This window comes from Bufo gargarizans, chromosome 7, assembly GCF_014858855.1.
Source record: "Bufo gargarizans isolate SCDJY-AF-19 chromosome 7, ASM1485885v1, whole genome shotgun sequence".
In the NCBI taxonomy this organism is placed as follows: Eukaryota; Metazoa; Chordata; class Amphibia; order Anura; family Bufonidae; genus Bufo; species Bufo gargarizans.
In genome coordinates this window covers 18,892,354-19,469,069 of record NC_058086.1, presented here as the reverse complement: position 1 = coordinate 19,469,069, position 576,716 = coordinate 18,892,354, and the positions used below count along the sequence as shown (strand labels likewise).

Genomic DNA, 576,716 nt, shown 5'->3' with positions numbered 1-576,716 from the left:
TAGTCAATGGGCTCCGGAACAGCAGTATCAGGCTATGCAGGATGCAGTGAACTCCAGCATGCCGCTCCTCTGCCCGAACCTTATTATGAGTTTTAGCCACTTTGTGCTCCCTGCTCATCAATTGAATGTAACTATAATTCATAGGGCCCCATAGTTAAATAAACCTAATGTAAGAAAATTAAAACAGCACCATAAGTAGAAAAAAATTATAGGTATAATATAGCACCATACAGTATATCATAAAATTATATAAAAAAGCCTCCATATTGTTATTTCCCACAAAAAACTACAATGTTCATGCACTTGATTGGGCCCCCTCAACCTCTGAGCCCCATAGCAAGTACTGTGGCTATAGTTAAGCCCATGGGTGTGACTTAACAGAAATGAAACATGGTTCAGCTGGGAGGGGCGTGGCTTAAAGGGATTCTCCAGGATTTGTCTATTGATGGCCTATCCTTAGCATAGGTCATCAGTATCAGATCAGCTGCTGCAGAACAGCTGTTAAAAAAGAATGCCAGGAGTCATACCCCTGACAGTCTGATATGGATAACCTACCCCAAGGCCCCTTTCACACGGGCGAGTTTTCCGCGCGGGTGCAATGCGTGAGGTGAACGCATTGCACCCGTGCTGAATCCGGAGCCATTCATTTCTACGGGGCTGTGCACATGAGCAGTGATTTTCACGCATCACTTGTGCATTGCGTGAAAATCGCAGCATGCTCCTCTTTGTGCGTTTTTCACGTAACGCAGGCCCCAAAGAAATGAATGGGGTTGCGTGAAAATCGCAAGCAAGCGCGGATGCGGTGCGATTTTCACGCACTGTTGCTAGGTGACGATCGGGATGGAGACCCGATCATTATTATTTTCCCTTATAACATGGTTATAAGGGAAAATAATAGCATTCTGAATACAGAATGCATAGTAAAATAGGGCTGGAGGGGTTAAAATAAATAAAATAATTTCACTCACCTTAATCCACTTTTTCGCGCAGCCGGCTTCTCTTCTGTCTTCATCTGTGAGCAATAGGACCTTTGATGACGTCACTGCGTTCACCACATGGTCCGTCACATGATCCATCACCATAGTGATGGATCATGTGATGAGCGTAGTGACGTCATCAAAGGTCCTTTTCCTCACAGATGAAGACAGAAGAGATGCCGGCTGCGCGAACAAGTGGATTTAGGTGAGTTAAATTATTTTTTATAGGATCCGTTCATGACGGATGCATGCGGTTGTATTATTGTAACGGATCGTTTTTGCAGATCCATGACTGATCCGCCCAAAACACGAGTGTGAAAGTAGCCTAAGTAAATTCAGTGTGAGGGGCCCGACATATGGGGGGGTATTTTTTAGTCTCGGATAACGGCTTTAAAGAGAATTAGTGAATCTGCCCCAATGTTTGCAAGATAAAGAGTAACATATTACCCTAAACTTCTGCACTCCTGGTGAACTGTGCTTCTCAGAGGTCTATTCCCCACCACCCACCGTCTGCACAGTCCCACTTTCCCAGCCTAAAACCTACATTTTTATTAGCTTAGAGTTAGAAGAGGGGTGTTTTTGCCATGTAACCCTGCATAAGTCCTGTATCTAAATTACCTGGAGCAATAATTATATTATTTCCACATAAAGGAGAGGTTACCATAGTCAATAGAAGGTCATTATTACTAAGGGTCCTCTTACTTGGGCCGATGCTGGCCTAATAACAAGCCCCTATCAACGATATATAATATTTGATATATGTCCCCCATTCGCTTTGCTTATGATCAGCAGCAAAAACTCCTGTTTAAGCCTCATTCACATGTCAGTGATTTCCATCAGTGATTGTGAGGCAAAACCAGGTGCAGATCTTTCCCTTATACCTTCTGGCCGCTTTCAGACAATGCGTATATAGTCTGAATTTTATATCCCAAATTCTGAGCCAGAACTCAATACGCTCGTCTAAAAGGGGCCTACGTCTGTGGAGGCTCCAATCCTGGTTTGAATGAAGCATTAGGCTGGGGGACACATGGGGGTCTTCCAAAGATCCCTACGTAGCAGTGCAGCCTCACAAGTCAGTGGGGTCGCAGCATGACTCTCAAAGTTGCCAGAATCGCAAAAGATCCACCATTGCTGTCTTGTTGCGATTCTGGTGTCGTGGTCCTGGAAGCTTGTGAATTTCACCGAGATCCCATTCACATGTGAGGCTGCACTGTTACACAGCGATCGTCGGTTTCCCAATACTTGTTGCGACCAAGGTTGCTGTGTAGCCCTAGCCTAAGGCTATATCCACATGGATGTATCTGTTTTGCAGCCCATAAACCGCGGATCCACAAAATGCAGATACCGGCCATGTGCAGCCTGAACTTTTCGCAGGCTCCATTGATAAAATGCCTATTCTTGTCTGCAAAACTGACAAGAAAAGGGCATGTTCTATCATTTGCTGCACGGATGCAGACAGCATGCAGATGACATCCATTTGCTGTCCACATTTTTTGCAGGGCTATAGAAATTAATGGGTCCGGATACGCTCCAAAAAAAAAAGGAAAATGGGAAGTGTACCAAAAATATGGTCGTGTGAATGTAACCTAAGAGCTGATGCACACAAACGTATTTTTTTTCCCTTCCCCCCACGACAGCACCACAGAGAGAGGATCCGCCCCCCAGGGACAGGAAACCTGCGCAATAAAAAGGTGGAGCCTCTCTCCCACCTCAGTGGTTTCCTGTCCCTGGAGTGGGAGACCTGCAGTTTATTTTTCAGGTCTATAGAGGTAGTCTGGAAGTCCCAGAGATGTTCTGGAGGGCTATGTGGTAAATACCTGCTGGGGTCTATCGCCCAGAGCAGGCTCAACTTGCGGCAGAGTTGAAGGGGAAGCAGCCCCAGGAGGGGGTGTTGCGTTCCACCGCATGCGGCCGGGATCCATGAGGGGATCATGTCTTCTGGAAGGCCGCGTCTCTCTGCGAGTGGTTCAGGGAGGCCGGATTTACGTTCCATATGCGCTGGGAGAAGGGGGGCAGGAGCAGTTAAAAGGGTAGCTGGCCGGCGTAGTTTTCTGTGACTACTCTCTTCTGGATTATACTGGTACTCCTGCTTACCTACACTGCTATATACACTCACCTAAAGAATTATTAGGAACACCTGTTCTATTTCTCATTAATGCGATTATCTAGTCAACCAATCACATGACAGTTGCTTCAATGCATGTAGGGTTGTGGTCCCGGTCAAGACAATCTCCTGAACTCCAAACTGAATGTCAGAATGGGAAAGAAAGGTGATTCAAGCAATTTTGAGCATGGCATGGTTGTTGGTGCCAGACGGGCCGGTCTGAGTATTTCACAATCTGCTCAGTTACTGGGATTTTCACGCACAACCATTTCTAGGGTTTACAAAGAATGGTGTGAAAAGGGAAAAACCTCCAGTATGCGGCAGTCCTGTGGGCGAAAATGCCTTGTTGATGTTAGAGGTCAGAGGAGAATGGGCCGACTGATTCAAGCTGATAGAAGAGCAACGTTGACTGAAATAACCACTCGTTACTACCGAGGTATGCAGCAAAGCATTTGTGAAGCCACAACATGCACAACCTTGAGACGGATGGGCTACAACAACAGAAGACCCCATCGGGTACCACTCATCTCCACTACAAATAGGAAAAAGAGGCTACAATTTGCACGAGCTCACCAAAATTGGACTGTTGAAGACTGGAAAAATGTTGCCTGGTCTGATGAGTCTCGATTTCTGTTGAGACATTCAAATGGTAGAGTCCGAATTTGGCGTAAACAGAATAAGAACATGTATCCATCATGCCTTGTTACCACTGTGCAGGCTGGTGGTGGTGGTGTAATGGTGTGGGGGATGTTTTCTGGGCGCACTTTAGGCCCCTTAGTGCCAATTGGCCATCGTTTTAAATGCCACGGGCTACCTGAGCATTGTTTGTGACCATGTCCATCCCTTCATGACCACCATGTACCCATCCTCTGATGGCTACTTCCAGCAGGATAATGCACCATGTCACAAAGCTCGAATCATTTCAAATTGGTTTCTTGAACATGACAATGAGTTCACGGTACTAAAATGGCTCCCACAGTCACAAGATCTCAACCCAATAGAGCATCTTTGGGATGTGGTGGAACGGGAGCTTCGTGCCCTGGATGTGCATCCCTCAAATCTACATCAACTGCAAGATGCTATCCTATCAATATGGGCCAACCTTTCTAAAGAATGCTATCAGCACCTTGTTGAATCAATGCCACGTAGAATTAAGGCAGTTCTGATGGCAAAAGGGAGTCCAAAACCGTATTAGTATGGTGTTCCTAATAATTCTTTAGGTGAGTGTGTGTGTGTGTATACATACACACACACACACACACATATATATATATATATATATATATAAAATAAATGGCAGCACCAACCTTTTGATTTGAAAATTGGGTGCAAGCTCCAATAGGAAAAGCGTCCCAGGATAATAAAAAATAGAGCAGCACTCCGGTATGGTGAAAAAAGAAAACTGTTTATTCACCCAGTAGTGATGCAACGTTTCGGATCCAACATAAAGCTTTTCTCAAGCAAGGCTTGAGAAAGGCTTCATGTTGGAGCCGAAACGTCGCGTCACTACTGGGTGAATAAACAGTTTTCTTTTTTCACCATACCGGAGTGCTGCTCTATTTTTTATTTATATATATATATATATATATATATATATATATATATAATATATATATAGAATAAAGAAATAGGACTGCACTCCAAAAAGATCTTCTGTGAAAAAGGATTTATTCACCCATGAGGTGGCACAAGCAATGTTTCGGCTCACATATGAGCCTTTCTCAAGGCCTTGAGAAAGGCTCATATGTGAGCCGAAACGTTGCTTGTGCCACCTCATGGGTGAATAAATCCTTTTTCACGGAAGATCTTTTTGGAGTGCAGTCCTATTTCTTTATTCCGTATTAGTGGGTAAGCACCAGTTACCATACTCGGGCAGTGCACCCTTTTTACTTTGTTTTTTGGCTTGGTGGTGCTGCTGGTTATTTTTTTTCTAATATATATATATATATATATATATATATATATATAATTTTAATCTCTATCCTTTGAATCCTCAACGGGTCTATATATTGCTGATTTACCCTTTTCTTGCCTTACAAGGTGGTCCTGATCGGAGGCAATGGAGGAGGAAAAGAGACCTGATCTGGCAGAGAGGGAGATCCCTGTACCGGTTCTGTGTTGGTATGAGTGGGCAAGTGCCCAACAAATTATATGGTGTTGATATCTGGTTGTTTCTTTCTTTCTAGACAAGGCCTAAGAAAGTTTTGGCTAAAAGAAAGAATAAAGAATGTGCATATACCAAGAAGGTTTGCCAGCAGTCTATAGAAATAACGGTGGCGGAGGAATCTCTGTGTTTTTTGAAGACTATAAAATCACTCATTAGGTCAAAAGTGAAAGTTTCCTTGAAATCATTGGAAGACTGGGTGTCATAGGGGGATTCTACAGCTGATAATGGGGAAGTGAAATAAACGTACGACTCAAAATTTTCCTCATCCTCGTAAGATGATAATATGTAGGGTAGATCGTTGTTTCCTGTAAAAGATACTGACAAGTTATTGAAAGCTATTCGTTCTACACTGGACATAAAAGATGTTAAAGATGATAAATCTGTAGTCGATTCAGTGTTTGAGGGACTTCAGGAAAAGACATAGATGTTTCCCCGTTACATAAGAGTGTGTTGGCCCTCATTAACAGAGAGTGGAAAAAAAGGATAAAAAAAGCATTTATTCCCAAAAGATTTAAAAGAAAGTATCCCTTTGAAGAAGAACCCTCTTTTTCCTGGGATAAAGCTCCAAAGATTGACGGGGCTATATCTAAGATCTCTAAAAGGTCTTCTTTACCGTTCCAAGATATGGGGTTCCTGAGGGACCCATTAGATAAGTAAGTAGATTCCTGTCTCAAAAACACCAGGGAGACAGCAGCTTCCGCGTTTAGACCAAATATTGCAACCACGGTTACGTCCAGATCCATGATTATCTGGTTGGAACGATTAGAATGTCAGAATAGGGATAAGTGTCCGAGGGAGCAAATTCTAGCCTCTTTGCCTACTTTACAGAAGGCGGCTGATTTTATTGCGATGCTTCTGTAGATTCAGTCAAACTGGTTGCGCAGGCATCCTCCCTTTCCAATTCTGCCCGCTGAGCTCTCTGGTTAAAAAATTGGAAAGGGGGGGATTTGTCTTCAAAGCAGAGATTGTGCAGCATTCCTTGTCAGGGACAGTTTTAGTTTAGGCCTGATTTAGATTCCCTTTTAGAGAAAGCTACAGATAGGAAAAATAAATTTCCGGGGTTCTCTCCAGGTTCCTCTTTAACCTCCTTTTCCAGATCCAGACATCCCTTTTGTTCCTCATCTAGATTTCAGAGTAGAGGACAATATTGCGACAAAAAACAGAATTCTAGATCCAGGGGGTTTGGGGGAAAAGGCTTCCTGTTTGGAGGTTCCTCCTCCCAGCCTAAAAAAGGTCTTAGCAATGACGCCAGGAGTACTGTGGGATGAAGTTTTTTCTTCTCGCATGGGAAAAGGAGAATGGGTCAGGGGGCTCATAGGAGAAGTTTTAAAGTTACATTTCCGTGCAAGACCCCCTCAAAAATTCATAGTCACAAAGGCTCAAAGTTCTTCTCTAGGTTTGTCTGCTATGGAGGTAGAAGTTTTAAAACTATTAGAGAAACAGGTGCTAACTAAACAAATATCTTCTTTAAAAAAAATTCAAGATGGAGACAGTAAAATCAGCGGTTCATCTGCTGTATCCCAGATGTTTTATGGCAGTCTTAGATCTGAAAGACGCGTATTATCATGTCTCCATACACCCTATGCATCAGCGGTTCCTCAGAGTGGCAGTATCTGTCGAAGGAAGTATTCGTCACCTTTAATTTCAGGCTCTTCCGTTTGGCCTCTCTATGGCCCCCAGAATAATTACAAAGGTAATAGCAGAAGTAGCCCCATTTAAAAGGAAGGAGAACATTTTATTTCTGCCCTATCTGGACGACTTTCTAATTATAGCAGGCTCTCAGCAGACCTGTATGATGGCGGTGCAAATGTCTGCACCAGATCTGATTGTTCATTAATTGTAGATCAACGGGTCTGGTTTATCTAATTAGATGTGTCTGCGGCCTCCAATACGTTGGTAAGACTGTGAGGGAGTTTAGGAGATGTATTGGGGAGCATTTAAACGACATCAAGAATGATGCAGACACTCCGGTCGCCAGACATGTGACGGAGAATCACACCAGTATTCCTGAGGTTGTACGTTTTCAAGGCATTGAGATGGTTCAGCCCTTCCCGAGAGGTGGTGACTTTGATAAGCATATTCTCCAAAAAGAAGCCCAATGGACTTTAAGGTTGGGGAATGTAAGACCCAAGGGGTTAAATGATCACATATCATATACGTGTTTCTTATGAACATACAGGACACTCTACACAACGGCCCCCCTTGGTACTGTAATGATTTGGTGTCATCCTATCTGCTCTTATTCCTTCCAATGTATATCACTGTGGTTCACTTTGGTTATTGTTATATCATCTGAACGTTATTTCATTGGTGGTTATTGTTTGAGGTAAAATGTTTATAATCGGGATCCAATTTGGCTTCATGCCTATTACTTGCTGTTTTATATACTTTCCTTTGCGCTGTATATTTAATAGGATAATATGGTGTATAGCTGTATTCCCTGCCTTTACTTATGAGTGTAGTCTCACGGGATTCACCCCCCTGTAGAGAGACAGCTTTGGGCCTGCATGATGCGCTGCTGTCAGTAGCGCTTACGAGGTTGCCGGTCCCTTGGCTGTGGGAGGCGTTCCCCAACCTTCTTCAGGTAGGAGGGGCATATGCTATAAATAGTTTCGGCGGCCGCTTCACGGCCGTCCTACTGCCGGAGCGCTGCCCCTAGTGAGAGAGGGGGAGCATATCCTCATCATACATTGCTCTAAGTCTGCTCAGATGTTAATAAGCGGTTACAGGGTGGGCTCCAGTCCTGATGATACCTCATGTAGAAACGCGTAGAGCCAGACACACCAGCTGTCTGTAACTTTATTCAGAGCAGGGCATGAATTATCTTTAGCCGGCAGATCAGACTTTTTGGTGTGTGGCTTGCAACAGCTGCTAAACAGCTGGTGACACCAGGGGGAGTGTTTGTTTGAGCAGCGTGTGTTCCCCCTGTGTATTTGATTGTACATTGGCACAGAGTTGAGGTGGCTGGCCATGTACATGGGGGACACTGACTGCTACATTGTTGCAAACCACTCTTGTGTTATTAATTAGGGCTCCTTCACACTTGCGGCAGGACGGATCCGGCAGGCTGGTCTCCCTGTCGGATCCGTCCTTCCGCTGTTTCGCCGAGCCGCCGCTCCGTCCCCATTGACTATAATGGGGACGGGGGCTGAGCTCCGGCGCAGCACGGCGGTGCATGGCAAAAGCCGCCGGACTAAAAAGTCCTGCATGTCCGACTTTTTAGTCCGGCGGCTTTCGCCGTGCTGCGCAGGAGCTCAGCCCCCGTCCCCATTATAGTCAATGGGGACGGAGCAGCGATACAGCGGAAGGATGGATCCGACAGGGAGACCAGCCTGCCGGATCCGTCCTGCCGCAAGTGTGAAGGAGCCCTTAGTGACATGGTCTATAATTTGTAATAGGACCACAGTTGGTGTCAGGGATGGAACTCTGAGTGTTTGCTCTGCAGTGTTTTACACACGGTGACTCTCTGATTGTTTTCTTCCCCTGCCCCATATGCTTTGCTATTTCCCCTCCCGTCCCTTTAAAAAAATAAAAATAAAAAAAGTATATTCAATAAAACTTCTTAGTTTTTTTGTTTTTAAGCATCCATTTTTGCTGGAATATTTGCTATACAATAGGGTTGCATACCTGTCAATTCGTGAACCTGTGTAAACCAGTTTGATACTGATAAAGATGCCCCTAATCAGGGCCGATCATGTTTGCTCTACTGCTCCAAATTAATAGTTACCCAAGAGTTTTACGTGCACGGAAGAAAATAACTGTGACACACACACTGGGGTCAAAGCAAATTCTTGTTTATTACAGGAAGTACAGCAGTTTATATAGACATCAGAGAGGCATTCGCCCTAAAGCATGTGGCATTGTTACATTGACTGAAATATGAAAATAAGAAAAGAGATAACACTTGGTATCTGCCCATTGTGCATTGTTTTACTAACTGTGGTATGTGAGCTATATAAATATCTAACTACAGGCGCCATCTTGTAATGGAGTTTTCTAACAGCAGAAAAAGCATATGACGTAGCAAGGAGGCGTGCTCTCTTGGGTAGGATGGAACCTTTGTGCTCTGGAGAAGATAAGGTGTCTGAGAGCTAAAGTATCTGGGAGCTTTCTTAGCCGAATCAAAGAATGTAGTCCATATCTCTATCAATACCATAATGTACCCTATAAATGGGGTTTTCCTGGGAAGCTGATTGTACGCAGAAACGGATCTACATATACATTTTCTTTTCCGAAAGAAGCAGAGACAGCCATCAAGAATTGGGCACTTGATATTCCAGAGGAAGGCAATAGTTCTTCACCTAGATCTCCTCCTAAGAAGAGGCCTACCCCACTGACCCAAGAGTGGACGAAAGTTGGATCATCGCCTAAGAACTGAATACATCTTTACATTTTACTTTATCAAGTTCTTTTACTTTTTCCTAGCTGCTAACTCTTAACTGTTATTATGTATAGTCTGCTTGACTGGCACTAGCTTGGTGAGAAATACTACCTCAAAATTTGCTCCCAAGTGCTGAAGCTTTCTTTTTCTTCACATCAGAGCTCTTTATCCAATATTTCCCGCTCCCCTACTATGAAGATGATTCATATAAGTGACTTTTTCCTTGTTTTGTGGAATCTGTTGTTTTTTTTTTTTTTTGCTTTCTATCATTCATGACAAAAGTTGATATCCATACACAATTCAGACTCCTGACCCCAGGGATCCAGTATGTCGAGATGCGCAGTTTCCAGACTTCTCAAGCCACAATTGGAGGCCATCACTGTGGACTGATGGACTTGTCCATTATAGTGTTCTATCAATTCCAGGTTATCTTTTATGCCATCTGGTAGATGGCGTTCAATCTGTGATACAGCCCCCCTCTTTGAAACATCATGGGAATTAAGAGCCTTTTCTTTAACCATTTCACATCCGCCCATAGGATATAAACGTCCTATGGGTGGATGTTTATCTCTGAATGGACTTTCTGGAACGTCCATTCAGAGATGGCAGTTGCACGGTAATCGTGCAGCTGCCGAGCCGGGGGCCTGCTGTCAGTGACAGCAGGTCAACCCAGAGAGAAGGCAGGGACAGTTCCCAGGTGTCCCTGCCTTCTAGATTGCTGTATACACAGCGCTCAATGAGCTCTGTGTATGCAGATCAGGAAGCACAATGCACTTTCTGTTCCGGCCCAGTGGTCATGTGACTGCCGGGGCTGGGAGGGTGCAAGAGCTGTCGGCTCTTCCATAGATCTCGATTAGCCCTGTACTGAGGCTGTACAGCATTGTATTCTGCTTGTATGAGGTCTTGCACGACCTTATGGGGGAGGTAAAATGTAAAAAAAAAAAATAATAATAAAAATAGTGTGTTTAAAAAAGGTTTCACATGTAGCGGAGAATCCCGATATGGATCCCGATATGGATTCCGACTTCCGTTGTGGTCCGTGGTAGCGGAATCAATAATCGGCCATTATTGATTCCGCTACCACGGACCACAACGGAAGTCGGAATCCATATCGGGATTCTCCGCTAACCGGAAGCCGAACTTTAGACGCCGAACTTAAAACAGAAGTTCGCTCATCACTATTCACATGTAAAAAAAAAAAATCCCCATATAAGTAATAAAAAATAAAAGACATATTTGGCATTGCCGCATCTGTATCACACGATCCACCCCATCCAATGAACACCTAAAAAAATAATATAAAAACTGTAAAACAAAAAAGCCATTTTTGTCACCTTACATCACAAAAAGTACAACTCCAAGTGATCAAAAAGGCGTATGTACCACAAAATGGTACCAATGAAACTCATCCTGCAAAAAATGAGCCCCTACATAAGAAAACCGCTAAAAAAAATAAACTATAGCTCTCAGACATGGAGATGCTATGTTAAAGTGAAATAAATAAAATAAAAAAGTCTGTATCAACCAACTCTATAAAAATATCACATGACCTAACCCCTAAGTGACCTAAGTAAAAAAATAAACTGTGCCAAAAAAGCTATTTTTTGTCGCCTAACATCACATAAAGTGCAACACCAAGCGATCAAAATAGTACCAATGAAACAGTCACCTCATCCTGCAATAAATGAGACCCTAACTAAGACAATCAGTCAAAAAATAAAAAGCTATGGCTCTCAGACTATGGAGACACTTAAACATCATTTTTTTTGTTTTAAAAATGCTATTATTGTGTAAAACTTAAATAAGAAAAAGTATACATATTAGGTATTGCCATGTCCGTAACGATCTGCTCTATAAAAATGTCATATGACTTAACCCCTCATGTGAACGCTGTAAAAATAAATAAATAAAAACTGTGCTAAAACAACCAATTTTTGGGTCACCTTGCACCATAAAGTGTAATAATGAATGATCAAAAAATCATATGTGAATTTTTATATATAGAGATGGCTCACTTCTTGAACAATGATTGAAATGGGTGCACCTACAGGGAAGATTACACCCAATCTTCAGAAAAATAAAATAATATATAAAGGAGTAGTAGGGCACACCTACACCTGGATACACATAGGAGATTTAATATGTAATTTATTCAAACATATATGTATAATAACACGTAAAACTTAATTAAACAGATATTCGCATGCTATAACTTCACATATAAAATAATATAATAAAATCGATAAATTGCACACTGTAACACAGACTGTGTCGTGTAGTCCTGAAAAGAAGGATAAATCCTTCCAGCTATGTTTTTGTCCGTAATGTGATGCTCACATAGCAAGTCTGAAATATTCAGCTCTTTGACATAGTTCGTAATTCTCAGGAAATGCAGAGCAGAGTTCACAAAATGATTTCAGTGTAATCGGATAGAGGTAAGTAGTTATATCACTTATATTCCTTTTGTTTGGTTCGTGTCCCAGAGCTCACTTTCTATACATGCACTAATTCGGCATTGGTTTTTCTACTCACGGTTGTGCCGGCTGTATTGCGGTTAGCGTGGCGTCCCACGTGTGTTCTGCTTGCAGGCAGTGAAGTCGCTTCCAGGGTGTGGATCCAGGGATCGTCGGTCATCAATTGCAGGAGTGCCGTAGTTGAAAATTTGTAGGTAGAAGTTGCTGCCAGGTGCTCAAATCAAGCAGCAGACTGCCAGGTGCTCATATCAAGCAGCAGACTGCCAGGTGCTCATATCAAGCAGCAGACTGCCAGGTGCTCAAATCAAGCAGCAGGCTGATTTTTACTACGGCGATCAGTCTTAGATTTCTCCTGCCAATTATATTTGATACCGATCCCTCTCCTTACAGTTGGTTTCAAGCGCTTCAATATTCCGGTTGTATATTCAGTTTCATGGGATCCTCTTTCACCAAACGCGTTTCGGAGTTGGCTATGACTCCTTCCTCAGTGGCTAGTTTTCCCATGAGACTGGTCATCTTTTATATCCGATTATCCAGGTGTGGATTAATTCAGATGTATTGAAATCATGGAGTGGAATTTTCTGGACACTCACAATACCATTGTGACAACCATATTTGTATCATATTTGTAAAGTTGAGTGCGGTCTCTAAAATATGCAAAGATATACTCCGCTAAATATTATGAATACATTCATCCTTATTTTCCATTGCTAATAATCCTGCGGTAATGCTGCATTATTTCTGCAGTTTTCTTAAACAATCATGGTATTCTCTATACAGTTTTCTTTATATCAAATCATGTTAAAAGAATGAAAAACAAATGAAAAACAAAAAAAAATAAAAAATGTATGTTTGTCTGACCCCGTATTCAATCATATTATATCATATTTTATCCACTCTGTACTATACAGATTGTCATAAACAGAAAGTATGAATGGAGTCAATAGAACATATAGGGAATATCGCTTTGTGTCAACCTCTTATTCCAGGTATTTTTAACCCTTGCAGACAAATTTATCTTTTGCTGCATGTGTACATGAAAATGATTTTTGCGTCTTTTTACCAATGTTGTTGTTCTCTACATATTTTTCTGAACAACCGCTGACGCTGACAGGCAGAAAGTGGATGGAGTATATAGAATATGATTTAAAACATCAGTTTTTACTGAACTGTTTGATGAACTCATCATTATTATTATTTATTGTTTTTACTATTGTTTTTAATTCCAAGCGGATTTAACCCTTGCGGTAATGTTGCGTTTTTCTATATCAGGGCAAAATAGTTTTCCTTGCGATTTCTGTTCAATATTATAGAGTTCTTATATGTCTTAAAAGTAATACAGATCAATACACATAAAATTGATAGTAATAAAAGTAGGGAATAAAATTATAAAATCATAAATATTTATTTTCATCTTGTTTGAATAAACGTTATCGCCTTCTTTGATTATATGATGTAGAATAGATAGGGAAGTGAGGTCAACCACCGAGGGGAGGCCCGCATGGGTACCAACCTGCGGATCCTCCTTCGATGAGGGGCCCCACCAACCTAAAGAAAGCCATACAACTCTAACTCAGCATTTAATCCTACTGGTAGAAGAGTATTAAATTCGAAAATATACCTGGATTCAGTTCTTGACATTTTTTTAATGTGGTTCCCACCCCTCCAGTCAAATTCGACTTTTTCTAAAGCGGCAAAAGTTAAACCCTTTTGGATCTTGATTATGTGTGGATTTGAAGTGGTTAGATAGTGTGTGTTTTTCGTAACCCTTTTTAATATTGGAAATATGTTCCGCTATGTGTACCTTCAGTAGTCTTTTGGTTCTACCCACATATTGCCTTTCACAGGGGCATTGGATTATATAGATTACGCTATTGGAATTACATGTGAGGAAATCTCTTATAGTGTGTTGGTGGGCATTAGTGGTGGATTTGACACAGAGACAACAGGTCGGGATTATCAATATCACAGGACACGCCAACAATACGATACACCACAATCACGGGACACAGCACGATACCGAGAACCCCAAAACTGACAAAGACACGAAAGAGGAAACCACGTAGAGGATGTAAACAAAAGAAAACACAACACGCATTACAATTAGAAGAATCTGATGCGATTGTCAATCTGAGCACTACTATCCTTACTGTACCACAAATAAAGCTATTAAATAAAGGACTCAAGTTTGCACCATCCAATCAATTAAATAAATTTGACACTCTGATAGGTGTAGAGAAATTTATTAGGAAGCTCTGCCTAAAGAAATATTTTTAAAAAAATCTGGTAGTGAATGAAGTTAACCCATTAGGAGGAAGGAAATGCATCTATACCGATGTCAAAATTAAATCAACTAAATATCCGAGACAGGAAATTAGTGAAGAGATCAGTACCTTTAGGCAAGCAGTCGAGTATGACATTAGGAAAATAAAAGTAGATAACAATAGAGACAACAACTTGTCTAGAGTAGAAATACAAGCAATCAAACAATTACAGAAAGATCATAACAATACATCTGGTGGATAAAGGGGGGGCCATAGTGGTATGGGATACAAAGAATTCTAACAAGGAATGCCTTAGGCAGCTAACAGATACAACTACGTACAAAAAAATTACGTGCTGACCCCACAGCGGAGTACCACAGAGAGTTGGTTACTCTATGTGAAGTAGGACAAAAAACAGGCATTCTATCTAAACAAGAATTCCAATATATCACCGAGAGTCAATGCAGACTACCGGTGTTCTATTGTCTCCCAAAACTACATAAGAACCCTATTAATCCACCGGGACGACCGATAATATCGGGAATAGGGTCATTGACCGCAAATTTGTCCCATTACATAGACAAGTTGTTGCAACCTACAGTCAAAACCACAAGATCTCATGTAAAAGATACAACGGCGATAATACAAATAGTAGAAAACCTTGAATATGATCGCAAGTGGATTATAGGAACATTGGACGTACAGCCTTTATATACTATAATAGACCACACACAGGGGGTAGAAGCCATGGGGCAACAGCTGAAAAGGGCAAATCAACTACCTGAGGAACAGATAGAATATTTACAGACAGCGACACAGTATATTTTGAATCACAATTATTTTTGGTATAATTCTGAAATGTACTTACAGATATGCGGTACGGCGATGGGCACCAGGTTTGCTCCCAGCTATGCCAACCGTTTTATGGCAAATTGGGAACAGGAGGTCATTGACCCCAAGCTGGGGACAGACCTGGTGCTCTGGAAAAGGTACATTGATGACATTCTATTCATATGGAAGAATAATCAGGTATCCCTAGATGATTTTTTTTGAAAAAATTAATCAAAATAAATTCAACCTATGTTTTACAGCAAAGATGAGCCAAACGATGGTAGAATTCCTGGACTTACAAATTAAGGTAGAGGATGATAAATTTATTTGTAACACATATCACAAACCGACCGCAAAAAACTGTTACATTTTATATAATAGCTGTCATTATAGTTCTGGGGTTTCTTTTTCTGTTTCTTCCCTCCCCTGTCTGATGGTGGACACTACAGGGGTGTGTGCTGTAATTAGTAAGTGAGAGTCTGATGATCTGAAGTTAAAAAGAGATGCCAGCAGTGATAAGGAGGGCGCCCCTTCCTTCTTTTGGGGGGCATACTCTAGTTCTGGGGTTTCTTCTTCCCCCTTATATGACAGACTAAGGGTACTTTTGCACTTGTGGCAGGACGGATACGGCAGGCTGTTCAGCCTTTCGGATCTGTCCTGCCGCTATTTCGCTGGATCGCTGCTCCGTCCCCATTGAGAGGTGGGAGAACTAGGATGGGTGTTTGGGTGGGGGCTCTGGAAAGGGTGGTGGGAGGTCCAATAGATAAGTGGGGGGGGGCCATACATTTTTTTTGCTATGGGGCCCATGCATTTCTAGCTACGCCCCTGCTCTGGACTCTTATATGGGTACAACAAAGTGATCCTATGCACTGCAAATGGACTTTGGACATAATATTGTTAGCTAGATAGCTAGCACCTTACTTCATTCCTCTGAGGACGTTAATACTAATGGTCTTATGTCACCTTGTGTTAGCTTAGAAAGCCTAGGCATTGTATTGTGTTGTTCCTAAACAAAGGGGGACCAAGTGGTAAGTTACAAGCAGATCTAACACCGTCAAGGGTAACCCCGCTGCTAAATGTGTTTATGTATGTCTAGATGTCCTAAAGCCTTTGTTCGCAGCCTTAAGAAAATATGTTTAGCTACCAGTTTAGTCAAGGTGACCGTGCAAAATGCTTTATGTAGACCTTGATGCTGGGAAGGGATTACAGGATGAAGCCACCCTTCTATTTGTTAACTTTTCATAGTATCGTGGAGAGATTACAGTACATGACATCCCACGCTTCCAGTAGTACTAGGGCTCAGTATCCACAACTGGAGTATTTGAACGCTTTGTGCAGTCTTTTTGATGCTCTGGTTATTACCGAGTGGGACAAGTGGGAATTGACAGGAACCTAGTGGTAGCCATTGCTATTTCAGTCTACGTATACAGTAATAGTAAATAGTCTCATGCAGCACTCTAACCTCCCTTGGGTACCCTTAGAGCACACCCTAAGCACAAGCAGAGGGCAGCTTGGTTTTAAAGGGGTTGTCCGGGATTGGGGACCTGGGTCTACATGTACAATGGTCCCCTAAATATTACATTCATGCCTGTCCTTCCCTTACCAGACATTTCTGATGGCCCTTTTTTACTTCTCAAATTTTCAGCCGGAAGTGCAGTTTCTATACAGTCAGTGACGTACCGGGTCCCTTTCTGCATAGCAAAGCCTCTCCTTCCGCTTCACAAGGAGCCCGGTGACGTCACAGTCAGCCTCTAATTATTCCAAGCGCATGGAGAGGCAGTAACTATGCGGCAACAGAAGCGCTAAGCCACGCCCCCCACGGCGCTAAGCCACGCCCCCCCGCCGAGCAGGGCGCATTCTTAGTAAGGAAGGAGGCGTTTAGCTGCGATGGGACCCAGAAAGCATTGAGGCAGGAAGTTACGGCACATAAACAGAAAGGTAAACAATCAGTGGGGGACTGTAGGAGCCCTGCTGAAGTGTAAAAATACCTACAAACATCTGGGGGGACCTTCAAACTGCTAGTAATAGTGATTTAACTGGTTTAAAAAAAAAATCTTGATCCCGGACAACCCCTTTAAGTAAGGGTGTATGTAACACACCAGAGTGGTGTTACCAGTTCTGCACCTTGCTTCTTTCTTTTATGGTCTAACCTGTATGTCACCTATATATTTATTTCCAGGTCCCTCAACACTGCATTTATAATAATGTTTTGTAACTGTTCGTCTAATGTGCCTGGTTCACCAGCAGGTGGCAGCGTTTCTGGCAGAGCTATCTTAGATAGAATGGAACTTACCGTGGGCTAGTCCTACTTCCTGTAAGAAGGGTGGGGACCAGTTAGAGTTAGAGTTTAGTTTACCCTCCTGAAAGTAGAAGCCTAAAGCCTCAGGAGCCAGGAGTAAAGTTCCTTGGCTGAGTGAGAGAAGGATAGAGAAGAGTTTAGTTTGCCTGCCAGTTTAATGCTAAAGCCTGCTGGAACCAAGACAAAGCCTGTGAACTGTTTGAAGAAACGTTTATTCAAAGTAAAGCTGCCATTGAACTTCATCTCAAGGTCTAGACTCTAAGTCTTTCCAATCCCTTAAATGTTCCCCCTTTTCATTGCTTCGGAGCCAAAGCATGGGGTCCAGCAGTATCCAGGTAGGAGCACAGTGACACATAAAGAGACATTTAGGACTACACCACTCGGCATTTACACCTGGGACGCATTATAGAAGGACCCTGGGGGGAGATAGATAATAGATAGACAGACATATAGATAGACTGACATAGAGGGATGGATAGATGCATAGATAGATAGATTTAGATATAGACAGACTCACAACTTGAAGCCTTTTCAGTAACTTAGTGAAGCATGTCAGGGACAGCACCAACAGGTCATATTTGTAAGGGTCTCCAGACGAGGTGCACAGTGCACCACACAAACTGCTCCCAACAAAACAGCATGTGGGAGGAAGCAGTTGTTGCTTTCCTTCTCAAGAGACTTCATAGCTCACAGGAAACTCATGGGCCGTCACAGTTGTTAGGTAAGAGCTGATGATGGGGAAGGAGGGATGGAGCAAGGTGAAAATAATTAGATTCATTGCCCTTGGAAAATTTGCTCTGGCGCCCCCTTCAGGAATGCAGGGCATTGCACCCTGTGCGGCCACACTGGTTGCACAACCCTAAGGCCGTTCCTGCCTTCAGCTCCTGCAGTGCGTCCTGGTCAGTAGTCACCCTTGTTTTTTCATTATCTGTGGAACAGTTGAGCAGGGGGCCCTGGGCAAATCATTCAGTGTGGTAGCGTGGTGTGCAGTGCAGGGATTCAATTGTATAGTCATATGGGTCCAGCAGTCAGTAGATTCGGGCTTAGGACAAAGATCTGGGGCCGAGGCCCTGAATGTTTTTATTTATTGACGCCCATATATCCCCGGTATAAAAATGACTTAATGTTAGCTGGCTAAGTGTACATCTATACACATGACAGCTGCCCCCAACACACCCAGCACTGCTATATCTCTATATGACAGCTGTCCCAGCACACTCAGCTCTGCTATATCTCTATATATGACAGCTGCCCCAGCAAACCCAGCTCTGCTACATCTATACACATGACAGCTGCCCAAACACACCCAGCTCTGCTACATCTATACACAGCGGCTGCTGACCAGGCCCCCTCACTAATGTGATCTAATCTTACTGTCTCCTGATGTGTCTGGGATTCAAACCCACAACCTCCAATGTATCAGTGTATCGGAGGCAAAGCATTTACCCTCACCACCATAAAGGCTGCATTGCAACTGGTTGAAAAAATATGAGACTTCTACTGTTATAGCTGGCTAAGTGTACATCTATAGACATGACAGCTGCCCCCAACACACCCAGCACTGCTATATCTCTATATGACAGCTGTCCCAGCACACTCAGCTCTACTATATCTCTATATATGACAGCTGCCCCAGCAAACCCAGCTCTACTACATCTATACACATGACAGCTGCCGAAACACAGCCAGCTCTGCTACATCTATACACATGACAGCTGCTCCAACACATCCAGCACTACTATAACTCTATATGACAGCTGTCCCAGCACACTCAGCTCTGCTGTATCTCTATATATAACAGCTGCCCCAGCAAACCCAGCTCTACTACATCTATACACATGACAGCTGCCCAAACACACCTAGCACTGCTACATCTATACACATGACAGCTGCACCAGCACACTCAGCTCTACTATATCTCTATATATGACAGCTGCCCCAGCAAACCCAGCTCTACTACATCTATACACATGACATCTGCCGAAACACAGCCAGCACTGCTACATCTATACACATGACAACTGCCCCAGCACACTCAGCTATATAGAGATATAGCAGTGCTGGGTGTGTTTGGGCAGCTGTCATATGCATAGATGTAGCAGAGCTGGGTGTGCTGGAGCAGATATCATATATAGAGATATTGCAGAGCTGAGTGTGCTGGGACAGCTTTCATATAGAGATATAGCAGTGCTGGGTGTGTTTGGGCAGCTGTCATGTGTATAGATGTAGTAGAGCTGGGTTTGCTGGGGCAGCTGTCTTATATAGAGATATAGCAGAGCTGAGCTGTCATGTGTATAGATGTAGCAGAGCTGGGTTTGCTGGGGCAGCTGTCATATATGGAGATATAGCAGAGCTGAGTGTGCTGGGACAGCTGTCATATAGAGATATAGCAGTGCTGGTTGTGTTTGGGCAGCTGTCATGTGTATAGATGTAGTAGAGCTGGGTTTACTGGGGCAGCTGTCATATATAGAGATATAGCATAGCTGAGTGTGCTGGGACAGCTGTCATGTGTATAGATGTAGTAGAGCTGGGTTTATCTATCTACTGTATAGCAATACTTAGAAATATATAGATGTAGCAGAGCAGGGTGTGCTGGAGCAGCTATCATATATAGAGATATTGCAGAGCTGAGTGTGCTGGGACAGCTTTCATATAGAGATATAGCAGTGCTGGGTGTGTTTGGGCAGCTGTCATGTGTATAGATGTAGCAGAGCTGGGTTTTCTGGGGCAGCTGTCATATATAGAGATTAGCAGAGCTGAGTGTGCTGGGACAGCTGTCATATAGAGATATAGCAGTGCTGGGTGTGTTTGGGCAGCTGTCATATGCATAGATGTAGCAGAGCTGGGTTTGCTGGGGCAGCTGTCATATATAGAGATATAGCAGAGCTGAGTGTGCTGGGACAGCTGTCATATAGAGATATAGCAGTGCTGGGTGTGTTTGGGCAGCTGTCATGTGTATAGATGTAGCAGAGCTGGGTTTGCTGGGGCAGCTGTCATATATAGAGATATAGCAGAGCTGAGTGTGCTGGGACAGCTGTCATGTGTATAGATGTAGTAGAGCTGGGTTTGCTGGGGCAGCTGTCTTATATAGAGATATAGCAGAGCTGAGTGTGCTGGGACAGCTGTCATATAGAGATATTGCAGTGCTGGGTGTGTTTGGGCAGCTGTCATGTGCATAGATATAGCAGAGCTGGGTTTGTTGGGGCAAGTGTCATATATAGAGATATAGTAGAGCTGAGTGTGCTGGGACAGCTGTCATATAGAGATATAGCAGTGCTGGGTGTGTTAAGGCAGCTGTCATGTGTATAGATGTACAGTTAGCCAGCTATAACAGTAGAAGTCTCTTATTTTTTCAGTCAGCAGCAAGGACTCTCTTATGGTCTTGTGGTTAGCTGCTTTGCCTCTGATACAGAAGGTCCTGGGTTCAAATCCCATCACATCGCTGACACGGAGGTAAGTAGAAGTGTTTATTTTTATTTTTTTAATACCCGACTGTTACTGCCATGGGGGGAGCGGGAGGCACTTGATACTGGCACATGGGGGGAGGGGTTGGCACCTGATACTGGCACATGGGGGGAGAGAGGCACTTGATACTGGCACTTTTTTTTGGGGGGGGGGGAGATGGCACTATGATACTGGGACATGGGGGGGAGGAGAGAGGCACTTGATACTGGCACGTGGGTGGTCGGTTTGGCACTTGATACTGGCACTTATTTTGGGAGGGGAGATGGCACTATGATACTGGGACATGGGGGGAAGAGAGAGGCACTTGGGGGTTGGCTCTTGATACTGGGACATGGGTGGGTTTGGCACTATGATACTGGCACATGGGGGGAGAGAGGCACTTGATACTGGCATGTGGGGGGGGGTTTGGCACTTGCTACTGGCACATGGGGGGAGGCACTTTATACTGGAACATGATGGGGGGGCATCTATAGGGACACTTACTGGCACATTATTGGGGGGCATTATGGGGGACACTAGGCCGGCAGCCTATCAGAGGCCGGACACTGAGGGGCATCTACTGGGGCACTATATATGGGGCATTTTATACTGGTACATTATGGGGGGCACTAGCAGAAAGGGGGAAGAGGAGCACTATGGGGGAATTTACTGGGGGCACTATATAGGGGTATTTTATACTGGCACATTATGGGGGCACTATGGGGACATTAGCTCAACTGGGGATATTACAAGGGGGTATTTTTTGCATTGTCACATTATAAGGAGAATTATTTCTACTGGGGGGGGGGGGGGCATTATGGTGGGCTTTATTACTCCCCCATGGTATGACCCCCTAGTGGCAGCACCAGCCTCTCCCTGCTCTGCGACCCCTCTGCCCCTTCTCCAAATCCTTATTATGAAATCTTTCTCATTAGGATAAAACACAACATCAGCTCCGCCGAGCCCCCGGCCAAAGTGTTGAAGTGGTGTCCTAGATCCCCAAGGGCCAAGCCAAGTAACTAAGTGTTCATGTGAAATATGTTTATGTTATACACATATAGCCTACACTGTGCCACACAATATACAGTATACCGCTACACTGTGCCGCACAATATACAGTATACCTCTACACTGTGCCACACAATATACAGTATACCGCTACACTGTGCCAAAGGAGTGGGGTTTACACAGGAGGAGGGAGGTGCGAAGCGCGCTGGAGGGGCCCTTACAAATATTTGCTATGGGGCCCAGTCACTTCTAGTTACGCCCCTGTAGCAGAGCAAGTTTTCATTGCAACTTTAATTTTGATGCCCTATCCTCAGGTTAGGCAATGAGTGTTTGATTGCTTGGAGTCTGCCATGTTCATAGTATACACAGGCACAATGCACAGCCCCTTTCTGCAGACCATGCCCAATGCTAATAGGCCACACATCCTTTTCATAACATGGCACTGCCCCTTCAGTGTACATTTGGGTGCCAGGGCTGCATCTGATCCCACACACAGGTTCATGGAGGACTGTGGTATGGGAAGTGCCAGAATGCTTCTGTGATGACCAGGAAATTTGCCAACTCATCCAATAGATCTCTCCATTTTTCAGGAGCCTCCTGGATATTCTTCTTTTTTCTTTTCTTTTTGCTTTTTAGCTTAAATACAGAATTAAATTAAACATATTGCAAAAAAACTAAAACAAAAGCAGAGAAGTCAATTTGGAATTTTTTTAATAAATAATCATCTCAGATTTACCAATATCTTAAAGTACGATGTGTCACAAGAAAAGAGTCTCTTTATGGCTTGGATAATTAAAGCATTCCAAAATTACAGGATTAAAAAAAATAGGCAGTAAGGTGAAAAATAACAGGAACGGGATAAAAGCCATCTAGTAGGATTAATAATAATGCTTATTTATGGCATTGTGAAATGAAGGAATTTTTTTTTCTTTAACCGTATGTACCCTGCTATAAGCCAAAAAAATTGAAATATTTCAGGGGAAAAAGAGTAAAAGTATGGACACTAATGGGAAATTTAATTTGCATCAACCCTACCAACACTTTGCTATGGGGGTAATAATTGGTCCTTTAATCAATAAAATCAGTCCACCTGGCAGTCGCACACATCAGTTGTACTGCACTCAGGCTGTAGAGAACAGAGAGCTGCTGATTGGTGGATTAGAATCTGAACAACCAATCAGCACTGCCCCTCAGAAACATGAATGATAATTGCTGTTACCAACTGTCATTCCTGGTTGTCGGTTGCAGGAGGAGGAAGATGTCTCCCAGCTTAGCTGCATCACCCCCTATGTCTGCAAGAGAGAAGCATCCGTGTGTCTGTAGTGACGTCTGCGACCCCTCTTTAGATCCTGGTAAGTTCTCAGTCAGACATTGCAGGAGGGGGGTCATTACTGGACCAGGGAACTGTATGGGATGATTTATGTGTATGAAGAGGTTCATCTAAACCACTGCATAAGACGAGTGGAGCAGCCAATAAGGTTCCAGCTTTCAGACCATTTGGAAAGTGCCTTTGGTTCAACTATTCACTGCCCCCTTTACCTTACTGGTCACTTCCCACCCTAATTTACACATGACTGCCTTATCTTATAATTCACTTCCATATATTACTGGTCATTGTACTAACTTACTGGTTATTACCCTACCTTACTGGTCTCTAGCAGCCCTATTTTACTGATAACTGTCCTATCTTCAATTCACTGAGATTGATGATATAGAACACCAAAGAAGATATGTTGGGAATTATGGGTTATCTCAATGTCCTGTTTTGGGGTATGGTCATGAATCAGTAAAATCAGTTTTTTGATACTACAATTTTCACAACTTACAGGGAAAATTAAGGATACCTACAGGGGTTTATCAAAGAACAATATCACTGAACAAACTTACCCATTATTGATTATCTTATCACCCATTATCTTATGTATCAGTGGTCTTAATAATCTGACATTTCCACTGTCCTGTCTTACTGGTCATTACCCTATCTTACTGGTTATTATTCATCCTATCTTACTGGTCTCGGTCCTATCTTGCTGCTTACTATCTCCCCTATCTTACTGGATGCTGCTCTAACTTAGGCTACTTTCACACTAGCGTTCGGAGCGGGTCCGTCTGATGTTTCATCAGACGGATCCGCTCCTATAATGCAGACGTTTGCATCCGTTCAGAACGGATCCGTCTGCATTATAACTTAGAAAAATTTCTAAGTGTGAAAGTAGCCTGAGCGGATCCGTTCAGACTTTACATTGAAAGTCAATGGGGGACGGATCCGCTTGAAGATTGAGCCATATGGTGTCATCTTCAAGCGGATCCGTCCCCATTGACTTCTATTATAAGTCGGAACGGATCCGCTCACCTCCGCACGGCCAGGCGGACACCCGAACGCTGCTTGCAGCGTTCAGGTGTCCGCTCACTGAGCGGAGCGGAGGCTGAGCGCTGGCAGGCGGATGCATTCTCAGTGGATCCGCCTCCACTGAGAATGCATTAGGGCCAGACAGCTGCATTCAGGGCCGCTTGTGAGCCCCTTCAAACGGAGCTCACGAGCGGACACCTGAACGCAGGTGTGAAAGTAGCCTTACTGGTCAATGTTCCCCCTATTTTACTGGTCACTGTCACTTGTCACACAAACAACAGCAGCCATAATAACACCAAGGTCAGGAGAGGCGATGATAAATAATTATATCCACTGCTTTTGGTAGTTCAGAGCACAAGGAGAGATTTATCATTCCCATACACCAGAAAACTGATATACAAAAGTTGCAAATTCTGTTTAAAATGTTTTTAAATGGTGTTTTACTGGCACCCTCTCTGTTTTTTGAAAGGAGTGGGCTTGTAGACCAGCCCCAGAAGATGTACTTGATGTATGCCAGTTTTCGGCCGAATGCACACAGCCGTGGAACACAGCCGTAAACGGCCGTGGGATCCCGGCCTGGATTCCTGCTGACAGCAGGAGCGCACGGCATCATTGGTTGCTATGACGCCATGAGCTTCATGCCGGCGCTGCACTACAATAATACACTCGTGTATCACTGTAGTGCAGCGGTGGCAGGCATGAAGCGCACAGCGTCATAGCAACCAATGACGCCGTGCGCTCATGCTGTTAGCAGGAATCCAGGCCGGGATACCACGGACCGCTCATGGCCATGTTCCACGGCCGTGTGCATTTAGCCTTCTGCTTTAAATGATGACCAAAATCTATGGCAGCTGCAAGCTGGCCAAGAGTTCATTCAGGGCGCATAGACTGTCAGAGGATGCACTTAATTTATAACCAGGCATGAACTTCATGATAAATTAAATGCATCCCCCCTGCTCTTAATAAATCTCCCCTGAGATGTTTGATGAGTGGAAAACAACTCCAAACAAGTTCTGACAGTTGTAGGCTATTGTAGGATGATGGAAGTTGTATTTCTACAGCAGCACTCGCTGAGCCAAAGGTTGGAGGCTACTGTTCTAGAAGTTGTAATGATTTCTTGCATCAATCGTTATCAGGGTTTTGGTTCATTTCTAGTTTTCTAGTTTTATATTTCTCCTCTATTGCCTCCACAATTGCATGGAAATTATTTATTTGTAATATTCTTACTTGCAGGTGTGCACATGTCCATTTCGTAGGAAGGATGACATCACAGAGTTGACCGTCTGATAGCCTAGCTCGACTGCGCACCTCTCCTGAAGACCGCTCAGCTTTTGAGGAGTCGAGTGGAGGACATCATCTCTGAAAGAGGGTCCCACAGATGCATCCCAGCAGTTTTAGCACCACTCCTACAAGAAAAGTCAATGCCCTGAGTGATTTCACTGGGGATTACTCCGGGTGGTCCTTGTGTTGGGATGTACCTGTGACTGGCTATCATCATTCTAATACATAATGATAGAGATTTGTGAATGTTCAGATGAAATGGCTACTGTCAGACAACCAGGAATGGATGTCTAACATCCCATGATCTATGCAGCTTATCTGTATACTTCATGCAGTACGGGAAGTCTAAGTGGCCATTTATGGACAGGTAGGACAGATAGTTAGCTAACAAAGGAGAAATGCATATATGAGTGATAATGTAATGATCAAAAGAGGAGAAAATGTGGAAGGAAAGAATTAAGGCTACTTTCCACTTGCGTTGAGAGCGGATCCGTCTGGGGACTGCCCAGACGGATCCGCTCATATAATGCAGACGATGGGATCCATTCAGAACGGATCCGTCTGCATTATATTTTAGAAAAAATTCTAAGTGTGAAAGTAGCTTCAGACGGATCCGTCCAGACTTTACATTGAAAGTCAATGGGGGACGGATCCGTTTGAAAATTGAGCCATATTGTGTCAAATTCAAACGGATCAGTCCCCATTGACATACATTGTAAGTCTGGACAGATCCGTTTGCCTCCGCACGGCCAGGCGGACACCCGAACGCTGCAAGCAGCGTTCAGGTGTCCGCCTGCTGAGCAGAGCGGAGGCCAAACGCTGCCAGACTGATGCATTCTGAGCGGATCCGCATCCACTCAGAATGCATAAGGGCTGGACAGATGCGTTCGGGGCCACTTGTGGGAGCCTTTAAACGGAACTCACGAGCGGAGCCCCGAACGCTAATGTGAAAGTAGCCTAACTCTGATTTCTTGTATGAATCATTATCAGGGTTTTGGTTCATGTCTGGTTTCTTTCCACTTTCCTGCTTCTCCTCTATTGATATAACATTCAAAAATTGCCTGGAAATGATTAATACGTTATATTCCTAGTTGAGGGCATGGATATGTCCATTTTGTAGGAAGGATGACATCACAGCTACAGAGTTGACCGTCTGATAGCCCAGCTCGACTGCCCACCTCTCCTGAAGACCCCTCAGCTTTTTGAGAGTTGGGCGGAGGACATCATCTCTGAAAGAGGGTCCCACAGATGCACCCTAGCAGTTTGAGCACCACTCCTACAAGAAGAGTCAATGCCCTAAAAGCGTGATTTCACCGGGGATTACTCCGGGGTGATCCTTGTGTTGGGATGCACCTCTGGCTGGCTGTCGTCATCCTTTTAGATAGATAATAATGTGTGTCTAGTCAATAACTACATACAGAAGCGTTTATGTTCAGATGAAATGGCTACTATGAGGTGGCCAGGAAGGGATGTCTAACATCCCATGATCTATGCAGCTTATCTAGATATTTCATGCAGTACATGCAGTTTAAGGGGCCTTTTCTAGACAGCTAGGATAGATAGTTAGCTAACAAATCAATGAGAAATGCATACATGAGTGATAATGTAATGATCAAAAGAGCAGAAAATGAGAAAGGAAAGAAGTAACTCTGATTTCTTGTATCAATCATTATTAGGGTTTTGGTTCATGTCTGGTTTCTTTCCACTTTCCTGCTTCTCCTCTATTAATATAACATTCAAAAATTGCCTGGAAATGATTAATACGTTATATTCCTAGTTGAGGGCATGGATATGTCCATTTTGTAGGAAGGATGACATCACAGCTACAGAGTTGACCGTCTGATAGCCCAGCTCGACTGCCCACCTCTCCTGAAGACCCCTCAGCTTTTTGAGAGTTGGGCGGAGGACATCATCTCTGAAAGAGGGTCCCACAGATGCACCCTAGCAGTTTGAGCACCACTCCTACAAGAAGAGTCAATGCCCTAAAAGCGTGATTTCACCGGGGATTACTCCGGGGTGATCCTTGTGTTGGGATGCACCTCTGGCTGGCTGTCGTCATCCTTTTAGATAGATAATAATGTGTGTCTAGTCAATAACTACATACAGAAGCGTTTATGTTCAGATGAAATGGCTACTATGAGGTGGCCAGGAAGGGATGTCTAACATCCCATGATCTATGCAGCTTATCTAGATATTTCATGCAGTACATGCAGTTTAAGGGGCCTTTTCTAGACAGCTAGGATAGATAGTTAGCTAACAAATCAATGAGAAATGCATACATGAGTGATAATGTAATGATCAAAAGAGCAGAAAATGAGAAAGGAAAGAAGTAACTCTGATTTCTTGTATCAATCATTATTAGGGTTTTGGTTCATGTCTGGTTTCTTTCCACTTTCCTGCTTCTCCTCTATTAATATAACATTCAAAAATTGCCTGGAAATGATTAATACGTTATATTCCTAGTTGAGGGCATGGATATGTCAATTTTGTAGGAAGGATGACATCACAGCTACAGAGTTGACCGTCTGATAGCCCAGCTCGACTGCCCACCTCTCCTGAAGACCCCTCAGCTTTTTGAGAGTTGGGCGGAGGACATCATCTCTGAAAGAGGGTCCCACAGATGCACCCTAGCAGTTTGAGCACCACTCCTACAAGAAGAGTCAATGCCCTAAAAGCGTGATTTCACCGGGGATTACTCCGGGGTGATCCTTGTGTTGGGATGCACCTCTGGCTGGCTGTCGTCATCCTTTTAGATAGATAATAATGTGTGTCTAGTCAATAACTACATACAGAAGCGTTTATGTTCAGATGAAATGGCTACTATGAGGTGGCCAGGAAGGGATGTCTAACATCCCATGATCTATGCAGCTTATCTAGATATTTCATGCAGTACATGCAGTTTAAGGGGCCTTTTCTAGACAGCTAGGATAGATAGTTAGCTAACAAATCAATGAGAAATGCATACATGAGTGATAATGTAATGATCAAAAGAGCAGAAAATGAGAAAGGAAAGAAGTAACTCTGATTTCTTGTATCAATCATTATTAGGGTTTTGGTTCATGTCTGGTTTCTTTCCACTTTCCTGCTTTTCCTCTATTAATATAACATTCAAAAATTGCCTGGAAATGATTGATACGTTATATTCCTAGTTGAGGGCATGGATATGTCCATTTTGTAGGAAGGATGACATCACAGCTACAGAGTTGACCGTCTGATAGCCCAGCTCGACTGCCCACCTCTCCTGAAGACCCCTCAGCTTTTTGAGAGTTGGGTGGAGGACATCATCTCTGAAAGAGGGTCCCACAGATGCACCCTAGCAGTTTGAGCACCACTCCTACAAGAAGAGTCAATGCCCTAAAAGCGTGATTTCACCGGGGATTACTCCGGGGTGGTCCTTGTGTTGGGATGCACCTCTGGTTGGCTGTCGTCATCCTTTTAGATCGATAATAATGTGTGTCTAGTCAATAACCACATACAGAAGCGTTTATGTTCAGATGAAATGGCTACTATGAGGTGGCCAGGAAGGGATGGTCCTTGTGTTGGGATGCACCTCTGGCTGGCTGTCGTCAGCCTTTTAGGTAGATAATGATGTGTGTGTGTTCTGTCAACAACTCCATAAAGATGTGTGAATGTTTAGATGAAATGGCTACTATGAGGCGGCCAGGAATGGATGTCTAACATCCCATGATCTATGCAGCTTATCTGTATACTTCATGCAGTACAGGCAGTCTAAGGGGCCGTTTCTAGACAGGCAGGACAGATAGTTAGCTAATAAATTAATGAGAAATGCATATGTGTGATAATGTAATGATCAAAAAGGGTGAAAAATGTTAAAGAAATAAATTATTTATGATACCCTGCCCGCCTGTTCTCTAATTTCATTCATATTAATAATATATTCTGTTGTGCTTGAGAAAATTATACTTATATTCGCATAAAAACTTTTATAACAAGAAAACCTCATCTTTTGATGACCCGTCGAGCCTACCATCAATGCCCCCACATTCCAAGAAGACAGAAGACAAGGACACATATCTCTGGAATATGACTACTCGCATTCTGATTGGTTGTTTACCATGTTCAATACTACATGCTCTTTGCTAATTCTACTTGAACTAGATCAGTGGTCGGCAAGCCGCGGCTCGCAAGCCACATGCGGCTCTTTGCACACTTTAATGCGGCTCTTCTGTGTGCCGGGCGCCCGCTCCTCTCCCTCCTCTCGGGTGGCCGCCCCAAAAGTCAGGACTCTGCAGCTACCCTCTGTCAGTGCGCGCCCTGTGTGCAGCCCCGGCGGCCGCCTGCACACAGCTCCAGTCGGGTCATGTGGTATGGGGAGGCGTGACTTTCTGTGTAGCGCCCCGGCGGCAAGGCAGCATCCTCTCTCTGTCTGCCGCCCTCAGAAGAAGACTGTGCCTCCCAAATCAGCAGCGTGTCATCCGGTAGTGTCATGGAACCATGAACCAGACGTAAAACAAGAGATGAGTGGAAATAAGAAGGCTTTATTGAAAATCAAGCTGTGAGGCAAAAGTCCAAACGGATGGCTAAACCGAAGCAGGGTCTTGCGAAGCCAGAGGTCAGGAACCAGAAGGGTAGTCAGACGAAGCCTGGATCAGGAACCAGCAGGGTAGTCAGACGAAGCCTGGATCAGGAACCAGCAGGGTAGTCAGACAAAGCCAGGATCAGGAACCAGAAGCAGCAGCAGTCTTAGAAGCATGTGAACACAGGAGGACCAAGCAAGGAACTGAAGCCACAGACCTCCTATATATATGAGCTAGGCATCCAGCTCCTCCCAGTGGGAAGGAGAAGCCGCAGGGTGGGAGGCTACAAGAAACCCAGAAACCAAGATGGCCGCCAGCACATGTCAAACGAAGGAGAACAGCAAGAAGGTAAGACCATGACAGGAAGGTGTAGCAATAGCCTGGCCTGCCTGCCTCTTGGGACTCAATTTCTGTGACATAAAAAGGAAGGGTTGGGGGGGAATGGAGGGGGAGGAGGGGATGAATATGAACTATATGCCTCTGGAACTTGAAAATGAGAGCTGTGGGCAGGGCCAGGGAGAGACAAATGAAAGGGGTGACTGATGGCCATCATGGAGGGGGGGTGATTATGAATTATGTACTCATAAGAGAGATGTGAACTGTGAACAGGGCAAAAAGAAAGGGGTGACTGATGGCCATCATGGGGGGGGGGGGGTGATTATGAATTAAGTGTGCCTAACTATGGAAATGAGAGATTTAGCTCAGGGAATAAGATTGATAGGACAATCATATTCCCGATGTGGAGGTAAATCCCAGCATCCACTCAGAAAATACGTTGGCAAAATCAGATATAAATGAAAGCAATGTCTTAGTAGTTAAAACAGAAAAAGATACTGCGCATCCCCCTTAAGCAATGAAATACCACACCGACAAGCTGTTTCTTATCCCCAGATGAGTGTGGACGTAGCCTAAAATACAGTTTGCAAGCCTCCCTAAACAAAATAAATTTATCACGTCCCCCAGAGAATCTGTCAGGGAGGGCAACTTTAGGCTCCAGATAGGTCTGGTCTCCACCACCACCAGAACCAACAGCCTGTGGCTAATAATCTGCGAGATAGTCGTGCGGTCGGCTGCTTCCAAAGACAGCCCTTGCAACTGTCCTGCCAGTGCAGACATTGGATCCATGGCTGCACTCAAACCAAAAAGAAAATTACGGTTTTGGCGGTTTATAATGTCACGCTCTAATGTGGGAGGGAAACAGGCAAACCGCACACTGAACATAGGAGGGAAAGGGGAAAAGAAATAAGGCCTGAAAACTAGGAAAGGAAGATGGACACCTAGTGAAATCCCTAACCAAAGCCCTGACTGACTGCCAGTATGAACAGACTCCAAAGTTAGGTGAGTTCATATACAGGAATACCTAAAGTCCTATCTAACCCTAAAGGACCCTGGTAATAATGACAGGAATGAGACAACCTGTTCCTCCAAAAGGAAGGATGAACGGGAGTCTCCCTGAGGCCTAAGACAAAACAGCAAGAAAATACAACACATAGAAAAGTCAAAATAAATTACAAAAGGGGAAGGTAACACTTAACTTCAAAGAAGCTATGGCAGCACCAGGAACTCAGCCGAGATCCAAACACCAGCTATCCACAGGTCCAACTAAAGCTATTAACCGCACTGCGTAGTGGGAGAAACAACTATAAATAGGGAAAGTTAAATGATCACAATAGCAACACCTGGAAGTTAAGGACTTTTGGCCATCTGTTTTTGTTTTGTTGCCCTGTTCGGCCCTCATCTGGATGGACATGCTTTGTTAGGAGTCCACCCATCTTCAGTAACTTCATGTTCCAAGTTACGCCTAATAGAGCCAATTCCTTTTTTCCCCTTCTCAGGTTAAGTGGAGGCCCCCTTTGCAAAAAGCGGTTCTCATTAAAATTGCTGCTATTTGATATCATACCTCATGTGGATTACAAAGGACGCTTGCACTATTTGGTGCACTTAACAAGTTAAGCACCCAAGGAATAGACTCGAATGTATACCTGAGCTCTTTGCGGTCTTTAATGTGAAAATGGTCTGCTTTCTGTAGTTGCACTATATTTTTCCACTAATGTTTTACAATTTCAGCAACGTTAAAGCATTTTAGCACATTGTCTGGACCAGTGGCGTAAGGATCGCCATAGCAACCATAGCAGTGGCTATAGGGCCCTACGCCACTGGGGGCCCGTCCGGGTCGCCTTCTGTAGATTTTTTATTTATTTATTTACACACACAGCACAGGCAGCCAGGCCCGAGCCGCGGACCGCCCGCCCACTACTCTAGACTAGTGTAGTGGGCGGGATGCGGGCAGTCCGTGGCTCGGGCCTGGCTGGGGAGAAGGAGTCAGGACTGGAGCAGGGCGCACGAGCAGCAGATTAAATAGGTGGTGGAGGGGGACGGGCACAATTAGTGGGCGGTTCGTCCGTGGCCCAGGCCGGCTTGGGCCTGGATGGGGAGGAGTCAGGAGCAGTCAGAGCAGCACAGATAGAGGTAGGCAGTGGATGGGCTGGACCGGGGGCGTACCTGAGTGGAGGGAAGAGGGACTGCAGCAAAAGTAAGTGAAAGAAAGTGAGAACTTATGATTTCTGAGATACTTGATCTGAATTCTGAAGTTAAAAAGAGCTGCCTGCAGAGTGGGAACCCCTAAGAGAAGCAAGGGGCGCCCTCCTTATCATTGCAGGTCTGCAGGCAGCTCTTTTTAACTTCAGAATTCAGATCATCAGACTCTCACTAATTACAAATTTACAGCACACACACCCTGGCCTGTAGTGTCCACCATCAGACAGGGGAGGGAAGAAACCCCAGATCTAGAGTGTGCCCCCAACTTGGGGGGGCACACTGACACTCTAGTTCTGGGGTTTCTTTTCTTCCCTCCCTTGTCTGATGGTGGACACTACAGGGGTGTGTGCTGTAATTAGTAAGTGAGAGTCTGATGATCTGAAGTTAAAAAGAGATGCCAGAAGTGATAAGGAGGGCGCCCCTTCCTTCTTTTGGGGGGGGGCACACTCTAGTTCTGGGGTTTCTTATTCCCCCTTATATGACAGACTAAGGGTACTTTTGCACTGGTGACTGTTCAGCCTGTCGGATCCGTCCTGCCGCTATTTCGCTGGACCGCTGCTCCGTCCCCATTGAGCGGTGGGAGAACTAGGATGGGTGTTTGGGTGGGAGCTCTGGAAGGGGTGGTGGGAGGCCCGATAGATAAGTGGGGGGGGCATACATTTTTTTTGCTATGGGGCCCATGCATTTCTAGCTACGCCCCTGATCTTACCGTTTAACACGCAACACAAAAAAGTGAGACACATCATTAGTAAACACTGGCACTATATTGGTAAAGACAAAACAATAGGTCACCTAATACCGCACTATCCCCAACTCACGTTCACCAAAGCACCAAATCTGGGACTATTAGTAGCACCATCAATTCCCAAAAATAAGAAAATTGTAGCACAATCAATACAAAAATGGACCAATACCACTGTTTTTTTTAGATGTGGGAAATGTATGGGTTGCAAAATCACTTCCTTTCCCAAAAAAACACTATTCGTCAAATCCACCACTAATGCCCATCAACACACTATAAGAGATTTCCTCACATGTAATTCCAATAGCGTAATCTATATAATCCAATGCCCCTGTAAAAGGCAATATGTGGGTAGAACCAAAAGACTACTGAAGGTACGCATAGCGGAACATATTTCCAACATTAAAAAGGGTTACGAAAAACACACACTATCTAACCACTTCAAATCCACACATAATCAAGATCCAAAGGGTTTAACTTTTGCCGCTTTAGAAAAAGTCGAATTTGACTGGAGGGGTGGGAACCACATAAAAAAAATGTCAAGAACTGAATCCAGGTATATTTTCGAATTCAATACTCTTCTACCAGTAGGATTAAATGCTGAGTTAGAGTTGTATGGCTTTCTTTAGGTTGGTGGGGCCCCTCACCGATGGGGGATCCGCAGGTTGGTACCCATGCGGGCCTCCCCTCGGTGGTTGACCTCACTTCCCTATCTATTCTACATCATATAATCAAAGAAGGCGATAAAGTTTATTCGAACAAGATGAAAATAAATATTCATGATTTTATAATTTTATTCCTTACTTTTATTACTATTATCAATTTTATGTGTATTGATCTGTATTTCTTTTAAGACATATAAGAACTCTATAATATTGACAAGAAATCGCAAGGAAAACTATTTTGCCCCGATATAGAAAAACGCAACATTACCGCAAGGGTTAAATCCGCTTGGAATTAAAAACAATAGTAAAAACAATAGAGAATAATGATGAGTTCATCAAACAGTTCAGTAAAAACGGATGTATTAAATCATATTCTATATACTCCATCCACTTTCTGCCTGTCAGCGTCAGCGGTTGTTCAGAAAAATATGTAGAGAACAACAACATTGGTAAAAAGACGCAAAAATCATTTCCATGTACACATGCAGCAAAAGATAAATTTGTCTGCAAGGGTTAAAAATACCTGGAATAAGAGGTTGACACAAAGCGATACTCCCTATATGTTCTATTGACTCCATTCATACTTCCTGTTTATATGACAATCTGTATAGTACAGAGTGGATAAAATATGATATAATATGATTGAATACGGGGTCAGACAAACATACATTCTTTTAACATGATTTGATATAAAGAAAACTGTATAGAGAATACCATGATTGTTTGTTTAAGAAAACCGCAGAAATAACGCAGCATTACCGCAGGATTATTAGCAATGGAAAATAAGGATGAATATATTCATAATATTTAGCGGAGTATATCTTTGCATATTTTAGAGACCACACTCAACTTTTAAGCTTTATATTGGAAATGGAGATACAAATATGGTTGCCACAATGGTATTGTGAGTGTCCAGAAAATTCCACTCCATGATTTCAATACATCTGAATTAATCCACACCTGGATAATCGGATATAAAAGACGACCAGTCTCATGGGAAAACTAGCCACTGAGGAAGGAGTCGTAGCCAACTCTGAAACGCGTTTGGTGAAAGAGGATCCCATGAAACTGAATATACAACCGGAATATTGAAGCGCTTGAAACCAACTGTAAGGAGAGGGATCGGTATCAAATATAATTGGCAGGAGAAATCTAAGACTGATCGCCGTAGTAAAAATCAGCCTGCTGCTTGATTTGAGCACCTGGCAGTCTGCTGCTTGATTTGAGCACCTGGCAGTCTGCTGCTTGATTTGAGCACCTGGCAGTCTGCTGCTTGATTTGAGCACCTGGCAGCAACTTCTACCTACAAATTTTCAACTACGGCACTCCTGCAATTGATGACCGACGATCCCTGGATCCACACCCTGGAAGCGACTTCACTGCCTGCAAGCGGAACACACGTGGGACGCCACGCTAACTGCAATACAGCAGTCACAACCGTGAGTAGAAAAACCAATGCCGAATTAGTGCATGTATAGAAAGTGAGCTCTGGGACACGAACCAAACAAAAGGAATATAAGTGATAAAACTACTTACCTCTATCCGATTACACTGAAATCATTTTGTGAACTCTGCTCTGCATTTCCTGAGAATTACGAACTATGTCAAAGAGCTGAATATTTCAGACTTGCTATGTGAGCATCACATTACGGACAAAACATAGCTGGAAGGATTTATCCTTTTTTTCAGGACTACACGACTGTCTGTGTTACAGTGTGCAATTTATCGATTTTATTATATTATTTTATATGTGAAGTTATAGCATGCGAATATCTGTTTATTAAGTTTTATCTGTTATTATACATATATGTTTGAATAAATTACATATTAAATCTCCTATGTGTATCCAGGTGTAGGTGTGCCCTACTACTCCTTTATATATTAAAAAATCATATACCAATAATGGTACCAATAAAAAAAAGTCAACTCTTCCTGCAAAAAACAAGCCCCTGCAAAAGTCTATCGGCAGAAAAATAATATGGCGTTCAGAAAATGGAGACACAAAAACTTAATAAAAAATTAAAAAATGCTTTATGTAAAACTGAAACAATCAAACAAAGTAGACATATTTGATATCATTGCATCCGTAACAACCTGACTATAAAAATAGCACATGATCTACCCTGTAAAAAATAAAAGATAAAAACACTGGCAAAACAGACATTTTTGGGTTACCTTGCCTCACAAAAAACATAATATAGAGCAATTAAAAATCATATGTACCCCAAAATAGTACCAATAAAACTGGCACCTTATCCCCTAGTTTCCGAAATGGGGTCACTTTTTGGGAGTTTCTACTGTAAGGGTGCATCAGGGGGGCTTCAAATGGGACATGGTGTCTAAAAACCAGTCCAGCAAAATCTGCCTTCCAAAAACCATATGGCGCTCCTTTTCTTCTACGCCCTGCCGTGTGCCCTTACATCCGTTTACAACAACATTTGGGGTGTTTCTGTAAACCGCAGAATCAGGGTAATAAATATTGAGTTTTGTTTACTGTTAACCCTCGATGTGTTAATGAAAAAAATTGATTAAAATGGAAAATCTGCCAAAAAAGTAAAATTTAGAAATGTAATTTCCATTTTCCTTTAATTCTTGTTGAACACCTAATGGGTTATTAAAGTTTGTAAAATCAGTTTTGATTGCAATTTTTTTTTTTTAAATTGGTCAATTTTGGATTATTTTATAAATAAAGGTAAAATATATTGACCCAAATTTACCACTGTCATGAAGTACAATGTGTTAAGAGAAAACAATCTCAGAATGGCTGGGCTAGGTAAAAGCGTTCCAAAGTTATTACTACATAAAGTGACACATGTCAGATTTGCTAAATTAGGTTCTGTCAGGAAGGGGGTAAATGGCCCAGATGTGAAGTGGTTAATGTAAAGGGACTTAACAGCCCTTTTAAAAGATCACTCATCTCAATAACTCTGATGCTCACTGTCTACAAAACTCAATATTTCCTCATATCTATTATTCCCATGCTGTTCATAAAAAGAAAGGGGTCGTTAATACGCTATAACAAATATATATGCCCCCAACTCAAATCAGATACGTTTCATTAGAAAGATTTTAAATCTAATTAGAGATTAAACAAGGCTGCTTTTTAATTTGTGGAGACTTTAACATTACCCCCGACCCTATATTAGATAAGAACCCCTCTCACAATACTAATGGCACCTCCAAACTTCAAACTATATTTCACTCTGAGGGCTTATTTGATATTTGGAGGGTCTTGCATGTCAATGAAAGAGACTTTACTTTTTTCTCAAACCCTCACAGATCTAACTCAAGAATAGATCTAATTATATCTGACAAATTGTTGCCACAAAAAGCATCTGAAGTCTCTATTCTCTCTATAACTTGGTCAGATCATGCCCCTACCACACTAAACATACGTGAACAGTTTAGTTCTCCTTATACCTCCCCTTAGCGTTTAAATAACTCCCTCTTGACCAATGCTAGCTTTCAAGAAACAAATACATCAACTTTAGCGGAATTCTTTCAATTGAATAATAACATGGTTTCCGACACTACTCTATGGTGTGTGCATAAAGCATTCATAAGAGGTCCCTTCCTGAAAATGGCCTCTATTCAAAAAAGGATCAAGAAGATCGGAAATTATTGACTCCCTAACAGCAAATATCAACAGGTTGGAAGAGGAATTTCAAAGCACTTTTTTTTTAGAATGATACCATATTAAAGCTTAAAAATGCACGCTACCAATTATACCTACACTTTCAAAATAACTATGATTCCCACCTTGGCAGAACTAAAGCCCATCATTATATTCAAGGGAATAGAGCAAGCAAACAACTAGCTAGAAGAATTAAAACCAAAGAAGTCAAATCTAGAATCCTCTTTATATATGACCAACAGAACAATAAGGTTCTCAACCCCAAACTAATCTCTGAAGACTTTGCAAAATACTATAGTGACTTATACAACCTTAGTGAATCTTCTCCTGGTCCGCACCCAGACATTGAGAGTATAAACAGATTCCTGGAATCCATTTCTCTCCCCAATATAACCATTCAACAACTAAACTCTCTCAATAAAGAAATCTCTGCTAATGAAATAATGCAGTCTATTTCATCTAAAACTAAACAAAACCCCTGGTCCTGATTATAAACATCATTCCCACATTCTTTACCCTTATTTGCAACGAACTTTTGATCGAATAACACAAATGGGACATATTCCCCCAGATATGCTCCAAGCTCTAATTATAACGCTTCCTAAACCAGGCTAGTCTTCAGATAAAACTTCAAACTTCATACCAATTTCCTTACTAAATAAGGACTTAAAAATATACTCAAAAATATTAGCCTCGAGATTAGTGGACATCCTCCCAATTATTATAAATAATGACCAAATAGGCTTTGTTAAAAAACCGCCAATCTTCCAATGGAACGAGAAGATTCATTGATTTGTTGGATGTGGTGCGGGCCACTCGAACGCCTTCTCTGCTCCTATCATTGGATGCGGAGAAGGCACTCGATAGGGTACACTTGGATTACATTAGGGCTGTTCTTGTGAAATTTGGCATCTCAGATTTGTTTTTAACAGCTGTTATGGCACTTTACTCATCACCCACAGCATTGGTATATTCTTCAGGATTTCTCTCTTCCCCTTTTCCCATTTCCAATGGCACACGCCAAGGATGGCCTTTATCCCCCCCTTATTTTTGCTTTTATTATGGAGCCCTTTGCAGAACATATTAGATCCTCCCCCTTAATATCAGGATAAAAGCTGGTCTTATAGATCATTGTATTAGACTATTCGCAGATTATGTAATTATTATCACGTCTAATCCCATGGTATCATTAGAAGCCATTAATAATATCATCAGATCTTATAGTTTAGCTTCTTATTATAAAGTAAATATATCTAAATCCCAGATTCTTAATTTGGGCCTCTCCAACCCCACTTTACTGTAGCTAAAACATCTTTACCTTATTTAGGCATTAATCTTACTTACCCTTCATCTAATCTATTTGAACACAACTTTACCCTCCTATTAGAATCCATTAAACAAAGCGTATCTTCTCTGAAACTACAACATCCTTCATGGCTAGGTAGAGAAGCAAAGGCTTCAGAAAATAGCAGAGGTCCCAATCTTGAATCAAATCCTTCTCTTTATTAGCACCGAAAAAAGCAATGTTTCGACACAACAGGTCTTTTTCAAGCTACAGGCAGGTAAATTTGGACTCAAAGAATTTGTAGTAAGTGGTGCTGTCCTTCCTTTATTTTTGGGATTAGGTAGAGAAGCAGCTATAAAGATAGTAATTCTACCCACGATCATCTATATTTTGAGAAATATTCCTGTATACCTTCCTAAAACGTACATTAACAAAATGCATTCCCTTCTCACTCACTTTTTTGTGGGGAAAAAGAAGACCCAGAGTCAAAACTTCCATTCTTATCTTACATTCTAGACTAGGGCGTCTGAACACACCCTCTATACTTCATTACCACCAAGCCATAATTTTGGATCAAATGAGAGCTCTTCTCTTTAGAGACCACTAAGAAATGGGTTCAGATTGAATTACACAGTTTGCGAACTTATGCACTTTCACACTATTTGACTTCTCAGAGTTTTTTAAGACCCCAGTTCAAACCTCATTCGTAAGCCTCAAGGCAATTTTTTATATTTGAAATTGTATTCCAAATAATATCTCATTATTATCCCATACATTATATGAATCTCCCTTAGATATATGTGAAACTGCCATCCCTGAGTTATCACTCTCATTGTGGAAGTCTATAGGTCTTACTAAAATTGCCCAATTCTTTAATGACAATACCTTTGTTAATTTTACCCATCTAATAGAACAATATAATATACCACCAAAAGACTTTAAATATTTACAGATTAGATATCTATTGCATTCAACTATGGTACCCAACACAAGTATTAATACCTTTAGGTTGAAAAACTGGATCCACTAAAATAGAGTACTAAAGGTATTTTCAGAGGGCACCAACTCTTGAAAGAGCCGCCTAAAGATCCTCTTATTCATCTAAAAAATAAATGGCAAACAGATCTCTAGACTTCCATTTCCTCTGATCAATGGCTTGAATCATTTACGATTACCTCCAAACTGTCTAAAAATATTGGACATTTTGAAAATGGCAGGAAGATATTTTATCATTGGTATTACACCCCAGTTTTTCTAAATACTATTTTTCCAGATGTGCCCTCTGAATGTTGGAGATGTCATTCACATAGTGGTACGTCTATCCACATTTGGTGGTCGTGTCCTGTACTCTACAACCTCTGGGAACCGTTTTTTGACCTTATATCCCATCTATGTGCCTTTCAGATAAACCCTTCTCCATTATTACCCCAAACAGTAATAGCCCATATTATTTCTATTACAAGATTAAAAATAGCTTTTTGCTGGAAACCAAAAACTGTTCTCACACTGCAAAGAGTTATTAGAGAACTCAACAATAATTGTTGGTATGGTATGAGAAGGTATGTTTGCACAAGGCAACTAATAAATTGCAACCCTTCAGGCGTAGCTGGAATGTTTGGCTGAATTCATGTCACGGTCTTCTCCCAGAAAATTGTTTTAATTATTGTTTTAATTTTTATTTATTTTTAATAGCGTTTATTTAACACTTTTCAAATTATTACAACAATCCCAAAGGGAAACAATCCAATCTGACACAGTCACTCGTATGAGCAAGTACATTAAATCCATCATCCTCATTTTAGGACGATGAGGGACAAAAGCGGAATTGCGATACAGTATCTCGTTGTCATAAGAAAAGCAATACCCCACTCACTCACACTCCATCCACACTCCCAGACATACACATGGGCGGTGCAGCTTCAAGCACCAACAAGCCTCAAACTGTGCCTCTGGCCTGTACCCACAAGCCCCAGATTTTGTCAAATCGATCAGGCACTCCCCTGGCTTCATACGTCAATTTGTAAATCTGCAGGTCACCATTAATCAGGTGCACCCACTGTGTCACCGTGGGGCATTTCGGCGGTTTCCAGTTCAGCAGTATGTTCTTCCTCCCATAATACATTAACAGACGTAACAGTGCTCTGCTATATTTGGATGGCGTCGCATCAAAGACTAGCCCCATGACACACACCACTGGATCACAAATCCCTGGTAACCCCAGTTTGACATTGATAAAATCACATACCCCTTTCCAGTATATCTGGATTATCGGACACCGCCAAACCATGTGAAAAAAGGATCCCCTAGTTTCCCCACATCTGTTACACCCAGGGGACGGTAATTGCCGCATCTGATAAAGACGCACCGGGGTCAGATACACCCTATGCATCCATTTAACTTGAATGAGCTGATCTCGAGCGCTTATAACAGCCCTCCTCCACCCCAGACGCCATTCCTCCAAGTGAGAGTCTGCCAATTCAGGAATATCCACCGACCACTTGACAAATGATCGCTGGATAGGAGACTCCTGCATCTTAATAATTTCACCATAGAAGGAGGAAATCGGCTTATGCGGTTTCTCTCTCCTGGCGATAGACTCCAGAGGCCCACACTCCAATTTCAGGGCTAAGGATTGAAACTGCTTCTCACATGCATGTCTCAACTGGAGGAAACGATAAAAACTCGTGTGGGGTAGTAGGAAGTCTGCACTTAAGTCCTCGAAGGAGCGGAAGACCCCACCCCGGAACAGCTGCGTCAGATACTTCAGGCCCTTCCGTGGCCAAAATTCAAAGTCTGAAAGGTAAAAGAGTTCAGGGAGATGTTTATTACGCCACAGTGGGATGTACGGAGACCAAGTTTCTCCCGTTTGGCTAGTCATGTGCGTATCTACAAACCTCTCCCACGCCTCCAGAACCGTCCCCATAGCCTCCGTGTAACTTTTGGTGCCCAGGCCTTTGCCTCCCCTATATACCAAATTCGTCAGGGCCTCATACGACCCTACCAGCGCCGCCTCCAACACCACTGCCGGATTATTAGGGTCCGCCCTGATCCACCAGGAAGCAAACATCAAGCGAGTCGCTATATAATAAACATACATATCCGGGAATTGTAAACCCCCCTGCAAGTAGGAGGCTTTCAGTGTCTTCCTTGCAATTCTTGGGGACCTGTTACTCCACAGGAATCGGGTCATGACTTTGTCTAAAGTATCGAAATGGGCCTTAGGGATCCTCACTGGGGCCACCCTATACACATACAATAGCTTGGGTAACAACACCATTTTGACAATGTTAATTCTGCCCACTAAGGTCAGGGGGAGATTTTCCCAGGCTTCCAACTTGCGCGTGACATATTCCATAGTAGGCCTCAAATTCAAATGACAGAACTGCCGAGGGTCTCTATGAATATGAATCCCTAAGTATAAGAAGCTGTCTACAACCTTCAGGGGGGACACTGGTGAGACGTCTATCCCATCCTCCACGTCCACTATGCATAGACTGGACTTAGGCCAATTCACTCGTAGTCCCGAGTACCTGCCATAACCATTCACCACATCTAACAAAGACTCTAAAGAGGGGCCAGGGTCAGCTAAATACACCAACAGGTCATCCGCATACAGCGATACCTTCTCCTGTATCCCAGCTATTGTCCACCCCTCTATCAGAGAGCTACTATTGATTAGTTGCGTGAGGGGTTCCATTATCAGGGCAAACAACAATGGTGACAGTGGGCAACCTTGCCTGGTACCCCTATACAGCCGAAAAGGTTGAGATATAACACCATTCACCCGGACACGCGCCGTAGGTGCCTGATATAACAGCTGGACCCATTTGATAAAGGAGGGGGGGAATTGAAGGCGGGACATCGTCTCCCAAATAAAGCACCACTCTACCGAGTCAAAGGCTTTCTCATTATCAAGGGAGGCCAAGGCTCTCGATCCCGCATTATCATGCCTGACCTGCAAATTAGTGTATAATCTCCTATGGTTGATGTCCGTCGTCTTCCCAGGCATAAAGCCCGACTGATCCGGGTCAATGATGGAGCTGTTCCGGGGTGGGGTCTTCCGCTCCTTCGAGGACTTAAGTGCAGACTTCCTACTACCCCACTCAGTCTTCTAGCCAAGACTTTGGCCAATATTTTCGCATCAGTATTCAGTAGGGAGATCGGTCTATACGACGCGCAGTGGTCTGGAGGCTTCCCAGCTTTATGAATCACCACAATGGTGGCCTCACCAAATGAGGGGGGCAACCCACCAGACTCATAAGCATAAGTGAACAGTTTCAGTAGACGCGTAGAATGCAAATCAGCATCCAGCCCGTACCATTCAACTGGGAAGCCATCCGGACCAGGGGATCTCCCCACTGCCATGGCCTCTATCGCAGCTTTGATCTCGCCCTCGTCAATCGGTCCCCCTAGGTACATGCTATCCGTCTTGGCCAAGGGTGTAAGGGGGATGGTTTGAAGGAAGGATCGGATCTCACCCGAGGTCAAGCTGAGTTTAGAGCTATATAAGTCCGCATAGAATTGAGCGAATTGCTCGCAGATCTCCCCGGGCCGATGTACCGTCGAGCCATCACCACAGGTAACGTGAGGGACTACTGTCTGTGGCATCTCAGTCCTGGCCAGAAATGCCAAAGCCCTCCCATTCTTGTCCCCATCAGCAAAAACTACTTGCCTCTGATAGAGTAACTTCTTCTGGGTGTACTCTGTTAAATGTAAAGTGAGCTTCCTCTGTGCCTCATCCCACCGCCTACGGTTCTCTACATTCGGATCCTCTGTGTATACCCGCTCTGTCTCCACCACCCCTTCCTCCAACTTGACCCTAGTAGCACCCAGTTCTTTCCTATGTGTAGCTATCGCCTGGATCAAGGTACCACGCAACACCACTTTAAAGGCCTCCCACTCCACCGATGGGTTAGTCGATCCCTCATTAAATTCCCAGTAGTCTTTGATCCCTTGCTGGGCCGCCCAAACTACCGGCAGGACTTCCAGCCACTTACTATTGAGCCTCCATGATCTTTCAGTCATCACTAGGGGTTGTCTCAAAAAGGCATGGTCAGAAATGCCTCTCGGCAGGTAGTCAGCCCCCGCCAATGAAGGCAATAGGTCTCTACTAAGGAATACCAAATCAATCCTAGATAATGCCGCATGTGAAGCCGAGTGACAAGAATACTGACGTATCCCCGGATGTAAATACCTCCAGCCCTCTGTTAATGCAAATACCTCTGCCCAGGAACCCAGAGCATCATTATGAGTGTCAGTCGGACGAAGCCGGTCCAATGAATGATCTAAGATCGCGTTGTAGTCCCCAAGCACAATCAGAGGCACCGGGGGCATGGAGTCTACACGTTTCATAATCTCATCCAATATCTCCCTACGAAAAGGAGGGGGAACATAAACGCCCACTATCAAGTATTCAATGCCTCTGATTGTAGCGTGAAGGATCACAAAGCGCCCCATCGTATCAGTGTATACCGAGAGCGACCGGAAGGGAAGGGATTTCGCCACCAGGATTGACACTCCTCTAGCCCTGGAGCTATAAACCGCATGATAAGCCGCGCCAACCCAGGGTCTCCGTAGCGCCAGGATTTTCCGCCCCTGCAGATGTGTCTCCTGCAATATCAGTACGTCCGGATTGTGATTACGCAAGAAGTTAAAAACCAGAGATCTCTTCAGTTTGTCATTAAGACCTCTGACATTCCAGGAGACAAAACGACAGAGCGTCATCATGGTGGCTTGTTAAGAGCATATCTTCAAAAGAAGCCGCACCACCCAAACCAAGCATTCACACACTCATACCCACTCATCACATGCAACCCAACCAACTCCCAAGTTGCCCGGAACATCAAACCCCGCCCCCCCACCCTGCCCAGATGACCCCAACCTATCCGAGCCTAAATGCCCACCCCCCACTTGCCTCACTAGTGGAAATAGGGACGAAGACCCTTGCCCAACCCGCTAAACTAGGTAAACCTCTAAACCTAACCTAGATAGCAGTCAACCTAACCGTTGCACATTCAGCTCCATCATACAGTAAAGACATCTGACATTATATGCTGAGACCCTCATCACAAAAGTCTCCATATACTCAGCCCCTGCGGTCAAGCCAGTCCGAAGCCTCTTCAGGGGTAGCGAAAAATTTCACCAGCTCTCCATCTTGAACTCTGAGTCGCGCCGGATACATCATGGCATATACCAGTCCCTTCTCCCGCAGCCGGGTCCTCACCGTCGTGAACTGTCTGCGTTGCTTCTGCACCTCTGTAGAAAAGTCCGGGTAAAAGGAAATCCGGGCGTTATCAAACTGAATGTCCTTTAGACGTCGGGCAGCCGCCAGCACAGCATCCCGGTCCCTATAGTTCAGGACCTTGAAGATGAAAGGACGAGGTGGGGCCCCCGGAGGCAGAGGGCGAGTGGGGATCCTGTGGGCCCGTTCAACCGCAAAGGTCCCTGAGAGGTGTATCGGGTCTAGGACCTGCTTAATAAGAGTCTCTGCAAACTCCTCAGGTGCGTTACCTTCCGCCCTTTCGGGTAGCCCCATAATGCGGACGTTGTTCCTTCTATTACGGTTCTCTGCATCCTCTACTTTCGCCATCAGGGTCTTGACCTGGTTTTGTAAGGCCGTAATCGCAGAATCTCCCCTCTGAGCTCCATCTTCCACCTCGCCCAGCCGTCTCTCAACCTCAGTGGTCCTTTCTCTTATCTTGTCAATGTCGTGCCTGAGGAGAGTAAGATCAGCCTGCACATGGTCAATCTTGACAGTCAGCGCCGTCTGACAGTTAGTAATGGCCGCCATAACTTTTGCTAGGTCCACCTCCGATTGTGCAGAAGAGGCCCCAACCTCCCTATCCTCCGTTTGGCTCATGTTATCCAGCATCAATTTAGGCAGGACAGCTGGGCCTGGGGTGCCCGTTTTCCGGCCCATAAAGCGTCCTCCCGTTCACCAGCAGCGGGAATAGAGGCCCGCCAGCTGACCCTTTCAGTCCGGAACACAAGGGGGATCAGCCCCGCCAATTAAGTAAGTCTCTACCTGGAGTCCAGGGGCAGCTCCACCCAGCGCAGTGACCCTTCCACCGAGTAAACTCCGTCTATGCAGCAGAGACAGGTCAGCGTAGTGGCAGGCAGGTTCAGGGCACCAATTGATCCGGCGTCAGTCGCAGGCAGCAGAGGCCTCAATCTCCGGCTTGCAGTGAAGATGGCGCCCGTCGCGCCAGACACGTGGGGGGAACGGAACTGCAGCAGGCCGCCTGCAGAAAACCTGGGGGTCACAACGACCTGCAGCACCAGGCTCCTGCTCGCGTACCGCCGCCCGTAAGTATAATGTCTCCACGCCCCACTCCTCCCGCTCTCACCGAGAGGACCTCTGTCCGGGGTGTCAGCAGCAAGTAGGCCGCACTCAGGAAGAACCCGACAAGCAACGGCAGGCACAGCCGCAGGGCAGGCAGGAGAACTGCCGGTAACCAGACCGAGTGTAGAATAGCGCAGGGGGTCTCCAGTATACGAAAACAGGAACCGGGTAGTCAGAATCACAGGATAAGCACAGGATACTAGCGGAGCTGAAGTAACATGCGACCTCACGCCATGACAGTCAGGCCACGCCCCATTGTTTTAATTTTTAATGATTATTCTTTTTGCTTCTATTAACATTGTATGATAATCAGTACTTTATAAGTTCCCCTGAGGTTAGAGTTTTATTAACCTTTATACTCATAAGGTCACTTTTGCATTTATGTGCTCATTCTGTTACTTCATTACTATTGACATAATTATATTATTTACCTGCAGATTTGCTCCTATGTCATTGGTATGCTTTATTTTTTGTATTTACTTTCTTTTTTATCCCACAATTGTAGCGGACTTTGTGTCATTTTCTTTGTAATCTTGTTGAAAACTTTAATAAAAAATGGTTAAATAAACATAGTGCTGTTCCAGGAACCAGTAAGTAGCAGGGCTGTTTATTTAGTTTGAGCTTTTAATTTTTAACCCCTTAAGGACCCTGCCATTTTTCATGTTAAGGACCAGGCCATTTTTAGCAAATCCGACATGTGTCACTTTATGTGGTAATAACTTTAAAACGCTTTTACTTATCCAGGCCATTCTGAGACTGTTTTCTCGTCACATATGGTACTTCATGACAGTGGTAAAATTGGAGTAAAAAATTTGGAAACATTTGCAAATTTCAATTTCTCTACTTTTATAATAGATAGTAATAACTCCAAAAATAGTTATTATTTTTCATTCCCCATATGTCTACTTCATGTTTGGATCATTTTGTGAATGCCATTTTATTTTTTTGGGGACGTTAGAAGTTTAGAAGCAAATCTTGAAATTTTTAAGAAAATTTCCAAAACCCACTTTTTAAGGACCAGTTCAGTTATAAAGTCACTTTGTGAGGCTTACAGAAACTACACCCCTCAAGGTATTCAAAACTGATTTTAAAAACTTTGCTCACCCTTTAGGTGTTCAACAAGAATTAATGGAAAATGGAGATTAAATTTCAGAATTTAACTTTTTTGTCAGATTTGGCAAGCCCTTTACACAGGCATTGGGGCTGCTATGGCAACCATCGGGTCCCTGCCACCACAGCTCGGGGACCCGATGGCTAAGGAGAGGGAGCACAAACCTTCCAAATGCCACAGTCAGCACTGACCGTGGTATATGAGGGGTTAATCCACCAGCATCTGTGTTATCTCCGATGCTGGTGGATGCAGCAGGGATCTGGCTGCCAGTAACAGCCGGATCCGTGCTGCTGATCGTGGCACTGCACATGGGGGGGGGGGGTGTGTGGAAGGAACGCAGGACGAGAATGCTCGTCCTGGGGCGCAAAGTACCGGCCATTTAGGATGAGCATTCTCGTCCTGGGTCCTTAAGGTGTTAATGGACTATATTAATAGTTACGTTTTAATCACTCCTCTAATTATATGATTATATGAACGCTTATTCACAATCCTTGCCCGCGGCCACCGATTGTATGGTTGCTGTCCTGTTAGGGCGGTTACAATCAGAAACTGCAATTTGGAGACCTAAGGGGAGATTTATTAAAGGGGTTGTCCATCTGCAGGGGACCTTTCCGTCTGACCCCTTTGTGTGGCTGGACTGGCGGAGGGAAGCATACTTTACCCACCTGGATCCAGCTTCTTCGGTCTGTGGGCCACATGTTCCGCTGCAACCAGCGACGTGTACTCTGTGCATCACGTGACCCATTGACGTAAGCCTAGGGGACAGTCATTGGCTGCAGCAAGCCACATGACCCGCATCAAACCTTATGTTAAAGAGTGGGACCACAGCGTTTGCTGCGGGGGACCAAAGGAACCAGAACCTGACAGCAGGTAAATATAGATTCTTCTGGCCAAATCGCCCCTCATAGGTGGACAACCTCCATGTGATTGGCTTTGTGTACTCCGGTCTTAAATAGGTTATCCATTATCAATAACTGCCCCCCACCCCATGTGCCGGGCCCCTCACAGGGAATATACTTACCTGGGTTCCCGCTCCCTGTGCCGCTCCTGGTCCCCGCACCGCCGCTGCTGCTTCTCCCTGTACACGGAATAAAACATCCGGTGTTGGGGTGTGGGGAGCACCCTGTACATGGAATAAAACATCCGGTGTCGGGGTGGGGGGAACGAGCCTTCCTAGCGTCACCCGCAATGCTAGAGAGGCTCATCCCCATCCTCGCCTGCCATTGGCTGCTCCCCACCGACACCAGATGTTTTCATCCATGTACAGGGAGAAGCGGCGGTGCGGGGACCAGGAGCAGCGCAGGGAGGGAAGTATATTCCCTGGGAGGCGCCTGGCACATGGGGGGGGGGGGGCGTTATTGATATTGGATAACCTGTTTAATTTGTCCTATGATGGTGTGAGATGCACCACAGTTATTAAGAGACGTCTGCCTCTTAATAATTGTGGCGCTGGTGTGCCAGAACCAAGTCTACTCCTTCCAGGAGCTGGAGTTCATTCCTGGTGTAACGTGTGCCAGTTGTCTCCCACAAATTGTTAAATAAGTTGGGTCGGGAGGTCCTGCCCATGGTCTGCCTCCTCTCGCCCACACCTCACCCACTTTAAAAAATAGTTACAAACTGGGACTTGTGCCAAAATGTGTGACTTTTCTACACCAGAAAACTGGCATAGAAGCTTGATGAATCCCCCCCCCCCAAGGTTAACCCTGACATTACTTGGTGCCTTCATTGTCAATATAGCTACATACCCCCCATGTCTGTGGTGCACTGCAGGGTATATAGCAGGACCATGTCCATGACAGATACAGTGAGTAGCCCATACCATTTAATGCCTAAATATGTACCAAAAAGGGGTCCTTTTAACGTACATTTGGCTGGGACACATGGGCGTCCTACTCGACTCTACTGAATAGCACAGGTGACTGAACCCTTTATTTCAGCTGTATAAAACAAGAGCCCGGGCTGATTTACAGAACTGCCTTCAGTCGGGAAACCTGGTCTGTGTGATGGCTGCATCTCCCAGGCCAACAGCGGCTCCCCTGACCCAAACTGACTGCTTCATAGTGATTTATCATGCGGTACGTTCTTATGTGGACGCGCATCTTGTGTTTGCATGATGACAATAGATCCGCTGTCACATATGAACTGACTGTATGATAAAACGCTATGAAGCCTTAGGCACATGAGCATATTTTTTATCCGTGTCCGCATTTTTTGCTGTTCAGAAGTGGACCCATTCATTTCTTTTTGGAAGCAAAAAGCGTATACAGCGCACCATGTCATCTGTGTGCTGTCCACATCAGTGCGGTTGTTCCATAAGTTCTAGAACATGTCCTATTCTTGAACGTATTGGGTAATGCTAGGCATTTCTATAATAGTAACCCAGGAAAGTGAGAGCTGCCTCATCCTCCTCTCTGCTCATCAGGGATTATGATCCTGAATACTGATAAGATCTTCAGCTGAATCTCTGTAGGAATGGAATTCATGAGGAGACATGTTCTCTTTCCTCATCTCCTTTAAGACCACCATTTTTCAGCCATTTCTCGTCTCTGCAGTTTAAAAAAAAATAATCTTAATTTACTACTTTTCTATCATCCTCCCATCTTCTGGACAAATCATCCTACCACCCCCAATACTGTGCCGCTGTGCTTCCCAATACTATACTGCAGAAACAGATAAACCCCCTGATAATACTAGTACCATGCAGATAGCGCCCTTCAATAATTATTGGCACACAGTGCCCTAAAATAACTGCGCCCAACAAATAGTGCCCCTGACACTAATAGTGTAAACATAACGTCCCCCAAAAATAATTGTGGTAAGATGATACTGTGCCAAGGTGCCCCCACAGTAATAGTGCTCCCAAAGGTCCCACCAATAGTAATAATTCTCTAAGAAAAAAATGTGGGGGGTTCAGTCAGCACAACCCTGTATGTAGGTGCACATTGCTATGGCGAAATACACATACAAACGCAAAAACACAAATGCAATGGCACTCTGCAACCAGCACTCTGCCCTGCCTCTATGCTGGATGTTGAATGAGGCATTAGTGTACATTTTGGCCAAAGCGTAATAAGCCACTCACCACGTCAAGGTCTCCTCCATGAGTGGTCCCTAACACTAGTTCCTACCTGTTATGGGCCATGACAGCCACACAAAGTCCAGGGAGCGCAGGCCACTAATGCCTCATTCAACATCCAGCATAGAGGCAGGGCAGAGTGCTGGTTGCAGAGTGCCATTGCATTTGTAGTAATAATTCTCTGCTTGAGCACACATGGTAGTAATAGTGCTCCTACAGTGCCCCCAATGTGCCCCAGAAGTAATAATGCTTCCATAGTGCCCATACTAGTAATCATGTTCCCTATAGACCCCGAATAGTAATAAAGCCCACCATAATGCCCCCCAGTAGTAATAATTCTCCTTATAATGTGCCAGTGCAAAAAATACCTCCTTTTAATGCCCCCAGTTGAGCTAATGTCCCCATAATGTGCCAGTATAAAATACCCCTATATAGTGTCCCCAGTAAATGCCCCCATAGTACTCCTCTCCCCCCTTTCTCCTAGTGCCCCCATAATGTACCAGTATAAAATGCCCCGTATATAGTGCCCCAGTAGATGCCCTCAGTGTCCCCTATAATTTGCAAGTATAAAATACCCCTTCTTAGTGCCCCCGTAGATGACCTCATAGTACCCACTATAATGTGTCCCAGTATAAAATGCCCCTATACAGAACCCCCCTATATAAAATACCCCTTCTTTGTGGCCTCAGTAGAAGCCCCCATAGTATCCCTCTCCCACCTTCTCCCATAGTGCCCCTCATATAAAATACCCCTTCTTTGTGGCCTCAGTAGATGCCCCCAATAATATGCCAGTAATAAGTGCCCCATAGATGCCCCCACAGAGCCACCCAATAATATGCCAGTAAGTGCCAGTAAGATATGCCTCTATAGATGCCCCCCAATAATGTGCCAGTAAGAAGTGCCCCCATAGATGCCCCCAATCATGTGCCAATAACAAGTATTGCGACATATATATAAAAAAAAAAAACACTTATACTTACCTCCATCAGGCTGGCAGCGATGCGATGCAGGCCTCTACCGGCCTGTGTCCCGCGCTGTATGGCTCAGACGGCGCGATGACGTCATCGTGCCGCCTGCATCGGCCTCTGATAGGCTGCAGGTCTAGTGCCTGCAGCCTATCAGAGGAACAGGGAAGGGAGACGGTGATACAGATGACTATGGAGATGAGCGCTCATTGCCCTGTCACTGGCGCCCCCCACTTGTCACCAGGGCCGTGCTGCCTGGTCCGATTGCCGTACTTTGCCTAATTGGCGGTGCAGCCCTGCTGGCACCCCCTGAAATTGTGTGCCCGGGGCAACGCCCCACCACGCCACTGCATGGAGGTGATTTGTCTGGTCACATGACTCTCCATCAGCGGCCATTTTTGGACAGCACAGAAGATTTGCCTAACAAGGGGACATGACTTATGAAATATCGCCAATAGCACTGAATATCTACAAAGGCTACATTAGTAAGTGCCATTTAGTCATCTTACATACACATTGGGCACAAGTAGCCAGAAAGTGGTCAACCCCTTTAAGTATTTTCATTTTTTTTTTTAAGCAAAGAAGGAATGGTGTCAAATGTAGGGACTGTCCCTCCAAAAGTGGGACACTTGCATAGGTGTGTGCACCCTAAAGCACAAACACACACACGCGTGTATGTATACATTATATACACACATATATATATATGTGTGGGTGCGCATAGTGTGAGGTCACAGCGCAGCCTCACACTGTGCGCAGCCTTCACAGTGGTGCGCCGAGGACCAGGAAGGAAGAGGGGAGTATAGCATTTTCAGCGCTTCCCGGCCAGTGGCGTACCGTCAATATAGGCAGACCACACACTGGCTATGGGGCCCGGCCAGGCTGCATGGCTCCGCCCCCTTTCTGACCTGAATACACACTGCATTAGTTAACAGTAGAGAGATAAATACCGGCAATGGGGCGTTTCAGTCGGCAGCCCTGGGCCCAGTGTCAATGAGGAGCCCATTGCCACCCCAAACGCCCCAGTGCCATTACATATTTTCATTTAGCATTATGCACAGCGCTAGTGAGCAGCCGATTCCTCCAATCAGGAAGCAGCTCACTGCCTGATGTGCCCGCCCCTCTGTGATGTCTTTGGTGGAGGTTTGCTCCCACAGCTAGCACCGCGGTAAAGTACCAGCTCTTCATTTACTTTTATCAGCAGTGATGCCCCACATGCTGACCCTCCTCTGGGTCCTCCTGCCCTTCTCTTGCTTGTTAACCCCCAGCACTGCCTTCACTATTCCTAGGCTGTGTGAGAGGGCAGCAGAAGCGCTCTGCATGATGGAGCTGACAGGAGCTGACAGGAAGACGGGCTGTTTGCTGCAGCAGGGTGACTGTACTCAGAGCTGTTAGGGTCAGCCTTAGCTCTGCTCACTGTAGAGCATATATATATATTCTTTCACATGGGACCTGTGGCATGTGCTGGATGCTCCAGATAGACGACCTCTGAGTGAAGGATGGGACATCACTAAAATTTCTCAGCTCTGATCCCTGTTAATAACAAAGGGAAAAGTTAGAGATCTAATGCTGTGGACCTGCAGAAGATCTGTCCCAGGGGTCACATTGACCAATGTGGACAGTTCTGCTGCAGTAATTAACCCTATAGTTGAGCAAACACCTGGATGTTCGGGTTCGAGAAGTTCGGCCGAACTTCCCGGAAATATTCGGGTTCGGGATCCGAACTCGACCCGAACTTCGCCCCAAACCCGAACCCCAATGAAGTCAATGGTGACCCGAACTTTTCGGCACTAAAGGCTGTAATAAAAATTATTTGGCCCAATGTATTGAATTCAAATTCAGGCCTATATTTTTTTTTTTTTACAGGCACCTAACACTATCTGGCTATCTATTTAGGTACCGTATTACACTAATACAGGCACAGCAGTAACCACAGATTTAGCTGAATATAAATTGTAGGCCTATAATTTAGGCGCTGGATGACAGGTATACGTTTACGGACAGAATTAGACTTGGAGATGCACGGTAGCGTGTGAAGTTATTGAGGATGACACTATCTGCACCTTCAATCTAATATACCCTTTTATGGATAGATTTAAAGTAGGCCTGATACAGCAGAAACCACTGATTTAGGGAATTGCTAAGTTGAGAATTGTGTTTCAACCCGGAACAAAAATATATCCTTTGCCAGACAGTATTACAATTGGCTGGCCACAGCTGAAACACCAGATTTAGGGAACTGCTATTTTAGCAATTGTATTTCACCCCTCAATAAAATAGCAAGCACAGCCAAGCCCCTGATGTAGGATATAGCCAAAAAATAACCACACTATTGAGGGTTAAATGTACTTGGTGGCAGCTTGTGCTGGCGCACCACAAGACACAAAATGGCCGCCAATCACCCCAGAAAAAAAGTGACAGAAAAATGCTCTGGGCAGCCTAAAAACAGTGAGCAATTAAATAGCAGAAGATGAATGATCCACAGCTGCAGATCGATCACTTCATTAGGTGTTTTTGCTGAGTAAATCCCTGCCTAACCTCTCCCTATACTGATCAGAGCAGAGTGACGTGCGGCGCTACGTGACTCCAGCTTAAATAGAGGCTGGGTCACATGCTGCACTGGCCAATCACAGCCATGCCAATAGTAGGCATGGCTGTGATGGCCTCTTGGGGCAAGTAGTATGACGCTTGTTGATTGGCTGCTTTGCAGCCTTTCAAAAAGCTCCAAGAAAGCGACGAACACCGAACCTGGACTTTTACGAAAATGAAATACAGTTCAGGTTTGCTCATCCCTACCTATAGGCTCTGCTCTGATTTACACCTATCATTAAATAAATAAAACTTAAAGGGTAAGACCGAGTTCATATGCCGTTTTTTCCATCCATTTCATGTATACATACAGCGGCATCCTTCATCATAGAGTTTGAAAGAAAAATGTATATGTTAACCTATACGTTTTTTCTACTGGACTTTTCAGGATAGAAAAGCATTGGGTGCAGCTCTTTTTTACCCCCCCCCCCCCCAACATATACGTTAAAACGGATGGCAAAAAAGTGATGTGACCACAGCCTAACCTTTTATTTAGCTCCTAATCTACCCCGCACCCTCACTAATAATTGTACTTTTTATTGGGGGGGGGGGGGGGGGGTGTCCCAATTCTGAGTTTTGCTATGGGGCCCCATGATTTCTGTGTACGCCCCTGACAGAATCTCGAGACGGCTTGATTAGGGTGTGCCCAGGCACACCCGGCACACCCTGTGCGCACACTTATGGACACTTGGGAGATCTGCCATGGCACGTATCTGTCTACATATTAGGATTTTATAAACGCAGCATACATTACCCTATAGATCAAATTTCAAGCTAAGATGGTGATTGGAAAAATATTTTATAATTTTTCCAGGGATTTACATAAAGTTTGAAGCAAGATGCATCACAGAGGTTCTGTCCAACAAACTGCTGTGGGGGCAGATTTATCAGCTCTGGACACACAGACAGGCGCCTCACACCCGATCGTTTATTTTGCAGACAGGCGCCTCACACCCGATCGTTTCTCAAGCTTTTTTTTTTTTCCTCTCGCTGACGAGCCTCCCTGCAGTTCCCCAGCCCACCACAGGGGGCGCATGGCTTTCCCCGGCTGCGGACAGATTACTGCAGCACACAATGTCTGCGCTGTGTGCTTGTGCTCGGGGGAGGTCGGGTTTTTCGGGGCGCAGTCGGGTGTTATGTGCCCAGCTTAGTACCCCCCCTCACCAGGAGCAGCAGGCTGGCACCGAATGTGGCACAACCCCAGTGGACCTTAGTGCCCCGGAGAAAGTGGATAACAGAGCCCAGCTGTGGAGCCGCTACCATGAGATGAAGAAGCTGGTGTACGGTAAATGCGGGGGTGCGGGAGATGTGCGGGAGCAGGTGTCAGAGTGGGGGAGGGGCGGGCATGTGAAGGGGCACTGAGGAGGGTGCCTGCTAGTTAAGCTGAAACCCAGGGGCGCACAACCCTTTCTGGTTGGGGGCCACATTACACTGAACCAACCCCAGGGGCCAAAAATAAAACTTAAAGGAGTATTACCAACCGAAATATTGTATTTATCTATCAGACATACAGTGGGGCACGTTTACAAAGACTAGTGTTACCCCTTGCCCCGTCCCACCCAACTATCAAAAACTCTTCGACACCGGCCGTGAGACTTAACCCCTTCTTGACAGAGTGGTTTTACCTAGCCATAGGAGGGCCTGGTTTTTGTGAGACAAGGTGTACTTTCTTTAAAACTGACCTTTTACTTTCATTCGCCAGATCAGTACGATTACAGCGATACCACATTTATATAGTTTTTCTTGTGTTTTAATAAAAAATATATTTTTTTTTTTTCTCTTTATCCCTTTGATTACCGGAGTTTTTTTTGGGGGGGGGGTTTAAGTTTTCTTCCCTATTTTCGGTGAGCCATAACTTTTTTTTTTTTTATATTTCTGTTCACATAGCTGTATGAGGGCTTATTTTTTGCGCGGACAAGTTGTACTTTCTAATGCCACCATTAATTATGTCATAAAATGTAGTGGGAAGCAGGAAAAAATTCCAAATGGGGTGGCATTGGAAAAAAACAACGCAATCCCTCCACCATTATACAGTTTTTTTTTTTCCCACGGCGTTTTGTTTATGGCAAAACTGACCCATGCCTTTCAATCTCTGGGACAGTACGATTGCAACGATACCCCATATGTATAGGTTTTTTTTATGTGTAAATAGTGTAAAAATAGATTTAAACTTTGAGACTATATATTTTTTTACATCGCCATCTTCTGACCCCCATAACTTTTTTATACTTATGTCTGCTGAGCGGTTTAGGGGCTGATTTTTTTTGCAGGACAATTTATAGTTTTTATTGATGCCATTTTAGAGGGTGCATGAATGACTCTTGCACCACATCTCTTATTTTGGGGTAAGAGAAGCAATGAAAAAATAGCAAATGAGCCATTTTAACCCTTTTTCCCATTACGCCATTCGCCGTATTGGATTTTTTTTATTTTTAGATTTTAATATTATGGGGTTTTCTTTTGGTCACGGTGATACCCAGGATGTTTATATTTATTGTTATTTAGGTATTTTTTATTATTATTATTATTATTATTATTATTATTATTATAATACGGAAAGGGGGGTGATTTCAACTGACCTTATAAATTATGATTTTTAATTTTGACCTATAAGGCATTATAAAAAATGACAATTTCTTTTCATTTTGCTCATTTCTTATGTTGGCCTGTTATCTGCTGGACAAAATAAGAATTGCAGCATTAATGCTTTGAATTTCTTCATAGAGACTCGGCGCATGTACTGAAGTCCTGATTGGCCGCACGGGGCTTCAGTACCGGGTTTTTGCACATTCAGGTGCCTTGATCTCACTTGATCTTAGCATCTAAAGCATTTAGGGTGGGCGTCATGCTTGCACGGCGCTGGTAGCGAAAGGGTTAAATCATCAGATTCTGTCCCCCATAACCTTTTTTATAGTTAAGTGTACGAAGCTGTAGACTTTTTTTTGCGGGACAATCTTTAGTTTTTATTGTGTATAGAAGATGAAGTTATGAAATACCGGCCAATCAGCCATATTGATTTTTTTTTTTTTTCCTTTTACCCCATTTAACGTCTGGGATAATTTTTTATTTTTTTTTAATATACAAGTAAGGCCTCTTTCACACTTGCGTTGTCCGGATCCGGCGTGTACTCCACTTGCCGGAATTACACGCCGGATCCGGAAAAACGCAAGTGTACTGAAAGCATTTGAAGACGGATCCGTCTTCAAAATGCTTTCAGTGTTACTATGGCACCCAGGACGCTATTAAAGTCCTGGTTGCCATAGTAGTAGTGGGGAGCGGGGGAGCAGCATACTTACCATCCGTGCGGCTCCCGGGGCGCTCCAGAATGACGTCAGAGCGCCCCATGCGCATGGATGACGTGTCCATGCGATTACGTGATCCATGCGCTTGGGGCGCCCTGACGTCACTCTGGAGCGCCCTGGGAGCCGCACGGATGGTAAGTATGCTGCTCCCCGCTCCTCGCTCCACTTTACCATGGCTGCCAGGACTTTAGCGTCCCGGCAGCCATGGTAACCATTGAGAAAAAGCTAAACGTCGCATCCGGCAATGCGCCGAAACGACGTTTAGCTTAAGGCCGGATCCGGATCAATGCCTTTCAATGGGCATTCATTCCGGATCCGGCCTTGCGGCAAGTGTTCCGGATTTTTGGCCGGAGCAAAAAGCGCAGCATCCTGATGCATCCTGAAGGACGGACTGTCCATTCAGAATGCATTAGGAAAATCCTGATCAGTATTTTTCCGGCATAGAGCCCCGACGACGGAACTCTATGCCGGAAGACTATAACGCAGATGTGAAAGAGCCCTAATAAACCTGCTACAGGTTCTTGCTTATTACTTCAATGGAACAACTTACACGATCTCCCTCTGGGGGAAGGGGTTCCTGCCTGGCAAGCGCACGCTTCTGGGTTTTCAGTCTCTCAGATGCCATGGTCACATTTGACCTCGGCATCTGAGGTGTTAAATGTCCGCGATCGGCATTGCTGCCAATCGCAGACATTATTCCTGGATGTCTGCTGTGTAAAACAGCAGGCACCCTGCTGCTATGGTGCTCAGGAGCAGGCGCTATCTTTAAAGATCAGACATCCGTCGTCGTATTATGGCGGATGTCAGGAAGGGGTTAATACAGTTGGTCAAGAAACGGACTTGCGAGTATGACCCCCAGTATAAACTTTAAGTGTCTGGTTACACTTCCAGGACTGTCATCTAATGATAAAGTACATGAAAAATACATGTGAGTAGCCACAAGACATACCAGATACCAGCAGCTGGGTCACACAGCTATGACCTGCATTTTCAGTGGCATTTGGTGCGCTTTTTATATTTTTTGTTAAAAACACTACAACCAATGTTCAGGACTGGCTGTTTTATCCATTTCATGAGCATTTTTTTAGTGGGTTTGAAAGCAATACCGTTTTATTCCGTTTGGATATTCAAATACATTTTTGCAACAATTTTCCTCGGTGACACATCGGGTTTTCTTTTTATACCATTTTTATTTTAATATTTTTTTATACCATGTCAGAAAAAAGTGTAAATAAAATACTAGTTTATTTTCTGCTACGGTCTTTTTTTATATAAGGAATACATCGTTTACTGTTGCCATGGGCAAGCTGCATTCAGTTTTAGTAGAGGTGCTGTTTGTATCTTTTTTTTTTTTTTGTCTTTGTTTTAGGCCTCATGCACACAAATCTATATTCTTTCCGTGTCCATTCTGTTTTTTTGTGGAACCATTCATTTCAATGGGTCCGCAAAAAAAACTGGTTAGTCCCCGTGTGCATTCCATTTACGTATGTCCCTTCCTATTATTGTCCGCATCAAGAACAATCAGTTTTTTTTGCGGACCGCAGAATACATATGGTCGTGTGCATGAGCCCTTACTCTTTGTCTCCCCCCCCCCCTCCCCAAGAATTTGTTTGTCTGTTCCCATGAACTCCATTCATAGAGAGATTCAGCTGAAGATTTTATCAGCTGTATTCAGGATCATAATCCCTGACAAGCAGAGAGGAGGCTGAGGCAGCTCTTTAGCTCAGTGTTGTGAAGTAACTTGTCCTGCTGTGCGATCAGGACAGATTTTGTGTGTACTAATAAGACAGCAGCCATTTTATCTCTCCTAATCATTGCTCCCTAGACAAAACAAGCTATTATAACTAATGCAGGTATTTGTGAATGTATGCATAATAGTCATATTCAAGTATTTTCATTTTCTGAATTTAAACCCCTTTAATGTTTTATAACTTTTTTATTTTTATTTTTTTAAAATCTCTGATAACCCATAATTTCACCCAGGCAGCCCCCCTGACATGAGCATCGGAGCAGTTCATGCTCCGATGCTCTCCCTTGCTCTGTGCAGGATCGCGCAGGGCAAGGGCTTTTTTATTTACAATAAGGCATTGCCGGGCGGAGGCTTCTGCCCAGCAGTGTGTTTGGTGACATCACCGGCTCTGATGGGCCGGCTTATGGGCTAGAGCAGCGCTGAAGCCCGCCCATCAGTGCCGGTGACGTCACAGGGCTCACTGCTGGGTGGAAGCCTCCGCCTTGAGCCCTAAGAGGAGCCCAGTATTCAGTGCAGGGCAAAGGAGAGCATCGGAGCATAAAATGCTCTAATGCTCTTGACAGGGGGACTGCCTGGGTGAAAATATTGGTATGTCCCGGTTCAGCTCTGATCCCTGACAACCCCTTTAACATTTGGTAAAGTGGTTATTTCATGAATGTGAAACTTTTTAAATTCTTTTTGGCATGGCTTCATACATAGGTTTTTAGTGGAGTTTTTGCACCCTCTGTTTTTTTTTTTTTTTAAATGGCATCTCCACACGGTAGCTAAAGGTGTATGGGAAATATGAAATGCAGGGCACACAAGTGTTGTTTTTCTTGCTAATTTGTTTTTGTTCATTACGTGGCTTTTTGGGTGTTTTGGCATTTGTTTCTGGCATTTTGACATCTTCTCTTTAAAAAAAAAAAAATGAAAAAACACCAGAAAAAAAAACGGTAGTTGTTTTAGAAAAAAAAAAAAGGCTGTATTGTATAAAAAAGAAAAATATTTCTGTGGCCTTTTTTAAGTGGTGGGAAAAAAACGCCCAATATATATAAGTGTTGAGCGAACTTGTGTTTCAAGTTTAGAGTACAAGGTATAGCGGAATCCATAACTGAATTCTTAGATAACCCGAACCTTGTGTGCCGAACTTGAAACACAAGAGCCTTTTCAGACGGCCGTAGTGCTTTGAGGATCCGCAAAACTCGGCTACCGGCCGCAACCTTAATAGAAAATGCCTATTCTCGTCCGCAGAACGGAAACACGAATGCAGACAGCATGTTTTGCGGCCCCATTGAAATGAATGGGTCCGCACCCATGAACATGAAAAACAGTTGCATGTGTATTGCTAGAATACGTTATTTGCAGCGCCCTATTCATTGCCTAGTAATACTTTTCCGGGGATAGACTTAAAGGGGTTGTCCGGGATTAGGGACCATTGTTTAATAGCATTGCACATACACACACTTTATATACATGTCCTACCTTTTCAGCATGTTTCTAAGTACCCTTTTTACCAAAAACCTTTATAGCAGGAAGTAACTGATTTCTTTCAGTCAGTGACGTACCGGGTCCCTTGCAGAGGAGGAAAGCTTCCTCTTCCGCTGCTCCGGGAGCCCGGTGACGTCACTGACAGCCTAATTAATTATTCAAAAGTCTAGGAGGGGCAGTAACTCTCCTGGCCAAGATTGCGCTAAGCTCCGCCCCTCCAGTCCGGTGACGTCAAAGTGAAATAAAGTGCCTCCCCTAAAATGCTCCACTCCTTTCTGCCCCCATTGTCCCATATATAACAAATGCCGCCGCCCCCCCCCCCCATGCGTCCGCTCCTTGTGGTGCAGATATTGATGGCAGCGGCTCAGGAACGGAGCCGCTGCCATCAGCAGAGAGCGTTAGCTGTAACTGTAACAGCTAACACTCTGTAACAGGTGCGCGGCATCCAGATCCATGTGGTTGAGAAGGAGGGAGCTCCCTCTCTCTACCATCGCGCCCCTGCTGCTGCGATTGCAGCGGCAGATCGTTGCCATGGCAACTGGACGCCTAACAAAGGCGTCCTGGTTGCTATGGACCTAAGGCTAATCAGACCCTGAGGTCTGATTAGCCTTAGTCAGGGCTCCAGATGGCGACCAAAATGCGCCACCAATGAAGAAAACTGAGCTGTAATACAAATACAGGAGGCGGGTGCCGGAATCAAATAGCCTGCACCCGACCTCTATGACAGGGAGCTGCGATCAGCTGCAGTTGAGTTAACCCTTCAGGTGCGGTACCTGAGGGGTTAACTGTCGCTGATCAGCTCCCTGTCACAAAGCTCGGGTGTCGGCTATTTGATTCCGGCACCCGCGTTGGTGGTACAGTGCGCCCCCCCCCACCAGTATAAATAACATTGGTGGCACAGTGCGCCCCCCTCCCCCAGTATAATAAACATTGGTGGCTCAGTGAGAAGTGCCAATGAGGGTTAAAAATAATAAAAGAAAATTAACTCACCTCCTCCAGTTGATCGCGTAGCTGCCGGTCTCCTGTTCATTCTTCAGGACCTGTGGTGATGTCACTGAGCTCATCACATGGTCCATTACCATGGTGATGTATCATGTGATGAGCACAGTGATGTCACCACAGGTCCTTTGCCAGGTCCTGAAGAAAGTACAGGAGACGATCAATTGGAGGAGGTGAGTTAATTTTTTTTTTTTTAACCCTCATTGGCACTGCTCACTGCGCCACCAATGCTTATTATATTGAGGGGGGGGGGGTGCACTGCGCCACCAATGTTTATTATATTGAGGTGGGGGCGCACTGCGCCACCAATGCTTATTATATTGAGGTGGGGGCGCACTGCGCCACCAATGCTTATTATATTGAGGTGGGGGCGCACTGCGCCACCAATGCTTATTATATTGAGGGGGGCGCACTGCGCCACCAATGCTTATTATATTGAGGGGGGGCGCACTGTGCCACCAATGCTTATTATATTGTGGGGGGGCGCACTGCGCCACCAATGCTTATTATATTGAGGGGGGCGCACTGCGCCACCAATGCTTATTATATTGAGGGGGGGCGCACTGCGCCACCAATGCTTATTATATTGAGGGGGGGCGCACCGTCACCTCAACCCGCAAAAAATGAATCCCTAAGGCTATTTTCACACTAGCGTTCGGAGCCGGTCCGTCTGATGTTTCATCAGACGGATCCGCTCATATTAATGCAGACGTTTGCATCCGTTCAGAACGGATCCGTCTGCATTATAACTTCGAAAATTTTCTAAGTGTGAAAGTAGCCTGAGCGGATCCGTTCAGACTTTACATTGAAAGTCAATGGGGGACGGATCCGCTTGAATATTGAGCCATATGGTGTCATCTTCAAGCGGATCCGTCCCCATTGACTTCCATTATAAGTCTGGACGGATCCGCTCGCCTCCGCACGGCCAGGCGGACACCCGAACGCTGCAAGCAGCGTTCAGGTGTCCGCTCACTGAGCGGAGCGGAGGCTGAGCGCTGGCAGGCGGATGCATTCTCAGTGGATCCGCCTCCACTGAGAATGCATTAGGGCCAGACGGCTGCGTTCAGGGCCGCTTGTGAGCCCCTTCAAACGGAACTCACGAGCGGACACCTGAACGCAGGTGTGAAAGGAGCCTAACTAAGACAATCGGTCAAAAAATAAAAAAAACGGTGGCTCTCCGACTATGGACACACTAAAACAATATTTTTTTGTTTCAAAGCTGCTATAATTGTGTAAAGCTCTCAGTCATGTTTTGGGATCTATATGTGAGCGTGGCCCTTAGTGTGACGCTGTCAGCGATATTTATGGATAAATGTGGGAGCGTGGCCCTTATTGTGACGCTGTCAGCGATGTTTATGGATAGATGTCGGAGCGTGGCCCTTATAGTGTGACGCTGTCAGCGATGTTTATGGATTGATGTAGGAGTGTGGCCCTTATAGTGTGACGCTGTCAGCGATGTTTATGGATAGATGCGGGAGCGTGGCCCTTATAGTGTGACGCTGTCAGCGATGTTTATGGATTGATGTAGGAGCGTGGCCCTTATAGTGTGACGCTGTCAGCGATGTTTATGGATTGATGTAGGAGTGTGGCCCTTACAGTGGGACGCTGTCAGCGATGTTTATGGATTGATGTAGGAGTGTGGCCCTTATAGTGTGACGCTGTCAGCGATGTTTATGGATTGATGTAGGAGTGTGGCCCTTACAGTGGGACGCTGTCAGCGATGTTTATGGATTGATGTAGGAGCGTGGCCCTTATAGTGTGACGCTGTCAGCGATGTTTATGGATTGATGTAGGAGTGTGGCCCTTATAGTGTGACGCTGTCAGCGATGTTTATGGATAGATGCGGGAGCGTGGCCCTTATAGTGTGACGCTGTCAGCGATGTTTATGGATTGATGTAGGAGTGTGGCCCTTATAGTGTGACGCTGTCAGCGATGTTTATGGATAGATGTGGGAGCGTGGCCCTTATAGTGTGATGCTGTCAGCGATGTTTATGGATAGATGTGGGAGCGTGGCCCTTATAGTGTGACGCTGTCAGCGATGTTTATGGATAGATGCGGGAGCGTGGCCCTTATAGTGTGACGCTGTCAGCGATGTTTATGGATAGATGTGGGAGCGTGGCCCTTATAGTGTGACGCTGTCAGCGATGTTTATGGATTGATGTGGGAGTGTGGCCCTTATAGTTTGTTGCAGTCTGCTATCCCTAAGGTTGTATACCATGAGTAACTAGCACAAGCATAAAAATGATCTACCATTGTGGAAAGATGGAGCTGCTCCCTGTGTGTTAGTTCACTGTCTGCAAACACTGAGCACATGACATGCAAGAGACAGAGCAAGGAGGAGTTTATGGGGGAGGAATATGAAAGAGGGGGCGGATCTATGGAGGAGGCTGAATATGTATGAGGGGGGCGGGTGCAGGGAGGTGATCTTACACTGTAGAAACCAGGAGCTGCTGATCTGCACTGGGAGCCACAATGCACTGCAGCAGGAAGTGATGGCATACATAAACATGTATGTACACAGTCTGCTGGGGACTGTAGGAGCCATGCAGCAGTGCAAAAGCTACCTAAAAACATCTTAGGAAGATAGATTTGGCTACTAACAGTGAGTAAGCAGTTTAAAAAAAAAAAAATTTGATCCCGGACAACCCCTTTAAAGTTTGTTGGAAAAAATTGAAGAGGAAAAATCAGCATCATTTTTTAAATAGGTTGACTTAGGCTACTTTCACACTAGCGTTTGTCGGTCCGCTCGTGAGCTCCGTTTGAAGGAGCTCACGAGCGGACCCGAACGCAGCCGTCCAGCCCTGATGCAGTCTGAATGGAGCGGATCCGCTCAGACTGCATCAGTCTGGCGGCGTTCAGCCTCCGCTCCGCTCGCCTCCGCACGGACAGGCGGACAGCTGAACGCTGCTTGCAGCGTTCGGGTGTCCGCCTGGCCGTGCGGAGGCGTGCGGATCCGTCCAGACTTACAATGTAAGTCAATGGGGACGGATCCGTTTGAAGATGCCACAATGTGGCTCAATCTTCAAGCGGATCCGTCCCCCATTGACTTTACATTGAAAGTCTGGACGGATCCGTCCGAGGCTATTTTCACACTTAGCTTTTTTTTTGCCATTTTAATGCAGACAGATCCGTTCTGAACGGAGCCTCCGTCTGCATTATTATGAGCGGATCCGTTCAGAACGGATCCGCCCGAACGCTAGTGTGAAAGTAGCCTTACTTAATTAAGGCTACTTTCACACTCGCGTTTGGTGCGGATCCGTCATGGATCTGCACAGATGGATCCGTTCAGATAATACAACCATCTGCATCAGTTCAGAACGGATCCGTTTGTATTATCTTTAACATAGCCAAGACAGATCTGTCTTGATCAACATTGAAAGTCCATGGAGGACGGATCCGTTTTCTATTGTGTCATAGAAAACAGATCCGTCCCCATTGACTTACAATGTGTGTCAGGACGGATCCGTTTGGCTCAGTTTCGTCAGACGGACACCAAAACGCTGCAACTAGCATTTTGGTGTCCGCCTCCAAAGCGGAATGGAGACTGATTAGAGGCAAACTGATGCATTCTGAGCGGATCCTTATCCATTCAGAATTGGGGCAAAACTGATCAGTTTTGGACCGCTTGTGAGAGCCCTGAACGGATCTCGGAAACGGAAAGCCAAAACGCCAGTGTGAAAGTAGACTAAGTTGCATTTATCATGTAGAGAAAGTTAAATCAAGCCATTTACAATGTATTGTGATTGTCCATATTGCTTCCTTTGCTGGCTGGATTCATTTTTCCACCACATTATACACTGCTCGTTTCCATGGGTACGACCACCCTGCAAGCCAGCAGTGGTGGTCGTGCTTGCATACTATAGGAAAAAGCACCAGCCTCTCTGGTAGCCGGGACCATAGGAGCGCACATAGGCTGGTGCCTTTTCCTGTAGTGTGCAAGCACGACGGCTGCTGCTGGATTGCAGGGTGGTCGTAACCATGGAAACGAGCAGTGTATAATGTGATGGAAAAATGAATCCAGCCAGCAAAGGAGGCAATATAGACAATCACAATACATTAGTAAGTGCTTTGTATTAAATTTCTCTACATGATAAATGGCAGTTAGGGTCCATTCACACTTCCAAAATCCCTAATCTTGTCCTCAATTGCAGACAAAAATAGGACCTGTTCTATTTTTTTGCGGAAACGGAAGCACGGATCCGCGGATGCGGACAGCACATTCCGGCCCCATTGAAAATGAATGGGTCTGCACCCGTTCCGCAAAATTGCGGAATGGATGCAGACCCATTTTGCGGACGTGTGAACAGGGGAGCACCCAGGAATTTTGTCTAGGGGGGGTCCGAAAGGCAAAAAAATGTGGCATGTGTAGTGCGCTGTGCTAATTCAATTTTTCAAAGCCTCCTTTATATTTAAAAATGCGGGAAGGGGTGTACTGTGTTGCACTGATTCTTTTACTTGGCGATTCTAAAAGCCCTGCAGGAACAGAACAATGCGGCGTGCCCCGCCCATTATTAAAAGCCCCTCCTACATATAATAGGCCACTCCCAACAAACACTGTACCGCTGACATTCTATAGTTGTGGCCTGTCTCTACAAATCATACGGAGAGGGGAGGCCTGTCCTGGCTGCACTGCCTGCTTCACATTATACAATAAACAGCAGGCTACAGCCAGGAAGCTCCTCCGCTCTCCTCCCTCCCCAGACCCTGCTCAAGGCTTGCGGTTCCTCCCACCATCTGCCACCCGCCCGTGGCCTGCTGCCCCCTTTGGCCGTCCTCACCCAGCTCTGAATCCTCCTTCTGCAAATGGCAGGGGAGGAGCCGGAGCATCTCCTCTCCTACATAGCGCCACATACCTCTTACATCCAGTGATGTCACCTTTGTTGTAGACTTTCTCTTTCTTTATCTTCTCCATTCAGACCAGACCGCCATGGTGATTTTTCAGCCATCTCCCGTCTCTGCAGAGATTGACATACAGACATTAGTTTCCCACATTTCCATCATCTTCACATCTTCTGAACACCCTTTCCTGCCACCCCCAATACTATACTGCAGAAACAGTCCCCCTGGAAATACTACTACCACACAGATAGTGCCCCCTTCCACAATTATTGGCACACAGTGCTCTAAAAAAATAACTGCGCCCAGACACTAATAGTATAAAGATAATGTCCCCCAAAAATTATTGTGCTAAGCTGATACTGTGGCAGGGTGCCCCCCAAAGTAACAGGGCTCCCCAAAATAGAAATAATTCTCTGCCAGAGCACACTTAGTAGTAATAATGCCCCTATAGTGCCCATACTAGTAATCATGTTCCTCATAGCCCCCCAGTAGTAGCAAAGCTCCGCATAATACCTCCTAGTACTAATAATTCTCCCTACAATATGGCAGTACATTAAATACCCCAGCTTAGTGCCCGCTGTTGAGCTAATGTCCCCATAATGTATGCCAGTATAAAATACCCCTATATAGTGCCCCAGTAAATGCCCTCATAGTGCTCCTCTCCCCCTTCCCCATAGTGTCCCCCATAATATGCCAGTAAAAAATGCCCCTTCTAAGTGCCACTATATGCCCCAATAGTGCTCCTCTCCCCCATAGTGCCGCTCTCCCCTATAGTGCCTCCCATAATGTGCTAGTAAAAAATGCCCCCTTAGTGCCACCAAATGCCATAGTGCCCCCCATAATGTGTCAATAAGAATAAAGGCCCCTTTAGAGCCCCCACTTCCCCAAAGTGCCCCAAATAATGCCCCTATAGTGCCACCAGATGCCCCATAGTGCCATTCTCCCCTATAGTGCCCCCATAATGTGTCAATAAAAAAAGCCCCTTTAGACCCCCCAGATGCCCCCATAGTGCTCCTCTCCCCATGGTCTCCCCCATAATGTGCCAGTAAAAAATGCCCCTTTGAAGTGCCACCATATGCTCCAACAGTGCTCCACTCCTCCATAGTGCCTCCCATAATGTGCCAGTAAAAAAAAAAGCCCCCTTAGTGCCACCAGATGCCATAATGCCCCCATGTGCCAATAAGAAAAAAGGCCCCTTTAGAACCCCCACTTCCCCATAGTGCCCCCAAATAATGCCGCCCCTATAGTGCCACCAGATGCCCCCTAGTGCCATTCTCCCCTATAGTGCCCCCATAATGTGTAAAAAAAAAAAAAGCCCCTTTAGAGCCCCCATAGTGCTCCTCTCTCCCCCATGGTGCCCACCAAATAATGCCCCTATAGTGCCACTAGATGCCCCATAGTGGCGTTCTCCCCTATAGTATCCCCCATAATGTGTAAAAAATAAAAGCCCCTTTAGAGCCCCCATAGTGCTCCTCTCTCCCCCATGGTGCCCACCAAATAATGCCCCTATAGTGCCACTAGATGCCCCATAGTGGCGTTCTCCCCTATAGTATCCCCCATAATGTGTAAAAAATAAAAGCCCCTTTAGAGCCCCCATAGTGCTCCTCTCTCCCCCATGGTGCCCCCCAAATAATGCCCCTATAGTGCCACCAGATGCCCCATAGTGCCGTTCTCCCCTATAGTGCCCCCCATAATGTGTAAAAAAAAAAAAAAGCCCCTTTAGAGCCCCCATAGTGCTCCTCTCCCCCATGGTGCCCCCCCATAATGTGCCAGTAAGAAGTGCCACCCCCAAAAAAATGGGGCTGTAAGAATTGTCAGATGCCAGCTCCCCCCCCTCCAAAAAAAAAAGATCCATCAGCAGCGATGTGATGCAGGCCTCTTCCGGCCTGTGTCCCGCCGCCTGAGCCGGCCACTGATAGGCTGCAGGCATTAGTGCCCGAGGCCTATCAGAAGAACAGGGGAGGGACACACCTCTCCCTCCCCTGCCGCAGCACAGGCATCTGTATCGCTGTCCTAAGGATGGCGATACAGATGGATATGGAGATGAGCGCTCATCTCCTACTGCCCCCCCCCCCCCCGACCGCTTCCGGAATTACATCCAGGGCCGCGCCGCCTGTGATGATCGGCGTTGCGGCCCTGAAGGATTAAAAAAAAAAGTATTGTCGGTTGTTCTAGACCCGCTGGACCACCCCTGTAGGTGCGCCACTGCGTGTGAATGGACCCTTATTTAAGTGAGACAACTGTGTTTTGTCTGAGTTTTTTTGTCTAGTCTGTCTAAAAATATTGAAGAGGAAAAGTCAACATAGTTTTTTGGTATGGTTTTGGCTTAGCTTACTATAGGCACAGTGTTTGCTTTCCAGCAGATAGGAGCATTTTCATATTGTGCTATAATTGATGCATTGTTTCGCATCCCCCCAATGACACAGTGAAAAATGCCGCCATACGATGTGTGCCAACCAGTCTTAGAAAGAAAGGTGATTAAAAAACACACGGGGGCATTTATCATTTGAAGTGAACCTGGAAGCCCATTGAAGCCCTTTTCGGTACGTGCCTCCACTCTGCAAAATATGACATGTCCTATCTTTTGCCATATGTTCTATATCTTAAATCCATTCAAGTCAATAGGTCCACATGCAATGCAGAGTTCACACAGCCGATGCCCTTGTTTTGCACCGCATGGTTGACACGTCCCTGCGGTGGCCATGTGCCTCATGTTAAACCAGATGTTGACACGGGGAGACCCAGAAAAAAAAGGCGCCAGTCTCTCCGGTGCTCGAGGCCATGGGAGTACACATAGGCCATCACTTTTTCCTATAGTATGCAGGCACATCCACCGCTGCTGGATTGGAGGGTGGTCGTAAGCACTGATACGAACAGTGTATAATGTGATGGAAAAATGAATCCAGCCAGCAAAGGCGGCAACATGGACAATCTCAATACATTAGTAAGTGTCTTGTAGTAACAAGCCCTTTGATGCAAAATGACAAAAATGTACGTCATTTGTGTGTAATACAGCTGATGTTCCATAGACCATTATGGTGAAGGGGATGAAAAACGCTAATAATCAGTAGCAACCAATGTGGTTATGGTAAGCATAAGAGGTTACTGTATTCTGGCAAATCCTTCCACTGGATCTTCCCATCAGATTTGCCCATTTGTACCATATGTGGGAATGTAAGGCCCTTGTGTTGCTTTGCTGGGATCTGCAGCCAGGTCTGTTACCAACTCTATTAGGATGCATGTGATCAGCTGTAGGTAGAAAACAACTAGTAACCTATTTTATTGTTATTTTGCAGATCTTCTCCCTCCCGGTGTATGCAATCTGCTGACTCCAGCAACCATATGCGCCAACAATGAGATCTGTCTGGGAGACATTGAGATCTATGGATTTGATTATGATTATACTCTGGCGCAGTATTCAGATATGTTACATAAGAAGATATTCACTACCGCCAGGGACATCTTGATACAACAGTACAAGGTGACTGCTATGTGCTGAAGGGTAGACCTGCCAGGAGAGCTATAGGCTGTATACTGAGGACCAGCTCTGTGTGTCGGTGTAGTTACAGGCTGGGCCACATGTGCAGCCGCTGTTACACGCATGAGCAAGGATGTTCAACCCTTCATATCTCAGGCTGTGTAGAAGCTAGAGATATGGGGCCTGTTCTTGCAGGTTTCAGCTGCTTTCACTGTTGACTCTATTTCTAAAGACTCTATTTCGTCCAGTGTAGAAGAGCGAACGCTTCAATCCTGGTATTGTTTGAAAGTAGAGATGATTGAATCAATTTGTCTCATCGGCAGGACTTCACCTGTAAGGGGCCGTTCCCTCAGGGAAAGAAGCACCCACCTACCACTAGATTGTCAGGGCTGGACCTGAGAATTTCCTGCTCCATTTAGCAGGTCAAGGGCAGAGCTTTGGCTTCGGAGCTGTGACTGTGAAGGCAGCGCTGTAAGCAGGAAATTGTCGGGCCGGGGCTAAATGTCTAGCTCATGGACAGTGTTAATCTTAGAACATGAATTCTGCTGTGTCCATTTCCGTTGAATGAAAATCTATCCAGAGAACGTGACCTCCGTATGTTCCATGGGCTCCATATCAAGATATTCTTCAGTTGCCACTGGCATATATTGTGTAATGAAGCTGTTTTTCATGGTACTCATTTCATTACCCCATGCCCACCTGAACAGGAGAACGTTCGATCTGAACAAAGTAGTCAGAAATTGCAAAGTTTAAGGAAAACCATGACCCACTCTTATTGATGCCCGTTTATGTCAGTATTTGATGTCCTTGACCTGATAATCTTCTGGATATGAACTTTCGATGGACTTGTGCTCATGGACTAGAGCCAATCTGTAGAAGCCAAGTTGCCTTTTAAAATATGAGCTAGGGACAGAGCAGCAGCCTAATGGAAAAAAGTTGTGAGTTTCAAATGACCCCATCAGACGGTGGAGTTCCTGATAGAAGTCTTCCCATTGTGGAGCAGAGTTTTAAATGAATTATCACAAGACAACCCCTTGGAAGATGGCGCATCACTGGGGGTCAGGCTTCTTTGACCTTCAGTAGGCTGCTGTCATGTGTACCATCCAGCATGGATCGCAGTACTTATAATGTAGGAGTAGAGAGAAAAAAGGGGAGGAAGTTACTTCAAACCTAGAGGGAACACCAAATCCCACCGAAGGATGAAATAAAGCTGGGCGCCGACATGGATGTGGGCTAAAATATGAGGAGGTGAATTAAAGTGGAATTCCGGAAGGCGGCTCTGAAAGAAGTGTTCTGAAAGACCTAGAACACTCACCCACCGCTAAGTGGACAGTAGGGAAAAAAAAAAAGGGGGAGGATTGGGAAAGGGTAGGGGAGGAGATGAGCGCCACTCTGTCAGCAATAACGGATAACTGAAATGGGTCACGGTCTAGTTAGGCAGGTACAAAGAACAATGGCATAAGTGGTAAAATATAAGAATAACGATAGTATGTGGATATCACTAAGTACGGATTGTCCCTCGGTGCCCAGGAGTGAGCGTAGTGCTGGGCAACCGTAATCGCACTATTGTAGGAATATAAAATAGTATAGTAGGATGTAATCGTATAAAAACATTAATGTATGTCAGACTTAATAGAATATAAAATCATTGAAAGTTGATAAAATATTCATGCACTCACTTCACTAGGGGGATGGGCATCAGGATAAGCACATACCACCTGTGATCTAGACCCCCCCCCCCCCCCCCCGGGCCAGGATCGCATGTAGAGTGGTGGTGACAGATGGCAGCACAACGTGGAGGCTTCAGGTCAATCACTTTATTCAGCAAGGATATGTGGCTCAATGCGTTTCGGGGACAGAAGTTCCCCTTCCTCAGAAGAAAATGCAGAATATACATCTTACAGGTGCATACATATTTATACATGTGCCAATTGATGGAAAATGGCGTTATTCGTACCGGAAACAGAAGTGACGTCACATGCGTACCATGGTGGAACGCACGAGTCCTCTCATTGTAATATATGGTAAAAACAGTGCTGTAAACTGAATAGACATGTATCGGAAGGACATCGCCCATATCACCCACCGGCAGTGTCTCTTCCTACCATATTGAGATGGGACCGTTATGTGCTCACCCAGACCGGAAGTGGGAGGTTTAAGTTGGCCCAGCTGACTGTGGAACGCAAGACTGCGTTTCACCCGCCGGAAAATGCATAGCAGAGTCAGACTTGTGGCTAAAATCCTTCCCGATAGGAGGAGAGAGTGGGACAATGGCTGAAACTGTCTAAATCCGACCCAAAAATGTGAAATATGAGGTACAACATTAGAGGGAAGAATGGTAAGACTAGGCTCATGGTGAAGAATCATAAAATATTCTCACCACTATTCGTATTTTCTCCATAAAATCAATTATGTTAATGTCAATGATAAAATCAATCCAAAAATAAATACAGGATCATGATACAGGATCATATAACATAAAAAATAACCATATCACGTAGAAAATGGAAAATGATACTAATAATAATAAAAGTAATAATAAATATTGAAACAGAAATTAAAAAAATCACACAAAGCACACAGGAGCTCTCGCCTTCCCCTTCACCAGCCGAGCACAGATGACGCACCTGGATGCGTAATAGTAGATTCAAGAAAAGTAGGGAAATCCAGCTCAGGGTTGGCGGAAAAAATTGTAGCTTTATTGCGGCATAAAATCTTTGACAAAAACAGGAATAGTTTGGTTACGCGTTTCAGACCACAAACAAATATCGGTCCTTCCCTATGACATATCATGAGGAAGGACCGATATTTTTGTGGTCTGAAACGCGTAACCGAACTATTCCTGTTTTTGTCGAAGATTTTATGCTGCAATAAAGCTACAATTTTTTCCACCATCCCTGAGCTGGATTTTCCTACTTTTCTTGAATGAATAAATAAAAATATTGAAACCTAAATAAAAATAAAAATGGTCAAAGGTTTGGGGACAATAATCACCCCATGCCTACAACTGTACCTGTAACACTGTTTTAGGAAAAAATTACCTATATCTATATGTCAGTGCACCCATGAAATTTGGTGGACCAATGGCATCTAGGTAGTTATGCCCTTGTTTAAGAGGGAGGCCCTATGTAGAAATATATATTAGTGGTCGTACACCCTTATTAATATTCTTGTGGTTCGCCAAGGGTAAAAATGGCCATCCCACCAGTTTATAGGCTATAAATGTTCATTGTATGTTTGTGTGTGGTGGGTATGTTATCTCGCTCCACCTGTTCTAGTATATAAAGGAGTTCATAAACTCAAGCTCAATCAGGGTGAAATTACGCCATCCTCATGAGAATCCCTGGAGGGAGGACTTCAAAATGCATTGGAAGTTGTGTGTCCCTTATGGGGCCTCATCGGAACTCTGTTTTATGTATTCCTTCCTAGATCTTTTAATAATTGACGTACTCTAGTGATTCATTAAGGCCAAAGGGAACTAGAGTATTGAGATTATAGATCCAGAACATTTCTTTGCGGCACAGTGTCTGGTATGAGTGGGGCACCCATTCGAGGGGAGTTACTTTGAGGGAACTGGGGTCCCCGTGATGATGTGTGAGGAAGTGGCGGGATACACTATGGGTGGGGACATTTCTATTTATATTGGTTCTATGTTCATTCATGCATTCCCGCAACGTTTGGGTGGTGCGTCCCACATTGTAAATAGTGCAAGAGCAGTGCAGCAGGTATATTACATATGAAGTATTGCAGTTTGTACCGTGTCTTAAGCGGATGGGGTCTTTTAGGGTGGTGACTATCACTTCCTTAGTATTATGGGAGATCGTGGCGCAACACTTGCATCTAGACTTACCGCACCTAAAGGATCCTATTTTGCAGTCGGTTTTGGGGGCATTAGAAAATGGTAGTTTGTCTAATTTCGTGCAAGATGGTGTTAGGGTCTCTTTCAAAGTTTTTGCCCTCCTAAAGATTAAGTTGGGGACTTGGGGGGGGGGTCATTCCCGCTGTGTGTTTCGTATTGTAACGAGTGAAAGTTGTTGGAGTTGATTGGTTCGTCTTATTTCTTCTTTGCCAAGCTCTCTCTTTGGCTTGCTGCTAAGGTTCTCTTTTTAGAATCGTTAAGATTTTTTGGGTACCCTTTCTCAAGAAATCTTTTTCCTACCAAATCTAATTGTTGGTCAAGTATCGTATTATCCGAGCAGTTCCTTCTCAGCCTTCTCATCTGGCTGTATGGTATATTGTTCTTCCAACGACGATGGTGACAGCTATTAAAGTCTAGGTAGCTATTCGTGTGGACATGTTTGAAATGTGTTCTGGTGACCATATGGTTATCTACTATAATGAGTTGGAGATCAAGAAAGACTGCTTCTTTTGGATGTTTTTCAAGCGTGAAAGACAGGTTCCAATTATTTTCATTCAGAATGCTGCTCTTGTATCATCCCTAGGTCCGGCCGAGATCCCGCGCCTGCGCACTGCTTTGCCGGGCCGGGGCATGCACACTGCAATGCCCATTTTGGGTACGGCATCAATTCAACCAGTGCGCATGCGCCAGCCGGCGAAGCAGTGCGCGGGATCTCGGCCAGACCTAGGGATGATACAAGGGAATAGGAGGGCAGGCAAAGGAAGAGGCTGGGGGAGGAGTAACGGTTAAAAAGGCAGAGCAGCCTGGACACCTACACACGGAACGCCGCCCCTGGGCACTTGCGAGTGCTCATTTGCATATGAAATAAACGTCGTTTTTCCTGCTTCTGGATGTCTAAAGAAAATAACAAACGTACCGTTAGAATTCTGTATAGGTGTGCTACCGCGTCATGTGAGCGCTGTATATGGTCATATAGTGGTGACAGACTCCCTTTAAACCTCCCACTTCCGGTCTGGGTGAGCACGAAACGGAAGTGACGTGTCGGGACGAGAGCGCACTGTGTCCCTGCTGATCTAACTGTCCCATCCCACTATGGTAAGAGACCCAGCCGGTGATATGGGCGCATGTGACGTCACTTCTGTTTCCAGTACGAATGGCGTGAATAACGCAATTTTCCATCAATTGGCACATGTATAAATATGTATGCACCTGTAAGATGTATATTCTGCATTTGCTCCTGAGGAAGGGGAACTTCTGTCCCCGAAACGTGTTGAGCCACATATCCTTGCTGAATAAATTGATTGACCTGAAGCCTCCACGTTGTGCTGCCATCTGTCACCACCACTCTACATGCGATCCTGGCCGGGGGGGGGGTCTAGATCACAGGTGCTATGTGCTTATCCTGATGCCCACCCCCCTAGTGAAGTGAGTGCATGAATATTTTATCAACTTTCAATTATTTTATATTCTATTAAGTCTGACATACATAAAAAAATTTATGATATTATATCCTACTATACTATTTTATATTCCTACAATAACTATCGTTATTCTTATATTTTACCACTTATGTCATTGTTCTTTGTACCTGCCTAACTGGACCGTGACCCATTTCAGTTATCCGTTATTGCTGACAGAGTGGCGCTCACCTCCTCCCCTACCCTTTCCCAATCATCCCCTTTTTTTTCTCCTCCTGTCCACTTAGCGGTGGGTGACGTTGTACTGTGTTATCCCTCACACTGACATCACCCACTTCCCGCACTCCTGACATTGTCAGTACATATAATGCACAGCTAGCCTGGGTCCGCCAGGGTTGGAGCCATTCTTTATCACTCTCCATTCTGGCTCCTAGATTGAGGTCCTTCTGTGATATCCGTATGTCCTCATATGTAAAATGGCTGTCTCACTGTGACCGCCACTGTAAATAGTAGTCACGTAGCCAACACTGTAAAAACAAGACAGCTCAGCTGGTGACTTGGGGCAGCTTTTCGTTTTAGCTAGTTTAATTGCTTCGACCCTAACAACCCCTTATACACCGTTTAACCCTTTTCATTGTTTTATATCTTCGAGCTTAGCATATAGTTTAGGGATCGGTTGCACAATTTTTATTATCATTGAAAGCTTTAACGTTGATTTCATTATTTTTATTGCATGGTCTGCAGTATCCAGAAGGAATTAGGAAGTATGATTATATCCCAGGCTTTGCAATAAGAGGTCTTCACTATGACATAGAGAAGGTAAGAGATACTTTTGTTATGTTAAGGACCTTTGCATATATCCGTCATTAACATTGTACTAGTATACAGCCTTCTATGGCTAGCACCAGCTCAGGCTGCTATCTGCGACAAACTCCAAACACTTGTTGCCCGCGGCAACCACAAGTGAGGCAACACACAAGCAGCCCTCACCTGTGGTTGAACAACCAAAAACAAACCGCAGGCAACCGCTTGCGGTTAAGGAGTCACGGTCATGACCATGGCCGTGACAAGTTGATGGTTATTCTTAAAGGATTGAGTCTAAAATAATGAATAAGAATAAAGCTGTGACCGACCTTTCACCCACAAAAATTTGGCTGTTAGTGTCGTTTTTCCAGGCAGAGAGACAGGAGTTTGTGTGAGGTGTGTCAGTTGTCTGCAGTCTACCATATGATACAGTCTGGGATTGAGATGTGAACATAGCCTAGCTATGACAACTGTGATATTGTTTAAAGGGGTTATCCCATGACTAATGTAAAAAATGAAAATCAGACCTCATATAACACATGGCAACCTCTAACAAAGCTAGAACCAGCCCTGTACCTCACATGGATCCAGAGATCTCCCCATTGTTCTGCTAGATTTATATCAAATAAAACGCAGAGAGAGAATGCACCAAACAGATATAACACTGACTATGCTGGCAATACATAAATGCAGGTATTAAAAGCTGAGACTTTTGCCAATATATTCCAGTCATGGAGATATCGGAGCCCATCATGCACCACGTCACGGTTCTCAGCATGGCAAGGGGTCCTAACCGCTGCTCTAACTATGGTGTGAACACGGTCTGAAGATGATGTAATTCAGCTCGCAGCCAAGCTCCACACAAGTGCCCAGCATGAATACTGCGGTTGTGCAATGTGAATTAAGCCAGGCCGCGAGCCACACCCACACCAGACCATGTGATGGAGGTTACCAGGTGCAAAAGAGTGTTAGAATGCCAGGTAAAGGCAAACGCACTCAAATCTAGCAAGGCAGAAAGAGAAAAACAAAAAAAATATAGTAGCAATTCTGGAGGAGCTGCTCAGCCCCTGACACTGTGGCGTGTCTTTTATTGGGGGAGCAGCCTGACCGCATGTGGACCGCAGTAATCGACTAACCCCAGCAAAATATGCATACAATGGAGGATGTCGGCGCGGTCCACATGCACCACAAGAGCAAACTACACAGAATGTAGCAATCATATAGAACACACAGAGAGAATGCACCAAACAGATATAACACTGACTATGCTGGCAAGACATAAATGCAGGTATTAAAAGCTGAGACTTTTGCCACTATATTCCAGTCATGGAGATATCGGAGCCCATCATGCACCACGTCACGGTTCTCAGCATGGCAAGGGGTCCTAACCACTGCTCTAACTGTGGTGTGAACACGGTCTGAAGGTGATATAATTCAACTCGCAGCCAAGCTTCCCACAAATGCCAAGCATGTATACTGCGGTAAATTTTAGTGCGTTTGCCTTTACCTGGCATTCTAACACTCTTTTGCACCTGGTAACCTCCATCACATGGTCTGGTGTGGGTGTGGCTCGCGGCCTGGCTTCATTCACATAGTACTACCGTAGTATACATGCTGGGCATTTGTGGGAAGCTTGGCTGCGAGTTGAATTATATCACCTTCAGACCGTGTTCACACCATAGTTAGAGCAGCGGTTAGGACCCCTTGCCATGCTGAGAACCGTGACGTGGTGCATGTGGGCTCCGATATCTCCATGACTGGAACATATTGGCAAAAGTCTCAGCTTTTAATACCTGCATTTATGTCTTGCCAGTGTTATATCTGTTTGGTGCATTCTCTCTCCGTGTTTTATATGATTAATTGCTACATTCTGTGTAGTTTGCTCTTGTGGTGCATGTGGACCGCGCCGACATCCTCCATTGTATGCATATTTTGCTGGGGTTAATCGATTACTGCGGTCCACATGCGGTCAGGCTGCTCCCCCAATAAAAGACATGCCACAGTGTCAGGGGCTGAGCAGCTCCTCCAGAATTGCCACTATATATATATATTTTTTATTTTTATTTTTTCTCTTTCTGCCTTGTTAGATTTATATCAAGCTGAAAGCTCAAGGGGAGTGTCTTCTCTGCTGGAGCTAAGGGGGCGTGTCTCCGCTCTCCCTATCACAGCTCAGGAGGCGTGTCTCAGTTCTCCCTATTACAACTCAGGAGGCATTTGAAGGATGAAACTGAGCATGTGTGGCCATCTGAGTGAGCAGGACAGAGAAATAAGAAAAAAACTAACTGCAGGTGGCGCTATACAGATAAATGTTATTGAATAAGTGCTAAATTTTTTATTACATGCAGCTACAAAAGTATTCCAGATGCTGGTTTGAAAGTTGTAGAATATTTTTCCTGGGACAACCCCTTTAAGCTTACAAAAAAAACCTTAAAAAATACAAGTGTGACTGCAGTTAATGTCATCTGATGAAAGGTGATTGCATATCAGACATATGTTAGAATCCGCACAGTCATTTGAGCATTCTGAGCAGTGGACCTCTACACACCTTTATGTTGTTATCTACATATTATGTATATTTCTACAGAATCTACTAATGAAGGTTGATGCTTTCCATTATATCCAGCTGGGGACTGCATACAGGTAACATAACTTTATTCTTTCTCCCGTCAAACAATAAAACTGAGTTGTTGTTTTTTTATCAGGGCTGGTGTTTCATGTTTCATACGTTTTGGTCCCCTCTAGTCAGGGCCGGCCATAGGTGTTCAGGCGCCCTGTGCGAGCTAACCTTGTGGCGCCCCCCCCCCCCAAAAAAAACAAAAAAAACACTGCTTGTTGCTGGCATCATGGCATAGGCTGGCTGACTATCCAACCAAGTAGTTACCAGCCCTCACACCCCAAAGGCCGGTGTAATGTTATACTTCCGTAGTTCGTGAGATTTCCCTACCCTCGTCACTTCCGGTCGCACCGGACATGACGTGAGGAGGTGTGCAGCGCCGCGCAGGCGCACAACGACAGGTTAGGGAAATTTCACAGCAGAGTGCGCATGCGCCAGGAGCCTCGCCGGCGGTTAGGGTAGGGAAAAACTATGGGCCAATGCGCAGGCGCAGTGATCGGATGGATGTTCTCAGCTGAACACCGGTCGACACTGCGCATGCACCGGGAGCCTCACCAGCGGGCCAGTAGGGAAAAATTTACGTACGGGCCAGTGCTTTTTCCCTACCCTAACCGCTGGTGAGGCTCCAAGCGCATGCGCAGTGTTGGCCGGTGTCCAGCTGAGAAAATTAGTTTCTAATGTAGTATTAATAACTAAGCAATTAAATAATAAACATATTGCATTGTCTACTTACCACCAGGACAATAAGATGATCTGGACTCTGGCTGCAGTCTGGCTCTGGGGACTCCATTGTCACTCTCTCCCCCCCCCCCCCCTCCCTCTCTCCCTCTCTTGTCACTCTCTTCCCCCCCCCCTTCCCTTGTCACTCTCATTATTCCCCCCCCTCTCCCTTGTCACTCTCATTATTCCCCCCCTCTCCCTTGTCACTCTCATTATCCCCCCCTCTCCCTTGTCACTCTCATTATTCCCACCCCCCTCCCTTGTCACTCTCATTATTCCCACCCCCCTCCCTTGTCACTCTCATTATTCCCACCCCCCTCCCTTGTCACTCTCATTATTCCCCCCCTCTCCCTTGTCACTCTCATTATTCCCCCCTCTCCCTTGTCACTCTCATTATTCCCCCCCTCTCCCTTGTCACTCTCATTATTCCCCCCCTCTCCCTTGTCACTCTCATTATTCCCCCCCTCTCCCTTGTCACTCTCATTATTCCCCCCCTCTCCCTTGTCACTCTCATTATTCCCCCCCTCTCCCTTGTCACTCTCATTATCCCCCCTCTCCCTTGTCACTCTCATTATCCCCCCTCTCCCTTGTCACTCTCATTATCCCCCCTCTCCCTTGTCACTCTCATTATTCCCACCCCCCTCCCTTGTCACTCTCATTATTCCCCCCCCTCTCCCTTGTCACTCTCATTATTCCCCCCCTCTCCCTTGTCACTCTCATTATTCCCACCCCCCTCTCCCTTGTCACTCTCATTATTCCACCCTCCCTCCCTTGTCACTCTAATTATTTCCCCTCCCTCCCCCCCATCACTCTCATTATTTCCCCCCCATCACTCTCATTATTTCCCCCCCATCACTCTCATTATTTCCCCCCATCACTCTCATTATTTCCCCCCCCATCACTCTCATTATTTCCCCCCCCATCACTCTCATTATTTCCCCCCCATCACTCTCATTATTCCCCCCCCCCATCACTCTCCCCTTGTCACTCTCATTATTTCCTCCCCCCTCCCCCCTTGTCACTCTCCTTCTACTCCCACCTCCAGCTCTAGTGTAGCGTGGCCGAGCTCTGTTCGATCCGCGGTACAGGAGCATTTGTTTCCTGTACCCGGCCGGACTGACAGGAAGTGCACACTAAGTGAGCACTTCCTGTCAGTCCGGCCGGGTACAGGAAACAAAAGCTCCTGTACCGCGGATCGAACAGAGCTCGGCCACGCTACATTAACAGCACACAGCAGGCGCAGGCAGGATTCTTTAGAGCGGCAAGCGCTCAGCCTCAGCCACTCAGGCGGCGCCCCTCATTCTGCGCCGCCTTTTTTTAAACCGCAACGGGCGCCCCCTGCTGAATGCAGGGGAGGGGGAGATGGAGGGGGCGGGGGGCCCGCCCCGTGGGAAAACATAAGTGCCGCCTCACCTGCCCATATTACATTGCGAGCTGTCGGCCGCCTGGCGCCCCTGTTGCTAGGGCGCCCTGTGCGGCCGCACAGCCCGCACACCCCAAAGGCCGGCCCTGCCTCTAGTGAAATACGCCAAATTTAGGCACAGGCATTCTAATACATTTGGTGCATCTTCTTGCGGTCCATGCTCCAGAGACCAAAATCTACCCCAGCTATGAGCTGGTATAGATTCAAGCTATAATTTCACCAGTTTTTGGTGTAAATTATAGTAAATATGGCTTCCCACAAGAGGTTATACCCTCCTGGGCCCCACACCTTTTCTTGCCTCTTCTGTATGTCGGCACATCACTGCTGGGCCACGTACCTCCTGGGGACATGTCATCGCTGAGGTCAGTCATTGGCTACAGCAGCGTAAATGACTCTGTCATTACCCCGGCCAGAAGTAAACAATCCAGCGACTAAAAGATTGCCAAATGGAGCCAGGATGCATGCTGGACCGGAGCAGCTGTGAGGTACCACATGCTAGGGGGGCCTACCTTATAATGCCTACAATATGCTATCATTGTCATATGGGAGCAGGTCTCACTTCTGGGACCTGCTCCTATCTCCAGAACGGAACTCCAGAGTGAACTATTTCCATCATAGCAATGAATGAGAGCATGCTGCACATGTGCGATGTGCTGTTCTTCACATTGGAGCCCAGGTTCTCTAGATAGGTGCAGGTCCCACCTCTGCTCCTTTCTTACAGTTATAACATGTCCTAGCAATATGCCCCAGATGGGAATACACCCTTAAAGGGTTTGTCAAAGTTATTTTTTTGGATGACCTATCCCCAGGCACCCACGCCAATAAGCAGTTTGAAGAGAAGGCGCGCACTGTGCCAGCGCTGCCTCCTCTTCATTGTTTACCTGCTCGCCGTCGCATCTGCAGCGCTGAGCAGGTGTAATTACACCTAAGCCGTCTCAATCACTTCAATGGGACAGATCGCTCCTATAGAAGTGTATAGGAACGAGCAGCCCCATTGAAATGAATGGGACGGCTTAGGTGTAATTGCACCTGCTCACCGCTGCAGATGCGACGGCGAGCAGGTAAACAATGAAGACGAGTGCGCGCCTTCTCTTCAAACAGCTGATTGGCGGGGGTGTTGGACCCCGCCGATCTGATATTGATTACCTATCCTGAGGATAGGTCATCAATATAAACAGCCTGGACAACCCCTTTAAGCAGTTCCATCTGTTTTGTGCACTATACTGCTTTGATATATTATATATTACATTCTCATGCATGGGCTATTCTTTCCATTATGTCCAGGGGTCATTACCATTTCCTTGTTTTGAGCACACCATGTATTTGCCCTAACCAGTCTTGCAGATAATATTATTTTTTTTAGGCACTGAACAGTCTTGTTACTTCTTCTAAATTTGCTTCAGCCTCTTATAAATCAAAGTCTGCTTTTATTTGTTGTATTTTTGTCAGGGAATGTCGAAAGTCCAGCAGCTTGTGCCAAACAGGCCCGGAGCCAACCGGATAGGCCCTGTGCCAGCAGCAGCTTTTTCCACCATTCGCCTGCTTATTAATAGAGTGTTTTACCCTTCATTTCCTCTGTGAAGAATTAACCAATTAACTATATTTTCTTACAATACCTTTGATAGAGGTCTCAAGCCTGTCCCTGACGAGGAAGTCCTAGATTTATATGGTGGCACACCGCATATCCCACTTATTGAGATGAGCGACTTTTATGGAAAGGTAACCATTTTTTATTTATTTTTTTCACAAAAATTTACAGAACTCTAGTTTGATCAATAACTTAGAATTGTTCCATTCCTTGCCCCATTTACTTACAGTCACCTCTACAATATAAATAATGCTGCAATCTTTAGTACATGAGGCACATTGACTTAGAGCTGTTTTGGTTTGTATGGAGTCAGCCAGATCAGCCCCATCCTCCATCCTTCTACTTTGCATCTACTTCAGGATATGGCCACTGATTCCTGTATTTACCTGCGATTCTGTAAATTTACTCTTTTTCTTTTGTTTTTATTTCATTCACGGAACTATGGAGTCATGATGCGGTGTTGTGTCTATTATAGGGACCCACAATGAAACAGTTCATGGACATTTTCTCTCTACCTGAGATGACTCTGATTTCCTGTGTTACTGATTTCTTCATCAGCAATGGTATTGATTTTGACCCAGTTCATCTCTATAAAGATACAACAGTAAGTGTCAAAAATAATGTTTAAAGGGTTATTATCATCTTGCACATTGGTGGCATATTGCTAGGATATACCACCAATCTGTGATAGGTACGGGTCCCCCCTCTGGGACCTACATCTATCTCTATAACGGAGCCTTCAATATAAAGCAGAGTGGACCCCACATTCGCGGCCGCCCTCCATTCATTTCTATGGGAGTGCTGAAAATAGCAGAGGTGGGACCCGCACCTGTTAGACATTGGTGGCATATGCTAGTGAAAAAAAATACTCGCCTGTCTGCAGGCTAGTGCACGTGAGTGCTGAGTCCAGTGACTGGCCTCATAGGTCATGACTCTGAGACAAAGCTACTTTTGGTCTGGGTGGGACTCGAAGCAGCCGGTAATGGGAACATGGCCTGGGAATGATAGGACAGCAGACAGGAAAGTGTTAATTTTTTTTTTTTCAATTGGACACAGTTTTCAGGATTGGGTTGGTTGGCTTCTAAGCCTGGACAAACCCTGTACATATCTTTATTATTTTTTTATACTGCAGCATATATTATTTGAACCCCTTATTTATATACCCACTTACTCCTACTTTTTTGACAGCATCTTTCTGTAATAAACATGCATGTTTGATGGAGGTAAGGAGGAGGACGAGGGTGAATAGTTGTCAAGCACCTTTGATGCCGCTTATCTTGCAATGAAACAGTAGTACAAATGTATAGTTGGTTCTGATGATACCCAAAGATATTCACTTTTAGGCCTCTTTCACATTTCTGTGTCCATTTGACATACGTGAAAAACATAAGTCCGTGTTCCATCTGTGAAGATGTCCATGTCACGAGGGTGTCAAGAACCACGCCTGACTCCGTTATACCCGGGGTCAGGAAGTCGCAGCGGTTGGCTGCGCGCTCTATGTAGAAAGATAGGGCTGTTTCTTTATGGTAGCTTTCTGGGTTTGCTTTGCAACCCTTTTTGGCTCACTCAGGGATCCGTAGCTCCTTCTCCTCAGCTGTTCCTTGTCCAGCACTCCCAACCTCCTTATATTCCCCTCTCCCACTTCTCTGGTTGCCAGATATAGAGCTTCCTGCCTGGACTTCTATACTGACCCACTGGAGCCGTGTTGCTGCGTTCCCTGGTTGTTGTTCCAGAACGTTACCCTCTGGATCCCTGTTGGGCCTTTGTGGTCTGCTGTGGTCGCCCACCTGGGATTATATGTTTGTCTGTATGGTCTGTCCTCTCCTCGGTGTTTTCCTCTTAGTGTCAGTGGTGCGGACTAGTGATCCCACCGTCCTGTTCACTACCTAGGGCTCATCTTAGGGAAAGCCAGGGTTTAGGCACGTGATCGGCGTACGGGTGAGGAACCCGTCTAGGGACGTTAGGGCAGTCAGGTGCCAGCCTCAAGGTGAGTCAGGGGTCACCACCTTTCCATCTCCCTTGGGCAGGGCTTTCCCTTTTCCCTCCCTTTGCGTGACGCTGGTCATTACAGTCCATGAAGGATCCGTGTTTCGTCAGTGTGTCAGTTTTTTGCCCTCTGTGTGACATCTGTACACAGTGCACATACAAAAAAAAAGAGGGATGGAGACAGTACGTCCTTTTGTTGAGATTTATTCCAGATGCAATGTTTCAGCTGGAGAGACTTCGTCGAGCCATACAAAGGCTCTGCAGCCAAAACATTGCATCTGGAATAAATCTCAACCAAAGGACATGCTGTCTCCATCCCTCTTTTTTGTATGTGGATAAACCGATCAGCACGGGGAAGCTTGCCAATTACTCAGGAGACGTACATCCACTACTTGCCCTACCAGGTGTGCTGTCCGCCCTTCTACATTTCCATCTGTGTTCAGTGGACACTGCTCGGCTGAAAACTAATTTCAAAGCATCTCCCATCAGTGATCAGTATAAAACCAAACATGGATGCCATCTGTGTTGTGTCCGTGATTTTTACTGAGCCTTTGGCCCCTGCACATGGGCGTTGCCCGGGTGTGGCCGTATGGGGTACGGATTCGGGTACGGATTGCGTACGCATACGGCGGGTCTTCAATACACGGGCACCGGCCGTGTGCACCCTGCATCACGGATGCGGACCCATTCACTTGAATGGGTCTGCAATCTGGGAGATGTGGTGCGGGACGGAAGCACAGATCGGAAGCACTACGGACTGCTTCCATGGTGTTTCTGTCCGTGCCTCCGCACCGCAAAAAAACATGTTCTATTTTTTACTGTGCGGATAGATCACGGACCCATTCAAGTTGAATAGGTCTCGATCCGTCCCGGCCACTGCACGGATGCACAACGGCCGTGTGCATGAGGCCTTAGACTTTTAATGAGCATGTTTGGTTTGCATCACGGACCAAAGTAGTGCATGTCTCCATGATTTTGTCACTGACCCATGGTCAGTAAAAGAATACCGATGTGTGAACAGGCACATTTAAATCAATGGGTACATGCAGTGGCATAGCGTGCGTTGCCAGCATCCGGGGCAAGCCAAGTATTGTCCCCCCCCCAACCTGTGACCACGTCCCTTTTTGCAAATAATGACAGACCTCCCCCTGTAGTGCCCATAAGTATAATGCCCTCTGTATGATTATAATATATAATGGCCCCCTCTGTATTATTATTATTATTTTTATTATTATTATAATGGCCCCCTCTGTAGTATTATTGTAATAATTGTGGCCCCCTTCAGCCCCTCCAGCATACAGTCCCATGTAAAATACCTCACCCCCCTGCCTTCAGCCCTTCCAGCATACAGTCCCGTGTAAAATACATCACTCCCCCATGTCTTCAGTCCCTCCAGCATACAGTCCCATGTAAAACACATCACTTCCCTGCCTTCAGCCCCTCCAGCATACAGTCCCATATAAAATATATCACTCCCTCCAACATACAGTCCCATGTAAAATAAAAATCTCGCCCTGCCTTCAGCCCCTCCAGCATACAGTCCCATGTAAGATACCTCACTCCCCCTGCCTTCCAGCCCTTCTTGCAAACAGTCCCATGTAAAATTCATCACTCTTCCTGCCTTCAGCTACTCCAGCATATAGTCCCATGTAAAATGAATCCCTCTTCCTGCCTTCAGCCCCTCCAGCATACAGTCCCATGTAAATAATATCACCCCCACTACCCTCTCTTCAGACCCCTCTAACATACAGTTTCCAGTACAAGGATTATTCTTCAGCCCCTGCAAAAAGCCCCCCCAAGTACACATAACAGTCATTATTCTCCTCCACACACTGATCTGCAGCCTGTGCTCCTGTCTCCAACATCGTGCTCTGTAGAATCTCCTGCGACTCTTGAGGCCCCGCCCCCTGCATGACAAGACCCCGCCTCTTCCCCTGACATCATACCTGCCAGGAGCAACTCCATTCTAGTCACTACCGTCGCTCTACTGTCTCAAAGGCTTCAGGCCACTAGCCTTAAGCCTATGAGGAAGAACGGAGGAGACGGGAGCCATAGTCCCCAGGGCCCTCATTGAAGTGCTTGCTGTCTGGCGCCCCCTGCAATTTCCGGGACAACGTCCCCCCCCGCGCCCACGCTGCGCCACTGGGTACATGTGCTGTCAGTGTCAAATGCGGATAGCACACGTCGGTGAAAAACAAAAATGTGAATTAGGCCTAAGGCTACAATACGGAACGAAACTGCAGTTAGTAACTGCTTTTACACCAGGGTCAATGTCACAAGAGCTCAGGCATGATGAAAACATATGAAGAATGTTAGTATTAAGGCTCCATTCACATGTCTGCAATTCTGATCGGCATTTTACAGAACGGAATTGCGGACCCATTTATTTTTATGGGGCCGCACTATGTGCTGCCCGGATCCGGAATTGCGGACCCGTACTTCCAGGTCCGCAGTTCCATTCCCGAAAAAAATAGAACATGTCTTATTCTTGTCTGCAATTGCGGACAAAATTAGGCATTTTCTATTATAGTGCCGGCAATGTGCGGCCCGCGAAACGCACATTGCCGGTGTCTGTGTTTTGCGAATCCGTGCATCCGCAAAACACTTACGGACGTGTGAATGGACCCTTACAGCCAGGATTATTAAACGTGATAATTCCTAAAAATCTGTGTGTTGATCCAGGAAATGTGCTTCTATGAATCTAGATAAACTTTTGAATGCACATGTCCAACTGTTCAATGCTTCAGTACTTTTTGCGCAAGTTATTATTATTATTTATTATTAAAGCGCCATTCATTCCATAGCGCTGTACATATGATAAGGGGTGCACATACATAATACAGACAATTGCACTAATCATAAACAAAATGAGTTACAAACTGGTACAGAAGGAGAGAGGGCCCTGCCCGTGAGGGCTTACAATCTACATGGTATGGGAGAAGGACACAGTAGGTGCGGGTGAAGCAGGTCGTGGCGGTATAGAGGCAGCAGGGTCACTGGTTGTAGGCTTGTCTGAAAAGGTGGGTTTTCAGGTTTCTTTTGAAGGATTCCACTGTAGGTGAGAGTCTGATATGTTGGGGTAGCGAGTTCCAGAGTATGGGGGATGCACGGGAGAAATCCTAGAGTCGATTGTGCGAAGAGGCAATAAGAGGAGAGGAGAGAAGGAGGTCTTGTGAGGATCGGAGAGTGCGTGTGGGGGTGTATCGGGAAATTAGTTCAGAGATGTAGGGAGGGGACAGGTTATGGATGGCCTTGTATGTATTTGTAAGTACTTTGAAGTGAATTCATTGGGCAATGGGGAGCCAGTGAAGGGATTGGCAAAGGGGAGAGGCAGAGGAATAATAGGGTGAGAGGTGGATTAGTTGCTGTTCTCTAACAAGGAGCTTAATAGCAAAATTCGCAACGGGTGTTTAATCCATGAATCACCCAGTACATTTCATCGTTCAATTAGAAATGGTATTTAAACAGTCCTCCTCATCATGCTGTTCACATTTTGTCATCATGAGACCAAAACGGCACCTAACAATTGATCAACAATACCTCACCATTGCGAGGCTTTAAGCAGGATGCTCTCAGACGGAAGTGGCCACTGAGCTTAAAGTGTCAGAGTATCATTAGCAGTTTGCAACAGAGATACAGAGGGACTGGAAGAGTCACAGAAAGGCATAGAAGTAGTCATCCTTTGGTCACATCCCACACTGATGACCGCTTCATTGTGAACAATGCCCTGGGGAACCAAATTATGAATTCTACACAACTCCAGGTACATTTAAGGGAGGTGAGAGGCACCCAAGTGTCAAGTCAGTGCATTCAAAACTGTTTACATCAGCATGATCTGCGTGCTCGACGACCTGCAAGGGTACCTCACCACACCACCAGGCACAGGTGTCATTGTCTTGCATGGGCCAGGAAGCATCTACGCTGGACGAGGGACCAGTGGGCCTCAGTGCTGTTCACTGATGAAAGTTTATTCATGCTGAGCAGAAATGACAGCCGCCAACAATGTTAGATTAGTCAAGGAGAGCGCTATGCATCAGCCACTGTTGTCACCAGAAGAGCATTGAACCTCAATGACCTGAGGGCCGCCCTTCAAGAAGAGTGGTATGCCATGCCTAAGCGGACAATCGACTTGTGAACAGCAGGAGATGTCGTTGTCGAGCTGTAATTGATGCTCAAGACATGTTATTGAGACATTGATATACCCACCACTGACCACTGGTGTTTGGCTTTTGTTTCAATAAATTGTTTGAGATGAGGAAATCACCACTGCATGCTTCTACTTAAATGCCCTACTTTCATGATACAATATCACTGTAGCGTGAACCTTTTATGTTTTCCATAAATTTCACCCAAAAGTCAAATATCCCCAACTTTTTGTGAGTAGTGAAGGTGTTTAATCTAAACTAGTTGTAAAATAGATATAATAAAATACTAGTTGTAAAATGGAGATACTTTTTATTCAGAGTAAACTATTAATTTTTTCTGTAGGATGCAATTCGTGATGTCCATGTTAAAGGAATGTTGTATGATTGGATTGAGAAGGATATGGGTAAGTGTGATGGCAAAAGTTGTGTAGAATTTACTTATATGACATTGATACTTTTCATATACTGTACATTACTACTATATGTATTTTGTTATGGGAAGAAATATTAGAGAGTTTCAGATTGCTCTTCATGTTGTTGGCTTCTTTCTTTTTCTTTTTTTGGCATTCAAGATTGTGTAGCTGCAAGTTCAGGGCTCAGCAGCTATTCTATGTGAAGCATGCTCTTTCATGCTAGTATATAACTAGTTTGTATGCACCAACTTTGTCATGTAGATATTTACTGTGATACTATTTGCCCACTGTTTACCTTATTGTCTGTATGTTCTTGTAATTTTATATACCATCTAAATTACACTGAGCAACCATATAAATATTAAAATCTGAAAGTGTCCTGTGGTATCTGGCACCAAGCTGTTAGCAGCAGATCCTTTAAGTCCTGAAAGTTACAAGGTTAGACCTCCATGGATCAGACTTATTTCTTAATTACATACCGTATCACAGATGCTTGATTGGATTGAGATCTGGGGAGTCATCACCTTGTATTCTTTGTCATTTTTCCTAAACCATTCCTGTGCAATATTTGTATTGTCAGGTTGCATTATCTTATCATTGTCTGATACCATTGCCATGAAAAGCTGTGTTTAGCCGGCAATAATGTTCAGGTAGGTTATAGGTGTCAAGGTTACATCCACATAAATGTCAGGATCCAGTGTTTCCCACCAGATCATTGCCCAGAGTGTCAAACTGCCTCTGCCTGCATGTCTTCTTCCCATGATGCATGCTGGCGCCATGTCTTCCCCAGGTAAATGATGCACACGTGTCCAGCCGTCCCATGATGCGAAAGAAAGCATGAATCATCAGACCAGGCCACCATCCTCCCCTGCTTCGTTGTCAGTTTTGGATGCACACATACGGATTGTGGACATTGGTCAGCATGGGCACTCTGGGTTCCGCAGCCCCATGTGATGCACTGTGCGTATTGACACCTTTCTGTCACAGCCAGCATTACCTTTTCAGAAATTTGTGCTACAGTGTCTTTGTTAAGAATCTCACCAAACAGGGCAACCCTCCTTCTCCACACATGAGCCTTGGGCACCTATCACCCTTTCCCTGGTTCCTTTCACCACTTTTAGTAGATACCTCTGCATACCAGGAGCACCCCATAACATCTGCCATTTTAAAGACATTCTGACCCAGTCATTTAAAGAGGACCTTTCACCACCCCTGGCATGCCTGGTTTATTAGCGTCATGCATTCCCCATGTAATAACAATTCTGGAGCATCTACTCTTATGGCTCTATAATGTGCCGTTCCTTTCTTATTTCTACCAGAAGTTATGAATGAATTGCTAGCAGTCTGCAGTAAGGGTACAGAGGGGTGGGTATTAAAACAGGCGTGTCAGGAGTAGGGTTTTTTCGGGTATCGAATTTTCGATACCTAATCAATACTTTTGTCTGGTATCGACCTCGATACCGGGATTTGCCTTTTTTCGATACTAGGCTTTACTCTTAGGGCTCTCCGTGTTCCCTCAGCAGCACATGGGAGAAGGAAGCAGTCTCTCCCTCCCCCCTGTGCCACCGCTGCCACCACTGAGGAGAGAGGGACGGGCACACTGCGCTACCAATGAAAGTAAACGTTTAATACAAATCCAGGAGGCGGGTGCTGGCGTGGAGCTGCGATCAGTGTCAGTTAACCCCTCAGGTGCCGCACCGGCCTCCTTTATTAATTGTTAATTATCATTGGTGGCACAGTGTCCCCTCCCCCCTCCTCCCCAGTATTAAAATCATTGGTGGCGCAGCGCGCCCCCTCCCCATAACCCCCCCAGTATTAAAATTATTGGTGGCGCAGTGCGCCCCCTCTCCTCGACTCCCCCAGTATTAAAATCATTGGTGGCGCAGTGCGCTCCTCCCCTCAACTCCCCCAGTATTAAAATCATTGGTGGCGCAGTGTGCCCCCTCCCCCCCACCCCCAATATTAAAATCATTGGTGGCAGTGGCCACAGGGTCCCCTCCGCCCTTCTTATTGGTGGTACAGTGGCAGTTGTGATCGGAGCCCCACCAGTGTAATCCTGGGGCTCCGATCAGTTACCATGGCAGCCAGGACGCTACTGAAGCCCTGGCTGCCATGGTAACATCCCTGCTGCTGTGTGTACTATGCACAGGGCAGCAGGGAGAGTGTGAAGTCCTATTCACCCTAATAAAGCTTTATTAGAGTGAATAGCACAAGGGATTAAAAGATCCCAGGTTCTAGCCCCTAAGGGGGGAAATAGTTATTAAGTAAAAAGTAAAAAAAAAAAGAAGTATAAATCACCCTCTTTCCCAATTTTAATAAATAAATAAAAACTGCACGATTCGCCATTTTTTTTTTGTCACCTTGTCCCCCCAAAAAATAGGATCGGACTGTTCGATTATGGGCCGGATGTTCCATAAAATGCGGAATGCACGCAGCCTTTTTTGGGCGTTTTATTTTTTTCGCGTGGTATCGAATGGTATTGAGTATCACAATACTTTTTTATGGTATTGAAACTGAATCAAAATTTTGGTATTGAAACAACCCTAGTCATGAGTGACAGGTCCTCTTTAACTACATTAATTTGACCCATGTGAAAGGCGCTCAAATGCTAATGGTTGCCTTTTTTTCTTGCTTTTAAGGATGTCTACATGACAATTCTGCATTGTCAGTCAGTGGGAATATGCACTGCCATATGGCTGCAGATTTCAAGACTATATCAAGAAAGGACATATCCTTTCTTGATTTGTGTTCCGCATTGAGAACTATTGGAGACTGCGTTATACCATGCAGGTTCCTCCAGTTAAACATGTGTACCTCACAGTATGCTTTCTTTAACATGGGCACCTATGGGTGACAGATGCAACTGTTTTATGGATCTTTGTAGTATACAGGTCCTTCTCAAAAAATTAGCATATTGTGATAAAGTTCATTATTTTCTGTAATGTACTGATAAACATTAGACTTTCATATATTTTAGATTCATTACACACCAACTGAAGTAGTTCAAGCCTTTTATTGTTTTAATATTGATGATTTTGGCATACAGCTCATGAAAACCCAAGTTTCCTATCTAAAAAAATTTGCATATTTCATCCGACCAATAAAAGAAAAGTGTTTTTAATACAAAAAAAGTAAACCTTCAAATAATTATGTTCAGTTATGCCCTCAATACTTGGTCGGGAATCCTTTTGCAGAAATGACTGCTTCAATGCGGCGTGGCATGGAGGCAATCAGCCTGTGGCACTGCTGAGGTGTTATGGAGGCCCAGGATGCTTCGATAGCGGCCTTAAGCTCATCCAGAGTGTTGGGTCTTGCGTCTCTCAACTTTCTCTTCCCAATATCCCACAGATTCTCTATGGGGTTCAGGTCAGGAGAGTTGGCAGGCCAATTGAGCACAATAATACCATGGTCATTAAACCATTTACCAGTGGTTTTGGCACTGTGAGCAGGTGCCAGGTCGTGCTGAAAAATGAAATCTTCATCTCCATAAAGCTTTTCAGCAGATGGAAGCATGAAGTGTTCCAAAATCTCCTGATAGCTAGCTGCATTGACCCTGCCCTTGATAAAACACAGTGGACCAACACCAGCAGCTGACATGGCACCCCAGACCATCACTGACTGTGGGTACTTGACACTGGACTTCAGGCATTTTGGCATTTCCCTCTCCCCAGTCTTCCTCCAGACTCTGGCACCTTGATTTCCGAATGACATGCAAAATTAGCTTTCATCCGAAAAAAGCACTTTGGACCACTGAGCAACAGTCCAGTGCTGCTTCTCTGTAGCCCAGGTCAGGCGCTTCTGCCGCTGTTTCTGTTTCAAAAGTGGCTTGACCAGGGGAATGCGGCACCTGTAGCCCATTTCCTGCACACGCCTGTACACGGTGGCTCTGGATGTTTCTACTCCAGACTCAGTCCACTGCTTCCGCAGGTCCCCCAAGGTCTGGAATCGGTCCTTCTCCACAATCTTCCTCAGGGTCCGGTCACCTCTTCTCGTTGTGCAGCGTTTTCTGCCACACTTTTTCCTTCCCACAGACTTCCCACTGAGGTGCCTTGATACAGCACTCTGGGAACAGCCTATTCGTTCAGAAATTTCTTTCTGTGTCTTACCCTCTTGCTTGAGGGTGTCAATGATGGCCTTCTGGACAGCAGTCAGGTCGGCAGTCTTGCCCATGATTGTGGTTTTGAGTAATGAACCAGGCTGGGAGTTTTTAAAAGCATCAGGAATCTTTTGCAGGTGTTTAGAGTTAATTAGTTGATTCAGATGATTAGGTTAATAGCTCGTTTAGAGAAACTTTTCATGATATGCTAATTTTTTTACATAGGAATTTGGGGTTTTCATGAGCTGTATGCCAAAATCATCAATATTAAAACAATAAAAGGCTTGAACTACTTCAGTTGGTGTGTAATGAATCTAAAATATATGAAAGTCTAATGTTTATCAGTACATTACAGAAAATAATGAACTTTATCACAATATGCTAATTTTTGGAGAAGGACCTGTATGTGGCAGGCACTTCGACAGACACAGTGTGAAAAGACCCTTACAAAACTCGTTGCAGTGTGTATCATTGATCTTGGTTTGAGTGTGTTTTCCTGAGCACTTCTCACCCTGTCTTCTCTCCTTTCAGAGCACTACATCCTTCACGGGGAGGAAGTCTTTGCTGTTCTTAATAGGCTGGTAAAACACAATAAGAAACTTTTTCTCATCACCAACAGTCCCTTCAGTTTTGTGTAAGAATGTCCGCATTATTTACTTGTCTTTCTGTGAGTCTTGTTTGAAGGTGGATGTAACCTTTAATTTGACTGAACTAAAATGTATTATTTGTGCTTTAAAGGGGTTTTCCAGTTTGCATAAACTTTAACCCCTTAGGGACCGGGCTCATTTTCACCTTAAGGACCAGACAATTTTTATGCAAATCTGACCAGTGTCACTTTAAGTGGTGATAACTTTAAAACCTTTTGACTTATCCAAGCCATTCTGAGGTTGTTTTTTTGTCACATATTGTACTTCATGACACTGGTAAAATGGAGTAAAAAAAAAAAACTTTTTTATTTATAAAAAAAAAATACAAAATTTACTAAAAATTTGGGGAAAAATGGAAAATTCCAAGTTTCAATTTCTCTACTTCTATAATGCATAGTAATACCTACAAAAATAGTTATTACTTTACATTCCCCATATGTCTACTTCATATTTCGATCATTTTGGGAATGACATTTTATTTTTTGGGGACGTTACAAGGCTTAGAAGTTTAGAAGCAAATCTTGAAATTTTTCAGTAATTTTCAAAAACCCACTTTTTAAGGACCAGTTCAGGTCTGAAGTCACTTTGTGAGTCTTACATAATAGAAACCACCAACAAATTAGCCCATCCTAGAAACTACACCTCTCAAGGTATTCAAAACTGATTTTACAAACATTGTCAACCCTTTAGGTGTTCCACAAGAGTTAATGGCAAATTGAGATAAAATTTCAGAATTTAGATTTTTGGGGGGGCAAATTTTCCATTTTAATCCATTTTTTTTCCACTAACAAAGCAAGGGTTTACAGCCAAACAAAACTCAATATTTATTGCCCTGATTCTGTAGTTTACAGAAACACCCCATATGTGGTCGTAAACTGCTGTATGACCAAACGGCAGGGCGCATAAGGAAAGGAACGCCATATGGTTTCTGAAAAGGCACATTTGGATGGCCTTTTTTTTATTTTTTTTACACCATGTCCCATTTGAAGAACCCCTGATGCACCCCTAGAGTAGAAATTCCATAAAAGTGACCACATCTAAGAAACTACACCCCTCAAGGTATTCAAAACTGATTTTACAAGCTTTATTAACCCTTTAAGCGTTCCATAAGATTTAATGGAAAATGGAGATAAAATTTCAGAATTTCACTTTTTTGGAAGTTTTTCCATTTTAATAATTTTTTTCTAGTAACAAAGCAAGAGTTATCAGCCAAACAAAACTCAACATTTATTATTATGATTCTGCAGTTTACATAAACACTCCATATGTGGTCGTAAACTGCTGTACGGGCACACGGCAGGGCGCAGAAGGAAAGGAATGCCATTTGGTTTTTGGAAGGCAGATTTTGCTGGATTGGTTTTTAGACACTATGAAGCCCCCTGATGCTCCCCTAGAGTAGAAACTCCAAAAAAGTGAAACCCATTTTGGAAACTATGGGATAAGTTGGCAGTTTTATTGGTACTATTTTAGGGTACATATGATTTTTGTTTGCCCTATATTACACTTTTTGTGAGGCAAGGTAACAAAAAATAGAAATTCTGAAATTGTAATCTCTATTTGCCATTAACTCTTATGGAACACTTAAAGGGTTAACAAGGTTTGTAAAATCAGTTTTGAATACCTTGAGGGGTGTAGTTTCTTAAATGGGGTCACTTTCTGGAGTTTCTACTCTAGGGGTGCATCAGGGGGGCTTCAAATGGGACATGGTGTAAAAAAAAACAGTCCAGCAAAATCTGCCTTCCAAAAACCGTATGGCATTCCTTTCCTTCTGCGCCCTGCCGTGTGCCCGTACAGTAGTTCACGACCACATATGGGGTGTTTCTGTAAACTACAGAATCAGGGCCATAAATATTGAGTTTCGTTTGGCTGTTAACCCTTGCTTTGTTACAGGAAAAAAAAGAACTAAAATGGAAAATTTGCCAAAAAATTGCTTTTTTGCACTGTTTAGTTTTTATTTTATTTACAACGTTAATCTGACAGGTTATATCAAGTGCTATTTTTATAGAGCAGGTTCTTACGGACGCGGCTATACCTAATATGTATACCTTTTTTTTATTTTATTTAGGTTTTACACAATAATATCATTTTTGAAACTAAAAAAATGTTTTAGTGTCTCCATAGTCTGAGAGCCATAGTTTTTTTCAGTTCTTAGGCGATTGTCTCAGGTTGGGTAACATTTTTGCGGATGAGATGACTGTTAGATTGGCACTATTTTGGGGTGCATATGACTTTTTTATCGTTTGCTATTACACTTTTTGTGATGTAAGGTAACAAAATAGCTTTTTAGCACAGTTTTAATTTTTTTTTGACAGTGTTCACCTGAGGGGTTATGTCATATGATATTTTTATAGAGCCGGTTGTTACGGACGTGGTGATACCTCATATGTATACTTTTTAATTTTTTTAAGTTTTACACAATAATATCTTTTTTGAAACAAAAAAATAATGTTTTGGTGTCTCCATAGTCAGAGTCATAGTTTTTTATTTATTTTTTTGGGGCGATTGTCTTAGGTAGGGTATCATTTTTGTGGGATGAGATGACTGTTAGATTGGCACTTTTTTGGGGGGACATACGACTTTTTGATCGCTTGCTATTACACTTTTTGTGATGTAAGGTGGGAGAGTCACAGGACACCCCTCGGCATTGACCCAGGGTGCCTGCTGATTGATTTCAGCAGGCACCCAGTTCCGATCACCGCCCGCCTTGCGGCGGTGATCGGAACTACACAGGACGTACCTTTGCACTCTGTGTCCTTTAACAGGTTAAAATAATCAGTTATGAAGGTAGCTGTAAACTTGTAATGTATTACTTTTACTTTTATTGCTCCTATTTTCTGTTCTGGGCTGTGATCACATGACCATGTCCATGCAGCTTTTTCTTGCTTCATGTGATGTTACGTCCATCGGCAGGGCAGTGATAGGGGAGTGTCTATGTAACTAACTGGGTGGGAGGAGCTATAAACTAGCTGGGTGTTAGGGGCAGTGATAGGGGAGTGTCTATGTAACTAGCTGTGTGGGAGGAGTTTTAAACTAGCTTGGCTTTAGGGGCAGTGATAGGGGAGTGTCTATGTAACTGGGTTGGAGGAGCTGTAAGCTAGCTGCACGTTGTTAGGGGCCGTGATGGGGGAGTGTCTATGTAGCTAGCTGGCGGAACAGCTATAAACTAGCTGGGCAGTGATAGGGGTGTGTCCATGTAATTAGCTGGGTGGGAGGGGGTATAAACTAGCTCTGTATTAGGGGCAGTGATAGGGGAGTTTCTATGTAACCAGCTGGTGGGAAGATCTATGACAGGGATGGCCAACCTGAGGCTCTCCAGCTGTTGAAAAACTAAAACTCCCAGCATGCCCAGACTGCCTACAGCTAGCAGCCTACAGCAGGGCATGGTGGGAGTTGTAGTTTTACAACATCTGGAGAGCCGCAGGTTCAGCATCTAATATCACAGAGTGATATGTTTACATGGTGTAAATGGGTCAGGAGAGTTGAAACAGAAAAAATCATGGGGAAGATGTATGAGGTAAGCAACTATGTAAACACCACAGTAATCCTGGAAAACCTCATTAAGGAGCAATGTGCATGTGAGGTTTACATCAGTAACCAGAATCTGTTTACAGCTTGCTATTTGACAGCATTTTTTATATATCATAGTTTTTAGTTCTGGACTTGTCATAAGAATCTGATAAATATACCAAACTTTACAACCACATGCTGTGCACTCGTATACAAGGCCCATAGAGTGCCACTGTAGAAAAAAAGAATATACCGGTATCTGGAGTGAAAGTCATTAACATAACTAAACCCCCCCCCCTTCATCTCAAAACTGGAGTGAGCGGTGTAAAAATGCCCTATTTTGTGACTTTTTTAAAGCTAGAATTCTGGAGTGAAGGTATGATAAATCAGGACCAAGGTGTCCAGCTAAGACCTGGGTTCACATCACGTTTTTGCCATTGGTTTAACGTTTACGTTGTGGGGGGGGGGATAGAAAAGCATAGCACACAGCACACCACACTTTTTTTTTTATCTTGGAGAGTTTGATTTTTTTTAAAATTTTTTTTTTTTTTTTTGTACAATGTAGCTATAGTGAAAGGATACCACTGTATGGCATCTGTCAGAGTCATCCGTTAATGTATACGTTAAACTGATGGACATTAACAAAGCTGTGTATCAGTTTGGCAGTTGCCAGGACGCATATGTCAGGCGCTTAGGAGTCCATGGACATGTTCAAGATATATACCAAGCCGACTGACTCCATGCTTTTCTAGCTTTGTTCACAAGCAGTGTCAGTCATGTGTGTGCATGTTATTATCAGCTTTTATTTTTAATAAAAATACCCTTATTATTAACTCATCAAAACTGCAATTTCTAAACAATAGGTAAACAATGGTTCAGCGTAAATAGGAAAACTCACCAAAGTACAGTTAAGTCATAGACTTTTAGTACTCTAAGGCCTCTTTCCCACGGGCGAGTAGGCAATGCAGGCCCCATAGAAGTGAATGGTGCTGCGTGAAAATCGCAAGCATCTGCAATTAAGGAGACGATCGGAATGGGGACCCGATCATTATTATTTTCCCTTATAACATGGTTATAAGGGAAAATAATAGCATTCTTAATACAAAATGCATAGTACAATAGGGCTGGAGGGGTTGAAAAATAAAATAAAAAAAATAATATAACTCGCCTTAGTCCACTTGATTGCGCAGCCCGGCTTCTCTTCTGTCTTCTTCTTTGCTGTGCACAGGAAAAGGACCTTTGATGACGTCACTTTGCACTTCACATGGTCCGTCACATGATCCACCACCATGGTAAAAGATCATGTGATGGACCATGTGATGAGCGCAGTGACGTCATCAAAGGTCCTATTCCTCAAAGAAGACAGAAAAAGATGCCGGCTGCGCGATCAAGTGGATTAAGGTGAGTTAAATAACTTTTTATTTTTTTTAACCCCTCCAGCCCTATTGTACTATGCATTCTGTATTAAGAATGCTATTATTTTCCCTTATAACCATGTTATAAGGGAAAATAATAAAATCTACACAACACCTAACCCAAACCTGAACTTCTGTGAAGAAGTTCGGGTCTGGGTACCAAACATGCCGATTTTTCTCACGCGCGTGCATAACGCTTTACAAAGTTTTGCACCTGCGTGGAAAAAACTCAAACATGTAACGCAATCGCAGTGAAAACTGACTTGTTTTAGTGTCAAAATCGCACCATTTTCCCTGAACGCATCCAGCCCCAATCCGCAACGCCCGTGTGAAAGGGGCCTAAGGGGTACTGTCATTGGCCCTTCTTGGTGGATAAGTTTCAGATTTATAGAGGACATACTTTAATTTGCCATTAGAAGTAGAGTGGACGCTTCTTATCTTTAACTATCTTTTCATAATGGCTATTAATGTGTGCCAGACTTTGAATATGGGTTCCCGGCAAAAATGGGAATCAATTTTGATTGCCGTAGGTACTAAAACTCAAGCAGGCTGAAATACAACAGTAAAGGAACTGAGTAGTATGGACTTGCTATCAGGAAAGGATGGGGGAGCGGTTTGAACAGATTCTTAATTTAACATAAAAGTGCCTAGGTAAACAGAGGTGGCATGATTGACTAGGTCTGTAAATCAAAAATTTTGGGTCGCTGCAAAAATATTCCCCTTCTCCACTCCATTTTCTGGATTATTTCAAGCTGTACTTTGTGCCTGCTGTACCTGCTGATGTCTATTAGTGCAGTGGCCGCGGATGTGCACAAGGGGGCGCATATATTAAGACCAGCGTTTTAGACTCCTGTCTTAATAAAGCCCTGCACTGGCGATGGATCCGCCGCTATTATGTAGAGGTGCTGACGCTGCTTCTAAATTTAAATATTATCCCAGTGGGCACTCAATCACGCTGCAGCGGGAAGGAGTAACCTCTACATGTAGTCCGGAGAAATCCCAGCAGCCCTGTGCTTAGAAAATAAAACAAAACAATTATTTATGACCATAATATGCATCAAGGATATAACCAGACGCGTTTCGGCATAACAGCGTTTGTCAACAGGTGATCAAACAGAGTCAAAGGATGCATATATATAGAATAAAAATATAAACACAACACTTTTGGTTTTGCTCCCATTTTGCATGAGCTGAACTCAAAGATATGAAACATTTTCTACATACACAAAAGACCCATTACTCTCAAATATTGTTCACCAATCTATCTAAATCTGTGTTAGTGAGCACTTCTCATTTGCCGAGATGATCCATCCCACCTCACAGGTGTGGCATATCAAGGTGCTGATTAGACAGCATGAATATTGAACAGGTGTGCCTTAGACTGCCCACAATAAAAGGCCACACTGAAATGTGCAGTTTGATCACACAGCACAATGCCACAGATGTCGCAACGTTTGAGGGAGCGTGCAATTGGACTGCCGGAATGTCTATCAGAGCTGTTGCCCTTGCAATGAATGTTCATTTCTCTCCCATACGCCGTCTCCAAAAACTGCCCACAATTAAAGACCACTCTGAAATGTGCACAGTTTGGCCACACCAGATACTGAAAACCATTCAGTATCTGGTGTGGCCACCACTTGCCTCACACAGTTCAACACATCTCCGTCGCATAGAGTTGATCAGGTTGTTTATTGTGGCCTGTGGAATGTTGGTCCTCTCCTCTTCAATAGCTGTGTGAGGTTGCAGATTATTGGCAGGAACTGGAACACCCTGTCGTATACGCCGATCCAGAGCATACCAAACATGCTCAATGGGTGACATGTCCGGTGAGTATGCTGGCCATGCAAGAACTGGGATGTTTTCAGTTTCCAGGAATTTTGTACAGATCCTTGCAATATGGGGCCGTGCATTATCATGCTGCAACATGAGGTGATGGTCGTGGATGAATGGCACAACAACAATGGGCCTCAGGATGTCATCACGATATCTCTGTGCCATTTAAAATGCCATTAATAAAATGCACCTGCGTTTGTTGTCCATAACATACGCCTGCCCATACCATAACCCCTCTGCCACTATGGGCCACTCAATGTACATTTATTTGTGTACTGTACATTAAATGTATGACAAAAATGTGATGTGAACCCGGCCAAACTGACAGGGAAGAAGCTGAACAGACTCCGCTGATGATGACGGCATCCGTTCAGTTTCTAGTCAGGATCTGTCTTTTTACCAGACAAAAAAGTGCTGCATATAAGGCCTTTTTTTTGTCCGGTCTTTTCGACAAAATCTGCAACAGAGACTCGAAACGCAGGCTCCAATGCAGATGTGGGCAAATGTAGGCCTAAATTTTATGTATTTGAATTACCGCAACTTTCATACTCCTTCTTGGCTAAAAATACTTCTCAAAAATGGTAAAAGGAGTATTTTTACTCTTCCAGGAAAAAATTTCGTGTGACCTCTGGTGGTGTTCATGTGCATGTTACAGATGATAAACATATTTATGGTGATTGGTAGAGTTGAGTGAACCTGCCTTTTGGCAGGTTCGGGTTCGGAGTTTAAGTGAATTACATAATGGATTCTGTTCTCACAGAATCCATCAGGTAGATCAATGCCGGCATGCTGCATAATACAAGTGTGAGGCCAGCTCTGAGGGTTCCGTTCTGCTGGCCATACGCTTGTATTATGACGCCAAAGGCATTCCGTTTGGTATGACTGCATTGCCTGATTAAAGGGGTTGGCCACTTTCTGGTTACTGGTGAACAATGTGTTTGTAAGATGATTCCATGGCACTTACTAATATAGGCTTAGTTGAAATTCTGCACCATTTTCTATATTTTATAATGTATGCCCCCTGTTTACAAAGTCTTTTCTGCTTTACACACAGAGGTCCTGTCCATAAGATGGCCGCTGATGGAGGGTCATGTGACCAGACAAATCATCTCCATGTGATGTCTCCTCCATTAAGATACCCTGCACCTGCCATCTGTACTTGTACTGTTGGGAGTTTAGTGCAGGTGTATTTGGACAGAGGAGACATTACACACAAGTGATTTGCCTGGTCACATGACCCTCCATCAGCGGCCATCTTATGGACATGACCTCTGTGGACAGAACAAAAGATTTGGAAAACAAGGGGGCATATCTTATGAAATATAGAAAATGGGGCAGAATTTCAACAAGGACTATTAGTAAGTGTCATATAATCATCTTACAAATACATTGGTCAATGATAATCAGAAAGTGGTCAACCCCTTTAAGTAATTCACTTAAACCCCAAACCCAAACCTGCCAATAGGCAGGTTCACTCAACTCTAGTGATTGGTAAACAGCGTTAATAAAATTGGTGGTGATGGGGGGAAGGGCACACAGTTTGCCTGTATGGAGCCCATAATTCCTGATGGCAGTCCTTTGATCAAAGCTCGCTTGAAGCCCTGCTGGAAAAATCCTGCTCTAAGTGCTCATTCACATGTATAAATGCAATTTTGCGCAACGGGTGCGGACCTATTTATTTAATAGGCATTTTCTATCATAGTGCCGGCCACATTTGGTCTGCAAAATGAAGAACACACACGGGCCGGTATTCATGTTTTGCGGATCCGCAATTTGCAGACCGCAAAATTTTACAGCCTTCTGAATGAGCCCTAACATACAGCATCATTTCTGACATCACATCTACACAGCGGGATCAAGGAGAATGAGCAGAACACCGCCCTGAGATGCCAGGTCACTGATTATGTTGTGTCTACAGGGCATACCCCAGAATACCCCTTTAATGAAATCAAGTTCACTGTTGTTCAGCCACAACTCCCAGCAGGATAGCCTACAGAACGGTCTGTTGTATGTAAAGCAGTATCCACAGCAGAGACTAGCTTCTAAATATATACTATGACAGATTAGAGGTCCCAGGCCAAGAATATTACTGTGCAAACACAGATTTTGTTTTCCACCTTGCACAGTGTAGATAGAAGTCACAGACTAAATTTTTTTTATTTTTTTCAGAGATAAGGGTATGAAGCACATGGTGGGAAAGAAGTGGAGAGATCTCTTTGATGTGATTATAGTACGGGCTGACAAACCTGCATTCTTCACGGACCGACGCAAGTATGAGATACACACTGCTCAAATCAAAGCAAATGGGTGCTCACTATTATATGCTTATGTTATAGATCCAGGATTGGAGGAGAGCAGAATGTGATGTGCATTGTCGTAAATGTATGTGTAAATTTAAAGAGGACCTTTCACCACTACTGGCAAGCCTGTTTTTTTGCTTCATGCATCACCCATGTAATCACAGTTCTGGAGCATCTATTCTTATGGCTCTATGTTGTGCCATTCCTTTATTATTACTACTAGAAGTTATGAATGAATTATTAGCAGTCTGCAGTAAGGGTACAGAGGGGAGGTAACCAGTTGGGGGGGTGTACCTGCACAGTCTGACTCTATCCAATCAGTGCTGCCCTTTTCAGACCGTGCAGGTACACCGTGTCCCCCCCCCCCCCAACTGGTTACCTCCCCTCTGTTCCCTTACTACAGACTGCTAGCAATTAAGGCTACTTTCACACTGGCGTTTTGGTTTCCGTTTGCGAGATCCGTTCAGGGCTCTCACAAGCGGTCCAAAACTGATCCGTTTTGCCCTTAATGCATTCTGAATGGATAAGGATCCGCTAAGAAGGCATCAGTTTGGCTCCGTTCCGCCTCCATTCCGCTTTGGAGGCGGACACCAAAATGCATACAATGTAAGTCAATAGGAACGGATCCGTTTTCACTGACACAATATGGCACAATAGAAAACGGATCCGTCCCCAATTGACTTTCAATGGTGTTCAAGACGGATCCGTTTTGGCTATGTTAAAGATAATACAAACGGATCCGTTCTGAACGGATGCATGCTGTTGTATTATCTGAACGGATGCGCACCAAACGCGAGTGTGAAAGTAGCCTTATTCATAACTTCTAGTAGAAATAATAAAGGAATGGCACAACATGGAGACATAAGACTAGATGCCCCAGAACTGTGATAACATGGGGAATGCATGAAGCTATTAACACAGGCATGTCAGGAGAGGTGACAGGTCTTCTTTAAAGGGTTATTCTACTTTTATCCATCTAGAGACCGCTCACAAAACATAAGTCAGAAAGTAATACTGCTGTTATCATTTTTATTTTGAGAATCAAAGGACTATGACTTTCAGGAAAATAGCCTTAATCTCTATGGCATCAATAATCAAAAAGAAAAAGGACCCCGGAGTAAACTGACGCAACCAACCAATGCAGACAAAATCCGTTATATCAAGTTGATTAGAATATCATGCAAAGAGCCTAAAAACACTCCTCTCCGGAGGTTTCGGACTTCCTTGTGATGCACAACGTTGCACAAAGTTATACTTTGCATCATATTCTGATCAATTTGGAACATTTGATTTATTATACAAGGTGGACCACAAAAAAGTAGCCCACCTCCAGCGATAGTATGACAAGATGAACGAGCAAGTGGATTGTGTTTTTTTAATTGCCCACAAGTCACAAAAGATGCTGAAAGTGGTCCCCATTCACGTCCATGCATCTTTGGGCACATCGGATTATGTTGGCTGATACGGCTCGGGATGCTGCGGATGGTGTTTGTGAGGTTCTCCTTGAGTCCATCCAGGGCATGTGGATTGTTAGCGGACACTTTTTGTTTTAAATTTTCCTACAGATAAAAACCTCATGTGGACAAGTATGGTGATACGTGGTAGCCATAACCCCTTGCTCGTAGTTCGCTCCTTCGTAAACTGTGCCCGTGAGTCCCGTGAGGTGCGGCATGATGAAATTTTTTCTTCTGCAGCATCACTGCTGAAGAGCTACAAGCAGTATCAGCCAACATAACCCGAGGTGCCCAAAGATGCATAGACGTGAACGGGGACCACTTTATGCATCTTTTGTGACTTGTGGGTAGTTAAAAAGAGACAATCAACTTGCTTGTTCATCTTGTCATACTATCGCTGGAGGCGGGCTACTTTTTCGTGAGCCACCCTGTATTTTATAATTAACTGTGATAATTGGCTGACAGAGGCCCCGAACACAAATGTGAACAGAGCCCAATTCTTGCATATTGTATTTATTGTATATACCCTTGTTAATGTGTGTGGTCAGAAATCCAACTCTGGGACTTGAATATTGATTATCTTTTCCAAGGATAGGACATTATCGAAGTTCTGGAAAACCCCTTTGTTTCATCTATTGAGCCATTGTATTGTGTTACAACTTTTGCTCCAACATTGAAACATCGTTTTTGTGGATATTTTCCTCCTGCCATGTGTGAATTGGACTTTTTTTTTTCTTATATAAAACCTTATTTACTAGCAATATACAGAATTTTCACTATTTCAGTGCAGCCCTGACTGAATCCAATCAATGTCATCAAGTGAAACTGTTCTGTACAGTGCATGTAGAAATATAGATTAGACTAGCCTTCCAGTATTTTGGTATTGATGGCCTATCCTCCAGATGGACCATGCCAGTCTGATATTGATGACCTGACTCCCTGTAACCCCACCAATCAGCTTTTTGGGAGTAGTGTTGGTGCCAAAATTGCACAGCTCTGTGTAGTGATCAAAGCTGGTAACTGCAATGTTCACTTGAATGGAGCAGCGCTGCAGTAACTAGCTCCGGAGCTACTCCTGAACAGATCAACTGTGGTACGAGATTTTGGACCCCTGCTGATCTGACACCGATGGCCTTTCCTGAGGATCAAAATACTGGAAGACTCCACTGAAGAATAATTTCACTTCATGTTAAAATTAAACATTTTAAAGTTTTATTTGTCTGTTGTATTTAGGCCATTTAGGAGACTAGATGAAAGTGGTTCACTGCAATGGGACAAGATCAACAGTTTAGAAAAAGGAAAAATATACAAGCAGGTAATGGATAAATATATTCAAATTTTTATGTATATCGGATGGCTCACTTAATTCAAATGACTTGCAATGCTGAGTGCCTAAACCACTCTGGTGCCCCCAGATCTACTAGTAAAATAATATGAGCACAAAATAGGGTTCAGGCTCTCAAAGCATATGTAAAAGTATGATCTAATAATACTGATGATTTGGGCAATCATCATAATAATGACACAATAAACAAAATACCTTGGTAGAAAAAAATTAGAATAAAATAAATAAAAATCCAGTCCAAAGTGTAGTGGTGGGTATCTAATGCTGCGGGTCCTGCAGGTACAAAAGCAATGCAAAATATTAGGTCCACTATAAACTTAATAAATGTCCTTTCCTGAGGGACACCTACAAATTACTGCACCAGTACCACCTCAACGTAAAGCACCTATATTCCGTAGAAAGGTAGATGGAGGTATACAGGGAGTGCAGAATTATTAGGAAAATTAGTATTTTGACCACATCATCCTCTTTATGCATGTTGTCTTACTCCAAGCTGTATAGGCTCGAAAGCCTACTACCAATTAAGCATATTAGGTGATGTGCATCTCTGTAATGAGAAGGGGTGTGGTCTAATGACATCAACACCCTATATCAGGTGTGCATAATTATTAGGCAACTTCCTTTCCTTTGGCAAAATGGGTCAAAAGAAGGACTTGACAGGCTCAGAAAAGTCAAAAATAGTGAGATATCTTGCAGAGGGATGCAGCACTCTTAAAATTGCAAAGCTTCTGAAGCGTGATCATCGAACAATCAAGCGTTTCATTCAAAATAGTCAACAGGGTCGCAAGAAGCGTGTGGAAAAACCAAGGCGCAAAATAACTGCCCATGAACTGAGAAAAGTCAAGCGTGCAGCTGCCAAGATGCCACCAGTTTGGCCATATTTCAGAGCTGCAACATCACTGGAGTGCCCAAAAGCACAAGGTGTGCAATACTCAGAGACATGGCCAAGGTAAGAAAGGTGGAAAGACGACCACCACTGAACAAGACACACAAGCTGAAACGTCAAGACTGGGCCAAGAAATATCTCAAGACTGATTTTTCTAAGGTTTTATGGACTGATGAAATGAGAGTGAGTCTTGATGGGCCCGTGGCTGGATTGGTAAAGGGCAGGGAGCTCCAGTCCGACTCAGACGCCAGCAAGGTGGAGGTGGAGTACTGGTTTGGGCTGGTATCATCAAAGATGAGCTTGTGGGGCCTTTTCGGGTTGAGGATGGAGTCAAGCTCAACTCCCAGTCCTACTGCCAGTTTCTGGAAGACACCTTCTTCAAGCAGTGGTACAGGAAGAAGTCTGCATCCTTCAAGAAAAACATGATTTTCATGCAGGACAATGCTCCATCACACGCGTACAAGTGCTCCACAGCGTGGCTGGCAAGAAAGGGTATAAAAGAAGAAAATCTAATGACATGGCCTCCTTGTTCACCTGATCTGAACCCCATTGAGAACCTGTGGTCCATCATCAAATGTGAGATTTACAAGGAGGGAAAACAGTACACCTCTCTGAACAGTGTCTGGGAGGCTGTGGTTGCTGCTGCACGCAATGTTGATGGTGAACAGATCAAAACACTGACAGAATCCATGGATGGCAGGCTTTTGAGTGTCCTTGCAAAGAAAGGTGGCTATATTGGTCACTGATTTGTTTTTGTTTTGTTTTTGAATGTCAGAAATGTATATTTGTGAATGTTGAGATGTTATATTGGTTTCACTGGTAAAAATAAATAATTGAAATGGGTATAAATTAGTTTTTTGTTAAGTTGCCTAATAATTATGCACAGTAATAGTCACCTGCACACACAGATATCCCCCTAAAATAGCTAAAACTAAAAACAAACTAAAAACTACTTCCAAAAATATTCAGCTTTGATATTAATGAGTTTTTTTGGGTTCATTGAGAACATGGTTGTTGTTCAATAATAAAATTAATCCTCAAAAATACAACTTGCCTAATAATTCTGCACTCCCTGTATATCAAGGTTCAGCATGTGTTTAATACAACAGTCAATAGTATGCATGCATAGTCAAAGGCATGGGGTAACTACCAAAGCGGCAGGCCATGCGACTGCTATGGGGCCCAGGGCAAGAGGGGGATCATCTCTTCTACAGGGGGTGAAAACTTGGTCAGGACCCTGTGTGGGGGGCCTGGTTAGATCCTTGCTATGGGGCTTTTACTTGTCTATGTACGCCACTGGTCAAAGGTCTAAGATACTGTTGATACAAACAAAAGCCCAGTTTATGTCTCCCCACTTCTCTCCTTAATACAGCTGATAAGATCTTCAGCTAAATATCTGTAGGAATGGAGCTCATGAGGAAACATGAAGTATGGAGAGGATGGACAGGACAGACTGTGGTAATGAGGGGTTGTGGTAATGGAGACGGCATACAAGAGCTGCTGCTCATTACCCACACCTCACCCTCCTCCCTGTACTTCATGTCTCCTCATGAACTCCATTCCTACAGAGATTCAGCTGAAGATCTTATTAGCTGTATTCAGGATCATAATCCCTGACAAGCAGAGAGGAGGATGAGGCAGCTCTTTAGCTCAGTATTCCGAAGTAACTTGTCCTGCTGTGTGATTAGGACAGATTTTGTGTGTACTAATAGGATGGTGGCTGAAAATAAAAGAATATACTCGCCTCATCCACTTGATCGCTGCGAGGCCAACCTCTCCATCTTGATTGAAGAAAGCCCACCAAAGGACCTGCGGCGAGTGTGAAGACATAACCATGTGGTCACGTTGTCACGCTCGCCGCAGGTCTTTTAGCAGGTTTTCTTTCATCACGACTGGAATGGACGACCTCTTCACGATCAGATGGAGTATAATTTTTTATTTCTTTTTTTAACCCCCTGAGCACCTGAATGTGAGTCTCAGATGCCACAATCCATGTTGAATGCTTCATCATTTGCCAAATCGAATTTTTCAAAACTTCACTCATCACTACCCCTGATGATTGCTCCCTAGATAAAACAATATTTATATTTATAATAAAGTTTTATGTATATATAATTTATATTTAATTTTATTTTATTACCGTCCACTGTGTGGTGGCTCTGCTGACATACTTCAACTCTGCTCTCATTCAAGTGAGGTTAGGTCATCAGAAAACTTTTTTAATATTTAAGTTCCAGAAAATCCTTTAAAGGGTTTCTCCTAAGATTTAAACTTATCCACAGGTCCCCATTCGGACCTCCACCAATTACAAGAACAGGGATTCTGTGTGCCCCATAATAAAATGGAGTTGTAGTCGAGCATGCTCGTTGCTAGTCTATTAATCTCTCTGGGACTGCCTGAGATAGGTAAGAGCTATACGCAGCTTCCTTTTGGCAGTCCGGATCCCTGTTGCACACCACCTACTACCACCGTGTCAACTGGCGGGAAATGGTTGCAGCCAAGACCCACCCCAGCCAGTGATTGGATCTTTCACACAATGAGGTGCGAGTGTCCCTCTGAATTGAAAAGTGACAATTCTCTGACTCTCCATGGTGCTATGTACGGTGCCCTGTATACATGTGAAGACTTTTGTTGACCCTTATTCATGTACACTTTTATCCTCAGGGAAACCTGTTTGATTTCCTGAGATTAACCGGCTGGAGAGGGTCCAGGGTGCTGTACTTTGGTGATCACCTTTACAGCGATCTGGCAGTAAGTATTATATGACATTTTGTGCTTTTTGGAATTATTGTTTTGTCAGGTGGCAACTTTCAGATTTCTAATAGTTGTGTTCATAAGCTTGAGGTGCGGAGGAGTTCAGTGTTGCTAGTCTGTAACTGAATGGCAGATTTAGGGTCCTTTTTAGATGGGCTGATTTCCACCCGAACAAGCCGAGAAAGAGAATATAACAGGTCAGTCGTCTCTCATTTTTAAACAGGCTGATGAAACCTAAACGGGGAATAAACAGTCGTTAATATTGGTCTTCATTCAGTTTGCGTATTGCTATCAGCACATCCCGTGCATTACGGATTCAAGAACCCAAGAAATGTTTGCTCGTCTGTCGGCTGATTGCTGCTCTTTCTATGGGCAATGAGCGTAATGAGCGTAAAGGGGCCCTCAGGTTGATGGAAACCAATCAGCAGATTACGGTCACAAATAGCAGCTTGTACCCTGCTGACTGTATGTTTATAAAGCATTGGGAACCTCAGCAACATCGTTCTCAGACTTAAAGGCATTATCTTACTGATTGTTACTACTTATTTTTGTTATTCAACTAATATGTACAGTGTTTAAAGTGATTTGGTCAGTGTCATAAGTTCTAAAACTGACAGCCATTTTTTGTCTCTGACCCCTTCCTCTTGTGTACAGGATCTCATGATGCGACACGGCTGGAGAACTGGAGCTATTGTTCCTGAATTAGAGAATGAAATTCGGATAATAAGCACTGAACAGTACATGCATTCACTGACCTGGCAGCAAGCAGTGACTGGGCTGCTGGAGCGGATGCAGGTCAGGGTAAACCTAAATTCCCTCATTGCTTATTGTACTACACCGTCGACTGTTATCACTACATGTAACTAATGTAACTAACACACAGTTGTCGGGAAGGAAGCGTTCCTTCTCGACGATTGCCTGCTCATTAGTGGAGGTGAAGAGCTTTACATGCAGCAATCACCTCCTACACTATGAGGATGAGTTATGGCTACTGCTATCCCTTGTCCTCATACAGCTGCACTGTTTCTGGGCAACAGATTGCTGTTTAGACCGCACGATCTGCTGCCCAGAAACAATAATTTAAGTGCCTGCATGAACAATTGTTTCACCCAATGAACAAGCGTTTTGCTCGTTCATCGGGTGATTTTCGTCACCTTTAGGCTACTTTCACACTTGCGTTGTTTTTCAGTATTGAGGTCCGGCAAAGGATCTCCATACTGGAAAAAAATTTTTAGCATCTAGTCCTAATGCATTCTGAATGGAAAGAGATCCGTTCAAGATTCATCAGGATGTCTTCTGTTGCGTCAGCATTCCGTTTTGTGACCGGACTCAAAACCGCGGTTTTGTGTCTGGTCATAAAAATGAAAAAAACAAACAAAACGGATCTGTCGCTGAAAACAATGGAGCCTAAACGAACAGATCTGTTGCCCATTAACTTTCAAAGTATTTAGTGACAGTGTGTTTTTTTTTTTTTTTTTTTTTCTCGTTTTGATTTCACATAACCGCATCCTAACGGAATGGATGCATCCTGACATGGAAAATCAAAACGGATCGGTTTAATTTCGGTATTGAGATCATCTGCCAGATCTCAATACCGGAATTAACAACAGAAGTGTCAAAGTAGCCTTAGACGGGCAGATCATTGGGAATGGGAATGAGCATTTATAGGATCGTTCGCCCCCAATAATATACCCAACAATCGAGCAGTGTGAACCCGCCTTACAGGATGAAGCATCTACAGCATGTGTTCAGTCATTGGGATTGTGTTTTACACGTCATGGGGCAGTGGGGATTTACAAAGGCCATTGTGCCAAAACTGTGGCTTGTAAGGCACCAAAAAAACTGGTGCAGACGGTATGCCTAATTTATTATCTGTTTTAGACATTTCATGTGCCACTGTTTAAATGTCATGGAAAAGGGGGTGCAACTTTTGTTGAGTTGGAAAATGCCTCTAAATGTCTAAAGTAAACTACCCATGAAGTGATTAAAAAAGAAGAAAGAGTCTAGTTTTCACCAAGATGTGCCAAATCTATCAAACAGACACCTCTGTGATATTTTCATTGCCTCTTCAGCCTCCCTCCTCCTAGGTTTATTTAGTCACTGTACTTTAACATAGTTTAATTACATTTATTAGAGAATGGTGTAATTAGCAAATTTCTAAATAACTTCATTTAAAAAAATTGTTCAGGAAAAAAAAGCTGTAAAGTCATGTCCAGTAGGGATCTCACTTCCACCCGTTGTTAGGCTAGATCCGTCCCTAGTAACAGACGGTTCACAGGAAATGGGTGTGTGTCAAAGCCAGCTGAGATCCTTAGCCTGAGATTTTATACAGCTTTTGAAGAGCAGAGAAGCTACTGTAAGTCTGATCTCCCTCTCCTTATCAGCTTTTTAAGCTTTCTAGAAGAAAACAAATATATTAGGAAGTAAAAGAAATGAGGTCACTGTATACAGTACTGCCACATAAGGGAGACCCACTGCTTGTGAGAGATATGCATCTAGCTGTGCAGCTGAAACAGAGCATAATGTGGCAGTGAAAGACAATAGGGAATCCCAAAAAAGACATATGTCTTCGCAGTTATAATTAGACAATAAAGCACAGCCATTATGTAAACATTTTTTGAAAACTCAGGTACGTTTTTATTGCATTATTAATAAGTTCTGCACCATCATTCAGAAACCTGGTTTTGTGATTTCTGATATGAATGGATATACACAGCTGTCATGTGTATGGCTGACTCAGAAAATAGCACCCTAAGCTCACACTGTTAAATATATTATTCTAGATTTATCAAGATGCTGAGTCCAAGCAAGTTCTTATGGAGTGGATGAAAGAGCGTCAAGAATTAAGGTAAATGGTTTATATTGATATTGTGAAGTATTGCGTGATGCAGTTTCTGTTCATTTCTAGCTCTAAACTGAGACATAGATTGGTATCATTAAAGCTTGTACAGGAATTATCTGCCAGTGTTGGGTGCCACCCTTCAAACTCCCCCAGTACAAACAGGTCAGGTAAAATCCAAGTAGGATCCTGTTATTTTGCTGGTTCATGACACCACATGGCCCGAAAAATGGGACAAAAATGCTAAGGCTAGTTTTACACTAGCATTGTGAGTTCCGGCAGCATTTTTTGTCTGACCAAATCCCGTCATATTTGCCAGGGAGCGGCCGGCTCTCCGCAGGACCCTCTCCTAGTCAATGGGGCCGGCGGGCATTGCATTAACATCCAGCAATTACTGATCCAGAGAGGGCCGGCAGGCTGTTCTCTGCCGAAACAGCCTGCCAGAACTCAAGTATTCCGGAAAGACCTTTAAAAATGTGAAAAAGATAAGTACCGGATCCGTTTTTTCCAGATGACAACCGGAGAGACGGATCTGGTATTGCAATGCATTTGTCTACAAATGGTGTCCGTTTGCATACAGATTGCCACTTCCGGAGATGGAACTGCCTGCCGGAATCCAACACCGCAAGTGTGAAAGTACCCTCAGACATATTCTTATAACTACCCAAAAGTCAACAGAGAGGGGATATGTGAGGCTCATCACGGGCAGATATCCCTCTTGCATTTAAAGGCCCCCTTACACTGGCTGATACAAGCAATTATCAAGAACGAACCAATTGTTCCCCATAATTGCCTGCTCATCAGAAGAGGTAAGACCTGCACTTACATGCAGCAATCATCTGCTCTGTATGGGGACTAGCGATAACTACAGTACTCTAATCCCTGTAGAGAATCACTGCTTTTGGGAAGCCCAGAAATAATGATTTAGATTACCACTGCAGCTATGGATTCACCCAGTGTACCTGATAATTGGTGGCAACTACACAGCAAAACTATTGGGAATGACCACTTCTAGAAATGCTTCTTTTTGATAATTGCCTCAACCATTGGCCTGTGTAAAGCGGCTTTTAGGGACCAAAGTGCATTAAGACACGTGACAGTGTTTGTTCTGCCTGGAGTTCTTAAGGTATGAGCAATTGCCATCTTCTCTTATACTGTAAATTACAACCATTTCTTAAAGAATCACATAACACATAGGTGCCACTACTCAGATAACAAGGTTCGATTTTAAACATTTGGAGATACAAAAATATAAAATATTATAATACAGCTTACACAATGAGCCCACCACAAAACATTTTCTCTTCCATGATTTTAAATTATCTGTACTTGCAGGTCTGTTACGAAGAACCTATTTAATCCCCAGTTTGGTAGCATTTTTAGAACTTACCACAACCCAACATACTTCTCCAGAAGACTGATCAGATTCTCAGACATCTACATGGCTTCCATCAGTTGCCTATTAAATTATGATCTCAACTTCACGTTTTATCCACGACGTACCCCACTGCAGCATGAGGCACCATTATGGATGGATCAGCTTTGCACTGGCTGCATGAAGGCTCCTTTCCTGGATGAGATGGGTCATATCCGATAATGGTCTCCAAGAATTTACCAGCTATAACAGGTATGACGAATGATCTATGATCCTCTAGTAGACACTTAGTAGATACTAAATAGTGGGAAATGTAATTGTCATGTTTCCATCAAATCTGTTTTAGTATGTTACTGAAGCTGCATCATTATGCATAAAGCAATCTTTAGTTTCTTCAAAAACCACTATTTTCCTTTAGTTTTCCCCTTAGTTACGGCTGTTTTAACCCCTACAATATGAGAATCTTCTCAAGCTGGCTCTTTTGCCAGTTCTCTGAGGCTAAAACTGCCTTCCCTCACTTCACATACACACTTGTTTTAGCCAGCAGCTTCCTGCCAGCCAATCAGATTAGATTAGCGAGAGACACGCCTCCTCACTCTGAAGCCTAATGCAGGAATGCAGTGGGAAGGACCGCCCCTATGTCTTCTGTTTACACAATAGGGAAGACAGACAAGCCTTAACAATGGTCTTTTAAGGGACATTAATGAAAGCTGTTATTATAAGTTAATTACAGATCTTTTGAAGACAACTCAAGTGTACCCTAGCTCTAATAAACTAGCAAATAAAAAAAATAAAAATGACAGTTACACTTTAACGTTCACTACAACAACTTTTTATTGTATGTAGCGTTTCTACGCTGCCCTTTCCACTTTCTGAAAAGGGGGCATGACGGGGTGAGGAAGGACAGGGCCAGCCAGCCCAGCACATCTTCATTTACCACAGTTTTATGGTGTAAATAAAGACAGAATTCAGTGGCAGCTCAGAGCTGTCAGATGGAAGATGTGCCTAATATATGACCAGGCTTGCTCCTTCTCATAAATTAAGTGCTTTCTCAAGCAGCGCAGGGGATATCATAGACTGGCGTAGTGTTTACAACTTACAGGTGAAGCTCGAAAAATTAGAATATTGTGCAAAGTTCCTTTATTTCAGTAATGTAACTTAAAAGGTGAAACTAATATATGAGATAGACCCATTACATGGAAAGCGAGATATTTTAAGCTTTTATTTGTTATAATTTGGATGATTATGTCTTACAGCTTATGAAAACCCCAAAGTCACAATGTCAGGTACCCTTTGCTCAGGGGGTATGGAATAATTAGCTGACTAGAGTGTGACACTTTGAGCCTAGAATATTGAACCTTTTCACAATATTCTAATTTTAATTTGCATTACTGAAATAAATAAACTTTTGCACAATATTCATATTTTTTGAGTTTCACCTGTAGTCGTTTTATGAACCTCCTCCTTAGGGCTGCAGTAAACAATTATTTAAGTAATCGAGTATTCTATTGATTAATTTTTTACGATTAATCGAGTAATCTAATAAGAAAAACCTTCTTAAAATAATGTATTACTTTATAAAAATGTCCTCTTTCCCAGTGCCATCAGTTCAGCAGCCCCTCCATGCCATGTCCCCTAGTGCCCCAATGATGGCACTGCCATCAGCCCCTCCATCCAGATTGCCATGATGTCCCCCTTTCCCAGTGCCTCTATGCCATCCACCATGTCCCCCACTCCCCCAGATCAACCCTCCCGAGTGCCTAATCACAGGTGCCCCCATTAACCCCTCCCCCCCCAATACTTTTATACATGGCAAATCATAGGTGCTCCCATTAACCCCTCTAACGCCAATAAATTTATACATGCCAAATCACAGGTGCCCCCCTCGCCAATAACTTTATACATGCCAAACCTCAGCTGCCCATTGTTTCCCCATGCCAAATCACAGGTGCCCTCGTTTTCCCCAGCCCATGCCAAATCACAGGTGCCTCTGTTTTCCCCAGCCCATGCCAAATCACAGGTGCCCCCATTTACCGCCCCGCCGCCTCTGCTAACTTTATACTTACCTTTCAGTGCAGAGTGCGCCGACACATGGAGTCCGCAGGAGACGCGTCTTCATCCCAGCATGCAATGGGGACCTGACGTCACACACAGCGTCAGCCAGCGTGCTGACGATGTGTAAACGCAAGGTCCTGCAGCGCGGTGCCGACGGGAGGCCATGGAGCGGTGAGTGAGAAGCTTAATTTCACTCACGCTCAGTGGTCATGTGATTTAAACGAATCCTCGATGCAGAAAAACTGCGAGGATTTTTTTGCCTCGATTACATCGACTAAATCGATGAATCGTTTCAGCCGTACTCCTATATTACTGCATCTGACAGGATACAAGGGTAGTCCTACTAATAGAATTCATAGAATTGCCAGTTAGCCTTGATGATCCGATTGTAGCACAGGATGTACTTTTAGTAATATTTTCCTTTTCTTTTCAAGGAGTTTGCAAGAACCATGAATCAAATCCAGAGTGTTCCATAACTTATTATAGACCTATCAAGGAAGTCATGCTGCCCAAGTGTGGCTTGTCGCAACAGACCCTGGCTTTAAGGTCAGGTTCACGTGTAGTGGTGATAAGAGGAACTGCAACACCACTATAACTAGAAAGTGTATTAATCCATGTAGTTTTGCTTCTGCAATGAACAGCTGTAGATTCTTCCTATGGAAGCCTCTGTAGGACTTGTTCCTATTTTTGCTTTTGGGGGACACTGCGATTGCTTGCTAAAAATTCTATCATGCTTTAGAAATCGCACCACACGTCTCAAAAACTGCAATAAAGCCAAGACATTTTAGTGCAGCCTAGCACACGTGTCTGTCCTGGACTTTCTAAAAATTAAAATATGATGCGTGATTGCAAATTATGGCACATCAAATAGATGTGAGCACACAAAACCTATTGATTATTGGTTCCTAGCACAAAATTAGTAAATTGTATGGAAGATTTATTCTGTATGGTGCACAACATTTTTTGGCCTGAAGACCATGTTGGACTGCATCACTGAAAAGGCCCCAATAATATTATTAGCCCTATGGTGGATTTACATGGGACGATTCTGCAGACGATTGTCGGGAAGGAAGCGTTCCTTCCTGACAGTCGGCTGCTCACTCATTGAAAGAGACTGCTACATTTACATGTAGCAATCTCCTTCACTTGCAATAGCGATCCCTCGTCCCCATGCAGAATCATGGTCTCTGAGCAGCAGATTGCGGTTTAGACCACATGATTTGCTCCTCAGAAACTATGATCAGTGGTGTCTGCATGAACGACAGGATCACCCAATGAACGAGTGTTTCGCTAGTTCATACGGTAATCGGTGGCACATTTACAGGGGCAGATTGTCGGGAATGACTGTTCGCAGGAGCGGTCATTCCCGATAATCTGGACGATTATTGGCTCGTGCAAAAACTGCTTTAGGCTAATTTCACATCTGCGTTTTTAATTCAGGCTTTGAGATTGCATTTAATACATCCTGATGGCTCAGTGCTTGCAGCGGTTTTGTGTCTGGCCCCAAAATGCAACTGAACTGATGCATCCTGACAATGAATGGGGACAAAAATTAACCATTTAATTCAGTTTTTGAGATCCTCTGCCAGATCTCAAAACCTGAATTAAAAACTCAAATGTGAAATTGGCCTCTGTAGTTCCCCTGGCAGCAGATCCACTTGTCACTTAATTTACAAACTTTGGCTACGGTCCTGACTGCTGATTTACCAAATCATTTTAAGGATAAGTAGCGGTTATACTTGCCATATAATTCTTATAGTTCTGTTTTTAGTGCTGCATACATCAACAGACGTGGATATATTTGTTATCACTGTAGCAAAGTGTTCAAGAACCGCTGCTGATCAAATTGTATGTGTCTGTGCGGTTGTGGAGGAGGCAGCTATTTCTCCTGCCTACTGCTTTTACTGTTCCTGGGGCTTACAGTCTACCAGGCCACATAAGGCAACTGCATATAATGTACTCAAGGTAAAGTCAAAGAGGGATGGCTGAGAGGTTTCAGGTATTGTTTTAGGTGGGACCGGCCAACTATCTAATGTATATGGAAATGTCCTAACCTTTCCATGAGATGTTGGGTAAGAAGAATCAGGCTGTTGGGCTTTAGCATGTACGATCCTATTCTTCTCGGGGGCTATAATCCACAACCAGAGGTGTCTGACAATGGCTTACTCCCCTCTCCCTGTTAAACACATGCATGCTCAGCCAAGCTCAGGGTGCATGTATGTGGATAGGTAAAGGGGCAGTTTGGTAGAAAGCTGTCAACTAAGGGTACTTTCGCATTTGCGTTGTTTGATTCCGGCAGGCAGTTCAGTTGCCTGAACTGCCTGCCTGATCAGGCAAACTGTATGCAAAAGCATGTCCTTTTTTCTGACTGAGCAAGATCCTGAAAAGTCAGAAAAATGCTCGATCAGTCAGAAAAATGCATTGCAATACTGGATCCGTTTTTCCGGTGTCATCAGGCAAAACGGATCCGGTATTTTTTTTCTTCTCATTTTTAAAGGTCTGCGCATGCGCAGACAGGGAGGACGGATCCGGCACTAATACATTCCTATGGAAAAAAATGCCGGATCCGGCATTCAGGCAAGTCTTCCGTTTTTTTCGCCAGAGATAAAACCGTAGCATGCTACGGTTTTCACTTTTGCCTGATCAGTCAAAATGACTGAACTGAAAAGATCCTGATGCATCCTGAACGGATTGCTCTCCATTCAGAATGCATGGGGATATGCCTGATCAGTTATTTTCCGGTATTGAGCCCCTAGGACGGAACTATATGCCGGAAAATAAAAACGCTAGTGTGAAAGTAGTCTAAGTAAGCATTTTGCTGACAGCTATATAAAGTGTGTGACCAGCCTTTGTATAAGTGGCCTAAACAAACCACAGTACAGAAGATGGTTGGGCAGCACAGTGGCTCAGTGGTTTGCCTTGCAGTACCATTTTCAGAACTCATAGGAGTAAATAGCATATCCTCGGACAACCCCTTTTAAGTCTTTAAAGTCTTTCATCCTTTGTAGCTTTGTGAGCGGGGCACCTAGGATGTGGGAATTGCTCCCTGTAAACTGGGTAAAACAGCAGGAAATAAACACTGCTGGATAGTGCCAAATAATTAGCCATACTCGGCTAGGTTACGTTATGAATTTATGGTAACATCCATGGGGTCTTCTAGGGCAGAGAAGAAGTAAAAGGTGTTATACAAATGTACGGCACGTGATCCCGGAAGTGCCCACAAACTATTTGGACTGGAGAGAGCAGTTCTGACCCGGTAAGGAAAATCTCTGCACTACAGGAATTCACAAACTTTATTGCAGGCACAGCAGTTTGCAGTAAAGGTCTGTCTGGCTGTTACTAATTGGGGGGGTGCATAGTCTTACACTAGCAGCGCTGGTGGGACCTTAAGGGTCCGGCTACACCACGTGACATTTGTAATGCACTGTAATACAGGTGAAACTCGAAAAATTTGAATATCGTGCAAAAGTTCATTTATTTCAGGAATGCAACTTAAAATTAGAATATTGTGAAAAGGTTCAGAATTCTAGGCTCAAAGTGTCACACTCTAGTCAGCTCATTAATCCATACCCCCTGAGCAAAGGGGACCTGAGATTGTGACTTTGGGGTTTTCATACGCTGTAATCCCTAATCATCCAAATTATAACAAATAAAGGCTTGAAATATCTCGCTTTGCATGTAATGAGTCTCATATGTTAGTTTCACCTTTTAAGTTGCATTACTGAAATAAAGAAACTTTGCACGATATTCAAATTTTTCGAGTTTCCCCTGTAAGCTGTAAACACTACACTGCGATTGCGTTCCGATGTTCAGTTTTTATTGCGTGGATGCAGTGCGTTTAGCACGCGCGTGATAAAAAACTGACTGTGGTACCCAGACCCGAACCCGGACTCTCACTAAAGTTCGGGGTTAGGTGTTCTGTATATTTTCTTATTTTCCCTTATAACATGGTTATAAGGGAAAATAATAGCATTCTTAATACAGAATGTTTACTAAAATGTGGCTATAGGCGTTAAGAAATAAAACAAATTAACTCGCCTCATCCTGTTGTTCGCGCAGTCAGCAGCTTTTTTCCCCTTTAAAGGGAAAAATCCTAAACAAAACTTTTACCTCAACTTTCCTGTTGGTGATGTGTACATATCTGATCAGTATGCTGATTGGCTGGGCACCAGGAAGGTTCGTTTAGCCCCTTGGGCACCTACAAGACTAATTTACATATCTCTAAAATCCTTTTTTAAAGAAAATAAAATCACACAGCCCTATAGGACAGGTATATCCTAGATCGCCGCTAGCATGTACGCAGCTCTATAGCCCAAAACTTGGTGACAGAATCCCTTTAAGTATCGGGTAAGTGCAGCCCTTTGCAAGGAATGTTCCATCCTCCAACACAGACAACAGAACCTGATTTCCCACTAGATGTTGCACAATTTTCCCTGCTGTATTGACTCTGCTACTATCCCCCCACCCTCGAATATGCTGCATCTAAGCTGCCAGATAATATATCCAGGGGTTAGGGATTGCCAACCACCCATCAAGTTTGGATCTTTGTAGGTTCTCAAGTTTAATCCTTGTTATGCCCTTTTTCCAAATTAAATCCTATCCCGGAGCACTGTGGAGCATGTAGAGCAGCTCAGGCATAAGAATCATATTAAGTAGATTTGTTCTACCTACCTACTATCATCTTTGTTAATGTCTACATCCAAAAAATGGATAACTGTAGAATAAGAATGCAGAGTGAACTTGATCAGGTCGTGGCAACTGTTCAGCTATGCTGTAAGCTGCTCCAGCTTCCCACAGACTCCATTCCAAAGCCTGAAGACGTCATTCATATATCTGTAGCATGCCATGATCACACCAGAATATTCACTGTGAAAACTATACTGCCTTTCCAAAAAAAGACATGAAAATATATGCATGACTTGGAACCACTTTTGTTTGTTGTGTGCTTTTCGCCTTTCTCTGCTGAACGTGTGAAAAATTTACTTATCTTTGATCTTTTCTAGTGATTGATTTAAATTACTTTTCCATCATTTTGTATTTATTTATATGAAGAGAACTGCAGCAATATTGCATTTCACAAATGATTTCTTGCGCTGACATCTAGGTAACAAAGCCTATCCTATGCTGTTATGTATATCACAAAACTGCATAATTTTTCAACCTCCTAATTGGACTGAAAGATGCTCATCAATAAATTATATATATGAACACTATCCAGTGTATCTTTTATGATGGCGCGCTGAGAACAAAGTTGGGGTTTCTTGTCACAACTGGTCGAGACTGGTTAAAACTGTTTATTTTCCTGTTTCATTTTAAGTCAAGATGGTGTCCGTATAGCCGCAGGCTAATGGTGGGACTTTATTCCTCAGTTCCAACAGCAGGGGGTTCCTCAGAAATATCTGAGGAAACATTCCTGGAGGATTGAAATGAAGGTGACAGTCCATCAGCTGTTCATGAACATTTCTGCTTTACATGTGAATACTTTGATTGTCTTGGACATGTACTGACTAGGGCTTTGGAAGTCCTCTGGAAACCATATTTGAGGGTGAAGTGGACTAAATTAGTAGGCAAAATGTACAAGGCTTCAAAACAAATCAAGGTTTCATCCATCTAGTTACAAGTGGGGAAAAAAGGCTTTTCAGGCTTGTTGGCTATGCTGTACAAAACATACGTGGCTAAAAGGAAGGATCTATGCACATAGAAATCTGTGTCTGTGGCAGCTACTGAGGTGCAGTGGCGTTGCTAGGGCTGGTGTCACCCGGTGCGGTAGAAAATGGTGTCACCCCCCCTGGGACGAGTCACGTAGGGGACGTCCATCAAGCTCCGCCCTGCCGCGCCGCTGACATCCCTTCACTGAGCCTGAGCATAAGTAATATGCCCCCCACATTAAGTAATATGCCCCCCCCCACACTGCCCCACATTAAAGGGGTTCTGCACTTTGTTTTAACTGATGATCTATCCTCTGGATAGATCATCAGCATCTGATCAGCAGGGGGTCCGACACCCGGGACCCCCGCCAATCAGCTATTTGAGAAGGCAGCGGCGCTCCAGCAGCGCCGTGGCCTTCTCACTGTTTACCGCTGGCCCAGTGACGTCACGACTAGTATCAACTAGCTCGGGCGGGGCTAAGCTCTGTTTACTTGAATGGAGCTTAGACGTGCCCAGGCCAGTTGATACTAGTCGGGACGTCACTGGGCCAGCGGCGCTGCTGCCTTCTCAAACTGCTGATCGGCGGGGGTCCCGGGTGTCGAACCCCCGCTGATCAGATGCTGATGATCTATCCAGAGGATAGATCATCAGTTAAAACAAAGTGGAGAACCCCTTTAAGTAATATGCCCCCCCACACTGCCCTCAATTATGTAATTTGCCCCCCACTAAGTAATTTCCCCCCACACTGCCCTCCATTATGTAGTTTGCGGCATTTCCAGGAAATGCACTTTAATGCTCCATGAGTCATGCAGGCACCTGGTAAAAAAAAAAACCCACAGTATTCCCGGGGGATCCTCTTTAAAGATTATGACAGCGCTATAGAAAGTGATGGGGGAACATGTAAGCATACCTGGAGGGATGGTCATACAGGTGCATGACCAAGAACTTCAATTTTTAATCCATGCCATGACTTTAAAGAGGACCTTTCACCAGAATAAAACTTCTAAACTAACTATACAGGCATGTAGAGCTGTGCCCAGGGACCCTCCTGCACTTACTGTTATACCTGGACGCCGCTCCGTTCTCCCGTTATTGCCTTCGGTATCTTCATAGTTAGGCTCCACCCAGGGGAACCTGCCGGCGGCTCATTCTCCCATGCTGTAGCGCTGGCCAATCGCAGCGCTCAGCTTATAGCCTGAGAGAGAAAAAAGCCTCTCAGGCTATGAGCTGAGCGCTGTGATTGGCCAGCGCTGCAGCATGGGAGAAGGAGGCGCCGGCAGGTTCCCCTGGGTGGAGCCTAACTATGAAGATACCGGAGGCAATAACGGGAGAACGGAGCGGCGTCCAGGTATAACAGTAAGTGCAGGGGGGTCCCTGGGTGCCGCTCTACATGCCTGTATAGTTACTTTATACTGGTGAAAGGTCCTCTTTAAGTGCCATGGAGGTTCTTGGCTCTCTGGACGGATCACTCCAACGCACACCCCTTCCCCCAAACCCTCCTCTCTGTTCTGAAAGACGGATGTGGCGTCCAATCTGGAGATTACTAGAGCCATTGCCCAGCATAATAAAGGAGCCAAGAAAGTGTTCAGTACAGAGAGTACAAAAACTAGAAGAGACTGCCTCAATGATACTTGTAATCTTGGCATTTGGGGGGAATAAGTCACATTTTTTGAGGATGCAACCTGCATGACTATCACCCCACATATGCTTACAGTGTCTTAGGTTCTAAAGGGTAAGATTGCTTCGAGTAACTTAAAAATAAAAGGCATGGTCACCCTCACTTCTGCTGTTCCGATGTTGCCCTCCATTTCATGCCCTCAGGTTGACACTAGAAATGGCAGGAGATTCATGCCTAGCCAGTCACTGGCAGCAACCCGCCAGTGACTGGCCAAGTAGGCATCTCCTGACATTTCCACGTCAAGCCGGGATGAGGAAGTGGAGAGCCGCATCAGAACAGGAGCAGCGGGCGATAGGTGATGAGTATGGCTTCTTTTTTAGGCAACTGTGAGCGGTCTCTCTCTCTCTACATCGTTTATGTATGTGTATGTGTGTGTATGTACAGACCAAAAGTTTGGACACACCTTCTCATTCAAAGTGTTTTCTTTATTTTCATGACTATGAAAATTGTAGATTCACACTGAAGGCATCAAAACTATGAATTAACACATGTGGAATTATATACATAACAAAAAAGTGTGAAACAACTGAAAATATGTCATATTCTAGGTTCTTCAAAGTAGCCAACTTTTGCTTTGATTACTGCTTTGCACACTCTTGGCATTCTCTTGATGAGCTTCAAGAGGTAGTCACCTGAAATGGTCTTCCAACAGTCTTGAAGGAGTTCCCAGAGATGCTTAGCACTTGTTGGCCCTTTTGCCTTCACTCTGCGGTCCAGCTCACACCAAACCATCTCGATTGGGTTCAGGTCCGGTGACTGTGGAGGTCAGTTCATCTGGCGCAGCACCCCATCACTCTCCTTCATGGTCAAATAGCCCTTACACAGCCTGGAGGTGTGTTTGGGGTCATTGTCCTGTTGAAAAATAAATGATGGTCCAACTAAACGCAAACGGGATGGAATAGCATGCCGCTGCAAGATGCTGTGGTAGCCATGCTGGTTCAGTATGCCTTCAATTTTGAATAAATCCCCAACAGTGTCACCAGCAAAGCACCCCCACACCATCACACCTCCTCCTCCTCCATGCTTCACGGTGGGAACCAGGCATGTAGAGTCCATCCGTTCACCTTTTCTGCATCGCACAAAGACACGGTAGTTGGAACCAAAGATCTCAAATTTGGACTCATCAGACCAAAGTACAGATTTCTACTGGTCTAATGTCCATTCCTTGTGTTCTTTAGCCCAAACAAGTCTCTTCTGCTTGTTGCCTGTCCTTAGCAGTGGTTTCCTAGCAGATATTCTACCATGAAGGCCTGATTCACACAGTCTCCTCTTAACAGTTGTTCTAGAGATGTGTCTGCTGCTAGAACTCTGTGTGGCATTGACCTGGTCTCTAATCTGAGCTGCTGTTAACCTGCGATTTCTGAGGCTGGTGACTCGGATGAACTTATCCTCCGCAGCAGAGGTGACTCTTGGTCTCCTTTCCTGGGGCGGTCCGCATGTGAGCCAGTTTCTTTGTAGCGCTTGATGGTTTTTGTGACTGCACTTGGGGACACTTTCAAAGTTTTCCCAATTTTTCGGACTGACTGACCTTCCTTTCTTAAAGTAATGATGGACACTCGTTTTTCTTTACTTAGCTGCTTTTTTCTTGGCATAATACAAATTCTAACAGTCTATTCAGTAGGACTATCAGCTGTGTATCCACCTGACTTCTCCACAACGCAACTGATGGTCCCAACCCCATTTATAAGGCAAGAAATCCCACTTATTAAACCTGACGGGGCACACCTGTGAAGTGAAGACCATTTCAGGTGAGTACCTCTTGAAGCTCATCAAGAGAATGCCAAGAGTGTGCAAAGCAGTAATCAAAGCAAAAGGTGGCTACTTTGAAGAACCTAGAATATGACATATTTTCAGTTGTTTCACACTTTTTTGTTATGTATATAATTCCACATGTGTTAATTCATAGTTTTGATGCCTTCAGTGTGAATCTACAATTTTCATAGTCATGAAAATAAAGAAAACTCTTTGAATGAGAAGGTGTGTCCAAACTTTTGGTCTGTACTGTGTATGTATGTATATATATATATATATATATATATATATACACACACTTGTGGACAACCCCTCTAATGTTGGTAAACACTGTTCTTGGCAAAATAGCCAGCAAATGAGAAAACTTTTAGATTTTGTTCATCATGTTATCTGATGGGTCTTCCTCAGGAGTCTGCTTAATTAATGATGTATGTGAGGCCATTTTTAATTATATCATGGAGAAGGGCTTTTACAGTCTTCTCTCATTCAGACGTGCACTGAAAACCTTACTTTTCAAACAGGCGTTTGATCTTCCTATATAACACTTATTTTTGGTTTATAAAATTCTGGGGGTTTTCCTAAATCTTAGTCTTTAAATTCACGGTTGGTAATGTCCCTTCTATTTTAAAGATACCTTTCCTCACGTTTATTAATTTTGTTCTCTTCACATTCTCTATATCTCGTCTGAACCCTTTGAACGTTGAGATCCTCCTACCTTCCCTCCTTTTTTCTTGATTCTCCATTTGATAAGTGCTAGGAAATTGGTCTCTGGAATAGGTGCCTTATTCTCTAGGCCTTTGTGGCCCATGGCAAAGTGTCATGCCTTCTTCTTTTTCCTCCCTTGTTGAATCAGCCAGCTAAGCGCATCGAGGCCCTAAGGGTAAGACTGCGTGTATACAAGACTATACATCATCATCATCATCATCTGCCAATGACTTATGACCACATGGCGTGGTTGTGTCGCAGTCATACTGCTGTTAGGGAACGCATGCTGTTAACACAATGGCAGATTAAAATAGGGGCGTTTTGGGTCAGCAGCCCCGGGCACAACGTTTCTGTGGGGCCCATTTCTGCCCAAAACACCCATTACAAGAAAGGAGAGCTGTGATTCTCATAGGAGAAAGGATATTTGATGACATCAATACCAGGTGACCAGTAACATATTGATGATGTCCTACCAGGCCCTTTCTCACTAGCAGGAGTGTTTCTGCAGGAGAAATTTGCCATAGTTTTATGGAGTTCGGTGTGAAGATTACATTAGGAAAAGATGTCAGAGGGTGTCACACTATATACTACATACTGTGTGGTGTTATAATATATGTACTGTGTGGTATTATATACTGCATACTGTGCGCTGTTATAATATATAGTTAGGTCCATATATAGTCGAATACTGACAAAAAAAATGGTTTTTATTACCTGTTTACTAAAATATATTCAAGTTAAAGTTATATAATGGATATGGACATAAAGTCAAGACCTTTAGCTTTCATTTGAGGGTATCCACATTAAAATTGGATGAAGGGTTTAGGAGTTTCAGGTCCTTTACATGTGGCACCCTGTTTTTAAAGGGACCAAAAGTAATGAGACAATTGACTCAAAGTGTCTCATGGGCTTGTGAGGGCAATTCCTTTATTATTTCATTCTCAATTAAGCACATAAAAGGCCTGGAGTTGATTTGAGATGTGGTGCTTGCATTTTGAATATTTTGCTGAGAAGTAAACATGCGGTCAAAGGAGCTCTCCTTGCAGGTGAAACAAGCCATCCTTCATCTGCGAAAACCGAAAAAAGCCACCCGAGAAATTGCTACACTATTAGGAGTGGCAAAATCTACAGTTTGGTACATCCTGAGAAAGAAAGCACTGGTGACCTCAACAATGCAAAAAAACCTGGATGCCCATGGAAGACAACAGTGGTGGATGATCGCAGAATAATTACCATGGTGAAGAGAAACCCCTTCACAACAGCCAACCAAGTGAACAACACTCTGCAGGATATAGGTGTATCAATATTCAAATCTACCATGAAGAAAAGACTGCATGAAAGTAAATACAGAGGGTTCACTGCACTGTGCAAGCCACTCATAAGCCTCAAGATTAAGAAGGCTAAATTTGACTTTGCTAAAAAAAAATCTTAAAAAAACAGCACACTTTTGGAAGAACATTCTTTGGATGGATTAAACCAAGCTCAACCTCTACCAGAATGATGGAAGGAAAATAGTATGGTGAAGGCATGGTACAGCTCATGATCCAAAGCATACCACATCATCTGTAAAACACGGCGGAGGCAGTGTGACGGCTTGGGCATGCATGGCTGCCAGTGGCACTGGGTCCTTAGTGTTTATTGATGATGTGACACAGGACAGAAGCAGCCGGACGAATTCTGGGGTTTTCAAATGCAGCCAAACTGATTTGGTCGGCGTTTCATAATACAGATGGACAATAACCCAAAACATAAAGCCAAAGCAACCCAGGAGTTTACAAAGAATTGGAATATGCTTGAATGGCCAAGTCGGTCACCGGATCTGAACCCAATAGAGCATTTCACTTGTTAAAGACTAAACTTCAGACAGAAAGGCCACAAACAAACAGCAACTGAAAACTGCTGCAGTAAAGGCCTGGTCGAGCATTAACAAGGAGGAAACACGGCATCTGGTGATGTCCATGAGTTCAAGACTTCAGGCAGTCATTGTCAACAAAGGGTTTTCAACCAAGTATTACAAATAAACATTTTATTTACAATTATTTAATTTGTCCAATTACTTTTGAGTCCCTGAAATGAAGGGATTAAGTTTAAAAAATGCTTTAGTTCCTCACATTTTTATGCAATCATTTTGTTTAACCCACTGAATTAAAGCTGAAAGTCTGAACTTCAACTGCATCTGAATTGTTTTGTTCAAAATCCATTTCTGGTAATGTACAGAACAAAAATTAGAAAAATGTTGTCTCTGTCCAAATATATGTGGACCTAACTGTATATTGCATACTGTGGGCTACTGCATACTGTGGGGTGTTAGACTATATACTGCAGACTTTGGAGTGTTATACTATATATGGCATACAGGGATGTGAATTTCCAGCATAACTGAAACCGGCAGATCCGTTATGCAGGCCATAGACTTCTATTATGACGGAATGAATAACGGAATGCCCCTAAAGGCATTCCGTTATGGTCCATGGTAACGGAACCCATAATGCAATTCAGATGATACCACAACCCGAACTCGAATTTCAAAATATGAAATTCGCTCATCCCTAATAATATATACTGCATACTTTGGGCTACTGCATACTGTGGGGTATTATACTGTATACTGCAGACTGTGGAGTGTCATACTGTGGGGTTATTATACTATATACTGCATACTGTTGGGTGTTATACACTGAGGGGCTGGTGGTGTTTACTATATACAGTGCTGCCCATAATTATTCATACCCCTGGCAAATTTTGACTTAGTTACTTTTACTCAACCAGCAAGTAATTTTTTTTGACCTTTTGCAAAAGCTCATCTGGACAAAGAAGACTTCTGGTCTTCTGTGTTATGGTCAGATGAAACAAAAATTGAATTGTTTGGTCACAATGATGTTTCCTTCATTTGGCGTAAAAAAGGAGAAGCCTTCCACCCAAAGAACACCATCCCCACTGTCAAACATGGTGGTGGGAACCTAATGCTTTGGGGGTGTTTTTCAGCCAATGGACCAGGGAACCTAATCACAGTAAACAGCACCATGAAAAAAGAGCAATACATGAGGATTCTCAATGACATCAGGCAGTCTGCAGAGAAACTTGGCCTTGGGCACCAGTGGACATTTCAGCATGACAATGACCCAAAACACACAGCAAAAGTGGTGAAGAAATGGTTAGCAGACAACAACATTAACGTGTTGGAGCGGCCCAGCCAGAGTCCAGACTTGAATCCAATTGAGAATCTGTGGAGGGAGCTAAAGATCAGGGTGATGGCAAGAAGAGCCTCCAACCTGAAAGATTTTGGAGCTCATTGCTAAAGATGAATGGGCAAAAATACCTGTGGAGACATGCAAAAAGCTGGTCTGCAATTATAGGAAGCGTTTGATTGCTGTAATAGCCAATAAAGGCTTTTCTATTGATTATTGAGAAGGGTATGAATAATTTTGGACTGGACACTATTTGCTCAAATGTAAATAAAAGCTGAGAAATGTTTTTTTCCACAATAATGCCTCTTATTATCTTTTGGGAGACACCTATGTCATTTCCCGTCAAAAAATTGCTTGCTGGTTGAATAAAAGTAACTAAGTCAAAATTTGCCAGGGGTATGAATAATTATGGCAGCACTGTATGTGGTATAGTTTTCTTTAATATTTAACAGAAAAAAAAAATTTGAGAGGAAAATTAAAGTAGGGGAGGATGGTTGGGGCAAATGGAGGGAGGGGGCTCAAGATGGGTAAACAGCCCCTGGCCTATGATACATGCGGTAATTCTGGGCGGATTAAGTGTATAATCATGCTTTTAGGGTGCGATTTTTGTCTGTAATAGTTTATGAACTGTTGTTAATTTTGTTGCTTTTTAGCTTTCTGTGGTAAATATGTCCTATTCTATAGCCACTGCTATCAGCAGCCACAATCATGTGGGCATGTTTTACTTGCAGTCGAACATGTACAATAGGTGCAGTCATCACAGCTTGAAAAGTGCCAGGTTTATCTCAGAAACCTATTTTCCCATTGACTTCGATTGGGAAATGAGATGCTGCGGTTCCTGACCGCATCACGGCCGTGTGGTTGTACCCTCATGCAGAATGATTTTCCACTCTTTGCAGTGTTGATAAAGACAAATATGTTTCAGAATTGCATAGATGTGTAATGAATAAGTTCAACAGGCAAATGGAATGATTCAGCCATAGAGGGGCGCTGTGCTACACATGCACACACCATTGACTTGTTTACAGTAGGAATAAAATACAGTGGAAATACAAGTCACTCATACAGCACATTTATTGGTATTACTCCCAAATGGGGGCTTGGTAAGACTCGTATCTCAGCTATTCTTATTTAGTGTTCAAGATTCTTTTCTTAAATATACCCATGTCGCATAATTCTTTGCAGCTCTTTGTAATATATTTATATACATATAGATTCATTTACAAATATTTATATATGTAAACATGAATGATACATTTTTAGAGGACGTCTCCCTAAGTAGTCCCCCGACCTCAATCTCGTTAGGTAGGAAACCAAAGAACTTGTAAACTATTTCATTATTTTGAGGCTTAATGAAGGATGGTGCAGTCATCAGAACTGTCATATTCATTGTTATATGGATCCTAAAAGAAAAAAATATGAATAGGTTAATCAGGTGTCTACAACCTAACATGCAGTCCTGACTATCATCCATTTTGACAAATACTGTACATCAAAACGGCAATAAATAGTGCCCTTATACTTTAAAGGCAGTCTGTCAGGAAGGTGCTCTCACATATCTTTGGTATCCTTCTGTGCATTTGTGATTGCAAGAAAAGTTTGTTTTATATGCAAATGAGCCACAGAGAACACAGCAGGGCGTTTCCGACCTCCCAAAAGGCAACGTATTCCCCCATGCGCTCCTAACTCCTTTAGATGTCACCAACGCCCTCCCCCTCTGCTGGGGACGTCGCCTCTCTGCCTGGGCGGACTCACTATATGTGCATGAGCACCTCTGCTTGCTTTGTCACTGTGGGAGCGCCGTGGTCTTGCAGTGACAAAGCCAGCGGCATTGCGCATACACAGTACATATAGTGAGGCTGAGACCTACACTTTGTACTGTGGTTCACAGGCCCAGGAGGAGAGGCGACGTCTCCAGCACAGGGGGAGGGCATCTGTGACGTCACATGGAGTTAAGAGTGCACAGAATGGGGGCTACGGGACCCACTGATTAGGTGAGCTTGGACTCTTTGGAAGGTTGGAAACACCCTGCTGGGCACTTTGTGTCTCATTTGCATATAGAACAAACTTCATTATATTGCTTTAAACAGATTTTTTTTAATTGCTTTTCATTTTATTGTTTTAGACAGCACCTTAGCATTCGTTACGGTATGTAGGTAAAATATTGCCGACAGATTCACTTTAAATAGTACAGACATTTTGGGACGTGGCGATACCATTGATCTTTCATTTTTCTTTGTTTATTTTTAAATTGGGGAAAGGGATGATTTGCATTTTTATCTATTTTTGGTTTTATTTTCTAAAACGTAAATTTTTTTATTTTTTTTTCACACTTATTTTTAGTCAACCTAGGGAAGTAGAACATGCGATTTTTGATCACTTGTCTCATGGACTGCAATGATTTACCTGTGCATTCTATAAGAGAATAACCAAGTTCCTAACAAGCCCTACCATAGGCAGGGCCTGATAAGAACTTTGCCAAGGCAGGGCCTGATAAGAACTTTGCCATGGCAGGCCTTGGAGCCTTCAGAAGCCTAAGGCTACCATAGCAACTAAGTGGCTCATGGGATCTTGTCGCGGGGGAGCCGTTCGGTCACGGCTCCCCCACAATGAAGGGAAGGGTTAAAAGTCCATGACCGTAGTTATCGCTGATCATGGATTCTGCCACCGAGTGTCTGCTGTGTAAAACAGCAGGCACTCAGTAGCTATGGCGCCCACTCAGCTCCTGACCAAAACCCATGAAAGGGGCATGTGGTGTGTTTGAGTGGTGAAAAACACTACAGCAAATTTGTGTGTGACAGAAGTCTTAGGGTGGTTGCATGTATATTTTTTTTAAATTGCAAATATGCCCCATTTATTAGTATTTTTTTCCCCCTCTTTTAATAGCAAAAAAACATAAGCCAATAGGAAACTATAAAACAACTTACAAACACACTAGACATTTTTTGGTGTTTTTTTTTTTTGGTCCTTTTTTAAAAATCTAATTACAGCATTCTCTGTGTGTGTTTCTTTCAGGATGTTTTACTATAGACTTCTGTAAAGGAAAAAAATGTGGAAGCACCCTTAGGGTAATTTCAGACGAGTGTGTCCAGTGTGGAAAACATGCTCAGTGTGGGAGGGTGATTTCCCATTATGGACACTGCTTCCTTCACAGGATCGTTCAGTTATAATTATTTATAATGTTGTGCGTCTCTGGCCGATAGCATTATGTCAGTACAATTCAGTAGATGCAAGGTCAGGCAGTGAGACACAGCATTATAAATCGTAATAATGCTGTGAAATGAGCAGTGTGCATAATGGGAAATCACGCTCCCAAACAGAGCTTGTTTTCCACACTGGACAAGCCCGTCTGAAAGAGGCTTTAGGTTGGGTTTTTTTTTTTTATTGGTTAAAAGTCACATAAAATATGTGTGTAAAGACACTTAAAGGGGAATGTGTCATCAGAAATTGACCTATTGTTTAAATTGCCTTTTTTATGTTAGATTATTTTTTTTTTTTTACAATTTTCGGTGATTTTTTTATCTGTAATTTTCCATGTCACTGTCTATATTTTAACAAAATATTTAAATTGTGCAGTTTTCACACTGAGCACTAGGCCTAATAATATGCTGAGGCTTTCTTTTCTATTCAGGTCATTTTTCAGTAGCAATTGCAGCGTTTGTCAGTGTGAGACCCGTTCTAACCGCCCCTTCTCTGACAGGATCGCACAGCATTGTACTGATTCATAATGCTGTGTAACCCTTAGGCCTCGTTCACACTTCAGTGTTTGGTCAGTGATTTCCATCAGTGATTTGTGAGCCAAAACTAGAAGTGGAGCCTCCATAGACATTAGGTAGAAGGGAAAGATCTGCTCCTGTTCTATGTTTAGAGCTGCACCTGGTTTTGGCTCACAAATCACTGATGGAAATCACTGACCAAACACTGAAGTGTGAACTAGGCCTTAGTCGTCAAATCTGCTGAATTACACTGACATAATGCTGTCAGTGTAATGCAATAGATTTTAGGACTCTCAGGGTTATACAGCATTAGAAATCAGTACAATGCTGTTTGATCCCGTCAGAGGAGGGGAGGTCAGAACAGGATCGCACACTGACACACCCTGCAAGTTTATCACATTTATCTCGGTCATGTGTGTCTGGCCTAACATTTCCCCTCATGATAAACCTCTCTCCATGTATTTAGCTTACATCAGGCTGGGCTAAGAAGGCTCTGCTGCCACCATATACTGGATTAGGGATGGTCACCAATGGTGGATTTTGTACATTTAGTTCATTGTCCTCTTCCTCCTATAAAGAGATACAGATGATGATAAGTGGTCAGTGAGGTGAAGGTATGTTACAATATTAGGTCATATTTGCTGGACACAGTAGGCCTCGTGCTGAACCGCATGGTCAGCCAATAGGTAGAAGAATTGCCCACAGGGACCAGTCTGTATTCTGATTATTTTGAACATAAGATCCAATGAATTATGAAACTTACTATACACTGGCAGCGATACAGGCAGCTAATTGTGACAGAGGCCTCTCACCCAGCTAAGTTCTCTCTGCTATGCACAGAAGAGGGGCAATCACCCTGAAAGACCTGTCTGCAGATGAGCTACTTTCACACTTGCGTTTTTCTTTTCCGGCACCGAGTTCCGTCCTAGGGGATCTATGCTAGAAAAGAACTGATCAGTTTTATCCTAATGCATTCTGAATGGAGACTAATCCGTTCAGGATGCATCAGGATGTCTTCAGTTCAGTCTTTTTGACTTATCAGGACAAAGATAAAACTGCAGCATGCTACGGTTTTATCTCCGGCGAAAAAAACTTAACACTTGCCTGAATTTTTTTCTATAGGAATGTATTAGTGCCGGATCTGACATTCAAAATACCAGAACGCCGGATCCATCCTCAAAAATCAAACCGGACAAATGGATCCTTTCTTGCAATGCATTTTGGATCAGGATCCTGATCAGTCTTAAAATGCAATCAGTTGGCATACGTTTTGCCAGATCCGGCAGGCAGTTCCGGCGACGGAACTGCCTCCTGGATTCCTCTGCCGCAAGTGTGAAAGTAGCCTTAGCTATAATCCTAAATTACGGTATGTCTCAAGGCCTGTTTAAAAGGTCGAACACTGACTTATAGGATAGCTATCTTACATCTGGTGGCATTAGAGGCTCAACTCTCTTTCCTTTTTGGAGAAAGCTGAGTTGAATACTCTTTTTTTCCAGAGGAGCATTGCCTGGTCTATAAGACTCATTAGGCATACTAAGTGCTCTCCATAAGGAGAAATAGTACCCCTCAGAGGCAGCTGTGAAGCATGGTACCTGAGGATTATTAGATAAATCCATTTTGCTTGCCCCTGTTTACATCTGCATCATAGTATCCACTATGAAGTGCCAGATCTGTCACACGACACCACCAAGGCCTAGTGGACGACACTGGGTTCTGCTGAGATATCCGTTCTTTTAATGGAAAAAGAGGATCACACTACATGTAGTGCCATATTTTTTTTGAGCCAGTATACAAATTCTGCAACTTGCTCCTTCCTAGATGTGAACATAGCCTAAATGTATGGTGCCCCGGGCGGACTTTGATAAGGGTGTCTATATCTGGAACCAGACATGAATGAAATAGTATCCTGACATACTGTGTCCCAAGTGAGTGCAGTATGGATCTAGTTTCGTGGGGAAACATATTTGACATATCATTACTAACCTTAAGTTTCCTGAAATTAAATCTCCTAGGGTTCTTCCTGTAGTAGATGTATCCAGCAGCCGCTGCAGCCACAGTCAACAAGATGAGGACTGTGACCAATGCTGTGCTAACGGGGTGAGAGATTTGGCTATCTGTTATGTCCTGGAATATTAGAAAATATAGAGTATGGTGAAGTAGCAATTCATCTTCAGTGTAAAATCATCATGTACAGTGACGGACGTTATCCGTTTACCTGCATAGGCGGCGCAATCAATGGTCCTTTGATTATATGGATGATTCCATTGAAGGCCGGGATATCCCAGTGAAGAATCACATTCTCATTTACAACCTTCGGACACTGGAGGAAAAATAAGAGTACAGACTAAAGCCTCTTGCACACAACCATATCTATTTTGTGGTACGCAAAATACGGATATCAGCTGTGTGCATTTCACAATTTGCTCATTGCATCTGCAGAAATGCCTATTTTTGTATGCAAAGTGGACAAGAATAGGACATGTTCTATAATTTGCAGAACGGCCACATGGACGCGGACAGTGTAGCGATGACAGCCGCGTGCTTTCCGCTTAGGCTTATATCACGTTAAAAGCCTACGTTGGAGGTGTACATCATAAAGATTTCCTGCGATGTATAGGTATACAGTACACTGTCACCCACTTTCTTTAGAGAAAAACTTTTTAGGGCAGTTTTTTTACACACAGTTTTTGATACTTTTTTTTTTTTTGTCAAAGGTAGAAATATTTGTCCTTACCTTATACTTTTCCTTTTTGATACAAAAACTGAATCTGTGATAATTTACTTACCAGGTCTGTGGAACAATTAGTATGTGAGATGGAAAGGTTGTAGCCTAGATTGGAAAGCACAGTACTCCCATGTGTCAGATTTGTGTATGGCACTAATATGTCCAGTTTAGAAAGGTGATGCTCCAAGTCCCGCCATGTTAAAGTCTAAAAAAAAAGAAGTAATTATGGTATGGTCGGCCTGTAAAATCCAGCCATCACACTGAGCATGTTTTCGGGCAGATCACGGTTGTCTGCATGAGACCTAAATGTGTTTTGGGGCTCATTCACACGACCGTAGACTGTCCGTGCACGTATTGCGGACCGCAATCCACATGGGTCTGCAATAATGCACAAGATACAGAGGCACAGATCGGAGGACCTATGAAGCGGTGCGTAGCATGGGGCACACACGATTGTGTACATGAGCTCTTAGGAGGGAAGATAATTCCCCAATTGAGGATCAGTCTCTTTGTAAGGGCTCGTGCACACAAATGTGTGACGGCGGTGCCCGTATTGTGGCCTGCAAACACTGTATCACGGATGTGGACCCATTCACTTGAATGAGTCCTTAATCCGGAAGATATGGAGCGGAAGGCCACGAAAGATCTATGGAGTGCTTCGATGGCATTTCTGTCCGTGCCTCCGCACCACAAAAAAATAGAACATACTCTATTTTATTGCGGTGCGGACAGATCACACACCCATGGTGATGGATCATGTGATGAGCGCAGTGATGTCATCAAAGGTCCTTTAGCCAGGTCCTGAAGAAAGAAGAGGAGATCCGTGACCAAGTGGATGGGATGAGTTAAATTTGTTATTTTTAACCCCTCAATGGACATTTTACTAAGCATTCTGTATTAAAAATGCTATTATCTTCCCGTATAACCATATTATAAGGGAAAATAATAAAATCTACACAACACCTAACCCAAACCTGAACTTCTGTGAAAAAGTCCGGTTTCGGGTCTGGGTACCAAACATGCCGATTTTTCTCACGCACGTGCAAAACGCATTAAATGCTTTGCACTCGCATGGAAAAATTGCACATTTTCCCGCAACACACCCGCATCTTATTTTTTTATTTTTTTAAGTTGCAGTTGATGGATTTCGCATAAATCAGCTCGACAGGCTGACCACAATTTTAATTACAAGCCTGTATTATATTCTTCACACCATATGATGCAAATGTTGGTTCGACCCTGTAGACTTACCACATTATCATCCAAGCTGTTATCATCTGGAACAAACAGGGTTTTATATGAAGTTCGGTTTGATAGGATGTCTACAAACACTGAACCCTGGGAGTTGATCAGTCCATAGTCGAGAACCATCTAGAAAGAGACAACCAGAATTCACTAAGGAGACTGAAGGTTTTTACTGGAGTCGCCCTTTTATCTAGTCATTATTTGCTTCACTGTCAGTGCCCTAAAATGACTGAGCCCCATCTCTGGCTGTCCACCCTTCCTTTGAGCATTTTGCTTTCTAATTTGAGGTTGGGGTTTTCACGATAGCATGTTGGGGTTTTCACGATAGCAAAATTTTGATTCAATTTCGATACCATAAAAAAGTAAAAAGTATTGCGATACTAGATACCACACGAAAAAAATAAAACACAAAAAAAGCCGAGTTTACTACATAGGAGATTATTTTTTTATATTTTAATTTTCCAGACGTGGCAATACCTAATATGTTTTTTATTTATTTATTTATTTTATATGTAAAATTAGGAAAGGGGCGATTTAAACTTTTAATATTTTGGTGTTTTAAAAAAAACTTTATTACTTTTTATTTAATAACAATTAGCCCCTTAGGGGCCTAGAACCTGGGATCTTTTGATCCCTTGTGCTATTCACCCTAATAGAGCTCTGTTAGGGTGAACAGGATTTTACGCTGTCCCTGTTGCCCTGGGCTTTGTGCACACAGCAACAGGCAGCTTACCATGGCAGCCATGGAAGGCTTTAGTGGCATCCTGGCTGCTATGGTAAAACCAATCGGAGCCCTGCAATTTCACTGCTGGGGCTTCCATCAGATGCTGCCACTGCCACCAATGTGAATACTGCGGAGGGGGGGCACCTGTGGCCACTGCCACCAATGACTATAATTAACATTATTATAATAATGAGGAGGGGGGACTGTTAACACTGCACCACCAATGCATATAATTAACCCCTAAATACAAATGTAAGCCGTGGGTGCCGGCCACATCACACAGCCGGCATCCGGACTCAATGATCGGGATCCCACCGCGCCGCGTCAATTAACCCCTAAGGGGTTTATTGACAGGGTTTGGCGGATCACCGCGGGTTGTCATTGAGGCCACCTACATTTGTATTTAGGGATTAATTATATGCATTGGTCGCGCAGTGGCCACAGCCCCTCCCCTCCTCCTCAGTTTTATAATAATGTTAATTCTGTTCATTGGTGGCACAGTGTTAACAACCCCCCCCCCCCCCTCAGTATCATCTCCTTTCTGGTGGCTGTGGCGGCTGCGTCACAATGGTGGCTGCGTCACAATGTCTCCTTCTCCACTGTGCTGGCTGATGAGAACATGGTGCGCGCTGAGGGCGGCGCGTGTCATGTTCTCTAACAGATACTAGGCTGTGCAGTAGCACAGCCTAGTATTGGAAAATAGCAAATCTCGTTATTGGATTGATTTACACACCAGTTTTAAGGCACTTTTAGACTGCCTGATGTTCAGGCAAATTATCGGAAACAAACGTTTGTACGAACGCTCATTGATGATTGTCTGCCGGTATGAAGGTACTGCCGATTACCTGATGAACGAGCAAAACGCTCTTTCATTGGGGAATAAAATCATTCATGTGGACACCTAAATAATTGTTTGCCGGCAGTGGATTGTGGTGTCCAATCAATGATTTTGTATGGAGACAGGCGATGGCAGTAGCGATTGATCCTCCCTACACTGTGGAGAAGATCGTTGCATGTAATAGACGATCAGGAGATTGTCGGGAAGAAATGCTTCCTTCCCAACGGTAGTCTGATCAATTGAGCAATGTAATCGGGCCTTTAGTAAAAACCCTGCTGGTGAAAGACTCAACCATTTTATAAAGCGGTTGCATCTTCTGCTGTCCGTGCACCAGGACAGGACAGAAATCTACTCCAACCAGTAGCTGTAGTAAATTTCTGGTGTAAAGTGCTCCAGTTTTCTAGTGCACGTTGTTAAATGAGTCGGGCTGTGGAGCTCTGGTGCACAGACCGCCAAACGATGTGACAAATTTATTAATGAACTGGTGTACATATATTACTAATAAAAACCACCAAAATATAATTTTTTAAAATATCGCAACACTATTGCACAGCTGTGTAGTTAATAGAGTTTATATAATATTTTGTGGTTATTAGTAGTAATTTATATATATCAGGGTAATATGTAGGTTCATATGCCATTTTTGGTCCCTGTGTTTGGCCAATTGTGTACAATAGGATGCTACCTCCCTTTGTATATTGTTTAACAAATTTATTAATAGCTTACACCTAAAATGTTGTTAAACAAACAACCAATGAATGCCCAATATATAAAAAATATATAAATTTTCTTTTCATAATAAACAGATCATAATAATTCAGGTATTAAAGATAACAAAAAAAGTTTGAAGAGTCAGCAAACAAACCTGGATGCCGCAGTCCCCCGGCCAGTGTCTCTGTAGCCCGTAATAATCATGATGATGTGTATTCAGTTTCCTCCTTCGATATTTATATGTATTCAGATGTATTCCGCTTTCCATTGTTGCCCTATATTGTTAATATCTCCTATGTAGACTTCGTATATCGGGTATCTTAATGTGGATGATAATGCCCGGTATGCCAAATGTGGTTTTGATATCCTTACAGCCTGAAGATGTTCACGCTTGATAGGCTGATACAGCGCTGTGCTGTGATGCGCTGTACGCCGGGTCACGTGGGGACGCCGCTACGTTTCCTTGGGAGGCGGGCTGGAACGCATAGCTTGCGTTCCACCCCTCCTCCTGATAAATGCGGCGTCGCCATGGTGTACTCGGCGTGCATCATCAGGCAGGAGCGCTCGATAGTGAGTATCAGCTGCTACATTCAATTATTTTATGCCCTGAAGCTACATGGGGGATATAAATAGGGGACTATGGTCACACTTTTACTTACCTCCTGATGAAGCTGAGGCGAAACCCGTGTCAGGGTTTTCAGCCTGTCCTGTGCCTGCTGTTTCTGCCCTCCATCATGTCTTATGGTATGTTGTAACTCTCCATCAGGTGCCTACAGATGAGCTCTGTTTATAGCCTTCATTTGAAGATTTGGTGCATGGGGTCTCGCTTATTTGAGTATTCTATATAGATATCACTCTGCTTATGTTGTCATTTGCATATCATCAGGATCCAGTGCCTGAGACTGATCTAGTGGCTATGCATTAGAGTGATGATCACAGTTATCATATTTTAGTGGTTAGTATTATATACCACTTTCCTGTGAATCACCTCACTTCATAATATATACACACCTGACATGTGTTCCATCATTTTGGCGGGCTACAGAGACACTGGCCGGGGGACTGCGGCATCCAGTTTTTTTTGCTGACTCTTCAGCCGCCGCAAAAAACCGCCCCCTCGTCGTGTTGATTGACAAGGCCAGCCGTGATCTCCTCCTCCGGCCGGCCCTGTCAGTATTTAAAAAATCGCGCGCCTCTGTTCATTCGGCGCAGGCGCTCTGAGAGAAGGAGGCTCGTCTCCTCAGAACTCCCTCAGTGCGCCTGCGCCGATGACGTCTTCTCTTTCGGTGATGTCATCGGCGCAGGCGCACTGAGGGAGTTCTGAGGAGACGAGCCTCCTCATCTCAGAGCGCCTGCGCCGAATGAACAGAGGCACGCGATTTTTAAAATGCTGACAGGGCCGGCCGGAGGAGGAGATCACGGCTGGCCCTGTCAATCAACACGACGAGGGGGCGGTTTTTTGCGGCGGCTACCAGCAAGTAGACGCCCTACTTGCTGGTAGAGACCTGATTTGCATATAATAAAACTTCGTTTTCTTAAGAAACGGCCGCATGAAAGTAAGTAACAACATTATATTCTCATATATCGCACTATAACAAATGTAACTAGCCCAAAAAAAAAAAATCACTTTAGTGGGGTGACAGAACTCCTTTAAATATTTATTTTTATATTATATTCTCTAATACCTTTCATTACTTAAAAATGGCTTGTTTTGTCTAGGAAGTAATCATTAGGAAAAACAAAATGGCCGCTGTCCTATCAGTACACACAAAACCTGCCCTAATCACACAGGAGGACAAGTTTCTTCACCACAATCAGCCATAGTGCTGCCTCATCCTCCTCTCTGCTCTGCTTGTCAGGAATCATGATCCTGAATACAGGTGAATCTCTGTGGGAATGGAGATGATGAGGAGACATGAGAGGAGGGTGAGGTGTGGCTAATGAGCAGCAGCACTTGTATGCAGTCTGCTTTACCACAGCCTGTCCTGTCCGTTCTCTCTGTAATTCATGTCTCCTCATGAACTAAATTCCCCAGATATTCAGCTAAAGTCGTTATCATCTGTATTTAGGATCATAATCTCTGACAAGTAGAGAAGAGGAGGAGGAGGAGGCAGCTCTTTACCTCAGTGCTGTGAAGTAACTTGTCCTCATGTGTGTTCAGGACAGGTTTTGTGTGAACTAATGACAGCGGCCATTTTGTTTCCCTTGATGATTGCTCCCCAGACAAAACGAGCCATTATAAATAATGAAAGGTATTTGAGAAAATATTTATAATAAAGTAATATTTAAGTATTTTCATTTTCTTTATTCCCAGAGAACCCCTTTAATTTGGTTTAATAAGAATTCAAGGCAGCAGTAACTTACCGAGTAAAATTTTGATAGTTTCGGATTCGCCTCCAAAACTTGCAGCAGGTTTCCATTGCAGAAACTCCCATCACCAATGTAGCCATCAGGACATTCACATCGTGTGTCTACAAAATCATTTGAATTATCATGACCACTTTACCCACTATAGTCATATTCTGCCGAATTGAAATGCATTATCAGTGTCAGACTTCTGACCTTAGGGCTGTATTACACTGACAGCTTCTCTGACAGATTTCTGACCAATTATTGGTCAGATGGCCTATTATACACACAGATCTTTTGTTATACACACCAACTATTGGCCTGATTAGACAGATATTGGTCAGGTTTGCCCCATAGAAAACCCTTGAGGCCGCTTTCACACAGTCAGTGTTTGATCAGTGATTTCCATCAGTGTTGTGAGCCAAAACCAGGAGTGGAGGCTACACTGGGATAGACCTCATGTACACAACAATAGTTTCCGTCCTCCTCCAATCCGCAATTTTTGCAGATCGGATGAGAACCCATTCATTTAAATAAGGCCACATTGTGTACTGTCCACATCCGTTCTGTGGCCTCTGTTTTGTGGACAAGAATATAAACATTTGTAAAATACTGCGGGACCTGCCGAAGGGAAAATGCAGGATGCACACAGCCGGTATCCATGTTACAGTCGTGTGCATGAGGCCAAAAGGTATAATGCAAAGATTTGCACCTGTTCTATATTTTGGTTTTGACTCACAATCACTGATGGAAATCACTGACTGTGGCCTTAAGGAGCATGTCATTAAGATCAACCCTATTAAACCAGGCATTATGCTAGAAAGGGTTAATCATGCTGAGTAAAACCATACCTTATTTATCTTCCTACTTTGCACTGTTCCTACGATATATCACTTTTTAGTGATATGTAAATCAGGTCTTCATGAAATTTAATGCAGACTGCTGTCAATTCATTCATAAATTAGCAGTATAGTAGGAATAATAGGGGAATGGCACAGCATAGAAAATATGCTCCAGGAATGTTATTACATGTGTAATGTAAGTCACTAGAACAGAAAAGGTCCTGTTTAATATCAGAGGGCAAACATTTGATACTGCTGTGGGAAGATGAGACCAGTCTCTCTATTAATTTTATACATGGATGAACTGGTGCAGGGAAGGGCTAATTTTTGCTTTTTTGCTTCTACAACTTCTAAACCTCTAACTAGATGGATTTACACAGTCCGATATTAAAGCAGATTAAGGGCTTGTTCACACGACCGTTCCCGTTTTGCAGCCCGTGTGCATTCCGCATCATGGTTGCGGACCCATTCACTTGAATCGGTCTGCAAATCTGGAGATGCGGTGCGGAACGGAACCCTATGGAAGTACTACGGAGTGCTTCCGTGGGTTCTGTTCCTCCGCACCGCAAAAAAGATAAAACTTGCTCTATCTTTTTGCGGAACGGACGGATCGCGGACCCCATTCAAGTGAATGGGGTCGCAATCTTCATGCGGCAGCCCCACGGCCGGTGCCCATGCATTGTGGACCGCAATTTGCGGTCCACAGCACAGGCACGGAGGGGCACTGGTCGTGTGAACAAGCCCTAACAGGAACGAACGTTCCTTTGAATGCTTGTTCCCAGCAATCTGCCTATGTAAATGTACCGCCGATCACCCGAAGAACAAGCAAAACGCTTGTGCAGGCACACCAATTATCTTTTTTGGGCAGCAGTGATATGTATGAGGATGAGCGATTGAAGTAGCGATCCCTGCATGTAAATGCCTTGGTCGTCTTCACTGAACGAGCAGCTGACGCTTCCTTCCTGACCATCGACTGTTCATTGCAGCGTGTAAACCTGCCTTTAGGTTCAGCTTCAAGGCCACATGCCAAATGTATTTGCTGATTCCACGCTTGCACAAAACACACCTGTAAAGCAATATTGTGGGACCTTCTTGTTGATTCTATTATTTTTTTCTGGAACATTCTAGTGTGTGCACTAATTGTATAAATACTCCCTCTATATCACAGAAGGTTATCTCTGAATAAAACATATTTTGAATGCTCTATCTCATCTCTGTTACTCACCTTCTTGGGAGTTGGCATGCACAACAGCTTACCAAGAACCCAAAGCTGTGACTGTTAATTCACGTTATTTACCTGCTGCTTCTATATGTGTGCACTTTATCACTGCTATTATTTAGTAAAACACTTATTCACTTAGCTATTGTGTGAGCCTATTTATTTCCGTATCCCAGAATCCACTGTAAAACAACTGGTCAGCCACAGTGAAAGTCAACTGCTCGCTCGTTAGTTACTATCTTCTTTGGCTCGTAGAAGAGGATATTACCAGTACATTTATTAGTTATAATTTTCTGTTAAGATTTGTATTTAAGCTATTTGTTTTCTAAAAAGCATAATAATTACAGCTCCTAGATCTAAAGATCTATTTTACAAATCTGTTTTCATTTTGAATTGATACCTTGCTTGTCATTGCTGCATTTCCTTTACAAAGTCTAGGAGAGGACCATATAAACTGCATAAGTAACATTGCAATACATTGCATTCCACAGAAAAATACAACGTGTATAAAGGGCCATAGAGAGCATGGGCAAGAGGATTACATACAATGGAAATACAAGGAAATACAAGAGCTTCTGCCAGCCCTCCCACTCCTTCTTGATTCACAGGGCCAGGTCATCTCTCCTGGCCCTGTCAAAATGGAGGTGCTGGTGGAGGAAGCAGGAGGAGCAAGGGTGCACAGAGTGACTTGGGCCCACCTTCAGTGCAATTAACTGCTCATTTGCATATGGGTTAAAACTACAGTTTCTCCACAAAAAAGCAATGGACCGCTAAGTGAAAGGTATCATTACATTTATCTGAACTAGCCTGTGTCGTATGTAATTTGCGGTCCGCAAAAAACATATCGGCAAAAAATACGGATGACATCTGTGTGCATTCGGTATTTAGCAAAACAGAACAGCTTGCCCTCAATAGAACAGTACTATCCTTGTCCGTAATGCGGACAATAATAGGACATGCTCTATTTTTTTTCCGGAAAAGAAATGCGGACATACGGAAATGGAATGCACACGGATTTTGCGGACCCATTGAAATGAATGGTTCCGCATATGGTCCACAAATAAAACGGGACGGACACAGAAAGAAAATATGTTTGTGTGCCTGTTTTTACTGTGAATTTCCTGGTGACAGAACACAAATGTATTTTCTGTGTCCTTTTTTTTTTTTTTTGCGGACCGCATGCAAAACCATTCAGACCAATAGGTCTGCAAAAAAAAAAAACGGAAGGTACTCCGTGTGCATTTTGTTTCCGTATGTCCGTATTTCCGTTCCGCAATAAAAATAGAACAGGTCATATTATTTCCTGCATTACGGACAAGGATAGGACTGTTCCTGTTAGAGGCGTGTATAGAGAAGTGCTTCAGTTACAATAGAAACTTTACCTACCTTGTAAACGGTAACAGTATACGTCCCACGTGTCTCCCTTTTTTACCCGCTGACTATAGTCGACAATTCCAACATGATTTGACCCACAGTTTGCGCTGGGATACACTGTGGGATAACCAGCTGTCCTGTTGTAGAGCCATCCAACCAGGCACCGGTGATAACCCAACTATTTTAATTCACACATAGGAAGAAAAAAATAGTCATTTACAGAAGGAGAAACTACAGCCGACCACCCGGTTATAACATGTGCCTCCTGGACTACTGTACCTGCTGAGCAGCAGAGAGCTGCTGGAAGGTGGCGATGCTGGCTCCCTCTGACGCACAGGCGCTTTCTGCCTCTTCATAGGTATACTTATATTTACCTTTAGGTGACTGCAAGTGAAAAACGCCAGCAGTTTTTTCTAGTAAATACAAGTGGAGAGGTTATTTGTCTGCAGATCATTAATAAAGACCATACAGTATCTATGCAAGTCAAATGGCCGACTGAGGAAATCAGAGGAGTGGTGAATCTGATATAAAATAACCAGTGGCATACAGTATTGTACATAGTTAATACGGTTGAAAAAAGACATAAGTCCATCAAGTTCACCCAAGGGATAGGAGGGGACTTAGATTTCTACACGTTTTCATAAGCATTAATGTCATTTACTTTCAAGAATTCATCTAAACTTTTAAAAACTGTCCACTGTTCCTGCTGTGACCACGTCCTAGTCTATTTTACAATGCAAGCAGACCATGCAGCCGCTATAGGGCCCATGAGGTCAGGGTGGGGGCTTGACATAGGTTGAATGAACCTGCTCCCTTTCCATCCCAAATACAAGCTAAACCGATGCATCTAAGAAGTTAATCCTGCCAGGAATTTACTGGGAACTTAAAATGGCCCTGGAAAAAAACTAAAAGTGACCCCAAACTGACAGAAGGGAAGGCAAAACAAACACAGTACCACAGTGCAGTACAAAATACTGCAGCCGTTGCCACAGTGTTCAACTGTTGACCCCTTAAGGACCTTGCCATTTTTTACTTTCATGAACTGACGCCAAACTGAGCCCTTAGGACCCCATAGACTATAATGGGGTCCGTTATGTTTCAGCTCAGATGATGATTTTGAAGCGGAGGCAAAAGTCCTGCATGCACAACTTTTGCCTCCGCTCCAAAATCATCTTCTGAGTGGAAGCATAATGGACCCCATTATAGTCTATGGGGGTCCTTACGCTCCGTTCGACTCAGTTATGTGCCTTCTCCGTCCTTTCCGTTCTCCTGTTCCTAAACGGAGCAGGAGAACGGAAAGGCTGAACGATGATGTGAACAAAGCCTAAATCACATTTTCTTTGTTTGTGACGTTAGAAGGCTTAGAAGTTTAGAAGCAAATCTTGAAAGGTTTCAGAAAATTTCCAAAACCCACTTTTTAAGGACCAGTTCGGTTCTGAAGTCACTTTGTGAAGCTTACATAATAGAAACCACCCATAAATGATCCCATTTTAGAAACTACACCCTCAAGGTATTCAAAACTGATTTTACAAACTTTCTTAACCCTTCAGGTGTTCAACAAGAATTAAAGAAAAATGGAGATGAAATTTCAGAATTTTTTGGCAGATTTTCAATTTTAATCTATTTTGTTCCACTAAGAAAGCAAGGGTTAACAGCCAAACAAAACTCAATATTTATTGCCCGGATTCTGTAGTTTACAGAAACACCCCATATGTGGTTGTAAACTGCTGTACGGGCACACGACAGGGCGCAGAAAGAAAAGGAATGCCATATGGTTTTTGGAGGGCAGATTTCACTGGGATAATTTTAAGTTGCCATGTCACATTTGAAGACCCCCCCCCCCCCCGATGCCCCCCCTTTGTTATTTACAATGGTCATCTGACAGGTTAGATCATGTGGTATTTTTATAGAGCAGGTTGTTTATTTTTTGGGTGCCTGTCATATGTAGGGGCTCATTTTTTTTTTTAATGAGATGACGGTTTGATTGGTATTATTTTAGGGTGCATATGACTTTTTGATCACTTGGTATCATACCTTTTGTGATGTAAGGTGACAAAAGGGGTTAGGCATGTGATATTTTATACAGCAGGTTCTTACGGACGTGGCGATACCTAATATGTATACTTTTTTTTATTTATATAGGTTTTAAACAATAACAGCATTTTTTAAACCCCCAAAAAAATCATGTTTTAGTGTATCTCCATATTCTGAGAGCCATAGTTTTTTTATTCTTTGGGTGATTGTGTTAGGTAGGATCAAATGTTTTGCGGGATGATATGACGGTTTGATTGGTATGATTTTGGAGTGCGTATGACTTTTTGATTGCTTGGTATTACACTTTTTGTGATGCAAGATAACAAAAAATGGCTTTTTTTAGCACAGTTTTTATTAAAAAAAATTAATGGTGTTGACCAGACGGGGTAGATCATGTGATATTTTTATAGAGCAGGTTGTTATGCACGCGGTGATACCTAATATGTCTGTTTTTTCTTTTTTTTACATGTCTGTTTTTTATGTCTCTTTTTATGGGAAAGGGGCATTTTTTTTGTAAATTCTTTATTTTAATTTTCAAATATATTTTGAACAGACAAAAATATCAGTGAAGGGACGCAGCCCAACAATTGTATTAAGTGTATTTGCACAAGGGTTTTTTTTTTTTTATTGAAACTTTAAAAATTTTATTGTTAAAAACACTTTTATTTCACTTTTAATATTTATATTTTTGTCCCACTATGGGACTTCAACATTACAGGGTCTGCTCCCTGTTTCAATGCATCACAATAGATCTGTATTGCAATGCATTGACTGTCAGTGTATTACACAGTGTAATACACGGATAGTTTGGCTATGAGACCCAGCCTGGGCCTCATAGGCCTCCGTACATGCTACGATGGCAACCATCGGGTCCCCACCACCGCAGCGCGTGGACCCAATGGCTGAGGAGAGGGAGCGCAAAACCTCCCATATGCCGCAGTCAGCGCTGACCGCGGCATATGAGGGGTTAATCCACCAGCATCAGCGTTATCACTGATGCTGTGGATGCAGCAGGGATCCAGCTGCTGATTGCCGGACCGCTCATGGGGGGTAGGAAGGACAACAGGATGAGAATGCTCGTCCTGGGGCGCAAAGTACCGGCCATTTAGGACAAGCATTCTCGTCCTGGGTCCTTAAGGTGTTAAGTAAAGGAGGGCATCTGCAGATATTAGCCAGGTGAAAAAGTACCTGATGCTCCCAGCATTAATTTATGCTGAGAGCATCAGATCATTATGAACCCAGCCGTCGGGAGGTCTCAGGCGGCCCTTTTGAGCATCGGCCCACCAGGAAATTTCCCTGTAGGGTCTATGGCCAGTCCGCCCCTGTTCCCAGCTCCCCACTAGCATGCACCCTGAGTGAAGAGAGGAGAAGACATTACAGCAGACACCACAGTGTGTGAGTGACTGCTACTGTTAAGGGTGCCTTCACTCAAGGCATACTTCATTGCTGAAAATTTCTGCAACTGATAATCATCTGAATGGTGTAGTTTTGGCAGCAAGCACATGGATTTCTGCAAGCCTCATTTAGATGAATGAAACAGATATTCAGTGAAAGAAATTTTCTGCAACAAATTCCTGCCCACAAAGTTACAGGTGTAATACAGAGGTGTCTTTTATTTCATTCATTTAGGCCCTTTTCACACGAGCGAGTATTCAGCACAGGTGCAATGTGTGACGTGAACGCATTGCACCCGCACTGAATCCTGACCCATTCATTTCAATGGGTCTGTGTACATGAGCGTTTTTATTCACGCATCAGTTCTGCGTTGCGTGAAAATCGCTGCATGTTCTATATTCTGCAGCCCTGGCCCCATAGAAGTGAATGGGGCTTCAGTGAAAAACGCATTGTGTCCGGATGCAATGCGTTTTTCACTGATGGTTGCTAAGAGATGTTGTTGGTAAACCTTCAGTTTTTTATCACGCGCGTGAAAAACGCATCAAAACGCGCAATACCTGTGCAGAAAAAACTGAACGAAATCGCAGACAAAACTGACTGAACTTGCTTGCAAAATGGTGCGAGTTTTCCTAAACGCATCCAGAGCCAATCCGTCATGTTCGTGTGAAAGAGGCCTTACTACTTGTGTGTAAGGCAAAGGGGTAGGTGGGGTTAAAGTAAATGAGGACCTGCCTGGGCCAAAGAGGTGGCCCAATTCTTAGGGTGGATTTACACATCTAGATAATCGGGCAGATTATGGGAAACGAACATTCCTGTGAACGCCAATCTGCCCGTGTAAAGGTACCGCAGATCATTAGATGAACGAGCAAAAGGCTTGTTCATTGGGTGAAATGATCGTTAGTGCAGGCACATAAATTATTGTTTCTGGGCAGCAGATCGTGCTGCCCAGAAACAATGCAGCTGTATGAGGATGAGCAATCGCGATTCCTTGTCCTCATACTGTGGAGGTGATCTCTGCATGTAAATCCAGCGCTTCACCTCCACTAAGGCTACTTTCACACTAGCGTTCGGCTGTCCGCTCGTGAGCTTCGTTTGAAGGGGCTCACGAGCGGACCCGAACGCTTCCGTCCAGCTCTGATGCAGTCTGAATGGATGCGGATCCGCTCAGACTGCATCAGTCTGGCGGCGTTCAGCCTCCGCTCCGCTCGCCTCCGCACGGACAGGCGGACAGCTGAACGCTGCTTGCAGCGTTCAGCTGTCCGCCTGGCCGTGCGGAGGCGTGCGGATCCGTCCAGACTTACAATGTAAGTCAATGGGGACGGATCCGTTTGAAGATGCCACAATATGGCTCAATCTTCAAGCGGATCCGTCCCCCATTGACTTTACATTGAAAGTCTGGACGGATCCGTCCGAGGCTATTTTCACACTTAGCTTTTATATGCCAAAATAATGCAGACGGATCCGTTCTGAACGGAGCCTCCGTCTGCATTATTATGATCGGATCCGTTCAGAACGGATCCGATCGAACGCTAGTGTGAAAGTAGCCTTAACAAGCAGCCGACTATCGGGAAGAAACGCTTCCTTCCCGACAATCAGCTTTGGCTCTGCCCATATAAAAGCAGCTTTTGTTATGTTATGGGGACTTGTGATTTCTATGTATGTCTCTGATAATAACTGCAACAACACACAGATTAAAAACACTTTCTTAGGCTGCTTCACTGGTTAGCGTGAAATCCATTTTACATACCTTCAAAATGCAAATCTGAGCAGGTTGCCAGAGAATCACATTCCCCATTTTGTTCAAGACAGCGGTCCACGGGTGGAATAGCTTTTTCTAGGCACTGTACCCCATTACCAACATAACCTTCATGACATTCACATCTTCGTGTTTTCTAAAACCAAATGAAATTGTATTATATTGCGCAGAAGAAACCCACAGTCCTTTATCTGAAATAGTAACTTACTGTACTAGTACTGTGAACTGGGAAGCCTTTGGTAAGCAAGAAAAAAATGTGTTAGACTAACTAAAGTATGATGGTTTGGAGAAAATCGTGGAGGATCATATAATAACTTTTGATATCAGAAATGCAAACTTTGTAAGAGCAAAAGAAACAATGTTTTTGCACTGAACTCAAAAGCAACTAGAGATGTATATTACTGCTTGACCTGGGGGCCTTCCTTATGACATTAAGGGTCCATTCACACATCCGTTCTGGGTCCACGCGGAACGGGTTTGGATCTATTTATTTCAATGAGGCTGCAAAAGATTTGGACAGCACATGGTGTTGTCCGCATACGTAGTTCCGTTACGCGTCCCCGTAAAAAAGATAGAACATGTCCTATTCTTGTCACAATAATAGTCATTTCTATCATAGGTCCGGCCATGTGCGGTCTGCAAAATGACGAACGAACACGGCCGGTATCAGTGTTTTGCAGATCCCCAAACACTTACGGACGTGTGAATGCAACCTAATGCAGAGGTCAGCAACTTTCAGCTACTGTGAAACTACAACTCCCAAGATGCCCATTTGTTCAGCTGTTCTTGTAATTCCCACAGAAGTGAAAATAGGATTCTGGGAATTGTAGTTTCAGAACAGCTGGAGTGCTGGAGGTTGCTGATTCCCGCACTAGTGTAATCTACAGCTATGAGATGTGTCAAGATTCCTGACACATGGAGGACTCCGTATATTAAAGGTGGTTTCCAAGACTGAAATATTGATTGCTTCTCCCTAAAGTTTAATATAGTCACCTAAACTCATTTATACAGTACAAAGTTTAATAAAACAACAATGACCACTTAACATAGCTCATTGACATCAGATTGGAGTGGGTAAGACTCCCAGAACACCCAACAGCAGGGGGCTTGTGCGAGTGCTGCATCCTACAATACCCTGCACTGTCAATACGTAGATAATAAAAAGTAGAAAGCATGCAGGTAGATGGACCCATGTAAACAATTAGGAGGCCACTTCAAACATCTGATCGTGGGGGGTGCTGAGAGTTAGACCTTAATTTATCTGATATTAGTGGCCTATCCTGACGATAGACTATCAATATCCTGATCCCAGAAAGCTCAGAGTTCAAATGTATCACATTTTGTTTGTGGTTCTTGCAAATTGACTTTAGTGGGGAAAAAAAACTTGCACATCAAAACCAGTCTTTACATTCACTACTGCAACAGAGTATACTATTAAATGGTCACTGTAGTTTCAACAAACGTTTCATAACGTTACATAAATCGATAGGACAGATGAGTATAAGAAACTTTGAAATATATCTTATCAGAGAAAAATGCTTCCTCCCCTCTCCATGAATCTCTATGGGTAGCATGATCAGCTGTTTAAACTGGCTGCTGTGCTTTGGAACAGCACAGCTCTGTGTACTCGGTGGTAGTGGCTGTGAATGGTACTGTAGCACTGCATCCCTACATGCTCTCACCCCCACCCCCCAAACTCCTATGGGTAGCATGTAATTGTATCCTTCAGTGAGCTCTATTAAGATATATTACAAAGTTTCTTATATTCACTTGTACTATTGATTTTTACAAAGTTTGTTGAAACGGCATTGACCATTTAAGATAGGTCATTAATAGTAGATCGTTGACTCCTGGCAACCCTATGATCAGCTGTTTGAACCGGCTGCTGTGCTCTGGAACAGCACAGCTCTGTGTACTTGGCGGTAGTGGTTGTGAATGGTACTGTAGCACAGCTCCTATTTAAGTCAATGGGAACTGCACTGCGGTACTGTATACTACGCAGAATACAGAGATGTGCCGGTCAGGTGCCTGTTCAGCAGCTGACCCCCACTGATCAGACAGCTGACCCCCACTGATACAATATTTATTACTTATCCCAAGGATAAGTCAACATTATTACAGACCTAGAAAGCCCCTTTAAGATGACTGAAAATGTATGTACATGAGATCATTTAAGTGCCCAATCCATGGTGGAGTAATCACAGTGCCAGGTCTCTGATACCTCATTATTATAAAATATTTTCTGTACACTGTATTTTCTGTGCAGAATTTCTGAATATGTATTGCACCTATGGCATCCAGTTACTGGAATACTACATAGTGGGAAAAGCACCTGAAAACATAGGTAAATCCTGAACGTAATTCTACATCATGTGCTACCCTGAGTCACCAAGACATGGCACAGTGCCCACTTCCTATGGTATATTTAGCGTCCAGTCGTCATTCTTTGAATATTATATTCTGTGTATCAGTTATGATGTATACTGTACACTATATAATGTGCTCAGCTTGGATAATCCAGTGTCAGACGCTGACATTACAAGCTTCTGTCATCACTTTTGATGACAGGAATCCAACTGGTATTAGCAAACGTCCTTAATATTATCCAAAATACTCCATTTGAAGAATAAGCGCAGTACATTATTACAATTTGTTCTGCCTGAAATAAAGACAATTTTATTAAGACTATAACCAAAGAGCTGACCCCCCTGTCCTGACAGATTGATCTGAAAACAATTAAGAAGAACATCAGGTTCCTCACTTACTGGACCAGTATAAATGCACGTCGCATGCTCGCTGCAGCCGCCATTTTCACCATTAGCGCAGAGATTGATTGGAGTGCAGACAAAACCATCTCCTTCATACTCCGGAAAGCACTCACATGAGATCTTTGTTCCAAACTGGGAGCACTTGGCATGAATGCTGCAGCCACCATTGTAGGCACCACACTGGTCAATCACTGTAATAAAGAAGAATCTAAAATTTAGAACATGTAACAATATGATACAATGCTGGAAAAAAAAAAAAAGAAATAATGCAGCCAAACTCACATTATACACACAAATATGCACAGAAAGCTGGGTTCATGTTATCCCCATAAAGTAGAATGGGCCATTATCCTTCAGCCCTGTCCCAAGATAATAAAGCAGCCCATAGCGGATAGAGGGGGTGGGCACACGACAGGGCAGAGTCTCCTGTAATTGCCCAGATGCTGTTCTCAGTCATCACACACGCTGTTGTGATGCATTATACAGTCTTGTTATAGGTGAGTAACACTTTAAAACGCTCAGGTGTGAACTTAGGGTAAAGGATTGTAGAGTAAGCGACAGAGACTATAACTAGACATATTAGCATCTGCTTCCAGCCCATATGTGTAGCCTGATAGTTTTAACAACTACCTTTAGGCACCATTTCTCTTGAACACTGGTTTTAATAGTAAATAATAAAGTTTGAAGTTTTAAAAATTAAATTAGGACTCCTAAAAGGATTGTTTGATCAACTGACCAAGATTGGACTTTGCATTACATCTAGTCACCACTAGGTGGTGCTATAACACAACATATATAGAACAGGTCAGTCACAGGAAGTGGTAGATGAGAGGTTAGTGAAGGAGAGGAGAGTATGTAGATTTTGCTGTGTGCCCCTGGGCACTCTTCAGTAGGGCAAGATAAGTAGGAAACCAAGCCCAAGGGTTACTGGATCCCTTTGAGTAGTGCCACTGTCTAGCCATTACATTATTGTATTGAAGCAACCTGTTCAAAGAATGGAGCAGAAGTCTGATGCCTGCCTCTAGGTAGACCGCCCTGCTGGTTGCCAAATTCTAGACAGAGATCTAAGTACCGAAAGGCTGGGTTATTAGAGCGAGACCAGAACAAAGGAAAGCATCACTCTCTCACTCAAGTCAAGCTAGAACCTATTTAAAACTGCCCCACCGAGCCTGTTGTCTGGAGTTGCAGCTCAGCATCCTTTTTGTGAACCAAAGTACTACTGCTGGATGATAACTACCTCAAGGCGATTATTTAAGTAAAAAGTTCCAGTTTGTTTAACTCCTGCCTCTTTCCTTATTCGGCACCATCTCTCATTGCACCTAACGGCGCCGGCGTCACGAACACCAGGGACCCTGCCTCTACGGCACCTTAAAACCACACAACCAAGGGCACCTCAACCAGTGTGCCCCGAAGGAGTTGGTGCTAACCTTCCCTACACTGCACACTGGCCCAGGGAGCACTACAGGACTGTGAGTAAAACTACTACTACCCCCATCGGCCCACCGTAGCTCACATATCGCCCCTGCGGCCCGGTTGCTGCATTATTCCTACTAGATCTTAATGAACAAATTGATTACTGGGATTTACCATTCTCCTTGTCAAAGGGTTGTGTCCCTGTAGAGTCTGGCATTCTTAGCACTGATAGGAGAGTGTAGCGACAGACCCCAACAGGCAACATCTTTATTTCTAGAAGTAGCAGGACGCAGGAGACCATGACAATGCAGAATTTTCTTATTATGAAGAATACAATTATTTACTAAGACAGACAAGCCGAGAGAAATGACAGGTCCTCTTTCTTACATGCTGTACATGTATGTGTACTAACCACTGCATGTTCTCCCATCTCCCTCGTAAAACAGGTTACATTCACATTGATTATTGACTCTGCATGTGGCATTAGCATCACATTTTGGAGAACAGACTGGAGTAGTTGCTGGAAGAAAGCAATAAACAGTCAATAAAGGCAGTAATTAATACAATGGAATGTACAAAAAAGCTACCGATCATCAGTTAGTTATGGATAGAAAACATTCAAAATTCTCTTAAAGGGGTATTTCCATCTGGAACATTTATGGTGTGTCATTAGGATATGCCATAAATGTCTGATCGGTCCAGGTCCCGCCTCTGGGACCTGCTCCTATCTTAAGAACAGGGCCCCGAAGGGAACAGAGAACACTGTGTCCTCTCCATTCACAGCTGTAGGAAAGCATGCCACGCAAATGTGGCCACCACTCCATTCTTCACTGTAGGACGTGTGAAAATAGCTGACTGCTTGCCCTTTTTTCAGAAATCCCATAGCAGTGATTGGGGGGGCTGGGGGTTGGCTGTACATGCGTGGCTTGCTCTCCCTTTTTTTTTTGGCACCCCAGTCTGGAGAAAGGAGCGAGTCCCAGAGATGGGACCCACAACTATCATTCAGCCTGGCCATATGCCCTAAATGTCCCAGATGAGCATACCCCTTTAATAAATAATAATCATCTACCGTTTTGTGTGCACAGATCACCTGCAGACCAATGTGTCTCCATCTTATAGAGCTCATGCACACAACCGTAGCCTATTTTGCAGTCCAAAAATTGTGAATCCGAAACACGGATTCCGGCCATGTGCATTCCGCATTTTGTGGAACCGAACGTCCAGCCCATAATAGAACAGTCCTATACTTTTCTGTAATGCGGACAAGAATAGGAAATGTTATATATTTTTGCGGGTGCCACAAAACAGACACACGAATGCGGACACTGGAGTGAATGGGTCCGCATCCGAGCCACAAACAAAACGGATTGGATGCGGAAAAAAAATAAATAAAAAATTGTGTGCATGAGCCCTTAGACTGAAAACACAACCTTTATAGTACGATTCAGTACACTCCATTCCATCTACATTCGATAGATTAGCAAGAAGCACGGCTCAGAAGGTATTCCTGCGGCATCAGACTAAACAAGGTTTGTGTTTAGTCTGTAACTATGGAGACATATAGGAATGCATAGGAGCTGAAGACACAAAATGGTCGAAGATTTTTAATCAAGTCAATGTTTAGCATTTTTTATTTTACTTTATATGCATTGAAGCAAAAAAATTAAATTGCACAAAAAGGTGGATGCGATGCGACATCCACTGATAAAATCTGGAAAAACAATGGTTCACGAGTAATTTTTTAAACTCCCTATGAATATTTTCTGACAGAGCTGTTTGCTAAGCAGTGGGTACTGTCAGCCGTACAGAAACCACTGCATGCAGCTGGATCACCGCTGGACTACATTATAGTCAATGGAGATCCAGCGGTAGAATCCGGCAGTGCCGGATCTAGAGAAATCCGTCAGGTTGCTCTCTGCAGGAACAGCCTGCTGGATCTGCTGCCGCATGTGTGAACGCACCCTAAGTATTTATACAACGTAATAAATAATATGTCAGATTCATATGATTCAATAAAAAAATAAAAAATCTTATTGTGAATTATGAAATGAGCTCTTACCCAGTTTGATTTCACATTTTTGACCAGACCATCCTTCAGTGCAGAAACAGGATCCATCTCCAGAAATGCCATCATTACACTGACCATTCTTAGAGCATGTACATTCTGAAAAAGTAACAACCTGGTGTCAGATCAGTAAGAAGAAGGATGCTGCATACTGTATGTGATGAAATAACAAAAGAAGTGATTCACACCATTTCCCCCCCTTGCTGGCTGCAGCAGTGACTTTATATGCACATAGGTCAACGTGCAGCCAATCACTGGCCTCAGCAGTATATGGGATGTCACCACTGAGCCCAGCGATTGGCTGCAGCAATTGGTCTTTATTAAAGTTGTAGAACACGATATGAGGTCTAAACTGTCCTCTCCTCTAGTGACTCAGTGGTCTCAATATTAAATACTAAACTGAGCGTACCTTGTATGAAAAATAAGACGCAACTTTTATTTTTCTCTATTAAAATTCTCCCGTCATACATACGCGATACGGCCAAACTACTTCTGCGGCTGAATGGCGTGTGTATAGATGAAGACATCCTGTTAGCCTCCATAGACGTGGAAGCTGTCTATAGCTCAACCACCTGGGCCTAAGGGCTGTGGAGAGCTATCTATCCACTAGAGATAAGGAGACTAGCATCACACAATGCGTTTGTACTGGATCTTCTAAATTTTAATCTAACCCGCAACTTTTTTATTTTCAATGACCGCTATTACCACCAGCTCAGGGGTACCGCGATGGGCAGTCCCTGCCCGCTTGCATTTAGTATTTTTTCTGGTGCTGCCAATTATTTATTTTGTATATATATATAAATACGAAAAATGGCGGCACTGACTGCAAATGGAAAAAATGGGTGCACGGTCCAGGGGAATCGACCTCTTACCCCAATCAATGGATCCAGAAAAAGGACGGCACTCCGGTCTTGAAAAAAGTAAAATTATTCTTTAATCAACCTTGCGGTACAACGTTTCGGCTCCAATACTGAGCCTTTCTCAAGCCTTTCAAGTGCTTGAGAAAGGCTCAGTATTGGAGCCGAAACGTTGTACCGCAAGGTTGATTAAAGAATAATTTTACTTTTTTCAAGACCGGAGTGCCGTCCTTTTTCTGGATCTATATATATATAAAAACAAAAAAGTGTAGTGGCAGCACAGTCAATGATATAAAAGCGGGTGCAACTAGCCCAATGTGGATATAAGCCAATCCAGATAGATAAAAATTGCAAAAAAAGGGCAGCACTCCAAAAAGTAAAAATGCATATGGGTCAATAAAGCATTTTTGCATTTTTACTTTTTGGAGTGCTGCCCTTTTTTTGCAATTTTCATATATATATATATAATTATTAATGGAGACCTTCTACATAGTTTGATTATCACTTTAAGGGCTCGTTCAGACGGCTGTCACTATCATAGAAATGCCTATTCTTGTCCACAATTTTGATGGGACGCACCTGTTCCGCCTATGCGGACCCATTCGTATAGTTGTGTGAATGAGCCCTTAAATGTATCTGCTGCCCTTTTTAATATTTTCTGAACAAATCAATGGTATATGTGCACACAATACAGTAATTTTGTAATATATTGTGTTAGGGAATGTGGCATCTTCCTCAACTTGCAGCAGCTGGTAGCTCCTGTTTCTATTCCTTCACTCCCCCTGTTATTATTCAGAAAGTACAAGGAAAAAGAAGGGTAAAACAAGCACAAATCGACAATATAATGAATCAATCAATATAATGAATAGTAGTAGCTTTATTGTGTGGGCATTGTATGGACGTATTTTTTGCCGTTATTCTGTAGTATTTGCTAAAAATTACACACATCTGTGTTGTAAAAGAACAGATTAATTACTCAAAATATGCAGCAACAGAATTTCTGAGATATCAGCATACCTGTACAATTTGGGCCGTATCTGTTGGAAGCACAGATTTCACAAGCTGTCCCACTGAATCCTAGTGAACAAGAGCACTTTCCATTTCCTGCCATTCCATCAGCACACGTTCCATGATTACTGCATGGAGCCTGCAGCCCTCCCGGGCACACTGAAACATGAAGTCACTTGTTATCATGTTGCATGTCACTTTATAACATTTAAAATGTGTAACTGCTATTCTATTTTTATTTGTATAATATATTTGTATAATCTTTCTTCTGTTTACATAACAGTCAGTGTTGAGCAACAGTGATGGCCAGTTCGCAGTGTTCGCCAACGAATACATGCGGGCTGCCATCTTGACTCACAAGTCCGGCGATGCACAGGTAAGCCCTTACCTGTGATGGGAGGCGGTCTGAAACAAATGCAGTCACCGGGAGCAGGCAGTTTCGAGAACAGCCTGATGAAGGCCCCCGGCGGCTGTTCTCGGAACTGCCTGCTCCTGCTGACCGCATTTGATTTCAGACCGGCTCGCAGCACAGGTAAGGGCTTACCTGTGCATCGGCGGACTTGTGAGTCAAGATGGCAGCCCGCATGTATTCGTTGGCAAACACTGCGAACTGGCCATCACTGTTGAGCAAGTCTCCACTGTTATGTAAACAGAAGACAAGAGGAGCATTGCTAAGGTTCAAAATGGGCCACTTTGCAGCTATCTAATAGAAATGTACGATTTCAGTAATTAAAGTATATTACAAAAATGGGGAGTATCACTGCCCTTATACATTACACAAATAAAAATAGAATGGCAGTTAGACTTTAAAAACGTGTAGAAATTTTCATAGGAATCTATAACTTGCTTGGTTGGTTAAGGCGCTATTCAAACTATGGGGAAAATTTATCCCAAAGAAAATTTTTAAAGTCAGTTTGGAGGCATCTGCGTTGTAGTAATTTGCGCCAAATATATATCAAATGTTGCATGAGGTTTGATAAATTTGGAGCATCTTTAAGTCTATCTTGAGATATTACTCCACTTACTACGACCTTACTGAAGTAAGATTGAGACAATTTTTGTGATTTTTTAAATGGTTGGAATAAGGCTTCATGCACATGACCGTTGTTTTGGTCAGCATCCGAGCCGCAGTTTTTGCGGTTTGGATGCGGACCCATTCACTTCAATGGGGCCACAAAAGATGCGGACAGCACTATGTGTGCTGTCCGCATCCGTTGCTCCGTTCCGTGGTATGCAAATAAAAACATAACCTGTCCTATTCTTGTCCAATTTGTGGACAAGAATAGGCAGTTATATCAATGGCTGTCTGTGCCGTTCCGCAAATTGCGGAACGCACACAGACGCCATCTGTGTTTTGCGGATCTGCAATTTGCGGTCGTGTGCATGAGCCTTATTGTGATCCAAAACCAGTTGCGGGTAAAAAACACAGAACAGGTGCAGATCTTTCCATTCTGAGTAGGCTTCAGTAACTGATGGAAATAACTGATCAAATAACTGAAGTGTGAACTCAGCCTAAGGACTCATGTACACAAGCGTTTTTTTTTTTTCTGTGTCCGTTCTGTTTTTTCTATGGCCCATATGCAGAACCATTCACTTCAATGGGGCCGCAAAAAAACAAAACAGAAATGACTCTGTGTGCATTCCATGTCCATATGTCCACATGGCTGTTGCGCAAAAAAATAGATCATGTCCATTATTGTTCGCATTACGGACAAGGATAGTACTGTTCTATTAGGAGCTGGCTGTCCCGCAAAATGTGGACTGCACACGGCTGGTATCAATGTTTTGTGGATCCGCAATTTAAAGTGTGCATGAGCCCTAAGGCCTCATGCGCACAAACAAATTTTTGTTTCCGTGTCCGTTCCGTTTTTTTCGCGGATTGGATGAGGACCCCTTCATTTCAACGGGTCCGCAAAAAATGCAGACAGCACATCGTGTGCTGTCCACATCCGTATATCCGGTTCTGTAGCCCCGCAAAACAGTTTTGCGGACAAGGACAGGCATTGTTACACTGGATCCACAAAATAAACTGATGCAATATGGATGCCAAACGGACATCATCCGTATTTTTTGCGGATCTGTGTTTTGCGGACCACAAAACACATACGGTCGTGTGAATGTATCCTGAGTCTGCAGATAAACTAATTAACATACCTACTTACCACTGACTTTTCAAAATCAGTCAGTAAAAATGCAAAATGTCACAAAATGTTTGCACAAATAGGAACAAAACATTGCAAAACCCTAGTTTGCAACTTTTTGAAGCCAGATTTAAGGAGTACAGGGCATGATAAATACCCTTTTATGTTTGTAGCCTATTTTAGGTGTGTATTTTTGGCATTTAAAAACATTCTGGAAAGAAAACTATACATTTTAAATACTGTAGTTTTATTGTTTTTTGGATATTTCATTTTTTTCTTTTCCTTTGCTGTAACCATAGCCTTTTCATAGATGATATGGTATCTACATTAACCAGCTTATCCAGCATTTGTAGTTCAACTCAAAACAACCAAATTTGAGCCGTCTCATTTTTGCAGTTCAGGTTGCAAAGCAGGTAATGGGTCTAACATCACTTGTCACATCCCATGATTGGTTACATAGCATGTCTGCTTATCAATGCCACTTAAAGGGGTTGTCTGACTTCAGCTCATGTCATTTATCATGTAGAGAAAGTTAATACAAGGCACTTACTAATGTATTGTTATTACCCATATTGCTTCCTATGCTGGCTTTTGTAGGGGATCTCCTGGATATTTATCAGCAGTGTGGTAGATATTTAAAGGGACCCTCCAGCCCTAGAGCTGAAAAACCAACTCCCGCTGCTGCTCCGTTCCAGGCCGCTTACGGTCCCCTCAGGTCAAGGAAGTGGCTTTATCCCATGACTATTGTGGCCAATCACAGCACTCAGCAGTGACAGTGAATTGAACGGTACATCATTACTGTGGAGCAGCCACTGTGACCACTAATGCCTGTGATTGGATGCAGCGGTCACAGGACTGAGTTGCTTCCTGGTCTTGTGGGGACTGGAAGCGGATAGGAATGGAGCAGTGGCGGGACCGCTGACTGTTTTTTTAGGTTCAGGGCAACAAGGGAGGAACCCAGGGGTTGTTATATTGCTATAAGACTTGAAAATACCATGTTGAAATCGGGAGCTTCAGTATGCAGGTGTATGCACCGTGTGCCGCTCTCTACTAGTCCTGAGTCCTGACTCTGCTGTAATCGCACCCACTCTTGCCTGATGTCCCACTCGGCACAGCTGGTGCTGACTTCACACACCGAGTAGAAGGTCAGGCAAGCAAGAGTGAGTGCGACTGCACATTCTCATTGAAGAAACCATACATCATGTATACTGCAGAGTGTGAACACTAATGATGTAGACAGTGTAGACAGGCAGTCTGAGGCCTCTATCACACAGCTGTATGGCTTTTTCTGTATTTTGCGGTCCGTTTTTCACGGATCTGTTGTTCCATTTTTTTGTTTCTGTTCCATTTTTCCCTTCTGTTTTTCTGTATGACATATTCAGTATACAGTAATTACATAGAAAAAATTGGGCATAACATTTTCAATAGATGGTTCTGCAAAAACGGAACGGATACGGAAGACATGAGAAGTACATTCCACATGTGTTCGTTTTTTTTTGCGGACCCATTGACTTGAATGGAGCTTCTATCTTTTAACGAAACGGAAATACGGAAATGGAATACATACGGAGTACATTCCTTTATTTTTTTTTGCGGAACCATTGAAATGAATGGTTCTGTATACAAACCGTAAACGGAACGCAAAAAATGGCGCACAAACGGAAAAAAAAACTGTTGTGTGAAAGAGGCCTAAAGATGTGCCAGGTATATCACAGTGGCTGATGCTGGATGATACATGGTGCATCATGGCTGGACATTTCTGTCTGACTTTATGCCATCCATTGGTGGGCTTACTATGCAAAAGAGCTAGTTGATTTCTTGCAGCTAGCTAGATGCCCCAAAAGGTGGCGAATTTAGATGAATTTTACAAGAAGGTGGGCCTTTGTGCTCACACGTTCTACCAGTGCATATCTCCTCTAAAGCCATAGAACCTTAAAATACAAATTCTTACCATGGCAATCTCCTCCATAATGGTTTTTACAGCAGCGGGGGAACCAGTTCATGGTGTAACACTTTCTTCTGCAGCGCAGTGATAGTGTTCTATAATTCCTATAATATACCATGTGAAAATCTTCGTCATACAACGTAGCGGAGCAATTCTCCGTCTCCCCCTGCAGGGAAAAAACACATGATGATTTGTGACGGATCATCTTATACCCTTGGTGTAAAAATGCATTGAGTAGATGGTAGAAGTAAAACCTCAGTACAATGAAAGACAGCTAGGAACTTTGATATGCAACAGCCAAAGGCCTTAAGGAGGTAGAGGCATAAAGCAGTGTGGGTGGCCAGTGTATTTCTACTGCACTCCCCTTTGTTTTTTTACGCTTGATCTTGCTGATGTTATTATTGTTTAGTTAACTTTCTTATTATTGAAGACCTGGAGGCCTCCACTTAGGCCCTAGGCTGCCATGACAACCTATCAGAACCCCAATATTATGTTGAGGGATCAGATGACAGAGGGAGCCCCCCTCTTTATGTGTAGCTTATTAGATGCTGCGGTTGCTATAAATTGGGGGCATCTAAGGAGTTAAAAAGCACGAATTTCAGTTACCACTGACATCAACCATTGCAGCAGAGTGTCAACTGGAATATACCACTGACAGAATGACACAGGGAATGCATGAAGTGGCTAAGTGCAAAAACAGCGCCACACTTGTCTATGGGTTGTGTGCGGTATTGCAGCTCTCCCCTGATCAGTGCGGATTCCTAATTTAATTATTATTTTTTCCATAAATCTCTTATTATCTTTATTGTACAAATAAACAATAGCATCGGACATAAACATCTGAGTGCAAGAGATCCGCACGCAGGCGGTCTAAGAATCATAAGAAATCAGAGAATAAATCTCCATATAACACAGAAGGAGCCCAAGTGTGCATTTCCATGCCCAGTTAAATGTCCTGAAAAAGTAGATGATCCGGGCAGTGATAGGACAACGAGTCTAATCTGGAGTATAGGACGAAACATAAAGGAACTGTTGCTCTGTTACTAGACTTATATAAGCACAATGCAAAAACTAGCTAACTAGAAAGTGACAAAAATAATATAAACAAAAATAATATAATAGCTAGGACACGCTGCGTACGAGATGGGACCCCAGACACCTCTAGCACATGATTGATTAAGAGATGATGATGTTAGATATTTCTTGGATGACGTTTGCCAGCACAGAGATACTAAAAGGAAAATTGTGAGTTATAAAGCTATAGAGCTACGTATGAGACATCAGGTTTTACGAAATGCCTTCCAAGGTTCCCATACCCGGAGAAATTTTTCATGTCTGCGTTCTATCCACGAGGTAACTTCTTCCAGTCTGAAAATTTGGTCTACTTTATTTAACCATTCCCACTGAGAAGGTGGGGAGGAACACATCCAGTCTAACGGTATTAATAGTTTTCGTGCAAGTATAAGAAAGGAAGGCAATTCCTTCTTATCAGGCCTAAAAGACAGGGAATCTTGCCATAACAATATCAATTGTGGTGTTAAGGTCACAGGTACAGGGCAGACTTTCCTGATTGTTTCCTCCACACCTGACCAGACAGGTCAAATTTTTTCACAAAACACCAGATATGAGTGGCAAAAAAGACGCTGGTGTTAAAGGTGATGGGAAAGGTGCAATATCTGGATGATTCCTACTACCATGCCAAGATAGTAAAAGGCCCATATTCAAAATATTAATATTATGTATTGGGGAGTGGAGTTTGTCTTTGGATCACATTAAGGGAGAAAGTGAGGAGTGCAAACCATCTCTCTCCAACAAGGCAGACAAGGAGCAACCCATATATTTGTTAGTATCTAGCCAGCGTTGCAGTTGAATGGCTGTATAATATGTTTTTTTATCTGGCAGTCCTATTCCTCCTTGTTGTCTTGGTAAAGAGAGAAGCCTATAACTCAGCCTGGGGCGTGAATTCTTCCACAGAAATTTGAAGAATAGTCTTTTAACTGTTTGAAAGAATGAGGCTGGAAGGTGTATAGGGGCCACCTGCATCAGATACAAAAATGTTGGTAAAATATAAGTCGTAATATAGTGTTTCCTCCCTATCCATGATAGACAAGGGATTTTATCTGCGGCTAATTGCGAGCCTACTTGATTGAGTAGCGGATGGTAATTCAAATCATAGACCTTGGAGAGATCATCGGGTACTCTCATACCTAGGTATGTTATCGAAGTTGCTTGCCAGACAAAAGGTGTAGAGGCTTTCAGTGTTTCCAATTCTGCTGTGTCTAATGTAATGTTAAAAACTTCAGATTTCTCCAAATTCATTTTAAAGTTAGACAACCAACCAAACTCTTGGAATAGAGATAGGATATGTGGGAAGGCGATTGTTGGATTGGTAAGGAATATTAAGAGGTCATCTGCATATGCGGCTGCTGTGTGAGTACCTGATGGAGCTTGTAGTCCACAAATGTACGGGTGTTGTCTTATAGCCTGAACTAATGTTTTCCATGCATAAGACAAATAAGCTTGCCGTCAGCAATAGTAAAAGTCGGTGATAGTGAGTTATTAACTTTGACCCTTGCCGAGGGGCAAATATATAATGAGAAAATAGCATTAAGAAAGGGTATTGGGATGCCAAATCTTAGCAAAGTTTCTTGTATAAAAATCCAATCAAATCCTATCAGGGTGGATTTGATTTAAATCAAAATGATTTAAATCACAATTTAAATCACTAGTCAGTAAGGCTTGATTTTAATCAGGCATCCTCAAACTGCGGCCCTCCAGCTGTTGTAAAACTACAACTCCCACAATGCCCTGCTGTAGGCTGATACCTGTAGGCTGTTCGGGCATGCTGGGAGTTGTAGTTTTGCAACAGCTGGAGGGCCGAAGTTTGAGGATGCCTGATTTAAATCATAGTTTTCTACATAAAGACTAATTTTTAGATGAAGATTTTTAGAATAACAACTTTTCATATTAGTTTGATTAGGTTGATTCTGCATTAATAGGTTTGTAGAAGTTAGGATTAAGGTCTTTTTCTCAACTTTCAGTTTTGAGAACTGCAAAAGGAAACCAAGCATCTGTGATAATATCTTGTAGGCAGAGAAACTGCCCAATAATCTTACAAAAACCTCTGGAAGAGCATGACATTGTGAATGGATTAATGGAATTTATTTACCAAAAAAATTACACATATAGAAACATAGAATGTGTCGGCAGATAAGAACCATTTGGCCCATCTAGTCTGCCCAATATACTGAATACTATGGATAGCCCCTGGCCCTATCTTATATGAAGGATGGCCTTCTGCCTATCCCATGCATGCTGAAACTCCTCCACTGTATTTGCAGCTACCACTTCTGCAGGAAGGCTATTCCATGCATCCACTACTCTCTCAGTAAAGTAATACTTCCTGATATAACTTTTAAACCTTTGCCCCTCTAATTTAAAACTATGTCCTCTTGTAGCAGTTTTTCTTCTTTTGAATATTCTCTCCTCTTTTACCTTTATGTATTTAAAAGTGTCTATCATATCCCCTCTGTCTCGTCTTTCTTCCAAGCTATACATGTTAAGGTCCTTTAATCTTTCCTGGTAAGTTTTATCCTGTAATCCATGTACTAGTTTAGTAGCTCTTCGCTGAACTCTCTCCAAAGTATCCCTATCCTTCTGGAGATGTGGTCTCCAGTACTGAGCACAATACTCCAAATGAGGTCTCACTAGTGCTCTGTAGAGCGGCATGAGCACCTCCCTCCTTCTACTGGTAATGCCTCTCCCTATACACTCAAGCATTCTGCTAGCATTTCCTGCTGCTCTATGACATTGTCTGCCTACCTTTTAAGTCTTCTGAAATAATGATCCCTAAATCCCTTTCCTCAGATACTGAGGTTAGGACTGTATCACTGATTTTATATTCTGCTCTTGGGTTTTTACGTCCCAGGTGCATTATCTTGCACTTATCAACATTAAATTTTAGTTGCCAGATTTTTGACCATTCCTCTAGTTTTCCTAAGTCCTTTTCCATTTGGTGTATCCCTCCAGGAACATCAACCCTGTTACAAATCTTTGTGTCATAAGCAAAAGACACACCTTACCATTGAGGCCTTCTGCAATTTTGCTGATAAAGATATTAAACAATATGGGTCCCAGAACAGATCCCTGAGGTACCCCACTGGTAACAAGACCATGGTCTGAATATACTCCATTGACTACAACCCTCTGTTGTCTGTCCCTCAGCCACTGCCTAATCCATTCAACAATATGGGAGTTCACGTACTGCCTTATTCTACATAATTAAAAAAATAATCTTTATTTCATGATGGAATAACCTTTGGATGGTAATATATTTTCCTCAAAAAGCATTTTATATAAAAAAAAAAATCAGATGTAAGTAAAAAAAAAAAAAAGATTTTTTTAGATTTTTTAAAAACTGTGCAAAGTGTATAGCATTTAGAACCCTAGTTGCATTGTCCTTGCCTTCTCTGGAGGGTACAAAGCCCGTCTGCTCCTTATGTATCAAAGAAGGAAGGAATGCTTGTATGCGTCTGGCCAAGATTTTTGCCCATAATTTAACATCACAATTCAGAAGTGAGATTGGGGGTAGCTACTGCAGAGCTCCGGATCTTTGCCATCTTTCGGCAGAATAGCAATGTGAGCGTCTAACGCCTGTCTGGGAAATTCGCCACCCTTCTGTAGCGTGTGGCAAAGAGATTGAAAGTGGGGTAGTAGGACAGTTTGGAACTTCTTATAACAACTTATGGGCAAGCCATCAGGACCTGGACTTTTCCCTATGGGTGTCGATGACAGAGCTTGCCGAATTTCCGACTCGGATATCGGTTCTAATAATAATGATGCATCCCCTTGGGAAAGCACTGGTAGATGCAAAGACTCCAAGAAGATCCTGATGTCCTCTGTACGTTTCTCTCTCCTCCCCAGGTCTTCATCTACATTTAGATTATATAGCTGCCCATAAAAAGTTGTAAATTGGATAGCGATTTCATCAGTTTGATGTAACAGAGTTTGTGGAGGAACGCACAGAGGCTATATCATTGTGACCGGAGAAACCTTTGAGTAGAGAGGTCATAATCTTCCCTCCCCTATCTCCATGGGCGTATATATGTTGCTTTGCATACATACATTTTTTTTGTGAATGTGGTCCCTAATAGATCTTTAAGTTGGCCTCGCAGGGTGGTTAGTTCTGATAGTTGTGATACTGCTAGAGACTCCTTTTGAGTTTTCTCCAAAGCTGAGATCCGGCTGAGCAAAGAATCAATCTCCCTCGACCTTTTCTTTTTAACCGCCGTCCCCAAGGCTATCAATTCTCCTCTAATGTAGGCCTTATGGGCCTCCCAAGTTATGGGGAAGGAGACATCTGGCGTGATATTGTCAAGAAAAAAGGTGGAAAGTTTGTCGCCTAGAGCCAAAATTGCACTCTTATCCAGTGGCGTGCCCAGGGTGTTTGGCACCCAGGGCGGGTCCTTTCTCTGGCATCCCCCCAATACTTGATCACATACCTCTTACATCCAGTCATCTCCTGTCATGTAGACCTTCTCTTTCCTCTTCTCCTCCGTTAGACAGCCATGACAAATTCTTTCAGCCGCATCTCGTCTCTACAGAGTTTGAAATGCAGACACGTTAGATTTCAAAATTTCTCCATCAACCTCCCCATCCTGGTGTCCCCACAGTGTCATCCTGCTGCCACCCTCAATACTGTGCCCGTTGTGCCCCCCAAATGCCCCAGGTACTATACTGCTGAAAAAATAGTGACATAATTGGGGTAATTTATCAAACTGGTGTAAAGTAGAACTGGATTTCCAAAAGAGCTGTCAAAAATGAAAGGTGGAATCTGATTGGCTGCTATGCAACTAAGCCAGTTCTACTTTACACCAGTTTGATTATCCCAAATGTCCCTATAGTGTCCACAGCAGCTATAATGTCCCCTAGAGTGCCCCCAGTAATAATAACACCCTATATTGTGCTCCAGGTAATAATGCCTGTATAGTGTCCCCAGAAATAATAGAATTTCCCCTATAGTGCCTCCCAAATAGCAATGCCCCCACACAGTAATTTTCCCCACACTGCCCCATACAGTAATTTCCCCCACACTGCCCCATACAGTAATTTCCCCCACACTGCCCCATACAGTAATTTCCCCCACACTGCCCCATACAGTAATTTCCCCCGCACTGCCCCCACACAGTAATGTCCCTGCACTGCCTCCATACCGTAGTGTCTTCAAATTTTTTCCCACACAATAGTGTCCCCCACACTGCCCCCATACAGTAGTGTCCCCCACACTGCCCCCATACAGTAGTGTCCCCCACACTGCCCCCATACAGTAGTGTCCCCCACACTGCCCTCATACAGTAGTGTCCCCCACACTGCCCTCATACAGTAGTGTCCCCCACACTGCCCTCATACAGTAGTGTCCCCCACACTGCCCTCATACAGTAGTGTCCCCTACACTGCCCTCATACAGTAGTGTCCCCCACACTGCCCCCATACAGTAGTGCCCCCCACACTGCCCTCATACAGTAGTGTCCCCCACACTGCCCCCATACAGTAGTGTACCCTACACTGCCCTCATACAGTAGTGTCCCCCACACTGCCCCCATACAGTAGTGTCCCCCACACTGCCCCCATACAGTAGTGTCCCCCACACAGTCGTTTCCCCCACATTGCCCATATAGTAATTTCCCCCCCACATAGTAATCCCTACCATGATAATTTGCCCCACACAGTATCCCACCATATTTCCCACATGTCCTCCTGTGTGCACCCCCCTCATGTCCCCCAAAGTTGGCACATAAAAAAAAAAACACATGTCCTCATGTCCCCCAAAGTTGGCACATAAAAAAAACAAAAAAAAAAACAACTAAAAGCTGAATACTCACCTGTGCTTGCTCGCAGAGTCCCGGGACAGGCGCGCTGGATTGCATCTTCGTGCGCGCCTGCACCGGGATTTAACTACCGCATAGGCCTCAGGCCTACTAGGCCTGAATCCTATGGCGGTGATCGGCGGCGGGGCAGGGAACTATGCGCTCTGCTCCGGTGCCCCGCCGCAGTATGTGGGCGTCAGCACTTCAGCAACGAGCGCTTCCATCTGTATTGATGGAAGCGCTCTTTGCTTCTGGGCCTGGCAGTGGCAGCCCCGTGAGAGCCGGCACCCGGGGCGGACCGCCCCCCCGGGCACGCAACTGCTCTCATCCCAAAGAAGAGTCTCATTAAATCTCCAGGACCAGGCTTTCCGTTCTAATGTAGGGAGCCGTAGAGTGACATGAAAGGGAACATGGTCTGAGATCGTGACCCCACCTCGACTAAATGCGCTTGGGATATAAAAAAAAATAATCAATAAGTTGATGAGAATGATGTACCTGCGAAAAAAAAGGTATAATCTTTAACATCTGGATGAAGCGTTCTCCAAATATCTACTGAATGGAGACTATCTAAAGAAGATTTCAGATGACTTAAACCTGTGAACGAAATAGAAGAGTGTGAAGATGATGAGTCTAACAAGGGGTTAAGTGTAACATTGAAGTCCCCTACCAGAAGTATCAAACCCTCCGCAAATAATTGCAGCTGTTGAATAGTATTAGTTAGTCATTTCACTTGACCTTGATTTGGGGCATATACATTTGCTAAAGTGATAGGCATATTATCCAGTCTCCCTTTTACAAATATAAATCTACCTTCTGAGTCAGACTTGGATTAGACACATGTAAAGGCTAAGCCTTTTTTTTTAAGCAATACTGACCCCTTTCGATGCCTGAGAGCCATTGCAGCTATGAAACCATTTGTCATAAGAGGTGTATTGAAGTTTGGGAGTTTCTTGCAACAATAGTATAAAGGGTGAGTTCTTGCGTAACAGCGTAAAAACCTGAAATCTCTTTTGAGGTATGTTAAACCCCTTCACGTTAAAGGAGTAAATTGTATGCTTGGTCATGTCACATGCTGGATAGAAATAGGTCCCTTGTAAGCAGCGTGTTTCCTCGTTTCAGCGTGCCCCAGCAAACAGGTAAGATAAAACATTACATAACATAAAAATTGCAAAAACAGTAATAAAGATAATTGTTTGATGAGTCCAAGCTGGCCTAACCCCAAGGCCCAAAAGAGGGCACCCAGAGCAGTCAACAGCTTGTCCGGATTGGGCCCATCAACTGTAGCAAGATAGTCGGGGACGGGGGGGAAGAAGTGGTCTGAAAGTATCGCCATAATTTAGCCTGTCTCACATAGTCAGCCAAAACGGCTGGCACATTACCACGAGAACGTACAGCACAGAGCGGATTGAGGGATTGCCCATTGTGGTGAGACACATTATGGCAACAGGAAGGTATTGCATCAGGAGAATGGTGGAGAAATGGAGGGGAGAGGGAGGGGGTATAAGACCCCGATATTGAACAAAGGCTGACTAGATAGAAACCTAGATCATTTCTATGTAAGTGGTGTAGAAACCATAACACAACATTCTACTACATGGTGTAACTTTCTAAGTATCCAATAAAATAAAATAGATGAACTCAAAATGTAAACCTCTGAGTCTCTAAGTAGGAAGCCGTAGCCTCATAGAGAACTAATAATAGGACCCTGAGGATAAATGTACACTTGCGTAAGGCCCTTACGCTCGGTTAGCTCAACTTGCGGAGTCCTTTGTGCAGACTTTTTTTGCCCGCTGAAGTCGCCTTCTTTCCCCTACTGTGGACCAGGAGTCCAGTGCTGTAGGAAAGTCTGAGAGGCCATCTTCCATCGGTATCCAGGAGGGCACCTGCACCGGAGATATCTCCAACTTGGGCCAGGCTGCTTGTAAGTCCTCCGGGGTCCGAATAATAAGCTGTTTGTTGTTTGTTGTTTTTCAAAATCGCCAACCCAAAAGGATAAAGCCATCTGAATAGTAAACCATGTGCTTTGACATGCTCTAACAGAGGCTTCAGTGTCCTCCTCTTTGCCAGGGTTGAGGGAGAGAGATCCTGGTATATACAGTATGTACCGGAGTGGAATCCAGCAGGATTTCACCTTTTTCCCCGCGCTTGGCGTAAAACTGCAGAGGTGTCTGCAAAGTTTAGCAGTTTACAAATTACATACATAGGAAGGTCAGACGTGCCCGGTTTAGGGTGCAGGGCTATGAGGATACGTTCGATCGTTATAGATGCAGCTCTATCCTGACCCAGTATGTCAGCGAAAATGGAGGCGGCTACTTGAGGTAGGTCTTCCGTACAGTGCCTCTCAGGTATGCCCTTAGCGCAGGTTATTTCTGCGGTTGCGGTTTTCTAAGTCCTCTATTTGATTTAAGGCTTCATTTAATTGGCGCTGTTGTTCCTGGAATTTGGATCTCACTGTACTACTAAAGGTAAGTAACGTCACAGACTGTTCCTCCAGAGCAGGGGTGCACAACCTTTTTTGGTCTGGGGGCCGCATTGTCACATCGCTCTATTTCAAGGGGCTGCAAATAAAAAAATGTTGATGGGCGCTCATCTGCCTATTACACAAGCCAGTGCAAAGTGACTGGGTAGGAGTGATCACTGCCACAGTCGTGCTGCAGATAATCGGACATCTTTCATCCTGATAAAATATGCAAATCAGCCGACAAATGATCAGCTGCACGATTATACTGGCCAGATATAAGATATGAGCGCTCCTTTCAACACTTGTTCCCAGTAATTGTCCCATATATCGTGCTGCAGCATAGCCTCTGAAACCAAAGAGTTATACTTACTTGCTCCCCGCCTCTCCGGTTCTTCGAACTGCCTCCGCTGTTTACACCTGGCAGTGCATGGACATGGTCATACACCACTCCAGACAATGACTGGCTTAGGCGGTGATGTGGCCACAAGCAGCGTGTCACTGCTGAAGCCAGTCATTCACTGGAGCTGTGCAAGTGACCATGGCCATGCACTGACAGGTGTAAACAGAGCAGGAACCGGAAGATGGAGGCAGCGCAGAGGACCAGAGCGGAGTGGAGCAGGTAATTATGAATCTTCTATTTCAGAGGCCATGCTCCAGGCCTCATTTTTACCAGAAAAGTGGCGACAATTCCTATTTATAAATCAGCGGTTTCCTTCACTGCAGAGGACGGAGCTCACTGGTTATCATCATCTCCTGCCAATCCAGTTATAGGCGTCCTGCAGTAACCAGTAAGCACATTACCTTGCTAGTGGGGAAGGCGCCTATTGGTTAACGCTTGAATGACCAGGCCCGAAAAGGCCTTAATCACCAGACACTTTTTTGTGATTTAGCGCGCGTGGTGGTTCAAATGGTTGTAACTATCTTATTTGTTGGACTACCAAGATAATTTTTGCAACAATTTCTATTTGGGGGAAACTGTACAAAACGTTTTTAAAAAGTATATATTTTTTCAAACTATAGCTCCTTAGTCTTTAAATATGCAAACTGACACCAAAATAAATTATTATAATTAGATCTCTATTTTGTGATATAATATGAAAAGTTTCACGTGAATGGGACGGTAATGGTGACAGTTTTGATTGGTGTGGGTGTCTTCTCTTTTATGTATGATTTTTTTTTGACTTAATATATTTCTGCTACATAATATGTCCCCCAAGAGGTCATAAAAAGACCTTGGGGACACTGTCACTTTTTTAAATTTTGCACTTTTTCATAAAAAGACGGTGGTGGGACACTCTCTTTTATTAAGCACTTTTTCCTTTTTATTTTATTTTTTAATTTATTTAGTTTTAAAGAAATTTTAAATAATTTTTTAACTTTTTTTTAAATATATTTTTACCACATAATTTGTCCCCAAGAGGTCACTGAAAGACCTTTGGGAGACAATAAGTGACTTTTTTTTGTACTATTTCCACTGTAACTGGATCATCCAAAGGAGCCCCAGTTAAAGGCAAACCAGCCTGCTGCGGAGGCTTTGTACCAGGGCAGCGCTCCTCTGTTCCCGAGACACCCAGAGATCACGTGATCGCTGGGTCTACACTGCAGAGCGCTCATGGAGGAGAAGGCAGAAGCGCTAATAAAGCACTTCTGTCTTCTCCTCGGCTTCCCCGCTCTCACTAATAGCCGGGGACCCTTTCTGCTCCTGCTACAGTGCAGGAGCAAAACCTGTGATCCATCTGCTGTGTGGCGCTCTGTGCAGAAACACAGCTGAGTGCAGGATCAGCTGTGTTTCTGCCCAGCAGGGTGGGGGCCGCAAACCATGGCTCTGGGGGCCGCAGGTTGTGCACTCCTGCTCCAGAGCATCCACGCGGCCCCTAAGATGGCGGAGGTCCGCGCCAATATCTTTTAGTTCCTTCATGAGGGGCTGCAGGGCTAGCGTAATGGTTTTCTTTAGGAAACCCCGGGTGATGGGTTCTGCATCACTCACCCCTCCTGCTGTGCTGTCTGCATCTGAGTCCTCTGCAGCATCTGAGTCTAAAGTGTCGGCGTCCGGCACCATCTTGGATGCCAGTGTGCCAGCACCAAAGTCCTTCTTTCTCAGGTACTTCTCCATTTCTGCCTGTTGTTTCAAGGGTCTGTGGGATCCCGGGGTCTCCTTGCTTTTATCCATGCCGACTTTCCCCATGGTGGAGTTGTGAAAAGCTGTTTAAAAGCTGTATAAGCTGGTTAAAGCGCCGAGTGAGAGAGGAGCTCCGGACTAAGCTTCCTTCAACATGCATGTTCAGGCTCCCCCCCATTTAAAATGTTTTTAAAGATTCGAAAATTAATACTGAATGAAGTCACCAAAGTCTCACGCAACTTGGATTAAACAATGATCTGAAGCTCGATTCGCTCAACTCTACCTATGATGTTTATTTTTTGGTTTATCTATTTTAAAAACTTTTTTTTTTCTTTCTTTTACACTTTTTAAAAGTTCCCCTAGAAAACCTGAACAAGCAATCATTAGATTGCTTCTCTCATAGACTCCAATGCATTAGCATTGGAGTCTATGAGAATTTCACAGGCAGGGTCTTCATAGAAACGTATTTGTGGCAGGCTCAGATCATTCCGGCAGACCGAAGCTGCTGCATCCACCCAGCACCCACTAGCTAGTGCACGCTCCTGGGTTTTGGAGCTCCCAGATGTCACATTTGACCACAACATCTGAGGGATTAAATGTGTGCGTTCAATGTTACTGTCAATCTCATACAGTAGTCCTAGTTTAACCCCTAAAGGACACAGCCTTATTTCACCTTAAGGACCAGGCCATTTTTTGCAAATCTGACCAGTGTCACTTTAAGTGGTGATAACTTTAAAACACTGACTTATCCAGGCCATTCTAAAATTGTTTTTTCGTCACATATTGTACTTCATGACAATGCTAAAATTGGGTCAAAAAAGTAAATTTTTTTGCATAAAAAAATACCTATTTTACAAAAATGGGAAAAATTTGCAAATTTCAAAGTTTCAGTTTCTCTACTTCTGTAATACATAGTAATACCCCCAAAAATTGTGATGACTTAACATTCCCCATATGTCTACTTCATGTTTGAATTATTTTGGGAATGATATTTTATTTTTTGGGGATGTTACAAGGCTTAGAAGTTTAGAAGCAAATCTTGAAATTTTTCTGAAATTTTCAAAAACCCAATTTTTAGGGACCACTACAGGTCTGAAGTCACTTTGCGAGGCTTACATAATAGAAACCGCCCAAAAATAGAAACCGCCCATTCTATAAACTACACCCCTCAAGGTATTTAAAACTGATTTTACAAACTTTGTTAACCCTTTAGGTGTTGCACAAGAGTTATTGGCAAATGGGGATGAAATTTGAGAATTATTTTTTTTTGCCAAATTTTCAATTTTAACCCATTTTTTCCACTAACAAAGCAAGGGTTAACAGCCAAACAAGACTGTATCTTTATTGCCCTGACTCTGCCGTTTACAGAAACACCCCATATGTGGCTGTAAACTACTGTACGGCCACACAGTGGGGCATAGAGTGAAAGGTGCGCTGTATGGTTTTTGGAAGCCAGATTTTGCTGGACTGTTTTTTTGACACCATGTCCCATTTGAAGCCCCCTGATGCACCCCTAGAGTAGAAACTCCATAAAAGTGACCCCCATCTAAGAAACTACACCTCTCAAGGTATTCAAAACTGATTTTACAAACTTTGTTAACCCTTTAGGTGTTGCATAAGATTTAATGGAAAATAGAGATACAATTTCAAAATTTCACTTTTTTGGCAGATTTTCCATTTTAATATTTTATTTCCAGTAACAAAGCAAGGGTTAACAGCCAAACAAAACTCATTATTTATGGCCCTGATTCTGTAGTTTACAGAAACACCCCATATGTGGTCGTAAACTGCTGTACGGGCACACGGCAGGGCGCAGAAGGAAAGGAATGCCATACGGTTTTTGGAAGGCAGATTTTGCTGGACTGGTTTTTTGACACCATGTCCCATTTGAAGCCCCCCTGATGCACCCCTAGAGTAGAAACTCCAAAAAAGTGACCTATTTTAGAAACTACGGGATAGGATGGCAGTTTTGTTGGTACTAGTTTAGGGTACATATGATTTTTGGTTGCTCTATATTACACTTTTTGTGCGGCAAGGTAACAAGAAATAGCTTTTTTGGCCCTTTTTTTTGTTATTTACAACATTCATCTGACAGGTTAGATCATGTGGTAATTTTATAGAGCAGGTTGTCACGGATGCGGCGATACCTAATATGTATACAATTTTTTTTATTTATGTAAGTTTTATACAATAACTTCATTTTTAAAACCCCAAAAATGTTTTAGTGTCTCCATAGTCTAAGAGCCATAGTTTTTTCAGTTTTTGGCCGATTATCTTGAGTAGGGTCTCATTTTTTGCAGGATGAGATGACGGTTTGATTGGCACTATTTTGGGGTGCATATGACTTTTTGATCGCTTGCTATTACACTTTTTGTGACGTAAGATGGCAAAAAATTGCTTTTTTTACACGCTTTTTTTTTTTTTTTTACGGTGGTCACCTGAGGGGTTAGGTCATGTGATATTTTTATAGAGCCGGTCGATATGGACGCGGCGATACCTAATATGTATACTTTATTTTTATTTATGTAAGTTTTACACAATGATTTCATTTTTGAAACAAAAAAAAAATCATGTTTTAGTGTTTCCATAGTCTAAGAGCCATAGTTTTTTCAGTTTTTGGGCGATTATCTTGAGTAGGGTCTAATTTTTTGCGGGATGAGATGACGGTTTGATTGGTACTATTTTGGCGTACATGCAACTTTTTTATCACTTTTATTACCTTTTTTGGGAAGTAAGGTGGGCAAAATTTCAATTTTCTCATAGTTTTTATTTTTTTATTTTTATTTTTATGGTGTTCACCATGCGGGGAAAGTAACATGACCGTTTTATAGATCAGGTCGTTACGGATGCGGCGATACCTAATATGTGTAGTGTATTTAATTTTTGTAATTTTTATTCAGTGATAAATGTTTTTTTTAATCTTAACTTTTTTCACTTTTTTTTTTTTTTTTGACCCAGACCCACTTGGTTCTTGAAGATCCAGTGGGTCTGATGTCTGCATAATACAGTACAGAACCCTATATAGGGTTCTGTACTGTATTGTACTTACACTGAAGAGATCTATGCTTTTAGCATAGATCTGTTCAGCACCATGGACAGCAGGCGTCCTGTTGCCATGGGAACCTTCCCCGTCTGCCACAACTTCGCAGACGGGGAAGGGTGAGCATGGGGCTGCAAGGGGCTGTCAGGGGGCTCTCTCCTTCTCCATCAGGGGGCTGCAAAGGCACAGCAGCCCCCCGATGGAGAGGGAGGGAGCTCCCTGACCGATGAAAGTTAACCTTTTCCATACAGCGGTCCTTACGGACCGCGGTATGGAAAGGGTTAAACGGCTGACATCTGCGCAGATGTCAGCCGTTTATACCAGGGTGTCAGCAATGTGCTGGCACCCTGGTATAACCCACTAGAAGCCAACAAATTTTCAAGGGGAGGCGGGCGGGGGATCGCCCCCACCGCCTGCGACACCCCCCCTGCACCACCCGCCAGCATCAAATCGTGCAGGGGTGCAGGGGGGGGACCGCGGGGATCAGAAACTGCAAAAAGCGCAGCAAACCGCAGGTCTGAATTGACCTGCTGTTTGCTGCGATCGCCGACACGGGGGGGGGGGGGTCACATGACCCCCCCTGGCGTTGTGACAGGATGCCGGCTGAATGATTTCCTAATATGTCTACTTTTTCTTATTTATTTAAGTTTTACACAAATATAGCATTTTTGAAACCGAAATAATGATATTTTAGTGTATCCATAGTCTGAGAGCCATAGTGTTTTTATTTTTTGACAAATTGTCTTAGGTAAGGACTCATTTTTTTCGGGATGAGGTGACGGTTAGATTGGTACTATTTTGGGGAGTATACGCCTTTGTGATCGCTTGGTGTTGCAATTTTTGTGATATAAGGTGACAAAAATGGCTTTTTTTTTTTTTACAGTTTTTTTTTTACAGTTTTTTTTTTTGTTACAGTGTTCACCTGATGGGTTAGGTCATGTGTTATTTTTATAGAGCTGGTTGTTACGGACTTGGCGACACCTAATATGTATATATATTTTTTTATGTATTTCACTTTAGCACAATAATAGCAGTTTTTAAACAAAAAAATGATGTTCTAGTGTCTCTATGTTCTGAGAGCTATATTTTTTTTTATTTTTTGGGCGATTGTCTAGGTAGGGACAAATTTTTTGCAGGATGAGGTGATGGTTTTATTTATACTATTTTGTGGAACATACCCCTTTTTGACCACTTGCTGTTGCACTTTTTGTGATGTAAGGTGACAAAAATGGCTTTTTTTACACCGTTCATATATATATATTTTTTTTATGGTGTTTATCGGACAGGGTGGATCATGTGATATATTTATAGAGACGGTCAATATGGACACGGCGATACCTAATATGTGTGGGGTTTTTTCAGTTTTTTATTATGAAATAAGGGGAAAGGGGATTTTTTTTCTTTTTTTACTTTATTATTTTATTACTTCATTAATTTTATTAAAAACACTTTTTTTTTTACTTTTTTTTCTTTACTTTATTTTTGATGTCTACTTTTTGGGGTCTGATCCCCTCTGCAATGCATTACAATACATCTGTATTGTAATGAATTGCCTGTTCATGTACTACAGTGAGCAGTACACGAACAGGTTGCCTAGAAGACCCAGCCTGGGGCTGGATCTCGGCACCCGTAGAAGGCAGTTCCCGATGCAGTGCAAGGCATTGGGCAGCCTCTGCACGGCATTGGGCTGCCTTCTGAGACATCGAGTCCCCGCCACAGCAGCGCGGGGACTCGATGCGATCCCTCACCCGACACAAACCCCTTCTAAGTCGCGGTCAGCGCGGACCGCGGCATAGAAGAAGTTAATCCACCGGCATCGACTTTTACAGTGATGCCGGCGGATACAGCAGGGGCCTGGCTACGAGGGAATGCCGGGCCCCTGCAGTGATCGCGCGCGCACTGCTCCGGTGCCCGCCCGATCACCATGACGTACTATTACGTCAAATTGCGGGAACGCAGTGGCTTCCAAGACATAATAGTACGTCATGTGTCGGGAAGGGGTTAAGTCCTAGTTCACAAGTCAGTGTTTTGATCAGTGATTTTGAGCCAAAACTAGGATTGGAGCCTCCACAGACATAAGGTATAAAGGAAAGATCTGTCCGTGTGTTTACAGCCGCACCTGGTTTTGGCTCACAATCACTGATGGAAACCACTGATCAAACACTGACGTGTGAATAAGGCCTAAAGGTGGTGACTGGTTCCCTTTAGTATTCCCTTTAGTATTTTTGAAGATCTTAATATCTTAAGTACAACACCGTGTAAATTCAAACTCACCTTATCAATGGATCCAGGAGGACAAGGCCTCTCCATACCGCAGAAGGTGCAATGAAAACGATTTAGCTAGAGAAAACAAAGCACAAGTCTCACACAATCTCCAAAAAACAATTCTCCTCCCTTACCCCACAGCAGGGGTGCACAACGTTTTCTGGTTAGGGGCCACATTTCCAGACTGAACCAATGACGAGGGCAGAAAATAAAATTTAAAGGGGTATTAACAACTGACATACTGTATTTATGGCATATTGAACATAAAGTATATACCATAAATGTCTAGTTACACTTCCAGGACTCCCATCTAATAGGAGAATAGATACATGTGAGCAGCCAAATGACATAGACATACATGTCTGTTATCTGATGGTTGGGGGCCGCACACAGTGGAATCAAGGGCCACATGTTGTGCACCCCTGCCCTACAGTCTATAAATACATATCACCCAGCTCCGTGTGGAAAGCCTGCCAGCGTTTTGCAATACTCTTTAAATCAAATTAAAAGGGTTTTCGGAGATTTTATAACTGACGACCTATCCTCTTTAGTTCATAGGCTGTTAAATTATAAGACTAGCAGTAGGTTCTCAAAGCATTACCCAAGACACAAAACAGTCCAGCTTTTCCCCTTAAAAGGGTTATTCGAGAGTATAAACTACCCCCCCCGCCTTATGCTGGGCCTTCCCAAACCGCTCCTGGAGCAGCCAATGGTCGACGGAGACGAGTCTCCCTAGCGTCACCCGCAATGCTAGGGAGGCTCGCCCCCGTCCCCTCCTGCCATTGGCTGCTCCCTGACACCGGATGTTTTTATCCGCGCACGGGGAGAAGCAGCATCGGCGGTGCGGGGAGCCAGGTAAGTATATTCAGTGTGGGGGGACTGGCAGTTTATACTCTTGGATACCCCTTTTAACCACTATCCCATTATAATGGTCTCAGTCTACAAAATGGAAATAAGCATCTTGAGGACCCGGACAAACTGTAAACACCATGGGGGAGATTTCTCAAACTGGTGTAAAGTAGAACTGACTTGCCCATAGCAACCAATCAGATTCCTCCTTTCATTTTTCACAGCTCCTTTGGAAAATGAAAGGTGGAATCTGATTAGTTGCTATGGGCAACTAAGCCAGTTCTACTAGTTTGATAAATCTCCCTCCATCTCTTCTAAATTTGCTTCTAAGTTTGCTTCTTGGCGGCTAAACCTAGGACCATTTGTGTGATTTGAAATCTGTCACCTTGCCTGAGCGCTATGGCGTCTTCCTGGAGCAGTGACACATCCAGTGGTCGCATTGTCTTTCTGCAGCTCAGTCCAATTCAAAGGGATTGAGTTGCAACACCAAGCACAGCCGCTATACAATGTGCAGAGTTCTGCCTTGAATGAAGAGGCCACACTGCTCGTCCGAGTGCAAAAAAAGCTGATCATCAGGGGTGTCAGGAGTCGGACCCCCACCGATCAGATATTGTTGACCTATCTTAATGACAGATCAACATTATTTAAAGAGAGCCTGTCTCCAGGAAATTCACTGTTATATCAGACACGATACTTTTCATTTAACAATCCAGTGCTTCATTCTGGAGATTGAGCAGTTGTAATCCATATGCAAATGAGCAGTTATGTGCACTGGGGGCGGGCCCAAGCCACTCTGTGCACTCTTCCTCTGCCAGAACTTCCCTCTCTTTCTTGATGGACAGGGAGAGGTAAGATGACCATGCAGGAACCTGCTATTGTCAATCAATAAGGAAGGGAGAGGCTGGCTGAGGAAGCAGGAGAAGCAAAGGTGCACCCTCAGTGCACTTAACTGCCCACTTGCATATGGATGAAAAGTACTTGTTCTCCAGAATGAAGCAACAGATTTCTAGGTGAAAGGTATCATTACCTTCAGCTTAAGTTTAAAACACATCTGCTCTTTTTCCACCTCTTGTACCCCCTCCTATACTTTTTATGGATGTACCTGCAAAAATGAACTGGCAACCCACTGGCCACGACTCATGAGCACAGCGGGACTAGACCTCTGTGCTGACTCAACCCTTTTGCATGTGATGTACAGTATGTATGGCATATAATGCCCAATATACCTTTAAGGCTACATGCACACGACCGTTCCGTTTTTTGCGGTCCGCAAACGGAGGATCCGCAAAAAACAGAAGCTGCCTGTGTGCCTTCCGCAAATTTGCAGAACGGAACGTGCGGCCCATTGTAGAAATGCCTATTCTTGTCCACAAAATGGACAAGAATAGGACATGTTATATTTTTTTGCGAGGCCACGGAATGAAGCAACGGATGCGGACAGCACACTCAGTGCTGTCCGCATTTTTTGCTGCCCCATTGAAGTGAATGGGTCCGCATCCGGGCCGCAACGGTCGTGTGCATGAGGCCTAATAGTGAGTAATGACTAGATTAGTAGTTACTCACTTATAATAGCAGTATGGGATTCTATGAGGATCTGAGATAAAAGATAAATCATCGGCAGGTTCAAATAGGAAACTGGATCAGATAGTATATTAGTATTAGTTTATATAGCTTTTCCCTGGATCACCCATTTCACAGTAGAGACTGACGAGATAGACGGCAGCTGTAGGGAAATCCAACTATCCGTGCTGTTCTCCCCAATTCTCTATATGGAGGAGAATTACCGTAGATTTCCAAATTCCCTTTTACTTACTGGCATAATTGTTGCAGTAAATTCGTCACAGTGGGCTCCAAGGTTGGGAGGCTCCAGCACCTGATCAATCCCGTGGGCAATCCCACCAATAAATCTCATGTCTCTTTGGATGATTTTAGCATTATTATCATTCACAAATATATCTCCCTGCAACATAAAAGGTGAGAATCATAATGTATAAAAATATATATTGCTTGGAAAAAACAGCAGTTTTTCTTACACCCACTAAAATATACAGTATAGGGGCGTATGCACACAACCGTATGTATTTTGCGGACCACAATAAATACGGATGATGTCCGTGTGCATTCCATATTTTGCGGAACAGAACAGCTGGCCCCTAATAGAACAGTCCTATCCTTGTCCATAATGCGGACAATAATAGGACATGTTCTATTTTTTTGTGGAAATGACATATGGAAACGGAAGGCACACGGAATAACTTCCGTTTTTTTCTTTTGTTGGAGTTACAGTATATGTACGTGGCGAGTATTCCTGGATGTATACCTCCCAGAGAAATATCTGATATTTTCAAAAACATGAAAAGTTCTAGACACATACCGGACCAGTATGGATTAATACATTTACAACTACTTTAATCATGACCTGATAATTAACCACTTCAGCCCCGCTAGGTGAAACCCCCTTCATGACCAGGCCACTTTTTACACTTCGGCACTACACTACTTTCACCGTTTATCGCTCGGTCATGCAACTTACCACCCAAATGAATTTTACCTCCTTTTCTTCTCACTAATGGAGCTTTCATTTGGTGGTATTTTATTGCTGCTGACATTTTTACTTTTTTTGTTATTAATCAAAATGTAACGATTTTTTGCAAAAAAATGACATTTTTCACTTTCAGCTGTGAAATTTTGCAAAAAAAACGACATCCATATATAAATTTTTCACTAAATTTATAGTTCTACATGTCTTTGATAAAAAAAAAATGTTTGGGCAAAAAAAAAAAATGGTTTGGGTAAAAGTTATAGCATTTACAAACTATGGTACAAAAATTTGAATTTCCGCTTTTTGAAGCAGCTCTGACTTTCTGAGCACCTGTCATGATTCCTGAGGTTCTACAATGCCCAAACAGTAGAAAAACCCCACAAATGACCCCATTTCGGAAAGTAGACACCCTAAGGTATTCGCTGATGGGCATAGTGAGTTCATAGAACTTTTTATTTTTTGTCACAAGTTAGCGGAAAATGATGATGATTTTTTTTTTTTTTTTTTTTCCTTACAAAGTCTCATATTCCACTAACTTGCGACAAAAAATAAAAAATTCTAGAAACTCACCATGCCCCTCACAGAATACCTTGGGGTGTCTTCTTTCCAAAATGGGGTCACTTGTGGGGTAGTTATACTGCCCTGGCAATTTAGGGGCCCAAATGTGTGAGAAGAACTTTGCAATCAAAATGTGTAAGAAATGACCGGTGAAATCCGAAAGGTGCACTTTGGAATATGTGCCCCTTTGCCCACCTTGGCAGCAAAAAAGTGTCACACATCTGGTATCGCCGTACTCAGGAGAAGTTGGGGAATGTGTTTTGGGCTGTCATTTTACATATACCCATGCTGGGTGAGAAAAATATCTTGGCAAAAGACAACTTTTCCCATTTTTTTATACAAAGTTGGCATTTGACCAAGATATTTTTCTCACCCAGCATGGGTATATGTAAAATGACACCCCAAAACACATTCCCCAACTTCTCCTGAGTACGGCGATACCAGATGTGTCACACTTTTTTGCTGCCAAGGTGGGCAAAGGGGCACATATTCCAAAGTGCACCTTTCGGATTTTGCAGGGCATTTTTTACACATTTTGATTGCAAAGTTCTTCTCACACATTTGGGCCCCTAAATTGCCAGGGCAGTATAACTACGCCACAAGTGACCCCATTTTGGAAAGAAGACACCCCAAGGTAGTCCGTGAGGGGCATGGCGAGTTCCTAGAATTTTTTATTTTTTGTCGCAAGTTAGTGGAATATGAGACTTTGTAAGGAAAAAAGAAAAAAAATGAAAAATCATCATTTTCCGCTAAATTGTGACAAAAAATAAAAAATTCTAGGAACTCGCCGTGCCCCCCACGGAATACCTTGGGGTGTCTTCTTTCCAAAATGGGGTCACTTGTGGCGTAGTTATACTGCCCTGGCAATTTAGGGGCCCAAATGTGTAAGAAGTACCTTGAAATCAAAATGTGTAAAAAATGGCCTGCGAAATCCGAAAGGTGCCCCTTTGCCCACCTTGGCTGCAAAAAAGTGTGACACATCTGGTATCGCCGTACTCAGGAGAAGTTGGGCAATGTGTTTTGGGGGGTCATTTTACATATACCCATGCTGGGTGAGAGAAATATCTTGGCAAAAGACAACTTTTCCCATTTTTTTATACAAAGTTGGCATTTGACCAAGATATTTTTCTCACCCAGCATGGGTATATGTAAAATGACACCCCAAAACACATTGCCCAACTTCTCCTGAGTACGGCGATACCAGATGTGTCACACTTTTTTGCAGCCTAGATGCGCAAAGGGGCCCAAATTCCTTTTAGGAGGGCATTTTTAGACATTTGGATCCCAGACTTCTTCTCACACTTTCGGGCCCCTAAAAAGCCAGGGCAGTATAAATACCCCACATGTGACCCCACTTTGGAAAGAAGACACCCCAAGGTATTCAATGAGGGGCCTGGCGAGTTCATAGAAATTTTTTTTTTTTGCATAAGTTAGCGGATATTGATTTTTTTTGTTTTTTTTCTCACAAAGTCTCACTTTCCGCTAACTTAGGACAAAAATTTCAATCTTTCATGGACTCAATATGCCCCTCACGGAATACCTTGGGGTGTCTTCTTTCCGAAATGGGGTCACATGTGGGGTATTTATACTGCCCTGGCTTTTTAGGGGCCTTAAAGCGTGAGAAGTCTGGAATATAAATGTCTAAAAATGTTTACGCATTTGGATTCCGTGAGGGGTATGGTGAGTTCATGTGAGATTTTATTTTTTGACACAAGTTAGTGGAATATGAGACTTTGTAAGAAAAAACAAAAACAAACAAAAAATGTCCGCTAACTTGTGCCAAAAAAATGGCTGAATGGAGCCTTACCAGGGGGGGAGTGATCAATGACAGGGGGGTGATCAATGACAGGGGGGTGATCACCCATATAGACTCCCTGATCACCCCCCTGTCATTGATCACCCCCCCTGTCATTGATCACCCCCCTGTAAGGCTCCATTCAGACATCCGCATGATTTTTTACGGATCCATGGATACATGGATCGGATCCACAAAACGCATGTGGACGTCTGAATGGAGCCTTACAGGGGGGGTTATCAATGACAGGGGGTGATCAGGGTAATCAGGGTGATCACCCCCCTGTCACTGATCACCCTCCCTGTAAGGCTCCATTCAGACATCCGCATGATTTTTTACGGATCCATGGATACATGGATCGGATCCACAGAACGCATGCGGACGTCTGAATGGAGCCTTACAGGGGGGTTATCAATGACAGGGGGTGATCAGGGTAATCAGGGTGATCACCCCCCTGTCACTGATCACCCCCCCTGTAAGGCTCCATTCAGACATCCGCATGATTTTTTACGGATCCATGGATACATGGATCGGATCCACAGAACGCATGCGGACGTCTGAATGGAGCCTTACAGGGGGGTTATCAATGACAGGGGGTGATCAGGGTAATCAGGGTGATCACCCCCCTGTCACTGATCACCCCCCCTGTAAGGCTCCATTCAGACATCCGCATGATTTTTTACGGATCCATGGATACATGGATCGGATCCACAAAACGCATGCGGACGTCTGAATGGAGCCTTACAGGGGGGTTATCAATGACAGGGGGTGATCAGGGTAATCAGGGTGATCACCCCCCTGTCACTGATCACCCTCCCTGTAAGGCTCCATTCAGACATCCGCATGATTTTTTACGGATCCATGGATACATGGATCGGATCCACAGAACGCATGCGGACGTCTGAATGGAGCCTTACAGGGGGGTTATCAATGACAGGGGGTGATCAGGGTAATCAGGGTGATCACCCCCCTGTCACTGATCACCCCCCCTGTAAGGCTCCATTCAGACATCCGCATGATTTTTTACGGATCCATGGATACATGGATCGGATCCACAGAACGCATGCGGACGTCTGAATGGAGCCTTACAGGGGGGTTATCAATGACAGGGGGTGATCAGGGTAATCAGGGTGATCACCCCCCTGTCACTGATCACCCCCCCTGTAAGGCTCCATTCAGACATCCGCATGATTTTTTACGGATCCATGGATACATGGATCGGATCCACAAAACGCATGCGGACGTCTGAATGGAGCCTTACAGGGGGGTTATCAATGACAGGGGGTGATCAGGGTAATCAGGGTGATCACCCCCCTGTCACTGATCACCCCCCCTGTAAGGCTCCATTCAGACATCCGCATGATTTTTTACGGATCCATGGATACATGGATCGGATCCACAGAACGCATGCGGACGTCTGAATGGAGCCTTACAGGGGGGTTATCAATGACAGGGGGTGATCAGGGTAATCAGGGTGATCACCCCCCTGTCACTGATCACCCCCCCTGTAAGGCTCCATTCAGACATCCGCATGATTTTTTACGGATCCATGGATACATGGATCGGATCCACAGAACGCATGCGGACGTCTGAATGGAGCCTTACAGGGGGGTTATCAATGACAGAGGGTGATCAGGGTGATCACCCCCCTGTCACTGATCACCCCCCCTGTAAGGCTCCATTCAGACGTCCGCATGATTTTTACGGATACATGGATACATGGATCGGATCCGTAAAAATCATGCGGACGTCTGAATGGAGCCTGACAGGGGGTGATCAATGACAGGGGGGTGATCAATGACAGGGGGTGATCAGGGAGTGTATATGGGTGATCACCCGCCTGTCATTGATCACCCCCCTGTAAGGCTCCATTCAGACGTCCGCATGATTTTTACGGATCCATGGATACATGGATCGGATCCGTAAAAATCATGCGGACGTCTGAATGGAGCCTGACAGGGCGGTGATCAATGACAGGGGGTGATCAGGGAGTGTATATGGGTGATCACCCGCCTGTCATCGATCACCCCCCTGTAAGGCTCCATTCAGACGTCCGCATGATTTTTACGGATCCATGGATACATGGATTAGATCCGTAAAAATCATGCGGACGTCTGAACGGAGCCTGACAGGGCGGTGATCAATGACAGGGCGGTGATCAATGACAGGGGGGTGATCAGGGAGTTTATATGGGGTGATCAGGGGTTTATAAGGGGTTAATAAGTGACGGGGGGGTGTAGTGTAGTGTAGTGTTTGGTGGGACTGTACTGAGCTACCTGAGTCCTCTGGTGGTCGATCCTAACAAAAGGGACCACCAGAGGACCAGGTAGGAGGTATATTAGACGCTGTTATGAAAACAGCGTCTAATATACCTGTTAGGGGTTAAAAAATTCGGATCTCCAGCCTGCCAGCGAACGATCGCCGCTGGCAGGCTGGAGATCCACTCGCTTACCTTCTGTTCCTGTGAGCGCGCGCGCCTGTGCGCGCGCGTTCACAGGAAATCTCGCGTCTCGCGAGAAGACGCGTATATGCGTCCAGGAGGAATAAAGCAACCACCTCCCGGACGCATATACGCGTACGGCGGTCGGGAGGTGGTTAAAGGGGTTGTCTCATGTGATGCATGTCTGACCACTGTTGCTGCAACTCCTCACTGCACTACCATACTTGTTAAAGGCGTTTTCCGAGATTTTCATACTGATCAGTGGGGGTCCAACACCCAGGACCCCCACCGATTGGCCTTCTCTCTACTTTTCCTATGCCGATTTATAGCACGTTCATTTGTCACATGGCCAAGCAGCAGCTCAGCCCTATAGAAGTGAATGGGGCTGAGCTGCAATACCAAGCTATACAATGATACGACTATGCAATGTATAGCGCTGTGCTTGGTGAGCTGCGAGAAGGCCGCGGTGCTCACAGGAGCGCTGTGGCCTCCTGAAACAGCTGATCAGCAGGGGTCAAAGGTTTCGGACCCCCACCGATCAGATACTGATGACCTATCCTGAGAATTGGTCATCAGTATGAAAATCTCGAAAAATCTTTAAAAATATTAAGTGATACAGTTTTCATTCAAATGGTATTTAATATAAAGGATTCATTACACTACACGTTGGCATCATCTACTGTATATTAATTCAGAAAGGGTGAAAGCTCTGTATGGGTATTTAAAGGCCTATATTTAAAGGTTTCAATACATGGAAAGAAAGAAGGACATACATGGCACGCCTGTATCCACGATTTTACACACACACACACACACACACACACACACACACACATATAAAACTAACAGGGACAGACATGAGGGGTCTCTTTGTTGGGGGTTGATGCTGGAAGAACACTCACTGACAAGACAGTGACACAGAGGCCTGATAAGAAATCTCTAACCTCCAACATGGTAATATTCACATTGATATGGACAATATATTGATGGATTTTACTATATTTATTCCTGTAATTAATCAACTTCTATGAAGACTGAAAATAAATCTTTTATAAAAATCCTGTTAATAGCAGTCTGTGTGATATTTCTTGCATACACTACATTTAGTGAGGATAGCCGCATGCACTGTTTCCCCCAAAAGTAGGAGGGAAATGACAATACGTCTTATAAAGTAAATACTAAGGAGCGCTTACATTATGGAAGCGCTCATTAGTATGCAAGAGTTGCAGGGAGCAGTGAGTGTAGCGCTGCTAGCGCTGGCTATAGTCATGTCAGAACTATTGGGTATGAATAAAGTCCATAATTATAAGGCCTATATAAGTGTATGGACATGAGCCTAAGGGACAACCATTTTGTCTTATTAAAAGACAGAGTGAATTTTTTTTTCCTTTACTCTGAAATTGCTAACCTAAGGTTTACGATATATACCAAAGTGTTTACCTAAGTCTGTTTTGTGAGAAGGAGATGTCCCAAGGTCTAATGAGATGTCATGGCCTAGATAAGACAATGTATTTGAAATCTGATGATTTTAGTGAATAGAAAGACTCTAATCTTTCTTTGGGGTTTTTATATTAATCAATATAGGAGTAGATTGATTTTATATAATCAATTTTAATAGGTGTGCTGAATATATAGTATATATATAAGAGTATAGTCCTCATAGATATATTCAATTGTAAGATAGAAATGAGGTATAAACTCCTCTGTCATGTTTAGAATCTGTCTCAGTGGAACACACAAATTAATTATTTATTTCCTGGAATGGAAAAATGTGGACACAGGTGATCATGAACAAACCCTGTCTCCTCCACGAACAATAAATTGAGATAGCCCTATTTATCTTGATTTAATCAAGTTTGGTCAAAAGACTTAAGGATACACAAGTTAGTTGACCAAGTATAAAACTCATTGTCTCTTAAAGATCTTCTCAAGGTTTCGTCTGAAACCTTAGATTACATATTATTGCTAGTATATGAATAAGAGAAATAAATTAATGCTTCGATTTTTGTATGGAATACTAGTGCCATCTAGTGTTAGGGTAACAAAGATCTAGGGTATATTTTTCCCTAGAGGGAGGTTCTATTAATTATAAAGTGAGGTCACTAGTTAATGATAAAACTTGGCCAAGCCCTTTCTAAGAAAGGATAAAAAGATGGTATGGGCTGACATAAGGGGTCGATCTCGCTCTCTCTCTGAACATCATCTTGACCACCTTGCCAGTCAGTGGAGGCAGCCATCTTAGAACCATTGAAACTGATTTCTGCTAGCTGACATTTTGGTATAGTATAACCTTACCTATATTTTATAGGATAATTAATTAATATAATACATATCTATAGATATATTCAATTAACCATACTTTGTGTATAGTATCTGTTTTGGAATAAGATTGGGGTGTACCTGCAGCATCATCCTGAAAATTAATCCTATACAGGGAGATTAAAAATATACTAGTGAAAACACGGTATTATCTCCAAGGAACTGAATTCAGTTCTAGACCAGTATGGTTGAGAATATATATATATTTATATAGATAAAAGATAAACCAGATTTGGGTTTAATCGGACATTTGTCAGCTGAGAGAAATCAAGTATTAAATTGACTTTTAAAATAAGTGAGGGGTATTATTATAAGAAGGCATAATTGTGTATATATATATATATATATATATATATATATATATATGTTCTCAATTATTTTTGTCTTTACCACTATTTTGCATATCATTGAGTGAATTTTATTACCGCCAATTTTATTATATATATTATTTTGCACTATAAATTGTATTAATAAATTACATATATATTTTGTCTGTAACTGGGTTTTGTCTTCAATTCAACGCAGATCACGAGCTTGTTTTAGCTTGATATTTATGATAATAAGTTAGAATCTCCTTTATTGCCGATTTTATTCACATAAATCATATAGACTGTCAATCGGAGACAGCATAAATATTCCGACAGTCACCACTCCCTGGACTTCCTCCAGGACCTGCTCTGTGTCCTGAGTATAGCGTCTGGATATAATACATATAGGCATGCACTATGACCTGACGCTGTGCAACATCAGGTCACAGCACGGGCAGAAGACCAGGAGTGCAGGTAAAGCACGCTGAATCTGCAGAGGGGCAGTGCCACCCGTTGCAAGAGAGGTAAGTTGTTTTATTTATTTTACTGTCTTATGGGATGAACATTGGTAGACTAACTGGGGAATGGGGTGTGATCTTAGGTCTGATGAAGATTGGAAGGTCTGATAAAGATGCTGGGTCTGATCTGAGGTCTGATAAAGATTAGGGGTCTGATAAAGATTGGGGGACTAATTGGGGGAGTTTGAGCTTAGGTCTGATGAAGATTGGGGGTCTGATCTGAGGTCTGATGAAAAACTTTTTTCTTTTCTTATTTTCCTCTTCTGAAACATAGGTGCGTATTATGATCAAGTGCGTCTTATAGGGCGAAAAAATAATTGAAAGGGGTCAAATCTGTAGTGAAAATCTGCAACAACAATTGACATGCCGTGGTCTCTAAAATTAGGAACGACAGGTCAATTTCCATGTGGAAAAGTTCTGCAGCATATGGATACGTTTTATTAAAATGTGATCCCTATGGCTGGTACTAAAATTGGCTTTGGATTTTCAAAAGGAATTTTCAGGCTGTGGATAAATTAATTTCCCATACATGCATGTACTCAAGTATGCTTTGTGAAAACATCTATATTTTACATCTGCATTCTGTGGGTATTCTCAGTGTATTCTCAGTGAATGGATACTCACTTTCTTGGTGGAGCTGCACTGAAAGGAAATAGTGGATCCATATAGTGTCCTCTGTGATTTGATTTCAGGTAGGCGTGATGAAGAAATCTAGTACAAAAAAAGACAGCAAACACACAATAAACTCTTGTACAATTTGGAGATTGTGGATTCTAACAAAGCACAGTTATTGCTGATATGCAACATCTAACAAAACATTTTTCTTTATTTCTTTTATTTTTTTGCTAAGGGCTCTCTCACACCTGCGTTCTTGTCTTCCGGCATAGAGTTCCATCGTCGGGGCTCTATGCCGGAAGAATCCTGATCAGTTTTATCCTAATGCATTCTGAATGGAGAGAAATCCGTTCAGGATGCATCAGGATGTCTTCAGCTCCGGACCGGAACGTTTTTTGGCCGGAGAAAATACCGCAGCATGCTGCGCTTTTTGCTCTGGCCAAAAATCCTGAACACTTGCCGCAAGGCCGGATCCGGAATGAATGCCCATTGAAAGGCATTGATCCGGATCCGGCCTTAAGCTAAACGTCGTTTCGGCGCATTGCCGGATGCGACGCTTAGCTTTTTCTGAATGGTTACCATGGCTGCCAAGACGCTAAAGTTCTGGCAGCCATGGTAAAGTGTAGTGGGGAGCGGGGGAGCAGCATACTTACAGTCCGTGCGGCTCCCGGGGAGCTTCAGAGTGACGTCAGAGCGCCCCACGCGCATGGATGACGTGATCGCATGGCACGTCATCCATGCGCATGGGGCGCTCTGACGTCATTCAGGAGCGCCCCGGGAGCCGCACGGACTGTAAGTATACCGCTCCCCACTACTACTATGGCAACCAGGACTTTAATAGCGTCCAGGCTGCCATAGTAACACTGAACGCATTTTGAAGACGGATCCGTCTTCAAATGCTTTCAGTTCACTTGCGTTTTTCCAGATCCGGCGAGTAATTCCGGCAAGTGGAGTACACGCCGGATCCGGACAACGCAAGTGTGAAAGAGGCCTTACTTGCCAGACCAGCAGCAGGAGAATTTAAACCCCTTCCCATCATAAACAATTTTCACCTTTTCAGTTTCATTTTTTTTTCTCTCTGCCTTCCAAAATCCATACCATTTTCATTTTCCTGTTCACATAGCCATATGAGGCTTTTTTTTTTTTTTTTTGGGAACTAGTTGTACTTTCTAATGGTGCCATTTAATACATAGTGTAGTGTATTATGTACATACAATGTGTGGAAAGTTGGAAAAATATTCTAAATGGAGTGGAATTGGGAACAAAATCACACAATTCCACCACTGTTTTATAGATTTCATTATCAGTGGTAAAAATGACACATTACCGTTACTCTGCATTTCAGTGCGATTACAGAGATACCACATTTTTATACAACTTAGAACAAACTTTTTTTTATCTGCATTGGCATATTCTGACCATAACTTTTTTTTTTTTATAAAACATTTCTGTCGATGGGGCTGTGCAAAGGCTAATTTTTTTGTGGGGAGATCTATAGTTTTTATTGATTTAATTCTGGGGTGTGTATACACGTTTAATCACATTTTGTTCAATATTTTTTGGTTAGCAAAGTGACAAAAAATTATGATCTAGCCATTTCTTTTTTTGGGCTAAAAATTGTTCTTTCATTTCCAATGCTTCTCTTTCAAAATCTTCTTCATTTGTGCAATTCCTTTCCAATCGTCTAAACTGACCTGCCGGAATATTGAGGAGCCACCTTGGCAAGTGACAGCTTGAATAAAGAATGTAACTATTTCTGGAAACTGATTTCTGGTAAGTATTACAAACTTACTGATTTGTTTGTGTTTTGATCAGCAAGTCCAAAAATTCTGCCTGTTGTGTACTGATATTTGAAGAAAATGTCAAGTTATTTTGATTATTGTTTATTGATTCCAAAAATGTATTGAGTTCAATTTCTGTTTTGTTCCAGAAGAAAAAGATATAGTCAATATATCGATGCCAGAGTACCAGGTCCTGGGAGCAATATATTGCTGCTCCCAATGTGCCATGAATAAATTGGCATAACTGGGGGCAAACCTGGTACCCATGGCATTCCCTTTTATTTGTAGGTAAAAGTCAGATCCATAAATAAAATAATTGTGTGTTAAAATAAACTCCACTCTTTTCGCTAAAAAGTCTATTTGTTCTTTTTGAAGTTGGCTGTTCCTTAAGGGCTTATATTCCTTGGTCATGATTAATTATCGTATACAATGAATTTACATCGAGTGTTCCTAAAATCCAATGTGGTTGATACTTCAAATTTTCTACTATTTTTATAATTTGAGTTGTATCTTTAATATATGAGAAAGTTCTTTTTATTGTTGGCTACAACATTTTGTCTATATATTGTGATAACTATGATGTTAATGAGCCTATGCCAGAGATGATTGGCCTACCAGTAGGATTCCTTTGGTCTTGATGAATCTTCGGGATGCAATAAAATATCGGTAATTGTTGTTGAGTACCCGTTATAAATTTGTATTTTTGTTCCTGTAGGATCCCTTTGTCCCAGCCATCTATGGCATATTTTTCAAGTACATTATTGTATTCTTCGGTAGGGTTTAAATTTTATATACATTTGCAAGAAAAAGTATGTGAACCCTTTGGAATGATATGGATTTCTGCACATAAAATGTGATCTGATCTTCATCTAAGTCACAACAATAGACAATGACAGTCTGCTTAAACTAATAACATACAAAGAATTAAATGTTACCATGTTTTTATTGAACACACCATGTAAACAGTGCAGATAGAATAAGTATGTGAACCCTTGGATTTAATAACTGGTTGAACCTCCTTTGGCAGCAATAACTTCAACCAAACATTTCCTGTAGTTGCAGTTCAGACGTGCACAACGGTCATGAGTAATTCTTGACCATTCCTCTTTACAGAACTGTTTCAGTTCAGCAATATTCTTGGGATGTCTGGTGTGAATCGCTTTCTTGAGGTCATGCCACAGCATCTCAATCGGGTTGAGGTCAGGACTCTGACTGGGCCACTCCAGAAGTCGTATTTTCTTCTGTTTAAGCCATTCTGTTGTTGATTTACTTCTATGCTTTGGTTCGTTGTCCTGTTGCAACACCCATCTTCTGTTGAGCTTCAGCTGGTGGACAGATGGCCTTAAGCTCTCCTGCAAAATGTCTTGATAAACTTGGGAATTAATTTTTCCTTCGATGATAGCAATCTGTCCAAGCCCTGACGCAGCAAAGCAGCCCCAAACCATGATGCCCCCACCACCATACTTCACAGTTGGGATGAGGTTGTGATGTTGGTGTGCTGTGCCTCTTTTTCTCCACACATAGTGTTTTGTGTTTCTTCCAAACAACTCAACTTTGGTTTCATCTGTCCACAGAATATTTTGCCAGTACTGCTGTGGAACATCCAGATGCTCTTGTGCAAACTGTAAACGTGCAGCAATGTTTTTTGGGGACAGCAGTGGCTTCCTTTGTGGTATCCTCCCATGAATCCATTCTTGTTTAGTGTTTTACGTATCGTAAATTCGCTAACAGGGATGTTAGCATATGCCAGAGACTTTTGTAAGTCTTTAGCTGACACTCTAGGATTCTTCTTCACCTCATTGAGCAGTCTGCGCTGTGCTCTTCGCAGTCATCTTTACAGGATGGCCACTCCTAGGGAGAGTAGCAGCAGTGCTGAACTTTCTCCATTTATAGACAATTTCTCTTACCGTGGACTGATGAACAGCAAGGCTTTTGGAGATACTTTTATAACCCTTTCCAGGATTATGCAAATCAACAATTCTTAATCGTAGGTCTTCTGAGAGCTCTTTTGTGCAAGGCATCATTCAAATCGGGCAATGCTTCTTGTGAAAAGCAAACCCAGAACTGGTGTGTGTTTTTTATAGGGCAGGGCAACTGTAACCAACACCTTCAATCTTGTCTCATTGATTGGACTCCAGTTGGCTGGCACCTCACTCCAATTAGCTCTTGGAGATGTCATTAGTCTAGGGGTTAACATACTTTTTCCACCTGCACTGTGAATGTTTACATGGTGTGTTCAATAAAAACATGGTAACATTTAATTCTTTGTGTGTTATTAGTTTAAGCAGACTGTGATTGTCTATTGTTGTGACTTAGATAAAGATCAAATCACATTTTATGACCAATTTGTGCAGAAATCCATATCATTCCAAAAGGGTTCACATACTTTTTCTTGCAACTGTATGTAGTAATATCCGATAATTGTCTCAGACATTCCGCATCATACTGTTAAGCTTCTAAGATTACTATGGCTCCCCCTTTATCCGCTGACCTAATGACAATGTTCTTTTGTTTTTGCAACTGTTTAATAGCCTGTATCTCTTGTGCAGTTAAATTGTTTCTTTTCCTTGAACTATTTCTTATATCCATTTCTAAATTTTTCGTTTTTAGTGTGTGCATAGACCTCCTGTTTTATATTGTTCCTGACTATTGTATTTTTTATGGCATAGTTTCCTAATGAGATTTTCTACCCCAATAAATATATCGAACTTGTTTAATCTGACAGTTGGTGCAAACTTTTAGGCCCTTGTTTAATAAGCTTGATTGTGCCGTTGTGAGTTTCACCAAACTCAAATTTATTATGGCATCATTATTCTTATCTGTTATCTGTTCCTCTAGTTGACCCTTTTTTCTCTTTTTTCCTTTACCTCTTCTTGTTCTCTTCTTCTTGTGTCTTGTGCATATTGGTAATAGTGGTGGTTGGAAGTATGTGCGTTTCCTCTCCCTTGATTCTGTTGTGTTTTTTTCCCATAGTAGATTTTTGGTGGTTGTGTTCTCTGATCACATTCCTGATTGGTCTCCCTGTGTCTCAAGTTGTACTTGTGTCCCATTGGGGGTGATTGGTGATATTTTTATTCTTGTGTCTGTTGTCTTATTTGATTTGTTCGAATCTTGCGATGCGATCTAAAAAATGAGGGTTAGAGAGAGTTTCATATCTGTTTGTAACTGGAACATTGTAACAGTTTTTATCCCAATTTTCATTATATTCCTGTGTATCTGAAGCATTATGCTGTTCTTGCTGTTAATTTTCCTCATGTGTTTTTTGTTAATCAGTTTTAGTAAAATTTCAGAGTTGTTTTTTAACTCAGAAATTATTTCATGTTCAGTTGCATCTAAATTCTTACAAATTTTTTCTTGCCAATTACATTTGGGGAAATGTATCTATTACTTCTTTCAATTTATTTATCTTTTCTTTAATTTCTTCCAAGATTTGGGTTCTCCATTTAATAATAAGTTGAATCAATGCTACAGATTGTGCTGTCAACAAATTATTCCATTCTTCTTTAAAAAGGTCATTACATAAATCTTATGCAGGAGTTTTAGTTAATTGGAGACCATTTGGTATATTAACATTTTCCAAGTGGCGATTGAGGGATTTAATTTCCCACCGTTGTTTGAGCTATTTGATTAAGAGGGATTGTGCCTTTTCCATAAGTGTAAACAGTTATATCTACGTATTCTAGTTATAATGGATATTCATTGCCTTTAAAAGCAATGTTGGTTTATATTTACTATTTTGTATGGATTTTTATGTAGGCCAAAGAAAATCCATGGGAAGATTACTGTGTCGTTCAAAAGAGCTAGTGTTATTGTAACAATCTATTATACATTTAGACAGTTAGAAGATACAGAACACCTGCAGAAGTAGAGGCTTCATTATATTTCTTAGCTAAACATGATTCCAGTTTGAGAATTGTGTAGATGTTCCTCAAAGTATATATTCATGTATCAAAGTTTGTCCCTCAGCTGTGAGACAAGGCCTCCAGATGTCAGAGATGTGTAGTATTGAAAATGGCAGGCATGTATGAGTTAACCCTTAATGGTATGATGCTTATAGCTTATGCAACAGTGCCACCTAGGTATGAGCAGGAAACACAACATCAGTAGCAAAAATGCATTCTGGGTGGTGTTATGACATCACATTCCTTTTCAATGTACATGCCTGTCCAACAGTGATTGGAAAGTTCCAAATTAGGAAGGTGTGCTCATCTGATAAGTTTTGGTTAAGAGATACCAAAAAGGCGGGGGACACAAAAAAGAAAACAAAGAAAGGGAGGGAGATCTCTGGAGAAAGATTTTGGGATTAGGAGAACAACCTTTGGAGAGCTGACTTCCCCTAGGCTCTGCCTAGCACCTACAGTCAGGTCCATAAATATTGGGACATCAACACAATTCTAACAATTTTGGCTCTATACACCACCACAATTGATTTGACATTAAACTAATAAGATGTATTTTAACTGCAGACTGTCAGCTTTAATTTGAGGGCATTTACATGCAAATCAGGTGAACGGTGTAGGAATTACAACAGTTTGCATATGTGCCTCCCACTTGTTAAGGAACCAAAAGTAATGGGACAACTGGCTTCTCAGCTGTTCCATGGCCAGGTGTGTGTTATTCCCTCATTATCCCAATTACAATGAGCAGATTAAAGGTCCAGAGTTCATTTCAAGTGTGCTATTTGCATTTGGAATCTGTTGCTGTCAACTCTCAAGATGAGATCCAAAGAGCTGTCACTATTAGTGAAGCAAGCCATGATTAGGCTGAAAAAACAAAACAAACCCATCAGAGAGATAGCAAAAACATTAGGCATGGCCAAAACAACTGTTTGGAACATTCTTAAAAAGAAGGAACGCAGCGGTGAACGCAGCGGTGAGCTCAGCAACACCAAAAGACCCGGAATATTAAGGAAAACAACTGTCATGGATGACTGAAGAATTCTTACCCTGGTGAAGAAAACACCCTTCACAACAGTTGGCCAGATCAAGAACACTTTCCAGGAGGTAGGTGTATGTGTGTCAAAGTCAACAATCAAGAGAACACTTCACCAGAGTGAATACAGAGGCTTCATCACAAGATGTAAACCATTGGTGAGCCTCAAAAATAGAAAGGCCAGATTAGAGTTTGCCAAATGACATCTAAAAAAGCCTTCACAGTTCTGGAACAACATCCTATGGACAGATGAGACCAAGATCAACGTGTACCAGAGTGATGGGAAGAGAAGAGTATGGAGACGGAAAGGAACTGCTCATGATCCTAAGCATACCACCTCATCAGTGAAGCATGTTGGTGGTAATGTCATGGCGTGGGCATGTATGGCTGCCAATGGAACTGGTTCTCTTGTATTTATTGATGATGTGACTGCTGACAAAATCAGCAGGATGAATTCTGTAGTGTTTCGAGCAATATTATCTGCTCATATTCAGCCAAATGCTTCAGAACTCATTGGACAGCGCTTCACAGTGAAAATGGACAATGACCCAAAACATACTGCAGAAACAACCAAGGAGTTTTTTAAAGGAAAAAAGTGGAATGTTATGCAATGGCCAAGTCAATCACCTGATCTGAATCCGATTGAGCATGCATTTCACTTGCTGAAGACAAAACTGAAGGGAAAATGCCCCAAGAACAAGCAGACACTGAAGACAGTTGTAGTAGAGGCCTGGTAGAGCATCACCGGGGATGAAACCCAGTGTCTGGTGATGTCTATGCGTTCCAGACTTCAGGCTGTAATTGACTGCAAAGGATTTGCAACCAAGTATTAAAAAATGAAAGTTTGATTTATGATTATTGGATGTAAATACCCTAAAATTAAAGCTGACAGTCTGCAGTTAAAGAACATCTTGTTTGTTTCATTTCAAATCCATTGTGGTGGTGTATAGAGTCAAAATTGTTAGAATTGTGTAACTGTCCCAATATTTATAGACCTGACTGTACATCCTTGGGTAATGTATATTTTTATTTATATGTAGTATTGATATAAATTAATTGGCTTGATAAACCCCGCTTATTGCGGACGTATAGTGTTAGTACTACATCAGTCTCAACGGCATTTCACTGAATACAAGATCTGATATTGATAACAAGAGAGTTTCTCTGTTGGGAATCGTTATATTCCCTAGTTTGATATCAAGCTGATAATTTATATGTTTTATTGCAATACTACCATTATCCGAGATTGGGCATTAGATTTAGCAGGGCAAGGGTTTGTATTTGTTATTTTCTTGATTTATATCTCTCACAATTTTAAAGCCATATTGCATAATATTCTTGTGTTGGTTGAGTAGTGTTTTGTTGGCACCATATAGTAGGCACTGCATATCATTGTATATTATTGAAATTTACGTTGACTATTTTGATTGTATAATAAATCATGTATATTTTGCATAGATGATTGTACCCTGATTGTAATTAGGTTCTCAATTGAACTCTTGGAGATGTTTATGTCCATCTCACGGATCAAAATCATTTGAATAATTTTTCTTTTGATACATTAATTTTTTCTTATATAAAGCAGTTGGTCTTTATATAACCCGACAGGATGGAAATATTTAGAGAATTGGAGACCCTCTTAATCAAACAACTCAAACAACGGTGGGAAATTAAATCCCTCAACCGCCACCTGGAAAATGGTAATATACCAAAGGGTTTCCAATTAACTAAAACTCCTGCACAAGATGATGACCCTTTTAAAGAAGAATGGGATAATTTGTTGACAGCACAATCCATAGCATTGATTCAACTTATTATTAAAAGGAGAACCCAAATCTTGGAAAAAACTACAGAAAAGATAAATAAATTGGGAGAATTAATAGATACATTTCCCTAAAATGAAGAGTTCAAAAATTGGCAAGAAAAAATTTGTAAGAATTTAGGTGCAACTGAACATGAAATAGTTAAAAAAAATAAAAATGTCAAAACTCAAAAATTTTCACTAAAACTGATTTACAAAAAAGACATGAGGAAAATCAACAGCAGGAACAACATAATGCTTTAGATACACAGGAATATAATGAAAATTGGGATAAAAACTGTTATAATGTTCCAGTTACAAACAGATAAGAACCTCTCTCTAACCCTCATTTTTTAGATCGTACACCGCCACATCAGAAGATTCGAACACATCAAATAAGACAACAGACACAAGAATCAAGATATCACCAATCACCCCCAATGGGACAACTTGAGACACAGGGAGACCTATCAAGAATGGGATCAGAGAACACAACCACCAAAAATTTACTATGGGAAAAACACACAACAAAATCAAGGGAGAGGAAACACACATACTTCCAACCACCACTATCACCAATATGCACAAGACACAAGAAGAAGAGGACAAGAACAGGTAAGGGAAAAGAGAGAAAAAAGGTTCAACTACAGGAACAGATAATAAATAAGAATAATGATACCATAATAAATTTGAGTTTGGTGAAACTCACAACGGCACAATCAAGCTTATTAAACAAGGGCCTAAAAGTTGCACCAACTGTCAGATTAAACAAGTTTGATATATTCATTAGGGTAGAAAAATTCATTAGGAAACTATGCCTTAAAAAATATTTCACAAAAAAATCCAAGTGTCAGTAACTATTTAAACAGTAGGTCTATTCACACACTAATCTAAAACAAAAGTCCAAAATGTATCCTAGACAGGAAATTGGACATGAAATGGCAGCTTTTAAGAAAAATGTACAAATGGATATAAGAAAATTAAGAGATAGTTCAAGGAACAGAAACAATTTAACCGCACAAGAGATACAGGCTACTAAACAGTTGCAAAAACAAAAGAATATTGTTATTAAGCTGGCGGATAAAGAAGGAGCCATAGTAATCTTAGAAGCTCAACAGTATGATGCAGAATGTCTGAGACAATTATCGGATATTACTACATATATAAAATTAAATCAAAACCCTACCGAAGAATTGTCACGGCTGAGGATGGGGAAAACCCTCAGCTGTGCGGTATCGGCAGATGGATGGTCAGAGCATGGCCACGACAGGAATCAGGGAGCAGGTCACCTCCTAACAATGCCTAATTCTGACCCTGTCTCCTAGCCTGTATGAGCCGACCCTGATGGTAGGAGGGATCATACTCCGGAACCTGATATTCCTGCTAGCCCTCAGGGTGGCCCTGGACTAGGAGCAGGGTAAAACGACCTGTTCCCCCTAGACACAGAGGAACAGGAGTCTCACTGGCCAAGCCACATAGAAAGGGGAACATAAACAGACATATGGCAATGACAGGTAAGTGAGACTAGTACCACACCTACCTGCCACAGACACACAACCTGGAACCCATGTACAAGTGCTGCTGTCCACAACAACACAAAGGACACAGCACACACCAGACATCACACGAGAACCCAGGAAACCATATGCTGCAATAACAAGACCAAAGAAACATCTACTTAACACCATACATAAAGCTTATGACCACAAGGGTGGCCCTCACTGGCAGATGGCACTTCACCTGTTGCCGCGGGCAATGGCATGCGTGGCAACCATATCCTGGGGATCAGCCATAGGGCTGAGACACTGCCACCACATGCACACAACACCACACGTTGCCACGGGCAACCAAGTGAAGGAAAGTGTCACAAAACACACCATAGGCCGTGACAAGAATATAATAATGTACTTGAAAAATATGCCAGAGATGGTTGGGACAGAGGGATCCTACAGGAACAAGAATAAAAATGTATAACGGGTACTCAACAACAATTACTGCTATTTTATTGCATCCCGAAAATTTATAAAGACCAAAGAAATCCCCATGGTAGGCCAATCATCTCTGGCATAGGCTCATTAACATCATATTTATCACAATATATAGACAAAATTTTACAGCCAACAGTAAAAAGAACTTTCTCATATATTAAAGATACAACTCAAATTATAATAATAGTAGAAAATTTGAAGTACCAACCACATTAGATTTTAGGAACACTCGATGTAAATTCATTGTAAACGATAATCATGAGCAAGGAATAAAAGCCCTTAAAATACAATTAGAAAGGAACAGCAAACTTTGAAAAGAACAGAGACTTTTTAGTGAAAGGAGTGGAGTTTATTTTAACACACAATTATTTTATTTATGGATCTGACTTTTACCTACAAATAAAAAGAACTGCCATGGGTACCAGGTTTGCCCCCAGTTATGCCAATTTATTCATAGCACATTGGGAGCAGCAATATATTGCTCCCAGACTGGGGAAGGACCTGGTACTCTGGCATCGATATACTGACGATATATTTTTCATCTGGAATAAAACAGAAATTGAACTCAATACATTTTTGGAATCAATAAACAATAATCAAAATAACTTTACATTTTCTTCAAATATCAGTACACAACAGGCAGAATTTTTGGACTTGCTGATCGAAACACAAACAAATCAGTTAGTTTGTAATACTTACCAGAAATCAGTTTCCAGAAATAGTTACATTCTTTATTCAAGCTGTCACCTGCCAAGGTGGCTCCTCAATATTCTGGCAGGTCAGTTTAAACGATTAAAAAGGAATTGCACAAATGAAGAAGATTTTGAAAGAGAAGCATTGGAAATGAAAGAACAATTTTTTGCCAAAAAATATCCATCACAAATACTAGATAAATCACTTTCTAAAGTTAGAAAGATGAAAAGGGAACTCTCTTTTGAATCTGATGAGATAAGCTCAAATAATGGTCAAAATCAGGAAGTACCAATTAGGATGATATTACCCTATAATGCACAATATAGGAAAATAGAGGCCATTATAAAGAAACATTGGCATCATGTATTAAAAGACAGATTAATAGTTCCGTCACTTAGTAATGACCCACATATTACCTATACAAGAGCACAAAAGCAATATATTGGGAGGACTAAAAGATTAAAAAAGAGAATTTCTGAGCATAAAATAAATATAAAAAATGGCTATGAAAAGCATTCATTATCTTCACATTTTAAACAATACCATAATAAAAATCCTAGTGGAATAACATTCGCAGCTCTCAAAAAAGTAGACACATTGGAGAGGTGGGGATCATATCTCAAGAATGTCAAGACAGGAATTTGGCAAAGCCATAGACTGTACTACCCATCAGGATTGATTTGACTTGATTTGCACTTATACCTAAAGGGATCAGAAAAATATCCTTTGAAAATTTTCAAACACCAAGGATTCGGCACTACAGGTTAGAGCATCACATGATCTATCCCCGCATCACGTGACTCATTACAAACCACGTGGGACACCAGCCTCGGCAAGGACTTAGCAAAATGGACTAACTCAGCAAGAGAGCCTGTACAGATCGTGTAACCTTACAGAAACACAAGGCCGGGTAAGTGGCTGTACAATGGGTGGGACACCCCCGACGTCAGCCTACATATACAATAGTCTCCTGTAAGTAGAGACCTATAAACTATGCAACTGACTGACTCAGAATCAGACTTTTCTTTGGAATTTGCATTCTTTAAAATACCTAAAAACAACTTTTTTTTTCATACTTCTCTATTTCACATCACGTTTTTTTTTTACTTTTTATCACCAATTATAAAGAACTTGCTTATGTACTCAGCATATACAAAAAAATTACATATTTGTTCACTTTTGTTTGATAAAACAGAAGCAGATATTTTTATTTTGTCACAGCTGCCTCTTAATAATCTGAATATTCAGTATTATCTATTAAGGTTTTCTAAGACTGACAATTCCTTTTCTTTCTAAAATATGTGGAACATTATTCCTCATTATTATGAAATATGTTACTATCATGTAATTTTGTTTTAACATATATTGATCCGTCAGTCACTGTCCATTGAATGTAAAATATTTATTATATGAAGTTAATACTAATGTCTAATAGCTGACCATTTATCACATCTGTGGATGAATTAATAGATATACTAACTTGCATTTAAGAAGTATAGTACTAAATAGAGTTACACATATATTTTTCTTTAGGTAGATAAATTTTTTAGGGAGTTTTTTATATTTTATTTGAACGTGCACATTTTAAAGAGATATATACATATTTAATGTTATAAATAAATGTATTTACATTTTTGAACTTATGATGCAGATGGTGAGTGCCTGTTTTTTTCTTTTATAAATATTCATAACGATTGTTCTGTGATGGGGTGAGTCACCAAAAAGCAGAGCACCTCCACTATAGTTTAAAAGGGAGGGTCACTATAGCCACTATATAAATTTTTACATATAAAATATTAACCACCTCCGGACCGCCTAACGCAGATGTGCGGTCCGGAGGTGGCGGCCCTGCGCAGAGTCACGCATATATGCGTCATCTCGCGAGGGCCGGGATTTCCTGTGAACGCGCGCGCTCACAGGAACGGAAGGTAAGCGAGTGGATCTCCAGCCTGCCAGCGCTGGCAGGCTGGAGATCTGATTTTTTAAACCCCTAACAGGTATATTAGACCTGGTCCTCTGGTGGTCCCTTTTGTTAGGATCGACCACCAGAGGACTCAGGTAGCTCAGTACAGTCGCACCAAACACCACACTACACTACACCCCCCCCCGTCACTTATTAACCCCTTATAAACCCCTGATCACCCATGATCACCCCATATAAACTCCCTGATCACCCCCCTGTCAGGCTCCGTTCAGACGTCCGTATGATTTTTACGGATACACGGATACATGGATCGGATCCGCAAAACGCATACGGACGTCTGAATGGAGCCTTACAGGGGGGTGATCAATGACAAGTGGGTGATCACGCATATAGACTTCCTGATCACTTCCCTGTCATTGATCACCCCTCTGTCATTGATCACCCCCCTGTAAGGCTCCATTCAGACATCCGCATGATTTTTACGGATCCACTGATACATGGATTGGATCCGCAAAACACATACGGACGTCTGAATGGAGCCTTACAGGGGGGTGATCAATGACAGGCGGGTGATCACCCATATAGATTCCCTGATCACCCCCTGCATTGATCACCCCTCTGTCATTGATCACCCCCCTGTAAGGCTCCATTCAGACGTCCGCATGATTTTTACGGATCCACCGATACATGGATCGGATCCGCAAAACACATGCGGACGTCTGAATGGAGCCTTACAGGGGGGTGATCAATGACAGGGGGTTGATCACCCCATATAGACTCCCTGATCACCCCCCTGTCATTGATCACCCCCCTGTAAGGCTCCATTCAGACGTCCGCATGTGTTTTGCGGATCCGATCCATGTATCCGTGGATCCGTAAAAAATCATATGGACGTCTGAATGGAGCCTTACAGGGGGGTGATCAGGGAGTCTATATGGGTGATCACCCCTCTGTCGTGGATCACCCCCCCCGTAAGGCTCCATTCAGACGTCCGCATGTGTTTTGCGGATCCGATCCATGTATCCGTGGATCCGTAAAAAATCATACGGACGTCTGAATGGAGCCTTACAGGGGGGTGATCAGGGAGTCTATATGGGTGATCACCCCTCTGTCATTGATCACCCCCCCCCCGTAAGGCTCCATTCAGACGTCCGCATGCGTTTTGCGGATCCGATCCATGTATCCATGGATCCGTAAAAAATCATACGGACGTCTGAATGGAGCCTTACAGGGGGGTGATCAGGGAGTCTATATGGGTGATCACCCCTCTGTCATTGATCACCCCCCCCTGTAAGGCTCCATTTAGACGTCCGCATGTGTTTTGCGGATCCGATCCATGTATCCATGGATCCGTAAAAATCATACGGACGTCTGAATGGAGCCTTACAGGGGGGGTGATCAGTGACAGGGGGGTGATCAGGGAGTCTATATGGGTGATTACCCCCCTGTCATTGATCACTCCCCCTGTAAGGCTCCATTCAGACATTTTTTTGGCCCAAGTTAGCGGAAATATTTTTGTTTGTTTTTGTTTTTTCTTACAAAGTCTCATATTCCACTAACTTGTGTCAAAAAATAAAATCTCACATGAACTCGCCATACACCTCACGGAATCCAAATGCGTAAACATTTTTAGACATTTATATTCCAGACTTCTTCTCACGCTTTAGGGCCCCTAAAAAGCCAGGGCAGTATAAATACCCCACATGTGACCCCATTTCGGAAAGAAGACACCCCAAGGTATTCGCTGAGGGGCATATTAAGTCCATGAAAGATTGAAATTTTTGTCCTAAGTTAGCGGAAAGTGAGACTTTGTGAGAAAAAAACTAAAAAAATCAATTTCCGCTAACTTATGCAAAAAAAAAAAAAAAAAATATGAACTCGCCAGGCCCCTCATTGAATACCTTGGGGTGTCTTCTTTCCAAAGTGGGGTCACATGTGGGGTATTTATACTGCCCTGGCTTTTTAGGGGCCCGAAAGTGTGAGAAGAAGTCTGGGATCCAAATGTCTAAAAATGCCCTCCTAAAAGGAATTTGGGCCCCTTTGCGCATCTAGGCTGCAAAAAAGTGTCACACATCTGGTATCGCCGTACTCAGGAGAAGTTGGGCAATGTGTTTTGGGGTGTCATTTTACATATACCCATGCTGGGTGAGAAAAATATCTTGGTCAAATGCCAACTTTGTATAAAAAAATGGGAAAAGTTATCTTTTGCCAAGATATTTCTCTCACCCAGCATGGGTATATGTAAAATGACACCCCAAAACACATTCCCCAACTTCTCCTGAGTACGGCGATACCAGATGTGTGACACTTTTTTTGCAGCCAAGGTGGGCAAAGGGGCACATATTCCAAAGAGCACCTTTCGGATTTCACAGGCTATTTTTTACAGATTTTGATTGCAAAGTACTTCTTACACATTTGGGCCCCTAAATTGCCAGGGCAGTATAACTACGCCACAAGTGACCCCATTTTGGAAAGAAGACACCCCAAGGTATTCTGTGAGGGGCACGGCGAGTTCCTAGAATTTTTTATTTTTTGTCACAAGTTAGTGGAATATGAGACTTTGTAAGAAAAAAAAATAAAGAAAAAATCATCATCATTTTCCGCTAACTTGTGACAAAAAATAAAAAGTTCTATGAACTCACTATGCCCATCAGCGAATACCTTAGGGTGTCTACTTTCCGAAATGGGGTCATTTGTGGGGTTTTTCTACTGTTTGGGCATTGTAGATCCTCAGGAATCATGACAGGTGCTCAGAAAATCAGAGCCGTATCAAAAAGCGGAAATTCACATTTTTGTACCATAGTGTGTAAACGCTATAACTTTTACCGAAACCATTTTTTTTTTGCCCAAACATTTTTTTTTTATCAAAGACATGTAGAACAATAAATTTGGCGAAAAATTTATATATGGATGTCGTTTTTTTTTGCAAAATTTTACAGCTGAAAGTGAAAAATGTCATTTTTTTGCAAAAAAATCGTTACATTTTGATTAATAACAAAAAAAGTAAAAATGTCAGCAGCAATAAAATACCACCAAATGAAAGCTCTATTAGTGAGAAGAAAAGGAGGTAAAATTCATTTGGGTGGTAAGTTGCATGACCGAGCGATAAACGGTGAAATGAGTGTAGTGCCGAAGTGTAAAAAGTGCTCTGGTCATGAAGGGGGTTTCAGCTAGCGGGGCTGAAGTGGTTAATAAACTTCATCTCTATTTTCATTTAATTCTTGTGGAACACCTAAAGGGTTAACACAGTTTGTAAAATCAGTTTTGTATACCTTGAGGGGTGTAGTTTCTAAAATGGGGTCACTTTTATGGAGTTTCTATTCTAGGGGTGCATCAGGGGGCTTCAAATGTGACATGGCAGCTTAAAATTATCCCAGTGAAATCTGCTTTCCAAAAACCATATGGCTTTCATTTCCTTCTGCGGAATACCACGTGCCTGTACAGCAGTTTACGACCACATATGGGGTGTTTCTGAAAACTACAGAATCAGGGCAATAAATATAGAGTTTTGTTTTGCTGTTAACCCTTGCTTTGTTAGTGGGAAAAAAAGGATTAAAATGGAAAATCTGCCAAAAAAGTGAAATTCGGAAATTTCATTTACATTTTCTATTAATTCTTGTGGAACACCTAAAGAGTTAACAAAGTTTGTAAAATCAGTTTTGAATACCTTGAGGGGTGTAGTTTCTAAAATGGGGTAATTTTTGGGTGGTTTCTATTATGTAAGCCTCACAAAGTGACTTCAGACCTGAACTGGTCCTTAAAAAGTGGGTTTTGGAAATTTTATGCAAATAAATTCAAGACTTACTTCTAAATTTCTAAGCCTTCTAATGTCCCCAAAAAATTAAATGGCATTCACAAAATGATCCAAACATAAAGTAGACATATGGGGAATGTAAAGTAATAACTATTTTTGGAGGTATTACTATCTATTATAAAAGTGGAGAAAATGTAATTAGGAAATTTTTCCAAATTCTTGGTAATTTTTTTTTTATAAATGAAAATACATTTTTTTGACTCAATTTTACCACTGAATTATCAAGTACAATATGTGACGAGAAAACAGTCTCAGAATGGCCTGGATAAGTAAAAGCGTTTTAAATTAATTACCACATAAAGTGACACATGTCAGATTTGCTAAAAATAGCCTGGTCCTTAAGGTGAAAAATGGCTGCGTACTGAAGGGGTTAAAACTGTGAAACTGTGCAATCCATAGAATTACCATATAGAAGTATCTTTAGTGATCCATGTAGAATGGCCATGCTCCATTCAGTCATAGAGCAGTGAGAACTGACCCTTGTTAATTATCTCTTTTGTAACAAGTATATTAGATGTGTGTTCTTATAACACCATTTATACCTAAAATGTACGAAAATGTTATAGGATATAATGCAATACGCCGACCTGTACCTAGATGTTCTTAAAGGGGTATTCCCATGGGATAATGTTACAGAATCTCATATCATGGTCCCTTCAGCTTTTCCCTTACACAGTGGTGTTCCGGTTACCCACTGTGCACAGAACTGCAACACAACTCCAAGTGAAGTTGGCAGGCCAGGTGCAAGGCTGTAGGAATCCACTGTGTAGGTAATTGATAGGCTGAAATACCCCTTTAAAATATATAGCAAGTCAGAAACCAGGAAGCCTATGCTGCTGGTTAGACTGACATAGAACAGTAGTAACTTTAAACTTTTTACAAAGCACCTACCATTGTACCCCGTATAATATGGAATTTTAGATAAGCCTCCAACTTGTCTTTGTGGTCTTCATGGTACAACCATTTCTTTTGTTCTTTGGGAAGAGAATCAAACGCTTTGTCCGTAGGCCACAACACCGTGATCGGTTGATGAATTTTGTCCTGAACCACAGGCATCAGATTGGCAGTCTATAAAAATAATAAAAAGTGAATAAACTACAAAAATTATCAGGGCTTTAGTAGCTAATTGGTAAAGCAGTTATCTGGGCAAAAGAGTCCAAGGCATTGACAATATAAGCTGCTCATGTGTTTCACAATAGACCACAATTCACCATAGAGCAGTGCCTGCCTTGAACTGTTTGCACTTTTGACTCCTTGGTGTATCAAGGTGGAACCTATCCCAAGACAACACTCCATCCACATGGATACACTAACAGGGGTTATCTGGTTTAGAAAACTTATTTTAAAATATCCTAATAGGAAATGTAAAATTATAAATCTGATTCCTTTGAATAATTAGCCTGAACATCTCTTTAGCTCTGGAGGACCTAGAACATTCATGGATTACACACCATGTACTGCTAGATTCCAGTGTGGTGGCACTGCAGGGGAACTGAACCTGCTGGTCTCTTGCTGTGGCAAGGGGGTCCCTGAGAAGAAAAGCTCATTTCTTATCTGTCTCATTGGGAGACACAGACATTGACCATGGGTATAGCTGTTGCCACTAGGAGGCAGACACCAAGCACACAAAGTGTAAGCTCCTCCCTCTTCAGCTATATCACTTCCTGCAGGGACCAAGCTAATCAGTTTTAGCTTAGTGTCTGTAGGAGGCTGACTTTCCTGTTTTGCAGGTCTACTAGTTACTAATTTTGTCATTTTTTTCCTTCTTGCCGGAAGCTTCAGGCAGTCCGGGTAAAAACTGCCTGCACTCCCACCCAGGAGACGGGACCTCTGTCTCCTGCCAGAAAGCACATCACCACAGCCGCCCCAGCGAAAGTCCCCTCTGTTTCGGTGTAGCGTCCCTTGCCAAGGGGACGCACACCGAAGGTGGTGATCCGGCTGGAGTAAGGAAGGCAGAAGACGTCAGACAGGTGAGTAGGAGCAGTGCTCCCCTCCACCCTCCCTCCAGTAATCCCCTCAGTATCACCTCTAGTGCCCCTCTCAGTGCCCCTCTCCAGGACCCCGGCCAGTATTCCCTCCTCCCCACGTGTGGACTTGGCAGCAATCTCCTTTAAGGGTTAACATACCTGGGACGCTGCTGCAGCAAGGGGGTGGCTGCTTTCTTTGTACACGCAGCGCGTCTGATGCGGCTTCCCGGGCTGACAGCGTCCTCTGAAGCACACTGGGAGAGGAGGGGGCGGAGTTTACTCCCCTGAGCGCTGCTTCCGGGTCGGCGCATTGGTTCTGGGGCAGCCGGGGCCGTTGTCAATAGAGGCCCCGACTTCTGTGCGGCCTATTCATGCAGGGTCCGCCCCATGGCTTACTGTCCCTGGCCAGTATCTGAGACGGCTGGGAATGCCGGCGTGCTTCCAGCGAGCGTAGGAGGCATGGCCTGAGAGCAAGGCCTGAGAGTGAGGGGTGTGGCCTGAGATGATGGACGGACATTGGAGTCGGCAGCATTTGGGGGGGCTTGTGTTCGCCCCGCCCTCACGTCAGCAGCAGAGCAGTGGGAGAGTGGTCTCTGCCCACTTCTGGATTTTTAAGGTTCCTGGCGGGAAATGAGGGTCTGACTGGCATTTGGAGGAACACAGGCTGGGTAAATGTTGTTTGTCCCTTCTTGCAGGGCCTAACCTTCCCATTTGCCTTATTGGGGTGACAGGGGTGTCATTATGTCTGAACCCAGGTTCCGAAGCAGGCGGTCCCGTTGTTGCATTATTTTGCCTGCGCATCATGTCACGCAAACTTTCAATCCCCTAAGTCAGACTCCCTCTACTTTGCGAGTGCTGCACCGCCATCAAGCGGCTCGGCTCCGGACCCATTGCTAACCGCTGCACAACCTACGGAAGAACCGGAATGGGCGTGTTCCCTGTCTAGGGTGGTACAGGATGTCTCCAATACCAATAAAGCTATTGTGGATATATTGGGGCGTTTGTCGGCAAGGCAGTAATCTGAACGGTCCGACTCTGGGGATCATGGGGCTCATGCCCATCGTGGCCGCCCCACAAAACGGGCCAGAACTTCCTCCCCCAAAAGGGTTTATGTGTCTCCCGTGTCCTCGGCCTGTCCTCCTCCTGTTAGAGAGTCTCACTCCGACATGTCCTCAGCTGAAGAGGCATGTTCCGAGGAGAGAGGGTTAGATGAGGATGTTGGGTTTTTCCTTTAGAAGGTCCCGTCGCTCGCATAAGTGTTTCCCCAACCACCAGAAGTTTGATTCCTCTCTCTTCAAGGAGGGGAATTTTTCAGATAGACGTTTTATGTTGCCAAAACGCTTTAACGTCCTTCATCCTTTTCCGGAGGATTTGACTAAGAAATGGTCAGCTCCACCTATAGTGGACGCGCCAGTTTCCCGCTTGGCTAAACATACTACCTTGCCAATGGCGGATGGGGCTTCTTTTTCTGATGTCAAAGATAAGAAGCTGGAAGCGTTTGCAAAATCTACCTTTGAAGTAGTGGGCACAGCGCTGCAGCCGGTGTTTGCCTCTACATGTGTGAGCATGGCTATGGGGGAGTGGGCAAATAACTTACATCAGGGTCTTGAGTCGAGAGTCCCCTCGGAGGAATTTACTGATGTGGCCCTGCAGCTCTCGCATGCCAGTGCATATATTTGTGAAGCATCTTTGGACGCGGCCAGGTTTATGGCTCGCTCGTCAGTACCTGTTGGTACCCTATGGTTTTCATGCTGGGTGGCAGATAATGCTTCAAATCGGACCCCGACGGTCCCAGACTTTTTGGTAAGCGCCTGGATGAGATCATTTCGGACGCTACAGGTGGTAAGAGCGGAAGCCTTTTTTTTCGTCCCTTTCAGAGTTTTTCCGGCCCCAAGGGAGCGTCCCATAAGTCTGCCGCAGGCCAGAAGCGCAAGCCTTCCTTCAAGCCGCGGCCTTCCTGACATTCCCATCAACAGGGCTCCAAGTCCTTTAACCTTAAGAGCTCCGTTGCATGACGGGTGGCTCCTGGTGCCCTCCATTCGGGTGGGCGGCCGGCTTCATGTCTTTCGGCATGTTTGGCTGGCTCACTTCTCAGATGCGTGGGTGAGGGAGGTCATTGCAGAGGGCTACAAGCTGGATTTCAAATCCTCCCCTCCGTCTCATTTTTTTTGGGGTCGTCTCCAGCAGCCTCTCCCGCAGCCGCAAATACTTTTTTTCTGTCAATTTGCATGCTGCTGCAGCAAGGTGTGATTGTTCTGGTTCCTGCGCAAGACTGTTTTCAGGGGTTTTACTCCAATCTCTTTGTGGTTACCAAAAAAGAGGCAACCGTTTCCTTTGCGTCCGCAGATTCCGGATTGAGTCACTGAGGTCGGTTATTGCGTTCATGGAACCGTGGAAGTACCTGTCCTCGATAGACATCAAGGATGCTTATCTTCAAATGCCCATATGCGTCAGTCATCGAGGTTTCTCCGGTTCGCAGTGGGTCCATTTCACTACCAATTTGTAGCCCTCCCGTTCGGCCTGGCCACGACTCCCAGGGTCTTTACGATAGTTCTGGTGGCAGTCATGGCCCTGCTCCATGTCAGGGGGATCGTGGCGACGACACCTTAGACGACATCCTGATGAAGGATCCGTCGTTCCAGGGGACGGCAGACAGCCTGAGCATAGTCCTGGACACCCTGGAGCGCTTTGGATGGATTGTGAACAGACAGAAGTCTTTTCTTTATCCATCACAGCGATTGACTTATCTGGGCATGGTACTGGACACTTGTCAGGCCAAGGTGTTATTGCCATAACAAAAAAGCCAGTGGAAATAATATATACAATTTCATATCACTTTATTATGTATAAAAAAATAGAGAGAAAGGGCAGGATGGAAAATGTATACAGAAAAGCGAAGGGCATATATTCCACTAGACTGTCATGTATCCCCACAAGGCTAATAAGCACTAACCAGGTACCAGGTCAATGCTGTGTCTCACAAGCACCCAATGTATGCCCTGGAGGTGATATAAAATATACACACCCCAATGTGTGTTTCATGGATGTTAGTGAGATCCACAGCCTACGTCTCCTGACGAAGCCGTTGAGGTGAAACGCGCGTCGAGGTCCTGCGCTTATGGCTATTATATCCATCTGGGCTTGGTCATGTCTTCAGGTACGTCTTAGGATAGAAGTGTCTATTAAGAAATCATGTTAGACACTGCCATATACAGCATCTATATTAGGCCTATATTATTTATCAGGTCATAGATATTTTATCATGTGCTGTGTGAGATTAGGCTGTTGACATACTGGTATCATGCACCATATATATATGCCGATTATGGTTACCATAGATGTAGGCTGTGGATCTCACTAACATCCATGAACTATTCCTTGATACAATTGTGCTATATTATGCAAATTTCCATTGGGGTGTGTATATTTTATATCACCTCCAGGGCATACATTGGGTGCTTTTGAGACACAGCATTGACCTGGTACCTGGTTAGTGCTTATTAGCCTTGTGGGGATACATGACAGTCTAGTGGAATATCTGCCCTTCGCTTTTCTGTATACTTTATCCATCCTGCCCTTTCTCTCTATTTTTATACATAATAAAGTGATATGAAATTGGATATATTATTTCCACTGGCTTTTTTGTTATGACATTGTATGTTATTCCAGGTGGAACGTTGTGCTGTCAATTATAGACAGAGAGGTTTTTTGTAGGCTCACAAGGTGTAATAGCTTCTGGAAAAAACATTGTTGCAGCCAGCTGTGGTTCCCATTCGTCGCTGCATGCGGGCTCTGGGGCACATGGTTTCTGCCTTTGAAGCAGTTCCCTATGCTCAGTTCCATACCAGAGCGTTTCAGCGAGCCATTCTCTCCAGCTAGGATCGCTCCCCAGCCTCATTGGATCGGCTAATGCGTCTCCTTGCCCCAGTGCGTCGGCCCTCAGATGGTGGATGGTTTCTCCGATATTGACGTTGGGTCGCTCCTTCCTTCCTTTCCGTTGAAAGGTGTTAACAATGGACGCAAGCCTCAAGGGCTGGGGGGAGTGTTGGAAAATCTCTCTGTTCAAGGGGTATGGTCACGCAAGAAGTGCTCCCTTCCAATCAATGTTCTGGAGTTGAGGGCGATTCGGCTCTCTCTGCGACATTAGGACGACCATCTCCACGGCGGTACCCAGAGCCCGACAGTCATGGAGGAGACGGCGCTGATTCTCAGCTGGGCGGAGAAACATGTTCCGGCACTCTCAGCAGTTCACATACGGGAGGACTTGCTTTTGCAGGGGCCGATCTTTCACCCGAATTTAGGGTCACGGCATGGCTGTTGAAGCCACTGTACTGAAGGCTCAGGGTCTTTTGGATGCAGTGGTCCAGACTATGATTCGTGCCAGGAAGCCGTGGTCTTCCAGAATCTACAACCGCACTTGGAAGTCCTACTTTAGTTGGTGCGAGCAGAGACGGCTGTCTCCCGTTCGTTTTTGTTTGCCGCGACTTTTGGCTTTCCTGCAGTCGGGCTGGCTCTCAGCTCTTTCAAAGGGCAAGTGTTGGCTCTCTCCAAATTTAGCTTCGCTTCCAGAGGTTCAGACTTTTCTACAGGGGGTGGCGCATGCTGCGCCCCATTTCAACCTCCATTAGATCCTTGGGATCTTAATCTAGTGCTCAATGCTCTCCAGTCTTCTCAATTTAAGCCTTTGCAGCAGGTGTTGATGCGCTTCATGTCTTATAAGGTGGATTTATTGGTTGCAATTACTTCTATCCGTAGAGTGTTGCAACTCACGGCTCTGTCATGTCGGTCACCCTTCCTGATCCTCCATCAGGATAAGGTGGTCCTTCGCCCTGTGCAGTCCTTCTTGCTGAAGGTAGTGTCGACATTCCATCTAAATAAGGAGATTATTCTTCCTTCATTTTGTCCGGACCTGTCTCATCCTTGAGAACAGTCGCTCCATACTCTGGATCTGGTGCATGCAGTGCGTATCTATCTGTCCCAGACGGCATCTTTCAGGCGGCCGGATTTCCTATTCGTGATTCCAGAGGGGTCAAGACAAGGACTGGCAGCGTCAAAGACTTCCATTTCCAGATGGATTAGTTTGGCTATTGTGGAAGCGTACCGCATTAAGGACCGTGCCCCGCCCTTCCGGGTGACTCCTCATTCGGCTCGGGCAGTGGGGGCCTCTTGGGTGATGCATCACGGGGCTTCGGCCCTTTAGGTGTGCAAGGCAGCAACCTGGTCGTCTTTGCATACTTTTTCTAAGTTTTAAAGGGTGCACACCTTTGCATCTTCTGACGCTTCTTTGGGGCGTAGAGTTTTGCAAACAGCGGTTCTCTGATTGGGAGGGGGGTTGTAGTTAAGCCCACCCCCAGGGACTGCTCTGGAACATCCCATGGTCAATGCTTGTGTCCCCCAATGAGACGGATGAGAAAACGAGGTTTTTGTAGTCACCATAAAATCTGTTTCTCTTCCGTTTATTGAGGGACACAGCTCCCACCCAGTTTTTTTGTTTATGGGCCTTTTCCGGCCTGTGCGGTCCTGGGTTTGCTCATAATGTGATTTTCTTATGTCTGGCTTCTCCTACTGCTTTTGCATTAAACTGATTAGCTTGGTCCCTGCAGGAAGGGATATAGCTGAAGAGGGAGGAGCTTACACTTTGTGTGCTTAGTGTCCTCCTCCTAGCAGCAACAGCTATACCCATGGTCAATGCCTGTGTCCCCCAATGAACGGAAGAGAAACAGATTTTACGGTGAGTACAAAAATCTAGTTTTTTTAGGACTCAAAAGGTTAGTAAAAAATGCACAATGCAACCTCTTTAAATTCTCCTGTCTATTTCATTAGATTTATATTTTCTCTAAGACTGGTCATGCAGAAACATATTGGCCAAACCTGCAGATTTTGGTGGGACCAGATGACCATCTAAAGTGTATGGGGGTGCCCCTACATTCTCTTGTCAGTAGAGGTCAGTTGCAGCAGGGGTTGAGTAAATTGGATTTTATCAGCAGTGTATGGCCAGATTGATGGTCCAATAAAGTTTTCATTCCCAATAAAGCAAACAGACACACGAGGCCACTAATAACTATCTTACTATTAGACCTATAAAAGAAATCTAGAGCCGCAAATCCCAAGTCCTTGCAACATCAAAAATAAGTACTGGGACATTTACATCAGATGGCCATTCCAGCCTCATTGTGTCATACCCACTTAACCAATGGATTGATTGTAATGCATTAATGCCAAAGCTGTAACTCCTAAAGAATCCCCCTCTGTGTGCAAATGTTTTGTGGTAGAGAAAATAAGCTCAAAACATTCCATTTATGGTTTCATTTACAATTGATTTCCCGCACCCTAAAATGGTTCTAAATTGAGAACTCTATGGGAGCTTTATCATAACTGGTGTAAAGTGGAACTGGCTTAATTGCCCATTGCAGCCAATCAGATTCCAGATTTTATTTTCCAAAGGAGCTCTGAAAAATAAAAAGTGGAATCTGATTTGTTGCTATGGGCAACTAAGCCAGTTTTCCTTCACACCATTTTTGATAAATCTCCTATTTTTCTGCACATTCGAGAAAAACCAAGAGAAAACGCTTACTCAGCATGAAACACAAGTTACCTGCAGAAGCTGGATGAATTTAGAGTAGCCGTATAACTCAGCGGCTTCACTTATATTTAACTGCAGATAGATAATAGAATGATTAAACGTAATGCAATAAATACATTCTATAAAGAAATATTCATAAACAGGATCAAACACTGTAAACTACAATATGCCCTTTTTTTTCCAGTCTAAGGCCTCTTTCACACGACCGTTTTTTTTTTCCGTTTTGCGGGCCGTTTTTTGCGGTCCGTATACGGTCCGTATACGGAACCATTCATTTCAATGGTTCCGCAAAAAAAACGGAATGTACTCCGTGTGCATTCCGTTTCCGTATTTCCGTTTTTCCGTTCCGTTTAAAGATAGAACATGTCCTATATTTGGCCGCAAATCACGTTCCGTGGCTCCATTAAAGTCTATGGGTCCGCAAAAAAACTGAATGCATACGGAAATGCATCCGTATGTCTTCCGTATCCGTTCCGTTTTTTGCGGAACCATCTATTGAAAAAGTTATGCCCAGCCCAATTTTTAATATGAAATTACTGTATACTGTATTTGCCATACGGAAAAACGGAACGGAACAACGGAACGGAAACGGAACCACAACGGAAGCAAAACACGGAACAACGGATCCGTGAAAAACGGACCGCAAAACACTGAAATGGACATACTGTCGTGTGAAAGAGGCCTAAGTAGGTCCAAATTTCTGAGCAATTACCAGTAATCTTAATAGTGGTCGGAGGTCTATTTTTCTGATATAGAGCAGCAAATCCCGTGCATAGGCATAGTGTTACAGGACTTGTGCAGTGGCATTATATTGATGAACTTCAGATTAGGTCATCAAAATCAGATAGGCAGGGGTTCGACTTCCAGGACCTTCATGATCAGCAGTTTGAAAGGGGTAGCAGTGATCATGCGAGAGCCCCTTCTGCTTCAAAATTACCTGTGCATCGTCCCATTTGTAGAGGTAGTGCAGTGTACACTGCATTACCGTCACAAACGAGATGGTATGCAGGTAAATATTAAAGAGGACATAGCACTAACATAAGTGCCGCAACCCCTACAAACAGCTGATCCTCAGGGGTGTCAGGAGTCGGACCCCTGCACAACCCCTTTAAATTCACTTCTTTCTTACTGGCCTCTCACAATCACAATTGGCACAGTTTGAAATAAACTTTGTTCTTAAAGGGATTCTGTCATCAGATTTAACCCCTCTAACCTAAACATATGCTCATGTCCGGAGTAATAATAAGAATCCTAAGCTGGCCTTATTAAACCTCACTGTGGCTCTATTTGCCCAAAGAAACAGGTTTTTATAACCTGTCAATCACTTACTTAAGGTGCCCAAGGGGAGGTCCATTAATACAGGGTGCCCGGCCGGCACCTCTCGCTTTCAGGTGCCCAGCGCCGCCTTCCCTGTCTTCAGCGCCGCCTTCTACAGCTCAGCGCCGCCTCCGCAATCCTCCCCGTCCCTCTGCCAGATCCCGCGCCTGCGCACTAGGCGCAGCCTGATGTGCCTGTGCGGACTCCTGTCAGCAGCTTTGTTGAGCGACGTGCACATCAGGCTGGCGCATGCGCACTTCTTTTAACAAAGCCGCTGCCAGGAGTCCACACGGGCGCATCAGGCTGAGCCTAATGCGCAGGCGCGGGATCTGGCAGAGGGACGGGGAGGATTGCGGAGGCAGTACTGAGCTGTAGAAGGCGGTGCTGAAGACGGGGAAGGCGGCGCTGGGCACCTGACAGCGAGAGGTGCCGGCCGGGCACCCTGTATTAATGGACCTCCCCTTGGGCACCTTAAGTAAGTGATTGACAGGTTATAAAAACCTGTTTTTTGGGCAAATAGAGCCACAGTGAGGTTTAATAAGGCCAGCTTAGGATTCTTCTTATTAGTCTGGACATGAACATATGTTTAGGTTAGAGGGGTAAATCTGATGACAAAATACCTTTAAAGAGGAGGACCTGTCACCTCTCCTGATATGTCTGTTTTAGAATATACTTGTATTCCCCATGCAGTAACAATTTTGGGGCGTCTTTTCGTATAACTCTGTGTTGTGCTCTTCCTCTGTTACTCCTACATGAAATTTATGAATACATTGTCCCTGCACTGTCAGCACTAAAGGTGGATTTACACTGCCCGATAGACTGGAAGATTATTGAGTAAGAACGCTCCTGCAAATGCTTATTCCCGACAATCTGCAAGTCTAAATGTGCCTCGATCACCTGATGAATGAGTGATATGCTTGTTCGTCGGGTGATCCTGTTGTTCGTGCAGGCACACCAATTATTGTTTCTGGGCAGTAGATCATGCTGTCTAAACAGGGTTATGACCACTCTACAATCCAGCAGCGGTGGTCGGGTTTGCACACTATAGGAAAAAGTGCCGGCCTCTATGCGGCCTGGGATGAAGGGAGGGCGCTTTTTTCTATAGTGTGCAAGCACGTCCCCCTCTGCTGGATTGCAGGGTGGTCGTAACCATGGAAATGAGCAGTGTATAATGTGATGGAAAAATGAAGCCAGCAATGTAGACAACATGGACAATCACAATACATTAGTAAGTGCCTTAACTTTGTCTACAAGATAAATGCCATTTGCTGAAGTGAGACAACCCCTTTACATTTCTCTATTGAACCCAGAACATTAAAATAAGCAAAAAACATGTCAGTCACGCTGCCACAGAAAGTGCTGTGCATCAGTAATACTGCCTCCCCATCCTCATGGCAGAAATTCGTGGCTCATGCAACTGCGGCAGGTCCGCACACAGATATGCCCCATTCAAAGACAGTCGCATCAAGATGTGACATGTATGAACTGCATTTCAAAAATAATGGCGTGCAGATTTCACGCTGTGTGAACATACCCTAAGTGAACATTGCTGTCACGTTCTCTGACAGATTAACAGTATTGGGACACCTAATCATCAAGGAACCCTTCTATCGCTTCTCTGCCTTTTGGCTAAGATCAAGTGTCGTATCAAGGAACCCTTCTGACAAGAGGAAATATTCCAGAGATCACTTTCGTCCACCCTCTCACTGCATTAGCTCCTATAAAATTGGGTATTTGGTTTAAAATATTTCCACAGTCTCCTCTGTCCTGAAGCGAGGAGCCATATGTGGCTGACAAGATCTTGGCAACTCTAGAAACTTTTGTGCACAAGGGATGTCTTAACATTACCAGAACCAGTAGTCAGGACCTATCACCTGCAGATAACACCAGGGTAAGGCATCACAATATATATTTAATTGGGTTCTTCACTTTTACCATTCACTGTGGCTCAGCATCTTCTGTAATATCCAAAAATGGCTTTCGTCCTGGAAAAGACTGGTAGCGCTGCCGCACAGGACATTTTTCATTTATGGACATCTAATCTGACTTGACTATACTCTTACATGTTCCTTTTGTGAGAGTTCTCTATTTTCGGTAGTTCTTCAACTTCAAATTCAACTGTTTGCAATTCACACTGAACTTTGTATAAATAACGACATACTCACATTCTCTGAACCGTTTATAGGAACTTCTGGGATCAAAACCTGGTCAATTATGTGGAAAACTCCATTTTTTGCCATCTTATCACTCTTAGTTATTCTTGCAAAATCATTTAAGTACACTTCACCCTAAAAATAATTACATTATTTCAGCATATACGCCATATCGGGTCAAGATAAAGAACAAACTATAGGAGACATCATGCAAGTTATGAATGAATTGATCAAATCTAGATTAAGTCTGAAACGACTGCCTAAATAATGAGACTACCTTGAATGTGAGAACATGAGACTGTGGGCCCACCATCCAGCTACACTGTACAGAAGCATATGCCCCTTCATTGAGCTGTCATTTTTCGTTTCTGAGCCTGAGCTCACAGGAGGGCCAGCTCCACCATGAAGGAGGTTAAATAGCGGTTGTTTTACAGGAATTAAAGGGAATCTGTCAGCAGTATGGTTGATGCAAAACTGCTGACAGACATTCAGTGCATTTGGAAGGTCTTTAGACCCTTTCACTTTTTTCACATTTTGTTATGTTGTGGCCTTGTGCTAAAATCAAACAATTTCAAGCTTCTCACCCATCAATGTGCAAGCAATACCCCATAAATAGGAAGTGAAAAATGAAATATTTAAGACATCATAATCAAAATGACAAACCGTACATAATCTCACAGTAATGTTTTGACATGCCACTGAACGAGAAATGTCTCAGATACAATGTAAGATGTACGTTTCCAAGCATATACATAGCATAGTTGCAATTATTACCAAGACAATGGATAGTCTACATAAAAGGCAAGGCATGGCATTATGCAGAAACATATTTATTCACATGAAAAAGAAAAAAACTAAACTTAAAACTTTTAATAGTTTCTAATAAACAATGAAAATGACCCCACAAGAATTATTGAAAAAGATAAATATGCCCACAGAAAAGACTAGTGTGACTGGATATACCGTAATGGATATATGGGCATCACAAAGGGCAAATTGTGTACAGGTGATACCATAAACACACAAAATAGTAGTGTATACATAGACAAGATTCTTAGCCCCTTCGTATCATCTCTTCCATCTTATATACTAGATACTACAGATCTCATTAAGAAAATTGAAAATATTACAGTGGATGACAGTATATACCTTGCCTCTATAGATGTGGAAGCATTGTACAACAGCATACCACACCAGTGTGGTCTAGAGGCAACTGAATATTTTCTAAAAAGCAGGGGTATACAATATAGGACCCATAATCATTATGTATTGGAAATCCTTGAGTTCATTCTTTTACACAATTATTTTCAGTTTGATGGCTAACTGTATCTGCTGCCCTATGATCTTTAAATCCACCTTTCCACTAGTATCACCTATCAAATGCGAGATTTTTCAAATTCAAACTACGTCGGTAAAACGAAGAGTGAACTGAGATGGAGGGTAGGTGATTATCTTGGAGACACTAGTCACCATTGTGACAAACCTGTAGCACACCATGTCCTTGAATATCATAATGGGGACTATAGGACACTTAAATTTCAAGTAATTGGGGTGATCTGGCGATCCCCTAGGGGTGGTGATTGGGACAAGAGGATCCTCTGCAAAGAGGCCCAGTGGATACACCTCCTCAAAACAGTGTCTCCCCTGGGCCTCTTTTCTCTAATCTCTCCCTTGCTTCTGTATAGTTTTGGTTTTGTTAATAATAGTCTGGTCAGTCTATTTGAATTTGTACACTAGTTAATCTGCCCATTGTATGTGACCAGGATAGGTTACCAGTGTACATCTATAACAATCAATCTAGGGATCCGGGGATTATAGATATCTCCCTTCTTATCCTTTAACTCAACATATGAAAGTAGAACAACCTTTAACGTGCATGGCAACTTATTTTCTATATTCAGTTGCTTGCATTCCATAGCGCTCCCCTGTGCGTTCCACAGACCGAAAGTGCTTTTCGTTCACCGGAAGTAGACTTTTTCTCTGGTGGGTGCGCAAACTCTGGCGTTATTTTGTATGAGACCGGTCCTGGAGACACATCACTCATGTATATGGCCTCCTATCAGTAAGACTCTCCACCTGATCACATAGTATGTGTGTTAGGCCTCATGCACACGACCGTTGTGTGCATCCGTGGCCGTTGTGCCGTTTTCCGTTTTTTTTCGCGGACCCATTGACTTTCAATGGGTCCGTGGAAAAATCGGAAAATGCACCGTTTTGCAGCCGAGGCCGTGATCCGTGTATCCTGTCCGTCAAAAAAATATGACCTGTCCTATTTTTTTGACGGACAACGGTTCACGGACCCATTCAAGTCAATGGGTCCGTGAAAGAACACGGATGCACACAAGATTGGCATCCGTGTCCGTGATCCGTGGCCGTAGGTTGCTTTCATACAGACGGATCCGAAGATCCGTCTGCATAAAAGCTTTTTCTGATCTAAGTTTTCACTTCGTGAAAACTCCTTTCCGACAGTATATTCTAACACAGAAGCGTTCCCATGGTGATGGGGACGCTTCTAGTTAGAATACACTGCAAACTTGGTACAAGACTGCCCCCTGCTGCCTGGCACCACCCGATCTCTTACAGGGGGATATGATAGCACAATTAACCTCTTCAGGTGCGGCACCTAAAGGGGTTAATTGTACTATCATATTCTCCTGTAAGAGATCAGGGCTGCCAGGCAGCAGGGGGCAGACCCCCCCCCTCCCCAGTTTGAATATCGTTGGTGGCACAGTGTGTGCCCATCGCCCCCCCTTCCTCCCTCTATAGTTAAAAATCGTTGGTGGCACAGTGTGTGCCCATCGCCCCCCCCTTCCTCCCTCTATAGTTAAAAATCGTTGGTGGCACAGTGTGTGCCCATGGCCCCCCCTTCCTCCCTCTATAGTTAAAAATCGTTGGTGGCACAGTGTGTGCCCATCGCCCCCCCTCCCTCCCTCTATAGTTAAAAATCGTTGGTGGCACAGTGTGAGCCCACCATCGCCCCCCTCCATCTCCCCCCCCCCCCATCATTGGTGGCAGCGGAGTTCCGATCGGAGTCCCAGTTTAATCGCTGGGGCTCCGATCGGTAACCATGGCAACCAGGAAGCTACTGCAGCCCTGGTTGCCATGGTTACTTAGCAATAGTACAATAGTAGAAGATTCATACTTACCTGCTTGCTGCTGCGATGTCTGTGATCGGCCGGGAGCTCCTCCTACTGGTAAGTGACAGTTCTTTAGCAATGCACCGCACAGACCTTTCACTTACCAGTAGGTGGAGCTCCCGGCCGGTCACAGACATCGCAGCAGCAGGCAAGTATGAATCTTCTACAATTGTACTATTGCTAAGTAACCATGGCAACCAGGGATGCAGTAGCTTCCTGGTTGCCATGGTTACCGATCGGAGCCCCAGCGATTAAACTGGGACTCCGATCGGAACTCCGCTGCCACCAATGATGGGGGGGGGGGGAGATGGAGGGGGGCGATGGTGGGCGCACACTGTGCCACCAACGATTTTTAACTATAGAGGGAGGAAGGGGGGGGCGATGGGCACACACTGTGCCACCAACGATTTTTAACTATAGAGGGAGGAAGGGGGGGCGATGGGCACACACTGTGCCACCAACGATTTTTAACTATAGAGGGAGGAAGGGGGGGGCCATGGGCACACACTGTGCCACCAACGATTTTTAACTATAGAGGGAGGAAGGGGGGGGCGATGGGCACACACTGTGCCACCAACGATTTTTAACTATAGAGGGAGGAAGGGGGGGGGCGATGGGCACACACTGTGCCACCAACGATTTTTAACTATAGAGGGAGGAAGGGGGGGCGATGGGCACACACTGTGCCACCAACGATTTTTAACTATAGAGGGAGGAAGGGGGGGGCCATGGGCACACACTGTGCCACCAACGATTTTTAACTATAGAGGGAGGAAGGGGGGGGGCGATGGGCACACACTGTGCCACCAACGATTTTTAACTATAGAGGGAGGAAGGGGGGGCGATGGGCACACACTGTGCCACCAACGATTTTTAACTATAGAGGGAGGAAGGGGGGGGCGATGGGCACACACTGTGCCACCAACGATTTTTAACTATAGAGGGAGGAAGGGGGGGGCGATGGGCACACACTGTGCCACCAACGATATTCAAACTGGGGAGGGGGGGGGGGGTCTGCCCCCTGCTGCCTGGCAGCCCTGATCTCTTACAGGAGAATATGATAGTACAATTAACCCCTTTAGGTGCCGCACCTGAAGAGGTTAATTGTGCTATCATATCCCCCTGTAAGAGATCGGGTGGTGCCAGGCAGCAGGGGGCAGTCTTGTACCAAGTTTGCAGTGTATTCTAACCTGAAGCGTCCCCATCACCATGGGAACGCCTCTGTGTTAGAATATACTGTCGGAAAGGAGTTTCACGAAGTAGCTCATATCCGACAGTATATTCTAACGTAGAGGCGTTCCCTTGGTGATGGGGACGCTTCAAGTTATGTTCGGGTGTCCGCCTGGCCGTGTGGAGGCAAGCGGATCCGTCCAGACTTATAATGTAAGTCAATGGGGACGGATCCGTTTGAAGATGACACACTGTGGCTCAATTTTCAAACGGATCCGTCCCCATTGACTTGCATTGTAATTCAGGACGGATCCGTTTGGCTCCGCACGGCCAGGCGGACGCCAAAACGACTTTTTTTTCATGTCCGTGGATCCTCCAAAAATCAAGGAAGACCCACGGACGAAAAAACGGTCACGGATCACGGACCCACGGACCCCGTTTTTTCGGACCGTGAAAAAAAACAGTCGTGTGCATGAGGCCTGTTTGTGTGCATGTGTAGCTTCACCTCCTTCCGGCACGACATGTCCCGCAAGGAGTGCCATTTTCAAACACAGGGAATACAGTGAGTATAAAAGAGGGAGTTTTTGGCATACATCTGCGCCTATTTTATCTTTTGTAGTCACCATCTGTGACCTTATGTCCCCTGATGAACCATTGCTATCCTGAATTGGGAAACGTGTCGGGGCTCAGCTTGACAATCTATCCAGGGCTTCTTAAGCATGCATGGGATAGGCATATGGCCATCCTTCTTATAAGATAGGGCCAGGGGCTATCCATAGTATTCAGTATATTGGGCAGACTAGATGGGCCAAATGGTTCTTATCTGCCGACACATTCTATGTTTCTATGTTTCTTAGGGCATTTCTGAGGGTTTAGCCACCGAGAAGTGGGGGTCGCCCCTTTCGGGGCGGGTGCTCCGCTTCTAGGCAGGGATAGCATACAGGGACAGGTCATCTCTCGACAACACTTCTCCTGTGACATTATACCCTGGTGGGCGCTTTTCTCACATCAAAGGAAACTTGAGTAACTCCAGCAAGCTGCATCACTATCAAACCTCGGGAACCATGAGTAACTATAAAAATCAGCCCACATCTAAGTGTGTTTATATGATATCACCTGTACACAATTTGCCCTTTGTTATGCCCAAATATCCATTACGGTATATCCAGTCACACTAGTCTTTTCTGTGGGCATATTTTTCTTTTTGAATAATTCTTGTGGGGGTCATATTTATATTTCTTTCTTTTTTTTTTTTTGCATAACTCCTCCTATAATACTATTGTGAGCAGCTTAGAAACATATTTATGTAACATATACTTATGTAACAACACTAACTGGGGAGGGGGGGTAGAAGGGTAGGGAGAGATAGAAGGGGGAGTGGGGTGCGGTTATAATGGAGATTTAGTGGGTTCCCCATCTCACATGAGGGACTATCAGTCTATAAGGCTTGGACCTATTAACTAATATATTCTGTTAAGGCAAGGTGTCTATATCGTCTCCAGTCTGGAATAGGTGAGGGGTACGCACAACCGAATGTGCTATTTGTTCTAATCTGTAGACCTGATTGCATTTCAGTTGCTACAGTGACAAGGGGGGAGTCAACTCTGATTTCTAATAAGAGGCTACTACTGCAATCACCACTACACAGATGTGTTGACCCAGGCGCTTCTTATCCGCCATCAAAGTCACCCCCTCATATAACCCCAATAAGGCTCCCAAAGATCTCAGTCAAGGTCTCCTCTATTTTCTCCCAGAAGGGCAAAGCCACCAGATATGGAAAAAGTTTCCCACATCACCAACACATCTGGGAAGGCGTTGTTTCCCACATCACCAACACAAATGGCTGGTTGCAGGAAAAATTTTGTGTAACCTCACTGGTGCATAATACCATCGAGTCAAGATCTTATAGTAGCTTTCTTGTAGACGCACACATCTTGCTATTTTAGGAGTGCCAGCATATATGTCAGCTCCCTGGGGTAAAGGATGTCTCTAAGGGCTCATGCACACGACCATTGTTGTTTTGTGGTCCGTTTTTCACGTATCCGTTGTTCCGTATCTGAGATTTTTTTTTCTCTGATTTAAGTCCTCTTCTGTTCCGTTATTCCACAAAACATATCCGTATGGTTTTCGTATGCGAGCTGTTTTTTGTGGATCGGAAACAGAAACAGTAACTTATTAATCATCAAACACATGAGCAATATGGGCTGGGCATAGCATTTCTACCGTATGGATCCTAAAAATACTGATGACATACGGATGTGTTTCCTGTGCGTTCCGTATTTTTTAGCGGACCTATTGACTTGAATGATTTGCGGACAATAGAACATGCACTCCTTTTTTGCAGAACGGAAATACGGAAACGGAATGCACATGGGAGTACCCTCCGTTGTTTTTGCGGACCCATTGAAGTGAATGGTTCCGCATATGGTCCGCAAAAAAAACGGAACGGAAGCGGAAAGTAAATACGTTTGTGTGCATAAGCGCTTGCTCCCAATGAGATAAAAAAAACTATAGGTATGCGGCTTATTGTATTCTAGCATTGATGCGTATATATTGGATATTATCTTAGTAGGGGGTCTACGGCAGTGGTGGCGAACCTATGGCAGGGGTGCCAGAGGCGGCACTCAGAGCCCTCTCTGTGGGCACCCGCACCCTGGAAAAATTCTATGGTATACCAATATGCCTTAGACTTCTGCCATTCATCAGCACAGGCAGCACATTGAATGTAGGCAGGCTACTATAGCTAAATGATAAAGTACATGGAAGAAATACTATGGGACTGTAGGATTCATGTTAAATTGCCGTGTTGGCACTTTGCAATAAATATGTGATTTTTGGGTTACAGTTTGGGCACTCTGTCTCTAAAAGGTTTACCATCACTGGTCTACGGGATAAGACCATAGATTCAAACTCAGTTGGTGAAGTATGACTTGACGAAGGTTGTCTCCCTTTTAAATAGTGTATCACATGCACCAAATGAAAATGGGTAAATGAGCACATCGCATATGACTGCTGTAGTGACTCTAGGTTCATTTTCCTGTCAGAATAAAGATACACTATCGGGGTGCATATCTTTCTATTGGTCTCTGTAACGGTGGCCTGGAACTGCGTTGGGGCGTCTTTCAGCACATCTCTCACTTGCAGTAGGGGAGAGAGGGTAGGAGACAATAGTTTACTAGAAAGAGCAGTGTGCCAAGTTGTTGCTATAGCCCTAGTTAGAGGATCCATAGAAGCACTCGCCATCCGCTTATACCTTGAGGGACTCAGCAGCAACAATCTGAGGGGGACTAGCATACCTGCTTGTTCTGCCAGGAGGTCAGGCCTTTCACCATCATCCCTGAGCCACTCCAGCCCTCTCATCCCCTTGACCGCTTTATAATACATGTGAAAATTAGGGACACCCAATCCACCTTTTGAACACGGTTGAGAAATCAGAGAATGGGGCAAGCGAGGCTTCCCATTGTGCCACAGGAATCTAGTGAGTATTCTCTTAATTTGCAGAAAATATGACCGGGTGTACCTCTGATAGAGTGTATGTAGGATGTAGCTTTACGCTTTTTAATTTGTGAGAGCATGAATCTCGAGGCATCGGCATATGCATAGTAACAAAAGCGGGAAGATAGATATAGCTTAGCAGTGCGGGTAATTAAGAGATTTTTAGCTCTGATCTTTGGCAAAAATAGCAGCACGTGTTAAGTGTTTGTTTTGGAGTCGTGCTGGATCCGCCTCCCATCAGGTGCACTGGGTGGGGTCATTAGTTTAAATGGCTCTCAATTCCAGTGCTCTGAGCGGGTTGTAGAAATAAGTCTGGCCTAGGAAGCAAGCAAGGAAGGAAGGTTTTCTGTCCCAGCTCTGATAAGATAAGTGTGGTTTCTGTTCTTGTTGTTTGCTGTTTTAGTTGTGTTGGTATCATCTCTCCCATCCAGGTTCTGTGCGAGCAGGCTGCTCCTATTTCCCCTTTTCACCATCTCAGGGAATTTAGGGTGTATTAGCCCAGGCACGAGGACACAGCATTCCTGCCACCAAGGTCTGCCTGTGGGCTGAGCAGTGCAGGGAGAGAGGTCAGGGATTAGCTAGGAGGTGACCCTTTCCCTGCTTCTCGCTCAGAGCCTGGTTGTTGGTTTTTCTGTGTGTCTGAGTGCTTGTCCGCCGTGACATCTAGGCGTGAAAGTACCTCCTCCGTCAGTGTTTTTTTTGTGGCTCATTTCCAGAGTGGATATCTTCTTATGCAATTCCTGAATTGCCTGTTCCCTTTGTCTCTTAAGATGGGAGCCCAAGGAAATCAGCTTACTCCTCACCACCGCTTTACAGGGAGTGCAGAATTATTAGGCAAATGAGTATTTTGACCACATCATCCTCTTTATGCATGTTGTCTTACTCCAAGCTGTATAGGCTCGAAAGCCTACTACCAATTAAGCATATTAGGTGATGTGCATCTCTGTAATGAAAAGGGGTGTGGTCTAATGACATCAACACCCTATATCAGGTGTGCATAATTATTAGGCAACTTCCTTTCCTTTGGCAAAATGGGTCAAAAGAAGGACTTGACAGGCTCAGAAAAGTCAAAAATAGTGAGATATCTTGCAGAGGGATGCAGCACTCTTAAAATTGCAAAGCTTCTGAAGCGTGATCATCGAACAATCAAGCGTTTCATTCAAAATAGTCAACAGGGTCGCAAGAAGCGTGTGGAAAAACCAAGGCGCAAAATAACTGCCCGTGAACTGAGAAAAGTCAAGCGTGCAGCTGCCAAGATGCCACTTGCCACCAGTTTGGCCATATTTCAGAGCTGCAACATCACTGGAGTGCCCAAAAGCACAAGGTGTGCAATACTCAGAGACATGGCCAAGGTAAGAAAGGCTGAAAGACGACCACCACTGAACAAGACACACAAGCTGAAACGTCAAGACTGGGCCAAGAAATATCTCAAGACTGATTTTTCAAAGGTTTTATGGACTGATGAAATGAGAGTGAGTCTTGATGGGCCAGATGGATGGGCCCGTGGCTGGATTGGTAAAGGGCAGAGAGCTCCAGTCCGACTCAGACGCCAGCAAGGTGGAGGTGGAGTACTGGTTTGGGCTGGTATCATCAAAGATGAGCTTGTGGGGCCTTTTCGGGTTGAGGATGGAGTCAAGCTCAACTCCCAGTCCTACTGCCAGTTTCTGGAAGACACCTTCTTCAAGCAGTGGTACAGGAAGAAGTCTGCATCCTTCAAGAAAAACATGATTTTCATGCAGGACAATGCTCCATCACACGCGTCCAAGTACTCCACAGCGTGGCTGGCAAGAAAGGGTATAAAAGAAGAAAATCTAATGACATGGCCTCCTTGTTCACCTGATCTGAACAATCATCAAATGTGAGATTTACAAGGAGGGAAAACAGTACACCTCTCTGAACAGTGTCTGGGAGGCTGTGGTTGCTGCTGCACGCAATGTTGATGGTGAACAGATCAAAACACTGACAGAATCCATGGATGGCAGGCTTTTGAGTGTCCTTGCAAAGAAAGGTGGCTATATTGGTCACTGATTTGTTTTTGTTTTGTTTTTGAATGTCAGAAATGTATATTTGGGAATGTTGAGATGTTATATTGGTTTCACTGGTAAAAATAAATAATTGAAATGGGTATATATTTGTTTTTTGTTGAGTTGCCTAATAATTATGCACAGTAATAGTCACCTGCACACACAGATATCCCCCTAAGGCTACTTTCACACTACCGTTCGGCTGTCCGCTCGTGAGCTCCGTTTGAAGGGGCTCACGAGCGGACCCGAACGCTTCCGTCCAGCCCTGATGCAGTCTGAATGGATGCGGATCCGCTCAGACTGCATCAGTCTGGCGGCGTTCAGCCTCCGCTCCGCTCGCCTCCGCACGGACAGGCGGACAGCTGAACGCTGCTTGCAGCGTTCGGGTGTCCGCCTGGCCGTGCGGATCCGTCCAGACTTACAATGTAAGTCAATGGGGACGGATCCGTTTGAAGATGCCACAATATGGCTCAATCTTCAAGCGGATCCGTCCCCCATTGACTTTACATTGAAAGTCTGGACGGATCCGTCCGAGGCTATTTTCACACTTAGCTTTTATATGCCAAAATAATGCAGACGGATCCGTTCTGAACGGAGCCTCCGTCTGCATTATTATGATCGGATCCGTTCAGAACGGATCCGATCGAACGCTAGTGTGAAAGTAGCCTTAAATAGCTAAAACTAAAAACAAACTAAAAACTACTTCCAAAAATATTCAGCTTTGATATTAATGAGTTTTTTGGGTTCATTGAGAACATGGTTGTTGTTCAATAATAAAATTAATCCTCAAAAATACAACTTGCCTAATAATTCTGCACTCCCTGTATGTGCCTCCCAGATGACCCCTGACAGTAGTTGAGGAGAATCATTTAGAGTGAAATACTCCTCCAGGAGGTTTCTAATATCGGCTAAATGCTCCGGCTTATCCAGTAAAGTCTCATTCAAGCGCCAGCGGAATTCGCTCGTTGTGAGTTGCGGAATGAGGAACTCTAAGAAAACCGGGGCATGGTCCGATAAGAGAATGGAGTCTATTGAGGTAGAAACACATTGGGGCAAGAGAGGGGCGGGGACAAATAAATAATCTAATCTCTGGTATAATTTGTGCGCTGTAGAGTAGAACGTGTAATCCCTATCCGCAGGGTGCATCACCCTATAAATATCTGTCAAGCCCATCTGGTGTAGGGATGTCCTCACTCTCCTCAGGGTTACCTGGGAAAGTGCTGAAGTTACTTTAGATGTATCTATTCGAGGTTCCAGGGCCGCCAGTTTAATGTCACCTCCCAAGAAGACAATACCCTCTGCGAAGTCAGGAAATAGTGAGATAGTTGACAACATCCAGGTGGATTGACCATCATTAGGAACATACCAAGTTGCCAAAGGTACACATTTGAGAACCGATCACCTCCTTAATAAATATATAATGACCTAAAGGGTCTGAGAGGGTCGAACGCACCACAAAGAGAAGTTTATTATGGATCGCTATACTAGTCCCTTTAGTGTGGGACTCTGCTGAAGCGCTATAAAGCCATTGGTTGTATATTATTAGGTGGTCGAGGTGCGGAATATGCCCAGCCTTGAAATGAGTTTCTTGCAACATCACTACGTCTACATGCTGTTTATGTAGCATATGACATATTTGGCTTCTCTTGGATGACGCATTCAACCCCCTCACGTTATAGGAACAAAGTTTTATAGATGCCATAACGAACAGTTGGGAGAGCGATATGCAGAAAATACATTATATAGGTCCTCCATCTGTTTCTTTGGGTAGGTAACTTTAGCTATAGCCAAATTGTTTCCTTGCATATAAAGTGGTGAGTTGGAGGGAATAGACAGGGAAAGGGAGAGGGCGGGGGAGGGGGGGTACCAAACATATAAAATAACAAAGCATAAAAAGGACAGCATATTAATCATCCTACTTACAGGTATTAACTGATCCCGGGTTGTCCCAGGCAAGAGTGAAATGAAAAACATATATAACATCCTACCAATGTTCCACTGTAACTTAGTATCCATAGACAGTTGGAGGGGGGGGGGGGGGGCAGGGACGTAAGCTGTCGAGAGGTGGATCTTAGGTAATTCGGGCCTTCAAGATCGGGGAGGCTCGGGATATGGTCAACTTTCCCCCCAGGAAAATGTTGTGCAAATCCCTTCATAAAAAAAAACCCAACAATAAAAATAGAAAATAAAATTGTAGTAAAGGGATCAACTTTGCAGATCAAATGAGTGTAAAAACAACGATAAGTGCAACTTAGAACAAAGGGCTAGTCCCTGGTTAGGACTTTTAGGGAGCCTCTCTCAGCTGACTTACTGAGGGTGAGGCCCCTAGAGAGGTAGCGACTCCAACAACGGCTAGGTTCTGGGGCTTGTAAATATAGCAGAGAGCCTGCCAGTACCTCAGTCCGGGTTAGCTTGGAGATGGTTCGGAGACAGCTTTCTGTGTTTCCTCTTGTGTCTCAGCGTGCTTCCAGGTGACCACGGCTCTATGATTGGGAGCTCCGGTAAGGATGATAATTCCCTCGCAGGGTTCCAATCTTCTACCTGCAAGGCCTCGATATCTAAGGCAGTATACACTCTGGGGAGGTCTCCATGGGCCCTGACGACTAGCTTCTTATCCGGGAGGTTTATAAGGAGGCCGAAGGGATGTAACCAACGGTATGTCAGTTTCTTTTCCTTGAGAACCTCTAGCAATGGTCTTAACAAACGTCACTTCTGCAGAGTTAGTGAGGACTAATACATTTTAGTTAGGAAGTCCTGATAGATGGACACAGCAGAGTCTGCAAATGTGAGGAAAGGCGCCAGTCGAGCAGCTTTCAGAATCCTCTCTTTCACCTGAAAGTTTGCCAGCCAGCACTCTATGTCTCTGGACGGCTCGTTAAGCTTAGGTGGAGGGCGCAGTTCCCTATGCGCTCTGTCCATGGTAAGGTCGACTGTGTTATCAGCCCCCAGCAACAAGGTAAAAAAGTCCGTCATGATGGAATCCGCTGGAATGGATTCGGGAAATCCCTTCAGACGGAGATTATTTTGGCGCCCTCTGTTGTCTTTATCCTCTATCATATTGTAGAGAGTGTTGATGTGAGCTTGAGCCGTGTCCAAGTTCTGGGTCACCGCTGTATTGAACTCAATCAGCGCTGTCTGGTTAGACTCTAAGGCCTCAACTTGTTCCCCCAGCTGGAGCAGATCTTTCTGCATGTCCTTTAGCTTTTGAACCAAATGGTCCGTAGCTTCTGCTAGCAGCATTCTCATAAATGATCTGGAGACGGGTCTCTCATCTCTGATATCTCCCTTTCTTTCTCAGACTTATCTGCTTTTCCTCTTGATTGGCGTGGTGTCTTACCCAGTGCCATCTTGTTTTCTTGGCGCGTCGGCACCGACTCTGCTTTCCTCAAGAATTTCTCGAGCCTGGAGCTTAGTTTTTGAGAACCAGGGGTGTCCTTCATCTTATGTCTCCTGGCCTTGCCTATTTCCAAGCTGTAATTAATAGCTTAAGATGTCTGCTTTCCAGCGATCCACAGCGAAGCTCACTTACATGAGTGCATCTAGCTCCGCTGCTCGACTCCGCCCGTGAAAACTGAATTTTAGACATTTTTTAAAATTCATTAAAATGTAAAAACTAAAATTATGTGTGGACATAAGTATTCAAGTTTTGCTCTGGGGCCTCCCATTTCTTTTGATCATCTCTGAGATGTTTCTACATCTTGATTGGAGTCTACTTCCGGTATTTTCAGTTGATTGGACATGATTTAGAAAGACACATCCCGCCTATATAAGGTCTCACAGCTTACAATGCATTTTGGGGCAAAAACCAAGCCATGAGGAGGAATGAACTGTCTGTAGAGCTCAGAGACACAATTGTAGGAAGACACAGATCTGGAGAAGGGTACAAACATTTCTGCTGCACCGAAAGTTCCCAACAGCACAGTGGCCTCCACAATTCTGAAATGAAAAAAAGTTTGAAATGACCAAGGGCTTTGGTGAAAGAGGTGACCGAGAACTCAATGTTCACTGGCAGATCTTCAAAGATCCTGTGTGCAGATGGGAGAAATTTCCAGAAGGTCAGTCCTTACCGCATCACTCTATCAATCTGGGCTATATGGAAGAGAGGCCATGAAGAAGCTGCTACTCAGTAAAAGACACATGAAAGGCCGCTTAGAGTTTTCAAAAAAGCACCTAAAGGACTCTCAGACTGTGAGAAACAAGATTCTTTGGTCTGATGAAACCAAGATTGAATTTTTTGTCCTCAATTTTAAGCGTCATGTCTGGAGGAAACCAGGAACTGCTTATCACTTGCCCAATACTATCCATATAGTGAAGCATATTGGTGGTAGCATTATGCTGTGGGGGTGTTTTCAGCAGCTAGGACAGGGAGACTAGTCAGTTTTGAGGGAAAGCTGAATGGAGCAAAGTACAGACTTGAACCCAATTGAACATCTCTTGAGAAACCTGAAAATGGGGAGAAACTTGATTTTTTTTATTTATTTTAGCTCAAGCCCACAACATAAAATCTGAATAAAGCTAAAGGGTCTGAAGCCTGTGCCCTGCCCCCTCTCCCCTGCAGTTGCAGTAGAAGTGTCTGCCTCATTCAAACTTAATTTTTATAGTACTCCATTGATTAAAAGCAGGGACAGAGGTACATATCACCTTCTGTCCCTGACCCTACCTAGGTCTGTCAGCCATTTTGCATCAACAATGCAGACAGACTCCCTTTAAGTTAAACATTAATCTCTGCAGAATCAAACAGTATCACATCCATGGCACAGTTACACCTCCCATCCATCATTCTCTGGATCCATTTTACACTCCTGAGAAAGCTGTTAGGTGTGAGGTTGCACAGATAATGCAGATAAATCACTGACTTACATTCTTTATAGATAATCTAATCGTACCACCAGAAATTGTAGTTAAGGATGATATATTCTGAAGATCGTCAAAAAGTAACTTTTGGCAGCCTACTAGATGGTAGCGGAGTAAATGCGCCGTAATATTCTTTCTCGTCCAATCTTCAATCTGAAAGATGATAGACAGCACAGTATTATGGTATGTATTTTTTCTCAGTTACCTAGTAACACAGCAGTACCACTCACTTATCAGAAGCCGAAGACACAGATAATTTATTATAATTAATATGGGTTTCCAATATAATTTTTTTTACTGATGACCTATCATCTGGATAGGTCATCAGTATCTGATCGGTCGGGGTGCGACACCCAGGACCCCTGTCGATAAGCTGTTTTGAGAAGGCACCAGCGCTAATGTGAGCACCACTGCCTTCTCGCAGCTTACCAAGCACAGCGCCCTACACTGTATAGCAGCTGAGTCCCATTGACTTCTATGGGGCTGAGCTGCTTTTAGGCCACGTGATTGATGAACGTGTCATCACTCTGCCCAGAGAATGTTGTGAGAAGGCCACAGCACTCACAGAAGTGCCGCTGCCTTCTCAAACGGGGGTCCCGGGTGTCAGACCTCTACTGATCAGATACTGATAACCTATCCAAGAAGATAGGTCATCAGAAAAAAAAAATCTCAGAAAATCCCTTTAAGTTTGCCCACAATCCTAAAAAAAAAATCACCAACATCAATCTGCAAGTGTCGCCAATGCTATAAAATGTTTTTAATCAGCGATAAGGATTAAATAATTGGTTGAAATATCCGTTATTCAGCAATTCAAGATATCAAATGTTGCTAGAGAACAGAAAATATCCAAACTGCAGTTGCAAGAAAATAGACTGGTTTCTGACAAATCTGTTCTTCTCACGGTTGATTGGCTAGTGTGAAACTTGCCTTAATCAAAATAACTTTCAGAAAACCTTGAGAGATGCGTTATAGAAACGTATGCAGCTGGAAATTACTACGAAAGCATTGCTTCAGATCAATCTATGGTTAGACCAATCACCTACAAATGGAGAAAATTGGTACTCTCCATAGGATTTGGCATCTCATTGAGATCACTCCAAAAACACAATGAGCATCCCTAAACACAGCATTCCATACGGAATGAATGCTTGCAATCATTGAGCACAATGAATTCTGAGGTGTATGAAAACATTTTACAGGAGAATTTAAGGACAGCCATCTATGACCTCAAGCTAAAGAGATATTGGGTGATGTGAAAAGACAATGACCCACAGCACATAAGTAAATCAACTAAAGAATGGTTGAAAATAAAGAATAATTTGTGTTTTGTAGTGGCCAAGTCACAGTCCTGACCTTAATCTTATGAAGTGTACGCAAGTCATCCCAAAAATATTGATGAGCTGAAACACATTTGCAGTGAAGAAGGGTACAAAATTCCTCCTCCAAGTTGAGTTATTTGCAGCTACAGGAAATGTTTGGTGGAGGTGATTCCTGCTAAATGGGAACCTAGGTTATTAAATCAAAGGGTTCTCCTTACACTGTAGATAATTACTCAATGTGCTCAGTAAAATACATGAAGGGTACAAATGTTTCTGTGCAATTAGTTTGGTTAGATTTTGCTTGTCTTTAACTGTGACTCAGATTATTACGCCGGCGGTCTGTGCCCGCTGCTGCCCTGCTCCTCCCTGCAGGTACGGACCCTGCACTGCTTAACTCCAGTACTACTATTAAGGTCTGATTATCATAGGCTACCTGGCCTGTTCTGTAGGGTGCACGTGCTTTCTGCCTCTAGAAGGGTCAGTGCGTGCACAGCCAATGGCTCAATAGTCTGTGGTTCATAAGGCAGCCTACCCAAGGGGAGGGTGTCTGAGCTTAGGTTTTTAGTCTCTTGTTTGCTAAGTGAGGGTATGATTTTCTGTCTGACTACCTGTGTACTGAATTCCTGCTTGACTACCGTTTCTGCTCCACAACTCCTGTCCCGATCATTGCAAGTTTACCATTTTGCCCCATTGCCACCTGCCCCGACCTGGGATCTGTTACACGGATATGCATGAACTCTGCCTGCCTTTTGGCTAATCTCTGGACCACAAGTATTGCCTGACTCCCTTGGTGCTTCACACCAGTGTCTTTGACCGCCACAGGTTAGCTGCCATCTACAAGGACTACTCCAGGAGAGAGCAGCCTGGTTGGTCTCCTGCAGCAAAATCCAGATCCCTGTACAGGGGTTAAAGGATGAATACCAGGGGACTGCCCGGATAACAACCTTAGGTTTAGTCCAAACTCAAGCTGGTTAGTTGGCGCAGTGGGTCCACACCCACTATTTGTTACAATAACACTCAGACCACGTTTTATTGGTGGTCAGTGCAAAAATCCAAGTAATGCACTTTTTCTTGCAACTGTATACAATTATTTCCTTTTAAACATCATATATAGGTGAGGGTTTGGCTGTCCTATAGACATTAGCTTATCACACAATAAGTAATGCAGTGCTGGGCAAATAGTAGATTGACATCAAACAGTAGACCTCAGAGCGGGAGTCTTCATATAAGGTCACATATAAGATGACTTCTACACAAAAGTGGGAAAACTGACTCCACATGATTCCCCATGTATGCCTGTCAATGCTCTTTTCTAGTGCTCACTGGAAATTCATATAGGGAACTGTAAGTCTGGACCAGTGCTATTACCTCAAGGGGTTCTTAGCATAATATACACTCGAGCCAGAGTGGGGCAGGGCAGAGAAGCGTCAGAGTTGGTCATAAACAAGATATGGCTGTGGAATAACTGCAGTAAGTAAACAACTATGATGGCCTACAGTTTGTATGGGTTCGGATTTTACATTTATGGTGGTTGTGCATCTGAAAAGAAAAAAAATCTTCACTTCATCACTATAATAATCCTAACAATATCTTCACCAAAAGAATATTGCATAAATATTTGACACTCCAGATGTAATGTCTAGGGCCACTATTACACTAGCATTGCTAAGGAGAGACAGTCTTCAGTGTTCTACTGAGCGCTGAAGAAGACTATGAGTACATAGAAAGAGGCTTACAGCCAGCCTCATGTCACTAGTGCCTTCCTCCCTATATGTGTCCTGTCTCTGCTGTGTCCCTGCCTAACTGACGTGCTGGCAGCTCTGCTAGTTTAGCTCTCTTTCCTGCTGTTTTTTCTTAGCAAGTGCAGGATAGAAAGCAGGGATAGGGACTGTAAGTTGTTAGTAACACAGCACACTTACTGTCAGCACAGACTGCTGCAGCCCCGCTCCTCTCTATATCTTCCCAGTGCTATGAGAATCAATGGGAAAACAGGAAGAGAAATAGGGCTACAGCTTTCTGCGCTGCCAGTAAGTGTGCTACGAGCTGGCAGTCCCAATCAACACTCTCTCTTCCCTGCAGAAAAGCTAAGAAAAGTGAGCTAATCTAGCCGAGCTGCGAAGACAATTAGGCAGGGACACAACAGAGACTGGGGTAATAACAAGATGTAGGATGGAAACCTCTGTAGGTACACAAAGTTGTCTTCATCGTTAAGCAGAACACTGTAGATGCGCTCTCCTTATCAATTGTACAGCAAGGTATTTTAGTGGTTCCTTCCCCCTTTAATACTTTGTAATGTAGCTGGTTAGTGGTGCCTGCTACCTGCCATGTTCCTGAAGTATGAAGTAACTGTACATGCGTACTGCACACTGAAGACCTTTAGGTGGGGCTAGGAGGGGCCAGGAGACTTATCTTTTGTATATACTGTATATATATATATCTTTTATCATAGTCTAGTAAATCTTTATGTTGTGTTAAGTCTATTTTTTCCCGAATCTCAAAATTCACGATGATACCGTACACCAATGCTCAGTTAAAGTGTTGCTAAGGAGACTATTTATACCATGTTCTCTAGATCTTAAAAAAAAAAAACATTTTCACTAATAAGTATAATGCAATAATGTTTAACACTACTGTCCCTACAGTATCTGAAGAATATACTGAAAGGACAGTTAAACTTTAAAAACAGAAGTAGCAGCACTTCATGCTATCCCTTTCAGCAGATGGTAATGACCTGTACTATGTTTTAAACATAATCTTAAACCCGGAAATTCATTACAAATGGAAATTAAACCAGAATGTCGTTATTGTACAGTAATTACCGTGGTGTGGTTTTCAATAACCTGGTTCTCTGGCGCAAATACTGTGAAAGGTCCTTCTTCAGATAAATCGTAAATGTTGCGCTATCCCAAGAAATGATAAAATTGAGAAATTACTACATTTTTCTTTATTGTCCATCCAATTTTGAATTTTGCAATTATATCACTAACCTCGAGAAGGGACCCGAAACGATTTGCTTCTGTATCATAATGAATCACCTATAAAATAATATATTGCTCATGATACCCAAGAGGAATCTGATTTAAGAAACACTGCTAGGAAAACTGCCTAGATGAAAGCACAACTCTCAATGAATTCACAACTGTCAAATTCACTAGTAAGTATACCATGTACAGTATATGTTGTGCACATTAAGAACTCACAATCGGCTAACATTCACTGTCTTGCAGAGATCACTTTTCAGTGTGTGCTCTGTACAGTGGTTCATCAAAGGGCAGGATTACAAGAGTAACACCTCTGTTAGGGCTCATGTACAGGAACGTGTGCGGCCTGTGCCCGTATTGCCGACCGCTAATACACGGGCACCATCTGTGTACCCACCGTTTACGTATGTGGACCCATTCACTTGAATGGATCCACGATCCACAAGATTCAGTCTCCAACACAAAAAAATAGGATGTATTTTTTGTGGTGTGGAGGCACGGATCAAAATCCCATGATAGTTCTCCGTAGTGCTTTTGCGAATGTCCGCTCTGCTCCGTAGGTTGCGGATCCGCAATATGGGCAATATACGTTTGTGTGCATGAGCCCTTATAAAGATACAAACAGATAACACAGGATCCACCACTGTCAATAGTATATAATGGGGACAGATCATCTCCCCTCTTTGCACAAAGACTTCTGATCACATCGCAGAGTGCTCACACACAATCCTATATAATGTGCTTGTTGACGTCCGTCAGTTCCATATAGGTGACTGGAACAGCAGCATGCATGCTCAACTGCCACTCTATGCATATGAATGAATACCCCATACTCAGTGGCGTACCTCCAATAGAGGCAGACCACGCAGCTGCTATGGGGCCCCTGGGGGAAGGGGGCCCGCAGTGGAGGATAGGCCCCGCCCACTAATTACACTTGTATGGCTACCTGAGAAAGTAAGAGGTGGAGAAGGACCTTTGGTGATGTCATCAACCATGTGACCAGTGCAGGAAGCCAATGAATAGCAGAGCAGCAGAAGTCTAAAGGACCTTTGGTGATGTCATCAACCACGTGACCAGTGCAGGAAGCCAATGAATAGCAGAGCAGCAGAAGGCTAAAGGACCTTTGGTGATGTCATCAACCATGTGACCAGTGCAGAAAGCCAATAAATAGCAGAGCAGCAGAAGTCTAAAGGACCTTTGGTGATGTCATCATCATGTGACCAGTGCAGAGGACTGGTGAAAGACCTGTGGCATATCACTGTGAGGGGGTGGAGCTTCTGTGTGGTGCCTGGAGGAGAGGTTAGTGGTGTTCTGGGATAACCCATAACATCCTAGAAAAGCTGGGAGTTGTAGTTTTGTCGTATTATATGTTTCTCAATGTAATTTAAACGTATGCCCTAGTACAGGCTGGTAATGCTGGGAGTTGTAGTTCTCTCCTCCTATACCCCCTCTTTGGAATGTATACTGATGCCCCATAATAAGTCTGGCCATACTGGGGGTTATAGTTATTTATTTTTAAAGCTCTTACCTGGTACAACTAGATGATGTCCTATAATCTGGACATGCTGAGAGTTGTAGTTCTCTTTTTTTAGGCTGGATTCGCATCACAGTTTAGTTTTCCGTTTTGCATGCAGGACTTTTTTCTGTCTAAAATAACGGATCTCCGACAGATATGAAATAAACGGATGCCAAATGTGCAGAACTGATGCTTGAAATACAGGATCATTTTTTTTCTTTATTTTTCTGTTCATCTGACGGATCAGAAGAATTGAAAACTAAACGGTGATATGAACCCGGCCTTATACTCTGTGTAATGTCTGCTTGTATCTGATCATAACAGCCTGGACATGCTGGAAATTTTAGTTCTCTCCACTTTCACCTCTCCCTGTGTTGCTCCCTAATTTCCAATAATAATCTGGTGATGATGAGACTTGTAGTTCCCTTGTCACTATTATAATGTTCTGCAGCAGCTGAGGTGAGTATTAGGCTTTGTTCACATCTGTGCTGGTGACGTTCGCTGTTCTGCCGTCATAGGAGCAAATCAACGAAAATCACTGCAGTTCCGAATCTGGCGCTTCATGGACGACAACACCCGACGGATCCCGCTGACTATGCCGAGATCTGACAGGTTTCCATGTGCCAGGCTAGAAAATTGTGTCCAGCATTTATGACCTGATCCACGAATGAGGCCCCAACACAGATGTGAACGAAGCTTTTTATGTTCTGCAGCAGCTGAGGTATGCATTAGGAGGTTCTGACAGTTCATAAGGTAAGGGGGGCTATGGTGGCACTGGTATACTATTATGCCAGCACCACCATAGCCCACCCCCCCATGAGCTGTGCCTGTGTGCTGCTTATAGTGGACAGTGCCCTCAGACAATGAATGGGGACAATCAAAAGTGTTTTTTTCCCCGGTATTGAGACCCTATGACGGATCTCAATACCGGAAAATAGAAACGCAAGTGTGAAAGTAGCTCCTAATGTCTACACGGCTGCAACTGCTGGGGGTATGGCAGGGGAGAAGCCAGGGCAGGTGGTGGGATGGGCCAGTGGACGGAGTTAGTGGGGCCCCATTAAGATTCTTGCTATGGGGCCCAATGGACCCCACTGATCATACACTCATCTATTCTGTGTCTTGCAGCGCTGGGGTCCTAGGTTTGATTCAAACCAAGGTCCCAGCTGCATGGAGTTTATATGTTCTCCCCGTGTTTTGATGAGTTTCCTGCCACACTCCAAAGACATACTGATAGGGAACTTAGATTGTGAGCTCCCTTGGGGACAGTGCGATGCTAATGTCTGTAAAGCAATGCGGAATATGTCAGTGCTATATGAGTGAGAGCAGTGACCTTTGGAGACTTCAATAATTGACCTATTTTTGCCCCTTCCAAAAATTTGGGGGCTGATTTTACCCCAGAGAAGTCCGCTGAGCGCCTATTTTGCTTAGGGCCCCTTTTTTTTTTCTTCCATCTCCCTTCTTTTTTCTCTCCTTTCCTCTCCTTTTTTTATCTTTTCCTTTCTTTTCTCTCTAAAAGAAATAATAATGTTGCTGATATGGAGGAGAGAGTAAGGAGAGAATCCACTCAATCTCAGGGGTTAGAGAGGGCGGAGGAAGGAGAATTATCTAACACAAACTTTTCCCCGTTAAAAGAAATATTGCTGACAGTAAAGAAAAATGGGGATTTAATACAGGACATTTCAACGCAGCTTGGAACAATTCAGACTGATGTAGTCCTGATAAGAGAGGATGTATCCAGTATTCGAGACAGAGTTAATATTGTGGAGAATTCTTTGGGTGTTTTACAGAAAGAATTTAAACCATAAAAAACTGAGATTTCTACCTTAAAGGGTTTCTGTCACCCCATTTTTCGCTATTAAACAGGCTGACATTATAGATGTGAAAATGTCACCTGAATTTAACTCTGCATTTCTTCTATTTAAGTATGCCCCCGTTTTCGTGTTATTTAAACTTTTATTATATGCAAACGAGCCTCTAGGAGCAGGGGGGGGGGGGGGGGGCGTTGTACCTGCTCCTAGAGGCTCCGTTCGCCCACCTTATTTCCACACCCTTCTGTCTTGATTGACAGGGCCAGGCCAGCGTTGGTTCTCCTGCTGGCCCCATCTGCAGTGTAAATCTCGCGCCTGCGCCATCACGATCAGTATTCGGCGCAGGCGCAGTAAGATAGCTGGCTGCCCCTGCTCCTATAGGCTCATTTGCATATAATACAAGTTTAAATTAGAAACCCTTTAAGGAGGACAAGAATCTTACTAAATTTCTACAAAAGTTGATTCTGGAGAATTTTGTAAAAGAACATTTTTCTTCACAGTTTTTTGTGGAAAGGGCTCATCGGGTCCACAGAGGTAAACCAGTCCCTGGGAGGCAGCCACAGACACTCTTGGTTAAGATATTGGGATCTTATGGGATAGAGATATGGTATTAAGAAGGGCGAGGGAGTGTCCTCCTATTGTATATAATGGGAATAGACAGGCTTTCTTTACGGACTTTTTAAAGAGAGTCAAGAAAGGAGACATTCTTTTATTGCGGTTAAAAAGCGTCTACAAGAAAAGGATATCAAGTATTCACTAGTCTATCCAGCAAAATTTCGGATCATCTTTAACGATGGAACTCATTTTTTTGATACTGTGGATATGGCCATGGATTGGCTTGATCGTAATAATATCTGACTAAGTAGTTATAATATCTGATACATTTTTGCATTTTTCCTCTTCTTGTTTGGTAGTACTGCTGGGGCTGGGTAGTAGTGAGAGGGGGAGGGATGGTCTTAGTTGAGATATCTGTTGCAGAATGTGGCGGATCAATTGGAGTGGGGATTTAGGGGTGGGTAGAATTTTTGCTTGGAATGTTCGGGGGTTGGGGGATAGACTAAAGAGACAAGCGGTCTTTGATCTTGTGCGGAGACATTTACCAGCCATTGTTTGTCTGGTGGAAACCCATCTGTCTGAGGATACCTTGCGGCGAATCGCCAGGGGATTGGCTGCGCAGACGTAGCACTCCATTTTCTCTAGTCATTCCATGGGAGTGACAGTTTTTATTCATAGAGCGATTGATTTAGTCTGCGAGGCATCCTCTGTTAAAGGGAACCTGTCACCCAAAAATCGCCTATTAAGCTGTTTACAGTACCTTATAGTGCTGTATAGTCGTTTCCTGATGCACTTTTTGTTAGTTTTGCAGCATGTATGCTCAGTCAGAAATCGATGTTATATTCAGCTGCTGCCCCGTGCTTCAAGTCAGGCTTGAAGTCACGGGGGCAGCGGCCTCGGCGTCTTACATGGCCCTCTCCCCGCCCCCTGCCTCTGTGACTGACAGCCGAAATCCGATTCCGGGACCGCGCTCAACGGCCGCATGCGCAGTAAAGGGCGGCAGGAGCGCGGTCCCGGCTGCCGCGCGTACTACGCGCCGTCTTACTTTCGCCGCACTGCGCATGCGCCCGACATCCTGTATCAAACGCGCCCGCGCCCGGCATCTGGGCGCGGGCGCGTTTGATACAGGATGTCGGGCGCATGCGCAGTGCGGCGAAAGTAAGACGGCGCGTAGTACGCGCGGCAGCCGGGACCGCGCTCCTGCCGCCCTTTACTGCGCATGCGGCCGTTGAGCGCGGTCCCGGAATCGGATTTCGGCTGTCAGTCACAGAGGCAGGGGGCGGGGAGAGGGCCATGTAAGACGCCGAGGCCGCTGCCCCCGTGACTTCAAGCCTGACTTGAAGCACGGGGCAGCAGCTGAATATAACATCGATTTCTGACTGAGCATACATGCTGCAAAACTAACAAAAAGTGCATCAGGAAACGACTATACAGCACTATAAGGTACTGTAAACAGCTTAATAGGCGATTTTTGGGTGACAGGTTCCCTTTAAGCAAGGGATATTTGTTTTCCTATACTGTAAACTTGCGGGAACATTATGTACCCTAGCTTTTGTTAATATTCCACCTCTGTTCTTCTTTCATATCCTTAATTCCCTGCTATCTTTTATGGATCCATGGCCTTAATGTCCTTCATTAATTATTGGGGATTTAAATTGTGTCATCAATCCTACTGTAGATAGGGTTTCTATAGGGGGCAACGGTTATACGTCTTTCCAAGAGTCTCCCTTGGCACGCTTTTGCCAGGAAGCTGGTTTTGAGGATGTTTGGGGACGTTTAGGGCAAGGCAGAAGAGTATACTCATGTATAAGTAATTTGGGTGAATCTATGTCTAGGATAGATCTTGCCTTAATGAATGAAAAATATAAGAGTCTTGTAAAACGGATGTAATATGAGACAAGGTCTCTTTCGGACCATGTGCCTTTGTCCCTTGAACTTTGCCTGGCTCATGATAGGAATATAGCGAGACCCCCATTTAGATTAAATCCCTATTGGATGTCAGTAATGGAGAACCATGAAACAATACAACAGGAGATTGAGCGTTTCTGGGATATTAATTATAATTCAGCAAAAATTCAGGTAGTGTGGGATACTTTTAAGGCCTTTATGAGGGCATCAGCAAGAAAAAGTTAAAAGAACTAGCGGCATTAGCCACACAATCCTTCTATAGGAATAAGACAGAAGAAAATAGGAAAGTTATGCAGAAGGCTAATCAAGCCTATTTTGACTTTTTGTTGGAAAAGGCTCAACAGAAGCTATTTTTTCAGGGTCAAAAATATTTTACAGAGTCAGGGCATCCTGGGAAATTATTATCCAGAGTGATTTCTAACCAAGAGCAAAAAAAAATATATAGATAATATTTGTTTAAGTAACGGTAAAATAGTTAATGGACAGGATCTTATAGAGAGAACATTTTTGGATTATTTTTCAGATTTATATAAAGCAGATAGTAATATCACTGATGAAATTATGGATTCCTATTTGGATGCCATCTCTTTCCCAGTTATTACTGACATTCAAAGGGAAGCGCTTGAGGTGGATTTTTCCATGCAGGAATTGGAAAAGGCAATTAAAACGTGTTCTGGTAACTCCTCCCCTGGATAAGATGGATTCCCATATGAATTTTATCGTAGAAACAGGAAAATTATCCTTCCTAGGCTTTTGAGAGTGTTCGCCGAATCGTTGGATGGGAATTTACCAGAATCAATGACAGAAGTGGTAATAATATTAATTCCGATAAAAGGTAAAGACCCTTTAGATTTAGGATCATATAGACCCATATCATTATTAAATACAGATGTGAAGCTTCTCTCAAGAATTCTGTCTACAAGGCTTTCTAATGTCATTTCTTCTATTATTAATCCAGACCAGAATGGCTTTATTCCAAACAAGGGTACCCATTAATTTCCACCGAACATTCAGTCACCCGGGGGGGGGGGGGGGGGTCTCTCGCTCCATCTTGTCTTTAGACGCCTCTAAGGCCTTTGACAGGGTAGTGTGGAGTGGAGATTCCTCTAAAAGGTTTTGGCTAGGATGGGTTTTGGAGATAAATTTATTGATATGATTAAACTATTATATAGATCTCCTTTGGAGAGGCTGAATAATAATGGGATTTTAACATCTAGTTTCGATTTGAATAGGGGCACTCGTCAAGGTTGCCCACTATCTCCATTGCTATTTGATATTTACATTGAGGCTTTGGCCGTTAGACGGGATGCTAAAATTTAAGGGTTTGGAACACTAGGGACGAAAGATTGTACTTCCCTATACGTGGACGATGTTTTATTTTTTTTAATAGATCATACAGATACAACTCTTCCAAGATTCATCCGAATGGTTAAAGGGAGTCTGTCACCAGATTTTGACCTTATAGACCGCTTACATAGCGCTCTAGCATAGCATAGAATCTATGATTCGAATGGTACCTTTGATGTTTTTTTTATGAAGTTCCCCCAAGGCAAAAACGGACTTTTATTCATATGTAAGATAGGGCTCACAAGTGCCCAGGGGCGGCGTTCACCTCGTTGGTGCCCAGGCTGTTCTGCCTCTTTTCATTATATCCCCGCCCCATTATATCCCCGCCTCTTCCTCAGCCCGCCCCACTCTTCCTTTGCATCCTCCTTTTCTGCAGCGAGTTCCCGCGCCTGCGCTATCCATAGCTTTGCCGGGGCATGTGCACTGCGATGCCCATTGTGGGCACAGCATCGCAGTAGCTACTGCGCATGCACCGGTCAACGGTGCGAAACAGCGGCGAGGAGGCAGACCAGAGACACCCACAATGGGCATCGCAGTGCGCATGCCCCGGCAAAGCTATGGATAGCGCAGGCGTGGGATCTCGCTGCAGGGAAGGAGGACGCAAAGGAAGAGCGGGGCGGGCAGAGGAAGAGGCTGGGGCGGGGATATGATGAAAAAAAGAAGCCGAACAGCCTGGGCACCAACGAGGCGAACGACGCCCCCGGGCACTTGCGAGCCCTAATTTACATATGAATAAAAGTCAGTTTTTGCCTTGGGGGAACTTCACAAGAAAACATCAAAGGTACCATTAGAATCATAGACTGCTATGCTAGAGCGCTATGTAAGCGGTCTATAAGGTCAAAATCTGGTGACAGACTCCCGTTAATTCTTTCGGCGGGGTTTCAGGTTTAGATATAAATTGGTCAAAAGCACTCTTATGCCATTGGACTTTGTACCCTCTAATGAGGTTTTGCTCACTAAGTTGATACTGATAGGGACCTTAGATTGTGAGCCCCATTAGGGACAGTTCGATGCTAATGTCTGTAAAGAGCTGCGCAATATAGTAGCGCTATATAAGTGCATAAAATAAATAAATGTGTCGGACACTTTTCATTATCTGGGTATGACTATATCCCCTAAGAATGAAGATTTTTTACAGCTTAATTTGATCCCACTGATAACAAAACTGAGGTCAAAAATGGGGATATGGCTTTGACTTCCCTTATCTAGAGCTGATCAATTATCTCTGGTCAAGATGGTGATTAGGAATTCATCCAATATGGATAGAGGATAAGTTTTTTAAACTTATGGTGAGAATCATTAATGATTTATTGTGGGAAAGAAAACGAGTAAGGCTTAAATTGGAATATTTATATAAACCACTGGAGCAGAGGGGATTGAATCTCCCCTACTTCAAGGGATATTTTATTGCTTGCCAGCTATGGTTGTATCGTGAATGGCAAAAAAGTGCATTGCTTACGACTTTGGTGAGGAGATCCTCATAAAATAATATATTTTAGAATCTGGACAATTGATCAATCGGGAGCAGGATTATAGAGAGGCCACAAAGTTATTATCTAAGTCTTGGGCCACTATTAGATCATGGTTGGGGTAAAAGGATCGCTTCAATGCACTCCTTTGTGGTATACCGTATTTTTCGCCCCATAAGATGCAAAAGTGGGGGGAAAATGGCAGTGCGTCTTATGGGGCGAATGCTGCCATTTTTACTCTGCTAACACTGATACATCACCGGCCGCAATGCTGCACAGCGCGGTCTGCGATGTATCAGCAGGGAGGGAGGAGGGGCCCCGCTCACACCAGTATTCATATGTAAAGTGTGGCCAATCCATCTGTAAAGTGTAGGCAAGGTAGTGCAATCCACTACTGACTATGAAACTCTGGTACTAGCAGGCATTGCAGGCTGGCCGGTCACTTACTTCGTTACGGCGCATGCTCCACCTGCTTTATTAATAAAGTGGGAGGAGCATGCACGTAAGGAAGTGAGTGACCGGCCAGCCTGCAATGCCTGCTACTACAGGAGTTTCATAGTGAGTAGTGAATTGCGCTACCCTGCCTACACTTTACATATGGATTGGCCACACTTTACATATGAATACTGGTGTGAGCGGGGCCCGGTGTAATAGAGTACAGTGACTGCACCAGGCCCCGCTGCGAGCCTCCACCCCCTGTATTAGGGTCACTATTTACACAGGGACACTGTTATGGGGGATCTGTGGATAACACTATAGCATAAGATGCTATATGTGTCATCCACAGATCCCCCCCATAACAATGTAATCCACGGATCCCCCATAATAGTGTAATCCACAGATGCCCCCATAACAGTGCCATCCACAGATACCCCCATAACAGTGCCATCCACAGATCCCCCATAACAGTGCCATCCACAGATCCCCCATAACAGTGCCATCCACAGATCCCCCATAACAGTGCCATCCACAGATCCCCCATAACAGTGCCATCCTCAGATCCCCATAACAGTGCCATCCACAGATCCCCCATAACAGTGCCATCCACAGATCCACCATAACAGTGTCATCCACAGATCCACCATAACAGTGTAATCCACAGATCCACCATAACAGTGTCATCCACAGATCCACCATAACAGTGTCATCCACAGATCCCCATAACAGTGTCATCCACAGATCCCCCATAACAGTGAGTTATCCACAGATCCCCCATAACAGTGAGTTATCCACAGATCCCCCATAACAGTGAATTATCCACAGATCCCCTCCATAACAGTGACATCCACAGATCCCCAATAATAGTGTCATCCACAGACCACCATTAGTTCAAAACCCACCAAAAGCACACATTTTGGTTCAAAATATTTTTTTGCCCTTTTTCCTGCTCAAAAACCTAGGTGCATCTTATGGACAGGTGCGTCTTATAGGGCGAAAAATACGGTAATTGTTATTTGCAGGTTTTAGGTGGTATAGCTGGGGATCCATTTTGGCGAAAAAAACGGGGGATTTTATATGTCACACAGGTAGTGAAGAATAGAGAAATATTGTTGTTATTGGATTTATCACAAAGGGTGGATATTAGGATAATCTATTGCGGTTTAGATATTTTCAGCTGTGATTGGCACTTTCGAGTTTGAAGGATAAATCACTGTTAGAGATACTTCTGTTTTTTTTAAATGAGTTGATGGGGAATGGAATTTAGAGCATAGATTGAAGATTGCAAATATTTATAATTTGTTTCTCAAGGCACGATTTACTAAAATATCACCAGGACAGGGGCCTGGGGGGTGGATTGTCCAAGAATTCAGTTGGAGGGATGAGGGAATATATTTTTGAATTTAAGTTTATTATCTCACAACTTTAATAACATTTTGGTGCAATTTAATATTTTTCATAGATTATATGTCACACCCCTATGGCTTAGCAAATGTGGGTTAAGAGATAGTTCTAGGTGCCCACGGTGTGACCTACCAGGTGCGGACCACCTGCATATGCTTTGGTGTTGCCCAGAACTAAAAGAATATTGGAATGCTATTAATAACGTTCTTACTCATAAATTGAAGTTACAGATTTCTTTGAAGGTAGAATGTTTTATATTGAGTGATCTTTCTAAGTTAAGTAGGCATAAATATCAAAAGATTTTTCTAAGTAGAATATTATTCTTGGTTACTTGGGTCTGGTTTTCACGATATATTCCAGATGTAAATACCCGGATAAATTTGGTTAACAAGGTTAAAAATTATGAGAATATTCTATATAGGCAAAGAAATGCTGATGAGAAGTTGTTTAAGATATGGGAGGCCTGGAGGTTTTGGTATATTTATCTTGACCTTTTGTCACTGTTTCTTCCCTTTTTGCTTTCTTTTGTTCCTTTTGAATGATAGTGAAATTTGAGACGCATCACGGAGGGGGGGGGGGGGGGTTTATGGGGAAAGAAAAGTATAATAATATTGAATTTTTATTTTGTATTAAAATGAATTGTATTTGTTTTATTCAATAAAGATATTAAATTAAAATATATATATATTCTGTTACATGTCGGCTGCATGATTACTCTAGCTGGCTAGACTACTCCATAAATGTATTATCATGTAAGCTTTAGTAACTGGACATGTTCAACCACTTTTGGAAGGAACGAGAGGTCCTTACATACACAGGTTCCATGAGCGTCAAAGCTGTCAGACCCTCACTGATCTGAAATGTCCTATCAATATGCTATAAAAGTTTATGATGAACAAAAAGGCAGGTAAAATCTGGCCCACAACTACACAGATAAATTTGGGTACAGAACCTGTATAATTTTTCCTTCACAGATTATGCCATCCCCAAAGAATCCCGTGTTACAATGGCAGAAGCGTCTCGATGGGCCATAATTTCTGCATATTGCATATGGGCTACATCCGCCATTATTCTGTAAAGAAGAAATAAAAAAGTGAAAAAATGTCTGGTAGAGAACATTTTGGATGGTAGTGCTGTAAAACAAAAACAAAAAAAATGTGTAAATGTATAAACCTATTTTGCTCAACAAATCTGTCACGTTACATCTTGATAAAAATATACTGAGATGACAGTGTTTCCAAAAAGAAAAAAATAACTTGTCATTTATTTTTAATTCTGCTTGCAACAAATCTATTCATTAAAGGGGTTGTCTCACTTCCCGAAATGGCATTTATCACGTTGACAAGGTTAATAGAAGACACTTACTAATGTATTGTGATTGTCCATATTGCTTCTTTTGATGGCTGGATTCATTTTTCTATAACATTATACATTGCTTGTTTCCAAGGGTTACGACCACCCTCCACAATCCAGCAGCGGTGGTCGTGCTTGCACACTATAGCAAAAGGCGCTGGCCTCTCTGTAGGCCGGGACCGCTGGGGTGCACATTCTGGTAACCTTGTATCTGCGCTGCAGTGGTGGTTTTAACCCCTGGATATGAGCAGTATATAATGTGATGGAAAAATGAAATCAAGCCAGCAAGGGAGGCAATATGGTCAATAACAATACGTCCGTACGTGCCTTTTTTCATTTTGTCTACACAATAAATGTAATTTGCTGAAGTAAGACAACCCCTTAAACTCTTCATACAGGAAGTACCTATTAAGATACGAAATATTACTTTTCTGTTTCCCATTGCAGATTTTGCTGAGAATCCATGACACGTAGGCATGCTTTAGATTTCAAAACCGGCAGAGTTTTCAAACCATACAATATACCCTACAACACCAGAAGCACTTCATCAATTTTCTCATGTCATTGGTGCAATAACTTCTTATTTATTCAGGGCATATATAGCAATTTTTGCAGGACGCATTATTATTTTTTTTTTATTCCATCCACAGCCTTTTACAAAGTGTAGTTGAGAAAGGCTGTAAGCAGGCCAAAACGCGTCCTGCAAAAATTGCTACTGTATGTATGCTAAATGTTTTGAATAAATAAGTAGTTATTGTACTGAATACAAGTGCAAGGACTTGGGAATTTTACAGATTTTTGTACCTCCAACATCACCACATTCCACCCTGCATACTTACTGTCGGAGTTGATTGCTGACAGCCTTGCCCCTCTCTGTATTCCTATTTTCTCAGTGCTAACCAGTGATGCAACCGGGAAGTACTGCTGCCAGCGCTGAGCATTAGCACCAGATATGCAGGGAAGCATGTAAAATCCTAGTATTTTCGCAACATATAATGCACATGTAGCGAGGCAAGATTGGGGTAAGGAGGCACAGCTGGGGCATGGAGAGAAGAGGCAGGCTGAGAAGTCTGTCTCTGCATATTAAGCTTATATTACACCAGCAGATAATCAGGCAGATTTTAATACTGCCGCCGATTACCCAAAGAACGACCAAACACTCGTTCATCTGGCAACTGAAATTCATCAGCAGATTTTAAAAAAATCATCACTTTCCAGTGGAACATCGTGCCATCTAAACCCCATCTGCTGTTGGCAAACAATGATTCAGTATGGGGTTGCTAATGCCATCGCTCCTCCCCATACTGTGGAGGAGATCGCTGCATGTAATAGCAGCAGTTTCGTCTGCTGACGAGCAGGAGATTGCTGAGAGTCTCTCATGCTCAGAACGATCTGCTTATGTTATATGGATTAACCCTTCTGGCACCTAATAAATGTGACTCACTTTGCATCAAGAAGTGTGATGCAAAATTACTTTTTATTGTTAAGAGGGCTAAATGGTCCATTTTTGGAGCATTTTTTAACCAGAAAGTATGCGGTACCATTATTATCTGGAGTTGATCTCATTGGTGTAAGCATTATTTAATTAGTATTGTTATATATTTTTTTATATTGAGTTTTATGAAGTTATACACTTTATTTCTATAATATTGTCTCCTGTTTCAATGTATATTATCCATAATAATAAAAGCCATGTGTGCATGCGCTGTGTGCCAATTTTTACACTGGGCATGCGCTGGGCTCCTGGGTGCCAGCCAGCGTACTAAGGGGGGTGCCGGCTCTCAGGGGGGTGCCAGAAGCATTGAGCGCTTCCATCCACTGCTCAGCTCCCAGCGCTCCTCCCATCCTTCAGGCCGACGGGGCTGTGAATGGTGAAGCAGGAAGACTTCTCAGTGCTCCACCATTCAGCCTGCAGACACAGATCACGCTGCCAGCCTGTGTGGGCGGAGCCTGCAGCCCGTAAATCTGCATAAGCTCCACCCACACAGTGCTGCAGAGCGATCTGTGCCTGCAGGGAAGAGAGGACTGTGAGCTTCAGGAATGGGACAAGGTGAGCAGGCATTGTGTTGTTTTTAATACAGAGAGGGCACATAGGGCTTTATTACTATGGAGGGGGCACAGAGGGCTTTATTACTATGGAGGGGCACAGAGGACATTACCACTATGGGGGAGGCACAGAGGGCATTACTAATGTGAAGGGCGCACAATGGGCATTTTTACTATGGAGGGGGCACAGAGCCAGAGGTCATTACTACAATGAAGGGAGCACAGAGGGCTTTATTACTATGGAGGGAGCACAGAGGACTTTATTACTATGGAGGGAGCACAGAGGACTTTATTACTATGGAGGGAGCACAGAGGACTTTATTACTATGGAGGGAGCACAGAGGACTTTATTACTATGGAGGGAGCACAGAGGACTTTATTACTATGGAGGGAGCACAGAGGACTTTATTACTATGGAGGGAGCACAGAGGACTTTATTACTATGGAGGGAGCACAGAGGGCTTTATTACTATGGAGGGAGCACAGAGGACTTTATTACTATGGAGGGAGCACAGAGGACTTTATTACTATGGAGGGAGCACAGAGGACTTTATTACTATGGAGGGAGCACAGAGGACTTTATTACTATGGAGGGAGCACAGAGGACTTTATTACTATGGAGGGAGCACAGAGGACTTTATTACTATGGAGGGAGCACAGAGGGCTTTATTACTATGGAGGGAGCACAGAGGACTTTATTACTATGGAGGGAGCACAGAGGACTTTATTACTATGGAGGGAGCACAGAGGACTTTATTACTATGGAGGGAGCACAGAGGACTTTATTACTATGGAGGGAGCACAGAGGACTTTATTACTATGGAGGGAGCACAGAGGACTTTATTACTATGGAGGGAGCACAGAGGACTTTATTACTATGGAGGGAGCACAGAGGACTTTATTACTATGGAGGGGGCACAGAGAACTTTATTACTATGGAGGGGGCACAGATGTGAAGGGCGCACAATGGGCATTTTTACTATGGAGGGGGGACAGAGCCAGAGGTCATTACTACAATGAAGGGAGCACAGAGGGAATTGCTACTGTGAACGGGGCAACGGTCAGTGCCAGCCGTCTCAGCCATCGGTCAGTGCCAGCCGTCTCAGCCATCGGTCAGTGCCAGCCGTCTCAGCCATCGGTCAGTGCCAGCCGTCTCAGCCATCGGTCAGTGCCAGCCGTCTTAGCCATCGGTCAGTGCCAGCCGTCTTAGCCATCGGTCAGTGCCAGCCGTCTTAGCCATCGGTCAGTGCCAGCCGTCTTAGCCATCGGTCAGTGCCAGCCTTCTCAGCCATCGGTCAGTGCCAGCCTTCTCAGCCATCAGTCAGTGCCAGCCGTCTCAGCCATCAGTCAGTGCCAGCTGTCTCAGCCATCAGTCAGTGCCACCAGCCACCAGTCGCTGCCAGCAGTCTGAGCACCATCAGTCAGTGCCGGCTGTCCCCCTGCCATTTAATATAGACTGTTCCTACTAATGTTAATGCACTACTGTTCTAGCACCCGTTATTGTAACGGCCTTAATGTCTAGTAATATATTTGCCATGATATGTGATGTGTGAGATTGGCATTGCTTTTTGCGCTGTGTTCTCTTCATAAGTGTCTTTTCATGCAACTTCCTGTTTTTATGGTGTCCTTTTTTACGTTTGTCATTTTGGTCATTTTATTTGGTATCATGCTGCAAGAATAATAACCGCTGAATGTGAAAAGGGTTGCATCTGTGCAATGTTGTAAATGCAGCTCCTTGTTAGAGGTCAGTTTTATGTGTCAAATCGGTAGTAATCACTGTTGCTACGATTAAAATAGCAGCTTCCATTCGAAACACATAAGTGGTTTAATTAGGCCTGATATGCATTTTTTTGTTACCGTGATTTTAATTACGATTTAATAAATCTACAACATGTTAATTTTATCCACAGGGCTAGAAGTGCTGATGGTTCCTATAAATGCTATCATTTATTCACATTTATGGTGTTAATTATAGTAAATATGTTTGCTGGACCCACCCCCTCCCAGCTAACCTCACCCACTTTTCCTCACCATTTTTCAAAAGTGGCAAGTGAAGCAAAAAGCTGGAAATTTTAGCAGAAATGTGGACTGCACCAAAATATGCGACTTTTATATGCCAAAACTCTGAAATTTCTTGATAAATTCCCCCCTATACATGGACATACAGAAAACTATTGTAAGAGTACTTTCACACTAGCGTTTTTATTTTCCGGCATAGAGTTCCGTCACACGGGCTCAATACCGGAAAAAAACGGATCAGTTTTATCCTAATGCATTCTGAATGGAGAGCAATCCTTTCAGTATGCATCAGGATGCATCAGTTCAGTCCCTCTTACGTTTTTTTGGAGGGAGAAAATACCGCAGCATGCTGCAGTTTTCTCTCCGGCCAAAAATACTGATCACTTGCCAGAATGCAGGATACGGAATTAATTTACATTGAAGTGTATTAGTGCCGCATCCGGCATTAAGTGTTCCGGCAAAACGGATCCGGTCTGCGCATACACAGACCTTTAAAAATGCAAAACAAATTTATACCGGATCTGTTTTTCCGGATGACACCGGAGAGACGGATCTGGTATTTCAATGCATTTGGCAGACGAATCCGCATCTGGATCCATCTAACAAATGACATCAGTTTGCGTCTGGATTGCAGGATCTGGCAGGCAGTTTCGGCAACGAAAGTGTGAAAGTACTCTAAGTGTAGCATGATTTACAGGAGTTGATTTGTACATTGATTCTATTTTAGCCTCATAAGCAAATAATATCAAACCTCTTTGCAAATGTCGATCGCTTTACAATGTGTACCATTTCCTTCAAATCCCGGGCGGCAAATGCAGGCAGCCTGCATGGAAAATGAAAGTACATAAAAATGTATTTGCAGAGCCCCCCCGATGTGCCTATTTTTGTTAAATACAAATTCTGGAGCATCTTTTCTTATAGCTATGTGTTCTCCTCTTCTCCCTCCTAGAAATTTATGAAAAAAAAAAAAAAAAACTGGGTGGTACCATTCCACTTCCCAAAGGGGTGTGTCTCTACGCCATCTGATTGTCCAAACAGTGGCGACTCAGACTGTGTAGGGACACACCCCTTTGACAACTAGAATGGTAACACCCAGTTGTCAACTTATTCATAAATTACTTTTTTTTTCCACCTCTTATCAAGCTCCTGTTCAACTTGCTGCCTCTTCAAAGGGGTATTCTGGTTTTGCAATTTACTGCATCAATTGACAGGAAACAATGCAAGCTCTCACTTAGGCTACTTTCAAATCTGCGTCACAGAGATCCTGCAAAAATGGTGAGAATCAGCCAGACACAAACTGCAGCATGCAGTGGTTTTTGTCTGGACGATTCTCACCATTTTTGCCGGAATGCGGCCAGATCTCTGTCCGGACCCTATCATACTTAATAGGACTGCCGGCAATGCGTTTGCATCTGGTAGTGACGGATCCGGAGAATTCTAGGCGACTGTTCTCTGCCAGACCAGCCTGCCGGACTTGCTGCCACAGATGTGAAAGTAACCTTGCTAAAAATGATCAAGCAGCCTGGGATCTGTGATGTTCTGGGAAGAGAAGAAGAGGCAGAAACCTGATGCTACAGATACTCCCCATGAGTCTTGCGCCAGGATGTAAACACAGTGTGTGGGTCACAGATTGTAATTACGCTGGAAGAGTCAAAATGCTCTCAGAACTTTATCATCTGGCTTATATAATGCAATAAGGTTGAATGCTGGTGTAATTTATTTTTTGTGCAACCTGAAAGCCTCTTTAAAGAGCTGAACCCGGACATATCCCCATTTTCACCCAGGCAGACCCTCTGAGATGAGCATTTCACTGTAAAACAGCTAGGGCAGTGCTAAAGCCTGCCCATTAGTGCCAGTGACGTCAACAGGCTCACTGCTAGGCGGAAGCCTCCGCCTAGCTTTACCCATGAAGAGCCCAGTACGTCAGCGGATCTCCAGAAAAAGACTTTGCCCTACACGATTCAGCACAGGGCAAAGGAGAGCATCGGAGCATGAAATGCTCAGATGTTCATGTCAGAGTAGCTGCCTGGGTGAAAACGGGGATATATTTTGGGGTTCCGCTCTGAACCTGGAAAACCCCTTTAACTGTTCACTCACTCTTAATTCTCCGATAAAACCCACCTAAAGAGAATAGAAGATTTTCTTCTTCACTGAGAGATCAGCAGGCAACGTTTTGCCTATATAAAGCTATGGAGAGGAGAGGGGTAGCAGGAAACTGGCTGCTATGAGATCTCTTATACACAGCACATACAGAAAGGAGGAGTACTCACGTTACTGTCTCTCTGCAGAGCATCTTCAGAAGTAGCATAAAAAAGTCATTATAAAGCAGTACAGATCAATCTAACTGTAAGATAAAGTCACGGTCCCTCCGGTGACAGAGGTTAGAAGATCTGAAAGACTGGCTGCACGTTAGGTTATCTGACAGCCTGTTTTCACTTTGTATTTTGTTGTTCCCTTTTGCTCATTTTTTTCTAGGCCTCAGGGAGATGCTGGTTCGTTGATCTGGGAAGGAATCAGTGGTCTCAGACCCTGACACTAATCCTAGGGATTTTCAGGGTTACTGGGGCCTAGGTTTACGGTGTATGAATTTTCCCACCTTCACGGTTTATTCATAATGACAGGAGTCAGGGCTAGGTTTAGGGTTTCTGTAGGTGGTCACCATTTCCCTTTCCCTAGCCTTGAGGCCTAGTTCCTGGCCATTTTCCTTCTGTTGTCATTCTGGTGTTCCTCCCCTCCCCCTACTTTGTGACAAATAAAACATTTAGTAGAGCCAGCAGAAGACCTTAGTGTGTCTGCCTCTCTTAGTCTGAAATTGCTTTGTCCTCCTCCCATCTTTATAGCTTTCTATGGGCAAATGTTATCTCATCTGTCAGTGAACCAGAAAGGTTGGAGAGGTGATGGATGTTATCAGTAAATTCAGAGTAAGTGCTCAGGGCAGAGGCAGGGAAACTGATAAGTGAAGAAAGAGGCCACTTTCAGTTTAACAAAATATTATCATATTTTTTTTAAATCTTTGCTTGTACTACAGATTTATGTAAAATAGTTTATAATCTGAGGTACAGTTTAAGATCAAAATTGTATGAGTACAGGGTTTACATTGCAAATATTAAATTGATTTTCAAGTATCAGCCTCATCAGGTCTAATAGATGTATTTAATAAGGTGTGCGGTTTGTATTGGGATCCTCTTTAATGGATTATTTATCATGATAATTGTTATTCAATCTGAAATTACCAGATTAGATTAATCCAAATACAATATAACTCATAATAGAACATTATGGGCCTCTTTACAAATACAAAACACAAAAAAGAATAATTATGGTTACATCACATTTAGGTCATAGTTATTGGGAAGTTTAATTGCTAAGTAATCTTAAAGATGGATACTTACCTTGTTTGGCCCAGTTTTAATGCATTCTGCATACATGTGACAGACAGTATATCTCCTCACACATGGATCAATTTCTGTATCAAAAAGATAAAATTGTCATAATGTTTAATTCCCCAAAAAATATTAGATAAATGACTCATAAGGTGAATAGGAAGGAGCTGCAATAACTAGCAACAGCCACTACATAGGATCTTTCTCCTCCCAGCATCTGGGTGTTACCAGTTGGGGGGATGGATGTCCCTATTCAGGTTGTTTTGGGTATAAAATTTTTGATATCCATTCGATACTTTTGTCTGTTATCGACCTCGATACCTGGGATTGACATTTTTCGATACTAGGATGCGCTACTGCACTGCGCCACCAATGATAATTAACATTTAATACAGGAGGCTGGGTGCGGGCAGCAGAATCACCTAGTCATCACCCAGCCTCTATGAAAGGAAGCTGCGATCAGCGGCAGTTAACCCCAGCGGTGAACACAGTAACAGAAAAAAAACTAAAAACTGCATGATTCGCCACTTTTTTGGGTCGCCTTGTCCCCCCCAGGATAGGACTGTTCGATTATGGGCCAGACGTTCCATAAAATGCGGAACACACGCAGCTTTTTGGGGTATTTTAATTTTTTTTGCATGGCATATTCGATACCATTCAGGTATCGAGTATCGCAATACTTTTCTATGCTATTAAAACCGAATAAAAATTTTGCTATCGAAACAACCCTAGTCCCTACACAGTCTCACACTATCCAATCAGTGCTGCCATTCTCCGACTGAGTAGGAACACAGCCCCAAGATGAATATCCAGTTGGACTTTTACTGCAGACTGCTGGCAATTTATTCATGAATTTCTAGTAGGAATAATAGAGGAATGACAGAACATACAGTCATAAAAATAGATGCTCCAGAATTGTTTATACATGGGGAATTCAAGTGGTTACTAAAACAAACATGTCAGGAGAGGCGACAGGCCCTTTCAGAAGATCGAAAAACATCTGTCCACTTTTAACTTGTCCCACTACTTAGATCTCTTGTAATCTCCTATTCAATAATCTCAAAAAACTAAGTTAAGACATGTTGAATTTGTTTTATAATTAAAGGGGCATTCCCATCTTATAAAAGGTTGGCGTATTGCTAGGATAGGCCATCACTTTAAGATCAATGGAGGTCCGAGCATTAATGATGAGAACAGTGGGGAACTAATTCGGCTTCATTATTTTTTGCCCTGCGGAGAATGCCCCATCCAGTCACTGTACAGGGAACTTGAATAGGGGCTGGCTGCAGTTCTCTGAACAGCCAGGTGGCCAGGTGCACCACTGTCAGGGAAAACGTAGAAAGGAATGCAATGCAGGTGAGATCCCCCACTGATCATAAAGTATTAGTTTATTATAGGAATACCCCTTTAAGAAAGACATACATTTAAAAAAACACCCTATAAGAGTATACACACTGAAAAAATATTTAAAAAAAGGAAGTAGTAATAAAGAAAGTCACCTTTACCCAATATATACCTTATACATGCCCTGCTGGGACCTCCAAAAACCTTAAAGAGAACCTGTCACCTCAAAAATGCATTTACACCCGCCAGCAGTACCTCATAATAGCCCGCAGCCTGTTAAAGGGATTCTGTCACCAGGTTTCACCCCTGTCAGCTAAACATATGCTAATGTTCAAGGCCTCATCACGATTCCTAATGTGGGCTTCTAAATGTGATCCGTAGCCTTATTTTGCTAAAAAAAACTGCTTTTACTAACCTGTCACTCAAAGAAATAAGGTGCCCAAGGGGATGTCGAGGGATGCAAGCTGCCGGCAGCACCCGCCGCCGTTCGTGCCCAGCGCCGCCTTTCCAAACCTCTGCGCCGCCTCCTAATCCTCTGTGCCGCCTCTCGCTCTCCCTCTCTCCCCCCTCCTCCTGCTGTAAGATCTTGCGCGTGCGCACAGGGCTCTGAGAGGCTGGCGCCAGAGTGCAGGTCATACCTGGGTCGAGCGAAGTGCCAGCGCATGTGCACTTTGCTTTAAGAAGCCAAATGGAGAAGTCCGCACGGGCGCATCAGGCTGAGCCCTGTGCGAACGTGCGAGATCTTACTGCAGGAGGAGGGGGGAGGGAGGGAGAGCGAGAGGCGGCACAAAGGATTAGGAGGCGGCGCAAGTCTGGAAAGGTGGCGCTGGGCACGAACGGTGGCTGGTGCGGCCGGCAGCTTGCATCCCTTGACATCCCCTTGGGCACCTTATTTCTTTGAGTGACAGGTTAGTAAAAGCTGTTTTTTAGCAAAATAAGGCTACAGATCACATTTAGAAGCCCACATTAGGAATCGTCATGAGGCCCTGAACATCAGCATATGTTTAGCTGACAGGGGTGAAACCTGGTGACAGAATCCCTTTAATAATCATATATTTCATCCTGTTGCCCAATGCTGCGTAAGTTCAAAAAACGCTGTTTTATTCTCATCAGCGCTATAGTGTCGGCCAGCTTAAAGTCAAGGGGGCAGCGGCCTCCTTGCTTCAAGTCAAGGTTACCACGCCCCCTAACCGTCCTCTCTTGCCTGAGTGTGACAGCCTGCAGTGCGCATGCATCCCCTTGACTTCAAGCTGGCCGACACTATAGCGCTGATGGAGAATAAAACTTTTTTTGAACTTACGCAGCATCGGATAACAGGATGAAATATATGATTATTAACAGGCTGCGGGCTACTATGAGGTACTGCTGGCGGGGGTAGATGCATTTTTGAGGTGACAAAAGGTTCCCTTTAAAGTATCATAATATATGTTCATGTAATGTATAATATATCTAAACTACACACAAAGGAACGAATACTCTTTCCAAAAAGGAGAAAACAAATCTGTGATTCTCACCATAACAGTGGAGCCCATCTCCAGTGTAGTCATCAAAACAGGTACAACGCGCCAGTCCGAAGGGAGCTTTAGCACACTTCGCATACTTGGAGCATCCCCCATTGTTCACGGTGCAGGGATCCGTTTCTGAAATCACAAGGAAGACATTATGTACTATGTTGATTTGGACAATAAAAATACGACACGATTAAAAGACAGCAGATGAAAAGTGTCTGGTGGATACAGGGCAAGATAACCTCATTCATGGTTAAATACAGTACGTGGTTTTTACATTGAATTCAGGAGAAATGGCCGCTCTGAGTGATATCCTGTACCCTCACTAGCAATATATGTGGTGTGAGATGGATGCACGAGCCCTGGATCGGTACGTAGAAAATTATACTCCAAACATGGTCTACGGGAAAGGAACTATAAAGCCCATGCACTCAAACGTGTGCGCCCCATGCTGCGGACTGCAAATAGCAGTCCGCAATGCATGGGCACCGGCCGGGTGCCCGCCATTTGCAGATGTGGACCAATTCACTTGATTCAGTCAGCACTGCAAAAAAAGCGCTCCTTAGTGCTTTTGCTCCGTATCTTGCGAATTGCGGATCCATTCCAGTGATATGGAGCACACATGGCCGGTGCCCATATATTGCGGACCCGCTCTTTGCGAGCCTCAATGCGGGCACAGGCCGCACACGTTCACGTGCATGAGCCCTAACGACGAGGATGTGGCGGATACCTTACCACAGCAGTCCCATGTCAGTAAGCCTGCTCTGTGATTGGCTACATGGACTGGAAATGCCTAATGCAGCCATATTGCTACTGTACTTCCGCCTTCCAGTCTACAGTTATGCAGTCTAGAAATCAGTAGTTTACCTGATTCATTATTGCAAAGAATACAACGGGCAAATTAATCTAAAGACGACCTGTCCAAGGTCCTGATTTGTCAGATTGGTAAATACTTGTGATCCCCATGAAATAGCATAGCCTGATCACAGGTTCTAATAGCGCTGTATTGTGTCACCCCTCTTTTATTACTTTGAATATATGAACACATTGACTACTGGAAGTTACTATTCTGCTTGTCAAAAGGGTTGTGTCCCTATACAGTCGGGCACTATCAGCACTGATCGGGCACATATAAGGACACATCCCCAGCTGGTGACACCCAATTTCCAATATACAGTATACTGTATATAATGGGACCCGGTGGGGATCTGTCATTAGTGCCGTTGATTCAGTTGGACAAAAAACAGTGCTTGTAGCAATTTTTGTCCAGCTGAGTCCCCCCTAATGCTGGAAACAGGCCAGATCCCCATTGGGTCCCAATATAGTCAATTGGCTCCGGTGGTACAGGCAAATGTATATGGCTATGCCAGATATGATGAACTCTGGCAGGTTGTTCCTCTGTCTGAACAACCTGCCAGGAGATTTTAACACTAGTGTGAAACTAGCCTAGACTGTCTAGCTGGATACTGCCTGCACCGCCGATGCCATTGACTATAATGGGACCCGGCCTATTTTCTTCATTAGTGCCAGACAAAAAGCGCTCATTTTTTTTTCTGGCTGAATCCCGGCACTAATCCCGGTCACATTGTAGTCTATGAGGCCTGGTCATGCTCTGGCCATTTCTGGCTACGTGATAATGATGATCTCCGGCAGGTTGTACCACTGCCAGAACAGCCTGCCGAAAAATGTGAAACTACCCTTATGTAACTGCACACATTGCAGGTTCCAAGCATTTTTGCTGTGTGGATTTTCATGAAAATACGATACTAGCAATGTAAGGCTACTTTCACACCTGCGTTCGATCGGATCCGTTCTGAACGGATCCGCTCATATTAATGCAGACGGTGGCTCCGTTCAGAACGGATCCGTCTGCATTATAACTTAGAAAATTTTTCTAAGTGTGAAAGTAGCCTGAGCGGATCCGTTCAGACTTTACATTGAAAGTCAATGGGGGACGGATCCGCTTGAAGATTGAGCCATATGGTGTCATCTTCAAGCGGATCCGTCCCCATTGACTTACATTATAAGTCTGGACGGATCCGCTTGCCTCCGCACGGCCAGGCGGACACCCGAACGCTGCTTGCAGCGTTCAGGTGTCCGCTCACTGAGCGGAGCGGAGGCTGAGCGCTGGCAGGCGGATGCATTCTCAGTGGATCCGCCTCCACTGAGAATGCATTAGGGCCAGACGGCTGCGTTCAGGGCCGCTTGTGAGCCCCTTTAAACGGAGCTCACGAGCGGACACCTGAACGCAGGTGTGAAAGGAGCCTTAATGCATTGCATATTTTGTACTTTAACATGCCTTGCAGATTTTAAACGCGGTAGCACATAAATTTTGTGATTCCACACATTATGTATAGTCGTTTTCCCCATAGGCTTAAATTAGACTGCTAAATTAAATAGACAATCCACACAAAAAAATGCAACAAAGACCATATAAAAATTGCTGAACAACGCACTAAAACAGCAATAAATAGTGCAGATTTATGTGCAGTTTTTATAGCTTTTTTTAATGCAGATTTTATTGCATAACAATCCTCACTGTGTGCAGGTAGCCAAAAGGTGGGCATCAGCCACTGTGATACACCTGGCGCAGTTTTAGACTGTCTACAAAATTAGACAGGGGATTTAGTAAATCTGCCCCAGGGCTCCAGGAAAAGATGCAACTTTTTTTTTTATGTTATAGAGAAGACAATTGTTGACTAAAACAGATATGTCTTTAGCAACATCCATACTTGTATATAGGGATTCATCTCGGGAGATTATTTTGAATGTATTCATACCATTGTCCATAATTTAGGGTGCTTTTGGCTATTATATGTCATATTCTTGAAACTGAGCTATCACTAAGCCATCTGAATATTTCTGTTGGGGGTTCTACACAATTATGTGGATTATACGTTATAAAAAGTTCTGCTCTTACCTGTGCAATGTGTTCCATTTCCTACATAGCCAGCAATGCACGAGCATCTCACAGCTGAATCTGTAGTATCTGCAATGCAGCTGGTAAAAAATAATAACTTTTATTTACCAATTTGCCCAGAGACAGAGGTGCAACAAAATTATTATTATTATTATTTATTATTTAAGCGCCATTCATTCCATAGCGCTGTACATATGATAAGCGGTGCACATACATAACAGACAATTGTACTAATCTTAAACAAGATGAGTTACAAACTGGTACAGTAGGAGAGAGGGCCCTGCCTGTGAGGGCTTACAATCTACATGGTATGGGAGAAGGACACAGTAGGTGCGGGTTGAGTTGGTCATGGCGGTATAGAGGCAGCAGGGTCACTGGTTGTAGGCTTGTCTGAAGAGGTGGGTTTTCAGGTTTCTTTTGTAGGATTCCACTGTAGGTGAGAGTCTGATATGTTGGGGTAGCAAGTTCCAGAGTATGGGGGATGCACGGGAGAAATCTTGGAGTCGATTGTGGGAAGAGGCGATAAGAGGAGAGAAGGAGGTCTTGTGAGGATCGGAGAGTGCGTGTGGGGATGTATCGGGAAAGTAGCTCAGAGATGTAGGGAGGGGACAGGTTATGGACGGCCTTGTATGTGTTTGTCAGTACTTTGAAGTGAATTCGTTGGGCAATGGGGAGCCAGTGAAGGGATTGGCAGAGGGGAGAGGCAGAGGAATAATAAGGTGAGAGGTGGATTAGTCGGGCAGCGGAGTTGAGGATAGATTGGAGGGGTGTGAGGGTGCTAGATGGAAGGCCACAGAGGAGAATGTTGCAGTAGTCTAGGCGGGAGATAATGAGGGCATGTACGAGCATTTTCGCAGATTCAAAGTTAAGGAAAGCACGGATGCGGGAGATGTTTTTGAGTTGGAGGTGGCAGGTGGTGGAAAGGGCTTGGATGTGCGGTCGGAAGGAAAGGGCAGAATCTAAGGTCACTCCAAGGCAGCGGGCTTTTTTGACTGGGGATAATGTGCAGCCATTGATCGTGATAGATAGGTCTGTTGGGGGGGTTGAACAAGATGGGGGAAAGATTATGAATTCTGTCTTATCCATGTTAAGTTTAAGAAAGCGAGAGGCGAAGAAGGATGATATAGAAGATAGACATTGTGGGATTCTTGATAGTAAGGTGGTGATGTCTGGACCAGAAAGGTAGATTTGTGTGTCATCAGCATAGGAGTGATACTGAAAGCCATGGGACTCTATGAGCTGTCCCAGGCCAAAAGTGTAGATTAAGAAGAGCAGGGGTCCTAGGACAGAGCCTTGCAGGACACCAACAGAGAGGGCATGAGACGAGGAGGTGGTGCGGGAGTGGGAGACGCTAAACGTCCAGTCTGTGAGGTATGATGTGATCCAGGAGAGAGCCAGGTCAGTGATGCCAAGAGATGAGAGAGTTTGCAACAGAAGGGTGTGGTCAACAGTGTCGAAGGCAGAGGACAGGTCAAGGAGAAGGAGGACAGAGTATTGTTTCTTGGTTTTGGCTGTCGTAGGTCATTGGTGACTTTGGTAAGGGCAGTCTCGGTCGAGTGGTGGGTTCGGAAGCCGGATTGTAGGCGGTCAAAGAGGGAGCAAGAGGAGAGGTGGGAGGACAGTTCAGAATGGACATGTTGTTCAAGTAGCTTTGAGGCATATGGAAGAAGTGATATGGGGCGATAACTGGACAAGGAAGATGGGTCAAGTGAAGGCTTTTTGAGGATGGGTGTAATGGTAGCATGTTTAAAAGCAGAGGGGAAGACACCAGAGTTTAGTGATAGATTGAAGAGATGAGTTAGGGCTGGGATAAACACTGGGGTGAGGTTAGGGATGAGGTGGGATGGGATCGGGTCAAGTGCACAGGTGGTGAGATGTGATCTGGAGAGTAGAGTGGAGAGTTTTTCTTCTGTAATGGTGGAGAAGCGGGTTTTAGGGGGAGAGGACCGAGCAGATGTGTAGAGGGTCTGTGGGGACTGTGTAGTAAAGCTTTCTCTGATGTGGACTATCTTTTGTTTGAAATATTTGGCAAAGTCCTCAGCTGAGAAGAGAGGAGAGGGTGGGGGCGCTGGGGGGCGGAGAAGGGAGTTAAAAGTGCTAAAAAGTTGTTTAGGGCTGTGTGACAGGGAAGATATGAGAGATGAGAAGTAGGCCTGTTTTGCATCAGCGAGTGAGGATTTGAATATGAGAAGGGATTGCTTGTATGCAGTGAGATGATCTATAGAAGGGGATTTTTTCCATCGTCGCTCAGCAGCCCTGGAAGCTTGTCTGAGTTTCTTGGTCAGGTTGGTGTGCCAGGGTTGTCTGTTGATTTTCCGGATTTTGTTATGTGTGAGGGGGGCAACAGTGTCCAGAGCTGTACTTATTGTGGTGTTGTATAGGGTGGTAGCAGCTTCTGGGTCTTGGAGGCAACAGATGGTAGAGAGTGGGAGAAGAGAGTCAGAAAGCAAGCGAAGGTCGAGATGTTTAAGGTTCCTGCGGGGGTGTGCTGGTGTGTGGACCGGGGGGGCTACAGAAGAGACCAGTGAAGAGAAGGTGAGTAGGTTGTGGTCGGATAGGGGGAGAGGCGAGTTAGAAAGGTTAGATAGGGAGCAAAAGCGGGTAAAGATCAGATCCAGAGTGTGACCATCTCTGTGGGTGGGAGCTGAGGACCACTGTGATAGGCCGAAGGAGGAAGAGAGCGACAGGAGTTTAGAGGCGGCCGAGTGGCAGGTGTCAATAGGGATGTTGAAGTCACCCATGATGATAGTGGGGATGTCGGCAGAAAGAAAGTGTAGTAGCCAGGTGTTGAAGTGGTCAAGAAAGATGGTTGCTGGGCCTGGAGGGCGGTAAATGACAGCTACTTGAAGGTTGGAGGGAGAGTAGATGCGAACAGAGTGTACTTCAAATGAGGTGAGCGTAATGGAGGGTGGCAGTGGAGTTGGGCTGTAGGAGCAGGTGTCTGATAGGAGAATACCAACTCCTCCACCATGTTTGCAGCCGGGGCGGGGGGTGTGAGTGAATTGAAATCCACTATAAGAGAGTGCAGCAGGGGAGGAGGTGTCTGAGGGTGTCAGCCATGTTTCTGTGAGACCCAGAAAGGAAAGGTTTTGAGAGATAAACAGTTCGTGAATGTACGACAGTTTGTTACGGACAGAGCGCGCGTTCCATAATGCTCCTGCAAGAGGAGCCAAAGGGGCAGGGGTCAGAGGAATGGTAATTAGGTTTAAGGGGTTGCAGGAATTTGTAGAAAGAGATTTGTAGTGGTACATGGAGGTGATGGTGGGGATTTGCTGAGGGGGTCCTGGATTTGGAGAGATATCACCAGCAGTAAGGAGAAGCAGAGAAAGTGTTAATAGGTCCGCATTAATGATCGGTGATATAACCTGAAAATCCTGTTCCCTATTACAAGATGGTAAAAGTTTTCCCATGTTGTATGCGGATCCAAACTGACAGAAGGAGTGGCCACACAAGTAGGCAGGGCCAGCAATACCATAGCGCAAAATTGCGTCCCAGCAGGACCATATACCACAATGCGGCACAATATATTGCTCCAAAAGCTGTCGCTCTCTGGTGGCCATCAATAGCTGCCATTGTCTGTCCTCCTCCAGTTGCGTCTGATTAAGATATGAAGCAGGGGGCTTAAGAGGTGAGATATGGTTTGTAGTAGTTGAATTCAGATAAGCATATTCGGTCACTGGCCGAGAACATGAATACCTGATTCTCACAGGATTAATTACCACCAAGAACTCATTATGTACCTGGCCAACGGCAGACAGGACCATAATTTAAATTTTTTCTTGACTGACAGATGCAATGGGAAGAAGATCCTGGTACCAGCATTTTCCCAAAAAGAATTCCTTTTATTCCAATAAAATTAAGAGTACTAATACATGTCCATATATATACAGTACTGACCAAAAGTTTGGACACACCTTCTCATTCAAAGAGTTTTCTTTATTTTCATGACTATGACAATTGTAGATTCACACTGAAGGCATCAAAACTATGAATTAACACATGTGTAATTATATACATAACAAAAAAGTGTGAAACAACTGAAAATATGTCATATTCTAGGTTCTTGAAAGTAGACACCTTTTGCTTTGATTACTGCTTTGCACACTCTTGGCATTCTCTTGATGAGCTTCAAGAGGTAGTCACCTGAAATGGTTTTCACTTCACAGGTGTGCCCTGTCAGGTTTAATAAGTGGGATTTCTTGCCTTATAAATGGGGTTGGTACCATCAGTTGGCTTGTGGAGAAGTCAGGTGGATACACAGCTGATAGTCCTACTGAATAGACTGTTAGAATTTGTATTATGGCAAAAAAAAGCAGCTAAGTAAAGAAAAACGAGTGGCCATCATTACTTTAAGAAATTAAGGTCAGTCAGTCCGAAAAATTGGGAAAACTTTGAAAGTGTCCCCAAGTGCAGTCACAAAAACCATCAAGCGCTACAAAGAAACTGGCTCACATGCAGACCGCCCCAGGAAAGGAAGACCAAGAGTCACCTCTGCTGCGGAGGATAAGTTCATCCGAGTCACCAACCTCAGAAGTCGCAGGTTAACAGCAGCTCAGATTAGAGACCAGGTCAATGCAACACAGAGTTCTAGCAACAGACACATCTCTAGAACAACTGTTAAGAGAAGACTGTGTGAATCAGGCCTTCATGGTAGAATATCTGCTAGGAAACCACTGCTAAGGTCAGGCAACAAGCATAAGAGACTTGTTTGGGCTAAAGAACACAAGGAATGGACATTAGACCAGTGGAAATCTGGGCTTTGGTCTGATGAGATCTTTGGTTCCAACCACCGGGTCTTTGTGCAACGCAGAAAAGGTGAACGGATGGACTCTACATGCCTGGTTCCCACCGTGAAGCATGGAGGAGGAGGTGTGATGGTGTGATGGTGTGGGGGTGCTTTGCTGGTGACACTTTTGGGGATTTATTCAAAATTCAAGGCATACTGAACCAGCATGGCTACCACAGCATCTTGCAGCGGCATGCTATTCCATCCGGTTTGCGTTTGGTTAGACCATCATTTATTTTTCAACAGGACAATGACCCCAAACACACCTCCAGGCTGTGTAAGGGCTATTTGACCATGAAGGAGAGTGATGGGGTGCTGCGCCAGATGACCTAGCCTCCACAGTCACCAGACCTGAACCCAATCAAGATGGTTTGGGGTGAGCTGGACCGCAGAGTGAAGGCAAAAGGGTCAACAAGTGCTAAGTATCTCTGGGAACTCCTTCAAGACTGTTGGAAGACAATTTCAGGTTACTACCTCTTGAAGCTCATCAAGAGAATGCCAAGAGTGTGCAAAGCAGTAATCAAAGCAAAAGGTGGCTACGTTGAAGAACCTAGAATATGACATATTTTCAGTTGTTTCACACTTTTTTGTTATGTATATAATTCCACATGTGTTAATTCATAGTTTTGATGCCTTCAGTGTGAATCTACAATTTTCATAGTCATGAAAATAAAGAAAACTCTTTGAATGAGAAGGTGTGTCCAAACTTTTGGTCTGTACTGTATATAATACGTTTCGGGGGCCAGCCCCTTCTTCAGATTGAGGGTAAAATTAATAATGGTTCCTGTGTGGCAGCTGATCCATTAGTTACCCTCTGGTCCTGGCTAGGACTACAACCCTTGTCTGTTTTACTGATAACTGCACATTTCTCCTTTTTTCTTAAGAAAATATGTTTCCTTTTGTGAGAACCAGAATTGAAAGGAAAAGTAAAAAATGGCAAGAAGAAGACAGTAAGGTGCATCCCCAGTTACAACAGAAAAGCATAGTGTAAAAAAAGTGCTACAATAGTTCTTTCTGATGATTGATGTATAAAAAAATAAAAAAGTTTAAAAAATAACAACCTCTCCCCCCCCAAAAAAAAATCCTGCACTAAACAATGTCATAGACCTGTAAATTAAAAAGAAAAATATTTCAAAGTAATACTATACTATTACCAGATAAAAATAGCAAAAATGCAAACAAACACAGTCATGTGCATAAGACCTTATGTGTTTAAAATTATATTAAAGAAACATCATTGTTTATGAAAAAATATCACAAAAATCATATTACATGCATCATGTCCCAACAAACAAAAAAATTATAGCAGTTAAACAGTGCAAGACAAATGGTTAAAGGGGTTGTGCAGCAATTTATATTGATAACCTAAATATCATAAATATCTGATTGGGGGGGGGGGGTTCGACATGATCAGCTGTTTCAAGATGAGCGTCGCTTCATGTTTATTACACTTTCATCTCGGAAGTGCAGTGTAATGACGAGTACTCGCTCCATTCAAGAGGAGAATATGCGTGGTGTAAAGACAGGGAAGCGGCACTCACATGGAGAGCCTCCTCCTCTTCAAACAGCTGATTGGTGGGGGTCCCGGGGGTTGGACCCCCGCTGATCAGATATTGATGACCTATCCTGATTGATATATATAATCATTATAAATTGCTACACAACCCCTTAAGGCTCCTTTCACACCTGCGTTCAGGTGTCCGGTCGTGAGCTCCGTTTAAAGGGGCTCACAAGCGGCCCTGAACGCAGCCGTCTGGCCCTAATGCATTCTCAGTGGAGGCGGATCCACTGAGAATGCATCCGCCTGCCAGCGCTCAGCCTCCGCTCAGTGAGCGGACACCTGAACGCTGCAAGCAGCGTTCGGGTGTCCGCCTGGCTGTGCGGAGGCGAGCGGATCCGTTCCGACTTACAATGTAAGTCAAAGGGGACGGATCCGCTTGAAGATGACACCATATGGCTCAATCTTCAAGCGGATCCGTCCCCCATTGACTTTCAATGTAAAGTCTGAACGGATCCGCTCAGGCTACTTTCACACTTAGAAAAATGTTCTAAGTTATAATGCAGACGGATCCGTTCTGAACGGAGCCACCGTCTGCATTAATCTGAGCGGATCCGTTCAGAACGGATCCGATCGAACGCAGGTGTTAAAGTAGCCTTAAACTGTCAACGTCAACCCGATGTTTAAAAAAAATGGCATCTGAGCTGAAGGCAGCATGTTATTGAGCAGGAGAAGCTGAGCAGATTGATATATACCAGTGGTCCCTCAAGTTACAATATTAATTGGTTCCAGGAACAAGTCCTTATATATAACAGTCAGAAATAGCTGCTAACTACCAACTAATACAGGAATTTTACCAGAGAAGTAGCCTTGATTGGTTGGGTAGGAGTCTGAGGCATTGTGTGTTGATTCTGGTTCCAACTTACGATGGGTCAGAAAAGACCATTATATGCTGAAAATATTGTATCCTGAGGCGATTGTATCTTGAGGGATCACTTGTAGTTTTATAGGGGGAAATTCAATAAAACTTCAGTAAATTTTCCATTTATATCTGAAGTCCAGGAGGTGGTCCTATCAGTGATTGACAGCCTTCCCTCTATGACTGTGGATACAGAGATACCTGTCAATCACTGATAGGACCGCCTCCTGGACTTCAAAGCCCAGAATGAGCTGGGGTTTAAATGTATAAGTTTTACTGAATCTTTTCCCATACAACTACTGTATCTATCTGCTTAGCTTCTCCTCCTCTATACCATGCTGCCTGATTTCATGGTGACAGGTTCCCTTTAAGACTGAAATAACCTTAGTACTGAAAAAACGAAACACAGCAAAAACTGGGCTGGGAAACCACGTGGAGTCAGGTTGGTACTGCGTGCCGAGTGCTATTCGCCGATCACTCTCCTCTCCATGTCCTGCCTATACTACTTTTTAGTACCAGTACTCATGCATGTCAATGCTTTATGGATAATCCACTTACTTGGCATATATACTGCAGCTGCCATTGCACAAATCTTTTTTGATATCTGAAAAACAAATGAATTTGACATAAATCACTGCAAGTATAAAAGAGACAAGTCACCAAAATAAAAGAGACAAGAAGGAATATAAAAAGCCCCCATCTGTAATAATGATAGATGTCAGCACATCTCAGCCAGAATATACAGCACTGGTGTTCTTTGAGATTGGACCAGGACCAGGAGTAGAGGTTCACCTACCGGGGGGAGGCTGGTTCGGAGTTTCCCCGTTGTAATAAAGTTGGGCATCAATACTGTACACAAAAGGGATCATGTTGGAGGCATGATATTTGTATCTCTCCACTATCCACAGTAATTCTGCCAGGGTCTGCATTTGGCAAAGCAAATCATGACACGTTTCTAGTGCGCAGGGTGAACACCTAATGCCCAGTGACATATGTGCAGCGTGTGTCCCGCGTTTCAGTTGAGCAATTTCCATTAACGGAAGAGGGGGACCAAACATGACTTGCACAGGGGTCCTCTGCTGTCAGTGTTAGGCCCTCCCCCTAAGGGTCTTATTTTTTTGAGCCAATTATCAGGAACCAGTGTTACTGATCAGCCGATAGAAGAGCGCATGCTTGGGAAGGGGGGGTTGGGTCATTTGTGCGATTATCGACCGCACATCTCCAGGGGTGCTGATGATAATCAATAGAACTAAATGGGGAAAGAGCCAGCTTAATAGGTCAGTGCAAACCAGTGCCAGTAGACACGTTTCTCACCAATCGGTGCTCATCCTGCCCGAATATTGGGCAGTCTAATTCGGTCCTAAAACCGTTAGAAAACTTGAGGGACCTTTAGCTAAAAAGATGAGTATGTTTATTGAGACAAATTTCCCTCTGCAGTTCGACTTTCAGCATGCTGTAGAGCAGGAGGAGCGGACTGATACATATTGTTTTTTGGGAAAAGATTAAGTAGAACTTGTAATTTATGTATTAACATTCCTGCTCATTCTGGGCTTAGGGGTCCAGTGGGCTGTCTTAGGGTTGTATTACACCAAGAGATTTTCTGACCAATCATTGGTCAGATGGCCATTTACACACACACACACATATATCTTTTGTTATACACACCAACTATTGGTATGATTGGACAGATATTGGTCAGATAATCTGTTGGTGTAATACAGCCTTTACCCTCTGCTTGACAACTACGCTCGTTCGGCTCTGTGATCCATCCAGGCTGTCAATCACTGATTGGAAAGTCATGGCTTCCTGAGAAAAGCCGGTTATTCTTGAGCTCTTTCTTCCACTGGCCATCTGCTGATGGTTGTCAGCTTTCTCCTTTTTCGGCAGGGAAAGAAGAAGGAGCTCATGAATAACCGGACTCTTCTCAGGAAGCCATGACTCTTTTCCAGCAGAGCCTCTAGGTGTAATGGGAAACCCCCATTGCTCCTAGAGGCTCATTTGCATATATTAAAACGTTGTTTCTCGGCAATGCGGGCACATATGAACATGGGACCAACACAGATGTCTTCAGCTGCCAAGTGCACATGTAACAGGTCAGCCGGTGTCATAGGGACAGATGCCCTTTAAAGAAGTTGTTCTGTGCTACAATATTGATGACCTATGCTCAGGATAAGTCATCAATATCTAATCAGCAGCCACTGCGAAAGAACCGACACACAAGTCATTTTGAAATAGCGCTCACATAAGCGGTGCTACAGCTGATTGGCAGGGGTGCCAGGAGTCAGACCACCACCGATCTTTATATTGATAAGCTATCCTAAGCATAGGTCATATATACTGTAGCACTGTACAACTTTTTTAACATCATAATAGTTCCTGTTAAGAGCGGGGGGTGATCCACTATGGAGCAGATACAGGACCCTATAAAAAATATTCTACATTCTGGTGGTGAACAAACAGTCCACTGGAGTGGAATTCAATTTTCCTTTAATATTGTATGTGTATTTTATGTAATTTCCACTTATGTAGATAAGGACAGGTTCACAAACCCCAACACTGAAGATATAAATATTTTTTTCAATGTGGGGATAACCCTGGGATATAGTTACCTATGTCACAGGCAAAACCAGTCCAGCCTTTATCACAATGACAGAAGCCATCCCCATGAAGTCCATCATTACATATTCCATGAATACAGTCACATTCTGTAAAACAGACCAAAAAAATAAAAATATAGAGAAACACTGGCACCAATAAGCTCTAATGCCATTTGTCACTTTTCACTCATTTTTGCACATGTCACAAACATAGTTTGGTGACTACGTAGTCTCTACATACTCTTGCCACTCAGCAGAAACTACTTCATCCATGTACTCTTTGGGAAAGAAATTTATAAAGCTTTGCACTCAAGATAAAATAGGAGTTTGCGACTTATTTGCGCAAAAAAACTTTTCTGACATTACAGACACTGCTGGTCTTTAGAAGAGAAGTTGAGTTGGGTAGCTTGTCAAGCAGATTTAAGACAGATTTATCAATGCAAAAATTGTTGCACTAAGGCCTGGTTCACATCACTGTAATGAACGTTATTGGTTTCCGATATAACAAGGTCCGTCCTGCATAATGGAAACCAGACGGATCCGTTATGCTTGCCTATAGACTTCTATTATTACGGATCAAAACTGAATGCTTCTTAGAAGCTTCCGTTTTGATTTCTGTCTTATGGATTCCGTTATTTTCCGCTATAATGGAAACCAATAATGGAATACCTAACGGTAATGTGAACCTGACGTTACTGCAAAGGCTGAGGCATAGACTATATTAATGCAATATGGGGGAGATTAATTTATTAAGGAACACACACACACCCTTTATACACATCCATTTTTTGAAGGCTATGTACACTTTTGGGGGTGATTTTTTATTATTATTGCATTGTACTCATTTTGAGCTAAAACTCACTTCATCTTTATTAAAAATTTTGCACCCCTGTCTCTGTGCAACCTTGAGATTCTCTAGTACCAGGCTCTGAATTTTCACTCTGTTCTATCAGATCAGCTGATGGCTTCTTATCTTTGATCTCTGACCTTATAAACACTCTTTATAGCTCAATCCTTATCTTACAGATAAGAAGTGTTTATGACTTTTTAATAATTTAGAGATAAGGGTTATTAGATGACCCGCCACAAAGTAAAAGTATCATTCACACAGCTATAAAAACAGTAAACCCTTTGTGACAGTCCAATTGAAAAAGCTTAAATGAGCCTAAAATGAGTAAAATATACATATACAGTACTGACCAAAAGTTTGGACACACCTTCTCATTCAAAGAGTTTTCTTTATTTTCATGACTATGAAAATTGTAGATTCACACTGAAGGCATCAAAACTATGAATTAACACATGTGGAATTATATACATAACAAAAAAGTGTGAAACAACTGAAAATATGTCATATTCTAGGTTCTTCAAAGTAGCCACTTTTTGCTTTGATTACTGCTTTGCACACTCTTGGCATTCTCTTGATGAGCTTCAAGAGGTAGTCACCTGAAATGGTTTTCACTTCACAGGTGTGCCCTGTCAGGTTTAATAAGTGGGATTTCTTGCCTTATAAATGGGGTTGGGACCATCAGTTGCCTTGTGGAGAAGTCAGGTGGATACACAGCTGATAGTCCTACTGAATAGACTGTTAGAATGTGTATTATGGCAAGAAAAAAGCAGCTAAGTAAAGAAAAACGAGTGGCCAACATTACTTTAAGAAATGAAGGTCAGTCAGTCCGAAAAATTGGGAAAACTTTGAAAGTGTCCCCAAGTGCAGTCACAAAAACCATCAAGCTCTACAAAGAAACTGGCTCACATGCGGACCGCCCCAGGAAAGGAAGACCAAGAGTCACCTCTGCTGCGGAGGATAAGTTCATCCGAGTCACCAGCCTCAGAAATCGCAGGTTAACAACAGCTCAGATTAGAGACCAGGTCAATGCCACACAGAGTTCTAGCAGCAGACACATCTCTAGAACAACTGTTAAGAGGAGGCTGTGTGAATCAGGTCTTCATGGTAGAATATCTGCTAGGAAACCACTGCTAAGGACAGGCACCAAGCAGAAGAGACTTGTTTGGGCTAAAGAACACAAGGAATGGACATTAGACCAGTGGAAATCTGTGCTTGGGTCTGATGAGTCAAAATTTGAGATCTTTGGTTCCAACCACCGTGTCTTTGTGCGACGCAGAAAAGGTGAACGGATGGACTCTACATGCCTGGTTCCTACCGTGAAGCATGGAGGAGGAGGTGTGATGGTGTGGGGGTGCTTTGCTGGTGACACTGTTGAGGATTTATTCAAAATTGAAGGCATACTGAACCAGCATGGCTACCACAGCATCTTGCAGCGGCATGCTATTCCATCTGGTTTGCGTTTAGTTGGACCATCATTTATTTTTCAACAGGACAATGACCCCAAACACACACCTCCAGGCTGTGTAAGGGCTATTTGACCATGAAGGAGAGTGATGGGGTGCTGCGCCAGATGACCTGGCATCCACAGTCACCGGACCTGAACCCAATCAAGATGGTTTGGGGTGATCTGGACAGCAGAGTGAAGGCAAAAGGGCCAACAAGTGCCAAGCATCTCAGGGAACTCCTTCAAGACTGTTGGAAGACCATTTCAGGTGACTACTCTCACGAACTATGGACCCGATCGCTCCGGATACCACAGCTCTGACGTAGTGGTCTGTGACGGAGTCTGCGCACACACAGAGACCTCACGTGACCGGGGTATTACCACTCGGCTAACACCCCCCCACTATACTTCGGTAACTGCCACCACGTGGGTTCCCGGTCCACGAGCCGACTATCCGGGTAATTCACTATCACACAGATCAGTGGATGAACCGGATATCACTTACTGACCAACCGCAGTCAATCACCCCCAGCTACAATTCCTAAATGCAATTTAACTAACTACCTGGTAACGTCTCTTCAAAGGCAAGGTACGTTGTTCAGCAGCTTAGTTAGAATATGGAAGACTTGGCCACTTAGATTTTATAATCTTTAATAAGCGGTAAAAAGCAGTGCATACAAATCTAATGAAAATGACTATAAAACTACAGAATAATAATAACAATATAAATAATCACAACAGTTCAAATGAAAGGGAAAAAGATGAAAGAATACTTAGTTTCTCTGGAGGGTTTCAGATGGTCGTTCATATGTCCTTTTTGAATCCTTGCAAACCCCTTTTCAGTATGTATCAGGGGAGACCCTCAAAGTTCTTCTGATACAGGGATCTGCCGTCAATGTCCAATTAAGTGTCTGCTGATGTTCCATGGGTCTCTCTCCTCTGTCCTTGTGCACAGATTTTTATGAACTCTCCCATGGGCAGGAGACTTACTCCCGTCAGCCAATGGCAGCAGAGTGACTGTGAAGCCTAGGGATTGGCCTCCAAGTGTTTTATGACCCCATCAAAGTTCAGTTCCTACAATGAGGATTATACTTAAGCTCGTATCTCCCTGATACATCGGCATATTTTTATACAGAATACATATTTGCAATCCTTATTTATTTACCTACAGAATGAGACCACACACGCTAATGCTGGGACCTGTAATTCTTCTACCACCCATAGGTCAGCTACGGAATCACATCCTCTAGTCATATTTGATACCCAATTAACCACAATACTCTGTAGAGCCTGGATCTGGTGTCAGAAAGGGCATAAGTTGATTCATAAATGAAATATGAAAGTGGACTGGTTTTATGCCCAGAGCTAATTAAAGGGCTTCTGTCAGCCCACTAAACCCTTTTTTTTTTCCCCCGTTAATATTAATCCCTACACTGCAAGCTCCCTGTACATATGCTAAATATTCATTTTCGTTCAGTAGATATTGTTAAAAATCAAGTTTTATAATATGTAAATTACCTTGCTACCCGCAAGTAGGGCGGCTACTTGCTGGTAGCAGCCGCATCCTCCTCTCATCATGACGCCCCCTCCGCCGTTTGATTGACAGGGCCAGGGAACGGGTTCGTTCTCTGCTGGCCCTGTTCGAATTCAAAATATCGCGCCTGCGCCGTACCTTTCTTTAATCGGTGCAGGCGCACTGAGAGGCGGCCTCTCTCCCGGCCGCTCCATCCTCAATGCGCCTGCGCCGGGTGTGGATGTGACGTCATCGGCGCAGGCGCACTGAGAGGCGGCCGCTCCATCCTCAATGCGCCTGCGCCGATGACGTCACATCTACACCCGGCGCAGGCGCTTTGAGGATGGAGCGGCCGGGAGAGAGGCCGCCTCTCAGTGCACCTGCACCGATTAAAGAAAGGTACGGCGAAGGCGCGATATTTTGAATTCGAACAGGGCCAGCAGAGAACGAACCCGTTCCCTGGCCCTGTCAATCAAACGGCGGAGGGGGCGTCATGATGAGTGGAGGATGCGGCTGCTACCAGCAAGTAGCCGCCCTACTTGCTGGTAGCAAGGTAATTTACATATTATAAAACTTGATTTTTAACAATATCTACTGAACGAAAATGAATATTTAGCATATGTACAGGGAGCTTGCAGTGTAGGGATTAATATTAACGGGGGAAAAAAAGGGTTTAGTGGGCTGACAGAAGCCCTTTAAGGGCTATTAGCTCTCCTCAAACCAGACCTGGAAATTAATGACGTCACGCTCCAGCCAGGCTTGACAGCGAGCTGATCATATCTCATAGGACAGGATGAGCTGGGCCTGGTATAGCTTTTATGACCTTTTATTGCTGGCCTTACAGAGTAGTGGTAATAAAAGTGTCCATCTATATCATAGGCGACCCAGGCTTCAGAAAGATGAGAGTTCACAGTTTTTTTTTACATATGCCAGAAGCATATAAGATGGCTACCCAGAGGAATTATGTATGTATGCCGGCACAACTACCTCTTAAAGCTCATCAAGAGAATGCCAAGAGTGTGCAAAGCAGTAATCAAAGCAAAAGGTGGCTACTTTGAAGAACCTAGAATATGACATATTTTCAGTTGTTTCACACTTTTTTGTTATGTATATAATTCCACATGTGTTAATTCATAGTTTTGATGCCTTCAGTGTGAATCTACAATTTTCATAGTCATGAAAATAAAGAAAACTCTTTGAATGAGAAGGTGTGCCAAACTTTTGGTCTGTACTGTATATATTAAGAAGGACGAATATATGTGTGTATGTATGTTCCGCAACACTGTGGAGATCACTGTTAAGGGGGCAGGGGCCACTATTAAAGGGGCAACTGCTGTGGAGGTCACTGTTAAGGCAGCAGGGTATTGTGAGGTTACTGTTAAGGCAGCGGGGTACTGTGGAGGTCACTGTTAAGGGGGCGGGCACTTGAGGAGGTCACTGTCAACTGAGTGGGGTGCTGTTAAACTCACTGTTAAAGGAGCAGGCTGCTGTGAAGGTCAAAGTTAAGGGGATAGGCTGCTGTGGAGGTCCCATTTTAAAGAGGCAGGGCACTGTGGGTGGGTTAGTGTTAAGGTGTAGGCGACTGTGGAGTTCACGGTTAAAGGGGCTGGGTGCTGTAGAGGTCACTGTCATGGAGGATACTGTCAATATCTTTTAATGACACACACAAACATTAAATGAAATATACCTGTGCAAAGCCGGCTCCTTCTGCTAGTGCAATCAATTAAAAAGGTGTACATAGCCTTTAAAGGGGTTATCCCATGAATAATGTAAAACATGAAAATCATATACTACATGAGAAACTCTTTCTAACAAAGCTAGAACCAGCCCTGTACCTCACATGGATCCAGAGATATCCCCATTCATTGCTCCAATAGCTCTGCTAGATTTATATCAAGCTGATAGCTGAAGGGGAGGGTCTTTTCCACTGCAGCTAAGGGGGCGTGTCTCAGCTCTGCCTATCACAGCTCAGGAGGCAGTTGTAGGATGAAACTGAGCATGTGCGGCCTTCTCAGTGAGCAGGTCAAATAAAATAAGAAATTAAGTGGCGCTATATAGATACGTTTTACTGAATAACTCAGTAGCTATACAAAATTTTTAATTACATGCAATTACAAAAGTATTCAGATCCATGTGCTGGTTTGAAAACTGTGGAATAGTTTTCATTGGACAACCCCTTTAAGTGTCAAGAGTGGTGGAAATCTCAAAAACTCACCATTTTTTGCAAAAAATATTTTGTACACCAGAATACTGTCATAAGTATCTGATGATAAAACCGCCCCCTATGTACTACAATTGGACAATAATGACAGTCTGAATGTAGCCCTAAGGAACCTCAGAATCTATTATTGTAATTGAACAAAACCCATGTCATAAAAGTGGACTACTAATTCAAATTCCATTTTTCCCTATTAACATAGATCTGTAGCAATGAGTGGACACCGCTCTGTTGGCCTCAGCATGAATATATATTATATTCCCCAAACATCCAAAGATACAAGAGTAACCTGAAAACCAACCTTTTCAGGAAAGCCTACCATCTGCAATGAGCATGCTGCCACCACACAGCCACAAGAGCAGCCTATGCCCTCACCTATTGTCACCACCAGATCTTTGAGAAGTTCTAATAGACGTTCTTCAGTACCTCCTGCATGATCTTCTTTTGTTTTGCTTTCGTTTTGACATCTCTCCTCCCTCTCCCAGCTGTCATCTATTAGCAGTGATTGCCTGCCTATATATCTCCTCCCCATACTGCCTCACCTTGCGGATTATATTACATCCTGGATTGTGTTTTCTGCTAGAAGTTGCTACAGCTGGGTTTTCTATTTTCTGTATTTGTTGTTTTCCTGTTGGCTTGGTTCTAGGTGACCCTGACTCCCTCCGTATTAAGAGCTAGTGGTCGTGTCCCCTCACTATTATAGGGTTTGCAGGTGTCATTCAGTCTAGGTACGTGGACATGCAACCTTCTATCACTGAGATCTTTGCATGGGCTGAGAAGACAGGGAGAGCTTCAGGGCTTTAATAGGGGTCACCCTTTTGTTCCTTAGTTTTGTATCAAGCCACTCGGATCCTTATTTGTAACTTCTTGTTTTCTGTTACACCATCCGTGACACCTACTGTGTTCTCCCCTTCCCTTATAGATTGTAAGCTCTTGCAGGCAGGGTCCTCTACCCCTCTGTACCAGTCTGTTAATAATTTCTTGTTTACACTGGGTTCACTCTGCGTTTAGCCCTCTGGGGTATATGTTTGAATAACTAAGAACAGTATTCAAATATATACTGCAAGTTATCCACTCACTTTAGTGAGTCCTTTGGGCTCCTTTTGCCTCACTGAAGTGAATGTACCTGTTGCGGTACTGAGGAAATTGACACAAAACACGTGTCAGGGTTTCTTAGAGGTGCCAGTAGCTGGGTCTGTATTGTGTATATCTTGTGACTCATTGGGCCAGATTTATCATTACACTTACATCTTATTCGACTTTTACATGTCCAAAGTCACTTTTGGCTAAGTCAGATTTAATAATGGACCTTTAATACTGTGATACTGTAATAAATGTGGTTTGACGGCACCAGTTTATCCTTCAGTAAGCGGCTTTATAAAAGTCTTTACAAAAAATTCACATGTTCTATTAAAAAGTCGCATAAGATAGGCATGGTCCTGACTGGAGTGAAATAGCGCAAATTTATTTAGCGACTTTTTTAAATTGCCGCAATAGTAAATTTGTCTAGATATTCATTTACATAAGAAAACTGGCGAGCATAGTGCAGAGCCAATAAAGGTCGTAAATTTTTGTACAGTTTTAGCGATTGTGTAAAAATTTGCGACTTTTTTACTCCATTATTTTGACTTGAGCTAATGATAAATCTGGTCCACAGTCTTTTATCTACACTGAACAAAAATATAAGCGCAACACTTTTGGTTTTGCTCCCATTTTGCAGGAGCTGAACTGAAAGATCTGAAACATTTTATACATACACAAAAGACCCATTACTCTCAAATATTGATCACAATATTGTTAGTGAGCACTTCTCCTTTGCCGAGATAATCCATCCCACCTCACAGCATGAATATTGCACAGGTGTGCCTTAGACTGCGCACAATAAAAGGACACTCTGAAATGTGCAGTTTGATCACACATCACAATGCCACAGATGTCGCAACGTTTGAGGGAGCATGCAATTGGCATGCTGACTGAAGGAATGTCTACCAGAGCTGTGGCCCGTGCAATGAATGTTCATTTCTCTACCATAAGCTATCTCCAAAGGCATTTCAGAGAATTTGGCAATACATCCAACCGGCCTCACAACCGCAGACCACGTGTAACCACACTGGCCCAGGACCTCCACATCCAGCATGTTTACCTCCATGATTGTCCGAGACCAGCTACCCGGACAGCTGCAGAAAAAAATTGGTTTGCATAACCAAAGAATTTCTGCACAAACTGTCATAAACCGTCTCAGGGAAGCTCATCTACATGCTCGTTGTCCTCATCGGGGTCTGGACCTGACTGCAGTTCGTCATCGTAACCGACTTGAGTGGGCAAATGCTCACATTCAATGGCGTCTGGCATGTTGGAGAGGCGTTCTGTTCACGGATGAGTCCTGGTTTTTCACTGTTCAGGGCAGATGGCAGGCAGCGTGTGTGGTGTCATGTGGGTGAGTGGTTTGCTGATGTCAACGTTGTGGATCGAGTGGCCCATGGTGGCGGTGGGGTTATGGTATGGGCAGGCGTATGTTATGGACCACGAACACATGTGCATTTTATTGATGGCATTTTGAATGCACAGAGATACCGTGACAAGATCCCGAGGCCCATTGTTGTGCCATTCATCCACGACCATCACCTCATGTTGCAGCATGATAATGTACAGCCCCATATTGCAAGGATCGGTACACAATTCCTGGAAGCTAAAAACATCCCAGTTCTTGCATGGCCAGCATACTCACCCGACATGTCACCCATTGAGCACGTTTGGGATGCTCTGGATCGGCGTATACGACAGCGTGTTCCCGTTCCTGCCAATATTCTGCAACTTCGCACAGCTATTGAAGAGGAGTGGACCAACATTCTACAGGCCACAATCAACAACCTGATTAACTGATGCGACGGAGATGTGTTGCACTGCGTGAGGCAAATGGTGGCCACACCAGATACTGACTGGTTTTCGGCCCCCCTTCCCCCCAGTAAGGCAAAGCTGTGCACATTTCAGAGTGGCCTTTTTATTGTGGGCAGTCTAAGGCACACCTGTGCAATATTCATGCTGTCTAATCAGCACCTTGATATGCCACACCTGTGAGGTGGATGGTTTATCTCAGCAAAGGAGAAGTGCTTACTAACACAGATTTAGACAGATTTGTGAACAATATTTGAGAGTAATGGGTCTTTTGTGTATGTAAAAAATGTTTCAGATCTTTGAGTTTAGCTCATGCAAAATGGGAGCAAAACCCAAAGTGTTGCGTTTATATTTTTGTTCAGTGTAGGAGGGGGAGCCACATGGTTTGATTTTGTATTTATTTATACTTGTTTTTCCATCCCACTACTTGTAATGTTATAACTGGATGTCCCGACATGTTTTGAGCTCTCTCCATGTGGTTGTGTTTCTTTGTCGTTGCATCTATTTATTTGTTTTATCAATTTCAATAAAGATATATTTTTGTATATTATTTTTGCATTATATTTTTGTATAGGCCGAGTGTCTGGGTTTTAATCCTAGACCCATCCGGGATTGTCCCATCTAGGAGCTATTCATCTTTGACACTTGCATTTTATTCGTGTTGTACAAGAGTATTCTGGTTTTGTGTTTTATTGCTCATTGGTATCCCCCTTATTAGTCATTAAGTTGTATCACTCCTTTAGACTAAAACATGCTTTAAAGTAAGGGATAGAGACAAACATAGTGGTTGTGACATGGCCAAAACATCCCACCATCATATGGTTTTACCACAAACGGCACAGTTTTCAAACAGATTTTTAATGTCTGCGTGTTTTTCAGGTTTTTCACCTGCAGGATCAGACGTTTATTAGCAAGCAATTCTAAAACTACGTCAATTTGAGGTAAAATGGCTTGTCAGCATACTTTTCAACCACAACGTGTCTCTACCATCATTGGTACCATATCACATTATCAGAGATTAGAATAAGAGAAACTTAATTACCAGTTTGGCAGTCTTTCCCATATTTTCCAGCTTCACAGGTTTCACAAGCCGTTCCATGAAAACCTTCTTTGCATATACAGTCTCCAATTCCATAAATCCTATCTATGCATATTCCATTCTTTGAACAGGTGTTGTTCAGTCCACCTGGGCATGCTAGACACTGGTGTCCATAAAACCCTTCACAACACTGAAGATCCTGGGGCAGGGGAACACAGCTTAATCATTACAGCCTTCACTGAAACATTTCGGTTCCACTGGGCTACACGATAACCGGCTGCAAAACACGTTGCACGACCAAAGATCACAGTGTGGCGCTGCATTGCAACTAGTGAAAGTGAACGGGGTGGAGTTGTGAGCTACTGCAAGGAAACTTAAATTTCAACTATTGGTTGGCAGCCATCTACAATCCCTGCAGATTTCACTATGTTGCGGTGTAATGTAGCATTGAAGTGCTTCAATCTTTGGTCGGTCGACGTGTGTTGAGGCCAGAGTTACCGTGAGATTCCAGTCTAACGCTCGCCAATTTATACTTCATTTAGATATTACTGTTCAGAGGAGTCCATTTAAGATGCATTAGAAATTAATAATACTACATGGAAATGATGTTGAACATACCAAATGGAAACTGATATTACCATGTGCTGATCATAACATGACAGCAGTAAATATGTGATGGTGATTAGAATTCTAATTCATTTTTAAATATGTATAAATTGACAGGAGATGGCTGATCACAAACTATACTTACAGTTGTGAAAGAAACGCAGCTGAACCTGCAACCAAACGTGGCCCGACTTCTTCTTTTATATGCACACAGCCCTGATCCTATGCCTAACGGTTCCTATGCACAAAACATACAGTTACTTTCTTCAGTGCAAAGTGTCTTAGTTATTGACCGGTAATCACAGTTGTTATTCTAAATGGTGGCAATTGCATAGATGTATTAGGCTACTTTCACATCAGCGATTTTGCGGTCCGGTTTTGAGATGCTGCAGCGGATCTCAAAACCACGGTAAAACGCTTCCGTTGTAATAATATGACCGGCTGCATCCTCTCAGAATGGATCCAGTTGTATTATATCGAAATGGAAAAAAACTGATCTGGCACCATTGACTTACATGATTTTTGCTGCCGGATCTGGCTTGTTCAGTTTCCCATACCGCATACAAAAATGCTGCTTGCAGCGATTTTGTGTCCAGCATGGGAACACAAGAGACTGCACTGGGATGCATTCTGGTGCACTCCTTTCCGGTTTGTTCAGTTTTGTCCCGATTGACAATGAATGGTGACAAAACTGAACCTTTGTGCTGCGGGTTTTGAGAGCCTGTGCCAGATCTCAAAAACGGACTCCACAACGCAGATGTGAAAGTAGCCTTACATGGGTGTGCTGATTTCTTCAAAGTGGGGCCCACTCTATGATGTGGCCATGTGCTATGACTAGAAGGCAGTCCCACGATGGACGCCTCCTCTTATGACCACTGTATGTCCTTTTGGGACAAGGCATTTGAGGCAGTTTACAAGATGCCAGTAGTTTATAGTGGGGCAGTCAGTCACTTACCTGAAGAACTGTGCCCTCTGGACATCGAATTCCTGCATTACAAGGACCACATTTTGTCTGCAGCAAAAAGAATTGGTGTTGAAGAACAACAGCGATTTTTAGCAGAGGGTTGGTTAGTCATTAATGTAACAAACGTGTAGATAAAGTACACTGCCTGTCCCAAAAAAAGTCACCACAAAAAAAAGGTCACACACTCTAATATTTTGTTGGACCGCCTTTAGCTTTGATTACGGCACGCATTCGCTGTGGCATTGTTTCGATAAGCTTCTGCAATGTTGCAATGTCACAAGATTTATTTTCATCCAATGTTGCTTAATTTTTTACCAAGATCTTGCATTGATGATGGTAAAGTTTGACTGCTGCGCAAAGCCTTCTCCAGCACATCCCAAAGATTCTCAATGGACTCTGTGGTGGCCAATCCATGTGTGAAAATGATGTCTGATGCTCCCTGAACCACTCTTTTACAATTTGAGCCCGATGAATCCTGGCATTGGAATATGTCCGTGCCATCAGGGAAGAAAAAATCCATTGATGGAATAGCCTGGTCATGCAGTATGTTCCGGTAGTCAGCAGACTTCATTCTTGGAGCACATACTGTTGCTGAACCTAGACCTGACCAACTGCAGCAACCCCAGATCATAGCGCTGCCCCGACAGGCTTGTACAGTAGACACTAGGCATCATGGGAGCATCACTTCATCTGCCTCTCTTCTTACCCTGATGTGACCATCACTCTGGAACAGGGTAAATCTTGACTCATCGGGGGGGGGCGTGGCTAACTGCCGACATGGCCGGACGTGTTTGATGGCTGCCATTATGGGGTGCCAGTCGTCACTCACAGGAAAGATTGAAGAGGTCAGAGTGGACCTGGGCCTCCTGCGCCATGATGTCCAACAGCTAAGAGAAAGGGTCCGACTCACAGAGGAGAGGGTGTCAGAGTTGGAAGACTCGACCAGACCCCTGGCTGCGAGGGTGACTGCTGTGGAGGGTGCAGTTGAACTATGGCGTCAGAAATGTGACGACCTAGAAAACCGCTCGAGGAGGAATAACGTCCGCATACTGGGAATGCCTGAGAGGACCGAGGGATCCGATCCCGCTACATTCCTGGAGGGATGGTTTAAATCTACGTTTCCGGATGCGTCCTTCTCGGCGGCCTTTGCGGTGGAGAGAGCCCACCGGGTCCCAGCTCGGATGCCCCCACCAGGGGCCCCACCAAGACCACTCCTTGCCCGCATGCTCAACTGGTGGGACCGCGACCTCATCCTATCTAAGGCCAGAATCAAACAGACCATCACCCTCGGGTCTGCTAACATCTCCCTGTATCCGGACTTTTCAGCAGAACTACAGAAGAAGAGAGCTACGTTTACATCTATAAAGAAACGCCTGAGGGACATGGATTTACAATATTCTATGGCCTATCCGGCCCGTCTGAGAGTTCTGGATGGCGGGAAATCGCACTTCCTCTAAAATCCCAGGGAGGCTGAGGACTGGCTCGTGGTGAGACCCCGGAACGCGCCCTAGAGAAGAGGGGACAATCCTATGATAGAAATCATACTTGTTCTAATCCTGGGACTGACTTATTTTTTTTTCCTATCGTCCTTCTACTTTGAGTATACATGATTTTGTGGGACTCCAGGCAGACTTCTCTCCTGATGGCTCACGGGTGTGAGGGGCCCGTGAGTATGTCCGTAATATGTCTCAGATTATGCTTCAGGCTTAATGAGCCATTAGCCAAGCTCGCTATTGATATTGGGAGCCGGCGCTCTCACCTGCACTTGTTTGCATTATCTCTACACTGTGCAGGTCCTCCGTTAACATGGTCACTAATGTTAAGTGCTTCACATGTGTTTTTCACCCGGTACTGCGGGATTCACTGTTAAGTTATCAGTTTTACTGTTTATATAGCAACTGGTGCATCGTCTACTATTGTGTTTTACATTGCTGCGGAGGTATTAGGGCATGTGCATGTGGGTTTCCTGGACCAACATACTCATTAATGCTAGGCCAAATCCCATGGCATCTATAACGTATATGTCCTGGAACGTGCGTGGTCTAGGTGGTCCCAGGAAACGCATGGCGGTATTTGCACAAATTCGGGTATACAACCCGCACATATTGTGTCTCCAGGAAACCCACATCACAGCAGATACAGAGGGAAGATTGCGCAAACCCTGGGTGCAATGGTTAAAGAGCGCATATGGCACGACATTCTAGGGGTGTTTCCGTGCTGGTCCATCGCTCAGTACGGTGGGAGGTACATCAAGAAGTGGCGGACCCTGAGGGCCAGTACATCTTTATCTATGCACATTTAAATGGCGCGCCCTATGTTATAATTAATGTGTACATACCTCCCCCTGCCAATCTCTCTGTTCTGCAGGCCGCAGCCAGCTTCGCGGCTCAATTCCCATACTCCAGGGTGCTGTGCATGGGTGACCTTAATATGGTGGCGAATGAGGTAATAGATAGATTTCAGGCCAATCCGCGTGCGGACGGCATACTGACGGGTGTCACGCGGCTTGGTCGATTCATCTCGGAACTGGGGTGGCTGGACGTGTGGAGGGAAAGGAATCCATCCAGCAGGGAATTCTCATGTTTTACACCCTCCAAGGGGGCGCTATCTAGAATTGACTATCTGCTGTGTGATGAACAGGCCTACCTTGCAATAGCGGACGTGAAGAATATGCCTCAGGGACCTTCTGATCATGCACCTATAGTGGGAACTTTGACCTCTTCTGAGGGCGAGTCACGTGGCAACAATCTGCGCATTCACCCATTCTGGCTGTCCCTGATGAATATAAACGACCGTATACCCGACCAGCTAAGGGTATTCCTGGACTTAAATGCGGTAGGAGACGGTGACCCTCTTATAATGTGGGACACTCTGAAAGATTACGTGAGAGGATGCGCCAAGTCATCCATATCATATCTTAAAAAACCCGCAAGGCTCAAGGAGGAGGAGATGTGCGCGTCATGTAAGGCAGCTGAGACTGCGTACGTATCTGACCCCACCGAAGAAAATAGACTAGACTGGATGCAGAAGGGTAGGCAATACATGTTATGCTTGCAGGAAAAGAGCGATCGCAAGCTCTTCTTTCTCAAACAACTAGCCTTTGAACAGGGTAGCAAGACAGGGAAGATCCTAGCACAGGTTATCAGACGTAACACTATGGCCCCTCCGATCATCCGCATACAGAATGAGAACGGATCTGTAGTGGAGGACGCTGGAGGAATATTGAATAGGTTTAGGGAGTGCTACAGTGAACTATACTCTTCCAGAACCCAGTATACCCTGCCTGAACTTCGGGCGTACTTGGGTGAGGTGGATCATCCTCAATTATCTCCCTTGGATAGGGGGATCCTTGATGAAGAGATTACACTGGAGGAGGTAGTGGCTGCAATAAGGGGTCTAAACTTGGGTAAGTCTCTGGGCCCGGACGGCATCCCCCTGGAGGTTTACTCGAAATATGTGGATATTCTAGGGCCTCATTTACGCGGAATGTATATTGCCTCCCTGGAGAAAGGATATCTTCCGGACTCCCTGTATGACGCCTCTATTGTGGTTCTCTTAAAGCCAGATAAAAATCCAATGGAGTGTGGTTCTTATCGCCCAATATCACTTTTGAACCTAGATTACAAAATTCTAACTAAAGTCCTCGCGAATAGGTTGAATAAAGTAATTACTTCAATAGTCCATGAGGATCAATCCGGTTTTATACCGGGCCGGTCCACCTCCAGCAACATTAGGAGAGCCCAGGTAGTGGCGCAGGTGGGATACACGAACGATAGACAGTGGGCCTTGGCATCCTTAGATACAGCCAAGGCATTTGACTCCATTGAGTAGTAGTTCTTGCTGCATACCCTAGAATGTTTTGGCTTTGGCCCCACTTTCATCAAATGGATTAAGGTGCTTTACCACCGGCCCACTGCCAATATAATGATCAATGGCTCGTCATCCCCTAAATTTTCTTTGCACAGAGGTACTAGGCAGGGATGCCCCTTATCCCCATTGTTGTTTGCAGTGGCAATTGAACATCTAGCCATCAGAATACGACAGGATAGCGTTTTTAAGGGGGTGTCAGTAGGAGGTAGAGAAGACAGATTAGGGTTATATGCAGATGACCTTATCCTATTTTTGGACAATGTGGACTCTTCTACCGAGAGCAATTGATTTGATTGACCAATTTGGTAATTTCTCCGGCCTACGTATTAACTGGTCCAAGTCGGCCCTTATGCCCGCCGGACTGGCCTACGATTTACCATAACCTTATGGTGGTGAATCATTTTAAGTACCTCGGTATCATAATTACCAAGGAACCAATGTTGTCACACCAACTCAAGATTGTTGCTATTGAGTCCTACGCTATAGACAAATTCAAGTCATGGAGTACTTTGCATTTGTCAGTCATGGGCAGATTAATTCTTGTTAAAATGGTTCTCCTACCCAAAGCATTGTACTTATTAGAACACGCGTGCACCCCAGTTCCGAGGAGCTTTTTTGTGAGGCTGCATTCGATTGTGGCAAAATTTGTGTGGGGTAAAGAGAGAAGGAAGTTGGCTCTTGACGTTCTGCAGAGGGGTTGGCAGCAGGGAGGGGCGGCTATGCCTGATTTCTTTCTGTATTTCTTGGCAGGTCAGCTCAGATTTTTGGCTGCATGGGTCTCGCAGACTCCCATACCAAATTCTGAATTTTACTTAAAGCACCATTTGGGTCTCTCTACCCTGTGGCCGGTTTTAGAAAACTTACACACAATAGAGGGTCGATTATTACCCATACACAGATTAGCTAATCAGGTATGGAGAGCTGCCAAGTTCCAACAATACCGTGACTTTCCTGACGATATAGTATTATGGGACAATCCTATGTTCCCCCATTTGAGACACTGTGAGGGAAGGGTTATCTGGGAAAACTGCGGCATTCTCACGCTAAGGGACCTGTATGAGAAGGGGGTCCTTCATTCGTTTTCTCAGCTCCAGGAGAAGTTTGGGGTGTTAAGACCCCAATTTTATAGGTACCTACAGCTAAGACACGCCCTCCAGGCTCAATTTCAGGGGGCAGTGAAGGCTATTTCCAAATACCCGTTGATAGGTATTCTCAGGACACAGGGACCGAGAGGGATGATCTCGAAGTTATACACGCATCTTCTAGATCTTAAACTTAGGCCCAAGCCCTTGTTGGTGGAGATGAGGTGGAAGGAGAGGGTGTCACAACTTACTGGTGAGGAATGGACTGAGGCTTTATGCGCACCGTCAACTGTATCACCTTCTCTCAACAATAGGCTTACTCAATTATTTATCCTCCACAGAAGTTATCTAACACCTACCAGGCTACATAAAATGAGAAGGCTTGACCACACGAGATGCCATAGATGTGCTCAAGAAAATGCGGATTTCTGGCATCTTATCTGGGACTGCCGGTACGTGCAACCCTTTTGGAAGAAAGTAGTGGATATTCTGTCGTCTCTGATCACAGAGGTGTTACCCTGTTGTCCCAAGACTTGTCTGCTGGGGATAGTGGATGGGGATACTCGCTCCTTGTATGTATGCACCTTCCTAAGAGAAACCTTATTTCTGGCCAGGAAGGCTATAGCCCTGCGATGGATGGCGGACAGACCGCCGACAATAGGTCAGTGGAAGGCACTGGTGAACCAAATTTTACCTTATGAAAAGGTGATGTATGGTAATAGGAAGTGCCCTCAGAAATTTGATAAAATATGGGGATCTTGCAGCCCACGTGATATCACATGTTGTACTATTTCATGGTTTATGATAAGTGGGGGGGGGGGGGTATGAAATAAGACAAAATGCATCTCACCAGAAGAAGTCACATGTTTTTCTTTATTCTGCATTGTTCCTTGGATGGAAATATGTCACATTTTTTCTGCTCTGTACCATCTCATGGCAATGTATGTATATCCACATATATGATTCCTGATTTTGTCATATGTATAAATGTACCAATTTTGGTTGCTATTCTCAATAAAACGAATAAAAAAAAAAATCTTGACTCATCAGACCACATGACCTTCTTCCATTGCTCCAGAGTCTAATCTTTATGCTCCCTAGCAAATTGAAGCCTTTTTTTCTGGTTTGCCTCACTGATTAGTGGTTTTCTTACGGCTACACAGCTGTTCAGTCCCAATCCCTTGAGTTCCCTTTGCATTGTGCATGTGGAAATGCTCTTACTTTCACTATTAAACATAGCCCTGAGTTCTACTGTTGTATTTCTTCTTTCGCCGATCACAATCATTCAGGATATTTTCCTGCCACATTACTTCCTCGATGGGTCCCCACTATGCTTCCAGTTTTTAATAATGCGCTGGACAGTTCTCAACCCAATTTTAGTAGTTTCTGCAATCTCCTTAGATGTTTTCTCTGCTAACAGACTAACATCTTTTCCACGACCACGAGATGTGTCTTTCGACATGGTTGTTTAAGAAATGAAAAGCAACTCATTGCACCAGTTGGGATTAAATAACTTATTGCCAGCAGAAAGATAATCGCCCATGCAGTAATTATCCAATAGGAGGCTCATAACTATTTGTTTAGTTAAATCCAGGTGGCGACTTTTTTTTTTGTACAGGCAGTGTAATACATACAGTACCTTTTGTTGGCAGAATATACTATGCTTGTAACCCACTGGTGCTAAAAGTCACTTTTACAGCACTGGTGCAATGTACTTAGTGCAAAACGCTCTAAATTTACAGCGAGAGGATAATGGGGGTACAGAAGCTGTGTTCACGACATCCGCAGAAGATGTCAGCTGTATTTAATCTTCGGTTCAGGGGCACTGAATCCCTCAGATATCACAGTCAATAACTACCGCAGTATCAATGTGCTTATTAAGCTGACCAGCACCAAGCGTGATGCAACCACTGGGTGCCAATGGGTTTCTATGGCAGCCAGGGGTCGAAAGGTTCCAGGTCTGTTGTGTGTCAGTTTTACAATGTATTACAAAGTATTATGTATGCAATAAAAAGAAAAAAAGAAAAAAGCTAACTAAAATCTTCAGATAAAAAGGATTCCAAAGTAAAAAATAAAATAACTGCTTTATTATGGAAAATACAATATTTAGCTGCACGTGAACACCATAAAAATGGCAGAGCCGCAGGGTTACTTTGTTCACCTCCCCTCCAAAACAGGAATAAGAGTTATAAGCCACTAAATATGTATAACTGAAGCTAAATAGCACCAATTTAAACAAATGGGGATTACAATTGACTTTTGTTTATTATATTTTTAATTTTTCTGTTCCTCAGATGGAAAAGTCAATGCAGAGGTGAACTCCACCTTATATAGATCTTTCAATGGTAAAATGCTATTTGACTGTAGAAATAGAAATTATATTTTCGTAATACCCCAGAGTGGTATTACCATTCCTACACCCTGCTACTGTCTCTAATGATTAAACAATATCGGTCACAAAATGCACATAGCTCTACATTCAGATATAATGATCCTATGTGGGAAAAACACCCTAAAATAACATACCCACTCAGTGTACAATAACATACACAAACCAAAGCGAAACTGAGACTAAATGGGTTTTTGTAGCACAATATAAATATACTTTATTCAATAATTACCATAAAATATTAGATGTGATACATCGGATAAAAAAGTGGACTACACCTGAGGGGACATAACACAATAAACCAGTAGGTGGAGGACAGTAAAAAAAATAACCAAATTGGCTGGAATACACAATGGATACACTAATGTACAAACCGGATTCCAAAAAAGTTGGGACACTAAACAAATTGTGAATAAAAACTGAATGCAATGATGTGGAGATGGCAAATGTCAATATTTTATTTGTAATAGAACGTAGATGACAGATCAAACGTTTAATCCGAGTAAATGTATCATTTTAAAGGAAAAATACATTGATTAAAATTTTCACGGTGTCAACAAATCCCCCAAAAGTTGGGACAAGTAGCAAGAAGAGGCTGGAAAAAGTAAATTTGAGCATAACGAAGAGCTGGAAGACCAATTAACACTAATTAGGTCAATTGGCAACATGATTAGGTATAAAAAGAGCTTCTCAGAGTGGCAGTGTCTCTCAGAAGCCAAGATGGGTAGAGGATCACCAATTCCCACAATGTTGCGCAGAAAGATAGTGGAGCAATATCAGAAAGGTGTTACCCAGCGAAAAATTGCAAAGACTTTGCATCTATCATCATCAACTGTCCATAACATCATCCGAAGATTCAGAGAATCTGGAACAATCTCTGTGCGTAAGGGTCAAGGCCGTAAAACCATACTGGATGCCCGTGATCTCCGGGCCCTTAAACGACACTGCACCACAAACAGGAATGCTACTGAAAAGGAAATCACAGAATGGGCTCAGGAATACTTCCAGAAACCATTGTCAGTGAACACAATCCACCGTGCCATCCGCCGTTGCCAGCTGAAACTCTACAGTGCAAAGAAGAAGCCATTTCTAAGCAAGATCCACAAGCTCAGGCATTTTCACTGGGTAAGGGATAATTTAAAATGGAGTGTGGCAAAATGGAAGACTGTTCTGTGGTCAGACGAGTCACGATTCAAAGTTCTTTTTGGAAATCTGGGACGCCATGTCATCTGGACCAAAGAGGACAAGGACAACCCAAGTTGTTATCAACGCTCAGTTCAGAAGCCTGCATCTCTGATGGTATGAGGTTGCATGAGTGCGTGTGGCATGGGCAGCTTGCATGTCTGGAAAGGCACCATCAATGCAGAAAAATATATTCCGGTTCTAGAACAACATATGCTCCCATCCAGACGTCATCTCTTTCAGGGAAGACCCTGCATTTTTCAACAAGATAATGCCAGACCACATTCTGCATCAATCACAACATCATGGCTGCGTAGGAGAAGGATCCGGGTACTGAAATGGCCAGTCTGCAGTCCAGATCTTTCACCTATCGAGAACATTTGGCGCATCATAAAGAGAAAGGTGCAACAAAGAAGGCCCAAGACGATTGAACAGTTAGAGGCCTGTATCAGACAAGAATGGGAGAGCATTCCTATTTCTAAACTTGAGAAACTGGTCTCCTCGGTCCCCAGACATCTGTTGAGTGCTGTAAGAAGAAGGGGAGATGCCACACAGTGGTGAAAATGGCCTTCTCACAACTTTTTGGGGATTTGTTGACACCATGAAATTCTGATTCAACATATTTTTCTCTTAAAATGGTACATTTTCTCAGTTTAAACTTTTGTTCCCTTACGTCCTAACCAGTGGCACAGATGGGGTATTCTGCCCCTGTGGACTGGTTAGGACAGGTGGAAGTTTTAATGAAACAATAAAAAACACTGGCATGCACACCCTTGTGGTGGAGAGAGTGTTTATTCCCTTTTCTTTATTTTGATTCCTTTGGAACTGGGCCGCTCCTCCTATGCGGCCGGAGGATGTCCTCCGGCCTTAGCCTTGTCTCTCCCTTATGCACAGCCCTGTCTCAAGCTGGGGCTTACCTCTGTCCGGAGGTGGGGTGGCTGGAGCGGCGGTAGCGGCGTCCCGCATGTTCGGCTGTAGGGCCAAGTCACTCCCCCAGTTGGAGCCATCTGTCCACGATGTGGTCGATTGGGTGAAGGGGTACATGGAGTCCAACATGAGCCAGGTCAACGCCTCCATACAGGAACTGAAGAGTACCCTGGTCGCCAAACGTCATCGTCCCTCCTCCCCCCATCATGCAATGGAGGTCTCGGGGGGTCAGGAGGCGAGGGAAGGTTCCGCCTCCTCCTCGGATGAGGAGGATGGATTCTTTTTCCGCTGGAGAAGGCCCAGCGGCTACTAAAATCCGTCCGGTCGGGGGACCAGGACGTTGATCCGGGGGAAGCCTCATCCTTTGCCTCTAGGGGGCCTAGGGCCTTTAAAGCGGATGATTCTCTCCTGTCTCTGATGAAAACAGAGTGGAGAAAGCCAGAGAAAGGTCCAGTGTTGACCAAAAGGCTGTGTTTCCGGTCAAAGAGGATCAGGTATCTTCCTGGGGGCCTGTCCCTAAAGTGGACATGGCGATCGCGAAATTATCCAGAAGGACCCTGATCCAATCAGGCGACGGGTCAAGTTTGCTGGACCCAATGGACCGGAAGGCGGACTGCGGCCTTAGGCGCGCTTATTCCTCGGCCTCCGCCTCAGTCGCAATTGCGTCGTCCGAAGTGGCGAATTTTCTAAAAACGAGATTCTCCCAAATTGAGTCTGACCTGGACCATGGGGTCTCTAGGGACGACATTCTGGCCTCATGTAAGAAGGCCAGCCTTGCCATTGACTACTTGTGTGACGCAGCTCCACAACAACTGAAGCTGGCATCCAAGTCCATGGCTCTTTCAACCGCGGGCAGGCGTCCGCTTTGGTTGAAACCTTGGAAGGCCGATACGACCTCAAAACACAATCTTTGTGCCATGGCGTATGAACCCGGCAAACTCTTTGGTGCAGAGCTGGACCAGATAATGGAGGGGCTGTCGGACAAGAAGGGCAAGTCCCTTCCCCAGCAGTCCTTTCGTGGTCGGGGCAAGGGGTATGGTTCCAGAGCGGAACCGCAACCCAGACCCCAGAGGAATTGGGGTTCCCGTAGAGGAGGGAAATCCTCTCGGGGTTCTAGACCCCCCAAGAAGTCCTCGGCGCTCTGATTGCGGGCCTCCTCGAGGCTCTTGGTATTTAGCCGGTCTAAATGGAAATCTCGGGCTCCCTTCTCCCCACATTCCCGTAGGCAGTCGCCTACAACACTTTCTACCTTGTTGGCAGGATCATATCCAGGACAGTTGGGTCCTGCGTGTAATTTCTCAGGGCTACCTTGTAGACTTGAGCAGTCTGCCTCTGGACAAATTTGTCCAGACAAGGCTTCTTCCCAGCAACAAGCAGAAGATTCTAGAAAGTTACGTACTAGAATACTTCCAGAAGGGGGCCTTAGAAGAGGTTCCTCACCAAGAGAGGGGAACAGGTATCTACTCCCCAGTTTTCCGGGTACCCAAGAGTACCGGAGGGTGGAGAATGATTATAGATCTGAGGTTCTTCAACCGCTTCATAAGACAAAAGAAGTTCCGTATGGAAACTATCCAGTCAGTGACCAATCTTCTTATGCCGGGAGATTTCTTGGCAACCTTGATCCTCAATGATGCTTATCTCCATATTCCCATCCATCCTGGGTCCAGAAGATTCTTAAGGATCGCGGTAAACATGGGGGGGGGGGGTCCTAAAGCATTTTCAGTTTGTGGCCCTCCCGTTTGGGATTTCTTCAACCCCACACACTTTCACCAAAGTGGTGGTCTCTGTGGTGGCCGCACTAAGACTTCAAGGTTTGAGTATAGTTCCATACCTGGACGACTGGCTCCTCAGAGCCCCTTCCCAAGCGATCCTGTCCCAACACATCCAACAGGCTGTTACATTCCTACATCAGTTAGGATGGATAATCAATTGGGACAAATCCCAACTTCAACCAGCCACCTCGGTAAGGTTCCTGGGGTTCATGGTGGATTCAGTCAGGATGACGATTCATCTCACTCCCGAAAGAAAGCAATCCGTGCAACAGACAGCCCATTCCCTCTCTGTACCAAAACAGGTAACGATTCGAACGTGGATGAGGATGTTGGGACTATTGTCTTCAACCGCAGAGGCGGTACCTTGGGCATTATGGCATCTACGTCCGCTCCAGTCGGAAGTATTAGCCAAGTGGAATCACAGTCCAGTGGGACTCAATTCCGTGCTCTCCCTGCCTTACAAAGTCCGATCCTCTCTGAGGTGGTGGTCCCACCTCACGGACGGCAAGTCCCTGATCCAGCCCTCTTGGATCATACTTACTTCAGACGCATCCCTAGTAGGCTGGGGTGCGCATCTTCAGGACAAGACAGTCCAGGGAACTTAGACACCTCAGGAGAGGTTATTGTCATCGAATCTCCTGGAGAACAGAGCAATCAGGCTAGCTCTTCTTCATTTTGCTCCCGTCATTCGGCAGTGAAGGTACAGTCAGACAGCATGACCGCTGTGTTGTATATCAACAAGCAGGGAGGCACGAGGTCACAAAGTCTCCTGAGAGAGATAGGGGTGATTTTGGATTGGGCAGAACTGAACCTCACCCACTTATCAGCCATTCACATTCGCGGAGTTCACAATGTGATTGCGGATCGCCTGAGCCGAGGTCTTCCAACCGGAGAATGGTCACTTCATCCAGAGGTCTTCAAGGAGATAACGCTCAGGTGGGGCATGCCAGAGATCGATCTCATGGCAACGAGGTTCAACACCAAGGTGGAGAGGTATTGCTCCCTTTACAGGGAGGACAACCCGAGGGCAATAGATGCACTGTCAATCCCATGGAGGTTCAGGCTGGCCTACATCTTTCCTCCAATTTCCTTGATACCAAGGGTCTTGATGAAAATCGGGCAGGACCAAGCGTCAGTTATTGCCATTATCCCATACTGGCCGAAAAGAGTTTGGTTTACCCAACTCTTACAGATGAGTCAGGGTCAATTTCTGAGGCTTCCCCCAGAGAGAGTACTGGTGTCGGGGGGCACCCAGGTCTCCTCAAATCTTCAAATGTTCAACCTGACGGCCTGGAGGTTGATCAGCCCCTTCCAAGGATAGAAGGGCTATCGGGGTCTGTCTTGAGAACCCTGGAGCACTCCAGATCAGAAGCTACCAACAAGGCCTACTCCAGAATCTGGAAGATTTTTTCATCCTGGTGTTCTAGGCATCAGCAAACATCCGCTGAAGCTTCCATCCCGATGATCCTGCAGTTTCTACAGGATGGTCTGGACAAGGGGCTATCACCCGCTACCCTTAAAGTGCAGATTTCAGCAATCTCTGCTTGTCTCAACAGAGCCGTTTCTCAAGACCCCCTTATCAAGAGATTCCTGAAGGGAGCCTCAAGATTAAAGCCTACAGTAATCAGACCAATCCCTGTTTGGGATTTATCGGTCGTGCTCAGGGGGTTATCATCTCCCCCCTTTGAGCCCCTAGAGGAGGCGGGATTCAGGTTCCTGACCTGGAAGATCACCTTCTTGTTGCTGTTACCTCTGCAAAGCGAGTTGGGGAACTCCAGGCTTTTTCTGCCTTTGAGCCTTATACAAGGTTCCTGCAGGATCGGGTACTCCTCAAATTTTTACCTACCTTCATCCCAAAGGTTCCCTCCTTTGACAATATTAACCAGGTGATCTCCCTACCAACATTGGCTCCATCCCCCTCCTCTGAGGAAAGGGGGCTCCATACCCTCGACATTGCGAGATGTCTTAGGATTTACCTGGAATGCTCCAAGGTATTTAGGAAGGATGAAAACCTCCTTATCCTTTTTTCCGGTACCCATAAGGGGAGGAAAGCCTCTAAGCCCTCCATCAGTCGCTGGATTAAAGAGGCAATTCTGGAGTCTTATATGTCTCAGGGCTCGGAGCCCCCTGAATTTGTAAGGGCCCACTCTACTCGAGCAGTGGCCACTTCTTTTGCAGAGAGAAGCTCGATCCCATTGGATGTGATCTGTAAGTCAGCTTCTTGGAGTTCTCACTCCACTTTTATCTCACACTATAGAGTGGATACTAGAATACATAGTTATTCCTCATTTGGCCGGACAGTGTTATCTTCCGCCAGGCATGAGGACCTTCCCATGGGGGTTTCTACTTGCTAAATCCCCATCTGTGCCACTGGTTAGGACGTAAGGGAATCGTTAATTTCTAACGATAATTTGTTTTCCCTTAGTCCTAACAGTGGCACACAAATTCCCCCCCCCCTTGTTTATTATTATTTTTTTGTCTACTTGTTATTACACAATAGCATGTGGGCTACACCCCTCTTTATTGGGGGCAGGGAGGGCGTGTGCATGCCAGTGTTTTTTATTGTTTCATTAAAACTTCCACCTGTCCTAACCAGTCCACAGGGGCAGAATACCCCATCTGTGCCACTGTTAGGACTAAGGGAAAACAAATTATCGTTAGAAATTAACGATTCCGTGATTTATGTTCTATTCTGAATAAAATATTAGAAGTTGGCACCTCCACATCATTGCATTCAGTTTTTATTCACAATTTGTATAGTGTCCTAACTTTTTGGGAATCCGGTTTGTATACAGAAGTCACACAAATACTCAGATCATATCAAAGTGCAAGTGTCTATCTCTATGAGCATGGAGAAAGTAGCCATCAATACCCTAGAAATGGTCCGTAAACAAAAATGTATACATACATATAAGCTAGTCACTTAGGTGGCCGTGTCCACTGTTAGTGAACACAGACTCTATAAACAAGGGGATCGCAACAAGTAAATGCAAAAAGTAATCCCTCTATCACATGTAGCAAATGGCCAAGTGTACTAGAAACATATAACATATGCAGGCACCAACCACTTATGCAAAAGCTTCACACCCCATGGAGTAACATACCCATTAACCAGTAGTGTCTACCTCAGGAGAGCGACGTACCCCTAGGTGGACACTACTGGTTCATGGGTATGTTACTCCACCTCTGCTATATAACTGTTATTTTTTGTAATACATGTTATATGCCTGGTTCACCAGCAGGTGGCAGCGGATATATGGTAGAGAGATCTGTAGATAGAATGGAACTTACCATTCCATTCTCCCCCTTTTGGGCAGAAGTGGGCTAGTTCCATTTCCTACCAAGGGAGGGGCAGCAGGAAGTGTCTAGTAAGTCTAAGCCAGGGCAGATGTACCATGATGTAGCAGCTAGGGAAGGCCACCCTGCTGCAGCAGGAGTCCCTCAAGAGGGGAGCAGCTCCTAGAGCACCATGACTCATTAAAGATATACAGACTGCACTATTGAACTTTATAAAAGTCTGGACTCTACTATTTCTCCACCTCCACCGTTATTCTCCACATTAATGCTTTGGAGCCAAACCCTGGGAATCAACGGTCACACCACACCACTCTGCATTCCTAAAAACCTGGGACATGATCGGCACTGGGGGGGCGGCACATTGCTTTTTTTTTTTTTTTTAAGTGTTTTGTGTTTTAGTATTGATAAAAAAAAAAGCTTTGCCCCTAAGGCTGAAAATAGCTGTGTCCTTTATTGGTTAAGAAACATTGCTGAGGGTGCAACCATATTGCATGGACGTTAAGTACTGGGTGACCATAAGAGTAGCAAGCTCAGTCTAATTAAACTAAGTTCACATCAGCATTCAGCCTTTCCTGTATGCACAACATTTGTCTCTGCTTCAAAAAAATCTTCCTCTGAGCGGAAACCTAATGGACTCCATTATAGTCTATGGGGCCCATAGGTTCCATTCGGCTCAGTTATGTGTCGAATTCGTCCTTTCCATTCTCCTGCTCCTGTAACTGAACACTGATGTGCACTCAGCCTAATTAGGACTGCAATGTTTAGTCTGCTTTGTTAATAACCGCGCGTCATCTGCAATATCACACAGCCATTAACAATACAGACCAACTCAACAGTGCGCACCCAATTAGTTTAAAGGGGTTCTCTGGGCATTTTGTCTAATTACTAGTTGCAACTAACCTGTGGAGCTCTTCTATTTGGGTCTTGACCAGATGGGGCTGCTTCTTTTTCTGTTCAGCTGCACTGACGATAATGAAACTGGAAAAAAAGGGGCCATATCTAGTCGAGATTGGGGTAGAAAAGCCAGCAATGTGCGTAGGTGAAGCAGAAATAACGGCATCGGGTGAGCGAGGGACGGTAAGCACTATATAAAAGATCTTCCCTCCACAAGTTACAATTACTAATTCGACAAAATGCCCAGAGAACCCCTTTAATTAGAGCAGATTGAGGGCCACGAGGTACTCAACTGCAGTGCAGCTGTGCCGCAACTACGACATGACCACGCCGTGTAGTTGCACACTGATTGTTTTCATGCCTGAGAAGCTGCTACTAGTAAACAGTAATGGGCAGGTGAAATGTGTATTGTTGGAAACAGAATTATATATATGTATTTCAAGATGTCTGCTTGTTGTCAGTGAATAAAGACATTTATTCCCATTTATATTCAGAAGCTGAAAGGCCATGCAGGTAATGGGTGGGCACAGCACATTGCAGCTATATCACCGAGATGTGATCAGAAAGGTTTTCAGACTCTGGGTGAGATTTATCAAGACCAGGGCTTTCTGCATTGGTCTTGATTAGGCTCGCATTTTTTACGGCTTGGATGCAGACCTATTCACTTTAAGGGGGCCACAAAACATGCAGACAGCACTCCACGTGCTATTCGCATCCATTGCTCCGTTCCATGGCCTCTCAAAAAAAAGAAAGCAACATGTCCTATTACTGTCCGATTTGTGGACAAGAAGAGGCATTTCTATAATGGTCGGCCCATTCGGCTCCGCAAATTGCAGAATGCATACAGCCAGCATCCGCGTTTTGTGGACGGCAAAAACACGGCGTGGTTGTGTGTATGTAGCCTAACTTTGGGGCATCCACTGCGGGTCTAAATGTTAGCCAGCTTCCTTGCTGGCATAGATTTAAAACATTTTCTATGCCTAAAACAAAGGAAGAAAATGATGAATGAGACGGGCCGGCGGCCTGTGCCCTTCAACGCCCACACCAGAGGGAAAAGTCACAGATTGAGGCGCAAATAACCTTTGAGCTGCAATCTGCGACAGATATACAACAGAAAACTGGCGTATAACAGTTCATAAATGACCCTCATAGTGCATAAAAGTCACCAACAGTCTGCTGACTCATTAACCGCAGAGTCCAAACTTCCTCGGGCATCAACATCAGCACAAAAACTGTGCTGGGAGCTTCATGACTTGGTTTTCCATGGCCAAGCTGTCGCATGCAATACCTAAATCACCAAGCACAATACAGAGCGTTGGGTGAAGTGGTGTAAAGCATGCTGGAGCAGTGGAAAGAAGTTCTGGGAGTAAAGAATCACGATTCTCTAGCAAGCAGCCTGATGGATGAGTCTGGGTTTAGTGGATGCCAAGAGAACGTTATCTGCCTGACTGCATTGTCCCAGCTGTAAAGTTTGGTGGAGGAATAATGCTATGCGGATGTATTTCAGGGAATCTTAATGTTTCAACATACCAAGACATTCTGAACAACTGTACGCTTCCAACTTTGTAACTGTGTCCCTGCACACAATGCAAAGTCCATAAAAGCAGGGTTGGGCGAGTAGGCTGCGGAAACACTTTACTGGCCCACACAAAGCCCTGACCTTAACCCCACTGAACACCTTTGGGCTGAACTAGAACAAAGATTGTGAGACAGGCCTCTCCTCTGTCTGACCTCACAAATGCTCTTCTGGATGAATGGACAAAAATTCCCAGAGACACCCTCCAAAATCTTATAGAAAGAGTGGAAGCTGTTTAAGGGTATTTCACACTTGCGTGTCGGAGTGATCCGGCAATCTGCATGCAAACGGACAGCATTTGTAGACGGATCCAGATGCAGATCCGTCTCACAAATGCGTTGCAAGAACGGATCCGTCTGTCCATTTGTCATATGGACAAATGGATCAGTTTCTATTTTTTTTTCACATTTTTTAAAGGTCTCCGTCATTGCGGTATTTTTAATGCCGGATCCGACACTAATACATTACTATGGGGAAAAAAATACTGGATCCGGCATTTAGGCAAGTGTTCGGTTTTTTGGGCCGGAGATAAAACCGCAGCATGCTGCGGTATTATCTCCGTCCTGACCAGTCAAAAAGACTGAACTGAAGACATCCTGATGCATCCTGAACAGATTGCTCTCCATTCAGAATGCATTAGGATAAAACTGATCAGTTCTTTTCCAGTATAGAGCCCCTAGGAGGGAACTCTATGCCGGAAAAGAAAAACGCTAGCCTGAAAGTACCCTAAGCTGAAAAGGAGGTACCAACTGCATATTTATGTCTATGGCTTTAGAAGAGAAGGTGATAAAAGCTCCTGTAGGTGTACTTTTGTCCATAAAGTGTATTAGGAAGATCCATAACTTTTTAAACTTTTCAACATTTATAAAAATGGATACCCATTAAAAATAGGCACTTACAGAGATTCCCCTGATAATATGAGGAAGAGGCTTCCAGCTATTGGACCCTCACCAATTAGTTTTACTATGGGGGACTTTCAATATAAGGTGAGCTGGTAAAGTAAAAACAGCTTAAAAAGATCAAAGGAGTTATTGACTGCCAGGAAATATGTGCACAGGGATATATATATAAAAAATTAACCCGTTCCCAACATATGACGTAATGGTACGTCATGGCGGCAAGTGACTTGCCGCATTTTGACGTACTATTACATCATAGTGATTGGGCGGGCACCGGAGCAGGGGCCTGGCTGTAAAAGTCGATGCCGGCAGAGTAACCACGGCATAGAAGGGGTTTGCGACAGGTAAGGGAGCCCATCGGGTCCCCTCGCTGTTGTGGCGAGGACCTGATGGGTGACAAGGCAGCCCAGTGTCTTGCACGGCATCGGGACCTGCCTTCTACGGGGTCCGAAGAGATCCAGCCTCAGGCTGCGTCTCCTAGGCAACCGGTTAGTGTATTACTCGGTGTAATACACTAACAGGCAATGCATTACATTATTATTGTAATGCACTGCAGAGGGGATCAGACCCTCAAAAGTTGAAGTCCCAGAGTGGGACAGAAATAAGTTTTTTTTTAAAAAAAAATGAGCAAAAAAAGTGTTTTTAATAAAAAAAAATAAGTTTCATTTAAAAAAGAAAAGAACGCCCCTTTCCCCTGATTTTATAATAAAAAATAGGAAAAAAAAAGGAAAAAAACCACACATATTAGGTATCACCTCGTCCGTCACGACCGGCTCTATAAATATATCACATGATCCACCCTGTCCGATAAACACCCAATTTTTTTTATAAAAACAGTGTAAAAAGCCATTTTTGTCACCTTACATCTCAAAAAGTGCAACACCAAGCGATCAAAAAGGCGTATGTCCCACAAAATGGTACCAATAAACCGTCGCCTCATCCCACAAAAAATGATCCCCTATATAAGAAAATCGCTCAAAATAGCTTTCAGAACATGGAGACCCTAAAACATATGCTATTATTGTGTTAAAGTAAAATCCATTTTTTTTAAAAAGTAGACATATTAGGTATTGCCGCGTCTGTAACAACCTGCAATATAAAAATATCACATGACCTAAACCCTCAGGTGAACACCGTAAAAAAATAAAAAACGTGCCAAAAAGGCCATTTTTTGTCACCTAACATCACATAAAGTGCAACACCAAGCAAACCGGAGCGGTGCCTGCCCAATCACTGCAGGGGCCCGGTTGTAAAAGTCGATGCCGGCGGATTAACCCCTTCTATGCCGCAGTCAGTGCTGACCACGGCATAGAAGGGGTTTGCGGCAGGTGAGGTATCCCATTGGGTCCCCTCGCTGTTGTGGTGGGGACCCGATGGGTGACAAGGCAGCCCGATGTCATGCACAGACATTTACAAAATTATGCCAACATAAAGTAGACATATGGGAAATGTTAAGTAATAAATAATTTATGAGGTATCGCTTCCTGTTTTAAAAGCAGAGAAATACAAATTTTTAAAATTGCTAATTTTTCAAATTTTTTGTTAAATTTGTGATTTTTTATAAATAAAGGTGAAATATATTGACTCAAATTTATAACTATCATGAAGTACAATGTGTCACGAGAAAACAATCTCAGAATGGCTTGGATAAATAAAAGTGTTCCAAAGTTATTACTTCAAAAAGTGACACTGGTCAGATTTGCAAAAAATGGCCTGGGCAGAAGAGCGAAAACTGGCCCGGGGTAGGAGGGGTTAAACAAACCTTGTTTACTATACTTCTAGTGATGTCACATCGATTCTTTAGGATTTTTAGCACTTCAGATATTCCCATCAGCATTCCGTTATCTGTTTCGAAAAAGCTGCCGTCCAGGGGAACGTCATGAACGAATGTCTGTTCAGAAAGGAAACACAGATCATTTTCTTGCAGATGATTGTATGGCTACAAAAAAGATATGGAGTTTCTCATGTATGTCATTTATAGGGCTGTGGAAAAATGATCAGTAGACTGGGCTTCAGTCAATTACATTTTATATCAAGCAACACAAACTCCAACCTTCATCTTTCCACCTCTTTTTACATTGCAAGGTGTCCGTGGTCTCCTGAACCAAGCAGTGGTCTAATGACGGTTTGCAGCACGCTCAGCTAATGGGTCTCTGACCAAGAAGGGCTGTAATATCTAAAGAGTCCATAAATGGCCTGAATTTCCAGAAAATGTTATGACAGCTGAGACAAAAATGATCTCCAAAACTTGGGGCTGAATGCTCTACTGATCCTCTGATCACCTGCAGCAGATGTGTGACCATGTCTTATCTTTTCATTTCTGTTATAACAGGATGACCCCGTATATGCTGCAGATTTTCCATCGAGGAATTGCTGCTGGAAAATGCACAGCAGCAAAGTAGGTGAGCTTTATGTGTCAACTGCTGCATAAATTGAACTGGGGTGTGGATATAATATTTTTAGCGTGTAAAATCATGATGCGGATTTCCACTGTGGATTTCCGTTGCAAAATCTGCAACAAATATACATTTTGCATATGCCAATTCTGCAGCAGAAATCTGGCAAAATCTGCAGTGGAAATTCTGCTGTGGAATATACTTCCCCTTGTGGCGGTATCTTTAGGCTATGTAAACATGTAGAGGATGAGGTGCTGTTAAAACCACATGGGAAAAAACAGCATTTTTTGACTAGGTGTGAAGGCTATGTTCACATCTGGGTCAGAGGCTCTGTTCGGGTCCTCCATCACAGAGTGATATCGGAGAGAAAAGTCCAGCATGCAGGACGGAAACCTGATAGTTCTCTATATAGTCCATGGGGTCTGTTAGGCCATGTTTCTGTCAGTTATGTGCCGAATCTGGTATTTCCGTTATTTTAAAAAAAATGTTTGCTCCTATAACGGAGTAGAAGAAATGAAAACACTAGTGCTGATATGAAAAAGCCCTTATTCAACATGTTTCACCTGTAACAACTGCAACCACATTGAAAACTGCATGGCGGTATTTCCGATATGGTTTTAATGCCGTTTTCACCACACCTTAACTCCTATGTGGGAATGTACCCTTACGACATTTTGGGGACTAAAGACTTGTAACAGATTTCATGTGTAAATCGGTCATTGACAACAATGTCTAGCATAGTTATACTGTACCTGGTTGTAACTTTTATAAAACATCAACCAGTAAGACATTCCCAGCATGCTGCTCCGGTGCATTCCATCTCTGATGTCTGAAGGCGCTAATTTCTCTCCAAGAATAACATGATATTGTATTGTGCTGTTTTCCTACAGAAGAACATATTCAGAGGAAAAAAAAAACATTTCTTGAGGAAAATGAAGAACAAAACGCTCAGAGCGTTACATAGGGCAGTAACACAAGAATGTGAGAACATAATGGAATGAGGTCTAGGTGGGCTGTCCCCTGAAAGTCAGAACAACTATGCTCGCATGTAAGGGGATGGACAGTCAGACAGGCCAACTGCAATAAGAGCTGGGAAAGAGCTCAAGAAGAAGACCAAGACACGAGTGCTTCACTGAAATCCAGACATAACGCGTTTCAAAGTACAAGCCTCTTCTTCAGATACACCGGAACAGATATCCAGTTGCATCTGAAGAAGGGGCTGATACCCTGAAACACATAGATTTCAATAAAGTCTTTGTGACATTGGCTAGTGCTTGTGCCTGGATATTTCTTTTGAGCTCTTAATGCAATTGGCAATAATTCATCTCTGGTAGCGACAGCTTTTCATGGAAAAGGCCACAATTATCTACACGTAAAGGTGGGTTCACATCACGTTTTATGCCTCCGTTTGAAGTACACGTTAGGAAAAAAATATATACAAAAACGCAGCACACCACGTTCTTGTATCCTGCACAGTCCGGTAAAAAAAAAAGTATACTTTTTTTTTTTTTATGGAACTCTATGGTGAACGGATGCCACTGTATGGTATCAGTCTGAGACATCCGTTTAATTTATACGTTTTTTTGTATACATTAAACAGACAGGAAAAAACGTGATGTGAACCCACCCTAAGCTCAATGAATCCTGATCGATCCCAAGATCCGCTCACTTATTTTACTGGCTGGAATGCCCAGCAGGCTATGCTACTCTGCCCAACACAAATAACATAAGCCTGGTGTAACGGAGGTCATATGACGCCAGCCAAAGGCAGTTTTGTGGAACGATGGAACAGGTGGTACTTATAATACTTATAATACTGTTATATAATAGATTTGATTTACCTAAGGTCTGGATTCAAGGTGGTGTATCTAGATTACTGTTGCAAAGCAAATGCTTACCAAAGAGGTCAATTCAGATTGATTGTAAAACCCGGTCACAGCGGAGTTGCTTGGCACGAGAATTGTGTATTTCTGTCTGCTGGATTCAATTTCCTGAATGAGTCCATTTTTCTGCAGTAACAAGAGATTGTTCAGTTTATTAATACACAATGATGGCTCTGTTCATACCGCATATGTCTGCCCAACATAGAAGATCATCACTGTGAACTTGTCCCCATGATGGCAGTTTGGGGCCTAAACCTGATGTCATTGAATCCATTGTCCTTCAGTGGACTAATCCTTGTGAGACCGGGGTTGCAGAAACCCCATTCACATGAATGGGATTTGGATTGTAGTTGGATTTAACATGGATTTTGATACAGAATGCACTGTGAAATCAGTGTCAAACCTGACTTGTGTGAACATACCCTAATGCAAGCCACAGGTAGCTCCTAAGATGTTGAGGACATGATAAGCTACTATCTACAGGGTAATCATTCAGCATGACTATTCCTTCTCTGTAAATAATCCTATACAAGAGCTGTCAAGACAATACTACAGTAGTTAAAAAACACTTTTTTGTTCACTCAACGTATTGACCACAAATCGTAAATAGTTGTAGGTTTTAGTTCAGCTTGTTCCTTACACACCAAGAGTGCCGCTGTAGGGACGGAAGTCTCACTCTGGTGCCTGAAGGGGAACACGTAGGTGAGGGACCTGTTCTGGAGCCTAGGAGATTCATGCCCCGCCACTGTTGCACACCACTGTGATTATGAGCTATGCTAGGTGTATTTGTCTACTGAAAATCCATGTCATACAGTATATCCTATGCTTTAATCCCTAGTTGAGAGAAGGATCCCCAGTTTAGTTTGGGTGGAGAGTGCCTACAAAAAGTATCTTGCTCTGGATAGACTTGTGTATCCTTTACAGCCCATTGATTTCAATGGGAACTGTGTAATGCTTCATTTCCCCTGTAGTAGTGCTGCAGGGAAATTGAAACCTTTCTAGCAGGCTTCCCAGAGATTACAGTTGATTAAAGGGGGTCTCAGCAATGGATAACCAGGGTCAGACTGGCACACCAAAGTATCCTTCGGATACAGCATTTAGCTGCCTTTGCAGCCAATCACTTACCACTAGGGTCTATTTCTTTGATTCAAAATCAATGAAAATGTATTGATGATATAGGGATTGGGCCTAAGTTCTTTTGGTGGGTCCCTGAAACCCAAGTCCGACCCTGCTGGTAACCTTTTGATCAGCTTATTGTCAGGGGCCCCTTCTAAGTACAAAGGATTATCCATAGAGGAGAACCCATGGAACCCTTATATTCTACCCCATGAGTAAATGTCTGTGTAGAATATATGAACCCTGCTGGTCGTAGTATACTGTACATGTCTTTCTTTGCAGGAATTATACAGTATCACTTGCTATGGCAAATATTTCCTTGTCCATGATCCATTCCATGCATCTCCTGTATCATGTAGCCTCTACATTCCTGTCTATCATCGTTCTGTCCTTTGCGGCAGACACTGGTTTACCTGGATTGCTTGCTTAAACTGTTCAAAAGCAGGAACTCGATCTAATGCTTGGTAGAGACCTGGCCGCGCTGGTGGTACAGCTCCAAGTGGTGGGGTCAAAACCTAAAGAAACAAAAAGGTCTTAGTTTTTTTTTCAAAATTACATTTTTGACATTTTATTTGTGTATTAATTGTGTATTACATGTCAATAACCATGCACGATACAGGGACATAAGTAGATTAAGTGAATATACAGCGGCTCGTTTACCCCTGCACTACTAATAACCATCAGTAAAGGTGTCCATACACCTTTAATAGCTGTCGCTTGTCAGCTATCTCTCCAGACATCCTCAATACACATACAGTACATGCTCTCGATCCTTTTCTCCCCGACTTTGTCTGTATGGGAAACATTAGACGGTCATTCTCAATGGATTCAGCCGACAGCACACAGCATGTGTATGGAGGCCTTAAAGGGGTTGTCCCATCTGGGATATTTATGGAATTTCATAGGATATGTCAGATATGTGGGGGTCCCACCTGTGGGACACTCTCCTATCTCCAGAATGAGACCCCAAAGTCAAGGGAAAGCAAGCGTTGCATGAGCTGCCACCTTCCATTCACTGCTATGGGAGTTTTAAAAATAGCCGAGCGCTGGTACAGGCATTTTCTGAAGTCCCATAGTGTAGCTTGTACTCCATTCACTGCTATGGCCCTTCCAAAAACAGCCATGCACACTCACTTGGCTATTTTCGGACGTCCCATAGCAGTGAACAGAGAGGACGCTGTGTATACATGATGTGCTCTCTGTACACTTTGAGCGCCCCATTCTGAGGATGGAAGCAGGTTTTAGAGGTGAAGCCATCACCCATTTGACATTTATGACATATCCTAGTGTAATGCCATAAATGTCCCAGATAAGACAACCCCTGATTGCAGGACTACACTGGGCTTTTGTTTGTAGTCTGTAACCATGGAGACATACTGTACAGGTGTGTAAAAGAGCTGTATGCCCAAAATGGTTTGATAATTTAAAGTCTAGGAACACCTTTGGGGGGCGATTCCTTTTTTATTCTGCTCATTTTGGTCTGAAAATTGCCTTTTCAAGCCTCCTTAGCCATATTCTAATACGTTTGATAAGAAATTAACTATAATGAGGCTACAGAGATAATGGCTACAGACTGAGCCATCAGAGCTGCTGCCTGACGGGATTCAATGTAAACACAAAGCAATATTTTGCAAACACAGAGAAAATGAGAGCTGTACAAAGAAAACTGCCAAAATTGTTAATAAATTGCAAAAAAAAAAAAATATGAAAAGTTGAATGCAATACTTTAAAAAATTCCCCAAAGACATTCATAGTCTTCAAATGAAGCTACTGGCAACATTTAATTTTTTTTATATGCATTTTAACAATAAAAATAAATAAACATTGCAGAACTGAGTAAAATGAAATGAAATACAGAATATTTCAAAGTTTCCTTTCCTTATTCTGGGAAATCTTAAGAGTTAATACGGGGGTTAGATGACACAATTAATGACTAAATGGGCAATTACTGACCATATTACATAACCCTTCATAATAACAAATGATGTGAGGAAACCTACAGAAGCTGTTCTGCTGGAGCACCACACGACTGTGGCTGCAGCTCCTTTCGGCATACAAGTCCAGCGGCTGCAACCATGTGGTGCTACTTGGCCGGCCATGCTGAGAAGCACTTTGGCATGCTTTGGAATGGCTTTTTGAACTCTCCATTCAGTGGGTGCAATAGCAGCGACAGCCTCAGTTTATAAAGAGCATCCTACCTAGATATGCTTTCTTATAGTGACAGACTCCCTCGGAGATAGACAGCAATATGACTCAGGAAGATAAAGGTAAAACACTAACCTGGTTGATAATGAAAATATATCCATTTGAAGCTGGAATGTTGTGGACAAGAATTTTTGCTTTATTCACTGTTATATTCTGAAATAAAGAAGAAACTTTGCTGAACTCGCTAGAGCTTGAAGCCTTTCCCTTACTACAGATTAAGACTTGATTTTTGTTAGCAATATATTGGTGCCAGGGTGTATATATTTTTGGGGGTACTGGGTCACTGGATAAAAATACTTACTCCATTCATGGTACCAATCTCCAACTTTGTCCTTGGGTCAATCGTATCCAGTTCTTGACCAATATGTTGTTTTAGTTGCTCGGATGTGAAGGCTCCTCGGAGAAAGTGCGCCCTGCAATAATGTGTACGTTATTTTCATCCAAATGTTAAAGGGGTTGTGCAGGGGGCTTATATTGATGATCTATCCTAAGGATAGGTCATCAATATCTGATCGGCGGGGGTCTGATCAACTGTTTGAAGAGGAGGTGGCGCTTGTGCAAGCACTGCTTCCGCTTCAAAATTACACCGCACCTTAACTTGCTTGCAGCGGCAGCATAGAACTGTAATTACAAATTCTAGTCCTATTCCGGAAGTCGGACTCCCGCCGATCTGATATTGATAACATATCCTGAGGATAGGCCATCAATATGACAAACATATGGAACATCACTTTTTTTTTGCTTTGCATTGGCTTCAAAAATCTATGGAAAGTCTGAAACCAAGTTACTGGGATTTTGTTTTCCACAACATGTAGAAAAGAACATTTCAATTACTAGGCCTTTACTGTGATTCATTATGGATTTATGGTGTAGTATCTGCAGAAGATGGATTGTTACAAAGGAGGTATATAACAATTATTAAAGCCCAAAGTATCTGTCCAATACTAGGTTTTAACAGTGAACAGTACACAAAGTAGGGAGAGGAAAAGTGGTGGCCCCTAAGTGGACATTGACAGTACCCATGTAAACTACTTTTGTGTAAGTATTCAGCCCAGTGGATCCATAATCCCTACCTCCCACCCATCCCATCTTTTATGGATGGTTGTCCTACAAAATGGATCGATGGATGGTAAATATGAAATTTGTGTTCCATAGTGTGGATATCTGGTAGATGGGAGAGAGCAGCTCCATATTATGTTACAAGACAAAATGGGTCTTACCTGACTAGAAAAGGCAACTTGTCCAGCCAAAACTTTTTAGTACTCTCAGGAAGTGCCCCAATGGCTGCATCAGTAGGGACTAAAGCAGTGACATTGCTTGAGAGTGAAATGGAGACCTGAGAATTCTGGAAGAAGAAATAGAACAATCCTATTATAACCTGAAAGTGATGTCATTAATCTGCAGAAATAGCACCAGATGGAAAGACCTACAAATATAGCACCTTATATGTTGGTAAAAGGTAAACTATAAGACACAGGGTATAATCTTGATTGTTATAAAGGCTTTGGTTTAAATACATTAAAGGGTTTCTACCACCAGAAATACTGTTATGTAGCTGACTGACATTAGCGATTCGCTAATGTCAGCACTACATAACAGTATGTTTCTAACAGTAGTTCCTGCAGCCGTTTTTGTTAAAAACGTACTTTTATAGATATGCTAATGAGCCTCTAGGTGCTATGTGGGCGTCATTAGCACCTAGAGGGCTCCGTTCACTAACCATTTCAGCCGCCCATCGCGTCCCTCCAGCCCGCCACGCTCCTGTTGATTGACGTGAAACTTCTCAGTATCGAGTACAAATTCCCGCGCCTGCGCCGTGCGCTTCTGTATTCAGCGCAAGCGCAGTGAGTGAATGCCGCGCTCCTGGTGCCGGCTTCCTCATTGTAACGTAGTTGGCGCAGGCGCAGTGAGGAAGCCAGCGCCGGGAGAATACAGAAGCGAGCGGCGCAGGCGCGGGACTTAGTACTCGATACTGAGAAGTTTCACGTCAATCAACAGGAGCGGGGCGGGCTGGAGGGACGCGATGGGCGGCTGAAGTGGACGGAGCCCTCTAGGTGCTAATGACGCCCACATAGCACCTAGAGGCTCATTAGCATATCTATAAAAGTATGTTTTTAACAAAAACGGCTGCAGGAACTACTGTTAGAAACGCATCGCTATATCAGTCAGCTACATAACAGTATTTCTGGTGGTAGAAACCCTTTAAAGGGGTTGTCTAACTTTAGCAAATACCATTTATCATGTAGAGAAAGTTAATACAAGGGACTTACTAATGTATTGTGATTGTCCATATTGCTTCCTTCGCTGGCTGGATTCACTTTTCCATCACATTATACACTGCTTGTTTCCATGGTTACAACGACCCTACAATCCATCAGCAGTGGTTGTGCTTGCACACTATAGGAAAAAGCACCAACTTATGTGAGCTCCCGCGCTCCTTTACTATAGTGTGCAAGCACTACCACCACTGATAGATTACAGGGTGGTTGTAGCCCCTGGATACGAGCAGTGTATAATGTGATAGAAAAATGAATCCAGCCAGCAAAGGAGGCGATATGGACAATCACAATACATTAGTAGGTGCCTTGTATTAACTATCTCTACATGAGAAATGCCATTTGCTGAAGTGAGACAACCCCTTTAATTATATATATGCATTTAAGAGGACCTGTCATCTCTCCTGACATAAATAGATTAGTAAATACTTGTAGAAACCATAAAAATACGACTCTGAAGCATCTTTTCTTAAAACTTTGGGGGAGATTTATCACGGCTTTTACTTTTTGTAGCGAAAAAAGTCACAAATTAAGGAACACGACAAATTTATACCATAATTTGCAATTTTTTTGAGCTTCGACGGTTTTGTACAGTTGCAAGAAAAGGGGAGTGGCTTAGCATGGGTAGGCGGGGCTTCCACAGGCTGCAGGATTTATTATAATTTATGCCAGAATCTGACGTAAATTATAGCTCAGGTTTATAGTGAATAAAATAAACTTAGGCACTCCTTGAGATTTGTCTCCTTGCCTTGCATATAAAAACCAAATAGAAGGGGTCTCTCCTAGGAGTCCAGTCAGGAATTATTCAGTTTTTTTACTCAGAAATCTTGCATCAAATCATATAAACCTATATGTCTCCACCAAACAAATGCTGTTGGTGACAGTCCAGGGGGTTTCTAAATATAGGAAGAATAGATGAGAGTGAGCTTTGTAATTTGTATTTAAAGTGGACTTTCTGCCATAATTGTAACATAAGATATGGGATTTTAGCAGTGGGATCAATGACCCCTAGAGGGATATCAGGAGCACCTGACAGGTTCACCTTAAAGGGGTATTCTGGTTGTTACAAGTTATCCCCTTTCCACAGGATAGGAGATAACTATTAGTTTGGTGGGTCACACATGCCCATGGCCGCCCCATTCATTTCTACGGGAGTTCCGGAGATAGCCGAGTACAGCGGTAGGACCCCCACCGATCTAATAGTTATCCCCTATCTTGTATATAGGGGATAACTTGTAACAACCAGAATACCCCTTTACAACAACCACATCAAAGATCAACATAAACAGTAGAGATGCGTGAACCAGAGAAGATTAGTTTTTTTCAAGTTTGCCAACTTTTTAGAAAAATTTGGTTCAGGCACGAATCGATGAGAGAGAGAGAAAGAGAGAGAAAGAGAGAGAGACTAGTACACAAATGTGTGTTTCTCAACAATATATGCATTGTCTAAGGGGTACTCCTTTTCATTATTGCGAGCCCATGGTAAGCTGAGTACATGTGTGCAGCATTGTAGGCCACCGATTCTCCTCCAAGTTGCTGGGAAAGATTTTTAAATGAGCTTTTCTAAACCTATTTGATGCTGGAAGATGTTAGACATTGTAATTTACATATATTTTACCCAGAAATCTAGAGGAACGTTGTCTAGAATAGTTGTCACGTGTATCAACTGGTATGCATAATAGAAATAGTACCCACCCAAAGGTTCCCCCTAAGGCCTCACAACTAGAAATGCTGTTCTCATCTTCTTTTTCTGATTGAGTGCTTTTGTCCTGAAAGAACTACTTGCAGATGAGAGGCCGACTTAGCTATTTTTCTTGCTTTGCTACATCAGTATGTTTAAAAGCAAGTAAGGCATTTCTGCCAATTTGCTGTGTGAAAATAATGCAGTGCTTATATTGCTGCTGTGTTCTTCACAGAAAGTAGGTATAATTATAGCCCTATACTGTTCACCTGACCATACATCACCTGTATAGCAAAAACAGACAACATCTTTAGCAGTTTTATTTCACCATTTTAATTCAACAATACTGCGTATGCTCTCCATGGGCTCTCCATAATAAGAAACATATCTATAGTGTTGAGAAACACACATTTGTGTACTAGTCTCCCTATCTCTCGTGAAACAAATCACAAAAAATTGGGTTCCACTGAATCCGAACTTTTTGAAAGGTTTGCACCGAACCCCGAACCAGTACGCTCATCTGTAATAGACAGCAAACAATACCTTTATCCATCCGTTGAAAATGCTTACATCTGGGATGCTCAAAAGTTCCTAAAATATAATGATACATACATTGATTGTTTTCTTAGTTTTGACTGGCAGAAATACTATCATCCATGAATTTCCTTATATAGATGTTCTGAACATTCGTTCTTTCATTTACTTACACATACTGTACATACAGTGGTGAGATCCAATGGTCATTTTATCATGTATGCTCACGATAAAGGGGTTTCCCACCATAGAAAATAATGTCATATTGCTAGGACCACTTCCTCATTGGTGGAGATTAGCCTGCTAGGACCTTCATTAGCCACAGATTAAAAGAGCTGCTGTGCCGCTAGACTAAATTTACACAACAGTGAAAAACGAACATGTGATGGATGTTTTTAAAGGTCGCCACTCTTCCGTGACGTACGGTAGTTATATTCTATGGGGTTATACACACTGCAGATTTTTTTTTAACGCCAGTAAATAACAGATGTAAAAAAAATTAGAACATGTACCATCCTGACAGACCCCATACAATTGAACGGGACCATCTTTGACTTGCGTTTCTCAGAAAGGCGACAGTTCATCCGTTTTTAACTAATGTGTTTTTCACTGTCATATGAAAGAGAATCTGACACCTCTCCTGACAGGTCTGAATTAGTACAGATTTCCCATAAGATTATTTGGGAGCATCTAGTCTAGTGTTACCAGTTGTGGATGTGTCCCTGCATAGTCTGACACAGTTCAGTCAGTGCTGACAATGTAGGGGACAAACCCCTTTGAAAGGCCAATAGTAACACCCAGTTGTCAATTTGTTCAGAAGTTTCTAGATGGAATAATAGAGGAACTGCACAATGCAGAGTAATAACTAACGATGCTCCAGAATTGTTATTTCATGGGAAATACAAATATGAATTAGATGTGCAATTTCCTGAAAGAAGTATATATATTGAAAAGAGCTGAAAGCTTCTGTGTGAGGCCTCATGCACACGACCGTATGTATTTTGTGAAAAACGGATCCGCAAAAAATACCAATGACATCCGTGTGCATTCCATATTTTGCAGAACGGAACAGCTGGCCCCTAATAGAACAGTACTATCCTTGTCCGTAATACGGACAATAGGACATTTTTTTGCAGAACGGAAATACAGACATAGGGAAACGGAATGCACACGGAGTAACTTCCGTTTTTTTGCGGACCCATTGAAATGAATGGATCCATATACGGTCAGCAAGAAAAAATTCGGAAAGTACACGGAAAGAAAATGAGGCCTATTTTCTTTCCGTGTCCATCAAGGTTTTTTTTGTGGACCGTATGCGGAACCATTCATTTCAATGGGTCCACAAAAAAAACGGAAGGTGCATACCGTTGTCATATGTCCGTATTTCCGTTCCGCAAAAAAATAGAACATGTCCTATTGTCCGTATTACGGACAAGGATAGTACTGTTCTATTAGGGGCCAGCTGTTCCGTTCTGCAAAATACGGAATGCACACGGATGTCATTGGTATTGTTTGCTGATCCGTTTTTTGCAGACCACAAAATACATACGGTCATGTGCATGAGGCTTAAGTGTGTGTGACAGGGGGAGACAGAGTTTAACATGTTACGGCACAGTTCAAAGTATATATAGTAATTTCTGCATAATATTGTGGTTGGTGTGTTATTTTGAATACAATGAATATAATATTAGAGGATCAGTCTATACTGACACTAAATGTGTCTGAATTGTAGTATGTACAATTGTAAACATGTAAGGGCACAGCTGAAAGTATATAATCTTTGCATAAGGCCTCATGCACACTACAGTGCTGCGTTTTGCGGTCCGCAAAACACCGATGCCACCCGTGTGCGTCCCGCAATTTGCGGAACGGGCGCCCATAATAGAAACGCCTTTTCTTGTCCGCAAAACGGACAAGAATAAGACATGTTCTTTTTTTTTTCCGCGTGGCCAAGGAACGGAGCAATGGATGCCGACAGAACACGGAGTGCTGTCCGCATCTTTTGCGGCCCCATTGAAGTGAATGGGTCTGCATCCAAGCTGCAAAAAATGCGGCTCGCATGCAGACCAAAACAACAGTCGTGTGCATGAAGCATAACAGTGTGGTTTATTTGTGTTATTTAAAATATAATGAATATAATACTAGAGGTGCAGTGCATACTGACACCATGTGTATCTAAATCATAGTATACGGAATATAGAAATGTAGTTAATACCGGCCCACGTGTACCGGCTCAGGCTGTATTAATTGCAGAATTCTGCCATTCATTTCTATGGGGGATTTTTTATTTTTAAACGTTAATTTATTAAAAACGACAAATCCGATCAACTGCAAAAATACATAACACACCTCTCAGCAACGAGAGCTTTGAAATGCAGCCTGAACGGAGTCTGTATGTTAAAGGGGTTGTGCAGCGATTTATATTGATCACCTATCCTCAGGATAGGTCATCAATATCAGATCGGTGGGGGTCCGACACCCGGCCCCCCCGCCGATCAGCTGGTTGAAGAGAAGGCCGTGCCTCCTCTTCATTGTTTACCTGCTTGTCATTGACATTTCCATGAGACGGCTCGTTCCTTTCTTTTTTACGGTATGTATCCTACGTATATCACTACTTGGGTAGACATTGGAATGACTGCTTATACTCACCATTAAGACGTCTGCATAACAGGAGAGACCATCCCCGGCAAATCCCCCGGGACAGATGCACGTTCTCTGACCTCCCGAAGTTGGCATACAGGTAGCCTAAGAGAATGGATCATTGTTCTTATTAGTGAGATGAGTGCTTAAAGGGATATTCCCATCTCAGACAGTGAAGGCCTGTCACTAGGATATGCCATAAATGTCAGATAGTGGCGGGCCCCACCTCTGAAACCTGCTCCTGTCTTCAGCACAGGGTTCCCGAAGTGAAGGGAGAGCGTATGTGACCACCCTCCATGCTACACTATGGAAGTCTCAAAAATAGTTGAGCGCTTACTCGACTAGTGAAGGAACATTGACAGGACTGCTGTGCATGCGCACAGGACTCCTCTTCAATATGCTAGCACAGCACGGCAGTCCAGGTAATAGGGAACAGTAGGAAGTTTAAAAAAAATATAGCAATCTAGACCCCCTATGTGCAGATGGGGGAGGGGGGGGGGTGCTTACAGTAGCGCTGCAGCCTTTTCACAGCTTTGCCTAGGTCATGTGACATCATGTTCATCAGTCACATGATGCTGGTGCGGATTAGCCCCCATTGAAGTGAATGGGGCTGAGCCATGAGACCAAGCGCTATCGGTATAAAATGTATGGTAACGCCTCAAGCTTGGTGGGTAGGGAGAAGGCAGCGGTGCTCACAGGAGTGCCAGTGCCTTCTCAAACAGCTGATCAGCGGGGGTCCTGGGTGTCAGATCCCCACCGATCAGATACTGATGACCTATCCAAAGGACATCAGTTGTAAAATTTCACAAAAAAACCTTTTAAGTGTCCATAATACAGATCCACAATTTGGACATATTAGAGATGAAATCGCATCGCTGTTACTAATGAGGAATACTGACGGTCTGTCTTCTAGGTAGGAAAATGCAGCATTTTTAAAATACACACGTTTTATACGTCCATGTGAATAGACTCATAGATTAATATTAGCTCTGTATTACAGAGAACTATGGATGGAATAATGATGGAAAATATGCTTGCGTGAAAGCAGCCTGTCATAGTTATACAGAATTCGACATATAAAATGGAAGCCACATAAAAATACAGTCCAAGAAAAGGGTTTCAGAAGCCTCTAGGCCAGGCATGCTCAACCTACGGCCCTCCAGCTGTTGCAAAACTACAACTCCCATCATTCCTGGACAGCCTACAGCTTTCAGCCTACAGAAGGGCATGGTGGGAGTCTTAGTTTTACAACAGCTGGAGGGTCGCAGGTTGAGCATGCCTGCTCTAGGCACTGAACTGCAGCTCTGTACAATATGGAGGTTGTATTGAGCCTTAATAATTTACTGTGCATGAGTACACATGCAGTACAAAAAAGTCAAAAAGAAAAAGAAAAAAGATTGTGCTCCAAAAATGGTTCAAAACATTTACCATAACAGAGCTTCCTGTTTGAAAGTCTGGAGTGTTCCTGATGGGATTACATGATCATTGGATAAACAATCGACACCGCAATGACATGATGCTCATTTTACTCCTATCTTGGCTCAGATCATTGTAAAGGCTAGCTTGGAAGTTGGCTGCATATTTATTGTTTTACCATTGACATTACCAACCATTTGGTGACAGCCGCCATTGCTTTCTGAGCACACATCAACTGGGTCACAGGAGTACCCATCGCCAGTGTATCCTTTCTTGCAAATACAGTCATTCTGGAAAAAAGACAAAAGAATAAATCTCTAATATCATTGCAAAATAAAGATTTTTAAAGGAGATAGAATGCATTTAAACACTTCTGGTTTCTTCTTGTTACCTGCAGTATTGATCAGATGTTTGGACACCCCTTGACCCTTCTGTTTTATAAGTAAAAATGGATTGAAGGGTTCAGACAATCATCATTAATTCCCCACACCCGTCACCCCCGCTGATCAGCTGTTTGAAGAGGAGGCGGTGCTCTATGCGAGCGTTGCTTCCTGTTCATTACACTGCTCGCTGTCTCAGAAGTTTCAGCGACACAGCTTTCACTTGAATGGAGCGAGTACTTGTAATTTCATTTTGCCGCCGGTAAACAGGAGACTATGTGTAGTGTAATGAATAGGAAGCAGCACTCGCATGGAGCACCGCCTCCTCTTCAAACAGCTGATCGGTGGGAGTGCTGAGTGTCGGGCCCCTGGCGATCTGATATTGATGACCTATCCTGACAATATAAATGGCAGGATAACCCCTTTAACTGTGGAGACGTGCTCCACGCTGACTGCTGCTGCCCTCTCTACAAATATATATAAAAGAAAGGCATTGAGGGCAGCAGCAGTGCTTCTACAGTTAAGGCCTCTTTCACACGAGCGTGTCTGGATAAGGTCCGAATGCGTTGCGGCAAACCTGCGCGAGTAGGTACCCAATTGCAGTCAGTTTTGACTGCGATTGCGTTCCGTTCAGTTTTTATCGCGCGGGTGCAATGTGTTTTGCACGCGTGTGATAAAAAACTGACTGTGGTACCCAGACCCAAACTTCTTCACAGAAGTTCAGGTTTGGGTTAGATGTTGTGTAGATTGTATTATTTCCCCTTATAACATGGTTATAAGGGAAAATAATAGCATTCTGAATACAGAATGATTAGTACAATAGGGCTGGAGGGGTTACATTAAAAAAAAAAAAAATGTAACACCTTAATCCACTTGTTCGCGCAGCCGGCATCTCTTCTGTCTTCATCTGTGAGGAATAGGACCTTTGATGATGTCACTGCGTTCATCACATGGTCCATCACATGATAAATCACCATGGTGATGGATCATGTGATGGACCATGTGATGAGCGTAGTGACGTCATCAAATGTCCTATTTCTCACAGATGAAGACAGAAGAGATGCCGGCTGCGTGAACAAGTGGATTAAGGTGAGTTAAATTTATTTTATTTTATTTTTAACCCCTCCAGCCCTATTTTATTAGCATTCTGTATTCAGAATGCTATTATTTTCCCTTATAACCATGTTATAAGGGAAAATAATAATGATCGGGTCCCCTTCCCGATCGTCTCCTAGCAACCGTGCATGAAAATCGCACCACATCCGCACTTGCTTGCGGATGCTTGCGATTTTCACGCAGCACCATTCACTTCTATGGGTCTGCGTTGCGTGAAAAATGTACAAAATAGAGCTTGCTGCGACTTGTGTGTTGCGTGAAAATCACCACTCATGTGCACAGCCCCATAGAAATGAATGGGTCCGGATTCAGTGCGGGTGCAATGCGTTCAACTCACGCATTGCACCTGCGCAAAATACTCGCACATGTGAAAGGGGCCTTAACAGTAAACAGGTAACATTGCTAAGGCACAAAATGGGCCACTTTAAGCTATTTTTTTTATAGAAATGTACAATTTCAGTAATTAAAGCATATTACAAAAGTGGTCAGTATCACTGCCCCTACGCATTACAAAAACTTTAATGATGGGCAATATTACTGGATGAGGCTACAAATCTAAACGTTGTTGTGACAGAAGCGCTTCTCGGGCTCACCGTGACTTAACTGACCTGAACACAGATCATACTGATTGTAGTGATCTATGGGGCTGTGAGTTCCAACCCGAATTCAGGTCTGCGGTTCTCTACTCAAATGATGCGGGTAGTACAATACAGTAGACCCATGGTGGGGTTGGAACTCACAGCATCATTCAGTCAGGTCCATAAATATTGGGACATCGACACAATTCTAAAATGTTTGGCTCTTTACACCACCACAATGGATTTGAAATGAAACAAACACGATGTGCGTTAACTGCAGTCTGTCAGCTTTAATTTGAGGGTATTTACATCCAAGTCAGGTGAACAGTGTAGGAATTACAACAGTTTGCATATGTGCCTCCCACTTGTTAAGGAACCAAAAGTAATGGGACAGAATAATAATCATAAATCAAACTTTTACTTTTTAATACTTGGTTGCAAATCCTTTGCAGTCAATTACAGCCTGAAGTCTGGAACGCATAGACATCACCAGACGCTGGGTTTCATCCCTGGTGATGCTCTGCCGGGCCTCTACTGCAACTGTCTTCAGTTCCTGCTTGTTCTTGGGGCATTTTCCCTTCAGTTTTGTCTTCAGCAAGTGAAATGCATGCTCAATCGGATTCAGGTCAGGTGATTGACTCGGCCATTGCATAACTTTCCATGTCTTTCCCTTAATTAAAGGGACACTGACAGGTCATATAAAGTGTATTAGAATCATGTAAGTATCCCCCCTACCCACCTTATAAATACGGAAATATAAAGTTTTATAACCTGCTTGTCCGGTCTCCAATCTGCCCAAGGGGCGGCGTTTCATCTGAAAATGCGCCCAGCCAGCCGCTCCCAACTGCCGTTCTGAAGCCCCGCCCAGCTCATCAATATTCACTTCGCTGGGCGGCGGCTACAACTTTCCAGGTCACGATCCTGCGCATGGGCAATCGAATCCTCCTGGCATCGTTCGTGTGTAATCTTCTGCGCCTGCGCCCCGCCGTGGTTAGATCGCGCCTGCGTACACACCCTGCCTGCGTCCCCGAGCCTCTGCCTCATGCGCATGCGCCAGACACTGTTCATAGCAGCAGCGCTTCAGGCGCATGCGCATGAGGCAGAGGCTCGGGGACGCAGGCAGGGTGTGTACGCAGGCGCGATCTAACCACGGTGGGGCGCAGGCGCAGAAGATTACACACGAACGATGCCAGGAGGATTCGATTGCCCATGCGCAGGATCGTGACCTGGAAAGTTGTAGCCGCCGCCCAGCGAAGTGAATATTGATGAGCTGGGCGGGGCTTCAGAACGGCAGTTGGGAGCGGCTGGCTGGGCGCATTTTCAGATGAAACGCCGCCCCTTGGGCAGATTGGAGACCGGACAAGCAGGTTATAAAACTTTATATTTCCGTATTTATAAGGTGGGTAGGGGGGATACTTACATGATTCTAATACACTTTATATGACCTGTACTGTGATATATATAACTCAATATGCTAATTGGGCCTGTCAGTGTCCCTTTAAAAAACTCTTTGGTTGCTTTTGCAGTATGCCTTGGGTCATTGTCCATCTGCACTGTGAAGTGCCATCCAATGAGTTCTGAAGCATTTGGTTGAATATGAGCAGATAATATTGCCTGAAACACTTCAGAATTCATCCTGCTGCTTTTGTCAGCAGTCACATCATCAATAAATACAAGAGAACCAGTTCCACTGGCAGCCATACATGCCCACGCCATTACACTACCACCACCATGCTTCACTGATGAGGTGGTATGCTTAAGATCATGAGCAGTTTCTTTCCTTCTCCATGACGGAGCTACTGGTTAATACCGTTTGACTCCCCACAGTCATACCCCAACCCCACCTCAATCAATATGCCTCCCCAACCCCCTTTCCCCAATGAAGACACTGACACTGCTTTTTGGATTAATTTGGCCACAGCAGCCGATTTATTACAAACATACGTATAATATCATAATAATAACCTCATAAATGCCAACCAAAACACATTAACCTGTATGTCCATTCTTTTCCGAGGGGAGGTCCTTGAAGCCCTAAAACCCAAAACAACCGTGCCGAGGTGAGCCGACTTACCCCCAGCAATAGCCCTATTGACTTTCACTCGTGCCTTGTTCAAACCCTCCACTGAGCGGGCTCCCCGCCAAACCGCTCTCGGCACGATGTCCGACCATACCGTTATCATCCCCGGGTACAACGCCCATAACCGCAACAAATCTAATTTAACGTCTCTCACCAACTCCCTAGGCCTAGCCCCCAAATCATTCCCCCCTACATGTAGGACCAAAACATCAGGGGCCCTGTCCTGCCTAACAAATCTGTTAAACTCTGGAGGAACCCCACTCAACATCATCCCCCGCCTGCCAATCCACGTTACCACCGCCACTTCACGAGCCAAACCAAGTTGTAAACCGTCCGGCCTAACCGCAGCCCTGGCAGCTCCCCACCACACATACGAACGACCCAACAGCCAAACCAGTGCTGGGTCCGAACCTCCAACGATAAAGGAAACAAAGAAAACAAGAAGCAACCATGACACAACTGCTGAACACATTTCCCCAATTTCCCACCTCTCACCAAATCACCCGTTCGGGCCTTACGTATGACCTTAATCGTACCGATTCCTACCTACCTATCCTTTTTATGACGTTGTCGCCTAACCCCCATCTAGCTGCCTCCGTTGCTGCCCCAATTCTAAACGAGTGGCTGGAAAAACCTAACTCCCCCACACCCAACTCGGCCAAACACCGCCTAAAAACTGCCGAAAAACTGAAATCGAGAAAGAAAGGAACCATCCTCATGAACCAATAACGGTGTGAACCCGTCTACCACCCTGCACGCAACGCAGCAGGCACATTAAACAATCCGGGATTTCAAACAAAATAATCCGCTGCCCTTTTCCTTCCATGTCAGTCTTTGATCGCCTAATCACGAATTCCACCCTATCACGCAAAAAATCAACGTCATCCATAAACAGCCCCCCTTTTCTATCCACTGTCGGGTTAACCAATTCGCCTAGCCGCAATGTCCCAAAAAACGCCAGCAAAAAAGCCAGTCTGAACAACTTCACTTCCCCAACTGACCTGCACACCTTACCCAACTGCTCCCCCAGATTAATCAACAATGTAAACGACAACGGGCGTCGGGAGTCTACCCCTGCCATTTCCCGACGCCAACCCTCTAGGCCCTCTAGGCCCGCGCTACCAAAAACGATTTAGTCACATCCCTTAAATTCCTAAGCCGAAAACCAAAAACCAGCCCTGCCAAGCAACTATTCATCCTAGAAACGGATCAACCCTCATCCCTGCAATGCCCAATAAACAACAACATAGGTATTTCTAAATCCTCGTCGCTCACACCCAATCTCCTTTTCCACTGTTCCCAACACTCCCAAGCCCTTGAATACCTTTCCCACATACTAGGTGCCAAAGATGACCGGATAAGGCCCCCTACTGCTACTCCAGAACGTTCCACAGCGAGGCTGGACATTCTACCCCCACCTCCGCTGCGCCCAGAGCTAGCTGGCGAAACCGGTCCCACTGTGAACGAAAGAGAGCATCAGCGATACAGTTGTCAACCCCAGGCACACGCACAGCCACCACCCAGGTGTTAAGTACCAAACACTTCAGCACTAACTTCTGCAACAACCGAATCACCAATGGCAATGAGGCCGATAAACCGTTGATCGCCTGAACTACTCCCAAGTTATCACAATGAAAGCGAACTTTCTTGTTCCGGAAAAACCTCCCCCACAACAGGACCGCCACTACAATCGGGAAAAGTTCCAACAGGGCCAAATTTCGTACCCAACCCCTCTGGACCCAGCTATCAGGCCACACTCCCACGCACCATTGCCCACCACAGTACTCCCCGTACCCGCAACCCCCTGCCGCGTCTGAAAACAACTCAAAATCCACTGCATCCACCACCTCCCCCATAAACAACGACCGACCGTTATGCTTATCTAAAAACGAACCCCTAACTGATAGATCAGCCTTCAACTCCCTGCCCAACCTGATGAAATGATGCGGAGCCCGGACCCCCATGTCGCCCCAGCCAACCGCCTACAAAAGATCCGGCATTGGCATGATCCTGTATGCGAAGTTCAGCTTACCAAGGAGCGACTGAAGTTCCCTAAGCTTTATTTTTTCCAACCGCCCCGCCCTGGCCACCTCCCTTCTCAAATCCTCCAATTAATCCGATGGCAGCCTACACTCCATTCGCCCCGAGTCAATCATGATCCCCAAGAAATCCAATTCAGTGGTAGGCCCCACCGTCTTTTCCCCCGCCAACGGAACCCCGAACTGCCCAAACAACCCGCATAATGTGTTTAACAAAACTGAACAAACCCGCGAATTTGCCGGGCCCACACAAAGGAAGTCATCCAAGTAATGGATGACGGAATTACAACCCGACACATCCCTAACCGCCCATTCTAAAAATGAACTAAAGGTCTCGAAATACGCGCACGACAGGGAGCAACCCATCGGTAAACAACAGTCTACAAAAATTCCCCTCTCCCATAAACACCCCAGCAAATTCAAACTATCCGGATGCGCCGGCAGCAGTCAGTCTTTGCCATAAGCACCCCCTTTCCGAACTGCTTCACCCATGCCACTGCCGCGTCAAATGACTTATAAACCACGGAACACAAAGCCGGGTCTATGCCATCATTGACCGACGTTCCCCTAGGGAAGGACAGGTGGTGAATCAGCCGGAATTTATTTGGCTCCTTCTTCGGGACCACCCCCAGCAGAGACAGACGCAGGTCCGCTAGCAGCGGCACCGAAAAAGGGCAGGCCATCCTACCTAGCTTAACCTCCTTTAACAACTTATCCGTAACGACCCCTGGGTGCTCCAACACAGAACGCAAATTCTTTTTAACTAAACGAGCGCCGGACTGAACAAACTGTATCCGAAAACCCGACGCAAACCCTTCCTCCAACAAAACCGCCGCCTGCCTATCTGGGTACCTATCGAGGTAAGGCCGCATCCTTCCCAGCCGCACTGGCGTCTCCCCCTTTTCCAAAACCGTCTGCCCCTCTCTGCTTACCTCCCCTAAAACATCGCGAGGCTCCGTGTGACCCGCCGCAAGTGGAGCATTCATGCTTAAACTTGCACTTTGTCCCAAACTTGCAACTCTCCTCGTTAAAAAGGAAGCACAGCCCTTTTGCAGATGCCACAGCAAATCCGGACTGTCCCCCACTACTATAGTCCCCTCGAAAGGACTGCCCTGCCCTAACCGGCGCAGTCACCATCAACCACAAGGCGATATCTTTGTGGTCCCATTTTATCCCCGGATGCACTGCCTTCCGCTGCCTGAACTGCTCGTCGTAACGCAGCCACACCATACCCCCATACACCGTATACGCCTCCCCTATCGCATCAAGATAACAAAAAAGAGCGGAGCAGCACTCCGGCTCCTTTTCCCCAATGACACTTGCCAAAATCGCGAACGCCTGCAACCAGTTGGCAAACGTCCGCGGAATTAACCGGTGTCTCCATCTCTCTTCCTCCTCCTTCTTTCCCTCATCTCGCTTTGCCCTATCCAAATAAAATTTTTCTAAGGGAAGCAGGGAAAAAATATCCACATACTCCCCTTTCCATATTTTTTCCCTTAACTCATGTTTCAAATGGGCGCCCAACGGTCCCTCAAAACAGACGTACACTTCACCTTTAGCCCTGTCATCTAACCTCGCCACTTCTTCCTACCCAGACCCCCCACTTGCGTTTGCACCGATACCGTACTCGCCCTCGCATCCGGAGCCCCCGTCCCAATGCCCCTAACCCCGCCAAGGCCCCCAACACCCCATGCCGGTAACGGGGACAGCGCCCCCCCCTACCCAAGCCCACAACCAAACCCGCCAAGCCTCTCAACAACTGACCCAAGCCCCTACCTAGATCTGACTGGGACCCCCCATCCCCGCCAGCTAAATTAACCCCCAACTGCCGCAGATCCTGAATCCGGACGTCCCGACTTCCTTGGATCCTCTTCTGCCAGATGTCCCCTGACCGAGCTGGAGTCAGGGATGTAGCTCCCAGAGCGCACCAGTCCATAATTCAGAGGAGGTGGAACCGCCCTCCTCTTCTCTCCTGGATGTTCCCGCCGAGGGCCTGCTGGAGCCGGTCTACTCCCCCGCAGCAGCTCCATCCTGCCTTCGCCGAGGGTCCCCAGCCTATGGACCGGTCCATAGGCTGAGGCCGCCGTTCCTGGTCCGGACTCCAAACGCCGGGTCAACTGCCGGGCAGACCTGGCTCGGCCTGCAGGCGGGCTCCGCCGACTCCTCGGATTCCTCCCACGTTCGGGGGTGCAGGGAGGCACTGAATCAGCTGCCCCCCGGTGTGAAGGGTCCCTAGTGGGGCTCCGTTTTTGGCGCTGAGCCCGAGGGGATGCCAATTCCTGGCTGGGGCACGCCGGCGGCCTGGCCCGCTGGGGCACGCCGGCGGCCTGGCCCGCCGCGGCCGGGACGCCACAGGCGGAGGCATAGCTGGAACCTCCGCCTCCCCTCGCAGCAGCTCCTGCACTTGGTCCTGCAGCCACCCTTCTCCTTGCTCCGCTGCCGCCCTCCGCAACTCCTGGATAATCGCCTTCATGTCAGCCACCGGAAGTCAGATCCTGGAGCTTGCCTAACAAAATGTCCCCTAACCGGCTGCTGCCCCACACTTTTAACCCCTTGGACACCCCCACTTAATTAAAAACACCAATCCCTGTTCAGGGGGGTCTCACTAACCATGGCCGTCGCTTCCCCTAAAGGCTCCTGCCCCCTAGTCCGGCTCTACTTACTCTTCTCTTCCCATCACTCTGGTACAAGTTGATCTTGGTCTCATCTGTCCATAGGATGTTGTTCCAGAACTGTGAAGGCTTTTTTAGATGTCGTTTGGCAAACTCTAATCTGGCCTTCCTGTTTTCGAGGCTCACCAATGGTTTCCATCTTGTGGTGAACCCTCTGTATTTACTCTGGTGTAAATTACCCTGCCTATCTGGGTACCTATCGAGGTAAGGCCGCATCCTTCCCAGCCGCACTGGCGTCTCCCCCTTTTCCAAAACCGTCTGCCCCTCTCTGCTTACCTCCCCTAAAACATCGCGAGGCTCCGTGTGACCCGCCGCAAGTGGAGCGGGTCAATCTCTTGATTGTTGACTTTGAAACACATACACCTACCTCCTGGAGAGTGTTCTTGATCTGGCCAACTGTTGTGAAGGGTGTTTTCTTCACCACGGAAAGAATTCTTCGGTCATCCACCACAGTTGTTTTTCGTGGTCTTCCGGGCAGAGCTCACCGCTGCATTCCTTCTTTTTAAGAATGTTCCAAACAGTTGTTTTGGCCACGCCCAATGTTTTTGCTATATATCTGATGGGTTTGTTGTGTTTTTTCAGCCTAATGATGGCTTGCTTCACTGATAGTGACCGCTCTTTGGATCTCATCTTGAGAGTTGACAGCAACAGATTCCAAATGCAAATAGCACACTTGAAATGAACTCTGGACCTTTAATCTGCTCATTGTAATTGGGATAATGAGGGAATAACACACACCTGGCCATGGAACAGCTGAGAAGCCAATTGCCCCGTTACTTTTGGTCCCTTAACAAGTGGGAGGCACATATGCAAACTGTTTTAATTCCTACACCGTTCACCTGATTTGGATGTAAATAGCCTCAAATTAAAGCTGACAGTCTGCAGTTAAAGTTTGTTTCATTTGAAATCCATTGTGGTGGTGTATAGAACCAAAAATGTTAGAATTGTGTCAATGACCCAATATTTATGGACCTGACTGTAGATCACTCTGGTGCAGTGAGTTTGAGTCAGCTGAGCCGCCACTGGTCAGGAAAATGAGGCCATCACATGAGCCGTTTTTCTCGAATTTTACAAGGCCATCTGAAATCAGCCTAAGTGTTTAGATCAGCTAAATTACGTAGTGGGCATTAGGCTGGGTGGGTGAAATACTAAGAGAACAACAGAAAATAGCTTACAGGTAAGTTTAATTTACTGCAATAGAGCAGTCAGATGAGGGGAACTTTGTGGAGGTCCTGTCAAAGTTATATAATTACTGCGGCTGGCTGTGAGGTATAAGCATTAGAACATGACTACTTTTTACAAATGTAATCCTTACCTCTCCCGGTTGTGTAAATTTGCAGTCAGCATTAACATCGCAGTTCCCTCTATTTTCCATGACACAGTTGTCGATGGGTATACATTCTATACCATCTCCACTCCAGCCAGGATTACACTGACAGGTAACCCCTCCGGTTGGTGCATTGGTGCAGATAGCCTGAAAGTATTACCGTACATCAATCAATCACTGCTTTAATGCCTGTCTTCCTAAAGACATTGTATGCACAAAACAAATTCCCACCATAATGATGTCATATAGCCGAAAGTACTGTAAAGTAGTATTAGCATTTAGAAATTCAATCACGCAACTATAAACTTAGGCTACTTTCACACTTGCGTTGTTGTTTTACGGTATTGAGATCCGGCAGAGGATCTCAATATCGGAAAAAAAATATTCCGTTTAGTCCTTATTCATTCTGAATGGGAAGAGATCCGATTGGGATGCATCAGGATGTCTTCTGTTCCGTCAGCATTCCGTTTAGTGACAGGACACAAAAATCGCTGCAAACTGCGGTTTTGTGTCTGATCATAAAAATGGAAAAAATTGATCCGGCACTGAAAACAATGTAAGTCAATGGTGACAGATCCGTTTTTTTAGGTGCCTAAAAAAACGGGTCCGTCACCCATTGACTTTCAATGTATTTAGTGACGGATCTTTTTTTTTTTTCTGTTTTGATTTCACACGACCGCATCCTAACGGAACGGATATACCCTGATGTGCAAAATCAAAACGGATCCGTTTAATTCCGGTATTGAGATCCTCTGCCGGATCTCAATACCGGAATTAACAACCCAAGTGTGAAAGTAGCCTTAGGGGTTAAGATCTAGCATAGGCTGGGTTCACATCACATTTTTACCATCTGTTTAACGTATACAAAAAAAAGTATACTATAACGGATGCCTCTGACGAATGCCATAGCGTAGCATCCGTCCACCATACATACTCATTGTAGAAAGAAATGTATATGTTAATGTATCGTTTTTTTTACTGGATTCTACAGGATACAAAAGCGGGGTGTGCTGCACTTGTGGACCCATTTTTCCCAACGTATATATGTCAAAAAGATGTGAACCCACCCTTACTGACTTTTATTCAGATATGACATCGTATTTTTACAGATATACTTCATCAGTCGTAAATCTTAAATCACATGACAGACTTTCTCACCTTTACTATTGGTTGTACCTAGCAAGAAAAGGGAAAGTTCACCTTGAACCCTCCGGTCTACAATGGTAAACACCATAGGGCAGCACACATATAGCGACACACATGGTAATAGAATACAGTCATAGTTTTCACAAGACAGTCCAATGTAACCAGATTTCAAGACGGGCATGGTTTATGTTAAAGGGGTTCTGCAGTTTGGATAGATCATCCTGGAGCACCGCTGCCTTATCAAACAGCTGATCGGTGGGGGTCCCGGGTGTCGGACGCCCGCCGATCAGATGCTGATGATCTATCCAGAGGATAGATCATCAGTTTATACAAACTGCAGAACCCCTTTAATTTCCATTTAAAGGGGTTGTGTCATGAAACATATTCTACATTTTTCAAACCAGCACCTGGATCTGAATACTTTTGTAATTGCATGTAATTAAAAAGCATTATTAGCCAGTGACCTATTCAATAAAATGTATCTGTATAGCGCCACCTGCTGTTTGTTCTTTTCCTTATTTTTTGACCATCTCACTGAGCTGGTAGAACATGCTCAATTTATGGGTAAAATGCACACGTTCAGGATTATATGCAGAGAATCCGCGCTGAAATCTGCAGGTGTTCACAGGAAAATCATCAATTGGTGCGGATTTGATGTGGATTTTCCGCATGCAGATTTTTGTCTCCCCTTTAAACTTAATGGAGAAAATCCGGTCAGGAAAAATAAAATTGACATGCTGCGGATTTTAAAATCCACACCGTAGGTCAAAATCTGCACAGAAAAAAAACGGCATTGTGTACATAGAATACAATGTGCATGACCTACGGTGCGGATTTTCCGCACGCAAGTATACACAGCTCCCAACTTTTTAAAATTGCAAAGAGGGACAATATGTGCAATATGTGCATTGCTTAAATTTTTTTCATACTAGGCCATGCCTCTAACGCCAAAGCATAATTACTGACTCTGGGTGGGTTAGGAGGGAGTAAGTTCCTTTATTTATTTTTTTACAGCAAGTGGACCCGCTGGGACAATTCTTTTCTTGCACTTCAATATCCATTTAAATATTAGCTCATAAATCATCGGATTATAGATATTTTAAGGTCCAAATAGCACCAATTAATGAAGTTATAGTCTAATATACAGGTAGAAATCATACAGATACTTTAGTAAGGAGCCATTTAGTAAATTTATTAATGCATATTTATGCATTAATTTCTCAGGTCAAAAAGAGGGACATTTAAGGATCAAAGAGGGACAGAGGGACTTGGGTCAAAAAGAGGGACTGTCCCTCCAGAAGAGGGACACTTGGGAGGTATGAGTATATGACGCTTCATGGTTATAGACATACTTACATTATCTGAACAACCACCTCTGTCTGACTTTTTGCATTCATCTGCAGGTTGACAGAAAGACCCATCGCCTTCATATCCATATCCACACAAACAGCTAAAAGACAAAAGCAATACAATATACAGTAAAAGGGTGGAAATATTGTGACCATACTTTCATGAATGTCTGATAGGTGAAGGCTTCCCTCAGATACTCCCATCTATTGGGAGAACAGGGGTTCCATGACCCCCCATTTATCACTCCAAAGGGACAGAAGTAGTTTATAAAAAAAAAAAAAAATGGAGGAGAACAAGAAAGAGTAGGCCGAGCATGCATGCTGAACACCTATCACCATCGTATGGCGAATCGGGTATTTTTTTTTTTTTTCCGTTACGGAAAATTATTGTAATATTTTAATAGTTCAGACATTTTCGAATGCAGCAATACTTGTTACGGTATGTTTATTTTTTTATTGTTTATTTTTATATGTAAAATTGGAAAAAAAGGGTGTGTTTTATATATATATATATATATATATATATATATATATATATTTATTTATTTACTTTTTACTCAACATTTAGTCCCTTTAGAGGACTTTAACCTGAAATCCCATAACCATAATAGAGAACTATTATGGTCTATGTGATTTTCATTGCTTGCAGGCTCCAAGCTGTCATGGAACCGATAGGAGCCTCCTCCCTCACCTCACAAATGCCGTGATTCAGTTTAACATTCAGTGTCATTGCCAATCCAGATATTTTTTGCAGCTGTCATGTATGGAGCAGGCTTGATGAGGCTCCGCTCCATACAAGCCCTTGTGCATAATACCGTACATGTACGGCATTATGAGTTAAGCACTTAATAACAATATTTAATTTACCATTGTTTGTATTGGAAAACAGAAAATAAGTTCTTTGTGGGGTGAAATTTGAAAATACATGGCAATTCTGCCAAAGTGTTTTTGGCATTCACTGTGGGCTAAAAATAATAGGACAACCTTATACTGTGGAATCAGTATGACTATGGTCATAGTAAATTTATATAGTTTTTATTATGTTTTACTAGTTTAAAAAAAAAAAGCTTTGAAAAAAACATTTTTTTTTCTTTGCATCGCCATAATCTGACACTTATTTTTTTATTTCTGTCTACAGGCCTGTGTGAGGACATGTCTAATCAGAGGCGAGCTGGACTTATTTTTAAAGCAGCAAATTGACAATTTTTTCCTGTTATGACATTCATTGGACAGGAAGATATTTTTATATTTTTATAGACTGGGCACTCTTTGATGTGGTGATACCAATTATGTTTATTTATTTATTTTTTTTCTATATGATACCTATCAAAATCGGGCCCAATTTACCACCAAAAAATACATACCGTAAATCAAAGGTGCTGAAAAGACATAACACCTATATGAGAGAACCTAAGCACACTGTATACACAAATCTACAGTGCAGCATACCAAAACATATCTTTATTAGAATATAAAAAAAGACATAATCAGCAGGATCAGATGTACTTATGTTAGGTATACATAAAAACAACAACAAAAATTATATATATAGTAAATTCAGGAGTAGGTTTATCGCAATAATCTAGCCATATGGCTCACCCTCCTAAAATTACAGTAACACAGTAATATACAGACCCGGTTGATGGCACCTCTGAAACACCCCAACACGTGTTTCGTGTCAGCTTCCTAAGGGGAGATTATTTATTTTTATATGTAAAATTGGGGTGATTAGAATTTTTCATATCTTTACTTTTTTTTTATATTATTTATTTTATTGTAATTTTGAGTCCTCTTAGGGAACTTGTACGTGTGATCTCTTGATATCTTGCCCCATAGACTGCAAAACAATACTACTGCAGTCTATAGGATTTTGACAGGCTGCCTGTGAAGCTGTGCCTCGGGCAAGTGGTTGCCGAGAATCAACATCACAATCATTGCAGACTGGGCCTGGAAAAGAGTCACGGCCACCTGAGAAGAGTCATGGTTATTCATGAATTCGTGCTCTCCCGCCCACCTGCTGATGACTGACTGTCTTCTACCTAGTTTTCTCCCTTTCTCTCTAGGAGAGAACTGCCAATCATCAGCAGATGGGCGAGAGAGCAGGAGATTATGGATAACCAGGACTCTTCTCAGGTAGATTTGACTCTTTTCAAGGCCTGGGCTGCAATGAATATGATGCTGGTTCTCGGCAACCACTTACTTTTAGCTCATGAGTGACACACCGCTGACATCAGCATTTCTGTCACTATTTTATGCTGCCCTCAGTGAGGGCATTAAGTTGGTTCCCTTTAAAGCCATTAAAAGACGTTATAAAATAATACAGAGGTGGTGGACGAAATTATGTAACATATGCTGCTAATAATCTAAGAATTCAATAAACTAAAACAATAATAAAACATACAATATTCATAAAGTCACAATAAAAACATAGAATTAAATAATATAGGATAAATAAACATAGAAACATAGAATGTGTCGGCAGATAATAACCATTTGGCCCATCTAGTCTGCCCAATATACTAAATACTATGGATAGCCCCTGGCCCCATCTTATATGAAGGATGGCCTTAGGGTCTATTCACACGTCCGTTGTTTCTTTCCTGATCTGTTCCGTTTTTTGCGGAACAGATCTGGACCAGATCTGGACCCATTCATTTTCAATGGGTCCTGAAAAAAATCGGACAGCACAATGTCAGATTTTTTTTCAGGAGCCATTGAAAATGAATGGGTACAGAACTGGTCCAGATCTGTTCCGCAAAAAACGGAACAGTTCAGGAAAGAAACAACGGACGTGTGAATGGACCCTTATGCCTATCCCATGCATGCTTAAACTCCTCCACTGTATTTGTAGCTACCTCTTCTGCAGGAAGGCTATTCCATGCATCCACTACTCTCTCAGTAAAGTAATACTTCCTGATATTACTTTTAAACCTTTGCCCCTCTAATTTAAAACTATGTCCTCTTGTAGCAGTTTTTCTTCTTTTAAATATTCTCTCCTCTTTTACCTTGTTGATTCCCTTTATGTATTTAAAAGTTTCTATCATATCCCCTCTGTCTCGTCTTTCTTCCAAGCTATACATGTTAAGGTCCTTTAATCTTTCCTGGTAAGTTTTATCCTGCAATCCATGTACAAGTGTAGGTAAACATCTACCTATATAAGATGGTGCACAACCCCAAATGGGGATAAATACTCTCAATACCCAATTGTAATATAATTATCCAGCAGACCCGACCACAGACCCAGGCGTGTGTTTTGCCGTCAGCTTTCTCAAATTAAAAAAATAATACACAGGTGGTGGACAGAACCATGTCATATATGCACATGACAGCTAGAGTCATTGATTAATGCAGTTCACATTTAAACGATGAATGGTACGTGACTGCTCTGGTGCTTCCAGTTGTTTTGGTTTTTGGCTTTGAAGTGATGATGTCACAGGTGACTACCTCATGTGACTGCTGAGGCCAGTGATTGGCTTCAGCAATTACATGGAGCAGGGGATTGAGCAGGTGATTAATTTGAATTGGTCAGTAATAAATACTCTTTTTAAATTATGTTGCTCAATATTGAGTACTTACATAAGGAGGTGGAACTGATTAAAACAACTATAAGCACACTAGATGCCCAAATACAGGAACTCCTTGGTGCTGATGATTTTACTGTACATAAAGAGAAGATCACACAGTATGTAGAACACCATAAGGTTAAGGTTGAAAAAAACAAAAGAGACAAATGGCATAGAGATCTGGAGGATTACCAGACGGGTAAAGTGTACAACTGACAAAATCAGCAGATACAAGGAAAATCTAGAAGGATAAAAGGCAGAAGATATGAACAAAGTCATTTTGGGTTTACTACTTGTGACTCTGAATCCACAGATGAATCGATTAAGTCCACTTTTTTAGGGGGACAAAAACAAAACAAAGATGGAAATCCCGACGAGGTGGAAGGAAACATTATAGGACCCAGAAGAAATGCGTCATCACAGGTGTATCCAGGACGGACGAGAGAAACAGGAGGGAGAACAATGAGGCGCAATCCGAAGAATTAAAACAACTGGTGGTGAATATCTCCTCTGTTGACCTTACTAATTATCAGATTAATGTATAGAGTCAGGGGGACTTACTTTTTGTCCATCATCTTCAAGTGGCTGGTTTGATGTGGAACTAGACTTAAGTTTTTTTTCAGGGGACTGCGATTAAACTTGTTGAGCGCTGTGTATACAGCGATCTAGAAAGCAGGGACACCTGGGAACTGTCCCTGCCTTCTCTCTGGGTTGCCCTGCTGTCACTGACAGTGGGCCCCTGACATAGCAGCTGCACGATTAGCGTGTAGCTGCGATCTCTGAATGGACATTTAACCCCTTAAGGACTTAGGACGTATCGGTACGGCATGGTTCCCGAGTCCTTAAGGACCCATGACGTACCGGTACGTCATGAGTTTAAAATAAGATTGCAGCGCCCCGGGGGTTAATCCGAACGGGCTTTCGGCTGAAATCATTCAGCCGGCATCCTGTCACAACGCCGAGGGGGGTCATGTGACCCCCCCCCCCCCCGTATCGGCGATCGCAGCAAACCGCAGGTCAATTCAGACCTGCGGTTTGCTGCGCTTTTAGCCGATTCTGATCAGACCGCGGGGATCAAACGTTAAAATCCCAGAAATTACGTTTTATTAACCCCCCCCTGCACCCCTGAATGATATTATGTGGGCGGGTGGTGCAGGGGGGGTGTCGCAGGCGGTGCGGGAGGCGGGCGGTGCGGGAGGCGGGATCACGATCCCCCGCCCGCCTCCCCTTGAATAATCGTTGGCTTCTAGTGGGTATACTAGGGTGCCAGCACATTGCTGGCACCCTGGTATAAACGGCTGACATCGGTGATGCGATGTCAGCCGTTTAACCCTTTCCATACAGCGGTCCGTACGGACCGCTATATGGAAAAGGTTAACAGGTCAGGGAGCTCCCTCCCTCTCCCATCGGGGGCTGCTGTGCCTTTGCAGCCCCCCGATGGGAGCGGGAGAGAGCTCCCAGGCAGCCCGCCGACAGACCCGTCCTTACCCTTCCCCGTCTGCGAAGTTCTGAACACTACTGAGCAGACGGGGAAGGTTCCCATGGCAACAGGACGCCTTCTCAGGCATCCTGCTGTCCATGGTGCTGAACAGATCTGTGCTGAAGGCAGAGATCTGTTCAGAAAAAGTGGTAAGTAAAATACAGTACAGTACAATATATATTGTACAGTACTGTATTATACAGACATCAGACCCACTGGATCTTCAAGAACCAAGTGGGTCTGGGTCCAAAAAAATGTAAAAAAAAAGTGAAAAAAGTAAAGATTAAAAAAAAAAACATTTATCACTGAATAAAAAAAAAAAAAAAAAAAAATACACTACACATATTAGGTATCGCCGCGTCCATAACGACCTTATCTATAAAACGGTCATTTTACTTTCCCCGCACGGTGAACGCCATAAAAAAAAAAAAACTATGAGAAAATTGAAATTTTGCCCACCTTACTTCCCAAAAAAGGTAATAAAAGTGATCAAAAAAGTCACATGTACGCCAAAATAGTACCAATCAAACCGTCATCTCATCCCGCAAAAATCATACCCTACCCAAGATAATCGCCCAAAAACTGAAAAAACTATGGCTCTTAGACTATGGAAACACTAAAACATGATTTTTTTTGTTTCAAAAATGAAATCATTGTGTAAAACTTAAATAAATAAATAAAAAGTATACATATTAGGTATCGACGCGTCCGTGACAACCTGCTCTATACCACATGATCTAACATGTCAGATGAATTTTGTAAATAACAAAAAATAAAAACGTGCCAAAAAATCTATTTCTTGTTACCTTGCCGCACAAAAAAGTGTAATATAGAGCAACCAAAAATCATATGTACCCTAAACTAGTACCAACAAAACTGCCACCCTATCCCGTAGTTTCTAAAATGGGGTCACTTTTATGGAGTTTCTACTCTAGGGGTGCATCAGGGGGGCTTCAAATGGGACATGGTGTCAAAAAACCAGTCCAGCAAAATCTGCCTTCCAAAAACCATATGGCATTCCTTTCCTTCTGCGCCCTGCCGTGTGCCCGTACAGCGGTTTACGACCACATATGGGGTGTTTCTGTAAACTACAGAATCAGGGCCATAAATAATGAGTTTTTTTGGCTGTTAACCCTTAAATATTAAAATGGAAAATCTGCTTGCAGCGTTCAGCTGTCCGCCTGGCCTTGCGGAGGCGAGCGGATCCGTTCCGACTTACAATGTAAGTCAATGGGGACGGATCCGCTTGAAGATGACACCATATGGCTCAATCTTCAAGCAGATCCGTCCCCCATTGACTTTCAATGTAAAGTCTGAACGGATCCGCTCAGGCTACTTTCACACTTGAAAACTGCAAAGGTATGTGGATAGCTCACCACCCTCCTCAGTAAGGTAGGGGTGCTCTAGCCGAAAGACTGCTCACTCTAACAGTCCAAGAAAATAGAATAAATGAAAAAAGGCGGCTGGCACTCACTATGTGGTTTCACATCAAACAACAATTTATTATAATCACTATACCGCTAATATGACAATAAAATACATATAATATAAAAATGGTATTTGGCAGAGAATTATTTATTCTCCAACAGAGACTTTATTCATTTTTGGTGCGGTTTATGACCCAATATAATAAGATACTTTGCATTTTATTATTTATTTTTTAGGGGATTTTTTAATTACCATTTTTATATTATATGTATTTTATTGTCATATTAGCGGTATAGTGATTATAATAAATTGTTGTTTGATGTGAAACCACATAGTGAGTGCCAGCCGCCTTTTTTCATTTATTCTACTTTCACACTTAGAAAATTTTTCTAAGTTCTAATGCAGACGGATCCGTTCTGAACGGAGCCACCGTCTGCATTATTATGTGAGGATCCGTTCAGAACTGATCCGATCGAACGCTAGTGTGAAAGTAGCCTTAGCTGTATTGTAGGTGGTATTTGATGCCCTAAAAATATTCTGGGAGAGCACTTCATACTATGCTTGATAAAGACTACATAGTAGTCGAAACGTTGCTGATTTTTATGAGCCTTTTTGTACTAATTTTCATGGACTAACTATTAATAAAGAACCTTTCGATGAACATGCTGCCGTCAACCTCTACTTGATGACCTAAGGATAGGTCATCAATTTAAAACCCCTGCACAACCCCTTTAAGTCTTTTTGTAATTTTAAACATCGCTTGTATTTAGCAAACGTTTCTGGGAAAACCCCTTAACTGGTGACAGGATCACAGTACACATAATTAGGCCATGCTCTTTCTTCCATCCATTCATTTCTCGATCTTCTTTTTGTACAAGCATTTTGCTTTTGCTAATAAGTTTTTCAATACAGTATCCTGAGGAAATTACCACATGAAGTTTTACTAGAGGGGCTGTAGATCTACTTTCAAGGGAATCCGTCAGGAATTTTGACCATGCTAAACTGATGACACCAATAGGTAAGGTGTAAGGTGAGCGGTACAAGCATACTGTTAAGGGAAATATGGCTTTCAGCCAGAACCCTTATCCTGATGACCACACAAATATGCCTAATAATTGGACCCAGTGGTATTCACCCATTCAGTATGGCCAGTAGCATTGTGTCCCTTGTTAGCATATCTAAGGCAGTTGAACAACATCCTCTTGAACAAGAGATGGGGGAAGATATTTGGGTGGTCACAGGGTGGAGTCTATGGTGGGGGGAAGGGACACAGCAAGATATAGGTGAAAGTTGGGAGTGAGGCTGGCTCTCTCTTCCTGCCACCCACTGGACCAACAGCACTTCAGGAGCAAGCTAAGTTATATGTGTGCGTATGTGGGTATGTATATAAGTATAGTATCCCAGTAGACTTTATATGTGTACATATAGATATGACTCTCTATATGTACATATACTAATGGTCAGGTACTGGATGTGAGTTGGTTAGAAGAGTAGATCCAGTAGACTGTATATTAGTGGACTCTGGATATACTGTATATACATACACATTATTAGCCACATTTGCTTAGCATCCAGGGTGAGCAGGAACTGAGGTGGCTGTGTGTGGTGGTGTCCTCTATGTATTGTGTTATCTGTATCTTTATGTATGATGTCTATTGCTTTGTCATCTCTATGTTATCAGTAAACTATTTTTATATATAAGTATCTGCGAGGGTTGTGTGTTGCTCCTGTAGTATATGAAGGACTGGAAGAGGTGTAATTATACACAGGATATTCGGGTTGTATGGGAAACAAGGGCAACATGCTAGGAATAGAATAGAAGGGATGGAAAACGGAGCTATACATAAATCTCAATTTTCCAAGAAGCAAAAATCCCCTCTTCACATACCTTGTGGAGTTTTTATTATCAGGAGTAGTGTGAATATGAGCTTTTATTCTGTAAGTTTATGCTGTTGCAAGTGCCCAGGAGAAGAAGCTTCACTGTGATGTGCTTACTGCATTGAGCTGCTTCGCATCCCCTCCCCTCTGCTCTGGGTGACAACTGTAGTGGTCTCCGGGTTGGATGCTACAACTGTCACTTAGAGTAGAGGAGAGGAGCTGTGAAACAGATCAATACAGAGAACACTTTACTGTGAATCCTTACCCTGGGCACTTGGTGGAGCAGAATCTAGGCAATATTTTTACTACTCTTGATTAGTGTTGAGCGAAGCGAGCTTCGAATGCTACATCCAAAGTCGCTTTGTTCAAAACTTCAGAATAATACTGTTTGGAGATCTGTCTCCGTACAGTATTAGAATGTATGGGCTCCAATGAGCCGAAGTTAGTTATTCACGAAGTCGCATGTGACTTTGTTGAATAACTTCAGTAGTTTATTTTTAAAGTGGAAAACCACTTTAAAACTTGAAACCGAACTCGGCTTCGGGTCCGAGGTACTAGTTGAAACCAAAGCAGAGTTCCGTTTCAAGTTTTTCACTTTAAAAATCAACTACCGAAGTTATTTAACGACGTCACATGCAATTTCATGAAAAACTAACTTCGGCTCTTCGCAGCCCATACATTCTAATACTGTATGGAGAAGGATCTCCGTACAGTAATAATCCAAAGCTTTGAACGAAGCGACTTCGGATGTAGCATCCGAAGCTTGCTTCGCTCAACACTACTCCTGATAATAAAAGCTCCACAAAAGGAAAGTTTTTACTGCTCTCCCCAGCCCCTACTTAGTGCTGTCAGCAGTTTAGCACGGCCAAAACTGCTGACTGAGTCCCTTTTAAACTACACATAAAAAGTTGCAAAAAACATTGGAAGCCTTCATTTTTAAACTTCCTTGTTATAATCTGCAAATGACAGAATGGGAAACTCACAAGTTACCTTGTCACGTTCTCCGTAGATAAACACACTGCATTAATATGACAATATTGGGTCATATTTAAAGATGCACATGGTTCAGCACCTTGGTCGCAAAATTCTCCAATGTAACCTTTATTACAGCGACCCCCTTGACAAACTCCACGGCTCCCTGGCCGGTTGTCACAGACTCCATGCACACATCTGCAGTCTAAAAAGAAAAAAGCACATATACACTGTTATTTAACGGCAATTTTTTTTATTGAATGACAGTGCAATTTGTGCAATTTGTTAACTCTAACCTAGTTGCATGAACCTGGTCATGTGACGTCAAGTCTGACCAGCAGCCCAGAGCTTTCTCTAATACGTAAACAGGAACTCTCCCATGTGGCTGACTTCCTGTGAACTACAGGTGGACATCATCACTAGAGATGAGCGAATTTCTCAAACATTTGATTTGTCCGGTTCGCCAAATTTTCCGAAAAAATTTGGTTTAATCCGATCTTATTTGTGGCGAATTGCGTTAAAAAGCTTCTATTTCCTGGCTGCAGGTTAAACAATACTGTGAGTCAGTATAATATGTAGATGACAGGCGTCACTCTTAAAATCACTGCACACTTCACTTATTTGGGCAGTTACGGGGCCAAAACTGACCAAATAACTCAAGTGTCAATGTTAACGTCAGGTATAAAGAACCGTGCAGAGGCCCAAAATCCTACTATAGCGTGAAAGAGCGCACTCTTTTTACACCAATTCACTGATTCCACATAGATTTCTACAGAACCTGTTCTATTTAACGCTTATACAAGTAAAGCCGCCTGACAGAGTGGAGAGGGTGTCAGCAGTAAGCTTGTGTTGACATCACTGATTATTTTGCCCTTCCTCTGACCTGTCAGAACAATAACCCCAAAAAGACGGATCCTGTCTGTGGAGCATCCGCCTTCACTCGGTCAGCATTTGGTCAGTATTTCTAAAGCCAAACAAAAACAGGAGTGGAACCAAAACAGAGATGACACGTAAATGGAATATTTGCATGTCTTCTGTGTTTTGTACCCACTCCTGCTTTTGGCTACCAAATCATAAGCCAATTCTGATGCAAAATAGGAACTATGTCATGCAGGCCTTACAGCTGTTACATAGACAGGATCCGTTGTGCATCTCATTTTTCCTTCCTTCTGACAGATCAGAAGAAGGGTCAAATAAATGATGATATCAGCCAGGCCGAAAGGCAAAAGTATGGCCAACTCAACTAGTGGGGAGGGTGGGAACAGCATGAGAAGTCCACAAATTGGCCCTATGAGAAACAATAGTGGTGAGGTGGAAGCAGAATGAGGAGACCACAGAGTGCCCCAATGAAAGAGTCTGGAGGTGGCAGCAGCCTCAGGAGGTGGCCACAGAGTGGCACAATGACAGAGTGAGGAGGTGGCAGAAGCAGCATCAGGAGGCCACAGGGTGGCACAATGACAGTGTGGAGGTGGCAGCAGCAGCATAAGGAGACCTAAGTGGTGAGGTGGCAGCAGCATCAGGAGAGCACAGAGTGACCCGTTGACAGAGTGGGGAGGTGGGTTGCAATATCAGTACCAGCTGAAGATGGTGGGTGAAAGAAGGAGCACTTGGCATCAGATGTGTGGCATCAGGCGGGTGGCAGCATCAGAATAGTAGCTGAGGCAGGTAGCCAGAAGAAACCAGTCTCTTTTGTCAAAGTGTTGGTGTGGCACCATGGATGATCTAGTCTGATGCATCAGGCATTTGTGGGTGAAGATCCTGGCTGATCCACGCCTGATTCATTTTGAAAAAGGTCAGTCTCTCCACATTTTAGGTGGACAGGCGAGTTCTGCTTGGGGTAACTATGGCCCCCACCGCACTAAACACCCGCTCTGATGCCACAATACTGGCCGGGCAGGACAGCTTTTCCAGGACAAACTCTGCCAGTAGCGGCCACAAATCCAGTTTGGCTGCCCAGTAGTCCGGCAGATGCAACCTGTGCCTGCGCCAAAAACATTTAGGCCTCTGCCACTCCCCTGTGCAGGGCCTGGCACTTCTCTGTCTGACATACTGTTAGATCAAATAAATAAATAAAAAGGAAATGAAAACACCCCCAAAAAAGTCTGTAATTTTCTCACTTCACCACACAACGGGTAATAAGCCCTTTTTTTTCCATTAATACACTCCAAAAAGGGCTTTAGAACATATAACTGCACCGTTGAACGGCAAATAGGCCCTTTCTTTTTTCCACTTATACACGCCACAAAAGGCTTTAAAACACATAACTGCACCGCAGAACAGCAAATAATATAGATTTTTTGCCACTAATACACGCCAAAAAGGGCTTTAGAACATATAACTGCACCGCTGAATGACAAATATATATTTTTTTGCCACTAATACAGGCCAAAAAGTGCTAATTTTCTCACTTCACCACACAACGGCAAATACTTTTTTTGTGCCACTAATACACGCCCAAAACATCTTTAGAACATATGACTGCACCGCTGAACGGCAAATAGGCCCTTAATTTTTTTCACTTATACACGCCACAAAAGGCTTTAGAACACATAACTGCACCGCAGAACAGCAAATAATTAATATTTTTTTTACCACTAATACACGCCAAAAAGGGCTGTCATTTTCTCACTTCACCACACAACGGCTAATAAGCCCTTTTTTCCCCACTAATACAAGCCAAAAAATGGTTTAGAACATATAACTACACCGCACAAGGGCAAATAAGACATAGAAATATTTCCTTGTAATAAACCCTGTTAATAGCTGTATCAAACAGCACGTGCACCCCAATAACAAGAACGCTTTGCTGGAATTACAGAGCTGTATAATGGCAATTTGGATCCTCAGTCAGTGCAGCAAGATGTAATAGGATTGTTCCTATTACCCAGGCTGTAAACTCGCCTACTGAACCTTGTTCTGTTTCAATACTGTGGAATGATACCTGAACTTCTGTACAGCAAAATAATAAATGTAAAGTCTTTCCTAGCAGTGTCCCTAGCGCCTGCTGACATCTTTCCCTGCACTAAGTACACTGAAAAATGGCAGAATCCAAGATGGCTCAGGCTATTTATAGGGCTGTGACATCACAGGGCTGGCTGGCTGCTGATTGGCTGCATGCAAGGCATTGTGGGTGATCAGAGTTCCTTGCTCCATGTCCTAACACGTGCAGCAGCCATTTTAGGAAAAAATGTGATTCGTAACCACGAAGCGTGAGGAAATTCGGACTTGGTGCGAATCAAATTTTTCAGGAAATTCGGATCGAATTCCACTTTGTCAACTTCGATTCGCTCATCTCTCTAATCATCACCTATTAAATCCCTACTGACAGCTCCCCACCCTCCATGTTTCTCTGTATATCCCTGTATTCTGCTGGAGATACAGTATAATGTCTCCCCCATATAAAGGACCAGGAGTGCAGCTATACAGGTCCTTCTCAAAAAATTTGCATATTGTGATAAAGTTCATTATTTTCTGTAATGTACTGATAAACATTAGACTTTCATATATTTTAGATTCATTACACACCAACTGAAGTAGTTCAAGCCTTTTATTGTTTTAATATTGATGATTTTGGCATACAGCTCATGAAAACCCAAAATTCCTATCTCAAAAAATTAGCATATCATGAAAAGGTTCTCTAAACGAGCTATTAACCTAATCATCTGAATCCACTAATTAACTCTAAACACCTGCAAAAGATTCCTGAGGCTTTTAAAAACTCCCAGCCTGGTTCATTACTCAAAACCGCAATCATGTGTAAGACTGCCGACCTGACTGCTGTCCAGAAGGCCATCATTGACACCCTCAAGCAAGAGGGTAAGACACAGAAAGAAATTTCTGAACGAATAGGCTGCTCCCAGAGTGCTGTATCAAGGCACCTCAGTGGGAAGTCTGTGGGAAGTAAAAAGTGTGGCCGAAAATGCTGCACAACGAGAAGAGGTGACCGGACCCTGAGGAAGATTGTGGAGAAGGACCGATTCCAGACCTTGGGGGAGCTGCGGAAGCAGTGGACTGAGTCTGGAGTAGAAACATCCAGAGCCACCGTGTACAGGCGTGTGCAGGAAATGGGCTACAGGTGCCGCATTCCCCAGAGATAGCGGCAGAAGCGCCTGACCTGGGCTACAGAGAAGCAGCACTGGACTGTTGCTCAGTGGTCCAAAGTACTTTTTTCGGATGAAAGCAAATTTTGCATGTCATTCGGAAATCAAGATGCCAGAGTCTGGAGGAAGACTGGGGAGAGGGAAATGCCAAAATGCCTGAAGTCCAGTGTCAAGTACCCACAGTCAGTGATATCCTGGGGTGCCATGTCAGCTGCTGGTGTTGGTCCACTGTGTTTTATCAAGGGCAGGGTCAATGCAGCTAGCTATCAGGAGATTTTGGAGCACTTCATGCTTCCATCTGCTGAAAAGCTTTATGGAGATGAAGATTTCATTTTTCAGCACGACCTGGCACCTGCTCACAGTGCCAAAACCACTGGTAAATGGTTTACTGACCATGGTATTACTGTGCTCAATTGGCCTGCCAACTCTCCTGACCTGAACCCCATAGAGAATCTGTGGGATATTGGGAAGAGAAAGTTGAGAGACGCAAGACCCAACACTCTGGATGAGCTTAAGGCCGCTATCGAAGCATCCTGGGCCTCCATAACACCTCAGCAGGGCCACAGGCTGATTGCCTCCATGCCACGCCGCATTGAAGCAGTCATTTCTGCAAAAGGATTCCCCACCAAGTATTGAGTGCATAACTGAACATAATTATTTGAAGGTTGACTTTTTTTGTATTAAAAACACTTTTCTTTTATTGGTCGGATGAAATATGCTAATTTTTTGAGATAGGAAATTTGGGTTTTCATGAGCTGTATGCCAAAATCATCAATATTAAAACAATAAAAGGCTTGAACTACTTCAGTTGGTGTGTAATGAATCTAAAATATATGAAAGTCTAATGTTTATCAGTACATTACAGAAAATAATTAACTTTATCACAATATGCTAATTTTTTGAGAAGGGCCTGTATAGTAGGTGAGGCTATTCAGTGATTAGCTGCAATTCTATAAACCTCCTGACTCCTACTACCTGCCTGTACTATCTGTGTGTGCTGACTCTCCAGTGTAGTTCTATGAGATGTAGCTTCACACGGGTCTCCCTGCCTCCTCTGACAGGAGAAAGATGACAGGGTAGAGTGGGGAGAAAGGGCTCAAGCTGTATCACATCGGAAACATGGAGACCTTGTAGTGTGAGGGGACAGCAGCACTGTGTCACTGATCTGCCATGGCTGCCCTAAGAGGACTCAGAGCAGTGCAGTGTGGTGAGACCACCTCCTCTGTCTCTGCAAAGATAAGCATGATGGGATTCATTAGGAAAACCATATTTGAGGAAAGAATGAATCAAGATGGCTGACAGCCTACAAATTACACATCAAATAAAACTAGCATATTCAAGGCATACACAAGAGCCTCTATCTTATTAATAATGGCATATCCTGCACTATATAGGCAAAAGAATAAAAAACCATGGGGTGCTTCTTTATGCTACAGTGGAACAACCTTTTCACATGTGCATCCATCACTTAACCTAGAGACTAATTTTCCTTCACTGAAGGTAGTAAATACTGAACACTTCTACTGGAGGAACAGCAAGCAGAGATCTTGAAACATGAAGAACTGCTACAGAAAGTGTATCAGAAAATTGAAAAACGTTTCACAATACAAGAAGTAACCTGTTCATTTTAGTCCAGAAACAGGCTAGTTCTAGTCTATGGGGATAAGTTATCATTCCATTTTTGTGACTTTTTGCGATTTTACGATGATCTTGCCATGTTTGGATGGTGGGTGTGGTTAGCTATGTTAAAGGGCATCTGTCAGCAGATTTGTACCTATGATACTGGCTGACCTGTTACATGGGCGCTTGGCAGCTGAAGACATCTGTGCTGGTCCCATGTTCATATGTGTCTACATTGCAGAGAACAATCATGTTTTAATATATGCAAATCAGCCTCTAGGAGCAACGGGGGCGTGTCCACTACTCCTAAAGGCTCTGCTCTCTCTGCAACTGCCGCATCCTCTGCACTTTGATTTACAGGGACAGGCAGCGAAAATGTCATCAAGCCTGGCCATCTCAATCAAAGTGCAGAGGGAGTTGCAGTGCCTCTAGGTGTAACAGTAACGCCCCAGTTGCCCCTAGAGGCTCGTTTGCATATATTAAAGCATAATTTTTCTCAGCAATGAGGACACATATGAACATGGAACCAACACAGATGTCTTCAGCTGCCAAGTGCACATGTAACAGGTCCGCCAGTGTCATAGGTACAAATCTGCTGACAGATGCCCTTTAAATTATTTTCACTCTAGATTTATCAATATGATTTTTATTAATAAGTAGGGAGTGAGAATGAACTTAGAAAAGTGTCTTGGAGGAAATGTGAAATGTCATTTAAAAAGCATCAATGCACAGAACAATCTGCTATTATATAAATGCAATAAATGTGCTGTTTATTTGCCCAAACCCACTGCCCACTCACCTTCTTCACAGTCATCGCCGTGTTTATTGGGATCAGTGCAGATATGACAAGCAACTCCTTTATATTTTGAAAAACACATGCACTTCCCATTCCCACCGATGCCATCATTGCACTGTATGGAATCAGAGAAAGGTTGAGTCAGAATGTGTGTGACCAAGGTGGTCTTGGAAAAGCAAAGCTCAAGTCCTTTTTTTTTTCTTTTCTTTTTTATTAAACTATAATGTTTCCATACTAAATAAAACATCAAGATTATAATTTCTATTCCCTTAAACCCTCCCCTCAATTCCCTCCCAAACTCCCACCCCTTTGCGATGCGCCTCCCCTCCCCCGACAAAAAAGACGGGACTGGGATAGTGAGAAGGTTGAAGTAGGAAAAATTAAAGGTTATATTCTCCCCATACCTAAAACCATTTATCCTCAGAATGTCTTTGTTTATATAAGATGTTTTCATACCTTTTTATCTTATTAACAAGATTTAACCATGTGTTCATACTTGGAGCATTAGATGAGAACCAAGCCTGTGCAATCAGAAGCCTTGCCAAAAATATTATTTTATCAAAAGAATCCGTTAGTACTTATGGCGCCCTACCTTGGAAAGATCGCTTAAGATCCAAGACTCTACCGTAAATGGAATCACAACTTTCAACTTTTGGATAATATAGTTATGTATTGCCCCCAATATTCTGTTAGTTCTATACAAGTCCAGAACATGTATAAATGATTGGCTTCAGGTACATCACACTGTGGACAGTTAGAAGTGTTTCTAAAACCCAATTTATTAAGCCATAAAGGTGTAACTGCAAATTCTGTGTAAAATATTAAATTGAACCAATATATGATTAAAAGTTATGAGAAACTAGTCCCATATTAACGAATATATTATCCCAATCATCCAGTTGAACTATTGGGCAGTCCCTTCTCCAGGCCTTTTGTCCAGGAGACTGTAAATTAGTAAATCGTGCTTTAAGTAAATGTTTATAACATTGTAAAATCTTAACCCTCTGTGCTGACTTTACTATTAGATCATGCAAAAATGTGGAGGCATCTATGTGAAAAAGGGATTTTTCTTTTATTCTAGAAAGTGCCGAACACAACTGAAAATACTGAAACCAAGATAAATAAGATATATTTTCTCTTTGTGCTAACTCCAAAAATAAAAAAAATATGCCCATTCCCAACCACCTGTGCAAGATAGCAAATATTATTCTTTTGCCAATACTGATCCCCAACCAATTCATGTAGGCCTGTAAATATTAATTATGCCAAAGGGGCCTACAACCAAGGGAGCCCTTTATTCCCAGCCAGTCTTTAATTGCACTCCAGGACTTAGTAAATAACTTCACAGCAACCCTATATTCCTGTTGGGAATTGATTAATTGGCTGGATTCCAATAATAGCAAAGATATTGTCATGTAAAGAATTCTTCACCAAAGCTCTACAAAGTGGGCTCTTCTCCCATTCATAATACAGCCATAGCCTATATGCTATAAAATAGCCCTTAAAGCAGGGAAGATTTAATCCTCCCTGTTCCGACTTATAAAAATGCTCCAATTTAAGCCTCACTCGCTTTCTGCCCAAAAGTAGATCATTACTAATTCTCTCAATCAATTTAAAAAAGTCTATCTTTAATCCATACTGGGGAGTTCCTGAGGATATACAGTAGTTGGGGCAGAATCACCATCTTCCCCAGAGATATTCGGCTCTAGATAACAGGAATCAAAGCCATATCTTTATTTTAGATCTCAATTTTGTTATCAGTGGGATCAAAGATGTAAAAAACCTATAATCTTAGAAGAAATAGTAATCCCCAAACATTGAAATGAATCGGTGATCCTCAAATTGCTAACCAACTCCTCAGTAAGAGGTTCTAATCTGTCTAAAGGCAAAAGAATGGTTTCAGACCAATTGAAATCAAGGCCTGAGACTTCACCCAAAAAGTTAACAACTCGAATAACCCTCAAAAGTGTGGTGTTAGTATGTTGTATATAAAATAGAACATCGTCGGCATATAAAGAAATACGATCTTCTGTTCCCAATGTCCCAAACCCTTAGATCCCAGGATTCTGCCTGACCCTAACAGTCAGGGACTCAAATACGATCTTCTGTTCCCAATGTCCCAAACCCTTCGATCCCAGGATTCTGCCTGACCCTGACAGTCAGGGACTCAATATAAATATCAAATAATAAAGGAGAGAGTGGACATTCTTGACTAGTGCCTCTCTCCAAGGAAATACATCTTGTAAGCATCTGAGTAATATTCAACCTCGCCTTAGGGGATTTGTAGAGAAGCTTAACCATATTTATGAACTTAATACCAAATCCCATCTTCTCTAATACCCTCCAGAGGAATCTCCACTCCACCCTGTTGAAGGCCTTAGAGACATCCAAGGACAGGATGGAGCGAAAGGGCCCCCTGGGAGGACTGGGTATTGGCAAAAAGATGGTGCAAATTATAATGCGTACCCTTATTAGGAATAAAACCATTTTGATCAGGATGTATAATAGATGAAATAACTTTAGACAACCTAGTGGTGAGAATCCTTGAAAAGAGCCTAACATCTGTATTTAGTAAAGAGATCGGCCTATATAAACTCATATCTAAAGGATCTTTACCTTTTTTCAGTATTAATACTATTATAGCTGCTGTCATAGATTCCGGAAGAATTACCGTCCTTTAATGCCTCAGCAAATACCTTCAGAAGACAGGGAAAAACAACCTCCCTATATTTGCGATAAAATTCATATGGGAAAGCTCATGTCCTTCAAAGAAGATCACTTCTTTTTATTCAGCAAAAGTCTAAAGCACAATCTACATAATCACATGCACACTTACACTTCCTCGTCCATAGCATGGATTTGAGAACCCACCCGGGCACGGCCTGCAGTCGGGACCATAAAACCCTCCACAGCATCCGTTCACCTGAAAGAACCAAGATATTTCCATCTTTAACATTGGAATAGCAGCTTTCTTTACTCTTTGTAAGGGCTCAAGCTCATGTGGCGGACGGCCCATATTGCGGCCTGCAAACAGCGGGTTCACAATATAGCGCCGGATCACGGATGGAGAGGTGAGGAACGGAGGTACGAACACCACGGAAGTACTACAGAGAGCTTCTGTGGGGTTTCTCTCCATGCCTCAGCATTGCCAAAAAAATCGGACGGTTTATTTTCTTTGTGGTGCGGACAGATCACGGACCCATTCAAGTCGCACAGATGGTGCCAGTGCATTGGGGACCGCAAATATATAGATAGACAAATAGATAGATAGATAGATAGACAGATATAGTATTTTGTACCTCTTTTGTTACCACACATACAGGGAGTGCAGAATTATTAGGCAAATGAGTATTTTGACCACATCATCCTCTTTATGCATGTTGTCTTACTCCAAGCTGTATAGGCTCGAAAGCCTACTACCAATTAAGCATATTAGGTGATGTGCATCTCTGTAATGAGAAGGGGTGTGGTCTAATTACATCAACACCCTATATCAGGTGTGCATAATTATTAGGCAACTTCCTTTCCTTTGGCAAAATGGGTCAAAAGAAGGACTTGACAGGCTCAGAAAAGGCAAAAATAGTGAGATATCTTGCAGAGGGATGCAGCACTCTTAAAATTGCAAAGCTTCTGAAGCGTGATCATCGAACAATCAAGCGTTTCATTCAAAATAGTCAACAGGGTCGCAAGAAGCGTGTGGAAAAACCAAGGCGCAAAATAACTGCCCATGAACTGAGAAAAGTCAAGCGTGCAGCTGCCAAGATGCCACTTGCCACCAGTTTGGCCATATTTCAGAGCTGCAACATCACTGGAGTGCCCAAAAGCACATGGCCAAGGTAAGAAAGGCTGAAAGACGACCACCACTAAACAAGACACACAAGCTGAAACGTCAAGACTGATTTTTCTAAGGTTTTATGGACTGATGAAATGAGAGTGAGTCTTGATGGGCCAGATGGATGGGCCCGTGGCTGGATTGGTAAAGGGCAGAGAGCTCCAGTCCGACTCAGACGCCAGCAAGGTGGAGGTGGAGTACTGGTTTGGGTTGGTATCATCAAAGATGAGCTTGTGGGGCCTTTTCGGGTTGAGGATGGAGTCAAGCTCAACTCCCAGTCCTGCTGCCAGTTTCTGGAAGACACCTTCTTCAAGCAGTGGTACAGGAAGAAGTCTGCATCCTTCAAGAAAAACATGATTTTCATGCAGGACAATGCTCCATCACACGTGTCCAAGTACTCCACAGCGTGGCTGGCAAGAAAGGGTATAAAAGAAGAAAATCTAATGACATGGCCTCCTTGTTCACCTGATCTGAACCCCATTGAGAACCTGTGGTCCATCATCAAATGTGAGATTTACAAGGAGGGAAAACAGTACACCTCTCTGAACAGTGTCTGGGAGGCTGTGGTTGCTGCTGCACGCAATGTTGATGGTGAACAGATCAAAACACTGACAGAATCCATGGATGGCAGGCTTTTGAGTGTCCTTGCAAAGAAAGGTGGCTATATTGGTCACTGATTTGTTTTGTTTTTGTTTTTGAATGTCAGAAATGTATATTTGTGAATGTTGAGATGTTATATTGGTTTCACTAGTAAAAATAAATAATTGAAATGGGTATATATTAGTTTTTTGTTAAGTTGCCTAATAATTATGCACAGTAATAGTCACCTGTACACACAGATATCCCCCTAAAATAGCTAAAACTAAAAACAAACTAAAAACTACTTCCAAAAATATTCAGCTTTGATATTAATGAGTTTTTTGGGTTCATTGAGAACATGGTTGTTGTTCAATAATAAAATTAATCCTCAAAAATACAACTTGCCTAATAATTCTGCACTCCCTGTATGTACATAGGGCCATGCAAAGACATCCTACAGTCCTAGATTATATTGAAACGGTGTTTGTGTTTTTAGAACCGAACTTGATGTTTGAACCACAACACATTGGCCACCACAATTAAATAATATGTTGACATGACTTATATGGAGATTTTTAGCAATTTTGTTTCCTATTTTACTACTTACAATGACATGATGTCTGCAGTTTCTGGCACAGCCTTTTGTGATATTACCATGGTCTTCAAAGAGACATCCGGTAGCATTAACTCTCTGGAGGCATAAGAGGTACAAGTAAGTAAATTCTGAAAACGGCCAAAGTATAGTGAAGAAATCATCATCACTTAAGAAGAAGTTTACCGTGTCAATACTGCCATCCGGACAGGGCAGCACAGAATCACACGGGGAACACGTGCCCTGTTCAAGACATTATTTAGAGCAGGTTACATATACAGACACAGACATATTCCCAGGTTATTATAGCACACGTGCCAAATGGAAGCCACAAAGTGGATGTGAACGGAGCCTTACTTGCATGCATTTGTCCCATCATGTATAACATAACCTCCAACATGTTCCATAAATTAGTACAGCACTACCAATCAGAGCACAATTCACACAGACATCACATGTACCTATAATAAAATGAATCGTTCCTTTTCTTTTATGACAAGGACGCTAATAGGGTTCCTTGGTTACCCGTCATAGAAGCTTATAGTGTAGAAAGTGCACCTATTCTAGTGCTCTGTTAGCACGCTGAGGATAAGAAGCATGCTGTTACCTGTTTAATTTCTTCCACTGTCTCATTGCATCTTGCTGGCAAAATTGGCAATATCGTAGAAGGAATAAAAATTCCATCCAGAAGGTGGATAACCCCATTAGAAGCAACTATATCACTCTGCACAAGAGGAATTCCTGGGTTTCCAAACAGAATTCTCCCCTGATAAGATAATAAACCGCACATTTACTTGCTGCTTCAAAGGTTGGAGGAATAAATTGGTTAAGACTTCACATTAAACAAATTATTTCGGATTAAAGGAGACAGCCCGTGTCACACATTGGTAGCATATCGCTAGGACACCAATGTCAGATAGGTGAGGGTCCCATCTCTAGGACCAGCACTACTGTCTAGAACAGGCACCATGCATGCACGGCATGCTTGCCATTCACTTCTATGGGAGTGCCGCAAAGAGCAAAGCGAACACGCTCAGCTATTTCCATAACTCCTATAGATGTGAATGGAGCGCGAACACCACGCAAGCGCGGCGGCCTCTCCATTCACCTCTATGGGAGTTCTGATTAGAGCTGAGCGAACCTGCCTTTAGGGTTTAAGTGAATTATAACAGAATCCATAACAGAATTAATGCCAGTATGCCAAACCGAATGCCTTTAGAGGCATTCCGTTTTGCATGCCGTCATAATACAAGTGTATGACCTGCAGAACGGAACCCTCGGAGCTGGCCATACACTTGTATTATGCAACATGTCGGCATTGAATTACCTGATGGATTCCCGTAAGAACAAGATCCATTATGTAATTCACTTAAACCCCAACCTGCACGAGGCAGATTCGCTCAACTCTAGTTCCGATAATATACGAGCCACCGCTCGGCTATTGTCGGCACTCCCATTGTAGTGAATGGAGGGTGGCCACACTTGTGCGGTGCACCCTCGTTCACGTTAGAGGCCATGTTCTAGAGACAGATGTGGGTCTCACCTATCCTAGCAATATGCCACCAATTTGTGAGATGGGCCAACCACTTTAATTCACATGTTGCAGATTTTTTTGCACAATTTGCTCAGACTAAAAATCTATTTAATTCATTTGAATGTTTTTTTGTTTGTTTTGGCAGCAAGTGTGTGGATTTTCTACGTCCCATTCAGATGAATGTGGCAGTTGCAGACATTTTTGCAACAAATCTGCAGAGTGTGAATAAATCCTTAGAGGTGAGATTACTTTTATTGAACAGATGTCTGTCACATGTTATCTTCCTTTAATCCTACCTGCACATGGATTCCCTGAGAGAAAAACACAGCGCAGTACAGTACCAGCAAAGTGTATTCAGTTAGACAAAGCTCATGTACACTTAACTTTTTTTTTCCCTGCGGAAATTGACCCACTTTGTGGATTCTTCGTGCAGTTCTTTTGTATGGATTTCACCCATTTCAATGCAAGGGTGACATTTGCAGCAAACCAGAGTCAAAAAACGCAAGTAACACATACAGTTTTTGGTAGGATTTGGTGCCGAAATGCACAGAAATCCACATGGAAATGAGTGTGGAATTTCTGCAAGGGGGGAGGTAGCCTCATCTACAGCCCCTACACAACTTTTAGGTAGTTTCTGATGCAGTTTTTTTTTTTCTTAAAGTGGTTCTCCCATCTCAGACAATGGAGGCATATGGCTAGGATATGCCCCCATTGTCTGATAGGTGTGGGACTTACCTCTGGGACCCACACCTACACTGAGAACGGAGTCCCAAAAGTTATGGAGGGCGCGCTGAGCATGTGAGATTTATCCTTACCATCATAGCTATCTCCTGAATATTGAACTTGCAGCTACCTGCCAACAGTTATAGTCCCTGAATATGGTCCAGGGCAATTAGAAAATAGCTCCTGAGAGACTTTCTACATATTGGAGTGCGGCATTTTAAGTGTATTTTTTATTCATTTATCTTTTATGAAATGTTTTATATGTAAAATTGTTTATTTGCAGCCTATAAAATTCATTTGTAGCCTATAAAAAATTTATATGGATACTAACTACCGTGTGTTTGCCTAATATTGAGTGACCCCCATCACAATTTTTATATTCACGTTTTCTACCAGCATTTGGGAGTGCTGTGGGGTTGTGCACCATTCCAGAAGTGGAACAGTGAGAGAGCCACCATTTCTTTTCTATTGAGCATGTGAAGCCGCCTTCCATTCATTTCTATGGGGCTGCCGAAAATAGCCGAGCGTGGTGCGCTCCCATTCACTACTACGGGGAGCAGCGCTTGGAGGTGGCTGGACTGGGGGGAACCCAGGGTTCCTTGGCCACCACCTTTTCTGCTCCGTTCTCGGTGTAGGTGCGGATCCCAGAGGTGGAACCCGCAACTATCAGACAATAGGGGGCATATCCTAGCGATATGCCCCCATTGTCTCACATGTGAATAACCCTTTAAAATTCCTGGTAAACCCGGCACTGGGATTATTGTTTTGGATGAAAAATTATAAATTCCCTGTAGAATTTAAAGAAATTCTACAAGTTCCCTCCCAAGTCACAAAAAAGACATGTTTGGGTCAAAAACCCACAGCCAAATCTTTAATTAGGAAGCCAGTAGTACTTCTTAGGACAAATGACCACCAAATACTTTTCAAATTGCGCTATATTGTGGATACAACTGCTGATTACCTGCAAAGTCATGTGCCCTATTCATTAATGTCTGCACGATTTTGCAGATAAACAGTAGTTATAACCACAAAATGGGTCAGCCATTAATAATATTTGAGAACGACACCAATAGCAAGTCGGTGCAGTGTTCGCCTGCGTTTCCGGCCGCTTCATGTGGCCGTACAGTGAGTATATCATTACAATACAGAAATCCAGTTTTTTGTTGGACGTTCCCTTTAAACTACATTTTTGATTGGCATATCTAAAGGAGATATGCTAGGAAAAATACAAAACAAAATAAAGATACATAAGGAATGAAAAACTTTGGTACTTACATTTTCTGTCACATTGATCTTAATAATTTCATTTGAGGAAGTCAAAATATGTGACATACTAATAAGTCTGTCCACAGTAACCTATAAACGAGAGCCAATAAGAAGCAATAAATATTGGCAGTTAGAAAACCCTTTAAAGTGAACCTCCATGTTTCAACATTATGTAATTTTTAGGTTCAACATTGTGTTGGTTTATTTCTTAAGGGGGTTGTATCACTTCAGCAAATGGCATTTATCATTCAGAGAAAGTTTATACCAGACACTTATTAATGTATTGTGATTCTCCATATTGCTTCCTTTGCTGGCTGGATTCATTTTTCCATCACATTATGCACTGCTCGTATCCAGGGCTTACGACCACCCTGCAATCCAGCAGCGGTGGCTGTGCTTCCCCTCTATAGGAATAAGCACCGGCCAGTACGGTGGGAGCACGCATAGGCATGCATGCACAGCAGCTCACCAGTAGGAGATTACAATAGGAACGTTTGGAGCGGTAGCCCAGGGCCTGACATCTATCTCTGTGGGCCCAGTGCTGCCCCAACACCTACATGCACACAATGCATTCAGCAGCGTTGAGCTCTGCAGTGTCCCCCTAAGCTGCATGGCCACACAGCTTCTATTGTAAACCTGCCCTCTCTCGGTTACAGTCCCCTTCATCCTCTTGTTGCGCTGGAGGCTCTGGTGGAGGGCGTGCCTGGGCACCATTGAAAGAAAATAACGCCCCTCTGGGCACCTTACTGCCTAATTTGCATAACACACAAAGATGATTTTATCAAGAAAACAAGAAACGCTCAATGAAAAGTGCATCAGGGAATGCGGTATTATGTTCTACATGGCAATAGTTTTACTTTAATAGTGATAATCCATGGACAGATTTAGTTTAAGACAGAAAGCAAATTCCATTTTCAGTGGGTGCAGGGCCACAATATTGTACAAAAATGCCCAATGGGCAAAATATCCTATATTCTCTACCCTATCTTTAATTGCTCCTATCTCCAGTTCTGGGCTGTGGTCACATGACCATGTCCATACAGCACTTGCTTACTTCCTGTGATGTTATGTCCATGGGCGTGTCAAAGCAACAACAGGGGCAGTGATAGGGCAGTGTCTATGTAACTAGCTGTGTGGGAGGAGCTATAAACTAGCTGGGTGTTGTTAGGGGCAGTGATAGGGGAGTGTCTATGTAACTAGCTGGTGGGAGGAGCTATAAACTACCTGGGTGTTGTTATGAGCGGTGATAGGGGAGTGTTTATGTAACTAGCTGGGTGAGAGGAGCTATAATCTAGCTGGGTGTGGTTAGGGGCAGTGATAGGGGAGTGTTTATGTAACTAGATGGGTAGGAGGAGCTATAAACTATCTGGGTGTGGTTAGGGCAGTGATAGGGGAGTGTCTATGTAACTAGATGGGTAGGAGGAGCTATAAACTAGCTGGGTGTGGTTAGGGGCAGTGATAGGGGAATGTATGTAACTAGATGGGTAGGAGGAGCTATAAACTAGCTGGGTGTGGTTAGGGGCAGTGATAGGGGAGTGTCTATGTAACTAGATGGGTAGGAGGAGCTATAAACTAGCTGGGTGTTGTTAGGGGCAGTGATAGGGGAGTGCAAAAGCACTATTCACACCATTCACACGCTGGACAAAAGTGACATACAGACAGGACAGATGGCCACCACTCACTAACTGCACACATGAAGCAAAAGCGCCATTCACGTACCACAAACACACACCATACATTGAGCACTTGAGAAACCCCATCCTATTACACCTTTTCGTCTACCAGAAAGGGACCACCGGGAAACAATAGAAGGAGATGAGGAAAGTGACAAAAGATCAAAAATACACTATACTATAATAAACATAATCAGCACATTATGTTTATTATTTTTTCAGGAAAATGCCTATCCTTTTATCATGCTTCATATAGTTGGATACATCCCTTTATGTCTTTATATATTATTTGTGGAAGTTTATACAAAATAGTGGTGATGAACTTAGAATAATAAGAATATATTATAAATATAAGTATAATAAATAAAGCATTCTCACTAGCGATCACTCGTATGATCTACCTTTTGACTGCATATCTGCATTTTTTCTATATATTTTTCAATATTTTTTAAGATTTATGTAATACCTTGAAAGAACTAATGAGAAGGCAATCATAAAAAAAAACTGCATACATAGATAAAAAAAACGCATTAAAAACGCATCAAAACCGCAATGCGTATTTATTTAGACTTTTGGAGTGGAAATTAACAAAATGTTGTCAATAATAGAAAAAAGATTATACTACAACCTTCTGAAACAAGATAATGAAATCTGTCTATTAATAATATAAATGTCACGACCCTTGGTCACGGTCGTGACTCCTGTAACCGCATGCAGTTGCCTGCGGTCTTGGTGTTGTTGTCAATCACAGCTGAGGGCTATAGTATGTTGCCTCACCTGTGGTTGCCGCTGGCAACATTGTGTATGTGGCAGCAGAGCAGCCTGAGTGGTGCTAGGCAGCTTGCTGCAGTAGGCATGCGGTTGCACCTGGCAACCTCTCTTTACGGCTGAGGATGGGGAAAACCCTCAGCCGTGCGGTATCAGCAGATGGGTGGTCAGAGCATGGCCAGGACAGAGAATTAGGGAGCAGGTCACCTCCTACACATCCCTAATTCTGACCCTGTCTCCTATCCGTATGAGCCAACCCTGAAGGTAGGAGGGCTCATACTCCGGAACCTGATATTCCTGCTCGCCCTCAGGGTGGCCCTGGACTAGGAGCAGGGTAAGACGATCCGTTCCTCCTAGACACAGAGGAACAGGAGTCTCACTGGCCAAGCTACATAGAAAGGGGAAACATAAACAGACATATGGCAATGACAGGTAAGTGAGACTAGTACCACACTTACCTGCCACAGACACACAACCTGGAACCCACATGCAAGTGCTGCTATCCACAACCAACACCAAGGACACAGCACACAACAGACATCACATGAGAACCCAGTAAACCATATGCTGCAATAACAGATAAACCATAAACTAACACCAGACATAACGTTTATGACCACCAGGGTGGCCCTCACTGGCAGATGGTAAGTAACCAGGAGGATGTCTCCAGCAAGCATGGCTGAAGAACCCCCACTGACTACTGCTATTCACTGAGGCTTTATAGGGCCAAGTAGCCACACCCACAGTCAGACACACCCAGTGCACACACACACTAGGAAGGAAGTTAACCCTTCCAACACCAGGGAAGGGAAGACATCAACTTAAAGGGGAAAGTGCACACAACACATATAACACCCCATGCACACCGATAAAAGGCACACCTATAAAGAGAGGTTGCCAGGTGCAACCACATGCCTACTGCAGCAAGCTGCCTAGCGCCGCTCAGGCTGCTCTGCTGCCACATACACAATGTTGCCAGCGGCAACCACAGGTGAGGCAACATACTATAGCCCTCACCTGTGATTGACAACAACACCAAGACCGCAGGCAACTGCATGCGGTTACAGGAGTCACGACGTTGACCAAGGGTCGTGACAATAAAGAAATATGTGGACAAAATGAGATTCAAGAGAGAAGAAATCCAGTGGAGGATTTGGATGGGACCGGGAAGTGGGTATAAAAGTGGGTAGGACTCCAAAATAATCATGGCCACTGAGGAAGGAGTCAGCATAAGTCCGAAATGCGTCTGACAATTTTGGCAGTTACACAGAGTCCAGAACCCACCAAAATAACCCACTTATATATGGAAAGTCCATCTCTCAAGAATAATGTTTTACGAAGTGTGGAATGCTCCATGTACAACACGTGAAAGACAGTGTGAAAGTCCGGAAAGCTCAGATATAGCACATCTTACCACGTGGGATGCCTCCATCACGTGGTACACCGGGATTCAGCCGCTGCAGTATGGGTGTGATTGCCAGTGCGAGAGCTAGCAAGAGATCTTGATGGGAGCGCTGCTACCACGTGGGATGCCACTAAGAGTAGCAATCCATTATGTCCAAACAGTAAGTAGTGACTTCCAGCGCATTATAAGTAAGTGATATAATCACTAACTATTACAGAGCACGTTTGGAACTATGTGTTGATACACTAATCAGCGCATTATAAAAACATAGCATTCTTTGGAACTGTGTGTTGATACATCAATCAGTGCATGGGGAACACGAACAAACTCCACAGCTATATCTAGAGTCCATTGGGACAGTTTATCCTGATTTTACTTATTTTATTTAACTTTTTGGAAAGAATATTAATATACTTGGTATAATTTGAATGTCAAATTGGACCCAACCAAAGGAAATATATAGTGGTTAGAAGTTATATGTGGAGTCCCCCATTGCCGGCTGTGTAGGAGGTGAAGGCAAATTGGCTGTTCACTACATGTCGGATAGGAAATTGTTTTGTATGTGGTTCTACTTTTAACCTTTTTTATGTTTGTCTACATTTTCGATCAATAAATAAATGTATGTTCAAGGCATTAATCTGATATTTCTGGGTCACTCTAAATGAAGTGTGCCTGTCCATATCTACAACTCAATTATTCAGTTTGACAGGGGGAGTCACATAGTCAGAGCACCTTACCCATAGCAAAAAATAAGGTGAGCTACTAAAAATAAATCATTCGTGCACTATAAAATTGTAAAAATATTCGATTCATGTACTTACAGCAGCCACGGATGAAATATGGTATTTGACCAGCTCCAACAGTTTGTGCTTTGCCTAGAAGTAAATTAATACACTTGTTTACTTGTTTTTTCTTGGTCTCACATTGATGGCCTAGCCTTAGGCCAGGCCAGTGATGTGTGATGGGTGGTGTACCACCCCCAATCAGCACAAAGCCTCTGCCCATTCATAGCAGTACCTGACACAGTGACATCCGTAGGGGGGTGGCTGGCTCTGGCACTGCAGCTCAGCCAAAAGGAAAACCAGACACTGTTGTATGCACACGTGTCGCAATGTCAGTACTGCAGTGAGTGGGCTTTTTTTTTTAATCATTGCATTGTACTCATTTTGAGCTATAAATACGTTTTTCAATTGACCTTTTTTAAAAATTTACAACACCTTTCTCTGTACAGGGTTGAGATTCTCTATTAGCAGTCTTTTTGTTTACACTGTTTCCTGTCAGGGAGCTTAGTTGACAGCTCATGTTAAGCTCGTCTCTTATCTCCTGAGAGCTCATAAACACTCATTATAGCTCAGTTCTTATCTTACTGATAAGAATGTGGTCTAAATAACTGTTTATAAGCAATAAGTAATTTAGAGATAAGGGTTATCAGATGACCAGCACAAAATAAAAGTCAAAGTAAATGCTCATAGATAGGCTAAAACGTAACTCTTTATGACAAAAACCTCATGAAAATGTTAAATAAAGACCAAATAAAAAAAATGTTTTTAGTCCAAAATTAGTAAAGCTCAATCATAATTTTAAAAAAATTGCACCCAAAGGTGTTCATAGCCTTTAAAGGGAATCTGTCACCAGTGAAACAATCTATGGGCAGCCTGTGATAGAGCAGGAGTAGCTGAACAGATTGATATATAGTTTTATGGGAAAAGATTCAGTATACATTTTATTAAATTCATTTAAAGGGGTTGTCTCACTTCAGCAAATTAATACAAGGCCCTTACTAATGTATTGTGATTGTCCATATTGCTTCCTTTGCTGGCTTGATCCATTTTTCCATCACATTATATACTTTTCGTTTACATGTTTACGACCACCCTACAATCTATCAGTGGTGGTCATGCTTGCATACTATAGGAAAAAGTGCTGGCCTCTCTGGTGGCTGGGACCATAGGACAGCACATAGGCCTAGTGCTTTTTCCTATAGTGTGTAAGCATGACCACCGCTGCTGGAATGCAGGGTGGTCGTAACCATAGAAACGAGAAAGGGGGGGATTGGCCATAGACCTTACAGGGAAATTTCCCAGTGGGCCAATGCCCACGGGGCCGCCCAAGCCCTCCACTCTGCCGCTGCCAAGTACATAATAAGCTCTCAGCGGTAATTAACCCTGTGAGAATCAGAAACTCATGTACCCGACCAGTGATCGCACATGCACTCTGAATTCAACTGCAGTGGCCCACATCTCACTTCGTAAGAACTCTGCTCCCTATCTTAATCAGAGACAACTGGAGGAGGAGGACAGAAAATGGCATCTAATGATGGCCACAACAATAGGACAGCTTTTAGGGCAGTATATTGTGGTGCCTTGTGGTATTTGTTTTCTTCTGGGACAGTATTTTGCACTATGGTATTGCTGACCCAGCCTATTTGTGTTTCCCTGCCTTCTGTCAATTAGGACACCCCTACAACAGGTTTTTTTCCAGGGCCACTTTAAGTTTCCAAGCCGCCCCTGATAATAACAACACGGTGGTCCCTCAAGTTACAATATTATTTGGTTCCAGGATGACCATTGTATGTTGAAACCATTGTAAGTTGAGTATTTGGTTCCAAAGCCCCATAATGTCATCCAGGATAAGAGAAAATGAAGATTTAAAAAAAATAAAACAAGTCCTTACATGTAACAGTCAGGAATAGCTGCTAACTAGCAACTAATCCAGGTATTTTACCAGAGAAGTGACCTTGATTGGTTGGATCTGACTCTGAGACATTGTATGTTAAGTCTACTTTCAACTTGCGATGGGTCAGAAAAGACCATTGTATGTTGAAAATATTGTATCTTGAGGGATCACTGTACATTAGTAAGTGGCTTTTATTAACTTTTTTACATGATAAAGGCCATTTGCTGAAGTTATACAACCCCTTTAAATTACTCAGTTTAAGATTTGAAGTCAAAGAGGCTTGACAGCTACCTCAGTGATGGACAGCTACCTCTGTATACACAGTCATAGAAGAAGGGCTGCCAATCACTGATGGGACCACCTCCTCGGCTTCAAAGTCCAGAACGAGAAGGAATTTAAATGAATAAACTATAAGTTATATTGAATTTTCCCATAAAAACTTATATCAATCTGCTCAGCTCCTCCTGCTCTATAACAAAGTGCCTTCAGCTCATACACCATGTTTAATGTGACAGGTTCCCCTTAAAAATAAGCCATCATGTAAGATCCAGGAAAGTCCCTTTAATTAACATACAAAAGATATTCACACAGACATCATGGCCTATGTTAAAAAGTAAATGAGAGAATGAAGCTTATTACTTTAAACTGTTGATATGAACATTTATTGCCAGGTGACTTATAGTTACTGTTTGTTATGGCGGCCCATGCCATCGTAGCATGAGATGACCTCCAAGTGTTAGATATGAATGAAGTGAGGGATAGAGCGTTCATTACTACCTCAGTGAAGAGATAGATTAACTTCCCATCTCTTAAAGAATCCACAGCTTTGTTACTTGGAACAAATACAGTGAAGGAGCCAGGTCTATTTAATATCGGAGGAAGACCACAGTTCTGCACAAAGAAATAAAAGTTTCAAATATGTGAAGCATCTGCGCAGTAAACAAGGAGAAAAAGAATGAAATAACAGCAATGCATTAAATGGGTTTTCCGACATTTTAATACTGATGACTTATTTTGATGACCGTATCTGATCGGTGGGGGTCCGACACACGCTGCGCTCGCAGTGCTGCTGCCTTCTCTCAGCTTTCCCTAGGCCAGTGATGACACGTTTATCGGTCACGTGGCCAAGACGCTGCTCAATAGCGCAATACCAGCTGCTATACAATGTACGGTGCTGTGCTTAGTAAGATGAGAGAAGGCAGCGGTGCTCACAGGAGCGCCAGTACCTTCTCAAACAGCTGATCGGCATCGATCCCGGGCGATGGACCTTCACTGATCACATACTGATGACCTATACAGAGGAAAGATCATCAGTATTAAAATTTCGGAAAACCCTTTCAAATACAATAGCTGTAGCAATATATCAGGACTATATTTACTATATACAAAGATCAGGCAGAGTATACTACATCCCTGACTAAATACAAAATATTTCCCTTAAAAGGGCTGTCTCTTTCCTGTCTACTGTTAATAAGTGCCCTTACACACACATTGGTTAATAAAGTCTTTGTTAAAGGAGTTGTTAGGTCTTTACTAATTAATGGCCTGCATCTCTGCCCATCAGCTGTTCGGGTGTAGCGCTGTCTCCAGATCAGTGCGAGTGCAGGATGTTGGACCCCCTGGGGGTAGGCTCACATACAACAATCTCAATGTGTGTTTGCGTCACTGTTTTCAATCTACAGGTATCTCACTGCAGTATGGGACGCTTAAAGGGAATCTGTCATCAACTTCATGCTGCCCATACTAATGGCAGAATAAAATAGAGACAGGTGAGTTGATTTCAGCGGTTTGTCATTTATAAGTTAAAAGTAAGTGGTTGCCGAGAACCAACATCCCAATAATTGTAGACTGGGCCTGGAAAAGAGTCCCGGACGCCTCAGAAGAGTCCTGGTTATTCATGAATTCCTGCTCTCCTGCCCACCTGCTGATGACTGACAGTCTTCTACCTAGTTTTCTCCCTTTCTCTCTAGGAGAGACCTGCCAATCATCAGCAGATGGGTGAGAGCAGGAGATTATGGATAACCATGACTCTTCTCAGGTAGATTTGACTCTTTTCAAGGCCTGGGCTGCAATGAATATGATGCTGGTTCTCAGCAACCACTTACTTTTAGCTCATGAGTGACACACGGCTGAAATCAGCATTTCTGTCACTACTTTATACTGCCCTCAGTGAGGTCAGCATACAGTTGATGACAGATTCCCTTTAAAAATATAACAAAAAAACTTTATTTATTTATACACTATGAAAGAAGGGGAGAACTAAAACTCTGCTTACTAAACACTAATCAGTTGTGCTCAAGCAATGTAGCCATTTTGAAGGTCTCAGCCCCGGGTTCAAACTGTTGTTTGCAAGACGCCCATCAGTTGTGTGAAAACAGTGTCTTAATGTATAATACACAAGTGCTGGTAAGAGTTGCCTCTGAAATAGTGGGGCCATGCTAGGCTGCTAGAAATGTAATTTGGTATAAGATCTCTTAGCCTTGCAGATATTGGGCTTGTAAGAAAGGGGTCGAGGTATGCATTTTGTTTGAGTCAATGCAGCGATGGATACTGTTTCTGCACTGGTCGATCGTATGCAGGGATTGTCTTTGGAGGTGGCTGACCTCCGCACGGCCGTCTCGCAGTTTCAGAGACAACAGGCGGGGAACCAGCAGCGGGAATCAGGCCTGCCCGGAACCTAAGGCCGCTCTCCATGATAGGTTTTTCGGGGGAAGTGACAACTTTGTTCGGTTCAGGAAGTCATGTAAACTATATTTTAGACTGCGTCCTAATTCTTAAGGGGACGAGAGTCAAAGAGTTGGGATTATTATTTAGTTACTGAAAGGTGGCACCAGATCACAATCCCTCCGGTTGGTAGATTCATTTTTCAGAGCTCTGGGGTATATCTATGATGACCCAAATCAGGTCTACCTGGCCGAGACTAAGTTGCATGGATTACAGCAGGGAGAGCGTTCTGCAGAGTCCTATTGCTCTGAATTTAGGAGATGGGCAACTGATACTGAGTGGAATGACCCTGCCCTCCGTAGTCAAGTCTGTCAAGGGTTATCCGTGAACCTGAAGGATGCACTGGCATTTCACGAATATCCAGAGTCATTGGAGGCGGCCATGTCTCTGGCTGTACGTATTGATAGACACCTAATGGGAGAGATCTAAGGTTCTTCTCGCTCGGGACACACTATCATATGGGAAAGTGGCCTCTTCTGACACTTTAAGTAGCAAGGCTCTTGAGCTCATGTCTGATGATGAGCCAATTCTGTTGGGAGAAGTCACTCCTGGACCTGGTGATAAAAACATTAGGGTTAAGAAAAGATTTTTTCTGTGGTAAAGAAGGGTATTTTGTTAACATATGTCCTTATGTTAAACGTCAAGGTGAAAAAGAGAGAAAGAAAACTAATGTGTTTAGACCTGGTATGGAATCTGAGAATGTACTTTTGTCATTTACCAGTAGTACCCGATTTCTCCTGCCTGCCAAGGTGGCGCTAGACTCCATAACTGTAGGAATTTAAGTATTTATTGACAGTGGGGCAGGGGTTAACCTAGTGGATGGCCAATTCGTCCGTATGCATGGTTTGACAACAAGCGCATTAGACAAAAATATTTCAGTGTTTGCAATTGATTCCGCTCCACTCTCACAAAAGTTTTTGTCACAAATTGTGCAGGACATTCGCCTAAAGGTTGGGAGATTCTCATTAAGAATCCATTTCATGTTTTGTGCTGGAGGGTCTGCCTGCTCCTCTGGTGCTCGGTTTACCGTGGTTATTCAAACATAACCCTACCATCGATTGGCAAGCGAGACAGATTCTTGATTGGAGTGATTTTTGCATAGACAACTGTCTTAGCACATCGCTTTCTGTTGTAACTACTAAAATTGTACCTTCTTTAATTTTAGATTTTTCTGATGTATTCTCTTCCAGGAGTTATCTCCCCATCGGGAGTATGATTGCCCCGTCAACCTTATTCCCGAAGCTACATTGCCCAAGTCTCGGTTGTATAATCTTTCTGAACCTGAATGAGTAGCCATGTGAGAATATATCACCTAGAGCTTGGCTAAAGGTCATATTAGACCATCCAAATCACTAGTGGCTGCAGGGTTCTTTTTTGTTCAATCAGATTGTCGGTGCCAAGGTGTTCTCTAAGTTGGATTTGAGGGGGGCATATAGTCTGGTAAGTATCAAGGAGGGGGACGAATAGAAGACGGCCTTTAATACCCCTGAAGGTCATTTTGAGAATTTGATCATGCCTTTTGGGTTGCCAATGCTCCTGCTATTTTTCAACATTTCATCAATGACATCTTTCATCATCTGATAGGCAGGTTTATGGTGGTGTATCTGGATGAAATTTTCATTTATTCCCATGACATGGAGAAGCATCAGGATCATGTGAGACAGGTCTTACAGATCCTAAGGGAGAATAAATTGTATGCTAAGATGACAAAGTGTGTATTTGCTGTTCTAGAAGTGCAATTCCTGGGTTATCATCTTCGGGTTTTCGTATGGATCCAGAAAACGTCTGTGCTGTGTTTCACTGGGATCGACCTGAAAATCTGAAAGCGCTCATGCGATTTTTGGGGTTCACCAACTACTACCGTAAATTTATCTTGAATTACTTGACTGTTGTTAAACCTTTAACAGATATGAATAAAAAAGGTGCGGATTTCTCAGTCTGATCTACTGAGGCATTACAAGCCTTTTCAGCTGTGAAGGAATGTTTTGCTTCTGCTCCTATACTGTTGCAACCTGATGTGTCACAGCCATTCATTGTGGAAGTTGACGCATCTGAGGTAGGGGTTGGATCAGTCTTGTCGCAGGGTCCTTCTCCTAGCAAATGGCGCCCATGTGCTTTTTCCTCTTAAAAACTCTCTACTGCTGAAAGAAATTATGATGTAGGTAAAAGAGAGTTGCTGGCCATTAAGTTGGCTTTTGAGGAACGATGTCATTGGTTGGAAGGAGAGATTCAGCCCATTACGGTAATTACTAAACACAAAAATCTGGCCTATCTGGAGTCGGCTAATCGTCTGAAATCAAGGCAGGCCAGGTGGTTGTTGTTTTTTACCAGATTTAATTTCGTTGTCACCTATCACCCTGGGGGTAAGAACATCAAAGTGGATGCTTTGTCGCGTAAGCTTCCCCGAGGGGAGGGTGTGAGTCAGAGGATCTTGGCCCGATATTAGCTAATGGGGTGGTTGTGTCCGCCCTTTATCCTGAACTTGAGCCAGTGGTGTTGGCCCAGGGAGATGCACCTGATTCTTGTCCTCCAGGGAAGTCGTTTTTTTCTTTCGGAACTATGGCACAAGGTGTTTTAAGAACAGTCACAGTGCTGTTCTTATGGGACACCCTGGGAGCAGATCCACGGTTGACCTCATTTCCCAGAGATTCTGGTGGCCAGGATTGTGTAAATGTGTTGAGGGCTATGTGTCAGCTTGTGAGACTTGTGCACGTGCCAAGGTGACACATACTCGGTCTTCAGGATCTCTACTTCCCTTGTCCCTCCCGTCTCGACCGTGGACTCATTTGTCCATGGACTTTGTCACAGATTTGCCGAATTCCTCAGGGAAAAATGTGATTCTGGTGGTTGTTGATCGCTTCAGCAAGATGTTGCACTTTATAGCATTATCAGGTCTACCTAATGCTAAAACTCTCACACAAGTGTTTGTCGATAATATTGTGAAACTACATGGTATCCCCTCTGATGTGGTGTCTGAAAGGGGAACTAAGTTTGTTTCCAGATTCTGGAAGGCGTTATGTACTCACCTGGGGGTACAATTGTCCTTCTCTTCGGCCTTTCATCCTCAGTCGAACGGACAGACTGAGCGCACTAACCAGAATCTGGAGACTTATTTGAGATGTTTTGTCTCAGAGAATCAGGAGGAGTGGTCTTCATTTTGTCGTTGGCTGAGTTTGCCATGAATAACAGTAGGCAGGAGTTCACTGATAAGTCGCCGTTTTTTAGTGCATATGGGTTCCAGCCGCAATCTGGCACATTTTCTGGTACTGAGACTTCTGGTATACCGGAAGAGGAAAGATTTAAACAATTTTAAAAAAAATGGGCAAAAAGTATAAACGTATGGCTGACAAGAGATCCGGACCTGAGAGTGGGTGATTCTGTGTGGCTTTCCACAGGAAACATTAAGTTGAAGGTACCTTCTTGGAAGTTGGGGCCAAGGTTTATTGGGCCATATAAGATCTCTTCCATTATTAATCCGGTTGCTTTTCGTCTTGAATTTCCACAGGCTTTAAAAATGTATAATGTTTTTCATAAATCATTACTGAAAAGATATGTCAAACCTTCTGAACCATCCTATTTACCTCCGGCTCCGGTATTGGTGGACGGTAATCTTGAATTTCAGATTGCCAGGATAGTGAACTCACAATTTTTCCGTCGATCTCTTCAGTATCTCGTACACTTGAAAGGTCACAGTCCAGAGGAAAGAATGTGGGTTCCTGTGACCAACGTTAATGCCAGTCGCCTTTTACAGGGAACATCCTGATAAAGTCGGCCCTTGGTGTCCAAAGGTCACCCGTAGAGGGGGGTACTATATCACAATCCCTCCCATGACAGAGGTGAGAAGATTGGAGAGACTGGTGGCACGTGAGGGTATCCGACAGTCTCTCTCTTATTTTCTTTCAGTGTTGTGTTTGGTAATGACCACACCTCTTGTCAGGTGAAGCTTGTAGTCATTACTGAGGCCCTATTTAGTTTTGACTCACACTGCTTACCTTTCGGTTGATATTTCCTGCTGGAGTTGGTTGAGCTGGTGTGTTGTTCTTTTGGATCTCCTGCTCCTCCATTCTTCTTTAAGCTAAGTCCATTTTGTCTTGCATTTTGTTGTTCGCTTGTGTGTGTTGTTGTCTAGGCCTCAGGGAGACGCTGGTTCCTTCATTTGGGAAGGAACCAGTAGTCTCATTCCCTGCCACTATTCCTAGTGCCTTCAGGTTCCAGTGTATGAGTATTTCCACCTTCTGGGTCTACTCATACTGGCAGGAGTCAGGGAGAGGTCTAGGGATTCCTAGGATGTCACCATCCCTCTCCCTCTTAGACTCCGGTCTATTCCTTCTGTGTGTCATTTGGTGTTATCCCCTCCCCATTACTCATGACAGTTATACTGTTTGAGCACAACTGATAGGTGGCTTACACAGCAATTAAAGCCTATGGCTGATACATTAAAATAGTTACTTTGCTTGAGCTTAATGGGGACAACTGAGAGGTGTTTATTTAAAGAGGACCTTTCATGGGTCCAGACATAAAATAAGTAGCATGTTATGTAAGGCATAAAGCAGGGATCTAATAGCGCTTACTATTTTTCCTGGGTGCTTACTATTTTTCCTGGGCGCCGCTCCGTATACCAGCTGTGCCTCAGTTAAATTTTCCTGCCTGGTATGCTAATTATAGCATCGGAACAGGGAGGAGGAGGTGCCAGGGTTTCTCAATGGGCATCTCCTTCTCCCAGGCTGTAGTGAGCTCCAATCACAGTGGAGAGCGTCACAGCCAGGGAGAAAAAATAAATAACCTTCTCCCTGGCTGTGACGCTCTCCTTTGTGATTGGACTGCGCTACAACCAGGGAAAAGGAGACGCCCATTGAGAAACCCTGGTGTCTCCTCCTCCCTGTCATGATGCTATTAATTAGCATACCAGGTGGGAGAATTTAACAGGGGCACAAGGGGCGACTGAGTGGCGCCCAGGAAAAATAGTAAGCGCTATTAGATCCCTGCTTTATGCCTTACATAAAGTGCTACTTATTTTATAATGTCTGGACCCATGAAAGGTCCTCTTTAACTGTAATTAGTGAGCCTATGGGGTAGGCCATCACTTAGTAAAGCATGAACAACCTCTTTAATGTTCTGCTCTGCTTTCTAGATTTCATGAGCTATGCTCCCTTGTTTGGAAAATCTTCATCATGGAAGTCTCATCCATAAGATGATTACTGACGAGGGGAATGTGACCAGAAACCTCACTCATCCTCCTCCATACAAACAGAGGATGTCCAGGACTTCATATAAGTTCATTTTCTCCCTTCTTTTGCCACCCTTTTAATCTGTCTGTTAGGGCTCATGCACACAAACGTATTTTTTGTTTGTGCCCGTTTCTTTTTTTTTGCGGCACATATGCGGAACCATTCACTTCAATGGGGCCGCAAAGTAACGGAAATGAGTCCGTGTGCATTCCAGGTCCATATGTCTGCATGTCCGTTCCGCAAAAGATAGAACATGTCCTGTTATGGTCCACAGTAGGGACAAGGATAGGACTGTTCTATTACGGGCCAACTGTTCCGTTCTGCATAATGCAGAAAAACGACGACTGAGGGGAGATCTAATTAATATGTATAAATATATCAGGGGTCAGTACAGAGATCTATCCCATCATCTATTTATCCCCAGGACTGTGACGAGGGGACATCCTCTGCGTCTGGAGGAAAGAAGGTTTGTACACAAACATAGAAAAGGATTATTTACGGTAAGAGCAGTGAGACTATGGAACTCTCTGCCTGAGGAGGCCGTGATGGTGAGTACAATAAAGGAATTCAAGGAATTTCTTGAGCGTAATAATATTACAGGCTATAGCTACTAGAAAGGGGTCGTTGATCCAGGGAGTTATTCTGATTGCCTGATTGAAGTGGGGAAGGAATTTTTTATTCCCCTAAAGTGGGGAAAATTGGCTTCTACCTCACAGTTTTTTTTTTGCCTTCCTCTGGATCAACTTGCAGGATAACAGGCCGAACTGGATGGACAAATGTCTTTTTTCGGCCTTATGTACTATGTTACGATGTTACTAATGCGGAATGCACGCGGCCAGTTTCCATGTTTTGCGGATCCGCAAATTGCGGACCACAAAACAACGGTTGGGAGGAGGTAGGATTTATCGAGCCGCCCTGAACTCCAGAATTATGGCTTTAAAAAAAGTCATAGACAGGGCTTTGTGCCATTCTAACTTAAACCTCTAACTCTAGTTGTGAATAGTGGGTGGCAAAATGGTTGTGGTTAGCCTGTCGAGCTGATTTAAGCCAGATTTATCAACTGCAATAAAAATTTAAAAAAAGACGCAAGTATTGTTGCAATCTTACTTAAAAAAAAGGAGTGGTTTAGAAAGTCACAGTCTCAAGACACAATTATTAGACTTAAAAAGTACTTAAACTTTCAATACATTTTTTTAAACTGTTACAAATTACCTAGAACAGAAAGAAAGAAAAACAATGTGATATGATAGGAAATAAAGGTTATCTTGTCATAATACAGTGACTGCCTTATTCACATCTTACCTCCAACATAGTTTCATATCTACTAAATATTTCTTTTGTGGCAAGTATCTCACCTATTGTCATCTGAAAAAGAGGCAGAAAAAGTCACAGCAGAGATTAAACACACAATAATAATAATCATATTTTATATTAAGACTTCGCTACTGGAACAGGTCAAGCACAGCATAGGAAATACTCTCATGTGTGGAGCCGGAAGTGGAAGAACAGGTACAGGACTGTGGCTATCGGGGCACCTTTATTAATTCATACATTAGTAAGTGCTTCTTATGTTCAAATTTAGTCATAGAATTTTTATTTTTATTTTTTTCCAGCTGGATGCCCACAGAAATTCCCATTTGAATAGAGAGAACTACGCATTTCCGGAGGCACAGGACAGGGCCCAATCTAGAGATAGGACCAGGTCCCAAAGGTGGCTCCAGCAACTATCGGACATCTATGGCATATCCCATAAAAGAAAAACGTCTTCAGGAAGAGATGGAGTACATCCTTAAAAGATCCGAGTGTGGCAAGGGAACTGCATTCACAGCCAGGGGTACACATAGCCTTTCTGCTGCCTAAGTCGAAAACTGAAATGGCGTCCCACCAATGCCAATTTCTTAACCTAACCCCTTTGCCACAATGAAAGAGCTCATTGCCCATGGTCCTTCCGCTGCCCCCCTCTTGACCCTACCTGGTGCTGCCTGAGGCGATCACTTCACCTGGCCAAATTGGTGGTGTACCCATGGTCACAGCTTTACCTGTGTATATAGTCTTTGTATGTTAAGGATCCATTTCACACGGACTGATGAGTACTATATCAAGTGCCGATTGACAGCATAAAAAGTCAATCAGTGCATGTTTCAAAGGCTTTTTACACAATGAAAAGGGGATGAATGAACAATAGTACAATCTCTCATCACCCAGTTTACATATTGTCAGCAATACATCCCCTGTTTGGACGGGAAGATGTGCGGCTGACAAAAAAAATAGGTCCAGCCAACAACTGATTGCTTGCTTGTCGGCTGATTGATGGGATGTTTAGAAGTACCGATGATTGGGGACAAGTTTTAATTTTTTATGACCGCTCATTTGGCTAGTTTTTGAGTGTGTGTCATGGTGGGGTCCCCACCGTACAATGTAGTGAATTTGGGAAAGCAACTTGGCCAGAGGCTGGGATAAGGGAGCTGGTCTCCTCCTATTGCATCCCTAATCCTTGCCCTAACGCCTCACCGTATGAGCGGACCTGGATGGTAGGATGGCTCATACCCAGGAAACCTAGGACCCTGAGTCGCCCTGATAGTCCCTCAAATAGAGAAAGGGGATGAGACCCCAGACACAGATGAACAGGAGTCTCACTGGCCTAGCTGCCAGGGAAGGGACAGACAGTGCACAGCTACTGGATTGGCAGATAAGAGCTACGAACAACACGCACTTACCTGCCGCTGCAACCACGACGACTGGACCCAATGCAGATGTACTGGAACCCGTTCACCTCACAGGACACAGCACAAAACACAAACACGGAATCTAGCAAACCAGAAACTGCCTGGACCCCTATGTGGATAGGATGCATGGCGGCCCCAGCAGAGCTGCACACTGACTAGTGATTCAACCTTCAGGGAACCCTGAGACCCCCTTCTGGAGGCACAGACAAACAAGAGGATGTCTAGCAACCATGCCGGGCAGACACAGAACACCAAACTAGACATAACAAATGCCCAAAACAAACCCACACCAAACCTAACAGGTAAGGTAGGGAACAAGGAGGAGAACATAGCGAGGCATCGCTAAAGACCTTGATGTTCCACAAGGAGGCCTTCACAGACAGGTGAAACATCCAGAGAGGAGCAAAGCTCCTTCTCCCACAAAGGCAGACAAACAACTGACCTAAGGCTCACAACTCCAACATAAGAAGATCAATCACAGAGTTCCACTATAGTTAAAACGTAACTTTTATTATGCTATTATGTAAAAAAAATCCACATGTCAAACAAAAAACAAACAAATATATAGTCGGGACTCGATGGTCATCACTTCTTCCACGATGTAGGAAGGGGCTGTTTGGTAGGCAGGGTAGCAGTCCTACTATGGGGCACTTGCCCTATTTCTTACCCTAAATTCGGGTCCCTGCCTAAGAAAAGGAATGGCTGCCCCGATAGGGGCGATCCAGTGTTCAGGAACCTCTTATACACCCTAGGATGGCCCTGTAAATTTATGTAAAATATGTTTTGTGACACAACCCCTTAAAGGAATTGTAGGATTCGTTACCTGTGGGTTTCCAATGATTTCCATGTTGTTGGTTGTTATAGGTTGATCTATAACATGAAAAATTCCATTGGTGGCTGGTAAGTCTGTTTTCATAAGTTTATATTTTTTGTCAGATTCAGTGTCTTTAAAAAATTCCTGCAATAAAAACATTAAATATAAAAAAAAACATACTGGAGAACACTGCTTGACTGCCCTTTATTGCAGTTCTGTACTGAAAATGCTGGATAACAAAAATCTTTGGATCATTGGAAGACATTTTTGCCATATTCGATTTTTGCAGTATATAAAAAATTTGATTAAATTTGAGTTGTGGCTTCAGTTTTTAGAGGTTCATATCCATGATGGTTATGATAATATGGCTCTTCATGATCCATTTTGATTCTTTTTTTTTTTTCTTTAAAAGAGGTTTTAGTTTTTTTTGTTACACAAAAGTCTTGCGGAAAAGACCTGAAGTGTGACATAGGCTTAAAGGATGCGATAAGCGGTACTAGTTTAATAATATGAAAGATGGGTGAATGGGTTTGAAATATTAAAACCAAATTATTATAAGCCAGGTATATACTCAGAGCAGTTGCCAATTCCCTTACCTCAGTCATATGCTGACTTAAAAAATTCCCCCTTGTGACAAATTCCCCTCCCAAATTTGCTGTAAAATTAGAGGATGCGGAGATATAGCATGGGCCCATATATCAATAATTCATACTGCCCATATCAATCAGAAAGTTTTTTTTGCCATAAACTCAGTTGTGGCTGAAATCCTATATTCCTAAATTTACCTGTTTGAATCCAACCTGTTGTGGAAATTCAAGCAATTCGCCACTTATTGTCCACAATTTAGACATTTCTTTCAAATCACTTGCCAAGTACTGGCCTGGAATGATGTGAGCTTTACATATCTGTTTTGCTTCTGTTTCCTGGATAGAAGAATACAAACAGATCACTATTAACAAAAAGGAATAGAAAATCACATTAGTTGAAACAGCAAGAGTACCTGGCAGCAAACAGTTAAAGGGGGTTATCCCATGATTAATGTAAAAAAATGAAAATCAGACATCATATAGTGCAAGACAACCTTTTTCTAACAAAGCTAGAACCAGCCCTGTGCCTCACATGGATCCAGAGATCTCCCCATTCATTTCTCCAATTGCTCTGCTAGATTTATATCGAGCTGGTAGCTCACAGGGAGTGTCCTTTCTCAGGGGGCATGTCTTTCTTCTGTAGCTCTCTCCCTATAACAGCTCAGGAGGCAGTTGAAGGATGTAACTGAGCATGTGCGGCCATCTCAGTGAGCAGGTCAAAGAAATAAGGAAAAACAAACAGACGGAGGATCTATGCAGATACATTTTATTGAATAATTCAGTGGTTATACAACATTTTTAATTACATGCAATTACAAAAGTAGTCGATTCAGGAGCTGGTTTAAAAAAAAAGGTAACTTTTTTTGGTGGGAAAAACCCTTTAAGCATTTAAGTGCACAGAGGGAGGGCCCAAATTACTCTGTGCACCAGTGTTCCTCCTGCTTCCTCTACTAGGCCTTCCCTCTTCTTTTAGATTGACAGGTCCAGGTGAAATCACCTGGCCTGTCAAAGTAACGGCACAGAGTGATTTGGCCCAACCTCGGTGCACTTAACCTCTCCTTTGCATATGGATTAAAAGTACTTTTTCTCCAGATTGAAGCAAACGATCGCTAAGTGGAAGAAATAATTACATCCAGCCGAGTTAGTCCTGCAAGACACTGGGTCTGTTTTTTGTTTTTATTTATAGTAACAATAACAACACATTATCAGGCTACACAGACCCTCAAATATAACACAAAATTCCAGAAATAGGGCTAAATTTAAAAAAAACATCACCAAGATCATTGCCTCAGCATACAAAAGAAACATCAGCAAAATATTTAAATAAGGTAAGAACCTCTCGGATGAGTCCAGAAGCTCCCCCCACACAAGTCAAAAGACCTAGCCTCACCCTTAGCTGCTCCATCAGATACCACTCTGTTAAAGAGAAAAGTTGCACCAGTTGCTGTATGTCAGAGTCATTCATATAAGTAAGAAAACATCTCAATTTATGACAACAAAATCCTTTACTTTGTTTGTCTTTGAGTCTTTCTGTTTCCAATCGTTCAGTGTGAATGAGTTTCTTCAGTTGCTCAAGAATCAGAGAGATAGACGGCAGATCAGACTACAACCAAGTCCGAAATAAATGCTTAACAACCAAATAGAGTGGACCAGCTGAGGGAGAGACAAAAACTGACAGTCCCCCTCGTTATAATGAAAGAGAAACAGTTGAGGCTTTAAAGGAACCCTCCTACCCCACATATCATACAAACCGGACTCCAAAAAAGTTGGGACACTATACAAATTGTGAATAAAAACTGAATGCAATGATGTGGAGATGGCAAATGTCAATATTTTATTTGTAATAGAACGTAGATGACAGATCAAACGTTTAATCTGAGTAAATGTATCATTTTAAAGGAAAAATACGTTGATTCAAATTTTAACGATGTCAACAAATCCCCAAAAAGTTGGGACAAGTAGCAAGAAGAGGCTGGAAAAAGTAAATTTGAGCATAACGAAGAGCTGGAAGACCAAGTAACACTAATTAGGTCAATTGGCAACATGATTGGGTATAAAAAGAGCTTCTCAGAGTGGCAGTGTCTCTCAGAAGCCAAGATGGGTAGAGGATCACCAATTCCCACAATGTTGCGCAGAAAGATAGTGGAGCAATATCCGAAAGGTGTTACCCAGCGAAAAATTGCAAAGACTTTGCATCTATCATAGACTGTGCATAACATCATCCGAAGATTCAGAGAATCTGGAACAATCTCTGTGCGTAAGGGTCAAGGCTGTAAAACCATACTGGATGCCCGTGATCTCCGGGCCCTTAAACGACACTGCACCACAAACAGGAATTCTACTGTAAAGGAAATCACAAAATGGGCTCAGGAATACTTCCAGAAACCATTGTCAGTGAACACAATCCACCGTGCCATCCGCCGTTGCCAGCTGAAACTCTACAGTGCAAAGAAGAAGCCATTTCTAAGCAAGATCCACAAGCTCAGGCTTTCACTGGGCCAGGAATCATTTAAAATGGAGTGTGGCAAAATGGAAGACTGTTCTGTGGTCAGACGAGTCACGATTCGAAGTTCTTTTTGGAAATCTGGGACGCCATGTCATCCGGACCAAAGAGGACAAGGACGACCCAAGTTGTTATCAACGCTCAGTTCAGAAGCCTGCATCTCTGATGGTATGGGGTTGCATGAGTGCATGTGGCATGGGCAGCTTGCATGTCTGGAATAGCACCATCAATGCAGAAAAATATATTCAGGTTCTAGAACAACATATGCTACCATCCAGACGTCATCTCTTTCAGGGAAGACCCTGCATTTTTCAACAAGATAATGCCAGACCACATTCTGCATCAATCACAACATCATGGCTGCGTAGGAGAAGGATCCGGGTACTGAAATGGCCAGTCTGCAGTCCAGATCTTTCACCTATAGAGAACATTTGGCGCATCATAAAGAGGAATGTGCAACAAAGAAGGCCCAAGACGATTGAACAGTTAGAGGCCTATATTAGACAAGAATGGGAGAGCATTCCTATTTCTAAACTTGAGAAACTGGTCTCCTCAGTCCCCAGACGTCTGTTGAGTGTTGTAAGAAGAAGGGGAGATGCCACACAGTGGTGAAAATGGCCTTGTCCCAACTTTTTGGGGATTTGTTGACACCATGAAATTCTGATTCAACATATTTTTCCCTTAAAATGGTACATTTTCTCAGTTTAAACTTTTGTTCCGTGATTTATGTTTTATTCTGAATAAAATATTAGAAGTTGGCACCTCCACATCATTGCATTCAGTATTTATTCACGATTTGTATAGTGTCCCAACTTTTTTGGAATCCGGTTTGTAGAACATCCGAGTAAACACCTCCCAGAGCTTTGCAATTTTTGGATATTGCCACAAACCATGGGACAAATTCGTTTTGGCTACTAAGCATTGGGGACAGTAGGTCAACCTATCCGGCTTATCCGGGTGTGGCGGCAGATTGACCTTATAAATGGCGGTAAGGATGACGCTAAGCCGGGTATCCCTCCATGCCTCGTTAATTATGTGTTGCCGTACAAGCAACCATCCCTTCCTAATTTTAGAACCTGGCTCAGTGTCATTCACTTGGAATGGCCACCCCAGAAAGCCCAAAGACCCAGACCCTATGATGTATGGAAGAGACTGATACCCTTCCTCTCTGTAGTTCCAATATCTGGTCTATATAACATTAGGAACCACCTCCTTATGTACCACTTGTAAAGCTGTTAAAAAGCCCTCCTTAATATGGTCATACTGTATGACCTGAAAAGGTCTTAATGAGGGTTCAGAGGTCAGTTCCTTTCTAGAGAGCCACCTCGGCTCAGATTAATTAAGGTGATGCCTCACCAAAGAAATACCCTTGGACCTCCACTCCTCAAACAACTTATTAGATTGTCCCTGAAGGAACTCAGGGTTGTTGGAAATCGGGAGGTGTTTAGAGATTCTATAGGGCAATTTATACAGCCGCCTAAGGATTCTCCATGTCGCTACTGTATCTCATATGAGTGCCGACTGCTTAACCCATACAGGGAGTTACTGTCGCCTTGTGTGTAGAAGCGCAAAGACCAGGGAGCGCAAAAACATTTCTACAGAGACAGCGCCGAATAATGGCTTGTGTCACTTATCCAGTCATTTCTGTGTTGGGGAATACATGCTAGATTGTACCCCCTAATATCAGGGAAAGCTATGCCACAGCAGTCCTTAGGAACCATTAGTTTCTTAATTCTTGGACACTTACCATGCCATAGAAATGTTGTAAAGGCTTTATTTAATGTAGATATATCTACATGCCGGGGCAGGGAGGGAATAGTCTGCAAAGAATACAATAGTTTTGACATACAGTAGACATTATCTTCAAATGATGATTCCTACCCATTAATAATATAATTTAACCAGTACATGGATTCAGGATTATTACCAATTTTTATTGCCAGATATGTAATGCTAGATATGGCCACTGAGATTTCCGTTATCACCCCCGTAACTGCTGCACGGACACCCCAGTTTAAAATAAAAAATAAAAAATAAAAAAGTACTCTTTGTAGAGTTAACCCAGAAGCCCGAGAAGGAACCAAACTTAGCCAGAAACTGGAACACTTTCTGCAGGTCCCTAACAGGATCCTTCATAAATAATGCCAAATCATCAGCAAATAGTGCAGCATGTAGTGATTGATTTCCTATCTGTATACCCCAATAAAGGCCCTAGGAGTCCAGATACCGGGCCAGTGGCTCCATCACCAGGTCAAATAATAAAGCGGACAAAGCACATCCCTGCCTGGTGCCCTTATGTAAATAAAAGGGATCCGATGAAAAACCAGAGGTATAAATCCTAGCCTGAAGATTGGAATTAAGAAACTTTAAATCCCAAGGCATCTAAAACCAACTCCAACCACCCCCACCTGACATTGTCAAACACCTTTTCAGCATCTATGAGACTGTGCAACTGTCAATGCCAACGGCACCTTTCGTACATTTGTGACCGACCCTTGACAAACCCCACCTGGGCAGGAGAGACTAATAAGGGAAGAATATCTGCCAGTCTATTAGCAAGCAGTTTTATTAGGATTTTCAAGTCCTGATTTAAAAGAGAGATCGGTCTGTAAGAGGAAGGATCTTCCAGATACTTGCCTTCCTTAGGAATCATAGTTATAAAAGCAGTGTTCATCTGATTTGACAAAGGACTGCCTGAGACAATGGAGGAAAACTAGTTGGTAAGAATTGGTATAACCTGTTCACCCAGAGCTTTATAAAAGTCTCAGATGTACCCATCTGGTCTCAGAGCCTTTCACAACGGCAAAGATTTTATAGTAGCCTGCATTTCCGATGCTGTTATTGGAGGCTCTAAAGTGGCCAGCTGATCGTCAGTAACCCGTGGCAAAGTAAGAGCCCAAGAACTCCCTGCCACCCCTTCAACAGCTTGATGAATTTTGTATCCTGCAGCAATAAATTCGGGAAAGTCCACACATAGTCCCCTCCCCTAGGATACCAGTCTTCTAAAGCCAGAAGCATAGAAGAATAGTCTGAAATTACCATGTCTCCAATGTCATTGGAGGATATTTTAGGTATGACTGAGGGGGACATAAAGAAGCAACCAGTTTGAGACCAAGCATCATGGAGATCGGAGTAATGCTTTTATTTTAGACTATTGGGGCTATGAAGCCACCAACCACCAGTAAGTGACAGGGTTGAGGCGAACTCCACTAATACTGTAGGCTTTGCTCCATATCCATCAGAGACAGTGGGACCGAGGTCCTATCCTCCCTTTGGCACATGACAAAATTAGAGTCCCCGCCCACCACTTTGGCTTTATGAGTGTCCCGCATAATCCTATCACTCCCAATCCTGTCAATCCAAGAAAACCTTTTTCCCCGAGATAGGAAAATAAATGTTATGGAGACTCAGGTCTCTAAAAAAAATATAATATGGATGTGTACCAACCATACCAGATCATCTGCTGCCACTGAGTGTACAATATAGGAGAGGTGTTTACCTATCAAGACTAGCACTCCCGTCCTTCCTGTCATCTGCCGGCAAACCATACACAGAGCCAACCCACAGTTCTTTCATTCTAAGGAAATCCTCCAAGGCCAGGTGTGTCTCCTGCAGGAGAGCTATGTCAGCCTGCAAGCGCTTAAGATGTCTCAAGATCTTAATGCGCTTATTCGAGGAGTGCAGCCCCTTCACATTCCAAGAAATAATTCTCATCAGATAGTAAGTAAATAGTAAGAGACCTAGAAACCAGGCAAATAAAGCCCAGCAACGAGCTTCCGGTTCCGGCGCCGACATGGCGAGTCGGAGTTAACCTCAGCTCCGTGTAGGTTGGTGTACAAGTCGGCTAAAACCCCCATTCATACCGGTGGAAACCCGGGAAGAACGAGCTTACCGTGTTGGTAAGAGCGTATGGATCGTTTTGTTACTAACATGGGGACGAGAAACAAGACGAAATCCCAGAAGCTGGGAAAAGTTACAGCGCGGGAATTTGAGATGGCGGAGGAGGAATCTCTCCCGCCCGCGCTTCCTGATGAAATGGATGACCAGCGTTCACAAAAAGAAACTGAGTCTCAAGGGGAAGATCAGCAGGTTGACTATGTTCGACTGGCAATTGAGGTAGCGAATCGAATCCTACCCGACCTGCAAGAGTCCTTGGCTAGCACTGTGGGGCTGACACTTCAGTCACTGCAAGTAGCCTCTGCCGAACATGGCAAACGGCTAGATGGCGCCGAACAAAGGATCCAGACGCTAGAGGAAACTTACTCTGACCTCCGATTGAAATTGGAGAAAGTGGCGAGTAAGAACATGGCCCTTAAAGTAAAAGTTGACGACCTGGAAAATCGGTCGCGTAGAAATAACTTGCGTATCTTAGGCCTGCAAGAGTCAATTCCAGCACAAGATCTGGTTCGTATCTGCGAACATGAAATCCCTAAAGCCTTGGGGCTGGATACTACGTGTAAAGTAGAGAGAGCGCATCGTATAGGCCCTGACCTGCGAGAGGGATCCGACCGTAATATTAAGGGGTCATCAGCGCTTTCGAGAAGACCGAGGCCGGTCATTGTTAAATATCTGGACTTTACTGATAAAACAGCAATTTTGAGGCTGTTTAAACGCCAAAAGCAGCCTCTGGAGTTGAGAGGTCACAAGATCCTAATCTTCGGTGATTATTCGGCAGAGGTCCAGAAGAAGAGGAGGGAATTCTCGTCTATATGCTCAGAAATGTATGAGAGGCGAATGAGATTTGCACTACTGTATCCTGCATTACTTAAAGTTTTTCTCAATGATGGGACTGTCTCCACGTTTACGTCGGCAGAAGAAGCGAGACGCTGTTTGGAGTTGGACATCCCTGATCAAAGACCACTGGGTCGAACTCTGCGCTCGGAGAGAAAAGAAGATGGTGGAGAAGCAAGCATCGAAAATGGCGTCTCCTATGCAGAAGCAGCTAAGAGAAGGCGGGATATGATCCCGGGTGAAACATGATGAAATGGTGACTGTTGACATGCTTTAATGTTTAAGCCATATTATAGATAGTAATAGATATAGAATATTATCTCAGTTTACCATCTTTGATAAGATGTTCTTATAGTTCTTTGCAGGTTGTATTTCTTACCAGCAGTAATATGATATAGAATGTTACGTTGCTGACAGGTGGCTTCGCTCCTGTCACTGAGATTTATATGTCTTAATTTGGCAGTATGTACACTGACCAAATATGTTGGAAAAAAGTGAAGTCTGTTGAAATCACAAATGAGGGTTACAATAGAGAGAGGAGAGGATACTTCATACAGTTTAGGTGATAGTTTGAAATCACTGTTATGTAGGGAGGGGAGGGGGAGTTGGGAAGGGGAGGGGGGTAAGGTTATTTCCATCTGGTTCTATGTCATATCTGAGCATCCGCGTCTAGAACATGCGACGATTGGATTATGCGATTAGTTTCTTGGAATGTAAAGGGGCTTCGATCCCCTGAGAAACGCAATATGGTCCTGAAGCATCTAAAACGCTGTAAAGTGGATATTGCTATGCTGCAAGAAACCCACCTTGAGGAAATGGATTTTGTACGCATGAAAAAGATGTGGGTGGGAAAAGTATTGGGGTCAGCCTCAGTAAACAAGAAAGCGGGTACGCTGATACTACTTCATAGGTCCTTGAATTGTAGGATTGTGCAGCATACGTCAGATGGAGAGGGGAGATGGCAAATAGCGATTATAGAATCCTCAGGTGAGGAATTGTGTTTGATTAATGTATATGCCCCTAATGGTGAGAATGCTCAGTTTTTTAACTCGCTCAGTTCCTCCATTGGAATGTCCCAGAAGCACAATGTTATAATAGGGGGAGATATGAACACGGTCATGGATGAGGGTGAAGATAGGAAAACTGAGAGAAGCCAAAAACAAGGGAGTACAAGAAGAGTAAAAGCGTTAAGAAACTTAGCGCAGGATAATGGCCTCATTGACCCCTGGAGAATCCGAAATCCTGAAGGTCGAGAATATACGTTCTATTCCGCGCCTAATCAGTCATGGTCTAGAATTGATTATTTTCTGATTTCTGCCAGGTTACTTGGAAGAGTCGGCAATTCAACAATATTGGATTTAGTTATTTCTGACCATGCACCGATCCAGCTAGATTTGAGGGATCAAATCTGTAAAGGCTCAGATTTTATATGGCGATTTCCATCTTTCCTGGGGGAAAATGAGAATTTTATAGATATGTTAAAGGGGTGGCATTTGGAATTTACAGCAGACAATGCACAACACGCAGATAACCCCATTCTACTATGGGATACCGAAAAGGCGGTGTTGAGAGGTAGAATAATCTCCTATGTCCACAATCTGAAAGCAAAAACTTCCAGAAAATTGAGTGAGATCACAGACTCTCTGAGAGAGAAATATTCAGCTTTTCTTGTTAACCCCTCTGAACAACACAAATTAGATTGGGTAGTGGCAAAAAAAAACTACGAGCTGTGGTATAGTAGATGGGAAAATATGTATAGGACTAAAAAGGAATCTAAATTATTCAAATTTGGTAATAAATCTGGGAGACTTCTAGCTAGATTATCTAGAGCCCCAAGGGGTCCCATTTATATTCCCACAGTATCGGATGACCAAGGAATAAAACATAGTGACCCAGTTGAAGTCCTGGAGATCTTCAGGAAATACTATCAAAAACTATATGAGGAGGATTCTAATATTCAGACACCTGTAACTAACTTGTTAAACCAAGTGAAGATCCCAAAACTCCTAGATAGTCAACTGGAGGAATTAAATAAAGCTATTTCTTTGGAAGAGATTTTGGAAACGATTAAATCCCTACAATCAGGAAAGTCACCTGGTCCTGATGGGTACACGGGGGAATTTTATAAAGCATTGAGAGAAGAAGTGATCCCAGTTCTAAGGGATGGGTTCAATAGAGTTCTGGGGGGTTGAGTGACTTCCTTGACCAATAACACGGCACACATTCGCCTTTTGCCCAAGCCAGGAAAAGATCCTCTCCTGCCATCATCTTACAGGCCAATTTCCTTCATTAATGTGGACCAAAAAATCTTTTCAAAAATTTTGGCTAATAGATTGGCTAACATGTTACCTGATCTGATAGGACCGTCTCAGGTAGGCTTTGTAAAAGGAAGGTCAGCGGTCTTTAACATAAGACGGGTGATGGCAGTATTGGATCATGTCAATAGGCAACACTCTATAAAAGATTCCATGGCTTTGCTGACGATCGACGCCGAAAAGGCATTCGACAATGTGTGCTGGGATTGGTTAATGAAGGTCTTGGACTTTATGAATATAAAGGGGGAGTTTAGAGCTTACCTTTCGGCTCTATACTCAGAACCAAGAGCACAGATAGCCCTTCCAGGATATTTGTCAAAGCCCTTCCCACTGCAAAAAGGAACTAGGCAGGGGTGTCCCCTTTCCCCACTCCTGTTTAATATTGCAATTGAACCCCTGGCAAGATTTCTAGAACAATCTAATGTATTTGAAGGGATTCATATTGGAACGCAAGAGGTGAAAATATCTCTTTTTGCGGATGACATTATTCTCTTTTTGGCTAATCCACAGAAAGACATCGGCAAAATAATGGATGTTATTGAAGACTTTGGGAAGACTTCTGGTTTCAAAGTTAATACTAGTAAATGCGAATTGCTCTACATTGGGCACCCGGATCCAAGGAGACCAAAGGCTATACAAGGGTACCCAATTTCAATTGCCAAACAATATATTACATATTTAGGAATTAAAATTGGTCATTCTACTCACTCACTTTATAATTTAAACTACACCCCCCTTATAAAACAGGTCACTCAAGAATTAAATAGGTGGCAGAATCTCCCTTTATCGCTTTTAGGCAAGTGCCATTTGATAAAAATGGTCAGTTTTCCGAAATTACTATACCCCATGCAGACTCTCCCTATTTTGATTCGGCATAAGGACATAAAAGAGCTAAACGGCGCCTTCGCGCGTTTTGTGTGGTCAAACAAAAGGGCAAGAGTGGCCTTAAAAACACTATTCTTGACTGGAGATAAAGGTGGAGTGAGTTTTCCAGATATACGGAGATATAACTTAGCAAGTCTATTTAGACATTGCAGGGACTGGTTGGCACAGACTTCCCACTACTCTAACACTAAACTTGAAGGGGAATTAGTCCAGGGGTGGGATTTAGGGGCGCTCTTGCACACTAAATTGGCTTCCCTACCAGTAAACATTAAATCGGCAGTGACATTTAGGGACACAATAATTACTTGGAAGGAAGTGAGGAAGTTGTATAACATGTCCTTTCTAGCGTCTAAGTCCATGCCACTATGGAACCATCCTGATTTCGTATTAGGTAGCCAAAATAAATTATTTAATATCTGGAAAGATAAGGGTGTGAGGATGTTTCGTCATACTCTTCACGAAAAGGAGGCAAGGTACCTGTCCTTTCAGGAATTTCAGGAGAAATATGGGATCCCAAAGGGCCATGAACTTCAATATTTTCAGCTCAATCACTTTCTTAAAAGCAGATTGAGGGACGTTAGTCGGGAGTACACAGCAAATAGATTTGATATCCTGCTGGGACAGACTGGAAGTAGGGTGTCTCTGTCAGAAATATATAGGCATTTGAGAGATAGAGAGGACGATAGAACGTTTGGCCAATTATGTAGGGGGTGGAAGGCGTTATTAGGTGAAGGGGAGGACCGAAATGACAAAATTATGAACGGCCTGAAACGAATTAGGAAGGTGGTAGCGTGTGAGGGATGGAGAGAGACGCAGTTTAAATTAATCCACAGAGCTATATACGCCTTTAACATACCGTACTCAAGTGACAGTAAGGACAGACTGAACGCGTGTCCTAAATGTGCCGCTCCAAAGGCTGCTCTAGATCATTGTATTTGGTTATGCCCAAAGGTCCAATTATTCTGGAAATGGGTCTTATCATGGGTTAAGGACACCTGGAAGTTGGTTTTGCCCTGTGAACCGGGAGTACTTCTATTCCATGTTTTTCCAGACAATCTTAAGATCCCTGGGTTAGTGGATGGAGCGTTGCTAGTGGCTCTAAAGTGCTTGTTGCGCAACTGGTTGTCCCCCCAAATACCGTCCGAAGCAGAATTTCAAATTCTTATGAGACACTTTCTATTGATGGACCAACTTGAGGCAGAAGGGCATAAAAATCGTAAATCGTCCGGTTTCTTAGAAAAATTGAATACTTATATTTCCAAGCATTTGTCTGCAGAGGAAGTACACGTGCTTATGAATAATTTCAAATTTACAGAGTGGTACTTGACTAGGGACTTAAAAGGAACATTAGGGAATTTAAAGGTTGGATAGGGATCTGAAATGTTGAAATGATGTCATTGAGTAAATCAGAATATGTAAGATTGGCTGCAACCGGATGGAATAAGGGGTTTAAGAGGGGGGGGGGGGGGGGGGTTGAGGGATTTAATGCAACTTACATTTGATTATGATAAATGGATATCTTGTATTCATGACAATTGTACTTGTCACAATTATCTGTATGCTTCTTGATGTGCTATTCAAAAATTGAATAAAAATTGTTTGAAAAAAAATAAAAAAAAGCCCAGCAACAGTCATGGCATATCAAACAGAGATGGGGGGCAGTCATAGGAACACCAACACTTCAGCACATATAACAAAATATAAGCCAATCAGAATAGTAACAGGAAAACTGAGAACATAATGATGTCATATCTTGTCAAAAAGTTAAACTCCTCTTCAACGAACGGTTAAAGCAAGTGAGGCTTTCCACCAGATAAGGCCCTTTAAGCTGCTGAAGATTAAAATATGGAATTCCTTAGAGCAGGCCATTCATGTGAACTTCCCCACCTGTGAACGCTGTGCATGTAGCCTTCTATAGGCTCTCCATTTTCTAGTAACCTCCGCAGAATAGTCCGCAAACACCAGCACCTTCACCCCACTGAGAATTAATGGTTCCCGTCATCTCCTGTACACCCTCAGAATATCCTCTTTATCTGTGTAATCCAAATATTTATAAATCACTTGCCATGAAAGTTGATTGTATCTCTTGTGGGGATCAGCTGGGGAATCTCTCGGGGGTCCCACCTATTGGGCTTTCTCCACCTTTCTTCTCTCTGTAAGGCCCAAAATCTGGGGAAGCTCATATTCAAATAAATGGTGCAGCTCTTTCTGAGGCACTGTTTCCCGGATTCTCCGGGTCATCTATATGGTCAGACGGGTGGCTGTTTGGAGCAGATCTCTTTGTTGGGCAGAAGTGTCAGTGTTTTCTTCCTCCACACACACCACGCTTTGTTCCACCTCAGAGATTCTGTAAGTTCCTATAAGTTCACCTCCTCCTGCAATTTGTTAAGTGCCGCCTGCACCGTTGTAGATAGCGTGGCAATAATGTCTGGGGCCAACTGTTTAGCCACCTCTATGGCAAGAAACTTTATGTCCACTCCACTGCCTGTGTGATCAAGTAACTCTACCTGGGAGTCAGCCCGGTGGTCTTCCTTTCCCTCAGGGTCATTCAGAGCTGGGGAGGGTGGTGGGGACGGCGCCATCTTTGCAGATGTGTTACCTGATGCTTGACAGGGCCAACATGCTGAGGAGGGTTTTTGCCTGTTCCGGAGTAAATATCGCTCCATACACCTCCGGATGCAGAGTGGTCTTAGTTTAAAGGGGTTGTGTCACTTCAGTAAGTGGCATTTATCATTTAGAGATAGTTAATACAAGGCACTTACTAATGTATTGTTATTGTCCATATTGCCTTCTTTGCTGGCTCGATTCCTTTTTCCATCACAATATACACTGCTCATTTGGTCGTGCTTGCACACTATTGGAAAAAGCGTCAGCCTCTCTGGTGGCTGGGACCATGGGAGTGCACATAGGCCAGTGCACGACCACCACTGATGGATTGCAGGGTGGTCTGTAACCATGGAAATGAGCAGCGTATAATGTGATAGAAAAATTAATCCAGCCAGCAAAGGAGGCAATATGGATATTAACACTACATTAGTAAGTGCCTTGTAGTAACTTACTGAAGTGACACAACCCCTTTAAATACCCGAGCGATCCAGGTGAGATGTCAGAGCAGGCTACGGCAGGATCAGCGGAGAGCAGCTGGGCACCCTGCGTTTTCACATACTGTACCAGTGCCAGAAACAAAAGTCTTAACTGCTAATTTTATGGTGAGAGGTTCACCATAACAACGTACAACCTCTCCACGGATATCCTCAATTCAGATTTTCAGTTTTCTGTTATACAACCAATATATTGTAACCTGCATTCTGAACGGGTGATTAAACTCACAACAAAGGACATATTCAAATGTATACATTGCAGGATGTATACCTTCCTGGAGCCATAATTTTTATTTTTTATTTTTTTCATTCACATAGCTATATGAGGGCTTGTTTTTTTGTGAAACCAGTTGTACTTTCTAATGGCACCATCGTATATTGCATACAATGTAATGGGAGCATGGAAAAAACATTTAAAATATGGTGGAATTGGAAAAAAAACTATTCCACCACAGTTTTATGGGTTTCATTTTTACAGCTGACATGTTACCTTCATTATATGTGTATTAATACTGAAATGTTTTTTTTTTGTATCTCCATATTCTGACCTCCATAACATTTTTATAGTCATGTCTATGGAGCTGTGTGAGTGCTAATTTTTTTTGCAAAACAAGCTGTAGTTTTTATTCATATCATTTTGGAGTGTGTATTGACTTTTTGATAACTTTTTATTGAATTCTTTCTTGGGAAGTTAAGCGAATGAAAAACGTCAAATCATCAATTTTTATTTTTCCATTACAGCGTTCACCATACAGAATAAATACATTTATATTTGGAATGTGGAGGTGCAAATAATCTTTAACATTTTTTATTATTTATTTTTATTGTGTGGAAAGCGGATGATTAGGGATGAGCGAACTCGAACTCTATAGTTCGGGTTCGTACCGAATTTTGGGGTGCTCGTGACACGGACCCGAACCCGCACATTTTCGTAAAAGTCCGGGTTCGGGTTCGGTGTTCGTCGCTTTCTTGGCGCTTTTGTGACGCTTTCTTGGCGCTTTTTGAAAGGCTGCAAAGCAGCCAATCAACAAGAGTCATACTACTTGCCCCAAGAGGCCATCACAGCCATGCCTACTATTGGCATGGCTGTGATTGGCCAGAGCACCATGTGACCCAGCCTCTATTTAAGCTGGAGTCACATAGCGCCGCCCGTCACTCTGCTCTGATTAGCATAGGGAGAGGTTGCGGCTGCGACAGTAGGGCGAGATTAGGCAGATTAACTCCTCCAAAGGACTTGATTATTGATCGATCTGCAGCTGTGGGTCATTGAGCTGCTGATACTCAATTGCTCACTGTTTTTAGGCTGCCCAGACTGTTTGTCAGTCACTTTTTTCTGGGGTGATCGGCGGCCATTTTGTGTCTTGTGGTGCGCCAGCACAAGCTGCGACCAAGTGCATTTAACCCTCAATGGTGTGGTTGTTTTTTGGCTAAAGCCTACATCAGGGTGAAGCTGTCACACCAAGTGCATTTAACCAGCAATAGTCTGTTTATTTTTTGGCCATATACTACATCAGGGGTAAGCTGCGCCTGTCACCAAGTGCATTTAACCCTCAATGGTGTGGTTGTTTTTTGGCTAAAGCCTACATCAGGGTGAAGCTGTCACACCAAGTGCATTTAACCAGCAATAGTCTGTTCATTTTTTGGCCATATACTACATCAGGGGCAAGCTGTGCCTGTCACCAAGTGCATTTAACCCTCAGTAGTGTGGTTGGTCAAGCTGTCACACCAAGTGCATTTAACCAGCAATAGTGTGGTTATTTTTTGGCCATATCCCAGTCTAATTCTGTCAGTAAATCTATACCTGTCACCCAGCGCCTAAATACTAGGCCTCAAATTTATATCACGCTAAATCTGTCGTTACTGGTGTACTGTTCTGGCTGGGCAAGTTATTTAGTGTCCGTCAAAGCACATTTTTTGTTCTGGGTTGAAATACAATTCCTAATTTAGTGGTTTCTGCTGTATCAGAGCTATTTTAAATCTATCCCTAAAAGGGTATATAATATTCAAGGTGCACATAGGGTCATTCAGAATAACTTCACACACACGCTACTGTGCATTTCCAAGTCTAATTCTGTCAGTAAATCTATACCTGTCACCCAGCGCCTAAATACTAGGCCTCAAATTTATATTCCGCTAAATCTGTCGTTACTGGTGTACTGTTCTGGCTGGGCAAGTTATTTAGTGTCCGTCAAAGCACATTTTTTGTTCTGGGTTGAAATACAATTCCCAATTTAGCAATTTCCTAATTTAGTGGTTTCTGCTGTATCAGGCCTACTTTAAATACATCCCTAAAAGGGTATATAATATTCAAGGTGCACATAGGGTCATTCAGAATAAATTCACACACACGCTACTGTGCATTTCCAAGTCTAATTCCGTCAGTAAATCTATACCTGTCACCCAGCGCCTAAATACTAGGCCTCAAATTTATATTCCGCTAAATCTGTCGTTACTAGTGTACTGTTCTGGCTGGGCAAGTTATTTAGTGTCCGTCAAAGCACATTTTTTGTTCTGGGTTGAAATACAATTCCCAATTAAGCAATTTCCTAATTTAGTGGTTTCTGCTGTATCAGGCCTACTTTAAATACATCCCTAAAAGGGTATATAATATTCAAGGTGCACATAGGGTCATTCAGAATAACTTCACACACACGCTACTGTGCATTTCCAAGTCTAATTCCGTCAGTAAATCTATACCTGTCACCCAGCGCCTAAATACTAGGCCTCAAATTTATATTCCGCTAAATCTGTCGTTACTAGTGTACTGTTCTGGCTGGGCAAGTTATTTAGTGTCCGTCAAAGCACATTTTTTGTTCTGGGTTGAAATACAATTCCCAATTAAGCAATTTCCTAATTTAGTGGTTTCTGCTGTATCAGGCCTACTTTAAATACATCCCTAAAAGGGTATATAATATTCAAGGTGCACATAGGGTCATTCAGAATAACTTCACACACACGCTACTGTGCATTTCCAAGTCTAATTCCGTCAGTAAATCTATACCTGTCACCCAGCGCCTAAATACTAGGCCTCAAATTTATATTCAGCTGAATTTGAATACAATACATTGGGCCAAATTGTGGTGAACGATAACAATGAGGAAAACATCTAGTAAGGGACGCGGACGTGGACATGGTCGTGGTGGTGTTAGTGGACCCTCTGGTGCTGGGAGTGGACGTGGCCGTTCTGCCACATCCACACGTCCTAGTGTACCAACTACCTCAGGTCCCAGTAGCCGCCAGAATTTACAGCGATATATGGTGGGGCCCAATGCCGTTCTAAGGATGGTAAGGCCTGAGCAGGTACAGGCATTAGTCAATTGGGTGGCCGACAGTGGATCCAGCACGTTCACATTATCTCCCACCCAGTCTTCTGCAGTAAGCGCACAGATGGCACCTGAAAACCAACCCCATCAGTCTGTCACATCACCCCCATGCATATCAGGGAAACTGTCTGAGCCTCAAGTTATGCAGCAGTCTCTTATGCTGTTTGAAGACTCTGCTGGCAGGGTTTCCCAAGGGCATCCACCTAGCCCTTCCCCAGTGGTGGAAGACATAGACTGCACTGATGCACAACCACTTATGTTTCCTGATGATGAGGACATGGGAATACCACCTCAGCATGTCTCTGATGATGACGAAACACAGGTGCCAACTGCTGCGTCTTTCTGCAGTGTGCAGACTGAACAGGAGGTCAGGGAGGAAGACTGGGTGGAAGACGATGCAGGGGACGATGAGGTCCTAGACCCCACATGGAATGAAGGTCGTGCCACTGACTTTCACAGTTCGGAGGAAGAGGCAGTGGTGAGACCGAGCCAACAGCGTAGCAAAAGAGGGAGCAGTGGGCAAAAGCAGAACACCCGCCGCCAAGAGACTCCGCCTGCTACTGACCGCCGCCATCTGGGACCGAGCACCCCAAAGGCAGCTTCAAGGAGTTCCCTGGCATGGCACTTCTTCAAACAATGTGCTGACGACAAGACCCGAGTGGTTTGCACGCTGTGCCATCAGAGCCTAAAGCGAGGCATTAACGTTCTGAACCTTAGCACAACCTGCATGACCAGGCACCTGCATGCAAAGCATGAACTGCAGTGGAGTAAACACCTTAAAAACAAGGAAGTCACTCAGGCTCCCCCTGCTACCTCTTCTGCTGCTGCCGCCTTGGCCTCTTCTGCTGCTGCCGCCTCGGCCTCTTCTGCTGCTGCCGCCTCGGCCTCTTCCTCCGCCTCTGGAGGAACATTGGCACCTGCCGCCCAGCAAACAGGGGATGTACCACCAACACCACCACCACCTCCGTCACCAAGCGTCTCAACCATGTCACACGGCAGCGTTCAGCTCTCCATCTCACAAACATTTGAGAGAAAGCGTAAATTCCCACCTAGCCACCCTCGATCCCTGGCCCTGAATGCCAGCATTTCTAAACTACTGGCCTATGAAATGCTGTCATTTAGGCTGGTGGACACAGACAGCTTCAAACAGCTCATGTCGCTTGCTGTCCCACAGTATGTTGTTCCCAGCCGCCACTACTTCTCCAAGAGAGCCGTGCCTTCCCTGCACAACCAAGTATCCGATAAAATCAAGTGTGCACTGCGCAACGCCATCTGTAGCAAGGTCCACCTAACCACAGATACGTGGACCAGTAAACACGGCCAGGGACGCTATATCTCCCTAACTGCACACTGGGTAAATGTAGTGGCAGCTGGGCCCCAGGCGGAGAGCTGTTTGGCGCACGTCCTTCCGCCGCCAAGGATCGCAGGGCAACATTCTTTGCCTCCTGTTGCCACCTCCTCCTTCTCGGCTTCCTCCTCCTCTTCTTCCACCTGCTCATCCAGTCAGCCACACACCTTCACCACCAACTTCAGCACAGCCCGGGGTAAACGTCAGCAGGCCATTCTGAAACTCATATGTTTGGGGGACAGGCCCCACACCGCACAGGAGTTGTGGCGGGGTATAGAACAACAGACCGACGAGTGGTTGCTGCCGGTGAGCCTCAAGCCCGGCCTGGTGGTGTGTGATAATGGGCGAAATCTCGTTGCAGCTCTGGGACTAGCCGGTTTGACGCACATCCCTTGCCTGGCGCATGTGCTGAATTTGGTGGTGCAGAAGTTCATTCACAACTACCCCGACATGTCAGAGCTGCTGCATAAAGTGCGGGCCGTCTGTTCGCGCTTCCGGCGTTCACATCCTGCCGCTGCTCGCCTGTCTGCGCTACAGCGTAACTTCGGCCTTCCCGCTCACCGCCTCATATGCGACGTGCCCACCAGGTGGAACTCCACCTTGCACATGCTGGACAGACTGTGCGAGCAGCAGCAGGCCATAGTGGAGTTTCAGCTGCAGCACGCACGGGTCAGTCGCACTGCGGAACAGCACCACTTCACCACCAATGACTGGGCCTCCATGCGAGACCTGTGTGCCCTGTTGCGCTGTTTCGAGTACTCCACCAACATGGCCAGTGGCGATGACGCCGTTATCAGCGTTACAATACCACTTCTATGTCTCCTTGAGAAAACACTTAGGGCGATGATGGAAGAGGAGGTGGCCCAGGAGGAGGAGGAGGAGGAGGAGGAAGAGGGGTCATTTTTAGCACTTTCAGGCCAGTCTCTTCGAAGTGACTCAGAGGGAGGTTTTTTGCAACAGCAGAGGCCAGGTACAAATGTGGCCAGCCAGGGCCCACTACTGGAGGACGAGGAGGACGAGGATGAGGAGGAGGTGGAGGAGGATGAGGATGAAGCATGGTCACAGCGGGGTGGCACCCAACGCAGCTCGGGCCCATCACTGGTGCGTGGCTGGGGGGAAAGGCAGGACGATGACGATACGCCTCCCACAGAGGACAGCTTGTCCTTACCCCTGGGCAGCCTGGCACACATGAGCGACTACATGCTGCAGTGCCTGCGCAACGACAGCAGAGTTGCCCACATTTTAACGTGTGCGGACTACTGGGTTGCCACCCTGCTGGATCCACGCTACAAAGACAATGTGCCCACCTTACTTCCTGCACTGGAGCGTGATAGGAAGATGCGCGAGTACAAGCGCACGTTGGTAGACGCACTACTTAGAGCATTCCCAAATGTCACAGGGGAACAAGTGGAAGCCCAAGGCCAAGGCAGAGGAGGAGCAAGAGGTCGCCAAGGCAGCTGTGTCACGGCCAGCTCCTCTGAGGGCAGGGTTAGCATGGCAGAGATGTGGAAAAGTTTTGTCAACACGCCACAGCTAACTGCACCACCACCTGATACGCAACGTGTTAACAGGAGGCAACATTTCACTAACATGGTGGAACAGTACGTGTGCACACCCCTCCACGTACTGACTGATGGTTCGGCCCCATTCAACTTCTGGGTCTCTAAATTGTCCACGTGGCCAGAGCTAGCCTTTTATGCCTTGGAGGTGCTGGCCTGCCCGGCGGCCAGCGTTTTGTCTGAACGTGTATTCAGCACGGCAGGGGGCGTCATTACAGACAAACGCAGCCGCCTGTCTACAGCCAATGTGGACAAGCTGACGTTCATAAAAATGAACCAGGCATGGATCCCACAGGACCTGTCCGTCCCTTGTCCAGATTAGACATTAACTACCTCCCCTTAACCATATATTATTGTACTCCAGGGCACTTCCTCATTCAATCCTATTTTTATTTTAATTTTACCATTATATTGCGAGGCTACCCAAAGTTGAATGAACCTCTCCTCTGTCTGGGTGCCGGGGCCTAAATATATGCCAATGGACTGTTCCAATGTTGGGTGACGTGAAGCCTGATTCTCTGCTATGACATGCAGACTAATTCTCTGCTGACATGAAGCCAGATTCTCTGTTACGGGACCTCTCTCCTCTGCCTGGGTGCTGGGCCTAAATATCTGACAATGGACTGTTGCAGTGGTGGCTGACGTGAAGCCTGATTTTCTGCTATGACATGCAGACTAATTCTCTGCTGACATGAAGCCAGATCCTCTGTTACGGGACCTCTCTCCTCTGCCTGCGTGCTGGGCCTAAATATATGCCAATGGACTGTTGCACTGGTGGCTGACGTGAAGCCTGATTCTCTGCTATGACACGAAGACTGATTCTCTGCTGACATGAAGCCAGATTGTCTGTTACGGGACCTCTCTCCTCTGCCTGGGTGCTGGGCCTAAATATCTGACAATGGACTGTTGCATTGGTGGCTGACGTGAAGCCTGATTCTCTGCTATGATATGAAGACTGATTCTCTGCTGACATGAAGCCAGATTGTCTGTTACGGGACCTCTCTCCTCTGCCTGGGTGCTGGGCCTAAATTTATGAAAATGGACTGATGCAGTGGTGGCTGACATGAAGCCTGATTCTCTGCTATGACATGCAGACTGATTCTCTGCCGACATGAAGCCAGAATCTCTGTTAAGGGACCTCTCTCCTCTGCCTGGGTGCCTGGGACTAAATATCTGAGAATGGACTGTTCCAGTGGTGGGTGACGTGAAGCCAGATTCTCTGCTATGGGACCTCTCTCCAATTGATTTTGGTTAATTTTTATTTATTTAATTTTTATTTTAATTCATTTCCCTATCCACATTTGTTTGCAGGGGATTTACCTACATGTTGCTGCCTTTTGCAGCCCTCTAGCCCTTTCCTGGGCTGTTTTACAGCCTTTTTAGTGACGAAAAGTTCGGGTCCCCATTGACTTCAATGGGGTTCGGGTTCGGGACGAAGTTCGGATCGGGTTCGGATCCCGAACCCGAACATTTTCGGGAAGTTCGGCTGAAATTCTCGAACCCGAACATCCAGGTGTCCGCTCAACTCTACGGATGATTAGAATTTTTACATATATATTTTTTTTTTACTTTTTTATACTTATGTTAAGCCTCCTTATGGGCCTTTGAAATGTAATTCTTAGATCACTTGTCACTTCCACTGAAATTAATGTTGCACTGTAAGCCACTTGAGCGGTTTTCATATGGAGCACTTGCACCTGCAGGCCTCAATAGAAACTATAGTTCTATTAGCCTGAAACTCTTCAGTCAGATCCATACTAATAGAAAAAGCGAACAGCTTCCCGATTAATTGACCACAGCATCTGAAGGCTTAAATGTTTACAAGTGGAATTATTGCCGATCGCAGACGTTAGCCACAGGTGTCTGCTGTTCAAAAAAGCAGAAACATGATGGCTATGGAGCCCACTGCGCCCAATAATGGACACCATTTTCAAACACCAGACTTGTTGTGCTAAGATATCAAATTATTCCCTATCCACAGGCTAGGCGATAAGCATCTGATCACTGCTGGACCCCACTAAATGGAGTAACAGTCAAGCAGGTGCACAGCTGCTCCATTCAAAGACTATGAGCATTGGCAAAGATAGCCAGGCACTGTACTGGGCCAACTCTGCCAGTCCTGAGTCTTGTGGATGGATAGATAATAAGTTGTGATGGTGGCACTAACCCTTTTATGTACACAAACTGCAATATAAGGTCACCAATTGTATTGTCTATACTTACATCCATGTGAGTTGGTGTCAGTAGGGGAACAAATACTGTGAAAGGACCATATTTTCGCAAAGTCAATCCACACCCTTCCTCTGTCAAAAAGAAAAAAAAAATTAAGGCTTTTTTTTAATGGAAATCAAGGGAGATTTACTAAGCTAAATGCACCAGAATTCTGGCAGTGGACACCAGTAGAACAGGCACTCATTCCTGGTTCAAGAGGAACAGACGTTTAGTAGCACAGCCAAACTTTGTGCTAATATACAAAATAACTTTGGGTTCTTTTTGGTTGTTTAATTTGGTCCTAATAGCAACTGCTTGCCAATGCATGTTCATACAGAGGATTTATTCATGTGTTTTTTTATCTCAATTATTTCAATAGAATGTTTAACAATATCTTCTACTGAGTCTTTTTTTTTATAGAATACCAGGGCTGGGATCCAGCCAGTTCTCCTTGGCATCCCATTTCTTCAGAGAACCAGGAAGAAATGGGATGCCAACCTGAATTCCCACCTTTAGTGAAAACGCTGTAAGGCCCCTTTCACACGAGCGAGTTTTCCGCGTGGGTGCAATGCGTGATGTGAACGCATTGCGCCCGCGCGGAATCCAGACCCATTCATTTCAATGGGGCTGTGTACATGAGCGTTGGTTTTCACGCATCACTTTTCCGTTGCGTGAAAATTGCAGCATGTTCTATATTCTGCGATTTTCACGCAACGCTGGCCCCATAGAAGTGAATGGGGCTGCGTGAAAATCGCATCTGCAAGCAAGTGCGGATGCAATGCGTTTTTCACGGATGGTTGATAAGAGATGTTGTTTGTATACCTTCAGTTTTTTATCACGCGCATGCAAAACGCATTAAATCGCATTGCACCAGCGCAATAAAGACTGAACAACTAAATGCGATCACATACAAGACTAAAGGCCCTTGCTTGCGAAATCTCACTTTTTTTACTGAACACATTCAGACCTAATCTGCTCACGCTTTTTTGTAAGAGACCTAACTGGAGGCGGGAGATGAGCATCACTTTCCTCAGGACACCGATACAATTGAAAACAATGGCAGTGCAGGGAGCCATAGACCCTGTGTGCTGTCATTCCCTACGCCGCAAGCCTAGAATACTGCAGGAAAGCACCCAAGACATCAGCGTCCCAACGAAGGTGGTACAATGATATTACTGCATCTTGTCATCTGCTCTGGAGGGGTCACTCCAGAGGCTGGAGCGGACTCATGCATGCAATTTGCCGAGGACTGAGGATAGGCGAGTAACAACCTGCCCTGCCAAGACACAGATGGTGCGACGATGATGCCATGGGGGGTCATTAGTTATGTTGCCTGGGTAGGGAACCTGTTAAGAATTTGAAGCCTACCCCTTCGTAATGTAGCACATCTCCACCTGCTATATTTAAATGTAGCCCGTCAAGCACCCTTCAGGCTAATATTAATTTATCTCTAAATAGAAGTAAACAATACGAATATACAATATATGACACATTTGTACCTACAGCCAGTACAGGGTTTCATGAACCACTGACCCTACCCTAATAGCATTGCATAGTATATTTTCCTATAAGAGAACAAAGCACATAAATTCAATATACACAGAAATGTACATACAAAATATGCACCACAGTTGATTTATGGATGGAAAATTCAAAAAATTGCTTTTTAGCCCATTATACATGCAATTCAATAATAAAAAAAAGGATCCACATTGTATGTGTCCACAGTCTTTAACGAACCTTTGCCAGAATGACCAAGCTTATTAAGCCAGGCATATTGCCTGGTGGGGGAGATCATGCGGAGTAAGATTGCACTGCAGCAGAGACATCCTTATTTATGCAACTGAGCAATATGGAGCACCAAGGAGCTGGCGCGAGCACTTAGTGCACCGCTAACACAATGCCCCTGTGCATGCCCCCTCCGCATGGATTGACAGGCATCCCCGTACAGCAGTACAACCATTGAATAATGTGGTCATGTCACACTAAGCATCACATAACCACCTCAGTATTTATATATGGCTGCACTGTTTCCAAACCAGAAAATAAAGATGGGTATTCGGCGTTCTCACGCCTGCCCAGAAGCGACAAGTCGGCTCAGTAGTGGATAAGATGCTGTTTCCCAAGCTCATCAGAGCCCTACATCATATTATTTTCTGTGGTTTCTCCTTTGAGAATGGACTTAATAAAAATCCAAATATCTGCATCTATGGAGGGAGTGCTGTGGATTACTCTTTGGAGTAATAGGGTTGATCATGCTGACAGATGCTCTTTTAAGGGAATTTTTGGCTATTATCTGATACTTATACATGAGTAATACTGCAAATAGTAAGTCCAGTACTTCTGTACTGCTCCCCCCCCCCCCATTCCCCTGCTGCCAGTGTTTAAACGGGTTTTTCAGCATTTTAATATTGATGACCTATACTCAGGATAGGTCATCAATATCAGATCAGTAGGGATCTGACACCCGGCACCCCACCGATCAGCTGTATCAGTGCGTCCATGCTCTTTCCCTTCTTTCTTACTGCTCGCTATAAACATAGCAGCAGCGAACAGAAAAAGAGAAGGGAGATGGCGCGCGCGCACTGCGCGTGCCTTCCTTTATACAGCTGATAGTCGGGGGTGCCGTGTGTCAGACCCCTCCTCCCCTGACTTATTCTGAGAATAGGTATTATTGAAACCCCTTAGAAGCTATGCTGAAATACTTAGTCAGGAGTGCTCTCCATTATGTCAGCACAGCACAGCAGTCTGGGGACTGTCTTTCAGTACAGCTTTCAGATCTGACACCAGGGAAATGGGGGACAGTCGGAATTTTTGTATTTTTTTTATGTCGATCTGGACTCCTTATGTGTAGTACTACTCATGTATTACATCAGATAATAATCCGAGATCATGGCGACATTCTCACTATAAATGTGCTTGCATACTGTACCTAGATAACTCAAACAGATGAGACAAGTCCCATAAATGGTATCTCACCAAATATCCGTATTGCACCCGGCTGTTTCCTCATTTGGCTGTCTTCAATATTCAGTTTCTGAATCTCGTATAAAATGCTTCCATAGCAGTTCCTGCCATCACTAATCTCTCCTTCATGACAGGCACACCTATGGTACATATGGATTCTTATTTATGACTTACAACATCATTGATGAAATAGTTTCATTTAATGAGAGATGCTCTTTACTGAGAGTATGTACCTAAAGGCACTAAAACATTAAAGGGAATCTGTCACCTGCTTTTAGCATTTTAAGCTGTCACCATCGCCATGGTCAATAAAGTACCTCATTTCCTGCAGTCTTCTTCTTACTTTATTTCGTTTTGTCATTTTGATAAAAAAGCTCTTTTTCTGATATGCTAATGAAGCTCCAAGGTTCCCAGATGGGCGTTTTTTCCCCTCTCTGGAGCCCAGTGACGCCCCTTGCAGTGCCCAGCCTGCCTTAATTTAAAGCCCAAGAACACCTCCTGATCCTGAAATAACCTCCGACAGCCCTGGAAAACGGTTCCGCCCCCTCGCCACCTCCTCTTCTACCTTTAAGAAATGCCCCGGCCTGCGCCTGCGCGATCATCAAGCTCCTGAGGCCAACAGCCTCAAAAGTCTCACTAGGCATGCGCCGAGCCCAGTGACGTAATATGAGCGCTGCTGCCTCAGGAGCTTGATCGCGCAGGCCGTACAGCGCCTGCGCGAGATTTCTGGCGGCCGACAGGAAGATGAACGGGGCATTTCTTGAAGGTAGAAGAGGAGGTGGCGAGGGGGCGGAACCGTTTGCCGGGGCTGTGGGAGGTTATTTCAGGGTCAGGAGGCGTTCCTGGGCATCAAATTAAGGCGGGCTGGGCACTGCAGGGTGGCGTCACTGGGCTCTAAAGAGGCAAACAAAATGCCCCTCTGGGCATCTTGGAGCTTCATTAGCATATCAGAAAAAGAGCTTATTTTTAATCAAAATGACAAAACGAAATAAAGTAAGACGACCACTGCAGGAAATGAGGTACTTTATTGAACATGGCAAGGTTGAAAGCTTAAAATGCTAAAAGCAGGTGACAGATTCCCTAGTTTACACCAATTGGTGCAGTCTCAAAAAGGGCATTTGGGCAGAATGTAAACTGCTGTAATTGCGGAACTGCTCAAAATTCAACAGGAAATCTAAAACATTTTACAGCAGCCCTGATCTAAGCACTTAGGGGCACATTTATTAGGACCAGAGTTTTAGACCTCGGTCGTAATAAACCACTAAGCGGGCGGTGGTTCCGCCAGAGTTATGTAGAAGCGCCAGCCTCTCGATAACTTCGGCGCATCCCACGCCAGTTCTAAACTTATGACAGCTTCTGAGCTATCTTACATTTAGACTTTTTTCTACGCCTGAAACAGGCGTATAAAATGGTAAATGAGATGGGCCTGCCGGCCCGCCCACACCCACCCACGACTCGCCAACTTATTTACATCTGGCGCGAATAGGGGTATTTCAGCTTAATAAATGACCCCTTACTGCTTTAGGAGCATCATGAAAATGACTTGATATTGAAAATGTATCTGTCTCGTGAAAGGCGCACTTTGAAGTAGTTATCTCACTTCAGCAAATGGTATTTATCATGTAGAGAAAGTTAATACACGGCACCTACTAATGTATTGTGATTGTCCATGTTGCTTCCTTTGCTGGCTGGATTTATTTTTTTATCACATTATACACGTCTTGTATCCAGGGGTTACGACCACCCTGCAATCCAGCTTTTTCTACATGACGAATGCCACTTGCTGAAGTGAGACAACCCCTTTTAAGTGTATCTGCCAAAATAAATGCTAAAATGTAGCCTTAACCATTTCCAGTAACTATAGATAAAAGCAATTGAAGTAGTTGTTTTTGAAGAAGCCCTGTTACATCTCCTAGGGTACCCTATCTGAGGGCAGCATAGGACATTGGGTGAGGAGGTGAGCTTGGGCACAGAGAGTTTTCTCTACAGTCTTTTTTTTTTTACTCCTCGCAGCATGTAAACACAGCAGTGCATACAATTACATAAAAATAACAAATGAAATAATAAATAAATATATATTCCCAAGTTTAGCATCTCCTCCTCTGTATCCTATGCTGCCCTTTTTTCTTATAGTGTGCAAGCCTGGCCACCGCTGATAGATTACAGGGTGGTCGTAACCATGGAAACGAGCAGTGTATAATGTGATGGAAAAATGAATCAAGCCAGCAAAGGAGGCAACATGGACAATCAGCCTGGAAGTTGGGCCCTTTTTAAAATTTCGCTTTTATTAGGTTTACTTTAAAAAGCAGAAATAAATATACACCCTCTGATAACCGGGTATCCAAAATAATAACAGGACGAGATGTTGCCCAGCTACCACCGTGAATTGGTGAAAAAAGTGAATACACAAGATAAATAAGATAAATAAGATACGTATAAATTCCAGGGGCATAAATGACATTCAATGGAGGTTGGGTAATGGGTAGAGGGTTGGGCACCTTATTATGGGTATTGGGGATGGTTCTCTCTCTATACCCGCCCTAAAATAATCCTCTGTCCAGGGATGAACCCTGATGGTGGGATCACCCTGTCCCCGTACCTCCCCTGTCTAGCCCTGTACAACCCTGTACACTTTTTTTTTTTTTTTTTAAACCCTGTAGAATTTTTTGCACAAATTATGTCAGTTTCTACCCCGACGCGTTTCCCCACTATGGTTCATCAGGGGGTCGGTTAAAAAATAGAGGTTGTAATAGATAACATCATGGATCAGATAACAGGATGATAAAACAGATAATATTAGATATAATTACTGTGTCCTGGTAGATGCCATGGGGCAGGCCATATCGGAGGAGAGGACTCACGCTTGTTCTCCTGCTGAAAGGGAGATGTCACAGCTGAGGTGTCCCCCTGAGGTTTGGACGCAGTCGTCCTATTAAGCTTGGCAGGCGGCAGTCCAAACCTCAGGGGGACACCTCAGCTGTGACATCTCCCTTTCAGCAGGAGAACAAGCGTGAGTCCTCTCCTCCGATATGGCCTGCCCCATGGCATCTACCAGGACACAGTAATTATATCTAATATTATCTGTTTTATCATCCTGTTATCTGATCCATGATGTTATCTATTACAACCACTATTTTTAACCGACCCCCTGATGAACCATAGTGGGGAAACGCGTCGGGGTAGAAACTGACATCATTTGTGCAAAAAATTCTAAGTGTACAGGGTTGTACAGGGCTAGACAGGGGAGGTACGGGGACAGGGTGATCCCACCATCAGGGTTCATCCCTGGGCAGAGGATTATTTTAGGGCGGGTATAGGGAGAGAACCATCCCCAATACCCATAATAAGGTGCCCAACCCTCTACCCATTACCCAACCTCCATTGAATGTCATTTATGCCCCTGGAATTTATACGTATCTTATTTATCTTATTTATCTTGTGTATTCACTTTTTTCACCAATTCACGGTGGTAGCTGGGCAACAACTCGTCCTGTTATTATTTTGGATACCCGGTTATCAGAGGGTGTATATTTATTTCTGCCTTTTAAAGTAAACCTAATAAAAGCGACATTTTAAAAAGGGTCCAACTTCCAGGCTAATATTCACTTATACGGACACCTACACTATTATTTATATCTAATTCCATAAAAAAATTAATATGGACAATCACAATACATAAGTAAGTGCCGTGTATTAACTTTGTCTACATAATAAATGCCATTTGCTGAGGTGAGACAACCCCTTTAAGGACTACAATTATCCAGAGCAGACAGAAAGCTTCTTCTTTTGCTTCTAGAGAATTAATATGCCTCTATGGCCATATCATGCCAATAGAATTATAATATACAAAGCACAATGCGGCCTGACGTGAATAGTAAGCTGATGTCATCCACAAAGGATACTATCTTAAAGACTTACTTGTGCACTCCAGGAGATACTGCTTCACACTGTGCACTTTTACCACAAGTAGAAATGCGACATACGTTGGGTATGTAACACCCCATTGAAACATTTCGACTTATCATTCCAGGCAAACAACTGCAATAAGACTGGTAATTACTTATAGTTAGTACAAAGCACAGCAGTCTCACAGCATATTTCATTTGACAATCCACTATAACAATGCACAGGACTAATAAGCAATCATTTTCAATTTGAATAAAAAAATATATTTTGTGACACAACACAATTATGTTGGTAATCACTAGCATTTTTTTTATTATAATTATAATTCCTAACATATTGGGGCAGATTTACTAATTCTGTCTATATTAAAGTGTAGACAGAAAGTCTAAAGCTGTGCCAAATGTATCAATTGCTCACTCTGCACAAAAAAATGTCTAATGAACTTAAAGGCTATGTACACCATTGGTGGCAATTATTTATATGTATTATTATTATTATTGCATTATTATTTATTATTGCATTGTACTGATTTTGAGCTAAAAAATTTTTTGTCCAATTGGTCTTTATTAAAAATGATGAGCCGTTTTCCCTGCACAGCTTTGAGTTTATCTACTAGCAGGATCTGTTTTTTCTCTCTGCTCCATCAGGCAGGGAGCTGATGGGCTCCTTGTCTCTGATCTCTGACCTTATAAACACTTATTAAAGCTTAATTCTTATCCAAACTTTTATTGCTACAATACATAACTAATAAGACGTTTGATGCTGTGGTGGCAACAAGATCTGTAAAGGGGGCTATCTCAAAAGTCTATCTTTCATTGCATGGGAAATTCTTGAAGAAATTCCCAGTGGGAAGAAACGCTCGCATTAACCCCAAACCTATCCCTTAGTGAAATCCCCGGCACACCCCTAGAAGTCATGTGGGGTAAGGGAATCTGACGAGGTAAGGTTTTCTGACAGAACACCGGCACAAAGTAAACGTGAAAGTACTATTCACACAGCTAGACAAACAGTTAACCCTTTTTGATAGAATGACTCAATAAGGACCAACCGAAAAAATTATTGTCAGCCCAAAATAAGTAAAATGCAATAATAAAAAAAATTGGCCCAAAGTCTTTAATAAATGTTGTGGGAGACGTGTACCAGAATTCTATCTGTTCAATTAGAAACCCCCAAAAATCCTATATATTTCTTGGTATACTAGTACGCCTATATACAGCATATAATCACACCATAACTTTTTCCTACATAGAACTTTATTGATCATTACACTGACATAAAAACCCTAATCCATAAAATCTATTAAAACCCATAAAAAAACTGACCATTTTATGATATTCTTAGATGACATTATATAAATATGCACTGATTAGTAGTAAATGGGGCAAAATAATATTAAATGAATTATTGTACTTCAATCACCAATAAGGATGTAATTAGTATATAATACATAGGTGAGACTGAAAAATATTAATACGTAATATAAAGTGAAAGTGCATTAAATAAAGCTACATAGTGTATATCAATCACCAACATGGTGACGCATTGATGTCCCATGGTTCTGGTTTGGCAACGTGGCAGAAACTATGTAAGACACACACTTACTGCTTTGTGCCGATGCCGCTGATTTGTTTGAGCGACGACGAATGACCCAAGCGCCATATTAGTAAGTAACCTGTTCTTTATTAAATGATGGTGGTGGATTTATAAAGCTCTTATTATAGCAGTACTGTTTATACCTCCCGAGGAAGCCTTTGGCGAAATGTGTTGAGGTGTTAGTTACTGAGGACCATATGAGAACACTATGACTCAGACTGGTCGGCATAAACACGAGTTGTTCAGAACTTGCACTTTATTATTTAAATTTCCAATTATTTAATTAGTTCTGGTCTGATTGCATTTGAATATTAATAATACAGTACATTTATTGGGGATTGATATATAAAGTAATTATTCAGTAACTCATATAAGTACTTTATGTAACTTTATTAAATGCACTTTATATTGTTTACAATTTTCAGTCTCACCGATGGATTGTATTATATACTATGCATTATATTACATCCTTAATCCAGTGTATCCATTATTCCAAGTAATATTATGTTACCTCTACTGCTAATCAGTGCATACTGATATAATACATTGTGTCCAAGAATATAATGAAATGGTCTCTTTTGTAAAGGTTTTTAATTGTTGTTATTGGATATGTTTTTTTGAGTCAGTATTACAATCAATAAAGTTCTGTTTGCATCTAGCGAAAGTGTTATGGTTGTGATTATAGCAGGTCCGGCGTCAGCACCCGGCATACCCGGGCACTGCGTAGTGGCGTGCCAAGGAGGGGTCAGTCCACCCCGGGTGCCAGCTCCTAGGGGGGTTCTGGGCCGGCTGCTATGAGAGCTTCCATCAATAGAGATGGAGTCGCTCATTGCTGGAGCGCAGGGGAGCCGACGGTCCTTCCATTCACTAACCATAGCTCCTTCTCTCCTCCAGGCCCGGCCCAGCGGTGATGTCATGACGTGTGCTGCAGCGGGCCGGAGGAGAGAAGGAGTGCAGGGAGATGAGCTGCAGTTAGTAAATGAATGTACTGCCGACTCCCCTGCGCTCCAGCAATGATAGGTATGTGAGGGGACCACTGGGAGGTCATTATACTGTGTGAGGGCCCCTTAGACAGTATAATAACCTCCAGTGCCCCCCCCCACAGTATAATGACCCCCTAGTTCCCCCATTCAGTATAAAGACCCCCAGTGACCCCCATACAGTATAATGACCCCCAGCGCCCCCTCCATACAGTATTACCCCCAGTGGGTCATTATACTGTATGGGAGGCCACAGGAGGTCATTATACTGTGTGGGGGCCACTGGGGGTCATTATTCTAAATGAAGGGCCACTGGGGGGTCATTATACTGTATGTGGGACCACTGGGGGGTCAATATACTGTGTGGGGGGCCACTGGGGGTCATTATACTGTGTGGTGGGGCATTGGGGGAGTCATTATACTGTTTGAAGGGCCACTATTGGTCATAATACTGTATAGGAGCCACTGGGGGTCACTATACTTTCTGGGGGTTACTGGGGTTCAATATACGATGCAGGAGTCACAGGGGACATGTAAATGTAAAAAAAAAATGCCACAAGGGGCCCACAGATTTATCGCCCAAGGGCTCACATGAACCTGGAGCCGGCCCTGTATATATAGGTACTAGTATACCAAGAAGTATATAGGTGTTTTGAATTTTACTGGTCTCTCTTTACGATAATGGGAGTTATGTATATCATAGCTGATTAATTAGATTACATTCTGTCATGAAGAAAGTAACTTTTAAAATTCATTTAATGGGACACTCTGGACAAAAGGGGGTTGGTGCATGACATAACCATTCTCTCTTTTGAGAACTTTTGTCATGCACCAGTGTTGACGCCGCATTAGGCATGAAATAATGTATCAGTTCTGTCTAGAGTGCTAGGCTATGTTGACATCTTGTTTTTCTACATGTCAGAGGTACGCGTCGGGCATATTCAATGCGCCCATAAGTTCCTGTGCAACTTCCTTGTTTTCACTGTATAGGAAATTGTAGAAGGGTACAGTAAAAAAAGTATACATTACTGCACATGTTTTATTTTTTAACAATGGAAGCCTATGGCTGATATATCCAACTGTATGGCTATATAGTGCGGTACATTGCACTCTACTGTCAGAGGTATAAGTTAGGAGAGCCTACCAATGTATAACTCTGAAGCAGGCTCAAAACTAGATGTTAACAGAGCTTTATTTAGAGCTTTTTCAATTGACATACTTTATGTAGCTTGGTGTAAGGGAGTTTTAGAATCTACTTCCATAAAGAGGTATTCCAGTAAACAATATCTTGGATGATGCAGTGACCCGTGGTTCACTGATAAAGGGTTAATGATATAATGAACTATGGTTCCTTGCTAAAGGGTTAATGCCACAATGTATTGCAGTGGTGTAGTGGAGGGGCAGTTGCCTCGGGTGCAAAATTGCGAAGGAGCGCTTATTGCCTCAGGCAGTTGAGAGTGGGGCACAGGAGCCGAAATCTCCTATCCCTGAGGCCCTAGGTTATGAAGCCAATGAGGCAGTGGAACAGCACAAAAGGTTGCAAATACATCATTATGATGTCCTGCACCAGGTCTGAGGTGAACAATTGCCTTCGTGACTACGTCATTGCAGTGCCTGAGACTCAGCACAGAAGGGTATGATGGTATTAGGAATCTCAGACGCATACCACATGTTATGGGACGCACACAATGCCAGAGAGAAGCGGCAGGCAGGGTTACACCTGCCCTGAAAGCTAATAGATACCAGAAAAGTGACCAGAAACCCGTGTCAGCCCTGAGAAAAAGAAACATTGAATTTTACAGAATGTTGAGGACCATTACAAAAGGGAGAGTGTATGGACAGTCAGTAAAAGAGTACGCACGTTTATGGCTGTAGACTTCAATTCACATGGTTTGATTTATACTGCTTCAGGCGTCCGCCACAATACTAATACGGACTGGCCGTCCTTTTGAGAACGGAACCTTGCAGTAGTTTGGCATTGCAGAAATATAGAGATAGAGAGAATTTGCACCTCTTAGCCGATTTGGGGAAGTGATTGGATTAATTGGAAAGAGACTCAGAGATGTCCAGTTCCTGTCTTGACATGACCGGAAATGGCAGGAATGATACTCAGCAAATCACTGGCTACAATAATGACTCCCTGAGACAGTGATTGGCTGAGCTGGATTTGCAGCCATTTCCTGCTGTGTCGAGATTTCAGCAGGAAGTGGAGCACATCGGGGACATGTTGGGCATTGTCGAAACGGCAGGGGATTGGTAAGGTAAGTATAGGCTACTTCATTTTTTTTACCCATTTCATGGCCACCAAAAATATTTATACTGGAATACCATGTTTAAAGGTTATGTAATCCATTGTCCTATATTAAAAATATTGAGCCGTTCTGTCACAAAGGGTTAACAGTTTTTCTAGCCGTGTGACTGGTATTTTCAATTTGTGCAAGTCATCTAATAAACCTTATCTCCAAACTACTGAGATGTCATAAACACTTATGTAACGCCACATAAGGGGTTCCTCTGCTCCTGGACTGATGGAAAAGACACAAAATCCAAAGGGTGCTACTAGAGCATCTCAGCTCTGTACAGAAATAAGGATGCCATATTTTTAATTAGGACCAATTAAAAAATATATATATTTTACTCAAAATGAGCACAATGCAATAATTAAAAAAATGCTCCCCGAAGGTGTACATAGCCTTTTCATTTCTTTATGTACAGTATATGTGATTGATGAGGACAAGCTACAGATATCTGGATTTCAGACTTCATAAGTATGTAAGTTGCAATGAGGCATCAGATGTAAAGTTATGCAAATGTTAAAGGTAATATTGAGTAATGCATACCTTTCCGGGGCTTCTATATACACATTTAGTTGAATTTTCCAGGCACCCCCCATTGTTAACAGAACATGGATTAACAGGAAGGCATGTTTTTCCATCGCCATAGTAATCATTTTTACATGCACATGTGTACTGCCTAGGGCCAGATGATTTGCATGTAGCGTATGGGCTGCACGGTGAAGGTCTACACGGATCCTTGGCTATGGAAAGAAAGAAAACATTACTGCTAATTTTCAACTTAACTTAGGCCTCATTTATTATTAGTTGCAAAAAGATTTGTTCCCATGTAATGTGCACCCCCATCACCACCAGTTCTGCTGTTTTGTACATGACTGAAACGTGTGAGTACTAACGCAGGTGCAACGACTCCTGACACCCCCACTAGTTCTGTTTATCAATAGACTACACAGCTGATTTTGTGTTGTCTCCTCTGCACATTGCGCTGCCGGCCACCCTGTTATTTTTCACCTGCACAGCGCTGCCTTCCATCTACGGTCCCTTCATTCTCAGGATCAGTGGGGGTGCCAGAAGTTGGACCCTGAATGATCATAGAGCGATATAATAAGTTAATACTTACTTAAAGGGGTTGTCCGCTTTGTTTATATTGAAGACCTTTCCTCGGGATAGGTCATCAATATCTCAGATCAGTTGGGGTCCGACACCCAGCACCCCCGATGATCAGCTCGCTCAAGAGCTGCCTTCTCCTCATTGTTTACCTGCTCGCCTTGCAACTGCAGCGGCGAGCAGTGTAATTACATCTCAGCCATCCCCATTCACTAAATAGGAAGGAGCCGTCCCATAGAAGTGAATGGGACGGCTTAGCTGTAACTACCACCTGCTCACTGCAGCGGTTGCGGCGGCGAGCAGGTAAACAAGAAAAAGGAAGGCAGCGTTCATATGAGCGCGACCTTCTCTTCAAACAGACGATCAGCAGAGGTGCTGACAGTCGGACCCCCGCCGATCTGGTATTGATGACCTATCCGGAGGACAGGTCATCAATATAAATAAAGTATACAACACCTTTATGGAGACGAATTTGACCATGCCAAATATATTGCATCCCAAAGTTTTCCTCTTTGGGCTAATTGATGACCTTCCTCTTACTGTGGCTAAACGCAACTTAACGTTCTTTTTAACGTAGACAACCCCTTTATGAGGTATGAAGAAAACAACTCACCCTCACAGACATATTCCTTTTTGTAGTAACCTGGCATGCAATCACATTTAAGCAATCCTCCCGACTCAACACAGCGGGAATTTGAACCACAATTGTTTTTGCTGCAGGATAAGGACTCTGAAAGTAGGGGAATAAATTCTTAGCATTAATACATTTCTCCTACAATTTTGATATCTAGGCAGTAGCTGCACATTCTAGAAATATTTATGCCTTTATTAAAGGGTTTCTTACCTTGTTCACAAGTCAACCCCATATAACCCGCTTCACAGGTACAGCTTCCATCCCCCGAAAGTCCACTTTTACAAATTCCATGTTTGCAGTGACATGCTGGGTCAAAAATATGTTACATTTTAGTAGTGCGAGATAATTTTAGTTAAAGGGGTTGGCCACTTTCTGGCTACTGTTGACCAGTGATTGTAAGATAACTTTATGGCACTTACTAATAAAGTTTTTGTTGATATTTTACACCAATTCCTATATTTTAGATTCACATATTTTCCCTTTTGGCCAAGTCTTTTGTGCTGTCCACATGGAGATCGGGTCCATAAAATGGCTGCTGATGGAGGGTCATGTGACTAGACAAATCACTTGGTCTCTTTTGTTAAAATACAATAAACCTGCTCTAAACTTCCAACATTGCAAGTGCAGATGCCAGATGTGGTATATTTGTATGGAGAAGGCTGAGTGATGTGTCTGGAATTATTTTTCCCTGGTCACATGACCCTCCAACAGCGGCCATCTTATGGACAGGTCTCTTGTGTGGACAGCACAGAAGATTTGCCCAACAAAGGGACATAAAGCAAAGAGCACAGAAAATCAACAAAGGCTATAGATGTAATTGTCATATAGTCAACTTATATAAACATTGGCCAAAAGTTAGAAAGTGGCCAACCCTTTAAAGTAGTCGTCCGACCGCCACCAAATGAAAAGGCCCTGCCCTAGTCATGGGTGTTCCGTTCTAACGCTGAAGGTCTAGTCCCTGCTGCTTCTGGTCCTCTGTGGACCAGAAGTATAACGTCCCATCCTTTGTCACGTGGATCACAACCATTCACTGGCCTCAGCAGTCACATAGCTGAGGCCAGTGAATGGCTGCAGTGGTCCATGAGAGAATGGATAGGACACACTTCCAGTCCGCTGGAGATGAGAATGAGGGGGCAGAACCCTCGGTGTGGGAAAGAAGCGATGGACACAAGGTACATAACTACAATTGCGGAGGGTGCTGGACAACCCCTTTAAGATTATTACTGTCAAAACTTGATAACTTGCATATAAATATTCAGATTAATGCTAGCAGGATACTGTGTATTGACTTACCAGAGTTACAGTTTGCTCCATACAGTGAAGGGTCAGAGCATTCATTGCAAGAGAAACCAGTGAATCCTTCCTGCACAATACATGACACATGATTTATTAAACTCTACGTGTACAACATAACTCAATCCCTTAAACCAAGCTCCAAGACTAAATGCCACACAGTAATACACCAGGACCACTTTGCAAGAAAGACAGTTAAAGGGGTTATCCCATGACTAATGTAAAAAATGAAAATCAGACATCATATAGTACATGACAGTCTCTTTCTAACAAAGCTAGAACCAGCCCTGTACCTCACATGGATCCAGAGATCTCCCCATTCACTGCTCTACTAGATTTATATCAAGCTGACAGCTCAAAGGGAGGGTCTTTTCTGCTGCAGCTAAGGGGGCGTGTCTCAGCTCTCCCTATCACAGCTCAGGGGGCGTGTCTCAGCTATCCCTATCACAGCTCAGGAGGCAGTTGAAGGATGAAACTGAGCATGTGCGGCCATCTCAGTGAGCAGGACAAAGAGATAAGAAAAAGACCAAACAGCAAGTGGCGCTATACAGATACATTTTATTGAATAACTCAGTAGTTATGTTAAATTTTTAATTACATGCAATTACAAAAGTATTCAGATCCAGGTGCTGGTTTGAAAACTGTAGAATATTTTTCGTGGGACAACCCCTTTAACTACTAAATAAATGTTTATGTCATGGGTTAATATACATTTAAAGGGATATTCTGGCATGTTACTGTTTCTAATCTGATTTTAATATCTGATTGCAGATGTTTAATTCAATTACCTATACATGATTATGGGAGCTGCCATCTTGACCTAGGTGCTGTTCAGAAGCTGTTAAAGATCTGCTTTACAGCAGCCGCATGAACAACAGTCACACTAGACAGGAGATGTTCATTGAGAGAGTTTTCTAGACATGCTCTGTGACCTGTGCAGAGGTCATTGTGTAAGGAGGGGAGTAGATAAGCTGTGATATCACCTGTTATGAACTGTGGCCCTGTGTTATTTATACAGTGGTTTAATCTTTCATTGTTATCCTGCATGTGATGATAATGAGGTGACTTCTGAAAAGTGATCTTCACAGACACTTAAGTCTTGATATAATTATTAGGCTTGGTGGTCAGTGTAATATGGAAACCCCAAAAATCAGCAACCTTTGGCACTCCAGCTGCTGTAAAACTACAACTCCCAGCATACACACTTACTCTGCTTTTCTTGTAACTCCCACAGAAGTGAAAGGAGGATTCTGGGCCTTGTAGTTTCAGAACAGCTGGAGTGCCGGCTGATCCCCGCCATAGAGGCACTGTTTTGCTGCCTCAAACATTTTTCTTCTTCCACCTCTACACGATTGTTGTAGTAACTGCTTACTGTAAATAATCCTGCTAGAACCAGGGTTGCCAATCAGAATTTTTCTTTTTTCCCCAAAATCACTAACAGCCAATATTTTTTACGGACACATTGGAAAACCATAATGAATGATGATAATAAGTAATACAAGTCTATAGCTCAATATACTTATAAGAACTCATTACCAGCATTTACTGTGAGCAGTAAAATTAGGATAATTACCACCAAAATAATCTAGTAAAGTACCACCAACCTCAAAAAAATCACGGACAAATCAATTTTTTTCACGGACACAGGAAAAAAGTTGCCTATTTCTACGGACTGTCCAGAAATTTCTGGATGGTTGGCAACCCTGGCTAGATCAAGAAGAATGAATTCAAATTATACAGTTATCTTTCCCCTTGCTTCATAGTATAATGTCCTCTTTGTGTAACCGTACCACTTTTATAATTAAATCAGCTACGGTCTCTTGTGAAAGGGTACACTCCCACAATAATGAAAATAACACAACGAAAAGGAGTGCGAACACACCACTATAAAGTAGTAAAAAAATCAAGTTTTATTAATAACTTTATAGTGGTGTGTTCGTACTCCTTTTCGTTGTGTCACTTTTATATACTGTTTATAAAATATATACACATGTATATACCGTATACATTTCCAGATAAAGTGAAGTTGTCCCAGTCCCATGGATTACGGGGGGGTCATCTACTAACAGATATAGGCCACTTTTTGGCGTATATCTGTAGCAGATTGCAACACAAAGGTTATTTGAACCACAATCTGTGACTTTTCCCCAATAATGTCAGGTCTAAGGGTACTTTCACACTAGCGTTGTTAGAATCCGGTAAGCTGTATACAAACGGAAAGATTTTTTTTCCAGATCCGTTAGACGAATCCGGTGAAATACTGGATCCATCTCATCCGGTATCATCCAGAATAACGGATCCGGTATTTTATTTTTTTTTCAAAGAAACCCGCTCCTCCTATATCCCGGCGCATGCGCAGACCAGAAAACCGTCATTAATACATCTCTATGGAAATCTGGCAAGTGCGGTATTGTTCCGGGATTTTGTCCGGAAAAAATATCGCAGCATGCTGCGGTATATTGTCCGCACAAATACCGTATAAGAGACATCGTGATGCATACTGATGCATACTTTTCCAGTATTGAGACCTTTTACCGGATTTCAATACCGGAAATTAATAACGCTAATTTGAAAGTACCCTAAAATATGGGGGCATGACATGGGAGGGAAGGGGCGGGCTAGTAGGCCCGTCTCATTTATAATTTGCTACGCCTGTTCTAGACGTAGAAAATAGTCTAAATCTAAGCCAGCAAGGGAGCGGTAGAGGCCAGCTAAAGGGATATCAAGACCGGTGTCTAAAAAGCCGGTCTTAATAGATGACCCCCTACATCTTTATGTTTGTAGGATGCAAGACACTTCCCCATTTTCACAGATGCTGGCACTTACATTACATATACATGTCCCATTGCCTTGCAGGCCGTCCATGCAGGTCCCATGATTGTTGCACGGGTTTGAAGAGCTCCCGGGACATTCTGTTAAAGAGTTACATTAACATGAGTTAGTATAGGCCCACATTTTGTGGCTTGACTTTATGGCTATTAACATAGATTTTTTTCCCCTTAGGAATTCATTCAAGAAACCCTCCAGAAAAAAAAAAAAAATATGTCCTGTGTAGTGTTGAACTTGTGGTTTTAAGTTCAGCATCCAAGGTTCAGGTTATCTAAGAATTCCGTTATGGATTCCACTACCACGGACCATACGTTATGGCTCGTGGTAGAGGAATCCATAACGGGATCCTAAGATAACCCGAACTTGAAACCACAAGTTTGCTAAACACTAGTCCTGTGCTCTACTTAGTGGAGGACCTGTGGGGGGTCAAGCATCACTCCCTCAGGCCTTGCCATAACAGTGTATGAATTGTTGTGCAGGTTCTATACTTTGGCCATGTCTGTACTTGCATTTGTAGCAAACAATCTTGTACAGAAAAGGTCCTTACCAATGCAGAGAGTTCCTGCAGTAGTGACATTATTTTAGTCATATCTCCCAACATTTTGGATGATCAAAGACAGACATTCAAGGCTCAAAGTGTGAAAAATGCAATTTTTCATGCATTACAATATGGGTAAATTTACAAAATAGCATAAAAATCTTTTGTATATAGAAAAAAGGTCCAAATTGTGTAAATTAATGAAATAATAAAAAATTGGGCGTAATATACAGTTAGCAATGTGGCATAAAGTTTCTGGAACAATATAATTTTTATCACTATAACGGACTATTTACATCCTAACAAACTGTACCACTGTTCCTTCTCTCCTAGCATTCTCCATCTTTTTCTGCCAACATCAGCCTTGGCACAATCTTGGTTTCTGGCCTAGGTTCACCCTGAATAACCCCTTCAGTGCAGATCATTGTGCTAATTTTGTCACTTGGTTTCCGGCCAGCCAGACCATTGGGGTTTCTGGGTGAGATGTGCAGCCCAAAAAGATACAAAGCATGCGGCACTCACCATAAAACTTCTTCTCTTTATTAGTCCATTAAAATACAACTGGTGTAGGACACGGTACAAGCCAGCATATGGGTCAGATGGTACTATATGGAGTGTGGGCCCTAAAAAAGTCCCCCAGAACTGTCCTGAAATAACTCATGTTACAGAGTGCCTAAGGCAGTGGCATAGCTAAAGGCTCATAGGCCCTGATGCAAGAGTATAGCTTGGGCCCCTCTTCCCCCCATAGTCCTCCAGTAGTAATTATTCTCCTGTGTGCCAGTAGAAAAATGCCCCCTGATGTGCACCAGTATGAACAATACTCCCTTATAATGTGTGCCAGTAAAAAAAAAATACCCTTTACATATCTCCTTACCTTTCAGATCACACCCCCTTATCAGACCCCCCTATCACACCTCAGATTTAGACCCCCATATAAGACCTCAAATCAGACCACCATATCAGATCAGACCCCCATATCAGACCTCAAATCAGAACCCCATATCAGACCTTAAATCAGACTCCCATATCAGATCAGACCCCCATATCATATCCTCATATCAGACCTCAGATCAAACCCCCATATCAGATCCTCAGACCCAAATATCAAACCTCAGATCTGACCCTCATCAGACCTCCATGTTAGACCCCCCCATATCAGACCCCCATCAGACCTCAAATCAGACCTGCTTTAGACCTCCATGTCAGGCCCAAAATAAATTAACTTACAGTACCTCTCCTGCTCTGCCGCTACCCTGCAGGTCCGTTGTTCATTACTGCAGTCACACTCCCTGGTCTTCTTTAGGCCCGCGCTAAACTGTGACCTGACATTGCAGAGTTAGGTCATGGTGCGCCTACTACGTCCCGACACTGTACGCAGTCAGGACCGTGCAGCGTGGGCCCAGAGAAGACCATGGATAGGAGAGTGTCTATGTAACTAGCTGGGTGGGAGGAGCTAGAAACTAACTTTGGGTTATTAGGGGATGTGATAGGGGAGTGTCTATGTAACTAGCTGGGTGGGAGGAGCTATAAACTAGCTGGGTGTTGTTAGTGGCAGTGATGGGGGAGAGTCTATGTAACTAGCTGGGTGGGAGGAGCTATAAACTAGCTGGGCACTAAGGGCAATGATAGGGGAGTGTCTATGTAAGTAGCTGGGTGGGAGGAGCTATAAACTAGCTAGGTGTTGTTAGGGGCCGTGCTGGAGCTGTGGCAGACAAAGGAGAAGTGCATCATGGGTTTGGTTGGATACAGCAACAGGAAGCGCTACATACATAATTGAGTGATTTGTTGATATGGTGAAAATAGTTCAGGAAAGAGCATATCGTTAAAAAAAATAAGTATAAGGAAGATGTACACGAGGTAAGAAATGACAACATAAGCAAACGCCTATATTTAAAAAAAAAACACAGTAAGCCTGGAAAATGGTGAACCCAGGCCAGTAACCATCAGGTAAGTACGCTTCCCAACAGAGGTCTGGCCACATGGAAGGGTTTCACCAAAGGTCCTCGAAAATGGAAAACCCAATTAAAAGAACAAATGACAGTGATGTGACAGTTTAACATTTACAGCAAAGCAATACACAGTGGTCAGATGATTTCTCAGCTCTATTATATTGTAAGATGGAAATATTGGTACATACCAGTACATACAGTGCCCCAGAATCCTTTGCAGCATTTAGGTTCTATACTCAGAGTCTGACATGTGTGACTACAGCCTTGCATTGATAGGACCACTCCTCCCATATTCACTGTATAGCTATAAAACCCAAGCAGAGATAGTTTACATGAAATAGTTGTAACCTAGATAACTGCATATTAACGAGCATTTTAAAGAAAAAATAAAGAATTATAACAAAGATTGTTATGTTATACTTCTATACAGAATATTTCACATTCTATTCAGCTTTTCAGAGCCATCTTAGTTGCTGGTTTCCCGAAGGTGAAAACCCCTAACTTATAAGGCCTCTGTCAGCAGATTTGTCCCTATGACACTGGCTGACCTGTTACATGTGCGCTTGGCAGCTGAAGGTGCAGTGTCCCACTATGTGTTATATGTGGGCACTCTAAACTTTTGATATATGTGTATGTAATGTATTGTGGTATCGAGCTGTAATTCCTGTTACCAGGCTGTTAGAGGTTCATTACATCTATTCGCCCCTAGGTGGTGCTGGCTTGACTTCTATATACAGTACATATAGCTGGGGTGTGCTAATACAGGGAGGAGAGGTTGGGAGTTGAGTGGAGTAGCTGAGAGTTGAGTAAGTTACTGGAGGAGCAGTACAGGCCTAGTCCACAATGTAGCTGCTATTTTAGCCTTTTGGCCCTGATCAAGCTAAGGGGGCATAGAGAACAGTATTACAGCAGCACAGACCAGCGAGTCTACGTCTGGATATAGAGAAAGTCTAGTGGAGGTTAGAGCTAAATTAGCCAATGGACTTCACAAGCACCAGTGACCAGGAGGAACCAAAAAGTACCTGGACACAGCCGGATGATTAATGCGCAAAGTTATGCTTTACCACATGCCTCTATGGACATAGTGGACCGTAATTCTTCAGTGAGCATCCTATCCAAAGAATGGAGCAGAAGACTGATGCCTTCCGTTAGGGAGACCGCCCGGTGGACTGCTACTGACCAGTAAGAGTTATTACATTCAGCACCTGAGTGCTAGAGTGTGGACAAGATATAGCCAGATATAGAAAGAAGGAAAACTCCTACAATTACAATTGCCTAGCCTGTTATGAGGAATACAGCTAAACCAATATTTGGAATATTGCTTTGCCATATACATGAACTGTACTGACTACCTGAAGACAAGTGATCTAGTAAAAGTTCTCTTATTTACTACAATTGACTCCTCATCCTTTCTACCACCTTCATTTGCAACTAACTGTGCTGGCGTCACGAACACCAGGGACCCTGCCTCCAAGGCACCCAAAACACCTACCCCACCAAGGGCACCTCAACCACCATCTGGCGGGAGTCCCTGGACAAATAGAGAGTGCCCCGAGGGATTTTGTGCCGTCCTTCCCTTCACTGCACGCCGACACAGGGAGGCTCTGCTAACCATGAGTACAAACTACTACTAACTCCATCGGCCCACCGTAGCTCAAGTGTTGCACCTGTGGACCCGGTCGCTGCAAAGGCATCTGTGTTGGTCCCAAGTTCATATGTGCCAGCATTGCTGAGAAAAATGATGTTTTAATATATGCAAATGAGCCTCAAGGAGCACCAAGGGCGTTACCGTTACACCTAGAGGCTCTACTCTCTCTACAACTGCCGCAGCCCCTGCACTCTGATTGATAGGGCCAGGCAGATGTGATTACATTTACACTGTCTAGTCCCGTCAATCACAGTGCAGAGGTCACAGCAGTTGCAGAGAGTGAGAGCAGAACCTCTAGGAGTACTTTCACACTTGCGTTGTTTGATTCCGGCAGGCAGTTCCATTGCCTGAACTGCCTGTCTGATTAGTCAAACTGTATGCAAACGCATGTCATTTTTTCTGACTGATCGGGCATTTTTCAGACTTATCAGAATCCTGATCAGTCAGAAAAATGCATTGCAATACTGGATCAGTTTTTCCGGTGTCAGGGTACTTTCACACTAGCGTTTTTCTTTTTCGGCATAGAGTTCCGTCACAGGGGCTCTATACCGGAAAAGAACTGATCAGGATTATCCCCATGCATTCTAAATGGAGAGCAATCAGTTCAGGATGCATCTCATTTTGACTGATCAGGACAAAGATAATACGGCAGCAGCTGCGGGTTTATCTCCGGCAAAAAAACACTTGCCTGAATGCATTAGGATAAAACTGATCAGTTCTTTTCCGGTACAGAGCCCCTAGGACGGAACGCTATGCCGGAAAAGAAATACACTAGTGTGAAAGTACCCTAACAGCAACGCCCCCATTGCTCCTAGAGGCTCATTTGCATATATTAAAACATCATTTTTCTCAGTAATGCAGGCACATATGAAGATGGGACCAACACAGATGCCTTCAGCTGCCAACTGCACATGTAACAGGTCAGCCAGTGTCATCATAGGTACAAATCTGCTGATGATGCCATTTAACATTTTCTGTTAACAGCTGTATGATGGATGAGCAGCCTGCCCTGTACCATATTGTGATACATACAACTTTTTAACATTTTTTATTTAGTTTTCTGTGAGGACATGATAAACAAAAAATACTATTTCTGACATTTTGCAGGTTCACTGTACAGGATAAATAACATGTTGATTTCACAGTTTGTGTTGTTATGAACATGGGGATATCCAAAATTTTCAAAAAACTTTTGTTAAACTTTTTTTCTTCTCAGTGAAAAACTCAATCAAGTGTTTGGCTGAAAAAATACAATTTAATACTTCTGTATTATGGCTGTCAGGAAAAACAGACATGCATCCTATTACACCCTGCTTTTGGTGGGGGGTTTAGAGATGGCAGACTTGGGGACCCTCGTTAGGCATGCGAATGCCATAGAAACCCATTGGTGACGCTTGCGACAGCTAAGGGCAGCAAATGGTTCATCACCTTCCAGACCAACAAGGATCAAAAGCCTTGGTGATTGGACCTACAGCGCTGGACCGGAACTTTAGCAGGTCCGTTCAGCTTCTTTCTTTGCTGTATAAGCCTGGCTGCTCCTCTGCTCATCAAAGTGTTGGCCAGCAGCTCCGTTAATGTTATATTCAGTAAATCTGCTTCAACTCCCTTTCACTCCGATACGAGAAAAGGGTAAGGCAACTGGTTATAAGATATCCAACACTGTACTACTATCTGACAATGGACGTGTACCTCTTGGGATACCTTCCATGTCTCTAGGGGCAGTATAATATATGAGTAGTAGTTGAGCAACGCTTCTAGTGAAGAATACATGTGTAGTATGGAGCCGTATGAATGAGGCCTTATTCGGAGACTAGTATGGTGTATAAGGCAGCTTTCACACGAGCGAGTTCCACGCATTGGACTCGCAATGTGTGTCATCGAGAGCACCCATCCTGACCTCCCAGCACTGAGGGGGTCCCATAGCATTATATTACTTTATGATGCCACGTAACCCTTAGAGGTCTGGAAATGTATTGTATAACACTGACATAATACTGTCAGTGTAATCCAATACATTCCAGAACTGTGAGGGTTACATAGCATCATAAATCAATATAATGCTATGCGACCCTGTCAGTGCTGGGAGGTCAGGGCGGGTGCTCGCGCTGACACATTCTGCGAGTCCAATGCGTGGAACTCGCTCGTGTGAAAGGGGCCTAATGGACACAAAAGACTGTTTAGGAACCATCAAAAGTTTTCTAATATTTATAGTAGATTTTGTAAAAATTGCACTAAAATTCTTACCTGCATCCAGCCTTTCCTCTTCCATATGTTTTTTTCATCGAACCTTTAGGACATGAGTACTTCCCAGATACAGCACATGACATGCAATCGGATTCAACTATTAGTATTTTCCTATCATCACAACGTTTACTTTTCAGCTGTAAAAAGAAATTGGAAAAGAGACCGTATATTAATGCTATAGATCACAGCTGCAGCATGTTGCTGTTCGAAACCATTGACTATCAAAAAATGTTGCACAACACATGTTCACCAATCAGTCAAAATATTAAAACCACTGACAAAGTGAATGGCTCTTTGACACCTGCGTTATAGTCTTCCGGCATAGAGTTCCGTCGTCGGGGCTCTATGCCGGAAGAATACTGATCAGGATTTTCCTAATGCATTCTGAATGGACAGTCCGTCCTTCAGGATGCATCAAGATGTCTTCCGTTCCGGAACGGAACGTTTTTTGGCCGCAGCAAATAGCGCAGCATGCTGCGCTTTTTGCTCCGGCCAAAAATCCGGAACACTTGCCGCAAGGCCGGATCCGGAATGAATGCCCATTGAAAGGCATTGATCCGGATCCGGCCTTAAGCTAAACGTCGTTTCGGCGCATTGCCGGATGCGACGTTTAGCTTTTTCTCAATGGTTACCATGGCTGCCGGGACGCTAAAGTCCTGGCAGCCATGGTAAAGTGTAGTGGGGAGCGGGGAGCAGCATACTTACCATCCGTGCGGCTCCTGGGGCGCTCCAGAGTGACGTCAGGGCGCCCCAAGCGCATGGATCACGTGATCGCATGTACACGTCATCCATGCGCCTGGGGCGCTCTGACGTCATTCTGGAGCGCCCCGGGAGCCGCACGGATGGTAAGTATGCCGCTCCCCCGCTCCCCACTACTACTATGGCAACCAGGACTTTAATAGCGTCCTGGGTGCCATAGTAACACTGAAAGCATTTTGAAGACGGGTCCGTCTTCAAATGCTTTCAGTACACTTGCGTTTTTCCGGATCCGGCGTGTAATTCCGGCAAGTGGAGTACACGCCGGATCCGGACAACGCAAGTGTGAAAGAGGCCTAAGAAAATAACATTGTTATAATATTAGTGCAACAAGGGAACCAGTCAAGCAGTGGGATATATATTAATATATTATTTTGTGTAAACAAAAAGGCGTTTGTAAGGCTGGTCTTACATCTGCGTTAAGCAGATCCGACAGGCTGTGGTATTTTTCCAGCGGCTCCTTGGCATATTTGCTGGGTTGCGGCTGCACCTCCGCCGGTCCCTATTATAGTGAATGGGGCCAGACGGAATTCCAGCAGCGCACGGCAATGATGGATCCGGCAGGCTGTTCCCAGCCGGTACAACCTGCTGTATCTGCTTAAATGCAGATGTAAAACAACACCAAACTTTTTTTTTTCACCTTTTTTCCCCCCAAACTTTTTTCCATATCCCACTGGAGGGCTTGCGATCCTTTGATCACCCATATACACTGCAATATTTCTATAATATGTCAGTTATTGAAATAAGGCAGGGGCCAGTCGCATCCATGCATGGCTGGCCAGGCCCATTGCTATTCCTCAATCTACCAGGGAGCCAATGGGGTGAGGGAGGGAGCCTCCCCCTTCTCTCTAACCACTTAGATGTCATGGTCAACACTGACAGCGACACTTAAGGAGCTAAGCTACCAGGATCGGAGTTAACTCTGATCCCGGCAGTGAGATCCAGGTGCCAGCTGTATAATACCTGCAGTTGACCTACAAGTGATTGCGTAGGCACAGCTCTTATTACAAGGCTGAGCATTAACTCGCAACTTACAGCAATGGTGCTGAGCAGGAAGGGGTTTAAAAGGTATAACAGAAGGACTACGGTTTTGTTTTTCTAGAGCAATACAACTTTTCAGCTGTTTAACAATGCAAAACTTTTTCACCCATTTCACACTAGATAGACTCCTTCTGGTTGTAAAAATACAGCCTTAAAAAGGTTATGAGCCATGGCAATATAGACATTGTAGTCTCCTTTCAGAGTCAGAGTGGGGGACACGATGTGGCTAAATTACAGTACATCCATATAGAGCTGTTTGAGGCAGTTTTTTATGTGCTTTTGTAATGTTTGACTAAACTAAATGGCTAACATGTAGTAGCTAGGGCTCAAGGCAGGGGCATAGCTAAAGGCTCATGGGCCCTGGTGCAAGAGTTAGACTTGGGCCCCCTTCCCTCAGTGCTTTGTGTGTCTTCTTATGCAGCACAAGGGTATTTGGGCCCACTCAAGGAGCTACCTGGAGATTGCAAATAGTCTTATAATTCACTGCAGCAAGTACATTATCCCATATATTACAGATTACATATAGTTTACCAACAACATAAACTTACTATATACCAACCATACACTGCTTGCTGAAAATATATACTTACTATGCATTTCACACTGCTTGCCGACAATGTTAACTTACTTTATATTATGCACGGCCTGTCAACAATATAAACTTGCTAAACACTATCCACTGCTTGCTGGAAATATAAACTTACCACATACTATACATCACTTGTTGGAAATATTAACTTATTTTACATTATACACTGCTTAGTGAAAATATAAAAACTTATTACACACTATCCACTGCTTGCTGAAAATGTAAACATCCTATACAATATACATAACTTGCTGAAAATATAAACTTACCAGATACTATGCATCACTTGCTGGAAATATAAACTTATTTTACTTACACTGCTTACCGAAAATATAAACTTCTTAAACACTATCCACTGCTTAGACAACCACAATGCATCAGCACTCTGCAAATATTGACTATATAAACTACTGTATATTCGCTGTATAAAATGTATATGATATATTTTGATCAAAATCATTTGTGCCCATCCACCACAGCAAGGTGACCTCTTTCAGTTGGGACCCTACTCTATAATGACTCCTCTTTTTGTGCAATGAATTCAGAGAGAGCAGTTTACAGCTATATACTGCACTAATTAAAATGAGCCTGTGAGGAAGATGGGTTTGCAGAGTACTATTGCATAGTGTTTGTCTATGTATTTTCAGCCACAGTAACGTGCACCTACACCTCCATTTTGTTTGTGCACTCCTAACAAACCCATCTTTCCCACAGGATGATTTCAATTAGTGCAGTGTATAGCTGGAGCCTGCTCTCCCTGAATTCATTCCAGGCAAGTTGGCACAAAGAGAGGAGTCATTATAAAGTAGGGTCCTATCTGAAAGAAGTCACCTTGCCATTGTGGATGGGCACAAATTATTTTGATCAAAATATATTTATATTTTCTATACATATAATTATATGGGGACACTGTGGGGACATTGGCTCTACTGGGGGCACTAAGAGGGGGTATTTTTGTATTGGCACACAATAGGGGGTATTGGTACATATTATGTGGGCACTATAGGGATATTGGCTCTACAGGGGCACTAAGAGGAGGTATTTCTTGTGCTGGCACACAACAGGGGCATTTTTGGGACTGGCACACATTATGGGGGCATGTTTTGCACTGGCATACATTATAAGGGAAAGTTTTTTTGCACTGGCACACATTACAGGACATTTTTTTACTGTCACACTTTATAAGGAGAATTATTACTACTTAGGGGCATTATGGTAAGCTTTATTACTACTGGCTATGGGGAACACGATTACTAGTTTCGGCACTATGGGAGAATTATTACTTCTGGGGCATGGCGAGGACATTAGTATTGTTGGGGGCACTATTACTACTAAGTGCACTCTGGCACAGAATTGTTACTACTGGGGCGACTTTTGGGAGAACTATTACTGTATGTGGGGGGCGCCCTGGCACAGTATCAGCTTAGCACAATTATTTTGGGGGACATTATGTTTACACTGTTAGTGTCAGGGACAATATTTGCTGAGCACAGTTATTTTTTAAGGTGCTATGTGCTAATATTGAAGGACGGACTATGTGGTACTAGTGCAAAAACACAATATGCAATCGCACACTGCAACCAGCACTCTGCCCTGCCTTTATGCTGGATGTTGAATAAGGCATTGGTGTACGTTTTGGCCAAAGCGTAATAAGCCACTCACCACGTCAAGGTCGCCTTCATGAGCGGTCCCTAACACTAGTTCCTACCTTTTATGGGCCATGACAGCCACACAAAGTCCAGGGAGCGCAGGTACCAGGACCTTTACGTGGTGAGTGGCTTATTACGCTTTGGCCAAAATGTACACCAATGCCTTATTCAACATCCAGCATAAAGGCAGGGCAGAGTGCTGGTTGCAGTGTGCGATTGCATTTTGTGTTTTTGCGTTTGCATCTGTATTTTGCCATAGCAATCTGCACCTGCTAGGGGTTGTGCGGGCTGAATCCCCCATATTTTTTCTTTGTAGTATATATTGGAGGCGTGGCAATCTCCAAGCAGTCATGTACACCTGACCAGTTTGTCTGCCCTGGAGGCTGGTTTTAAAGTCAGTATAAAACTGAGTCTGCTTATATAGCACCTACCAGTAGCCATTAGGCTCTAGGAGAAGTATATAGTGGGCTCAGCATGCATGTTGGTACTTGCATCTCTGGATCCGATGAAAGCTGTAATGGCACCGGACGGGGTTAAAAGCAGAGTGTGCCTGGCGTGCATGCTGTACCTGCGCTCCCTGGACTTTGTGTGGCTGTCATGGCCCATAAAAGGTAGGAACTAGTGTTAGGGACCACTCATTAAGGCGACCTTGACGTGGTGAGTGGCTTATTACGCTTTGGCCAAAATGTACACCAATGCCTTATTCAACATCCAGCATAAAGGCAGGGCAGAGTGCTGGTTACAGTGTGCGATTGCATTTGTGTTTTTGCGTTTGTATCTGTATTTCGCCATAGCAATCTGCACCTGCTAGGGGTTGTGCGGGCTGAATGCCCCATATTTTATGTGGTACTAGTATTTTCTGGGGGGCTGTTTTTGCAGTAGTGTGGGGAAGCACACCCCCAACCAGTGTCGGACTGGTGTGCCTAGGGCCCACCAGTAAAATTTATTTTGGGGGCTCACCGTATCGATATATTCAAATATTACCTGCTCACACAGCAGCAATATGCTAACAGATGATTCAATATGGGGGTCCCGACTCCCTGCAGCAACTTTGAGAGGGTAGGTCCTGGGGAAAAGAGGATACTAGCTAGCTTTCCTCTATACCTAGAGGATAGTTTCTTTAATAATGTATCACGTTTATTTGATATGAACATAGGCTGTTGAGGTGCTATACATCAAATATACAGTATGTCACAAAAGTGAGTACACCCCTCACAATTTTTGGAAATATTTTATTCTATCTTTTCATGGGACAACACTGAAGATCTGACATGTAAAGTAGTCAGTTCACAGCTTGTATAACAGTGTATATACTGTATATTGTGCCCCCAAAATAACTCAACACACAGCCCTTAATGGCTAAACTGCTGGCAACAAAAGTGAATACACCCCTAAGTGAAATTTGCCAATTTAGCCATTTTCCATCCCCGGTGTCATGTGACTCGGTGTTGCAAGGTCTCAGGTGTGAATGGGGAGCAGGTGTGTTATGTTTGGTGTTATAGATTATTTTCAAATGGTCCATGAGACCAACTAAGCCTTTTTTATATACCATGCGCTATTGTTTAATTTAAAACATAACTTTTATTTGCTACATGTTAATCGTCTACTGACTAATAAAACTGTTCAAATTGTCAGCTATGTCTATGGATACTTTGTTATATATCAATGTTGCAACACTGTTTCCCTTCACAGTGTATTATACCGAACACAGGGATGCAGTTATAGAAGCATCTGCTACAAGCTCACTGAGCTTCTGTCCCTGCGCTAAATGCTACTTCACATACACCTTTGTTTCTTATAACCATAGTACTAGCTGTCTAAAACCTCAAACACTGCCCCCAGACATGATCCGTTCAGATAATACAACAGTCTGAATCCGTTCAGAATGGATCAGTTTGTATTATCTTTAACATAGCCAAGACGGATCCGTGTGTGAGCCTGCCCACAACACTATTGGGGGTGGCAAGATGGGGTTTTGAGAAGTTGGGGACGATGATGGAAAAGTAGGAAACTAAAATGTCTGTGTTTTGTATGTTTTGTAGTGATATATGTAATGTAGAGAGAGAAGAGGTTAGGTTGAGAATTTGGCATAAGGATTGGGGGGCGGGAGGGGGAGTGGTCACCGTTTCAATTTTTGCCTTAGGCAGCAGAAAGGCTAAGAGCACCCCTGTGTTTTCAGACATGGCGACATGCATCTGTGCGCTTGCTTCATTTTACAGGATGTGCTGACTATCCACTGCTTTGCCAAAAATAAATATGTCCTACACAGTGTACTCTGCTTGCTAGAAATATAAACTTACCATACACTACACACTATTTAAAGACATTATAAACTTACTATTATACTTTACACTGCTTGCTAAAAATATAAGCATCCTATACAGTATACAATACTTAGGCTACTTTAACATCTGCGCTTTCCCTTTCCGCTATTGAAATCCGTCATAGGATCTCAATAGCGGGGAAAAACACTTCCATTTTGTCCCAATTCATTGTCAATGGGGACAAAACTAAACTGAGTGGAACGGAGTGCACCAGAATGCATTCGGTTCCATTTGGTTGCATCCCCATCGTGGACAGAATAACGCTGCAAGCATTATAAACTTCCTACACAGTATAGACTGCTTGCTGGAAATATAAACTTCCTATAGTATACATCCTAAACAGTATACACTGCCTACTGAAAATATAAATTTCCTATACAGTATACACTGCCTACTGAAAATATAAACTTCCTATACAGTATACACTTACTAAAAATATAACTTCCTATAGTATACACTGCATGCTGAAAATATTAACTTCCTATACAGTATACACTTACAAAAAATATAAACTTCCTATAGTATACACTGCTTGCTGGAAATATAAACTTCCTATACAGTATACACTGCTTGCTGGAAATATAAACTTCCTATACAGTTTACACTTACTAAAAATATAAACGTCCTAAACAGTATCCACTGCTTACTGAAAATATTAACTTCCTATACAGTATACACTTACTAAAAATATAAACTTCCTATAGTATACACTGCTTGCTGGAAATATAAACTTCCTATAGTATACACTGCTTGCTGGAAATATAAACTTCCTATACAGTTTACACTTACTAAAAATATAAACGTCCTAAACAGTATCCACTGCTTACTGAAAATATAAACTTTCTATAGTATACATCCTAAACAGTAGACAGTCATGGCCAAAAGTTTTGAGAATGACACAAATATCAGTTTTCACAAAGTTTGCTGCTAAACTGCTTTTAGATCTTAGTTTCAGTTGTTTCTGTGATGTAGTGAAATATAATTACACGCACTTCATACGTTTCAAAGGTTTTTATCAACAATTACATGACATTTATGCAAAGGGTCAGTATTTGCAGTGTTGGCCCTTCTTTTTCAGGACCTCTGCAATTCGACTGGGCATGCTCTTAATCAACTTCTGGGCCAATTCCTGACTAATAGCAACCCAATCTTTCATAATCACTTCTTGGAGTTTGTCAGAATTAGTGGGTTTTTGTTTGTCCACCCGCCTCTTGAGGATTGACCACAAGTTCTCAATGGGATTAAGATCTGGGGAGTTTCCAGGCAATGGACCCAAAATGTCAACGTTTTGGTCCCCGAGCCACTTAGTTATCACTTTTACCTTATGGCACTGTGCTCCATCGTGCAGGAAAATGCATTGTTCTTCACCAAACTGTTGTTGGATTGTTGAAAGAAGTTGCAGTTGGAGGGTGTTTTGGTACCATTCTTTATTCATGGCTGTGTTTTTGGGCAAAATTGTGAGTGAGCCCACTCCCTTGGATGAGAAGCAACCCCACACATGAATGGTCTCAGGATGCTCTACTGTTGGCATGACACAGGACTGATGGTAGCACTCACCTTTTCTTCTCCGGACAAGCCTTTTTCCTGATGCCCCAAACAATCGGAAAGAGGCTTCATCGGAGAATATGACTTTGCCCCAGTCCATTCACCATATTTCCTGCAGAAGATCAATCTGTCGCTGATGTTTTTTTCGGAGAGAAGTGGCTTCTTTGCTGCCCTTATTGACACCAGGCCATCTTCCAAAAGTCTTCGCCTCACTGTGCGTGCAGATGTGCTCACACCTGCCTGCTGCCATTCCTGAGCAAGCTCTGCACTGGTGGCACTCCGATCCCACAGCTGAATCCTCTTTAGGAGACGATCCTGGCGCTTGCTGGACTTTCTTGGACGCCCTGAAGCCTTATTAACAAGAATTGAACCTCTTTCCTTGAAGTTCTTGATGATCCTATAAATTGTTGATTGAGGTGCAATCTTAGTAACCACAATATCCTTGCCTGTGAAGCCATTTTTATGCAACACAATGATGGCTGCACGCGTTTCTTTGCAGGTCACCATGGTTAACAATGGAAGAACAATGATTTCAAGCATCGCCCTCCTTTTAACAGGTCAAGTCTGCCATTTTAACCCAATCAGCTGGACATAATGATCTCCAGCCTTGTGCTCGTCAACATTCTCACCTGAGTTAACAAGACGATTACTGAAATGATCTCAGCAGGTCCTTTAATGACAGCAATGAAATGCAGTGGAAAGTTTTTTTGGGGATTAAGTTCATTTTCATGGCAAAGAAGGACTATGCAATTCATCTGATCACTCTTCATAACATTCTGGAGTATATGCAAATTGCTATTATAAAAACTTAAGCAGCAACTTTTCCAATTTCCAATATTTATGTAATTCTCAAAACTTTTGGCCACGACTGCACACTGCTTACTAAAAATATAAACTTCCTATACAGTATACACTGCCTACTGAAAATATAAAACTTTTTATACAGTATACACTGCTTACTGAAAATATAAACTTCCTATACAGTATACACTTACTAAAAATATAACTTCCTATAGTATACACTGCATGCTGAAAATATTAACTTCCTATACAGTATACACTTACTAAAAATATAAACTTCCTATAGTATACACTGCTTGCTGGAAATATAAACTTGCTATACAGTATAGACTGCTTACTGAAAATATTAAAAAGGTATCAGCAACACTCCAGCTGCTCTGAAACTACAACTCCCAGAACCCTCCATTCACCTTTATGGTCTTTTTTTTTTTGGATGCGCAGAATCACTGCAGACTCACTTTGTAAGGCCTATTGCACACGACCGTATGGCTTTTTCAGTGTTTTGCGGTCCGTTTTTCATGGATCCGTTGTTCCGTTTTTTGTTTCCGTTGTGTTTCCGTTTCTGTTCCGTTTTTCCGTATGGCATATACAGTATACATAATTACATAGATAAAATTGGGCAGGGCATAACATTTTCAATAGATGGTTCAGGAAAAAACGGAACGGAAACGGAAGACATACGGATGCATTTCCGTATGTGTTCCGTTTTTTTTGCGGAGCCATTGACTTGAATGGAGCCACGGACTGTGATTTGCGGGCAATAATAGGACATGTTCTATGTTAAAACGGAACGGAAAAACGGAAATACGGAAACGGAATGCATACGGAGTACATTCCGTTTTTTTTGCGGAACCATTGAAATGAATTGTTCCGTATACGGACCGTATACGGAACGCAAAAAACGGCCAGTAAACGGGAAAAAAAACGGCCGTGTGCAATAGGCCTAATGCATATAAAGGAGAAAAATTCCAGCTTTATTATGTCCACTATATAATCCCGTGCAGGTACACACCACTCCACTCACTGTACATGTTTCGGGCACCAAGGTTGCCCTTTCTCATAGCTGAAGGTGTGAACGTGACCCACCACTGCAGATATATACACACAAGCCGTGCAAATAGAGCAAGTGAACTCACATGGTTTAACCAGGTGAAAATAATAGGTACTTGTTTGAGTAAACCTGGCTATAGCTTTGGTATATAGAAACCTAGACGAATATAAAACACATATCTATATATAAAGAAGGACGTATATATGTTCCGCGATCACTCAAAAACGCAACCATCGATTTCAACGAAACTTGGTATACACATCCCTTGCTACCTGGAAAGAAATCTTGTAGGGGTCACAGGGGGGTCTCTAGGACGTACCGTTCCTGAGATATTCCCCAAAAATGACCTGCATTAACCAATGCAAGCCTGCAAGTCTTTCTTTTCATATCCCAACTACCATAAACAAGGTCACATGTCCCTTATCAGCCAATAGAATTCACAGGCCCTTAGTCTCCACACACACACTTTTACTCCAGGTTTCCATAACAACCCATAAATTTTTCTTCACTGCGGCAGGTCAGCTTTAGGCCAGGGCTACACGACGACATGTGTTGCACGACACATAGGGCACAACTACACTGCTACATATGTCGCACGACAATTTTCATAATGATAGTCTATGGTGTTGCACTGCGACATGTGACGTGCTGCAACTGCGACGCGATAGTCGCAGAAAAATCCATCTTGGATGGATTTTTTGCGACTGTCGTGTCGCAGTATGTCACATGTCGCAGTGCAACACCATCGCCTATCATTATAAAAATTGTTGAGACAAAATGTTGCGCGACACATGTTGTCAAGTAGCCCAAGCATTAAAGGGGCAGGGCGCTGTGGAGGTCACTGTTAAAGGGGAAGAGCGGTGTGGAGGTTACTGATGAAGGGGCGGGCGCTGTGGAGGTTACTGTTAAAGGGGCGGGCACCGTGAAGGTTGCTGCTAAAAGCGGAGGTCACTGTTAAAGGGACAGGCGCTGTGGAGGTCCCTGTTAGATGCGGGCACCTTGGAGGTCACTGTTAAAGGGGTAGAGTGTTGTAGAGGTCACTGTTAAAGGGGCAGGCGCTGAGGAGGTCACTGTTAAAGGGGCGGGTGCTGTAGAGGTCACTGTTAAAAGGGCGGGCACTATGGAGGTCACTGTTAAAAGGGCGGGCACTATGGAGGTCACTGTTAAAGGGATGGGCACTGTGGAGGTCACTGTTAAAGGGATGGGCACTGTGGAGGTCACTGTTAAAGAAGCATTCACTGTGGATGTTACCGTTAAGGGGGCAGGGGCCACTATTAAAGGGGCAACTGCTGTGGAGGTCACTGTTAAGGCAGCGGGGTACTGTGGAGGTCACTGTCAAGGGAGTGGGGTTCTGTGAAACTCACTGTTAAAGGGGCAGGGCTGCTGTGAAGGTCAAAGTTAAGGGGATGCGCTGCTGTGGAGGTCCCATTTTAAAGTGGCAGGTTACTGTGGGGGGGTCAGTGTTAAGGGGTGGGGGACTGTGGAGTTCACTATTAAATGGCAGGGTGCTGTAGAGGTCACTGTTATGGGGAATACTGTCGATATCTTTTAACGACACACAGAAACATTAAATTAAATAGCGAAGCCGCGTCCTTCTGCTGGTCAATAAAAAAAACAACAACAAAAAATAACACTATGTGCACAAATCAATACATAGGGAAAGTTATCCAATAAACATTTGACCTCCTACAATAATAATGAAAAATAAGATCATATTCACAGTTAAGTCCCACAGGAAAGCTGCTTTTCAGGGAAAAACATCAAGAATATTTAATGAGTAAACATTTCGCACATATTATCACCCCCCTTAAAGGGGAGGCCATCCATTCAATCACTTGAAATAAACATTAATAATGAAGATTGTGTTTTATGGTTAAGTCCCGCAGGAACGCAGTATTGAGGGAATCCAGAATGTTTCACGGTTAAGCATTTTGCACATATTATCACCTCCTTTTGAAGGCGCAGCCACCCAATTCAGTACCTTGAACTTGAAAAGAATTGGTATGTCCATCAGGGCTTATGTACACGACTGTTGTTGGCCAGAGCCCATATTGCAGCCGGCAAACAGCAGGCCGCAATATACAGGCACCGGCCGTTTGTGCACTGCATCACGGATGAGGACCCATTCGCTTGAATGGGTCCGCAATGCAGAAGGTGCGGTGCAGAACCGAGGCACTCCGTAGTGCTTCTGTCGATGTTCTGTCCGTGCCACAAAAAAAATTGAACTTCTTCTATTTTTTTTTTTGCAAGTGCGGACGGATCACGGGCTAATTTAAGTTGAATGGGTCTGCATCTGTTTGCGCTAGCCACACGAATGGTGCCCATGCATTGGTGGCCGCAATTTGTGGCCCCCAATGAACGGAGCGGGTGGGACATGCTCATGTGCCTGAGCAAGTATTCTGCGCAGGTGCAATGCGTGAGGTGAACGCATTGCGCCCGCACGGAATTCAGACCCATTAATTTCAATGGGGCTGGGTACATGTGCGTTGGTTGTCACGCATCACTTGTGCGTTGCGTGAAAATCGCAGCATGTTCTATATTCTGCGATTTTCACGCAACGCTAGCCCCATAGAAGTGAATGGAGCTGCGTGAAAATCGCATCTGCAAGCAAGTGAGGATGAGATGCGTTTTTCACGTATGGTTGCTAAGAGATGTTGTTTGTATACCTTCAGTTTTTTATCACGCGCGTGCAAAACTCATTAAATCGCATTGCACCCGCGCGATAAAAACTGAACAACTAAGCGCGATTGCAAACAAAACTGAATGACTTTGCCTGCGAAATCGCACATTTTTCACTGAACGCATCCAGACCTAATCCGCACACGCTCGTCTGCAAGGGGCCTTAGGAATAGTGGAAAAATGCAAAGATACTGATGAAACATTTCTTAGTGCGGGTTCACATCACTGTTATGAATTAACCATGTTATAATGGAAAATAACAGAATTCATAAGACAGAATTCAAAACAGATCCGTTTAGATCCATCATAATAGAGGTCTATGAGTAAGCATAACAGATCCGTCTGGTTTCTGTTGGATTTTCTTTTCGTCCATCCTGCATAATCAAAACCAGACGGATTTGTCATGCTTGCCCATAGACCTCTATTATGACAATGGTTTCCGTTTTGACTTCCGTTATAACGGAAAACAATAACGGAATTCATAAGGGTGATGTGAACCCGCCCTTACAACAGCATGAGAAATATCTGACAGATGTTTATTGATTCATACTTTCAGTTTAACTGATGTACAACCCACATAGTGAAGATGACAAGAAGTGCAAGTGACAAATTACATGAGGTTTTGCAGTTTAATTTAATTATTATTATTAAACAGCTTACACTTCCCTATGTATTTATTTGTGCACACAGTGTTATATTATGTTGATTCTATTTATTGATATGTGTTTTAACGGCATACCTAGGTTTAGAGTAGGACCTGCCTGACTGAGACCACCTTGATGCTGGTAGACGGGCACAGATGTGTTTTGCTCAAAATATATTGGCTGAGAGTCTTAGATTTTATCATATCAGAGTGAGGGCTTAGTCCATATATGTATATTGCTTGCATCTATTGTGTTAGTGCATTATTAGCTGTTTTCTGTGGGGTTTTTTATCTATTTTTCCTGTCATTTTTGCTTAATATGTATTTTTACACTTGTCTATGTTTATAAGTAACAAAGCCATAGCCAGGTCTACTGAAACAAGTACCTATTATTTTCACCTGGTATATTTTATCCTGTGTTTTCACTTGCTCCAGAGGTAGGTCATGCCAGTCACTGTCCTCAGCAGTCTACCATCCACCAATATTGTTCCTAGTATTGAACAGGTTCTAGTATCCAAGAGGTCCTCAATGAGCAACCACAGGTCATGTATTGAGGATTTCCTAAATAATTTTATAGTGATTTCATTTTAGTAACTACATCAGTACTTTTAGTCTGAGATCCTTAAAACATGACCTTTTGGGATTCGTTGAAGGCTGGAATTGAGAAACGATGTGTGAAAGGAGGATTGTGTTTTCCAGCTATTCCAGTTTACAAACCTGTCACATCCCCTTCCTTCTGGGATATCCTGCCTAATGTCACTGATGATTCAAAGGAAGATGACATACTCAGCAGAATTCTTGCATACGGATACCAAATGTCACAGGGGATGGTCTGAGGACGGCTGCACTTGCTAGCGTACATTCATACATGCAGGCATTGTTCAGGATTGGATTAAAGAGAAGACGTGGTAACTGTCCTTTAGACCACATGATTGGATGCGGAACCATTCATTTCAATAGGGCCGCAAATAACATGGACAGTACATTGTGTGCTTTCCAAACCCGCATGTCTGTGCCATCCTCCCATAATAAAATACACAGTCGTGGCCAAAAGTTTTGAGAATTACATAAATATTGGAAAAGTTGCTGCTTAAGTTTTTATATCAATTTTCATATACTCCAGTATGTTATGAAGAGTGATCAGATGAATTGCATAGTCCTTCTTTGCAATGAAAATTAACAATCCCAAAAAAAACTTTCCACTGCATTTCATTGCTGTCATTAAAGGACCTGCTGAGATCATTTCAGTAATCATCTTGTTAACTCAGGTGAGAATGTTGATGAGCACAAAGCTGGAGATCATTATGTCAGGCTGATTGGGTTAAAATGGCAGACTTGACCTGTTAAAAGGAGGGCGATGCTTGAAATCATTGTTCTTCCATTGTTAACCATGGTGACCTGCAAAGAAACGTGTGCAGCCATCATTGCGTTGCATAAAAATGGCTTCACAGACAGACAAGGATATTGTGGCTAAGATTGCACCTTAATCAACAATTTATAGGATCATCAAGAACTTCAAGGAAAGAGGTTCAATTCTTGTTAAGAAGGCTTCAGGGCGTCCAAGTAAGTCCAGCAAGCGCCAAGATCGTCTCCTAAAGAGGAATCAGCTGCGGGATCGGAGTGCCACCAGTGCAGAGCTTGCTCAGGAATGGCAGCAGGCAGGTGTGAGCGCATCTGCACGCACAGTGAGGCGAAGACTTTTGGAAGATAGCCTGGGGTCAAGAAGGGCAGCAAAGAAGCCTCTTCTCTCCATAAAAAACATCAGGGACAGATTGATCTTCTGCAGAAAATATGGTGAATGGACTGCTGAGGACTGGGGCAAAGTCATATTCTCCGATGAAGCCTCTTTCCGATTGTTTGGGGCATCAGGAAAAAGGCTTGTCCGGAGAAGAAAAGGTGAGCGCTACCATCAGTCCTGTGTCATGCCAACAGTAAAGCATCCTGAGACCATTCATGTGTGGGGTTGCTTCTCATCCAAGGGAGTGGGCTCACTCACAATTTTGCCCAAAAACACAGCCATGAATAAAGAATGGCGGGCGCCGGGAACAGCCGTTTAAGTCAACTAGGCCACTCCCATCATGGGCGGAGCTCATCCCTAAGGCGGCCAATCAGGGGGCTAGATGTGCGGTTGCGTAGCAAACCACTGCCCCTATGCTGACCGCCCCACTACAGGGACGAATTCTCCACCCCCCCCACCCCCCCTCTCTTAGTGCCCGGTCTTTGTTGATTTATTTGTGGAAGCATCACATCAGAACTCTGGTGGATACTCCACAATTGATAGGGGTCTACTAAGGCTACTTTCACACTAGCGTTCGTCGGTCCGCTCGTGAGCTCCGTTTGAAGGGGCTCACGAGCGGACCCGAACGCTTCCGTCCAGCCCTGATGCAGTCTGAATGGATGCGGATCCGCTCAGACTGCATCAGTCTGGCGGCGTTCAGCCTCCGCTCCGCTCGCCTCCGCACGGACAGGCAGACAGCTGAACGCTGCTTGCAGCGTTCGGGTGTCCGCCTGGCCGTGCGGAGGCGTGCGGATCCGTCCAGACTTACAATGTAAGTCAATGGGGACGGATCCGTTTGAAGATGCCACAATATGGCTCAATCTTCAAGCGGATCCGTCCCCCATTGACTTTACATTGAAAGTCTGGACGGATCCGCTCAGGCTACTTGCGCACTTGCGAAATTTTTCTAAGTTATTAATGCAGATGGATCCGTACTGAACGGAGCCTCCGTCTGCATTAATATGATCGGATCCGTTCAGAACGGATCCGATCAAGCGCAAGTGTGAAAGTAGCCTTACCTTGTAAGCTCTTGTCCGGCAGACATATATTCCCCTCATACAAGTGAAAGGGGTGGATTAATCACTGGCCGGAGCTAGTGCTTATTCTGGCATTATTTGCTATACAAGGGATAACCCCTATTGTGAACATTAGTTTCTCTAGGATAGTACTCTCGTTCTATATTTTAAGGTATACTAATAAGTTCCCAGTCCGCCCCTGAGCTGGAGTAAGATGTGCTAAATTTATTAAGAGGCCTGCAGAAACTGAAATCTACGTCAGCTATGAACGGATGTAGATTTCACTTACAATTACATTGTTTTCTGGGGTAAATAATAGTAAATCTGTTGAGCTGCGGAAGACCTCAACTCTTCCACTAAGCCTGCCATCTTTTCTCATCGAGAAAAAATTGAAAATGATTGCACAAATCTGCTGTGAGCCATAATTTGTTACTATTTTACACTACAAAAAGGAAGCAAAAGCATTGATAAATCTGGCCCATAATCGCTATAGCTGCCTTATAGGTATGGAGGCGTTGACAGACTAGAACTGTGGGGTTTTCTACGTAATACAAATCCAGGCCCCTGTGCAATCTTTGCTACATGCACATGCAGGGAATGATAATTTTGCAGCATTCTGCTAGAGGTTTTAAAACTGCCAGGAACCTATGTAATACATAGCAGCCAACTAGGAAGATGAGCTTGGCATATTAATATGATTCACACAAGCAAGTATATCATGACCAAATTCTGCAGCATCGACATAGTGTCACGGAAGGTGTGCAGGAAACTAGAAAACACAAAATGAATATACGACTGACTGGATCCAAAACTAAAGAAACAAAAAGGGAGAGCCCTGCATCAGACCTGGCTCTCTCCCTGACTGCTCAGCCTATGCGAAAATCCCAATGGTAGCTGATCGCATATCCTCGTACCTCGACTGTATAACACCTGAACACCCTATAATAGTGAGGGGACACGACCACCGGCTCCCTACTCTAGATACGGAGGGAGTCAGGGTCACCTGGGATCCAGCAAACAGAAAGACACAAATAAATGAACAAAACTTATCTTGTAGAAGACTCAGAAGTAGGAGCAGCATGCACACACTCCAGGAAGCGGTATAAACCGCAAAGTGATGCACTATGGGAAAAGGATTTAAAGGGATGCAATCAGTGCAACTACATGACAGCTGAGAGAGGCTAACGAGATGAGAAAATGAAAGCAAAACAAAGGAACCTCAAGGAGGAGGTTCTAGACGTCTGTCAGAGCTTCTCAGATGTCTGGTGGTGACAGTACCCCTCCTTCTACGAGTGGACTCCGGACACTCAGAGCCCACCTTCTCAGGATGGGACCTATGGAAAGCCCTGATGAGACGAGTGGCCTTAATGTCCGTCACTGGGACCCACATCCTCTCCTCAGGACCATAACCCTCCCAATGAACGAGGTACTGGAGAGAACCGCGGACAACACGAGAATCCACAATCCTAGAGACCTGAAATTCAAGATTACCATCAACCATAATCGGAGGAGGAGGCAAAGACGAGGGTAAAATGGGTTGGACATAAGGTTTTAATAAGGACTTATGAAAAACATTATGGATCTTCCAAGTCTGAGGAAGATCAAGACGGTAGGCAACAGGATTGATGACGGACAAGATTTTGTAAGGCCCAATAAACTTAGGACCCAACTTCCAGGAGGGAACCTTCAATTTGATATTCTTAGTAGACAACCACACCAGATCACCAACATTCAGGTCCGGACCAGGCACACGTCTCTTATCCGCCACACGCTTATATGTCTCACTCATGCTCTTTAGATTATCCTGAATCTTTTGCCAAATAGATGACAACGATGAGGAGAATCTGTCCTCATCAGGTAAACCAGAAGACCCCTCTCCAGAGAATGTCCCAAACTGCGGATGAAACCCATATGCACCAAAAAATGGTGACTTATCAGAGGACTCCTGACGACGGTTATTTAAAGCAAACTCAGCAAGAGACAAAAAAGAACAAAACTTATCTTGTAGAAGACTCAGAAGTAGGAGCAGCATGCACACACTCCAGGAAGCTGTATAAACCGCAAAGTGATGCACTATGGGAAAAGGATTTAAAGGGCTGCAATCAGTGTAACTACATGACAGCTGAGAGAGGCTAACGAGATGAGAAAATGAAAGCAAAACAAAGGAACCTCAAGGAGGAGGTTCTAGACGTCGGTCAGAGCTTCTCAGATGTCTGGTGGTGACACAGTCTTATACCACAAATTTCTGTTGCATGTTTGCATGTTATAAGTTTATGTTCCATGCACATTCAATTAAAATGGCCCCCTCTGGTGTCTAATCTATAGGTAATGTGCACGTCCACTTACAGATCAGGGTGCACATCCTCAGTTCCATGCTGCAACTGCCACCAGCCATATCTACTGTTAGAAGTTGACAGGGTATAGTCACAATCAGGTTTCTGCATGCAGTTTTGGAAGCTGAAACCTGGAGTGAATTCAAAACAGAGTATAAAGCCCCATTCACACGTCAGTGTTTGATCAGTAATTTCCATCAGTGATTCTGAGCCAAAACCAGCAGTGGCGCCTCCACAGACATAAGGTATAAGGGAAAGATCTGCTTCTGTTCTGGGTTTAGAGCTGCACCTGGTTTTGGCTCAAAATCACTGATGGAAATCACTGACTATATACTGACGTGTGTATTTGTCCTTTATACTTTCTCTCTTTTCATGATATACTTCTGATTTAGCCTTCCAAAACTGCATGCAGAAACCAGACTGTGGGGCCGTACCCTTGCATGTACAGATCTGCAGCAGAAAGGATATGCCCCCTGAGCTGTGAGAGGGAGAGAATTGTGGAAGAAAGGACACACCCATGAGAAATGACACATCCCTTCCTCTGGATCAATGTGAGGTACAGGGCTGGTTCTAGCTTTGTTATAAAAGAGATTGTCATGTACTACACTACTCACAAAAAGTTAGGGATATTTGACTTGTGAGTGACATTTCAGGATGAACCTAAAATGCACACTAACCTTTACAGTTAAACTTACTGTGACCGTCTCTAAACTTTTGAATGCACAGGTCTAACTGTTCAATGTTAGTACTTTTTGCACAACTTGCTGTTCTCTAACAAAGAATGCCAAAATTCACAACAGGTGTTTGATCCATGAATCGCCCAATAAATTCATCATGCTGTTCACATTTTGACATCATGAGATGTCAGCCGGTTCACAGGATTCTCGCTTTCCTTTTTCTCAGAGAGGCGGCAGGCATCTGCGCGGAGGAGGCACAGGGCGGGCCGCAAGCACCGGCGGCACAAACGAGATGGAACTGAACCAAACCGTGCTAACCAGCTCACAGGTGTAAATACCTCTTTGGTAAGAAACTCGATATAGGACAGATGGGGGCACTACAGAAGGGCCTGACTTTTTTCCCCACCACTTACTTTGACAGCTTTCAGATGGAAATTGATTTACAACACTTGTTCCGCAAAATTTGACTTAAAGCACATTTTGCAAAACCAGAAGAGGGAGAATCGCATCTAGTTAAGGAAAGAGATGAAAGGAGACTTTATTTGAATGATTTGGGTTTGAAGAAAAAAGTACATTCATGCCACCTAGGACGTATCACCCAGCAGAAACATACATGATACAGTTAGTCCAAAAGGAGTCACAGAGACTGATGGATTCAATTAAACATGGCGAACTAAAAATGACTCATAATGCAACACTGTAGGAGAGAGATGCCATTCATACGTTAATGGAGGAGAAGACTTTGGTACTAAAACCTGCGGAGAAGGGTGGCTCTATAGTTATTTTGGACAAATCCAAGTATGTTCAGGAAATAATGCGCCAATTGTCTGATATAGATACATATGAAATGTTGGAGGGATCCTGTTTTCCAGATAAAAGAGAAGATTGCGAAAGTGATATCTCATTATGCTAGTTTGGGCGCTATAGATGATCAAATGTGTAACTATTTAAAAGGGGTATTCCCATCTTGGACAATGGGGGCATATCACTAGGATATGCCCCCATTGTCTGATAGGAGCGGGTCCCACCGATGGGACCCGCACCTATATCTAGAACGGAGCGGGGAGCGCTGTGGCTGGAGGACCCCAGATTTCCCGGGGTCCGTCCACCACCAAGCGCTAATCCCCGCCTCTCCCATAGAAGTGAATGGGAGTGTGCGCTCTCCTTCACTTTCGGGGCTCCATTCTCGATATAGGTGCGGGTCCCAGCGGTGGGACCCGCACCTATCAGACAATGGGGGCATGTCCTAGCGATATGCCCCCATTGTCTGAGATTAGAAAACCCCTTTAATAAACCATTCGCCAATTACCCCAGTTTTTGATATCCTCCCTAAAGAGCATAAACTTTAGTTGATCCTCCTGGTCGTCCTATTGTTGCTTCCATGGATTCAGTATGGTCTCTGGCATCGATTGTCCTTGAGAGAATACTGACACCATTGATAAAAATGACAAATTCCTTTTTGTTAGACAAGTCACATTTTTTGCTAATTATTGCTGATTTTCGGGCGGTTCCCTCTGAGAGTTTTCTAGTTACGATCGATGTGGCAAGTCTCTATACCTCCATTGGGCATGAAAAAGGTATACAAGCTGTGGCTAACATCTTACTGACTAGTGAATACACCGATTTACAACGAGAGTTTTTTCTGCAGCTACTACATCTAGTCCTGCACGAGAACTATTTTATGCTCGAAGACAATTATTATGTACACCGGCGGGGTACCGCGATGGGTTCTGATGTAGCCCCGCCCTACGCAAATGCTTTTATGTAATTATTTGAGGAGTCACATATATACAATACGGAATATTATCAAAATAATATTTTAACATAGAAATGATTTATCGACGACATTTTTTGCAGGGGCCACAGGACACCCTCCTTTTGTTCTTAGAGCATTTGAATTCTGCCTGCAAGGGTTTAAAATTCACAATGGTATATGATCACAACATGGTGAGTTTCTTGGATACTATGGTGATTAAGGATGATAGTGGATATCTTTCCACTGATCTGTATAGGAAAGAGACCGATCTGAACAGTATCCTGCACTATACAAGTGCTCATCCTCCATCTTTAAAAAAAGCAATACCAAAATCACAGTTTCAAAGACTGCAACGTATTGTTACGGACCCAGTTAAATTAACTTCCAAAATGGAGGAAATTACCTTAAGATTCACTGAAAGATCCATCTTAGATAAGGTGAAATCGGATTTAAATACCCAGTCACATGTTCTACCTCGTGAGAAACAACAAAGAATGTTTTTTGTCCATAAATTTCATCAGTAGAATACTGGCTTTGACAATGTGGTGCGGAAACACTGGAAACCTTCTTGCTAAAGCTTACCCTGAGGTTGAGGAGTTTAAAAACCTTCCATTAATATGTAATAGACAAAACCCTAATTATAGAGATAAATTGGTACACTCAGATTTGGGCAGTAGGAGGGATGTATTGAGGCAAAGGACACTAGCTACACAAAAAAAAGTTACCTTTCCGTGCCTCCATTGTTTCCAATGTTCACACATCATCAAGGGCCAAATTTTTAACCATTCTCGAATGGGTAAACCTTTTAAAATAGATGTTTTTGTCACCTGTGATTCCACTAACGTCATCTATTTGATTAAATGCCCTTGTGGCTTATTATACATTGGTGAAACCATGCAGAAGATAAGGGATCGGGTGTGTAAACATAAATCAACGATCAGGACTAAAAATCTGTTATTACCCCTTCCTTATCATTTTGATAAATGCAAACATTCTATAGCACAGCTGAAGTTCCAAGTTTTGGAACAGATCAAAAGACCGAAAAGAGGTGGAGATATAAAAAAGCTTTTGTTACGCAGGGAAGCATTTTGGATCCATACCCTCGATACCTTACATCCAAGGGGTTTAAATAGGGATTATGAAATTATGCATCTGTAGACGTGAATGGTTTTTGATTTTGTTGTAGTTTTCTTTCTTTTTATATAGACTTCTTTTTCACGCTGAGCGCCGCAAGCGGTGATTATATTTAACGTTATTATTGTTTGTATAAAGTATTAATATTGTTTGTTTATTCTATGCAGCGATTTGTTATTTGGGATCACTACCGGTTTTGTAATTACCGCCCATTGGAGGCGTCTGATGTCACTGACATGCGCTATATGAGTGAGATAATTATATACATACAGATTAAATATAATTCAAACTTTTTTTTTTTGTAAAACCACATAGATACAGCATTGTGTTGATGTTATTTGAGTAGAAATGATGTTATCTGTATGGTTTATCTGAATAATTGGCTGTATGTAAAACCTTTAATAAAAATGATCTGATTCAAAAAAGAAATGATGCTCTCAGTTCTGAGCAGTTAACAAGCTGCAGGAGAGATTCCATTAGAAAGCTGCCAACTGTAAACTCGTTTGCATTCTGGACCATGAACATAGATGAGTTTTTACACAGACCGCACATGGATGGAGTCCCCGTGCAGGCCACTTTCCCTGCAGACCCATTCATTTGAATGAATCCCTCTTGCCAGAAAAACGGACAAGAATAAAACATGCTGTGATTTTCTCTCCCTGGACTGATGGGAAAAATTGATGGGGTCAGTCTTCAGTCCAGGAGCACAGATAGCACTCAGACAGGGAAAACGCCAATGTGATATTAGCCTTAGGCCTCTTTCACACAATCGGGTTTTCCATCCGGATGCCATCTTTGCATTCAGGAAAAATTGCAGCATGTTCGGTATTGTATTATATTGTGGCTCCCGAGTTGAGACAGGGACTGTGGGTAGGGACTGCCAGGACCATATCAGATCCAATTGAAGGGCTTAAAGGTTTTGTATGATTTTATGTTTACTGATTTGAGGACAGTATACTGCTATAGACAGCTGGAAAGGTTTTGCATTTTCATTTTTCACTCCTTGCCTTTCCGGGGCCGTAACTTTTTTATTTTTCAATTCACATAGCCCTATGAGGGCTTGTTTTTTTGCAGGACAAGTTGCACTTTCTAATTCCACCAACATAACTTTTTTTTGTGATGTGTAGGGTCAGTGATGCTGACTAATTTTTTTTTATATATATACTTTAAATACTGTAATCGTCAAACTTCTATTAGAAAAATAGCTCTGAAGTAGCCCATTTCTTGCATTGACAACGCTCCACGTCTTCTATTAACCGACTTGTGGATCCAGTGCTCAACACTGACTGCTGTACAGTATATATATATATATATATATATATATATATATATATATATATATATAGTGAGAAGAGCATGGTTTGGGAGAACAGATATCTGCCTTTGAAATGGTTAAATTGTGTGTGGTAATCCTTGGGTGTGTCTCTGGGAACTGAAGGGTTAACCCAGACATCGGATAAGAGTAGGGTTGATAGCCTGTTTTTTCTATGTTAGACAGCTAACATAGACAGATTGTAAAATATGTACTGGGACCTGCTTATACTGGAGTGAGTAAGGTCGGCAGTGGGACGCTCACTCCACCCGGGCTTCGGCCCTGGGCTTCCATAGCTCACAGCTGAGAGTCACATTGGTCAAGACCTAATTTAAAGCTCAGTGAAGGGTCTCCTGCACATGAACTCAGGTGTCCTGTTGCCGTATTGCGGACCGCATATGCGGATCACCATTCCGTGTGCATTCCGCATCACGGATTCGGACTCATTGACTTGAATGGCTCCGCAAATCCAGAGATGCGGAACGGAAGCACGGAACGGAACACTACAGAAGCACTACAGAGTGCTTCCGTGGGGTTCCATTCCGTACTTACGTTCTGCAAATAGATAGAGTGTCATGGTCTTACCTTCGTTTGACATGTGCTGGCGGCCATCTTGGTTTCTGGGTTTCTTGTAGCCTCCCACCCTGCGGCTTCTCCTTCCCACTGGGAGGAGCTGGATGCCTAGCTCATATATATAGAAGGTCTGTGGCTTCAGTTCCTTGCTTGGTCCTCCTGTGTTCACATGCTTCTAAGACTGCTGCTGCTTCTGGTTCCTGATCCTGGCCTCGTCTGACTACCCCGTTGGTTCCTGATCCTGGCTTCGTCTGACTACCCCGTTGGTTCCTGATCCTGGCTTCGTCTGACTACCCCGTTGGTTCCTGATCCTGGCTTCGTCTGACCACCCTCCTGGTTCCTGACCTCTGTCTACGCAAGACCCTGCTTCGGTTTAGCCATCCGTTTGGACTTTTGCTACGGCTTGATTTCCAATAAAGCCTTCTTATTTCCACTCATCTCTGTTGTACGTCTGGTTCATGGTTCCATGACATAGAGCAAGTTCTATCTTTTTGCGGAACAGACGGATGCCGACCCATTCAAGTTGAATGGGTCTGGATCCGTCCCAGCGGCCGCACGGAGGTTTCTCGTGCATTGGGGATTGCAATTTGCGGTCCCCAATGAAATGAACTGAACAAATACGTTCATGTGCAGGAGGCTTAGAGCTGAACAGTGTGGCCATACCTGGAGAAGCTGACTGCTAAACTACAGAAGGTATTGCATGTGCCACCCAATACTTAACATTTGTACCTGTGGGCCGGGCAGCTGGTCCCATGTATAGTCAGGAGTCAGGGACTGTCTTGTTCTGATAGGTACTGGCTCAGCTGAGCAGGGTTTTGTTTATTTAAGCCTGTTTGTTAAGGCTATGCTTTTGTTGGAATATCTAAGTGTGAAATAAAAACATTTAAATTGGACTTTATCCTGTCTGTGTCCCTGCTTCCTGCACAGCTATCAAGTGTCTACCAGAGGGAACCCCCACAATATATATATATATACATACACACACACACACACACACACACACATTCATACATACATAGTTCCCTGCCTCCTGCTATTTCTGTATTGTAATAGAATAGCCATTATGTGCCTATGTACAGAAAAAAAAAAAAAAAAAAAAATATATATATAAATATATATATATATATATATATACACACACACACACACACATACATGAGGCAGTGAGGGGAGCAGCAGTCAGTGTGGAGCGCATCTCCACAGATCAGTAAACAGAACATGGGGAGTGCTGCCAATGCAAGAAAAAAGCCACTTCAGAGCCAATTTTCCACTAGAAATCTACAATTTCACCAATTAAAGTATATTACAAAAATAGTCAGTATCAATAGGTAACTGTCTCCTGTATTCACTCTTGAACTATGATTGTGCCAGTCTCATAGTGCCCCCTATAACAGTGATCCCATAACATTCCCAGCGACAGTCATTGGTTTTGCAACACCAATCTGCATTTCCCAACCTTAGAAATTGACTAGATTTGAAGGGTGATGCATATTAGGCTAGCTTCACATCTGTGTTAGTCCTTTCCATTGAAGAGCCAGATCAGGCACATAACTAAAACAAAAAAAGCTGTACAGACCCCAATGGCTATAACGGGGTCCATTTGGTTTCCGTTTGGGTATCCACTTTTCTAGTAAAAACTTCTCCAAGGCACATGCGAACTAGCCCTAAGTATAATGGTTCAGAGCCATAATAATCAATTAAGTTTCCAGGGGTGCATCAAAGGGGGCATAGATGCCTGTGATGAGAACATAGTCCTACCACTTTACAAATCAGTAGTCAGACCACACATGGAGTACTGTGTACAGTTCTGGGCTCCTGTGAACAAGGCAGACATAGCAGAGCTGGAGAGGGTCCAGAGGAGGGCAACTAAAGTAATAACTGGAATGGGTGGACTACAGGACCCTGAAAGATTATCAACATTAGGGTTATTCACTTTAGAAAAAAGACGACTGAGGGGAGATCTAATTACTATGTATAAATATATCAGGGGTCAGTACATGGATCTATCCCATCATCTATTTATTCCCAGGACTGTGACGAGGGGACATCCTCTGCGTCTGGAGGAAAGAAGGTTTGTACACAAACATAGAAGAGGATTCTTTACGGTAAGAGCAGTGAGAATATGGAACTCTCTGCCTGAGGAGGTGGTGATTGTGAGCACAATAAAGGAATTTAAGAGGGGCCCGGATGTATTTCTGGAGTGTAATAATATTACAGGTTACAGTTATTAGATTAGAATTCCGTTCCGCAAATTGAATGGGCCGACCATTATAGAAATACCTATTGTCCGCAAAACGGACGAGAATAGGACATGTTCTATTTTTTTGCGGGGCCACAGAGCGGAGGGACGGATAAGGAAAACACTCAGAGTGCTGTCCGCATCTTTTGTGGCCCCATTGAAGTGAATGGGTCCGCATCCGAGCTGGAAAAACTGTGGACCCAAACAACGGTTGTGTGAATGAGCCTTAAGCCTTAAACAATATTGGATCAGTGAGTGATTGTCTGCACCCACATCGATCAGCTGTTTGGAGAGGTCACAGAGTCATACGTGGGTCGCAGCCTCTTCACTCTTACATTGCTCTGTCTACATGTCATACACGTGTGTACAGGATAATGCAGCTTTATCACATACAAGTAGAGGACAAAAACCCAATACACTACTACTAAGCAGACTGATGTAAGCAATGGAGACGACCCTTCAAATAGCTGAGAGTAGGATCAATATTCTGATCTAAGAAACCCCTTCAGCCGTAACACTGTTAGGAAGCTGCTCCCAAGGCAAAGATGGCCATAGATGAACAAGACGAAAACATAGGGGGAGATTCATCAAACTGGTGTAAAGTAAAACTGACTTAGTTGCCCATAGCAACCAATCAGATTCCACCTTTCATTTTTCACAGCTACTTTGGAAAATAAAAGGTGGAATCTGATTGGTTGCTCTGGGCAACTAAGCCAGTTCTACATTACACCAGTTTGATAAATTACCTCAGTTGTGTCCTCCTAATAGAAGGGGTCCTGAACAGCAGAGTCCTTTTAATTAACTCCAAATTCAGTAACGATGTACTTGACAACCACTTTAATGTTCCTCGGAGCATGTCTGTATCTCATTCATAGTGGCTGCTTCTTTGACGTGTCCTCCTAGTGAAGCTACACCATTTAAAAGGTCTGGCAGCCTGCTGAAATTCACTGGATTCGGCCTAGCCGGATAGTGATGTTCACCGCCGAACCCCATCGACTATTATGAAATAGGGCAGGGATCCGGACACTTTCCAGCATAAGTGCTGGTTTTTGGACAGACATGGCATTTCACTGAAAAGCGGCCAGATCCCATTATAATCATATGGTATCCGGTGCTGTTTTTTGGCTGGAAATGCTTATTTTTTTCCACTGAAAGCTGGCATTTCGTTGGAAAGCAGCCGATCCCTGTTGGATCCCATTATAGTCATATGGGATTAGGTGCTGGCTTTCAGCTGGACAAAAACCATTGTGTGCAATAGTTTTTGTCCTGCCAAGAGGCGGCAATTTGTTGGAAAGAAGCCGGATCCCATTACAGTCAATGGGTTCCAGAAAGTATCCAGCCTATTTCGGGGTAGGCCAGATCCAGTGAACTCTGGCAGGCTCCTATCCTTACCCAAGGGGTCATTCCACAGATAAGCCGGATACCTGACATGGCCAGGGAATGGTGGGTCCTAGTGGTAAGTATACTGCCAAGTTTATTATCTTACAGATTTATTTGTTACGTAAATCTTTCAGCACTAGAACGCTTTAGTTTATGCATTACATCCACAACCACATAAACAGCTCTCACAGCATTGAATGAAGCCTTATAGAGTACATACACCGTAAACAAAGATGAACTTACCATAGGTTGCGGCAATACCATTCCTATATAGCCCATTAAAAGGATGAAGGCAAATCCAGAGAGGTGCATTTTGCAAGCCGTAAGCAGCACCTAATCTGCGTCTACAGGTTTAAGCTTCGTAAATGGACTTACTAGACGAGTGCGATGTGGACATAGCTGCTGGAACTGGACTAACTACAGTGATCCTCATCTAGTCAACCAATAAACACAAAACTCAACCTCCTCATTTCCTTTACACTAACGAACAGGGGGAGAGCAGAAACAACTCCAGACTTCCTTTTTCCTATCAGTTTCAAACACATGCAAGGAAACTCCTGAATGAATCTAAAAATAAATAAATAAATAAGGCACCCAACGAAAATGTTAAAAATTATGAGAAAGCAAGAGAACGACCATGTAGTCTTAAACGAGTGAAGCCAAAGTGGCAGCCTGACAGTGTACACATGTGCTTGCTTTACTCTAAGCATAACATGCAGAATAAAAAGTACAAAAAAAGAACCTAAAATGTATGGTTATCACTTGTAAATATGCAATCTATTGTACAAATAAACATTTAATAATAAATAAATTACAAGTCATATTGAATATTTTCTCATAAAATAAAACATCAATCTGCTCAGTTCCCCCTGTTCTATAACATGCTGTCGGCAGGATGCTCTTCAGCCTTAGGCTACTTTCACACTTGCGGCACGGACCTCCGGCAGGCTGTTCCGTCGGGTGAACAGCCTGCCGGATCCGTCCTGCCGCTAGTGACCTTATCACCCCGGACTGCCGCTCCGTTCCTATTGACTATAATGGGGGCGGTGCGGAGTTCCGGTGGAGGCGCGGCAGCGCACGGCGAGAGGCTGCCAGAATAAATGTTGGACATGTCGTAGTTATTCCGGCAGCCTCTCGCCGTGCCTCCGCACACCCCTATTATAGTTAATGGGGAAGGAGTGGCAGTCTGGGGGCACACGGTCACTAGCAGCAGGACGGATCCGGCAGGCTGTTCACCCGACAGAACAGCCTGCCAGAGGTCTGTGCAGCTAGTGTGAAAGTAGCCATTTTACTGCCTCTACACTTATCTGAAGACCCAACACCTACAAATAATAAAGGATACTAAGGGCTCATGCACACAAACTGATTTTTTTTGTCTGTGTCTATTCCATATTTATTTTTTATTTTATTTATTTCAATGGAGCTACAAAGAAAAAAACGTAATCGACTGTGTGCATTCCGTATCCGTACGGCCACAAGTCCGTTCCTCAAAAAAAAAATAAAAAAAAAATAGAACATGTCCGATTCTTGTCCTTTTTGCAGACAAAAACAGGCATTGTTACAATGGATCCGCAAAAAAATAAAAAATCAATGGATGTAACACAGACGTCATCCTTATTTGTTTACGGACTGCAAAATACATACGGTCATGTGCATAAACCCTAAAGGCTCATGCACATGACTGCATGTATTTTGCGGTCCGCAAAAAATACAGACTATGTCCATGTGACATCATTTTGGCATCTGTTTTTTTTTTTTTTTTTTTTGCGGATCCTTTGTAACAATGCTTATCCTTGTCTGCAAAACGGACAAGAATAGGACATGTTCTATCTTTTTTGCGGAACGGCCTTTTTTTTGTGTTGACCCATTAAAGTGAATGGTTTTGTATATGGGCTGCAAAAAAAACGGGAGATGAAAAAACATAAAAAACGTTTGTATGCATGAGCCCTAAACCTGATTTTTTATAGGACAGTACAATTTCAATTGCTGACTGGTAAAAAAAAAATAAAAAAAATAAAAAAAAATTATTAAGTGCTTCACAAAAAAATGGGAACATTGCCTAAAAGCTGTAAATTGATGTTCCCGCATTAAAATGGATACTTACTTACATTTATCAGTGAGACTGCAAATTACAGGGCGGGGTTCTCAAGTCCTGTAATGCTTTTTATTGTCCTTTTTTAATTTATTCATAACCTCAGGTACAATGTCCGCCTATATAAAAAAAATATATATATTTTTTTAAAGGACAGCATAAGGCTAGGTTCATATCTCCGTTATTGAATTGAGGTAGTCTGTTTCGGCAGAGGAGTTACCGTATCCGGAATAGCCAATCCCATAATGGCATCCAGCCGGCTTCTGGCATAAATGCTGGGTTTGTGCAGGACAATGATTTCCTGCATGCAAGACTTTTGGTTGGGGTAAAACTCGGAATTTATGCTGGAAACCAGCAGAATCCCTGTCGGGTCCCATTGCAGTCAATGGGGATCCAGCTGTGCGTGGCTGTGTCTGGCAGATACAGTTCCGGTAGTCTGTTCCTCTCCCGGAGTTCAATAATGGAGTTGTGAATGTAGACTTAAATTTTACATACACTGACCAAAAATATAAACACAACACTTTCGGTTTTGCTCCCATTTTGCATGAGCTGAACTCAAAGATCTGAAACATTTTCTACATACACAAAAGACCCATTACTCTCAAATATTGTTCACCAATCTGTCTAAATCTGTTTTAGTTAGCACTTCTCCTTTGCCGAGATAATCCATCCCACCTCACAGGTGTGGCATATCAAGGTGCTGATTAGACAGCATGAATATTGCACAGGTGTGCCTTAGACTGCCCACAATAAAACCATTCAGTATCTGGTGTGGCACCATTTGCCTCACACAGTGCAACACATCTCAGTCTCATAGAGTTGATCAGGTTGTTGATTGTGGGCTGTGGAATGTTGGTCCTCTCCTCTTCAATAGCTGTGTGAAGTTGCAGATTATTGGCAGGAACTGGAACACGCTGTCATATACGCCAAAGCATCCCAAACATGCTCAATGGGTGACATTGTCCGGTGAGTATGCTGGCCATGCAAGAACTGGGATGTTTTCAGTTTCCAGGAATTGTGTACAGATCCTTGCAATATGGGGCCGTGCATTATCATGCTTCAACATTCGGTGATGGTCAAGGATGAATGGCACAACAATGGGCCTCAGGATATTGTCACGGTATCTCTGTACATTCAAAATGCCATCAATAAAATGCACCTGTGTTCATTGTCCATAACATACACCTGCCCAGACCATAACCCCACCACCACCATGGGCCACTCTATCCACAATGTTGATAACCGCTCACCCACACACGCTGTCTGCCATCTGCTCCGAACAGCGAAAACTGGGACTCATCTGTGAACAGAACGCCTCTACAACATGCCAGACGCCATCGAATGTGAGCATTTGCCCACTCACGTCGGTTACGACGATTAACTGCAGTCAGGTCCAGACCCGATAAGGACAACAAGCATGCAGGTGAGCTTCCCTGAGACAGTTTCTGACAGTTTGTGCAGAAATTCTTTGTCTATGCAAACCAATTGTTGCTGCAGCTGTCTAGGTGGCTGGTCTCAGATGATCATGGAGGTGAACATGCTGGATGTGGAGGTCCTGGGCTGGTGTGGTTGCATCGGTTGTGAGTCCGGTTGGATGTACTGCCAAATTCTCGCCTTTGGAGACGGCTTATGGTAGAGAAATGAACATTCATTTTAGAGGCAACAGCTCTGGTAGACATTCCAATGCCAATTGCACGCTCCATCAAACGCTGCGACATCTGTGGCATTGTGCTGTGTGATCAAACTGCACATTTCAGAGTGTCTGTCTAATCAGCACCTTGATATGCCACACCTGCGAGTTGGGATGGATTATCTTGGCAAAGGAGAAGTGCTCACTAACACAGATTTAGACAGATTTGTGAACAATATTTGAGAGTAATGGGTCTTTTGTGTATGTAGAAAATGTTTCAAATCGAGTTCAGCTCATGCAAAATGGGAGCAAAACTTAAAGTGTTGTGTTTATATTTTTGGTCAATGTAGTTATAGTCAAATTTATGTGTACTTGTCAGAAAAGCAAGACTCATTGTATAGGCTCCACCACTAAATACAGTTTATGATAAATTTATGACGTATCTCACATTTTAAATATGTTAGGTTATGTTTACAATTCATTTTTGGTAAATGTTTGGTGTTCATCCCGGAATGCTCTAGGCATATACAAAAAAAATGTCCTTTCGGCATACCTTTTTTGTTCTCCAGCTGCTCCCATGCCAGGTGTCCTGTTGTTCCCTTCTGCTCACTTTCTCATGGCCTCTGGGCTTAGCAACCCACTTATTACCGCAGCTCTTCACTTGGGGTCTCACTGGTGTGCGCTGACCCTTAGGGTCCCAACGCTTGCATGTACCAAAAACCTTGCACCCTAGCCAAAGGTCTATTCTTGCAGATTTTATACGGACCTTTCTGTGCTTGAGGAATAAGGTCCTTTAGCTACTAGTTGACTATGTGGTGTTCTCTGGCTCCGTATTCCTTGGCTCTGACCCTTTTTGTGTTTCAACTTCATTTACCCATCTGCTGCCCATTCTGATACTCTGACAGTCTGTCCAACTATGCGATCTGTCTATTGCCTTGGTACCATGCAGAAATACATCAAACTATCCAAATGGCAGATGTTGCTTCTACTGCAGGGGTGGGGACTGGTGAATTCAGTGTGGAAAGTCCATACCTTCTTTACCCTACAACCTCTGTGCATAAAATGCGGTATCTGGACAAGAGCTTAAAGATATTTGCTTTAATAGTGTGGGGACTCGCTCTGGTAGTCAGGACAAGCAGACGCAGTATAGAGGCAAAGACCAGTTTTTAACTCAAAAACTTCAGTGTTTATTTACACTTGTTGCAAGTACACAGTACGACAGTTCATTTGCAGTATTGGTGTTAGTTCACACCCAGATAGCTCAAAAAACAAAACAGTCACCTCTTGTCCTGGGTGTTAATCCACACCCGACCGGCATATGTAGCTCAGAACAGAGCAGTCCTCCCGGATTCCGGCCTCCAGCCTTGCACAAGGCTCAGATCCATGTACAAAGCTTGCCAGAGCTCCAATGTCAGAAAGAGATCATTCCCCACACCTGACACTGCTGGCTGTTTTTTATAGGCCTGACAAAACCAGTAAGAGCCGTCCCGGATCAGCTATTTACAGCCATACTAAATAGCAAAGTGTCAAAGCGATTCTGCCGCATGAGGGCAGGGATGCAGTGATTTCTGTCCTGGAAGTGACCCGAGGACACAGAGGAGGAGCAGGACCTAGTTGAGACAACCCTAGGTCGATTACTGGACCTGATGTCTGAGCTGAGCATACCCCGTCAGCAGAGGAGCAGAGGCGGCTGAAAAGGGGTAGGCAAGCGGTCCAATAACTCCATGGATTTGGAGGGTAGGGCTAGATTCCCTATGGCCTGGGACATGGAAGGGGTCCATTCAGGAGGGACCTACGCAGAAGGAGGGAGCCCCGAGGGAGCCTGGGGACAAGGCACTGCGTACAAAGAGGGGAAAGCTAACCACATAGCAACCTCCTATTGCAATGGGCACACGTAAGTACGTGGCGACCCTGGGGGGAGACTGGGACAGTCTACTGAGGAAGAGGACATGGAAACTGAGGGGAAGCCTGAAAAACAAAAAAGTTGCCAGCCAGGGGCTGCCCTACCGGACTCCAGGTGCTGTCCCCCCCGAAGAGGTGCTGCAACAGCCACCTAACATGCAGGAAGCTTGCAGGAGAGATACCAGGAGATCCCCAGAGTACTGTACCTCCAAAATGGAGGGCCCAGGAGTAGAGAAACAAATACTCCACACCCCCAGGCAAAGGCCATGCTTGACTGTGATAGGAGGGGCAGGGGGCTCCTCCCATGAGCTGAGATGGGGAGGGGTCCAGAAAAAAGCCCGGGAAGAGGGGCCTCGATTTATGAAGTGGCCGAATAAGGTGCGCCGTCGGCGGGTATGAACTGCTGGAAAACGGAGGCCCTCCGGTGAAAGAAAAACAGGTGGAGGGCCTCGTGTGGGAAAGCGACACACAGGGAGGGGAAACACGGTGTAAAAGGAGCACCTGGGACCCAGGTACAGGCCGGAGGAAATTGCGGCCTAGTCCCGGGCCGAAGACTGGGACTAAATTAGAAGGAAAGGCCGAGGATGCGCACTAGAAACAGGATGGTGAGGAGTGGGTGGCTAGGGACGAGAATAGAACCCAGAAGGGGGGAGAAAAAAAAAAAAAAACACCCCATGAGGATGGAACAGGGAGAAGTAAAAAAAAAAAAAAGGGGGGCGGGGGAAACAAAAGATCACCGAAAAATATGGAATCCCATCCCTTGGCCAGGAAAGGGGGGCTAACCAGGGGGACCCCATGGGGCAGGGATTCAGGGGAAAATACCATCCAGCGTCTTCAGGCGCCGCATGGTCACCCTTCAGCAAACTCATACTTACGTGGGATTGCTGGAATGCCACTGCAGATGCAATAAAGGGGGACTGGGTGACTGGTGAGGTACTTAAAGTACGCGTCCGCAGGGGGTGCAACTAAAGTGGTTATCCACGATGGAGCCCCATCCTGCAGCAGGCAGAGACCTGCAGACGAAAATAAAAAGGGATAAAATAATATAAAAAAATAAAAATAAAATAGCAGCAAGACCTGCAAAAAAAAAACAGCAGGTGAGGTCTGCCTCCTACGGACACTAGACTAAAACTGATTAGCCTAGTGGCTGTAGAGAGGGTATACCAACATTTTTCATATCTAGTGTCGCCTTTAGTGGTAGCTGGGCGTATATCCATGGTGCTGTGTCCCCCAATGCCATTAACGAGAAATGTTTACCGCCATCTATATACAAAAATTATTATTTAAAAGAGAGGAGACAACATTCTAGCTCAGTGATGGCTAACCTCCGGCACTCCAGCTGTGGTGAAACTACGACTCCCAGCATCCTCCATTCATTTCTATGGAGTTCTGAGAACAGCCAAGCAAGTTTACATCTTGGGAGTTGTAGTTTTACCACAGCTGGAGTGCCGGAGGCTAGCCATCACAGGCCTATGTAGCTGCATTGAGCGAGGTTACAGATGCCCAATAAGTCTATTGAGAAGGGATAAAGAAGCAGCAGTTTCGGAGTGAGAGGCAGAGAGATACACAGAGAGAGGCTACTGAAAGGTCTAGTAAGTGTGTTACAGTCTCATCCCAGGGCTGGATTCACAGCTACACTGCTCAGTACTTTTGTATAATATCCTCTTTGCTGCTGTTGTGCTACAGAAGTATAGTGCAGCAGACTCTCCACTTCTCTGTGACTTGTATGGGAGACATCATAGCAGCTAGTCTCCTGCTCATCCTCCTCTCGCCATCGACTTCTGATCTTTTTCTCTGATAATATATATTAGGTTTCTCATTTTTGCTTGTGCTATTTATATAATTGGAAATAGAGAGTATTATCACTGTTATTAGTGCAACCTTTTTTTTATTTTAATCCTTAAAGGGGTATTCTCATCTCAGACAATGGGGGCATATCGCTAGGATATGCCCCCGTTGTCTTAGATGACACAACCCCTTTAAGATATTTATGAAGGTTCATAAAATGCAGACATGTTTTCACGTTTAGTGGTACAATAATGTAAAACTATAGCTATAAAGAGAGTAGAAAATGTATAAATATATATATATATATATATATATATATATATATACACATATTCACCGTATTTTTCGCCCTATAAGACGCACCGGCCCATAAGACGCACCTAGGTTTTTGGGGAGGAAAATAAGAAAAAAAAACATTTTTAACCAAAAGGTGTGCTGTGGGTTTGGAACTAATGTTGGTCTGTGGATGGCACTATTACTGGGGATCTGTGGATGACTGACACTGTTATGGGGGGGATCTGTGGATGACGGACACTGTTATAGGGGGGATCTGTGGATGACGGACACTGTTATAGGGGGGATCTGTGGATGACGGACACTGTTATAGGGGGAATCTGTGGATGACGGACACTGTTATGGGGGGATCTGTGGATGACGGACACTGTTATGGGGGGATCTGTGGATGACGGACACTGTTATGGGGGGATCTGTGGATGACGGACACTGTTATGGGGGGATCTGTGGATGACGGACACTGTTATGGGGGGATCTGTGGATGACGGACACTGTTATGGGGGGATCTGTGGATGACGGACACTGTTATGGGGGGATCTGTGGATGACGGACACTGTTATGGGGGGGATCTGTGGATGACGGACACTGTTATGGGGGGGATCTGTGGCTTGCACTGTTACAGGGGGGGGGGTCTGTGGCTGACACTGTTACAGGGGGGATCCGTGGATGGCACTGTTATGGGCTGGGGGGGGGGGGGGGGGTCTGTGGGTGGCACTGTTATATATGTGCCATCCACAGACCCCCCAGCCCATAACAGTGCCATGCACAGACCCCCCCAGCCCATAACAGTGCCATTCACAGATCCCCCCCCCCCCCCTGTAACAGTGCCATCCACAGATCGCAATCTGAACTGTCGACCCCCCCCCCCCCCGCCCGTCGCCGCACAAAATATAAGTTGTCATATTGAATTAATATTTATTAAACATGCCCCCCAACTCCTATTACTACCGTTCATCCTAATCGCTGCTGTAGAAATCAGACCGGCAGGACGGCCGGCCGGCGCGTCTCACTGACGTCACTTGCCTGCGCCGCCTACTTCATTCATAAAGTAGGCGGCGCAGGCACATGACACGAGTTACGCTGCCGCCCGCCCGACTGGCCTGAATTCTACAGCAGCGATTAGGAGGGAAGGTAGTAATAGCAGTTGGGGGACATGTTTAATAACTATTACTTCAATATGATTTCTTATATTAGTATACCAGAGCGGCGGGGCGGTGCTATACTACACTGACTGCACCGCCCCGCCGCTATTGCCGGCCCCCAGCTCCTCCCAGTCCCTCCCCGCTCACTGATACATCGCTGGCAGCGATGTAAAACTCCACGCATTCGCCCCATAAGACGCAGGGGCATTTCTCCCCCATTTTGGGGGAAGAAAAAGTGCGTCTTATGGGGCGAAAAATACGGTATATATGTATATACACACACACACACACAAACGTACTGTATATCTGGAGAGCAATAATAATACATCAGAGAATCCATGTACTTTTCTGATTTTATTTATTTTATCCAACAGCGCTAAGGGTCAGTTGCTTATACTTATAATAAATATAGAAAATGCTGTACTGATGCTTGTTAATCTGAAAAATATGCAATCAAATAAAGGTTATGTCATGAATGTTATGTCATTTTCGGGTCTGACATTCTCTGCTCACTGTTTTATTATATATAGTGGGATCTTACTGCATGTTTTTCTCTGGATAGATTAACAATACCAGATTGTTGGGGGTCCAACACCCGGAACCCCATCAGAGGACAAAGCTGGAAGCAAAAGGCTTCAAGTTCACAGTTTTGTTCCAGCACCTGCCAAAACAGTTGACTGGAGGAAGTGCTGGGTATTAGAAACCCAAGATCTGATATTGATGACCTACCTGAAGGAAAACCCCTTTAAGACTATGCTGGGATTTAGCTCTGTGTCAGAGAAAGCAGAACTCCAACCATTGTTAAGAAACATTACCAAAATTAAATCAGCACAAATAAAATAGCGGACTCCCCCAACTTTCCCATGAATACGCACAAATAAATCAGCAAAACCGGAGGGGGTTCAAGTGAAAGTGAGCAGCACTGCAGGAAGCGGCCATAGCAGCGTACAGAGTGGGACTACCCTAAAGTGCTTGGTTCCAACATACTCCAGCTCCTGACAACAGCTGATCTGTGAGGGTCTCACCGATCTTAAATTAACATTTTCCAAAAGCTTTCTAGACATAAGCCTCATCATATTTACTGTACTTACAGAGAGAAGTTTGGTTTGGATAGGTCACAGCAGCTGATGAACATGTTACATACAAGTTTTGTAGTACACATTACAAGAGTGAAATATACAAAATGTGCGTTGGCTCCAGAAGGAAGCTTTGTGCCAGAAATAGTACATTTGCTGAATACTGGTTACATACAATATAATACAAAGCAACATACAGAAAAAATACTTACTATTAGCATGCGCATTTACTGCAAAGACCAAATAATGGTAAAGAAAAGTGAGCATAAGAAGGTACATCAACATTTACGGGAGCTGTAGAGTACTGTGTTTTAAGAAAAAGGATCCGTAAAGGGGTACACCCACACCCCTTTAAGGCTAGATACCTGCTCTGCTGTTCCTATAATCCTGGCCACTGCTGGCTTCCACAATGAATTAAAGCAAGCATGCTCAACCTGCAGCCCTCCAGCTGTTGCAAAACTACAACTCCCATCATTCCCGGACAGCCTACAGCTATCAGCCTACAGAAGGGCATGGTGGGAGTTCTACAACAGCTGGAGGGCCGCAGGTTGAGCATCCCTAAATTAAAGCATATCTGTGGGGTCTCCTGTGTTAGGGTGCATTCACTTGACCGTACTTCGGAACGGACACACAGATGTGGACAGCACATGCTGTGATGACCAAATTTTTTGAGGCCCCATTGAAAGGAATGGGTCCGCAGAAAACGCGGAAAAATACAGTCGTGTGAATAGGGCCTTAAACTGAGGCCAGTATATGACAAAGGCAGAGCAGACGGGAACTGTGGTGGCTTCATATTTCCTTAGCACCACTGCCACTTTTTTCTAGCTATGTTTGGAGTTGCTAGGCTCAGAACCTCCACCAAATGGACATTTATGGCATACCATAGCACAATGCCAGCCATGTCTGTCCTGAGAAAACACTTTTAAATGCTCACCTGAGTCCTGTGTCTCCCTCCCATGTGGTGATGGCTGTCCCTGTATATAAACTCATCAAAGAAAGGCTGCCCATCATTGTGTAGGTTAAACAGGTTCCCTCCATGAGTCTTAGCTTTTTACATGATACTACCACATAAAATCATATAAATCTATATGTACTGTATATATCTACAAGCTTAGCATCTCCACTTCTACCAAATAGGAAAGCAGGAGAGACCTGAGGCAGCCACTTTAAACCTAAAAGCGAGACCGTCTGGCTTGGTCGACTGACATATTCAAATAAGAACTCTAATATTAGGACACTTAACCAATGAAAAATATCAATCGGGGTAGGTTAAAAAAGAATGATTACTAAGGGCCCCACCATTGGGACCCGCAGATTGTTAAAACAGGCAGTGTGATCTCCCTGTTCCTCCTCACTGCACAAACACCACTACAGTCAATGTTTATGGGGCCAACGGAAACAGCAAAGCACTATATTAAGCTCTACTCGTCACCGTCACTGAATGGAACCACCACTCCATTCAAACTCCTCCTCAATGCCATCACTGACAAGGAAGGGGTGGATTAGGACCTCCTCTCTAGTCATCCTGGTGGTCCCAGTGGTGGGTGATGGGTAATAAATATTTTTCGTGGGATTTCCTCTTCAAACATCAGCAGAAGTTGTTTTCCGCGTGTTTGCTCAGACAGGTGCTATCAATGTCAATATAAAGGTACACGGCAAAGCAGCATCGACACCAGATTTGGTTTAATTTTGTGTACCATAAATCTTATCCTGTCAACTCCAAAGGTAACTCCCTACCACAGAGTATCTCCCATTGGCGTGCAAGTAGTGAGATGAGCTTTTCACGGCAGTCCGCACTGGGTATGAAGATGTACCACTGGACTTCTCTGTCTCCAACACAAGATTTCTGGGTATCAGATGGGCTTAAAGACTCTCCAAAATGATCCATTGATAAACTATGCATCAGGTCTTGGTTACTGGAGTCATCAAAGACAAATGTTAGAGTTTGGGGGTAAGTTTGATAACCCATTAAAACGCGGTCTAAATCCCTTATACGCCTCCCATCCATTAACTGATACTTATCTCTCTTTGGGGGTTCTTTGACGAAATCGGGGAGAGGGTAACTAATGTAATCTTCATTAAACAAAAACAGGTCTGAGCTGGTAAGGATGAGGGTCCTCGGATGCAGCAAAGCTTCATGTTCGGGTCCTTCAGCAGAATCCACATGAAATGCCAGAACATACAGCAAAATATTTAGAGATGGTAGAATGCCAGAGGACTCATTCTGCTCCGTCACAATGTAGGTGAGGTCTCCAATCTCCTCTTCATTGGGGTAGATGAATTTCACTCTACTGGAATGAATTAGTTCATAATTTTCCAGTTTCCCTAAAAAAATAAAAATAAATTGAAAATATTTTTTACTTACTAAATCTCAATATGACTACTGGTAAATTAGCACAGTGCAGTGCCATATGACAAGGTACAGAATTTAAGAAACGTAGGTTTCTGCAAATTTTTTTATTGCTTTCATGCAGAAAAAACCTAAAGACAAAATATATCACCTATATATATTTTTAGTCTAATTAAAACCAGAAGCCAATCATATTCTTATTTTTTTCCTAATTATTATTTTTTTTTTTATGATTTTTCGCTATTGTATTTCCTGTACATGATTATGGGGACAGCCATCTTGTCTTAGATGCTGTTTACCGCATTCAGAGATATGCTGTACATGCTTGAATTCTATGGGAGAGTTTTGCAGACATGCTCAGTGACATGTGCAGAGGTCATTGGGCAGGGAAGGGGGGGGGGGGGGGGAGGAGATGAGCGGTGTACATCATCTATGGTGAATGGTGTGATCCCGTGTCATCTATATATATATTCATGTTATCTTTCATTGTAATCCTGTCTGTGATGACATTGAGATGACTGAAGTGCAGCCTGATACAGATATACTACAGGCCTTCATTAGGACCTAGTCTGCAATGCGAAAACATGCACCCCGTAATCTCATTCTGCCTCTAAATCATTTAGATGCCACGTTGCTAATGACCGGATCATCTAAGGGGTTAAACGATCCAGATCAGGCCATTGGAGTAGGAGCTCAGCATTGATGTGAGAGCCGAGCCCCCGTTCTCCTCTGCACGGGAGATAGCGGCCTAGCCTAAAGCCTGTGAGTGAATGCAGTAGAACCGCGTATTGGCGGTTACTAACGGGTTAAAAGGATTCTCCACTTTAGACAATACCTTCTCGTTAGAAAGGTCAATTGACAATAAGTGGATTAATTGACCGTAAAGTGTCCCTGCTGGGACCTAGTGCGATTAGCAGTTACGTGTGGGGAAACCTGGAGGCAAGTGAGCAATTTCCGTGCAGCGCCAACGCAGGGGAAATTAAAAAGTGAATAGAGCTCAGTTGCAAGACGAAGGACAACCCATGGACAGGTGCAATGCTGGTTTTGGAGGAAAGCAGCTATGTTTTTCTAATCCTGGACAACCCTTTTAACCCAAGTTTTGCACTTACAAAAAATCGCTAACTTATCAACAGGATATGAGATATCGTGAAAAATACCTAAACGGTCAGAAAAGTAGTAACTATGCTGTTACTGGGGTACTCAGAAATATCAATAAACACCCTTAATAAATATGAGATATGTGATTGAGAACAGGCACCGTATTCAAAGAGCCACGATGGTGAGTAACTAGGGTACACTGCAGGTGGATTTGGACATCTCATTGGGTACTGGATTATATAAGGGAAGACGTGGCATCAAATACATTATAAGGGAATTTATCAAGTCATGGACTCCAGAATATATTCACCGCAAGTAAAGAAAGTCCAGACGGCACCACACCCCTTTATGAGTCGCTGAGTGATACGATATTGCTGTCCTCAGTGTAAATCGGGTATAAGGCGACAATACGGTGGTGCCTGCTTTCCAATAGCGAATATCAATGTATAATCGAGAAAATAGAAAAAAAATCTGCGGCACTCACCAAATGTAGGTTTTCAACATATCATCACTTTTATTGTGACAATAGGTGCATGCTTTTACAGGGGCGCTGCTATACACCGCCTAGGCGGTTTTTTATTTCTGTGAAAGGCTTGTCTGCCCCAGCCCTGTAAAAGCATGCACCTATTGTCACAATAAAAGTGATGATATGTTGAAAACCTGCATTTGGTGAGTGCCGCAGATTTTTTTTCTATTTTCTCGATTATACATGGACTCCAGAATTCTGGCTTCAAAAGTTTCAAAAGTGGGCAATTGAGACTTTTTTGGGCTTATTTGTGTTGCGATATTTAGCTTTTTTAAGCCAGTGGCCAAAACCATCTTAACCCTACTCTGGTAAAGGTGTGGTGCAGAAAGTGAAGTAACACCTCAAGACAGAAGTGGTATTGACGATGCGCCAAATATACCAAGCATCATGCCACACTTGATGATTTTGGTGATGATTTTGTAAGCCCCAAAACAGAAGACTGTGAAGACAGAATCAATCTGGATAAAAAAACAGTTATATGACAGATTTTGTGGTATTTTGGTCTGTGTTCCTAAAGTTTCTCCTCCAGAAGTGAGCTTTACATTTCTATGACTGTACAATAATCCAGAATATCTGATAATGAATCAACCACCATTAAAGGTCCATTCCCATGACAGTCTCTTTCTAACAAAGCTAGAAACAGCCCTGTACCTGACATGGATCCAGAGATCTTCCCAGTCATTGCTCGGCTAGATTTATATCAAGCTGCCAGCTCAGGGGAGTGTCTTCTCTGCTGCAGCTAAGGGGGCGTGTCTCAGCTCTACCTATCACAGCTCAGGGGGCGTGTCTCAGCTCTACCCATCACAGCTCAGGAGGCAGCTGAAAGATTAAAACAGAGCATGTGCGACCTTCTCAGTGAGCCGGACAAAGACGGGAAAAAAAAAACCTGCAGTTTGCGCTATACAGATATATTTTATGGAATAACTCAGTGGCTATCATGGCTATGCTATATTTTTAAATACATGCAATTATAAAAGTATTCAGATGCAGGTGCTGGTTTGAAAACTGTAGAATATTTTAAGTGCGAAAACCCCTTTACGGACGCCAAAAATATTATATGAATGTCAAAAAGATGATTTTGGAGGGACCAGCCAACCATCTAATGTGCATATGGGTGTCCAGACTCTCCCCTAATAGCAGATGGTTGGGGAAAGAAGGGTTCAGTATGCCTGGTCCTTATAATCTGAAGGGTTATAAACCACCACCAGAGGTGTCTAGCAACGGCTTATTCCCCTCTCCCTACCGAAAACACAGGCATGCTCAGCCTGTGTCTGCTGATAGAAGCAACAGGGAATTAGATTTCACAAAGGTGTCACTTTTTATTTAGCAGCTCTCACTCTCAAAAAGTGATTATGTTATAATTACATTAGGAATTTGACGTATACTGTATTTAATTCCCAAATATAGATTGCAAAAGTTCCCTCTGTCCTACACAAAGTACACCAGACCTCTAAAAGGGTTTTCCAGGCTCCTGACATCAGACCCCCACAGATCAGCTGTTCCCTCCAAACTCTGGTGCTGAAACACTATGAATGGAGTCGGATGCAAAAGTGTAGTGGTTGTGCTGCGTTACTGCGGCCCGGCTCCGAGCCTGGTACAACCACTACACGAACAGAGCTGTGCTTTCGGCTCCATTCAAAGTGTTCGTTTCGGAGGCTACAGCTGATTGGCAGGGTGTTGAAGGTCGGACCTCCACAATATTGATGACCAATCCTGAGGATAGTTCATCAATATCAGAAACCTGGAAAACCCATTTAACCACTTCAGCCCCGCTAGCTGAAACCCCCTTCATGACCAGAGCACTTTTTACACTTCGGCACTACACTACTTTGATCGTTTATCGCTCGGTCATGCAACTTACCACCCAAATGAATTTTACCTCCTTTTCTTCTCACTAATGGAGCTTTCATTTGGTGCTATTTTATTGCTGCTGACATTTTTACTTTTTTTGTTATTAATCAAAATGTAACGATTTTTTTGCAAAAAAATGACATTTTTCACTTTCAGCTGTAAAATTTTGCAAAAAAAAAACGACATCCATATATAAATTTTTCGCCAAATTTATTGTTCTACATGTCTTTGATAAAAAAAAAAATGTTTGGGCAAAAAAAAAAATGGTTTGGGTAAAAGTTATAGCGTTTACAAACTATGGTACAAAAATGTGAATTTCCGCTTTTTGAAACAGCTCTGATTTTCTGAGCACCTGTCATGATTCCTGAGGTTCTACAATGCCCAAACAGTAGAAAAACCCCACAAATGACCCCATTTCGGAAAGTAGACACCCTAAGGTATTCGCTCATGGGCATAGTGAGTTCATAGAACTTTTAATTTTTTGTCACAAGTTAGCGGAAAATGATGATGATTTTTTATTTTTTTATTTTTCTTACAAAGTCTCATATTCCACTAACTTGCGACAAAAAATAAAAAATTCTAGGAACTCACCATGCCCCTCACAGAATACCTTGGGGTGTCTTCTTTCCAAAATGGGGTCACTTGTGGCGTAGTTATACTGCCCTGGCAATTTAGGGGCCCAAATGTGTGAGAAGAACTTTTGCAATCACACTTTTTTGCTGCCAAAGTGGGCAAAGGGGCACATATTCCAAAGTGCACCTTTCAGGTTTCGCAGGCCATTTTTTACACATTTTGATTGCAAGGTACTTCTCACACATATGGGCTCCTAAATTGCCAGGGCAGTATAACTACGCCACAAGTGACCCCATTTTGGAAAGAAGACACCCCAAGGTATTCCGTGAGAGGCATGGCGAGTTCCTCGAATTTTTTTTTTTTTGTCACAAGCTAGCGGAAAATGATGATTTTTATTTTTTTCTCTTTTTTCCTTACAAAGTCTCATATTCCACTAACTTGCGACAAAAAATAAAAAATTCTATGAACTCGCCATGCCCCTCACGGAATACCTTGGGGTGTCTTCTTTCCAAAATAGGGTCACTTGTGGCGTAGTTATACTGCCCTGGCAATTTAGGGGCCCATATGTGTGAGAAGTACTTTGCAATCAAAATCTGTAAAAAATGACCGGTGAAATCCGAAAGGTGCTCTTTGGAATATGCGCCCCTTTGCCCACCTTGGCATCAAAAAAGTGTCACACATCTGGTATCGCCGTACTCAGGAGAAGTTGGGGAATGTGTTTTGGGGTGCCATTTTACATATACCCATGCTGGGTGAGCGAAATATCTTGGCAAAAGACAACTTTTCCCTTTTTTTATACAAAGTTGGCATTTGACCAAGATATTTATCTCACCCAGCATGGGTATATGTAAAATGACACCCCAAAACACATTCCCCAACTTCTTCTGAGTACGGCGATACCAGATGTGTCACACTTTTTTGCAGCCTAGATGCGCAAAGGTGCCCAAATTCCTTTTAGGAGGGCATTTTTAGACATTTGGATCCCAGACTTCTTCTCACGCTTTAGGGCCCCTAAAAAGCCAGGGCAGTATAAATACCCCACATGTGACCCCACTTTGGAAAGAAGACACCCCAAGGTATCCAATGAGGGGCCTGGCAAGTTCATCGAATTTTTTTTTTTTTCGCATAAGTTAGCGGAAATTGATTTTTTTTTGTTTTTTCTCACAAAGTTTCACTTTCCGCTAACTTAGGACAAAAATTTAAATCTTTCATGGACTCAATATGCCCCTCAGCAAATACCTTGGGGTGTCTTCTTTCCAAAATGGGGTCAGTTGTGGGGTGTTTGTACTGCCCTGGCATTTGAGGGTCTCCGCAATCATTACATGTATGGCCAGCATTAGGAGTTTCTGCTATTCTCCTTATATTGAGCATACAGGTAATGAGATTTTTTTTTCCGTTCAGCCTCTGGGCTGAAAGAAAAAAATGAACGGCACAGATTTCTTCATTCGCATCGATCAATGTGGATGAAAAAATCTCTGCCAAAAAAAAAAAAATGGAGGGGAAAGGCGTCTGCCAGGACATAGGAGCTCCGCCCTACATCCATACCCACTTAGCTCGTATGCCCTGGCAAACCAGATTTCTCCATTCGCATCAATCGATGTGGATGAATAAATCATTGCCGGTATTTTTTTTAATTTTTTTTATATATATATATATATACAAAGTGTTTGCCAAAGCATAGGAACGCCGCCTCCTCCTCAGCTCGTATGCCTTGGCAAACGTATCTGTCACTGCAGAGGAGAAAATCCCGTCTTGCAGCGCCGCATACACCGACTTGCGTGTAATCTGACAGCAGCGCAATGCTTCTGTCAGAATGCACATCGGTGCTGCAGCTAGTAGATCGGTTGGTCCACCTGGAAGGTAAAAAAAGAAAAAAAAAAAGAAAAAAGAAAAAACCAGGCCACAACGCAATAATTTTATTAACTTTGGAACAGAACATGTAAACTTTAACTTTTTGAACTAAACATTAACGTGTTTGCTTACTGGTGGTTTTTTTTTTGTTTTTTTACCTTTTATAGAACAAACCTCTCCTTCCCCATGGGTCAATGTGCAAAGCGCAAATCGCCCAAAGATGTGGCGAAGTGCGTTATGCACTTTGTCTCATGTGAAAGGAGACGTTTGCAGCAGCTGTGAGTGAATGGGCCCTAATAGCCCTGTGTGCCTATCCTGGTGAGATGATCCCTATGCTAGGTGTACCTGTGTGTGGTACTTTCGGAAACACTCCCCTAAGCATAGGGCAGGGTGGTCAGGACAGAAATAGCGGGTGTCACGCCCTATTCCACTCCTGCTACAGACACAACATCTTTTTCGGGGTGACGGGTGGGTTGAGGTACCAGCAACGACATTGGGGAAATGTCGCTCGTGTAGACGGCTAACTACACTGGTGGATGGGGCCACGGAACCTCCTGGGTACAGGAGGTTCTCGATGATCTCTTCCTGAAATTTGAGGAAGGATCCAGTTCTCCCAGCCTTACTGTAGAGAACAAAACTATTGTACAGAGCCAATTGAATTAAATATACAGACACCTTCTTATACCAGCGTCTGGTTCTGCGGGAAACTAAATACGGAGACAACATCTGGTCATTGAAGTCCACCCCTCCCATGTGACGGTTATAGTCGTGGACTGAGAGGGGCTTTTCAATGACACGGGTTGCTCGCTCAATTAGTATTGTCGTGTCTGCGTGAATGGAGGAGAGCATGTAAACGTCACGCTTGTCTCTCCATTTCACCGCGAGCAGTTCTTCGTTACACAGTGCGGTCCTCTGCCCCCTTGCCAGACGTGTGCTAACGAGCCGTTGGGGGAAGCCCGCGCGACTAGTTCGCGCGGTACCACAGGCGCCAATCCGTTCTAGAAACAAATGCCTAAAGAGGGCCACACTTGTGTAGAAATTGTCCACATAAAGATGGTACCCCTTGCCGAATAAGGGTGACACCAAGTCCCAGACTATCTTCCCACTGCTCCCCAGGTAGTCAGGGCAACCGACCGGCTCCAGGGTCTGATCTTTTCCCTCATAGACATGAAATTTGTGGGTATAGCCTGTGGCCCTTTCACAGAGCTTATACAATTTGACCCCATACCGGGCGCGCTTGCTTGGGATGTATTGTTTGAAGCCAAGGCGCCCGGGTAAAATGTATAAGGGACTCGTCTACGCAGATGTTTTGCTCTGGGGTAGACATATCTGCAAATTTCAGGTTGAAATGGTCTATGAGGGGCCGAATTTTGTGGAGCCGGTCAAAAGCAGGGTGGCCTCTGGGACAGGAGGTGCTGTTATCACTAAAGTGCAGGAAACGCAGGATGGTCTCAAATCGTGTCCTGGACATAGCAGCAGAGAACATGGGCATGTGATGAATCGGGTTCGTGGACCAATATGACCGGAATTCATGCTTTTTTGTCAGGCCCATGTTGAGGAGGAGGCCCAGAAAAGTTTTAATTTCGGAAACTTGGACTGGTTTCCACCGGAAAGGCTGGGCATAAAAGCTTCCCGGGTTAGCGGTTATAAATTGTGTGGCATACCGGTTTGTCTCTGCCACAACTAAGTCTAAGAGCTCCGCAGTCAAGAACAGCTCAAAAAATCCCAGGGCCGAACCGATCTGAGCTGTCTCAACCCGAACTCCAGACTGGGCGGTGAAAGGGGGAACTACAGGTGCGGCTGAAGTTGGGGACTGCCAATCAGGGTTTGCCAGCACCTCTGGGATTCTAGGGGCTCTACGGGCACGTCTTTGCGGTGGCTGCGACGGGGTCACTACTGCACGTGCCACCGTACCAGCTTCAACTGCCCTTCTGGTGCTCGCTACTTCACCATGTTCTACGGCAGTGCTAGTACTAGGTCCAGGAAGGGCTGGGCTGCTGGTGTATGCCTCACCACGTAATCCGACAGCACCAGCCCCACTCTGCTGCTCTTGAAGCGGATCCTGCGCAACCTGCGGTCTAGCGACACGGGGCCGGGTACGCCTGCTGCTATCAGGGACCTCAGCCTCCTCGTCCGAACTTTTGGTCAGAGAGCCACTGCTTTCTACAGGTTCGTATTCTGACCCGCTGGATTCATCAGATGAGGGTTCCCACTCCTCATCCGACTGGGTCAGAAGCCTGTAAGCCTCTTCAGAGGAATACCCCCTGTTAGACATGTGGGCAACTAAATTTAGGGGTATTCCCTGAGACTACCCAAGAAAAAAAAAGCAAGCCTGTCTTACAAATAGGAGGCTAGCGAAGTACCGGAGGCTGCTGCGGTTGATAAAAAATATCAAAACTGATTTTTTTATCGCCGCAGTGCGTGTAAAGTGAATGTGCAGCGATCAAAAAAAATTAAAAAAATTTGTCACTGCAGTGGGGCGGGCGTGGGCGAACGCACGTGTGGGCGACCGATCAGGCCTGATCGGGCAAACACTGCGTTTTGGGTGGAGGGCGAACTAAAGTGACACTAGTACTATTATAGATCTGACCGTGATCAGTTTTGATCACTTCCAGATACTATAAAAGTACAAATGCTGATTAGCTATACGCTAATCAGCGAATAACGGACTGCGGTGCGGTGGGCTGGGCGCTAACCGATCCCTAAACTACCTAACCAAGGGACCTAAACTATACTGAAACCTAGCGGTCAAAACCAGTGAAAAAAAAAAGTGACAGTTTGCACTGATCACTTTTTTCCTTTCACTAGTGATTGACAGGGGCGATCAAAGGGGTGATCAAAGGGTTAATTGGGGTGATCTGGGGGCTAAGTGTGGTGTAGTGGGTACTCACAGTGATGTGTGCTCCTCTGCTCCTCTGCTGGAACCAACCGACCAAAAGAAGGAGCAGAGGAGCACAGCAGCCATATAACCCCATCATATTTACTAATATGTGGGGTTAAATGGCTGCTGATTGGATTTTTTAAAAATCAGCAACCTGCCAGCCAATGATCGTGGCCGGCAGGCTGCTGACGAAATACTCTGCTGCGAAATGCGTCTCGCGAGATGACGCGCCGATGCGTCCAGGAGGAACAAATCAACCACCTCCCGGACGCATCGGTGCGTTAGGCGGTCGGGAGGTGGTTAATAAGGCTACTTTCACACTTGCGTTCGGGGCTCCGCTTGTGAGTTCCGTTTAAAGGCTCTCACAAGCGGCCCCGAACGCTTCCGTCCAGCCCTAATACATTCTGAGTAGATACGGATCCGCTCAGAATGCATCAGTCTGGCACCGTTTGTCCTCCGCTCCGCTCAGCAGGCGGACACCCGAACGCTGCTTGCAGCAAACGGATCCGTCCAGACTTACAATGTAAGTCAATGGGGACGGATCCGTTTGAAGTTGACACAGTATGGCTCAATTTTCAAAACGGATCCGTCCCCCATTGACTTTCAATGTAAAGTCAAAACGGATCCGTTTGCACTATCATGAACAAAAAAAAAAAACTAACCATATTAAGCCTATAACTAGTAATCTATAGCAAACGAGTACTAGTGCAGTTCATCCAGAAATAAGATGATGAGTAATAGCAAACTCAAATGTAGTATTCTAATAATAGACATACAAAGCACTGCTAGATGTTCCCATATCTGTCAATGTAGTTCAGTGTACATGTAAAATACAGTGTATATAATCCACTAAAAAGCATCATAGCTGATCTGCACCACCTCCAACGTAGCATTCAGCCGGCAGGAGCAACTCAGCAACCTGAAAAGCAATTGAAAGTGACCCCCAGCTTATAAGAAGACGTGTTTCCCCTCAGTGGTCATCGTAAGGGGCAGGCCTTTATTGTGAATGCCAAGCATGGTCCACATTCTTTGTTTTCCTGTTTTTGGAGACTTTTTTTCCCCCCCCTTGACAATACTTCCTGTCTTACATGAGATAAGAATGACTGGAACGTCAATGGTTGTTTAAAGCTGCCTTCCTGGTTAAGGGCTCATGCACACAACCGTTGTTGATTTGCGGTCCGTTTTTCACGTATCTGAAGTTTTTTTTTTACCTCTGATTTAAGTTCTCTTCCGTTCCGTTATTCCACAAAACATATCCGTATGGTTTCCGTATGCCATCAGTTTTTTTTGCGGATCGGAAACGGAAACAGTAACTTATTAATCACCAAACACATGAATATGAGCTGGGCATAGCATTTCTACAGTATGGATCCGCAAAATACAGATGACATACGGATGTGTCCCGCGTGCGTTCCGTATTATTTGTGTATTATTTATTGACTTGAATGGGGCCTCGGACCGTGATTTGCGGACAATAATAGGACATGCACTACTTTTTTGCAGAACAGAAATACGGAAATGGAAAGCACACGGAGTACCTTCCGTTGTTTTTGCGGACCCACTGAAGTGAATGGTTCCGCATACGGTCTGCAAAAAAAACTGAATGGAAGCAGAAAGAAAATACGTTTGTGTGCATGAGCCCTAAGGAACTGCCACCAGTCTGAAAGACGCAGAAACTGGAGTAAAAAGGGAAACAATCACTCGAGCGACTGCTGTTCACGCACAAGAGTCCTGTTGGACGACAGCTGTATCCCCCACTCCACCATTAGACGCTGGAATCAACGTGCACATTTATTTCAACAGGCAAAGGGGACACAGGCTGCAAGAGATGGGTTCAGTCTAAGGTTAAACTGGGTTTTATGGCTGTGATTTTATGAAACAACCCTTGGCCACATAATTTGCAGCGTAGCCTCCCATTGAAAACAATCAGAGGCGGATTCAGCGCAGATTTGGCCTGGTTTTCTGCACAGAATCTTACACCCAAAATCCTACATCTGAACATGCCCTAAGGGAACTACATATTTTTTTTATTTTGTGTGATATGTGATTGTACAGTATATAAAGATAAAGGTAATTTGACTGAAAAAAAAAAAAGTACGTCATATGGCATTAATTTCAGCTGAATAGAAGTGCACGAGTGTTATCGCTACCTGGGCGTGAATCTGTCCCTTTTCGCTGCTTGGTTTTCCAGACCACGCCAAGAATGTAGAGGTCCCTTCTTGGAGTGGGTACTGTGACCAAAATACAGCAGATTTGCCATTTTTTTTCCTGTCCTGGCGTTCATTGTGCATGATAATACTTTTTATATTTTACAAGTTTGGACATTTTTAGATAGTGGATACTATTATGTTCATTTTTATGAATTTTTTTTTTTTTCACTTTCTTAGACCCTTAGGGGATCTGTACTTGTAAACTTTTTACCATAGACTGCAATAGTATACTACTGCAGTGCAATCTATGGAATTCTATACCACAAGGCTGAGCTTAAGGGTCCATTCACACGTCCGTTTTTTCTTTCCTGATCTGTTCCGTTTTTTGCGGAACAGATCTGGACCCAATTTATTTTCAATGGGTCCTAAAAAAAAAAATTTGACAGCACAATGTGTGCTGTCCGTTTCCGTTGTTCCGTTCCGCATGTCCGAAAAAATATAAAACATGTCCTATTCTTTTCCACAAAAATCGGATCCTGGTACAATACAAAGTCAATGGATCCGCAAAAAACGGAAGACATTCGTATGTCATCCGTTTTATGCGGATTCCGTTCCTGAAAATTAAATCCTGCAAAACAGAAACTTTTTTTTTTCAATTTTTTTCCAAAGAAATCCAAACAACTTTATTTGCTTATTGAAATTTATACATACGGAAACATTTTCAGGAACAACGGATCCGCAAAAAACGGACCGAAATTCGAGATATTGAAAAATACTGACGTGTGAACGTAGCCTTACAAGCAGTTTCCTATGACAAGGCCCCAGGCTGTCATAGCAACCAATCCCCTCGACTATCCTCCGTCTATCTAACTGCTCAGATGCCATGGCACCTGAGGGTTTAAATGACTGGGATCAGAGTTATCTCAAATTCTGGTCATTGCAGCCACATGTCAGCTGTATTACACAGCCGACACCTGCCGTGCATGAAATGGGCGGGGCGTAAGCCCACAAAATACATTTGCACTGCACCGACATACAGTTACGCTGTTGGGTATGTAAGACTTAAAGGAGTTGTCCTGGACTTTGATATTGATGGCTTACTGTCAGGATTGGCCATCAATATCTGACTGGATAGAGTCAGACACCCTGCACCCCAGCCGATCAGTTGTTTTGGGGTAGCTCTGGTGCCGTAACTACACAGCTCTTCCAGCATGTAGAGGACAGGATTGGTAACTGCAGAACTACTTTTATTTACTTCAATGAGAGCAGCACTGCCCCATGTATGGACAGCAATGTCCCCCCAGTGCCCCCCTTATGGTCAGTAATGTTGGCACTTAAAAAATAAAAAAAAATAAAGAAAGCTAAAATCTTATACTAACCTGTGTCTTTTCGCTGGCGCTGACTAGCTGCTGGTATGGCCCAGGATGGTGCAACGCAGAGAAGCACACCTCATTGCTGTGCGTACTGGCACAGGCGGGCGTGATTATGTCATCACGCCTGCCCGCGATGGGATTTCACTACCAAATAGACCAGGCGGGAGTGATGACATCATCAAGCCCTCCTGTGAGGGGACGCACATCAATGAGGTGTGTAGCTTGTAGTGTAGGTGATCAGCAGTAGGACAAGGAATTATTGGCTCCCATGCCCCACCACAATATTCAGCTACAGTGCGGCAGTCCTGTCGCAAATGGCGACAAGGCTAAAAAGTCTTGTCGCCATCTGCAAATTTTAAGGTGCATTGGTAACCATTTTGGCCGCCATCTGGAGCCCTGCACTGCAGTTACCAGCCCTGACCGCTACACAATGGATGAAACGGTCTAGTTCTGGTGCTGGAGCTACAACAAAAACAGCCGATACCGAGAGTGCCGGGTGTCAGATCCCCAGCGATCTGATATTGATGGCCTATCCTGATAATAAGCCAAGAATATCAAAATCCTAGGCAACCCCTTTAAGGCCATGTTTAGACTTCGGATTTGCAGTTTGATCCGCTGTTAATCTGTAAGCAGACTAGCTAACCCTTGTTTGATAACCCGTTGCGGCTTCTGCACAAAATCAGCTTCAATACATGTCACTCATTGACGTGGATTTCAAATTCGTATCCCTGTGAAAGTGGATTCCCACTGATAACAATGGGACGTGGATTTCACAGCCTAAGAAGCTGTTAGATTTGTCAGACTTCCTTCCCCCTTGCCCCTGTGAATGGTAAAAGTTTTTTTTCTTAACCCCTTAAGGACACAGGGCGTACAGGTACGCCCTTGTGCCCTGGTACTTAAGGACACAGGGCGTACATGTACGCCCTGTGCATTTTCGATCACTGCCGTGCGGCTGGCAGTGATCGGAACCCGATGCCTGCTCAAATCATTGAGCAGGCACCTAGGCTAAATGCGCGGGGGGGTCCCGTGACCCCCCCATGTCGGCGATCGCGGCAAACCGCAGGTCAATTCAGACCTGCGGTTTGCTGCGATTTCTGCAGTTTCTGATCCCCGCGGTCCCTGACCGCGGGGATCAGAAACTTTAGGATTAAAAATTGTTTCCAGTATCCCTCCCCCTGCACCCCTGAGTTATTCGAGCACGATGGGAGGTGCAGGGGGAGGGTTGCGGGCGGTGCGGGAGGCGGGTGGTGCGGTAGGCGGGATCGCGATCCCCCGCCCGCCTCCCATTGCGTAATCGTTGGCGTCTAGTGGGTATACCAGGGTGCCAGCACATTGCTGGCACCCTGGTATAAACGGCTGACATCGGTGATGCGATGTCAGCCGTTTAACCCTTTCCATACAGCGGTCCGTACGGACCGCTGTATGGAAAAGGTTAACAGTAAGAGGGAGCTCCCTCCCTCTCCCATCGGGGGGCTGCTGTGCCTTTGCAGTCCCCAGAATGGAGAGGGAGAGAGCTCCCAGGCAGCCCCCCCAAGCCCCGTCCTTACCCTTCCCCGTCTGCGCAGTTCTGGCCACTACTGAGCAGACGGGGAAGGTTCCCATGGCAACAGGACGCCTTCTCAGGCGTCCTGCTGTCCATGGTGCTGAACAGATCTGTGCTGAAAGGCATAGATCTGTTCAGACAAAGTGTAAAATACAGTATAGTACTATATATTGTACTGTACTGTATTATGTAGACATCAGACCCACTGGATCTTCAAGAACCAAGTGGGTCTGGGTCAAAAAAAAAAGTGAAAAAAGTGAAAAATAAAGTAAAAATCAAAAAACACATTTATCACTGATTAAAAATGAAAAAAATAAAATTCCCTACACATGTTTGGTATCGCCGCGTCCGTAACGACCTGATCTATAAAACGGTAATGTTACTTTACCCGAACGGTGAACGCCATAAAAATAAAAAAATAAAAACTATGATGAAATTGGAATTTTGCCCACCTTACTTCCCAAAAAAGGTAATAAAAGTGATCAAAAAAGTCGCATCTATGCCAAAATTGTAACAATCAAACCGTTATCTCATCCCGCAAAAATCATACCCTACCCAAGATAATCGCCCAAAAACTGAAAAAGTTATGGCTCTTACACTATGGAAACACTAAAACATGATTTCTTTTGTTTCAAAAATGAAATAATTGTGTAAAACTTACATAAATAAAAAAAAAGTATACATATTAGGTATCGCCGCGTCCGTATTCACCGGCTCTATAAAAATATCACATGACCTAACCCCTCAGATGACCACCGTAAAAAAATAAAAATAAAAACGGTGTAAAAAAAGCCATTTTTTGTCATCTTCCGTCACAAAAAGTGTAATAGCAAGCAATCAAAACGTCATGTGCACCCCAAAATAGTGCCAATCAAACCGTCATCTCATCCCACAAAAAATGAGACCCTACTTAAGATAATCGCCCAAAAATTTAAAAAACTATGGCTCTTAGACTATGGAGACACTAAAACATTTTTTTGTTTTAAAAATGAAATTATTGTGTAAAACGTACATAAATAAAAAAAATTGTATACATATTGGGTATCACCGCGTCCGTGACAACCTGCTCTATAAAATTACCACATGATCTAACCTGTCAGATGAATGGTGTAAATAACAAAAAAAAAAAAAAACGGTGCCAAAAAAGCAATTTCTTGTTACCTTGCCGCACAAAAAGTGTAATATAGAGCAACCAAAAATCATATGTACCCTAAACTTGTACCAACAAAACTGCCACCCTATCCCGTAGTTTCTAAAATGGGATCACTTTTTTGGAGTTTCTACTCTAGGGGTGCATCAGGGGGGCTTCAAATGGGACATGGTGTCAAAAAAACCAGTCCAGCAAAATCTGCCTTCCAAAAACCGTATGGCATTCCTTTCCTTCTGCGCCCTGCCGTGTGCCCGTACAGCAGTTTACGACCACATATGGGGTGTTTCTGTAAACTACAGAATCAGGGCCAGAAATAATGAGTTTTGTTTGGCTGTTAACCCTTGCTTTGTAACTGGAAAAAAAATATTAAAATGGAAAATCTGCCAAAAAAGTGAAATTTTGAAATTGTATCTCTATTTTCTATTAAATCTTGTGCAACACCTAAAGGGTTAACAAAGTTTGTAAAATCAGTTTTGAATACCTTGAGGGGTGTAGTTTCTTAGATGGGGTCACTTTTATGGAGTTTCTACTCTAGGGGTGCATCAGGGGGGCTTCAAATGGGACATGGTGTCAAAAAAACCAGTCCAGCAAAATCTGCCGTCCAAAAACCGTATGGCATTCCTTTCCTTCTGCGCCCTGCCGTGTGCCCGTACAGCAGTTTACAACCACATATGAGGTGTTTCTGTAAACTACAGAATCAGGGCCAGAAATAATGAGTTTTGTTTGGCTGTTAACCCTTGCTTTGTAACTGGAAAAAAAATATTAAAATGGAAAATCTGCCAAAAAAGTGAAATTTTGAAATTGTATCTCTATTTTCTATTAAATCTTGTGCAACACCTAAAGGGTTAACAAAGTTTGTAAAATCAGTTTTGAATACCTTGAGGGGTGTAGTTTCTTAGATGGGGTCACTTTTATGGAGTTTCTACTCTAGGGGTGCATCAGGGGGCTTCAAATGGGACATGGTGTCAAAAAAACTGTCCAGCAAAACATGCCTTCCAAAAACCAAACGGCACACCTTTCACTCTACGCCCCGCTGTGTGGCCGTACAGTAGTTTACGGCCACATATGGTGTGTTTCTGTAAACGGCAGAGTCAGGGCAATAAAGATACAGTCTTGTTTGGCTGTTAACCCTTGCTTTGTTAGTGGAAAAAATGGGTTAAAATGGAAAATTAGGCAAAAAAATGAAATTCTCAAATTTCATCCCCATTTGCCAATAACTCTTGTGCAACACCTAAAGGGTTAACAAAGTTTGTAAAATCAGTTTTGAATACCTTGAGGGGTGTAGTTTCTTAGATGGGGTCACTTTTATGGAGTTTCTACTCTAGGGGTGCATCAGGGGGCTTCAAATGGGACATGGTGTCAAAAAAACTGTCCAGCAAAACATGCCTTCCAAAAACCAAACGGCACACCTTTCACTCTACGCCCCGCTGTGTGGCCGTACAGTAGTTTACGGCCACATATGGCGTGTTTCTGTAAACGGCAGAGTCAGGGCAATAAAGATACAGTCTTGTTTGGCTGTTAACCCTTGCTTTGTTAGTGGAAAAAATGGGTTAAAATGGAAAATTAGGCAAAAAAATGAAATTCTCAAATTTCATCCCCATTTGCCAATAACTCTTGTGCAACACCTAAAGGGTTAACAAAGTTTGTAAAATCAGTTTTGAATACCTTGAGGGGTGTAGTTTCTTAGATGGGGTCACTTTTATGGAGTTTCTACTCTAGGGGTGCATCAGGGGCTTCAAATGGGACATGGTGTCAAAAAACCAGTCCAGCAAAATCTGGCTTCCAAAAACCATACGGCGCACCTTTCACTCTACGCCCCGCTGTGTGGCCGTACAGTAGTTTACGGCCACATATGGGGTGTTTCTGTAAACGGCAGAGGCAGGGCAATAAAGATACAGTCTTGTTTGACTGTTAACCCTTGCTTTGTTAGTGGAAAAAATGGGTTAAAATGGAAAATTAGGCAATAAAATGAAATTCTCAAATTTCATCCCCATTTGCCAATAACTCTTGTGCAACACCTAAAGGGTTAACAAAGTTTGTAAAATCAGTTTTGAATACCTTGAGGGGTGTAGTTTATAGAATGGGGTCATTTTTGGGTGGTTTCTATTATGTAAGCCTCGCAAAGTGACTTCAGACCTGAACTCGTCCCTAAAAATTGGGTTTTTGTAAATTTCTGAAAAATTTCAAGATTTGCTTCTAAACTTCTAAGCCTTGTAACATCCCCAAAAAATTAAATATCATTCCCAAAATAATTCAAACATGAAGTAGACATATGGGGAATGTTAAGTCATCACAATTTTTGGGGGTATTACTATGTATTACAGAAGTAGAGAAACTGAAACTTTGAAATTTGCAAATTTTTCCCAATTTTTGGTAAATTTGACTTTTTTTTATGCAAAAAAAAATATTTTTTTAACTTTATTTTACCAGTGTCATGAAGTACAATATGTGACGAAAAAACAATCTCAGAATGGCCTGGATAAGTCAAAGCGTTTTAAAGTTATCAGCACTTGAAGTGACACTGGTCAGATTTTCAAAAAATGGCCTGGTCCTAAGGTGTAAAAAGGCTGTGTCCCTAAGGGGTTAAAGAGGACCTTTCATGGGATTACAGACGTGGACAAAATTGTTGGTACCCTTTGGTCAATGAAAGAAAAAGTCACAATGGTCACAGAAATAACTTTAATCTGACAAAAGTAATAATAAATTAAAATTCTATAAATGTTAACCAATGAAAGTCAGACATTGTTTTTCAACCATGCTTCAACAGAATTATGTAAAAAAATAAACTCATGAAACAGGCATGGACAAAAATGATGGTACCCCTAACTTAATATTTTGTTGCGCAACCTTTTGAGGCAATCACTGCAATCAAACGCTTCCTGTAACTGTCAATGAGACATCTGCACCTCTCAGCAGGTATTTTGGCCCACTCCTCATGAGCAAACTGCTCCAGTTGTGTCCGGTTTGAAGGGTGCCTTTTCCAGACTGCATGTTTCAGCTCCTTCCAAAGATGCTCAATAGGATTGAGGTCAGGGCTCATAGAAGGCCACTTTAGAATAGTCCAATTTTTTCCTCTTAGCCATTCTTGGGTGTTTTTAGCGGTGTGTTTTGGGTCATTGTCCTGTTGCAAGACCCATGACCTGCGACTGAGACCAAGCTTTCTGACACTGGCTAGTACATTTCTCTCTAGAATTCCTTGATAGTCTTGAGATTTCATTGTACCCTGCACAGATTCAAGACACCCTGTGCCAGACGCAGCAAAGCAGCCCCAGAACATAACAGAGCCTCCTCCATGTTTCACAGTAGGGACAGTGTTCTTTTCTTGATATGCTTCATTTTTTCGTCTGTGAACATACAGCTGATGTGCCTTGGCAAAAACTTCGATTTTTGTCTCATCTGTCCACAGGACATTCTCCCAGAAGCTTTGTGGCTTGTCAACATGTAGTTTGGCATATTCCAGTCTTGCTTTTTTATGATTCGTTTTCAACAATGGTGTCCTCCTTGGTCGTCTCCCATGTAGTCCACTTTGGCTCAAACAACGACGGATGGTGCGATCTGACACTGATGTTCCTTGAGCATGAAGTTCACCTTGAATCTCTTTAGAAGTCTTTCTAGGCTCTTTTGTTACCATTCGGATTATCCGTCTCTTAGATTTGTCATCAATTTTCCTCCTGCGGCCACGTCCAGGGAGGTTGGCTACAGTCCCATGGATCTTAAACTTATGAATAATATGTGCAACTGTACTCACAGGAACATCTAGTTGCTTGGAGATGGTCTTATAGCCTTTACCTTTAACATGCTTGTCTATAATTTTCTTTCTGATCTCTTGAGACAGCTCTTTCCTTTGCTTCCTCTGGTCCATGTCGAGTGTGGTACACACCATATCACCAAACAACACAGTGATTACCTGGAGCCATATATATAGGCCCAATGGCTGATTACAAGGTTGTAGACACCTGTGATGCTAATTAGTGGACACACCTTGAATTAACATGTCCCTTTGGTCACATTATGTTCTGTGTTTTCTAGGGGTACCATCATTTTTGTCCATGCCTGTTTCATGAGTTTATTTTTTTACATAATTCTGTTGAAGCATGGTTGAAAAACAATGTCTGACTTTCATTGGTTAACATTTATAGAATTTTAATTTATTATTACTTTTGTCAGATTAAAGTTATTTCTGTGACCATTGTGACTTTTTCTTTCATTGACCAAAGGGTACCAACAATTTTGTCCACGTCTGTATGTGTTATGTTATAAACTGGTATGCTTACCAGTGCGGCCCCTACAGAGGCAAGTATACACCTCTGTTCCGCTGATGTGCCCCATGCTGTTTTTGGCATCTGATATGTTAATTTAGACCATCGGTACAGAAAGAGACATTTGATTTTCTCAATGGACGTCTCCTTCTCCCTGGGTGTGACACCATCCAATAACAGCAGGGGGCACAGCAGCGGAACAAAGGGGTATTTAAAAAGTACTTGCCTCTGTAGGGGCCGCACTGGTAAGCATACCAATTTGTAATACATAAACCCATGAAAATTCCTCTATAAACCCGATACATATTGGCAACTAAGGATTTACTTTACTACACAGTTGAACCACATATGACTAAAATAAATTAACCATGCTCAACCACAGATTTTGAATCTGTACATTTCAATTGCAGTAATGCAGCAGCTGAAATGTGGCAGCACCCTGAGATCTGCTCCTTAACACGGGTGTAACCAAACTTGATGGCAAGTGCAATGTTGTCTTTAATTTAAAATCTTGAGCTTGTTACCTGTTTTCTTTTTCCCATACTCCGAATAGAAGTCTTTCTCAATCGGTTCAGGAGAAGGGGTTCGCTCCAGCAAGGATAATGCAGACATTAGGTGTTGTATGAAGGAATGCGTTGTGTAGCTGTCTCTGGTCAGACACGTTACAACATGATTTGGAGAAGAACCTGACAGCAAATAACGTACAATTAAACAGGTACTTCTTTACAAGAAGATTCACTTTCACTTTCTGATCAAATTTAAAAAGCAATTGTCAGCTAATCTGTACCTATGACCCTGGCTGACCTGTTACATGTGTGCTTGGCAGCTGAAGGCATCTGTGTTAGTCCCATGTTCACATGTGCCCGCATTGCTGAGAAAAATGATGTTTTGTTATATGCAAATTAGCCTCTAGGAGCAACGGGGGCGTTGCCATTACACCTAGAGGGTCTGCTCTCTCTGCATCTGCCACGCCCTCTGCACTTTGACTGACAGGATCAGGCAGTGAAAACATCTAAATCCGCCTTTAGAGTTCAGAAAAAGTTTACATTGCAAACAAACTTTTCTATGACCACCACAATCGGGCAATCATGGTGATCATCAGTTCCCAATTTGCCCTGAAACGGTGATCACTGGGTGTAATCACTGGGCAGAAGCACGGAATGTGGGGGATTTTGAAAGAAGCGGGGTAGAGCAGAGACATGGTGATGTGGAGGTCAGAACACTTCATCTGTCGCTATTGCATGGGGAACAGACAATCAGCATGTACAGTATGTGGCACTCACAAAGGGATTAACGGCTAACTGATCATGGCCACCTGGTACCCTCAAAACCACATGGCCATTATCAGTCAACAATCAATTGTTAAACAATTTGAAAACCAGACAGACATGCATGTCCTCGTAGTGGTGAGAGATACTACAGCAGAAGGATGATCTTACCTGTTATTCTGAAGAACTGATCAAAGAGTCCAATGTTCACAGACTGCAGGTCGCTGAATGGAATAACAATGCAACAACAAGGGTGAAATGTGCCTGATGACCCCGATTTCATGTGGCTGCAGTTATCTAATGAAAAAAGGAAGGACAAATAGTAAATACCGGTCATAATATCACAGATTCGTTTATGTACATTTTACAAAAACTTAAAATGCTGATGGTACAATTATAGCTCTTATATGCTGTCTGTCCTTATTGGTTTTTAAAGGCCATGCACACTTTCCGGGGCAATTTGTTTTGATTATTGCATTTTACTTATTTACTATTACTTTTGTAATATGCAAATTAGCCTCCAGCAGCAGGGGGGCGTTGCTCTTGCTCCTAGAGGCTCCGTTCTCCCACCTCATTCCACGCCCTGCCGTCCTTGATTGACAGGCCAGTGTTCGTCTTCTCCTGCCGGCCCTGTGTGCTGGTTAAACAGCACTGCTCAGGTGCGAGACTTGCCTAGCACACAGGGCCTGCAGGAGAAGGGGGGCATTAAGGGGTGCAGTAAGGGGGGCATCAATAAAAATAGCAGAGTTGGATTCTGCTGACATTAGCACATCACTAATGTCAGACAGTTTAAGAGGGTTAATTCTGGTGACAGAAACCCTTTAATTTTTTTTTTTATGAAAACTGGATCCTCCTGCTTTCCTCAGTTATGACTCATAAGCTTATTGGGAAATGAAAGTAGCAAAAATTAAGCAACTGGGCTTTAAAGGGAGTCTGTCAGCAGTTTTGGACAATGTGAACAGTTGACAGCACTAGGTAGGGACTGGAGATAGTACAAACAAACCTTTTGTGGAGTTCTTCTCATGAGGAGAAGTGTGACAATGAAGTTTTATTCTGCCAGATTCTTATGCTTACAGCAAAGCTTCACTGTGAATTTCTTTCTGCATTGAGCTGCTTCACAGCCGTCTCCCCTCTGCTCTGTAACATCCAACCAGGAAAAAACACCACAGCTGTCACTCAGAGAAGAGGGGAGAGGCAGTGAAGCGGCTCAATGTAAAACATTCTACACAGTGAAGCTCCGCCTCCACTGCGCTTGCAAGAGTAGAACTCCGCAGAATAAAATTTCATTTTCACACTACTCCTGAGGAGAGTAGCTCCACAGAAGGTATATTTGCACTGCTCTACCCAACCCCAATCTAGTTCTGCCAACAGTTCAGTATGGTCAAAACTGGACAGACACCCTTTAAAATCTACTATTTCCCTCCATCATCTTGGCGTCAAGAATCTTCATTTATTGCAGGCATCACTTACCCTGAGGATTTTGAATTGCGCTTTTACAAGTATCATCCAGCACAAAATATATTGCTTTTGTTGACAATAAGACACATGACGTCATTTCCGAATCTGGTAATTGATACAGCGTCACCGAGGACCACATCAGGTACCTTAATTCCTCATTGTCAACCTGCAAAATAATCACTGTTATTAGATATTGCGACTGCAGAATGGTCGCACAGTAAGGCTTTGTTTACACCGGCGATGGAGGTCCTGTAAGGGGCCACCTCCAACATTGCTGATTTCATAAATGCAGGACTGAATAGCACAGCACGCTATTTTGTTCACAAAATGAAGGACACCATCACAGAAATTGATTATAGTCAATGGAGTCAGGCACAGTTGGTGTCTGTCAAGCGTAGGATCTGTCACTGCTGTTAATTTTTCTGTTCCTATACCAGCACAGACAACTGAAATTACAGTGCAGATTTGAACATAGCCTAATTAAGCTGGCTTTGCAATCATTATCTATTACCTGCATTGTCATGCAACAACATTTTTGGGGCATCTTCTTATATAACTTGATTTTGTACACCCCTCTATTATTCCTACCAAACAGTGCTGATAGAGACAGACTGCAGTCAATGACTGGCTTTGATTGTGCCCAAGCAACAAGAGCCCTAGCAATGACATGCCGCTTAGGGACATGTCACTGCGGAGGCCAGCCATTGGCTGCATTTACGCCTGTGACCCCGTCTGTGAAGAAGTGGACAGATGGGGACTGGAAGTTCAGTGAAGACCGTCAGGGAACCACAGAGCTGAAACGGATCAGAGCAGGTTAATCTAGATCTCGTCACAGGTACCGCTGGGTAAAGTGGGGTCCATCTAATAGGGTGACCACTACATTACACTGGACTAAAAGCAACAAGGGATCAGTCCCTGCACTGTAGCTATACAATGTTCTCAGGTCGTTGCAAGCTGATATTCTAATAATGCAAATAATGCTATTCTGGTACATGTGAAGGTGGAGCAGTAGAACATACAGACAAAAAAAATCAACGTAGCTTTTCTTTAAGACGCTAAGCAAAATAACTTTTTTTTTTATAATGGTACAGTATAAGACCAGCTCTCGTTACCTCAGAGATGCTGCCTTGAAAGAATTTCACAATGCTTCTCCCATTAAGGGCAGAAATAAAACGCAACGGTGTAGATGCTGCCAAATGAAATGGAATCTGATTTTCTCCCAACAATTTCTGAAATAAACTTTCAGAAGGGTATAATGTTGGTAGTGTCATCTGGGATTCAGGACTGCAGGAAAGAAAAAAGTAAAGATCATTAAAGGGGTTCTGCAGTTTATTTAAACTGATGATCTACCCTCTGGATAGATCACCAACATCTGATCGGCGGGGGCCCGACACCCGGGATCGCCGCCGATCAGCTGTTTGAGAAGGTAGCGGCGCTCCAGGAGCGCTGCAGCCTTCTCACTGTTTACCGCAGGCCCAGTGACGTCAAGTGAACATAGCTTAGCCGCACACAGGAAAGTTGATACAAGTCGTGACGTCACTGGGCCTGCGGTAAACAGTGAGAAGGTCGCGGTGCTCCTGGAGCACCAGTTCAGTTTTGAAGTCACTTTGTGGGGCTTACATAGTAGAAACCAACCATAAATGACCCCATTTTAGAAACTACACCCTTCAACTTATTCAAAACGTTTTTTTTTACAAACTTTGTTAAACCTTTAGATGTTCCACAAGAATGAAAGGAAAATGGAGGTGAAATTTCAAAATGTCACTTTTCTTTTTGCAGATTTTCCATTTTAATCCATTCTCCTGTAACTCAGCAAGGGTTAACAGCCAAACAAAACTCAATATTTATTTCCCCGATTCTGCAGTTTACAGAAAAAACCCATATGTGCTCAACACAGGGCTCAGAAAGGAAAGAGCGCCATATGGTTTTTGGAGGGCAGATTTCACTGAGATCATTTTAAGTTGCCTTGTCGCTTTAGAAGCCCCATGATGCACCCATACAGTAAAAACTCTCAAAATGTAACCCTATTTTGGAAACGACAGGATAAGGCAGTGATGGCTAACCTCCGGCAATCTTGGGAGTCGCAGTTTTACCACAGCTGGAGTGTCAGAGGTTAGCCATCACAGGGATAAGGTGACGGTTATATTGGTACTATTTTGGGGGTACATATGATTTTTGATCACTCAATATTCTGCTTTTTGTTAGACAAGGTAACCAAAAATAGCTGTTCTGCCACAGTTTTTATTTTTTTACAGGGACATCTGACAGGATAGATCATGTGTTATTTTTATAAAGTAGGTTGTTACTGATGCGACGATACCAAATATGTGTATTTTTATTTTATTCAGTCTTACATAATAAAGCATTTTTAAAAAGAAATTATGTTTTTGGGTCTTCATTTTCTGAAAGCCATATTTTTTTATTTTTCTGCAGATCATCTTGTGTAGGGGCTCATTTTTTGCTAGAAGAGGAGATGTTTTAATTAGTATTATTTTTGGGTACATATGATTTTTTGATTGTTCAATATAACACTTTTTTGGAGCACGGTGACAAAAAAAAAGTTCTGTTTTGTCAGAGTTTTTATTTTTATTTTATGACATTCACCTGAGGGGTTAGATCATGTGATATTTTTATAGAGTTAAGGAAACAGCAATATCTAATATGTCTATTTTTGGGGGGTAAGTTTTTTTAAATCTTGTTTTTGTGTTGCCTTTTCTGAAATCCATATTATTTTTTCAGCGAATTGGTTTGTGTAGGGGTTATTTTTTGTGGGATAAAGTGAGGTGTTTTTTTTTTTTACGGCATTTACCTGAGGGGGTGGATCATGTGATATTTTTATAGAGCGCGTTGTTATGGACGCAGCGATACCTAATTTGTCTATTTCTGTCTATTCACTTGTACCATCCCTAGGTCCGGCCGAGATCCCGCGCCTGCGCACTGCTTCGCCGGCGGGCGCATGCGCACTAGTTGAATTGATGCTGTACCCAAAATGGGCATTGCAGTGTGTATGCCTCGGCCCGGCGAAGCAGTGCGCAGGCGCGGGATCTCGGCCGGACCAAGCGATGATACAAGGGAATAGGAGGGCGGGCAAAGGAAGAGGCTGGGGGAGGAGTAAAGGTTTAAAAGGCAGAGCAGCCTGGGCACCTACACACGGAACGCCGCCCCTGGGCACTTGCGAGTGCTCATTTACATATGAAATAAACATAATTTTTCCTGCTTCTGGATGTCCAAAGAAAATAACAAAGGTACCGTTAGAATCCTGTATAGGTGTGCTACAGTGTCATGTGAGCGCTGTATATGGTCATATAGTGGTGACAGACTCCCTTTAAAGAAATGTACAGCGATAGCTGTAAATCACTAATAGTCCAGAATGAGCAGGAAATTAAATTATTAAAATACAAGTTTTACTGAATCTTTTACTTCACTTCCACACCCATAAAACAAAGGTCTTACCTTATAGTTGGCAGTTGGGTCTGGTTTGCCAGAACACGATCTGTGGTCTTCCCATAAGACTTTAACACGACTATACTTTTAACATCGTGAACTGAACTCCTCACTAACTTGTAGAGCGATAAGAAGTGACTTTTATCATCAGGTAGCACAAACAATGCAGTAACAGTAACGGAGTCCAAAATGAACTGGAGCACATGGCTGTCCTGAAGTGACTGCTTAGCGTCAGTGTGCCGGTGTGCAGGATGAACGACCACAGAGGCAATAGGAATCCTGCTGAGCTTGAAAGAGTTGTGGGAATAGGCAGCCATACTTTTACCCTGACAAATCATGTGGAAATCAATTCTGATTACGACCATATCTTGTGGTGTGAGAAATAGCCACACCAGACAGGACTTATCCCTGTTTTGTTCACTAAAGCCATGTTTGGTGCAACTAAGAGACTGAATACAGAAGTCTGAGCCCAATTGGGTGTTCTCAAACCGGAGAACCTCTTGGGAATTTAGCTCTGAATTGTCCTCCTCGCAATAAAATAGACAGGGAAAATATCCCTTCACTTCATAGTCTGCTAAGTGAACCTGATGTTCTTCAGTAAGGCGTTGGAAGAAGCCCTGGACGCCGGTTCCATGCACTGCAGAGATATGGGGCAGAATCGTACAGTTTTGTGAGCACTGTAACTGTAAACATGACAAAAACTCCTCCAAATTCTGAGCATCTGTAAGAATAATGACAAAATCTTCTCCATTTCTCACCCTCAATGCCAGGCAACTTTCTGGTATGAGGAAAGTAATTTCTGTGAAATCTCCATAATAATAATAGCCGACCAGTTTCATTGAGGAAGGATGGAAAAGGTGTTGTTGCTGAAGCTGGTCACCGTGCACCTCAAACAAGGCAAGTAAAGTATCAGTTAACACAATGCATGAAGAAAACTGCTTAACTTCTCGATGGAGACGGATTGTGAAGTTCCAAAGTACCCGTTTAATACTGACATCGATGTTTTGTGAAAGAGGTCCGTTAGAAAAATTGTGGTCTCTCTCATGGAGTCCCATCTCAAAATAGCCATCCCCTGGCTCACAACTTTTGGAATCAGCACTTGGATTATCCCTGGTTTCCACTGTCCCCTCGAGGTCTTGCTTCTGTTTTAATGCATGGGCAATCGATGTAGAAAAATATGGGCTAAAATCCTGATCACTCGTGGGATATGAAAGACAAGGAATAGGAAATACTGAGCTGTGAAGATCTGGTTCTATTGTGGTTTCCTCTTCCACGTGACTAGAAGGGCCAAAAGAAAAATTAAATTAGGATATTAACCAATACTATTAGAAATTGTAAAAAAATATCCAACAGGGCACAGCAACCAACAATGGAATGGCAACTGCTTGGAATAACCCATTTGCTAGAGAAGTCCCTTGATGGTAAGCAGGTCACAGGATGTTCTGCTGCTGAGATGTTCAGTGATCAGCAATAATCTGTCAACAACCTGGCTGGCCATGTACATTACTAAGCTCGCTTGTCCAACAGCTATTCCTTCTGATTCTTCCATACACATACATGCTCAGCTTGGCTGAGGATACATGTGTTCTCAATAGAGAGAGGGGAATAGGCTACTACCAGACATCTCTGACAGTGGCTTATCTCCCTCAACAAATATATGCAAAAAAGAACCATCTAGTCAACGCCACCTGTTAGACCTCTTTGCATATTCATTTCCCATGGAGCATTGCCAATAAGTCTCCATACAGGACAGGTCTCTTCAAGGAGATTTAGTATTGTGCCTAAGTACTCAATTAAGTAGAAAATGATCCCTCTTTCCTCTAAATCTGCCATAAGAAAGAGTTAGAACTAATAATTAGCTGATCTTGCTGAAATTGGTGGCTTCAGCCAACATTATCTAAAGTGTTTACTCAGTTCTTCTGCAGTGACGCTTGCACAATGACATACTGGGAAACGATGTCACCTCTGCAGCCAATCACTGTCCTCAGCTGTAGGCCACTCTGGGTACGACACATGACTGCTACAGCCAATCACTGTCCAGTCACATAAACAAACTGCAGCAGGAGGACTGCACCGGCACCACAGAGAACAGCGATAGAGAAAAGGGTGATTATAACCAGTTTTTTAAACAATTTTAGTGGTTGTCCAAGATTCTTAATTATCTCGGGCAATAAACTTTAAAGCAGGGATGTCAAACTCGTGGCCCTCCAGCTGTTGAAAAACTACAACTTCCATCATGCCTGGGCATACTACAGCTATCAGGGAATGATGGAAGTTGTAGTTTTGCAACATCTGGAGGGCCATGAGTTTGACATCCATGCTTTAAAGGCTATGTATACCTTTGGGAGCTAATTATTTTTTATCATTGCATTGTACAAACCGGATTCCCAAAAAGTTGGGACACTATACAAATCGTCAATAAAAACTGAATGCAATGATGTGGAGGTGCCAACTTCTAATATTTTATTCAGAATAGAACATAAATCACGGAACAAAAGCTTAAACTGAGAAAATGTACCATTTTAAGGGAAAAATATGTTGAATCAGAATTTCATGGTGTCAACAAATCCCAAAAAAGTTGGGACAAGGCCATTTTCACCACTGTGTGGCATCTCCCCTTCTTCTTACAACACTCAACAGACGTCTGGGGACCGAGGAGACCAGTTTCTCAAGTTTAGAAATAGGAATGCTCTCCCATTCTTGTCTAATACAGGCCTCTAACTGTTCAATCGTCTTGGGCCTTCTTTGTTGCACCTTCCTCTTTATGATGCGCCAAATGTTCTCTATAGGTGAAAGATCTGGACTGCAGACTGGCTATTTCAGTACCCGGATCCTTCTCCTACGCAGCCATGATGTTGTGATTGATGCAGAATGTGGTCTGGCATTATCTTGTTGAAAAATGCAGGGTCTTCCCTGAAAGAGATGACGTCTGGATGGGAGCATATGTTGTTCTAGAACCTGAATATATTTTTCTGCATTGATGGTGCCTTTCCAGACATGCAAGCTGCCCATGCCACACGCACTCATGCAACCCCATACCATCAGAGAAGCAGGCTTCTGAACTGAGCGTTGATAACAACTTGAGTTGTCCTTGTCCTCTTTGGTCCGGATGACATGGCGTCCCAGATTTCCAAAAAGAACTTCGAATCGTGACTCGTCTGACCACAGAACAGTCTTCCATTTTGCCACACTCCATTTTAAATGATCCCTGGCCCAGTGAAAACGCCTGAGCTTGTGGATCTTGCTTAGAAATGGCTTCTTCTTTGCACTGTAGAGTTTCAGCTGGCAACGGCAGATGGCACGGTGGATTGTGTTCACTGACAATGGTTTCTGGAAGTATTCCTGAGCCCATTCTGTGATTTCCTTTACAGTAGCATTCCTGTTTGTGGTGCAGTGTCGTTTAAGGGCCCGGAGATCACGGGCATCCAGTATGGTTTTACGGCCTTGACCCTTACGCACAGAGATTGTTCCAGATTCTCAGAATCTTCGGATGATGTTATGCACAGTTGATGATGATAGATGCAAAGTCTTTGCAATTTTTCGCTGGGTAACACCTTTCTGATATTGCTCCACTATCTTTCTGCTCAGCATTGTGGGAATTGGTGATCCTCTACCCATCTTGGCTTCTGAGAGACACTGCCACTCTGAGAAGCTCTTTTTATACCCAATCATGTTGCCAATTGACCTAATTAGTGTTAATTGGTCTTCCAGCTCTTTGTTATGCTCAAATTTACTTTTTCCAGCCTCTTATTGCTACTTGTCCCAACCTTTTGGGATTTGTTGACACCGTGAAAATTTGAATCAACGTATTTTTCCTTTAAAATGATACATTTACTCGGATTAAACGTTTGATCTGTCATCTACGTTCTATTACAAATAAAATATTGACATTTGCCATCTCCATATCATTGCATTCAGTTTTTATTCACAATTTGTTTAGTGTCCCAACTTTTTTGGAATCTGGTTTGTACTTATTTTGGGCTAAACATTTTTTTTTTATTGGTCTTTATTAAAAATGTGGAATCCTTTTGTGTACAGAGCTGCCTGTGGATTTTTTGTCTTTTCTGTCATCTGGGGAGCAGACAGACTCCTTATCTCTGCTCTCTGACCTTATAAACTCATTATAGGTCAGTTTTTTATCTTAGTGATAAGAATGTGGCCTAAATAAGTGTTTATGACCTCTTAGTAGTTTAGAGATAAGGATAATTAGATGACCAGCACAAAGTGAAAGTACCAGTCACACGGTTACAAAAACCCTTTGTGACAGAATGGCTCGATATTTTTTAATTAAGGTCAATTGAAAATATGATTTTTAGCCAAAAAGAAGTTAAATGCAATGATAAAAAAAAATTGCCTCCAAAAGGTGTATATAGCCTTTAAGTACATAGCAGCATGTATAGTACAGCGAAGTACAGCACTCGGCTATCTCAGGAATTCCCATAGAAATTAATGGAGTGGCCGCACACATGCCCGATCGGCCTCTGCATTAATTTCAGGGGGCCCGCGTTCTCGTAATCGGTGGGGGTCCCAGTGGTAGGACCACCACCAATTTAATAGTTACCCTCTATCCTGTGGATAGGGAATAACAATGTAACCAGAATACCCCTTTAAAGCTATTAGTATTTTTAATGTAGGAAAAAACTACTGAAGGCTGTCCAGGGTATGTGTGTGAAACACTTACCTGATCAAATTAAGATTATTGTGGCTGACTGGCAAAGATTCATCACATGGTGTTTGCTGAAATAAAGACACGATCAAATTACCACAGCATACTATTACCCACAAAAAGTAATCGCAAAGGTGATGAGGCCTCACCCAAAGAGGTAACATGTATTTTGTGTGTGTGTGATTTCTTTTGTAGAAGCAGTAAGCTCAAACTCAATTAGGAGATTGCAAATATAATATACATCCTTTATTTGGTCCTAATGAAATAATGCAAAGCCAATATATTGACGTCCAATACATTACTTAGAGCCCTTTTGCACAGGCCAAGGATCGGGCTAATTATTGACCCGTGTAAAGGTGCTGCCAATCACCTGACTGTAAATGGGTTGTGTTCTCCACAATATGCAAAGTGAAAAGGGGACAAAGAATTGTTATCACATTTCATTTTACCTTGGGACAAGTGAAAGCCCCATGCACGCAACCGCATTTTTGGTCCACATCCGATCCTTATTGTTTGTAGATCAGATGTGGGCCTATTCATTTCAACAGGGTCATACAAAATGCGGACAGCATATCCGTACATCCATTCCACCAAAAAAATTGAACATGTCCTATTCTTGTCCGTTTTGCTGACAAGAATAGGCATTTTTAACAGAGGGCGGGACATGCGGAACGCTCATGAGCAGTATCCGTGTTTTACAGACTGTAAAACGGATCCGGTTCTGTGCATGGGCATGACACCTAAACAAGTGCTGACTCGTTGATCTGTACTTGTTATTGGCTCAGCATCATCAGATTAGAATGCAAGGCAACACAAAAGATGAGCAATAACTTTGAAGCCCAAGAGCCATTGCAATCACCCACATAACCAGGAACCAGAAGCCTTGAAATCTACGTACACATCAGTGATTATGAATGTAAGGTTTTCCATGTGATATGCTCACATAAAACAAAAGGTGGACATTTATTATCCCCTCTGCACCATAACCCTAAGTTCACACCTGAGCGTTTTACAGCGCGTTCAAACGCGCTGTAAAACGCTCAACACATGAAAACCAATGCTTCCCTATGGGAATGGTTCTCACCTGGGCGTTTTACAGCGCGTACGATCGCGCTGTAAAACGCCCGACGCATAATCAAGTACTTGAGCTTCTTTGGGGCGTTTTGACGCGCGTTTGTGGCCATAGGACACTGCAGTCAATGACTCAAACGCGCGTTTACTATTACAAAAAACGCGCGACAAAAACGCGCGTTTGTGAAACGCTCAGGTGTGAAAGCAGGGTAAAAGTGGAGCCAGAAAGTCGCAAACTTTGGCGTACACTGCTGGGGTTTTACTCAACGCTCACCACTCTACAAAGTTCCCTTGCTGGTCTAGATCTCTAATGATCTCATCAATGACATCATCAATCTAAATCTAGATCTATTAACAGGAACTGCAAAGATGTGCCACAAATATTAAGAGGTGTGCACTTCTTAACTATTGCTTTGGATCTAAAGCAAGCAGTGGAGAGATTAAAGGGATTCTGTCACCACATTCAAAAATATGGTTATGTGCATGGTGCCCTTGCGATTCCTAATGTGGTCTTATAAGCTAAATCTGTAGGCTCATTTAGTGTAAAAAACGTTTTATCTAACCTGTCATTCATCAGATTAAGGTGCCCAGGAGGACTGCTCATGTCTCCAAGATGCCGCCCGCCGCCGCCGTTCGTGCCCAGCTCCTCCTTTGCTTTCTGAAGCGATGTGCCCAGCTCCTCCTTTGCAGTCCTGCTCCAACGGTCTTCAATCTGCCCAAGGGGCGGCGTTTCACCTCTCTTGCGCCCAGCCAGCCTCCCCCAACTGCTGCTTTGAAGCGCCGCCCAGCTCATGAATATTCAGTTTGCTGGGCGGCTTCTGCGGTCCCCGCTCTGAAGCGCTGCGCTGAACAGTGCCCGGCGCATGCGCCGCCCAGCTCATCAATATTCACTTCGCTGGGCGGCGCTTACTGTCCCCGACTTCACAAGATCCGGCGCATGCGCAGGGCACTGTTCAGCACAGCGCTTCAGAGCGGGGACCGCAGAAGCCGCCCAGCAAACTGAATATTCATGAGCTGGGCGTCGCTTCAAAGCGGCAGTTGGGGGAGGCTGGCTGGGCGCAAGAGAGGTGAAACGCCGCCCCTTGGGCAGACTGAAGACCGTTGGAGCAGGACTGCAAAGGAGGAGCTGGGCACATCGCTTCAGAAAGCAAAGGAGGAGCTGGGCACGAACGGCGGCGGCGGCGGGTGGCATCTTGGAGACATGAGCGTCCTCCTGGGCACCTTAATCTGATGAATGACAGGTTAGATAAAACGTTTTTTACACTAAATGAGCCTACAGATTTAGCTTATAAGACCACATTAGGAATCACAAGGGCACCATGCACATAACCATATTTTTGAATGTGGGGGTCAAAAACTGGTGACAGAATCCCTTTAAAGGTGATGTCCTCATCTGAGACATTGGTGCCTCATCCTAATGCTATGGCACCAATGTCAGATAGGTGTGGGGCCAGAACGGGACTGCTGAAGTGAGCGGAGCAGCTGCACATGTCCGGCTGCGCTCCATTTATTTCTATGGGACTGCTGAAAATAGCCGAACACTGGCTCGGCTATCCCATAGAAGTGAACTGAGCAGTCGCCACGCTTGCGCAGTGCGATCTCCGTTCTTTTCTATTAGGTACCATAGAAATAGGACCTGCACCTGACATAGGTGGCATATCCTAGTGTAAAACACCGGTCTTGATAAATGTCCCCCAAAGTTGAAAAAAAGAAAATGTTGAGAAAGGTGTATTATAATTCCTTTAGGCACAATAGACTGTGACTATAATATCACCTCTGTGTTTTGGCCCCCATCATGTATGGAATGTTGAACTCCGCATTTCTGTTCGCTTGTCAAGCTACTGGAGAATTTGCTGACTGGGGACAGGTCTAAGAAACACAAAATGATCAGTCACTTGTAAGGAACACATCCTGGGGATTACTACAAATCTAAAAAGTCTTCAGCGTATTTATACTTAGTAATTTCCTTTTGCCTTTTTTTTTCGTAGTAAAACGTTTTACAGTAAAAGCGATTTAAAGGGGTTGTCTCACTTCAGCAAATGGCATTTATGACTTAGAGAAAGTTAATACAAGCCACTTACTAAAGTATTGTGATTGTCCATATTGCCTCCTTTGCTGGCTGAATTTATTTTTCCATCACATTATACACTGCTCGTTTCCATGGTTACGACCACCTTGTAAATCCATCAGCAGTGGCCGTGCTTGCAAAAAAAAAAGGAAAAAGGGTCGGCCTCTCTGGTGGCCGGGACAGCAGGAGTGCGCATAGTATAGCAATTTTTTCTATAGTGTGCAAGCACGACTACCATTACTGGATTACAAGGTGGTCGCAACCATGGAAACGAACAGTGTATAATGTGATAGGAAAATGAATCCAGCCAGTAAAGGAGGCAATATGGACAATCACAATACATTAATAAATGTCTTGTAGTAACTTTCTCTACATGATAAATGCCATTTGCTGAAGTGAGACAACCCCTTTAAGACCCACTTTAACTGCAATATCCCAGCCAATCTACAACCAGTGTGGAGAGATACGTGGAGCCTACTGGACGGTACAGATGTTGAGGCAGCTGTATGGTGCTCCAAAGCGACCTGTGCATTTGACCCACCAATTAGAAGAGGACCCATGTGCGAGACTCCACTGGCGTTGCATGATCGAGTCAGCAACTGTTCCACATGCTTCCTGTGTCTCTCAACAGCAAATGTAAGATGGGGCGAAATATTGCAAATAACGTGACACTTTAAGCTGTGGAACCCCTACTACAAGAAGCAGCAACTGCAAATAAAAACAGACTTTAAGAGACATATAATATATAGAACAAATAGGTACGGTGTTAATTTGCTTCAAGAAATGTATGCAGCTGCTCTTGAAGGGTTAGGAAAATTGATGACAATTCCCCTGGAGATTTTTATTTCTTGGCCTTCTTCAGGACCGAATTTGTACAGCAGGTCTCTATGAGAAAGAACTTAAAAGGTCACTGAACTTTCAAAAAACTTTTGATGTCATAGCGACATATGAAAGGTTTTGATCGGTGGGGATCTGAGAAGATAGAGAAGCGCACCCATAGCATGCCCCCTCTCCCTGCTGCATGAGGGGCTCCACAGAAAGTCTATGAGCCTGTATCAACTCTGTCTTTTGCAGCAAGGAGAGAAGCCATGATATGTGGATGTAGGTGAGAACATCTACACACTTTCTCTGAATAATCTGCATTTCTAGGGACATTTTTGAGATGTACGTACACAATTGATTATTCTCTAATTCCCCATGAAAATGATAGAGAAACTGTTATCTTATCTCCCGCAGGGATCTTAGTGATCGAAGGTGGTCAGATCTCCACCGATCTAACATTTATCACCTGTCGTATGCGAGGTATATCGATTGTTTCTGTGTGAGGATTTTTGCCCTGAAGGCCGTAGGGAAACAACCCTCGGTTAGTTAACAGCAGTAGTATAAACAGGTTTTTGACATTTTTTTGTAAGTAGATAACTAATCCAGACCACGGTGTCTGCTCTAAAGCTTCAAATTAGGTACAAAAGGCGGAGGTCGTTCTTTGAAGAGCTGAAAATTTTTGGCCAGTAATGGGAAACGTCCCATGGAAACATTGCATGAGAAGAGAAATACTGCTGACCATACAACAGACTTGCCAGTGTCTTAGTTCATGAACTAACTGTGTCCTGTTTTTCCCTGGATCCTAAAATAACGGACAGTCATTTTACATCATGACAAAAAAAACTAAAATTCAAGAAATGACATGCTTTTTTACCCTCAAAATGACCTGTTATTTAGTCTCTTTGGGATTAGGGTTGCCTCATCAGAGACAATTCTTGGCGTACATACACTATCCGAAAGCTTTGCGCAATAAGCTGCTGTGTGTACACGAGTGACAGCACTATATGGTTCCATTATATAACTTGTATCTGGCATGTTTTAGCAGTTTTTCCTTATGCAGGCTACATCTCTAATGCTCAGTTGTGACTGGAGCTGGAGGGTGGACACTAACATGTATCATGTATCATGGAAACAGTGGGTACTGATCCCTAACAATCTCTTACTCAATATAATAGGACATTATAGAGAAGTTCTGATGTGAGTAAGGCTATGTTCACATCTCCTGCAGAGGAAGAGACTACCGGAGTTAATGTATCTGGCATAGCTGGACACCACCGGATCCCCTTTGACTTTAATGGGATCCGACGGGTTTCCAGCATAGATACTTGCAATCTGCTGGGGAAAAAAATGCTGGAAACTGACGAAACCCACTGGATCCCATTAGTGTGAATGATGATCTATCGGAGTCCGGTTGTGCCAGATATGGCAACTCCAATAGTACTACCAAAGTTCACTTGTGCAGATGTGAACCTCGCCTAAAGCTCTTGGGGTGAGACATAATGCTATTAGCTCCAGCAGTCTTTGCTTGTTTCTCACTCTTCCTCTCGCCTCCAATTTTTCTCTAATAAGGTATATTACAATCTTTCTTATAGTCACCTGTATTGAGTCATGCAAAGTTAACATTATTTTGCCAAAAGAAAATGTGTATTGTACTATTAGGTAGCGGTCATTCATTCAACTGGCCACCCATTTAATATAATAGTCTGCTTTCGATCATAGAGGAGATTACAGACCACTATCGATAATACCAATATACCTTTTCACACTTTTACCCTAATATTTATTGTTTATATCAAATACCATTCAATATTTTTATTTTTACCTTGATATATATTGTGCACTTCATTTTTTTTTATACAGGACTTTATTTTAGCATCCTTCCAGAGTTGTAAACACAGACAAAAAATAGCGCTCAGGAAATACATTTTTGGCTGGGCAGTGTTCGTGAAATACAGATGACAAAAAACAGACACGGACCAAAGACGCATCCTTCATGGACAGCTTTATGGGTGAAACACATTCTGATTTTCTACGGCCACAGAAATGTAGATGAGGCCTAAGTCATCCATGTTTGGTCCAGGAAAAACCTTTTAGTGCTGCTTTCTCACAGATGTTTTTGCTGGCGTTTTTCTGCAGTTCTGGATTTTTGAGACGTTTTCTGCACTTATACTTTTTGTACGTTTTTTTTTTTTGGGGGGGGGGGGGGGGGTATGAACAATAGCTCCAGATATTGGCTAAAGGTCTATGCAAATATGAAATGCAGCACTGAAGCTTTTTATTAAATTTTTTTACTACTGGTGTTTTTGTTCAATGGGTAGCAATTTTGTCTGTCTTCAAAAAGAAACCGCTTGCGGCCTGGAGCATCTATTCTTATGACTCTTATTCCTTTATAATTCCGGCTAGAAGATTATGAATGCATTGCCATCAGGTCTATCTGGGTGTTACCAGTTGGGGATTTGTCCCTGCACAATCTGACACTATCCAATCAGTGCTGCAAGTGGCAGACTGTGCAGGGACACCCCTTCCCCAACTGGTAACACACAGTTGGACCTTTATTGCAAATTGTTGGACCTTTATTGCAGATGAAAGAGAATTGGAGCATTTTTGTCCATGTCGAGGGAGATGTGGGAAGAGAGTTGGGGGGATTGGGAGATTTAATAAAGGTTTATTTGATGCAGTGTTATTGACGTGCTGATTTGGATAAAGTATGATTGATTTTACTTTATTGATATCCTATTGTCATATAATGTATGGTTAATCTGAATAATTGGCTGTATGTAAAACCTTTAATAAAAAGGATCTGATAAAAAAAAAAAAAAAAAAAAAAAAAAAAAAAAGACCAGCACATTATTATTAAAAAAATGATATGAGAAGCATACTTTTTAACAGCATTTTAATCTATATCATGCCAGGAATCCAGCGGGTTTAAAATATGCGGCAATACAATCAGTAAAGAGAGAATGGAGGGCAGATTTTATTTCCAAAATGTCAACATACGAATCAAGAATTATATACTGTATGAATTTGGATCGCTGGCACCTTGTGGACTCAATTCTGAAATGGAGATTTTTGGTTTTCTAGAATAGGGTGGGTGGTGGTTTTACACGACATGTCGCTGCCAGGTTGTTTTAACAGAGCAACGACGTGCCCTGCATCCCCCCACCGACCCCAAGATGTTAAGAATCACCATGGGTTATTATTATTTCTATATACTGCATTTTTTTTATTTATAAAATTTTTGCATTTTTTTTTTATATTTTAGGGGGTTCAACTATATACAATATGGAAATAATAATAATATAGTACAAACCTTAGGGTTTAAACAAGCGCACATATATGATTTAAGCAAAATGGAAGTATATTATATGAGCGGTATCTAGGTATACATTCCGTAATTCACAATATGGACTGTTAATCTTGAAGTACTATATATGATATGCAAAATGAGTACCATAAATTGAGAATGTAGTCTATAAAGAAAAGAAGTGACATTTAAAATATTGTAACCACATAACTGCAATGTCTGAACTGAATGTAAGAACTAAGATGAAGCATAGTCCGGTCCAGGTCTTATTTATCCGTTCTTACCTGTAACGGTACGGTCCAGATCTTATAAAAGTCACATGATCCCCATATACAGTCCTGATCAAAAGTTTAAGACCACTTGAAAAATAGCAAAAAAATCATATTTAGCATGGCTGGATCTTAACAAGGTTCCAAGTAGAGCTTCAACATGCAACAAGAAGAAATGGGAGTGAGACAAAACATTTTTTGAGCATTCAATTTAATAAAAACAACGAATAAACTGAAACAGGCTGTTAATCAGCTGATCAAAAGTTTAGGACCACATGCCTTTAAAAGGCCAAATCTGTGCAAAGATGTGGATTCATTGTCATTTTCTGTCAGGTAGTCACATGTTGTGATGGCAAAGGCTAAAAAACTCTCCCTTTTTGAACATGGTCGGGTTGTTGAACTGCATAAGCAGGGTCTCTCACAGCGCGCCATCGCTGCTGAGGTGGGACGCAGTACGACTTAAATGATGCGGAGGGTTATGGAACAAAAAAGGTCAAGTGGAAGACCCCAAAAAATGTCATCAGCACTGAGCCAGAGGAACCAATTGGCTGTCCGTCAAGACACTGGACGATCCTCGACCCAAATTAAGGCCCTTACTGGTGCTGACTGCAGCCCCATAACCATCAGACGGCATCTGAGACTGAGGGGCTTCAAAAACAAAAAACGTCTTCAAAGACCTCGTCTCCTTGAACGCCATAGAACTGCTCGTTTGGACTTTGCAAGAGAGCACCAAACATGGGACATTCAAAAGGTGGAAGAAAAATGTAACCTTGATGGTCCTGATGGTTTCCAACGTTACTGGCATGACAAGCAGATCCCACCTGAGATGTTTTCTACGTGCCACAGTGGAGGGGGCGCCATAATGGTCTGGGGTGCTTTTTCTTTCAGTTGAACAATGGAGCTTCAGGAAGTGCAGGGGCTTTGAACGGCCACTGGCTATGTCCAGATGTTGCAGAGAGCATTCCTCATGACTGAGGGCCCTCGTCTGTGTGGTAATGACTGGGTTTTTCAACAGGACAACACTACAGTACACAATGCCCGCAGGACAAGGGACTTCTTCCAGGAGAATAACATCACTCTTTTGGCCCATCCTGCGTGTTCCCCTGATATAAATCCAATTGAGAACCTTTGGGGATGGATGGCAAGGGAAGTTTACAAAAATGGACAACAGTTCCAGACAGTAGATGGCCTTCGTGCGGCCGTCTTCACCACTTGGAGAAATGTTCCCACTCACCTCATGGAAACGCTTGCATCAAGCATGCTGAAACAAATTTTTGAAGTGATAAACAATAACGGCAGAGCTACTCATTACTGAGTTCATGTTTGGAAGTTGGATTTCTGTTTTGGGGGGGGGGGGGGGGGGGGGGTTGAGGTGTGGTCCTAAACTTTTGATCAGCTGAAAAACAGCCTGTTTCCGTTTATTCGTTGTTTTCATTAAATTGAATGCTCAAAAAATGTTTTGTCTCCCTCCCATTTCTTCTTGTTGCATGTTGAAGCTCTACTTGGAACCTTGTTAAGATCCAGCCATGCTAAATATGATTTTTTGCATCTTAAACTTTTGATTAGGACTGTATATGTAATGAATGTGTCCCTCATTCTCATTACACTTTTAACCACTGAGGAAGAAACCCTTGCGGTTTCGAAAAGCATCTGGTAACTGAAAGCACAGCAGCATATACGAAGTGCGATTCCTCAGAGCGAAAACTTTGTAATTAAAGATCCAAGCCGGTGTTACAGAGCGACAAACCTGCAAGCACCAGAGAACAGGGCCGGCACTAGCGCATATGCAAGAAGGCTAACAGGTGCTCTACAAGAGGATTGAAACCTGAACACAACTACGTACGTACCAACCATCATTGAATGCAGCGACAGGTCTGGTAAGCAGCCAACAATATACTCTGCTCAACCATCTCGCATAATAACTACATTACATGCTGAACGGGTCGGGCGGTAGGGGCGCAACCACCTGACAATCATTGCGCACCCTTTACGAAGCAGTAAGCAGACAATGTTATATACTGCCTAATTATCGTGCACAACAACGATACCGCTGACCTAAACAGTGACAATATAATGACCCGATTATCGCCGCATAGTACGTGTGGTGCTATTCCAAAGAGTAGCAACTTTAAATAATTTAATAACACTATAACAAGAAAGCATGCATCATTAAGGCTCTGCATTAACTCCTGCTATACTGCTGTGGAACATTTTATTTTTTGAATAGTGCGAGAGCTCCGCACTATATGTCTATAGAGGGACTGTGACTGCACATTTTTATGGTTTATATTTTATTTTCATATATTTTTTTTATTCAATTGTTTATTGTGTTTACAAGGTATTTTATATGCCTTGTATTAGGCAATTATAAACGTGGATATATTTGTAACAAAAAACGGCCATTTATTATCAATTGTATTGAAAAGCTAGGTGGTATAGCAGGCCGAGTTATATTTCAGTGAGCTCCCCTTTTCGATATTGCTACAGGAATAATAAAGATATGGCACATCATAGAGTAATAGGAATAAATTATTACATGAGGAATGCAAGCAGTCACTAAATCAGGCCTCATGCACACAACAGTGTTCATTTTACAGACCGCAAAATCCGGATGTGGGCCATGAGCCATCTGCATATTTTTTTTTTTGCTGACCCATTGACTTCAATGGATCCGTGGTCCTCATTTTGCAGACACTCTATCTTTTTGCAGAACAGACATACAGATAGCAAGGTTTAGAGTGGATTATTAAAAACTCTTAACCAATGATAGAGCAACATCAATGATAGTTATTGTGCAAGTCTTCTTCTACCAGCAAGCTGCAGGAATAATTATGATGAAATAAGGAGGGATATGTTGAAGAAGAAGATATGTGAAAACAATGGATAAGCACCACTCTGCAAGCAATGGCGTTACTTTGCACTTTCACTGAATGAGTAGCTGTCTCCATCATATAGAGATCGAAAAAGAAGAAGAAAATTTTGAAATGATTTGCTTCTAAAGTCAGACGTAAAAAACATCATCATAGATTAAAGGCTCCCTTTACATTACCAGATATTCATAGGAACGCTTGACAGCAATAATCGGCCAGTTCTCCGGGAATTCATAAAACAAAATTACTGAGAATACTTAAATATTACTTAGTTATAAAAATATTCACAAATACCTTTCATTAGTTATAATGGCTGGTTTTGTCTGCAGAGAAACCATGGGGAAAATAAAATGGCAGCCATCCTATTAGTACACACAAAACCTGCCCTAATCACACAGCAGGACAAGTTACCTCACAACACTGAGCTAAAGAGCTGCCTCATCCTCCTCTCTGCTAGTCAGGGAATATGATCCTGAATACAGCTGATAAGATCTTCAGATGAATCTCCTTATAGAGTCCATGAGGAGACATGAAGTACAGATAGGACAGACAGGACAGAATGCGGTAATGGAGACTGCATACAAGAGCTGCTACTCATCAGCCACATCCCCACCTCTCTGTACCTAATGTCTCCTCATGGACTCCATTCCTATAGAGATCCAGCTGAAGATCAGCTGTATTCAGGATCATAATCCATGACAAGTAGGAGAGGAGGATGAGGCAGCTCTTTAGCTCAGTGTTCTGAAGTAACTTGTCCTGCTGTGTGATTAGGATAGGTTTTGTGTGTACTAATAGGATGGCAGCCATTTTATTTTCCCTGATCATTATTCCTCAGACAAAATGAGCCATTATAACTAATAAAAGGTATTTGTGAATATATTTATAAAAAAAATAAAAATATTTAAGTATTTTCAGTAATTTTAGTAATTCCTGGAGAACCCCTTTAAAGGTGCCTCTGGTGACCGTTTGTGTGGTCACCTAAACTATTGTTTGCTGGTAGCAGATCATGCTGTGTAAACAGTACTCTGCTGCCCAGACACAATGATTCTGTATGACTGTATGAGGATGAGCAATGGCATTAGCGATCGCTCCTACCCATACTGTGGAGGAGATTGTGTAAATGCAACGGTCTTCACCGACGAGCAGGTGAATGTTAGGACCGAACGCTTCGTTTCCAACAATTGTCATTTTTATCTGGCAGTATAAAGGGGCCTTAATGAAAAATGTATAACACCAGCCTGTATGACTTAAAGGGAACCCGTCACCGGGATTTTGTGTATAGAGCTGAGGACATGGGTTGCTAGATGGCCGCTAGCACATCTGCAATACCCAGTCCCCATAGCTCTGTGTGCTTTTATGGTGTAAAAAAAAACGATTTGATACATATGCAAATTAACCTGAGATGAGTCCTGTCCCTGACTCATCTCAACTACAGGACTCATCTCAGGTTAATTTGCATATGTATCAAATCTGTTTTTTTTTACACAATAAAAGCACACAGAGCTATGGGGACTGGGTATTGCGGATGTGCTAGCGGCCACCTAGCAACCCATGTCCTCAGCTCTATACACAAAATCCCGGTGACAGGTTCCCTTTAAGGCTGCTTTCACACTAGCGTTCGGGTTTCCGTTCGTGAGCTCCGTTTGAAGGAGCTCACGAGCGGACCCGAACGCAGCCGTCCAGCCCTGATGCAGTCTGAATGGAGGCGGATCCGCTCAGACTGCATCAGTCTGGCGGCGTTCAGCCTCCGCTCCGCTCGCCTCCGCACGGACAGGCGGACAGCTGAACGCTGCTTGCAGCGTTCGGGTGTCCGCCTGGCCGTGCGGAGGCGTGCGGATCCGTCCAGACTTACAATGTAAGTCAATGGGGACGGATCCGTTTGAAGATGCCACAATGTGGCTCAATCTTCAAGCGGATCCGTCCCCCATTGACTTTACATTGAAAGTCTGGACGGATCCGTCCCAGGCTATTTTCACACTTAGCTTTTTTTAGCTAATATAATGCAGACGGATCCGTTCTGAACGGAGCCTCCGTCTGCATTATTATGGGCGGATCCGTTCAGAACGGATCCGCCCGAACGCTAGTGTGAAAGTAGCCTAAGGAGAGTGTATACTCAGAAAACATATTCATTTATTGAGCTCATACAATATGCTGACATTTCCTGATTTCTGCAGCTCACTTGTCAGCTTTGCTGTGTAGACTGGACGAGGTAAGCAGAGCGACCTCATTTAAAAGGGCTGTCCAAAATTAGACTCTTTGTTCCAGAAACACCACCACTGTCTGTTGGCTGTGTAAAGCATTGCAGCTCAGCCTCAATGACCTTATTGAGCTCCAATTTCAGAAAAAAACCGACAAGAGTAGTGTCTGAAAAAACACAGACCCCATTTCTATTCTCAGACAACCTATTAATCGGTAACCAATACTAGCCCCGGCGTACACTGCAAAGTAAATACTAAGTAAAACATTTTACTGCGGTAATTATTTAACGGGCGCCCTGGTCTGAGCATTTCTAGCAATCACACTTAGTACTACTATTTAATTCATTTTTAATGCATTTTCAATGCACATATTACTCAAAACTCGAGATTTCCTTAAGGTAACCGAGAAATAAAGGGCAATAGCTTGAGCCAAAAGATACATACATGATTACCTTGACTGGAGATAACAGGCCGAGAGAGAGGTGAAGAGGAAGCGTTTGCAGGAAAAGAAGAGCTGGCAGATGTGAGCCGGAAGTCCTCACTCATCTGACAAATAAAGTGATAAAAGAGAGCATGAAATAAGCAGAAGAACAGGCAACAAACACTAAGCAAGACAACAATCACAGGAAGGACTCCGCTGTCACTTGCTGGGCTGCACATCAGTGAAATAATAAATGCATCCATTGAACTCATTTTGGCGCGATCTGTATAGTCCATTTTCAGGCATGAAAGAAGCACAGAACAGCATTTAAAAACGCAAAAACATATTTCGCCATAGCAATGTGCACCTGCAAACAGGGTTGTGCGGGCTGAACCCCCCACATTTTTTTCTTTACAGAACAGCATTTATTTGATTGTTGGGATCTTCTCATCTTACAGGAAAAATTTATTTTCTAATGTAGAGACCATACAGCAACAGAAGAGGCCTCTGTAAGGGATGTCACCACCAATGGTTTAAATGACAACCCTGACAAAACAATGTAAAATTAGTGTAGATGGTCACTATGTAATGTGGAGCACGTCGCTGTCTGCAAAGCACACGTGTTGCTTTTAAAGGGTAGGACCACAAGGGACAACTCGGGTGCAGAATTTCTTTCACGGAAATTCAGCAGTGGGTTCCCCGAAATGGGCCGGTGTTTATAGCAGCATAAATTGGTGGACGTGCTTGCTCACTATAGGAAAAAGCACCGGGCTCTCTGGTGACCGGGGCCATGGGAGCGCACGTAGGCACGCATGAGCAGCAGCTTCCGTCCTGGCTACTTCGTATCTGTGCTGCAGCGGTAGTCGTAAACTCTAGAAATGAGCAGTGTATAATGTGACAGAAAAATGTATCAAGCCAGCAAAGGGGGCAATATGGACAATCACAATACATTAGTAAGTGTCTTGTATCAACTTTCTCTACATGATAAATGCCATTTGCTGAAGTGAGACAACCCCTTTAACATGATGGCCCCATTATAATTCAGTGGGATCCATAAGGCACCATTAGTGTCCATGGTATGACTAATCTGTTCCCTGTACAGAAGCCACAATGCAGAGGTGAACAGTAAAACACATTGATATATTTCTTCCTTCTGTTCTTCCTGCACACAGCTATTCAACAGAGATTATTGGAGTGATGTATAACATAAGAGTCCCTCATTCAGACTGTAATTCCACAGACGAGCACAGCTCCAGAGAAAAGTGAAAAAAGGTGCAGACCGCCAGATCTTTACCAGCATGGTAAGCAAATATCCGACCATCTGTCACATGCATGATACTAACATATGTTTGAACCTAAAGTTTCCTATGTATAAGGCCTCATGCACACAAACATATTTTGTTTCCGTGTCTGTTCCGCCTTTTCTTGCGGATAGTATGTGGACCTATTCATTTCAATGGGTCTGCAAAAAAACGCTGTGTGCTGTCTGCATCCGTATGTCCGTTCCGTAGCCCCGCAAAAAATATAGGGCATGTCCTATTCTTGTCCGTTCTGCGGACAAGCATAGGCATTGTTACAATGGATCCGCAAAAAAATGGATGTAACACGGATGTCTTCCGTATTTTTTAGCGGATTCAGAAAACGCATACGGTCTTGTGCATGTAGCCTAAGCTTAATGAATTAATGAATCATTTAAAACGTGTCAGATTTCAGCTATCTTTGTGCTGCATATTTAGTCGTCCACTATAAGCCAAACCAACAATGTTCCATTTTTGTCTGTATTTCACTATACTGGAAAAAATATGTAGCCTATTATTTGCATCTGTATTTTCATCCATGTTTGTGGTTGCAGTCTACCAGAATATACTGAAATAACAAAGATTTTAATAAAAATAAAGAAAACTCAATGCAGACATAATTTAGAAATACATGCAAACATATTTCCAGATAACATAGTTGCATCCGTTTAACGTTGTTGTTAATCCATATTTGACTACAAGGCGTTTTCCTAATTCTCAGTGAATGCTGTGTGTGACTCCCGGCAATGTAATCTGATGTGATGAAGCATTATAGATTCTAATTAAAACCGGTGGAGCATGTAATGCAGGGCTATGTGTGGGTCATCTGCACCTGCTTTTACTATTGATGACCTATCCCCAGGATAGGTCAGGGATGGGCAAACTGCGGCTCTCCAGCTGTTGTAAAACTACAAATCCCATCATGCCCTGCTGTAGGCCGATAGCTGTAGGCAGACTGGGCATACTGGGAGTTGTAGTTTTACAATAGCTGGAGAGCCGCAGTTTGCCCATCCCTGGGATAGGTCATCAATATCAGAACGGCGAGGGTCCGACATCTGGCACCCCCGCCGATCAGCTGTATGAAGAGACAGCGCTCGCAGTGCACATGTGCCGTCTCTCTACCTGTTCACAGCTGCTGTCTATGTCAAAGACCATAAACAGGAAGAGAAAAGGTAGATGGCACGTGCGCACGCGGTCTCCTCATACAGTGGATCAGCGGGGGTGCCAGGAGTAGGACCCCCGCCGATCTGATATTGATGACCTATCCTGAGGATAGGTCATCAATAGTAAAAGCCCGGACAACCGCTTTTATGTAGAATTCCTTAATATGGGCCAATTCCTTGCTTAGGCTGCTTCAGAATGCTGATGGCCTACCTTCAGGTGGGTGGTCTGACTCATTGCATTGCCCCTTCAAACAGCTGACTGGCAGGGGTGCCACACACAATCTGATAATGATGAGCTACACTATAGATAGGCCACTGGTATTGTAAAGAATTAAGCACTGAAGTTTGGTGACCCTCATTCTTGTAAGTGCTGAAAAGTGTGCTCTGCGATTCCCACACCATGTATGAAGACAAGAAAGTGAACGTTAAGTCCTAATGACCTTCTATAATGTTTAGCTGTAGCGATCAGAACAAAGAGACACCAAACAGGAGCAAACCCCATGGCACTTCTCCTCAGTGCTCTATGCAGAGAGCTGATGACGTAGGCTGGCCATACACATTACATCGTCACTCATATGCTCATCCAGCTGACTGCTCTCTCTCCTGACTCCTCTATATACATGCATGCTTGGCCAGGTACGCACGAGTCCTGTACGGGGCAAAGGCTGTTGCCAGGCAGTGCTGAGAACTACAATGTTGAGGGAGAGTCAGGAGGTTCAATTCACTACTCATTTGCATATGCTATCAGAAACCAACCATGTTGATTGCATTATACATCTGTTTCCTAGGACTTCACGAATACTATAATATTTTACCTGTATGAAATGACAATAAATCAAGCAGTCAGTATTAATAATTGATGCATAAAATGCGGCTCCACAAAAGGATGGAATTGCAGCAAATGCAAACTCACATGCAATATTTCACAGATTCTTTTTATTTTTCTAACACTGTCAATGTACAGAATATAACAGCAGAACAACATGAGAGATCAGGGGGCACAGTAAGGGATATTACAATTAACAGCATCCACACTTCACCATCTTAGTCGGGTCTCCATGATTTCTTTTAATAGACATTTATACACAATAAAACAGTTATAAAACCGATAAAAAGATTAAAAATTGACAATGTGCTGTCCACAGTGGGATCGTATTAAGCAACTTCATTATAGGAGGGTTTGTTGTGAGGGGATTCATACATGCTGACTGACATACCTAACTGGAAAGTGGGCATCTGATCAATTAAAGGGGTTTTCTGAGATTTTTTAACTGATGACCTATCCTCCGACACCTGGGACCCCCGCCAATCAGCTGTTTGAGAAAGCACAGCTAATCGGCGGGGGTCCCGGGTGTTGGACCCCCACCAATCAGATACAGATGACCCATCCTAAGGATAGCTCAAATACAAAGCCAAGGGCAGCATACCCTCCATGCCGTCGACTTTGTATTTGAGCTATTGATGTGGAGCGGTCATCGCGGATCTGCGATTGCTGACTGGCACCCACCGATCAGATACAGATGACCTATCCTGAGGATAGCTCAAATACAAAAAGTCAAGGGCAGCATACCCTCCATGCTGTCGAATTTGTATTTGTGCCATTGATGTGGAGCGGTCATCGCAGATCTGCGATTGCTGACTGGCATGTTCATCCCTTGTGGAGGTCTGGGGGGGAACGATGGTGCTGCTCTCATTATCGTGTTTTTCCCTATCCTGTGGATAGGTCATCAGTATTAAAATCTCAGACAACCCCTTTAACTGGGACTTGTCACCACTCTTGACATCTCTGTAATAGTAAATACCTAAAACTTGTATTCTCCAGGAAATAACCTTGGAGAATATTTTCTTACAACTCTGTATTCTGACATTCTTCGGTTATTCACCCTGGAAAAATAAACTAAGGGTAGGTTCACATGTGTGTTAAATGGATCTTGCAGGCTATTCTGGGAGAGAACAGCCTGCTGGAGTTTACTGCGTCCTCGCTTTCTGGCTTAAGTGCCAGTTTTCGGCCAGACAAAAACCCTTGTGACCGCTTCTCTGCCAGCCTGCTGGAACTGTTTAAACGCAAAAGTGAACCTACCCTAAGTGACAACTGAGTGTTGCTATTCTAGTTATCGACAGCACATTTCTATACTCTCAGTGTCAAATCAGGGCTGACAATGTCTGACTGTGTAGTAACCCACCCTATAAGGAATAAAAACATTGAAATATCACTTCCAGGAGGAATTAATGAGGAACAGTAAAACGCTGAGTTGTAAAAAAAAAAAAAAAAAAAGGCTTCATAGATTTATGTCATGGAGAAGCACTAAAGCAAATAACTGGGTTCTGTACGGTCCCGGGCAGTCATTATCTAGCTACAATTTTTATCAAAGAGAGAAAAATAGAACTAGTATATATTATGCATTCTTCTCAGTCACTCCAAAACACTATCAAACTGAACTATGATATAAAAATAACACCACATCATTATCTCCTATTAAAAATATCTTATTTCGCATATATTCGGAACTGCTACACTGCGAAATGTGTTGCAGTTGTCTCCCCCGTCCTTCTTCCACTCCCGCTCTGAGAACAGAACTATGAATAACACCATTTGTTAATAAAAAAGTACAACTACATCTTATTAATATAGACAAGTCATACACTGTCTGGGAGAACCTAACTTCACTTGTGTAACAAGAAATGTAAAAAGTAAGAAGTCGCCCATTGTTATCAGTGTACTGATGTGCAAAAATCGAAAAAAATAAAATAAAAATCAATACTACGGGAATGTTTTCAGAAGAGATAAAATCTTCTTTATACCTTTTTATCTGTATATTCAATTTATTTTTTGCTTCCTTTGCTTTTTGGATTGCCTTTAACACTTCCACAGTATCCAGCTCCTTTTCCGTTGTGCTGGTACTGTCCAAACAAACCTTAAATAAAAAAAAAAATGGAAAACAACTTACGGTTAGCAATCAATTCAGTAATAATAATAATAATCTAATAATAATAACAACAACAACAACAACATGCAAGAACATAGCTCCCACTATGGCTATATTAGTTACCGTCCTACTCTACACAAACACGAGCGGATGCCGTGCGTGACATCCGCTGCGTGAAAGAGAGCCAAGCCCCGTTCCGGACAGCAGAGACACGGAGCATTAACATGATTGATAATGCTCCGTGCCTCTCTGTGATCTTTTTACTACAAAATCACGGTGACAACTTTATCGCCCTTTGATTTTGTAGTAAAAAGGTCACAGAGAGACACGGAGCATTATCAATCATGTTAATGCTCCGTGTCTCTGCTGTCCGGAGCGGGGCTTGGCATTCTTTCACGCTGCATCCGCTCGTGTGAAACAGCCCTAAAGAGGACCTTTCACCGTTCCTGACACACCTGTTTTAATAGCTTCATGCATTCCCCATGTTATCACAGTTCTGGGGCATCTATTCTTATGGCTCTATGTTGTGCCATTCCTTTCTTATTTCTACTAGAAGTTATGAATGAATTGCTAGCAGTCTGCAGTAAGGGTACAGAGGGGATGTAACCAGTTGGGGGGGGGGGGGGGGGGGGGTCGTCCCAGTAGCCACAAGTCAATATGTGATACATGTTCACAACAAACCTTCCAGACGGGCAGACTCTCTTGAAGCAGGTCTGGGTAATAGTAAGTTCACTGGCACAGAATTACATAAAAAGTTTTAAAGGGGTTGTATCATAATAGACAATGGGGGCATATCACTAGGATATGCCCCCATTATCTTATAGGTGCGGGTGAACGGAGCCCCGCAAGGTGGTGGCTGGAGGACTCCGGTCCGGCCTCCACCAAGCCGGCTCCCCATAGAAGTGAATGAGAGAGTGGCTGCGCACAGGCCCTCCTTCACTTGCGGGGCTCCGTTCTCTATATAGGTGCGGATCCCAGCGGTGGGACCAGCACCTATAAGACAATGGGGGCGTATCCTAGCGATATGCCCCCATTGTCCATGATGAGACAGCCCCTTTAACTCCTAATCAGTTAAATATGCATATTGGGAGAGTCCGTCTTAGCTGCCTATTTACACGCCATGATACATTGCTAGAACATCTTCATCAGGGTACAAATCTACTTGTACAAGAGGCATCCAGCATATTGTTCACTTTGACCATAAGGGTGCCCACAGCCAAGATGTTCTAAACATTTAATACACACTGAACATGATTTTACCTCCGCAGCTCGATCCCCAAACTGTGCAAGAACCTTGGTTCGGTAATCAGGGACAATCGTAACGGGGTTGTCTGTCAAATTGACAGTCTCCAAGCATGGAAGGCTTCCTATATTTTTTATTTCATCAACCTGAAAATAAATGATTCATGAAAAAGGTTTCTAACTTAGATAACGAAATACTAAAGCATTTTATGTGAGTAACTTAATATTAAAGGGGTTGAGCAAGAATAGGTTTTTTGTAGCAAACCACCCCACTTTACCGGACCTGTAAAGGGAAGATGACTTACCTGCCTCCCGGTTCTGGTTCCCAGCGCCTTGTCCTCCTGGCCTGCAATGCTCTGCTGGGCTCAACATCCTATTTAACATCGCTGCAGCCAATCACTGGCCGCACCGGAGACCGAATCATGGGACCATTTGTCATAACGTAAGGAAAGCCAGTCACTGCCGCTGCCAGTAATTGGCCGCGGCAATTTCAAACCGAATGTTGACATCGAGGAAGCCCAGCGGAGCAGACCAAGCCTGGAGGAGAAGGAGCGGGGAGCCAGCGCCGGGAAGCAGGTAAATTATCTTCCCTTTACATGTCCCCCCCTTCTTGCACAACCCCTTTAAGATGACCCCTGGGACACTATATCTGACACTATATCATTCTCGAGTGTTCTGTTTCCTGAGCTCAGGTTAGCACACATCAGCAACTCTGTATAACAAATAACAGAGGAGCTAAAAAGGGAGGAGCAGGGTCTATGCATTTATTTGAAGCCTGGGTGACCCCGTGTAAAGAAATTCCTACAGCTACAAGTGGAGGTGAACATCTCAGCACTGCTAACTTTTCATGTTGTAAGCAAATATGTTTTAGGAAAGTAGCACTGCTAACTGGTGCTGCTGGTAGTAACCAGATCAGCAATTTATCTGGCATAAGAGTAAGGCTAGCGCTACATGACGACATTTGTCGCGCGATTATTTGTCGCTGTAATGACACACAACATATTTTATCATTTTAGTCTACGGTGTCGCACTGCGACATGCAACATGCTGCAACTTCGACGCAACAGTCGAAGATGGGTTTTTGTACAACTGTCGTGTCGCAGTTGCAGCATGTCGCAGTGCGAAACCATAGGCTAGCATTCTAAAATATGTTGTGCGACACATGTTTCAGTGTAGTTGTACTGTATATGTCGCGCAACACATCGCAGACACATCAGCACACCAATATAATCTACAATACCAACCTCCCTAGGCCACATACAAGGACTATATTTAGGAATGACATAGGAATAAAACTAAATAAAAGGAAGAGGAGGGAATGGTTGCTTACCTGTGAAATCTTGTTGTTGCTAAGGTCCAAGTTGACAAGAGAATACAACTTATTAAGTCCTTTGAGGTTCTCAAGAAGGTTTCCAGATAAATTAAGCGTTTTAATATTCCCAATTTTTGAGTGAACTCCTTCCAATATGGAAAGCTTATTGTAAGAAAGATCCAAGTGAACGAGGTTGTACAAGTGCTAAATAAGAAGACAAAAAAAAAAAAACACCTCTACGTTATCACTCATTAGCAACATGAGTTGGTCATACAAATTAGATGCATCATCAAGAAACCAGACAATTTCAGGGCAAAGAAGGATCAGACTGATGGATTTCAGGCGGAGTCTTAAGGCTACTTTCACACTTGCGGCAGGACGGATTAGACAGGCTGTTCACCCTGTCGGATCCGTCCTGCGGCTATTTCGCCGTGCCGCCGGACCGCCGCTCCGTCCCCATTATAGCCTGTCGGATCCGTCCTGCCGCAAGTGTGAAAGTAGCCTAAGGATCATGCTAAAACGTTGACAGTACTAGGCAGGGGTGTGAGGGAGCAATACAAACATTTCTTTAGTGAAGTTTTTTTCAGGAGCAGGGTGAATATGAACTTTTATTCTGCCAGATCCCTGGAGGCAGAGCTTTACTGTGAAGTGCTCTCTGCATTAAGCTGCTTCACAGGCCCTCCCCTCTGCTTGACAGCTGTAGTGGCCTCCTGGTTGGATGCTATAGCTGTCACTCAGAACAGAGGAGAGGGGCTTTAAAGCAGCTTAATGCAGAAAGCACTTCACAGTGAAGCTCCGCCTCCAGTGCACTTTCAAAACCACAATCTGGCAGAATAAAATGCTTTATTCAAATTACTTCTAATAGTAAAAGGGGCCATTAAAGGTATGTTTGTCTTGCTTTCCCCAGCCGCTACCTACTGCTCTCAGCAGTTTAATATGGTCAAAACTGCTGGCAGACCCCCATTAACTGCCTAGTACCTTTGCTTCTGCGGCAGACTCCATTGTCCCTATTGAAAACACAGTTATGCTCGCTCAAGCGTGCATGTGTATTAGGGAGTCTGGAGAGACAGCCGTCAGCTGAACATTGGCTGACAGCTGTCAAAAGTGTTCTCTCTCGAACAGGCTAAGGGGCCTTTAGCATAGGCTGACGAACAGGGCAATGGTCGGGAATGAACGGTTCAATCTCGATCATTGCCCCATTGTTCAGGCGCAGTAGAGCTGCATTTACATGCAGCAATTATTTTCTCTGTATGAGATGAATGATCACTACTACGATCTTTCATTCCCAGATTCATTGGTTGCCAGCAGCAAATCCCTGTTTACACAGGGTAAGCAACTACCTGCAAACAATGATTTTAGATGTCACATGAAATGCAAATGAGTCCTAATTTTAAGGACTCTACAAAAAATTCTCAGGGGTCTGGAAACTGTGTACAGTGAAAAGGTGTGACAAGGTTTTTTCTTTCAAGGGCCCGGAGGGGTCTTGTCCAGTCTTGGAAAACCCCTTTAAACTGCATGTGCACTTTGGAAATCACCTTTTGTTAGAAGGCTCCACTGCTGATGGTCAACAGTAATGTTTAAGGCAAGACAGCAAGTGTTCAACCACTGTAGCGCCCATGGCAGGTGAAATAAGACAGTGCATGGTGCCCATTGACATCAGCAGGATGTCCATATATCATACATAAAGATAGGGTCCTACACCGTGAGATATGCTCTTTGTGGCATTGGCTATTTGATCAAGGACCCAAATGAGGGGCACCCCTGTACTAAATAAAAATTCTCTAATAGGGTATTTCAAAATGGGTTTTCCAAACCAAACAAACCCCGGTGTTGGACACGATACCACCCTTGTGGCCAAAATCAAATGAGAGAATATAGATTGGGTAGAACCGGCACTCAAAACAGTCGGAATACACGTGGAAATTGAATAAAAATATTTATTAAACAATAAACACTATATCCTGTGTGCACCAGGGTAAAATTCATATAAAAAGCATATATAACATATGTGTCAACCAGAAGAGTATATATTTCTAGGGCACAAAAATCTGAATGCTAGGCACAGAGGGCTGCATCCGTGTCCCCCTACTTGGGTAAGGCTATTGGATCACAGTCGTCTGCGACGGAGCAGTACAGAGCTGGTTAAATATTGTGCTTCAGGTATATTCGAAGGCATATATTCACATGCAGATTTCACATAGTCCTAAATGCATACAATTAAAATCTTATGCCACCGTATAGGATATGGGATAGAAGATATTCAGGGATGATCTGTGTTTTACACCATGACTAGATTGTCCATCACCTATAGTAGTCTCAGAGTCTGAGTACACTGTATGCGAAAAGTCAATTGTCCAGCACGTCTGTTATCACCGTGCTTACGCCGCCTCTCGTACAGCGGTTCGGTATAGTTCCATTTAGATTTATATTACTCACTGTGTCCCGTGTAAGTTCATTCGGTTAGGTCTGCGGAAGGATTTCTGCCGTGGCGTCCCACGCTTCAGCCTTTCTCCGCTGTGTTTGTATCGGGTCCGGTTTTTTGCTTGGATCCCGTCTCTACTCTCGTGAGAGACCTGTGTTAGCTGTTTCACTTTCGTGAGTCTTACAGCACTTCTTTGTCTTACGTGAGTGAGTGGATAGATTTTAGTACATGGCCATGCACCGCTGAGATGGTTCTTTCACAGGTAATACGCCCAGACGCGTTTCGAGATATCTTATCTCTTCCTCAGTGGGTATTACCTGTGAAAGAACCATCTCAGCGGTGCATGGCCATGTACTAAAATCTATCCACTCACTCACGTAAGACAAAGAAGTGCTGTAAGACTCACGAAAGTGAAACAGCTAACACAGGTCTCTCACGAGAGTAGAGACGGGATCCAAGCAAAAAACCGGACCCGATACAAACACAGCGGAGAAAGGCTGAAGCGTGGGACGCCACGGCAGAAATCCTTCCGCAGACCTAACCGAGTGAACTTACACGGGACACAGTGAGTGATATAAATCTAAGTGGAACTATACCGAACCGCTGTACGAGAGGCGGCGTAAGCACGGTGATAACAGACGTGCTGGACAATTGACTTTTCGCATACAGTGTACTCAGACTCTGAGACTACTATAGGTGATGGACAATCTAGTCATGGTGTAAAACAGATCATCCCTGAATATCTTCTATCCCATATCCTATACGGTGGCATAAGATTTTAATTGTATGCATTTAGGACTATGTGAAATCTGCATGTGAATATATGCCTTCGAATATACCTGAAGCACAATATTTAACCAGCTCTGTACTGCTCCGTCGCAGACGACTGTGATCCAATAGCCTTACCCAAGTGGGGGGACACGGATGCAGCCCTCTGTGCCTAGCATTCAGATTTTTGTGCCCTAGAAATATATACTCTTCTGGTTGACACATATGTTATATATGCTTTTTATATGAATTTTACCCTGGTGCACACAGGATATAGTGTTTATTGTTTAATAAATATTTTTATTCAATTTCCACGTGTATTCCGACTGTTTTGAGTGCCGGTTCTACCCAATCTATACTATATCTACCAGAATCAGGGGGTGCTTCTTTGAACCTGTGCACCTGTCGTGTCAAATCAGAGTGAGCCACCTGCATAGTACTCCTTGTAAACCAAATGAGAGAATAATCTATACGCAGAAACTAGATGAGGCGAGTTCAAAATAACCAAGTACTGCATTAAAGGGTTATTCCAAGGAAAATTAAAATGTTAACTATATAGCACCAACGGTTATGGTTTCCTAATCTGCTATAGCCAGACAGAAGAAGTTTCATGCTTGGCATTGAGAAAAATGTGTTCTACACAAATGACAGAGCTTCATCCATCTCTATGCAGATATGCAAAAAGCCAGACTTGCTGACACAGCAGAAACATGTTATTTTTCTTTCCAGTTTTGCCCAGACCACTTAGTTTTGGCTGTAAACGCGTTGTCTCAATAACAGCCTGTCCTTCTTCCTTACCTGCATCTACCACTTCTGAGACTAGGCAGGCCAGGAAGCTGCTAAAGTGGGGGAAGGCTATGACAGCAACTAGAGCCGCTATAGAGATACACCTAAACAGCGGGTTTGTTAATGACAACTGTATATGAGGATGAGAATCATTGGTATATGCACATGATATCTTTACCTGTAGATTCTCTATTAAGCATATATGATTATGACTCAAGGCCAGAAATTCTACTTTCGGAGTAAGTTTCTGCAAAAAAAAAGTACATAAAAGAAAAGTTAAACCCAAATTATCTATCTATATCTCCCTCTCCCTCTGATGGGGTCTCTCCCTCTCTCTCCCTCCATCTGTGTCTCTCCCTCTCCCTCCCTCCCTCCCTCTGTGTCTCTCCCTCCCTCCCTCCCTCCATCTGTGTCTCTCCCTCTCCCTCCCACCATCTGTGTCTCTCCCTCTCCCTCCCACCATCTGTGCCTCTCCCTCTCTCCATCTGTGTCTCTCCCTCTCCCTCCCTTCACCTGTGTCTCTCCCTCTCCCTCCCTCCACCTGTGTCTCTCCCTCTCCCTCCCTCCACCTGTGTCTCTCCCTCCCTCCACCTGTGTCTCTCCCTCTCCCTCCCTCCACCTGTGTCTCTCCCTCTCCCTCCCTCCACCTGTGTCTCTCCCTCTCCCTCCCTCCACCTGTGTCTCTCCCTCTCCCTCCCTCCACCTGTGTCTCTCCCTCTCCCTCCCTCCACCTGTGTCTCTCCCTCTCCCTCCCTCCACCTGTGTCTCTCCCTCTCCCTCCCTCCACCTGTGTCTCTCCCTCTCCCTCCACCTGTGTCTCTCCCTCTCCCTCCACCTGTGTCTCTCCCTCTCCCTCCCTCCACCTGTGTCTCTCCCTCTCCCTCCCTCCCACCTGTGTTCTCTCCCTCTCCCTCCCTCCACCTGTGTCTCTCCCTCTCCCTCCCTCCACCTGTGTCTCTCCCTCTCCCTCCCTCCACCTGTGTCTCCTCCCTCCCTCCACCTGTGTCTCTCCCTCTCCCTCCCTCCACCTGTGTCTAGCCCCTCCTCACCTGTGTCTCTCACCTCTCCTCCACCTGTGTCTCTCCCTCTCCCTCCCTCCACCTGTGTCTCTCCCTCTCCCTCCCTCCACCTGTGCTCTCCCTCTCCCTCCCTCCAACCTGTGTCCTCCCTCTCCCTCCCTCCACTGTGTCCTCTCCCTCTCCTCCTCCACCTGTGTCGCTCCCTATCCCTCCCTCCACCTGTGTCCTCTCCCTCTCCCTCCCTCCCCACCTGTGTCTCTTCGCCTCTCCCTCCCTCCCACCTGGGTGTCTCTCCCTCTCCCTCCACCTGTCTCTCCTCTCCCTCCCTCCACCTGTGTCTCTCCCTCTCTCCCTCTCCCTCCCTCCACCTGTGTCTCTCCCTCTCCCTCCCTCCCCTGTGTCTCTCCCTCTCCCTCTCCTCCACCTGTGTCTCTCCTCTCCCTCTCCCTGCCACCTGTGTCTCTCCCTACCTCCCTCCACCTCGTGTCTCTCCCTCTCATCCCTCCACCTGTGTCTCTCCTCTCCTCCCTCCACCTGTGTCTCTCCTCTCCTCCCTTGTTCTCTCCCTCTCCCTCCACCTGTGTCTCTCCCTCTCCCTCCACCTGTGTCTCTCCCTCTCCCTCCACCGTGTCTCTCCCTCCCCTCCCTCCACCTGTGTCTCTCCCTCTCCCTCCCTCCACCTGTGTCTCTCCCTCTCCCCCCTCCACCTGTGTCTCTCCCTCTCCCTCCCTCCACCTGTGTCTCTCCCTCTCCCTCCACCTGTGTCTCTCCCTCTCTCCATCTGTGTCTCTCCACCTGTCTCTCCCTCTCCCTCCCTCCACCTGTGTCTCTCCCTCTCCCTCCCTCCCTCCACCTGTGCTCTCCCTCTCCCTCCCTCCCTCCACCTGTGTCTCTCCCTCTCCCTCCCTCCCTCCACCTGGTCTCTCTCCCTCTCCCTCCCTCCCTCCCCACTGTGTCTCTCCCTCCCTCCACCTGTGTCTCTCCCTCTCCCCCCTCCCTCCACCTGTGTCTCTCTCCCCTCCCTCCACCTGTGTCTCTCCCTCTCCTCCCTCCCTCCACCTGTGTCTCTCCCTCTCCCTCCCTCCACCTGTGTCTCTTCCCTCTCCCTCCCTCCACCTGTGTCTCTCCTCTCCCTCCTCCACCTGTGTCTCTCTCTCTCCCTCCCTCCCTCCACCTGTGTCTCTCCCTCTCCCTCCCTCCCTCCACCTGTGTCTCTCCCTCTCTCTCCCTCCCTCCACCTGTGTCTCTCTCCTCTCTCCCTCCCTCCACCTGTGTCTCTCCCTCTCCCTCCCTCCACCTGTGTCTCTCCCTCTCCTCCTCCCTCCCACCTGTGTCTCTCCCTCTCCCTCCCTCCACCTGTGTCTCTCCCTCTCCCTCCCTCCACCTGTGTCTCTCCCTCTCCCTCGCTCTGTGTCTCTCCCTCCCTCCACCTGTGTCTCTCCCACTCCCTCCCTCCATCTGTGTCTCCACTCCCTCCCTCCATCTGTGTCTCCTCCCTCTCCCTCCATCTGTGTCTCTCCCTCTCCCTCCATCTGTGTCTCTCCCTCTCCCTCCATCTGTGTCTCTCCCTCTCCTCCATCTGTGTCTCCCTCTCCTCCATCTGTGTCTCTCCCTCTCCCTCCCTCCGTCCGTGTCTCTCCCTCTCCCTCCCTCCCTCCGTGTCTCTCCCTCTCCCTCCCTCCGTGTCTCTCCCTCTCCCTCCCTCCGTGTCTCTCCCTCTCCCTCTCTCCCTCTGTGTCTCTGTCTCCTTCCCTCCCTCCGTGTCTCTCTCTCCTTCCGTCTGTCTAGAACCCTTTTGCACATAATACAGAAGCATTCTTACCACTGAATCATCTATAGAGGAGATCTGATTGTGGCTCATATCCACAGTGGTCAGAGCACTCCATTTTGGAACCACAGCTGTAATAGGACAATCTGAAGACGTGCCTTCTGCCACCCAATGATCAAATTCAAGAGCTTCTGGTACCAAGATGTCCTGAAATAAGCCACAGCCAGTCTGCTTTAGAAAGCATCACACTATGGCACACATCATAAAAATGTTTATTTTACACAAATAGTACTTTAAAATGTACTCGAAGTCTGAGGCTGCGGATGTATTGTATGTGCATGTCCATGTTAGAACTCAGTTTATTAGAGACATCTGATAATACAATGCAACAGCTCCCTGCAAACACAGAATATATGAACTAATGCCATGCTCACAGAGGTTCTTAGCAAGTATATTTTAATTAAAATAGTTTGTGCCCATCTACTACGGCAATGTGACCTCTTTTGAACAGGAACCTACACAAAATGCTACCTCTTTTGGTGCCAACTTGCCTCCAATAAATTTAGGGGAGACAGGTTCCACATATACTAGGCCCAGTCTGTATTTGACCTCTTCTGGTGCCTAAGAGCCTCCAATGCATTCAGGGAGAGCAGGCTTCAGCTTTATGCTACACCAATTGTGTTTGATTATGTATTGTCAGCCTTGGCGACGCACCCCTGCACTTTAGGATATGTTGACTAGCTTTGGTTTTTGTCCTTACTGATACAATAAAACCATTTATGCACTAAGTCAATATCAGGGCTCTACAGAAAAGTAATTTTTTATTAGAATTTGTTCTGGATAACATTAGAGAATCTCACTCATTGTATGCTGAGGAATGAAGTCCTGTAAGTCTGAATGTGGATTTCCTGTGCATGGTGAGGTCTCACACACATAACCATATTACCGCTTCGTACAATCTTCAATGTGTTTACAGTAGCAAAATGGCCCCACAGAAATATTTGGGATCCATAGTGTACCTTGGAGTCCCTTTATTTCAATACACAGGCATACAGACATTTTTCTGTCCGATTCTGTGTGGAGACATTGTAACATGTTCCATCAGATCGGAGGAAGAATGAAGAAACACAGGACCTGTATCACGGCGCTTTCCCCAGTAACGGACTTCCAGATTAGGCAAGTGTATAATATAGGTTCCTTTATACTGGTACGTGTTTCGAGGGCGAATAGCCCACTTCAGCGTGCATACAATGTTTTGTATACCTGATGAAGAGTGCTATTCGCCCTCAAAACGCGTAGCATTAATAAAGGAACCTATTTTATATACCTACCTAATCTGGAAGTCTGTTACTGGAGAAAGCGCCGCGATACAGGTCCCGTATTTCTTCATTCTTCCTCCATTCGACAGACGGCCAGCGGTCACACACAGAGCTGTGGACACCGCTCACTGTGCTGTATAGAAATACAGCCCATTCATCGAACTGTTGTGGTTTACACAACACCGAAAGGTAAGTGTATTACCTAGTTTTTATATCTCTATAAAAGTCTCATTCAGGCGGCCGTATGTTCCTTGCCGCATCTGATGCGCAATTTTCCGGATTAGATACGGGCCAATTAGCTTCTATCAGTCCCTTTTCTTCCGTTCCCGCAAAACAAATAAAACATGTCCTATACTTGTCAGTGACATAGCCCCCATTGAAGTCTATGGGTCCGCAAAAATGTGGAATTCAATCGTTTTTTGTTTTTTTTGCGGACATGCTGAACTGTCTGCAAAAAAAACAGATCTGCGTTTTTGCTGACAGCATACGGCCGTCTGAATGAGCCCTAAACCTGGTGATCCTGCATAATCAGGCGTTGCCTCTGTCCATTTTTCTGCTTATAACTCACTGGGCTCCATCAGATGCCATATATGCTATTCACCCACAGTAGCAATACTAAGTAATATGGCGTCACATGGTGTGTACAACTCCACAGGACACAAACCCACCGTCAGGCGTTATGATGCGGGAGAATTATGCGGCAGCATTATGATTATTTGCCGCTGCTTGTAGGAGCTCTGTACATTATAACCTTGGTTTCCACATATATGGCGTTTCTGACATGTTGCGTGAGAGGAGGCTGCATTACTACCTTGGCCCGTGTAACAGCAAATCTAGCAATAAAAAATGTGCAGACATAAGGCATTGCTATTTATTGAAACCAGCACCTTTAATGATGATGTTGAAAACTGAACAGTCATGGTCGCCAGCGTTTTCTTGCACGAGGTGAATCCTTTGATAAGTTTGGCATCGGAATGGCAGATCTGAAAAACATGATCGGCCTTTACTGAGAACAATAGTGGGGGCAGGGCACATCCTGAAATGCTGCATTAATTATCTCTGCTGACTACATGAATCAGAATCTGGTGACCGTCAGCTGCTTCACGTGATAGATGAACTTTTACTGGAAGACTATCAGCATTTAAAGGTCTGGCGGCAATCGTTGGGAAATAATGTCGGAAGAAAAAGGAAAAACAAAATATGACAATTTCTACCAAAATAACATATTGCCAGGAAGGTTATGGAAAGTTTATTTGCCGTATACAGCTTTCTAACCAGTAAATTCATATTCAGAAAGCCCAGGGACTTCCAGGACACACTGATCAGCAGAACAAAAGGTGCTTGGGGTCTGCTGGCTCTCCTGTGGAAGCACACTCCATTTGACTGAACTGCAGTACCAAATATATTGGTAGTAGCCATTAAAGGCTAGGCGCACCTACACAACCATTATTTTAAATTGTCCACAGGACATGACAAATGTAAGCTCGCTGGGCGCCTAAACACTGGGACCTCCATGATCAGGATAGTATGAATACAGCAGTAGTGTGCATATCAGATCACTGCTTCATTCACTTCTATTGAACTATACTAGGCAGTCCCAATCACACAATGAATGGAGCGGTGGTCACCCATGAGCACTACCGCTGTATACACATAGGGACCTCAAGGCCTCCTGTTCTCATGAATGGTCAGGGTCCCAGCAATCACATAATTAATCACCCATCCAGGGGACAGGTGATATATGTTGTTTGTGGGCCAACCCCTTTAAACCTACTGCAAGTTCCTCCACCTTTCATTCTAGATGGACTGGGGAAGCCTGTTCCCCCGAACACACTGGTACTGTTTACAAGGCTGGACTGTCACGTGTCATCTATAATGACATCACATTACATCCAATTGCTTTACATGTTTAGATTAAACATAAATGTAACGCTTGGTGGGATTGTGGAAAGACCAACCAGGTCTACATTACTTGGTTTTTGGATACTTTTTTACTGTCCTACTATTTAAAGGGGTTGTGCCATGTCAAAAGGCTGATGATCTATCCACAGGAAATGTCATTAAAATGGGTTTTCCAAGACTTTTCAACTGATGCCTTATAAACTGGATCTGATTGGTGGGCGTTCGACTCGAGGACCCTTGCCAATTAGCTGTTTGAGAAGGCACAAGCACTCCAATTAACACTGCGGCCTTATTGCTGCTTTCCCTTGGCCACAGACGTCACATTCATAGGTCACATGGCCTAGGTGCAGCTTAGACCAATTCAAGTGAATGGGGCGTAGCTGCAATACCAAGCACAGCCGTTGTGCCATGTATGGTGCAGTGTACGATAAGCTGTAGACCACAGTGCTAACAGGAGAGTTGGTGCCTTTTCAAACAGCTGATCGGTGGGAGTCCCAGATGTCGGACCACCACCAATCAGATACTGATGGCATATCCTCTGGATAGGTTATCAGTTAAAAAAATATCCAAAAACCCCATTAATATCAGAGCTGCGGAGGTCCAACTCCTTGCTTTACTGTTCAAAGTAGCAGTAACTTTGACCAGGGGGGCCCAAACTTTTGCATGCCACTGTATACGAGAGCATTAGCATACGTACTAACAAACCAGGAGATACACATTAGCTACACTTTGGCGAGATTGACTGGCCAACTAATGACTATAGGGGCATGTTGGATTTCAACTTCTTGATTCTTTTGTTCTCAGGGAAGTAAGTTGCTAGGTGGTGTCTGGCAGTGGCTTTCTACCTTTTCAGGACACATGTATTCTCAGCCAAGGAGGGTCACCGCCAGATCTCTGAGAAGTTCTGACAGACGTTCTTCAGTACCTCCTGCATGATGTTCTTTTGTTTTGGTTTCGTTTTGACATCTCTTCTCCCTCTTCCAGCTGTCATCTATTAGCAGTGATTGCCTCCCTTTATATCCCCTCCCATACTGCCTCACTTTGCGGTTTATACTACTTCCTGGATTGTGCTCACTGCTAGAAGTTTGCTACTGCTGGTTTCTCAGTTAAGTCTATCCCTTTATTTGTGTTTTCCTGTTGGCTTGATTCTAGGTGACCCTGACTCCCTCCGTATTAAGTGCAGGGAGCCGGTGGTTGTGTCCCCTCACTATTATAGGGTTTTCAGGTGTCACTCAGTCTAGGTACGTGGACATGCAACTTTCTATCACAGAGATCTTTGCATGGGCTGAGCAGTCAGGGAGAGCTATAGGGCTTTAATAGGGCTCACCCCTTTGTTCCTTAGTTTGGGATCAAGTCAGTCGGATCTTTATTTGTTACTTCTTGTTTTCTGCAACACCATCCGTGACAAGGAGTCAGAAGAGATTGCTGTAAACTGAAGAAGTGGTCAGTCAACAGCTAACAAATGTGTAAGAGCCTCTGTGCATTATGACAGAGCAATAGCCCGTGATGAAATGGGAAATGGATTTCAGACCTCTTCAGAACCACAATAGACAATACAAGTAAGCTGGAGTCACCGATTATACAGTAGCTTTACCCTAGTTCAACTGAGCTAACAAGCAGCCAAATTTGAAGACAATAAACAGTGGGAAAGCCAACGCTTTAATCTGCGTAACATTTGATTTAATGGTAAGTAGAGATCAATTTGTTCCTAAAAGTTCTTGAGCAGTGAAGGGCTGTCTCTGCTGCTGAAAAGGCAAACCTCACAGATTGATGGACAGGGCTGGACAGCTCGCCCAGCCTAGACAATCGTAGGCATGCGCCACTGTTCTGAGGTGCGGCTCAAGCTCTGAGGCTCTGCTGCTGCTACCGGCGCAGCAACTGCACAAACGCAGCTCCCTGAAAATATAGTGTTGCATGCATAGTCCCTGCTCAGGTAGGGCAGTAGCGCAGGCGTGAGATTGTCAGAGCTGGGTGAGATGTCCAGCCCTGTCAATCAAGCACCAGGGAGTAGCCTAATGAGCAGCCAGGGACAATCCTTCGCTGCTCAAGAACTATGATGAACAAATCAATTCATACTAATTGATTCACCATACCTCTAATAGTAAGTTCTGGTATTCAACGGAAAAGAAACACAATATGTACTTAGTGAACAGTGTACTAGTACTTACCTCTACCTGACAAAGTGACTTAAATACAGAAAGATCATATGGAAGTAAATGTTCTTGTATGTTACTTGTTCCTACAGGACCCCTAGTGCCGCTGATCTGAGGAAGAACATGAGAAAACGTATGAAATCGGAGAGAAAAGAAAATTAGCTTATTGCTAGTAAGTCAGGAGACTAGTTACTAATATACGATACTGATGATTAAAGGGAGTCTGTCAGCAGTATTAATGATACAAAAATGAACTAGCGCTGCTCCCAAAAGTGCACAGGAAGTATATCGGGTGTGTGACTGCCAGCTGCAGTGCTTCAGGCTCAGTGTATGAGCAGTTCCACAGCCTCTCCCCTCTGCTGTGAATGACTGCTGTAGCACCCAACGAGAAGCTGCTCTTGCAGTTAGCCTGAAGCACTGCAGCCACGTGACCCCCCCGTGCACCTGTGGGAACTGCAACCATGGCATTCAATGTACATTTTTACAGTACAGCACTGATTAAATGCAGAAGTATGTATTACCTCCTGTCCTTGCTCCTACCTATGTCTGTCAGCAGTTTTGCATTGATAAAACTGATGTCAGACTTCCTGTACGATTAGAGAGGACCTGTCACCACAAAATGCAATGCGATCTGAAAGCAGCAAGTTATAGAGCAGGAGGGAATGAGAAGCCTGAGAGGCAGTTAGGTTATTGTCAGGTACCCATCTGCAGAAGCCACCTTGACGTTGATAGATGGGCCCAACACACATTTGATCAAAATTGTGCTCGAAGAGCTTACATTTTTAATGTATAGTAGGTATAGTACCACTTTAATCCAGAATAATACCTAGTTCTATTGTTTTCATGTATAACGGTGTGCAGCCATACATATTTCTTGCGCTATATATTTGTGGGAAAAGATTACTCTATACCTTAGTTTTTTCCACCTCCTGTGAAGAGTTATCGGTACAGGGAGGAGGTATTATCAGTGACTGATAGCGTTCTGTGTATACAAAGATAGCTGTCAGGCACTGATAACACTTCCTCCTGCACCAATAGCTCTTCAAAGGGCTGCAAAAAAGGAAATATATAAAAGTATAAGGCCTGTTTCACACGAGCGGATGCCATGCGTGGCATCCGCTCCGTGAAAGAGTGCCAAGACCCGATGCAGACTGCAGAGGCACGGAGCATTAACATGACTGTTAATGCTCCGTGCCTCTCTGTGATTTCTTTACTACGAAATCACAGTTGTCACTGTGATTTCGTAGTAAGGAGATCACAGAGAGGCACGGAGGATTATCAGTCATGTTAATGCTCCGTGCCTCTGCAGTCTGCATCGGGTCTTGGCACTCTTTCACGGAGCGGATGCCACGCACGGCATCCGCTCGTGTGAAACAGCCCTAATTTACAAGTTTTACTGAATCTATATATCAATCTGCTCAGCTTCTCTTGCTCTATAACATGCTGCTTTCAGATTGCATTTTCGAGCAAAATGTCTTCTTTAAAAACTAAATGAAAAAAAATCTGACTAGGGCTCCATTCAGACGTCCGTAGTTGTGTGTCCGTTCCGCAATTTTGCAGAATGGGTGTTGACCTATTCATTTCAATGGGGCCACAAAAGATGTCCGCATCCGTAGTTCCGTTCTGCGGCCCTGCAAAAAAGATAGAGCATGTCCTATTCTTGCCTGCAATCGCGGACAAGAATAGGCATTTCTATCACAGGGGCAGCCATGTGTGGTCGGCAAAATGCGGGATTCACACGGCCGGTATTCATGTTTTGTGGATCCGCAACTTGAGGACTGCAAAACACTTACGGACATCTGAATAGACCCCAAGTGTAAAAATGGTTACACACATATCATCACCACATATCTTCATATGGTTTACCTTTAAATACTTGAGCCTACAAGTAAAGTCAAGTATATGTCCCAGGTCGGTTTTGGCATCCCCGTTGATGCATGTTGGTTTGGCGTGGCGCAGTAACTCTGTTATTGCATATAGCTGAAGAGGCCTCATATGAAATACTTCCCCTGCTACAAGTAACTGCTCACCTTGAAGAAAGTCAAATAAAACAATGTCAACTAACAATTTTACCCAATAAACCATAATTTATCTTCTACAATTTACTTTCCACATTTGATCCCACTTTTCTCCTCAGCTAGCGTGCCTAAACTTCTGCAAACTGTTGGCACTTCATTTTAAAGGGGTTTTCCGATTTCTAGATCACGATGACCTATACGTCATCAATATCAAAGGCTCAGACACCAGGTACCATCCACTTTTTAACTGCTCTCAGCAGCCACCATGGAGTCAGAAGTAGACGGCTCATCCCACTGTATAGTGTCTGTGCCAGGTTAATGTAGATCAACTCCCTTTCAAGGGAATTAAGCTTAGAACCCAAACAACCCCTTTAAATGGTCATTGTACTTTCAACAAATTTTGTCCTTTTCTCCCTCTAACAGTTCAATCCTCCTCACCCCACGCCTTAGGGCCGCTTCACACGAGCGGATGCCGTGCGTGGCATCCGCTCCGTGAAAGAGTGCCAAGACCCGCTGCAGACTGCAGAGGCACGGAGCAGTAACATGACTGTTACTGCTCCGTGCCTCTGCAGTCTGCAGCGGGTCTTGGCACTCTTTCACGGAGCGGATGCCACGCACGGCATCCGCTCGTGTGAAGCGGCCCTTAGACTTCTATAGGCAGCGTGTCTGCGTGTGTCTCCCAGCACTTCCTCATTGCTCCTCCGCCTCCCCTCTCCATAGACTTCTATGGGCAGTATGTAAATCTGATAAATCAGCAAACTGACATGCATCTTCTCTACAGATTCAACAGAGACTGTTAGTTTATTAAGGGGCAGAGGGAAGAAAGACATTCTTCTCTAAGATATATTACTGAGATTCTTGTACTCATATGTACTATGATTTATGAAAAGTTTGTTGAAACGACAGTGACCATTTAAAGAGGACCTGTCACCACAAAATGCAGTGTAGGCTGCACACAGTATGTTATGGAGCAGGAGGAGCTGAGCAGATTAATATATAATTTTGTAGGAAAAGATTCAGTAAAACTTTATTAATTTTATACATTTATATCTTTGCTTTTTCTGATTTCAGTTGTACACACTGGAGGTGTTATCAGTGATCGAGAATGCCATCAATGTAAGTGTGCATACAGATAGCCGTCAGTCACTGACAGCTGTATACAGGGGCGGACAAGTATAAAAAGAGCAGAGATATAAATGTATAAATTACTGAATCTTTTCCCAAAAAAAACCTATATATCAATCTGTTCAGCTCCTCCTGCTCTATAACACGCTGCCTCCAGATTGCTCTGCATTTTGTGGTAACAGCTTCTTTTTAAGCAAAGGTGAGGTGTTTGGAATATTGTCATTTCATAGTCACAAACAGAAGGTGTTCCAGGTTATCTACAATTATGACCTGTGATCTGAGGCTCTGTGAAATTACAACAATTAGGATGCCCCAACATCTGCTGCCTGCCATTGCTTGCTGAGCGTTTTGCCTGACCATACCGAGACTTGCCTGTGCTCTGCCTGGGCATGCTGGATGAGAGTTGCCTGTGCTTTGCATGGGCATACTGGCTGAGACTTGCCTGTGCTCTGCCCGGCATGCTGGCTGAGAGTTGCCTGTGCTCTGCCCGGGCATGCTGGCTGAGAGTTGCCTGTGCTCTGCCCGGGCATGCTGGCTGAGAGTTGCCTGTGCTCTGCCCGGGCATGCTGGCTGAGAGTTGCCTGTGCTCTGCCCGGGCATGCTGGCTGAGAGTTGCCTGTGCTCTGCCCGGGCATGCTGGCTGAGAGTTGTATGCGCTCTGCCTGGGCATGCTAGCTGAGAGTTGTATGCGTTCTCCCTGGGCATGCTGAGAGTTGTAGATGCTCTGGCAGACTCCGTTTGCCATGTAATACTAAATTTTACTTATAGGGATGATGAAGGGAGAACATGTAACCAACAGCAACTTTCCCTGCAAAATAAGGGGTTTGCCTGGTGTGCAAGAAGCCTGACAGGGGCAATTAGTTAATGGCGATAGCTTCCATCTGAAAAAAGGTTTTCTTTGTGAGAAAGGCACTTTATAAAATGGGGTATCCATTATACAGCTGTGGATATTATTTCAAGAATAAATCTGAAAGTCACATAGTTAATATGGTTGAAAAAATACATAAGTCCATCAAGTTCAACCAAGGAATAGGTAGGGACGTGAATCCCAAGTATTTGATAAAGGATAATTTAGCATAATAAAAATGGATGGTTCAGCTCGGGTAATAACCCTTGTTAACTCACAATCTATGTGGGATAAAGCAACATCATAAGCTCTTTGCATCACATTTATTCAGTTACATGTCAAAATTACCATTATGGAAAAGCTCCTCAGCCAGGACAGCTGCAATTCCATGGATTTCCTGTAAAGACAAACGATTCTTTATCACAGGACAACCACATGACATTCATGTGCCTGTGACATCCAGACAGGCAGCAATGCTACAGACATGAATGGAAATAAGTTATTGTGCTAAACTCACAGTATTTCTAGCAGAATACATGATTAGCAATAAGGGTACCAGATATATATATATATATAAATTATATAAAGCACACATATACAGTCATGAAGCAAAACACTCCTCTAATCGAGTATCAGTATTGAGAAAAAAAAAAAACGAATTTGAAACAGGTAAGTACCTGTTTACTCATTTTGGGCTAAAAAATATTTTTCCAATTGGTCTTTATTAAACATTTTCAGCAGTTTTTGTGATACAGGTGGTTACAAATCAGTCTATTTGCAGACTGTCACTCCTGAGTTCTGTCCGCTCATGTGAAGCCTTATCTGAGGTGATGTTTGAGATGCTTTATATTTATTTTTCTTGGTCTTCCGTGGGCTATGCCACCACTTAAAAAGGCCATCCATCTTTTATGGAGTGACATCTTATTCATCCTATAACTAGCTCTGGGATTTGACACCTTGCACTCCTAACTGATCAGCTCTTCGGGTGCAGCTCTGTGGCCGGAAGTCAACGGTGGAACTACACAACGTCATCAACTGTGCATTGAAGGGAGCTCGCTACTACAGCGCTGCTCCCACTGAGGTCAGCGTTGCTCCCATTGGAGTGACAAACTCTGTCCACGACAATATCGACAAAACTGTGTGCTTTTGGTGCCAGAGCTACACCCAAAGAACTGATAGCTCTTTGGTTAAGGCCTCATGCATGCGGCCGTAGTGCGGCCGTTCCGTGCATTGCGGTCCCCAACATCCGTGCAGCGGGCCAGACCCATTCAACTTGAATGGGTCCGTGGTATTTCCGAACCGCAAAAAAATATGACTTCATATTTTTTTGCGGTGTGGAACCACGGAAAGAAACACCATAGAAGCAGTCCGTAGTGCTTCCGGTGTTCCGTTCCGCATCTCCGGAACTGCGGACCCATTCAAGTGAATGGGTCAGCATTCGTGATGCGGGGTGCACATGACCGGCGGCGGTGGATTGCTGACCTGCCTTTTGCAGGCCTCAATACGGCCACGGCCGCCCAAAGCTGAAGTCTTGCTCAGCAAAACAGACCACTGCCATCATAATGACATACCAGTGATATACTAAAAGATGATAAACTGGTATTCCTACAGTGTGTGTTAACGCCTTTTCCTCATGTCCATATCGTCTATCATATACCTGTATATGTGAGAGACACTATTTACATTACATCAGCACTTGCAGCAGTTGTGATAGTAGAAGAATCCATAAACCAATCATTGTGTGTGGAGGATGGCAGGTAAATCCCAGTCTACACGGTAATACAGATGGACTTAAAGGGGTTCTGCACCTTCATTTAACTGATGATCTATCCTCTGGATAGATCATCAGCTTCTGATCGGCGGGGGTCCGACACCCGGGACCCCCGCCGATCAGCTGTTTGAGAAGGCAGCGGCGCTCCAGTAGCGCCGCTGCTTTCTCACTATTTACCGCCGGGCCGCCCGCCCACTGACGTCACGACTTGTATCAACTAGAGTGGGAGCGGCTAAGCTCTGTTCACTTTCACACTAGCGTTCGATCGGATCTGTTCTGAACGGATCCGCTCATATTAATGCAGACGGTGGCTCCGTTCAGAACGGATCAGTCTGCATTATAACTTAGAAAAATTTTCTAAGTGTGAAAGTAGCCTGAGCGGATCCGTTCAGACTTTACATTGAAAGTCAATAGGTCATCAGAGGATAGGTCATCAGTTGTAAAATATCAGTAAACCCTTTTAAAATAATAAATACAAAAACCTTTCCCATTTTACATAACTAAAAGAAAATACAAAAAAGACATACCGTATTTTTTCGCCCCATAAGTTTCATTTTTTCCCCCCTGCATCTTATGGAGTGAATACTAATGAATGCTTCCATTATGAAAGCACTCATTAGTACCGGAGGATCGGGAAGTGGTGAAGGCTCGGATCACAGCACAGCCTAAGGCAGGAGGAAAAAGATCGTGGGCGGTGAGGAGCAGCGGCGTCCGGAGCAGGAGAGGCAAGTGTTTTTTCTTTTGTGCTCTATGGCTGAGGGCTGATGAGAAACATGGGGGCTGATAAGCAGCAATGGGGGCTGACGAGAGGCATATAGGGCTCTTATCTGAGGTCTGATTGGGGGTCATTCACATTGGGGTCTGATTAACATTAGAGGTCTGATTGGGGCTGTCAGCTGAGGTCTGATTAACATTGGGGGTCTGATTGGTGGTCTGACCTGAGGTCTAATAAAAAAACATTTTTTCCTTACTGTCTTCCTCTAAAACCTAAGTGTCCTGTGGGTGTCTTATAGGGCGAAAAATACGGTAATTAGTATCAGCACGTCTAAAAATGTTCAAAATATTAAAAGGTGTTGGCCCATCTCATATATTGGTGGCCGATACGGGGGTCTCACCACTGGGACCTGCACCTTTCTCTAGAACGGGGCCCCTCGCACGACCACCGTCCATTCCATTCTATGGGAGTGCCGAAAATAGCTGAGCGCTGACTCATAGAGGTAAATGGAGTGGTGGCCGTTCTTGCGTGGTGAGCTCCCTATTCACTTTTATGAGAGTTCCAAAAATAGCAGAGCCAGCGCTCAGCTATTTTCATAACACCAATAGAAGTGAATAGCAAACACGTCCCTCATGCTCAGTGCGCTCCTCTTCGCTTTAGGGACCCGCACCGATCTGACATTTTCAGTTTTTTAATGCAATATATGTACGATGCTGTAACACCACCCCTGCAAAAACCAAATGATCAAACATCTATGTCGACAGAAAAATCTAAAAAGTTATGGCTCATTGAAGGCGGGGAGGTTGGAAATTAAAACATTACACCATCCTAAAAAATTGCCTTGGTATTTAAAGGAGTTGTCACAGTTAAAAAAGTAATTGTACGGCATGAGCAGGTACCAAATGATAAAAAAAAAAAAAAGTTATACTGACCATTCAAAACTCCCTCTGTTTCAGTACCACTGCTATAATCCTCCCTGCCAGGCTTTGTTTTCATGACTGCAGTAGTGACATGCCAATATACTTCCCGTGACTGCTGCAGCCAATTGTTGGCCTTAGAAGTCTTGTGCCATGTGCCGCTGCGGCCTGTGACTGGCTGCAGCAGTCAGGTGGGGACACAGGACGTGATCGCTACAGCCAAAAACAATGATGTCATAGCTGCAGATGTAGGGAGGATCTGAGTGAGGGGGCTTCTGAACATTAAGTATAAGTTACTTTTTTAATCATTTAATACCATCCCATGCCTTCTGCAATTAGTTTTTACTTTGAAAACCGCTTTAAGAGGTTGAAGAAGAAAGTAGAAATAAGTCTGATGCTAAATCCACATGTCTTACATGAAATTCCATTCTAGAAAGAAGCACAAATAGTGTCCAGGAGGAACAAATCTTCATTCTGCAATGTGAAACCTAACATTATGGAAACGACAGAATGACTTTTTGGGGCCTCATGTGTACAGGCTACACATCGGCCAGTCAGTTTTAACTCTTAATGAACTTACATATAGGTGAAAGTGCAGGAAATGTGATAAAGCTTTGGGTACGTTGACAGGGAACTTTGCGAGCAGGGCTTGCAGGTAGACCTCCAGATCCTTCTGTCTTTTTTCAACCAAGCTTTTAGAGTTCTTTCCGATAATCTTTTTTGGAGGCAATAAATTCCACTCGATTTTGTTTTCAGCTGTAAGCTAAAATGCACAAGTAAACATTAATAGAGCAAACATCACAGGTAAAGAATTAAAGGCTATGTACACTTTTGGGAGCTATTATTGCATTGTACTTCTTTTGAGCTAAAAATCACTTTTTCAACTGGTCTTTATTAACAAATGTTGAGCCACTTTCTCTTTACAGCCTTGAGATTCTCTAGTAGCAGGCTCTGTTTTTTACTCTGTTCCATCAGACAGCTCAGCTTATGCCTCCTTATTTCTTATAAACACTCATTATAGCTCAATTCTTATTTTACTGATAGAAATATGGCTTAACCCTCAGAGGACCCTGCAATTTTAAATTTTTGCATTTTCGTTTTTCACTTCCTGCCTTTCCATAGTCCTAACTTTTATTTTTCTGTTCACATTGCCTTATGAGGGCTTGTTTTTTGTGGGACAAGTTGTACTTTCTAAGGGCGCCATTTACGGTTGCATACCACCGCGCATGCGCCAGCTTTCAGATTCCCCTGGATGAGGCTGCTGCCAGGACACAGTGTGGACCCGGACATGTGTAACATTGGCGCATGCACGAGATTATGGCGCACTGCGGGGAAAAAAAAGCTGAGGAGAGAATAATTAACAGCCGCGCTGGGCTCCTTATGAAGGCAATTAGTGTATAAATAAAAGCGATTATCAAAAATGAAAGGACAGGTGGGGGTAAAATGAAATCAGATTTTGGGGACAGCACATCTGTTTTACAAATGTGCTGTCCCCAGATAGATAGGGGGAATTATCAAACTGGTGTAAAGGAAAACTGACTTGTCAACAGCAACCAATCAGATTCTACCTTTCATTTTTCAACGGAGCTCTGAAAAATATAACGTGGAATCTGATTGGTTGCTATGGGCAACTAAACCAGGTATCCTTTACACCAGTATCTGTCTATCTATATCTATAAATTAGAGATGAGAGAATATATTCCTCTCATCAAAAAGGTGCTGTCCCCTCAGGTGTAGAGGCTCCCCCTGCTACTTGATTGACAGGGTGGACATATCACCGGACCCTGACAATCTTGCGCTTGTAGTGGTGCAAGTGCAGAGGCTTTACATCCACTTTCAGAACAGCAACTGTTCATGCGCTACTATCCGGAAGTGTAGTGGTGCATGCGCAGTTGTTCTGTAAACAGCGCAGGCGCAAGATATCCAGCGCACTGCGGGGAAAAAAAAGCTGAGGAGAGAATAATTAACAGCCGCGCTGGGCTCCTTATGAAGGCAATTAGTGTATAAATAAAAGCGATTATCAAAAATGAAAGGACAGGTGGGGGTAAAACTAGTATATTTTTATTTAGATAAAGGAGACGGATATGATGATATGAACAGTTCTGTATCGAAGATCTGTCTGACAGAATCCCTTTAAGTTATCCAACAGTGGCTATTCCCATTTTGTAAAATCTGATTTCATTGAGCAGGTTCTCTGTCATCAATCTGTTATTGTCAGGGAAGTGCTCACTTACACTAGCGTTTTTTGCGGATCTTCCGTTACAATAATACAACCGCATGCATCCGTCATGAATGGATCCGGTTGTATTATGTCTTCTATAGCCATGACGGATCCAACTTATGAAAAAGCACAACAGTATTGAACACCATTGAAAGTCAACGGGGGATGGATCCGTTTTCTATTGTGCCAGATTGTGTCAGAGAAAACGGATCGGTCCCCATTGACTTGCATTGTGTGCCAGGACGGTTTGGCTCCGCTTTGTCAGGCGTTTTGGTGTCCGCCTCCAGAGCGAAATGGTGACTGAACGGAGGCAAACTGAGGCATTCTGAGCGGATCCTTTTCTATTCAGAATGCATTAGTGCAAAACTGATCAGTTTTGGACCGCTTGTAAGAGCCCATGACAGATCTCACAAACGGAAAGCCAAAACACTAGTGTGAAAGTAGCCTTACGGACAACCCCTTTAGGACTGGATTCACATTTGCCAAAAAAACATTTTTGTGCCTTTTGTGCACCCATCCAGCATCCATAGTCAGAAACAGACAGAATAACCCTACATAGTGTATTTTTCATTCTGGTGCAGGGAGACACCAGGTATTACAACTGATGTACCAGATGCCAGAAACAAACCGATAGAAAACAATGGGAGCAGTTCTGGCATCAGTTTCCCTCCAGGAATAAAACGGATGTTCAGATATATCGGAATGAGACCCAAGTAAACCAAATAGAGATACCTGCCCAACAAAAAGACCCTCAAAGTAAAAATATTTTTAATGAAATTCTTAGAATACAACTATAGTTTAATATGTAGATAGATATAGAAGGCTATCATCCTATATGTAACCTTAAAGGGGTTTTTCAGGATTTTAATAATGATGGCCTAATATCAGGATATGCCATCAATATCTGATTAGCATGGGTACAACACTCTATACCAGTGGTGGCGAACCTATGGCACGGGTGCCAGAGGCGGCACTCGGAGCCCTCTCTGTGGGCACCCGCACCCTGGAAAAAGTATAAGGCGTACCAATATGCTTTAGACTTTTCCTGACATTCATCAGCGCAGGCAGCGCACTGAATGTAGGCAGCTATTATAGCTAAATGATTATGATACACTATATTGGACTGTAGTATTCAGGTTAAATTTCCGTGTTGGCACTTTGTGATAAATAAGTGGGTTTTGGGTTGCAGTTTAGGCACTCGGCCTCTAAACGGTTCACCACCACTGCTCTATACCATATGAAGCATATGGAAAAGCACTGAACTGTAACAGGCGTTCAGGTAAGAACATTGCCGGCATACTCACCTTTTCATGAAGATCATAGAAGTCACTGTAACGATGCTTCACAGTCCAATTGTATATGCCAGTATAAACTTCTATGACGTAAACCTAAGACACATAAAAGACAAAAAGTTATATAAAAAAAAAAAAAAAAAAAAAGTCTTTCTATACTGTTTATGGGGAAACTTCCATCATTTTTATCACATACTAAAAACCTATATGTGAATATTCTATGTCATTTTTTAAATAAAAATAACGTTTTTCCGAATTTTTTATGTCCCTCGATGTACTCTACATAGTTCCTGTCTGTTTGTATGGACTTTTAGTATGGCAGACAGCCTCACTAAAGCTACTTTCACACTAGCGTTCTTACTGGATCCAGCATGGTTCATCAAAAACGCTTCCGTTACTGATAATACAACCATCTTATCTTTAACAAAGCCAAGACGGATCCGTCATAAACTCCATTGACAGTCAATGGAGGACGGATCCGTTTTCTATTGTGTCAGATTGTGTCAAAGAAAACGGATCTGTTCCCATTGATTTGCATTGGGAGTCATGACGGATCAGTTTTTCTCTGCATCCCATGACGGAAAGCAAACAGGAATTTGCACTGGTGTTGAGCGGTTAGACCACCAGAGTAAGTGCATGCTGCTTTCTATTAGGGCTTCTGCATTTATTTTTATTTATTTTTAGAGGGGGGGGGGGTGTTTAATTTCTTAAAATTGTTACAAAGTAAAACATGCTTACCCAGCAGCCAATCAGATTGATGGTTTCATTTTCCAAAATTAGCTCTTAAAAAAGGTGAAATCTGAGAGGTTGCTATGGGCTACTAAGCCAGTTCAACTTTACAGTTTAGGCTACTTTCACACTAGCGTTCGATCGGATCCGTTCTGAACGGATCCGCTCATCTTAATGCAGACGGTGGCTCCGTTCAGAACGGATCCGTCTGCATTATAACTTAGAAAAATTTTCTACGTCTGAAAGTAGCCTGAGCGGATCCGTTCAGACTTTACATTGAAAGTCAATGGGGGACGGATCCGCTTGAAGATTGAGCCATATGGTGTCATCTTCAAGCGGATCCGTCCCCATTGACTTACATTGTAAGTCTGGACGGATCCGCTCGCCTCCGCACGGCCAGGCGGACACCCGAACGCTGCTTGCAGCGTTCAGGTGTACGCTCACTGAGCGGAGCGGAGGCTGAGCGCTGGCAGGCGGATGCATTCTCAGTGGATCCGCCTCCACTGAGAATGCATTAGGGCCAGACGGCTGCGTTCAGGGCCGCTCGTGAGCCCCTTCAAACGGAGCTCACGAGCAGACACCTGAACGCAGGTGTGAAAGGAGCCTTAGAGAGATCTCTTCCCTGTCTACTCATCACGTGCGTTTTCATAAAAACGCCAACAGCCAGAAAGAAAAAGCACGTCATCTGATAAACCAAAAACTTGTGTTGTGCCTTTCATATTTCCCATAGACCTTCAGCTAACATCTGGATCTGGGGTTTTACAGCAAAAAAAACCACACCAGAAAATGTGTAAAAAAAAAATTAAAAAATCACTAATAAAATACACGTGAAAGCAGCCTAAGGAGATCAATAAACAGAACTGTTCTTTAAAAAAATGTTTTGGAAAGTGAAATATTATTTTTTAATTATTTATAACTGAATGTGCTCCATAGCTGCCACAAGGATGGACAGATGGCTCTGCAGGTCCCAGGTGTCGTAAAACTACAACTCCCAGCATGCCCTCACACCCTTCGACTGTCAAGGCATGCTGGGAGCTGTAGTTTTTCAACAGTCTGACAACCGCATTCTATTAGAAGCAAAGTCCGGAGGATATGAAGCAGACATGACAGGGCCTGCCCACTGACCGTGTAATTCTCCACCAGTTCCGAGCCGATGATCTTCACCTGTAGCTGCTCTTCGCCGTCGTCCATAAACCCCGCCATGTCCTCCATGGTTTACGGTGGGGACGGAAAAGAATCACGGGTCCACCCGGGTTAATCGTCGCCTTCTGCTGCGGGAGCCGCCATGTTTGTTTACGACGAGATTCCAGTTCAACAAACTTTATTGACAAGTTCACAAGATAACACAGCACTGGTCGGATGACAGGAGGACGGCGGGAGGGCACTGTTAGGAATGGGCAGCTGGAAGAATAATGCCCTCCTTTATCGTTCTGCGTGATACAAATGTGCTGTCCCCAGATAGATAGGGGGAATTATCAAACTGGTGTAAAGGAAAACTGACTTGTCAACAGCAACCAATCAGATTCTACCTTTCATTTTTCAACGGAGCTCTGAAAAATATAACGTGGAATCTGATTGGTTGCTATGGGCAACTAAACCAGGTATCCTTTACACCAGTATCTGTCTATCTATATCTATAAATTAGAGATGAGAGAATATATTCCTCTCATCAAAAAGGTGCTGTCCCCTCAGGTGTAGAGGCTCCCCCTGCTACTTGATTGACAGGGTGGACATATCACCGGACCCTGACAATCTTGCGCTTGTAGTGGTGCAAGTGCAGAGGCTTTACATCCACTTTCAGAACAGCAACTGTTCATGCGCTACTATCCGGAAGTGTAGTGGTGCATGCGCAGTTGTTCTGTAAACAGCGCAGGCGCAAGATATCCAGCCTTGTCAATTAAGCAGCAAGGGGGAGCCTCTTCACCTGCGGGGACAGCGCCTCACATCTTGATGAAACAAACTGATTCATATGAATCAACTCCACTCATCCCTAATGTACAGTGATCCCTCAAGATACAATGGTCTCAGGATACAATATTTTCAGCATACAATGGTCTTTTCTGAACCCATCAAAGGTTGAAACGAGACTCAACATACAATGTCTCAGACTCAGACCCAACCAATCAAGGTCACTTCCCTGGTAAAATAGCTGGATTAGGGTGGGTTCACACTAGCGTTAGGGATTCCGTTATGGCTTTCCATTATAACATGGTTATAGCGGGAATCCATGAGAGAACGTTCTTTTGCCCCTAGACTAGTATTATGACGGAATGCAAAACGGAAGCATTTAAAAGGCATTCTGTTTGCTTTCCGTCCTAATAGAAGTCTATGGGAATCAAAACGGACCCGTCTGGGTCCCGTTATGCAAGACGGAAAGGATTTGTTTTATCTGCCTTAGTTATCTGCTTATTTTACTGAAATCTTCATTTTCTCTTATCTTGGATGACATTTTGGGGCTTTGGAACCGATTACTAAACTTACAATGGCTTCAACATACAATGGTCGCCCTGGAACCAATTAATATTGTATCTTGAGGGACCACTGTAAATACATAAATAGATATAAATTAATGTCTTGTCCATGTGGGTACAGTCAGACCTTCAGATCTGAATGTGGTCCCTGGGGGCGACGTGACCGATTAGTCTGGGTTCACATCTGAGTTCATGTTTCTAGTTTTCTGTATGGCCATAGGAGCAGAAAGTAAAAATTATGGGAGTGCCGGATCCATCAGGATAGGTCATCAATATCAAATCGGCAGGGGTCCGACTCCAGGGACCCCCGGCTGATCAGCTGTTAGAAGAGCTGCAATACCAAGCACAGCCGCTATACAATGTACAGCACTGCGCCTAGGCCTGTTTCACACTTGCGTTGTTAATTCCGGTTTTGAGATCCACCGGAGGATCTCAAAACCAGAATTAAACGGATCCATTTTGATTTTACACATCAGGACGCTTCCGTTCCGTTAGGATGCAGTTCTGTGAAATCGAAACGGAACAAACCGGATCCGTCATTAAATACATTTAAAGTCCATGGGTAACAGATCCGTTTTTTTAAGATCCTAAAAAAGCGGATCCGTGACCATTGACTTACATTGTTTTTAGTGACGGATCCGGTTTGCTCCATTTCTATGTCCGGCTAGAAAGCCGCAGCTTGCAGCGATTTTGTGTCTGATCACAAAATGGAACGCTGCCGGAACGGAAGACATACGGAACAAATCTCTTTCCATTCAGAATGCATTAGGACTAAATGGAACCATTTTTTTCCGGCTTTGAGATCCTTTTCCGGATCTCAATACCGGAAAACAACAACGCAAGTGTGAAACAGGCCTGAGGAAGCTGCCGGGAGCTGGCAAACAGTTGAACGGCGGGAGTTCTGGACTCAGACCCCGTCAATGTGATAATGATGACCTATCCTGAAGATAGGTCATCGTTATCAATTCCTGGAGAACCCCTTTAATGACTGAAATTCAGTGAAGTCCTGTGATAGGAGACTGATCTCTAGCGACCTCCCATCAGGTGAGGATTATCCCAGTGATCAGGTGCTTGGTTATACTGGTAGACCAGTATATAAAACAGTGCAGTCCCCATCAGGCAGGGCTGTGTGTAGGTTGGCTTTGTGCAGTATGGCGCTGTTTAACATGATTGGTGAGTATGGTGGAAATGATTGGCGCGCTGGAAGCTGACGGAAGTGTAGACTGTGTTGTTAAAATAGGTAATTTGCTTCTATTGCATTGAGGCTCATTCAGACGGTCTGAATGGGTCTGTAACTGTTACGCAATTTTGCAGAACGGGTGCGGACCCATTCACTTCAATGGGGCTGTTGTTCTGTTCTGTGGCCCCGCGAGTAAGATAGAGCATGTCCTATCCTTGTCCGCAAGTGCAGACAAAATTAGTAATTTCTATAATGGTGCTGGCCATGTGCAGTCTGCAAAATATGGAATGCACACGCCCGGTATCCGTGGTTTGCGGATTGCAAAACGCTACGGCCGTCTGAATGAGCCCTTAGAGGGGTAGGTTTACCAAGACAGGTGTAAAGTAGAACTGGTTTAGTTGCTCATAGCAACCATTCAGATTCCTCCTTTCGTTTTTTTTTTTCCAAGATCCTTTGGAAAATTAAAGGTAGAATCTGGTTACAATAGGTAATTAAGCGGCTTTTTATTTAAACCAGTTTGATCAATCTCCCCCAGGGCCGCCCCCCCCCCCCTTTTTTTTTTATGATGTACCTAATTAGTGTGCAGTCACATGACCATATCCTTTTGCGGTCTGCAAATTATGGATCAGCAAAATATGAATGCGGTCTGTGGGTGTGCGGGAAAAAAAAAATGCAGACTCCACACGGACTGGATCTGTGGTTTGTAGACTGCATAATACAGTTGTCTCACTTCAGCAAATGGCATTTATCATGTAGAGAAAGTTATTACAAGGCACTTACTAATGTGTTGTGATTGTCCATATTGGCTACTTTGCTGGCTGGATTCATTTTTCCATCACATTATACACTGCTTGTATCCAGGGGTTATGACCACAATCTGCAATCCAGTTGTGGTGGTCGGGCTTGCACACTATAGGAAAAAGTGCCAGCTTCTCTGGTTGCCTGGACCATGGGCGTCCACACAGGCACGCATGCGCAGCAGCATTCTTCCCAGCCACCTCGTAGCTGTAACTCCTGGATTCGAGCAGTATATAATGTGATGGAAAAATTACCGAAGCCAGCAAAGGAGACAACATGGACAATAACAATACATTAGTAAGTGCCTTGTAGTAGCTTTCTCTACATGATAAATGCCATCTGCTGATGGGAGACAACCCCTTTAAGTGTTTATTTGCACACAGTAATGGTTTTTGCCCTTGCACAGGCTCAATATTTCAAGCGTCTGAGGAGAGAGCTGATCGCGGGTCTGTTTATTACACCCCAAAGGAGTCCCTTACAAAGCGAGGTCTAAGAGGAAAGGTGGACAAATCCGCCATTGGCACGCCAACTAACTTCAAGTAAGTGAAGGCTAGGGCTAAATGTGACATGTTGAGCAACAAGAAAGTTGCGACACTTGATGTAATGAACGGAAGTGGTGCTGCAGTATCATACATTGCTAAAGCAAATGTTTCAAAAAATCTACACCTGATGGGGTTTTGTCACAAGTCGTGCACAACTTTTACTCCATTGACTTTAATGTAAGTCACGCAAGACATGCGACTCTTGCCATTTTACAGCTGTCAAGTCGCGCACATTGTCGTGTAGCCCCAGCTCTATGGTGCTCTAACATATCTAGATGTTGCCTTCTGGTATCAACACTTGAAGGCCAAATGCACACGGCCGTGTTCCATGGCAGTGAGCGGTCCGTGGTATCCCGGCCTGGCATCCTGCTGAGAGCAGGAGCGCACGGCGTCATTGGTTGCTATGACAGTGTGCTTCATGCCGCTGCTGCACTACAGTAATACACTCGTATAGATCATACATCACTGTAGTGCAGCGGCAGCATGAAGCGCACGGCATCATGGCAACCAATGACGCCGTGCGCTCCTGCTCTCAGCGGGATGCCGGGCCGTGATACCACGGACCGCTCACTGCCATGGAACACGGCCGTGTGCATTTGGCCAAAGGGGTATTCTTATCTGGACTTGGCGTGCATGCACGGTGTGGTCTTCATTCACATTGGCGCTTAGTTTTTTGAGATGGGACCCGCACCCTCAGACAACTATAACCTATCCTATTGGTATGTCATAAGTGTCCAGCTGGGACATCCCCTTTAAGATTTAACACATAGGGGAGGAAATAATGTTTCCTTCAGTATTGAACAATTAAAGTCTCTTTTTAAAGGGGATTTTCTAGCAGGACAAAATGGCTGAGTGGTTGAAGATTAGCGCTGTCTAATCACTGCAATCTTTGTTCTGACACTGTGTCCCCGCCAATCTCAACATCACTGGCCGTAGTGCTGCCCCACTGGACCTGGATAACCCCTTTAAAGAGGACCTGTCACCCAAAAAATGCAATGCAGTCTGAAAGCACAATGTTAGAGGAGGAGGAGCTGAGCAGATTGATTTTATATATATTTGTGGGAAAAGATTGAGTAAAACTTGTAATTTTTAAACTTAAATCTGCAGCCCTATGAAGAGTTCAGTACAAGAGGGAGGGGATATCATGACTGACGGCTGTGTCTTATGCATATAAAGTACAGGTTTTACGGAATCTTTTCCCACAAATCTATGAAAATATATAATTCTGCTCTAGAACATGCTGCTTTCAGATTGCACTGCATTTTTTGGTGACGGGTCCTCTTTAAACCACCAACATCTTGGGTGACAACTGATGTAGCTAGAAAAGCAGTACCAGGGTTGTCTCCCTTCAGCAGATGGCATTTATCATGTAGAGAAAGCTACTACAAGGCACTTACTAATGTATTGTTATTGTCCATGTTGCTTCCTTTGCCGGCTTCATTAATTTTTCCATCACATTATACACGGCTCTTATCCAGCAGTACCAGATTTAAAAAAACGTTGGAATCCGTTAATTGGTCTTGCAAATTCTTACTCTTGGCGCACTTCATTAAAATCTGGCTGCTATAAAAAAAAAAATAATAATAAAAAATGCAGTAAAAAGCTGGTCAGTTATCTAAAAAAAAAAACAGTAAGACCAAATGCTTGTTAATAATCTATAAAGACCAGAAACTGATTTTTGTTTTTTTTCCTTCTCCCCCCAGACATGTTACTCATGTGGGATTTAGTGCGGTGCCAAGTTTTGATGTAAGTCCTACTTATATTTGTTTAAGCTTGTCATGGCTGGATTGCATTGTCTGCACAGTGGGTATGTTTTGGGTGATCCAGAACCTAGGTTATCCTGTGGTGAGAGTACCACAAAACGTTAAGCCTGTCCTGCAAACTGCTGTCCACACGGTCAGTTGTCCATGCACTACTTCTCCATAGCGCTTCTGATCCGTGCCTCCGTTCCGCACCGTATCTCCAAGTGAATGCTGTCTGCGGGCCGCAATACGGGCACGACCGTGTGCATGAGGCATTCTGTTTTCTATCAAACTAAAATGTCAAGGTTCAGAAAGAAGGCTGGTCCTTATTCCCAGTTGCAGATCTGTGGGAGAGACGGCAGGAACGCATTTGAATTAACTGTTCTGTTGCAATGTCTAGGTAGACTCGGCAAAGCCAGCATTAGGGCTCACGCACTGTGCCCGAATTGCGGACTGCAAGCTCATGTGCATGAGCCCTTAAGCAATGTTTCTATGAAACAATATTGGCTAATTTTGTAATTGATAAAAGGTTTTGTTTTCACATTTCTTTTTAAAGGAAACCTTTTTAACAGAATTTTTTTTTTTTAGTACAGTGGTTTCAGTAGTGCAGCGCTAAGGATAATACAAAATATTGTCAGCACAAATGATTAGACGTCCAATACAGATGGGTAATCCGGTTTACTGCTGCTGTGAGGGAAGGGAATTATCTGAAGAGTACTCCTCTTGATGATAGTATGACGGCTCACTTGTTTTTGTGATAGGCCTATAGGAAGATGCCCACAGAAGAGCATTGCTTAATGTAATGTGTGATATTCTAATGGAGTGCCCACAATGGGCTCTCTGGCTGCAGTGGCAGTCTGACAAAGAGACTGTCTGCCATTCTAAAGCCAGTATTACATTGGCCAATTGTCGGCCAGATCATCGGTAACCATCGTTTTCTAGGAATGCTCGTTGGCGATGATCTGGCAGTGTAATACTGCTGCTGATTGCCTGATGAATCAGTTTGCTCATTCATTGAGTAATCTGTATTTCTAAGCATGCGGCAGATCTTGCTGTCTAATTGCAATCTGCTGCCAGCAAACAACTAGTCATTATGGGGACAATTGATGACATTAGTGATCACTAGATGAGCGAATTTCTCATTCTATTCAGCCGGTTCGCTGAGTTTTCCCCCAAAATTTGTTTTGGTATGGATTTATTCGTGGCAAATGGCGTCAAACTGCTATTTCCTGGCTGCAGTGAGCCTGTAGTGGTGTAGAACACTGTGCCTGGCAGTAACACACATGGGGAGTCTGCTGTGGTAGTGAAACCATACTGTGAGTCAGTATGACATGCAGATGACAGGCGTCTTTTAGAATCGCTACACACTTCAGTTATTTAGGCAATTACAGGGGCTATAACTGACCAAATAACTCAAGTGTGAACTCAGCCTTACAGGTCACTGTTGGCGTCAAGAAGAACCACACTCCTTTTACACCGTCAGCTGATTCCACATAGATTTCTACACAACCTGTTATATTAAATGCTTCTATAAGTGGAGCCCCCCCGACAGAGTGTAGAGGGTGTCGGCAGTAAGTTTGTGTTGACATCACTGATTATTTTGCCCTTCCTCTGATCCAGCAGAACAATAATACCCCCCCCCCCCCCCCCCAAAAAAAAAAATCCTGTCTGTGGAGCATCTGCCTTCACTCGGTCAGCATTTGGTCAGTAATCCATCAGTATTGCTAAAGCCAAAAATAACCATAAGCCAATTCTGATGCAAAATAGGGACCATGTCATGCAGACCTTTCAGCTGTTACATTGACAGATCAGAAAACGGGTCAAATAAATGATGTCAGCCAGGCCAAAAGGCAAAATAGTGGCTCAGTCAAGTGGGGAAGGTGGGAACAGCATGAGAAGTCCACAAAGTGGCCCTATGACATGGTGGTGAGGTTGAAGCAGCATGAGGAGACCAGAGTGGCACAATGACAGTCTGGAGGTGGCGGCAGCAGCATCGGTCAGAGGCTATAGGGGGGCACAATGACGGTGTGGAGGTGGCAGCAGCATCAGGAGACAAGTTACCCGGTGACAGTAGTGAGGTGGGTGGCAATACAGTACCAGCTGAAGATGCTGGGTGAAAGAAGGGACTCTTGGCATCAGGTGGGTGGCAGCATCAGAATAGTAGCTGAGTCAGGTAGCCAGAAGTAACCGGTCTCTCATCAGTGTTGGTGTGGCACCATGGATGATCTAGTCTGATGCATCAGGCATTGGTGGATGGAAATCTTGGCTGATTCATCTTGACAAAGGTCAGTCTCTCCACATTTTGGATGGACAGATGAGTTCTTCTTGGGGTAACTATGGCCCCCACCGCACTGAACACCTGCTCTGATGCCACACTACTGGCCAAGCAGGACAGCTTTTCCAGGACAGACTCTGCTAGTTGTGGCCACAAATCCAGTTTGGCTACCCAGTAGTCTAGCGGATCTTCAATGTGGGGTGGCAGGGTACTGTCCAAGTATGCCACCACCTGCTGGTTCAGGTCCTAGGCTGGTGAAAAAAGCTGCTTATCAGCAACTCTAGACTCAATTTGCTGTTGATGGAGCTGGAACTGCTCCTACCCTGCCACAGCCGCCATGGCAGAGGAATGTTAGCGCAGAGGGGCCCGGCCAGGCCTGCGAGAGGATTGGCAATGGGGCAGATAGGCAGCAGCCAAATGACTACATAGGATGTCTCTATAGTAGTTTAGTTTGTCCTCCCTCTCGGCTGGTGTGAAATTTAAATTAATTTTTAAAAATTTGGACCGGTAGCAAGGGTCCAACAAGGTGGAGAGCCAGAAGTCATCCCTCTGCCAAATGCTGACAATTCAGCTGTTACTACGCAAGTGAGCATGCATCGGGCCATTTTTGCAAGTGACTCAGACTCCCTGCCTCAATCTCCACTGCATACTGCCACAGTGTATCTGGGTCCTCTGCCTCATCTTCCTCATTGCCCTGTAGCTCCTATGGCTGCTCCAGTTCCGCCTCTCCTGTCACCTGTGTATTAAAAATCACCCATTTTGCTACACGTTGCTTGTGCCACGTCTCCAGTCCCCTGACCAGCCAGATTTAGCAGCATCTGTTCCAGGACATGAAGCAGTGGAATGATGTTCATCCCATAGTCCTAGCGACTGAGAAATAAAGTGGCCTCCTCAAAGGGCTTGAGCAAATGGCAGGTGTCATGCATGAGCTGCCACTGGCTGACATCGAAGGTACACAGGGGAGTACTTCTGTCCGCTTGGATCATCAGGAAATCGTTTATGGCCTTTCTCTGTTTGTACAGTCAGTCCAACATATGGAAGGTGGAATTACAACGGATGTAAACATCTCATATTAGCCTATGTTTGGGGGATGCCGTTCTGCAGCTCAAGGAGGGTGTGCTTTGTGGTGTACGAGTGGCTGAAGTGCATGCAAAATTTCCTGCCCATTTTTGGGATGTCTTGCAGATGGGTGGGAGACTTCAGGAACCGCTTGACAACCAGATTAAACACTTGTGCCATGCAGGGCGCATGGCTCGGCCCTCCTTGACGCAGCGCCGACACAATGTTCTTCGTTGTCGGTCACCGTGGTTCCGATTTTTGAGTTGTCCTGGAGAAAGGCAGGATTTGATTTCTTGATGAAGGACACGGAGCAGTTCCTCCCCTGTGTGACTCCGTTCGGCCAGGCAAACCAGGTGCAGAACAGCGTGACACCGCCGTGCCCTGCACATGTGGTATGCTGGAGGAGCAATGTGAATTGTCCCTGCAGTGGAGGCTGAGGACACTGTGGAGGATGAGGAGGCAGAAGCAGACATTTGTCGCAGGACCAACGGCGTGAGCATGTGGAGGCGGAAGTGGCGTCACCTGGCTAAGTTGTTTGTGTGGCCATGCAGGAACCATATTTACCCAATGGGCTATAAAGGACATATATTATCCTTGACCGTAGTTTCAGCTACCGACCAATTTTCTCAAAGGCTGTATCGCAAACAAATTTCACCAAAGAATGACCATGTAAATTCACTGCAGAACTGCTAATAATACATACTTACTTTTTACCAATGATACACCCCAACAATGTCTGTATAACCATGTCGGTTCACTGCAGACTGACTGAGATGTATTGTTTCCTATTAATACACCCCAAAAAAATAAATAACAATCAGAATTCACTGCAGAATGGCTAATTGGACATGCGTATTTATCCTATTAATAAACCCTGTAAATGGCTGTAGTGCAATGGAACTTCACCGCTGAATGGCTTCTTCTTTTTTTTTTTTTTTTTTTTTTTTTTTTTTTTGCCACTATTACAAGCTAAAAAAAATGCTTTAGCACATATAACTGCTCCGTACAAGGACAAATGAGACTTAGAAATATTTGTTGTAATAAACCCTATTAATGGCTGTATCAAACAGCACGTGCACCCCAATAACAAGAACGGTTTGCTGGAATTACAGAGCTGTATAATGGCAATTTGGATCCGCAGTCAGTACAGCAAGGTGTAATAGGATTGTTCCTATTACCAAGGCTGTAACCTCCCCTACTGAACCCTGTTCTGCCTTAATACTGTAGAATGATTCCTCCCTATCCTTTCCCTGAACTTCTATCCAGCAAAATAAGTTTTGAAGTCTTTTCTACCACTGTCCCTAGAGCCTGCTGACGTCTCTCCATGCACGAAGTACACTAGAAAATAGCAGACTCTAAGATGGTTGAGGCTGTGACATTACAGGGCTGGCTGCTGATTGGCTACATGCATGGTATTGTGGGTGATCCCTCGTTCCCAGAGTTCCTTGCTCAATGTCCTAACGCGTGCAGCAGCCATTTTAGGGAAAAAATGCAATTCGTTACCACGAAGCGTGAGGAAATTCGGATTCTGTGCAAATTGAGCTAGCTGACATTAGCGATGTGCTAATGTCAGCTGAACCTAACCAGTCTATTCCTACTTGTATCTATGCCCCCATAACTCCAGAAATATAACTTTTATAATATGCTAATTGGCCTCTAGGAGCAAGGAGGGGGCATTGTTCCTACTCCTAGAGACTCTGTTCTCCCACCTCTGGCCACACCCTGCTACACTAGATTGACAGCGTCGGGCAGCCTTCAACTGCTGGCCCTGTGCGATAGGGAAATCTTGTGCCGTTCACTATTCGGTGCAGGCGCAGTGAGGAAGCCGGCGAGCGCCCTTTGCTCACTGCGCTGAATACTGAACGGGACGCAGCAGGCGCAAGATTTACACGGCAGACAGGGCCTGCAGTAGGAGACAAACGCTGCCTGGCCATGTCAATCGAGTGTAGCAGGGAGTGGCCAGAGGTAGAACGGAGCCTCTAGGAGCAGCAGCAATGCCCCACCTGCTAACTAGTGTATATTATAAAAGTTTTATATTTCTGGAGTAACGGGGGCATAGATACAAGTAGGAATAGTCTAGTTAGGTTTAGCTCACATTAGCACATCGCTAATATCAGCTAGCTTAATAGGGTTAATTCTGGTGACAGAAACCCTTTAACCACCTCCCGACCGCCTAACGCACCGATGCGTCCGGGAGGTGGTTGATTTATTCCTCCTGGACGCATCGGCGCGCCATCTCGCGAAACCCGAGATTTCCTGTGAACGCACGCAGGCAAGCGTGCTCACAGGAACGGAAGGTAAGCGAGTGGATCTCCAGCCTGCCAGCGGCGATCGCTCGCTGGCAGGCTGGAGATGTTGTTGTTTTTTTTTTTTTTTGTTTTTTTTTTAACCCCTAAAGGTATATTAGACGCTGTTTTGATAACTGCGTCTAATATACCTGCTACCTGGTCCTCTGGTGGTCCCTTTTGTTTGGATCGACCACCAGAGGACACAGGCAGCTCAGTAAAGTCGCACCAAACACAACACCACACTACACTACACCACCACCCCCCCCCCTGTCACTTATTAACCCCTTATGAACCCCCTGATCACCCCATATAAACTCCCTGATCACCCCCCAGTCATTTATCACCCCCCTGTCAGGCTCCGTTCAGACGTCCGTATGATTTTTACGGATCCATGGATACATAGATCGGATCTGCAAAACACATGCGGACGTCTGAATGGAGCCTTACAGGGGGGTGATCAATGACAGAGGGGTGATCACCCGTATACACTACCTGATCACCCCCTGTCATTGATCACCCCCCTGTAAGGCTCCATTCAGACGTCCGCATGTGTTTTGCGGATCCGATCCATAGATCCGTAAAAAATCATACGGACGTCTGAATGGAGCCTTACCAGGGGGGGTGATCAGGGAGTCTATATGGGTGATCACCCCCCTGTCATTGATCACCCCCCTGTAAGGCTCCATTCAGACATTTTTTTTTGGCCCAAGTTAGCGGAAAAAAATTAAATATATATATATATTTTTTTTTGTTTTTTCTTACTAAGTCTCATATTCCACTAAGGCCTCTTTCACACGGGCGTCATGTTTTTTGCCCGGATAAGAGGCGGGTGCGTTGCGGGAAAATGCGCGATTTTTCCGCGCGAGTGCAAAACATTGTCATGCGTTTTGCACTCGCGTGAGAAAAATCGCGCATGTTTGGTACCCAAACCCGAACTTCTTCACAGAAGTTCGGGCTTGGGATTGATGTTCTGAAGATTGTATTATTTTCCCTTATAACATGGTTATAAGGGAAAATAGCATTCTGAATACAGAATGCTTAGTATAATAGTGCTGGAGGGGTTAAAAATAATAAAAAAGTTAACTCTCCTTCTCCTCTTGTTCGGGTAGATCCCGGTCTGTTCTTTAGCTGTGGACTGAATGACCTGAGGTGATGTCAGATCACATGCTCCAATCACATGGTCCATCACCATGGTGATGGAGCATGTGATCTGACATCACCACAGGTCCTTCAGCCCACAGCTAAAGAACAGACCGGCATCTACGCGAACAAGAGGAGAAGGTGAGTTAACTTTTTTATTATTTTTAACCCCTCCAGCACTATTATACTAAGCATTCTGTACTCAGAATGCTATTATTTTCCCTTATAACCATGTTATAAGGGAAAATAATACAGTGAATAGACTGTCACCTAGAACCCATGCGTGAAAATCGCACCGCATCCGCACTTGCTTGCGGATGCATGCGATTTTCACGCAACCCCATTCATTTCTATAGGGCCTGCGTTACGTGAAAAACGCACAAAGAGGAGCATGCTGCGATTTTCACGCAACGCATAAGTGATGCGTGAAAATCACCGCTCGTGTGCACAGCCCCATAGAAATGAATGGGTCAGGATTCAGTGCGGGTGCAATGCGTTCACCGCACGCATCGCACCCGCACGGAAAACTCGCCCGTGTGAAAGGGGCCTAACTTGTGTCAAAAAATAAAATCTCACATGAACTCGCCATACCCCTCACGGAATCCAAATGCGTAAACATTTTTAGACATTTATATTCCAGACTTCTTCTCACGCTTTAGGGCCCCCAAAAAGCCAGGGTATTCCTTGAGGGGCATATTGAGTCCATGAAAGATTGAAATTTTTGTCCTAAGTTAGCGGAAAGTGAGACTTTGTGAGAAAAAAAACAAAAAAATCAATTTCCGCTAACTTATGCAAAAAAAACTAATTCTATGAACTCGCCAGGCCCCTCATTGAATACCTTGGGGTGTCTTCTTTCCAAAGTGGGGTCACATCTGGGATATTTATACTGCCCTGGCTTTTTAGGGGCCTGAAATTGTGAGAAGAAGTCTGGGATCCAAATGTCTAAAAATGCCCTCCTAAAAGGAATTTGGGCCGCTTTGCGCATCTAGGCTGCAAAAAAGTGTGACACATCTGGTATCGCCGTACTCAGGAGAAGTTGGGGAATGTGTTTTGGGGTGTCATTTTACATATACCCATGCTGGGTGAGAAAAATATCTTGGTCAAATGCCAACTTTGTATAAAAAAAATGGGAAAAGTTGTCTTTTGCCAAGATATTTCTCTCACCCAGCATGGGTATATGTAAAATGACACCCCAAAACACATTCCCCAACTTCTCCTGAGTACGGCGATACCACATGTGTGACACTTTTTTGCAGCCAAGGTGGGCAAAGGGGCACATATTCCAAAATGCACCTTTTGGATTTCGCAGGCCATTTTTTACACATTTTGATTGCAAAGTACTTCTCACACATTTGGGCCACTAAATTGCCAGGGCAGTATAACTACCCCACAAGTGACCCCATTTTGGAAAGAAGACACCCCAAGGTATTCCGTGAGGGGCATGGCGAGTTCCTAGAATTTTTATTTTTTGTCGCAAGTTAGTGGAATATGAGACTTTGTAAGAAAAAAAAAATTAAAATAAAAATCATCATTTTCTGCTAACTTGTGACAAAAAATAAAAAGTTCTATGAACTCGCTATGCCCATCAGCGAATACCTTAGGGTGTCTACTTTCCAAAATGGGGTCATTTGTGGGGTTTTTCTACTGTTTGGGCATTGTAGAACCTCAGGAAACATGACAGGTGCTCAGAAAGTCAGAGCTGTTTCAAAAAGCGGAAATTCACATTTTTGTACCATAGTTTGTAAACGCTATAACTCTTCCCCAAACCATTTTTTTTTTGCCTAAACATTTTTTTTATCAGACATGTAGAACAATAAATTTAGCGAAAAATTTATATATGGATGTCGTTTTTTTGCAAAATTTTACAGCTGAAAGTGAAAAATGTCATTTTTTTGCAAAAAAATCGTTAAATTTCGATTAATAACAAAAAAAGTAAAAATGTCAGCAGCAATGAAATACCACCAAATGAAAGCTCTATTAATGAGAAGAAAAGGAGGTAAAATTCATTTGGGTGGTAAGTTGCATGACCGAGCGATAAACGGTGAAAGTAGTGTAGTGCCGAAGTGTAAAGTGGCCTGGTCATTAAGGGGGTTTCAGCTAGCGGGGCTGAAGTGGTTACACAATATCCATTCTAAATGTTTTTGAAGGCTGTAATCTCAGGCTGCTGGGATGTAAAACTACTGTAATAGTACAGCATTTGGCACCCTATGATGCCCCTTAACCCCTTGGTGACCACTAATGCACATTTTTCCAGCAGTCACTAGAGGGGCATGGACTGGACTGCCACTAGGATTCCTGTGCCGCAGAGATTGGGGGACACAGCTGTAACATATCAGCTGCTCGAACAGCGCAGACCAGCGCTCCTGCCTGTTTAATCCCTTACATTCAGTGGGCAATGGCGCAGCTTTTAAGTGGTTACAGAGGCAGTGGACTAGTGTCTCCCATGGGCACCCCACAAATGAGATTCCTGGGTGTCTATGTTGGTGCAAGCAGTCTGGGGCCGAGTGAAGGTCAGAGATCTGCTTCCAGCAGGCTGTACCTCTCAAGCACAGCCTGCTGAGGATTCGTCAGTGTAGGACGGACAATAAAAATGCATTGCTTTACTGGAATAGTGTAAAATATTTTATAAGCTATCAATAGATAATCGATTATAGTCCCCTTGTAGAACTTGTCGGGTATATTAGAGCAAAAGCTTTATATAAATAAATAACGGATCAAAAGAAAAATTATGCAAATTATATTGACCCGCGAGGTGGAGATATAGATATATATATAGATTATATATCTCCAAGAGTTCGATCGAGAACCTAATTATTTTGTGCAAATCAGTAAAACTGAGTACAAGCGTCTATACAAAAATATAAATGGTTTATTATACAATCAATAACAATGAGTATAAAACCAATGATAGAAGAAAACTGTAGTACCCAAAATCTGCCACTAGATGGTGCCAACAGAACACAACTTTAACACCAAGATCAGTGTCTCTCAATCTAATTTCCAACCAGTACAAGAATGCAATGCTGCATACAATTGACAATGCACAAAAACTTACTATTGAAAATAAGAGATGCAAGCCCTTGCTCTGCCCAAAACGATGACCAACTTCAGATTGTATAAGTAGTATTGCAATGAAACTTATAAATTATCTGCTTGATATAAAACTAGGGAATATAAAGATCCCCAGCAGAGAAGCTCTCGTTATCAATATCAGATCTTTTATTCGGTGATATACATCTTTACTGAATCCGCTGATACTGATGTGGTACTAACACTATCCGTCTGCAATAAGCGGGGTTTGACTAAATATCAAGCCAATTAATCTATACCAATATTACATGAAACAAAATATACATTACCCAAGGGTCAAGTGATGTGCAGAGTCTCAAAGTCTGCTCTCAAAAGTTTTTCCGAAATATTATTTTTTTTTTTAAGATCTTTTCCTGGAATCTCCCTTTTTTCTTTGTTCTTTTCCCTCCCTCCTTTTTTCTTTTTCTCTCCCTTGTATATGGTTTCTTAACCAAAAACTTATCAGATGAACACGCCTTCCTAGTTTGGAACTTTCCAATCACTGTTGGATAGGCGTGTACATTGATAAGGGGTGTGATGTCAGAACACTACCCAGAATGCACTTATGCTACTGGTGTAGTGTTACCTACTCATACCTAGGTGGCACTGTTGTATAAGTTGCATGCATCATGCCCCAAAGAGTTAACTATGTAAATCTGACTTTATTTTCACTACACACACCTGGAATTTGGAAGCTTCAATCCAAGCTAACTGGTTAATTTTGACACTTCTTACCAATTGGAGACACTCTTATAAGTCAACAATGTGGAAAACATTCAAAAGGCGTCTAAGACTGATAATATTATGAATAAACTTTTTCTCACAGAAATATCCATGCCTCCTCTGCTACACCAATTGTACCACATCTTCACAGATACTCATTAACAAAGCCCATGCTTAAGCTGTTTTGAATATGTCCCTAAAACATATGATAACAGATATATAAATGTCCTTAAAAAGACTTAATAATATAACCCAATCTGGGCCGGCTCCAGGTTCATGTGGGCCCTTGGGCGATAAATCCCAGTGGGCCCCCATGAGGCATTTTTTTACATTGACATGTCCCCCTGTGGCTCCCACACGGTATAATGACCCCCAGTGGCCCCTATACAGTATGACTACTAGTGGCCCTTCACACAGTATAATGAACCCCCAATTCCCCCCCCCCCCCCACTGTATAATGACCACCTGTGGCCCTGCATTCAGAATAATAATCCCCAGTCGCCCCCACACTGGGGGGATACTGTATGGAGGGGGCTCTGGGGGTCATTATACTGAATGGAGGGTCATTGGTGATCATTATACTAAATGGGGGACACTGGGGGTTATTATACTATGTAAAGGGCCCTCACAGTATAATGACCCCACAGTGACCCTCCATTCAGAATGACCCCCAGTCGCCCCCACACTGGGGGTTATACTGTATGGAGGGGGCACAAGGGGTTATTATATTTAATGGGGGCACTGGGAGTCATTATACTGTGTAAGGGGCCCTCACAGTGTGTTCCCCCCCAAATGTGTGTTCACATCACGTTTTTCCTATTGGTTTGATGTATACAAATGTGCAGCACTTAATACTTTTTTTTTTTTTTTTTTTTACGATGGAACTGTATTGTGAACAGACGCCACTGTACGGCATCAGTCTGAGGCATCTGTTAACACATACATTTTTGGTATACATTAAATGGATGGCACAAATGGGATGTGAACCCAGCCCTATTGTCAGAATAAGCCCCAGTACGCAGCGGAGAGGGGAGGCTGCCATGTACTGACAGAGCGCTACCTGGTCCTGGTGGTCTGGGATGAGGACTATGTTTACCAAGGATCATTTTCTACTGGGAAATACAGGGCACAGTATAATACACTAGAATCTATATAATATAAAGATATTTGCCCTACCCCCAAATAATAATACAATTAGGTGGTCATTTATTATATAGAAATATGTCTATATTAGGCGTATTTCTGACAGATTGTGGCGCAAAGGTCCTTAGCACCGCAATCTATCTTTTCCCGCTCATGCCAGGTCTAAAAAAGTGGTGTGGGCATGGAAGGGGATACAGTTATGGCCATGCAGTTATTGGATACCACCGCCATATAGTGATAACACTGCCATACAATGATAAAACCACCATACAGTGACCGGATAAAAGGGTGTAAGAGGGCACAGTACAGGGAATTACTATGGGCACTGCACAGGGTGTGGTAAGAGGGCACAATGCAGGGTATAAGGGGGCACAGTACGGGGTGGGGGCACAGTTACATGACCCTGTGACGTTAGAAGGTCCTTATGGTAAATGCGGTTCAGATGCCACCATAATGAGAGGCAGAGGAGTGAGACAGGGGCCCTGGATTGACAGGAGGGGTGGACACAGCAAGTAGGTTGAAGGGACTCTGAGGGGGATTCATACAAGTAGGGGCAGGAGGTCTGTGCAGGGCAGCAACAGGGGATCTGAGGGTGGAACAGGAGCTCTGGATACATGAGGGAGGAAAGGACACAGCAGGGACTCCATGAGGATGAAATAGGACAGGATATGGAGGGGGGGGGCAGGTATCATGGAGGCAAACTGCTTAATGAAACAGTAACACAACTAAATAGAATGAAGCAGCAGCAGATTTAAGAGTCCTCCCCTTCTGTCCCACAGACAAGAGACAGTCAGTGCAGACTCGCTCAGACTGTCTTCACACTTCTCTGCTCCAGCTCCAGCCCTGCGGTCTCTCTCCTCAGGCAGCATGTGTCCTGTGTAGAGGGGGCGTGTCTGAGTCTCTGCAGCTCAGAGGGCCCACCAGGGGGGTACTGCGTAAGTGAAATGACGGCAGTGAGAGCTCCCATCTGTATTGATGGAAGTGCTCATAGCAGCTCAGTGGGCCCCCCCAGGAGCATTGGGCCCGGGGATGCTGGGTTATGACGCCGGCCCTGAACCCAATACATAGGTCTTATTGATTTTTCTTATACAAAACCTAAGGTTGATTTATAAGTGTCCATAGACATCACAGACTTTCTGCTCATTAGCAAAATACCAAACTGTGGATGTAATTAGCACCAGCTGCGTCCATGGAGTCCTTATCTCAGAGCTAAGAGACAAACTTTGATACATGAATACATATTTTTGAAGAACATCTAGACAATCCTCACACATGGAATTTATATTCAGATAACAAAGATGGTGAAGCCTTTACTTTTGTGTGAGTATTTTAACTGCCTAAATATATAATTAATTGTTACAATAACATTAGTTCTTTTGAACAATGCAATAATCTTCCCATGGACCTACTTCGGCCTACATTTAAAAATTCATACAAAATAGTGGATATAAGCCAACATTGCTCTTAAAGGCAATGAATATCTGTTATGACTAGGATAAGTAAATATAATTGGTTACACTTCTAAAAAAACATAACAAACTGTTAAATGGTAGAAAAAGTTATAAAATAAAACAATTCAAAGTTAAAAAAATCTCCACATAGTTGATATTGGTGTGTCTAATGGCCCGCACTACCTGATGATCTTCTCACTTATCCTGTACAGTGAACTCCGATTGGAAAAAAATCTGAATTGCTGCTTATTTGCCATAAAAAGCTATCAAAAAGTTGTACACTCCAAAATGATACCAATGAAAACTACAAGCCATCGTGCAGCTCTGTAGAAAGAAAAATGGTTATGGGTCTTGGGATCCGGTGATGCAAAAAAAAAACGTTTTTATTGTGCAAATGTAGTAAAACATAAACTAGATTTGGTATTACTGAAAAAATGAATGCCGCAAAATTTATAACATAAAAACTCAATGGCAGTATTGCTGTTTTTCCCCATCTCCCTCCCAAAAAGCTAATAAAAGTTAATCCATACATAATGGTGCAATTAAACGTCAACTTGTCCATCAAACAGAAAAGTTTTATATTTCTTGGAAGGCAACAATGAAAAAATGAGAATCTCATGGCCAGTAAGGGCCAGAACAGGCTGGTCACTACGGGATCAAATTAAACAGAACTTTCGGATGGGGGTTGGTCACATTGCTATTCATAAACTGTAAGGTGGTGGTAAAGATATTGTGAAGCCGCATCTCTTGGATGTTGTACGCCAGCCATTGGACTCCCAGCGACCAAGTTCACTTTCCATTCCACAGGCTTCCCACTTCCATATTGACCACCTTGGCTGTAACTAAAGCGCACATCATAAGAACGCAAGACAACATGTAGCATAGAGATATGAAGTGATTTGCATATTGTACTACAGAGTAGGTTCATCATAATGGAGGGTCGGTGGAACAGGGCTGCTCCAGGACCATCAGGAGGGGAATTAAGACAGTGGTGAGTACCCAACTAAATCCACTGTGAGGGGAGGGTGGAAGAACTCCATTGGTTAGACACTATGGATCATACCATTTTGCATGGGGCACAAGAGAACATATGGAATGTGCCAAATATGATTTACAATGTGGTAATATCAAATCAAAAGGGTCCTTATACAGTTGTCTCCTACACCACAGTAATTCTAAAATCTTTTCCAAGGCATATGGATTTCTATAATCTATAGCCTGCTTGCATAAAGAGTGGCTCTAGTAATGGCGTAGCTGCAAACCATGCACAAGCATGTTGCATCTTGGTTAAACAAGTGAATGCTGCCATCTGTTCCATTGCTCTCCTATGTTTTTGCAGTATAAGAACACACACTTTAAATGGAAAAGACAATAGGGCCGATTATGTAACTCCCATAGACCAGAATGAAAAGGGTATAACCTGAATCTGTGGGGACCATGTGTTTCGTTAATAACCAGAAGCAATTGGTAGAGTAATTAGAACTGACTGTTCCCCACAGCAAATTTTTGAATGGGCTCCACCAGCAACTCCCTCCTCCCATGCAACCCAGGCCCTCCTGAGTGGGCCCCTTCTGAGGTTCAAGTCCAGTAGTAGCCACTTTTCCTGCTTCCTCTAGTTGCGCACCTGGTGGCAATGTTCATCAATACAGCTGTTCACACGTTCCTGTGTATAAATATTCTATTGTTTAGACTTAACATAATTCAGAACACAGCAGATTTGTGTTTTCATACGGAATTCAGTACATCTAGAGAAAATCTGATCTGAGTGAGGCTTCATTTCACTGATTTAAGAGTCCACAGTACAGGTCCATATTTTGCCTTCTGTATTACAAGCACATGATTGTGTATGAAGCATAACTGACTTCTATATCTAAACCTGTATAGTTTATTTTTATTTTGATCCACTGTGACCTTTCCAGGCTAATCTAGAAATGGACCTGAAGAAGTTATTCAACATGGCAGGTGTCAAAAAGGAACACCTTCAAGACCCAGAAGTCTCACATAGAATATTTTCTGTGCTAGAAAAGGCAGGTGGCATGGAAGCTGTGAGGAAGCAGACTCGGAGAATGAGTATGTACTAGCAGTTTTTTCACCTGACTCTAAAACGTGCATTTTGGCTTATAGACATGGTTATTCTTATTGGAGATTCACTGCTTATCTTTGTTTTTGTTCTTTCAGCATCTGTGGAAAAGCCAAGCACCTATACTAGACTCCGTTCTCTGTCGTCTTCCAGCTTGGTCCCAACAAAAAGGCAAAACTGTCTTGAACAGGATTCTCCCCATGCTGCAAAAATTGCAGCAATTTTGGCACATGGTTCTAGCCCATTATGTTACCCTCCAACTCTAAGCAAAGTGCCACCACCCATGGAAACTCCTCCACCTTCTAGCCACTTCCCATCAATGAGGCCTCTTCCTCCATATTTGGAGGAGTTGTCGCAAAGTTTTTCTCCAGCAGATAACCTTTCTGTGTCTCATCAGTCAAAGAAAGGATCTTTCCCTCCACAATCCCTTTCTGCTAAAACTCCCATGAAGATGCCACCCACTTTGCTTCCAGTTTCAAAAAGCCTTCCTTTAGAAACTTTTGGCCCTCTTCCACAACCCGTACCAGACTATTCCTGTGCTGACTCTACAACAAATGTGGTCTCCTCCTCCCCTCAATCACTTAGTTTCAGTGGCTCTTCAGATAAAATCAATTGCATACCCGCCCACTTAACTTCATCTATCCCATGCATTGAGCCGCCCATTAAATTTGGAGATGTTCCGTCATCTCCACCTCTTCCACTATTTGATAAACCTAATTCAGAAATAATTACCTCCTATGATCCCAAAGAATGTCTGCTAAACACAGAGCTTGTCTCTTCTGCTATTCCACCGCCTCCACCACCTCCCCTGCCACTGTCCAGAAATGAACGGGAGCTCAGATCCATTGAAGTCAAGAAAAACAGTAACCCTGCATCCAAAGTACCAGAAAACATGGTTTCCAGTAATGAACCTGAGCAACAGATTAATCTTGCTATGTACTTGGACCAGATCAAGCAGGGCGTCCAGCTGAAATCTGTAAGTGTGCAAAAATAATGAGAACTGATAAGAGTGGCACTGGCTGAGCACTGTATTTATCAAGCTCTGCAGCTTCCTGACGGTTATAAAAACTTTTGCATGTATCTGGAAAAGGGGGTCATGAGGAAAGTGGCAGTGATCTATAGTGGGTACTACCTAGTATAGCTGGATCATATTCCTTAGTTGACATGTGCACTATTAAGGAATACAGCTGATGCAACAATTCCATACTAATATACTGCTCTGCGATATTGGTAACTATACCTTAAAGGGAATCTGTCATCAGCAACCTCCCAACCAGCTGTTTGCACATGCATATAGCCGTGGTTCACCTGATTAAAACTGTCATTTGTTGATCCAAGGCTCCGTTCCTAAGTTGTATCTTAATACACAAATTTGGCCTTTGGTGCACTGACTGTCATCATTGCTCTTGTTACACCAAGATTCACTTCTTTCTGTGGCTAGCCCCTCGCTGCTTTGCCACTGCCTGGCACTATCCAACAAAGCACTGAGGGGCTGACCACAGAAAGGAGCAGAGCTATGATGCAACAAGAGCAATAATGATGCCCTCGTTGCACCAAAAGCCTAACTTCCATACTAAAAGTATCATAACTCCGGAACAGAGCCTTGGATCCACAAAAGAACAGTGTTTTCCTATCGCCCATGACAGCACCACCAGAGAGAGGAGGATCCGCCCCCCTGAGACAGGAAACCTGCAGAATAAAAAGGGCGGACACTCTCCTCCCCTTCAGTGTGGTTTCCTGTCTCTGGTGGGAAGCCTGCAGCATGGATGCATCAGATCCCTCTCCCTGGTGGCGCTCCGCTACTGACCTGCGGTCCCTGAGAATTGCCGGCATCGAGGTGCGCTGGGGGTCCGTGCAGAGGCACAGCTGAACTCCGGAGGGGGTATTCAGTGTGCTGGAGCTGGGAGAAGCCGGCGCCTCTGTAGAGGTGCCGCGAAGACCGACGCCGGCCGCCTGGGGGAGGAAGAGGAGGGGCTTCGGCAGTGAGTGCCGGATAGCGCTCCTGCAGTCATGTGACCGGCGCATGCGTCGGCGGTGACGTCATCGGTATGCGCCCTATGAGAGGAGCGCGATTTTCCAAGTGCCGGCGTCCGTTTGTGACCTGGCTGAGCCTGCATCATGGAGGAAGACAAGCCATCTGAGGAGCTTGCTGTCCCTCCTGCTTCGGTACCTCTGAAGGGGTGAGTGGGGTCTCTTATGACAATTGGAGAGGTGGCTGGTGGCAGATTCCCTTTAAAGAGGACCTGTCACCACAAAATGCAGTGCAATCTGCAGGCAGCATGTTATAGAGCAGGAGGAGCTGAGCAGATTGATTATATCGTTTTATGGGGGAAGATTCAGAAAAACTTGTAATTTATAACTCTGCTTTTTCTAACTGAAGTACGCCTGGACCACCCATGAGCAGCTCTCAGGAGGGGAAACTTATCAGTGATGACCGATACACAATTACACAGAGAATGCTATTAATCACTGATAACACCTCCTAAGGTAATTTGCAAGGCTGCGTTCCCATATGCACTGTGAACTCCGGCGGTGGAACAGACTGATGGAATTTACTGTATCCGGCATATATGCCAGGCTCTTGGCTGGACCCAAAAAATACTACACTTTTTTTTTATTTTTTATTTTTTTTTTTTTTTTTTTTTGTCCAGCTGAAAGCTGGCATATATGCTGGAAAGTGACTGGATCCCATTACAGTGGATGGTGATCTGGCGTGGCGCGGTGGTATCTGCCACATACAGTGAACTCCAGCAGTCTGTTCCTCCGCTGGAGCAGCGCATATATGAATCCAGGCTAACAAAATAGATTTCTTGAAGTGATCACTTTTGTTGCTCTATTGACCATTTGTTTGCCGGTCACACTCGCCTTTTTGGGATTTGGTGGGAAGGAGTTGCTGTAGTAAGATGGAACAAATCTGCCCCGTCTGAATAGAGCTTTGGCTATCTCTGGCAGGCCCATAGAAGGATGGAGCGGTGGCTACACTTGTGCAGTGTGCTCTCCATTCTTTTGTGAGACTTCCAAAACTCTGCTATATTTGAAATTCCCATATAAATGACTGGAGCGCACATGCATGGTGTGCTTGCCTTCACTTTTAGGGGCTTGTTCTGGAGAGAAGTGTGTGTCCTATCACTGAGAACCCACACCGATCTGGCATGGGTGGCATCAAAGTCTGAGAAGACATGACCCCACTAGGGCAACTATAAATGGATCCTTTAAAAAAAACATGAGGAAGCAGATCACATGGAGAACTCAAGTTCATCACAGAAGCTGTCTGACTATAGCAACCAATCGCTGCTTAATTTTTTCCAGAGGTATGCGTTGTGCTGTGATTGTTTGCAATAGGCAACCGCTTTCATGAGTCCATGGAGGAGACAGGCATTTCCAACACCAGGCTTGATCTAGACTGCCGTGATGGCACATGTTAGGAGATGTGGTTAATTTCGGCGACTCTCAGCAGGTCCATGTCCAGAATCAGAAGTCTACGCCACAAAGGACCTCGTGTAGACTTCCATTGTTAGGCTACTTTCATACTAGCGGCACAGACCTCCGACAGGCTGTTCTGTCGGATGAACAGCCTGCCGCTAGTGACCGCGTGCCCCCGGACTGCCACTCCGTCCCCATTGACTATAATGGGGGCGGAGGCATGGCAAGAGGCTGCCGGAATAAATGTCGGACATGTCCGTTTTATTCCGGCAGCCTGTCGCCATGCCTCTGCCGGTGGGGGTGGGCCCAGAACTTTTTTTTATATGCCAGTTTTCTGAATGAAATTTCAGCTGCTACAGACTTCAATCTAGGTGCATGGACTGCCAGAGGGTGCACCTAATTTGACAAGGCCTGCTCCTCTCCACAAATTAGGCACATTCTCCAGCAGCATAAAACACCAGTCTATGATGGATTCCCCTTTGTCTTTAAATTGATCCCGAGCCTAAGCAATCCAGAGTATACCTGCTGGTGGCTTTTTATTTATTTTTTTTTCCCTCTAATGCATTAGGTTACTACTTATTGTGGATTTCTGTATCACTTTTTAGGTGACAAAAACTGTGAAGGTTGGAAATGCAGAATGTTCTAACCTTGTCATAGCATTAATGGATGTCCTAAAAAGAAGGCACAAGGCTATACAATCGTCAGGTATGGAAGTTATTGCAATATGAGTAGACCAATGCTTGCCCTCATTAGTGGTATTCCTATCTCCTGCCATTAATGGCTAAGATCGGAATGCCCATCATCTGCAGCGGCCAGAGGTGGCTTGGGCTATGCAAACAGATGAGCGGGTTGTGCTACATGGTTTCCATAGCTCTCATTCACTTCTATGGTAACTCTGCTGCTGCATGTGACTGGTACACCTTTAACATTAATAGTCAGTGGTATAGCCGCTTACACCATCTTTCTTTACCTAGAATCTAGAAAGTGCTGCAATTTGGCACAGTTGGGGTTCGTACATGGTTTTTCAACTTGTTCAACAAGGGGGTGTAGCCTAAGATGCAATATCTTGTGCCAAAATTGCACCACAATTCTAGCATAATCCTGTCTAAGTAAGCAAACCAAAAGTTGGTAGAGGGGTAAGTGTCTGTCCCTGCACCAGATTTGTCCTCCAGCCTGAGCCCCTGTGACTAATTTGGTGTAGGTCTAGACCAGGCATCCTCAAACTGCAGCCCTCCAGCTGTTGCAAAACTACAACTCCCAGCATACCCGAACAGCCTACAGCAGGGCATTGTGGGAGTTGTAGTTTTACAACAGCTGGAGGGCCGCAGTTTGAAGATGCCTGGTCTAGACAGTCTAAAGGGCATGTTAGATGATGCGATGATTGCTAATGAGCGTTAGTAGTAATGCTCGGTAGCGATCATTTGGCAGTCTAATACTACCGCTGACTGCGCGATGAACGAGCAAACACTTGTTAATCGGGCAATCTCTTTCAGAATGCTGAAAGATCAGGATTTCCCGGCAGAAGATCGTGCTGTCTAATTATAGTATGCTGCTGGCAAACCACTGTAGAGCATGGTGATGAATGATGGCATAGCGATCGCTCTTCCCCCTGTTGCTGAGATCGCTGCATGTAATAGCAGCGGTCTCCTCATCAAGCGATTTTTTTATATTTATTTTTCTGGGAGGTAATACTTCCCTTCTAACAATTGTGTAATCGGGGTGTCTAATACACCCTTAAGTGAACACAACCTATAGAAGTAACAAATCTTGGCTATGCCCCAACTTACAGCTGCAAGCCTCGTCATACAGTGGATATCCCGATCAAATAAACTTTCACCAGGATTCACTTTTCTATAGACTTCGGTCAGGTGGCAGCTGTACATTACATTCTTGGGTCAACTGACTTGCATTTGCCTTGTGGCTTTCCTAGTAGCCACATTTATGGTTGCCTGGTGGCATATGCCGTAAATGTCTGATCCATGGGCTCTGGCTGCTGATACTAAAACTGAGATGTTTTCTGTATTTCACAAGTATCTAGTGGGATGGCTCCTCTTAACTGTATTAATGATATCACATTTTCTTTTAATTTACAGATGAAGATGATGTGGAGGAAGAGGAATGGGAAGACTAAGGTTTTACTGTAGAATAAAATCAATAACTGCCTGAATGGGATGTTAAAAATTAAAAACACAAATCTATACAAAACATAAATTACATGCAAACATCCTCTAAGTTGGGCATGCTCAACCTGCGGCCCTCCCGCTGTTACAAAACTACAACTCCCATCATTCCCTGACAGCCTACAGAAGAGCATTGTGGGAGTTGTAGTTTTACAACAGCTGGAGGGCCGCAGGTTGAGCATGCCTGCTCTAAGTCATAAGCCAGGCAGATGGGACAAGTTCCTGTTGCTCGGTAGTGGGCAGGATAAATTGCTCCTCCGGTTGTCTGAGCGCGTATGGTTAAAGATGACTTCACTATCAATATCACCAGTGCTAGTGAAAAGTGCACCAGACGCAGCCCACACTCAGTCCCAGAGAAAATGGCTTTGACTAGTTTCACGTTAAAGCTAGAGATCTAGCCTGCCAGATCTCTCTGCGTTCTGGAAGCTTGAATGTCGTGGTCCAGCCGCACTAACTATAATGGGGACTAGCGGACATCAGGCCGCAACCCGGCAAATATGATGAGACTCGGCCAGAAGAAAACTGCTGCTTATATTTAACCTTCCCATTCAGGCAGTGATTGGTTTAATTAGAGACGGAAACCCTCTCATCTGACTCATGTACTGTAAAATAACTTGTTGCACTTTTACTGTCTTTTACGTGTTGTAAACATGGAAGTTTTTTCTATTGCTATTAAAAAAGTGTTAATAAAGATGGCAGCTTCTTTACTGTTAGACCCTTTAAAATGTACAATGCAAAAATTGAATCTCCAAAACAATAAGCAATAAATGTACAGGTAGTCGACACCATGGCGGATATACAAAAGCAGACCTACTACCTGCGCCAGCTGCATGAGGTGTTGTGCCGCATCAGCACTGCAGATAAGGGCTTAGTCACACAACCATTTTTCTAATAAGTCAAAAGGGCTATTCATAATGCTGGAAGAATATGGGCTCATGCTCACAAACTGGGGGAGATTTATCAAAACCTGGTGTAAAGTAGAACTGGCTTAGTTGCCCATAGGAACCAATCGGATCCCACCTTTGCATTTTTCAGAGCTCCTTTTGGAAAATAAACAGTGGATACTGATTGCTACAGGTAACTAAGCTAGTTTTCCTTTGGGGCAATTTTATCAAAACTAGTGCAAAGTGTTTATCCCATACACTGAAAACCCAACTGAGGAAATTAAAATGGCAGAATTTCTTGGATTTGGTCACATTGCCCCCTCCAAAAATTGTGTAAAGTCATATATGCCATGGGATAGCTGTGAGATGGAGTGGATGGGAGTAGTAGTCCTCACAGTGACAATCCTGCTCCAGCACTACTTGGGCCAAGAATGCAATGACGGGAGGGGCACACCCTTTCTTCCCCCTCGAGGCAAGAGCAAGCGCTGATACTTGTGAATCGGAAGTGTGGCAGAGCACCTGAAGCAATATAACCCAAACCATGTGACAGTGAACTCTACAGCCATAAATGTGCGTTGCTTTTCACTGTCCCTTTTAATGGTCCTCATCTTTCTGCGGAGACTCAAAGCGTCTCTCCCTTCTGTCAGTGTAATACAATAGATTCCAGGACTCTGCTGGTCAGGCAGGAGTATAATTCATTATAAATGCTGTGATCCTGTCAGAAGAGCAGAGGTCAGAACAGGACCACACACTGCGAGTTCCTTGCTTTGAAAGGCGGGGAGTAAAAACTAAGTATAAAAATTGAGGATTTTGAAAAGCCCAAAGGGGAACAATAGCGGTGGTGCACATTGCTTCACAACTGCTTTTAACTGTATCTGCATGACTGCATCCTCAGGACGTCAATGCAGTTAAGCTTGGCACATACCTCAGTAGTTTCAGGACTATCCTGCCGGACATTGAAGTTGCAAAGAACTAGTGAAGCTGATTCTAGTGATTTCAGTGCAGTCTGTCACTCCAGGCTAACTGTATGCAACACTGACCTCTAGTGGTTGTACACCAAAATACAGGAGATTCATGTTTCTGCTGTACCCTTTATTAAAATTGTCACACTAGTTATAAACTGTCTGCCCTCTTACATGGCCAAGGAGCCGTTGTAAAGGGAAAAAAGCCCCAAGGGCAGTTAAAACTGTAACTTATTGGGAGAGATATATCAAAACTGGTGTAAAGAAAAGCTGGCTTAGTTGCCCATAGCAACCAATCAGATGCCGCTTTTCATGTTCAAAAGGAGCTCTGAAAAAAATGAAAGGTGGAATCTGGTTTCTATGGGAAACTAAGCCAGTTTTCCCGCTATACTGGTTTTGATAAATCTCACCAGCTTGCCCCTTCATTCTTCTCTCCCACATGTGATCACTACTCCTATACGCCCAGGGGTGCACCTAGTCTTTCTGCTGCCTGAGGCGAAAACTGAAACCGTACACCCCCATGCCAATTTCTTAACCTATCCCCTTTGCCACAATGAAGTGCTCATTGCCCATGGCCCTTCCGCTGCCCCCCTCTTGTCCCTACCTGGTGCTGCTTGAGACAATCGCCTCACCTGGCCTCATTGCTGGTGCACCCCTGCATACACCTTGTTGAATGGCTTTCTCCTGAGCAAAAGGTTTGTCCATCATTGACCAAAAAATTAAGATTACTCTTACCGGTAATTGGATTTTCCTGAACCCACGAGAGGATCTGCCCCAAAGACAGGAAACCTGAAGTACAAAAAGGCAGAGACTCCCCTCTAACTTCAGTATGTCTTTCCAAGGATTTGAGGAACTCTGCCCCGAATGGTTAGTAGTATATGTGTGTGTGTGTGTGTGTATATATACATATACATTTTTTATTATTTTCCTGCAACACCCATGAGTTATCAACCAAACACCAGAAATAAGGGGAAGGGAAATTAAGGGTGCTGTCGTCGGTTCAGGAAAATCCAATTACCGGTAAGGGTAATCTTAATTTTTCCGCTCACCCACGACAGCACCACAAGAGTAAATAACCAAGGAACTCCTAGGGTGGGATAACAGCCGAAAGAACCTTAGAACCAAAGGTTAAAGCAGAAGGAGAATTTAACTGCAAATGATAGTGTTTGAAAAAGGTAGATGGAGAAGACCAAACTGCTGCCTTACAGATATCTTCAATAGAGACAGCAGCTTTCTCAGCCCAAGAGGTAGAGATTGCCCTAGTGAAATGAGCTCTAATGCCTTCTAGATGAAATTTTCCTGAAGATGAATAAGCCAGTAATACTGCCGATTGTAATTCATCTCGCCAAAGATTTCTTAGATGCTTGTTGACCATTCCTCTGAAAAAGAATAAACATCGAGGACTATTTCCTCCAATCTTTAGTTCTGGATTAAGTAATGGACCAGACACCTCCTAAGTCCTAGCATCTTTTAGACAATGAAAGGACTCCTCCTCCGAGGTAGGATTTTTAAAGAATGTTGGGAGTAAAATCGCCTGAGACCTATAAAACTTAGAAGCTACTTTCGTGAGGAAAGCAGGGTCAGGTCTAATAATGAATTTATCTTACCAAGGTACTGGTATAAGGAGGATTAATAGAAATTGACGCTCACTAATCCTACGTGCTGAGGTTAGAGCAACTAAGAGACACCACTTAAGTGACAACATTTTGATAGAAACCTCTTAAATAGGCTAAAACTGAGATTTAGTTAGGGCACTTAATACTAAATTTAAATCCCAGGGGGACACCATCGGGGATAAATTCAGGGAAGATCTACCAACTGATTAAAAAAATTGCACCACCTAGAAATTCGCAGAAATATTCTCATTAAAACAAGCAGAAAGCGCTAAGACATGAACTTTTAGGGTATTAGGAAACAACCCTAACTGCAAACCTTTCTGAAGGAATTCGAAGATTTTTAGAACTGGAGCAGGAGAGGGAAGATCCTTAAAATCTAAACCCGCAAAGACCAATACTCTCCTTTTTAGGAGAGTATTCACTAGCTCCACAGGAAAAACCTCTCCTTGCTAACAGAACCTCTTCAAATTCCAAGCAGTCAGATGGAGGCTCTCCATCTGAGGGTGGAAAACTGGACCCTGAAAAAGGTCGTGGGTTACTGGTAGAACCCATGGGTCTGTCACTGACCTCTTCCTTAACCAGGTGAACCATGCTCTTTTGGGCCAGAATGGGGCTATTAATATGACCCTTGCCTGATCTTCCCTTATCTTTTTCAAAACTCTGGGAATCAAAGGAAAAGGAGGGAAGGCATATGCTAGCGGAAAATTCCATCTATGGGGGAAAGCATCCAGACCACAGGGCAATCCTTCTGGGGACAGAGAGAAAAAGTTATTTACTTTAAGAGATCTATGCAGGAGAGACCCTGTCTACAATTTTTTTGAAAATCCTTATACTCAGACTCCATTTTCCCTGAGAAATTAAATGGAGGCTTAGAAAATATGCCTGAATGTTTTCTGACCCTCTGATGTGAACTGCTGAGATGGACCTGCAATTCTGTTCGGCTGTCTGAAACAGTAAGAAACAACTGTTCTGTTGTCCAACATTACTCTCAAGTTCCTGTCTGATAATAACACAAGAATTTCTAACATTGCAAATTTGACTGCCATTAACGCCTTCATGTTTGAGGAAGCTGACTTCAGACTGCCTTTCCATAACCCCTGAAATGATCGGTTCTGGACATGAGCGCCCCAACACCAAGGGCTTGCATCTGTCGTTAAACATAGGAGATCTATTTGCCAAGGCACTCCCTGAATCCGATTGCCTGTCGTCAACCACCATTTCTGGCCTTCTATAGTCTGCTCTGAGATCACCAATTCTGTGTCTAAGGGTTGTTTTCCCCCCTTCTAGGCTGTCAGTATGTCCCATTGAAGGTTTCTTGAATGAAATTAGGCCCATATAACTGCAGGAATGCAAGATGTCAGACTTCCAAGAATCGACATACCATTTCTCTGTGAGATTCTCAGGTTCTTGATTAGGATTTCTATTTTCTTTTTTAAGCTTAAGATCTTGTCCTCTGGTAAAAATCACCTCTGTTTTTTGGAATCCAGTATCAAGCCTAGAAATTGCTGAATCTGCACGTGATCCGATTTTGACTTCTCCATGTTCCCAACTTTCCAATTTTTCAAGATTTGAGCCACTTCCTGTACCTCTTTTCTGCAGGTCTCCTCGGTTTCTGCTACTATCAAAAAGTCGTCTAGATAGGGAATGAAGATTCTGGGCCAGATTTATCATTAGCTGAGGTCAGAATAATGGAGTGAAAAAGTCCCCCAAAAAGTCCCAAACGCTAAAACTGCGCACAAATTTGCGACTTTTTTCTGCTCTGCACTATGCTCGCCAGTTTTCTGAAAGTGGGCGTGTTTTCTTATGTAAATTAATCTCTAGACAGATTTACTATTGGGACTATTTAAAAAAGTCGCAATTTCACTCCAGTGAGGACCATGCTTATCTTATGAGACTTTTTAATAGAACATGCAACTTTTTCATAAAACGTGCGACTTTTTTGTAAAGATGTGCGACTTTTGTAAAGCTGCTTACTGACAGATAAACTGCTACCGTCAAACTACATTTATTACAGTCTTAAAGGGCCGATCAAAGTCATAAATCTGACTTGGCTAAAACAGACTTTAGCCATATGTGAAAGTGGAGTGAGCTGTCAGAGTCATGATAAATCTGGCCCTATGTATTTTTCTCGGATGTGGGCCCCCATCTCTGAAACCACCTGAGTAAATACGCAGCTTACTTCCGGATATCGCGACTCATATGCACCTCCCCTGTTGTCACATGCTGCGTCACAACGCATGCGTGCATTTCAAGCCTCAGCCTGGATTCCTCCTCTCCCATAGCGCTACTCAAGGCCAGAAGCTCCTCCCCCCGGGTAAGATGACAATCCTCTCAGCCAGAAAGAGATGCTTCTAGTGCCTCTCCATTAGCACTGAAGCATCATGCCTCCAAACACTGTTAAGTCCTCTCTAGCTGTCGCGTCTCTGCCAGACCCATTGCGCACTACTCGTGCCGCATGTCAGCAGACTGGGGGACCGCAGGTAAGGAAGAGGCACCCAAAGGGGGATAAGCTATAGTACCACAGGATTCCCCTCCAAAGACAGGAAACCATACTGAAGTTGGAGGGGAGTTTCCGCCCTTTTGTACTTCAGGTTTCCTGTCTTTGGGGGTGGATCCTCTTTCGTGGTACTGTCGTAGGTGAGGGGGAAAAAAATAATTTTCTAAAACTCCCATTCTCCTATATAGGGTTATATCTCTAGTGTGCCTGAGCAAATAGGTCATCAATGCTCCTACAGTGGGATAGTTGTGTAGAGGAGTTACGTAATTTTTTGCTGCCAGTTAGAACCAGATAGTAAGGCCCCTTTCACACGGGCGAGTTTTCCGTGCGGGTGCGATGCGTGCGGTGAACGCATTGCACCCGCACTGAATCCTGACCCATTCATTTCTATGGGGCTGTGCACACGAGCGGTGATTTTCACGCATCACTTATGCGTTGCGTGAAAATCGCAGCATGCTCCTCTTTGTGCGTTTTTCACGTAACGCAGGCCCTATAGAAATGAATGGGGTTGCGTGAAAATCGCAAGCATCCGCAAGCAAGTGCGGATGCGGTGCGATTTTCACGCATGGGTTCTAGGTGACAGTCTATTCACTGTATTATTTTCCCTTATAACATGGTTATAAGGGAAAATAATAGCATTCTGAATACAGAATGCTTAGTATAATAGTGCTGGAGGGGTTAAAAATAATAAAAATTAACTCACCTTCTCCTCTTGTTAGCGTAGATCCCGGTCTGTTCTTTAGCTGTGGCTGAAGGACCTTTGATGACGTCAGATCACATGCTCCATCACCATGGTGATGGACCATGTGATTGGAGCATGTGATCTGACATCACCTCAGGTCATTCAGTCCACAGCTAAAGAACAGACCGGGATCTACGCTAACAAGAGGAGAAGGTGAGTTAACTTTTTTTTATTATTTTTAACCCCTCCAGCCCTATTATACTAAGCATTCTGTATTCAGAATGCTATTATTTTCCCTTATAACCATGTTATAAGGGAAAATAATACAATCTTCAGAACATCAATCCCAAGCCCGAACTTCTGTGAAGAAGTTCGGGTTTGGGTACCAAACATGCGTGATTTTTCTCACGCGAGTGCAAAACGCATGAAAATGTTTTGCACTCGCGCGGAAAAATCGCGCATTTTCCCGCAACGCACCCGCCTCTTATCCGGGCAAAAAACATGACGCCCGTGTGAAAGAGGCCTAACACATCCTTTTTTTTTTCTTATCTCTTTTTGTTTTCAGATTGCAGATTTTTTTATTTTTTTTACTCTATTTCCTGAACAAGATTATGGGGGCGGCCATCTTGTCTGAGCTGTTCTTAACAGCATTTAGAAAATTACTTTTGCCATAGACACAATGGTCTGGAGGGGACCTTATTGACTTCTTTTAATAACCTTCTGTGGATCCGGTCTTATCTATACACAGAGGTGATACCATTACAGGCAGTATTAGAATGACATATAAGCAGGTAACTTCAGTAAAGTGATCTGTACAGACCAAGAAATGGCACCTATTAGGTTTGCTGACCAGTGCGAAAACTGCAGGATTTCATAGATTTTGTTTTGAATATAGATGGTGACATGGAAAACTAAAAATAACCACCAAACATTCTTTAAAAATATGTTGAACATAAAAACATGATTTAAACAATAGGTCATTTTCTGATGACACATTTCCTATTAACTACAGGTACTCAACTGAGGCAGAGAGCTATAAACCTCCCACTGGGTCTATAATTGGTGAGTGATTATATGGGAAACTACTGAAAAATTGTAATTATATATTAAAGATTCTCACTTTGTCCTTCACACTTTTGGTCACTTTTGGAGCAGGCTGCCTTAGTCATTCCCTGGGGCTAATTCCGCTCTGCTGGTCCAAATCGAGGAGTCTTTCCTCAGCCCCTCAGACAAATGTAGTCTCTGTTCTACTTTTCAGAATAACGATGCAAATCAGATGTTTTGATAGTTTTTATTGTATTTTTCTATTTGCATTTTGAATATTTCCTGTAACCAACATTACTAATACTACCACTGGCCAAACAAAACCTCCAGGCCATGAAGACAAATTACCACCATATAAGTGAAAGAATACCACCATACTGATACTGAATAGAAACCACTGTACTAAGATCAAAATTACCACCCTGCAGTGCCCATATAGTGTTAGTTACCAGTTCTACACAGGAACTCTCAAACTGTTATCTTTGACTTTCCATTTTCTTTTCCATTCAGCCCAGACTGCCATGAAGGCTTCCTCCAGACATCTATAGCTCCCTGATTTTCCCCACCTTTACATAAACTTGGTATCTATAGTTGGGCTGCCTGATGGAAACTTAGCAGAGTAAAGCTTATATTACACTGGCAGATACAAGCGTTTGTATGAGCACTCGCTAGGGATGATCTGGCAGTGTAATACTTCCGCCAATTACTGGAATCGGAGATGAGCGAATTGCAGGGAAGGAACGTTTCCCTCTCAATAACTTCCCGCAGTGGTGGAGCAGGGAGCCAAATTCTTTCTGAATAGAGACTGTGCTCATAACAGCCATTAGCAAGAGCTGAAGGACCTGTGGATGTCACATCATGTGATCGGTGTCAGAGGGGCAGAGCTCAGCAGTGGAGAGTAGAAGTTGTGATGACAGACCAGTGGTGATATCACTATCAAGTGATCAGTGCAGGAGGCGCGGAGCTGAGCAGTGGCGAGTAGAAGTGCTAATGAAGGTCCAGTGATGACATCACCAGCACGTGATGAGTGCAGGAGGGGCAGAGCTCAGTGGTGGAGCAGCTGTGACATTAGGGGACACTAAAAAGGTATGGATTCAATGTAAGAGCCAGGGGAATGCTGAAGTTGTACTCATGCCTCCTACTCCTGTAATGTCTTCTGATATCACTTAATAACTGCACAAACATGCTTGGAGTTGTAGTTCCCTGCCCTTATACCTCCTCCCTGTAATGTCCAATAGCAATCTCTTGGAGGCGGCGCGGAAAAGCGTTAAAAATAACAGGGAAGCGCCAATGAGTACTGTGTGTGTGCCCAGGCCATAATGGATGTCTGTCATCTATTCCCCAACCGTGCTCTCTTCAGCATGTGCGATGCAGTGACATTGCCTGCTGGACTGAGTTGAAGAGTGCAGGGGCTTAGAGGGGTTCTCCGGGAATTTAGAAAATACTTAAATATTAATTTATTGTAAATATATTCCCATATGCCTTTCATTATTTATGGCTCATTTTTTAAGGGAGCAATCATTAGGAGAAACAAAATAGCCGCTGTCCTATTAATGCACACAAAACCTGTCCTAATCATACAGGAGGACATGTTACTTCTGAACACTGAGTTAAAGAGCTGCCTCATCCTCCTCTTTGCTCTGCTTGTCAGGGATTATAATCCTGAATACAGATTATAAGAACTTTAACTGAATCTCTGTGGGAATGGAGTTCATGAGGAGACATGAAGGACACAGAGGACGGACAGGACAGACTGTGGTAATGAAGACTGCATACATGTGCTGCTGCACATATCTACATCACCCCCACCCTCCTCTCTGTACTTCATGCCTCCTCATAAATTCCAATTCTACAGAGATTTAGCTGAAGATCATATCAAACTGTATTCAGTATCATAGAGAAGATGAGGCAGCTCTTTAGCTCACTGCTCTGAAGCAGCATGTCCTCCTTTGTGATTAGGACAGCTTTTCTGTGTACTAATAGGACAGCGGCCATTTTATTTCTCCTAATGATTACTCCACAGACAAAACAGGCCATTGTATCTAATTAAAGGTATTTGCGAATATACTTATAATAAAGTAATATTTAAGTATTTTAATTTTCCTAATTCCCGGAGAACCCCTTTAAGGTCATCCCCGGCCTGTCCTCGTCTACTCATCCCAGCAGGTGCAATTATGTCACTGCATGAAGCCTGTTGGGGAGAGCAGGATGTACTCAGGAGACAGTGTGTATTACAGATTTTTATTTTATTTGCACCAATGGGGGCCTTCACTTATATTAGAAGGAATACTACTGTGAGGATGGAGCATAACTACTGCATAGTTGCCAACTGTCCCGAATTTGCAGAAACTGTCTCTGATTTTCAGAGACAGTCCCGGAAAATTCGGCCGGTCCCTGGATGAAAATGGGCATGGTGTCCCAGCAGGTAATCCCACAAGTGGGCGCTTCAGAGCTGTTTTGGATGTTCCCAGGGGCGGTTTTGGATGCCCCAATTTTACCAACCTAAACGTGGGTAAGTGTGCTACTGTATGCTACGTATTTATTAGAGCAGGGATCGGCAACCTACCACACTCCAGCTGTTCTGAAACTACAACTCCCATAATCCTCCTATCACTTATATGGGAGTTACAAGAACAGCCGAGTAAGTGTGCAGGCTGGGAGTTGTAGTTTCTTATAATTATTATAATGCTGTGTGACCCTGAGAGTCCTGGAATCTACTGAATTATACTGACATAATGTTGTTTCAGGACTCTCAGGGTCAAAGAGCATTATAAGTCAGTGGAGCAGAGGTCAGAATGGCACTTCACACTTAAAGCACACTGAAAGTTGATTAGATTGAACTAGCTGATATGTGTCTGGCCTAAGGGGTCAGTCCAGGCTGAGAATGATTCATTTGGCCAAAGTCATGGCGCTATACATGCTCCCAAACTTTCATTCACCTGAATTGTGCCATTACAGAGATCCCCTGCTATTCCCTATTAGATCATGGCTGAAGCATGTGCTGCTGTGATTGCAGAGCAACAGTGTGCGGAGCCACTTCAGAGTACAAGAAATATATACAGGCAGCATCACACAATGCATACCTCTCAACTGTCCCGGATTTCGGTGGATGTCCCACAGTCCTGGGACAGCTGAGGTATGACTCAATTTCAACTATCTTTGTGTCCTATGGACGCAAAGATAGTTGAATGCAATATTGAAGCAGGGAAGTGATAGCATTACATCTGCTAAGCTGAGTATTTAATTAAAGATAATAACTGTAACCACTGAGCCAATAGAGCTCAACGCTAGAAAATCAAAGAGGCTAAAAATCTCACTAGTAATTTTTTTTGGGTTTATTTTAGTCACTTATATGGCGCTGACATATTCTGTAGCACTTTACAGACATTTTCATTACTCACTTTCCCCAATGGAGCTCACAATCTAATCTATTTTTTTCCATGTATTATTTTTTCACATATACATTGTACTGGAATCTAAAAAGATAAAATTTCTCTGTTTGGGGGTACATATAACATTTTTTATATCTCTATTTCTAAGTTGTCTCTGCCAGGTATCAAACCCACACCCTTCTTCATTGAAGACAAAGCCACTATCCACTGAGCCATAGAGCTCAATACTAGCAAACTAAAGATTTTCTATGGCTAAAAACTTCAGTATTTTTCCATGTACTGTATGGGACTTTTTTTTCTTTATATACCAGGACATTTTTTATTTTTATTTTTTGCAAAAAATGTAATGGCACAAAATAACAATAATCACAAAACTGTCCATTTATTTTGTGTCATTAAGTTTTTTGCAATTGCTAAAAAAAAAAAAATGTCCTGGTGTATATTAAAAAAAAAACTCCCATACAATGTCCTGGTATATGTAGAGATACTGTAAGTCTGTAGATTCCAGTAGATTGTACATCTGAATAGATAATGCATGGAAAAAATACTACTGAGGTTTTTAGCCATAGAAAATTGAGCCCTATACTGTAGCTCAATGGTAACAGTCTTTGTCTTCAATGCAAAAAGTTATTGGCTCCAGTCCCAGCAGAGACACTATGAAATAGGGACTGAATGAAAGCCAATACTGGCCGTCTGAGCAAAATACTGTCTATACCAGTAGAATACTGGCCAGGTGGCATCCCTAGCGCCCCCTAATATAAGTGAATACCCCCAGTGGTGTAAATAAAATAAAAATCTGTAATAATCACCATCACCCCGTGACCAAAGCACATCCCACTCTTCCTTGCAAGCGTGATGCTATGACCAGGGTAGACAACTGTCCAGAAATGTCTGGACAGTCTGTAAAAATAGATTACTTTTTTTCCCGTGTCCGTGAAAAAAATTAATGTGTTTGTGATTTGTATAGGCTGGTTGTACTTGTTTGTAGATTATTTTGGTGGTGATTATCCTCATTTTACAGCTCATAGTAAATGCTGGTAATGAGGTGTTATCTGTATATTGAGCTATAATCTAGATCATTCATTATGGTTTTCCAATTTGTCCGTAAATTTTTTTGGGCTGTCTGTGATTTTGGGATAAGTTGTCCAGAAGGAAAAAAAATTCTAGTTGGCAACCCAGGCAGTGAGGTAATTGCAATTTGAAGGTAGAGAAGGAATCCAGCGTGTTGTAAATAAAAATCAATCCTTTATTGTGATAAATCAGATGATGTGTGTTTTTTATGAGATTTATCACAATAAAGGATTGATTTTTATTTACAACACACTGGATTCCTTCTCTACCTTCAAATTGCTTATTGTTAAGGACGTGAACAAGCCTTTAATCCGTGTAGTGACCTGTTTAATGATTCCAAAATCTGATGCTGGATTACATTTTCTCTACACAAAGTGAGGTAATTGCACCTGCTGGGATGAGTAGACGAGGACAGGCCGGGGCATGATCCTCATCCTGTGCACACGTAGTCCTGCAAGCAATGTCACTGCACTGCGCCTGCTGGAGAGAGCACAGCCGGGGATAAGGCCTAGGCTGTAATGGATGACTGTCGTAATTACTCTGTGTGTACTAGCAGTACAGTAGAAATTGCAGTTTTTTGTGCTGTTTCGGTTCAGAAACGCACAGAAATCCACACGGAAATATGTTTGGATCTTCTGCAGGTTCACCCGCACCATATTCTATATAACAGTGTCAGCCAAATTACACTAGAAATCTACAACATAAATCATTGCTTTATTCAGCAAACTTGGTGCTTACTTGTGATATATAACGCCTTTCCTTGCTGCCTCCAAGAGATTGCTATTGGACATGGTAGGAGGTGTAAGAGGAGAAAACAACAACTCCCAGCATGTTTTGGCTGTTATTATGTGACATTAGAGGACATTACAGGGAGAAGGTATAAAATAAAGGAACTACAGCTCCCAGTATTTCCCTGGCTCTTACATTGAATCCATGCTTCTTCACTTCTCCTCCACAGAAAGCTCAGTCCCCTCTTGGATGATGTCATCACAGGTCCTTCACCACCTCTTTGCCTCTCCACCGCTGAGCTCCTCTTCTCCAGTACTGATCACATGATGGTGATGTCCTCACAGGTCCTCCATTACCGCTTCTATTCTCCATTGGTGAGCTCCACCCCTCCAGCACTGATCACATGACTTGATGTCCACAGGTCCATCAGCTCTTGCTAACGGCTGTTATCAGCCAATAGCAGAGCACTCTTACTAAGGGAGAGGCAGGCATATCGGGACATGCAGGCAACTGCCCGGGACAGTGGGACAATGGTGAAAAACAGGGACTGTCTTGTCAGTTCCAGATCGGTTAGACCTATGAAGGGGCCATTACTACTGTGTGTGGGCATTAAAAGGGCATTCTGCTGTGTGTGGGTCACTAAGGAGGCATAACTGCTGTGTGAGGGCACTAAAGGGACTGGGTGGAATTGGGCGTGTATAGATAAGCATTTGGGCTTAATAGTTTCCCTCCTTGGACCTTCTAAAAGTTTGGAGGTGTGACCCACTGCCCAACCCCTTTAAAGGTAGAACTAGTAATGCAGGTAAAAGTTATAGTCAGAATCACTTCTTGTACTAATAAAGCCATAGCTCTAAGGTCTATTCACTAAATAGCAATTTAGTGAATTTCATGTGCTAGTAATCAATATTCTCAAATCAACGCCTGCTTTAATAAGTCAGGTATAATAAAGTAAAGCAACTGTGAGTTTTGATTTTGGGTGGATACATTAGCAGACAAGTGCATGCATACACAGCAAGGTTATGTACATACGTTGTATTCAATACAACAAAGCTTTTTTATTTTACTGTTCAAATATTTATTACTTATTTGGGCTGGGCTCAATTACATTACCTGCTAGCCAAAAGCATAGTCATACCTTAGTGTAAGGGAAAGCGGTTGTACTTCGTCAGGATGACTAGACAGTTGCCATGAGCTGGCTTACTCATTGGGATCAATAATATTTCACTGGCTAAAATGGAAAGTGGAAAAATATCTCAAGACAGGCTTGAAGATGCGCCACATTTATCAAACATTGTGCGACATTTGTTACATTTCAGCAAGGGAGACTCCTGCAAAACTGACTTAAAAAGTTCCCCTCATGAAAAATCTCATCAAAAAGTTCTGAAAACTACCCCTACTTCTTCACTTCTGTTCATGTCCTCTCCCATTCCCTGGCTGGACTTGATGGACATATGCCTTTTTTTCAACCGTACTATGTAATTATGTAAGGCTACATTCACACTTGTGTTTCACACCGCATGGTTCAGCAAAAACGCTTCCGTTACTGATAATTCAACCATCTGCATCCGTTATGAATGGATCCGGTTGTATTATCTTTAACATAGACGAATTTATCCCCCATGGACTTACAATGGAGTTCATGACGGATCCATTTTCTACTGTGTCAGAGAAAACCGGAGAAATGACCCACAATGCAAGTCAATGGAGACGGATCTGTCTTTCTCTGCATCCCAGGACGGAAAGAAAACTGCAGCTTGCGGTATTGGTATGGAAATAACAGAATGGAATGCATTTTGGAGGATTCCG

The 576,716-nt window shown here is 43.6% G+C and overlaps 4 protein-coding genes across 9 annotated transcripts; 2 read left to right on the top strand and 2 right to left on the bottom strand.

Moving 5' to 3' along the window:
- The first annotated feature begins 55,088 nt into the window (after window positions 1-55,088).
- Window positions 55,089-117,903, top strand: NT5DC2 (5'-nucleotidase domain containing 2). The gene is made up of 15 exons (XM_044301233.1): window positions 55,089-55,350; window positions 69,719-69,903; window positions 75,922-75,996; window positions 78,566-78,621; window positions 82,364-82,457; window positions 82,802-82,930; window positions 88,801-88,861; window positions 93,498-93,600; window positions 102,538-102,639; window positions 105,356-105,437; window positions 109,018-109,104; window positions 109,762-109,902; window positions 111,891-111,955; window positions 113,282-113,573; window positions 115,811-117,903. The coding sequence occupies exons 1-14, from the start codon at window positions 55,140-55,142 to the stop codon at window positions 113,541-113,543; spliced, it is 1,653 nt and encodes a 550-aa protein (XP_044157168.1). The 5' UTR covers window positions 55,089-55,139; the 3' UTR covers window positions 113,544-113,573; window positions 115,811-117,903.
- An 11,501-nt stretch (window positions 117,904-129,404) lies between these two features.
- STAB1 (stabilin 1) lies at window positions 129,405-447,789 on the bottom strand. The gene is made up of 69 exons (XM_044300459.1): window positions 447,611-447,789; window positions 420,093-420,229; window positions 416,389-416,504; window positions 413,711-413,796; window positions 410,885-410,954; window positions 409,802-409,897; window positions 409,571-409,687; window positions 408,397-408,593; window positions 402,996-403,126; window positions 399,090-399,217; window positions 396,123-396,202; window positions 374,333-374,470; window positions 373,557-373,691; window positions 371,310-371,372; window positions 362,833-362,946; window positions 360,201-360,254; window positions 355,543-355,623; window positions 352,618-352,776; window positions 352,197-352,253; window positions 352,026-352,109; window positions 349,844-349,930; window positions 347,011-347,122; window positions 340,510-340,696; window positions 331,178-331,271; window positions 328,664-328,822; window positions 318,678-318,773; window positions 317,077-317,172; window positions 314,437-314,484; window positions 311,157-311,281; window positions 310,238-310,349; window positions 310,012-310,089; window positions 308,145-308,246; window positions 306,631-306,741; window positions 305,485-305,616; window positions 304,099-304,227; window positions 284,440-284,496; window positions 283,630-283,722; window positions 282,882-283,077; window positions 272,932-273,027; window positions 270,881-270,926; window positions 263,120-263,199; window positions 260,206-260,331; window positions 257,357-257,430; window positions 254,716-254,787; window positions 249,499-249,618; window positions 238,108-238,155; window positions 237,940-238,020; window positions 233,808-233,954; window positions 219,134-219,256; window positions 215,664-215,723; window positions 207,993-208,169; window positions 190,178-190,264; window positions 180,887-181,033; window positions 178,234-178,299; window positions 161,480-161,639; window positions 157,397-157,546; window positions 155,517-155,621; window positions 153,870-153,977; window positions 152,042-152,235; window positions 149,268-149,412; window positions 144,371-144,504; window positions 144,104-144,269; window positions 140,672-140,778; window positions 136,041-136,160; window positions 134,851-134,994; window positions 134,280-134,384; window positions 134,048-134,188; window positions 132,536-132,634; window positions 129,405-129,751 (listed from the first exon to the last, which is right to left on the bottom strand). Exons 1-69 carry the CDS (start codon window positions 447,677-447,679, stop codon window positions 129,698-129,700), a joined length of 7,608 nt encoding a protein of 2,535 aa, XP_044156394.1. The 5' UTR covers window positions 447,680-447,789; the 3' UTR covers window positions 129,405-129,697.
- Window positions 447,790-456,556: 8,767 nt separating this feature from the next.
- NISCH (nischarin) lies at window positions 456,557-535,958 on the bottom strand. 6 transcript variants are annotated; one of them, XM_044300446.1, is made up of 15 exons: window positions 535,595-535,955; window positions 533,753-533,836; window positions 530,808-530,990; window positions 527,173-527,221; window positions 524,701-524,864; window positions 522,850-522,945; window positions 519,667-519,762; window positions 517,515-517,667; window positions 514,852-514,920; window positions 510,716-510,901; window positions 509,404-509,532; window positions 508,019-508,131; window positions 492,578-492,672; window positions 489,748-489,803; window positions 486,259-486,344 (listed from the first exon to the last, which is right to left on the bottom strand). In XM_044300446.1, the coding sequence occupies exons 1-13, from the start codon at window positions 535,679-535,681 to the stop codon at window positions 492,642-492,644; spliced, it is 1,440 nt and encodes a 479-aa protein (XP_044156381.1). In that variant the 5' UTR covers window positions 535,682-535,955; the 3' UTR covers window positions 486,259-486,344; window positions 489,748-489,803; window positions 492,578-492,641. The 6 variants fall into 6 exon arrangements, with proteins under 6 accessions (XP_044156378.1, XP_044156381.1, XP_044156382.1 ...); XM_044300447.1 differs by lacking the exons at window positions 486,259-486,344; window positions 489,748-489,803 and adding an exon at window positions 502,779-502,880 and having other exon boundaries at window positions 535,595-535,954; XM_044300448.1 differs by lacking the exons at window positions 486,259-486,344; window positions 489,748-489,803 and adding an exon at window positions 502,787-502,880 and having other exon boundaries at window positions 492,626-492,672; window positions 535,595-535,954.
- Window positions 535,959-538,091: 2,133 nt separating this feature from the next.
- Window positions 538,092-562,607, top strand: LOC122944113 (wiskott-Aldrich syndrome protein-like). Its single transcript, XM_044302345.1, has 7 exons — window positions 538,092-538,113; window positions 539,271-539,457; window positions 541,164-541,206; window positions 556,270-556,420; window positions 556,529-557,406; window positions 560,459-560,558; window positions 561,947-562,607. Exons 1-7 carry the CDS (start codon window positions 538,092-538,094, stop codon window positions 561,982-561,984), a joined length of 1,419 nt encoding a protein of 472 aa, XP_044158280.1. The 3' UTR covers window positions 561,985-562,607.
- The last annotated feature ends 14,109 nt before the right edge of the window (window positions 562,608-576,716 follow it).

What these genes read in the sequence shown, in the direction of transcription:
- NT5DC2 (XM_044301233.1), top strand. Translation starts at nt 55,140, where the DNA reads ATGTCTGCGCTGTGTGCTTGTGCTCGGGGGAGGTCGGGTTTTTCGGGG. An exon ending in TTGGATTGAGAAGGATATGG is followed by an intron (nt 88,862 to 93,497) that starts GTAAGTGTGATG and finishes CTCTCCTTTCAG; the next exon opens with AGCACTACATCCTTCACGGG. An exon ending in GGCTGCTGGAGCGGATGCAG is followed by an intron (nt 109,903 to 111,890) that starts GTCAGGGTAAAC and finishes ATATTATTCTAG; the next exon opens with ATTTATCAAGATGCTGAGTC.
- STAB1 (XM_044300459.1), bottom strand. Translation starts at nt 447,679, where the DNA reads ATGCACCTCTCTGGATTTGCCTTCATCCTTTTAATGGGCTATATAGGA. An exon ending in ATATTTTCATTATCAACCAG is followed by an intron (nt 308,247 to 310,011) that starts GTTAGTGTTTTA and finishes TTGTTTCTTTAG; the next exon opens with GTTTTGACCCCACCACTTGG. An exon ending in TGGGAAAGACTGCCAAACTG is followed by an intron (nt 273,028 to 282,881) that starts GTAATTAAGTTT and finishes TCTGTTTTACAG; the next exon opens with AATGTGACTGTATTCATGGA.
- NISCH (XM_044300443.1), bottom strand. Translation starts at nt 502,880, where the DNA reads ATGAGTGAGGACTTCCGGCTCACATCTGCCAGCTCTTCTTTTCCTGCA. An exon ending in AATAATCTTAATTTGATCAG is followed by an intron (nt 486,345 to 489,747) that starts GTAAGTGTTTCA and finishes TGGCCCTTCTAG; the next exon opens with TCACGTGGAAGAGGAAACCA. An exon ending in TTCAAGGCAGCATCTCTGAG is followed by an intron (nt 481,789 to 482,734) that starts GTAACGAGAGCT and finishes ATTATTTTGCAG; the next exon opens with GTTGACAATGAGGAATTAAG.
- LOC122944113 (XM_044302345.1), top strand. Translation starts at nt 538,092, where the DNA reads ATGGCGCTGTTTAACATGATTG. An exon ending in GGCGCTGTTTAACATGATTG is followed by an intron (nt 538,114 to 539,270) that starts GTGAGTATGGTG and finishes TGCTGATGGGAG; the next exon opens with ACAACCCCTTTAAGTGTTTA. An exon ending in AGGGCGTCCAGCTGAAATCT is followed by an intron (nt 557,407 to 560,458) that starts GTAAGTGTGCAA and finishes ATCACTTTTTAG; the next exon opens with GTGACAAAAACTGTGAAGGT.